At 36.1% G+C, this 478,636-nt stretch overlaps 51 protein-coding genes, 4 long non-coding RNA genes, 2 other non-coding genes and 4 pseudogenes across 104 annotated transcripts; 25 read left to right on the forward strand and 36 right to left on the reverse strand.

Annotated features, from left to right (window-relative positions):
- Positions 1–17,039: 17,039 nt before the first annotated feature.
- Positions 17,040–20,335, reverse strand: LOC130731180 (uncharacterized protein At4g29660). The gene is made up of 3 exons (XM_057583389.1): positions 20,169–20,335; positions 19,805–20,009; positions 17,040–17,467 (listed from the first exon to the last, which is right to left on the reverse strand). The coding sequence occupies exons 2-3, from the start codon at positions 19,985–19,987 to the stop codon at positions 17,354–17,356; spliced, it is 297 nt and encodes a 98-aa protein (XP_057439372.1). The 5' UTR covers positions 19,988–20,009; positions 20,169–20,335; the 3' UTR covers positions 17,040–17,353.
- Positions 20,336–26,385: 6,050 nt separating this feature from the next.
- Positions 26,386–31,305, reverse strand: LOC130731181 (uncharacterized). Of its 2 annotated transcripts, none has more exons than XM_057583390.1 (3): positions 31,242–31,305; positions 29,225–29,989; positions 26,386–28,468 (listed from the first exon to the last, which is right to left on the reverse strand). In XM_057583390.1, the coding sequence occupies exons 2-3, from the start codon at positions 29,954–29,956 to the stop codon at positions 26,615–26,617; spliced, it is 2,586 nt and encodes an 861-aa protein (XP_057439373.1). In that variant the 5' UTR covers positions 29,957–29,989; positions 31,242–31,305; the 3' UTR covers positions 26,386–26,614. The 2 variants fall into 2 exon arrangements, with proteins under 2 accessions (XP_057439373.1, XP_057439374.1); XM_057583391.1 differs by having other exon boundaries at positions 29,225–29,992; positions 31,242–31,304.
- Positions 31,306–40,671: 9,366 nt separating this feature from the next.
- On the reverse strand, positions 40,672–46,231 carry LOC130731182 (uncharacterized). Its single transcript, XM_057583392.1, has 3 exons — positions 45,635–46,231; positions 43,627–44,394; positions 40,672–42,877 (listed from the first exon to the last, which is right to left on the reverse strand). The coding sequence occupies exons 2-3, from the start codon at positions 44,392–44,394 to the stop codon at positions 41,018–41,020; spliced, it is 2,628 nt and encodes an 875-aa protein (XP_057439375.1). The 5' UTR covers positions 45,635–46,231; the 3' UTR covers positions 40,672–41,017.
- Positions 46,232–48,342: 2,111 nt separating this feature from the next.
- On the forward strand, positions 48,343–55,837 carry LOC130731184 (sucrose nonfermenting 4-like protein). The gene is made up of 14 exons (XM_057583400.1): positions 48,343–48,642; positions 48,757–49,131; positions 49,299–49,386; positions 49,785–49,967; positions 51,005–51,112; positions 51,219–51,278; positions 51,425–51,514; positions 52,302–52,436; positions 53,757–53,901; positions 53,975–54,148; positions 54,714–54,777; positions 54,893–54,962; positions 55,059–55,176; positions 55,291–55,837. The coding sequence occupies exons 2-14, from the start codon at positions 49,007–49,009 to the stop codon at positions 55,380–55,382; spliced, it is 1,452 nt and encodes a 483-aa protein (XP_057439383.1). The 5' UTR covers positions 48,343–48,642; positions 48,757–49,006; the 3' UTR covers positions 55,383–55,837.
- Positions 55,838–56,281: 444 nt separating this feature from the next.
- Positions 56,282–69,644, reverse strand: LOC130731183 (protein ALWAYS EARLY 2-like). Of its 7 annotated transcripts, none has more exons than XM_057583395.1 (21): positions 69,476–69,644; positions 69,112–69,227; positions 68,391–68,506; positions 67,869–67,967; positions 67,637–67,699; positions 66,250–66,327; positions 65,474–65,645; positions 63,451–63,713; positions 62,873–63,239; positions 62,709–62,786; positions 61,956–62,239; positions 61,197–61,247; positions 60,508–60,825; positions 60,238–60,416; positions 59,841–60,123; positions 59,389–59,592; positions 58,429–58,590; positions 58,124–58,276; positions 57,825–58,037; positions 57,231–57,515; positions 56,282–56,682 (listed from the first exon to the last, which is right to left on the reverse strand). In XM_057583395.1, exons 3-21 carry the CDS (start codon positions 68,493–68,495, stop codon positions 56,518–56,520), a joined length of 3,522 nt encoding a protein of 1,173 aa, XP_057439378.1. In that variant the 5' UTR covers positions 68,496–68,506; positions 69,112–69,227; positions 69,476–69,644; the 3' UTR covers positions 56,282–56,517. The 7 variants fall into 7 exon arrangements, with proteins under 7 accessions (XP_057439378.1, XP_057439377.1, XP_057439380.1 ...); XM_057583394.1 differs by lacking the exon at positions 69,476–69,644 and adding an exon at positions 69,313–69,331; XM_057583397.1 differs by lacking the exon at positions 69,112–69,227 and having other exon boundaries at positions 58,157–58,276; positions 69,476–69,643.
- Positions 69,645–74,181: 4,537 nt separating this feature from the next.
- Positions 74,182–78,609, reverse strand: LOC130731185 (uncharacterized). Its single transcript, XM_057583401.1, has 5 exons — positions 77,880–78,609; positions 77,594–77,711; positions 76,774–77,126; positions 76,360–76,458; positions 74,182–76,234 (listed from the first exon to the last, which is right to left on the reverse strand). The coding sequence occupies exons 1-5, from the start codon at positions 78,458–78,460 to the stop codon at positions 74,641–74,643; spliced, it is 2,745 nt and encodes a 914-aa protein (XP_057439384.1). The 5' UTR covers positions 78,461–78,609; the 3' UTR covers positions 74,182–74,640.
- A 1,670-nt stretch (positions 78,610–80,279) lies between these two features.
- On the reverse strand, positions 80,280–95,087 carry LOC130731186 (DNA polymerase zeta catalytic subunit). 3 transcript variants are annotated; one of them, XM_057583403.1, is made up of 24 exons: positions 94,874–95,087; positions 94,609–94,691; positions 94,379–94,436; positions 93,580–93,629; positions 93,240–93,352; positions 93,028–93,070; positions 92,792–92,860; positions 92,093–92,206; positions 91,834–92,005; positions 91,620–91,711; positions 91,350–91,525; positions 91,124–91,271; positions 89,198–90,866; positions 88,058–88,279; positions 87,688–87,947; positions 86,734–86,876; positions 85,989–86,580; positions 85,152–85,298; positions 84,307–84,582; positions 84,035–84,142; positions 83,420–83,625; positions 82,206–82,509; positions 80,957–81,568; positions 80,280–80,626 (listed from the first exon to the last, which is right to left on the reverse strand). In XM_057583403.1, exons 1-24 carry the CDS (start codon positions 94,983–94,985, stop codon positions 80,456–80,458), a joined length of 5,940 nt encoding a protein of 1,979 aa, XP_057439386.1. In that variant the 5' UTR covers positions 94,986–95,087; the 3' UTR covers positions 80,280–80,455. The 3 variants fall into 3 exon arrangements, with proteins under 3 accessions (XP_057439386.1, XP_057439385.1, XP_057439387.1); XM_057583402.1 differs by having other exon boundaries at positions 91,798–92,005; XM_057583404.1 differs by lacking the exons at positions 92,792–92,860; positions 93,028–93,070; positions 93,240–93,352; ... (2 more) ...; positions 94,609–94,691; positions 94,874–95,087 and having other exon boundaries at positions 91,798–92,001.
- A 12,135-nt stretch (positions 95,088–107,222) lies between these two features.
- On the forward strand, positions 107,223–109,721 carry LOC130731187 (uncharacterized). 3 transcript variants are annotated; one of them, XR_009016586.1, is made up of 5 exons: positions 107,223–108,046; positions 108,172–108,346; positions 108,600–108,652; positions 108,910–109,045; positions 109,221–109,721. It is a non-coding gene; the product is annotated as an uncharacterized LOC130731187 (long non-coding RNA). The 3 variants fall into 3 exon arrangements; XR_009016587.1 differs by having other exon boundaries at positions 108,172–108,262; XR_009016588.1 differs by having other exon boundaries at positions 108,172–108,256.
- A 3,925-nt stretch (positions 109,722–113,646) lies between these two features.
- Positions 113,647–118,863, forward strand: LOC130726777 (probable hexosyltransferase MUCI70; annotated as a pseudogene).
- Positions 118,742–120,421, reverse strand: LOC130731188 (tetraspanin-2-like; annotated as a pseudogene).
- A 2,424-nt stretch (positions 120,422–122,845) lies between these two features.
- On the forward strand, positions 122,846–130,224 carry LOC130731192 (uncharacterized). 4 transcript variants are annotated; one of them, XR_009016589.1, is made up of 5 exons: positions 122,850–125,360; positions 125,992–126,096; positions 126,179–126,259; positions 126,393–126,470; positions 129,900–130,224. It is a non-coding gene; the product is annotated as an uncharacterized LOC130731192 (long non-coding RNA). The 4 variants fall into 4 exon arrangements; XR_009016592.1 differs by having other exon boundaries at positions 126,184–126,259; XR_009016590.1 differs by having other exon boundaries at positions 122,846–126,096.
- Positions 128,000–136,086, reverse strand: LOC130731189 (probable linoleate 9S-lipoxygenase 5). 3 transcript variants are annotated; one of them, XM_057583405.1, is made up of 11 exons: positions 135,703–135,840; positions 134,423–135,129; positions 132,956–133,245; positions 132,268–132,508; positions 131,805–132,143; positions 131,369–131,454; positions 131,120–131,227; positions 130,685–130,989; positions 130,224–130,487; positions 129,037–129,377; positions 128,000–128,570 (listed from the first exon to the last, which is right to left on the reverse strand). In XM_057583405.1, the coding sequence occupies exons 2-11, from the start codon at positions 134,640–134,642 to the stop codon at positions 128,158–128,160; spliced, it is 2,607 nt and encodes an 868-aa protein (XP_057439388.1). In that variant the 5' UTR covers positions 134,643–135,129; positions 135,703–135,840; the 3' UTR covers positions 128,000–128,157. The 3 variants fall into 3 exon arrangements, with proteins under 3 accessions (XP_057439388.1, XP_057439389.1, XP_057439390.1); XM_057583406.1 differs by lacking the exon at positions 134,423–135,129 and having other exon boundaries at positions 135,703–136,086; XM_057583407.1 differs by lacking the exon at positions 135,703–135,840 and having other exon boundaries at positions 134,440–134,564.
- Positions 136,087–138,167: 2,081 nt separating this feature from the next.
- Positions 138,168–142,004, reverse strand: LOC130731191 (protein AUXIN RESPONSE 4). The gene is made up of 2 exons (XM_057583409.1): positions 140,644–142,004; positions 138,168–138,670 (listed from the first exon to the last, which is right to left on the reverse strand). The coding sequence occupies exons 1-2, from the start codon at positions 141,841–141,843 to the stop codon at positions 138,410–138,412; spliced, it is 1,461 nt and encodes a 486-aa protein (XP_057439392.1). The 5' UTR covers positions 141,844–142,004; the 3' UTR covers positions 138,168–138,409.
- Positions 142,005–143,115: 1,111 nt separating this feature from the next.
- Positions 143,116–154,681, forward strand: LOC130731190 (aminopeptidase P2). Its single transcript, XM_057583408.1, has 13 exons — positions 143,116–143,573; positions 143,667–143,792; positions 143,892–144,011; positions 144,709–144,984; positions 145,184–145,356; positions 145,541–145,798; positions 151,869–152,020; positions 152,388–152,578; positions 152,807–152,915; positions 153,017–153,171; positions 153,668–153,760; positions 153,977–154,057; positions 154,314–154,681. Exons 1-13 carry the CDS (start codon positions 143,265–143,267, stop codon positions 154,389–154,391), a joined length of 2,121 nt encoding a protein of 706 aa, XP_057439391.1. The 5' UTR covers positions 143,116–143,264; the 3' UTR covers positions 154,392–154,681.
- A 2,393-nt stretch (positions 154,682–157,074) lies between these two features.
- On the forward strand, positions 157,075–162,260 carry LOC130731193 (mitogen-activated protein kinase kinase kinase NPK1). The gene is made up of 17 exons (XM_057583410.1): positions 157,075–157,517; positions 157,683–157,718; positions 158,018–158,083; positions 158,171–158,281; positions 158,359–158,439; positions 158,529–158,606; positions 158,720–158,802; positions 159,398–159,482; positions 159,577–159,677; positions 159,980–160,019; positions 160,206–160,262; positions 160,335–160,381; positions 160,522–160,672; positions 160,756–160,986; positions 161,094–161,428; positions 161,524–161,591; positions 161,815–162,260. Exons 1-17 carry the CDS (start codon positions 157,218–157,220, stop codon positions 161,910–161,912), a joined length of 1,968 nt encoding a protein of 655 aa, XP_057439393.1. The 5' UTR covers positions 157,075–157,217; the 3' UTR covers positions 161,913–162,260.
- Positions 162,261–163,848: 1,588 nt separating this feature from the next.
- On the reverse strand, positions 163,849–168,368 carry LOC130731194 (kinesin-like protein KIN-14S). Its single transcript, XM_057583411.1, has 13 exons — positions 168,275–168,368; positions 168,113–168,187; positions 167,976–168,008; positions 167,682–167,824; positions 167,483–167,579; positions 167,124–167,387; positions 166,737–167,013; positions 166,175–166,336; positions 165,706–165,921; positions 165,582–165,619; positions 165,236–165,396; positions 165,008–165,121; positions 163,849–164,884 (listed from the first exon to the last, which is right to left on the reverse strand). Exons 1-13 carry the CDS (start codon positions 168,285–168,287, stop codon positions 164,126–164,128), a joined length of 2,352 nt encoding a protein of 783 aa, XP_057439394.1. The 5' UTR covers positions 168,288–168,368; the 3' UTR covers positions 163,849–164,125.
- Positions 168,369–169,863: 1,495 nt separating this feature from the next.
- Positions 169,864–172,146, reverse strand: LOC130731196 (uncharacterized). The gene is made up of 7 exons (XM_057583413.1): positions 171,852–172,146; positions 171,688–171,774; positions 171,551–171,588; positions 171,247–171,326; positions 171,067–171,150; positions 170,803–170,911; positions 169,864–170,391 (listed from the first exon to the last, which is right to left on the reverse strand). Exons 1-7 carry the CDS (start codon positions 172,071–172,073, stop codon positions 170,250–170,252), a joined length of 762 nt encoding a protein of 253 aa, XP_057439396.1. The 5' UTR covers positions 172,074–172,146; the 3' UTR covers positions 169,864–170,249.
- A 504-nt stretch (positions 172,147–172,650) lies between these two features.
- On the reverse strand, positions 172,651–174,916 carry LOC130731195 (pentatricopeptide repeat-containing protein At3g05340). The gene has a single exon (XM_057583412.1). It carries the CDS (start codon positions 174,668–174,670, stop codon positions 172,715–172,717), a length of 1,956 nt encoding a protein of 651 aa, XP_057439395.1. The 5' UTR covers positions 174,671–174,916; the 3' UTR covers positions 172,651–172,714.
- A 438-nt stretch (positions 174,917–175,354) lies between these two features.
- Positions 175,355–181,245, reverse strand: LOC130731197 (mannosylglycoprotein endo-beta-mannosidase-like). The gene is made up of 11 exons (XM_057583414.1): positions 180,948–181,245; positions 180,715–180,853; positions 180,338–180,565; positions 180,147–180,205; positions 179,837–179,885; positions 178,856–179,086; positions 178,573–178,742; positions 178,254–178,458; positions 176,703–177,380; positions 176,371–176,598; positions 175,355–176,270 (listed from the first exon to the last, which is right to left on the reverse strand). The coding sequence occupies exons 1-11, from the start codon at positions 181,094–181,096 to the stop codon at positions 175,482–175,484; spliced, it is 2,925 nt and encodes a 974-aa protein (XP_057439397.1). The 5' UTR covers positions 181,097–181,245; the 3' UTR covers positions 175,355–175,481.
- A 589-nt stretch (positions 181,246–181,834) lies between these two features.
- On the reverse strand, positions 181,835–194,423 carry LOC130726785 (putative UDP-glucuronate:xylan alpha-glucuronosyltransferase 4). Its single transcript, XM_057578095.1, has 4 exons — positions 194,137–194,423; positions 183,449–183,697; positions 183,232–183,356; positions 181,835–182,778 (listed from the first exon to the last, which is right to left on the reverse strand). Exons 1-4 carry the CDS (start codon positions 194,421–194,423, stop codon positions 181,835–181,837), a joined length of 1,605 nt encoding a protein of 534 aa, XP_057434078.1.
- A 932-nt stretch (positions 194,424–195,355) lies between these two features.
- LOC130726795 (putative UDP-glucuronate:xylan alpha-glucuronosyltransferase 4) lies at positions 195,356–201,094 on the reverse strand. Its single transcript, XM_057578102.1, has 5 exons — positions 201,083–201,094; positions 200,697–200,734; positions 197,848–198,614; positions 196,127–196,635; positions 195,356–195,781 (listed from the first exon to the last, which is right to left on the reverse strand). Exons 1-5 carry the CDS (start codon positions 201,092–201,094, stop codon positions 195,356–195,358), a joined length of 1,752 nt encoding a protein of 583 aa, XP_057434085.1.
- A 335-nt stretch (positions 201,095–201,429) lies between these two features.
- Positions 201,430–205,165, forward strand: LOC130731200 (uncharacterized). The gene is made up of 6 exons (XM_057583418.1): positions 201,430–201,642; positions 201,732–201,771; positions 202,028–202,108; positions 202,979–203,168; positions 204,332–204,599; positions 204,705–205,165. Exons 1-6 carry the CDS (start codon positions 201,586–201,588, stop codon positions 204,909–204,911), a joined length of 843 nt encoding a protein of 280 aa, XP_057439401.1. The 5' UTR covers positions 201,430–201,585; the 3' UTR covers positions 204,912–205,165.
- Positions 205,166–206,785: 1,620 nt separating this feature from the next.
- Positions 206,786–207,671, reverse strand: LOC130731201 (uncharacterized GPI-anchored protein At5g19250-like). The gene is made up of 2 exons (XM_057583419.1): positions 207,541–207,671; positions 206,786–207,408 (listed from the first exon to the last, which is right to left on the reverse strand). The coding sequence occupies exons 1-2, from the start codon at positions 207,620–207,622 to the stop codon at positions 206,915–206,917; spliced, it is 576 nt and encodes a 191-aa protein (XP_057439402.1). The 5' UTR covers positions 207,623–207,671; the 3' UTR covers positions 206,786–206,914.
- Positions 207,672–208,074: 403 nt separating this feature from the next.
- Positions 208,075–210,387, forward strand: LOC130731199 (NADPH-dependent aldehyde reductase 1, chloroplastic-like). The gene is made up of 4 exons (XM_057583416.1): positions 208,075–208,703; positions 208,833–209,209; positions 209,388–209,746; positions 209,939–210,387. The coding sequence occupies exons 1-4, from the start codon at positions 208,581–208,583 to the stop codon at positions 209,959–209,961; spliced, it is 882 nt and encodes a 293-aa protein (XP_057439399.1). The 5' UTR covers positions 208,075–208,580; the 3' UTR covers positions 209,962–210,387.
- A 259-nt stretch (positions 210,388–210,646) lies between these two features.
- LOC130731198 (mevalonate kinase) lies at positions 210,647–214,119 on the reverse strand. The gene is made up of 5 exons (XM_057583415.1): positions 213,786–214,119; positions 213,442–213,685; positions 213,107–213,360; positions 211,916–212,329; positions 210,647–211,010 (listed from the first exon to the last, which is right to left on the reverse strand). The coding sequence occupies exons 1-5, from the start codon at positions 213,919–213,921 to the stop codon at positions 210,889–210,891; spliced, it is 1,170 nt and encodes a 389-aa protein (XP_057439398.1). The 5' UTR covers positions 213,922–214,119; the 3' UTR covers positions 210,647–210,888.
- Positions 214,120–218,705: 4,586 nt separating this feature from the next.
- On the forward strand, positions 218,706–221,825 carry LOC130731202 (putative pentatricopeptide repeat-containing protein At3g05240). 2 transcript variants are annotated; one of them, XM_057583421.1, is made up of 2 exons: positions 218,706–220,244; positions 221,567–221,747. In XM_057583421.1, exons 1-2 carry the CDS (start codon positions 218,801–218,803, stop codon positions 221,596–221,598), a joined length of 1,476 nt encoding a protein of 491 aa, XP_057439404.1. In that variant the 5' UTR covers positions 218,706–218,800; the 3' UTR covers positions 221,599–221,747. The 2 variants fall into 2 exon arrangements, with proteins under 2 accessions (XP_057439404.1, XP_057439403.1); XM_057583420.1 differs by having other exon boundaries at positions 218,707–220,405; positions 221,567–221,825.
- A 719-nt stretch (positions 221,826–222,544) lies between these two features.
- On the forward strand, positions 222,545–224,096 carry LOC130731205 (uncharacterized). Its single transcript, XR_009016593.1, has 2 exons — positions 222,545–223,388; positions 223,555–224,096. It is a non-coding gene; the product is annotated as an uncharacterized LOC130731205 (long non-coding RNA).
- Positions 224,011–225,399, reverse strand: LOC130731204 (uncharacterized GPI-anchored protein At5g19250-like; annotated as a pseudogene).
- A 136-nt stretch (positions 225,400–225,535) lies between these two features.
- Positions 225,536–228,489, reverse strand: LOC130731203 (nuclear transcription factor Y subunit C-3-like). 2 transcript variants are annotated; one of them, XM_057583422.1, is made up of 4 exons: positions 228,404–228,489; positions 228,106–228,147; positions 226,301–227,111; positions 225,536–225,839 (listed from the first exon to the last, which is right to left on the reverse strand). In XM_057583422.1, the coding sequence occupies exon 3, from the start codon at positions 227,108–227,110 to the stop codon at positions 226,334–226,336; it is 777 nt and encodes a 258-aa protein (XP_057439405.1). In that variant the 5' UTR covers position 227,111; positions 228,106–228,147; positions 228,404–228,489; the 3' UTR covers positions 225,536–225,839; positions 226,301–226,333. The 2 variants fall into 2 exon arrangements, with proteins under 2 accessions (XP_057439405.1, XP_057439406.1); XM_057583423.1 differs by having other exon boundaries at positions 225,536–228,147; positions 228,404–228,443.
- A 6,020-nt stretch (positions 228,490–234,509) lies between these two features.
- LOC130731206 (cation/calcium exchanger 5) lies at positions 234,510–237,896 on the reverse strand. 2 transcript variants are annotated; one of them, XM_057583425.1, is made up of 2 exons: positions 236,943–237,896; positions 234,510–235,535 (listed from the first exon to the last, which is right to left on the reverse strand). In XM_057583425.1, exons 1-2 carry the CDS (start codon positions 237,735–237,737, stop codon positions 234,771–234,773), a joined length of 1,560 nt encoding a protein of 519 aa, XP_057439408.1. In that variant the 5' UTR covers positions 237,738–237,896; the 3' UTR covers positions 234,510–234,770. The 2 variants fall into 2 exon arrangements, with proteins under 2 accessions (XP_057439408.1, XP_057439407.1); XM_057583424.1 differs by having other exon boundaries at positions 236,904–237,890.
- Positions 237,897–240,556: 2,660 nt separating this feature from the next.
- Positions 240,557–243,670, reverse strand: LOC130731207 (signal peptidase complex subunit 3B). The gene is made up of 6 exons (XM_057583426.1): positions 243,460–243,670; positions 243,337–243,384; positions 242,254–242,316; positions 241,328–241,381; positions 240,953–241,039; positions 240,557–240,867 (listed from the first exon to the last, which is right to left on the reverse strand). Exons 1-6 carry the CDS (start codon positions 243,583–243,585, stop codon positions 240,742–240,744), a joined length of 504 nt encoding a protein of 167 aa, XP_057439409.1. The 5' UTR covers positions 243,586–243,670; the 3' UTR covers positions 240,557–240,741.
- Positions 243,671–246,146: 2,476 nt separating this feature from the next.
- LOC130732739 (basic 7S globulin-like) lies at positions 246,147–247,885 on the reverse strand. The gene is made up of 2 exons (XM_057584731.1): positions 247,368–247,885; positions 246,147–247,101 (listed from the first exon to the last, which is right to left on the reverse strand). Exons 1-2 carry the CDS (start codon positions 247,875–247,877, stop codon positions 246,268–246,270), a joined length of 1,344 nt encoding a protein of 447 aa, XP_057440714.1. The 5' UTR covers positions 247,878–247,885; the 3' UTR covers positions 246,147–246,267.
- A 1,897-nt stretch (positions 247,886–249,782) lies between these two features.
- LOC130731208 (heavy metal-associated isoprenylated plant protein 34-like) lies at positions 249,783–252,020 on the reverse strand. Its single transcript, XM_057583427.1, has 3 exons — positions 251,771–252,020; positions 251,568–251,649; positions 249,783–251,301 (listed from the first exon to the last, which is right to left on the reverse strand). Exons 1-3 carry the CDS (start codon positions 251,801–251,803, stop codon positions 249,959–249,961), a joined length of 1,458 nt encoding a protein of 485 aa, XP_057439410.1. The 5' UTR covers positions 251,804–252,020; the 3' UTR covers positions 249,783–249,958.
- A 5,209-nt stretch (positions 252,021–257,229) lies between these two features.
- Positions 257,230–258,072, forward strand: LOC130726804 (uncharacterized). Its single transcript, XM_057578111.1, has one exon. The coding sequence runs from the start codon at positions 257,230–257,232 to the stop codon at positions 258,070–258,072; it is 843 nt and encodes a 280-aa protein (XP_057434094.1).
- A 15,047-nt stretch (positions 258,073–273,119) lies between these two features.
- LOC130731209 (E3 ubiquitin-protein ligase ATL6-like) lies at positions 273,120–274,670 on the reverse strand. Its single transcript, XM_057583428.1, has one exon. It carries the CDS (start codon positions 274,505–274,507, stop codon positions 273,404–273,406), a length of 1,104 nt encoding a protein of 367 aa, XP_057439411.1. The 5' UTR covers positions 274,508–274,670; the 3' UTR covers positions 273,120–273,403.
- Positions 274,671–289,887: 15,217 nt separating this feature from the next.
- On the forward strand, positions 289,888–291,653 carry LOC130731210 (transcription factor bHLH94-like). Its single transcript, XM_057583429.1, has 3 exons — positions 289,888–290,521; positions 290,725–291,144; positions 291,245–291,653. The coding sequence occupies exons 1-3, from the start codon at positions 289,910–289,912 to the stop codon at positions 291,338–291,340; spliced, it is 1,128 nt and encodes a 375-aa protein (XP_057439412.1). The 5' UTR covers positions 289,888–289,909; the 3' UTR covers positions 291,341–291,653.
- A 4,863-nt stretch (positions 291,654–296,516) lies between these two features.
- Positions 296,517–300,074, reverse strand: LOC130731211 (uncharacterized). The gene is made up of 10 exons (XM_057583430.1): positions 299,841–300,074; positions 299,700–299,769; positions 299,464–299,589; positions 299,304–299,367; positions 299,115–299,202; positions 298,668–298,752; positions 298,350–298,406; positions 298,055–298,168; positions 297,319–297,389; positions 296,517–297,210 (listed from the first exon to the last, which is right to left on the reverse strand). The coding sequence occupies exons 1-10, from the start codon at positions 299,960–299,962 to the stop codon at positions 296,778–296,780; spliced, it is 1,230 nt and encodes a 409-aa protein (XP_057439413.1). The 5' UTR covers positions 299,963–300,074; the 3' UTR covers positions 296,517–296,777.
- Positions 300,075–300,623: 549 nt separating this feature from the next.
- On the reverse strand, positions 300,624–303,906 carry LOC130731212 (GDSL esterase/lipase At1g54790). Of its 3 annotated transcripts, XM_057583433.1 has the most exons (6): positions 303,605–303,906; positions 302,616–302,859; positions 302,095–302,295; positions 301,792–301,958; positions 301,411–301,681; positions 300,624–301,094 (listed from the first exon to the last, which is right to left on the reverse strand). In XM_057583433.1, the coding sequence occupies exons 1-6, from the start codon at positions 303,839–303,841 to the stop codon at positions 300,826–300,828; spliced, it is 1,389 nt and encodes a 462-aa protein (XP_057439416.1). In that variant the 5' UTR covers positions 303,842–303,906; the 3' UTR covers positions 300,624–300,825. The 3 variants fall into 3 exon arrangements, with proteins under 3 accessions (XP_057439416.1, XP_057439415.1, XP_057439414.1); XM_057583432.1 differs by lacking the exon at positions 302,616–302,859 and having other exon boundaries at positions 303,610–303,906; XM_057583431.1 differs by lacking the exon at positions 303,605–303,906 and having other exon boundaries at positions 302,616–302,951.
- Positions 303,907–304,091: 185 nt separating this feature from the next.
- Positions 304,092–309,113, reverse strand: LOC130732740 (kinesin-like protein KIN-1). Its single transcript, XM_057584732.1, has 15 exons — positions 308,963–309,113; positions 308,713–308,815; positions 308,436–308,479; positions 307,881–307,910; positions 307,664–307,786; positions 307,540–307,565; positions 307,303–307,384; positions 306,576–306,617; positions 306,456–306,489; positions 306,231–306,306; positions 305,942–306,161; positions 305,763–305,854; positions 305,088–305,262; positions 304,838–305,014; positions 304,092–304,631 (listed from the first exon to the last, which is right to left on the reverse strand). Exons 1-15 carry the CDS (start codon positions 309,074–309,076, stop codon positions 304,518–304,520), a joined length of 1,452 nt encoding a protein of 483 aa, XP_057440715.1. The 5' UTR covers positions 309,077–309,113; the 3' UTR covers positions 304,092–304,517.
- A 4,443-nt stretch (positions 309,114–313,556) lies between these two features.
- LOC130731213 (glutathione synthetase, chloroplastic-like) lies at positions 313,557–318,617 on the forward strand. Its single transcript, XM_057583434.1, has 12 exons — positions 313,557–313,909; positions 315,057–315,226; positions 315,358–315,433; positions 315,627–315,757; positions 316,015–316,137; positions 316,225–316,305; positions 316,514–316,594; positions 316,700–316,769; positions 317,099–317,220; positions 317,780–317,919; positions 318,006–318,198; positions 318,281–318,617. Exons 1-12 carry the CDS (start codon positions 313,583–313,585, stop codon positions 318,402–318,404), a joined length of 1,638 nt encoding a protein of 545 aa, XP_057439417.1. The 5' UTR covers positions 313,557–313,582; the 3' UTR covers positions 318,405–318,617.
- Positions 318,618–326,353: 7,736 nt separating this feature from the next.
- LOC130731214 (glutathione synthetase, chloroplastic-like) lies at positions 326,354–331,916 on the forward strand. 3 transcript variants are annotated; one of them, XM_057583437.1, is made up of 13 exons: positions 326,354–326,875; positions 327,272–327,441; positions 327,642–327,717; positions 328,051–328,181; positions 328,333–328,455; positions 328,531–328,611; positions 328,797–328,877; positions 328,988–329,057; positions 329,257–329,378; positions 329,486–329,625; positions 329,727–329,919; positions 330,006–330,155; positions 331,784–331,916. In XM_057583437.1, exons 1-12 carry the CDS (start codon positions 326,534–326,536, stop codon positions 330,127–330,129), a joined length of 1,653 nt encoding a protein of 550 aa, XP_057439420.1. In that variant the 5' UTR covers positions 326,354–326,533; the 3' UTR covers positions 330,130–330,155; positions 331,784–331,916. The 3 variants fall into 3 exon arrangements, with proteins under 3 accessions (XP_057439420.1, XP_057439419.1, XP_057439418.1); XM_057583436.1 differs by lacking the exon at positions 331,784–331,916 and adding an exon at positions 330,303–330,626; XM_057583435.1 differs by lacking the exon at positions 331,784–331,916 and having other exon boundaries at positions 330,006–330,626.
- A 1,250-nt stretch (positions 331,917–333,166) lies between these two features.
- On the reverse strand, positions 333,167–335,354 carry LOC130731215 (phosphoglycerate mutase-like protein AT74). The gene is made up of 2 exons (XM_057583438.1): positions 334,697–335,354; positions 333,167–333,956 (listed from the first exon to the last, which is right to left on the reverse strand). The coding sequence occupies exons 1-2, from the start codon at positions 335,208–335,210 to the stop codon at positions 333,550–333,552; spliced, it is 921 nt and encodes a 306-aa protein (XP_057439421.1). The 5' UTR covers positions 335,211–335,354; the 3' UTR covers positions 333,167–333,549.
- A 37-nt stretch (positions 335,355–335,391) lies between these two features.
- On the reverse strand, positions 335,392–335,464 carry TRNAA-CGC (transfer RNA alanine (anticodon CGC)). The gene has a single exon. It is a non-coding gene; the product is annotated as a tRNA-Ala (tRNA).
- A 1,697-nt stretch (positions 335,465–337,161) lies between these two features.
- Positions 337,162–354,795, forward strand: LOC130731216 (piezo-type mechanosensitive ion channel homolog). Of its 2 annotated transcripts, XM_057583439.1 has the most exons (21): positions 337,162–337,552; positions 338,099–338,179; positions 338,397–338,556; positions 338,655–338,782; positions 338,905–339,061; positions 339,478–339,664; positions 340,445–340,560; positions 341,647–341,731; positions 342,369–342,584; positions 342,657–342,831; positions 343,866–343,994; positions 344,179–344,352; positions 344,540–344,764; positions 344,954–346,474; positions 346,875–349,345; positions 350,222–350,617; positions 351,677–351,835; positions 352,719–353,222; positions 353,370–353,511; positions 353,799–353,943; positions 354,042–354,795. In XM_057583439.1, the coding sequence occupies exons 1-21, from the start codon at positions 337,504–337,506 to the stop codon at positions 354,175–354,177; spliced, it is 7,356 nt and encodes a 2,451-aa protein (XP_057439422.1). In that variant the 5' UTR covers positions 337,162–337,503; the 3' UTR covers positions 354,178–354,795. The 2 variants fall into 2 exon arrangements, with proteins under 2 accessions (XP_057439422.1, XP_057439423.1); XM_057583440.1 differs by lacking the exons at positions 337,162–337,552; positions 338,099–338,179; positions 338,397–338,556; positions 338,655–338,782 and having other exon boundaries at positions 338,909–339,051.
- An 887-nt stretch (positions 354,796–355,682) lies between these two features.
- On the forward strand, positions 355,683–355,764 carry TRNAS-UGA (transfer RNA serine (anticodon UGA)). The gene has a single exon. It is a non-coding gene; the product is annotated as a tRNA-Ser (tRNA).
- A 1,935-nt stretch (positions 355,765–357,699) lies between these two features.
- Positions 357,700–359,442, reverse strand: LOC130732741 (protein FANTASTIC FOUR 1-like). The gene has a single exon (XM_057584733.1). The coding sequence runs from the start codon at positions 359,101–359,103 to the stop codon at positions 358,153–358,155; it is 951 nt and encodes a 316-aa protein (XP_057440716.1). The 5' UTR covers positions 359,104–359,442; the 3' UTR covers positions 357,700–358,152.
- A 1,417-nt stretch (positions 359,443–360,859) lies between these two features.
- On the reverse strand, positions 360,860–364,865 carry LOC130731217 (sugar transporter ERD6-like 5). Of its 2 annotated transcripts, XM_057583441.1 has the most exons (18): positions 364,574–364,847; positions 364,422–364,484; positions 364,241–364,330; positions 364,082–364,141; positions 363,625–363,690; positions 363,466–363,531; positions 363,259–363,334; positions 363,101–363,165; positions 362,847–362,939; positions 362,658–362,738; positions 362,492–362,576; positions 362,336–362,379; positions 362,130–362,192; positions 362,005–362,064; positions 361,872–361,925; positions 361,419–361,478; positions 361,204–361,318; positions 360,860–361,113 (listed from the first exon to the last, which is right to left on the reverse strand). In XM_057583441.1, the coding sequence occupies exons 1-18, from the start codon at positions 364,709–364,711 to the stop codon at positions 360,977–360,979; spliced, it is 1,416 nt and encodes a 471-aa protein (XP_057439424.1). In that variant the 5' UTR covers positions 364,712–364,847; the 3' UTR covers positions 360,860–360,976. The 2 variants fall into 2 exon arrangements, 1 of the variants encoding a protein (XP_057439424.1); XR_009016594.1 differs by lacking the exons at positions 360,860–361,113; positions 361,204–361,318 and having other exon boundaries at positions 362,005–362,054; positions 364,574–364,865.
- A 2,512-nt stretch (positions 364,866–367,377) lies between these two features.
- Positions 367,378–370,226, forward strand: LOC130731219 (uncharacterized). The gene is made up of 4 exons (XM_057583443.1): positions 367,378–367,650; positions 369,303–369,394; positions 369,510–369,563; positions 369,947–370,226. Exons 1-4 carry the CDS (start codon positions 367,425–367,427, stop codon positions 370,007–370,009), a joined length of 435 nt encoding a protein of 144 aa, XP_057439426.1. The 5' UTR covers positions 367,378–367,424; the 3' UTR covers positions 370,010–370,226.
- Positions 370,227–374,666: 4,440 nt separating this feature from the next.
- LOC130731218 (receptor-like cytosolic serine/threonine-protein kinase RBK2) lies at positions 374,667–378,584 on the forward strand. The gene is made up of 9 exons (XM_057583442.1): positions 374,667–374,967; positions 375,643–375,704; positions 375,940–376,263; positions 376,574–376,825; positions 376,915–377,078; positions 377,422–377,501; positions 377,593–377,728; positions 377,820–377,969; positions 378,084–378,584. The coding sequence occupies exons 1-9, from the start codon at positions 374,936–374,938 to the stop codon at positions 378,240–378,242; spliced, it is 1,359 nt and encodes a 452-aa protein (XP_057439425.1). The 5' UTR covers positions 374,667–374,935; the 3' UTR covers positions 378,243–378,584.
- A 12,677-nt stretch (positions 378,585–391,261) lies between these two features.
- On the forward strand, positions 391,262–392,986 carry LOC130732743 (histidine-containing phosphotransfer protein 1-like). The gene is made up of 6 exons (XM_057584734.1): positions 391,262–391,410; positions 391,647–391,777; positions 391,895–391,963; positions 392,243–392,314; positions 392,464–392,536; positions 392,745–392,986. Exons 1-6 carry the CDS (start codon positions 391,348–391,350, stop codon positions 392,799–392,801), a joined length of 465 nt encoding a protein of 154 aa, XP_057440717.1. The 5' UTR covers positions 391,262–391,347; the 3' UTR covers positions 392,802–392,986.
- A 6,861-nt stretch (positions 392,987–399,847) lies between these two features.
- Positions 399,848–400,733, forward strand: LOC130731221 (histone H2AX). Its single transcript, XM_057583446.1, has 2 exons — positions 399,848–400,179; positions 400,331–400,733. Exons 1-2 carry the CDS (start codon positions 399,976–399,978, stop codon positions 400,550–400,552), a joined length of 426 nt encoding a protein of 141 aa, XP_057439429.1. The 5' UTR covers positions 399,848–399,975; the 3' UTR covers positions 400,553–400,733.
- Positions 400,734–401,991: 1,258 nt separating this feature from the next.
- Positions 401,992–405,091, forward strand: LOC130731220 (uncharacterized). 2 transcript variants are annotated; one of them, XM_057583445.1, is made up of 7 exons: positions 401,992–402,412; positions 402,757–402,975; positions 403,494–403,580; positions 403,691–403,837; positions 404,170–404,196; positions 404,333–404,403; positions 404,494–404,632. In XM_057583445.1, exons 1-6 carry the CDS (start codon positions 402,179–402,181, stop codon positions 404,396–404,398), a joined length of 780 nt encoding a protein of 259 aa, XP_057439428.1. In that variant the 5' UTR covers positions 401,992–402,178; the 3' UTR covers positions 404,399–404,403; positions 404,494–404,632. The 2 variants fall into 2 exon arrangements, with proteins under 2 accessions (XP_057439428.1, XP_057439427.1); XM_057583444.1 differs by having other exon boundaries at positions 402,004–402,412; positions 404,308–404,403; positions 404,494–405,091.
- A 901-nt stretch (positions 405,092–405,992) lies between these two features.
- Positions 405,993–410,058, forward strand: LOC130731222 (probable protein S-acyltransferase 17). 3 transcript variants are annotated; one of them, XM_057583449.1, is made up of 10 exons: positions 405,993–406,225; positions 406,320–406,413; positions 407,296–407,390; positions 407,492–407,659; positions 407,740–407,812; positions 407,904–407,971; positions 408,832–408,923; positions 409,010–409,062; positions 409,193–409,291; positions 409,536–410,058. In XM_057583449.1, the coding sequence occupies exons 1-10, from the start codon at positions 406,077–406,079 to the stop codon at positions 409,809–409,811; spliced, it is 1,167 nt and encodes a 388-aa protein (XP_057439432.1). In that variant the 5' UTR covers positions 405,993–406,076; the 3' UTR covers positions 409,812–410,058. The 3 variants fall into 3 exon arrangements, with proteins under 3 accessions (XP_057439432.1, XP_057439430.1, XP_057439431.1); XM_057583447.1 differs by having other exon boundaries at positions 405,994–406,225; positions 409,166–409,291; XM_057583448.1 differs by having other exon boundaries at positions 405,996–406,225; positions 407,919–407,971; positions 409,166–409,291.
- Positions 410,059–411,122: 1,064 nt separating this feature from the next.
- Positions 411,123–417,046, reverse strand: LOC130731223 (protein BONZAI 3). The gene is made up of 16 exons (XM_057583450.1): positions 416,630–417,046; positions 415,866–415,913; positions 414,929–415,077; positions 414,772–414,820; positions 413,870–413,926; positions 413,572–413,754; positions 413,326–413,460; positions 413,140–413,201; positions 412,952–413,048; positions 412,744–412,858; positions 412,590–412,666; positions 412,322–412,459; positions 411,943–412,110; positions 411,753–411,866; positions 411,542–411,638; positions 411,123–411,435 (listed from the first exon to the last, which is right to left on the reverse strand). Exons 1-16 carry the CDS (start codon positions 416,813–416,815, stop codon positions 411,323–411,325), a joined length of 1,788 nt encoding a protein of 595 aa, XP_057439433.1. The 5' UTR covers positions 416,816–417,046; the 3' UTR covers positions 411,123–411,322.
- A 2,098-nt stretch (positions 417,047–419,144) lies between these two features.
- Positions 419,145–424,546, reverse strand: LOC130731224 (uncharacterized). The gene is made up of 3 exons (XM_057583451.1): positions 424,298–424,546; positions 424,095–424,176; positions 419,145–422,623 (listed from the first exon to the last, which is right to left on the reverse strand). The coding sequence occupies exon 3, from the start codon at positions 422,505–422,507 to the stop codon at positions 419,319–419,321; it is 3,189 nt and encodes a 1,062-aa protein (XP_057439434.1). The 5' UTR covers positions 422,508–422,623; positions 424,095–424,176; positions 424,298–424,546; the 3' UTR covers positions 419,145–419,318.
- A 2,546-nt stretch (positions 424,547–427,092) lies between these two features.
- On the forward strand, positions 427,093–427,650 carry LOC130726812 (peroxisomal and mitochondrial division factor 1-like). The gene has a single exon (XM_057578121.1). The coding sequence runs from the start codon at positions 427,093–427,095 to the stop codon at positions 427,648–427,650; it is 558 nt and encodes a 185-aa protein (XP_057434104.1).
- A 1,097-nt stretch (positions 427,651–428,747) lies between these two features.
- Positions 428,748–433,682, reverse strand: LOC130731225 (uncharacterized; annotated as a pseudogene). Its single transcript, XR_009016595.1, has 2 exons — positions 433,409–433,682; positions 428,748–433,127 (listed from the first exon to the last, which is right to left on the reverse strand). The product of XR_009016595.1 is annotated as an uncharacterized LOC130731225 (transcript).
- A 2,040-nt stretch (positions 433,683–435,722) lies between these two features.
- On the forward strand, positions 435,723–443,843 carry LOC130731226 (coiled-coil domain-containing protein SCD2). The gene is made up of 21 exons (XM_057583452.1): positions 435,723–435,869; positions 435,953–436,273; positions 436,356–436,409; positions 436,516–436,569; positions 436,820–436,873; positions 436,965–437,362; positions 437,764–437,845; positions 438,068–438,109; positions 438,488–438,550; positions 439,228–439,281; positions 439,720–439,743; positions 440,092–440,163; positions 440,285–440,365; positions 440,446–440,506; positions 440,902–441,009; positions 441,136–441,251; positions 442,058–442,127; positions 442,466–442,507; positions 442,892–442,932; positions 443,040–443,166; positions 443,534–443,843. Exons 2-21 carry the CDS (start codon positions 435,953–435,955, stop codon positions 443,653–443,655), a joined length of 1,986 nt encoding a protein of 661 aa, XP_057439435.1. The 5' UTR covers positions 435,723–435,869; the 3' UTR covers positions 443,656–443,843.
- A 1,298-nt stretch (positions 443,844–445,141) lies between these two features.
- Positions 445,142–456,361, reverse strand: LOC130731227 (uncharacterized). Of its 18 annotated transcripts, none has more exons than XR_009016611.1 (19): positions 455,741–456,359; positions 455,312–455,357; positions 454,852–454,964; positions 452,051–452,104; positions 451,862–451,956; positions 451,519–451,684; positions 451,196–451,246; positions 451,048–451,117; positions 450,758–450,964; positions 450,511–450,604; positions 450,026–450,194; positions 449,844–449,937; positions 448,571–448,643; positions 448,391–448,470; positions 448,054–448,172; positions 447,249–447,314; positions 447,043–447,090; positions 446,586–446,670; positions 445,143–445,772 (listed from the first exon to the last, which is right to left on the reverse strand). It is a non-coding gene; the product is annotated as an uncharacterized LOC130731227 (long non-coding RNA). The 18 variants fall into 18 exon arrangements; XR_009016612.1 differs by having other exon boundaries at positions 445,144–445,772; positions 446,586–446,649; XR_009016606.1 differs by having other exon boundaries at positions 445,142–445,772; positions 447,043–447,314; positions 450,026–450,221; positions 455,741–456,361.
- A 6,824-nt stretch (positions 456,362–463,185) lies between these two features.
- LOC130731229 (superoxide dismutase [Cu-Zn]) lies at positions 463,186–466,545 on the forward strand. 2 transcript variants are annotated; one of them, XM_057583454.1, is made up of 8 exons: positions 463,187–463,344; positions 463,650–463,738; positions 463,848–463,949; positions 464,159–464,254; positions 464,380–464,411; positions 465,722–465,797; positions 465,950–466,003; positions 466,264–466,545. In XM_057583454.1, exons 2-8 carry the CDS (start codon positions 463,663–463,665, stop codon positions 466,284–466,286), a joined length of 459 nt encoding a protein of 152 aa, XP_057439437.1. In that variant the 5' UTR covers positions 463,187–463,344; positions 463,650–463,662; the 3' UTR covers positions 466,287–466,545. The 2 variants fall into 2 exon arrangements, with proteins under 2 accessions (XP_057439438.1, XP_057439437.1); XM_057583455.1 differs by lacking the exons at positions 465,722–465,797; positions 465,950–466,003; positions 466,264–466,545 and adding an exon at positions 465,557–465,656 and having other exon boundaries at positions 463,186–463,344; positions 464,380–464,443.
- Positions 466,546–467,417: 872 nt separating this feature from the next.
- LOC130731228 (sodium/hydrogen exchanger 2) lies at positions 467,418–472,580 on the reverse strand. Its single transcript, XM_057583453.1, has 15 exons — positions 472,013–472,580; positions 471,509–471,812; positions 471,110–471,228; positions 470,885–470,982; positions 470,588–470,647; positions 470,458–470,504; positions 469,991–470,185; positions 469,800–469,846; positions 469,548–469,614; positions 469,348–469,448; positions 469,132–469,233; positions 468,894–469,032; positions 468,528–468,590; positions 468,306–468,389; positions 467,418–467,944 (listed from the first exon to the last, which is right to left on the reverse strand). The coding sequence occupies exons 2-15, from the start codon at positions 471,680–471,682 to the stop codon at positions 467,597–467,599; spliced, it is 1,644 nt and encodes a 547-aa protein (XP_057439436.1). The 5' UTR covers positions 471,683–471,812; positions 472,013–472,580; the 3' UTR covers positions 467,418–467,596.
- Between the last annotated feature and the right edge of the window lie 6,056 nt (positions 472,581–478,636).

Here is a 478,636-nt window from a genome sequence, read left to right on the forward strand (position 1 = left end):
TTCTATATCCTATACCAACGGCAATTTTGTAGTTTCATTGCTCTCATACTTTGTCATTGTTTCCAATTCGTGGCATTGTTTTCATCGATCGATAATCATTGACCCGTGGTAGTACATGCTTTAAATAAATAGTAGACGACTCAAACTATACATACAAACAAGGATACAATGTTGAGAGAATGTACCAATTAACACAAACTTCCAATCAAGGAAAAATTCATGTAATGATACAAATAAGGGGCATTCAATCTCCAACATATATAAATTATGAATTTTTTTATCGGATGTATTATCAACACATAATTAATTCATATCTATTCTACAAAATTGCTAGTTCTCTTTTTGAAGGGGTGTGTTGAAAGAACAAAGATTTTGACAATGCACGTTTGAACGCTTGGACGTGAAGCGTAGAAAATGCACGAATTCACCTACAATATATTTTATTCATTTTTTAATTATAAAAATTGATGACAACAAAAATTGATTTCTAGACTATTTGATCATAGTGACTCATGTCAAACAACTAATTATTTTAAAAGTTTGATCTATTAGGTAAAAGACTTTGAAGTCACACAATAGCATGTTTGCGTTTGAAGTGTGGCAATACATTGACCTACCTGACGGCTGACGCACTTGAGTTTGAATTATAAATAATGTACAAACTCATTTATCATGTAGTTAATTAAATTTCACTTTTTATTAGAATAATGAGACGAGAAGAATCAAACTATAAATCACTTAAGCATAAAAACTATAATATCTTGTATTGCTAATCATCTCACTAACTTTAAATGTTGGATATATGAATAATTTTATATTATTATTTGAAGATGCAACTAAAACATAGATCAATGATTATAGGGTTAATCATCTAATTAGTCCCTGTGGTTGTGTGGCCGTCTGAAATTAGTCCCTCCCCGGAAAATCTGAAAATCTAAGTCCTCGCGTTTGAAAAAGTGTGTGTAGCAGGTCCTCGCCGGAGGGACTAATTTCCACCCACTTTCCAAACCCGAGGACTTAGATTTCTAGGGAGGGACTAATTTCAGACGGCCACACAACCACAGGGACCAATTAGATGATTAACCCATGATTATAAGCAAAAGTTTCAATCACTCAACTTTTTTAATATATAGGAGGCTTAACTGCACTTTTGATCCCCCACTTATACCATTTGTGCAATTTCGGTCCTTAACGTTTAAAAATTGCACTTTTCGTCCTACACATTTACCTCCGTTAACACTTTTGGTTTTCCATCCAAAAGTTAACGGTTTCATCTTAAAAAATAATTAAAAAAACGAAAAAAACATAAAAACTCCATCATCTTCATCTTGTTCTTCATCATCTTCAAAAAATTTCCAGAAAATCAATTTTTTCCCTAACACTCAGAATACCCAAACTTCATCTTCTTCCTATAATACCCAAACTTCATCTGCTTCCCATGTTCTTCCCAACAACAAACCCATGAATCAAATGCAACAAAAAAAAAATCGAGGAACAACATAAATTCCAGAAATATAAACCACATTTTCCTTTTCCCCTCACCCAAATCCAAAATCAACAAACAAAAGCAGAAATAATCTGGAACCCAGAAAGAAGCAATGGAAGGAAGCGCCCTCATAATCACCATCCAAACTCATTCGTCCTTTGAAGTCGAAACAAAGAACCAATTCAAACCAGAGATTTCAGAAACGATGGGTTTTGGGGAAAAGGTGGTTTTTTTATTCGAACCTGGAATTTTGAACCCAAATCGATAGAGAGGGAGGGAGAAGAGATCGAGAAGGAGGGACAAACTTCGAACCCATAAACCATATCACCCTTCTTCCAGAACAAATTCAACGGTGGAGAAGTATTTCCTTGTACGTTTTCCTCTAATCCTTACTCTTCGTATACCCACACAACCCTTCTATCTTCTTTTTTCTTTCCAAATCCCGATCCCCATTTCTCTCCCTCACTGCAGAACAAAGGAATATAATAGATTTCTGGGTTATTTATTTTTGGGAACATAAAGCATCTCATAGGATTTCTGGTTTTTGTGGATTTTTCATATGAGTATAATAGATTTTTGGGTTATTTATTTTTTTAAGCTGAAACCGCTAACTTTTGGATGGAAAACCAAAAGTGCTAACGGAGATAAATGTGTAGGATGAAAAGTGTAATTTTTAAACGTTAAGGACCGAAACTGCACAAATGGTATAAGTGGGGGACCAAAAGTGCAGTTAAGCCTATATAAGAAGTTGATTAGTACATGTAACATGGGAATGTGGGACATTTATCAATCTATGTACGTGTGGGGTTAAGCTAGAGAGTGCTAGTAGTATATATAGCCATAGGAGAGTAAATATTTTTCTATTTATTTTTTGACGTTTCAAATTGATATCGCAATTCTAATTCGGGTGTAGTGAATGTTGTAATAATTACTCAAGTAGTAATAATTACACAGTGTTCTAAAATGACAAGTGTGTTGATTTTGCATTGAATGGATTTGAAACAAGTCTCACATAGATAGTAGAGCAACTTTTCAAAATATTTATATATCATTAAATGCCAACCATTCAACAAAGGGACAAAGAGAGGATATAGTGCCACATGTGCATGGTTTGGTGGTCCCAAACTTTTGTGTCACATGTTCCACTCATACCACCCCGATGGTGACACCGGCGTGGGCGTGGGCGTAGAGGCGCTAGTGGCGGCTTGTAGACGGTACTTGAGCACTTGAGCACGACGCAACGACGGCAACGCGGTTGCTGTAACGTCCGTCTGTTTTGCTCGTTTTTGAATTTGAATTTTGCAACTGTTCTCGAAGGGTCGCAACTGTTCACATATCGGTTGGTAACAGACACAATTTATGAAGGGTTGCAACCTTATATATTGTTCTGTTTGGCCTATAAATATAGTGCATGTTCAGAATTCAACATTCACAATCATATCCTCTGATTTTCCAGAAAACCACTTCGCTTCATTTCGAGTTTTCATTAGTCTTGTGCAAACTCAAAACAAGGCTGATTATCCTGGGTATTATTGCATCCAAACTCTAAGACAAAATTCAGAGAGTGCTTGAAATACTTTAAGGAAAGTGATTTCATCACGATCAAGCATGTTCATTTCCAACAGTGAAGAATAAAATTTTTCCAAAAAAGTGCAGCTTCTAAAAATTAAATTCTTAATAAAAAAATTAAACAATAACTTGTGACCTGTGAGTCTATGACCGGCATAAGTGTGTGGTACATTAATACTAGAAATTAAACTCGTGCGTTGCACGGGTTCGTTTTTAATTTGTATTTTTTAATTGTAATATTTAAATTTGCAGAAAAGTAAGCAAGCTATTATTTATAAGAATATTTAGATATATGTATAATTAAATATAATTGAGTTATGATATTCTCACACTTTCTTTCTCTAATAAGGGAAAAAAAGATCAAACAAGTATATATATATTTTTTTTTTTGCTTCATCGGAAGAAAAAATAGGTAGATTTCTATTGAGATTGAAATGAGAGTAGTTTTTTTTTTGATATAAAAGAAATTTAATTACTTAATTAGATTAGCATTGAAATGAACGTGGTGGTCTACTATTTTTTTTCTAATATTGATTTAGTCGTTGCAGTGATGTTATCAGTTGTGCTAAATTTTTTTTATCAAGATAGATGTGGTTGTTTACCATTGCTGGTGGCATAGAAGTTCTTTTAAAATCACTTTCACGAACATAAAAATAGATTCTATCTAACTGTAGGATGGACGTCATTTGTTCCCTTTGAATGATTAAGTTGCTATTTTTTTTTCCATAATATGACAATATTGAGGAGTGAAAGATTCATATTTCTTATCAAGAATATAGTGAGTACCACATTTTACACTTATCTTTCTAGTGCAGTATATAAATTTATGTGGCTCACACTTTGTTACTGATTTGTGTCATATAAATATAGAAATGATGATATATTTGTATGATTTCAATTGAATGAGAAAAGTTGTTTAGTAAATTACCATATATGTGAAACTCACAGTTTTATTTTCCAATCATCTGCAACGGGGACATATCACTAAGTAATGTGTGTTTCTTGTTGTTGTTGATGATCTTTCTCCTGCAATAAAGAAATAAGAATGAGTAATTTAAAAAAGCAATTTTGAAATTAACTAAAATAATTAAAAATGACATACTTGTTGAAGTAGTTAGAGACAATTGTCATTTTTTTCTCACCAGCGGCTGAAGTCTAAGAAATATGAATAATTTGAGTTTGTGAGTGATTTCACTGGTTTGTTTATATAGAGATATAATAGATGCATGGTTCAATATAATACATTTCATTTTTTATTTATTTAATGTAGATAGTTGAATAGCCTCCTGACATTAACAATTTTATTCAGTTTTTGACACTGGTATTGCCATCATGCCACTATTTTTAATTTAATGTTAGTTTTTCTTCGGAGTTACTATGTTAAGGAATTCTAAGAGTTTGTGAGTTTAAGAAAAATAGACATATATTCGTGCAAAAAATTGGACAACAAACTAAGACCATTGCTGTAAGACCCAAAATTTTAGAATTAAATAAATAAATAATTTCCAACTCACGCATAGGATTCTGTGTAAGCGTGAGAGGAACTTGACTTTCGTTTAATGTTTGGATTTATATTATGAAGAAGAAAGTTCAGGAAATGACTAAGAATAGTACTATAGTCGATATAGTTATAGCACGAGTAGTATTCACTTCCGCCTTAGGGTGAAAACGTTAGTAAACGACTAATTTACACTTAAAGACACGATGGAAACTAATTCCAAAAATCTTCAGAGAAATGTTAGAACTTCTCTTAATCCTGCCATGACAGGCGTTTCGATACGAAACCTTGGAATGTACGAACGTCCGATTCTAATCCTCGAAGGTTTGCCGAAACTAAATCACTGATAGTTCAAGAAACCTAAAATCAACCGACGATGAAGACTTTTTCTATTCGGAGCTTCAAATGAAGATTCCACACGCGTAAACCTATTTCTCTTGATGTTTCCAACCTTTCTTCAGAAGAAAGTTTTCTCATCCGACATCAACTGCAAAAAGTAGTTTTTCGGGTAAAATCGATTTACACCGACTTTGGATCGTTTGATTTAATTCCAAGAAACCTCTTTTGAGTTTTGGAATTATGTCGCTAGAACCTATCTTAGAATTCACAGAGGAATGCGCAGGAAAAATCGGAATCGCGAAATTTTCATTTTTCCGCATTTTCCAAAACCTATAAATAGCTTGAAAAATAAAAAAAACATCACAAACACACACACACACGGCCATGGGTTCCGCTTTTTGAGTCAAAAACTCTCGACTGAGCTTAGCGTCAGTAGGATTAGTCGTCATAATCGTCGTTGGTATCGACCCCATCTAAGTTGTTTTTCGAAATTCTGATTTTGAGTTTCCGAGCTAAAAATATTGACCAAAATACCCCTGCGACAGTTTTCGACCCGATAATTTTTCTGAGAGTTTCCCTGGCCTAGATATCACCTAAAAATACCTAGGAATCGATTTAGATCGAAGAAAAAGTCCGGAAACCCTATTTTTGAGAGTGGCCGAAACCTATTTGCTAGGGTACCGTGTCCAAAAATAATTTTTGGGTCTCTATGACCTGAGCTATAGCGTAGCTCTTTCCGTTGTCGAAATTTTGGCTCCGGTTTCGTGTCATTCCGAGTTCTGTAGCTCGAGTTATGCTCGTTTTAGCGAACGAAGTCTCCGTTGTCAATTTGTGCCTAAATAGGAACTCTGAAGCTTTAGAGGCTTTCTTTACGATTTCGATTAGTATTAGTAGAACGTGTTGCTCCTAGTGAAGCTTGTGTTGATGATTGTGTTTTCTTTGTTCTAGGTTCGCAATTTCCATGCACAACTTCTACTCACGAAGGTAAGGGTAACTCAGTTTTAGAGCGTCTTTGAGTCTTGCATGTTTAAATCGCACTGCCTGCGTTTGAGATGAAGATGTTTATATTGATTGGCATTGGATTATGATTATTATGCTTGCAATGTTGTATGCTTGCTTATATTGACTGTTTCTGAGGCTTGTGCCAAATGTTTTCTGAAGGCTTCGGCCGAGTAAACTTATTGAGACGTATGTCTCCGTTTTCTGAGAGGCTTCGGCCGTTTACTGGTTTCTGTCATTGAACTGAGTTGGTATGCAATTGAATTGAGTTATGTTTGTTGAAATTATGAATAACAGTTGGTTATTCTGAGTTGGTTATTGGTTTGGGAATTGTGGTTGACTAACTTGGCATATAGGGAAAGTGGCGATGAGGTGGGTGTGGTCCCACGTGATTGTCCCGTCTTTCGAGGCTTTATAAAGTGGCAATGAGGTGGGTGTGGTCCCACGAGATTGTCCCATCTTTCAAGATGTTCCAAAGTGGCGATGAGGTGGGTGTGGTCCCACGCGATTGTCCCGTCCGGAGTGGCGTTAAGTGGCAATGAGGTGGGTGTGGTCCCGCGTGATTGTCCCGTCTTTAGAGACGTTGCTGATCGATCCATTTTGGTAGAAGCATATAGTTGCATTATAGGGAACTAACATCTAACCCTATGTTGTTGGATTTTAGTTATTGGTTTATTGATATCTGATTTGATGTTACATTGTTGAGGTTATTATTATCTTAGTTAATCTATGTTAAGATATTGATATATGAGTTGAGTTATGTTGCTAGGTTATTTACCATGCTAGGTAATTAAATTCGAATAGCATGATTTTCTCTTTTATACATGGTAGTTGCATGGAGTTAACCCTTTTTATTTGCTACTTGTTGTCTGGGCGCTTAACGCTATTAGGCGTTGGAGAGCCTTCCGCTGAAGCTTAGCTGTTCGAGTTGAAGACCGTGACTGTGGGCGGTCGAGTAGAGGTGGATGAAGTAGTTGCTTCTCCCTTTTTGGTGGACTATGTTTGAGTTTCTTTCTCCATCTGAGACTCTGTTGTTTAAACCTTATTTCGCCACTGTTTAAGTGTGCGTACTTATTTTGGAAACTTGTTTATGATATTGTAAGACACTATTATTATATGTCGGGAACGGGTTGTTTAATTAAGACTATGTTCTGTATTCAACTATGTTTAGTTGTTTTCGAAAAGAAAAAAATATATCGTGTTTTCTTAGGATTACGAAATAGTCCTTAGATTTTGTTAGATAACTAATGTGACTCCTCAATTGAGAAATCGGGGTGTTACAATTGCATATCAAGATTAATTTTGGCGGAAGTATGCTTTATTGTTAATAGTTTTTTTTTTCTTGGACTAAATTGATATTAGTTTAAAATTAACATTAAATTTGATTTTAATTTAAGGTACTGTGCTAAAACCATTTGCAGATATAACTTTGTGGTCTGTTACACTTTTGGCATGGATGTTACTCTTTTGCTTATACATTTGATATTAATTAAGTTTAAAACTGAAATCATTAGTGCACAAGTTTCCACTACCCGTTCATTCACTCACTAAGCTATCTCATTAAAACACCAATTTTTTTACTAATGTATGTAGGTTCTCACGTGTATTTGTACTAAATACTCAGCTCAAGTGAGCTTTACTAATATATATAGATAGATAGATATTTTATTTTTTTGGAAAAACCAAAAATACATATATATATATATATATAAATAATTACTTTAGGAAATAAGAGCCCCAAGTACAATATAGATAGATATATATTGATAGAAATTTCTTTATTTTAAAAGTATTTTATCTAAATTATTTATTAATAAATATTATTTTGTTTTTTATTTTGAATTTTTAAATTTGTCAAATGCAAAGCTCAAGTCAATTTTAAGTCTATGAATGTTGTTATTTAATATAAGTAGTTGAATGGGTTTTTATAATACAAATTTTTTCAGTTTTTAGTTTATTAAATTTTTTATTTTTTAATGTATTTAATATAAAGGTATGTGAGCTTTTATGATTTAATACATATGTGTATTTGTACTTAATACTTAGCTCAAGTGAGCTTTACTAATATATATAGACTGGTATTTTTTACCCGTGCGATGCACGGGGATATTCATTTTTTTTGTCGTTTGTAAATTTTAAAAAACTTGTGTTAATTTTATTTTGTTTATTCAAATAGTTATAAAAGGCACTATCAAGTGTGAGTAAGTCGAACATATAAATAAAATGACAATTTTGAGATGTTTATAAGTAAGATGATCCATACACCTAATGTTTTAAGGTTTTAGGTGAAAGATGAGGTGTTCAACACACTTGTGTTTGATGTTTACCCTAATGTGATGATCCATCATAGTTTTAAACATATTTTTTGCCCTAACGCCACCATGATATTAATGTTGTCAGCTCAAACAGTATTGTGTCCCAATGAGAGTATTTGAAATCAACGAAAAAACATATGAATATTAAGTTGAGTAATATCTCATTTACAATATGAATATTTGAATGAATTTTATTGTCAAAATGAACCTCATAAATGTAGTAGAAATTAATTTTAAAAAAGAAGAAGAAGAAGAAATTGGGTCATTTATAAGATATGAGGCAAATACTAATATAGTAGGATATCAGTTACAAATCTTAATTGACGATAAAACAAATAAAGTAGGATATAAGTTACAAAGATAACTCTTTTATTAGATATTTATGACTCCATAATCATGATACTATTTTGATCACAGTAATTAAATTGGGGTGATTTACAACATAAAACCATCTTATTTTTCATGTTTTTTATGTCTTTCATATAATAATTAATCCACTTAATGTTTGAAAATATGAAGAGTTTCAAAAAAGAAAATGTGAAGTTTTTTTATAACATGCGAAGTGATTAACATTTAAGGAAAAAAACTGAGTCCCTAATGATAGCTCAAGTGGTAAGAGCTGGGGGGGCATATATATAGGGGAGAGGAGGTCTAGAGGTCGATCCCGAGAGGGTGTAATTTATCTTTACGATGTACCAAAAAGAAAGGAAAGAATCCGAATAAAAAAGATTGATGGACATAAAAACAATATAATCCACTATTGGACGTACACCTACTTTTGTGATGGTTTTAGAACACCGAAAAGTGTATAAAATATTCAGAATACAAAAAGAACAAAAGCATATAAAAATTGCAAAAAAAGAAAATTCATAGTGAAACACATACAAATCAATGAACCAACAAATCTATAAAATCATATAAGAAAACCGGCAAAAAAAGTATGGACAAAAATGTATTTATACCTATAATTTAAGCTTTACAGAAGATTGAAGGTTTAAAAAAACTGAAGAATATTGAAGGTATATATATTCAAAGGTTATTAGGACCCCTATGTGAATGCATTGATTTTTACAATTAAGTTTAGTGAATAAATTTGGGAATGCAAAAGGACAATGAGATTGCTATGAAACGAATGGTCGTGATTGAATATGGGAGAATAATTTGCATTTTTACCCAAATAATTATACTCAAATTTTCAATGTAGTATAATAAATTGTTAAATTATTATTTTACCCTCAAGGTTGTGAAAAATTTAGTGAATAGATTTGGGAATGCAAAAGGACAATGAGATTGCTATGAAACGAACGGTCGTGATTGAATATGGGAGAATAATTTGCATTTTTACCAAAATAATTATAGTCAAATTTTCAATGTAGTATAATAAATTTTTAAATTATTATTTTACCCTCAAGGTTGCGAAAACTTTAGTGAATAGATTTGGGAATGCAAAAGGACAATGAGATTGTTATGAAGCGAACGGTCGTGATTGAATATGGGAGAATAATTTGCATTTTTACCAAAATAATTATACTCAAATTTTCATTGTAGTATAATAAATTGTTAAATTATTATTTTACCCTCAAGGTTGCGAAAACTTTAGTGAATAGGTGATATCATTTTGAGTTAGACCACCTATTGAATTTTTGAATTAAAATAGTGTGGTATGTTTTATTCAAATGTTATATTATTTTTTTATTAATAAATATCTAGGAGCAATAATAAAAAACCTAAATTAATTAAATGGCAGATACTTACTTCTTATATCATTGACATGGTTTCTCCGAACTTGTGAATTTCGGCTTCGTGTCGAGGCCTTTAAATGGGAGATACATATTGTTGTGCTTTCATCTGCTGCATTGTTTGGTTCAAATGTTTCCATTTAAAAGAATTTTTAGGGAATATATAAAAACAAGTTAGATTATCAAGCACCGACACAAAATAACTGAAAAAAATTGTTTTTTTGTTTTGGAAACATACCATTTGAAATGTTAGGTTGTTGAATGCTTGCAGAAGTTCCTTCGCCGTTGACATGGTTTCTCTGAACCGGTGAATTTCTGCTTCGTGCCAAACCCTTTACATGGGAGATTCACAATGTTGTGTTTTGTTGTGTTATACAAATATTTACATTGATTTTTTTTTAAGAGAATTTATAAAAGCAATTTAATTAAAAAATCACCGGCACAACATAAATCAAATAAAAAGTTGTTTTACGATTAGAAATGTTAGATTGTTGAAACCTCGCAGAAGTTTCTTGGCTCGATTGATTTGATTCTATGTTAGAATTAGGCATTATATGAAAATGGTGCATTCATGAATGTTAAACTTATTGAAAAAATTGGATATGAAAAATGAAAGAATTAAAAAATTGATATGTACGAAACTTACTTGTGTCGTTGGTCGAAGATCCATAGTTTGATGAATTATGCTTGCGATCTTCATCTTTCAGCCTTATTTAGAGGGCGATAAACAATGGTTCTTTTGCAAACCAAGTTATCTATTTTTGAGACTGAGGCATATGCAACAATGCGAAAGGGTGAGAAATCGTTTCAAAGACAAAGATGTTTGAGTGGGAAATTGTGTGTTGAGGTGAAAACTTTTTTGTTATTTATATAGTAAGCAAATGGGAATGGAGTTATAGAAGTGGAATGGTTTTTTCTCTTGGATTTAACTATTTATTTTTGTGTCATGATTAGATACTTTGATTTAGGATTTTAAACCAATTTTGAAGATTACAAATTTTTAAACTTCTTCTAAATTAATCTCTTAATTTATATGTAACTTCTAAATTGCATTAATATTTTTGTAAAAAAAATTGTGCTTATAAAAATATGTAGCCTATATGCACATTGAAGCCATTTTTATATTCTATGGGATAATGGAAAGCATATGAGAATATGATTGTAGAATATGAATGATTGTTGTAACATCATTAGGTAATTTAAAGTGGGATGTTAAAAGTTTATATTCTTTAACTTCTTATAAATTAATTTCTCAAATGAATGTAACTCCTAAATTGCCTTAATTTTGTTAACTTCTCATAATTCACTATTAGACACTTTTTTTTGGCAAATCATTATTAAGCACTTTGGTAAATCAAATGCTTGTGAATCAACGGCTGAGATTCAATTCAAGTGAATTAAATTACTTTTTTACTAAAATATCCATACCCAACTTTTGAAATTAATTGTTGAATGACTGGTTTGCCCCCAAAGTGGGATGTGTTCTTTTTTATGTTTATTGAAGGAAAATTTATTATGAATTAAAAAACAAAATTAATTTTAGATATAAGTAAACATGAATTTGTATTTTTTAAAGTGATGAATGTATTTGTTTTTTATTTTGCAGAAGTAGTATAATTTATTTTTTTGTGGTTTTTGTCATGACTTTTTTTTATGAGCTTTGATTAAAAATGTACTCACCACTTCTTTTCATAATAAGTCTCCGTATACGTAAAAAATATCATCACTAAAATTCTCTCAGATTTCTTTCCAAACAAATTATGCCCTTAAAAGCATATATGATAACAGTGAAGTAGCAAAAAGTCTTATAAGATTGTTTGCAGTGCCGACATGCAAAGCTTCTATTACTTCATCCATGTATTATTTATCATCTTCAAGTAAGCTCATCGTATAGCACACGTCCTTGAATGTGTCATATGTAACTTCATATATTTTTCTTATGTTTCGAAAGGAATGAGCCCCTTTGTAAGATTTAGCAACAACCTCACTTTTTTAGAGCATATAATTTCTCAAAATTTGTGTTACTTTTTTTATGTTTATCAAAATAATTTTTATGCAATAAAAGCTTAAAATTAAATTTATATATAAGAAATCATAAATTTGAAATTTTCTTTTACCGTGAAAAAAAAACATGAAAAAAAACCTATTTATAAACCATGAAAAAACCTATTTGTAAACTATGGAAACTGTCCAATATAAAGTAGGATGGAATAAAGAGGCGCTATCCACGACACCATTCTCGGATGCTATCCACGGCAATCTCAGAAGCATTAGGCGCTACCCTTCACGTGTGGTTTTCTCCCCTGTGCTTTAGATTTTACTTTTGATTGTTTTATTGAATAATAGTTGCTGATAGACTAAGCATGCATATCAATGGAATATTTTTAAATTCTAAAAATAATTATCTAATTCTGTTTTTATTTGTAAATATAAGAATTTGACCCTGAAAATAAAATAAGACCAATATCCTTCAATTTTTGGTCTAGAAAATGTCATTAATAAAAAAATTGATAAATCACTTATTATGAAAATCTAACTTGAAGGTTAGAAATTCTTTTGCCATATAATCATTCAAACAAAATGTCTTCATGATAGATCTACATTCTAAGTGGACTTTTTCCAAAAGCATAAACTTTTATTCATTAAAAAGATAAAAATTGAGAAACAATCTTTCTTAATTTGACAAAGAGCCAAAATATGACATAAAAATATATCTATCACACTCAACGAAGCAAACCTTCATAATTGACATAGAAAGCAAAATAAATGGGCTTCCAGCCTACAAAACAATCTTTAAAAAATTATGCAATAAAAAATTTAGATGTTAAATGATATGAATGCATAATTAGGCCACTGAAAAGAAATTTTTCAGGAGTTGCTAATCCCTTGAGGATGTTCACAAAAACTTCTCAATGCCACATACCAAATTTTTCAAAAATGATAAATAGGCAATGGAAAGATTGAATCAAACTAAGAAGAAAGATATAAAAGATGAGAGTTCATAAAGTTTAATTAGTTGGTTACCTTGATATGTACAACTTTTTAATGGCTAACACCAAGTCTAGCATGAGAAACTTCACATCGGTTACATTATACCTTAGAGAGAAGATCAACAACAAAAATAAATCACACAAAAAGAAAATTGATAAACATGAAGTCAATGTTCCGGAAATGTACACTATCTAAAAATCTTACATCCTTATAGAAAATCTAAACAAAATAATAAAGAACAAAACAGAATATGTACACTATCTAAAAATCACATTGATTTTTTGTGCAGGATTTATAAAACTTGAAACCTAAAACAAAAGCTAGTAGCTCACCAATTTCACAGCAACAAAACAGACCCTGCATAAAATCATGATTTGCAGTCACTGACAACTCTGTAGCTCAAAAGTGTAGATGGGGGGTTTAAGGAAAGATGAGGACAAATCAAACAGATGAAGAATATTTATACCTAGAGACTAAACCGTGAAGGATATGGAAAGCCTTAACAATTCTCTTCCTCATTACATTCATTAAATAGTATTCATTTTAGAATCAATTGAAATTGGAAGAGGAGTTTTGAAAAATGAAAAGTCATGAATCATTAATTTAGAAAAGTTGAAACAATTAGAATATTAAAATATCGATAATTTTTTTAAAGTCATAAAATCATTAAAGTGTTATCAAATTTTAAAATCAATTTCATAAGAGATGAATTAAAAATATGTTTTTTTAGAAAATGTATAAAAAAATATAAATATTTGATTGGACAATGGAAACAAAACTAAATAAATTCTAAAAATTTAGAATAATTAAAAAATTATGTGCTAATAAAATAACATCTTTGTGTCACTCACAAAAATCTCATAGAAAATAAAAATATTTTTTTAAAAAAGTATGCTTCTTAAAGAATTGTTGATTTTTTTTTAAGCTGAATTATTGATTAAATTAATGGAATACAAAAAATCAATGTTATAAAAATCACACATTAGCTAATATTTAAATTTAAAACGTTTTGGGAATATAAACATGCATCTAGGTTGCATAAACTTCTTTTTAATTATAGCTATATAGATAGATATTAATTAAGTTTGAATTAATAATTCGATAAATGAAAACTAATTATGTTTGTCCTATGGGATTCCATAACTTATATGATTTAAATGATAATAAATATATTTAAATAAATTATAAGGACGGTCAAGATCAAAACTAATTAATCAACGGTCAAGATTGATTTCTTAGAAAATATTCTACAAAATTACATAAAGACCCATGATAACATATTCATTCATATGCCATAGTTAATTGCATGACTATTTTACCCTCCTTGTTGCCAAACTTCACTTTTATATAATATATATAGATATAGATATAGATAGATAGATAGATATAGATAGATATAGATAGATATAGATAGATAGATATAGATAGATAGATTTTTATTCTATGCAGTAAGAACCGATAAAAACTGTAAAATGAAATCTCTTGTTTATGTCTCATGAACTTTACTTTACTGTTAGCATTTATGATATATTGTTGGCCTTAAATTACCATAAACATGCACGCACTACAGGCTCTTTTTCCTGTCCCACAGCCTAACTACAGCCAAACAATTAATCATGTCCTGCCATATCCTGTGTTAGATCTCTAAATATTCTCCTTTTTATAGAAAGGAAATGGTACAAGTGGTTTACGACCTCAGTTTTTGAACTCATAGAATGAAATGGAACAGTGGAGTGAAATGGAATCACAAGATACTAAGATAATTATTTGATTAGTAAAAGAATGATGAGTTATATTAGAACCGAATGAATGAACTCATTACTATCATGTTTAGATTAACTTATAGTTTATTCAGTTATTCTAGTTGATTCGCACATTCAGAAACTAGTTACATACTCCCCCCGTTCCAAAATTATTGTAGTTTTAATTTTTTCACAAAGTTTAAGAGTTCATTGATTGATGTTATAATTTTACTGAAACACCCTTATTTAATATGAGTTATATAAAATAGAGAGAATGAAAATCATTGGTCAACTAATTTGTGAGAATTGTGATTGGTGGAAATAAGAGGTGGTGCTTGAGAGATACAATATTAAATGAGAGCATGAATGAAAGAGAATGAGATAAAGTGCTTTGGATATGCAAAACAACAATGGTTTTGGAACAAAACAAAAAAGCTAAAACTACAATAGTTTTGGAACGGAGGGAGTAATCGATTTTGACTTTTAGAATCAATTTTAGGTTATTGTATTTGTGAGAGATGAATTGATTTTCTTTTTGCATGTGTAATAAACTTTATGGCATATAGTTAATTAGATCTTCCTAGAGATTATGATAGATCCTTTGATGGGTGTTTGGTGAATAATGATAAAAAGAAAAACCAGATGCGTGAGTTGGACATGTAATGATGGCTAAGCTTTCACCCTCTTTCACCCTCTCTTTTGGTCCCCTTTTATTTCAAAGCCTTTTTTCCTTTCATTACCTCCTTTTATACTTTAATCATAAATTGATATCAAAGGAAAAATGAAAATAAGAAAAGGGCATATACTTTTGTACTGAACCCTATATTTTATTGTCTTCCATCAATGTAATGATTTGTGACAATTGAGTGGTTAAAAAGGTCTACTACAATTATTGCTTGCTTTGGGCAATCAGTTCCTTTGGGTTTATTACTTGTGACTTAAATTAAATCAGTTTAGGAATTCACTAACTTGTTCACTTCCACCAAGAATCACTCATCCACATTACCCCTATGTAGCTAATAGGGACACCTTGTGGTTTCCAAATCCATAGTTCTACACTTCTGCAGTTCATTTTGGCTTGAGTGTTTTTAATTGCGGTTACAATCACAGCTGTCATTACTGTTATGTTGAGAAATTGCAGATAAATGTAGGTTGAAATGACTACAATTGCGATTGTCATGCATGTTTAGTTTTAAGTTGAACTTAACTAAATTCTAACGCAAGTATAAGGTTACTTTATGTTTCGCCCGTTACAAGGCCTCATAACACATTTTTTAGTTTCAATGCACCAAATGTAATTTTCAATTGTAAATCAAACATGTCCATAAATCGTAATGTCATTTCAAGGATTTCAAAACTCTTTATGATGCGGCCGCAAATGCCGCTGCGGACCTTCGGTTCAAAACTCTGCATGAGTCCTATTGCTGGAAGGAAGTATTAATTTGTTGCTTCTGTTCAAAAATTGTGACCTGACACCTTTTTTGGTAAGAAGAATAGGAATTATGAATGAATAGTTGGGAAAAAAATGGAATGAATAGATATATCGGAGGACACTGAGATGATCAGTAAATTAATACGTAGGACATGGGGCCCTGACGAAATTGCATATATGCATTGCATGTCCTCATCACTTTACAGTTCACATACACTCCAAAATCAGAGTCCCAAGTGCGGATAACGTACTATGTATCAAGCTTTTCCCACATGAGAAATTTCCTGGAAATGTTTTGTGTTTGTTGTTTCCACTTTCTAAGCATATATTATGTTTGAATAAAATATGATTTGGCTGGATCTATAATATATCTTCGTCTATCTGCAGTTTGCACCAAACTCAAATTCAGTTATAATTTCTTATCTAGCTAAAAGTTAGGTTTGAATTATGAATCAATAGTTTATAATTAACCTTTAGCTAATTTTCATACATATACTCATCATTATAGTTCTGCCGTCTCTGTATTAATTAAATATTGAACTACTTTTTAAAAAATACTTATATTTGAGCCCCACTTTTAATGTTAGGATGGGAGATGTGTCATATTATATTATTTATATGATACATGTTCACGATGAAACCTTGAAGTAGAGATAAGTAGATCGAACACAACAATGCCTTTGAATTTCTCAGTAAATGGACACATTTTATTAGGTATGGAGGAACTTTTTATATAGTCGAGGTTTCCTTAGATTACAATTAGTGGGATGAAAATAATCAAGCAATTGCATAATAGAGGGGGAGGAAGGTGGCCCAAGTGGCCAAACCCAAATCCAAAGTCCCAATTATCATTGGCAGGACAAAGATCGGGGTTTCTCCAGAGCCCGTGAAAACAATCCTAGTCACAATCCCAAACTACAATAAGACACTGATTTCGAATCAAATCACTAAGTTCAAATATAACAGTTTTTATAATACTATTTGACTCAGAAAAATTAAAGCCATAAATGGTCTAAAAATGCATTTTTATTTATTTGACTCACTACCAATGGTTTTGCACACTACATTCAGACAAGTTTTCTAAATGCAACATTAGCATTAACTTAGCTTGGGCAAAGCAGCAACCTCACCTATTAGCAAATTGTGGATCATATCTCAGTGATTCTGATAACATGGCTGCCTCATAAACAGTGGCGACATGAGGTGAATCGGAGTCAAGCATGGCACATGCCTACAGAGCTTTTCACTCAGGCGGGGGTCGGGGTACATCACCACCCATTACTCTCCACGGCCCCCAATAAAACTTCGGAGGCATGAGAGGTACTGCTTTCCCAGGGTGTTCTTCCCAGTACTTTTCCTGTGACATTGCAGGATTCATTACATAAATTAGTTTTTCAGATAGAATATCCTAAAAAAAAGTTAGTAGTATATATATCCATGATGTACTAATAAAACTTAGGAGGCATAAGAGGCACTGCTAACAATAATTTACTTGAGGCGAGAACAATAAACATTTTACTCATAAAAGCCTACTTTCATATAAGGTACAGCTGTATAAGCATGTAAAACACAAACAGAAGCTAATTTATTTTCTCATCATCCCTTCGTTTAATTGTTTTGTTTATATAATATAATGACAAAGTATAAGTAGGTCTGTAACACAATTAACTAAACATCATAAGAAACCCAAGACTCCATCATTTAATGATAACTTGAAGTAGATGTCGCAAATAACATCAGAATATTGGTCCATAGTAATGTACAACGATATACAACTCTTCAGAGACCAAAAGCAATGTAAATTGGATCCCTCCAATCCCTTAAATCCTATGTTTTTTTCAATCCACCAATACCACTACTTTTTTCCCACCAAGTTCTCCCCACACCTTCAAAGATCTTAGTTGTGAGGCCCACTATGCTGTGTATTGAAAGTTGACCACCAACGGCTGTCTCTCCTTCGTTCTGCTCCAATTCCTCCTCCTCTTCTTCTTCAGCCAAAATTATGACTTCGAACTGCTTGTTTTTACAAACATGAGTAGGACTATACTTTTCTTCACAGCGAAAACACTCCCCCTTCCTAACCTTCTCTTGCATTTCAGCATCAGAAAGCTTTACTGATGGGTTCCTTCCCTTGAATCCTCCAATACTTCCTGAATTCATATAACTGTTTTGGACAGAAGAACTGGAATTGAAAACACCAGAATTAGAGCCTGGGTTCGAAAATGAAGAATTAGAGTATTAGACCGGTTATTTGTGAAAGACTTATTCACATAACTCCCTTTGTTGAAACTATTACCACCCCCATTACCAATTGCACGACTCTTTTCCTCAATCAGCCTAGCTTTCTTCATCATAACTGACAAAGATTGCTGTTCATACAACTTCTTCTTTTAACCCATTCAAAAAGATACTCATCAGATAATCTTCCCCCAGCCCCGTTATAGACGCTGCATGTTTTTCATAATCTACCACAAACTCCACCACCGTATTCCCTTGTTTCAGCCTCAATAAGGCTAAAAAAGGATCTTGAGCAGATGTGGGTTGAAATCTTTCTACCACTGCTGACTTGAAATTCTGCCAAACAGGTCTGGGATTGCAAGATTCCCACAACTGATACCAACTTAGAGCAGCACCATCCAAAGCAACGATCACCGCGTGCATCTTCTCTGCTTCTTCTGTAGCACCCCTGATTTGAAAAATTCTCTCCAATTTCTGCACCCACCCATAAGCATCATCGACCCCTTCAAAAAGAGGAATCTCAAGCTTCCTCCATTTGTCAATGGAACTCGAATCTCCGAACCCCATCTCTGTTCATTCTCCGTCACGCTCCGACTCTAGACCCCGTCTTTCATTCCTGTTTCTGGGAATCCTTCTGGATCCAGATTTTCCATCCTGGTTCGCAGCAATTTTCTGGATATTACGAGCCATTTCCACCATGATTTCCTCTAAGTTCTTCACGCAATCTCCATGGGTCTCCAGTGCAGCGGTGGTGAAAGCAGCACTCTTCTCCAATGTTTCGATTCTTCCCTCCATCTTCTTGTTAACAATTAGTGCTGCCCAGACTTTTTACCCAAAGCACCAAGATCAGTTCAGTGCTCTGATACCAAATCGATAGAGATTGGTACAGAATATAGGAATTGAATCCTGAATAGATAACTATTATTGAACAATAACACCGGTACACTTGAATTCTGACATACGAGAGGCCAGTACTCTCCCAAGACTCAGATTCTACTCCAGAATAATCCCTATAACTGCTACACAATTTCTTATATATAAAGAGATAACTAACTACCTAAGCCAGTTACAAAAACTGACTAATTACAAATAACTACCCAAGTCAGTTCCAAAAACTGACTAATTACAAACTGAATAATTATAAAAATTGACTAACTGATTAAACTTATTCAGCCTCTATTCCTCAGTTGATACACTTCAGTAATAGGAAGCTGAATCCCGGGCCTATCATTTTTAAATACTTCATAATATAAAGTTGATGCATAACATACAATTGAACACAGATTTTGATCCTAAGATACAAGCAACTAAGTCTGTATCATACAGGTAAAATTTATGTATCACAAACGACACCTTACTATAATCCATGTAACAACAAGTAAGGTGGTATGCTAAAATCTCGAATACATGAATCCAATATTTCAGCAAAATCAGAAGAAGGTTAAAAGAATAGAACCTTATAGAGTTGTTCAGTGATGGCAGCACCAATAACACCAGAGTAGAAAGCAGCAATATAAATAGTGACCACAGGAGTGAAGGATTTGGGTCTTCTGTAAGGGTGAACCATGTCCCAAAGAAAGGTTTTCTCCCACTTTGTGTACAAATAATCTGCATATTTTCTCCACAGGAAGCTCGCCATTTCAATTGCTTTCTCTCTTCCCCTGAAACAACAGCATTCAAAATCTTCAAATCAGAACATGATTCTACTGGCTTCATGACCATATTTATCAGTTCAATCATCAATGCTTATGAATGTTAACCTAATTGGCATTCTGCTTATTTTTATTTGGAAAATACAAGTTCAGAGGGAGAGTAGTAACCTAGGTTGGCTCTGTTTTGTGAAGCGACGGCGATAATCTGGCCGGAAGCAAGTTGAACGGCGGCGAGGTGCAGGGTTCCGGCGACGATGTGACCGGAGCTAATAGTAGTTCCACTTAAAAAACAGAGCGTGGTGTCGCCGGTAGAAAAATTAACAAATTTGATACCCGATGTTTTTGACCCGGCCCAAATATATATCGGCCTCAACCAATTATCTTATTTTCCTTTTCTTAATGTAACCCATTATTTAGACTCTTCATACTATTGGGGAAAACGTCTAAAGTCTTGGTGGTGGAATACCAAGCAACAAGTCCTAGTTAAAATTAAGGCACGAAATCGTTAGGCGTAATTCAATCATATGACGCGTGAAAAATAGCGCAAGATATAAGGTCGGCGAATGAATAAGGTGGAAGGCGAGTGCTTGGTCACTCAGGATGTTGAGTATTTTACTACTCTGGCGTGTTGAGGGGTTAAACTATGAAACAACATGATTTACAAAATATCCAACGGCGATATAAAAAGCTATGGCGAAGGGTTGCTTAAACATAGACGAATGGCGGAAAAGTACACTACAAGGTGACAGTAAAAGCTAAAGTAATGTTAAAATTACATTATTCATTGTTTTCTTTCTCCTGTTCTTCTTCTTCCTCTTCTTCTTCAGTCGCTGTCCAGAGGTGTTGGTCAATCAGGGGAGGATCGTCGGGACCAACCAGTCCTTCGGCGGTTATCTCTTTCATTACTCCCATGGCGCTAAAGTCAAAGTTCGGGTACAAATGTTGGGCCTGATCTTTGGCGAGGTAGAAACCGCGCTCGCGGTTGTCAAGGGCGATGTCAGCGGCTTGTTCCCTCGCCTCAGTGGCTTTGGCCTTCTCCGTCGCCAGCTCGTCCTCTAGTCTTTTGATCTTTGCCAGTTGAGAAGCAATCTCAGCATCTTTCGTGGCGAGGGCCTCGGCATGAGTTTCGGTCGCTTTCTTGATCTCCTCGGACGTAGCCTGCATCACCGCCTCCATGTCAGACTTCGCCAAGGCCAAGGACTCCGCAGACTTTTTCTCTTGCTCCGCCAACGCCTTCTTCACTAACTCCAGCTCAGCGCGCAGTATGGCAAGCTCTGACTCCTTAGCAATCAGCGCCTCGCCTCGGGCGATCAAGTCCTTCTCAGCTTGCTCTTTTTCCTTTTTGCAAGCTTGAAGGCTTGCATCAAGCTCATCTGCTTCTTCCTTCATCAGCGCCAGCTGATCCTCCAGCTCGCCGATTTTAATCCCCGCCGTGCCAATCATCTTGTCGGCATAGACTTTGTCTTTTCCTGCCTGCGTCGCCAGTTTGTCGAAACGCTTTTCCCAAGCAGCGGCGGCTTCTTGATGCTTAGCATTTTCGGCCTTCAACCGCTCAGCTTCAATGGTGGCGGCATTGAACTTCTCAAATGCGTGAGCAAAGATGCACCCAGCGCGTAGGAGGCAAGCAAGAGTCTCCTCCTTGGTGTCATTAAGGCCCCGACTCAAAACTTCTTTTTCTATGACGTCACGGTTAAGACCAGCAAGTAAGAATTCTGAGGGTTCAATGGCGTTGGGGAGCATATTATAATAGCTTGAAGAACCGACCTCGGGAGCAGGGGCTTGTTCAATTTGAGCCGCTTCAGAGGTAGTGGCAGCGCCAGGACAGGATTTTTCCCCTTGATGAGGCGGGGAAGGCATGGAGCCCGCATCATGTGTTGAGGGCGGGCTAGGAGGCGCATCTTGGCGAGGGGGAGACTTCGGGGTTTCATTTTCTTTTTCCTTCTCTCCAATAGGAGTGTCGGAAGACGCAGCAGCTTTTGTGGCGTTGACGCCGGCGGAGGCGGCTGTGGCGCCAACAGAGGACTCAGCGGCAACAGCAGCGGTCGCACCGGCGGTGGCAGGAGTAGAAGTTGGTACGGTGGTTGGCTCGATAGCCGCGACGACGGAGGCTTCAGTGACATTTTTGCCTTTAGGCGCAGCAGCAGTGGTGGGCTGAGCGCCAGGGTTGGATGTGCCGGCGCCGGAGGAGGCTTTGACCAATCTTCTCCTCTTGGGAGCTTTGGTGCTTTCGGCTTGGTTCTCAGCACCGCCCCGTTTTTTCGCGTCGCCCTCAGTGTTGAATTTTGGGGAAAAGCGAGCCATTCTCCTCTCGCGGGCCTTCAGGAGCTCGGCGTTCGTGAAATTCATATCTTCTGTAACAATAAAAAATACGATCAGTGACAACATAGGAGACGAGAAAGGAAATGTCAATAGTAAAAGTGAGCTATGGGCAACCTAAGTATTTGGGAGTTCTTGAGAGGTCAGCGCCCTCAAGGACTGTTGTGCAGTCAAGGATGGGAAGTGGGGCAAGGAGATTAAGAAAGGCTTTGTCGTTGGCGGACAAAGATTCCTCTGAAGGATCGGTGATCCCATTGGGCTTCTCCGTCCAGTAAAGAGGAAAAAGGGCGGTCCCGTCTCTAAGGGTGAATGCCTCTGGGTAGGCGGGATGAACCGCCACACGGAAGTACTTCCGTGCGAAGGAGGACTTCGCGTTACTTTTGTGGGGATGCAAGCACTTCCGGCCGGCTCGGGCCTTCAAGGAAATCCATCCTTTGTTTTTGATGGACTTGGGGTCGACGTCGTAGAGGTAGAAGAAACTGGTGGGGGATGGGGCGATGCCGACAGCGGCGCTTAAGATTTCAAAACATCGAATGAAGGCCCAGGCGTTAGGGTGGAGTTGGCAGGGAGCCGCGTTGATGTCGCGGAGGACGGTTTGGACAAAGGGCGAGAAAGGAAGCCTGATTCCAAGCTCGCTAAACATGTATTCATACGCAAAGAAAAAATGGGATCTCTTTACGTCGCCGTCTGGCTTATGAAGCCAGGGGCGGTCCCCAGGACTGCAAATCCAGATCCTGAGTTTCGCGCTAAACTCATCGTCATTCGACAAACCACCCAGGGAGTTCACGAACTGCACGATGAGATCGCTGTTCTGAAAAATAGAAGGTTGGTCTATAGCCTCGTGAGTGGGGGCTATTTGGACTGGAAGGGGCAGAGTGGCGTAGGTTTTTAGTCGGTAAGGTGGGATCTCCGGGGCCTCTAAACGGAGGCCGCCGGCGGCGGTGGCATCAGGGTCGCTTCCGGAGGAAGAAGAGGAGTGGTTAGGGGAGGTAGGGCTTGAAGCCATTTTTAGAAGACAGTGAAGTGAAAGAAAGGAAAAGATGAGTATGTGTGTGATGCAAAGATAAGGATAGTGGGACTCACCGGAGTAGGATGTGAAGAGTGGGTAGCGGAAAGGGTGATAAGCGACGGCTCCGGAGCGGAAGTGGGCAGAGGGAGTTTGGTAAGCGATTAGGGAAGTAAAGAGGGGTCTCGGAAAGGGATGACTGTGGGGAAGAAGGGTTTTTATAGGGGAAGGGGAGAAGCTGGAAGGGTGACGCGTGTTGGACGCGTGTGGAAGGTTGGAAGTCATGATGGTTTTGGGGAGGTGGGTCGCGTGCAATGGGGAGTTACTGCGCACGATGGGACGGTTATGAAAGGTGAAGTGACGGTTCCGGAGAAAGAGGGAAATTGATGTAACCGACACATCACGTGGGGCAGCCACGTGAGGCGGATAGAGATTTGAAAGGGTTTTAAAATAAGGGAAAGCGCGAAAAGCCTCGCCACTATAAGGATCAAACACCATCGCCTGACGGGTGACACCAACAACAAAGTTCAGTCGCTCGCCGGGGTTACCGCCAGTCAATGATTGAATGATCAGCACATGACCCATGCCTGCCACCTTTCCCGCCGGCGAACGATCATACACCTGCTCCAACTTATCGCCAATACGAAGTAATCGTTCTCGCCGCTTGTGGACTTGTGGACTTGCCAGCTCGGATTGCTCGTCAAGTCAGTGGACTGGGTAACCGAAAATGCTAGTTTCCTTTTGCTCACGCCATGTTGGCGATATAGTTTACTTCTCTTTTCTCAAGCCATGTTGGCAGTGCAGATTCCGGTGTACTGTAAGACATATGTAAAAGCATTTAAAAGACACACTTAGCTCTCATACCTCGAGCTCGGTGTCTTGTGGACTAGTGGACTGGGCGAGCCCCTAGAGGGGCAACGCCCAGCATGTATCCCGCCCTGAGGCGGGGCCCTGGCCTTCAGATGGGTCTTGACCTCGGAGGCCCAATTGGCCCAATAGGTAGTACCCAAGCTCTATAAATAGGAGGTAGTTATCAAGTGTAGGGGACTTTTGGCTCATTTGATGAAATAACACTCGAAATTCAGCACTCTCTCTCACTCTCATTCTCTCTTAGCACAATCCCTCTACCTCTAGGTACTATGCCTCTCTTCAATGTTCATTCCCAGAACATGTGGAACATCTAAGAGCTACTCATTCAAAGAAGTGTAGCCGAGTAGGGAGTCTCGAGTACGCGTTGATTGTTTGTATGATTTCAAGTCATGTTCTTTGCGTCTTTGTGAATGGCATAGGTTTGCTTTTGTTATTTTCATTGTGTTGCTTTCATTTGTTTTGCATTTGTTATTTTCGTTGTGTTGTTTTTCCATTCAATAAAACTTTGCTTTAGAAAAAAAATGTTCATTAAAATCTATTTTATTGGCTCAAAAGTTTAATTATACTTTTAACCCCCTTTTAACTGATTAATTACTAAAGTTTTGAAAATTGTGCGATTTTCATATTTTAATATTCAAAGTATTTATTTTTATTCACATATAGTTTAGGATTTATGATGATGTAAGGACATGATACAAAACTTAAAGTAAAAAAAATAAAAATTAGTAAAAATTGAAGAGTTTTGTAGAATGTTTAAAGAAGGTGAAAATTTGAGGGTTTTTATTTTATGTAAAAAAAATATTTTGATTGGAAGGTTTAAAGAGTTTCACACATTCTTCCGATCATATTTTTCCTATGTTTCTATTTTACATAATTTCTTATTTTAATTTATTTATGATGTGATAAAATAGTGAATGATGATTAGATGTGTGTCTAAGTTTTTTACATTATCAGTATATTGGAAAATACGTGATTGATCTCTGGACCTCCCATTCCCTAACCCATATGTTTCTCAGCTCTTACTACTTGAGTTATCATTCGATGACAAATTTAAAAGTTTTATGTAGAACTAAAATGATTATTTGATTAATTATGACATAATTGATTAATTGTGATACTAAATAAATTAAAAGACGGTAAAAAACTATTAGGAGGCCATAATCACAACAATAATAAATAAATAAATAAAAATGCAACTAAATTATATGTAAAGATACAAAATCTATGGCCGAAGAGGGGTAGCTCAGTTGGCAACGCAGACTGAGTGTGTGGGAAGAGCTCTCGGGTTCGATCCCCACACAATACATTATGGGGGATGGATGATGAGCCTTAAAAGGTGACTGGTACCGAATGTTTATAACAAAAAAAAATACAAAATCTAGTCTCGTTCTCCTAATTAAGGGGAAACTTACTCCTCCAAAGTGGCGTCACTGTCTCCTACTACTAGTTGAGTTTATATTTTTTCCATATTATTAGTGGGATTTTCTTAAAAATTATTTTTAGTTATTTTTTCTCCCTTACCCATCACCCAGATAGCTCTAATATCACACATTTTTTGCATCATGAAAATTACCTTGAGTATTGTCATGGAATTATGCAAGGAGTATGGAAATTTTCATGTGACGATGCACTTATGGAAGAAATTGACTAAGTAGTGGAAGCATAAACAATCAAGGGAGAATTTCAAATGAAAAAACAATCAAGGGAGTCTGTGCATGTTTGGGACCATTCTACAATTGATTCTAAAGACAAAATCAACATTGGGGAGAATTATTTCAAAAAAAAAAAAACATTGGGGAGAATCTCCTATAAGTAGCTTCTAGGTGTGAGGGAATAGAAACGGATTCAAACTTGCTATTAGCATGGGTTTGTGCTACAGCAACTAATGTGCAACTCTCTCTCTCTCTCTCTCTCTCTCTCTCTCTCTCTCTCTCTCTCTCTCTCCCTCTCCCTCTCCTCCCCCATAATACACATACAAACACTCATGGCACTTAACTGCAAGGTGTGCAAAACTGTTAAGGCTACTAATCACTAATTATTGGTAGGGCTAGATTGATGGATGGAATGGAATACTCTTTGAGAGACTGCAGATTTAAATTAAATCAATCACGGACTAATTTGCCAAATGATTGATCATTCGGGAACTAATCTAATTTGGCAAATGATGCAAGAACTAATTTGCCAAATGTTGACATGCTCAACATTGTTAGAAAAATAACACAAACAATTAAAAAAGCAGCAGTCTTCTATTCCCTTTAAGTATAAACAGCTGATTGCATCAACATTCTCTCAAGTCTAGCCAAAAGTCTGTACAGTATGTCTTATAACCTCAGCATCTTTAGAACATATTTGCATCCAAAACTTCATAATGACAGATAGACAGGTAGCTACAAAGTTAACTAGTAAAATAGACAGGTATTCTTTAATTTGATGTAGAGGCTTGCAAACATTTTGCAAACACACCAGAATCTCCATTCAAATGCTTTTCTTCTGCTGAAACTGCAGTTCCATGATCTGAACAATCGCGTCTTGAACGAGCCCTGCGGCAAGGACTAAAAGAAGGATCTTTGAGTGTCTGGATGTCTTTCCTTTTTCGTCTCCTCTGCACATGCAAGAATTCATTTGCTATTGATTCCAATGCTCTCACTGTCAATGGTCGGTTTCTTGTGCTCTGCCTTCTGGGATTTGCATTAGGCTGCTGTTCCACAGAATCAACATCACAAAAGGTTCTCAGTGGTTCCTCAACTACCTCCTGAGTATCAGAAAACGGATCATTTTCTTTTAAGCACTGTCCATCTTCCTCGTCCATTGCCATTTCACTATTTTTATATGGATCATGAGGTATGTTGAAGGTGACCGGCATCTGCGATTCACACTTCTTAACACAAGAAGTGGACTTGCATTTAGGATTGTCATTGAGAATGCTTTCTTCATGATAATCTTCCACACTTTTGTCAGCTGAAGAAGCAATTAAATTACCATTCCCCTGATGACTAACTGGATCAAGAATTTTGGCATCTAGAAAGCTCGATGACAGCGAGAATGCTGGTTTTGTTGATCCCAAGCCTCCTGAGGAATTATCAGCGACACGACTGGCCTCTGCCTTGACACAAGCAGTCAATCTCCTCCTTTTAGTGGGAAGAGCTGCTTGATTGGAATGACCAGATATTGCTCTCCTACTGAATCGATGCTTTATGGTCCTCTTCAGTTGATTGTCCTCAGAAACACTGTTCTTCTGATTTTGCTGGCTTTTTACCATCCTGTTTGCGCCATTATCTGGATTATCATATGCTTCTTTTCGGTTGCTAGAATCACCATAAGATACACCTTTCCGGCTATCAGTATTCGACATTCTAGCTTTGAACACACTTGGTGAATCATCACTAGGAGAGCTACCCTTACTTTTTCTTGAAAGACCAGTCATCTTAAAAGCATTGTCCGATTCAACTGGCGGATTTCTCAGTACTCTCACCTTCTTCAATAATTTTCCCTCGTAAAGCAAACTAGTATCAATAACCGTGGACATAGTCAAATTCTTATCAATGCTGTCACCAGCCGCATCTACATCAATTTTACTTACTGAATTAATAGGCACAGACTTCCATGCCCTTATATCAGATGACTTCCCTCCATGCGCCAAACTAGTATCGATAACCGTGAATTTCATATGGTCTTCATCGCTTGTAGAACCTCGGGGTTTGAGGTAACATTGACGATGAAAATCAGATTGATCATCTTCGCTTGATCCCTTTTCTGGCTCTTCATCAATGCAGCTACCAGCTTTAGCTTCTTCTAGCTCAAGAAGATTTGGTTCAGCTCCCACTTTGCTCAAGACATCACTAACAGAGTCAAAGTAATGATCACCTTTGACAAGTTTTCTCCTTGAAAACTTCTTCACACCAGGGATAAGAAAAACTAGACAGCCCTTGGAGCCGACATAGCCTTGATTCTTTGGTTGCTCAGAGTGCCAACCTCTTGCCAGTAGGCGCGGCCAAACAGCTTCCCAGAAGAGATCATTACTTTTGGCTTTGCTCAGTCGAGATCCTCCGGTCAAAATTTTAATTATCTCACTGGGTTCAAGAGAAGACCAAGCTTTGCAAATTGGTGTGGGAAGCACCTTATTTTTCTTCACAGATTCCGCAGGAAGTCTTGTAAGGTCTTCCTTCTCCTTTCCAATGCCTATTGCTTCCACGAGAACATCGAGTCCAACAAGAGACTTCAAATAAGATACATATTCTTCTAGAGAAGTTTTCCCCTCCACATATGACATGGAAACCTGATTATAGACATAAGCAAAGTAAGGATCAAAGCACGTAAATGATCCAACTGGCATGATTGAAGAAGATGAAAGTCCACTTGCCATAAAGGTCCAAATAATCATAGGTACATCACAACAGGATAATAATTCAATTAGATATTCCACCATGATTACCATGTGAGATACTTCATATTGATTTAGTGAAGCTTTCACTTTCCAACATCAAATGGACTAGAAGAAACAATCCAATTATCTAAGCATCATTTGAAGCTCAAAAACAGATAGAAAAAAAAAACAAAAAAAAAGGTATTTCTAGAAGATACAGATGTGGCTTCTATCCTTCTACATGGTTAGTAAGCCCATAAAAATGGACAGTCAATCATTATAAATATAACACCACATAAGCCAGATTATCACTTAACAAAATTATTGTTGTCATTAAAAAATCATGGCACTTCAAAAAAGAAGTTGAAGAAAGATATACTAGGTGCATGTTTGGAAACCCTTCTACAATTGATTCTGGAGCCATAATCATTTCTGAGGAGAACCTTCTGTGTTTAGCTTCTAGGTTTCAGAATTGATTTTGATGAAAGAGAAGTTGATCCAAACATGTTAATAAAAATACTTGATGAAAAAATCAACATTACCGTTAACATAGGCAGAATGAAAGAAAATTTTGAAAACATAGAATGCAGTGAGACATGCTAAGCCAATCTGACAAATCATAGCTCATTGACAACACTGGAGATGAGATGACACAGTTGAATTGAGTACCTCTAGCAAAGTTTCTCGAGATTCTTCAGAGACATGGGGAATCAAGCGAGACAATAGTTCTTGTTGCCTCAATCCAGTAAAAAGTTTCTGTCCTGTCATACATTTTCTGCCTTTTGCCTTCCTGCACCGTGACCATCTTCGATATTCATCAGATTTGTAAAACTTTCCATAGTAAAATGACAGTATCTCCCCCATCCCTTTGTTCTCTAAGAATCTTTTTATCTGATTAAAGTTCTTCCGAAAAATAAACAATCCAAGGAGAAATCTTTTTACATCAGTATCACTCCAAGAGTTACTAAAACTGCAAGGGGCAATTACAAAAATATTCCTTCTGCCCGGTTGATCAAGCTTGTTGTCTCCAGTCATCGGTTTCAGCTCTTCCCCATCGTCTGATACGCCATTCTTTTTCACATTAGCTGCATTTTCAGGTTTAATTGCATCGGCTGTACCATCAGTGTCTTCATGGTATCCCCGCCCTTCGTCTTCACTATCCTCCACTTCATTATGTATCCATGAAACCGAGATGGGCAAACCAAATGCAAAGGAAAGTGAGCGATCTTGCACAGCTTCTGAATCAGCAGGGTTCCTTTGAAGTTGAAGCCGCTCTAATTCTGTTATCATGGAAGGAACTTCCACCTGGTATTCAGCACCTACTCGAGGATTTTTCTCTGGGTCTCCAACAATATTATTTATATCAGGAGATTTTGGAGGACTATTAGATGCACGCTTCATTATAGTACTGTTAACAATCTGCTCAATTGACGTCTTCTGGCAAAAAATATAGGATAAGTAAGAAAGCTAACTGTTATAAACTCAATCCAAAGCTCAAGACAAAATGTTATAAAGGAAATGTAGATTAGATAACATTGTCAAGGAGCAAACTTCAAACATGAGTTGCAACAAGGAAAAAGATAATGTTCAGAGTTACTCATTAATCATTCATATTTACCATGCTCAGATTTTGCATCTATTGGTACGCGTTACTCATAAGGAATTGACACATTGTATCATTACTTTTCAAACCCTTGCACATTATATATCTAACAAAATATCAGATATCGAATCGTTTTAACTTTCAACTATAGCACCACTTAAAAGAATAACTATTCGTTAACTCAAGAGTACAATACAAGCAACAGGATAAATTTTTGGGTGAGGAATTATTCATTGGCCACTAATTCCAAAAGGATTACAAAAAACAAAGCAAGTTTTTCTATGCACCAGAGAAAATTAGAACACAGTAGAAACTACGAATATTGCCCATTCCATAAAGCATCAAAGTCCTCAACATGGATATTGGACACCTAAATCACTGGCATAAGAAGCTAATAACTTTCCCTGCCCTAGAAGCTAAGTTTGCCTACTCTTTCTCAAGGACAAGATTATTTCAATGGCAGAAACAGCTTCAAAATAACTACACCACACCAGAAGAAAATGAAAAAAAACCCGTGTGGAAAATTATATAAACCCAAAGACTTTTGAATACCGAGCAACAAGAAGATAACAAACCCCAGATCCATTTGTATGTAAGTTCATATCATAATCAAACCAACACCAACATGCAACCCACAAGAGGAAGAGAGGAAGAAATCATGAAAACCACAAGATAACAAAGCACACTCATTCACGCAAGATTGAGCACACACACCCACATTACAAACACACACAGCAACCAATTAATCAAAAGACCAAAAACCCAGAAACATTCCAAGCATCTTCCTCCGACCGTACCCTGTGTTATCATCACACACACAAACATAATCAACGGCATCAACACGTTGAAAAGTGAAAAGGTTGATTACAGAGAAAAGTGAGTGTTTGATACCATCTAAGCAAGCGGTAGAAACATCAAATGCTAAAGCTTAGAAAGGGGAAGCATCAAGCAAGCAAACACAGTAAGAGAGGAAAAAGAAAAACAAATGGGTGGAAATATTTTGATATATGAGTGTGTTATCAGAGTAGGATGAGCATCAAAGGAAAGGAGTGAACGTAAATGGAGAAGATGAAGAAAAAGAACCTGTGTTCAATGGCACTGGAGTGAACGCAACAGGATGGTGAATTCGCGGGGCATGAAAGAGCAGCAGAGTGAATGAATAACTCTTTTACTTCCTTACTTTTAAACATTTTAAACATGCTACATGTTTTTTTTTTCCGGCTGCCGGTATCCGGTTTGCTGACGTCATCCGGTCATTTTTCGGATTCAGAAATTTATCCCCCCGATTATGCCAAACGGAACAATAGCTTTTCTTGCACACTCATCTTGTGTTGTTATGTTGAGTAATAATATCATATGAACTTCAATTGTTTTTGTTAGTATTTTTGTTACATTTGTAATTGTAATTTCTTTTTAGATTAAATCAAAGTTGGGTAGAATTTCTATGAGTGAACAAATTCTCCATATCAAGTATTTATTAACGATATTCTAAAATATTTTACTTCCTTACTTTTAAACACGCCACATGTTTTTTTTTTCTCCAGCGGCCGGTATCCCCTTTGCTGATGTCATCCGGTCATTTTTTGGATTCAGAAATTTATCCCCCCGATTATGTCGGACCGAACGATAGCTTTTCTTGCACACTCATGTTGTGTTGCTATGCTGGGTAATAGTATCATATGAACTTTGATTGTTTTTGTTAGTATTTTAGTTACAAATGTATATTTTTTTACATTATATCAAAGACGAGTTGAGTGTCTATGAGTGAAAAAACTCTCCATATCAAGTATTTAACATAGCAATTGTGAAATATTTTACTTCCTTACTTTTAAACACACCGCATGTTTTTTTTCCTGCGGCCGGTATCCAGTTTACTTTTGGATGTCATATGGTCAATTTTCGGATGTCAAATATTTCACATTCAGAACTTTATCCCCTCGGGAATGCCGGACGGAACGATAGCTCTTCGTTCACACTCATCTTGTGTTGTTATGCTGGGTAATAATATCATATGAACTTCGATTGTTTTTGTTAGTATTTTTGTTACATTTGTAAATTTTTTTAGATTAAATCAAAGTCGAGTAGAATTTCTATGAGTAAAAGAATTCTCCATATCAAGTATTTATTAACGATATTGTAAAATCTTTTACTTCCTTACATTTAAACACGCCACATGATTTTTTTTGCGGTGACCGGTATCTGGTTTCCTCTTCTGCCGTCATTCGATCACTTTTCGGACCTCAACTATTTCAGATTCAGAACTTTATCCCCCCAAGCATTTCGGACGGAATGATAGCTCTTATCGCACACTCATCTTAATTGTGTTACTATGCTGGGTAATAATATCATATGAACTTTGATTATTTTTGTTAGTATTTTAGTCGTAATTTTAATGTTTTTTAGATTAAATCAAAGTCAAGTATAATTTCTATGAGTGGAAAAACTCTCAACGTAGCAACATAAAATGTTTGAAGGAGAAAGAAAATGAAAAATGACCAATGTAAAATGTTATATTTAGATATAAACTACACGAAAATTATGTAAATAGATGAAAAACTCAACAAAACTATTCCTATTTCTAATTCCATAATATTCCAATAGATTATTAGTATTTTTTTATTATTTTATTTAAATTACTGAAGAAATAAAATCTCTGGTATTGATTGGTTATAGTTACGTAGTCCACACATTTAGACCCGATAAAAAAACGCCCTGTGCCGAAGCTTTAACATAATATTTTAGGGGTCAAAATAAATGATTTAATACATAAGTCAAAAATTAATATTATGTTATAAATATAAAACCTAATGATTTAATTTATGCATTGAAAAAGATTTTTTACAAATGCATCTAAACTATTCCTATTTCTAATTGCATAATTTTCCAATAAATTATTAGTATTTTTTTATTATTTCATGGGTTAAATACTTTTTTAGTCTCTGAAATTGTAAATGTAATCAACCCTGATCCTTGTAATTTTTATTATTATTTCAATGGCATTTGAGTGAACGCAATAGGATGGTGAATTCATGGGGCATGAAAGAGCAGCAGAATGAATGAATATCTCTTTTACTTTCTTACTTTTAAACACACCACATGGTTTTTTTTCTGGCGGCTGGTATCCAGTTTTCTCTTCCGACATCATCCGGTCAATTTTTGAACGTCAACTACTTCAAATTCAGAATTTTATCCTCATGAGTATGTTGGATTGAACCATAGCTCTTCTCGCACACTCATCTTGTGTTGCTATGCTGGGTAATAATAGCATATGAACTTCCATTGTTTTTTTTTTGAGTAAAGTACACTCATCCCCCTCAAGTTTTGTTAGAATAACACTCCACCCCATTCTTATCTAAAATCTACACCCCACCCCATTTTATATAGAGGCAAATTTAGTGACGAAAAATATTCTTCATTAATAATTAGTTATTATTTAAATTGTTAATCAATAATTTCAAAAAATATGTTCAATATAATCCAATAAATATAAAAATGAAAACATCACAGTCCTCCTCATTCTCTCAATCGCGTTCTTCCTCCGTAAATTCACAATGCAAATTCTGCAATAGCACACATGACCGGTTGACAAACCATATCTCGAACATAGTGAAACATGCTTGTGTTTTCATATTTGGTAATAATTCAATTTTAATCAAAATAATCTATTTATAACTCCAATTTTTAAAATTGGATTGTATCCGGATAACGCTTGCATCCTCTTTCTTACCGCGGCTGCTGGCACAGAGTTAGCCGATGCTTATTCCCCGGATACCGTCATTGCTTCTTCTCCTGGAAAAGAAGTTCACGACCCGTAGGCCCTCTACCTCCACGCGGCATTGTTCCGTCAGGCTTTCGCCCATTGTGGAAAATTCCCCACTGCTGCCTCCCGTTCCAAAAAGCAACACAAATGGGTGGTGAAGAAAATAGAGAAACAAAATTAAGAAATATGAAGTGGATCGGAGGTTATTAGAACCCAACGATGCGGTGGAGCACCGTTTTTAACAAAATCCAACAACATCTTAAACCAACAAAGTGTTTGCTCACAACTTAAAGGGGTGAAGTTCACAACAAGTAGTTGAACAAGTGACTTTGGGGATGTGCGATTCACGTTCTGGGGTTCAAGTCGCAACAAAACTTTGAGGCATGGTGGTGCCATGGGGTTTCACATTCTGGGATGGTTGTCGTCGTGTTAAAGGGAGCAAAGGTTTGGTGGTGACCGTTTGTGGTGAGAAATACGATTTGGAGATAGATGAGACGTGGACTTAACAGGCAGAGTAGATGGTTTTTTTAAATTTAATTCAGTAAAATTATTTTCATAAATTGATGAATGATAGTGTATATGCATTTAATTTATTTAAATTTTAACTAATTAGTAATTATTTTTTATTAGTGACGAATTTGTTTTCGTCACTAAATTTTGCCTTTATAAAAAATGGGGTGGAGTGTAGATTTTAAAAAACAATGGGGTGGAGTGTCATTCTTGCAAACCTTGAGGGGGGGTGAGTGTATTTTACTCTTTTTTTTTTAAGAACTTCCATTGTTTTTTTTACTAGTATTTTCGTTACAATTGTAAGTTTTTTAGATTAATTCAAAGTCGGGTAGAATTTCTTTGAGTGAAAAATATCTTCATATCAGTATTTATTAACGTAGCTATTGTAAAATCTTTTACTTCCTTACTTTTAAACACGCGACATATTTTTTTGCGGTGGCCGGTATCCGGTTTCCTCTTTGAACGTCATCCGGTCAGTTTTCGAACGTCAACTATTTCATCTTTTACTACCTTGCATGCAGCTGTGTTAACCTTAGAGAGAAAGTCGACACTGGATTGCACTGAGGTCTGCCATTTTTTTTACTTTTAAGGCAGTGGTTCTTCCACGGCGCAACCTTTCTTCATAATATTTCCACAGTAATTAATCAACTAAATTCGACAAATGTTGGTGGAGCATATATTGATTTAGTTGTCCAGAAGGTGAAGAGTTTAGTTCCTTTTTTTGTATTCATTTCTTTTGCTCATTTTACAGGGAAGGCAATGTTGCTGCTCATCATCTAGCTAAATTTTCACCTGTCTCTACTCTCTAGTGATGTGGTTTGGATAGGTTCCACATGTATAATGTATTAAAATAGGGCAAGGTGTAAAAAGTATTTCTCTATCTATTTTATATTTTTACACTACTATTTTAATTTGTTTACTTATATATATTTTTTGATAATTTTTTTAGATTGATTTATGAAAACTTAATTTTTTCATCGAAAGTTTTTTTTTCCTATTATATACTTAGTTTTTAGGCTTAATTCCAGTTTGGGCCCCTGATGTTTCACAAATGTGCGGTTTGCATCCCCTGTGTTTAAAATGTGCGGTCAAACTCCCTCATGTTTCTAAAACGGTCGATTGAAGCCCTTCCGTCCATCTCTGTCAGTTGACCAAACGGAAATGCTGACGTGTCACTTATTTATTTCATAAAATATAGGCTACTAAATGGTGACGGAAATAATCCGTCACAAAAACCTTCAGTCAAAAAAAGATCAATTTAAAATCAAAAATCATCTTCAAATGCTTGCATAAACCACTGAATTAAATTAGATTCTTAGACCACCCACGAACTTCAAGGTTCAGGCCTAATCTAGCAATTGTCATTCCTTACGGATTGTCTTTTCTAGTGATTAATATATATAACAAGCAAGATCAAAAATCAATTAGAAAATTTGGTCTATATGACTTGTTATCTTCTAGAATCAAATCCACCTTTTTCAAATGAAACAAGCGATGCATAGGTTTTCTACAGAAATTAAAACAAATATCAAAACACTCACAATCACACACAGAAAGAACGAAATCAAAATAGATTTGAAGCACGAATCACATACAATACTAACAGATTGAAAAAGGAGAAGCGCGAGAGAGAGAGGATGAAGCGGTACTGACAGAAAAAAAGGAGACCACCAAGTGCACCGACGAAAGAGGAGAAGACGAAGCGGCAGACGGTGAGATCAAGGCAAGCGTCCCATTTGGCATCGAGGCCGTACTGCGGCGGAATAATTTCTTTGTTGTCAGCCATTGTTGTTGCTGTTTCTGCTTCTGCGCTTTTTCTTCTTCTTCTTTATTTTGGTGAGTGATGCCTTGGTTTCATGGGTCTACTTGTTCTGGAAAAATGTGATTTTAAATTGATCTTTTTGAGGGAGAGGGGTTTTGGCTGAAGTGTTTTGTGACAGATTATTTCCGTCACCAATTAATAGCCTATATTATATGAATTAAATAAGTGACACGTCAGCATTTCCGTTTGGTCAACTGACAGAGATGGACGGAAGGGCTTCAATCGACCGTTATAGAAACATGAGAGAGTTTGACCGCACATTTTAAATATAGGGGATGCAAACCGCACATTTATGAAACATCAGGGGCTCAAACTGGAATTAAGCCTAATTTTTAATAACCATATTATTCTATCTATTTGACATTACCATTTTCAAAATATTTTTTCATTAAAATATATTTTTGAAATTTTTTTAACATTTTTTGTGGAAACTTACTGTTCCCTTAAGGTGGCTTCTAGCCTTCTAAGATGAAAGAGAGATATGTCTTTCATGGTGAAAGACCAAAATTACCTACTATAGCATGTGACAGTGACTTGTTGAAGAAAAAACACGAACGTTTGAATTACCCTCCAAGGAGAAATAAAAACCAGAAAACAGATTAAGGAGATTAAAAGCTAAAACACAATGCTCCACTTCCAAGTCCAAGACTGCCCAGACAAAGCCAACATCCAATTGCCATCATTAAGACCATGCCCATTGAGAAGAAGGCATATCTACTTGTAATTCAACTATTCAAGTGTTAGCATATCTACTTGTAAAATGGTAATTTATATTTCTACTTTATATTAAGAAATTACACATGGGTGGTAGTAATTTTATAATTCTCCATTTCAAAAAAAAAAAAATATAATTCTCCCACGACATATTTTCACACTTTAATTATGATACATTATATTTATTTGCTGTTAAATTATATAAAAGTACATCCTCTAAATTGTAATAAAGAATTTAACAATGTCAAATTTTATCATCTTTAATTATGTAACACAAAAACTAATGGTGGAAATGTGGAATGATGAAATTTGAGATGGTGTTTTTTTTTCCAGTTGAGAGGATGTTGATGTAATAAAGTATCATTTACAGAAGGGGAGCAAGGAATTTTTTTATTCAATAAATTCAGACTATCCAGAGTATCCAGTGCCAACAGAAAAAAAAAAACTAATTTCTTTGCCGCGGTACTCATAAAATGGAAGTGAATAATAAGTATATCACCTCATCACCTGTGAGAGAAAATTTTAGTGAGTAATGGACATCCATTCAGTAAAACAAATCTAAATAACATAATTTTTTTTAAGCCACAGTAGAATATACAAATAAAAATAGAAAATGTAGATAAGATAAGTATCTTACATAAATAATTTTCTTTTATTGTTTCGTCCCCAAAAGCCAGCTATTGAAACCACAGTGCTGCTTAACAAGTTTAAGAGACTGTTTAACAAGTTTAGGAAAACGTGAGTAACACTCTGTTTTCCCTTCATTTTGCACCTCAACATCTTCATGCATTATCATAGTTTCATATTTTGAGGCATTTTTTACGTAAAGTAGGTCCATTTCCGACTACGATACTGATACTAATACTGGTGATGACGATATACTTACAAGCTCTGTAGTGCATGATCATGTTTTCCCTTGTTTTGTGATTCATTGTTGAAATGTCTATTTTCTTGGTGTTTAGGTTTGTTTTGAAAGTTTATTGTAATACTTTGCGCTCAAATTACAAATACTTCATATTGCTTCTTGCTAAAAGGTCAAGAAGGAGCTCAAATTAAAAAAGAGAAGCAAGAAGCAATATGAATTATTTGTAATTTGAGCTCTCCCATCATCTCCAAAATCAGAGTAACAAATTAGGTTCAACAAAAGTCTTAAGAGTCATTATTCAACTATGGAAAGCTATAGTAATAGCGTGTAACACAAACCAATTTATTCAGCAATAGATCTCATTAGCATCATTGTTCCTCTACAATGATGCACGCATGGAAGGTGGGGTAGTTTCACGGTTGCAAGTGCATCATTGTAGAAGAATAGTGATCCTGATGAGATCTATTGCTCAATAAATTAGTTTGTCCTACACGCCATTACCATAGCTTTTCATAGTTGAATAAGGACTCTCAAGGCTTATGTTGAACCTAATTTGTTAGGTGGCTCTGATTTTGGAGATGATGGGAGAGCTCAAATTACAAATACTTCGTATTGCTTCTTGCTTCTTTTTTTTTTTTAATTTGAGCTTCTTCTTTTGACATTTTAGCAAGAATAATATGAACTATTTGATTTGAGAAAGAAAAAAAAAATCAAGTATTACACTAAACTTTCAAAACAAACCCATTTGGACTTGAGTTCGCCGGCGTGGTGACGGTGGTGGCCAGATTATCTTGCAGTGGAACTCGGAAATGAAGGGGATGGAGGACACGGCCGCTGGGTCGAACGGCAGCATCGACGGAGGCTTCTGGTGATGGTGGATCGGTTCTGAAATGGCTTGACTGATGTGATGATTTGGGGGAATTTTGAAGATGGTAGCAGTGGGTAAACGGTGGTCATGGTGTTCGGGTTGCTTCTTAGCTGAGCGAAGGTGACTTCATGGTGAAGGTTCAGCAATGTTGGAGCTTGTAGTATGGTTTGAAGAGGGGAAGCTTGTGTTGCAGGTGGGAGGTTAGTGTGTTATTTCTATGGAAGTGGTGACATTATGGTTGTGCCGCTTTGTTAATGAAGAAAGTGGAGGTTGGGAATGAAGTATTGAAGGAAGGGGGTTTATGATGGAAGATCATGGCCATGGGGGATGGGAGAAGTGATGGTATATGGTGGGAGGAGGAGTTGGTTTATGGTGTTGCTGCTCTTAGGAGATGAAAGGAAGTTGAATGGAGTTTTTGTGTGTGTTCTTGATGGATCTCGGGCTCAGGCTGTGAAGAAGAGTTATTTATGGAAGAAGAAGTGCAGGAGGTTCAGTAGTGTGATCAAAAGTGAAGCTCCATGTGTTCTGGTTCCTACCTTTTTCATGTTTAGTTCTCAACTTTTGACTTTCTCCTCCTCTGAAGCATGGGTCTCATTCCTCTGTTTTGAAGCATACACGGATCACAATCCCAAGTTTTCCTCATTCTTGACTACATTTTGTCTCCTCTTTTTTGATTCACTTATTGCATTAATACAACATCTCTGAATCAACTTTTCTTCCGTATCCCGAAAGTTTCAAGCATACTTTATATGTGTTTATGTCACACATCATTTGCATCAACAATTTATCGAGTTCATAATTTTTTTTTCCTTTCTTTGTAAGGCATTGTGCCAGATTTTAAATATTCATCCAGTTTGGAGACAGAATTTACCTTAGATAATATTGAAACTGACATGACTACAATTTATAATTCATTAATTCCACCAAAGTAGCTGCTACCCATCACGTGAACATTCTTAACACATGTTACAGTTTTGCCCCAAATTGGTGAAAACAAAATGGTATGTCTAAGATTCTTAACACCTCGCATGTTTATCATTGATGAGTATTTGTATCCCATATATTGTTCTTCAATACTTTTTAATATGGAAGAAGAGGAAAAAATGACTCTATCATCTTAATGAACCAAATGAACATACATGGACATTTGTGGGGGCTTCCAACCGCCACAAGATGTTGCAAGCTGCCACAAAATGTTGCTGCAAAAAGTTGACATAATTTGTGGCGGACTAACAACATTTTTGTGGCGGTTTTAACCCCCACAAATGTCCATTGTAAAAAAATTGAGAGAAATCTACATGAGAGGATCCTTCCCATCTATCTATTATAATATATTAATCCTAAAGCGCGGCATGTAGCGCTGACACCTCATGATTATTCTACTACTAAAAATTTGTCATGTCAGATTTTAACTTTACGTGTCAACATGTTTTACTCAACTTGCTCTCCTTCCTTTTACAATGTATAACCATTACCTATTGCTGATCCCATTACGTTTCGTTTCCTAGACTTCTCATTTCTCCCATAATCACACTAACATAAACGAAAGAAAGAAGGAAAAGAAAAGTCAGGTGGAACAAAAAACTGTAACCAAAATCAATCAATACAAAGATGAATTGGCGTCTCCACCTAGTTTGATTTAATTGAATATGCAGACCAATTTCAAAAAAAAAAAGATGAATCAAAATAAAATCACATGAGTTCTGTAAATTCTGCAAATAGAAACACCTTTCACCCTCCCCAAAAAGGAGATAAACATAAATTGTCCACTCAATCAATAACTTATCACACATGAGCAATGACCATGCATATCATTTAATAAGATGAAACAATTGAGAGAAATTATGAAAAGGATCCTAAAGAGAGAGGAGATTTAAGTTAATATTCATGTAAAACTTTTAGGCCTTTGAATGGTTCAACTAAATATGCAACTATCAGGACAACAGCGAGAATGCTGGTTTTGTTGATCCGGAGCCTCCTGAAACTGTTCTTCTGATTTTGCTAGCTTTTTATCAGGACTAATTTGCCAAATGATTGATCTTTCGGGAACTAATCTAATTTGGAAAATGATCAAGAACTAATTTGCCAAATGTGGACATGCTCAACATTGTTAGAAAAATAACACAAACTAAAAAAGCAGTTTTCTATTCCTTTTAAGTATAAACAGCTGATTGCATCAACATTCTCTCAAGTCTAGCCAAAAGTCTGTACAGTATGTCTTATAACCTCAGCAGCTTTAGAACATATTTGCATCCAAAACTTCATAATGACAGATAGACAGGTAGCTTCAAAGTTAACAAGTAAAATAGACAGGTATTCTTTAATTTGATGTAGAGGCTTGCAAACATTTTGCTAACACACCAGAATCTCCATTCAAATTCTTTTCTTCTGCTGATACTGCAGTTCCATGATCTGAACAATCGCGTCTTGAACGAGCCCTGCGGCAAGGACTAAAAGAAGGATCTTTGAGCGTCTGGATGTCTTTCCTTTTCCGTCTCCTCTGCACATGCAAGAATTCATTTGCTATTGATTCCAATGCTCGCACTGTCAATGGTCGGTTTCTTGTGCTCTGCCTTCTGGGATTTGCATTAGGCTGCTGTTCCACAGAATCAACATCACAAGAGGTTCTCAGTGGTTTCTCAACTACCTCCTGAGTATCAGAAGTCTGAAACGGATCCTTTTCTTTTAAGCACTGTCCATCTTCCTTGTCCATTGCCATTTCACTATTTGTAGATGGATCATGAGGCATGTTGAAGGTGACCGGCATCTGCGATTCACACTTCTTAACACAAGAAGTGGACTTGCATTTAGGATTGTCATTGAGAATACTTTCTTCATGATAATCTTTCACACTTTTGCCAGCTGAAGAAGCAATTAAATTTCCATTCTCCTTATGGCTAACTGGATCACGAATTTTGGCATCTACAAAGCTCGTCGACAGCGAGAATGCCTGTTTGGTTGATCCCAAGCCTCCTGAGGAATTATCAGCGACACGGCTGGCCTCTGCCTTGACACAAGCAGTCAATCTCCTCCTTTTAGTGGGAAGAGCTGCATGATTGGAATGACCAGATATTGCTCTCCTACTGAATTGATGCTTTATGGTCCTCTTCAGTTGATTGTCCTCAGAAACACTGTTCTTCTGATTTTGCTGGCTTTTTACCATCCTGTTTGCGCCATTATCTGGATTATCATATGCTTCTTTTCGGTTGGTAGAATCACCATAAGATACACCTTTCCGGATATCAGTATTCGACATACTAGCTTTGAACACACTTGGTGAATCATCATTAGGAGAGCTACCCTTACTTTTTCTTGAAAGACCAGTCATCTTAGAAGCATTGTCCGATTCAACTGGCGGATTTCTCAGTACTCTCACCTTCTTCAATAATTTTCCCTCATAAAGCAAACTGGTATCAATAACCGTGAACATAGTCAAATTCTTATCAATGCTGTCACCAGCCGCATCTACATCAATTTTACTTACTGAATTAATAGGCACAGACTTCCATGCCCTTATATCAGATGACTTCCCTCCATGCGCCAAACTGGTATCGATAACCATGAATTTCATATGGTCTTCATCGCTTGTAGAACCTTGGGGTTTGAGGTAACATTGACGATGAAAATCAGATTGATCATCTTCGCTTGATCCCTTTTCTGGCTCTTCATCAATGCAGCTACCAGCTTTAGCTTCTTCTAGCTCAAGAAGATTTGGTTCAGCTCCCACTTTGCTCAAGACATCACTAACAGAGTCAAAGTAATGATCACCTTTGACAAGTTTTCTCCTTGAAAACTTCTTCACACCAGGGATAAGAAAAACTAGACAGCCCTTGGAGCCGAGATAGCCTTGATTCTTCGGTTGCTCAGAGTGCCAACCTCTTGCCAGTAGGCGCGGCCAAACAGCTTCCCAGAAGAGATCATTACTTTTGGCTTTGCTCAGTCGAGATCCTCCGGTCAAAATTTTCATTATCTCACTGGGTTCAAGAGAAGACCAAGCTTTGCAAGTTGGTGTGGGAAGCACCTTAGTTTTCTTCACAGGTTCCGCAGGAAGTCTTGTAAGGTCTTCCTTCTCCTTCCCAATGCCTATTGCTTCCACAAGAACATCAAGTCCAACAAGAGACTTCAAATAAGATACATATTCTTCTAGAGAAGTTTTCCCCTCCACATATAACATGGAAACCTGATTATAGACATAAGCAAAGTAAGGATCAAAGCACATAAATGATGCAACTGGCATGATTGAAGAAGATGAAAGTCCACTTGCCATAAAGGTCCAAATAATCATAGGTACATCACAACAGGATAATAATTCAATTAGATATTCCACCGTGATTACCATGTGAGATACTTCATATTGATATAGTGAAGCTTTCACTTTCCAACATCAAATGGACTAGAAGAAACAATCCAATTATCTAAGCATCATTTGAAGCTCAAAAAGAGAAAAAAAACAAAAAAAAAGGTATTTCTAGAAGATACAGATGTGGCTTCTATCCTTCTACATGGTTAGTAAGCCCCCATAAAATGGACAGTCAATCATTATAAATATAACACCACATAAGCCAGATTATTACTTAACAAAATTATTGTTGTCATTAAAAAATCATGGCAATTCAAAAAATAAGTTGAAGAAAGATATACTAAGTGCATGTTTGGAAAATCTTCTACAATTGATTCTGGAGCCATAATCATTTCTGAGGAGAACCTTCTGTGTTTAGCTTCTAGGTTTCAAAATTGATTTTGATGAAAGAGAAGTTGATCCAAACATGTTAATAGAAATACTTGATGAAAAAATCAACATTACAGTTAACAAAGGCAGAATGAAAGAAAATTTTGAAAACATAGACTGCAGTGAGACATGCTAAGCATCTGACAAATCATAGCTCATTGACAACACTGGAGATGAGATGACACAGTTGAATTGAGTACCTCTAGCAAAGTCTCTCGAGATTCTTCAGAGACATGGGGAATCAAGCGAGACAATAGTTTTTGTTGCCTCAATCCAGTAAAAAGTTTATGTCCTGTCATACATTTTCTACCTTTTGCCTTCCTGCACCCTGACCATCTTCGATACTCATCAGATTTGTAAAACTTTCCATAGTAAAATGACAGTATCTCCCCCATCCCTTTGTTCTCTAAGAATCTTTTTATCTGATTAAAGTTCTTCCGAAAAATAAACAAACCAAGGAGAAATCTTTTTACATCAGTATCACTCCAAGAGTTACTCAAACTGCAAGGGGAAATTACAAAAAAATTCTTTCTGCCTGGTTGATCAAGCTTGTTGTCTCCAGCCATCAGTTTCAGCTCTGCCCCATCGTCTGATACGCCGTTCTTTTTCACATTAGCTGCTTTTTCAGGTTTAATTGCATCGGCTGTACCATCAGTGTCTTCATGGTATCCCTGTCCTTCGTCTTCACTATCCTCCACTTCATTATGTATCCACGAAACCGAGATGGGCAAACCAAATGCAAAGGAAAGTGAGCGATCTTGCACAGCTTCTGAATCAGCAGGGTTCCTTTGAAGCCGAAGCTGCTCTAATTCTGTTATCATGGAAGGAACTTCCACCTGGTATTCAGCACCTACTCGAGGATTTTTCTCTGGGTCTCCAACAATATTATTTATATCAGGAGATTTTGGAGGACTATTAGATGCACGCTTCATTATAGTACTGTTAACACTCTTCTCAATTGACGTCATCTGGCAAAAAATATAGGATAAGTAAGAAAGCTAACAGTTATAAACTCAATTCAAAGCTCAACAAGAAATGTTATAAAGGAAATGTAGATTAGATAACATTGTCAAGGAGCAAACTTCAAACATGAGTTGCAACAAGGAACAAAGATAATGTTCAGAGTTACTCATTAACCATTCATATTTACCATTCTCAGATTTTACAACTATTGGTATGCAACCACTCAAAAGGAATTGACAAACCCTTGCATATTAGCTATCTAACGAAGTATCAGATATCAAATTGTTTTCACATTGAACTATTTCACCACTTCTTAAAAGAATAACAATTCATTAACTCAAGAGTACAATACAAGTAACAGCAGAAATTTTTGGGTGAGTAATTATTCATTGGCCATTAAATTCCAAAAGGATTACAACAAACAAAGCAAGTTTTTCTATGTACCAGAGAAAATTAGAACACAGCAGAAAATACAAAAAATTGTCAATTCCATAAAGCATCAAAGTCCCCAACATGGATAAACCACTGGCATACCGCATATGAAGCTATTAACTTTCCCTGCCCCAGAAGCTAAATTTGTCTACTCTTTCTCAAGGACAGGATTATTGCAATGGCGGAAACAGCTTCAAAATAACTACACCACACCAGACCAAAAGGCAGAAGAAAAAAAAAGAAAAAAAAACGTGTCGAAAATGATATAAAGCCAAAGACTTTTGAATACCAAGCAACAAGAAGATAACAAACCCCAGATCCATTTGTATGTAAGTTCATATCATAATCAAACCAACACCAACATGCAACCCACAAGAGGAAGAGAGGAAGAAATCATGAAAACCACAAGATAACAAAGCACACTCATTCACACAAGATTGAGCACACACACCCACATTACAAACACACACAACAACCAATTAATCAAAAACCCAGAAACATTCCAAAGCATCTTCCTCCGACCGTACCCTGTGTTATCATCACACACACAAACATAATCAACGGCATCAACACGTTGAAAAGTGAAAAGGTTGATTACAGAGAAAAGTGAGTGTTTGATACCATCTAAGCAAGCGGTAGAAACATCAAATGCTAAAGCTTAGAAAGGGGAAGCATCAAGCAAGCAAACACAGTAAGAGAGGAAAAAGAAAAACAAATGGGTGGAAATATTTTGATATATGAGTGTGTTATCAGAGTAGGATGAGCATCAAAGGAAAGGAGTGAACGTAAATGGAGAAGATGAAGAAAAAGAACCTGTGTTCAATGGCACTGGAGTGAACGCAACAGGATGGTGAATTCGCGGGGCATGAAAGAGTAGCAGAATGAATGAGTAACTCTTTTACTTCCTTACTTTTAAACAGGGCACATGTTTTTTTTTTTTTTCGGCGGCCGGTATCCAGTTTACTGACGTCATCTAGTGACTTTTCAAACGTCAACTATTTCAGATTCAGAACTTTATCCCCGAGTATGTCGAATGGAACCATAGCTTTTCTCACACATTCATCTTGTATTGCTATTTTCTCACACATTCATCTTGTATTGCTATGCTCGGTAATAATATCATTTGAACTTGGATTGTTTTTGTTAGTATTTTAGTTTTTTTTTTTGAAACATTAGAATTTTAGTTACAATTGTAATTTTTTTAGATCAAGTCAAAGTCGGGTAGAATTTTTATGAGTAAAAAAAATCTCCATATCAAGTATTTATTAACTTAGCAATTGTAAAATCTTTTACTTCCATACTTTTAAACACGCCACGTGTTTTTTTTTTTGCAGCGGCAGGTATCCGGTTTACTCTTTAGACGTCATCCGGTTAATTTTCAGACGTCAACTATTTCAAATTCATAACTTTATCCCCCCGAGAATGCCGGATGGGACGATTGCTCTTATCACACACTCATCTTGTGTTGCTATGCTGCCATATGAACTTGAATTGTTTTTGTTAGTATTTTAGTCACAATTATAAATTTTCATAGATTAAATCAAAGTTGGGTAGAATTTCTATGAGTGAAAAAATTCTCTATGTCAAGTATTTAACGTAACAACATTTATAATCGTGATTATAAAATATTTGAAGGAGAAAGAAAATGAGAAATGTTATGTTTAGATATAAACTACACAAAATTTATGCAAATAGATGAAAAACTCAACAAAACTATTCTTATTTCTAATTGCATAATTTTCCTATAAATTACTAGTATATTTTTTATTATTTCATTTAAATTTGTGAAAAAATAAAATCCTAAGTATTGATTGGTTATTGTTATGTAATCCAGACATTTAGACCCAATAAAGCATCGCCCCGTGGTGAAGCTTTAACATAATATTTTAAGGGCCAAAATAATTTTTTTAATGCATAGGTCAAAAATTAACATTATGTTATAAATATAAAACATAATGATTTAATTTATGCATTTAGAATGATTATTTTTTTCACATGCAACTAAACTATTCCTATTCCTAATTGCATAATTTTCCAATAAATTATTAGTATATTTTTTATTACTTAATATAAATTACTAAGGAAATAAAGTCACTAGTTTTTATTGGTTATTATTACGTAGTCCACGCATTTAAACCCAATACAGCAGCGCCCCGTGGCGAAGCTTTAACATAATATTTTAAGGGTTGAAATAAATGTTTTAATGCATTGAAAATTAATATTGTTATAAATATAAAACCTAATAACTTAATTTATGTATTGATAATGAAATTTTTTTACACGTAAATCTAATCATATCTCTTCATTTACTATTTTAAAACATTTCACTATTTAGTTGTGAAATGTAAAATAATATTCATACTATTTGTCATTGCCAAATACCTTTTTTACCAAAGCAATTTTTTAGCCATGACAATAAGTTAATATAAGTAATATGAAACAAATTACTCTACAAAAGCTAAAATCAATATGACAAAAGACTCATTTATTATGGAAATAAAATCTTTAGTATTGATCGGTCAGTGTTACGTAGTTCACACATTATGCCCAATATAGCAACTCTGCGAGGCGAAGCTTGAGCATATTTTAGAAGTGAATGATACATGATGATGAATTCACGAGGAAGAGCATCAAAATGAATGAATAACTCTTTTACTTATTTACTTTTGAACACGCTACATGATTTGTTTTGCGGCGGCCGGTATCCGGTTTACGCTTCGAACATCATCAGGTCAATTTTCGGACGTCAACTATCTCATATTGAGAACTTTATTTCGCGAGTATCCTGAATGGAACGATAGCTCTTTTCACACACTCATCTTGTGCTACTATGCTGCTGGGTAATAATATCACTTGAGCTTAGATTGTTTTTGCTAGCTAGTATTTTAGTCACAATGTAATCTTTTTTAGATTAAAGTCCTAACAAAAATAAATTACAGGTTTAATTCTAACTTAGACCTCTATTAGCACTTTTGGTTTTAATCTAACCATTTCCTTTTCAATATTTTCCATGTCCTAAGTCAATACCAAAGAGAGGCTTAGCACTATGAACTTCATACTTTTCTAGCCATAATCTTTATTTTATTTTTTTCGAAAATAGAAATGTGTATTAATAAAAGATGAGGAAATTTGCAAGATTTACACCCTCCTTATAGGGAGCAAAAAAGAAGCAACCTCGACAGAGCCCGAAAAACCACCAAGAAAAAACCTCGCGCCCGGGAATACGCCAAAAAACCCGACCCCAAAGCCTAAACAAATCTGACTAGAAGCTTAAACAACCAACAAAACTCATATAAGGACCCAAGAAAAACAACCGATCCTAGGCCAACCAATAAAACCGGGAAAAAAAAACCTACAAGAAACCGAACCTCCCTCTCACCTTTTTACTACAATTCTTTCAACATCATAAAATTTTTACAAACCAAATTCTCCCAAAAATCTAAAAGAAACAGACATTACTTACCACCTTCCAATCCACCCAAACCCAACCCACTGTATTCATTGATGCATCTTGAGCCCTTTGTTTCTCCCCTTTTTTTTCTCCGCTCCTCCCGTTTCTCATTTCTGCTTGCTACTGCTGCCGCCTAATTAATTATTTTATTTCATCATTTTTCTTTTTTTCTTCTTTTATTTATTTCATTTTCAATATTTTTATTTTTTTAAAAACATTAACCAATACCTCTTCTTCTTTCTTTCATCCCCATTCTTCTTCTTCTCTCTCTCTCTCTTCTTTCTCTCTCTTATTTTGACCTAAATTTCATGTAACAGTGGGAATTGCGTGTTCGAATTCGCAGTTTCCTGTGATCGATTACACTCAAATTGTACTACTCATCTTCTCAAAAACCTCCTCAATGCTGCAATTTTTCGATTACTATTTTTTTTCCTCATGATTTTTGGTTTGTGACGTCACTCACTGTAGCTCGTTGAATTTTCAGGATCAGAACGTTTTGATCAACAGTGTTGTTGTGGATTTAGCGGCGGTGTGGAAATTCGGGGTGGTGGTGGTTTTTGTTGTTTGATTCATTGATTGATAAGGTTTGCATGTCTGTGTGTTGAAGAGGGGGTCCTCTGCTACGGTGTGGAGGATTCCCGTGATGAACTGTAATTGTTGTTGTTGCTGAAATCCGTGGCGATTTTATTTGTTATTGTTGTTTGTTTCGAGTTGGTTTGAATTGTTGAGGTGAAATGTTTGCTTCGGTTGGGAATGGGGGAAATGAGGGAGATGGAGTTTCCGGATCCATTTTGATTCCGAAGCGGTTTGTTTGGCCTTATGGTGGAACAAGGGTGTCTCTGATTGGTTCTTTCACGAGGTATCGAATTGGTTATTACAATGGTATTCTGAATCTTCTGATCTTTGTGAATTCTTATCGAGCTGTGAATTGCGATTTGTGTCTGTCTTTGTATTTTCTGACTTCTATGATTTGCCAGAAATCTGAAATAGTAATTTGCTAATGTTAATTAATTTGTATGTGCACAGATGGTCAGAACATATACCTATGTCTCCGATGGAGGGATGCCCTGCAGTATTTCAAGTTATTTGGAGCTTAACGCCGGGATATCACCAGGTTGTTTGACCTTTATGAATTTCGCAAACATGTGGAAATAACTTTATTAGTTACAATAGATAGAGGGATTCAAATGCACATCATTCTCCTTGTAAGTTAGTGGAAGAGGATGAGCTCGTGTAGTTCTGGTTGCTCAAGTTGGCAGGAAAAGATGAATGACACAACATATATAAGAGGGACTTGCTTGTTAATTACTTACTTTTATGGCAAGGAGAACTAGTTTGTTATATTTGTGTGTGGCTAAGATATTAGTTTAGGATTTGCTGGCACTAGGTACATTTAATAGAATCCACCAGTTTGACATGATATCTGATATCACTGCTAAGCAATAGCATGATATATGGCAAGGATAACTGCTGCATACTGATAAGAATAGTATTGTTTCCGATCATGTGCAGTACAAATTTATTGTGGACGGTGAGTGGCGGCATGATGAACAGAAGCCATTTGTAAATGGGAACTATGGACCAATGAATACTATTTACTTAGCGAGAGAACCAAATACTTTACCTACCATCTCGAGTGCTGAAACGCCTGGTAGATCCAACATGGATGTTGATAATGATGTCTTTGGGCATGTGGTGAGTTTTTCCTCCCTTCCCTCTTTTGTTTGCTTTTTCTGTTACCGATGTCTGAGTTTATTGTGAGGTGAGACTGTGAGATTTATCAGCTTGTTAGAAGATAGAATGCTGGCATTTTTCGCTGTTGGCTCTAAGACCATTTTTGGTCCCAACTAAGTCAAACTTGGCCAATGCTTGTTGTTCTCCATTACAAGACTTGAACTTGATACCTTAATTAAGAACCAAACTCCTAGCCACTTGTACCAACAGGTGTTAGTAAAAATAATGATGATCTATTTACTGTAGAGTGGTTTCTTTGCATTTCTTTTAAGTTGTACCATAGTGGCATAGCAAAAGAAAATCATTGAAAGATGCATACGTGATTGTTGCTGGACTAATTTACCCACATACAAGACCCGTTTGTCTGATTCCCTGTAGGGATCTGATCATATTGCCATATTAAATCTTAGAATGGTTTACAAACACCTCTCTCTTCTTCTTTTTCGTATTAAAAGAGCATTTGTATGAATATTCACACCTTCCCCATCATAATGGAAGGGATCAATGTTGGTGTACTATCTTCGCTATTTTTTTGTGCGTACTTAGCTGCAGAAAAATTCTCATATTTTAATAACTTCTCTCAAGCTTTAGATCTAATGTGGGACAGAATCATTTTTTCCAGCCTCTTTAGTTTTGGCCCCGTGTTTTAATATATGGTTTCTTTATAACAGAAGTACAAAAGGATTGGAGAGCCATATTACATTGATGAATTCATTTCTCATTTCTTAGTGCTGTGCTAATTTTCTTAGGAGGTTTTCTTATTATCTAGTTTCTTTTTTTGGTTATGACTGTGTAAGTTTTCTTTCTTCACTCTAGTAATATTTCTTTTCAATACAAAGGAAAAATAAATTGATGCTGAAAGTCTTGGATCTTATAATATATTTTTTTTAAAATAGATCTCTTCTATATCCTTATCTCATTTCAATGATGTCAGATTTCACTTAGTCTTAAACTATATGCTACACAAAATAAGCTAATTTAATTGAAAATTTAACCAGGGAACTAATCCAAGGATGCTGGGGTCTGATCTGGAGGTCTCTCGCCACCGTATATCTATATTCTTGTCTACACATACGGCATATGATTTGCTTCCTGAGTCAGGAAAGGTTTGAATACTTTTTCCTTCTCAATTTTTTCCACGTCCCAAGTCAATAAGAAACTGAGACTTATTTCATGTTAGCTCATTTTCTTGTTTGGCAATTATAATTGCAGGTCGTTGCCTTGGATATAAATTTACCAGTTAAGCAAGCATTCCATGCTTTGCACGAACAGGTATCCCCACCCCTCCTGTACACCATTTATTAACTTTTTTTTATATATGTTTACATCAGTGCACACACCTATGCCCATGGAATGCATGTCCATGTGCATGGCTAAGTTTTACCCTAACTGTATGCATTAATGTAATTTTCTTTCAGGGTGTGTCTATGGCTCCTCTATGGGATTTTGGCAGGAGTAAGTTTGTTGGAGTGCTTAGTGCAATGGACTTCATTCTAATATTGAAAGAGGTTTGTGAAGAACTAAATGTTTATGGAATTCTTCTGTGCAAGTTTTTGGTAAAAGTCACACGCTACAGTATAATTTCTAGGGCCCAAATTTAAGCTATTTAACATCCGGTTACAAAGTTATAGGAAAAAAGGTTAACAACCGGTAAAAATGACAAACAGAGGTTTAGAGAGAATCCTGCTACCATCAATTTAGTATCATAACATATCATTCATGGAGCTGGTATAAAGATAATTCAAAGGCTTAATTAAAAGAATTTTTAAGGGAAGCGCCTTGATATATGTGCGTTCTGGAATCCATTTGTTGCCATTTTCTTGAGGCAAAATATCTCGCAATTATTCCATTGTTGGATGTGTGTTACAGTGTTTATCTATGCTCATTAATAGAAACAGAGATAGGGTAGAGAGAGAGAGAGAGAGAAACCAGAAAAACTGTATTCAGGAAAATATAATTGTATTTCTTAATAACCCAATGAATTGAGCTACAATTGCCCACAGTTTACAGCTTTCATATGACAGCTTTACTAACTAACTTCTACACAACTCTTGAACAATATAACTGAAGCTTAGTGAGAATAATAGAACTGAAGCTAGTATAAACTATATCCTTAACACTCATGATTCATGAACATAAATATTGTCAGACTTGTCCACTGCTACCCTTCAGTATCTGTGATTCATAGCCTACTCTTGTAGTGGAATGCATGGTGCATTGTTAGAATATAATATAAAACCATTAAAGTGACCCTTACCCAAAACTTCAATAATTTTGTGACAAATATAATTTCAGCTGGGGAATCATGGATCAAAATTGACTGAAGAACAACTTGAGACTCACACTATAGCTGCCTGGAAAGAGGGTAAATTACAGCAACGCAGAGCAGTTGATAGTAATGGGGGATCATATCCTTCCCTTTTTGTTCATGTAAGTACTCCTGAACAATTATTATAAATCATGTATCTAATTTATTCTTCCAATTTCATACTTTATAAGGTTGTCAAATTTTTATGAAAGTTAGTGGGTCAGAGTTGTAAGATGTGGCCATTTTCAGGAATGCATTTGCAACATTTTTTGAGTATTAAGTTCTAGAGAATCATCTTGAAATACATTTAGATAAGGTATTTGCCACAGGTTCAATTTATTTATTGTTTAAAAAAAAAAGAGTGAGTTTGTTTGATTTGAATACAATATTTTTTACGATTTAGTTCATGAACAGGGGCTTTCAAGTCAAACAATGTGAACTGAACCAAATCGAATGTGTGTGTATACAGTATACACATATGACACATTCATGCATTTGCGAATTTAGAACGAGAAGTTTGATTTTGTTTGTCTAAAATGTAAATAAATTAGGCATATATAAGGGAGATACGTGTGTTTTGCAGTATGTGGTGAATGTTGATTCAGTTTGAGCCTACATTTTCTCATGATTACCCCTATTTCTATCTTGTATTGCACTGTTACTTATTTTACCATGTTTTTCATTTCTGGGTATCTAGATGCTGTTGAGGCTCTGAGCAGGATGTTAAGACCGTTATATTTCAGTTTTGCAATGCAGTACTGCAAAGTGCAAACTGTTATTTTTCCTTCTATTTATGCTACTTCTCCTGTTGGGGTGGCTTATACTGTCTATTCTTTTGTTGCTAGTTGTAGGAGATCAAAATAGTGATCTGCATCAAAATACTACTGTGTATTCTTTTAGTGTTTTTCAATACTTTGTTTCTTTTTACTTCTCATAAAATGGTATCACCAGAAAAAGCACTTTCCTATGTAAAAGATCACCCAATCCGGCTCTGTATGAATGACTTAGGCACCCTTTTTTTCCTTACTTTTCTCTTCTGTGTCCTATGAGGCGCTTTTTGGCCAGTGTTCTATGTAAAAGAAACACCTATTTTTGAATGAACTGGTCAGCTACCATCATCAATTTGTATTAGTATACAAATTCTTAGCAATAGCTTTCCTTGTGGCTTTGTCCTATCGTTTAGGTCATGCTTCTTCTTCATTCATTCTCCCAATTATTCACTATTCCTTTTCCTCTGTAGTATATGTATCATTTTAATATAATCTTTTGCATTCGTATGTTTGATGATGATTTACTATTATATATCGAATAAAAATACATTTTAGCTTTGTACTTTATTTCGATTGATGATGTTTGTTTTCCCCTCCATCAAAAAGGATTGGAGGTGAACTCTTCAATCTTCTATGATTGGAATTGTTGATGTTTTTATCCTTGATCTTCAGGCTGGGCCTCATGAACATCTAAAAGATGTGGCTTTGAAGGTTTTGCAAAATAAGGTATCGACGGTTCCAATCATCCATTCTCCTTCAGAGGACGGTTCATTTCCTCAACTGCTACATCTTGCTTGCCTATCAGGAATACTAAAATGTAAGCTTCTTGGTCTAGTGACTATAGACAAATGATTTAGAAGTTGGAACTGATATATGTTCTTAACTTTCAGGTATATGCAGGCATTTTAAGTACTCATCTAGTTCTTTACCGATTCTTCAAATTCCGATTGGTTCAATACCTTTGGGTACATGGGTGCCTAAAGTTGGGGAACCAAATGGACAGCCATTTGCAATGCTAAGGCCAAATGCTTCTCTTGGTGCTGCTCTGTCGATGTTTGTTCAAGGTGATCATTCTACTGTTTTAAAGTTACGGATGTTTTTCCTAGTTAGTTGCTGAATTGTGTCATTTTCCCCCATAATATTTTCATGAAGGGGTCCAATGATGGGGTTCTTTTGAAGACTTAAATGATGGGGTTCTTTTGAAGACTTATTTGTAATACAACAAATGTCTATCAATTAAGGGAACGAAAAATTGAAGGAGAGGTTCTTGAGCACACATGGTGCACTTTCGTTTCTGTATTGAACCGATATTAACAGCCAGTTTATTTGGCAACTATTGCATGTTAGTAGTTAGGACTCATCTAAAAATTGCAATCAACTTTATAAGTTTAAACTATACAGTGTACAGAGTGGTTTCTAATGCTTGTCTTGCATAGAATTTTCAAAATTGAAGTGGCATTTCGCGTATACAACTAACTATTCATGATTGTTATTTTTGTTTTGACAAGAGGGATAAATATTTGATTGATAATTCTAAGTTTGTAATATTGACAGTGCTAAAATCAGAATACTTCCATATTAACTTTTGTCTAGCTTTAGATATCCTGAGTATATGCTTTCTCTTTGCAGCTGGAGTTAGCTCAATACCGATTGTGGATGATAATGACTCATTGGTTGACATATATTCAAGAAGGTAGTAATTTCTTTTTCTCCCCCTTTTTTGTTCATATGTGTACATGATTCTCATATTTGTACCTTGAAAGGTTTCCTTGAGTATATATGATATGTGCCTATTATTTCTCTCTCAGTGATATTACTGCATTGGCTAAAGATAAAGCTTATACTCGGATATCTCTCGATCAAATTAGTATTCATCAGGTACTTACTGTATGATGACTTTTTAGATTTAATATTATGTTTGTTTTTGTTTGTCAGCAAAAGCTGAATCTAAATTTTTTCCCTTCATGGTTGTAGGCATTGCTTTTGGGACAGGATGTGAATTCTCCTTTTGGGCTTCACAGTGGCCCCAGATGTCACATGTGTTTGAGGTCTGATTCGTTGCATAAAGTGATGGAGCGGTTGGCAAGCCCAGGTACTATTTTGTTTACTAAGAAGCTCCTTCCGGAATTGGAAAGTAATGGGTAAGAAAAGAAATATAACAGATTAATAGTAGTTTATATGTTCACCAATTTTCTTCACTTTACAGGGGTTAGGAGACTTGTGATTGTGGAGGCTGGCAGCAAGCGCGTGGAAGGGATTATTTCTTTAAGTGACGTTTTCAAATTCTTGTTAGGCTAATTGGTATGTATTTGCCATCTTATATGAAGGAAATAGCAGAGTTAGTAGCATTGGAACTTGTTTTCTGAGCTGCTCACTTTTCAAGAGTTTTTGGCTGGATGGGTATCTTTAGATGTTTGCCCACATGCTTTTTTGGGATAGAAATTGGAGAGAAAAGTCTGTAAATGGAGGATCTGTTTTCTCTTTAAACATCTCAACTCGCGTTCTCCTTCGTGCCGGCACATCTTCAATATTTGTGTCCAGTGCTAACAGAAATCTAGGAGAAACTCTGGGAAAAAAAGTAAAAATAAGAAAAGCTAGGAAAAGATGAAATATTGAGCCGTATGCAAGCAAGCATGCTGTTGGCCGGTTGTATCCTTGTAATTTAAGTTGTTTTTGTCAGATCATTATGACTTTAGATTTCTGCTGACAAGTTCATTAATTATATATCTTTGGATCTTAATTACTTTGTAAAAGACTCTTATAAAGTGTGCTGGCATTTGTAACTGGGAAGTAAGAAAGTAACATCTTCATTAAATAATCAGGAAGATTTAAGTTATTAAGCTAGGAGGATATACCACCCTCATAAATTAATGCATCACTTGGTTGTTCCTATTCTCAGAAGTGTAGACAAATTTGGTGCCCATTTCAAATGTACATTAACTTGATTTATAATAGCTCTTCCACAACTTTAAGCTTGCTCAGTCTTTATATATATTGAATTTCCATAACTAGTAGCCACCCAACTACGCCTTTGCCTTGAAAGAGAAACTAGAGCATTTTGCTGGGAAAAAAGCAGTTTAGAAACAAAATCAGTCGGTGATAGGGGAAAGCGAATCATGAAATGGAAAAATTTGATTTTGAAATCCTTCTTTAGCTTCTTAAGTTTCATACTTGTAAATAAAATTTATGCAATGATATAATGTTATAAATAAATAATTTTTATTTTGAACTCCTGAAATCCAAAGCTGTTCTAGGGTGAACGGGAATTTATTTTGTTGATACAAAGAAATGTTACAAGACATGGTTGGCCAATTACAATCCCTCTAATTCCAGCGCTGGACCCTGTTGACCTGACATAAATAACATGGTTGGCAAGGAACTTGTGGGTGATCTGAACCAATACACAACAACCCATGAAAAGAAAGGATACAATTCATGTAGGGATGAGGGCTAAAATCTGGGTCTTGATTCTTCCCATGCACATTTGAATTTCTCTGTAAATAGGAAGGTTTTGTGGACTGCATGGGTGCAGGCTGGTAACAGCAGAATCTAATATCTGAGCCACTTCAGCTGGGGGATATTGTCGTTCAGTACAAGTCTGCAAGTTTAACAACATTAATTCAATTCTGGTTAGTTTATTCTAAAAAACATTGTGCAATAAACATCTCGAAGTTGAAGTGTAAGATTAGGGATGGAACTACATAAGTTCAAAATGAGGCGATCACCAACATTAATTCAATTCTGGTTAGTTTATTCTAAAAAACATTGTGCAATAAACATCTCGAAGTTGAAGTGTAAGATTAGGGATGGAACTACATAAGTTCAAAATGAGGCGATCGCCCCCAAGAGAAGTATTCAAATGCTGTATTTGTCACCTCAACTTTTATATTGTCTCCTCTAATTTGCTAAAGTTGATTTTTCTTAGGGTGTTATACTTTCGCCCTCATTACTCATGTTTTTCAGTTATGTCTATGCGTAAGATGGTAAAATCATACAAACTAAGCACTCAAGCCAAAACCTCATGGAAGCATTTTTTTTTGTGTGACATGTACTAGACTCTGGTCTGGAGGATGACAAGGAACACAACTTTACGACTACAATCACACATGGGAAGTGGTGAGTTGTTACAGTTCATGTCTTAATTACCTGTATCATGAATAATGTAGCAACACAGGAAGTGATGAGGTCCGAAGGAATTTGAATATCAACTTTGTTGGAATCACGATGCCATTTTGGACCGGATGCATCATTGAAAGGCTCAGATGAACAGCAAAATGACCTATTCTGGTGATCAAAACTGCCATTCACTTGCTCCTGGGACTTGATCACAGGTAACCTAGAGTTGGTGGCCAACTGTTGATAATCGACACAATCCAATACCTGCCCAATCCGCACGAAAGCATCTTCACCTTCCTTCGTTGAAGATAAAGCCTGAAGTATACAACATCAAGTAGTGTTTTTAGAAGCATATAATCTGACACAATCCTTAAACAATGTTCCAATATACAATATGTTCCCCAGAGTCTCGAACAACGATTATATTAATTCTGATTTATGTCTAGTTGCACCATTTTAAGTTTGTGGTTTAAACCAACATTATATCATCTGCTCGGAAATAATGAGGCATTACTGGATCACAAACAATGAATCATTCGCAAGTACTTGGAAAAAAATCATGTTATGTATAATTCATAATGACTGCAAAAACAGAGAGGACACAGGATCCATAGGCTTCCATACCTGAATTGCAGCATCCACCATGGTATGTGCTTTAAGCCTGGATCCTTTGATAATTTCAACAACGGTTGACCCTAACACTTGAGTTAGAGAACTATCCAACGTACTGGGAAGGCCGTCATGAACATTGAATCTTACTTGGGGCTTCATCCATGGTGGCAGAGAGTCTCCTGTGTAAGTATTACGTTGCCTCAAATGAAGCAGTGCATTAGAAACCTGAAAAAAAAAAATCAATCATAAGTTGCTCCAATGTCAAGGCAGACTGTTCTACTAACAAATAATAATCCATGGAAGCCACATGCCTGTCCACTGGCTTCCTTTAGCTGTACAAGTACCATGGCGTAATGCTTCTTGAAAGCCTCTGAATTTTTTATGCAGTCTGCGTCATTTGGGTTTTCCATTATGTCACTATTTGCATTTCTAAGCTCCATTAACAATCTTTCCTGTAACAGTGCCTCAACAAAGTCAACAATAATGAAGAAGTTATATTTACATATCAGGACTGATGAATCCAAGTATCAAACAAAACACTAACAACAACAAATCACCAAAGTAGACAATATACATCATTGCACAAAATCAACTATTAATTTATGTTAACAGAAACCTTTTTATCTAGAGCACGTGTCAGCTCAGAAAGTGCATGAATGTCAGCTTCCTTCGCTTGATCATTTGGCATTATACAAGGTTGACTATACATAGTCTTTTGGGTACAAAGGTGATCAATGATGGCAGCCTTTGTTTCGGCAACAGAAGGGTTAACATCCCCCTGTAAGAAATTTTAATAAAATAAGAATCTGGACAAAGACGTATATATAAAAGATGGATGATAGAACAGAACCAAGACAATTTTATGGCTTTCTTTTGGCTGACTCTGAAGAATAAGAAAAAGCAGTTGGTGATTAAAATTTAAATCAAACCAGTTATTGCAGAGCGAGAAACTGTGGGATTGTGTGAAGGATTGTTCATAAATCACAAGTAAATAATTGAAAATATTACTATGAATCTCCCCTAAAAACTGTTCAAGCTAACTGTATTTCTTCCATAAGTAAAGAACAACAACCTGCAGTGGAAATATAATCTATTGGAATCTTCTTATCCTGCCAAACTTGGCCCAGGAAAATAATGAGATCATGCATTTTTTTTATAGGCAAATGTTAGTTGTTAGAAATGTTAGTAAATTAATCCCTCCTCCGGGTTAGAACCCGGGACCCTTCACCCTTCACCCCACCCAACCCTTATGTCCCTAGCTCTTACCACTTGAGCTATCCTTCGGGGACAATGAGATCATGCATAAATGGAACATACAAAACAAAAAGCATAAGCACCAAAAAGAATCTTATTTAAGAATCGGGAACGAGAAATTAAAAGGAACAGCCATTACATCAAGTACACAGTACTCTAAGGCTAGATAAGTATAGTTTTAAGTAGGCCTTTGAACATAAGTATTCTAGAAAATGCTTTGATTTTAAGTATAATATATAATCTAAGTATGCTGAGTACAATGATTCATGCATTTCTCAAATCTTCCAAACCCCTTAATCTCTACAGGAATAAGAAATCAAACCTTTTCCTGGCTAACCAAAGTACTTGAAGAGGCTGGTGCCTTCTCCACAGTTCCATTTGAAACACATGCCATGCACCCTCCAAAACTTGAATTTCCTTTCATTTGTGGTTCTTTATCCATACAAGGTACTTTAGCACCACCAAGTTGCCTCCTCAGAGCTTCTGGCATATTATCCAATGGGTTCAAAGGCATGCAATCAATGTCCTGCATCCAAACTGCCGCTCATTAAAAGTTCATAGAAGAAGTAGATAGTAGTTTCTTGTTTTCATAAGTATTAAGCCAATTTTCTTCAATTGGGAGAAGAAGAGAACTAAAATTTGATTTAATAGCATGTGCAATAGAAAGATATTTTATACATATCGAGGGAGAAAATTTCAATATTATTTGCAAATATCTCTTGAAAAATTGCTACAATATTTACAAAATAGCATGCTAATAAGAGATGATGTTACCTTGACAAATTCAACACCCAATTCAGGACGGTCAAACTGAACCCTGCACTTGTCATGGTCAACTGTAAGCACACTTCCATCATGAATCTCTCTTGTTTTTGAGTGAAGAGCAATCACCCGTTGTCCAACATATAAAGGTTTAGCTAAATCTGTCGGAAGTCCATCCTTGATACCAGTTCGCAGTTCAGTGTAGTGTTTCCTAACAGATTCTCGATACTGTTCAAGTTTTTGTCTTTCTTCATGAAGAAAATGTTCTGAAAACCTGCGAGGTTTTCCAAGAGAACTGCAAGAAACAAGTAAATGCTGTGTCAAACTCAAATATGCCCTTTTCCTATTTATATCTTACTGTTCACATGATTCAACAGTACAGCATACTGACAGCAAATGAATTTCATACCTTTTTATGACACTCCACTCAACTCGAGTTAGCCTTGGTATATTTCCTAGACCAACATGATTTAAGTACTCCATGAACTCCCTTTTGGAAAACCATGGATAATCAATTGCACTATAAAACCATTCAAACATACACCATCTGCGAGCCTTATAAGATGACAAGCAAGCAGAAACCTTTTCCTGCAAGTAATGATTACCTCCAATGAAAAAAATAATGCCTCTCCAAGCTTTAGAAAGCTTCATCTATTTAAATTTAGTGAAAGCTTTTTACCTTTAACAAACAGTATGCCGTTTCTCTATCATATCTGGGGTCAAAAAACTTGTCAAGTTCACTTTTCAGAGTGTTCTCAGAAGATTTCTCTTTAGGCATGCCCTTTTTCGGTAAACTCATCTTATGCCTGTTTCTTTGTTTAGTAGATAAACTTACTTCACTCACAAGTGGATTTTCTGCATCTGGTACTCTCAAATCTTTCTGGTCACTACACAGGGAACTTTCCGATGATCTGAATGACTTCAATCGTTTCGCAAGAGTGAAAACCTGATCAGTGTGTTTTCCTATAATTGCTGGTTTATTGTCTACATCTATAGCCTACACGACAAGCATCACACATCTATGATAAGTATAGTGATAAATTCATGCCAAGCATCTTTTGCCAATAAAAAAAAAAGCGATTTAATTTCTGTGACAATTTGACAAATAAGAAAGAAATATCTAACACCAATTTAAACATTCACAAGTCTTAAAATTGGACAGAAGACATCATTTATGGAACAATTGTTTTTTATAACTGATAAAATCACCCGATACTACTTCTCATCACAGTCTTTAAAATTCTAAAGGGAAAAAAAATTCTCAACAAAATTTGGATTTATTTACGCAAAAGTTCGCACTCTCTCCCTCTCTCTCTCTCTCCCCCCGCCCCCCACTCGAAACATTATAAATATAAATATTTTCAGTACCTGGTTATTCAAGGGATGACTTTCATTAGAATCAAGCTTTGTATGTGCTACCTGACAACCAAAATAATATATTTCCATCACTAGTTGATTAATTGATAAATATCACTGAATAAAGGTGAGAACAGAACTAATTCAGGAATACTTAGAAACATAAAAATACTACTAGATTGCAAATAACTTGGCCTTTCTAATTATATTATGATTTTCATAAGGGAGTACTGCCATTACTAGTAAAAATAATTTAAAAGAGAAGAATAGAAAGAGCAAAAATTCATCCCTGCAAGCTTGAATACCGTAATGGCTTTTTAAAAACCCATGACATGCAATTATACAGAACTATCCTCTTAGCTATTAAGCATGAAAACCTCATAAAGAAGGTCCGATATGGAAGCCTCATGTTAGAAACAAAAGAGTACTTTAAAATGACAATAGGCAACTTTCCCTCTGAGGTTGTCATGGCAGTCAATTTTAGAGTTCATGCTTCTCAGCGGCTTAGTATCCAGAACTAATGTATGAGATGGAGACAGAGGAAGCAGGACTTTCCAATTGTAAGATAAGCACAGTTTCAATGATATTACATCGCACATTGGTAATTGGTGAAACTCCATGATTTGGTACTAAAATTTAATAAAATAAGTAAATAGTAATAAACCATGATGCTACATCTCCAGCATTATCAATATCATCAAAACATATCATCTTAAAATCTTAATTTTCATTCCTAAAACCATATGACAAGCCGTAATAAATTCTATTTACCTTTGAAACCATGAGACCGCGCTTTCTTTTCAATGTTCTATCAGCAGAGGGAAGCTTTTCTTTTGATTCAAAGAAAGCCTTAGTATCAATTAGTGATTCCCTTCCAATTTTAGACTTTTTGGAGGCTGAAACGTCAACTCCGTGGACTGTATGAGCAAACTTTTGTTTTAAACCGGTGAGTTTACATTTATCTCTGTTTTGACTTGTTGATGTGCCACCAGGAAAAGCAGACTTTTCAATTTCGTCAGCATTCTTTCTTTCTTCTTTCAATAGGATAGATGATTCTAGATGGAAAAGGGTGACGAACAGTAATGAATAAAAATTTTTTTAGATAGAATAGAAAGCTTGGTGCTCCAAATGATGATTAGAGAAAGAAACATGAACAGCAGTAGCAACAAGAACATATATACTAGTTCAAGACTTCATGGTACTTAAGTTGAGGAGATAAAATGCAAAAACATCATCCCAGATCATAAGAAGTAAGAGGTTAGAAGTGTAACTAATTATGCCAATGGGAAGAAGTTGGAAACTGAATGCTTCTTTCTTGTACTCACATACTCTCAGTCTAATGCAGACTGGGCTATTAGATGGACACAAATGAGGCAAGTCAATCTAAAGTAAACGAATGAGCATAAATGCATGATAAATCACGTTGAACTGAAACTTTTACAAACTGAAATTTGTTCTAATTTGGCTATTACAGTGTGCATGAGTGCATTACACTATAAAATACATGAATAACTCCATTGTTACCAGATTCCATTTTAGACGTCGGTATCATTAGAGACAGATCAGCCAAAGTTTGCAAAGCATCCAACGCAGAGCTTTCATCTGATAAATTTTTTTGAACATAGTCACTAAATTGAGATGGTTTGCACAAACAATTTGCATAGATATGTCGCAGTTAAAAAAATTACCTCCAGAGAAAAGTTTCTTGCTTTTTTTCCTTTGACCTTTTAGAGAGGTGTGCTCTAGTCTTGCATTAGTATCCTTAGTATGAAACTTTTCCTTCAGCCTAAAACTAAGTCCTTCTTCAGTGCCACTACATGCTTCTCCACCATCATCAAGAAGATGGTTTCCAACAGTTTCCCTCTTTTCCTTTTTTCTATAAATTTTCTTCCCTTTCTGATGAACTTCAACAGTGCCTATGCCTTCCATGTTCATCTTGGAACTAGTATCTCTAGCATATTCTCCATTTTCAGCTCCCCTGCTCTCTACACTACCTTCCAAGCACTCTTCATCCACAGACGTATCATAAAACTTGCCTGTCTCTGACTCTTGGGGCTAGTAGACAAATAAGAAAATATTTACTTCAGATATCAAACATTGGAAAAACACGGTATGAAGACAAGAACGTGAACTACAAAGCTTGCCACAAGCTTATATTCAAATATTGATGTTTATTTACAAAATCAAAACTCATAATCTTTAGAAAAAATAATGCACCTAACAAAAATAAGCTAACGGAAGAACATACAGGAAAGTAGTTAACTACCATTCTTTCCCAGCTTTGAACAGGAAAGGACTTCTGCTCTGATCTTCTGTATGGCCTTTGAGAAACTTGGGGAGAGCTACCTCTTTGTGCAGCCTCGGTTAATGCCAGAGCTGCGACATGTGCAACTTCATCATCATTAGCATCCAAATCTGACTTCAGCCTTCTTTTATGCGGTGATACATAATTTTCCCTATCATTTTTCTTATAAGAGTAGTTAACTGGGATGCGAGGTGTCCTTTTCCCAACTGCTCGAGGTTGGCTGCCTGGTTAATTGAACAAAAATAAAAAGTTTCAATCAACTGTAGAATGTCATGTATTATCAAGTAGAATTAAAGAAGAACGGAAGTATTCAAGCTGCATGTGTCATGCTAAATTTCCAATGAAAATGCATTTGAGGGGGGGAAGGGGGTTCAAGGAGGGTCTAGTTTTGCCTAGTTTTAAATTAAGTTTGTTCTCAAATGCCAGACCACATCAAGAAAGTAGTGCAAAAATGAATTCCGCAGATCAATTTCTCTTCATAGCACGTAACATCCGCCGGACCACAAGCTTAATAAAGTGATGGTTCTAAATAGTGGCGGAACTGAACAGTAAGTTTGGAGGAGACAAAATATCATTAGATTCGATTAATTAAATGTATAATACTATATTATGCTCTAAAATTTAGCCTTGTAGAACAACTTTAGGTTCAAGTTTGAAAACAAGTTTATATCCCCATAGTTACATTGAGGGGATATAAATGTATTTTGATCATTGTACCAACATGTTTGGCAATTTTTTGTATAATCAATTGTGTCCAAACCTAAGTTTGAATATAAATGATAAGTGTAACTTTTGCATTTGGATTGAAAATTCACACAAGTTCTAATATAAAATTTTAGCATGTTTGAAAACATGCGTTGAAGTTCATCTCGACCGGAAAATTACGTACATGCGGACTTCCATATCCCATATGTGATTCTGATGTGCCATAATTTGAAAACATGCACTAAGTTTTTACAGAAAAAATTTCAAATATAAATCACTTCACATTAAACTTACACAAATTTATCTAAGATCAACTTTACAAATGCTCACACAAACACATACTAAGAAATACCGAAGGATACTATGAAAAATTATTTCACTAGAAATTGAGAACATAACTAATATTCAATATATATATGCTTTGGGGAGCAGTGGCTCCCCCTTGTCATAACTATGCTAAGCCCCTTGTTCTAAAAATCTAATTGAAGAACCAAAAAGAAACCTGACAAGAAACAGAAACAAGAATTAAGATACTGCATAGCAACAACCTTTCTGTCAAGAAAATATGATCAGGATATGTTTAGTGGTTTACTAGTACCAGAACAAAGTCCAAATATATAATTAAATATTTTGTAAGACTGTTTGTGCAGTTTTATTTTAATATTTCTTTTTAGGGGGGAGGCGGAGGCGGGAGATTCTTTCAATACTACAGTAGTATGTAGTACATTATATATAATGCTGCCACCTATCCTTTTGTGGTTAGTTATCCCTTTTTAATAACTTTTTTAAAAATAAAAGTGGGAATAACTGTATGTATATGAGAGAGGGAGCATTGAGTCCTCAGTACTACAGGTGCCCTGAAGATTTGCTCGTGGTGGTTGAGTTACAGATTAGTAATCATTATATTCTATAGGAGTGAAATTTGCCATCTTAACTATTAGTTTGTACTGTAGTTATGAATACTTTAGGCAGATATAACTTCAAGAACAAAAAGAGGCAAACCCGGTGCTATAAAGCTCCTGCTATGCACGAGGTCTAGTGAGGGGCCGGATCCACATTGTGGATCTAATGTAGGCAGCCTTACCTTGCATTTTTTGCAAGAGGCTGATTCCATGGCTCGAACGTGTGACCGCAAAGTCACATGGCAGCAACCTTACCTACCATTGCGCCGAGGCTTGCCTTCTCTTCTAGAAATTCAAATAAGATAAATTTTTGCTGTGAAAATAAAAGCAAAATTCTCTTTAAGAGGAGAAAGGGGACTATGAATGGAAAAAATCACCATCAAAGCGTCTTCTTTTCAATAAAGAGAGGCAACCATCATTTGAAACAATTTTTGATGGAGACTGGACAGAATCTTTTGAGGCACTAAGTTTATGTTTCCCACGCTTTCGTTTAACAGGTTTTTGAGCTCCTGGTGCATCATAGCTCTCCGCTTCACTATCACTCTCTTCCTGTGAATTTCCAGCGCAGAAAATCGATTCAGAAACAAATAATTGAAAATAATGAACTCCGCTGCTCTCAATTCAGAATAAATCAACTTTACCAAACACCAATAAGGCTTGAATCTGAACAAACTAAGATGAGAAAATCCATATTTAAGTATGAGTGATATAATTATAATGTCATGATAGTTGCTGAGCAAAATGAGAGGCAAACATTATATTATCAGGGACACAATTGACAATCCACTCAACAGCTTTTAAATTTAGTTATAAGTACAAATTTTCATCAGTCTGTCTGCAAGTTGAAATACTTCTGTTTTTCGAAAAGAAATTTTACTCCAAAAGCTGTTTCCAGAATTCAGATCGTGTACAGAAGAAAAAAAAGTAAAGTAAATCCTCCAAACAGATAGAAATCAGTAATAGAACAAACAATGGCAGGAAATTGGATTTGATAGAAAACAGTAATAGAACAAACAGGATTTGCCTCAGTGGAGGATACCTGTGGTTTAAACAAGAAAAAAAGGATTTAATACAACAGTCCCAAAAATACTATACAACTAAAATCATAAAGCATCCAGTTTCAGATCAAAATTTAACTTAACTTCGACCATACCAGCACATTATAGTGATCTGTCATCATTGCAATTAGGCCAACAACAGAAGCCGTCCCCTCTGGCAGAGATAGGTATGCCTGTAAATTGAAACTAGTAGTTTTAGTGATTCTTAAAACAAAAGAACAACACAACATTAATTAATTGGTTCATAATATCTAGAGTAAGCAATTTGCAATTAAGCATGGACTATATTTAATCAAACTCAGGCTTATAGAAGTTGCTTTGCGGGGGGTTTAATCATTATTCATTTGTCATTACAAGACGGTGAACTAACTACCATGGAGTAATATTCATTAGGCAATAATGTCTAGATTTAATAAGGAATGAGTAGAAGGGATGGTAAATGGAAGAGGAAGAACAAAAGTCTGAGAATCCATACATATACACCTGTGTTGCACGGGTACGGGTACGGTACCCGGTACGGGTACGGTATTGGGTACGCGGTACGCGATTTTTGAAAAAATGGGGGTACGGGTACGTTAGATATATATATATTTTTTTATACATAATATTTAAATATAAATAAATTATGCAAAAAAAAAATATATAACTAATTAAAATAAGGGGAATGCTAACTTACTCCCACTTGTTTTTTAGAAGGAGTAAGTTAGCACTCAACACCTTTTATTTAGGACAAAAATACCCACTCTCTCTTTTTTCAAAGCATTAGAAGTATGTGCCCCTTGGTAATTTTCCTAACCCTTCCCTGTTCTCTTTCCACCCCCCACGTCTACCTTTCCCACTTCCCCACTAAGATCTGTAACTTCAAAGAGTTCATCAATTAGAAAGGAGATATGCAGCTTGACCATCGTTCCTACTGTCTGAATTGCGTCGCACCGAACCACTACGTTGTCCGAACCTCGCCGCCGGAACCATCACGGTTGTGCCACCGCTCCGGCCTCCCTTACCGCGAGCTTCCCCTCTCGATCTGATTCTCAGCACCGCCATCGCAGGATGGTTGATGCGCCGCAGTCAAGAGGAGCCACCCTCGTCGTTCTCTTTTGTCCACACATATAACCTCCAAGCTCTCCAAGCAATGGAGTTATCTGTTTTAGATTGGATTGGAGATTGAAAATGAAGATTTAACCATTGACGGCAAGGTTTTGTGAAACGGGTACGTACCGGGTACGTACCATACGCGTACCCGTAGCGTATTCGTACCGGGTACGTACCCGGTACGGGTACGCAGCCCAACATCACGTACCCATGCTTCAGAGATATACACTAAACATCAATTAATCAGTTTATATGAAAATAATTGAAATTTAAAACGATTCAGCTGATGGGAAAAACATTAAATACACGAATAACACTGAAAACCAAAGACAGAGTATATATTTATGATGATTAGGTTCATGGTGTATAGCTACACTAGTACTAAAGTACCCGATTCATGTTGTAAAGAGCCTCCACCATTTCTGTAGATCTGTTACGTACAGCCACAGCCACCTAGAAATCCAAATAAACAGATAAGAATGGAGAATAATAACAACTCCAGTAACTAAGGTTAACAGCGATGATAACAATAGGAATCAAGAAGAACAAGCACATCTGTACTTAAATTTCCAATTGAGGAACGAAGATGACGGAATAAAAATACAGCAAACAACAAGCACACCTTCTTCCAGTCTTTTCCATACTTCCTGTACGCTTCATAAAACCGCTCTAGTTCTTCCTTATTCCATTGAGATCCCAATTTATTAGACAACTTTTTCTTCTGCATAACATAGAAGACAATGTTTGAAAAGTCAAGCTTTAAACAAGAGAAGATAATAATAATGGCCAGAGCAAGTAGAGTAACAGATGGGAATCAATAATACAAACTCTTACAAAGTGAAATACCTATAATAACACCCATAGTCCCATATCACATCTTAGAAGACCAAGAGTAACTCAACCCCAAAAGCTAACTTGTGGGGTGAAGAATTGCCAAAGTCTTTATAAGAACTATTCTAGGTTCTAGCCACATCTCTAGTTGATGTGGATTCTTAACATTACATATTAAATAAACCCAATATCTACAATTTTTTCTCATTTGAAAGCTTTTACCAAGCAGGATAGTGAGCAGCATTTTATCTGCCCCTGTCCAAAATTCCTTATTACATTCCCAACATAGAAATTATATCAAACCAACACGTACCCGTTGGTTTTTTTTGTTTGAGGTAACCCCCTCTTTCTCAGTAGAGACCTCATTCAAACTTGAAGACCGCTTATTCATACTTCTAGGTTTCCTTGTTGGTGCCATAAATCCTTTATCTGTCAGCACCAAGAAAAAGAGCAGCAACAAAAGCTCGGTTAAGAACTCATCCAGTGAACTGATCAATAGTGCAGAAAAGAATCATAACAGAAAATATTTTCTTCAGGAATACGTAATTAATGTTGATGTAAAAAGGTCATTGCAAAATCCTCATCCTTTTTACTTGGTCCGATGATAAACATTAAACACACACATGTAACCACTAACCACATGGTTGAGTGGAAAAATTGAAGGAAAAATTTAACATCATAACAGGCATTTTCGGTATACCCAAAATGGGACGACAAAGTCATAGCTGCTTTTATTTTCCCCCTTTCCTTTTAAATATAAGAGGTTCATAACATAAATAAAATTACATTTATACACGGAAAAAAAAATTTCCGCGCGTGAAAAAGGCCATTTATTCAACCAATAATCACATCTCTACACTGACATGGAAGCTTCTAATTGACCGGAAATGCCAACATCACACCATAACAAATCGAATCTGAAACACATAAACTCCGCCTAGTTCTCTCAATCGCTCCATGTTCGTTCGATCCAAACCATGCCTAAACACGAGCTAAATCTTAATAAAAGCAGTAAAAACTTCGAAATGATGCACCTGAAGAAGCAGTTCGAAGTCAACAAGCAGAAACTCGAGAAATTCAAAATCAATCCAGCTCATGAACTTCGAAGCACAACAAATTCTCACAATCTCAAGGTAAATCTCGCAATATTCTTCAGGCCAAAACAGAAACAATCAAACAACGCAACTTCTAACTTTTTTTTTGAAATTAACAAGGAAAAAAAGGCACATACATACAGGATAAGAAGCAAAAATAGAAAACCAGCAACATTATCAGCAAGAGCTATCTAGAAATGGAGAAATGCCAGATTTCTCGAAATGAACCAAATGTCAGTGGAAATTGAATTTTGGTTTGAAATTGAAAGACGAAATTGCAGATCGGAAACTGAAATTGACTCACCTTTGGAAACTGAAATGAGATCGATGAGAGAGAGAGAAGTAGTAGCAGGAGGTAGGGTTTAGAGAGAGAGAGAGGGAAGAAGAAGAAGAAGAGAAAGTAGTTACCGCGAAATATGAAGAGAGAAAGAAAGAAAGAAGAGTGCGTTTGGTTTTTGAGATATTGATATTTGTTTTGGACAGTGCGTGCAATGCATTCACACTGTGTTGTGTGTGTGTATCTAAGGTGGAAGATGGTGTAGGGGGGAAATACGCTACGCTTTCGTATTAACCTATCATGTGCCGTTGGGTTTCTTGGTGTGATGTATTGACGGTTCTGATTGCGTGTTTCGTTGGGGATCTCGAGTTTTTGCTGTAGAGGATTATTTTTGAAATTTTGGAAAGCCGTCACAAAACGTTTCTTACCCTAGGGTTTCACTTTCAGTTCAGTTATTTTCAGTTTTAAACTGACCAATCTCTCTCTTCAGATATATTACTGAATATATGTTTTTTTCTGAATAGGAAAGCTATAGTACTAAATATATGAATCTTTAAAATATTGAGTAAAGTACACTCACCCCCCTTAAGGTTTGTTAGAATTACACTCCACCCCATTCTTATCTAAAATCTACATCCCACCCCATTTTATATAGAGGCAAATTTAGTGACGAAAAATATTTTTCATTAATAATTAGTTATTATTTAAATTGTTAATCAATAATTTCAAAAAAAAAATCAATATAATCCAATAAATTTAAAAATGAAAACATCACAATCCTCCTCATTCTCTCAATCGCGTTTTTCCTCCGTAAATTCATAATGCAAATTATGCAATAGCACACCTGCCCGATTTACAAACCATATCTCGAACATAGTGAAACATGCTTGTGTTTTCATATTTGGTAATAATTCAATTTTAATCAAAATAATCTCTTTATACCTCCAATTTTCAAAATTGGGTTGTAGGCCAAAAAAGCAACACAAATGGGTGAAGAAAATAGAGAAACAAAATTATGAAAATATGAAGTGGATCTGAGGTTATTAGAGCCCAACGAGGCGGTGGAGCATCGTTTTTAACAAAATCCAACAATATCTAAGACCAACCGAGCGTTCACTCACAACTTCAAGGGGTGAAATTCACAAGAAGTAGTTGAACAAGTGGCTTTAGGGATGTGCGATTCACGTTCTGGGGTTCAGGTTGCAACAAAACTTTGAGGCATGGAGGTGCCATGAGGTTTCACATTGTGGGACAGTGGAGCCGTGTTAAAGGGAGTAAAGGCTTGGTGGTGGCCGTTTGTGGTGAGAAATATGATTTGGAGATAGATGAGACGTGGACTTAACAGACAGAGTGAATGGTTTTTTTAAATTTAATTCAGTAAAATTATTTTCATAAATTAATGTATGATAGTGTATATGCATTAAATTTATTTAAATTTTTACTAATTAGTAATTAGTTTTTAGTAGTGAGAAATTTGTTTTCGTCACTAAAATTTGCCTTTATAAAAAATGGGGTGGAGTGTAGATTTTTAAAAAGAATGGGGTGGAGTGTCATTCTTGCAAATCTTGAGGGGGGTGAGTGTATTTTACTCTTAAATATTTATGAATCTTTCAAAAAACATATACATATATATATATATATGAAGCGAGAAATAGAGAGAGTTTCACTTGATATTATTATGTGATATAAGAGGATTTGTTTAAAAAAGGCTTAATTGCAGTTTTGCTCCCTCATCTTACACATATGTGTGATTTGACTCCCTCATATTTAAAACGAGCGATTTTGGTCCCTAACATTCTAATTTGTGCAAATTTGGTTCGTTCGTTAGTAAGCCGTTAAAAGGTTGACGGAGTTGGCTGACGTGGCGTGCTATTTGCACCCATTTTTCCTATTTACACCTGCATTCCTGAATTTTAATAGATAAATTGTAAAAATCCTAATTTGTTTAACTTAAATCTTAATTAAATTATTAATCTCCATCAAGAACAAGAACAACAACAGCAATTCCAGAAACAAAATTGGCCATTTTCTTTAACCAATCAGCAACTCCATCAAGAATTACTTTCTCCCTGATTCATCTTCCACCTTCACCAAAACAACCCACACAAATTTAATCATCTAAATAAAAAAAGAACGACAATAGGCAACTCTTAAAACTTAATCTTCTAAACAATGAACCAAGATAAATGGTCTAATTAAACTATAATCAAGGAAATTAGACCAAACAATACGCAGTAGTGAGGGTCCTAGAACTTCAACCCATAACCCAATCGATTATCAAGTGTCATGCTTTATCTTTATTTCCAAAATCCCGTTCTGAAAGGCGATGCTAGCATCTACTTAACAGCTCTTAACACCTACCATGGATCTAGCCTCTCCATCATCCCCATCGCGACACCAACCTTGGATCTGACCGCCGTTCGGGCTTTGCCTCGATCTCCCCCCTTTGTCGCGGCTTCTTCAGGCGCCATCCTTGTCGAAGCTCGTCGATCGTTCCTCCGGCAATCCCGTGATCAGGAACGCATCCTCCACGCTCTCACCTTCTCGTTCTCATGGATGGCTCTTTCTTATCTTTTTCTATCCCTTTCTTCTTTTTCAGACACAAGAATGAGTAAAGGTTAAATTTTTATCAACGAAGAAAAGGGAAAGAGGAAGTAGGAATATGAAGAACAGGTTCCTTTCATCAAGAAGAGCCTTCAATCTTGAGAAAAACTCTCACCAATATTCCAGGAGGAAGATGAAGAACAGGTTAGAGGGAGGGAGAAAGTGAAGAAGAAAAATCCAGAAAGTTTAGGGTTCTTTCAAAAAAAATCTTTTTTAGTTTTTAGTTTTTATTATTTATTATTTTATTTATTTATTGAACTGGCATCCAAGTGGCTTAATATTCAGAGCCACGTCATTAACAAAGGCTAGCTCAGCAACTTCCGTTAGAATTTGGATGACAAATTAACGGACGGACCAAATTTACACAAATTAGAACGTTAGAGACCAAAATCGCTCATTTTGAACATGAGGGAGTCAAATCACACATAGGTGATAGATGAGGGAGCAAAACTGCAATTAAACCTTTAAAATATTACACCGACAGTGATGCGTATTTTTCCCTTTTCAGCAAGCTTGGCATAGTATATGTCGTAACACACATGATGACTTTCAGCAGTTTTTACACGTGCAGCGGCTTCACCATGGTGATGGCCTCTGCGTCACCGGTGGATTCCTCCTCCGTAGAGCTATGTCAAATTAAATACGGACGGGAGCTACCGGGAAGGTGAAGACTCTATGGGCGGTGTCGTGAGAGATGACTGGGGAGCGTTGTCGGTTGGGTTCATGTACCACGAGGAAGCTGGTAACCCATTCCTAACGGAGGCCTTAGCTTTGCGACATGGGTTGGGCCTGGTTTGGTGTCGCGGGTTCAGTAATGTGAGTTGCGTGGTAGACTCGAAAGATTTGGTAGCAATCCTTGAGCATGAAGATCGGCTGAGGTTTCATATCCACGTAGGGGTGCGATGCATATTCGTCAGCTACTCGATCAGCAATAGAGGATCAACCTGGCGTGGACCCATCGGGATAGCAACGGGCGCACTGGCTTGCAAAGAGGGGTGCTCACTCTCTTACCTTGAGTTTAGTGATCTTGGATCATCCGAGTCCTGAGCTAGAAACCATCTTGTTGCGGGATGCTTTAGCGGTTCCTTAGTCTATGTTGTTTTGTTAGTTTTCCGAAGCACCAAAACAAAATTTCCTAGTATTTATATTAGAATATTTAATATTTATCCGTTGTGTTAATCAAATATTTTTGTATGAAAAGAATTAATATATTCGTTGTAATAATATGAATTAATTGTATTTTATGAGAAAAATGATTGATGCTTGTAAACTTCTTTTACACATGTATCGTTCGTCATAAAATAATTTTTATTTAATTAACATTAAAAAGAATCGTAACCGCTTGACTGTATGTGGCATAATGTGAGTGAATGTCAATATAAAACTTTTTTGCACTAACAGTCATATCCATTAATCTCGTATTTATTAGACTACAAATCAAAAGAGTTCTAGTCTTCCTTGGATTATTATTGTTCTACTAAAAACTTAATCTCAGCTTACAAAATTCTAATTGAACAAAAATTTACTATTTTTGTTTTTACTTTTCAACTTTAAAAATTGTTCATATATCAAGTCTATCATAAACCTTTAAATATTTTTAAAAAATGAAGATTTAATCATTTATACATATGAAAGTTGAGAGTCAAATTTTATTTAATTTTAAAAGTAAATGGATCTCATTAGCTCGAAAAAAAAAACTAGGGTGACCATAGACAAAAGTATGGCTGTATGGAGAACAAATGCAAATAAGATTGAAAATTTTCAATCACAAATCCAATTAAAAACTAAATAGGGTAGTAGTTTGATAGGGCCTTATGAGCTTTAAACTACTTAGTTTGACCAAAGCTTTTATAATGATGATTGATGGGCATATTTGTCAAATAGATCCTAAGGTCTTGAAATTGGTCACAAATAGGTGATAGATAATATGAAACGAAATAAATCAAGCAGCATTCTTTTAATTAGTTATGGAAAAAAAACTTGCTGAAATTGAACAGAGTTTTTGCTCTAAAACGTTATTATCTTTAAACTTCAAACGCCAGAATCACTGAAATATTCTCATCCTCATATGTTTACAAATGTATCATGTTAATTGACCCCAAAGATGAAAATGAAAATATAATATGCTATAACAGGAGTGAAATATATATTGCATTCAAAATTATCGAATTCATGATCCTGCACAACTACACTGTTGGTTACAAAAACATCATTGCTTACTTTTTTTTATTAGGAAAAAAGAATATGGTTATTTCATGGCTAATATATTTTGGATAAATCCATAATGGCAGGGCAGAACCGCTCACATATGGCAATTTAACTTTGCCGATGAATAGTACCACACAGACATAACTTATTCGCCTAACTTCGAGCCAACTCTTTGTTATCTTTTCTCAAATCATGTGGCATAGGTACATTGGAAGGGAAAAGTTTATCCATGATTTTGCTCTCTGGTCGTTTTCATGGAAATTAAACAACAAACAATCCATGAATCACACTGACCTTTTGAGGCTTGTACCACATTTGGCTTTGGCTATCAGCAGCAGCAGTTATCTGCAACAACAAACTGAGTTCGTGGAGCTATGGTGCTATCTTTCAATCACACGCCTACTATTTCTAAATTCACCAGCACCTTTCTCATCCTTACTATATTTGTCAAAATGTCTTGTGCCATGCTCCCTGTCTTCAAATCTCCGCTTAGGACGATCATTTCCTTGAGACCCTCTACCATTCCTATAAGATTGTCGGGATGATCCATCAAAATCATCAAAACTCTTCCTGCCACGGCCATTTCCACGTGATCCTCTACCACCCCTGAAAGATTGTCGGGATGATCCATCAAAATTACGGTCATTTCCCCGTGACCCTCCACCATTCCTGTAAGATTTTCTGGATGATCCATCAAAATCTTCAAAATTACGGTCATTTCCCCGTGAACCACCTCTACCATTCCTGTATGATTGTCGGGATGATCCATCAAAATCTTCAAAATTACGATCATTTCCCCGTGAACCACCTCTACCATTCCTGTAAGATTGTCGGGATGATCCATCAAAATCTTCAAAACTCTTCGAATTACGGTCATTTCCCCTTGATCCTCTACCACCTCTGCCATTCCTGTAAGATTGCTGGGATGATCCATCAAAATCATCATCACTAAGCATATCTGCTCTACGACCACCCCTAGATCCAGACCTCCTGTCACCATTCCTGTAAGAGGATGGTCCATCAAAATCATCATCACTGAGCATATCTGCTCTGCGACCACCACTAGATCCAGACCCCCAGTCTCTAGTAAAGTTCCTTCTCCCAGAATCACGTCCACTCCCTTGACTCTGTCTAGATGGATCAAACTTGTTTCCTTTATTCTTTCTGGATGCATATGACTCATTTAAATCATCATCCTCATCAGAGTATAAACCAGCACCAACATCTACATCAGATTCAGAACCAAAGCTTAATTTCTTGGTTGGACCTCTGTCTTTTCTTTTCTGGCCAGCAGCAGAAACATGGCTAGATTTGAAATTGGAAAGAACAGACAGTTCTTCATCTGAATCAAAATCTAGTTTATCACCCTTGGATCCAGTGTAAGATGTATTCTTGCGAATTGAGCGGTTCTGTCTGCTTCTTCCAGTAGCTGTTTTGTCACGTGTAAGAATTTTATCATAAGTGTCATCAGAATCTTCTGACTCCAAATAGTCTTCAGTTTCTGAAATATTATTTTTTGATGGTTCCATTCTTGTGCTACTATTTTGAGTTTCTAGCTCATAACTATCTATATCATCCTCATCCTCAAAATCATCAAACCCTATTCTAGGTCTAGAATGATCAGGATTAGCATATTCTCCATCATGGGACCCTTGCAGTCTGCCGTTTTTCTCAAAATCATCTTCCCGTCCCTTATAATTTCCACGCCGAGCATTGTTATCTGAAGGAAAATCTTCATCTATAGCATGGGCATCTGCATACTCAAAAGCAGCAACATCTGCACCATCTGATTCATTGTCATCAAAGTCGAAATTCCAGGCATTGGAAACCTCTTGTCGGCTGCCCATCTTATCAAACTTAGGTTTAGGACTGTGATTTCTATCTTGCATTTTATTCTCCAGAAATTCATCAGGTGGACGTTTACACTCACAATGAAAGCATACCACATTCCTCCTGTAATTCAAGAAGTTGCACCTGCCAGATAAAACTATACAAGTCAATCTTAATCATATAAAAATGTCATGCTTCCAAAACTTCAGGATGTGATTAGTTAGAATGACCAGCGAAATGTAATTGTATAAGTAATACAGTTAACTTACTGGGGACATTCCCATTCTCCTGGAAGCAACTGTCTCTTAGGACGCTTCGCATCACACTGTAGGCAAGCATTATTCTTTGCGAAATTCATGAAATCACACCTAAGAAATGCTTAGCATCATTAGTCAAAAACAGGGAAAATCAACTACCATACTTCATATTATTCAACAGCAACTTATCTATAACCAATGATTACCAAGTATCTTCAATTACCAAATGGAGAAACAAAAAAAATCTAATAATGTACAAGTGGTATGCCAAAAAAATCGGTTCATCTGGTTTACAGGGAGTAACAAGCATAATAAAGGGTTAAAGTTTTTTCTAGCAGAAAATTCACTTGAAACTAACATGCAGCTAGGTGGTAAAACCAAATGCTCATTAATCGCAAATAAATCACAAAGATACAATTGACATACTTAGGACATAGCCAGTCCCCTTTTTTCATCTCAATATCATCTCGTCCAACACGTCTCTTTGGAGGAGGAGGAGGTTGCTTCACTTTTGGGGGAGGCTTTTTAAACACAGGAGGAGAGAGATTGGGATCAATAGGAACTGAACTCAGCTTGACAACTTCATGAAGCAATTTACGAACCACTGTTCTGACAGACTTTTGCTTCAGAAGTGACTTATTGACGACCGATCCATTAATAGGATCAAAACCAAAAGTCAGTAGGAGCCGCATGACATCAATAGTCCGTGCCTCGTCCTCTTTGTTTGTCAGCAGGTATGCCTTCTCACAAGTGTTTCTCAAGATGCAGGAACTGCAGACCTGATATCAATGAATTTTTATCATAAAATATACAAATTATATATTCAAATTAGTAACTTTTGATATGGAATAAAGGAGACAAAAAAAATAGAGATGAGAAAAAGGGGGTGTCAGACAAAGAGAAATTGACAATTGAATGAGTCAGAGAAATAAAAAAGAATTGCTAGCACAGCCAATGAAATTTCAGTTTCTTTGGAGCAACCATAAATATAGACACGAAATTACTAATTTAAATATCTTCTCAGCACAGCAGGGGAGTAGTTTGAAAAGCTCCACATTTCCATCATATCAAACAAAGCTCCCATGCACTAGCACTTTCATCCACCCAAATGTATTCAAAGGATTCATAAAAAGAAACTTTCACAATTGAAATAACGCTACAACAACAAATTTATAAAGCACTTAAGAAAATGGTTATTTGGCAGTTATGTCAGTGTCAAGCACCAAACAGAATGTGTCACACTTACATCTCCTTCGTCAAGGTGGACATGCTTTCTTAAGACTTTAGAAGAGAAAACCACTCTTTTGTCCACAGTGGGGCATCCAAAACCAACCAAAATTTGAATATCCTGCCTCGACAAGGACCTGAAATCAATCTCGCATTTCAGCATAACAGTTGGAAACTTATCATACAAATCAACAAAACCCCGTACACACGGTAGTTAACAAAACAGAGCACTAACAGCTATTGTATGATTCTATTACACTGCACGATTAAAATGAATTCAATACGCCGAAATGCACGAACCAAACCTCAAAATATCGAAACGGTCCCTCCCAAAATTGAGGCACGCCTCGAGAACGCTCTTCAAATCCTTCGTAAAATCGAGCCCCGCATCATCTACAACCTTGGGAGGTTCAAACCCTAAATCCTGGACCATTTTATCCTCATCCGTCCTCTTGTGGTCAAAGTAGTTCTGGTGCACCAGCCTCTCCATCAACTGAATCCACTCCGGCCACGGGTGAACCAGCTCCACCTCCTTCTTCGTCACCTCCGCAGGGCTAATGACTTCATAAGCCGCCGGAGTTGTTGGTTCCGGCGGTACCGGCTGCTCGCGAGTGACAACGACGTCGTTTTGCGCGGTTTTGGATTCGCGCCAAGCGCGAATTCGTTGAAGCGTGTCGTGCTTTTGGGAGCGCTCTTTTTCAATGACGTCGATTTGGTCGAAGACGAAGCTGAGACGTGCGGAGAGGGAAGAGGGTTTTGGGTTGTTCTGGTTCGAGGTAGTGTCTGGGATGGTGGAGTAGGGTTTTAGGAAGAATGGGGATTTAGGGTTTAGGGAAGAAAGAGAGAAGCGTCTGGTTAGAAGAAGAGAGAAACGACCGTACGTCATCGTTGATCGGAAGAGTGTGTACGGTGGTCGGAGTTTACATTTCGCCGCGAAACTTCAAACCGCCATGGCAAACGCTATGCAAAATGCTTAAACCCTACTTACATTAGGCGATGGTTGATGAGGTAGAAAGGAAAATATTAATTTAATTTCAGTTCCACCTCGAGCTTGTTATTTGTTTGGTTTAAAAGAAAAAAGAAAAGAGGGAAAAGGAGAAGATGAATAAAAAAAGATGTAAAATATTATGCGAGCTACTTTTCTTTTGTAACGTGGGTTAATTTATTTTTCTTGCTTCATCGGAACATTGACGTGGATTATTTATTGATATAATGGAAATAAAAGAAAATTTTATCCAACCATATATTTTTTTTTGTACAATCCAACCATATATAAAATAAACATTTTGACAATCAGCGCTTCGCAAAGGTCTCTCACATACTTGGGAGCTCGGTTTTCGCCAAGTGATTTGCAATATGGATTGTCTGGAGTTACAACAAGTGATCCTCAGTAACAGCGATGTGCAAGACCACTGGCAGGGACATGAGATTATTTGGTTCAAGCATTGCTTGTCAGGAGCTGGAACGTATACCTCGGGATCGGAATGTAGTTGCGGATGCGCTGACGAAACTTGCGGTTCATGAAGGTTGGGATTGGAAAGTTTGGAATTTACCCCCGTCATCGGTGGTGCCTTTGCTTTGCCATGATTTTAGTTGTTGTTTTTTTCATTCCTTGTTGTAACAAAAAAAAACATTTTGACAATCAAACCGCACTTTATGGCAATTTAAGAAACCAACTAGCTAGAGGTAAAAATGAAAAGAAAACAATTAAAGCATGACCCATCCTATTTCTTTTCACTTTGGGAGGCGAGGTGATTAGCTCTACTTGTCCTCTTCCTCACTCCCTCTTTTTCTCCTCATGTCTCTCTCCATCATTTTTTCCTCTACTCAACTTAGGGTGCGTTTTGAAAAACAACTTAATTAAATACTTATGACAATATGCACTTAATCAAAATCGTGCTCTATAAAAAGTTCAAAAAAAAAATTGTGTTCTATAAAAAGATTTATTTTAGCATTATTTAACTCATTAGAAATATTCTTTTTATATTGTGCTTGGTTGAACGAAGAGATTGCGGAGAGAGATTTTACTGGAATGGAAGGGAATAGCGGGGAGAGAATGAGAGGAATTTTATTTGTTTTCATATTTAGTTAAGGGAAAATGACTTCTTTCTTGTTTGATTTGCGAGGAGATGGAAAGATTTTAAAACAAATTTACTTTAACTTAATTTTAAAAGTTTTATAAAATTAAATAAAGACACTTTACGTCCTGAATGACAGCTCAAGTCGTAAGAGCTGAAAGAAATATGAGTTGAATAAGGAAAGCTCCAAGGATCAATATCGGGAGGATGCAATTTATCTTTCTGATGTAAAAAAAATCATTTTTGCCTAATGAAATATTTCCCTTTTAATTCCCTACACTTCTGAAAGAGAGATAAAATTCAATAAAGAGGAACTTTGGCCCCCATTTTTTAAAGAAGGATACATACAAGTGATACAACAGGTGAGGACGAGTCAAAGACCAAAAGTACGTTTTAAAATACACTTTATAAGCTACTAAAAGAATATTTTTCAACAAAACACTTCTAAAAAGCTTATAATTTAGACATAAAACCTCTAAGCTAATTTGAAAATCTTACCAAATACCCCCAAAATATCTAATGCCGTGCGCAGAGCACATAAAGGCACGAAATGTGCACCCTATGTATTGATGAAAGAGTTCTGGAAAAAAATAAAATAAAAAACTGTTCCGGTGTTGCTCAATACGCTAAGAGAAAAGCACACTTGCTTGGATTAACTTAGCTTTTATACGTGATTAATTACAATTACAACAGGACAAAAATATACATACAGATTTGATTTGGCTCAACGCCATATGAAGATACTTTATACTATTTTGCGTAAATAATATGTTACAATGTGAAGGAGAACCGGCTTTCAGAAGTCAAAACCATTCAACCGTGCATCTCGGATAGAAGCCTTTACCAGCAGCATGAGTGGCAGCTAGTAGTTCTTTCTGAACTTTTCGCCTCTCATAGAACACCAAGCATGAAATGGACGTGCACTTCACACTACTTTCGAGAAGCCTATCCCCGCCTCCACAATGGTGACATATCTACAAGAAAGAAAAATAGAACTATCACCATAACCAGAAGAAAACACATCACAAAGCATCAAATCTCGGGAAAGGAACAAACAAAATCACTGATACAATAGAAACTTTCATCAAACCAGACTTGAGATAGCAAAATCTACAAAACACCTTCTAATGCGAACCAGAACTACATACTAACAACAGTGATGCAACAAACTATAACATTTATGCAGATTTCCTCCATGCATGAAGTAACCTATACAATACCCTAAGCTAAAAAAAGGATTAGGCCAACACAATTTCTAAAGAGTCCTTAACACAATTGATAAAATAACATATAAATATACTTACAGAAACAAGATGTTGCATCTCTTGCTCTAACTTTGAAGTCTTACAAACAACTGCTGTCACAGCTGCAACTTTATTTTCAGAACATTGATTACATAAATGGGTTGATGCCTGGACCAACGCACCACACAGTACACAATGTTTTGAGAGATAGTAATAATCAATTCTGGTTCGATGAGAATTTGGAGTGAAAGTATGCTTTGCAGAAGCTTCCCTTATGGGGCGGGGCATCTCTGCGAACCACAGGTTCAGGTCAGCACCAACAAGCCCAAACACCCGTTGTAAAGCCGGTATTATTTGTTTATTAATGTAATATAAATCATTCATCCTAAATGGGGAATCAATTGCCAAAACTTCCAATGGATCCACAACCATATCAACCAGGCGGGCTCCAGGCTCTCCATGGATTACAACGTAAGGTATTCTCTCACCATAACGTGGTTCTGCCCTAGGATCAACCCTCATTGCCTTAGTAGCCACAATTGCAGCAGGAGGAAGTGATGAGATCCTTGCCCTGTAGGTACCCAAGCGAACCTCCTTTGCAAAGATAAAATCTTTGAGGGAGAATCTGCCTGAAAGAATCCTCTTCCACTGACGTTGCAAGTAAGTCTTCACCTGCAGGCAGCAAATAAGAAGTCATAAGCATGAATGGAGGTTAAACTAATATTGTAAGTTTTCAGATGAAGTATCCAGAATGAATTGATGGAATTCAGCTGATTCTTTGTATCTTTACTTTCATACATAGATATTGCATGAAGAAGGGAAAGGGGCAAAAATCTGAGTGGAGGATTAATAAGATAGACTTTCCACTAAGATAATTTCCATTGTGAAAATTTTCAAAAAGTAAAACAAATTAAAGATATGCATGAATGCAACATCCAAGTAATTAATCACGCAGAAAATAGAAAGCAGGGACAAATATGTGATAATAAATGTACCAGATTCACACAATGCACAACAACAAAATGAGGAACAATTTAAAATGAAATGCAACTCATTCAACTCAACATCACAAAGTTTGTTCACTGCTAATCTCCAGTAGTATGTAATTGAGCTGAAAGTCATTTTCTTCGTTCAAGCAATGATAAGGGAACATCAAAAGTTTCCTATCAAACTCATTTTCAAACCCGTCTCATTTTCCACTTAATAAAACACACAGTAGCATATAAAAGGGACATCATTATCAGTTTTAAACAACAATTACATTCAGTGTGATGTATATAGAAAAGTTTCAACCTGAAAACATTTATACCTCCAATAAATCTTGATGCTCAAAAAAGAGTCTCAAAGACTGCTCCAGTGTCTTTGCAACTGCACCACATGTGTCCCTGCGTACTGTCTCAATACCTTTAGCATCAAAAACAGGTTCAATTTGATCAGGGCTTTCATAACTGTACCCAACGTATCGCTTTTTAGTAAGGAGGAAACATCCATGGTAAACTTTCTCCATCTTCAGGGTGACAGGATTAGGATTCATAGAAGTGATAGCAGAAGCAATCTCACCCCCAATTTGGAAGGACTCTTTGATAGTGCGACCTTTAAGAAGGACAAACATACTGCAGAAAGTAACTCACTTTACTAATCTGTTTTTTCATTTTCAACCCTGTCACTTTGCTAATCATTACTTGATAAAATAATAGCAATCATGAAGGACATCGATGATACTACAGTCAAAATTAGACACAATATGGCCATTATTAAATAGTTACAGAATCCCAGCAATTACAAATACTGACTCATAATAATTTTTTATAAAACAAGAACTCATTAAGAAATGGGAAGGAGTACACAGGCTACAAAAACAACAGCAAAGAAAAAAGAGCAATAAGTTCCTTTGCAAGTCTGACCTAGAATTACACTTAAATACCCACCATGAGCATAAAGACGCTGAGAAAGCCATATGTCAGAATAGGAATACTAACAGGAACTTAAATACATTAAAAAAATTAAAGAAGAGTTTCTTGTAAGTTTTTATCATGACTGCTATCATGTTTCTTAATTTTATTGAGAAGTATTGTCTTGATATAAATGACAATTCAGCAGTCAGAGTAAAATAATCTTAGATCTTAAGGTTTTTAAACCTACACCCATAGTTCTCTTCTTCCAACCCAAACTCTTCAATTCCTAAAACTCAAAGGAAATATATAACCTAGTTGAGGTCTTCCTACCACATTTCCCACCATGGTGCAGGATACTAGAGAGGAAAAGAATTTGAAAATGTTCATGTTACTGGACAGTGGACACAAGCATATAAGCAGAAGGGTATATATTTAATTACATGTGCACTGACCTACCCTAGTATTTGCCTTAAATTACACTCACCTCTCATAGTTTGAATGTTTAACTGATAAATATCTCTGGTTGAAATTTTTCTAGACACTCAAGTGTATGAATCACTCTGTTCAGGAGAAAATACATTCAAAATAATAAAGGTGTATACTTAGGCAAATCTCTGGAAGATGTTACCTATCAGTATCTCCATAAATAACTTTAGCATTCCACTTTTCATGCAGATTTACAAATGATATAGCCCTTTCGAGTGTTCTGCGGCCACATTGAACAATACTATCCGCAAGTTCTGCACAAGGCATGCGGCCACTAAATCCAGCAGCAGTGTAACCATATGTTACATTTGATATGAGCTTCAAAGCAAGCTGTCTTGCATTAAATATCTGTAAAGATAATTGTACAACTAGGTAAATCTATTTACATTATCCAAATAAAAGAATCATATCCTCCTGCATCGCACACGGCAGACGTAATTATTCCAGGCCCAGTGAAGGCAAGAATATTTAGCATGCATTTAGTTAGAAGATTTTCATAAAATTTCTTAAATTCTTTTATCATTTTGAAAATTCTCGAGTTTTTCAGAAAATCCTCCAGACTGAAGACCCACAAAATTATTTTTTCTATACATCTGGCCAGTAATAAAAAGGAAAAATTATACCTTAAGAAGAACATAGATTCTAAACATTTATAAATCATATGGGCAAGTTTCAGTTCTTTACTATCATACTAGTAGTATAAAACAAACATACTTGGTGCAACTTTAAGAGATTCAATTCCAATTCAAATCCATACCCGCTGAAGAACTTGCTCAGACGAAGACAACTTTTTCATTGCTTGTTTTACCATTATTCTAGTTGATAAGATTTCTTCCAATAAGCGGGGCAATACACCTCTTCGAACCTGTATGGCAGCAAAGTGCAGATTAAAGTAACTTCACCTCTCAATCAGTCCTGACTCCTGACTCCTGACTACTAAATAATAATAATAATAATAATAATAATAATAATAATAATAATAATAATAATAATAATAAGTAATAACAAGAACAACAACAACTGAATCACCTTGTTAGGTACAAACATAACACCATTTGGGGTGAGCAAGATTTGATCTTTTAAATCCTGCAGAACATGTTGCTCTGGTGAAAATGAACTAACCCCAAGTGTATTAGCCTTTGATGTCATGACTTTGCCAAGACATGTACAAAAGCAAAGGTTGTATGCAATTATCATTGATGGGTATAAAGATTGGAAGTCAAGTACAACAACTGGATCTGAATAAAATCCTGACTCTGGTTCCATAACTAGGGGCAGGCATTCCATGGCAGGTTGAGAAGCAACCTAATGAGACAACAATGATTTGTTAAACTCTTGGGCAGAGGTGAAGAAACAACATTGAATAGACCTTAACAGAAGCCCCAGATTTTTTTTTTAAAAAAAGCAGAACAATTACAACTAAGGGAAACAAAGTCAGCTTTAATAACAAAACAAATGCACAAGCTTTACTAAAAAAATATTTTGAATTATAAACAACCTGTTTCAACAGAAAGAAAAAAAAAATCATGATGTAAACTCTTCATGCAGAATGATTGGCCAGTTACATGGTCCTTGGTGATGCATTGAACACAAAACCCACCAAATTGAAACTCCCCAGTCATCACATTCAACCTTCTTTTTCACAACTAAAATAACACATCTAGAAGAAAATTAAAAATTAGGTGAGAAAATGAAATGAGAGATCCCTTATACAGAGTTGGTCTATAGTATTTGATATTATCAGAAGACATGGTATATGCTACCATAGCACTATCAATTTAAAGATGCTTGTACGTGATGGCATCACTACCATTTGACGTCATAATTAGTTATCCACCAATAAAAAGGAGAGGACAGGAGAAGTTTGTGAGAACCTGTTGATTTCCAGGTGAGATAGCAAGGTAGTTTTGTGAATGGGCCAGCCTCAAAAACATGGACTCAACACGGTATTGGGAGCCTCGTGAGAGAACAGAAAAAAAATCTATGCCAAAGACACGAGCAAGTTCTGATGTTCGATTCACCTGCAGAAGAAAAATAAACAGGAAATAAGGAAAGGCTACAAATCAGTGAACAAGAATAAGATGTAAATGTTACTTATGGACCCCAAAACATCATAATAAAACTAATTAAGGAATCTAAGGAGCCCTAGATTCACAAAAATAAAATAATATATAGTGTATCTGTTAGAAATATGATATAAACCCATTCATGTGTCTTCACCCAATAGCTTAAACTTTTGTAATGGTTCATGATATGATATCAGAACCTCTACGACCAAGTAGTCCCTTGTTTCCCCCTTAATCTAATAAAAAAGTTAAAGTTAAATTTCAGCTTAAGGTGGTAGGTGAGGATGGATTGTCCATGCAAGAGATACGCCCCATGCCCTCTTGCGTGAGGGGCATGTTACAAATATAACATAAACCCATTCATGTATCTTCATCTTACAACTTATACTTTTGTGACAGTTGATTTATCATAGTATCACCCATTAGCTTTAAAGAAAGAAGCTTAATTAAAAGAAACTTCAAAAGTATGTGTAAATAATTACAAACATGTTTTGATATTTCTTTCAATGCACCCAAACAAGCCTGGAAAACACACTCTGCTAGTTGTATGCAAAACAAGTACCCAATCCATGTGCATCAAGGATATCATCATTTTAGCAATGAACTATTTAATACACATAGTTTTAGCTTATAATGCTACTGTACCATATCAAGTTGGTTTAATATCTCAAGGTTCAGCTTTGCTCTCTCTACAACATATTTGATACACTGATATCTTGCTCGTCCAGGACCACTTGAATACCATTTTGTCAGCACCTTATGGTGAATTAAAGGAATTTTCCGCCTTAATACAGCTTCAGCTACGGCTTCAACTGAATATAAATTTAGCTTAACCTCTCCGCGGACCAATCGCCACACATTAAGGACGATTCTTCCCCCTACATGAACTCCACTTGCATGTGTCCGTCCCCATTCATCCTCAATTATTGAAATTTCTTGCACGCCACAATCTACACTAGGGGTATCAGGGAAATCTAGTTCCAGCATACCCTTTTCAGAAGTTTTGATATCTTCAGAAGTAATACAAGAATCAGTTGGAGTGCGAGACAAACTATTAAGTAATCCTAAACCAAGATGTGAAGCCCTTTCTGCTAGAAAACCAAGAGAGCTTCCTTGAATATCCCAACCAATCAAAATATCTGGGTCGGATGAAGACACAATCTTTATAAATTCTTTAAACAAGTGCTTCTCATTAGTGAAGATCAATATTTTGCAGCCTGATAGACCATCCAAACTTCTGCAAACCAATGAAGAACATGAATAGCAATTTTCTTAACATATGATTAGCCTGGATGAAACATATTATACTGGTGCATGATATTTGTCACCAATAGAAGAACAATCCAAAGAGAGAATGAGTAAAACATGATATAAAGGTGTGTTACCATACCTCTGAAAAGGTACAGATTTAGTATGCAAAAGAACAACAACTCCAATAACAGAATCGCTATCATTCTGAAAACCAAGAGCTATGATGTTGACACCATCAAATTGAGGATTAGGTAAAAGGTCTCCTCTAGATTCAGCAAGAACCTACCATTTTAAGTCAAGTCAGATCTATGCAAGTAACAAGACTGCAAAGATGTTCATTTAAAAGAAGACAAAAAGCAAAACTTACATGAAGAATTTAAAACAATTCAAAAATAACACAAACAAAAAAAATGCACTTTTTAATAACAAGTAAGAAAATCCAATTAGATTCCATACTTCCGGGTAAAAACATTCTGATCACTTGTAATTGTAACAAGTAAAAGTCTCAGCAGGTAACAATGGCTACAACCCTCAGGTTTTTAATTCAATATCACTAAAAAATAACAGATTAGATTTTGGATGTGGAAAACTATGACTATAACAAGCTAATTATATACAGAAGAAGCATGGTCACCTCAAAGCAAGAAATACCAATATTAATAACTAGATATATTTACTTTTTGTGCATATAACAAATGACCACTATTTCAAGAAAAAAAAGTATTAACAACACTGTCACCTATTGAGCGGGAAAATTGTGTCGAAGACTGACGCGTGCGTGTGTGTGGTCGTCACTAAATGAGTTAGTTCTTAGAAAATGTGATAAGAATCTTGGGAGAACCACACCACAAAAGCTAGATGTTGTAGTTGGAGAGCCCAAGGCCTTATAAACCCCACATTAGAATCCCATACTTCCAATGTGGGACTCAAGTCCCATACCTTGCAATTGGGTCCTAACAAAATGAAAGACCAACACCTAAATAAGGTCTTCAAACCAGAACCCAACATGCAAATTTGAGAGACATCAAAGAAATCCAGAAGACACATTCACAAATTTTCTGGAAAAAAAACAGGACAATACTATCTCCATTACCTCTATACTAAGTAATGTCAATTGCTGTCCACAGCCAATACTTGCAGGGTCTCGGAAACCTTTTTGACTCAAAGGGGTTGAACTTGATTTTCCATCAGGGCCTGATATTTGAGAAATATCTTGTGAGTCATTTAGGCATGCTTTTACTCTTTCTGTTTGTCCTTCGTTAATGCATAGAGGCTTCTTTTCAGCACCAGCATCTTGATTCAGCTTAGGTCCAATAAGATGTCCAGATGCACATTGAGGTTTATCCTTGTCATCTGTATCAGTTTCTTGACACATTTAGTGAGTTTCCAAGAGCAAATAATATGGGTAATGGGTAATAACAAACCGCTGATTAGCGATAAAATGAACATATTTTAGTAGATACCTCTCTCATCACAAAGTAGCCATCTTTGCACAGAACCTACGGAAGGAGGCAGAATATTTGGTGTTAGTAGGTATAAGGGAGAGCCATCATTTTGATAGTGGGTAGCAACACCCCTTGTCCCATTAGATCTGTTGGTTTTAATTGTAACATATTTGTTCTGAGTTTCAATCTCTTCCTGGGAATCCCTTGCAGAAATAGGAAGAAAAACATCCAGAGCATTCCCTTCAAGAAATAAATACAAGCTGATGAGAAGCTTCCTCAAACACCCAGTAAGACCAGACGACACGGAAGAAGACATAACAAACTAAACTAACAACTATCCCACTAGGTTGGGATCAGCTACATAACATATAACATATAGTGTAGAAATTTCTACGATGTTTTACTTCCTGGTTAGCAAAATTCAATGGGACGATAATGCACCTAAACATGTGTATATTATAAAGATGAACATTAAAAAATACAAGTCTCCAGGACCAGGAAGAGGGAGACCATGAATAAAATGATAGCAGTTTGTAAAGTTTTGCCAGCCTGAGGAGGAATTTCCACCAGATATTTATAGCCGTACTTGTAATACTTTTTCCTCAGACAAGGGGGCTGCTTCCATATAGCCCCTTCCAAGCTAGATCCATGTGTCTTCCACAGAAAACAATGCCAAAAGCAGCCAGCGACCCAGAATTAGAAGAGGGATAGGGAATTTTTTTTCTTAATCAAAGTTTCTTTCAAAATTTAAATAAAATAATTAACAGTAATTTCAAAAATCCGCATGCAACCTAAACAGTGAAGGGTAAGAAATCAATATATGTAAGGATATCTGCTATGAACTTCACTTAAATGGTTGGACATCTGGACATCTAGAACAACATAAAGCACCATGGCGTTTACTTTGTCAGTGCTGTAAACTGGCTACTCCACAAAATGGAAGGTTTTGTGCCACCAAGCCTATATTAATAAAGGCTGACTGACAACTAATATTATTTAATACACAACCTAGCATGAGAGAGACTCTTGTCTAAGAAGGCATGGAAATGTCTCCATTGAAAAACAGACCCAAAACCCATTTAATTTAATTTTATGTATATACAAATGCAAATAAAGCAAAAGACCAGGAAAATTGGGATAAAGAAGGGAAGTTAGAACCTGGCATTTCATGACAGCTGTCCTCATCCAAATGTAAATGGGTATTAAAGACAGCTGGCAATGACATGTTACTTTCAAGGTTACTGTCAGCCAAAGGGTTATTGCCTCTGGTTATTTCAATTAATTTCACATGATTACCCTTCAAGTCATGAACAATGGACAAGTCATGAACAATGGGGTCTGAACCAATAGTCTCAGGCGACAATTTTTTGCCAAGCTTTTGATTATCAACCTTTTCACTTTGCAACACCTGCATGTCACTTGCAGCACTTATGCCCACAGCATGCTCATAAAAATTCGTCTGATCATGTTTTACAAAACACATGCTTCCATAAGAACTTTGATCCATGCAATTATCTTTGGCAGAAACTTTATCATCAATGGAGTAGCTCTGGACACTACTTGAAGCAGCATAAACAGTTTGCTGAGACCTCCTTGGATCATCTGTTTTCAACTGAGTGGGTATAATGGGATTTGGGGTATTGGCATCAGAAGCTACAGGTTTTGCATAAGCATTGCCAACGTTTTTACCACAGCAAGCTACAGATTGGTCGATGGAACTGGAGTCAATAAAATTAAAATTTTCAAGATTATGGAAATCTAGTCCTCCAGGCATCAAAGAAGAAGCCTCATTTGTGGCGTTCCTAAACACCATACTTGCTTCTAGACACTTCATTTCATGCTGATCAGAACATTCATCTTTTGACATACTAGCCTGTGAAGAACTACCACTGCCAGATGGAAGCGGCAGTTTCCAACAAACTAAACTATTATGATTGCTCCCTTTAGGATCACAATTTTTCAGGAGTTCTGTTTCTTCTTCATTGGTTTCCATTGTTTTCAAATCCAGTTGTTTTTTCCAAAGGCATGTATTTGATCCCTTGTGCCTGTCTAAAAGAAGCTTTTTGGTAGTTCCAGATTCACACTCATCATGTTCCACTCGATAAGATCGCTTTCGCCTCATCAGGTCCCGCAAAGAACAACTAACCAATCCATGTTCTTCATTTGAATCTGAAGCACCTTTGGACATATTTCTTAAAATACAAGCATTGTTTCTAACCCCATTTTTGGTTAAGTAATCTGAGTGAGCGTAACCTCCAGTTTCACTTTCAAATGGATGAGTCGCATATAAATTAGCATGTTCTCCATCATTATTAACCTTACCGGTCATGGTAAAAGGCAAAGACCCCCACTGTTTATTCTTTTTATCTTTACTAACATTACTTGTGTCGGTATCATGCCGCACATGGTTGTGGTGCCCAGAAGCCCTTTTGTTCTCACTGTTTATATCTACAGAAGAAGAGGTTCCAGCCAAACTAGAAGCACCTGGCCTTGAGAATTCTTCATCATTGGAACCATCGACTTGGGGTATCATACTGTTTGATGAAGCTTCAACAGGATGATTGTGATCAGAGGAGCAAGAAGGATTTTCCTTTGGTAGTTCCAACTCAAGCATATCATCAACTGAATCAAGTATATCCTGACATTCCTTTTGGGACTCACTCTCATATGTCATACTAGCTTTCTCTAGCACTTCATCAATTGTTGCAGCAGGTAGCAAGGGACTCAAGATCGTTTCACAAACAAGTTCATCATCAGAGTTTATATCTTCTGCAGCTTGAGAAGTTGCAAGCCACTTAAGAAGATTTTGTGCATCTTTATCAGCAACCTAGAAAGCAGGAAAGTCAGAAGAAATGTACAAGAAAACTTCAATGGACCAAATTGTATATAAGAAAATCAAAGGTTGAATAGTGCCATAATAAACAGCTAATAGGGAGAAACGCACACAGAGAATCCAGAAAACAAACACTACACAACAAATACCCCAATGCATAAAGAAGGTTATCTTGTTAAAAGACAAGAGTAAGATTTATTATGAAAATATCTTGTTATACATAGAAGAAAAATCAAGCAAAAAAATATTGCCTTTACGTCCAATGTTCCAATCTTCTCAGAGGATTGCATTTCATCAACAGTCAACAATTTGAGACTACTGTCAATCCCTTCCTCACGAAACTTGGCATTTTTACACAATGAAGCTGGTGGTGATGCTGAGCCTATTATGTCTGTTTCTCTGCAAGAATTCAAGGGCTGTTAGATCTCCTACATAAGATTTGCTAATTTATACATCATGTAATGGCTGTACACAAACCTAAATTTGTCAGAAGGAGTACAAAATAAAGAGGTTTCAGCTTCACTGCACAATTCAAAAAGTTTTTTATCAAGGTCAAGACCAACAGAAAGAAGTTTCATGACATCTTCTGGATGTGGTTTGCCAGGATCAGGAGGCATAATAGCGCCATGGATCCCAGTCCGTTTCTGCAGTTCCTGAAACAATAGGGCAACTAATTTATATAAAACCCAGACAAAGACACCATACCTTGTAAAATAGATAATGTAGACAAAAAGATTAGTAGGTTACCTCCCATATTGGTACAAGTGACTGAACCATGTTGACATCTGAGCGTGTTTGAGAGAGAGATGAGTACATTTTAAACTGCTGATTAAGAATCTCTGCCAGAAGAGATGTGTACTTTTAATAAGAGAAATAACAGTAGCAGAAGATGTCATTGCATATGTATGTGTGCATGTGCATTTACGTGTGTGTGTCAGTATGGCCAAGAAACCAGACAAACCATCTACAGAAGTATCTCCTTCAAGCTCACAGATGCTTTGACGTTTTGGACAATGAGCCTTATCATTTGATGAAGCATCAAATTCACTAGGAGGTGACCACATCCAGTCCAATGGGATCATGGATGAAATCCACAATTTTGACTCTAAACATGCAATGGCATCCGAATCTGCCTAATGAGAAGATTATGGTATCAAATATAAATAAGGGATACCAATGATAGGGGGACATTGAGATCTGAAAACATGCAAGTCAATCACCTTTCTATGCTGGCTATCAGTGTTGAATTTCTTGCGAGAGGAGTCAGGTATGGGATGGCGGAACCTAATCTTTGACAGGTGCAAATGACCCATGCCATACAAGTTGTAGTCGACCTAACATCACAAAACAATGCTTAAATCTATAAGCATGAGACAAAACTAAAAAAATGTGCTGAAGTATTTTGCATTGAGCTATAGGGCAATTATAGCAGATAATATTGACGGAAAGCATTCAGTTCACATAACTCAAGAAGCCAATGGAAATGGCACAAAATCAATTGAACACAACTAGAAAAGATTGTAACTTAACATGTACCATCAACAGAAATTTATTATCGAAAGGTACGAAGTACAATAAACAAATAATAAGAAAATAGTTGTTTAAACGCATCACCATTCACAAATAACATATCATCCAAGCACAAGACAGTAGCTGGATGTTACAAACCCACTCAAGCATATCAATAATCACTAACAAGAGTAAGGAAAACTAAAATTATATTGAAAAAATTCAGTGGGTGAATGTATCCAGAAATGTAAAACTCAGGGTGTGTCTAAAATAAAAGACATGTTACAGACAATGACTGATTCAATAAGAAAATCATTTTATCAGGTTTAGCTACAAGTAGACATCAATAATTTCGGTTATACTGAATCACATGAAAGTTATAATAAATTATATGAAGGTAAAGTACATACCAGAAACTGAAGAATAAAAGGAATATGTGATTCATGAGGCTGTACACTTTTATCAAAAACAGCACCAGCCTGAAAAGGAAATGTTAAGATCAAAGCTTATTCTCGGTAACTTCATATTAGGATGTACCAATTTCAATTAAGATTTTCCAATTATCAACAAAAGTTGCAGGATTCTAGACAATGTGACAACTAAGGTATAAGCAGCAAGCTGTAAGAGTAATGTTCAGATATCGTACCAAGAGAAGATTAGCTGCACGGGAGACATCTTGAGGATAATATCTTAAGCACCAGTCAAGGCTAACCCCTTTCTGGGTAAGAAGGCTTTCCATGATTTAAGCATGCTATATCATCCTAGCTTGTACATACAAGTGGCGCATGCATAGTGTACAAACTGTGCATTTGAAACTTTTCAAGAATAGTAAAAAAAATTGTTTAAAAAAATGGATACAGGTACATCTTCACGAATAATTCTTCAACTGAATGATAGCCATAAAATTTCTTTGCTCGTACAAGACTGCAGCCATGTACATGTTGTCTCATTGATCCAGCACTGCCTTTAAGCTGTAAAGTTTTTAATGAAATTTGATGTCACGTCTTTAATATAAGAAAGTATGCACCCCGTTTGGATGCAAACCAAGGAATACTTATTGGAGCTTTTTTAGTGCATTTTCTAGTAGATAAGCTCCAATAAGCTAATAAGCCCATATCCAAACGGGCTCATATCTACAAATAGGGAGAGGAAATCATAAAATAGAGTACAAGACACTGTCTAACTCATACAAGGATACCTTCAAAGCTTTCTCGAGAGAAGCAGCTACTTTATAGGTGTACACATCACCTGTGCAACATCAAGGGAAATGTATTCCAAGTACTAAGTCACAAATTCTAAAGGAAAAAATTATCGGAAGTATGAATACTGGAAAAAATAAGATAAATCAAAAACATAATCCAGACTATTAAATCGACCTATCAAGTAATAAAAAGGAAAGAGGAAAGAAATGAAATGAAATTCGCCCACACGGAATAACAAAAAATTCACACAATTAACTCAATGAGTCATTAGACTAATGGAACCAAACAAATTCAAATACCTACAAAGAATTATTTCCCCTCCCAATAACTAGATAAGAACTAAGAACCTTGCCTTGGAGATGCTCTAATAGGTATTGTCAACATTTATGGTAATTAGCATGATTGTTCTTGTGAAAAGAAAAAGATATCATTGAAATTAAGCACAGTAGTTTATTTTATAAAAAAAATATTAGTTTCCTTGGTTTATGTGATTTTGTCAAAGTTTTTCTTATAAAAATGACCAGAGGGAGTACTATGGTTTGTGAGCACTAAGGACTTGTTTGTACTTCAAACAAAACTGTAAATTCAAAGTTGAAATGATATGAGGTATTGAACAACCAGTACTAAATTGCAGAACAATCCCATTTCATGAGCAAGGGTGGAACTCGCTTCTTTCAGAAAAACTAGATAATGGAAATATTCCTTCATGGCATGAGAATAAAAGTTGTATGGTTCAAAAGTCAAAATTTAACAGATAAAATATGACTTATCATATGACTTATCAGTTTTCATTACCTTGTAGGTCTGGTGGAAGCGGTATATCTGAACACGGCACAAACAAATAAGGCAAAGCCTGCAAAGAATAACATGGACAAACTATTTAAAAGGTAAAAGTCCGAATTTGAATTTCTGATAACAAATTTGCTAGCACCTGCACTGAGTGGTGATAAAAAAATGAAGTAAACATGAGATCTTAACAAAAAAAATATGGTTCAAGAGAAAACAAATTTCTGGTAAGATCTTACTCTATGTATGTGCAAGCAAGTTTTCTGGCCAGAAGGAGTTGAACCATACACTCGTATCACAGGAACTTCATTCACTTTTCCACCTGAGTATAAAATCGAAACAATGAAACGCAACAGATTCATTAACACGAGAAAGCTAGTTCACAATCAGATAGGGATTGAAACTTCTAAACGCAGAATGAAATCGACAAATCGTTGTGGTTTGTTGTTAGGAAGTTGAATTGAGCATCGAGAGTGAGAAAATCAGTTAGGGTTAGAGTCGTACCGTGGAAGCTGCTGTAACAGATATCAGCGGCGAGGATCGGCGGTGCCATGTAGTAGTCGATGGAGACGATGCGAACGCTGAAAATCTCTGAATTCGACTGTGAATCTGACATTTTGGTTCCCACCGCTTTTGTTTTGCTTTCTTCGAATCACGAAGATGAAATGAAGAGTGGGAAATTGAAAACTGATGAAATTTTGGCGCTTGGTAGTTATAAGAAGTTCAACTTTTAAAGGCTTCTACTAGAAGCTTTGTTTGTTTTTTTCTTTTTCCCCGGAAGCCATATGTATATTTTTATTTTATAAAAGATAAACACTCTCATCATAATGTTTGGTTATGTTTGGTTGGAGGAGAATGGGGAGGAGGGAATTGTTTTTATTTTATTTTTTTTGGGTCAAATTTTTGGAGGGGTAAAGGAGGGGAGGGGAGGGGAGGGGAGGGGATTGAGGAACCAAATTGCCCTCTAAATCAATTTTTAGTTCCCTCCAATATTGGGAGGGAAAATAATTTCAACTTTGAATTTACCGTTTTGTTTGAACTTTGAATTACAAATAAGTCCTTAGTGCTCACAAACCATAGTACTCCCTCTAGTCATTTTTATAAGAAAAACTTTGACAAAATCAAATAAATCAAGGAAACTAATATTTTTTATAAAATAAACTATTGTGCTTAATTTCAATGATATCTTTTCCTTTTCACAAGAATAATCATGCTAATTACCATAAATATTGACAATATATATTAGAGCATCTTCAATGCAAGGTTCTTAGTTCTTATTTTTTAGTTAAGAACTAACCGCTGAGTTCTTAACCACTGGAAGGGATGACGTGGAGTTCTTAGGTTCTTATATAATAAGTTTTACTTTTTGAGTTCTTAGCATAAAAAATTAATTTTTTCTCTCTCAAATTTAAATCAAAGTTATATGAAAATAAAAAATATTAATATTAATGGTATTGTGGGACCGGATGAATAATGCTAAGAACTAATAACTAAGAACTCATGGTTGGAGCAAAATCTACAAAGAGTTGTTTAAGCACATGTGGCAGTACGAGCCCACATGGAGGTTCATCGATGTTGAGGCTGAAACGAAAATCATCAAAAAAGAAAATACCCTTCAAACGTGAGAGCGGGCGAAGGAAACTATTGGTGACCCAAATAAGAGGAACCATTGTCAGCCTAAGGAACCACCGTTGGCGTCAGAGAGCCGGGACCGGAGTGTGATCGGTTATAGGAAGGATAAAAAAAATGGACAATAGTTTTTTTTTGAGTTCTGGTTATGGAACTGGTTCAGTTTGGGCAAGCCGGTTCGCTGTTATACAGTCTGAACCGTGAAGTAACCGGTTCGATGAAAAGGAACTGGGTCGTGGGTCGGATATGGGATGTATGGAAACGCGGAGCATGTGCGATGCAGCTGGGCTGGGTGACGTTGGTGTGGCCGGATCTACACCTGGAGCGTGTGCGACGCGGCTGAGGAGGGCCAGGGCGGCACGAAGTTGGCCCGCAACGACGCGAGCCTGGTACGGCACCGAAGGCTTAGACAGTAAACGCTGAGGATGGAGCCTAGCAACACGCGAAGGAGCACGTGTGGGTATGGGCGACAACGCAAGGAGAGTGCGGCAGTGGGAAGAGGAGCGACGATGGCTACCCTTGTAGGGGGAGGGGTGGCGATTGCACTTGTTTGGGAAGAATAAGGAATTTTTTTTTGAAGGAAACTGAAAAATTAAAAATTAAAAATAAGGCGGCGGCTCAATCACGGCGAGGATCGTACGGGAGAGTGGCTCAATCACGGCAAGATTGCACGTGAGAGCGGCAGCGACAGTCTAATAGTAGAGTGTGGCGGCAGGGGCTCAATCACGGCGAGAATCACACGTAAGAGCAGTTGCAGCGACGACGACGCTCTACAAGTAGAGGGCGGCGGCAGCGGCACGTTCAAGAGAAGATGCAGCGGCAGTGGCGAAAGGAATAAAATAAAATAAAATATAAAAAGAAAGGCTAGGTCATAGGATCAGAACTAGCTTCTGACACCATGAAGGAATTGTATTCCGTGTTTTTTATTGATAAACAACTTAGTATTTATATACAAAGGTCATAGGCTAATAGTTAACTAGGAAATAAATCTAAGTTATATTACATGCGTAATTACATCATAATAAATCAAGAATAAATATTCTAATATTATATTCTAATAAATAGGTATAATTTAATAGACACAATTTTTATGTGACAATATCATGTTACATAAAAACATCCAAATCCAAATGTAGTTTATCTTTTTTTTTTGTGGCGAAGTTCACCTAATTGGTATTCTTTTTCAAGGGAGTTTAATTTGTTCTTCATTTATATTTTTTATTTATAATAGTTTTGTAATGTTTTATAGGGCCTCGAGCATATATAGTAAAAAGAGTATTATTTAGGTGAGAGTGAGAGGATTAATTTTTAACTATTAGTATCTAAAATTTTTAAAGGTATTAAAAATCACATGCATCACACATCCTTGGAACCTTTATCCCTGTTGCACACATGTATCCAATTTTAGTCCTTGTGTTCTTTCTGAACTCACCTTGCTCATTGATTCTATAAGGCAAGGTTGAGTTCTGTGTTCTTGAGTGCTAAAACTCTACTTGTTGTTGTTCTTACCAATCACTGTGGCAGTGGTTGAGAGAAAGTGAGAGGGGCTCTCATACCTAGGTCGATATACTAGGTAGAAATACACTGGGTTGATTAGGAAGAGAACTATGGGTTGTGGGTTCATGAGTGTCTGTAGTTCCTGAATCTTGAGATAGTGGATTTTCTTTCTTTGGGTGCAAACCCTCCAGACGTAGGGGAAGTTTCACTGAACTGGGTTAACAACTTTGGTGTTGTGTCTTGTTTATTTTATGCTTTTACTTTTTACTGTTGTACGATTGTTAAAGCAGTTGCCTAAACATCGCGTAGGACATCTGTCATATGGGAATTAGAATTTCAAATGTTGTAGATGGTCAATAAGTGAAAATTTTATCACTTTTTTCTCGATTGTATAAATTTTCTCTCTTGACTAATGGCGGTTATGTAGTTTATTTTTATTAAGTAGCTAGGCTACTTAAGAGAAAACTTCTACAATGTAGATTTTTCTTTACATCAAAAACCAAGATAATACCTTGCCTTAAAACGAATAATTTTTACGATTGTATTAACATGATTGCATTTAAATATTAATTTAAAATAATTTTATTCCACATTTTGTTGTCACCTTAATATCGAAGTTAAATAATAATCATGACAAAATAAAAATTAAAGATGGAATTGTTTTGAAAAAAACATAACCTATTTGTCAAAAATTCCTTTTTTATTACATTGAGAACTTAAATTCTTTAATTTTTTTTGACAAAGAAAATATATATTAAAGATAACATGAGAGCGAAACTCTCACGAGTACTACAAAGTACAAACATTACAAAAGATAATTAACAAACACACCAAAGCTTCAATAAGGAGAGCATTGACACAATAACAAAAACAAAAAACTTATACAAGAGCAATAAGAGAAGAAAATAAAGGAAAGCTCAACGGGAATAATTCCAGCCCAAGCGAGGAGGCTTTCAAAGCACGAAGCAAGCATCTGCAAAAGTGCCCCAGAGGAGATGATTAGCATAAACCAAACATCCACAAAAGTACCAGGCCAAAATCGTGGTGCAAAGAGTTCCTATCCAAACACGGAAAAAGCACAAACCAACACCCTTCAATAAAGAGATGCAGATCAAGACACTCAAGCAAGAGAGAACATGGGACCAACACTAGCAAGCATAAAAACATCAACCAATAATCACAAAAAACATAAAAGAATGAGCAACAAGAGAGGAGGGTAATTTGATCAAACAACCAAAATAAAGTAAAAGACTAAATCACATCAAAGCCCAAACAGGGCTTACCTAATTGCACCTCGATTTGGCTAAATAATCAGCCAAATTATTTGACTCTCTGTAGATATGTTTTATTCGAATACAGTCTATCTCAACACACATAAGGTCAATGAGATTTAAATCCTAAATTAATTTCCAAAACCTATTCACTTTGCTATTTACCCAACCAACGACAAGACTTGAATCGCTTTCAACCAAAATATGGTGGAGTTGGAATTGTTGACAGAAAATGAGAGCATGGAGAATTGCTTTAACCTCGGCTTCGTAAGCTCACATGTCACCCATTGCCTCAGAGAAAACTCCCAGAGTTTTCTTTGTAGAGTTGCGAACCAGACCCCCAATCCCACTTCTTCCCGGATTACTATGAGAGGACTCATCGACGTTGAACTTTAGAACCCCAACCGAAGGAGGGGACCAGCAGCTAACTCGATGTCTCAGAGGATAATTAAAACGAAGATCAACAAAGCTTAGAATAAAATTGTTACCTGAATACATACACTCTCTCCACCAAGCCTTAATCCACCATGATATCCTCGCGATATGGAGACCCCACACAGTGTCCGAAGAGAAGGCTTTATTTTGAAACACCACTTCATTGCGAGCTAGCATATTGACTAGCCAAGGGCATAGGTAGGGATGTCAATGATACAGGTGGGCATGAGTAGTATATACCCACCACCCGCTCCGCAGGTTAAAATTTATACTCGTACCCGCTCCATACCCGCACGGATATCCATTCAGTGGGTTTTAACCGGATTTTAAAATATCTGTTGATATCCATGGGTACCTAACACCCGTGAACATATATGAATTTGCATATATTTGTTCAATTGAAAATAATATTAAAAACAAAATTTAAGATTTGACTTTACAATCAATCTAACGTGTAAAGGAAAATACTTAGGGCTCGTTTGGCACGCCGTATTAGGCATGATAGTATAAGCTTATACAATACATTATGAGTTTATGCATTGTTTGGTGATGACATTGTATTGTATAAGCTTATCCATCAAAGTCCCCTTATACGTTAAAATGACGTATTATTTAATCCATCATGTGAGTGATGGATAAGGCATGATAAGATTGTGACGTATAAGTTACCATCACCACCACTGTCCATTGCTAACTTACACCATCATTGGCCCCACCACCGCCACCGGTGTTGCTGCCACCACCCGATCACCACTGCCCTACCGTCACCACTGGTGTTGCCGCCACCACCACCACCACCGCCGCCGCCACCGACACCACAACCACCACCCTATCGCCACCGCCACCACCATTGCCTCCACCCTCCACCGTCGCCGCCACCTTGCTGCAGCCGCCACTGCCTTACCACCACCACCACTACCACCCTATCGTCGCCAACACCACAACCACCATCGCTGCCACCACCTGATCACCACCACCACCACCACCGCCACCACCGACACCACAACCACCACCCTATCGCCACCACCACCATAATCGTCGCCACCACCGATACCACAACCACCACCCTATCGCCCCCACCACCACCATTGCCTCCACCCTCCACCGTAGCCACCACCCTATCGCAGCCGCCACCGCCTTACCACCGCCACCGCCACCCTATCATCACCACCACCACAACCACCACCGCTGCCACCACCACCACCAACCTATTTCCGCTGTCACCACCACCACCACCAACACCAACCTACCACCATTGCCACCACCACCACCAACCTACCACCACTTCCATCACCACCACCACCACCGTTATAATCACCTCCATATTCGATTTTTATTATATATCATTATTCAATACTTCACTAAACATAAAATTGCATTAATTTAAACGATATGGTAAATTATACAGAGTATGGCCAAACGCTGGATAGTATAAGAAAGTTATCAGGGCTTATACTATCATGCCTAATACTATCAGGTCTTATACTATCAGGCCTTATACTATACGTCGCACCAAACGGGCCCTTATTTTCTATCCTAATTTGGTGTAAGAGCTTCTTTTTACCATTATCATTGTACAAGTTCATAATTCAAACACAAATTCATTAGATATATATTACACTTAATATACATCTCTTCCTATATTATTAGTCACTTAAACACCTAAACTTCATGATAACTATCTTTCTTAATCATGTGAGACATCAATGCTGAGGATTAGATAATTATTGTTATCCACTCATGCGAGACATCGATGGAGTAGGGTTGAACTGGTGTAGATGAATCATATTCTTAGGCTTGGTTTGTATTTGAATCACTAGCGCACAAAGGTCATTCAATGAAGTTTAATCCCAACATTTCCTCATACTTGTTGTTTCTCCGTTAGTTTATTTTTTTTTTTCCATATATTTTCATGTTCAAACAAAAATGAATCTCATTGTGTAATCATCATTTAAGTTTATTAACTATTGAACGGCGTAAGTATTACACCTCCCTGTGGATACGACAAAACCCTTACTATACTACAATTGAGTCTTGAGAGATTCAAACGTAGAGTGGTAAAAAATATTTCAACAATTATATATATATATATATATAATTATAATATTTTATACATCTGGTGGGTATTCATGAGTATTGATACATCAATATTCGTACTCGCTCCATTAATAAAAAGGGATAGTGGAAATATCCATTAAATAAATCCGTGGATACCCATGAGTGCGGGTAATTTTACCCATAACAAATTTTTATCTACGGATATCTGTGGGTATGGGTAATTTTGACATCCTAGACATAGGGGATCAGCTCCCAGAACAACGGATCATAACAACCTTTCAAATAGCCCCACTCGTCAATCAAAATCCCCAAAGATTGGGGGCAGCACCATAAAACCCATTCTCGTTCCAAAATAGCGTATTAAAGTGGCCCGATCCTCGCACAATGAATTAGGAAGTGATTTGATAATTCCATAACAACTCCACACATGCTACATTTGCCTGCATTCTCAATTATATCCCCACAAGCCACTAGATTAGCCTTGACTGCATATTTATATCTCACTGCTCGCCACAAGAATAACACAAACTTAGAAGGGGTTATTTTGCGCACACGTTTGGGAACAAGCCAGCTCGCAGTACCCAAGAGTTTCTCCTTTGTTGAGAAGCATAAAGCCTTGACTGAAAGTTTAAAATATAAGTAATATACAAACTGCAAGGATTATTTAGATAAAAAATTGTTTCCTAAATTATTTTTCTTAAAATTTAATTTCGTGGAAGATTAATCACATAAAATTCTTAGGTAAATCACCTTCATTCAAACTCTAGAAATATATTTAATTTCAAAAAAAAAAAAACTCTAGAAATATATTTTAAAAGTTATAAATAAAATTTTGAATAAAAAAATCACTATACACGGATGGAAATAAGTTAATGTGTAAATATATATATATATATAAAATGAAATTTCATTAATATAATTGGTTTTGGATATTAATTATTTTATATTTTCTGATTAATATACTATTAAATCAAATCATAACTAGTGGAATTACCCGTGCCCTGCACGAGTGACTGTTGTGATTTACAATCCAAATTTTGTGAAGTATTATGTTTTTTTAGTAAATATATTTTAAAAAATGTTCAAATATATGTTCTTGATAGCGAACATTTTGTATTAATTTACCTAAATTTGATTGATTTAAAAATGAAAATAATTAAGATTTTTAAAATAAAAAAATTAAATTCACTCAACATTTGAAGTAAAAATTTGTTTATAATTACCTTGAATTTTAACCTAAAAAGTTGTGAAATAAAATATATGAGGAATAATATTTTTTTTGTTAAATGAATAAAAGATAGAAAATTTTATTTTGAAAAAAAATTTATTAAGGCTGTCAACTTTCTCTTTCTTTTTTGTCCTGAAGGTACTTGATATCTTCAAAAAGAAAGAAGAGACAAAGCAAGAAGAATTAGCTGCATTGGTTGCAGAATACAATCAAATGATAGCACAACTTAAAATTTTAAGTTGTTCTTCATTGTTTTATTTGGTCTTTGCTCCAATAAAGTCACATGTTAAATTTGTTTTTTATCCACTATTTTACTTTATCTAGTGTTCATCACTCACATTTTAGTTTGTGTTGTGTAATTTCACTTATTTCAGGTTGAACTTGTTTTATGTAGTTTAAGCATTTCCATTGTTGTGTAATTTCAAGCTATATGATGAAATGAATTTGTGTCATTGAAAAGTTATTTCACTGCAGTTATGGCCCTAAACAATTGAATTTTGATTGAAAGGAAAAAATCAGTTGTGTAATTTCAAGCTCCATGATTTTAATATGGTTAATTTTTTCAATTTGTATATTCAGTTATGGGTATAATGTCTGAAACCTTTATTTTTTTCACGTTTTTTACAATGGTATGAGCTGTTTAGAGTTTGGCACTCGAGAAATTTAAAGTTGCAGACATTAAAATGCCTATTATTGTTTCTTTTCCTCTTCCTCTCTTGTGTTTCCATGATTTGTATGTGTAATGTTAATATTCAAAAGTAAATTAAATGCAGCGTATGGCGAATTCGAGCTACGGTGTGTAGCAGATGAGCAGGGGGCTTGGATTGGGCTTGTCGGAGAGTATGTGCAGATTGGTCATACAGTTATTGATTAAGAATTATGTTTTTTTTTGTATATATGGTTTTTTATTTTGAATTTTTTAAGAAAACTGTAATCAATTAATTAGATTATTTTTTATTTTAATTTTTTTAATTGAGTGTAAGATAGAATGGAAGGTGGGTGAGTGATTTTTCGTGAAATGTGTGTGTGGTGGGAAATAAGATTTGACGAGTCAACTGAATTATAATAAGATTTTGAGTTGAAAAGATCACTAAAATTAATTTTTAAAATCTTAAATTATATCATAATTAAATAAGAAAAAACTGACGGTAGATTAAAACACTTTGTACTTCTTAAAAAAACACAATGTTCAAAAAATATATATTTAAAACAATTGTTAAGATGTATTTACTCAAAAGATAGAAAAAAAAAGTGTCACACAACATTTTATTAGACAAAAGTCACCCGTGCAAGACATGAGTAATTCCACTAGTTTATTATATAAGACCTTGAATGCATATAAAGGGGGGCAGAAAAATAATTTTGTAGTTTTAGTAGTTATGAGCGTCACTCTTTCATCCCTTCCATCAAAATTGCGAGTAAGAGATTAGTTTTGAGTATTTTATTTGTATATTTTTATTTGATATCATTTAAATTTTACATTCTCTTCCATCTCAATTTTACTCATTTGTCTTTATATCTCTCTTTTTTTTTTTTATCTATCACATCACATATCATATCTCTAATTACTTGATTACTTCATTTTTTTTCTTTCAATCATGGGGTTGTCGAAATAACTCATGTGGGTTACTAACCCACAACCCAATGGATCAATCAGATATTTTATAACTAAATAAATAAATAAAATACAATGTTGTGGACTTGTGGCCTAATCTAAACTACACGCAATTCAATTTTTGTGTTCCCTAATTTGTAGCAAACTAAAACTAAAGTTTTGTGGAATTATTTTGCTACTGCTATGTGACAAAGATTTTGCCGCTTGTGCTGTGTTTTATGGAATTTTTTTTGTTATTTGCAAAAAAAAAAATGTTTAATGGCTTCTAGTAAGTTGTTTGGGTTTTATTTGCTCCGAAGTTTTAATCTTGTACTTACACAATAATTTTCTAAAAAACATGTTACATTCATTCATTGGAACATGCAATAGTTTTTTTTTTGGGTTACACGGAGGGGCTACGCTCTAAAAGAACTAAGCACTAGGCTCAATTGAGGGAGAGGGCAAGTCCTCACCCTTATCCAGTAAAATAAGTCGATGACAATCGCCAAGAGGAGAAGTGAGTCTGTGTGTTCCAAACGGGAACATCAGAGCCGTTGATGCAAGCCAGTCCGCTACTAAATTAGCATCCCTTGGTGTATAACAACATTTGATACTGCCATGAAAAGACATCCCCCTCCTAATAGCCTCTACTACTTCCCCATATGCCGTAGCCACGGGAGAAGCACCAGATATCATGTTAAGAGCCTCCAAACAATCAGACTCAATAACAAATCGAGAATAATTATCATCAAGAACCACCTCCCACTACTAGAAAACACTCAAATTATGACGGAATTTTGCGACGGAAAACAATTTCGTCCCAAAATAATTAGTTTGTGACGGTTTTGGCGACACTTTCTTGTCGCTAAAGTTTTTTAAAACCTTAATTTAACATTTTGGGACGGAATACAAATTTTGTCACAATTTAGAGACGAAATTAGGAAATTTGTCGCAAATTTGCGACGAATTAAAAAAATTCCGTCCCAATGGAAACATTTATTTTGGAGGGAAGCTTGGCGCCAATTTTGGGGACGCAATAATCTAATTATTCCGTCCCAAGTTGTGACGGAGTAAGCAATAATGCTCCGTCCCAAATGTTTTTTAAAATTATAATTTTTTTTTTGGGACGAAGTTTGTATTCAGTCACAATTTAGTGACACGTTTATATAAACCGTCGCAATGTGGGGACGATATTTATATTCCGTCCCAATTTGAATATTTAGTTTTGGAGGGAAATCAAGGCGCCAACATTGGGACAAAATAATTAGATTATTCCGTCCCAAGTTGTGACGGAGTAAGCAATAATGTTCTGTCTCAAACGTTTTTCAAAATTATAATTTTTTTTTTGGGACAGAGTTTGTATTCAGTCACAATTTAGTGACGCAGTTATATAAACCGTCGCAATGTGGGGACGATATGTATATTCCGTCCCAATTTAAATATTTAGTTTTGGGGGGAAATCAAGGCGCCAACATTGGGACGCAATAATCTAATTATTCCGTCCCAATTTGTGACGGAGTTAGCAATAACTTTCCGTCACAGGTATTTTTTAAAATTATAATATTTTTTTGGGACAGAGTTCTTATTCTGTCACAATTTAGTGACGCAATTATATAAATCGTCACAATGTGGGGACGATATTTATATTCCGTCCCAATTTAAATATTTAGTTTTGGGGGGAAATCAAGGCGCCAACATTGGGACGCAATAATTTAATTATTTTGTCCCAATTTGTGACGAAGTTAGCAGTAATTATTCGTCACAATTATTTTTTTAAAAAATAATCTTTTTTTTGGGACGAAATTTGTATTTTGTCACAATTTGGTGACGCATTTATATAATATGTCCCAATGTGGGGACGACATTTATTTTCCGTCCCAATTTGAAGATTTAATTTTGGGGGAAAATCAAGGCGTCAACTTTATAATACGTTGTCCATTTTGATACGACCTTGTGTGAGTTATTCCGCTTAACTTGTGGGCTGCAGATTTGCTGACCAATATTTTTTATATATTAAAAAATTTAATTAGAAGTACAAAGAGAACATTTTTTGTTTAGAGTTTTACAATTTTGAATAACTAATAAATATTTATTATTATTTTTACTTTATTTATCATTTTTCCAGTCGCGTACAAGCCTTCTAAACTTTAGACTTAAGCGTTGTAGACTCTAACCAATGAAAAGTTAGGCCCACTTATATTGTGATATTATAGTTAGGTTTCATGTTTATCTTAAAGGTCTATTAAACTCAATAAGGTTTTATAATGTGTATAAGGCGCACCAGACCCAATCAGAATCAACGATTAACTTATAGGCCCATCAAGTCCAATGAGGCTTCGCATTACGCACAAGGCTCATTAAGTCCAATAGAAGTTGATTATTGATGTTATAGGTCCATCAAGTCAAATTAAGCTTCATTTCGAACTGGTCATCAAGTACAATGAAACATCTAGTTGATCTCTAATATTCACTAGGCCCGCATGGGTTTCATGTTGACCTCAAATGTCTATCTGACCTAATTATGTTCCATGTTGATCTTAGAAGCTCATATAACCTTATTGGGTTTCATGGTGCTCTATAAGGTCCGTCATAAGATAATGAGGTTCCATGTTGATTTTAAAGGCCCGTTAGACCCAATGAAGCTTCGTGTTGCGTACAAAGTCCATCGAGTCCAATAAAACCCATTATTTGATCTTATAGGTCCATCAAACTTAATTCATATTCATTTTGAACTTAGGACTCATCAAGTACGATGAGACCTCTAATTGATCTTCAATACCCATCAAACTTGACTAGACTTTATGTCGACCTCAATTTTTTATTTTCTACTTTTTTGCCAAATATATAAACATGCATGCTTATATAAGATCTTTTAAAATATATGTGATTATTTTTATTTAAAATCTAAAACAAATATTTTAAAATTCATCATGTATATTATTTCTTTTAACTATATTATACTTCATATCTTTATTTAAATTTAGAGTATTATTTTTTTATCACAAACTTGAAACACTTAAACATTAAGGGTTGAATTATTATATTGATATATTTATTTATTTCAAATTTCTATCTCTTATATCCTTTTTATTTATATTCATCTATATCTTTATTTTAAATTTAAAACTTGTTACTATTATTCTTTACCTCTCACGGTTCAATGCTTGCGCACCGTGGTTCCTTGCCGACTTGCCGTCAGTGGGGGTGCCTGATCGACGACGCTCTCTTGGAGTTCAAGGACATCTGTTTCTTCTCAGTACTCGATTTCATGCTCAGGTTCACGTTTTCTCTACCGCTCGCTCTCGCTCTCGCTCTCGCTCTCAGACTCGTGCTCCAGAAGTCTTCCTTCGAAATCTTCAACGGTAATTTTTCAATTTATCCAATATCCTGTAAATAATCTTTCTAGTGCTTGTATATTTTTCTGGAATGATGGAAAAGGAAATGGCTCTCGTGAGATTTCTTCTTGCTTTGCTTTCACACTTTTGAGTTTATTCTCATTACTGTCTTATATTAGAGCCAAATCACTAGTTAAGCATAGGTCAATGTCTAGTATCCTAGGCTTTCCTCTGTTCTGTTTTGTGGCTTGCTGAAGATGGGTGGTTGTCCCTTATAGTTTTGTAAGGGGCTGTGGACTTTATAATTGTGTTGTTTTGAAATAGTGGTTTGTTGTTTTTTGCTGTGCTGAGGGACAAAGAAATTTCTATTCTTGAAGGTTTTGTTTCTGGAAGAGAGTCTTGTGGGTTTCTAGTTGGCTAAGGCCTTTGTTTTGTGTTTTTCCTTTTCTTCCTTTTGTGCTGTGCTTTGTGAATTTTCAAGTTGCAGGCTAGCCACTAAGGGCATATTGGTGTGAGGTTGGGTGCCAAATATGCGGGGTCTGTCCAAGTTGGTTCTTATCACATTTTATCTGCGTGCTCTACTACGGCTGGATCTCGCCACAGTGCCTACTTGCATATCTTATTTGCCATGTGAGTCTTTTGCTGGAATTGGCTTTGCTACTGCTGTTGTACGACTAAAACTACAAATTAGTGGCTGGGAAAGTAGTCTTAGTTATTAGTTGAATCACTTCTTTTCCTCATTATTTATGTTTCAGCTTGTGCACTGAGGATTCCTTCCAACCTTTTCAATACATTCATGCTACAATGTCCGTGGATCCATTATGATCACTGTGCTGTCAAGTAAAGGTTTCTCTTATGTTTGATTTTGCATGATATAATTAGGCAAGCATGAGCCTGGCCTTTTCTTATTCTGAATAAGGCTAATCTTTGGTAAGAATTTGTTGTTACTTTCTACTAGTAACGTGAAAGCATCCCAAGAATGTTATGTAAATCATTGAGAAAAACACTCAGTTTAGTATCTTGCCTGTTGAGTTTGGAATTTATCATTTTATTGTCTTCATTTGTACTTACTTAATGAATTCTTCAAATCTATTCTCTTTTTCTTTTCATTCTAGTGAAAGACCCTCTCTTATTGCATCTTCAGTTGTAAAACAAAATTTACTGACAAGTTTGCATCTTGCAGGAAGAGTTAAAATCCTCTGAAGGCCTTCAATCAGCTTCAAGATGCTGCAAAGAGTATGTCTTTTGTGGAATTACTTATATGATTTAGATTGTGGAACCACATAGATCCCCTAAAGTATTTTTATAGTGGAAGTTTTATTATTATTTTTATTTTGTAATTGAACTACATAGCTTTAAATAAGGCATATATGTTTCTAAAAACTAATATTAAATTTCTGTTTTCTGAAAATTTCTAGCCCGGTACATTTTGGTTAAATCCTCCCCTTTCATTATTGTCTATAGTGAATATTTTGTGCTTCTCTTCTATGTAGCAAGCATCATGTATAGGTTGTTACAAGGATATGTTAATAAAGCTGACAAAACTAGTGTAGTAGCTTGGGAAGGAACTCGACAAAGGACAAGTAGAGGGAAGGACTTTGAAGGAAGTATTGAGACCAATTGATGACGGTTAGTTCCTATGCCATCATGCATAATGTGAACATAATCTCTTAGGCTTATATCCATCTATCTATTTGGTTACCTACAACAAATATAACATTTTATTATTTTATAGTCTTCTTGTCTTTTTTCCATTTAATTTAGTGCCTTGTTTTATACGTTATTGACACTATGAATCTGATAGGGTCTAATTAATCTGAAACTCCCAACAAAGAAGTTCTAGCAACTCCCAACAAAGCACCAGCGGCAACCCCACTAGCTATGAAGAATTCAGAATTGCTAACCCAGATAAATCTTGCTCTAAAAGATCTATAAAAGACAAAAGAACAATTGAGAAGCTAAAAGAAGCACAAAGAGTAACTAAGGAAGCAAATGAGAAACTTATGGAGGCATTGGTGGCTAAAAAACGGGTTGAGGAAGATTCTTAAATTGAGAAGCTCCGCAGTTTTGAATCCGGACATGCTGGAATTGAAGCTATTCAAAAGATGGAAGAGGATGGTAAAAAGAGCTTTGAAGGTGTAAGGAACCAGCATGCTTACTATGTGGCTTGAAAATAAGTAACTTTTTTAGGGAAACTCTAAGTAATTTTGGTATTTTTTGTATAGTTGTGATCTTTATGAATTACATGAAGCTTGTTGTTAATGAAGAGTTGATTCTTGATTAATGTTATTTTCATATTTTGTTAGTTATTATTGCAGATTAATTTGAGATTTCTTACTAATTTAATTAAAATCAAAATGTGAAGAAAATAAAAAACGCTAAAAATTTGGTTGTGCTGCTATTTATCCTAATCTTCAACTTAGTGACGGAAATATTTTGTCACAAGATTTGGGATAGACTATGTTGTTCTCAGTTCTGTCACAACATATTACAATATCCGTCACTAACTCCGTCACTAACTCCGTCACAAAGATTATTATTTGAAAAAATTAAAACTTATTAAATTCCGTCCCAAAATGCGACGGAATGAAAGATTCTGTCGCAACTAATTTATTATTTTCTGTCACAAATTTCGTCACGAAATTATTATTTTAAAAATGTAATTTATTATATTCTGTCTCAATTTCCGTCCCAAATTTGCGACAGAATAATAAATTCTGTCCCAAAACTTTTGCGACGAGCAATATAGCGACACAATTTTTTGCGTCACAATTCCGTCCCAAAATTATTTTGGGACGGAAATTTTAACTAGTGTGCGACGGATTTTTTCGCCCCAAATTAGTGTTTTTGTAGTAGTGTCCACTGCTGTACGAATTCCAATAAGCTCAGCAAACAAGGAATTTGACGTGCCCAAAACATGCAATAAACTTATTATGGGTTGCTAAGCACAAGTAAATACATCAAGGGCATAAAAATAATTTAATTATAAAATCTATCTCCTTTTCCTTGTATGAACCAAACATAAAAAGTATTAAAATCTCTCTTCTCCCCTCCGTTGAATCAAATAGAGCCTACAAGTTACACCACTAGATTATGATTTGTAAGGTTCTACTTATCTAAACATCAAACCGAGATCTTCACACATATATATATATATATATACACACATATATATATATATTTCACACCTAAGCAAAGTACTCTATTTTAGATATAATTTTCATTTTTTATTTGTCATTTTTTTTCTTCTAAAAAGTGTTTACTTATCCATTGTATCTTTAAATAAAATTGTTTAATCAAATGGTTTACTGGACTTGTTATTCAAAAGTTCCTTTTTAATTTTATAAAATTATTTTCCTATATACTTTTCATCATTTATTTATTTTTGAACTCACTTTTCATTATTTATTTTAAAATGTGTTTTCTTAGTTAGATAGTTTCTTGCTAAAAAAACACTTTTACATTGATTTGTCCAAACTATGAAAACATTTTTCATAGTTTTTTTACCGGAGGAAAAGTAACAAATTAAAAACTAAAACTAACTAACTACATCTAAATACAGAGAAGCATAAACAAACAACGGAAACGCCTCCAAATTCGTCTCTAGGCTCCGGACAAGCTAGCCTAACGCACCAAACAATCTGCTGTATTATTCTTCTCACGCTGAACAGGTAAGCATTGCACGTGCAGTTAAAAAGATAATATTTTGTTATTTAATTATTTGGGGGTTGAGTTAAAGAAATGGTTAGTTATTAAAGAAGATAATAATAATTTTTTCCTTAATTTGTCACATCTTGTAACTGAATAGAAAGTTTATTTTTTTGAAACTAATAATAACTCAATAGAAAGTCTTTGATTTGGGTTGTGACGCGTGACAGACACGCTTGTTTATTTGGTGCTTGATCTCTACGCTACGCGCCTACGCAGAGTTATTATATTATAAATAAACACACACTTGACCGATGAAGAAAGAAAATATAGTCGTTGTAGGTGGCGCGAACAAGAAGAAAGGGAGAAGAGAGGGAAAGAGTTTGTTCAACGTTCATGGCTTCTGCCCTTCGTGTTCTTTCTTTCTCAGATAAGCGTGTTTGCCTTTCGATTTAGGGTTTTTTCTTTCCCTCTCTTTCTTTCTTCAAATTTCTGATTTAGGGTTTCTCTCTTGTTCAATGTTTGGTTGGTTTCTACAAAGAGAGAGGTATCCCTTCGTGCTCTTTCTCTTTTCTTTCTCAGATAAACGTGTTTGGCTATCGATCTCTCTTTCTTTCTTCTTGGTGCCCGATTACGGATTCTTCTTCAAATTTCTTCTTGGCTTTTCTGATTTAGGGTTTCTTTATGCAAGAATGCCAATATCGATTATGGAACCTTGTTTCCTTTGTCCTTGTCCCTGCGGCCTTTTACATTTGAGGTTGAGCCTTCTTTGGGCTTCCCCTTTCTGAGTATGCAAGTCCCTAAAAAAATATGATGAATCATGTGACCAATGTCCCTGAAGTCTCGAGAATGGTAATTTCGATTGCGGCCCCATGTTTGCATTTGACCCGGTCCCTTTTCGGATGATGGTAATTTGAGGGATAAGCCTTCTTGGGGCGCCTAAAGGCTGACCCTTTCTGAGTTTGCAAGTCCCTAAAACGAGATGGTTAGTTACGATGTCCCTAAAGTCCCGAAAATTCTAATTTCAATTGTGGACCCATGTTACCTTTGACACTGTCCCTTTCCGGATGATGGTATTTTGAGGGCTAAGCCTTCTTGGGGTGCCTAAAGGCTGACCCTTTCTGAGGTTGCAAGTCCCTACAATGAGATGGTTAATGACCATGACCCTAAAGTCCCGAGATGCTAATTTCGATTTGTGACCCTTGTTGCTTTTGTCCTGTCCCTTTTCGGATCATTGAATGATGGTAATTTGAGGGTTAAGCTTTCTTGGGGTGCCTAAAGGTTTCATCTTTCTGAGTTTGCCAGTCCCTAAAATTAGATGGTTAATCATATTGGCTAAAATAGTGGACCCTTGTTGCCTTTATCTCTTGGGATGATGATAATTTGAGGGATGACCCTTCATGGGGGATCCAAACGAATAATGAATGACATTTAATATTTGACTGAAATTGAGTCCCTAAAATGGTTAATAATGTCGATGACTCTAAAGTCACGAAAATGCATTCCTATTATGGACCCTTGTTGCCTTTCTTTTCGGTTGACGATAATTTGAGGGATGAGCCTTCTTCAGGTGCATAAAGGCTTCCCTTTTTTGACAAACGAGTAATTTGAGGGATCCAAACTAACATTTGACGGAAATAATTGCTGAAAGTCTCTAAAATGAGACGGTTTTTAAATCTTGATAATCAATGGTACTTAACCATTCGTGCATTACGGTGGTGATTGCTATGATCTTATTGTGGGTGATATTGATTCTGGAAGTTTTGTATCATGAGGGAAAAGTAGACTGATGGACTTGCCTGCTTATATTGTGGACCTTCTCTTTCTTGATTTTTTTTTCTGCTGTGTGCCTTTTGGTGTTGATAACTGTGTAATGAGTTGAAACTACTTGAATTTGTATGAGTTGGTTGATTTTTGTGTTGCTCTAGAGGAAGTAGAAGAGACAAAGTTATTAACTTTTAGGCCCAGTGAATACTTATGCTGCTTTAATCAATTGGGCATCATGTATATCTGATAAAAAATCTTGCCCCATTGCCCCTAATTACAACTTTGATGGTTTTTTGATGTTGATAACTGTATAATGAGTAGGTTGTACAGAGGTGATGTTTACCTCATTATTCAAGCTCTGAAATAGGGGATATTGATAATTGCTTAGAACAATTCAAGCAATGGAAACGAGTTATTATGTCTAGTGCTGTACTTCTCAACCTAACACAACTGATTTTTCAAGTCTTGTGTTCCACTTGTTGCTTGAAATTTGCTGAAAACTGGATTGTATTTGTTTTTCTACATTTTTTCACCATATCCCCATTTTTACAGATACTGAAAAATGTGGAAATGGCCAAAGAAGTTCCCCTTCAAGAAGGAAATTCATGAATGAAAAATGCAATGAATTTCCCCATTTTTTTCAGTGTACTTTATGTTGCTTTTTGTGTAGAAAAAATGTCTCTGTATGTGTTATTTTCCTGCTTGCATACTTTTTGATTGGTAACCAAACGAAGTCTAAGCCATTTTTAAATTTTATTTTGATGAATGTGATCAATTTTAGGATTTGTACATTTAATCACCTAACTTAGGAATGCATGTCATGTGCCTTGCTGAAGATGAAGGACAGGGAGAAAAGTTGTTTTGGTGATTCACATGATTTGGGCTTGTAACTTTTGTGACATGGCTTGCTTTCAGGTGAAGATTCACAGGTGGGAAGCGGGGTGCGTAACATTAGTGTTAACAAGAGTGTGTCTATAAGTGATTCTCCAGCTTTGACCACGACAGCAAAGATCATTGGCTTTGCAACAAGTTTGGTACTACCCCTCTTCCCCCAAGCAATTCTCTGGGTTATAGTCTTCCTCCTTGGCATCCTTGTAATAGTTTCACACTTCCTCCCCCACCAGCAGATAAAAAACGTACTGGGCCACGGCTTAAGTTTTAGTTTTACTACTTTTATGTCACAAATATCTTATATTAAGTTATACTATGCTTAGTAATTCACAGTTGTATCCATATCCCTTGTCGATATTATTAGTTTCTTGAATTTGGGTAGTTCACGAGGGTATGGAGTGGTCAATGGAGGGCCTAGGATATATTTTAAGATGCTTAATGTTAATGGTTTGCTCCTGAACATTCTGGCTTGTTTGCTTTTCAGCATGCCCTGTATGTTACCTTCCGGTGGATGAAGCCATTGCACTTATGCCAAAGTTCCCCTCACCTTCACCGGTGCTTAAGAACTTAACATATATCTACTAGCAAAATCTAAGTAGAGAAGGTGAATTTGGTGGTTCAGACTTTGGTGGTAATCGGTTATCCTACTTTGAGGTAAAGAAATGATTCTTTTGACATACGAGAGTCAATGAGTGAGCACCGTGGGTATGTGTTGTTTTCGTTGGATGTATGTTTTCCTTTTGTGTACATATACATATATGCACCAAAGAATGTTATTTGAGGCTATAATTTGTCTATCCCGGTACTATAGGATGTTTCTCCTCTCGTCTTACTCACATCTTTCCATTCTGCATCTTCAATGATGCATATATACGTCATTCAGATTTGTTAGAGGAATTAAACCTGGCCGCAACACAAGATTTGATATGGATGAAGATGACCTCCTTGACACGGAGCAATGTCGTGGCATAGTTGTTGCGTCAGCCATATTTGGTCCGTATAATGTGGTTTCTGGTTTTATATAGTTATTTAAGCCGATACTTTGCTGATGAAGTGAATCTGTCGTTCAGGAAATTTTGACGAGATAAATGAGCCAAAAAATATAAGTGAGCATTCAAAACAGACTGTATGCTTCCTCATGTTTGTGGATGAAGATTGAAGAAACAGAAAAATATTTGAGGAGTTATGGCAGGCTGGGAATCAGCAAGAAGATTGGTTTATGGAGAATTATTGTTGCTCGTAAACTTCCTTACACAGATGCGAGACGCTCTGGAAAGGTCAGAGTTCTATGTTCGCAAGCACCATCATGACTGTGAACTGGAAACTAGCATATTGGTTGTTAATGTTGCTAAGTCTTTGATCTGATCATTATTTTGTTGCTTTGGAAAGCTAACAATTTTTACTGTGGTTTCATCTTTCTATAATGAACCTTGGAGGCGCTAGTATGCTTTACTGACTGACCCTCATTCACAGAATGGGAAGGGGAACATGAAGGGAAAAAAACTCAGATCAACAGACCTAATATTGGCTACATCCCTCTGAGCATTATGCTGATTTTTTCCATTCAAATTTTTTCGGTAGGAATTGAAATAACAAAATATGTCACTCACACTTGTTTTATCTTGTTTAAGAAGTAGTGCTTTTATGGACTTGTGACTTAAACTACTTTTTCTAGAGATTCCAAAGTTTTTGTTGCATAGAATGGTCCCATATGCCCGCTACTCTATATGGCTTGATGGAAAGCTTGAGCTTGTTGTTGATCCATATCAAATCCTTGAAAGGTATATTTCAGTATCGGTCCTTAATACTATATACCAATACATTTTACATGTAAAAATTATGTGGGGATCCCTGTTCAGTCCTACGTTTGTACAGTATCTGTTTCTATCTATCTGTTATGGTAACTTGAATCACAAACTTGATAAGCCTTATTCTGGTAATCTGGTCTCAGTTTCAATTTATTAATTGTGCCTTGATTGAGAACCTAATAAACCATGTTTGAGTCATTTACCTTACCATCTTCCTAAACTTTAAGGTCCTAAAAATGCCACTTAGGCTGCCCAATCTAGAAATTCCCTTTTGGGCTAGCAAAGCTATGCTCACATAAAGAAGTAAAATAGTCCAAGGCACCTCAGAAATCTTGATCTCAGCAGCTCAGCTTGCGCTTATTGTAAATTAGAATAATTAATTGTCTCCTGCAACAATGAGATACATTATAGGATTATGGGTTTAATGTTTCTGGTTCAAATTCAAAGTACTAGAATCTTGCCAAATGCCTGCGTTAGCATATAAAAGTATCATTTGGAGAATGTAGAATTTAATTGTCAGCAGCTTCTTCTGTTGCTTTGTTTTTTATTCCATGTTTTGGGGTATTAGACTTTCATATGTGCTGGCCTGGGTTATGTCCCTGAATGTAATTTATCAAAGTGCATATGTATACCTATATATACTGAATTTGTTCTCGCTTTATTTTGCTATTCATCTTGATAGAATACATGTTCTGGCGCCTAAATTACTCTCATCTTTATTCAGGTTTTTGTGGAGGAAGAATGCAACTTTTGCAATATCCAACCATTATAGGCGCTTTGATGTATTTGTTGAGGCTGAGGCAAATAAAGCTGCTGCAAAGTATGATAACGCCTCTATTGACTTTCAGATTGAGTTTTACAAGAAAGAGGGATTGACTCTGTATACAGAGGCTAAACTTCCTTTTATTAGTGGTAGGTTAAACGCCTCTTGATGTTTTCAAGGAGATGTCCAGGATACTCAAGCCAGGTGGACTGGCCATAATGAGGTGATAAAATTTTGTCAACTTTTAATTTGGAATCACTTCAAATTAGCAGTTTTATAAAATCTAATATTGAAAAAAAACTTGTCATGAAGCACTTTCCTACAAAATCATCACTTTCTTGGATACTTAAACTTATTCATCTGTATAATAAACTAAGTAATCCGTCCTCAGCTTTTCTGGACTCTTCTAACAGTCCAGTACCGAGAATCGATATTCTAGGTTAAGAAGTCATGTTTAGAAAATACCTAGATTCTTGTAGCAGAAGAGGAAAGAACAAAGAAAAGAAGGTTACACAAGTAGGCTGAAGTGTCAGACATATGTATAATGCATATAAATGTTATATCTTTTCCTAATGTAAATATTTAAAATCAATGAAATTAGCATTATAAAACAATCTGTAAGAAATTTCACACTAAAAAAAGACAACTTTAGTTGTGGTTGACAATTTTAGACCACTTATTATCATAAAGTGGCTCATCTAATTCTTTTTTAGATGCTACTTTTCACAGTAAATGCACTTTTTAACAAGGTCAGTTCATGTTTCGGTCATACATATCCAAGCTCTGTTACACCTCAGTGGCTAAGATTTATATTCATTTGTATCAAAATGTAGAGAAGATGTTTCTTTGTTTCATACTGCAATCAAATAAGAAATCTTATGAGGATTGCCTGTTTTCCGCTTAATGATGTTCTATCATTTATTGGTCTTATATCTCTTAAGTGCTTTCCAACAAACCAAGGACGACTTCATTGATGATATTAGCTTTTCAAACCGGTGCTTCTGGACAAAAGCCATTTCTATATGGACATCAACTGGGGATGCTGATCATGTTATGATTGTTGGTTCATATTTCCATTATGCTGGTGGATTTGAACCCCCTGAGATAATTCCTTAACTGATAATTTCTTATCTTGCCTGTTTGAAAGACATTCAGCTATCTGCACAGTCATGATTATTTTTCCCATTTAAGTTCACACACATTTTGTTGGGACAAGCTTCAAGCTGCATGAATCTCACTCTTTCTAATATCTAACTTACTCTTCCCCCCTGTGCTGTATTATTCTTTACTTCTTAGTTCTCACGCACCAACTGTTAATTTATCTGACTCATAACTCAGTGTGCAACAAAACTTGCCCCTTGTGATTAAGCTTGCATAATCTATCCATGTTTCGACTAATAGTCATTAAAGAATTATGATATGATGACAAGTCTTTGCAATGTTTCAGAAGGTATGAAAGTGTTACCATTGCTGAAGTAAATTGAAGGTGTAATGCTGTTTACGTTTTTCTGTAGGCTGTCAATATATCTCCAAATCCTGGACTGTCTGATCCGATGTACATTGTGTACTCTAGGAAGCTTTCTACCGCTTGAGATAAATATGAACTGAAAGAATTTGTATCAATGTGTCTACTTATCAGCAGTGACTCTGATGGGAGACTCTCTTCACATTGTATGTAATTTTTTATTTTTAAATTTTTTAAAGCAATTTTTCTGAGCTATAAACTATTTTATTGTGGCATATCAACATATGCATTATCCAGTAGATAAATAAATTTATTGAATACTCAAATTGAATTCTGATCTCTTCGTTTCTTGTACTCTAAATCATGCACTAAAAATTGCTAGTTTACCCAAAAGAACTGGGAAGATCTTTCTTTCTGTTCATGAGAGATCTGGAAGCGTCAAGATTCCAAAAGCTCTAGTTTCTTTACAGTCCCTGGTGTTGGTTGGCTTTTGGTTTCACGCGTTCGGAGAATTAAAATACAAAGTAAAGTGGGTGTCACACGTGCATGCATGTTTAGATTGTGGATACTAACATCCAAGGTTAAGGTACCAATGTTTGTTATAAAAGATCTAATAGAAAAAACTAGAAACCACTGACAGTTTGACATAGAATAACCATGCTCTGAGGAAAGCTAGAATCAGGATTCTATTAGTGTTATCTAGTTTTAACTTGGAAGATCTCTTGCTGGACCACTTGTTAACCACTATCTAGAGAGAACTAGAAAAGGAATATTTGCACTAGTGAAAAAGATTGATCTTTTTTTTTTAATAAAAAAAGAGACAGAGTACATCTTTCTACAAGTGGTTTTAAAGTTATAATCAATTATGGAGGGAAGCTTATGTAAGTTGCGTCCGAGCTCCATAATTGATTCAGAAGAAAAGATAAGCTAATTCAAATATGCTCTAATTTGAAAGTCCTCGAGTACATTGGGAGGCAAATGGATCAAACCCAGCCCTGTTTGTAGCGGCAGAAGAGGTCTTCTGTTTGAGCATTTTTGTATGCACTATAGGCAATGAGATAGACCTATAAGGATTACAACAGCCACAACCAAGATGATATTGGCTTTCCTCCACTCTTTTCTGAGGTTCCCAAGTAGACCTGCCTTGCATGCATTGCAGTTGTTGCAGAGCTGGTTCTGGTCATTGTTCCATAAGTAGCAATCTGGGTCTGACATAGGATTCACAGGGCTTATCCAAAGAATTGGGTTCACATAATTGTACCCACAAGCAGTTGGAGGTTTACAACGCCTTGACTGTTAAACCAGTAGAAGGAACTGAATTAACAAGAGTAATGAATAGTTTTGTTTTCCAAGGAAAGAAGTAAAGACAGGACTATGACAAAGAAGAGCGTTAAAGCAAACAAATCTAAGATACAGAGGCCACAGGCTGGCAACAATAGCAAGACTTCTTTATCATGTGCAATAGAAACAAAAAAAGATGAACTTAACTATTCTTGGCTAATTATTTTATTCTGATATAAAATTTCACAGTTTCTCTTTAAGTGAATCAGTTAGTATAGCCTTTTTCAGCTGGTATAGACCTTTTCTAAGGGCACAACCATACTGCCTATCCTAGACCAATAATTATACTAAAAGCTTAACTATTAGGTAAAAACATAATAAATAGTTTTGTATTATATTAGTAGCAGGTTATCCTGCTTCAACTACAGTTAGTGCCAATCTGATCTTACAACAAAACTGTGATGTGGAAAATCCAAGCAATTTAAAACCCATCCATGAAAGTAACGGTTTATTCATCCTCAATGCATAATGTGAATTCCTATGTATGATTCTATCTTCTAACAACTCTCAAGATCAGCAATTTAAAGTTTCTTTGAGCATATAACATGGTGACATGTTAGTGCATGCTTGGAAACACAAATCAGGGTGAAGGTAAAATCACAGTGGACGGTCACATAAGGTATCCTGAGTCTGCATGAATAAAGTCAAGCAGAAAACCACTGGCTGATATGTGGGGAAGAAAGAACTTGACTTGCAGTGCAACTGAAAGTAGAGTTCAGTTCAGTAAATTGAAAGAAGAAACACTTGTAATAACTAACAGAGTCAACAAATTAGGATTCAGGATACAAACTTTTATCAGATATGAAGAAAAAGGTGGCAGAGAAAGAGAGAGACCTGTAAAGAAGTGATACTGTGATACGAGAGTTGAAGAATTGATTAGCAGTGATGTAATCCTGGGTGAGCTTTATGCAGACATCAGAATCAGCCAAACACGTCCTTATTCTGTTCCAGCTCCGAGAACCCGTGACATGGTTCCTGAGCCAGGCAGAGAATCCATCGAGCCTGGACTCCCTGTAGCCTCTTCCTGGAAATAGCTTCCATCGGGTCGAGTAACTATAAATGCAAAGACGAGGAGAAAAAGGGCCATGCAGCAAAGGTAAAAGGCCAAGAGGCCCTGTTTGTTCCAGTAAGCCTCGACGAAGCCAGTTATGGAGAGGAGGATGAGGATGCCGAGGATGAGGACATGCCAGCGGAAGGTGTGGATGCACTCGTTGTCTGGCTTGGAGGCTAGCCACACATGACACACCAGAGGCTATGATGGGTATTGAGGCCATGAGAGCTATGAAGTTCACCACTGCAGTTATGTTGTTGCTTACCCCCATCAGTTGCTGATCTGCTTTGAGGTTGCAACTTAGACACTTGACAGGTGGAGGAGCAGTTATATGAAGATGCTCGTGGGGATTCAATGTGTGGAAGTGGAAGGGGTTTTCTTTCTTTGGTTTGGTTTTCCAACTGGTTCATATATTGGTGTGTATGTGTATAATGGCAAGAAATACAGTAAGAGAAGAGAGAAATAAATGATGGTTTTTGGTTTATTCATTTTACCTCACTTTCTCTTTTTTCTCATTTTCATAAATTTTCTCTTCACATCTCAAATTTCTCACTTTTGTCTTTGTTAATTTTTTTGATATATTTAATATGCTATAAATCGTTTAAAATATCATTTTAATTATTACCGATTCAACTACGGTTAAACCTTTAAATCTTAAATCGTTGTCTTGACCAGTTCAATGTTCGATTCAGTTTTAAAACATTGTACGAGCATTTGAGGGTGGGTCAAGTATGCTTCTCTTCTCGTCATCTCGATCTTGTATCTCGTTGGGACAGTCAATTTGTTCCTTTTGAGAAGGTTGAGGATGAGCTCTAAACCTGTACATCGTGAGAAGAGATGGTGACCTAGCAACCCCGCTAGGAAGGATGGTGGCTTTGCATCGCCGGTGTCCTGAATAACAAAAGGGAAGAACAAGGTTAGGGATGAAGGGTGAAGTTATTTCCCTCCATTGATTTTAAAAACCAAATCTATTCTTTAAAAGCCAAATCAATCTAAATCATTTATTGTTTAATTTTAAATTAAATTTGGCTGAGAAATAAATATTAGAGTTGATAGGGATAGTATGTCACGAGTGTTCCATCATTATCTTTTTATCTACACCGGTGTAACAAACTAGAAAAAATAAGGCAATAAATATTATTTTATAATAGTAATAACCTTACTTAGATTTTTTAATTTTTTAATATTAGGATGAAAACAAACATAGAATTAAGTCTGAAAAAATGCCTTCATAGAATTTGAACTATTTTCACCCTTTGAAAATGCATAAAAGACTACTGTTTAGAAGAGTTTAATAAATATGTAATGTCAGTGTTTTGTACTAACATTCAATACAACACGCCATGTAAGATAAATAAATAACATTCATTTTTAATTTTAATCAAAGTATAAGCTAAGTATAATTTCTAATTTAACAGAAATCAATTGAATGTATGTGTAAACCAATTTTACACTCACACAATTCGATTAACTTTATCTAAGTCTTAAATTGCTCTTCAAATATATAAACTAATCTTCAGATATATTTGTTTTTTTACACGTAAGAAAAGTTCAAATTGAATCAAGCACTCTACTTTAGATATGATTTTCATTTTTTATTTGTCATTATTTTCTGAAAACTAAAAAGTGTGTACTTATCCATTGTATCTTCATATAAAATTATTCAATCAAATGTTTTTTTTAATCTATTTAATCAAATAGTTTTTTTTTACAACGGAAAATTAACAACAAAATATAAAGCTAAACTATAACATCTCTGCAAAGCTGGGGAACAATACTCGCGGGAGGGAGCTTCCAAACTTGCCACCCACGCCTCACTCTAGTCGCATATTTCGCTAAAGCATCTGCCACCATATTCCGCTCCGCGCAATATATTTCAGTCACTTGCCATTTTTTTTATTGTAGAAAATTATTTTCGTATATAATGTTCATTATTTATTTTAAAATGTGCTTATTTACTTATATATTTTATTGCTAAAGTACAGTTTTACATTGATTTATCCAAACATATGATTTTTTTTTTAAATATCCAAACATATGAAAATATTTTTCATGGTTGTTGAGGTGGACAAAACAAAATTTGATTTCATTTTAATTTATTTTCTGTTTTAAAATTTAATATCTCTTTATTTTCCAATGCATAAAAAATTAAGGTTTTTGTTTTCGGATGTATAAAAAAAAGTTAAGGTTTTTTTTATTTAATTATTTTGTTGAGTTTAAGAAACTATTTGTTATTAAACTAGTGTTTTTTTTTGTAACAAAAAAGAAACTAGTATTATATCTATTGTATTTGATACATCAATTAATTATGAACGTGATTATGCGAGTTCATTTTCAGTTATTATTTTTGAAATTATAAGTTATTTATGTTTTAATTTTTTTAAAAGTTGTTCTCTATATGTGTTCAGGGAACACGTGTCAATAGACTGATGCAATATCTTAGATAAATAGGGAAAACCTTTTAAAATTTTAATGGAATATAATCTCAGCACTACATATTTTATTTTTATATATATTGTAGATAATGAGAAAGAATAAAAGGATAAATCAGAGGATTCATGTAAATATGTATTAAATTAGGCTTGAGACTTTTCCTAATTTAAAGAGATAATGAAAACAGTTTCAAGATTTGTTTTGAAAAGATAAATAAAATAAAATAAAATCAAAATTTTCCTTAATTTTAAGATTTAAAATCAAAATAAAAGATTTAAAATCAAAATAGAATCAAGAGACAAGTCTGACGCGTCTTTGATAACGCGTGACAGACACGCTTGCTTCATTCTTACGCAGAGACGTTATTATAAAACAAACACTCGAGCAGTTGAGTTTCGAAGAAAGAAAATATAGCGGTTGGAACTTGGAGATGGCGCGAACAAGAATCAGAGAAAGCGTTGGCTTGTTCATGGCTTCTGGTGGAGAGAGAGAGAGAGAGAGAGAGAGAGAGAGAGAGAGAGAGAGAGAGAGAGGGGTAACGCTCTTCCTCTTTCTTTCTGTGAGGGAAAGCGTTGTTTGGCTTTTGATTTAGGGTTTCTATTTTCCTCTCTTCCTTTCTTCTTTCTGCCTGATTATGGATTCTTCAAATTTCTTCTTGGCTTTTCTGATTTAGGGTTTCTCTCCGCGAGAATACCAATATCAATTACGGACTCTTGTTGCCACTGTCCCTGTCCCTGTTTTTTACATTTTCGGGTGATGGTGGTTTGAGGGCTGGGCCTAACGGCTTCCCCTTTCTGAGTATGCAAGTCCCTAAAAGGATATGGTTGAGATGACCCTTAAGTCGCGAGAATGATAATTTTGATTACCGACCCTTGTTGCCTTTGTCGCTGTCCGTGCATTTTATATTTTCAGATGATGGTAATTTGAAGGCTGGGCCTTCTTGGGGTGCCTAAAGGCTTCCCCTTTCTGAGTTTGCAAGTCCCTAAAACGATATGATGAGTATGTCCCGAGAATGGTAATTTCGATTGCGGACCTGTTGCCTTTGTCGCTGTCCCTTTCGGATGATGAATATGTCCCTTAAGTCCCGAGAATGCTAATTTCGATTGCTGACCCATGTTGCCTTTGCCGCTGTCCCTTTTCGGATGATGAATATGTCCCTTAAGTCCCGAGAATGGTAATTTCGATTGCCGACCCTTGTTGCCTTTGTCGATGTCCCTATTCGGATGATGAATATGTCCCTTAAGTCCCGAGAATGCTAATTTCGATTATGGACCCTTGTTGCCTTTGTCGCTGTCCCTACATTTTAATAGCAATGACCCTAAAGTCCCGAGAATGGTAATTATGATTGCGGACCCATATTGCCTTTGACGCTGTCCCTTTCCGAATGATGGTAATTTGAGGGCTAAGCCTTCTTGGGGTGCCTAAAGGCTGACCCTTTATGAGTTTGCAAGACCCTAAAATGAGATGGTTAATAATAATGTCCCGAAAGTCCTGAGAATGGTAATTATGATTGCGGGCCCATATTGCCTTTGACGCTGTCCCTTTCCGGATGATGGTAATTTGACGGCTAAGCCTTCTTGGGGTCCCTAAAGGGTTGACCCTTTCTGAGTTTGCAAGTCCCGAAAATAAGATGGTTAATAACGATGACCCTAAAGTCCTGAGAATGTTAATTTCGATTGTGGAACCTTGTTGCTATTGTCACTGTCCCTTTTCGGATCATCGAATGATGGTAATTTGAGGGCTAAGCCTTCTTGACGTGCCTAAAGGTTTCATCTTTCTGAGTTTGCAAGTCTCTAAAATTAGATGGTTAATCATGTTGGCTAAAATAGTGGACCCTTGTTGCCTTTATCTTTTGGGATGATGATAATTTGAGGGATGACCCTTCATGAGGGATCCAAACGAATAATGAATGACATTTAACATTTGACGAAAATTGAGTCCCTAATTGACGGAAATAATTGATGCAAGTCTCTAAAATGAGACGGTTTTTAAATCTTGATAATCAATGGTACTTAACCATTCGTGCATTCCGGTGGTGATTGCTATGATCTTTTTGTGGGTGATATGATTCTGGAAGTTTTGTATCATGAGGGAAAAGTAGACTGATGGACTTGCCTGCTTATATTGTGGACCTTCTCTTTCTTGATTTTTTTTATTCTGTTGTGTGCCTTTTGGTGTTGATAACTGTGTAATGAGTTGAAACTAGATAGTTAAACTAGATGGTTGAATTTCCCTTTGTAACTACTTGAATTTGTATGAGTTGGTTGATTTTCTGTGTTGCTCTAGAGGAAGGAGAAGAGATAGTTATTAACTTTAACTCAGACCCAATGATGTTTATGCTCCTTTAATCAATTCACAGTATGTATATATAATTAGCAATCTTGCCCCATTGCCCTTAATTAGAAGTTTGATGGTCTTTTGGTGTTGATAACTGGATAATGAATAGGTCATATACTCAGTACAGAAGTGATTTTGCCTCATTATTCAAGCTCTGAAATAAGGGGGATCTGGACTGGTGTTTAGAACAAGTCAAGCAATGCAAAAGAGTTATTTTGTCTAGTGCTGCACTATTTTTGCTCAACTGATCCATCTGCTATGTTGTCAACATGATGGCTAAAGTCTTGCGTTCCACTTGTTGCTTGAAATTTGGTGAATATTTAGTTGTATTTTTTCTCCTCTAATGCTTTGCCCCATATTCACATTTTGCAGATACTTTAAAATGTGGAATTGCCAGAGCAGTTCCTCTTCACGGAGGAGGATTTCATGCGATATGATGAGTAAGTTGATTGAAGAACTATGATTACATTTCTCCCTCAAAGCAATTAACTTGCTTTAATTTCCTCACCGTGTCGTAAATTTGTTTGTGCAAAATAAGGATCTTCTGACAGATGAACAACTCCTGTATCATACATAAAGGACAAGTAACCCTGTGCCTTAATTGAATTTTGTGCACATTATGGAATCTCGGCCTAGCAATTTATGGATTATGCAGTACAATCCCTTGTTATAGAGAAAGATATGTTGGCATGTGTTTTATCTTTAAAATTTCTTTCCTTAAGGAAGTTATGATTCTGAACTAAACAGATCTTTCTATTTCGTTTATTTGTATATGATCGTTATCAATTACTCAAGTTACTATAAACTATAATGGGTTTACAATCTCTGTTATATCAATATTGTAGAATTTAGGTAATGAAGCATGACTTAAATGTGAAAGATAACTACATTTTATTAGTGTGTGGAATTATGTTATTGAGTTTCTGTTCTGATTCTTTTACCTTTCATTTCTAATATCCTTATCTGCCACATCAATTTTTCACTGTTTATAAGCCACATATAGGTTCAGACATTTCCTAACTCCCTTCTTTATTATGTTAATCTTAATATATATATAAAAAATCCCTTTAGATCACCAGATACCATGTTCGATGAATCCCCTAGATTTGTGCCACACATTGATGATCCTGCAATTGCTTCCCTGACTAGCTACTACTCCAAGGTTTTCCCAGTTGGGTAAGAGATTTAGTTCTGTAACTCATTTTCTCTTCTAGTGCATTACATATACACATTATCATAAATCTTGATTTTGCATTAGGTCAGCCATTTTCCACCAGGATACAGGCAAGAACGAGTGGTGGGATTAGGCTTGAATGAAGAAGAGCTGAAGAGGAACCCGGTAAGACAATGCTCTTATTGTGCTATTTGATGGTTATTTGCCTTTAACTATATGGAATTGGATTTTGTACATGATCTTATAGCCTGAATATAATAATTTAGCCAGTAGTTAATATAGGTTGTTACTTTTGTAGGTCCTCACGGATATATTTTACAAGATTTAAATATGAACCCCACACTCCCATTTGAAGATAAACATCATCACTAATGTGGTAAAAACACTTTCCCTATATCTTAACTTTGTTGCTTGAAACTATTGCAAGTAATGCATGCTATTATTTGCTTGCATTAGTAGGACATATATTTTTGCTATCCTTGAATTTTAATTTGATTTAATCTCATGTTATCTAATTTTATCATGTTAACGGTTAAATCTTAGGGTTTAGTTGTTAAAGTTTTGAGTTTAGCATCCTGCCATGAGAAATTTCAGATAAAAACCACACTATATATTGATGATACCATTAAAATTACCGGTTATGACATACATGCTGATTGTATTTCTAAAACAGAGATAATGGATCATCATATAGTTACTACTCCTTTTTTATCACTATATTGAGACTTACATAACCTAGAATAAAATTGACTTTCCTTGTTTAACAAAACTAGACTGCTTCTCACTAGATTAGCTGATTTAAATCACTCTATATGGAATTGGCAACTCTGGGATTGACTATAGTTTCAAGTGTCAAGCTATCCTGCACAAAACTTATTTATTTTTCTGATCCAAAAGACTATGCTTCTGGGGCTAAAATTGTGTCCATGTTCTTGTTTAGCATGTATCTCAGCCATTTAAAATGTGAAAATTGAATATCCCCGTCAGGTCAGTGTTGATTATATAACAAAGCCTCTTAATGTTTTCAAGGAGATGTCCAGGATACTCAAGCCAGGTGGACTGGCCATAAGGAGGTGATAAAATCTTGTCAAATTTTTATTTGGAGTCACTTCAAATTAGCAGTTTTATAAAATCTAGTATCGAATCTGTATAAACTAAGTAAATCCATCCTCAGAGCTTTTCTGGACTCTTCTAACAATCCAGTACCGAGAATCGATACTCCATGTTAAGAAATCATGTTTAGAAAATACCTAGATTCTTGTAGCAGAAGAGGAAAGAACAAAGAAAAGAAGGCTTCACAAGTAGGCTGAAGTGCCAGACATATGCATAATGCATGTAAAATGTTGTTTCCCGAATGGATGCCGACATCCTTCAAGGATAAAAAATATTTGAACTCTGACGAGTTCGACTCTTAATCGACATACGAGTTTTCTGACAGTTTTTGACTGTCAGAAATGCGCATTGCCACAAAAACAGACATTGGAAACGACAATCCGGAATGTATTTTCAAAAATACGTTCCGGGATTTAGTTCTCAATAACGTTTCTTTTTAACTTAATACATTACTAATGGTCAATTTTATATCATGTTCGGATGACTTTTATCCATTTAAATTTTTAGGGTTTATGTGATACTAAATATCTTAATTTAGTGAAAATTTAATAATATAAAATCGGATTTTATACAAATAATACTATAATAGTGGGGAAAATAGAGGAACTAAACTTGTGCACAAAATTGTTGAACCAAGCGTATATAACAAGGATTACTCATTGTAAGTTCTTCAAGTTTATATGACAATAATATCATGTTATTGCTATAATTTAAGTGTGTGTTTTAATGTTCAAATGATGAGTACATGTTGAATTTACTCTAAAATGAGTTTATTTGTGTCTTTTTAAAAACTTTTTATTTTTCATTTTCCAACATTTATTCATGAATAGATGCAAATAACATACAATGTACATTATCACACCATTAAGTGTGTTAAGGATATTAAGAGAGCACTAATGTCTTGTTTGGATGAAGTACCCTTAGGCATATAGTAACATAATTTTGGCATTTCAAATTGCCACACTATTAGGAATTCCCCTGCCAGTTAGTCCACCTTGACTTGTAGGATAAAGCAAAGTATACGGCATCTTAACAGGTCCAACTCTGTTTTTGAGTCCAACATCATCGTTCATTGTCAAGATTCTTTCCTCAATTTCTGCAAGTTTCTTTCCAAACTTGTCAAAAGCTTCCAATGGCTCTGCATCACATGTCCAGTGATGAGTGTCTCTCTGTCCAAGGTACACCTCATCAGAAGAATGCTTAGACAGTATTTCAATGAGTGAGATGCCAATAAGAGTCTGCAACTGTGCCGTGATTGTTCTCAGAAAAGCCTTATCAGGATTTGCCACAAGTTCATCATGTTCTGGAGTTCCTTCCTCAGGCATGAATCTTCTGCTTATAGTTGGACGGTTTGGGAGGTAACCTATGTTAGAAAAATAAAATATGAGTAGATGGATTGAACAACTAATGTGTCCTGGATCAACCACTGCCTTAAAAACAAAAATTCTGATAAGCCAAAGATGCAACTGATGTCAATGTGCGGGGGCCCAAAATTTTCTGTCCCTGTTTGGTTGTTCTCTTCCAAGTTGCACCAATCAAATAATGACATGTCATTTCAAAACCAATTTTTATATTCATGTCTACATGACATTCCTCATTTGATTATTTTTCTTGTGGCATCAGTCAAATTGTGCCGTGTCATTTAAAAACTAATTTTCATACTCATGTATACATGACATTATTTGATTGTTGAGACAGAGAAGTGAACACCAACCGACCGTCTATCTTTGTCTAAAAATCTTGTCCTATGTATAAGTGTGGTTACAACAGCTACTATAAACGAAAAATAATTAGTATGAAAATAATTTGAATGCTATTATTCAAATAACCTGCATACGGGTATTGTCCAAAGTTGGTGGCTGCATGCAGAGCTGAAGCAACCCATATAATAATAGTGCAAGATTCAATCAACTCTTCACGAGTTTGCATCTTTGGCCACCATGGCTCATCTTTTTTGTCACCGTGACCCTCTTCCCTTAGTTCCTTCCACCAAGACTGTAGTTCAGCATCTTCCTTCACTGTGTCATCTGTTTTGTAGTAAAAGGAGCAATAGTCCTGAACCCATGTCCTGATAGCAAACCAGATCTCTAACCCATCAACTGCATAAGGGTAATCCTCGATAAGTAGGCGAAGGCCATGCCTAGATGTTGGATCCTCAATAGCCATTCCTCTGAAAGAAGCGACCATTTATCAGCTCAAACATCAATGTTCCTTTCTCCTATTCTATTATGTAATGTGTCATGATAGAACTATGAAAAATTTAGGTTGTTGGGTGAATGGCTTTATATTATATTTCTAGCACACTCTCACGCGATATCCCATCTGGCTTCAATTGTGGACAATGCATAACAACACAAGCTCATGTTCTTTGTGCTTAAAATTAACTTTTAACTTGCATAATGGAGACAGCAAGCACTGTACTTTAAACCACTTGACTATAGAGATTCTGGTACTATGTTAAGAACTAACTATCACAAAGTCTCAAGGTTGTGTTTGGATATCTGTTAGCACATACTTCAAGGTAAAAGTGAACAAAACTCTTCTTTTGCATTGGAATGAAAGTTAGTTTACGTTGTACTCAACTATATTCAAACACACTAAATTATTGAGTGAAGACGCATGAATAGTTTTACACTATATTTCTAAACTCGGCAAGTAAGTTTCTGGTAATTAAAGCTCCTGCTATGCGCAGGGTTCGGAGAAGGGTCTGGCCATATGGTCTATTGTAGGCAGCCTTACCTAGGTTTTACACAAGAGGTTGTTTCCAAGAATTGAACTCATGGCATCAGTACATGGCAACAACCTTTTACCATTGTGCCAAGGCTCCCCTTCTAAATCGGACAGATTGGACTAGTTAATGTTATCCGGATTTCAACCATGTTCAGAGTAAATCAAATAATTTTTTGAAGTTAACCAAGCATCCCCACATTCGGTAGCTGAGTCTAATCCCTCGTCTCACTATAAGCCTACTAAGCGCTAAGATGCTGACCAATAAGATTTTGCATTTGTGGTTTACCTCTTTAGAAGATCTGCAGGCAGTGCTTGCTCTGGGAAAATCCAATTCTTATAAAGCACAGATGACATCTCCATGGAATACTTTGATGGAAAAACTGTTGTCTCCACAAAGCCACCTGCATTGATGAGGATTTGCCGGGCAAGTGCATTTATATTCATGGTGTCACGAAAGTGAGGGTGCAATAGTTTATGAACAGGGTGAAGCACACTAAGCTGTCTACTTGCAGCAATAACAAATGGCTCAATCACTGCATGAGTATGCAACCTGTGATACATGAAAGGTATTAAAATATTTCAGCAATAGATTTAAGTCTGTGTTTGTTTTCTTTGATAGAGTTATAGCATGTTAGGATCAGTTTTTCTTTCCCCAGAATCAATTCTAAAACCTAGAAGATGTTTCTCCCTAAAATTGAGCCTGGCTCAGAATCAATTGTATAAGGATTTCCAAACATGCACTTATACCAGTGGGTGATAAGTTGATGATAGCCTGAGTCATTTACTGCTACATAAGCTTTAGCCAACTGCCATATGGAACTTTCAACACCATTTTCTGCAGGTAGGTAAACTTTACTAATGGCCCCATGTTGATCTTCTCCAGGATGTGGCAAGCTCAATTCAATGGCTAGTGGCTTTAAAGTCCCATCATTTTGCAAGAAGAGAATTGTTCTGCTGGCATAAGTCTTTGTAGAAGTGGAGTTTATCCTCCTCAAGTATGGCATCAGTGCATCATGGTGATCTAATATGAACAACTTCTTTTCTCTAATTGCCTATTCCACCAAATACAAGTAAATAGTATGAATCAGAATGTTAGAAATTAAAAAATTAACTAACTTTGAAGCTACAAAGCTGTCACAAAATTCACATAAAATTTTATCATCAAAATAATAATATCATTGCCTCATCTACTGTGAGCCCTTTCAGGTTGCCCTGGATGTGTTCTTTCCTTATCTTACTGGCTTGATCACCATATACTTCAGGATCTAGTTTACTTGCTGGTGGGAATTCCTGCAATTTGTTTAGGATAATTGTGAGGAGGAAATAGATAAAGTTTAGGTAAAGAAAAATTGATCATTATAACAAACATTATATATTGTAGTTGAATTCAATTGATTATGATTAGTCAATGCTAAAATCACTTAGGCTTACTTGGAGGCAGCTTATTATGACAGGATTTACACCAGCCAACATCTCTCTAGAAAACTCTTCATCAGTTCTCCATGCTGACTTATCCTCTGCTCCAAATCATTAAGAATATCATTATCACTAAGACATGGTTTAACAAAATGCATGACCTTTTTTAGGTATTTATGCAAGGTAACATTTTAAGGCACGTGCGTGACTCTAAACTAGGTGTTTTGGATAAAGAGCTTAATTAAACACTTGTAGCATTTCGCTATGAGTTAATTTGAGAAACTTGTTGAATTAAACTCAAAATATGTTGTAGGTATATATGAAGTGCTTATTCATAATAGCTTATGGTTAGGTCATAACCATTTTCATAAACTCTCCCGTAGACTTTTATAAGTGATTATTCTGAAAGATAAAATCAAATAAGCCCTCCTAAACGAGGTAAAAATTGTACCTTTAATCACTTGAGGCACGGGAAATTTGAGGAACCTTTCACCATCGGTTCGGAGAATTTCTTTGAGCAGCTCTGCAGGGATGTTATCCCTAATTACCTTAATTACACCCTCAGGCACCTTAATCCCACCTTCATAGAGTTTAAGTACATCCTCAAAGCTATCAAACTCATCAGGGGTGCTATTGAATAGAGACTCCAGCTCAGGTTTGAGAACTTGAACTATGGATTTGAGTCCATTAGCAAGAAAGTCTGCCAATTTCAAGTGACCAAATCTTTCATCCCTTGGAACATAGATGTCTAAGGTCATGACAGGGTTCAATCTGCTCTCACTATTAGCATCTGGTAAGATAACAACATAATAAAGAAACTTTCAGAAATATAACGTAAAACATATTCACATGTCCTTAACCAACAGCTTAAGCCTTTAGGATAGTCAGTTCATGACATGGTATTAGAGTTTAACCTGATTTTGCGGGTGGTCTACCGGTTCTACCTCTCCGAGGGTAGGGATACTCAGTGGACCCTCCTAGAACTGGACGAGCATATTGTGGACCCTTATCTGGATCCCCCAAATCATTGTAATATGCATAATCATATACTCTATCCCACTCTTGCAGTTCCCCTCTTCCATCTCCTCTTAAACTCTCTAGTTCTTCTTCTCTGTACTTAAGAAGGGGCACTGGTGTTTCACTTGGAAGGTATGACTGCAACACATTAAAAACTTCATAATGTAACTAGCAATATACAGCTTACAAAAGATAGTTAACATAGCTTAAAGTTCTTGCATAATGTTAATGGATTGTTCAATTCAGAGTAAAATCAATTTTGGATGACAAAATAAATGTATGAGAATCATTTTGAAGAAATTATTTCAGTCCAAAAATCAATTCTGCTAGAAGTTAGAGATTAGTTTCTGCGTTGAACATAATCCTGAGATTTTACAAGTGGATTTCCACTATTACCCTAAAATGTCATTTTTTCATAAATGTATTCAAACTTATATTAATTCACTGCCAACTCACTTTTACTACATTCAATTTTATCTAAACTCAATGGAGATAACACTGATTCAAACACCCTGAGATTATTTGACCCTACAAGTAAGTCAGACAGCCTTGTATGTTAATAGCTATGTGTGTTTGTGTTTTTACCTTGTTACTGAAGAAAATGCGATCCTTTTCATATTTATGTGCAGGGTATACCCAAGAGTTGCAAATAAAGTGAATGACACCTTGGCCTGGAACATCTTCAAGTGTCAAGCTTCTTAGGTAAAACTCACTGTGGTGATTATTTCTTATCAAAAATGCTCCTGGTGTGCCTATATCTTCTTCCCAATCAAATGTAACCTTGAATGCTGATTCGCCTGCTGTCAAGGGTGTGATTGTGGTAATCCAGTCTTCCAGATATGCAGGCTTCCCAAGTTTTCCTTTCATGCCATTCCCTTAAAAAATTATTCAGGTTCAATGGTAAATAAAACTTCATGCAGGGAAAGCAGACTCTAATTAGTTTACTGAAAAATACTAGCAACACCACTTTAACACTTACTACTTTCTAACACACTTTTTAGCGGAACCAATATAAATTTAAAATTAGTGGGACTCACATGAGTTTTAATAAATTAATGAGAATGTTGAAAACAAAGTGTTAACTGAGGGTTGCTTTTGACCAAAAAAGAAAAAGGGTTGCTGACACTTTTTAATTTACTATTAGTCTCTTTGAGGTTGTCTAAATCACTCAATGTAAGTATTAGATAAAATCATAGGTGACCCAATAATATTTTAACATGTGTCGTGAGTTAGAATTTTATAGGATACATTTAAAATATTATTTTACTAGTTTTCCGATGAAGCAAAAAAAAAATATTATTTTACTGAATAAGTTAGATGATTTACACAACATAAATTTGTGTGTAAAGAAAATAAATAAATAAATCACTTGAAATTTATACAGATGACATTGGACTCTAGAGATGACATCAATTAAATTAAATAAGTGGCCAATATAGTTAGGATAGTTTATAATAAAGTTTTGTCCTTGAAGTTTTTATCATTATTTTTAATTGACATGAAATTAGTCCTGTTTTTTTTACGGTGCCCACTAGGGTGGACCATTTATTAAATTGGTCCACCGGTGCACCAAGGTTATTTTGGTAATCTACAAATATTAAAAACTAAAAATATATAAAAATAGAGATGTTGAGGTTCCACCATGAGTCCAGATTCATTGAACAACCTCCATTGAACCCAGATTACCCAGTTTGCTCAACTCCAGATTTATCTTTATGTACTAATTAACAATAACACATGAGTCCATGACATTCAAAATTAAAGACAAAAACATAACAAAATCTGATAGGAGTTTTTTCTCTTCTAGGTGGTCGTCAGAACCATTGCAAACTACAAAAGAGGTCTCCAAGATTTATCTTGTTGTACACATTCAAATAAAAATGATCTCATCTTACTATCCCATTTACAGATCCAAGGCGTTGAAGAGAAAAAAAATAAAACTTACAACTCAAATCAAAAAATTTACAACTCAATTCACAACTTTTACAACTGAAATCATAAAATTTACAATAGAAGATGAGGGGGTTGGATTCGCTCTGATCTACTGCTTACAAGAGATGTGGTGGTACCTCCGATCCGTTAGGCTTCTTGCATGTGCCTTACAGTTCCGTTCGGACGGCAACACCTCTTCGATCTGGTTGTTCCGGCGGCAGATCCGCTCTGATTTGATGGTTGGCAACACGAAACACACCGATTCGCTCTGATCTGAAGGTTTTGTGAGTGAAAAACCGAAGGAAGAAGAAAAGGGAGCGAGAAAGATGGCCGACGACATGAGATCAGAGCGTAACGGAAGAAGAAGGGGATCGAGTGAGGAAGAGAAAGATGTGGATCGAGTAAAGCAGGGGAAGAGGATCGCGTTTGAGAAGTGTTGAAGCTTTGATCGTGGATGAGAGAACTGATCTGAGAGAGGGGAACTGATAGATAGGATGCGGCTGAGGGAGAAAGAGGAAGAGAGAGAGCAGTTGGCTGATTTTAGGGTTGGAAGGTTTTACGTTTATACCCTTTATTCATCAATTTAATCCTAACCATCCATGTGTAGAATATTTTAAGAATCTTGAATCTAACGGTTTTTAAGCATTGGTGCACCGATGGACCAGTTTTAAAAAGGAGCACCCTAGTGGGCACCTTTTTTTACAATCAGGATCTTGACTAGTGAAGAAGTTGAGCCATGGTGGGTCTGCTTGTATTTTTTATTTAAATGTATAAACTTTTTCGTCCGTACAACATGAAGTGGCATGAAAACTCCAATGAAAGTTGACCTGCAGTTTTGACCCAACAGGATGTTATTGACCTATGTGTCTACGCACATTGGTTATCTATTTTACACTTTCCGACCAAATAGTCTCATGACTGTTTGGTTTTTAGATTGACTCAACATGAATTGGAATGCTTCTTCTATAGCTTTTGATGAAAAAAAAAACTTATAGAGGAGGAAAAATTAGAAACTGAAGATCTGCTTTCATAGAGGTAGAGAATAAACAATGAAGGAAGTAAAAGGTCATGCAATCATGGTTATATATTAGTATTGTTATCTAGACCAAACACAATAAGACAAATTTTCACTTTCACTATGTCAAATAATTAACCTAATGAGAACAAACTCAACAAAGTGAGTAACACATTGAGACAAAGAATGACTTTGGATTAGTGGTGTTTATCACACACAAAAAAAACTTTGAATTAGTTGTGACACACAATCATAATCAGGTATGTACTATGTAGCTCCAAAAAACACATTTTATAACTTATTCTCATAAGTGATTATGAGACTTTCCACCGTAAAATTAAGAAATGTACAAAGAAAAACCACAATTAACTAGAGAAATGCTTACCAGGATCTTGTTGAACAGCACTTATGAGCTGGAGAGAAACCCGTTTGCCCACAACCTCATGAAGACGATCAAGAAAGGATGCACTCAAAGCATTGAAATCCAGAACATTTTTCTTCATCAACACCACTGTCCCTCTGATGCTATGGCTCTTGGCATTCACCTTGTTGTTAAGCATCTCCATTGTTCCTAGCTTCTTTGAGAAGCAGAGCACAATTGGAACTAAATTTGTCTAGCTATGAAAGAAATAAGGATTAAATGCTTGTGGTGTGAAATAGTACTACTCTGAAATGTGAATACTGAAGTTACGTATTTAACTATTTATAGACAAAAGAGAATTTATTAACCTGGGTCTACCATACAAGTAAGCAATTGTGAAATATTAATTTCTGCTGTTATTGTTTGCAATTTTGCATGTTGATTTGCTTGACAAGTTATATAGTTCTAATTTAATGTATAGTCGGGCTTCAGTTCTCAATCAATGTCACTCTCATAAATGACTTAGTGGGCATAACCTTTTCTTTTGGGCCAAGTCATAGAATCTCAAACTCCATCTGCATCACTTGTTCCGCCTCCAACATTAAATTTTTAGGTGACTAATTCTCTGATAACATGTGTTCACACAAAGTTGTAAGAGATTTTCATTTTCATAGTTGAGAATCAAACTTCTAGCTTTATAGTTAAAGGATGAGGCGAACAAATATTATTACTATTATTTTTTTGTATTCTTTCATTGAAAAAAAGAATAAAGAAAACACCAAAATTAGGAATTGGTAGTTGTTCATTAATGTTCTCTTTATTCATTTTTCATCTCCATTTGCAATTGTCACATACACTTTACACCAAAATTAGGAATTGGTAGTTGTTCATTAATAGCGGTCACTATTTCAGTATCAGCTCATTTATATTCTAGCTACTTGATTTTTGCCAAACACAAACTCTATTCAAAATTAATTTTGATACTTGGAAACACGGCATGCTCTCGAAATGTTTGTTACGTGTAAAAGTGTGTTTGGACTTGATCCAAAAAAACCTTCATCAATGAGGATTTCAATGAGTGTTCATTTATGCTAATGAATGAACACTCATTGAAATTACTAAGGGCCCGTTTGGTGCGACGTATAGTATAAGGCCTGATAGTATAAAACCTTATAGTATTAGGCCTGATAGTATAAGCCCTGATAACTTTCTTATACTATCCAGCGTTTGGTCATACTCTGTATAATTTACAATATCATTTAAATTAATGCAATTTTATGTTTAGTGAAATATTGAATAATGATATAATAAAAATCAAATATGGAGGTGATTATAACGGTGGTGGCGGTGGTGATGGAAGTGGTGGTAGGTTGGTGGTGGTGGTGGCAATGGTGGTAGATTGGTGTTGGTGGCGGTGGTGGTGACAGTGGAGATAAGTTGGTGGTGGTGGTGGCAGCGATGGTGGTTGTGGTGGTGGCGATGATAGGGTGGTGATGGTGGTGGTAAGGCGGTGGCGGCTGCGGTAGGTGGCGGCTATGGTGGAGGGTGGACGCAATGGTGGTGGTGGTGGTGATAGGGTGGTGGTTGTGGTGTCGGTGGTGGCGACGATTATGGTGGTGGTGGTTTCGGTGGTGACGGTAGGGCGGTGGTGGCGACGGTGGCAGCGATGGTGGTTGTGGTGTTGGCGACGATAGTGTGGTGGTGGTGATAAGGCGGTGGCGGCTGCAGTAGCGCGGCGACGACAGTGGAGGGTGGAGGCAATGGTGGTGGTGGTGGCGATAGGGTGGCGGTTGTGGTGTCGGTGGTGGCGACATTATGGTGGTGGTGGCGATAGGGTGGTGGTTGTGGTGTCGGTGGTGGTGGCGGCAACACCGGTGGTGGCGGCGGCGGTGGCAGCGATGGTGGTTGTGGTGTTGGCGACGATAGGGTGGCGGTGGCGGCTGCAGTAGCGTGGCGGCAACGGTGGAGGGTGGAGGCAATAGTGATAGTGGTGGCGATAGGGTGGTGGTTGTGGTGTCGGTGGCGGCAATAGAGTGGTGGCGGCGATTATGGTGGTGGTGGCGATATGGTGGTGGTTGTGGTGTCGGTGGTGGCGGTAGGGCGGCGGTGGTGGTGGTGACGGTTGGGCGGCGGTGGTGATCGGGTGGTGGCGGCAACACCCGGTGGTGGTGCCAATGGTGGTGTAAGTTGGCAGCAATGGAGGTGGTAGTGATGGTGACTTATACGTCACAACCTTATCATGTCTTATCCATCACTCACATGATGGATTAAATAATACGTCATTTTAACGTATAAGGGGACTTTGATGGATAAGCTTATACAATACAATGTCATCACCAAACAATGGATAAACTCATAATGTATTGTATAAGCTTATACTATCATGCCTAATACGGCGTGCCAAACGAGCCCTAAGACTTCTCAAGTACATTAGATTAACATTTCATCTCACCAACCACCTTCCAAAAATAGTCCCATGCAAACTCAAAGATGTAATCAGCCTTTTTTTTTGTTAGATCAAGCAACTTCCCATGCAAACTCTTCCTAGTTTCATAGTACATAATCTTCTCACCCTTCAGAAATTGAGAAAGTAAAACAGCTACAATAAGATAATAAATAGAATACAACATGAAGGCTTTAGCTTAAAGAACTCTATATGATTTGAGCAATATGAAGCAGAGAGTGCCATCTGCTAGTGAGAATATTATCCAGGACAATCCAATTATCACTTTCACAAACCATGATGGCTATGGCCAAGCCCATATGCATCCATATAACCAGCGCCATGGTCGTGAGCATCACCATGGTGATCATGCCCATGACCATGACTGTGATGGTGAAGATGATCATGATCATGACCATTACTTTTTGCTTCATCAAACATCTCCTGTATGTGGTCTGGGATGGGCTCTTGCTCAACTTTCCTCACAGTCTTTGGTAGCGACAAGACAAACTGAGAAATTTTTTCAGCTATCTCAACTGCTACATCCTCCTGAGATTGCAGCAAATTGAATTAATTCCCTCAGAAAAGGGCAAAGAGCATTCACATCATGTGGTAAAATGGTGATTTATGTGATATAGAAAAACATTTTTTTTGTAAAATGGCAAAGGACAATACAAGAACATTATCAGGAGGAAGGGGCAAGATTTCTCAGCTTTCATTGATTGAAATTTGAAAACTTTAAGCAAAGCCAAAAACAAAGTTCATCAGCACGGTAAGTTATTTTGTCCCCATCTCTAAAATATCCTACTTGAACATCCTCTTCCCTTCTCTTCCCAAAGAAACCAAGATCATTCTCGGAATATAAATAAATCTACTAACTGGAAAGACATACGTAGTTCTTATTTTTCATGTAGCTAAGTTCCACAAGGTTTTATGGTTACATTCAATTCAATATTCCATTTCACAAGACAGTTGTATTCAAGATAAAATTCCACAGAGAGAAGCTTATGTCCTCACTCTATCTAATTGTACAATCCAGTATCCACTACAGGAGAGTAACATGATCAATTAAGTAATTTCCTATAATTAATTCATTAGTAAATGATTTTTGTAGCTGGTGATACCTAGCCTCTTTCAGGAAGCACTGATGCTGAATCTGTTCCTAGAGAGGGTTTCAATATCCTATCAAGAACCATAGTATATACACAGTACTTAAATAGAAAATTCACTATAAGGGAACACTACAGAAATTATATTGGGCGAACATAAAAAAGAATAATAACTTAGTTTTGAATTTTAGTATCACATTTTGATTATTGTACCACGCAGATCCGGATGGACCAAATTCAACCACAATATGTCCTGTACTACTTTAATTTATCACATATCTAGTCATTAGTAATAAAAAAGGATTTGACTCTTTTAAAGTGAGGGAGCACACTTTAGATGATACAGTGCAAAGATAAGTAGATAACTGTTATTGAAAATTCAACAAGTAAGATTGTGATAAAACACGCACATGCATAATAAACTATAAAATTGTTAAAATTTCAACCATTTATTTTCCAATCAATGGTTATACTTCGAGCTTTATCCTCTGAAGTATACCCTCTCGGTCCCTCACTGTAGAGAAGACAAATCCAAAAGAAAAAAGAAAGTTTTTTAACACAAAAGGTTGTTGTTGGAAAGACTTCTCCGTTGTAACATATATCAAGCAAACTTGTAGGCTTGTGTATGACAGTATTTTATAAGCATGTGCAAATCCAATGAAAACCTCACAAAGAATAGGAGAGGACTAGTGATGTCATGCAGATCTTTGAAATGCAAAGCAGTACAAACTTCTTTAGAACTTCAAAATTCAAATCAGCGAACACTATGCAGATATACAGGGAAGAGGTTCGCATGTGTTGAATTGGTAGTTATAGAAATGGATTCTTCCTTTGCTAGACTAGTTAAAATGGAGCATATTGTTCAAGCTTTAGCCTAGGTTAGGGAAAAATCACATAAACCGATTATGCAAAAAAAAAAACAGCTCAAATATATGCATAGCTTCTATACTAGGTGTACAGACCCCTTGAAAAGCTAATATTGATCTGATCGCAGGTTAAATAATTAAAAAGCTCAGTCAAAGTACAGCAAGCAAGAGTCTTAAAGAAAGTTTACATGAATGTAGGATGGTCACAAAATGACAAAATCGAATACTGAATTATTGCACTTAAGATCAACGTTTAAGAACAATAGCAGAAGCCAGCTCATTCACTTGGAGGAACCATAATTACTACAGAATTCCTAAATTCTTATAGTGTAATTCAGCCATGTGTTGGTAAAAGCACTTACATATAAGCTAATATGTCTATAGCTCATAGGTAGGTAAGGACACTTATTCATAAGCTACACTAATCTGAATAGCTTATGTAAATAAGCTCAAAACAACTTATAAACAACTTGCATAAGCATATATGTATAAAATGTTATAAGATAAAATCAAATAAGTTCTTCTAAACGCATAATCATGTACTAACCTGAGCCCACCGGCCTCCAGAATGAGTAACAATCGTCGCCTGAGGAAGTGCATCAGCAACCCGGTCTCCCTCCCGACTCCATTCTTCAGACCAACCAGCAGACCAGAGCACCTGCATTGGCAAGTCTTTCAATCCATCCGAACCACCCCACTCTGCAATGTCAAAGCTAGAATTCAAATTCTTCGCAACAGCCACAACCGCTCTCCTTCCATCCCTGCCCTTCAACAGCACCCTCTGTGCATCCGCATCCGAACCACCAATCCTCTTTGAACAGCACAAGTTCACCACCTTTGCATAAACCAAAGGAAACCCCAAAACAATTTCCCTTATCACAGGTAAATCCAGCACCCAGATGGGTAAGGCACCTACATTTGAAGGTGAAGTGTCAACAAGGGTCACACTTCTCACCAAAACCGGATTCTCAGAAACCCAATTAGCACTCAATCCTAAAGCTGTATCATGCAAAACCAAGTGAACAGGGGAAAGCCCCATTGTATCAATGACTTGCCCCAACACTCTTCCCATCTCTTGAGGACCGAAATCAACCGGCTTCTTCACCGTCCTCTTCGCCATCCGAGCTAGAACTTGTTCATACGGAATCTGACCAGTTTCCACCATTTGATCAAACGCCCAGAACAACCCCTTCTCCTGAATTTCACTGTACACATACCTAAACCTCCCTAAAACCCCATCCAACCCCTCAATTGATTCCTCCGTGGCCTTATCGGAAAACCCATTTCCGGGAAGGTCGATTGCGACCACGCGAACCCCCTTGGCGGGTAGAGACTGGAGAATTTGGCGGTAGGAGTATGAGCTGAGACCCTGGCCGTGAACAATGACCACGTTCTCCGATGCTGCTGGTGGTGTGGTGGGGCCATCTTCGACGGTGAAGACTTCGATGGGTGGTTGGTTAGGACGCGTCTGCACCTTGATGATGCGGCCTTGGGAGTAGTGCTGGCGGAGAGTGGACGGTAAGCTGAGGAACCAGGCTTTGCTGTCTTGTGGGGAGAGTGAAGAGGTGAAGACGAAGGTGAGGGTGATGAGAGAAACGGAAAGAGTAAAGTAGAACCAGAAAGAGAATGGTTCTGTTGTGTTTGAGGTTGAAGATGATGATGATGGTTTGGTCGGTGGAATCTGTGGGTGTTTAAGTTGGTGTGGTTTTTCTTCTTCTTCTTCTTCTTCTTCTGTTATGATCGCCATGATCACTCACTGTGCTTCTTCCAAGCGAGCTTAGCTGAGAAACACAGTCAAAAAGTTTCAAGGTTTAAAATCTAGATCAAGGGACAGCGAACTCTCGCATGGGAGAAAAAGTTGTGTCCTCTAAAGTGTAAACACGCATGGGATTAGAGCATATTTTTCCATTTCCAATAGGAGGTTGCTAAATCTAAATTTAAGCCATTTTTATAACTAATTTAACTAATTTATCACATTATTTTAACTAATTTATCCCTAAAAAAAACCTTCTTGATTGAATGAGGTTTAAAAAAAATCCCTAAAAAAGACTAATTTAAATAATAAAATTAATTTCTATTCAACAATTCTTTAAAACATCTTATTGCATAAATCTAGGGGATACAAATCCTCCATTGGTGGGGTAATTGAGCTACCATTAAGAACTCCTTGCATTGGTAGGACCACAAGGGAGAAAAAGATAAAATATTATTTCACAAAGTGCATGTTTTATTTTTAATTGAAAGTAATATTTGATACTTAATTTGAGATTTTCAATTTTCAATGCACATTCATCTAAGGAATGAATTTATTGGATTAGGTGAATGTGCTTCATATTTGTTTCCGTTTGCTCTAGAAACCGTACGACTCGAAGGTGTTGTAGATGATATTCACAATTATGCTTTTTAGTAGATACATGTGGTTAGCCAACACGACCTGATCTAGAAACGAGTCACCTTGGCGCAATTAGCAAAGTGTTCGATCAACGAGCCTGACAAAGGGTCGAGATGTGTACTAAGCATGACGGCTCAAAGTCAACCATGCGCTTGAAAGTTTCAATAAAAGGTCTTTCCAGTTACTTGCAGAGACACTGAACATGCATGTATGACCTATAAATACATGTTCTATAACATGCTATTCAAGCATTTTTGTGTTCTTCTTAGATTCATTGATTATCTCTTTGCCCTTCACTCGCTTGAGCGTCAAAGTATCTTTTACAAGCACTCTCCCTTCTCTTGAGGCCAGCGCTATCACTCTCTCATGGCAAGCCACAACTGAACAGTGCCACCACCACTGAGCATAACAAGAGAAGCAATCCAAATATATGGGAAGAACAACATTCACCAAATTGAAATCTAAATAGAGCTGAATAATAGAGATAAATAAGAATTCTAGAGCCAAAAAAACTATGATTCATTCACATTTTTACTTCATTTTCATTTCACTTTCTATTTATCTCTTACATGTGAACAAAACTTAATCAAGAGCTAATTACACATTTTGAAGACCAAGATGAAAGATTAGTCCACAAAAAATCAAAGACAGTAATCGAGTTGGCAGCGAGCATAAACCACTAACAAGAACATTATCTTTGTGAAAACACACACTTGTTGCAATTTCTTCCTTTCGTTACGATCTTTGCATTTTCGTGTTGCGTCGTGTCTTGCAACATGCGCGCTCTGTCATCACCTGCAATGCAGCGAGCCCTCCTCACACCCGCCACCACAACCACCACCTCAACCTCCTTCCTCCCTCTCCGTCCTCCGCTTCCACTTCCCAATTTCAAATTCCACAAGCCATGCTCTCTCTTCACCATCCGCAATTGCAGTTCCATCAGAGTCAAACCCTCCTCCGAAATCCGAAAGAACCGCTCCGATTCCGACGCCGCCGATCCCAAGCTCACTGCGCTCCGCCGCCTCTTCTCCAAACCCCAAACCGCCATCGACGCCTACATCATCCCTTCTCAGGATGCTCACCAGGTTTGCTAAGCTTCCTTTAACCTAACACCTATCTCTACTTTCGAATACACAGTTTGGTAAACTCATGGTTTTATCATCTGGTGTTGTTGTTAGAGCGAGTTCATTGCTGATTGTTACACGAGGAGAGCCTACATATCAGGTTTTACTGGTAGTGCTGGAACTGCTGTTGTTACCAAGGACAAAGCTGCTCTTTGGACTGATGGTCGATATTTTCTTCAGGTTTGTTGTCATGATTTCATCGAGAAGGAAAGGAAGTGTATCAATCATACTGATGATTATGAATTTTTTATTTTGTTTCCTTTTTCTTCATTGTTGTAGGCGGAGAAGGAACTGAATTCCAGTTGGATTCTCATGCGAGCGGGAAATCCAGGAGTTCCTTCTAGTAGTGAGTGGCTCAATGAGGTTTTGGCTCCTGGTGGCAGAGTTGGCATTGATCCTGTGAGTAATGATAATGATGCATTTTCTTATGGATGTCTTTGCGTACAATTATATATTCTTCTTTTGCTGCACGCTCATTAAACTCTCTAGTTTTTAAACATATTATCATCTGTTTTTATTGCAAAGTGTGTGGACAATTGATTGTTTGACGCCTTTGGGTGTATCCACTTCAACATATTGGAAGAAGAGAGGGAGAGAGTGTGAGGGATGTGTGGAAAAAATGTTGTGAGAATTCAAACTCATTTTTGACCTTCATTCTAACATCAATAATGATTCCTTAACAGACTTTGGGTATAAACGCCATAAGCAGTAAGAGAGAGATAGGAAGAAAAAGAGAGCGGAAGTGAAAGATGTTATAGAAAAAGAAGAGAGAAATAAATAGAATTGTAAGAGTGGTGTAAGGGAGAAGGTTTGGAAAAATCAGAGTTGTTTTAACATTAAGCTGGTACAAGCTGGAACTTTGTATGGGCGATGTTGTATTGTAGGCATAGCTCATTCAGTAGCGGGTTATCTATTCTGATCGGTAACACAGATCGTATACATCCTGTCAGCGTCCTTTGTTCATACACTTGCAGTGAACTGAACCAATAGTTTTCTTTTCACCCTTTTTTCTGATGTGCGTGCTTGCATAGTGCATACCCTTTTTATTGTTCCTGTGCCTGATACAATGTTCTCTTCCATATTGTTAAGGAGGCAGTTTCTGTTTACTTCGGATGCTGCAGAAGAACTTAAGCAGGTCATCTCTATGAAAAACCACGAGCTTGTTTACTTGTACAATACAAATCTTGTAGATGAAATATGGAAAGAATCTAGACCAAAGCCTCCGAATAAGCCAGTCAGAGTGCATGACCTAAAGTATGCTGGTTTAGATGTAGCATCGAAAATGTCATCTTTGAGGTCAGAACTTGTTGATGCTGGTTCATCTGCAATCATCATCTCCAGGCTTGATGAAATCGCATGGTTGTTGAACTTGGTAATGTATCTCAAGACCTTCACTGACTTGAAGTACTTATGGTTATTTCTGTACATTCACGTATCCTTGAAAGCCTTTTATCAATATCCTATTCAAGTTGCGTAAGTATAACATAATTTGCTAATTGATTTCCTTTTCACCGCTGTTCTCTGTTGATGTTTCAATAAGTGGGAGTAACTTTTAACCTTTTATTTTGAAGAGAGGCAGTGACATTCCACATTCACCCGTTGTGTATGCATACTTGATTGTGGAGATTGATGGAGCAACATTATTTATCGATGATTCAAAAGTTACTGAAGAGGTGAGTGATCACTTGAAGAAAGCAAACGTAGAGATCAGGCCATACAATTCAATCATATCTGAAATTGAAAGGTAATTACGATTGATTTGTTTTTCTCCCATGACTCGCCCAGTTTTCTCATCTTTCAATGAAAATGTCTAAGACTAAGATAGTTTTCTAAAATAGTAGCGTTGATTCTGTCAATTGTTTGTGCTTACTTATTTTCTTTGTATAAGCAGCACTGTTTTCGGAACTGAACTTGATTTTGTTTTTCAGATTGGCAGCACGAGGTGCTTCCCTTTGGTTGGATACTTCATCTATTAATGCTGCTATTGTAAATGCCTACGACGCTGCCTGCGACAGATATAGTCAGAAGACTCAGAACCATGAGAGTAAACACAAAACTAGGAGCAAAGGTTTTGATGGCTCCATTTCGGATGTACCCATGGCTGTCTATAAAGTCTCCCCTGTTTCTCTAGCAAAAGCCATAAAAAATGAATCAGAGTTAGCAGGAATGAAAAATTGTCATTTAAGGTTATCTTATCTTACCTTGACTGATACAGCATTGATGTTTTTGGACTTTTGTGTATGTTGATTCCTATATACTCAGATGATCTTTATCAAATTGGAGTTATCAATTTGTCATGCATATGGAGACCATAGAATGTGCTAGATGAGCTATACCTCGGACTCCTGTTTCAGTTATTAAAAAACTTGGTTTGTAGATTTGGAAATTATGGAAGAACTTTTGGTCAACTAATTTAACCACTTACCTTTTATTTGTCAAATCAATGATATTGCTGGGGTCAGGGGGGTATATTGTCTATTATGCAAATTTTAGTGGCTGAATATGTTCTTAATTCTTTTTAATGAAATGTTATTCGTTTACATTTAAAGACAAAACATAAGTCATATAGCTTTGACTGGCAGGCTGCATTGTTTTTTCTCCCCCCTGTTGGGTATTCGAAAGTACTTGATAAGAATGTTGAAATTATGTACACGACTGTTGAAGATGAACCAAACTCAGAAAAGAGAGAGAGTAGAGAGAGAGAGTGTTTGTTGTAACTGAATTCTATTATGTAAATTGGTAACAATTACAGTTGGATACAATTGGTATATATAGTCTTTCCTAAAGACTATTATAATTGCTAACTATTAGTCAACTAACAGGATAGTTGACTAGAACTAACTAGTCTATAGTATATCTCTAATACACCCCCGCAAGCTCAAGGTGGGTGATGAAGGGAGAACTTGTCAACAACCTTGAGATTGGAAGCCAAAGCAGCAAATCTTGTGGGTGATAAGGCTTTGGTAAAGATGTCAGCAACCTGATCCAAGGAGGGAACATGAGTGACAATGAGACTTTTGTTAAGAACTTTATCTCTAACAAAAAAGATGTCTAACTCCATATGCTTGGTCCTAGCATGGAGGACAGGATTGTGAGTAAGAGCCACAGCACTCATATTGTCACAGTAGACATGAGGAGTGTGATAAGGAATCTGCAGTTCTTGAAGTAAGGACTGAATCCAGAGAATTTCAGAGGTGGTATTTGCCAAGCTTCGATACTCAGCTTCTGTGCTGGAGCGAGCAACAAGAGTTTGCTTCTTAGAACTCCAGCTAACTAGGTTTGGACCAAAGAAAATGCCAAAACCAGAAGTAGATCTCCGGTCATCGGGATCAGATGCCCAATCAGCATCACAGTAGGCCTCGAGAGGCATAGGTTTGTGCTTAAAACCCTTCTGCAGTAACAAACCATGATTAGCAGTCCCTTTGAGGTACCTAAGGATTCGCTTCACTGCTGCCCAGTGCTCTTCAAGAGGCTGGGAGAGAAACTGACAGACTTTGTTTACTGAAAAACTAATCTCAGGTCTAGTGAGGGTTGCATATTGCAAGGCCCCAACTATGGACCTGTACAGAGTAGGATCCGTCAAGTAATTGGCCCCATACTTGGTTAATCTAGTTGAACTAACCATTGGAGTTGATATTCCCTTTGCTTCAGCCATGTTAGCCCTCTCAAGAAGATCATAAATGTACTTGGTCTGAGAAAGAATGAGAGAACCATCCTTTAACCTCTGAACTTGGATGCCTAAGAAGTAGTCAAGATCACCCAATTGCTTTAAAGCAAAGTCTTGATGAAGCTTCTGAACCAACTGCTGAATCAAAGGAATAGAGGAGCCAGTAACAATGATATCATCGACATATACAAGTAGATAGACCCTATCATGACCAGAAGAGTAAGTGAACAATGAAGGATCACACCTACTGGACTTGAATCCATATTTCTGTAAGGCAGCCTTGAGTCTCTCAAACCAAGCCCTTGGGGCCTGTTTGAGACCATACAAAGATCTTTGTAACTTACAAACCAAGGTCTTGTCCTGACTTTCAAAACCAGGGGGCTGCTGCATGTACACTTCCTCATCCAAGAAGCCATTAAGAAAAGCATTATTCACATCTAGTTGTTGGATGTGCCAGCCATGAGTGACAGCCAAGGTAAGAACAATTCGAATTGTTGTAGGCTTGACAACCGGAGAGAAAGTTTCATTGTAATCTATGCCTGGCCTTTGATTAAAGCCTTTGGCCACCAATCTGGCCTTGTACCTATCAATGGACCCATCAGCATTCTCTTTGACCCGAAATACCCATTTACAGCCTATGGATTTTCGTCCATGCGGAAGAGGAACTAGAGACCAAGTGTGATTAGAGAGAAGAGCATCATACTCTTGCTGCATGGCCTTCATCCATTTAGGATCTTTCAGAGCTTGCTTAGCAGTTTTTGGTTCTGCTTGAGTAAGTAAAAGAGTAGGAAACAGCCGTGGTTTCACTATCCCAGATTTTGCCCTTGTTGTCATAGCATGAGTGTTGACTGGAGGTGCTGGAAGTTGTGCTTGCACAGTGGAAGAGACTGCAGGAGATTCCACTACAGGGATATCACCGTGTAAAGAAGCTTGTTGAGAAGGTAGTGTATTGGTGGAAGATGCTGCTTCTGATGCAGGACTACCAAGATGAAAGCCAGGAGGAGTTTGCTGTTGTGTTGGTGCAGGGAAAAGAGGAATGTGAGCTGGAATTGGAGTCTGCACAGAAGAACTCAGAGACTGAGGAGGAAACAACTCTGTATAGGGAAACCTCTCTTCATTGAACACAACATCCTTAGAAATGTAAATCCTGCCTGTGCTATCCAAGCACTTATAGCCCTTGTGGTTTGAGGAATAACCCAGGAAAATGCATTCTTTAGATCTGTATGCCAGCTTGATGTTGTGATAAGGTCTGATGAAAGGATAGCAAGCACATCCAAAAACTTTGAGAAACTTGCAGTCATAAGTTTGATTGTAAAGTTTGCTATAAGGACTAGCATTGGCAAGAACTGAAGTTGGAGTTCTGTTGATAAGATAAGCAGCAGTCAAGAAACTATGATCCCAGTACTGCATTGGAAGCTTAGCATGAGCAAGCAAAGTGAGGCCAACCTCAACTATTTGTCTATGCTTTCTTTCAACAGTTCCATTTTGATGATGAGTATGTGGACAGGTAACTCGATGATTAATACCATGATCAGCAAAGAATTTAGTGAGAGGCCTAAATTCACCACCCCAGTCACTCTGCACAGCTTTAATTTTGTGACCATGTTGCAGTTCTGCCATTGCTTTAAACTGTGTAAAGACAGTGTAAGCTTCTGATTTGACCTTCAGAGGATAAATCCAAGTGTACTTAGAATAGGCATCGACACATGTTAAGAAGTAATGATAACCACAGGATGATTGAACAGAAGCTGGTCCCCACAGGTCTATAAACACTAGCTGAAGAGGAAAGGAATAAACTGTTGTAGAAGTGTGTGAAGGAAGTCTATGAGACTTTCCAAGGCAACAAGCAGCACACACAGTATTAGTAGGCTTAGATGGAACAGCTATACTACTTTGTATGAGGGCATGTTTGAGTGCCTCATAGTGAGGATGCCCAAACCTACTGTGCCACAGGTCATAAGAAGTAGGAGCAGGTGCTGGACTAACAGGTTGCACTGGCTCTTTATTTGATTGTAAAGTAGAAACAGAAACTAAGGGAGTTGTAGAAGAAGAATGCTTATCAGCAGTAGAGGAAGCTTGAGCAGGTTGAAAATCTTCAAAGCTGTAAAGTCCATCACTGCCAAGCTTGCCTTGAAGGAGCAAATCAGAATTGTCCTGGGATTTCACAAAACAGTCAGTTGGCCAGAACTCAAAAAAGACGCCATTATCTTTTGCAAACTTGCTCACACTAACAAGGTTCTTTGTGATTGTAGGAACCAAAAGCAGTTTTCTAAGTGTTAAAGTAGTGTGAGGTTGTATAGGGGAATTGAGCTTAGCTGTGCCAATGGAATGAATAGACACACCTTGACCATTGCCCATGAGGACATGGTCATTGCTGGCAACCGAATTGCTGTCTGAGAATAGAGTAGAGTCATTGGTAATGTGGTGAGTAGCCCCAGAGTCAGGATACCAGTTTCCTGCTCCTTGAAGAGAGTTGGACCCTGCAAGCAATCCCTGAGGTGCTGGTCCTAACACTGAGCTGGTATCGGAAGAAGCTATAGGGCCTACAAGATAAGACTGTGGTGGTCTTTGAGAGTGTGATGGTTGAGGAGGATGAAGGGCTCTTTGAGAGTTCCAACCAGATTGAAAACTTTGCTGTAGATGTGAACTGGAAGGTGCATAGCCACCAGGGAAAAACTGCTGAGAATACCAGGAAGATGCAGTAGGTCTACCAGGAAGACCAAACCCAGGCATGGAAGGAAAACCAGCCATTGAAGGATAACTAGGCATAGCACCAAATCCAGGAAACCCAAACTGAGGCATTGCACCAGAAAAGCCATACTGAGGTGCAAAACCACCATTCTGAGGAGTGCCATATGGTGAAAAGGAACCAGAAGTATTCCTGTGATAGCATATAGAGGCATCATGGCCATATTTCGAGCAAATCTGGCACTGAACCGAAGAATCCCGTCCTTTACGACCGCGTCCACGACCACCATTGCGGCCACCGCCGCGACCACCACGATAATCACCACCGCTGCGATAATCCCCTTGGTAATCACCACTAGAGCAATCACCAGAATTCGAATTTTGAGTATCATACGAATTCGCAGAAGATTGCGCTGGCGAAGAGGCAGCGGAGTGATTTGAGGATCCAACACTGGCTTGCGCAACATTCGCTGTAATCAATGAATCACTCGAGTGCTTCTTCTTAACACGATCCAGTCGTGCCTCATGACTGATGATCATCGATTCAACTTCATTGATAGAACACGGAGTTCCACGATTGAACACGAGAGTCATCAGAGGACTGAAATCCTCTGGAAGTCCATCGAAAATAAAATCAAGATGATCACGAAAGGAAACAGGATCTCCAATCGAAATCAGCGTGTTGACAATCGACTTGATCTTACGCAAGTATTCAGAGGTAGACAACGAACCTTTGGTGATGGATTTGAGCTCAGATCTAAGCTGTGTTGACTGAGCTTGTGCTTTCGATTCATGAAAATCAATAATCTCATCCCAAACCTGATACGAATGACTGCAATTGATTACAATCGGAAGCAGAGACTCAGAAAGCGATGACAGTAACCAAGTGAACAACGCAGAATCTTGTTGTTCCCAAGCAGAGTATGCAGGATTGACATTGTCAGAAGCACGATCTTCATCGGAAAGAAACCGATCTGGAATCACAGGATTGACAACGAATCGTTGAAGCTTGTGAGATCGAATCACACCTTCGATCTGCTGCTTCCATGAAAGAAAATTTTTCTCATCAAGCTTGATGCTTATTATTAGAAATTGGGAGGCCTATACTCAACCACAAAAGCTAGCTCAAGAGTTGAGGTTTGCACTACCCTTATAAAGGCTATCTATGCTCTATCTCTAGCCAATGTGGGACTTCTAACACACCCCCTCACGTCCAGGACTGAACAACCTGGAACGTGGGATCAACAACAACGGGTGGCCCAATAATGGGAGGTCTCCACAACAAACAACAAATGGATCTAGGATAGGCTCTGATACCAACTTGAAAGTAGGAGAAATTGTATTATTACTTCTTAATCAGAATACAAAGGGTAATTACATTATATAGAAGAAGACTAATCCTAAATAAGGAAATAACTAATTATGTACACAATCTCCTAATAAGAGAATAAATCTCCTAATACTGAATATAATCTTCTAATAATAATTCTTATATTAATTCCTTATTTACAACACTTATACTGTGTGAAAGAGACTTAGAAAGAGAATGTTCAGTAGTAGAAACACTGGCAGCCATGGCTATGGATCGAAACTATGCTCTTGATACCATGTTGAAGATGAACCAAACTCAGAAAAGAGAGAGAGTAGAGAGAGAGAGAGTAGAGAGAGAGAGTGTTTGTTGTAACTGAATTCTATTATGTAAATTGGTAACAATTACAGTTGGATACAATTGGTATATATAGTCTTTCCTAAAGACTATTGTAATTGCTAACTATTAGTCAACTAACAGGATAGTTGACTAGAACTAACTAGTCTATAGTATATCTCTAATAACGACTCACATGTAGAAGCTTGATTTCAGCACATATATAACTTAACTATGCTATTTTAATTGTTCCCAGGGATGCTGCTGCCCTCGCTCAGTTTTGGGATTGGCTAGAGACAGAAATCACCAAGAATAGGGTATTAACAGAAGTAGAAGTTTCAGACAAACTTCTCGAGTTTCGCTCAAAACAAGATGGTTTTTTGGATACGAGCTTTGACACCATAAGTGGTACTGCAGTAAATAGCTATTTTTTTATTTGTTTTTCCACTAAATTATGGGCAAAGAAACATAAAAAAGATACTGCTGTAGTTTTTCCAAAGATTTGTTTAACTGGCTGAAAAATTGCTAAAAAAGACCTCTTTCTAAGACAGTGAAGGAACACCATTTAGTGATTCTGTAGTAAAGAATGTGGTAACTCTATGAAAATGTGAGGCTATCATTCCTTCATTGTAATACATTTACCAGCAGTTCTGTTTTACTATTTTTAGTTATGTTCTAACGTCCTGCTTGTGTGTATGTTACTATGTTTGTATATGTAGATTTTGGTTCAAATTCCTCTGTGTTGAACTATAATCTGTACATTTCATCGTTTCAGGTTCTGGTCCAAATGGTGCTATAATACACTACAAGCCTGAACCAGAGAGTTGTAGTGTTGTCGGTGCAAATAAACTATTCTTATTGGATAGTGGTGCTCAATATGTTGATGGCACAACTGACATAACACGGACAGTTCATTTTGGCAACCCTACTGCTAGAGAAAAAGAATGCTTTACCCGAGTTTTGCAGGTTTCTTGCTCTTGGGCTTATTTCCTAAGATTATTTTTGCATTATGTTTACGGGAGTGTCCCTTACAATTCAGTACTTTAGGTTAAGATGTCAATCATGCAAATTTATACAATTTTAGTTTCCAAGTATGTGTACAGTGGCTTTGCTTTTTAATGTTTAACATCTCAGTCGTGGCAATTTGAGCTTCTTAAATAATTATTTGTCTTAACCCATATATCTAAATTGCAGGGACATATAGCTCTTGATCAAGCAGTCTTCCCAGAAAATACCCCTGGTTTTGTGCTAGATGCATTTGCCCGTTCCTTTCTTTGGAAAGTTGGACTTGACTACAGGCATGGTATATTCCTACTCAAAGTGGACGGATGATGTTTATTTATCCAAAATCCAAATGGGTTCATTGATTGGTTGAACATTTTTGCTTAACTGATATCTATTTAGGGACTGGGCATGGTGTAGGAGCTGCATTGAATGTTCATGAAGGGCCTCAAAGTATTAGTTACCGTTTTGGAAATTTGACCCCTCTTGTGAACGGCATGGTTGTTAGCAATGAGCCTGGTTATTATGAAGACCATGCCTTTGGTATTCGGATAGAGGTAATGTTCTCTTCAGCTATCTCACATGCTTTTAAATGTTACCTCTAGTTCCCAGTAATGCTGGATTGATTGGATTTGCAACCTATTAGTTTTATTAGATGTTGTTATAGACCTTTAGTCCTTTAGTTATATTAGCTTTATCTTCTTTAAAAAGCTTATCATTTACACCTAACGTGACTTAAGTATGTGAGAAGATTTCAATAAGTTTTCTGAATTTCTGATGAAAGGTTATATCTTTGTAAATTTGTTGGGAGCTTGATTGGTAATTTTGTATTTTCCAGATTTCTTTACTGATTAATAAATGTTAGTTTTCAACTTTCATGCATGGATTGCAAAACCTTATGTGTCATGAATGTCTTATGAGGCTTGCTGTGCATGACTTGATTCAAGTTTTTCATATATTTCAATATTCCTAGCATCACTTATTAATGAACAGAACATGCCAGGCTGTATCCTATTCTGGCTTTCATGATGACGACTCTCTTTTGACTTGCAGAATCTCCTGTATGTGAGAAATGTTGAGACACCAAATCGTTTTGGAGGAGTTGAATACCTAGGTTTTGAAAAGCTTACATATGTACCCATTCAGGTATGCTATTGACTGTTGGTCACCCGACATGATATATCTTTGTTTATTGCTGCTCATTCCATTCTGATTGGTCGTTTATATTATATTTCCTGAAGACCTGAAGTGTTACTTTCAGTTTTCATTGATTCGTCTCAGTTTCTTCTGAACTTTTGAATGTTTTACTTGAGCCATGTATTCATTCATACAACTGTTACTAATTTGGGCAATATCTTGCAGATTAAATTGGTTGATTTGTCTCTGCTATCAGTTGCGGAGATTGATTGGCTTAACAACTACCACTCACAAGTCTGGGAAAAGGTATTTTGTTTTGTTTTTTTTTGGGTACATTTGGCTTGCCTTCTAATGTGTTGCATGGCTTCACTTTTTCTTCTTGTTCTTCTTTTGATTCTCCTTTGGTCCTTGTCCCCTTTCTTTTACATCAATGCATTCTCTCTGGAGAGGGCTTTAGCATTAGTGTGAGAAGAGAACTCTTCCTTTTAAACTGATACTTCCACCCAAATTTCTATTTTATGTGAGGGTTTATTGTGTTTGTGACTATTTTGATGCTTCTCAGGTTTCACCATTGGTGGATGGCTCTGCTAGCGAATGGCTTTGGAACAACACTCAACCTATCATTCATGAGAGAATTTAATGATTTTCATGTTAATGTTCTGTTGGCACCTTTGCTTCACATTCTATACTTCAATTTGTTTGTATTAGGAGACGCTGTGAGTAAAATAGTGAATAGGGACTGCAGGAATTTAATCATATGATTGAATCTTGGCCAGGAAAATTAGCATTTAGCCATTTTTTTGCAGTACTAAAGTATGCTTGTCTTATGGTATTCATTATAATTTCATACTCTTGTTAAAGTTTGCATTCTATATTGACTTTGTGAATTATATACATTATATAAAAAAGGTCTCAATTTCTTGCTTTTCATATCTTTTTTCTTTTTTTTTGAAAGATTGCTTTTCATATCAATCAGAATACAATTAAAATGGATACTCACCAGAATACAAACATCAAATTAGTAAGTGTGGATATAATGCAGTTAATTCAAATACGTTCGCAGTTATATATTTTAGTTTCTGCATTCATTTGAAGAAAAAAAACCTTATCATGGTAACTTTTATTTTTGAACTAAATGTTGACTAAAGACAATAAATTTAATCATGAAATGCATTCAAACCGACAACAAAAAAACACTATGGAACCATTTTTTTTTGGTAAGCCAAAGAACTATGTAATGCTAAAACTAGAACAACACAAGCTGCAGTAACTCCGAGAAATAGCACTCACATTCACAAGATCACTCATCACAAGCATGGAATAATTGGATTTCTCTGTAAAAGAAGTAAATAAAACTAAAAAATTAAAAGTAGTTTTTTTTATAGGCAAAGAATTATATTGATATGAAGTACAAGGGGTACTTCAACCCAATACAAAAGAGAGAAATAGAGAGTAGGTAGAAAATGCAACTAAAAAGTCAAGAGACAACTCCTAAGAAGCTAGACTTTATAAAAAAATGCCTCATAGGTAGAGTAGTACATGAATCCTTAGCCAATGCACTAAACACCTTCAAAGGATAGTAGACAGATCCCATCAAAAGCCAGTTACAACACCTTTCAAACCCCATCTCCACAAGCAATAGCAGCTACTACACCATCATCACCAGTAAAAAACCAATTGTGCCATGCTCCTTCAGAACCAGTAGCTAAGCTCTTTAGTAATTACTAATGAGTGTATTCCCCTCAAAGGGGTATGAATGGAAATATATTTATGGGACTTGTAGTTTGATTGGTTTAGCTTTTGAAAATCAATTTTGGATTCAAAATTAATTTTAGCAAGAAGCTCCAAAGTGTAGATTCTAAGTTGAAGTGCATTCACTTTGATAATTAATGAATTATATTTTCAATGTTAAATGGATGTTTATTTAAAAAAATTAAAATATTTTAGTGATTATATTTTGTTAAATTATTTACATTTTTCAATATAAAGCTAATTTTGTGTATGTGTACATAAACTACACACATTTGGCCAAAGAGTTTGGTCAAGACCGTGGACGATGAATTAGTATTACACTTTCGGTTGTGAATATATTTTGGTCAAGATAAAAAAGATGCACACATTTAGAGAAATTAAGAGTATTATAGCAATAAAAATAATAATAGATCATTCACAAGAGACTAATCAATGAAGTTGTGGCTGAGATAATCCTTTTCCGAAAGTAGATAAGGTTATATTTTAGAATGATAGATAGATAATATAATTGTGTTTTAAATAATGAATGAGTTTTCCTTTTTGGGGAAACCTGAATTCTGATCCCAGTGGAAATATTTTGAAAAAAATTCCAATTAAGAAAAATCAAGAGGAGTTTTTTATAATATCTTTCTACATTAAACCCACACACAACAATTTAGATTTCCAATTCAAATGTAACTAAAAATTTAAGGCATTGCTATTAAAGAAAATGAATATGAAATTAGTTTCAAAAAAGAAAAGAAAATGATTATGAAATTATGTATGGTTGTATGAGAGCATCTCCAATGCTAGTTCTTATTTCTTAGTTCTTAACACTATTTATGTGGGCCCGTATTGCCACATGTGCTTAAGCAACTCTCAAGCAATTTTGCTCCAACCATGAGTTCTTAGTTCTTAGTTCTTACCACTATTCATTTGGTCCCACCAACCACATTATTTATACTTTTTATTTTTATAAAGTAAAAAATAAAACTCATAAAGTAATAAAGTAAGAGAAAAAGTTTGATGCACCGACGGTGTAAAGTTTTTTTACACCGTCAACCAATCAGATTTCAAGGATGTGAGAAAATCACTCTTTTCATTTAATTTCTTTAATTGACATGTCACATCCTTGAAATCTGATTGGTTGACGGTGTAAAAAAACTTTACACCGTCGGTGCATCAAAATTAAACTCATAAAGTAATTTGAATGAGAGAGAAATAATTAATATTTTAAGCTAAGAACTCAAAAAGCAAAACTTCTTATATAAGAACTGAGTTCTTATTTTTAAGAACTAAGAGCTCCATGTCAGCACCTATGGTAAAGTTCTTAGTTCTTAACTAAAAAACAAGAACTAAGAACCTTGCATTGGAGATGCTCTGAGTGGTTTCATTCTAAAAATAACTTGAAGCAGTAAAATTAGACAGTCAATAGTAATGATTAGCTTAACAAAGATGGAGAAAAGTACTTACAAAAAAGGTGAAAAAGTAAATTGAAGTGTTCAAAATTAACCAACAAGCACAAAAAAAAGAAAAAAAATTAACAAATGGCCCTATAGGTTGGTGTTATTATATTCACACCACATGAAAAATTTGAAACGTTAAACCCCTTTCCCTTTTCCCTCTTCTCTCTTGGTTTGTATAGTTGAGTTCCGTGTGTTTGTCAAGACGCTAGCAACGTCTCTCGCGTCGCTCTTCATTATTCACAAAGATAACGCCAAAGAGATCGCCACAAATGCAAGAGATTTTCGGATCAGTTCGCCGATCACTGGTATTCCGCCCTTCGCCGGACAACGACGACCACTCCTTCGGTGGAGGAGTCGGAGGAACCCTAGTTACTAAGATCACTGACTGCATCCGCAGTTCCAGAGTCTTCTCCTCCTCCAAACCATCGCCGCCGTCTCCGCCTCGCCACAGGGACACCACCGTGCCTCCGATCCGATGGCGCAAGGGCGAATTGATCGGTTGCGGTGCCTTTGGACAAGTCTATGTTGGAATGAATCTCGATTCCGGAGAGCTTCTGGCTGTCAAACAGGTCAATTCCTCTCTTTACATTTCACCTCATCGTTGATTTCGTGTTATCTGTTTCTCGTTTTCGCTGGATTCTTCGGAATTGACTCTTATTTGAACTACTTGTAGTTTTAGCTTTGAAGGTTAAATTGATTTCATACTGATTTCATTTTGTTGTCTGGTTTTTTAGGTTTTGATTGCAGCAAGTTCGAAGGAGAAGGCACAGGTTTGTTGTTGTTTGATTCATTTCTATGTCCAATTACCTCTGATTGCATCAACTACAATAGTTTGATGCTTCTGGCCGATTGATTGTTAGTCATTCGCGCGTACACAGTTCCAAATAATAAACCGAATCGTTGTGATTCATAGATGTTTGATATTTTTACATTTCGAAGTTACGAATTGTTTTGAACTAAAGTCAGTGTACTTTTTTGCTCTTAAATATGGCATGATTCAGATTTTGGGCTGTTTGACAGAATCCTTATGCTGTTGTTTGATTAATGTTTTGCTTACTACTACAAACAGGCTCACATAAAAGAGCTCGAGGAAGAAGTAAAACTGCTTAAAGATCTTTCACATCCCAATATTGTTGTGAGTATGAAATTGGATTGGTGAACGATATTGACAAGCCTATTAGTTCACCGAAATTCTTTACTGAATGATTTTTTTGTATTGTAGAGATATTTGGGGACGGTTAGAGAAGAGGATAGCTTAAATATTCTCTTGGAGTTTGTTCCTGGTGGATCTATATCATCACTATTGGGGAAGTTTGGAGCTTTCCCTGAGGCTGTAAGTTTAAAAGCTACTAAACTAATGTGCTTTCTTCGTTCTGAATGCCTGTTAATTTCCACGAATTCATTCAACAGGTCATAAGAACTTACACAAAGCAGTTACTGATTGGACTTGAGTACTTGCACAAAAATGGAATCATGCACAGAGATATTAAGGTTGCTTTTATTATCATGTCATTAAAATAATATGCATGTCAGCTTGGTTCTTTTCTAGTTGCTGATGTTCAAGTGCATGTTAATTTCAGGGAGCCAACATTCTTGTAGATAATAAAGGCTGCATAAAACTTGCAGATTTTGGGGCTTCAAAACAAGTCGTTGAGCTGGTAATCTCACTCTCTCTGTTGCTTTTAATACCATTACATTATATATACTGCTTGGCGTTTGTGAAGGCTCTTGCATTTGTCTGCTTGTTTAAATGGGTCATTTTTTTCTGCAGGCTACCATTTCTGGTGCCAAGTCTATGAAGGGTACTCCGTATTGGATGGCTCCTGAAGTTATTCTTCAGACTGGGCATAGCTTGTAAGGACAATCCACCACCTTCACATATTTTATCATATATTGCTCTGCCTTTAATATGCTTTGACATGATGAAAACTGAGATGTCACTCAGTATGTTTGTTGAGACCGACCAGTTTATGATTCTGAGTGTTGACCTATGCAACAGTCTCAATATGTATTGTTTCACTAGAAATGCCTTAAGTATACAATGATGGCTTCTCTTGGAAGATAGAAGTCTTTGCTCAGGATTAGATAAGGTTTTGCGGCAGCATTTTGCATTAAGATCAATTGACCAAATATGCTTCTGAAGTCTCTGGTCCTAAGCTATATGAAGCAGTTATTAATTTATTATTGAATGCCACTTAGTTTCCTTGTCTATTAGAGATAGTTATGCTTTAATGTGAATATTTAATAGTTGGATTCAAGGCTCAAGCAAGGGCAAGTGTGGTTCTACTTTTGAAATTTTGTTAGGAGCTTCTCATGCACTGTGCTTGTGGCCTGGCCTAGTTTTAATTTTGTTAAGTTCTTTAGGTATGTGTATAACATCTTTTTTTGTAACATTGTGACCTATAAAACTAAATACTGATGTTTTAATATAATGATGCTTCTTTTTCAGCTCTGCTGACATATGGAGTGTGGGATGTACTGTGATTGAGATGGCCACTGGAAAGCCTCCCTGGAGCCAGCAATACCAACAGGAGGTTTCTCATTCTTACTCCTTAAATTCTGTGAGGTGCTCTACTTAAATTCTGTTTGAGGTGCTTACTGAACATCTACTTAAAAATGGGCTTTCAGGTTGCTGCTCTCTTCCATATAGGTACAACTAAGTCTCATCCGCCAATCCCTGATCATCTCTCTGTTGCAGCTAAAGATTTTCTGCTAAAGTGTTTGCAGAAGTATGTTGCTTTTACTATTTTTTTCCTGCTTTCCTTTTATCTTGAATATATGCTAGAAATTGGTTGTGCTAAATATATATATATATAGTGTTCGGTGGGTGTGGGGGGGGGGGGGGGGCATCGAGTGAGGGTGGGATGCAAGCTAACATACAATAAAAATGCATGATCCTAATAAAATTTTGTATACATCTAAATAGAAATATTAAGCAATTTATGTACACATCATGCATTTGAGAGATAGAGCCAAGTACGTTTTACATTCAAAATATTGTTAGTTACTAAATTACTAAATCCTTTTGTAGGGAACCATATTTGAGGTCATCGGCATCAGAACTGCTGAAGGTGATTCTATGAGCATTTCTCTTTTGTTTTTGAGTATGAAGAAAACTAGAACATTTTAGTTGACCAGTTTATTACTGCTGTTGATTAGTAGTGGGTTCTAATTTCTTATTATCCGTGTGTTTGCATGATTTGCATGAAACATTCACTTCTCCCTAAGACTAACTTTCTGTTTGTAATGAGCTGCAGCACCCCTTTGTTACTGGTCAACTTATGGATTCTCCTCCTCTTTCATCTACTGCCATGGTATGTATAAATCAAGTGATCTATCTTATGCATCATTTATAAGCTCATTTTTAAGAATATCTCTCCTGACAGGAAAGTTCTGGAGCTTCTCCATCACATGACCCAAATGTTGACTCCTTGTAAGTGTTGCGTTCTTTCAACTTGTAAGATTTGGTAGTTTTTATGTAAAGCACATGCAAAGGAGCTGTTTTTGTACTAGTATTTGTGGTAATGAAATCGTAATATAATCTAGATTAACAAATGTCTGCATTTTATGTAGAGTTTGCTGCTCAACAGTAAATCCTGAGGACTCGGAAAATGAAAATTTATGGAGAATGAACAATGATGATGACATGTGTGAGATTGATGATAAAGATGAATTCTCAGAGAGTGATGTCAAATACAAATCATTGATGTCAGATAATATTGAGGTGATTGGATTGAGGTCCTTATTGTTTTATTAAATATGAAATCAATGGCTACTCAGAAGCTTCTTTCTTTTCTTTAAATGTAGAGTTTCAATCCAATGTCTGATCCCTCTGATGATTGGGGGTGTAAATTTGATGCCAGTCCAGAACTGCAAAAAAGCAGAGTTAGTTTTGACACTGATGAAAGTTACATGCCACCTGGTGAGTCAAGTACTGACAAGGGGCAGAAAGATTTTTCCTTTCCTTGTGTGCCATCTTTATCAGAGGAAGATGATGAGCTTACAGAGTCTAAAATTAAAGTATTTTTGGATGAGAAGGTATTGTGTTTGTTAAATGGAATCAAGTTAGTTGTAGTGCTGTTAACTTTTCATCAATCCTTTTGTATAAAACTGCTGTGTCATAATAATGACTGCGTTTATGGCAGGCTCTTGACCTGAAAAAACTGCAGACACCATTATATGAAGAGTTTTACAACAGTTTAAATACATGTAGTTCTCCGAATGTGATGGATAGCACAAGTGATGATGCTGCCGCTCGAAAATTCTTGAAGTTACCTCCTAAAAGCAAGTCACCGAGTCGGGTCCCAAGTAGCACACAGTCTAAAGCAGTTGACAGTGCTGGAAGTCCTGGAAGTAATGGCAGGTCCTCATCAACTGTTTGTAGTGTCAATAACCATGGTTCACAGGATATCCCGGCATCGCCCCTTGGTGAATGGAAAGGAAAGATAGTTGACTCCCAGAAGGAGCCCAATAGCCCGAGGTTTGTTTGTGTTAATTCTCTAACATGCTTTGCTTTTCCAAGCACCAAGTATTTTCAGAAATATAGAGCAATTTAAGTACATGTTGTATTTGCAGTTTGAACTTCTCTGAAAGACAGAGGAAGTGGAAAGAAGAGCTCGACCAGGAGCTTGAGAGAAAGCGAGGTTCGAAGTTTAACTTGTTTTTTGCTTATCTAAGATTGATCATCCATTTATAAATACATTGTCAAGATAAATTCCTCTCTTAAAAGCATGCCCCATAGACACTCTCACCAATGAGGCTCTGGAGTTGTCTTTCTTTGGTGCATAATTGGAAAATACTTTGGTGAACAAAACATTATCAGCATTTGTTACATAGTTCATTTATCTAGTTGTGACATCGTTGCAGAAATGATGCGCCAAGCTGGTATGGGGGGAAAGACATCTTCACCAAAGGATCGAGCATTACGGCCGAGAGAGCGGACAAGATTTGCTTCTCCCAGCTAAAAGGAGCATTGGTGGAGGGTTCATCCTGCCTTCGTGAATGGATCTTATTAGCCACTCTGTTTGCAAACACGTATTGCTGCAGTTTTGTTGGGGTTGTTAATGTTATATATCCGATTTGGCTGGTTTGCCATTGGACATATATCTGACATGCTCAGCTTGTTCGTGTTGGTGTGCCATGTAAAGTTTTTTACACAGGTGTGGCTCCAAAATTTAGTTTCCATTGGGGCTGAGAGATGGTTGCGAAGCCCTTCTGTATTATTATGAATATAGAAATAATCAGAATTATGTGGCTTAATTGCCTTTGGAACTACTATTGCCACTATATAATATATCATTTCTTTGTTTTCATTTTTTTTTTAAAAAGATCGTGTAATAATGTATTTTCCTTAAGCAAAATATCAAACAAGTCATCCGTCGCCAATCCAAATGTTAATCATTTTAGTTTCTAGTGTTAATTCATCTTTAAGTTAATCGATTGGGTATTCATGGCCTTCATGCTAACACCAGGGCTTGGGAATACTAGCCCCTGTCCAACCAACAATAGGTAGATGATGGTCTTTCTTTTGGTTTGCATTGGTGTATTTTGGGGAAAAGAACTTATTGCTTGTATTTATGTATGTTGACTGTTGACCACCTCAACAACAAGGGGTAAAGTACTATGTATTGAAAGAATATGATTACCCTAATAGTTCCAGTACAGTTGATAAATAGTTGAGTTCCTTAAGCATTTATGTTAGAGTTTAATTCCTGAAGTATGAATTAAGATATGTCGGAAGAGACATATCCACTTAATATGATCTTACATGTCGGTTGTGAAGATATTTTGGTGAAAAAAAAGAGTACGATATCTTGTAGTAACTTAAGGTAAGAAATTTGTGTCACCATACACCACTGGATTTTTGTGGCTATTTAAGGTGAAACATAATACTAATATTTTATGAGATTAATTTCTATGCACCGACGGTGTAAATAAGTTTTACACCACCATTCAATCACATCCCTTCATTTTGTTAGCTCACAATTAATTTTGAATTTAATAATAACTAAAATATAAAATGGAAGGTTGTGATTGAATGATGGTGTAAAACTTTTTACGCCGTCGGTGCATAGAAATTAATCTAATATTTTATAGGTTTAATATTATGGCAGGTTAATAAAAAACCTTGAAATTGATTCTGGAACGTGCTCTTTTGAGGAGTGGTCCTCTGTTCGGTAACGGAAGGAAGTAATAAATCACTCCCTTATTTTCAGCTTAAAATTTAATGCTTTTACATTTACAAAAAATACTTGAAACATTTTTATGACTGGTGAAATATGACCGTTTATAACTGTTGTAACCATTGCATTATATATAAGCATATGTACTAGGTCATTTCAAAAAACAAGCACTTAATTAATATTCTCTCTCTACATTTGTTTCCCTACACTCTTAATACCAAGAATAAGCTAGTTCTCATGAGTTTTATCATGGACAACGCTAACTTGGACCTATACAAATCAGGTATGTCGTTACACTATTATTAACAATTTATCTAACGACCTCTTTGATGAAAAAAACAAAAGACATGACTAAAGATATTGGAAAACAGATGTTTGTCATTGGCAACTACGACAAATGGAAAATGAATGATGAAAAGGACATCAAGACACAAATAAACGTGTACCTTCAACTACTTGAAGATCTCAAAGGTGTCAACATTACCCTACCTGATTCGTTCATGGCTGGAATTTTGATTGAGAAGTTGGTGCTGCATATGTGAAGCTGATATTATTTTAGAATGGAAGTACTAAACCCAAAAAGAAGTATTAGCATTTTATTCGTATAGATGGAAACGTTTATTTAGAATTTCACTAACTTCAGCCTGCGAGGAACAATTGAATTTAACTTGTTTTACTTTTGATATTTTTTTGGGGGACATTTCAGCCTCTGTGACAGTGCTTTTAGGACATTTTTATTCATTTCAAACCTGAAGTACATGAATGAGAAAAAGATAAACTAGTGACACAGCATCAGAGATTTTGATTGAACAATGAACCAAACACATGAGTTAGAAACTTGGGATAAGCAAAGGAAAACGAATTCATAAAAGCAGCTCATGAACATTATTTTGTTTGAATTTTAAACTCAAGGGCTTGATATAAGCATTTGAATTTTATCAAAATATAAGGATTAGTTCCAAATATGAGCATCTATGCTACTGAGAAAACAAAGATCATTGCATTTCAGTGGAAGGCCGAGATGGCAAGAGTGATGTCTTTCTGCTATTTTTCAGGCCTCTCAGCTTGAGAGGACTCCATACTAAATATTTGCGCTGCAGTGCAAGGACAGTTGGATGCCTCGCCACCTGGGAATCTGCCTGCGTTGGACTGCCGGCAAACTTACTGCTGTTCCTCATCAAAGTCGGCGAGGTCTCAACTGATGCTGGCGCTGGGGCAAACAAGCTTGAATACCGAGGCTTCCTCTGGTTCCTTATCATTGATTGCTGAACGCCACTTCCACCAATGGCCTGAGAGGCAGAGGAACGGAGAGGACTTGCCACGTCAGAAGTTGTGGCAGAATGGAGTGTAGCTATGGAAATTCGCCTTCTAGGCTGAAGAAGGACTTTGGATGGTGCTGGTGCTGGTGCTGGTGCTGGTGGTGGTCTCTCAGCGATGGAAACCCTTCTTCTTGGTTTCGTTATGACTTCTGTACTTGTCCTCATTGAGGTCGTTCTTGCAATATTTTCCTTTCTATCCATGGAAGAGCTACAGGAGGGCTTTCTCTCAGATGGTGGAGGCAAGAAATTAGTAATTCTTCTCAACGGTGGTCTTTTAGAAGGATTCAGTGGTGGCTTCTTTGTGGCTTTCTCAGCTGCTGTGGGTTTTGCCGATGACATCGTTGAAGGTTGAGCTGAAACAGCAGCAAGTGATCTGCTTTCTTGCTTTAGTCTGGTTTTTCTCTCCTCTGCAATCTGGTTCTCAAGGTCCCGAACCTTTTAAAATTCAACCACTTATGATGAGTAGAGCAAGTTCACATAAATAATGTAAATAGAATTATAAAATTGAGACCTGTTCTAAGTTAAATGGCCTGTATAAAATACCAGTCATGGTTATACCTTTTCTTGAAGATTTCGGTACATGAATTCTCTTGTAGCTAGTCTCATTTGCATGTTCTGCAAGTTATCTTGCAATTTCTTAGTTTCCTTCTCATCCTGTTTGAGCTTTTCTGCCTGTTCGTGACAAAATTTCCAGTTTTAAGAAGAAGAAAAAACAGTTTTTTATATTGCCCCTCAAGAAAAACTCCATCATTATATTTTTAGAAGAGCAATTAGACTCTAGCATACCATTTGCTTGCACTTAACCTCAGTGAGGTCTGCTTGCTTGCGAGCTGGACCACACTCAATTCCTCGAACACGGGTGGCAAAATTCAGTGAACAAAGGGTCTCTGTTAAGTCTGCTGTACTTGGACTTATCTGGACAAACATTAGAGTTTTGCAATCTCCTCCTGCATCGCAATCCCAGATAGACACCATAAATAAAGAAAATAATGAGAGGACGCACACACCTAAAGATTTTTAGAATTCAAGTAATTATATCAGCTACACATATGCAGCACCAAGATGAGGTAAATAAAATCAAATCATGGAGGAGTCATCCTCAAAGGCACATAGTTCTCAAATGAATCCTCACCTAAAGAGCTCTGAAGTAGATGAGTGAGCTTTGAGTTCCTGTCTCAAAAAATAATAAAAAAATACTAATGAGACTAAAAATCATTTTGTAGATTTGTTTCATAGTTGTGAGAAAAAGGAATTACCTGTAAGGTATGTGTGCTGATTTGGACGCAAGTGCTGAAATAACATCACCAAGTGCTGACAGAGACTTATTTATGAATTGAGATTCCTTTAGCCTTTCTCCTTCAGCTTCAGTCTTTCCCACACGCTCACTGCCAGCTAAGTCTACTAGCCAAAGGTGACTCCTTGTTCTCTGGCCATTGATTAGATCATGCCCCATTACAGTTAATCGCAACAAACTGCATGGAAAACCTTCCTCTTTGTCATCATCAATATTGTACAAGTAACAAGTAATATATCCCTTACCAGCTTGCATAATAATTTCATTAAAATAATTTAAATGTTCACTGATACATAGAATTTGCCTCTGTCAACAATTTAGGGAAAATCTCTGCTAGTAATCTGATTGAAATATTAGCAAGTTTAGCACACTTAAAAAATTAAGTACAGAATAAAATCAATTTATATTGTATCTGAAAGAACAGGACATACCAATGAGAACGACTGCTAAGTTCATTTGCACCGGTGGATCCAACAGATCTGACTCGGTTTCCAGACTTCAGCATTTCCCAAACATCTTCTGTTCCATAAACATGAGCTTCAACAATTCCTGGGACATCTTGGGTTCCATCAGCAGCTTGCTTTATTTCCAACCTGTATTTCATTCAATAAAGCTTACACTTTGTTCTCTACTTCAGTAATATCACTGAAGATATATTTTAAGCGTCAAAGTTTAATGCTTAAGTCAATAGACCATGGAGGGGGAGTGAAAGATAACGAATTTAGTTGCTACATGTAAATAAAACTAAGCATCCACAGAAGACCAGATGCAAAGGTAATAAACTAAAGTCAAAAGATCTTTCATAGAAGTCAAAAGTTATGGTTATTTTTATCAGCATCCCTATCTTGCAAATCAATATGTGCCTGGCACTCTCAGATTTCATTTCATTAGCATCATGTGAAACAGTGAAAGTGACTATTTAATTCAAAACCACAAAACTTAAAATTATGATGCTAATTAGGGGATAGCTAGTACAGTAGAATGAAAACTCACTTCTTAGAAGGTTCAGAAACATTTTCTGCCAAGAGATCTCTTATCTTCTCATTGTAAACCTCCAACATGCTAACAAGCAATTCATATTTCATTCCTTGTCTCTCTTTAGATATCCGAAATAATTCCTCCAGGGTTCTATAGTTAACTCCCCTGTGCTCTGGTGTTCCCTCCATAGTAAAAGTCTTGCCAGTACCAGTTTGGCCATATGCGAAAATGCAAACATTAAACCCGTCTAACACTGATGTAACAACAGGCTTTGTTTGCGCAAAAACAGCCTCTGCACAATAAAGTATTACACTCATGATTAATCATTGATCATAATAAGAAAGTAATTTTTCTAATGGAAACTTAACTGCCCAAGAGGCCAAGAACTAACTTCTCATGTACCTTGGTTATCTTCAGGCCTGAATACATGATCAAATTTAAATTGCTTTTTAGAAGAATCAGAGCAAATGACTTGTAGCTCCTCAGGAGATGACTCAAAATTGGCAACAGATACCGCTGATCCATTTGCAACTTCACTTTGATTCAATGGCCTGCATCTGCAGAAAACTCTGATATTTCCCTTGAGTTCAATAACCTCATTGTAAAGGCGCTTACGCTCCAAAGACTCCTCCAGGCACTTTCTTTTCAAAAGATAATTTTCTGACTCTAATCACAGACCAAAAGACGAAAAAAACCTAGTATAAATTAATCATGAAGAGCAATACATTATATTCAATTTTAGGTTTATGTTAGAGCCTTACCCAGAAGCTTAACAGACTTGATAACCTCTAGGCCAGGAAATGATTCAGTTGCTAGTTTCACTTGATCAGAAAGGGCTGCATGTTGTTTCTTCAAATTCTGATGCACCAAGCATTAAAAGTTAAAACCAACATTATTATCAAAACTAATATTGTTTTGTTCAATCAAACAGTAAAGTAACTAACAACATTCAAAATTCACCTGAACTTCAGTACTCAAGTCAAGAATTTTCTTCAAAATTGGGAGTGTGTGACCTTGATCAGGAGAAATTTCATGGATCTCGTTCGACATACTATTCTCATCCGTGTTGTCAGTGAGCTCATTCAATTGCAGTGATGCATTGTCTAATGATAATATACAAAAATTCAAACAACAGAAGCAAAATGAAACCAGTTTCGCTAGACAATTAACAAATCTTAATCCGAAATTAGAACAAGAAGATTCAATGAATAACTCATACAAAATGGAGTGGTAGGTATGATGAAGAAGACAAACCTAGTTCAGAAGCTTTATCTGCCATGTTAGGTTCTGCAATGAAACGAAAACAAATAATTGAACAATTACGAACGCGCATTTTGAGTGATTTTCAGTTTTCAGAGTCGAAAACGAGAAATGAAAGAACGAAACGAAACCTGAGGATGGATTGGAATTGTTGCAGTGAATGACGAATTGATTGAACTTTTCAGTGAGCATTTCAATGGTTTCATCTGCAAACAAGAAACGAAACGCGTGGTGGTTAGTTAAATTTGCTGAAGAAGTGAAAGGAAGAAGAAGAGGAAGAAGAAGAGAAGCACCGTTAGCCGCCATGAGTTCGTGGTGGTTGCCGGAGCTAGAGAGAGAGAGAGAGAGAGAGAGAGAGAGGCTTCGATTTTGAATTTTGGAATCGGACAAACGGTAACCAAAATGAATGCAGCTCTTTTGCGACGGCCAATTATATAATTATTTGTTTAAAATGTAAATAATGTGATTTCCAACTAAAACTCAAAACAATGGAAAAAAAAACACATGTCTAACTTAGATTTAGAAATTGAACATGGGTGACACATGAGAAAAGTTAAATTCAAAACCATTATTTCTCTATTCTCTTTTTAAGGGTGACATCATTCAACTACCCCATTGCACCAATTAAACTGTTGAATCACATATTCAACACGTCCATTGCATATGGTCTAATAGGTTGTTTTTTTCCTCTATCATATTATGTAATAATAATATCATGGTTGTTGGTTGCATGTTCTCTATGATTTCATTTCATGCATATCCATTAACGAAGTATTTTCAAAGGTGCTTATAAAAAGGAAAAAATATTTTCATTGGTTTTTGTGCACTACAACCTCCATATAATAGATTACCACTTTGTGCACTACAACCTCCATATTACGCAGGGTCGGCCCTGACCTGTGCAAGCATGCCCACAGCCCATGGCCTCCAAAAAGAAGGGGCCTCAAAAAAAAATTCACATTAAACTTTCTCCTAAAATAAAATTTAGTTATAATAATTAATGTTCAAGATATTATTAATGACTTGAGCTGGTCTAGTGGTTAGTAATTGTGTATGTTTCTTTTATGTACCAGGTTCGAATCCCACCTTTTAGTTTTTGACATGTTATTTGTTAATTCAATTCAAAAATTAAAGCAAAAGGTCGCGTTGCTTGAATTCGAACACGACAACACATGACCCCTAGCGGGTTGCAAGAGGTCAGTTGCCAAACGAACCAACATAATGGTTCTGATGAAATTTCGAACGTTAAAATTATTAGGGGCCAATTTTTATTATTTGCCCAGGGCCTCCAAAATGTCGGGACCGGCCCTGTAGATACGCTTCTCGTAACGTTGGAAATTGGACTGACCGACTGGTTCAATCGGAAACTGGACAAGTGTTCAGTTCATTTGAATAGAAAAATCAAAATATCTCAGAACCAATCAAGAAGCAGTTGAACCGGGTTAAAACCGACATTTTAGTAAGAACCAGCCAAATTTTAAAAATTCTAATAAATAAGAAAAGTAAAATATATTTTACTTCAAATTTAATAAAAATATATTTTAATCAAAAAATGGCTAACAAGATATAATTTATGATGGCAATATGTTAACTTAAAATTTAACAAGACTAATTTCTTAATATATTTTTTTTGGTACATCAATTTCTTAATATTCGGACCAATTTTAAAATGTTGCTTAGAACCAAATAACTAGATTCATCTAAGATACCCCTCCACTGACTACGAGATTCTAGCATGGATTCCTAAAATAATTTTCTTTGACTCAAACAAAAGCTCTTCAAGAATAACAAACTCCATATCATATTTTAACAAGTTCAATATATTTCAAATAATTGCCCAATGCATAATTATTTCCAAAATCAATTAAATAAATTCACTCACTTTAGACAAAAAAAGATGATGTATTCAAGCATAAATCTTCACACCCAAATAACTTATACCATAATTAATTTTACAAAAGTAATTTCATCCATGATCAATCATAACAAAAGCCCCTCTAACACTCACTTGCACAAGTAAAATAGGCATCTTGCATTCTAACTCAGCAAGATATATATCGTGTTACATAACCTTTGTACCTTGTCATGAATTGACCACTACCTGCCAAATGAGAAAGGAGATGGGATAAAGTGAAGCCAAAAATTGAGCAGCTGATAATCTTGCAATGCCTTTTATCAGTAGTATTGAGAACCACATCTCATCAATCTCTATACTTTAGGTTGGGGAGTGAAGATATGGGCACAGTTGCTGCCCTGGCTATCTAAATGCTAAAACCAATCCACATGCTGAGTTGAAGTTTTGGGTTGCTTCTTTGGCTTTTGGTATCTGTTATTCTCAAACTTAGCTTTAGTTATGAGTGAGTAGAGCAAGTCTGCCTCAGCTGATATATCATAAGGGGCATCTAGAATGCTGCAACATCAACCAAAAGGAAATAAGAGATCATTGGAATGGACAGTTGGACATGATAGCATTTGAACAAAATTATCATAAGAGCAGTGATATGTTGGATTAAGATCCTCTCATGTTTTTCTGTCTAGCTATCTCTCTCTTCATAAACATCTAGAGGCCTCACTTATTTAATTGGTACAAAGAGAAAGTTAGACCCAACATATTAACATGATCGTGTCATGTGAAGTTTCCACATGAGAGAATCTTGATCTCCGTAAGGACCGTAACATGTTATATGCTAGCAGAGATAAAAGGGAAAATCAGGCAACCTTGTATCCTTTTAGTTCTATAAGAGAAATAAAACATTTTATCGGATGTCCTCCCCGAAGGGACATCCGATAATACATTTACAAAGGGATGAATAAGGTTCACCTATCAAGCAGCTCCTCCAAGAGAATTCTTTGTGATGGGGTAACATAATGAATGCAATTTCTAGGACACTGTCCAACAGCCTGTTGAACTTGGTAATCCTCCCCGCGACCTTAAATATTTAGTGAAGATAACAGTATTTATAAGAAAACTGAGATGAAAAATGTCATTTGCACAAGACTTTTTAAACCTACAGAAAATGTACATGCCTATCTTTACATGAATGCCTTGCTCAAAACCAAGAAAATGAATTTTAGATAAGACAACCTTGAGAAGATGCACGAGCTGTTCCGGTTGAAGAGACATACGTGAAAGCATGAGGGGCTCTTTCCACACAGGAATTTGAACACGCTGCAGAAAATAATTCTAACCGTTAGTGCTGGCTGCTAATGCCTACAAGAAGGGAGAGGGAAAAAAACCATAAACTAAAGTTCAGAGGCATGGTACCTTTACCAACACAATAAAGCTCGTTAACAAAAAGATCAAAAGCTTCACACTCTGGCGTGTCAAAGGGATCTAAGCATTCCCTGAAAATGAAGCTCCAAATGTCAGCATTACAAAAGAAATCATGCAGTTAATGTAAAAAACAATGCGGAGTTAGGTTATGGATCATGAGAAGAACCCCCAAGTTAGAGCTATCTCTATGTAATTGAAAGGAAAATAGAAACAACATTCTGAGTCTGAGACACTGAAGAATTCCAATACTAAAATGTAAAAGAAGTTTATATGTTTGTGTTTTAAAAGGGCTTACCCTTCAATTATTTGTGAGGGGCTTAAGTTGGATAGCATCTGCAGTCAGCAAGAAAGAACTATGAAGATGGAAAATTGATTACCAAGCTATATAATATATATGTTGGCAGTGAATGGAAAGAAAGAACAAGTACCCACCCGGTATGCTTCAATTACACGGCGAATCATAGAATCAGAATCTCTATCATTTTCATCTCTAATGACATCTGGGTGGAACTGCTTCACCTGTGTGAACAGAGAAACAAACAAAGTTTCAGTTTTCAATGAATGAAAATGGAAAATATTGATGTTGGTATTGGTACCTTGGCTCGAAAAGCAGCTTTTATTTCGGCGCCGGAGCAGCCATGTTGCACTCCAAGGACGGCGTAAGCAGAAGCAGTGGACAGAGGAGCATCGTCTCTGTCTCTGCCTCTGCAACTGCAACACGCTCTTGGCAGGTTCTTCTTCACAAACAATGGCAAAGTTCTATTTCCAAACGTAGGTGTTATTCCTAAGCTCAAGCTACACAACGACAATGATCCCATTCTTACTACTAATGTTGTCACTGTGGTGCATACTGCGCTCACCTTCCATTTTAGATTTTTTGTTACTATGTGGACCTTGGTTTGCCACTTGTGTTGTGCTCTTTTCTTCTGACTATGTTAATGAGATTTCTTATCCAAAAATAATACTAGATTTTTGAACCTTAATCTTAACATGATACTACATAATTACATGATCATATCCAATGAAGAGATAATATAAATGAAGCTCTTGGAAAAAACATATAGGTATATTCATCAAATATGGGTTAACTTATTTTAAGGTTAAAAAAATTATAATTTAAAAAAAAAACTTAAATTAAAAATTGCCTCTTTACAAAAAAAAAGTTTTAGAAGTAGCATTAGCGTTTGGATTTCCATTGAAGTCAACGTGTTAAAATCACGCTTCTCCGATCCACGTTAAACTTAACGTGACAAATTCTAACTTCTCCGTTGATACCTTGAGATAAGTGAAATGACGTTTGCGTTAGCTCAGACGCTAAATTACACGCACACGCATATTCCAAATTCACAACGCAAGGAGATTCAGACTAATTTAAGTGAATTAGTAGCCCCATAATGGACAAACATTAATAGGTTCTCACTTCTCAGTAGAAAATGAATAGTCAGGATAAATGAAATGGTTAATCTTTCTTATCTTGATCCAAGTAATAGAGGATACACCTTTTATCAGGAACATAACCTTCATCTTTCAGGTGTTTGAGCAACCTAGACAATTCCAAGAATATAATATCAGCTTGCGGATGCAACTTGTCCCCTACAACGAAACTACTTACTTGTTTGTCTATCTCAATCCAACTTACACCTACTTCTTTTGCCACTCCCTTCTCTTTCATTCTCTTAATGGCACCTGCTCTCTCTTTCCATTTACCTTCAGCAGAATATATGTTTGCCATCAAAACGTGAGGAGCTGAACTAGCTGGTGCAGCTAAAATTAGTTGATCAGCCGCAAATTTACCCATCTCAGAGTCACCATGTATGCTACAAGCACCAAGCAATGCTTGCCAAACCAGTACACCACGATTCTCAGGCAACCCCTCAATAAAATTTTTAGCTTCTTTAAGAAGTCCTGCCCTGCCTAACATGTCAACAACACAGGCATAATGCTCTGACCGGGGACTTAATCTGTGATCTCTAGTCATAGATACCAAAAACTCCATGCCCTTCTCAACTAAGCCTGCATGGCTACAAGCATGAAGTAATGACAAAAATGTAACATCTGTGGGTGCTATACCCCCCACTCTCATCTCTTCATAAAATTGAAGTGCTCTGGAACCATCCCCGTGGCGAGCAAAAGCTGCAATCACTGAGTTCCATGAAATTGAATTCTTTTGAGTCATCTCATAAAACACTTGGAGTGAGTCGTGCAGTTCTCCGCACTTGGAGTACATGTTAATAAGTCCATTACTAACAAAAGGATTCTGACTGAAGTTCTTTTTTATGATCAAAGAGTGAATCTGCTTACCAAGAGGCAAAGAAGTGCCAACACCAAATACCCCAAGAACAGCAGACACCATGTTGGCGTCAACTTCAATCCCCAATGTCACGATTCTCGTAAATATCTGGATAGCTTCCTCCTCAAATCCATTTTGAGCAAAAGCTACAAGTATTACAGTTAAGGAAACCCCATCGAGTTCCTCAGCTGACTCAAAAATCTGCCATGCTCCTTCTAAACTTCCACACTTTGAATACAAATCCATCAAAGCACTTTCAATACATAAATCCGACTGCATACCCAATTTCCAGAGCAGGCCGTGAATTTTGCGGCCTTCCGCCAATGCTTGTACACCTGAACAAGCCATGAGCGAGCTCAAATATGTCAAAGTATTAGGACTCACTGAACCACCACGCATTTGGGCGAACAATCTCAAACCATCCTCATAAAGTTCGTTTTGTGCGAGACCAGAAATCACAGCCGTCCAAGTGACAACATTCCTCTCGATCATCTCATCAAAAACCTGCCTTCCTTGGCAAAAACAGCCACATTTAAAATATGACGTTATAAGAGCATTCCCCACTGTGATTTCCCTCTCAAAACCACCAACAAATACCAAACCATGAATCATTCTGCTCACACTAGAGAATTCCGGTCCATCGCAAGCTGACAACATTGTAGTCAAAGTTGCTTTATCAAATCGAGAATACACCGTCCTCGACTCGCTCATTTGCTTAAAGAACCTAAAACCCGCGTCGAAATCCCTGTTCCTTAAAAACCCAGAAATCATTGAATTCCACGACACGGTATCTCTCACAGGCATACGATCAAACAGCTTGATGGCATCCTGCAGTTCACCGCATTTCGAATACATTGACAAGAGAGAGTTCCAAACAAAAAGGGCATTGCGTCGGGAGCTGTCAAAACTGAAAAATGGAGGTTGCTTGATGATGCGGGCATGGATGGAAGAACCAAGGTGAAGATTTCCATCTCTTCCGCAAACTGAGAGAAGAGAGCTTAAGTGTGCATGGTTGAGGACAGATTCTGAGGTTGCAGGAAATGGGTATTGGGAAATTGGTGCCTTTGATTTGAGAGAATCTACCCATGAAGGGAGATGGGTGTTGAATTTCCTTCCGGATTTCATCCATGAAAAGGTTGATAGAGCGGGGGAAGAACTCTGTTTGAAACTGAATATATACCCTGCGAACAGTTTGCTAATACACGCGGGCACCCAATCAGCAGTCTGAAACCGCCGGTAATATGCAAAGCCACAAAAATACCTACCATTTTCAAGGTATTTTTATGCCCACTTGGCACAACCGGTCACAAGTTTCGGCTTTAACTCTCACATATCCAATAAAATTTAGTTGATTGGCAACCTCCTTAAGGAGACCTTGACGCTCATGCTTAGGAGTTAATCTCGGCTGGTCCCTGCATGCAACTGACGTCCTGCTCAGTAATATGAGTATTTTTTTCTTTGTTCGACCATTTTTGCTGAAAAAAAAGTAGTTGTGTATATAAATTGACACATTAGTGGTTGTTTTAGAACCAAAAAAAATATTACATGTGTCGGGTGAGTGTGTGCAACATGCTTGTGTTTAACTATCATTTTCTAAAAATGCACTCTACAAAGGTTTTTATAACAAATAATAGTACAGGACAAAATATAAAAGAGACATTACCACGAGATTTTTATAAAAAATTAAAATTAAAACACATTTTAAAGAATTTCGATGACAAATTTATGATTATTAATTTGTCAACCTAAGGATATTAGATTGATTTTATTTTAATTAAACTAAAAGTTACTTGACTTGATGACAAACCATTGGAAATGCACACTTTAAATTATTTTCATTAACATGCAATTACAGAGATTATTGCAAGGGTATCTCTTCCTCGTGCATTTATTTATTAACAGACTTTTTCATTTTACAAGGTTGAGTGCGACTATATCACACAACTTCAAGAATGGTTTGTCCTCCCTCGTAATTCCAGCCATGCAGAACAACTCGAGGAGTGACACCCTGAGGGACATCAAAGGATATATTAACAGGCATGGTCTCTCCTGGGACCAGTGAAAAGTAGTTATCTGAGTAATGAACAGGAAGAATTCTTGTGTCTTCTCCTTCCTTGTAGTCCTTCTTTGAAGTATGAACAGAAAAATGAAGGAAGAAAGCAACACCTACATCATGTCCATCTATTTCACAAACTTTCAAGCCATCACTTTTCCCAGCAAAACATCTGTGTATAATCCTCTTGAACCAACCACTGTCATGTTCTTTTGCAGCCCCAGAATGCACAGTTTCCATTGAGTCTAGCATAGCTCTTGAACTGTGCTCAAATGTAGAGCTTTCAGAGTCTGGTCTTTTCGAAGTGTTCGTCACATGCACTTGAATATTATAAGTGGATTCTTCAAGCAAAACCTTCGTTGTTATCTTGAGAGGTATTTTCTTAGTCCTATATGGCTCCAATAACTTGTAATCTCCACCAGAAAGATGCAACCAATAAAAGTTTCTAGATATAATTCTATGATCAGACATGTCATAGAGTTTGAGAAGAAGAAAGTAGACTGGTTTCGGATTTTTTGACTTGGGATAATTCATCTGGCCTACGGGTGCTACTTTCTTTGGCAGCAAAAAGAGATTTTCACGTACCTTGTAGTATGGGCGTGTCCCTTCCAAATCCCACACTGAAACTTCAATTGCTAAATCAGACAATGGTTCTGATGTAGTATTAACAACCTGTTTTAAGAAGGAAGGTAAAATGATACATAACCTTTAAGGAACTGTTCTTTCATAATTGAACCATGTAAAAAATTGCAAAGAAAATTAGGAATCATACCTCTATAAAATATGTAGCCAGATTAAGCTGCACATGAACTGGTTCTGCAGCACATCGACAACCATAGAAACCAGCTGTTTGGTCAAGTAGATGATCATAAAATTGACCTCTAAGACCAGTCCAAGGATTTTGTGTCTTCCATATCAATACACCTGTATATTTAGTCCACATACGCGAAGTCCATCCCTCCAGAAGAGCTCTATATTGTATGTAGTTAATAAGTTGAGCCTGAGAAGATTATATCTTAACAAATAAGATAACTTCAAGAAAAGAACAGCAAAAATAGGAAGGTGAACGATTGCCATCATGACCAGGATGAAAGTTTCACTAACCTTCAAACAGAAATCATCAAGATCTTTTGCATCACCGTAAAGTTGAATCTGATCATGAACCTTGTCACTGTTGTCAGGGTTTGAATAAGGAATGTATTTATGGTATTCCCATATGGGATTTGGAACTTCTTTTACATATCCATTGGAAAGTTTCTTAAACACTGGTATCTTCCATCCTTCTGAAGGCATTGTTGCTCTTATGGTAGAAGCAACTGGCATTCCCACAGAACCAACCTCTGGATTGAATCCATATTTATAGAAGTAGTCCTTGAAGAAGTCTTCAGGATATTGAATTTGATAAGGACCATCAGTAAAGTTTCCCATCCCATCAGCAAACCCATCCCACATTGAACCTTGTACGTAAATGCGTGTGCCATCAAGGTACTGGCTGGGATCTCTCAACATTGGGGACAAGTCTCCTACAGGTTTGCTATGTTCATCTGTACTTTCAAAATAAGGATGCAGCCTCAGATCATACTTCAGAGCAGTGTTTATATCATCTGGTGGAATTTGCTCATTTCCACCCACCCAAAGGGCAAGACTTGGATGATTTCTTAGAAGCTTGACTGTGTCTCTGGCACAAAACAAGAAAAGGTCATGATCCAGCGGACCTTTTGGATTAGATATTGGGACACCACGTCCGTCAACATCTCCAGTAATCCAGAACTCTTGCCAAACCTACAAAATGTATACCAGTAACGTGATCAATTTTCAAAACCAATACAGTCACTAATGTAATATTAACTTAAAGAGCCTATGATAATTAATGGATGGGACCAAGGATTATCAGGTAAAGCTGTATAAGCATCTAAACCACTTAAATCTACCGTGACCGTCTCGTATAGTTGTAGCAAAAGCAGCACTTAAAAAACACTTCTCAGAAAATAAGAGATCATACAGTATTTGTCCAAAGGAACTGGATATCTCAACATCATAAGTTGATCTCGTAACAAAAAGTGACCAGTGAAAAATCATCCTCAATAAATCTAGACAAAACAATGGACTTTAGAAAAAGAAGATCCGGAGCAAATACTCACTCTGCCCAACAATAGACCCCAAAAATTAAGTGACTAAATATTCAATAGCGAGGATGAGATGTATAAAGTAACCTGCTTTTAATAATTATGATTGAGTCATTCAAGTTGATACAAACTTCTGTATCCCCACAAAAGTATAGAGAAAGCACAGAAAATAAACAAACCCTATATGCACGGGAATGAATCCTCTGATGTCATGGGATTATTATGTTAAAATTTGTCTACATATCTCTCTATGTAGATATCCACAAGTTCCAAAACCTATTTATTACATGTGTAGAGACTAGAGAGAGATAGACACAAAAGTTCAACATAGGAGAATCATGATCCTATATGCACACAGCAAAGCATATAATGTCATGTGAAACTTTAACATGAGAGAATCATGATCCTATATGCACACAGCAAAGCATTATTAATGCAATAAATTAATTAGAAAAATATAACAGAAAAAATGATAACATGAAGTTAAAAAGTAAAAACAAATGAGGATCTGATACAGGCTGCAGCTTACCAGAAGGCCATAGTAATCACAATAATGATAAAACTCTGGCCTTTCTGCCAGTCCACCACCCCAGCAACGAATCATGTTAAAATTCATATCTGCATGAAACTTGATATCTGTATTATATCGCTTCTTCGAAAGCCGCAGTAACCCATCAGACAATATCCAGTTACCCCCTCGAATAAAAATGGGTTCTCCATTGACTTTAAACAGCCTATAAAATAGGACATGCAGCAAAACATATACCGAACACTTTAGAGATTGAATTTGTTCTACTAAGTAAATCATGGACAACTATAACATGAAGAAATATGACAAATTACAATACCTTCCACCCGTAGCATCATCAATATGGCTCTCAATTTTGCGGAATCCAAAGTGATGGCTCCATGAATCAGACTCACCAAATCCTTTAACATCGACGCTAATCACAACATTGTACAAAGATTGCTTACCCATTCCATTGGGCCACCATAAATTGGGTTTGTAGAACAAAAGCTGTTAACTCAGACAATTAGCACTTGAATTAAGGATTAAGTTTCTACAAGAGCTAAAGGTGTAAACACAACAGACTAAACTTTGTCATAAGCACTATGAATACCGTCACTGACCTCGGGAAATGTATATTCCACCCGTGATTTTGCAGGAATTGAGAGAGTTTGAATTTGAAGATGCTCTACTAAGAAAATGCTATCCTCGAGGTCCATTGTCACTTGGACACTCAAAGAACACTCAGCAGTCCAGGAGCTCCTGTTTTCCAATTCAGTTGTTATATGTAGATATGCTCTCTTATAATCGTCGAAAAATGTTGAAGCCAAGTGGGGATCAATTATTTTTACAGGCTGCACCAAAAAAACAGACAATGAAATCATCCTGCCAAGGAACAGCTTGAAGCACCATCATCAATAAAAAAACTACTCCAGAGAATGCTTGATCAGATTTAGTGATTGTAAGGACTGTAATATCATGATGTCTAGCTCATGCCTCTGCATTATTCTGGTTTTATTTTTCAGACATCTAGGAGACGCCCCAAAAAGTGGCTTATATTTTAGGGGGGGCTGGCCTGGCCTGCAATATCCTGATTTTGTTTTCAAGACAGTTAAGTTACTTCCCAAACAGTGCCGGAGATTTTAAAGGAAGGAGGGAACATGTAATGGCGTATATGGTTTTCTTGCATAGCCTTCTCAATAAATAGTACAAAATAGTTAATATGAGAAGGACGATAGTAACCTTTGTCATGTAATTTATGTACTTCATTCTGCACTTACTTTTGCATTAAAGGTAGTAAATTACTATATGAGTTACTACTTATATGTGACTTTTTAAATTTTAAGAATATATCACCTAACTATTTGACACTCTCGAAATACTTGGTCCAGCTCAACCACTGTCCCCAAAGTATATTTCATAAAAGCCAATGCATGACCAGATTTGGAGTTCAACAATATTTACCCATGAATTACAGAAGGATTAGGACCAATAAGGATGGGAAAAATAAATGAAAGGCTTCAATAATTGGTCAAACAGAAAATCCTCAAGTGAATTAAAAAAACTAGAGATCTTGGAATGAACTTAAAATTAATTCAACTCACCCCAGTAACACAAACGGAAACTTCATCCCATATTCCAGTATTCCTATCTCTGCAATCAAATTTAATACTTGCATTAAGTATAGAGATACATTTTGCTTTACATGGCCTATCCATAGTTCAAATCTCTTTGAATTTCAAATAGTCAATAGGTAATGCCTAAAATGCTCAAGATTTTTCATAATGTATACCTGGCATTGGTCAATCAAACTAGAAAAAGAATGATAGGCTTTTAGTTCAGAGACACGAAATATATTGTTTATGAAACAGAAAGCTAATTACCACACACCATTACTAGGAATAGCAATGTCACCTTATAGGAGCCATCCAATCCCAACCTTCAACGTATTGCGCGGCCACGTCCTTTCCTATCTACAAAAGAACAAACCAAAAAAAGATGAATTAGATATTCCTCAAGCATCACTTCTCTTTCTCTCTCAAGTCTTGCAACAGTTGAATTCATGTAATAGAATTGAATTAGTTAAAGCATTATGCATTTCCAACCTCATGATCACCGCCTTGCCCCCCCTCAGGAGGAATTCTGCCAGGATGATCCGGAGGGTGAACAAGAACAGCAAGCAGGTTATCACCATCAGGATTAAGAATATCAGTTACATCAACAGAGTGCCTTCGAAACATCCCTTTCGGTAGGATCGTCTTGTGGCCATTTAAATACAAATCAGCAGAGTAATTGATTCCACGAAAATTCAGATCACAGTGCTGATTAGTTGACTGCAAAACCCAAATTAGAAACCACCAATTCAGATTCAAAATAAGATTGAAAACTAATTCCATCAACATCAAAACTAATTTCAAACATCAAAGTTCAATGCAAACATGAAATTTAAATGAAATGATGCCAATTTCAAAACAATACATACAAGCTTGCAGGGAAAAGTTGTAAAGAACCAGAATGTGTAGTACTCTCTTCCAGAATCAGCAATGTCTATGATTTCTTCATTTTGAAGTCCATAAAATGGATCAGGCACGAGATTGTTCTTCACCAAGGTAGCCAGAACACTATGGAGCCAAGTCAAATGCAAAGCGAGTAAGAAATTGCAAATTACAGTAGTGTGATATGATGAAAATTGGGGGAAATGGAGAGAATGATTACGTTCCAGGAACGAGAGCTTGCATCCATGGGGAAGAGGGGGAAGTTGGAGGGTGAGTGGTGGTGAGCTGAGTGCCGGTGAATTCGACCTCCGTGGACCTGGCTACAAGCCAATTCCGATCCAGTGTGAGCTTCCGGTGGTGCTCCGCCATTCGTAACCCTAAAATCGCCGGTGAGACGGGTTTTTCCGATCGGTGGGTAGGTGTGAGTGACAGTGACTAGTTGGTTGTGATGGTGTGATGGTCACGTCATGTGTGAGTGAAAGAAACACGTAGAGACTGAAACTGTTATTTGACTCAAGGAGACTGACACGTTCATGTTTTTATAACATGTGGGTTTGAAACAATTTTGTTAGACTCGAGTGTGGTAGTTTTTTAAAAGTGTAATTTCTAAGGATGGAACTCTCAATTTAAGGGTTCAAGCAGTCACTTTTTAAGCGACTTTTGATTGAATATAAAATTTTCAGCGGTGATTCTCGGGCCACCCTACCTTTCGGTGTTCAAACACTTGTTAATGACAGTTTTAGACAGCTACAAAATAAAAAATTTAGAAAAACGCATTTTGTGATGGTCTAAAACAGCCACAAACGTGCTATGTCGAGGTGTCCACACATGTAATGTGGTTTACCAAACAATTTTGTTAAATTCTTACAGTTTTTTTTCCTTTAGAAGAAGACACCAGTGAGGATTCACCAGATTTTGGAATTGTCTTCAATTTCTAAAAATATTAAAAAATTAAAAGATGATATGCAAGAACAAGTTATCCAAATATATTAGACGTGATGCTCTTGTTTATTACTTTATTTGATTGATGGCTAATAATTAATAAACTTCATCCTCAACACTTAAAGCTAATTTGAGCATACAAAGAATCCCAAGTGTTACAACAACCTAATCTAATCTAAATGATGCTTCATCTTTTCTTGGATCCTTAATCTCAATTTTCCAATGCCCATCAGGCAAACTAGCATCTTTTGCTAATTTTCTCATCTTTACAAGTCTTTCATTGATTTGCCTTGTAAGTGCACAATGAGATTGCAACTCCTTTGGCAAGGTGTCATGAACCTGCCACCACAACTGATGAGCTGTGTCACTAGCAATCACATGATGATCTTGCAAGTCCCAATTACAATCATAATCTCTATAACACATCCAAGGCTTCCAACCAAAATAATGTACTGCATACACATCCTCTAGAACCTCATACTTTTCATTGATTAATTGATAAGCACTTTTCAAGTAATTTACCCCTGATGGCAACCTATGCCACCATGTGAAGATCTCATTCAAAAAACCTTGGTCATCACCTTGCACTACCTTGGAAGTTTTATTCATCATGTACTCAAACATGCAATGAGACGGCTCAACTATCAATAGTCCGGAGTTAAACAAAGCACGCCTATCATTAGGTGAAGCTGATAATTGAGGGTAAGTGAATAAACTATCCATGTTCTGCACCACTAACAAGTTAGAATCTATGAAGATGATTTTGTCATACATGGTAAGTTGCCATATTCTTAACTTGCTATAGTTATATGCATTATTTTTAGCATTTTGGATATGTTGAATGCGCTTGACCTTCCACCCTGCAGCTTTTAGACCCCTTATGGATTCAGGACTGATTGATTCATCGGCTAGGAGTAGTAGATCTATTGGTTGAAAGATGGTTTTCCCTGTTTGAAGGATGCTTTGTGCAAGAACTATTGCACCACAAACATGAGCTTCTGAGGAGTGAAGGACAGTTACATAAGCTAGCTTTGGGATGTCTATGGTGTTATTGTGCTTCATTGGATCTGATGATTGTGGTAGAAAAGGCTGCCTCCATATCTCATTACCTGCAAACCATAATCCATGATTCATTAACACTACATACTATCTACCAATATTGATCTTTTACATGATTGATATGAATTATAGAATTAAGTGATTGAGTTTTGAAAGGGAATGTATATATGTGGATTTTCTTTTTGCGGTATTTGACGATTGTCTCTACTATTTGAGGACAAGATTAATCTCGTTCAGAAAACTATGACAGTCTTTCCTAACAAGAACTCTAGCTCACCAACCACTAAACCAACACTTTGTTGGTCAATGTGCGTGGATTTGGTGTTGTAAAAATAGTGAGATGAAGTGTGATTGTATATTGAAAGGGAATGCATATGGAATTTTTTTAGTATTTGACAGGTATCTCCATAACTCTATGCCTTGAGGATAAAACAAATTCCGCTTAGAAAATTATGACAACCCCTCCAAATATATAATTATTTTGGGAGTTCCAACTTGTATACCTGTTTCTGAATAACCAGGAGCAATTTGGCAGGAACCAAGTGGCATAAGCATTTTCTGCTTCAACTTCTTCAGATCAGGCCTGTACACCCAATATTCACCTTGATGCATCAAAAGGTCATCACACCTGAAAGGAAATAATAGAGAAAGAAAAATGTGAGGTACATGAAAACAAAATGGATGAAAATGAGATTAAAGAGAAAGTGAGTATAAATGTACCTGAAAATCTCCACCATGGGGCCACAAGATCCAACAAACACAACATACACCTTCCTATGACTATCTGACTCAGTGAACCACCCATTCTCCACGGCCAAATTAGCCACCACCAAATTAACTTGCAACCCAAACACATCCCTAATTCCTTCCTTTTCTCCACATGGAACCATGGCCATCACAACATTGAGATCTTTGTAATTCTTCAATGTGGGCGTTAATAACGGCATTGGTATTGTTCTGGGACGACCAGGGAAAGGGTGTCACCGAGCGAGACGACCAGGGAAAGGGTGTCACCGAGCGAGACGACCAGGTAAGGGAATCACCCGAGTGGGGCCCAATTGGGACGACCAGGAGAAGGGAATCACCCGAGTGGACTCGACCACGAGCGGGACGGCGCTCACCCCCAGCCCGAGGACATGGACCCCACCACCTAGGGGTTGACCTAAGCCAACCACCCTACGGAATTAGGGTGGTTGGATGGTGGGCCCCCTAGGCAATCTAAACCGTTGGATCACTGCAAATCGCAGAGGGAGCAGAGGGATCCAACGGCCCTCGACCCACCAGTACGAGCCATGCATGACGTTGCATGGCTCCAACCCTAATACTCCAACTTGTATATAAGGGGGGCAGCTCACTCACTCTAAGGTACGTTATTCTCTCCAATTTCAGCTACCCCTTTACTCGATTCCCCTACTCACTTTGGCATTGGAGTCCCTTGCATGAGCCCCTCCCGGGTCCGTTCAACAACCCAGCACATCGGCTTCACTTCCTCGATCAGCAGCCCCGCTCTCGTGATCCGCCCGATCATTTGGCGCCGTCTGTGGGGATCGAGTAAACTTCTCCTTCACCACGTGCCGTCAGAGACAAGTGCAGCAGCAACGAACAATGGTAGAAACCCGACAGACCTCTTGCCGTTTCAACCGAACCCCCGAGGGTCATGTGGAGACTCTGGACGAATCCGTGAACCACCAACACTCCCCCCGGCCCCAGAGGACTACCCCTCCGACTCCCCCTCGGGGACGATCCCCGGAGGCAGGGATCCATACCCCCCATGCCGCGCACGAAGCCCTGTGCAGGCTGGAGGCCCGGGTTAGGGCGATGGAGGAGGAACATCCTCTTGAGGAGGGGCAGGAGCGCAATGTCCAGGCCCGCAACACTCGTGACGAGATCCGCGCCCTTCGAGCGCGCCTCCGCCAGCTGGAGGAACTGGAAGATCTCTCTAGACAAGAACCGGTGTTCTCTCAGGAGGGGGAAACGGGAAGGAGGCCACCTCCCCCGTCAGACTACAACAACGGTCATGGTCGAGAACAAACCGCTGAAAGGGCCGTGAATCAACCCCCCCATCACCGCAGGTACCACTCCCCGCGCAGAAGTTACTCCGGACGGAGGAGCCCCGTTTCCACCAGGGAACCCCTCAGGGACCCGGTCCGCCCACATGGCACCCTGGTGACTTTACCTCAAACGATCAATGGTCCACTCTCTCCAGACATCATGGCGACTCCTTTCCCCCCAGGGTGGTCAAGGCCCAAAATGAAGCTCTATGAGGGTGACTCTGACCCGACGGAGCACATCAACTTCTTCGTGGGAGCCATGCAGTACGCCGGGGCTACTGACCCGATCTACTGCCGCTGCTTCCCGATGAGCTTGGGGAAGGGCCCGATGAACTGGTTCCAAAACCTCCCCAACAACTCCATCCACAATTGGGAAGGGGTCATGTCCAACTTCTTGACCCAGTATTCCTCGGTAAGAAACATTCCGAAGTCAGAAGAAACTCTGGCTCTGATCAAGCAAGGCGAGAATGAATCCCTGAAGGCTTTTCTTAACCGCTTCAACAAAGAAGCAGGAGACATTCCGGACCTCCTCCCTCAGGTCCGCCTGATCTTGGTACGACAAGCACTTAGGCCAGGTCCTTTCCTAACTTCTTTGGATGGAAAGAAGGCCCGGACGCTGGAGGAATTCCAGGCCCGATCAGAGAAGTATATTAACATGGAGGAGGCTGCAACATTAAGGTCCACCAATCAAAACCCAGGCCATCGACCCTCTGAGAAAACCCGAGACCCGGGTGAACCTAAGCGCGATCGCGAACAGCGACGGAAGAGCCAGGATGAGAAAAAGCAGAAGCGGAAGAGGTTCGATAGTTACACCCCCCTGAACTCTTCCCTCTCCCGCATCTTGCGGGAGAGAGCCTCTACCGACCTCAGGGACAAACCCCCCCCCCCCCCCGCTACTCACACGGGGGGATAAGCTGGATTCCAAGAGGTTTTGCGAATTTCATGACAGCCCCGGTCACAACACGGACGAATGTCTGAATCTGAAAGACAAGGTGGAAGAGCTGGTTAGAATCGGGAGATTGTCAAAGTATGTTGCCATCTCCTCGGGCAACCCCCCTCGTCCGCATTCGCCACCTACCAGACGATCACCCACCCCACCCAGGGCCCGGGCCAGGACCCCCCCAGGAATCGTGCACGTACACCTCCTCGAGAAAGGAGCCCCCGTCATAGAACCTCCGACCGGCGCAGGAGTCCCGAACGCCGTCGAAGTCCGAATCGGCGCCGCTCTCCAGACCGGCGGGACCAAGATGATGTACGACGCCACCACGGGACCAACCTGGTCGACGTCGGCTCGATTGCGGGAGGATGGGCAGCAGGTGGACCATCAAACAACAGTCGGAAGAAAAGCACACGAGTTATCATGTCAGCCGCTGGGAGACCTCGTCCTCACTCCCTTCGTACGCCGCAGCAGAAAGTTCCCATCACCTTCACAGAAGACGACTACGGCACAGACACCGGCGAGGAGGACGACCCGATCGTCGTAGAAGCCCTCATCGCAAACGGTAAGGTACGGCGAGTACTCATCGATACAGGTAGTTTTGCTGACATTATGTTTTATGATGCTTACAAAACCCTAGGCTTATCTGTGAAAGACCTGATCCCCTATGACCATGACCTGATCGGTTTCACTGGGGACAGAGTTCTACCGTTAGGATATTTTGATGCATACCTCTCCCTAGGAGACCCTAATGTTTGCAGGACTATCAAAGCCCGGTTCTTAGTGGTGAAATGCCCAACAGCCTACAACGCCATCATCGGCAGACCAAGCCTTAATGTCTACCGAGCCATCATCTCCACCCACCACCTGATGCTGAAATACCCGTGGGCCGGTAGGGCAATTTCCGTACGCGGAAACCTAGCCATGGCCAGGGGGTGTTATAACTCTAGCTGCAGATTGGCGCGAGAGGATCGCAAGAGGAAAGAGCCCGACCGAGGCAAAAGGGTCGAAAACTTCCATCTTTGAGCAGGAGCGTGCTTGACGGACATCGATCCGCGAGTAGACCAATCCAGAGAGGACCAACGTCTTAAGCCGGACGGGGAAGCACGACCAGTCCAGATCGGTCGTGGCCCCGAGCAAACCACCAAACTGGCGCGAGACCTCCCTCAGGATCTGTCCAACCGACTGGAGACCCTTCTGAGAAGTAACGGACACCTATTTGCGTGGTCGTCCGAAGATATGTCGGGCATCGACCCAGCATTCTGCAGTCACAAGCTATCAGTAGACCGTAGATTCAAACCAGTGGCCCAGAAGAAGAGGCAGATGAGCGCGGAGAAACAGGAAGCAATCAAGGAACAGACAACGGAACTTCTGAAAGTCGGGATCATTCGCGAAGTTAAGTACACCACTTGGCTTTCGAACGTGGTCCTGGTTAAAAAATCCAACGGGAAGTGGAGGATGTGCGTGGATTACACGGATCTGAACAAGGCCTGCCCTAAAGATCCCTTCCCCCTCCCCAGCATCGATGCCTTGGTGGACAACTCCTCTGGGTACGAATACTTGTCCCTCATGGACGCATATTCTGGGTACAACCAGATTCCGATGTACAGAGACGATGAAGAGAAGACCGCTTTTATAACCGATCGGGGGACATATTGCTATACTATGCTCCCATTCGGCCTGAAAAACGCAGTGGCCACCTACCAACGAATGATGACCAGAATCTTCGGGGCGCTGATCGGGAAGTCGGTCGAAGTCTACATTGATGACATCATCGTGAAAACACCAAAGGGGGGCGATCATGCAGCCGATCTGGCCGGCGTGTTTGAACAGCTGAAGAAGTACAACATGCGCCTCAACCCCGAAAAATGCACCTTCGGAGTCAAGAGCGGGAAGTTTCTGGGATATATGCTCACCAATCGTGGGATTGAACTAAACCCCGAAAAGTGCCAGGCTATTGTAGAACTGAAAAGCCCTAGGACGGTCAAGGAAGTCCAACAATTGGCGGGGCGGATGGCAGCAATCGGACGGTTTCTCCCGAAGGCTGCCCTACGAGCCTTACCACTCTATGCCCTGCTAAAGAAAGGAGCGAACTTTACTTGGTCAGAAGAGGCCGAACAGGCTTTCTCCCGGCTGAAAGAGGTTCTCACCTCCCCACCGATCATATCAAGTCCAAAGCCAGGGGAGCCCCTATACTTATACTTAGCTGTCCGAGACAAGGCTGTGAGCTCCGTGCTGGTACGAGAGGAAGCGGGAGCCCAACTTCCGGTCTACTTCGTCAGCCGCTCGCTCAAAGGAGCTGAGCTAAGATATCAAATGCTCGAAAAAGTGGCACTCGCCCTCCTAACCACGGCCAGGCGACTCAGAAGGTACTTCCAGTCTCATAGCATCATTGTCCGCACAGATCAACCGGTCAGGCAAGTCCTCCATAAACCGGATCTAGCCGGTCAAATGGTGGGTTGGTCGATCGAGCTTTCCGAGCATGATATTCGATATGAGCCCAGACGGGCGATCAAGGCGTAAGTCCTAGCAGATTTCCTGGTCGAACTCACGAGCGAAGAAGACCCGCCGGCGGAAATCTCCTGGGTCGTCCACGTGGGTGGCTCGAGCAACAAAGAGGGGGGCGGTGCCGGGATCGTCCTACAAAGCAACTCAGGGATGATCGTAGAACAGTCGCTACGCTTTAATTTCCCGGCCACTAACAACCAAGCTGAGTATGAAGCTTGCATCGCCGGTCTGGTGACAGCGCGGGACCTGGGGGCGCAGGACATACTTGTCTGCTGCGACTCCTTACTAGTGGTCTCACAGGCTAACGGGGAGGCGCAGGCCAAGGACCCGATTCTGGAACAATACCTCTCCCACCTGAAGCGGTTGGCTGCCACCTTTCGTAAGGTGGAGTTCCGCCACGTCCCAAGAGCTGAAAATGACCGCGCGGACACCCTAGCAAAGCTGGCTAGCACCGGGAAACCCGGACTGAACAGGACAGTCATTCAGGGCACACTGGCCCTCCCGTACATCGCGGGCCCCGACCGATCCACTGGAATCCACACCTTGAGCGTTGGCACGGACGACGATTGGAGGACCCCTATTGTTAAGAACCTCACAACGGGCTGGCTACCACCCGACAAGTCGGAAGCCAAGAAGCTGACTAGGAACGCTTCCTGGTACACCTTGGTGAACGGAGACCTCTTTAAGAGAGGATTTTCCATTCCTCTTCTTAAGTGCTTATCAAAGGAACGAGCAGAGTATGTGCTCGCCGAGATCCATGAGGGCAGCTGTGGCCACCACCTCGACGGGCGTTCTCTGGCGAGAAAGGTCCTCCGGGCCGGCTACTACTGGCCCACCCTGGAGAAAGACGCAGCCGACCACGTTAAACGCTGTGACCCATGCCAGAAACACGCCGACCACCGCTTAGCCCCACCCGAACGGCTCTCGACTATGGTCTCCCCTTGGCCTTTCCACCAATGGGGAATGGACCTCTTGGGACCTTTTACAACCGCGCCAGGACAGCTGAAACATCTGGTCGTCGCGGTAGACTACTTCACCAAGTGGATTGAAGCAGAACCCCTTGCAACTATCACTTCGGCCCGCATACAACGCTTCTTCTACAAGAACATCATCAGCCGATTCGGGGTACCTGGAGTACTTATTACCGACAATGGCACAAAGTTTGCCTCCCAAGGGTTCAAGGAGCTCGTAGACGGGCTCCACATCAAGCACCACTTCACCTCTGTGGAGCACCCCCAGACGAACGGACAAGCCGAAGCGGCAAACCGAGTAATCCTTAGAGGGCTCAAGAAAAGACTGGACGACGCTAAGGGCAACTGGGCAGAGCAACTCGATCATGTCCTTTGGGCATACCGCACAACGCCGCACTCTACGACTGGGGAGAGCCCCTTTCGCCTAACTTTCGGCACAGAGGCGGTGATCCCAGCAGAGATTGGAGAGCCGAGCGCTCGTACCATGGGCCACGACCCGGGACAGAACGACCAACTCATCAATGAAGACCTGGACCTTCTCGCCGAAAGGAGAGCCGTTGCCAATTGCAGGGAGTTGATCGCGAAGCAGCATGCAGCCATCCGCTCCAGCAAGAAGGTCGTCCACCGCGTGTTCCTACCAGGGGACTTAGTCCTCCGCAACGCCAGCATCGGAGCCCGAGGAACCGAGCGAGGCAAGTTGGCCGCCAACTGGGAAGGCCCATACAGAATAACTGAAGCAACCGGCACCGGCGCCTACAAGTTGGAGAAGCTCTCGGGCGAAAAAATCCCCCGCACTTGGAATGCCACCAACTTGAACCGCTACTACAGCTAGCGCGGTCAATCAAACGTTTGGAATCGGTTTTCTGTTTTTCTTTCATTTTCTTAAGTCTAGGATCAAGGAGCTACTTTCAATCCTCCTCTTGTAACCGACGGGCATACTTGCGTTATTTAATGAATCAAGCAAGAGCGTTTTGTTTAGCTATTTTCATCGAACCGATCGGAACAAAATAAAAGACCCACCGGGCACCAAACTAAAAGACCCACCGGGCACGAAAATAAAAGATCCACCGGGCACCAAACTAAAAGACCCACCGGACACAACAAATCAAAAGACCCGTTGGGCACGAAGGGACCCACGGGCATGGAATCTTAAAGCCCTCGGGGCACCATGACCATACGACCGCACAAAAAAAAAATAATGATAAAAATAAAAAGTCCTACCGGGACAATAACAAGACCCAACCGAGCGCGTCAAATAATATAGATCGGAACTAAAGCAAACCAAGTAGTGCATTCATTAACATTGATTGTCATTACAAACGATTACAATAGCCCCGCACGGCTCAGAACACTTTAAAAAAAAAAAAAAATTACAACCCCCTCAAGGGGCATTCTCCTCCGGGAAGGTTGGGGTAAACTTCCCCTTGGAATCCACAGTTCCGATCCGGCCTTCGGAGACCACCTTTCGATACCCGACCGGACCGGTCTCCAGGCCCGGGTTAACAACTGAAAGCTGACTCACCGCATTGTTGAAAGAAGCCTTGTTAATCTTGGACACGGTGGCCGTCAGCTTTTTCTTGTCAGCTTCTAGAGAGGCGATCCTGACCTCAAACCCTTTCTTTACGGCCGCACCCTGTTCTCGCTCTTTCAGCAAGGCAGCCTCTACCTCCTTCACACGAGCCGCGCCGGTCTCAGCTTTCCCCTCCGCAGACTTCAGTCGCCCTTCCAGATCTTCACGAGCCTTCTCATCGTCTTGAACCTTTTTCTTCAGCTGCTCATTCTCAAGCTTCAGGCTGTCCAGCGACTTGCTTAGCTCTTCGATGGCAGAGCACCCCTCTTCCAGCTCCTTGTTCATGGAGGATATCAGTTGATCATCCTTCTCAACTTTCTCCCTGAGCTCCTCCAGTTCCGGAATGGTTGACAACTGGAGATACCTGACAGCAGATGCAGTCTTGAGCGAGGCACGGAGAACGTAATTAAGGAGTCCGGCAGGCTCCCGATCGCCCAAGTACTTTTGGTCATTCTCCGTCAGCACGAGTTCGTCGATCTGCGCCAGGTGCTCCCGGCAGTTGCCAGCCCTAGGACCCCAAATGGAAAGCCTTTCAGGCGGTGGTACCACGGTGACGGGCACTGCCCGCTCCGGGTCGGAGCCCTGCACTTCACCATCAGCATGATCTTGATGGTCATCCACTCGGCGCTTCTTCGAGGTCGGGCCCTGGGTACCCTCTTCCTCAGAAACCGATCGTCCTTGCTCCTGGACGGGATCGGAGGTCCCTCCAACTACGGCCCCGCCCCCATCCTCCCGGTCGGGCTGGGGTTGATTTTCAACATGCCCCTCTTCCCCCTGGACAGCATCAGTCCCTTGTTCCGCCTCCTCGTCTGTGGACTGCCCGTCTTCAACTTGCAGCGCGTCCAGCAAGGTCCTGTCAATGTCCGCCATGCCACCTGCCCAACGATGAAAACAACATTAGCACTCGAAATGGGAAAAGGCAACGGGAAAGGGCATTACAAATAAGTAGCTTACGTAGCAACTTAGCGTTCCTTCGAACGTTGTAGGTACACAGGTCATAGCATCGAAGGGGACGAACCGGGACCTTCTTGTCCCCTTCCATGACATAACGAATGGCGCCCATCATCAACCGCTTGAATTCCAAATCGACCGTCGATAGAGCCCCCTAGTCCGAGAAACTGAATGAGGTCATCTTTTCCCGATAGTGGGTCGCGTTCCAGGCCAGTGGGAACCGCGCCCGCATCCCACCCGTTGGTCCCGGCTCGAACCACCAGAACGGAGGCGGCGAGGTCGGCGCCACCCGGTAGAATTGGTCCTTGAAGTCTTTATACGAATCGGCAAAGGCTTTGAAGATCGGGAACACCGTCCTCAGAGTTACCATGCCGTGACCACCGTGACCCTGGGTATGGGCGACCGCAAAAAGATGAAAAAAAAGGGGCAGGGACGGCACCTGCCCAAAAAGCGCGCAGGCGGTCTCATAACCGCGCACGAAACCCCAGCCCCCGGGGTGAAGCTGGGAGGGCGCCACCATCATATGCCGCAGCACGGAAACCTGAAAGTCGGTTAATGGCATCCTTACCTTCACCTTCTTCATGGTATAAATATGCATGTAGATGCCGAATGGGGGGGTCTGCGGGAGCCTCTCTTTCTTGCCAGGCGCAAAAACGTCATGCCCTGGACCGATCTGCTTCTCGGACAGATAATACTGTCGCCGGAAGTGCCCCTCGTCCTCATTAGCGTAACAGGACTCGATCCCCAGTATCTCCCGACACCAGTCGTCTAAATGCGCTCGGTCACCTTCCAAGTGAGGCCACTTTTCTCGATCGATCTTTTTCCGTTTCGGAGCATCTTTGCTCATCTTCGGCTTGGAGCCTCCCCCGACCGCTTTGCCCTTTTTCTTTTCGGCTCCGGTCATGCTTAAACCTGCACAGGGGAAAGCGTCGTTTCAATATCTCAAGTTATTGACCACGACTCAAAGGGGAAAACCAATAGGATCCGCCTTTGTCCCCGGCAGGGAGAGCACACCCAGTGCCGGAGGACCGGCCCACGGACCGTCCCTTCGCCGCGCGGGGGGGAAGAGACAACCCTCTCCCACCCGCAAAGACGCACCCTAAGAACCCCTAGAGGACGAGACGAGAAGAAGAAGAAGAAAATAAAATGCGGAAGAAGTCGAGAAGAACTCACCAAGTAACAAGAAGAGGACGATTACCGGGGAATAAAGGACGACCGCCGGGAAGCTGCGCCTTACGACGTCGGAATGGAGAGCTTCAAAGGAGGAAAAGATGAGAGCTTGAGGTGCAGAAGAATGGGAAAAACGCAAATGAAACCCCTTCTGCCCCCTTTTTATAAGAAAAGTTAGGAATGGGAAGCGACGCTTCACCAAACCCTACGTCTGTAATGATGACGCTAGGGGAGGCGGGAAAGCTACCACCCAATCAGCTTCCGCCACGTCAGCAGGGGAGATGAAACGACGTAACGCGTGCCATTTCTTGTCAGACGCATTAATGACACCGCCAAAACGTCACTTCATGTTACTGTTACGAAACGTATGGATTCGGGGCCACCTCGCCGTCCCAAGACCATGGATGGGCCGGTCGTCCCACTAGGCCTTCCCGGGGTCCATGGGGGGTTCCGACCGTCCCATATCAAAGGGGATGACGATCGTCCCCCACGACCGTACGTGCAGATTCTGAAGCTCACGCCTCACTCACGCAGTGAGACAGAGCTGGGAGGCAACTGTTCCGGTAAGGGCTGACAGGGACCGACCCAAAGGGCGTAGGGAAATCCACGAGGACCTGACCGGAAGCTTCTAGCCCACTACCTCAGTGGACTAGAGCTAGGGGGCTACTGTTCTGGGACGACCAGGGAAAGGGTGTCACCGAGCGAGACGACCAGGTAAGGGAATCACCCGAGTGGGGCCCAATTGGGACGACCAGGAGAAGGGAATCACCCGAGTGGACTCGACCACGAGCGGGACGGCGCTCACCCCCAGCCCGAGGACATGGACCCCACCACCTAGGGGTTGACCTAAGCCAACCACCCTACGGAATTAGGGTGGTTGGATGGTGGGCCCCCTAGGCAATCTAAACCGTTGGATCACTGCAAATCGCAGAGGGAGCAGAGGGATCCAACGGCCCTCGACCCACCAGTACGAGCCATGCATGACGTTGCATGGCTCCAACCCTAATACTCCAACTTGTATATAAGGGGGGCAGCTCACTCACTCTAAGGTACGTTATTCTCTCCAATTTCAGCTACCCCTTTACTCGATTCCCCTACTCACTTTGGCATTGGAGTCCCTTGCAGGAGCCCCTCCCGGGTCCGTTCAACAACCCAGCACATCGGCTTCACTTCCTCGATCAGCAGCCCCGCTCTCGTGATCCGCCCGATCAGGTATCAATGACATGTTGGGGCATTTGGATCCAACCCAATATTTCTCTTCATCTTCATTGTTCCACTCAGGAAAAAAGTCATTCCATTTCAAACTCTCATTGACACGTTCAAAATGAATAGATGTAATCTCTACTTGTGGGTGAAGTGCATTTAGTTGTTCAGGTATGTCACTGTCTACTATTGCATCAACATTAACAAGACCTATCTTGATCTTCTTTTTGCTGATGTTGATGTCTTTTGCTATGATGTCAAACCAAACCGGTCTTGTGTTCTCCACTTGAAGCTTGTCTTTGCTGGTGATAACAGAGTCTCTTTGATTCTTCATTAATGAAAGTACAAAGAGTTGGAGGGGTAGAAAGATGAGCAAGACATAGATAAGAAAACACATTTTCTTTGAAGACAAATAAGATTGAGATGGAGAGAACTTGGAACCCATTATTTTCTCCAAGTTTTGTGATTGTGACAAATCTGTGTTAGAATTAAGAATTTCAAATGAGGGCTTCCACAAGCATGTTACAAGTAAAATAATTTTTTCCTTGTTGACTCATTGATGATAACTTCCGAGGATGAAAATAAAAAATAATGAATGAAAGTAATCAAACAAAGTTGAAATTAAAATATTTTGATAATTACAGGAACAATGGTTAGTAGAACTCGTAGATAGTTTGACTCTTTAAATATTTAGTCAAATGTTTGATTCCTGAACACGCGTATAAATACTTATTTATTAGGAGAACTTGTTAGTCAAAGAAGACATTTGGGAAAAAGTTAGACACTCCACTTAGCTTAGAATAAGTTTTTATTTGACTTTTAGTAATTTTTTTTTATACATTCGGAAAACTATTTTTTCTTTATATAATATTATAATTTTAATTATTTAAAATAACCCTTATATATATTTAAATAATATAATCATGAAAGCATTAATTATAGTGTTGACTGATTATTTTCTAAGGGAAAAAAGTTATGCACTCAATGATATTTTATACTCTCTCCCTTATGATCTTTCAGTTTAAGGGGCTTTAATATATATATATATATATATATATATATATATATATATATATATAAATTAAATTATATTTATAATGTTATCACTTTTAATAAATAATTTACTTACAGACTGACTTCCTAATATAACATTTTTTTTGATATTTGTATTTATCCGGTAGATAATAAACTAGATAACTTTCATGCTTAATCTACAAGGTAATTTGGGCATAAAAAATTCCGGACCCACACAATAAACTAATATAATCAAAATAATATTTCATCTTTTCTAGGATCCTTAACCTCAATCATCCAATGCCCATCAACAAAACTGGCATTTCTTGCTATTTTTCTCATCTTCAAAAGTCTTTCATTCATTGGCTTTGTAAGTGCACAATAAGATTGCAACTCTTTTGGCATGTTGTCATAAACCTGCCACCACCTTTCATGAGCTGAGTCACTTGCAAACAATTGACGGTCTTGCATGTCCCAATTACAATCATAATCTCTATAACACATCCAAGGCTTCAAACCCAAGTAATGTATTGCATACACATTCTTTGGGACCTCATGCGTTTCATTTTCTCCCTGCCTTTTAAAAGTCTTTAGGAGATTTAGCTTCGATGGCAACCTGTGCCACCATGTGAAGATCTCATTCAGAAAACCTTGATCACCCCCATTGTATGGTTGCACCTGATACAAATAAAGTTAGTAGTAATTAAAAAATAAAGATTATTGCAGGGTTGAGTACATGGGAAAAAGTACTCATGTAGCATGGGAAATGAATGTTGTACGGTCAACTTTTTGTACAATCACTGCAATTAAACGATCTCAGCAATTAGATGAAAACCTGACAACATAGATTCTGATAGCATGTTTTGTATGTGATCTATTTCATCCTACGGTCAAGATCCTTAACTGCAATGACTGCACCAAAAATTGACCGCAACCAAGCCTTATCCTGTGGCATATGTATAGCAAAGTAATAGAATTATCTCATTTTCTATAGTCTCTTGATCTTTTATTTTTCTTACTCACCTTGGAAGTTTTCTTCATCATGTACTCGAACATGCACTCAGATGGCTCAACTATCATCAACCCGGAGTTGAATATTGAGAGCTCATTAGGTGCAGCTGATAGTTGAGGGTAAGCAAAGAAATGGTCAATGTTATTCAAGATTAACAAGTCAGAATCTATGAAGATGATTTTGTCATACATGGTAAGTTGCCACATTCTTAGCTTGCTATAGTTCCACCGGTTATAAGCACTTTTTTTGGCAAAGGGGCTAAGGATACGTTGGATGCGCTTGATCTTCCACCCTGCAGCTTTTAGTCCTCTAGTGGATTTTGGACCAATTGATGTATCAGCTAGCAGGACTAGGTCTATGGTTTGAGCAATGTTTCTATTGGTTTGAAGGATGCTTTGAGCAAGAGCTATTGCACCACAAACATAAGCTTCTGAAGAGTGAAGGACAGTCACATAGGCTAACTTTGGAACATGCATGGTGCTATCCTGATTCATTGTTGGAGGTCTCCATAGCTCTTTACCTGCAAACAACTCCCATAAATTTATCTAACAACATATAATAAAAATAAAAATTACATTCGTTATGAATAATATCCCTCATAATTTAGCTTTCGAGTTTAATCGTGTAGTATGATTCACATAACGGACCTCATTTAATGAGATAAGACTTTTGTTGTGATAATTGTAGCTTCAATTATGTTGATACTACCATTGCAAACTAATGAGCTTATTACAATATGGGAAATACTTAGTATTTACTAAAGGGTGAAACACCAAAGACAAGAAGTGGTACCTGGTTTCCAATGTTTCAACCCCTATATATGGTGTCTCATGAATTGACACATATTTGGTGTAGGAAAATAAATTTTTCAACATTTGTTTCTGGCATTTCGATCATACATAATTCTTCCGTACCAAATAGCACAGCTGAGATAACTAATTTTTTCACACCCTAATTTTTACAATTAGGTTATACTTTGATTTCTTCTATTTTCGTCGTATCTCTAATTATATCTCTCATTTTCTATTTTTCTTTCTATATCTCTATTTTCCAAAATATACACATTCTTAAGTGTGTAAAAATCTTGGTTTTAAATTGCGATTATGACTATTTCAGAATTAAAGATAAATATGAGTTAATGTAACCGCAATTATTGTCATGTTGTTGCATAGCCTCCAAAACCCTTTACATTGTTGTCGCAATTGCTATCAAATATTCAATTACTCGAGCAAGCACTTTCATATTTGAGAGCATCAAAAGCCAAACCCAACATCACAGTTTGATAGCTGATGAAGAGATTTTTGAAAAGAGAATGTGTATGGATTTGAAAATTAAGAATAGTCAAGGATATAACCTTCCTTAGTTACCAATCAAAGTTTTAGCAAAAATAATTCATTCTTGATTTTTCACAATATACTGAGCATATATTATACAACTAGTGTTTACAATTAGAGAAGATTTAATTGCATCAAATTCTCACTGTAACAGAAAACTAGTCTCATCAATCTGAGGAAATTTGATTGCATCAAATTTTCACTCAGAAGCACCTCAAATCATCTTCTTAATTTGTAATTACTTACTCAGATACTGTGTAATTTAATTTGTTATTTCTTAACTATAATAGTGCAAGTGAGATAAGGAAAGGATTCTAGTCCTAATATAAATGTATACTCCATTTTCAATAGAAACTGTCAATTTTAACAATCCAAAATAAATTCTAACTGAAGTGTACCTGTTTCTGCATAACTAGTAGCAAGCTGGCAAGAACCAACAGGCATAAGCATATTCTGCTTCAACCTCTTCAAATCAGGCTTGTACACCCAATATTCCCCTTGATGCATCAATAGTTCATCACATTTGAAAATCTCCAGCATGGGACCACAAGATCCCACAAACACAACATACACATTCTTGTGATCACTCTCCAATGTGGTGACCCAACCACTTTCCACTGCCAAATTAGCCACCACCAAATTCACCTGCAACCTAAACAAGTCCCTAACCCCTGCTTTCTCCCCTGCCCCCTCATTAGTCCCACATGGAACAGTAGCCAACATAACATCAAGATCCTGATAATTCTTCAGCACTGGCATTGGCATGTTTGGGCATTGGGGTTTACCCCATTTCTCATCTTCATCAATCCATTCAGGAAAAAAATCCTCCCATTTCAAATTCTCATCAACATGGTCAAAATTGATAGAAAAAGTCTCAACTTTTGAGTGATGAAGTGAATCTAGTTGTTCATATACGTTACCATTGAATTCTCTGTTGACATTGACGAGACCAATCTTGATGTTGTTTTTGTTGCTGATATCTTTGGCTATAACATCAAACCAAGGTGGTCTTTTGTGATCATCATCATCAACTTGAACCATACTTGTTGTGGTGGTAACAGGAACTATTTTCTGCTTCTCCATAACCATGAAGAGAAAGAGGGATAGAGAGACAAGAAGCAAGAGACAAATAAGAAAACGCTTTTCCTTTGAAGAGGAATGAGATTGAGAAGCAGAGGATTTGGAAGCCATTTTTTCCTCTGATTTTGAGACAAAAGGGTTTTCCTTGGACATGATAGCTAGTATTGAGTGATTGTTTTGCATGATAGACACAAAAAAGGTAACGCACAAAGATGCAATTAAAAATATAATATTTAAAAAATAAATAGATGAATTTTTCTTTAAATATTTTCTTCTTTTCCTGTGCTTTATTAAAGAATAAATAGATGATGTATATATGAAAACATAAAATACAAATTTTTGAGTTAATTTCACAATCAATCATTTAAAACTATTTGATATGAATTTTTTAATGACATATTTGATGTCATTTTAAACATAAAATATTACATTCATTTTGTTATTTTGTAATATAAAAAATAACCAAATCATAAAAAATAAAACTTTGTCAGCATATATCTTACAGGTAGAAAAATCACGATTGACTTTTATTAATTATTTTAATGTCATTAAAAATCATTAAATGTCTTTTTAACAAAAAAAATATCATTAAATGTCAAATTAATACAGTAGTTATTTTTGAAAAAAAAATACAATTGACTTTTGTTAATTATTCTAATGTCATTAATAACTACTAAATAAAAATTTAACTATTAAATGAAAATTTAATTATTTTCAAAAGTATGAAATTATTTAACTATTAACTATTAAATTACTAAAAAATCAGAAAATATAAATATAACATCATCTTCTAAATAAAAAAATGTTAAATTTATTTAAAAACTTGGTGATTGGTGGCCAATACCCAATTTTTTTTAAGGCACCCAATGTAATATCCTTTTTTTTTGAAGGGTCAATATACTATCTTAATTACGCTGAAAAAATTATTCAATTTTAAAGAAAAAATGATTTCATCCCTTAAGGATAATTCAAGTGATAAAGGTTGAGATATATAAATTGAGGAGGAGAAGGTATATGGATCAATTTTTGGAGGACATGTAAGCATCGGTAAATCTTATAAAATAAGAGTAATTATTGATCACGTTTTTTATAAGCAATTATTGATCACGTTATTATTTATATATATGTTTTGCGTCAGGATCTAGTGTGTGATAAATCATAGTTAAAAATTAAAATATAAAATCTTAGAGTTTTTTTTTGAAAGAATATAAAATCTTAGAGTTAATTATTATAGAGTAATAATTTATACAAACCTCACTTTCTCTTTCATCTAATTTTCACACATTTCTCTTCCTATCTCTTTCTGCATTTTTTATCACATCACATACCATATCACTCATTTCTTTTATTATTTATATGAGATGAGATTTGGTCGAAATGATAAGTAAACAAAACATTATTCTTATTATAACTTTGATTCTCTTAGGAGAGATTTCATCTTTTGCCATCAAAAGATTCACAACTTTCCATGGGGCAATTTAAGGAGTATTAATTTTTTTTGTCATAACCAAGGTATCTCCACAGCCGACAGTCGTAAGACTAATCCCTCGCCCCACGGTCAGCGCACTAAGCGGTAGGGGACTGGCTAAGAAGTATTAATTTTTTAAATCTTGTCAAACAAATTTATTTGAAAAAATGGTGGGTGCACTAACCGTGTAATTTTTTTTTTCCAGATGCACCCAATTGATTTCCGCCACATCAACAATTTATTAATTTACTAATTAAAATTAAAAAGATTCATAACCACTTAATCCTATGTGCATATATAATGTGATTGGACGTCAGTGTAAGTAAAACTTTTTTACACTGACGGTACATATCCATTAATCTCAATTTATTTTGTCAATTCCAATCAAAGTATCTTAACCATTGGATTTAATATCGTTCCTTGCAAATATCGTTCTAAAATTTGGTGGAATGATGCCCCAACCGATATTGAGTAAGTCTTATTTTTTTTATACATCGGAAAATTACAAGGCAAAAGCAAAAAGACTACACAATACCTAACGCATCCTTCAAGAACAGAACTTCTTAGACTCATCTCTTACTGATTAATATAAGGCGTATTAAACTTAAAAAAAAGTCTCTCAACCACGAGACTTTCTCATCATGGGCCAATAACTCATGACCACACTAATTGGTTTGAATTTTTTTTCTTTACATTGGAAAATAGTTTGAAAAATATTTAAATCCAAACAAATAGATCTATTAAATGTCTGTTAAAAAAAAACTTATTAAATGTATTTACTTATGAATTTCATTTAGAATAATTGAAACGGAAAATAACAAAATTAATTGTAGATTTGTAGGCGTAAAAAACATTAGATGATTTTAACATTAAAAAATAAAAATTAATTATAAATCATGCAATTTATATGCGCATCACTTCGCTCGGCCACAACTAGCTACACTTTGAAACCATCTCCCCTCAGTCTCCCTTCTCATCTTTCTTTCTCCCCCTTTTTTTTCATACATGGAGCGCGCACATGCCCTCAAAATGATGAAGACAATCTTGATAGCTAACGCCAGTCTTAGTCCACATATCTCTCATACACCTGACACCATCGTGGAGCTACCGCCAAACTTGAAGGCAACATTGGTGAAAAAGTGAAGCTCGCATCGATGGTGAATATATGTGTAATTTTGAATCGAAACTCATTCAACTTAACCGTGGTTAAAACACATTGTCCAAAATTGGACCACTTTATAATAAGGTGGATCTTTACACGCTTGGTTATTTTATACTTTATTCAAATTGTACTATGCTAACTAAATTATGAAAAATATATATGAAATTTGTTTTGGTAAAAAAAAAAGATTTATCAGACGAAAATTGAGAAATAAGATAGTGGGCTGGGCCCGTTGCTTGCATCATAGTAAATAGATCCAACTCGTGTAATGTGAAGAACAGTGAATAGTTGCTTCTTTCCGCGCGAGAAAGAGAGAGAAAATAGAGAGAGAGAGAGAGAGAGAGAGAGAGAGAGAGATCTGGTTGTAAGAGAAAGAAAAAGGGACGAAGAAGAAGAAGAAGCAGAAGCAGAAGGAACGAGAGAAAGATGATGTCTGGTAAATACACTTCGATCGATAACCAACAGCTTCAAGGATCTGTACCTGTGAGTATTCAATTCCATTCTTCGATTCGATTCGATTCCATTATCTTCAATTTTCGTTTCACATCTCTCTCACTCTCGTTTTCTCGCAGGCCGTTCCAGATCCACCTCCGGTCACCGTCAAGTTCACAGGTCAGTTTGCATTCTCAATTCGTTATGCTAATCGATTTAATTGAATAGATCAGCTTCAAATTTCACCTCGAAACTTCCCCGATTCTCAATTTCTGTGCATTTTTGTTGCTAATTAAGTTCGCATCACTTGATTTTGCACCGTGTGGCTTCATTTGAACCTGTTTGTTGTTGCTAGCCTGGATCATTCTTCGATCTTCGGTTTTGTGCTGATTTTTGTAATATACTTCATCTGATTATGGCTTGTTTTGGTTTGTAGATTCAAATCTTAAGACATTTCCTCCATCTGAAACACAGGGCAAGATTACCGGTGGCTCCAGGCCTCCTCGTGATGCTGATGGTTTGTGCCATTCCACATTGTTCTCACTTTTTTCTTTTCCGTTTTAGTTTTGATAATGTTTGCTTTCAAGGTCGTTGTTGTTCCGTGCATTTGTATAAGCACAGGCTGTTATTATGTTAATGACAACGAATGTCTGGTGGATTTTAATTTTTTGTTGAATATATTCCGAGATAGGTAGATTAGAAGCTTCAAGATGATTTTCATTTCTATTGCTATGTGCTTGTTAAAATCTGTTCTCTTTGGTTTTCCTGTTATGTTGCTTTACTCTATAGACGCATTTGGCCAGTCTTTTCGTCACGTCTCAATTATGAGGTTTGGTTTGAGTGTTTGGGTGGGAATGTGCTTTGACTGCTGTGGGCAGCCACCGTGCAATTAATCGTCTTAGTGGGTAATAGATGATAAGCCTGAAGAGTTTAGCTGAACAATCAACAATATATTATATAACAATGTGGTAAAGGAGATACATCATAAAAAATTCAACTGATTTTAGAATTTTGTTGTACTGACATTCCCTGAATCTAGGTTTGAATTTCATGGACTGATTTATCCTTAATAATGATGATCACCAAAATTAGTTGACTTGTCTATCCTTGCTTAAAATCTTGCTGTACTGGCAAGGTAACTGCTACTGCTGACTTTGAGCCAAGACCAGTCCTAAAACTGGCTGTTATTTTTTCTCACGTTTTGTTTGATCCAATCTTCTATGCTCATATTTTATTACTCTTGTGTATGGTTGATGCTTACTACTTGTGACGACATTACCTTCTGTGCCTGTGACAATTTTGTGTTTGAGTTATTATGATTTGCAATTAATTTTCTTGGGATTTGTCTGACTTGTTTTTGTCAAATTGTTTCATTCATATTACGCAGATTCATTTTCAAAACCTGTATCTGGTTCTGATGAACCCCAACAGCAGGGTGGTTGGCTTCATACTTTTACGGTTGCTGCTTACAAACCTTACTTTGACATCGACAGTTCAGATGTTCTTGAGAGGATTAAAGACTCACTATTTCCATTTAGAGGAACTTTTAATGAAAAAACTGCAACCAACCCTGACTTGTAAGTTTACTTTCTCAAACAAACTACAAATGATCTGTATATAGTTAATATGTTTTTTTTATGAAGACAAGATGAAGCTAGATTGTGGTGTCCTCAGTTCTGACATTTTCCAATTATGACATGTATCATAGTTAATATAATTATAATATGAAGCAAAGATGCTACTAAATTTCTGTATCTGTTTGTTATGCTAAATTGCTAATATCTATGAGCCAAAGTAAGGTATAAGACAGTAATGAAGAACTATATTACATTCAAAATTTTGGGTTTGTGTGTGTTGTTGGGGGGGGGGGGGAGTTCTATGCTACATATTCTCATTGTGAACACTGACTTTTGAAGTATATCTCTGAAACAAGTAGATTAAACAGCATGTTTATGCCACAAGTTAACTATTGTTCTTTCCCCATATAACTAATAAACATGTTAGTTGTTATGTTTACCAACTGAATCTGAATAAGATGACTTTGTGTAAGTAGTAGGCCTATCTAGTTCATCACCATTATCTGGACAACTGAACTTAATATAGTCAGTAATACTCATTTGGGATGTAGGTAGACCACTCCTAAAAGGTTGACTATTAACAGAGAGAGACACTATGTCAGAATGTGAGTTAAGTTTTTCACACCCTGCGGATATGGGATTAACTCCTGCATCCATGTTGTCAAGCTGGAAAAAGTGGTCCATCCACATCAGAGGTGGACAAACTGGGCTCTAATTGGTGTAGGTCAAAGATCGAAATGAATAAGGAAGTTCCATGCCATCATTCTTGGAGATGACTTACAATCCCTTGGTTTATACACTGGAAACAACGATTTTTTTTAAATACTGTGGATAATTGGCAATAGTTTTCATAAAATTGCCAAATACAATCACCATGAAAAGTACAACTAAATCATCTAATGGCCACTACATTATTTTAGTTTTTGTCCTGCTTTGCTGCTCCGGCGTCAATTTGATTCCATGTCTGGTGTTATTTTTTCTTTCTTTAGTGGCTTATATCCTCTATATAAATACTGCCATACTGGTGTTCCAAGATGAGGATGTATGCCACTTCAAACTTTGGAGGACACATGTTTTACCGTTATGCCTTACTAAAAAGCGAACTTTATGTGGTTTAGCTGTGTGGCAGAATGTAATTTTGAGTTTACTGTAAATGTACGTAGGTATGGACCATTCTGGATTTGCACTACCTTAATATTTGTAGCAGCATCCATTGGCACATTCGTGACATATCTAGCTCACAAACTGAAGGACAAGGAATGGAACTATGACATAAACCTAGTGACTTGGTCTGCTGGTCTGTTTTATGGCTATGTTACCGTTGTTCCTCTTTGTCTGTATGTAATCCTCAAATACTTCTCTGCACCAGCAAGCCTTGTCCAACTATTCTGTCTATATGGATATTCCTTGTTTGTGTTTATTCCAGCAATGGTAAGCTTCTGCACTTCAATTTCTCCGTCTTATTTTAACTTCAACAATGAAATTTGACATTATCGCAGTACTGAATCCTCAAGTGAAACCCTTTGTTTGCAACAGTGTATGTCCGTTGTGCCACTGGAGATATTTAGATGGGTGATTGCAGGTGTGGCGGGACTCATGTCAGCAACATTTGTAGGGCTTAACCTCCGGGCACATATCATGTCAGCAGGTGAAAGGTGGTTCTTGATTGTTGCTGCCATTTTTCTGTTGCAGCTGGCTCTAGCCGTTGTATTAAAGATGTATCTCTTCACAGTATCAGTTTAAGAGGAAAGTGGACAGTGTGAATGAAATATATATGTAAGGAAGAAATAGCTTTTTGGCCCTTTAGGTTTCTATTAATACAATTTGTAGCTGAATTGTAATTCACAGATATAAAACCATTGTGTATTCATTCATTTATGGCAATATAGAGGCGAATAACCGGTGGTTTTCATAACAAAAACCATTTGTTAACATCACATGTGTATAATACGTGTGCCTGGCGATTTTGTCCAGAATGTTTTATTTTCTTTGACTAATTTGTCATGACTGTTAACCTCAGCTTCTATTTTTTTGGTGTAAAATTCAGAACTTAAGACCTCAAAGAAGTCTTAAGTGCTTAGTATTACACACAATTTGGTAATTGTCCACTACCTAATTTTATTTTCAAGCGGTGCCAACTAATGTTAGAAACTAGACACAATACCAAACCTTTGAAAACCTAATAGGAACCGACCAACACACTGGTTTTACAATGATTAATTAATTGGAATGATGCTCATAGTTGTAGACAATTAGCTTTGTTTCGAGACATTTATAGTGTGAAGATATGAATATTCCATAATTGAACAAGTTGTCAAGAAGGCATAATAGCCCTTGAAAAAAGCATTGACTTTAAAGATCAAAAACAGACAAAGTAAAATAGTGTAAAGGAAGAGTCAAGCCCTGATACTGAAATTGTGGTGCTATGATAAACCAGGTTAGGCTGAGTTTGAAATTGCAGTGCTATAATAAACTAAGGTTAGGCTGATTTTGAAACTACTGTATATATTAAGAGTTCGTTAATTGACATGATTACACTATATAGGAAAAGTTTGGTATATATACACTTCACCATCAATGCACAAACTCAAAAGCACTGATCTTAGACACATTCTTATAAGTGATATCATGTGTTGTCTGGTTTGATTATTTCTGGTATGAGCCACTCCCACACCTGTTCTTGATCTTTCCTTTCTTCATTTCTTAGTTCAGAGAAGCCAGAAGAGATTTCTAAATGATATTTGACAATTGTGGTGAAGTGATGACAGTTTCAAGGTCTCAAATGGGGTGTGTCTTCCTGATATTATTAAGCATTTTGGTTTTGAACCATGAAGTATTGGGTGCTAGGTTAGGAAAAGTGGAACATGTACACAAACTCATGCCTCCAGTATGGAGGAAAAGCTTTACCAGTGAAACTGATAGAAGCTATTACACAACAAGTAAAAGAGCAGTACCCTCCTCTCCTGACCGCTTGCACAACAGATAGGTAATTCTATCCTTCTAGCAATTGAATTCTCTGTCCTTTCAACAGAGATTACTTAGCATGTGATCAATAACGAGTTTTTTCCTGGGAAAAGCGAGTTTGAGTGCATACACCCATGCTATATGTTTATAATTATTATTTCTTCAATCAAATCACTGCTAAATAACAGAATCCAGCAGTTTGAAGTTTCATTAGATGTTTGGTCAGCAGCTTTTTCAAGAATCAATTCTGAGCCGCAAAAGCTATGCTACTCACAGAAGAGTTAAAAGTCCAAAGCTACTCAGATAAGTTTCTTCTTGATTCAATCATCAATCCTGAGACGCAGAAACTAATCTACTCATATGAAAGTCGAAATCCAGCAGCCTATCACAGGAACTTTTTTCTAAAAGCTACTCATTAAAGCTTCTTCATAGAAGAAGTTGATTCTATCTTTGGAATCATAAGAATTTTCAAACATGCACTCACATCGATTAGGGTTTAGTGAGTAAAGATATATTGTTCAAGTTATATGGTTTAAAGGTGTAATATTTGAGTGGTAACTTTTCACCTCACTTTTATTATACTCTCTTCCCATTTCTATTGCTTTTCCCTTTTATCACACTCACCTCAAGCTATGTAAATGTGTAAATGCAGTACAATAGAAATGAATCACACTGATTATAGTACAAGGGTTAGATATATAAATAACACCAGACACAATTTAGTTCCTAATTAAGTCCACACTACATTACATTTTCACAAAAGGGAGGAAGAAAGAAAGTGCTCAATATAAGTAGTTAATCAGCAGAACCAACAAAGCCAAGAGCAAAAACTCAACCCCAGCATGCAAAGTAGATGCATCAGCAGCGAAAGTTCCAGTGGGTGTGTTGGTAGTGAGAACAAGCACCATCCAATCATCCTCTGAGCCAAGCCCTGCACCTGTGTACTTGGAATTGTTAAGATACTTAGCATACACATCAGAATGAGTGTAGTTGGAAAGCACAACAGTGGGTTCCAATTTGGCCACACAAACTGGGAGAATGACCCCATCACTTGTGGTGGTGATGTTGATGTCACATTTATCAATGTGCTTCTGCAATTTTGGGATTTGCATGCTCCCACCAGGGTAGTATTGACTCACTTGTTCACATGGTATGTCTTCCATTTCTTCTGCTATCTCATCTGCTAAACAATATGCCTTGGGAACACGGTTCAGGGGTGAAAGGTTCTTAGTCTGCCTGAAGCTATTGATTCCCTTGTATACACTATCCACCTCATCTATCAATGAAGCACATGTGTAACATCATTAATAATAGTATATTAACTACTGAAACCAACACAAGAAGCAACTATATTATGTAATATGATTCAAGTAACTGAGACTAAGGAGAGTTTTGGAAGATAAAGTACCTTTGCACTGAGTTGGAGTAGAAAGAAAGAGGAAAGCAAAGACACATGCAAGAAGGAAGAAACCAAGTTTGAAGGATGCCATGGTGAGCTTAATGTGAGTCGTAATGGCAAACCACCACACGTTTTTAATGAATTAGACTTGATAACAAGGGATAAACAAAAATGGGTTCCTAGAGTAATGACAGGTATAAAGTTCATCTTCCACGTGGTTGACATGCATGCAAGTAACCAGATAACACAGCAAAGAAACATTTTGAATTAAATAAGAGAACAAGGTTGCTAGTTTGAAGTGTTTTCTAGATTATAACAAGTTAGATTCTGTGACTGGAAAATTCTATCCTACACCAAATGGCTGATGGCAGGAATGTCCTAAATAACACATGTCATCTCTCTAGTATAGAAATTAATACGCCTATCTGTCATCATGTGTAGTATAAGTGGATCAATCTCATAGGTATGCAAGCTTTGAATATACCCTTATCAGCATGGGAATGTACCTATATTATCTGTGACAAGTCATCCAAATACCCTAAAAACTAATGACTAGTATTTAATTGAGTACTTTCCTCATCCTTGAATACTATAGCAGAATATATCCTCCTATCCTATGGAAGATAGCTTTTAGGAGAGTTATAATCCATTGTAAACAAACAAACAGTGAGTAAATTTCATATTAGTGTACCAAATGATGACCGTGTCCAAAACCAACAAGGAAGCTGCACTCAAAACCAATCCTTGTTTTGATTCAATGTGCCCTTTTCTACAGATGTGTCCTCTGCATGTGATGAATATGACACGTCAAACACCTCCTTCTGCCACTCATCACCGCGTGGCATGTTCAACTTCTTCACAAACAACATGTGTATCTGGATGCAATCATCATCATACACACACAACTATCAGCAATGTGCCCCACTACTATATCTTTACCCCACACAACATCTTAAAAAGCATCCTCCATATCTTGCATTCACTTCAACATCCACAGCAGAAACCACATTTTCAGCCTCAGGAGATTTCCAAAAAGCATTTTGGTGAGCATGGCTTCTGGTGGACAGAAATTCCCCCCTCAGAAGCAAGAGACACAACCTGGCAAAGAACATGCCTTGAATCCAACACCCCAATTCACCAGCCCAGAGTATAAACCATCAAATAAACTTCAAGTACATATATATAATAACACCCTTTCTCTATACATGACCAAATTTCTACATTAACTGCTTGCATTATTTAAAATTATTTCTTTCCACTCCCTCAATTTCGTAAGTTCTATATTGTGGGTTAATTTTCAGGGGAAGATAGCATTAATCACTGGTGGTGACTCTGGAATTGGAAGAGCAGTGTGCAATTTATTTGCATTAGAGGGTGCAACTGTGATTTTCACCTATGTGAAGGGACAAGAGGACAAGGATGCGAGGGACACTATTGAAATGATAAAAAGGGCTAAGACTGCAGATGCTAAAGATCCACTGGCTATACCAGCTGACCTTGGTTTTGATGAGAACTGCAAGAGAGTGGTGGATGAGGCAGTGAATGCTTATGGCCGCATAGATATTCTGGTCAACAATGCAGCTGAGCAGTATGAGTGTGGTTCAGTGGAGGAGATTGATGAGCCAAGACTTGAGAGGGTGTTCAGAACTAACATCTTCTCATATTTCTTCCTGACCAGGTAAAATCAAAATGGATTCAACTAAAAGTTGAAACAACATAGATATTTATCATTCACTAGCGGGGTTAAAATAAACTAAATCAAGCATATACTAACCTTCAACTCAATCTATGAAAAGAGTTTACTTCATTTTGTCTTGTATGATTTTTAAGTTTAACTAACTTGTATATTTGTATAGGCATGCCCTGAAGCATATGAAGGAAGGAAGCAGCATTATCAACACAACATCAGTGAATGCATACAAGGGACACCCTACATTACTGGACTACACTGCCACCAAGGGTGCCATTGTGGCCTTTACCAGGGGCCTTTCCCTTCAGCTTGTGAGCAAGGGAATAAGAGTGAATGGGGTTGCACCTGGACCCATATGGACTCCATTGATACCAGCCTCTTTCAAGGAGGAAGAAACTGCTCAATTTGGTGCTGATGTGCCAATGAAAAGAGCTGGCCAGCCTGTTGAGGTTGCCCCCTCCTATGTGTTTCTTGCCTGCAACCAGTGCTCCTCCTACATAACTGGCCAAGTCCTCCACCCCAACGGTGATGCATACAAATACAATGATACTTTATACATAATGTGCATGTTTGGAAACTCTTTCAAAAACCACTTTAAAACTAAAATCACGGTGGCTTCTGTCCATCATGAATTGAATGAGTTTCCAAATAATGCTATTTTATACCAGAATCAAGTGTTTGTTGTCTGGTTTTGCTAACAATTTTGTTATTTTTCAGGTGGAAACGTGGTGAATGGGTGATGAGGATGACTCATGCAGAAGTTGAAATCGATATCATATGTAACCGGTTTTGTGGTTCTTTGTGTACCTAAACTGTGTAAAGAATGGCAAAAAAGCAGTTATCATAGCGCTCTATATGAGAGAATATGTAGCACCCCAGCTCTTCTGTAGTTTTGCTTTTGAATGTAAAAACCTTGAGAAATAAGAAACTAATAAATATACCAGTTCTTTTGCTAAAGTATGTTTTAAATAAAACTGAAGTGTGGATATGTGACTTTGTATCGTCATAATACTAATACATGTTTGAAAACTCATTCAGAACTCAGAATCAATTTTAGTGTGGTTATGTGACTTTGTATCGTCATACATGTGAAAATTTTTGAAATAGTCAAATCTGGTGGACTTCCATAAATTTTAACGAAAGTTACTTGTCTACCGTAGCTTTCACCTATGTATCTAAACCTTCACATAGTGAATCTTTGAAAAATCTTCAAAGGGAGATGTTTTTGTGAGTAGTTTGTCAGTAGCTTCATTCAGATGAACTAGAACAGTAGCTTCTCAATTCTAGAATTGATAATGAAAAGTTGATTTGAACATGATCCATCCAAGAAAATGGCATGCCACACAGATTCATGTAGAACCCTGGAAATTCAATTCATGTATCCTTAAATTGAAGATAAAGATAGGGATCAAGGAGACTGCAATCTGAAATAATTATGTACTATAAGGGGAAACAAATCAGTATCTGAATCATTGACTGTGCCACATAAAAAATGTCTTGTTCTATATGATGTTTTCCAACAAACATTAATTTAAAAAATAAGATAAAAAATGTTACAGAGTGATGCACAAGATCTTGAAAAGAGAAGGACATATTTCCATACTAATTACTTGAGGACCATATCCTTTGATCATTGACTTCACTCCCTGAGGAAGCAAAATAGAAAATCAAGATGAAGAATTCCCAAATTTAACTTCAACACCTGTCCCGCCAATTTCAGCAATGATACATTGGAAGCCGCATGACTCCAGTTCAGTAATCACTTTGTCAATAATTGTGCCTGACAGCACTGATTAAAGCTTGTTAAGGAAAGAGAGGGATATAAGAAATTGACTCAAAAGCTACAAAATCACCAAGGAAAAAAAGGCAAGTTTCTGTTACTGTAAAGACAAGAAAACTATCCACCCTCTGGTTTTCTCTTTCTAATCCCACATGCTTCTCACATGAAAAAGATAGAATGGATGATTGAAGTCTTCACTATCACGCTTGTATAGACAACTGCATACATATCTATCATATGATAAAATCCACTTCCTGGGACAACCCTTTTGACAGAAACTGAGTTTACCAAAAAACTTGGATGACTTGAGCACAAGCAAGAATAGCTAGATTGTGCTGCTGATTTTAGCTTGCCATATTGAAGGTAAAACACTTTATATTTTAAGATAGCAAGGAATCTTTTCAGACTATGTATGAATTTTCAGCTCAGGGTTTAGAGATTGCTACTTGGAAATATCTCAGTTTGAAGGCTTTACAGCTTTAACTGCATGTAGTGGCAATTGACATCTGGAAGTTTTGGCTTTTCATGGACTTTTTAGGAAATAAGATGAAAGTTTGTTCATGTTACATTCAATTCATATGGATTTGGATTATAATTCTCCTAAGAGGTGATTTATCTAGCTAAGGGGTTTGTTATCCTTCTCAGTTTGGTATTTGAGTGGTTGCTTATTCTAGTGTGCTAGAATGTTATAATTTTTCCGAAGTTCTTTTTAAGGATTCTTATCTCTTGGCTGTTAAAGGCTAAGATGTATTTTTCAGATGAACCCTCTCGAGCAGATTCTATGCATAATAAACTTTGTTTTATAAAAGAACATAGATTATCAACTAATGGGGACAAGAAAAATTGAAAAAAGAAAACCAGAAACATAATGGAAAGCCTTAGAAGCAGAAGGAAATAATAAGTGAAGAGGATACATGTTGGAAGCAATGTGAGAACACAGCCTCCACCCCCAGCTCCTGTCAATTTGGAAGCTAACTTGTACTTGAGTGTTGTTCGAAGAACAGTTTCTATTGTGGCATGACTCACCCCCATACACTGTAGCAGACCTTGATTCATCTCCATTAGCTCTTCTATCTTCTCTTCTTTCTCAGTCACAGAGAGTTCATCTGGTGTTGGTGACTTGAGAATGGAGGTCAATTCTTTGCTGATAGAATCAACAGCACTGAACACAAAAGCCATTGCATCCGGGTGCCTTAGCATCCTCTCTGAAACACCAGCCACCAATGCCTTTGTGTTTCTCCCTACTTTGGTGTTAGTTATGAGCATTTTAAGTGGCACATTTGACTTCATATGAGTCAAGTTACCAGACTTGAAGCTGATAATGTTACCTGATAATGGTAATAATTCAGTGAGTTGCTAGCACATTCCAAGGCAATAATAACTTTTGTACCAAAGTGTGGGATAATTAAATAGGGTCCTATTAACTGGTACTTTAAGAGCAATAGTTAAGGAATCAAGAGATGCAACACAAAGTTTGAAACTATGACCTGATATAAAACATTCAAATCCCTTACACCATACCAACCCTAGTAGCTTGCATGAAATTGAATATAGACTGTCTCCCAATATTATGGTGGCAATGAGACTAGAAACTATAACCTCATATAAACTACCCAAACCCCTTATAACCAACACCTTCCTAGTAGCTCACCTAACAGTCACTGATATATCCAATATTGTGTAAGCTACTAAAACAATTATGTTTGGATACATGTTGGCACCAGATCTAGCAGATGTTAGCGGTTAGCACTCACTTCAATACAAAAAAGTGAAAGGAAGTTTTCTTATTGATTGGGATAAAAGTCTGTTCACGTTGCACTCAACTGGTATTTAAAAAAGAGACTAATTGGTTAGCATTTCCTCATGAAAAGAAAAAAGAACAGTCATTTTCCTTAACCTTTAGTTACCACAGAAAGCATTTTACTCATCCTCTTGTCATACTATCCAAGGAGATAACAAAGTTAAAAACCAACCAATTACATTCCATTTTCATTCTGACCATACAACAGATCCAAATTGCAATCATTATATTTTTGACAAGTAAAAACAATATGCAACCTAACAAAAGACAGTGGTGGATATTCTCAAGCAAAGCAGTGGCGTACCATATGAGCTGACAGTGTTGTCAATTCCAGAGGGCTTTCCATGAATGATCTTCTCACCTTCAAAGGCCCACCTATTTACCAATTCAAGCTCCTTCTCCCCAAAAAACTGCCAATCTTGCTGGTTCACATCCAAAGAAGCAGAGTCAGTGAAAGCAAGCAATGCAGCCGCCATTGCCACACAGAACGCCGCTGATGAACCCAACCCTGAACCCAAAGGAAGCTCAGAAGACACAACCACAGTAGCAGGCTTAAACCTTCAAAACAGAGAAAAACACAATGAAAACAAAACAACCCCACCAACAATTCAATTCATGGTGTCACTCACTCACACTCACCCTTGAATGGAAGAGTACAACCAGAGGAATGCTGAAATTCCAGAAGCAATTCCAATTTTGGCTTCTGGGATATCAAGTTCTTCAACAAGAGCTGCAATTGACTTAGCACACTCAACAGAGCAAGATGCAGGGGTTGAAGAGAGAACAGCAGCAGATTCAGGGAAAACTTGTTGTATTCTGGTGATTGGCCAAGAGAACTCTAATGCAGGATCCTTGAGCTGAAGTTTCAACAAATCTTGATTGTCTATAAATAAGGATGAATTGAATGAGCATCATGAGAAAAAATGACCCTAATAATTAATTGCAATGAAAATGGGATCGAGTGAGAGTGAGTTCGTTCGTACCGGAAGGAGTGGAGAAGCGGAGAGAAACGTAGGTGTAGAGGCTGATGGAAGAGGCGACGGCGGTGGATCCATGAACGACGGCGTGTTCGCCGGACAAGATGATCTTGCCGGGTGCTCTGGCTTGAACCTCCTCCATTGATCTTATGTGAAACTCTGTTTCTGAATCTTTCAATGGAATCTCTGTCACTCTTTCAGTGAGTGATGATTAGCTTGTGTGAGTGATTCGATTCCATAGAATGGCGTGTTTTTGTGATGTTCGTTGGTTGTTCTGTTCATCAGCTGAGTCAAATCAATCAATCGACAGACATTGGAGTTCCATGCGGGATGCGTGTCACATTTATTAATGTTTTCAATGTGTTTGTTTTCGGTTTGCGTTACATAAACCATTAATATTAATATTCGACCCAATACACCCCTCATTTTTTAAACACTTCATTTTCACATTTTTTTATTTTTATCTCTCTCATCTTATCATCTATCACATCTCATATTTTTACTCTCTTACTTTTTCTTTTCTTCCCATCTTTTTCACTATTCCACCTCTCCACCTCAAATGAGAGGTATGGATGAAACATTATCCCAAATCATTTATCTCTATTCACCGTGAGTTTTTAAATACAAAATTAGAACATGTTTGGAAGAATTTATATAATTTAGTATAAGCGTTTATGCAAATATTTAAGAGAGGTTATGTAAATAGTTTGTCTTTCTTAGACCATCTCCAATGGTTTCAACATTCAACACCCTCAACACTTCACTTTTTCTCTTCCCAACACTCTACATCACCTTCTCTCTCCAGTTCAACACTTCATTCAACTTTTACCCATTTCAATGGTTTTTCATTCAACACCCTACCCCACCACTTTTTTTTATTTCATATTTTGATTTAATTTTATATTTTTCTTTTTATGATTTCATAAAATTAAAATTTTCGATAAAAATTAAATTAAATAAACTATTATCGATTTAATTTAATTTAATGTTTTTTTTGTTTTTTTAAATCAAATTAAATTAACGTAATATTTTTTTAACGTAAATTAAATTAAAACACTTAACAATTTAATATTTTTTTAAAAAAATATACACAATAATTTATTTTATTTTATTAACTTCAAATGGAAGAAAAGAAACAAAGCACACAATAATATATTTTATTTCAAAGTAAAGGGGATAATAGAAAGATAATAAGATGAATAAAATGATGGAAAACTTGGTTTTTTTTCTATGTCCAAATCAAACGAACCAAGTCTCTATTTATAGAGAAAAAAAATCATGAATTTTGGTAAAAAAAATTATATTTTTAAAATTTTTTTTTGAATGAAATAATTGAGTTGGAAAGATTAGGATAAACGAAAATCGTCTGGACCAATCAAACGGAGCCACGTGTTGATCTGCAGCCCCCCTCTCTCTCCACTGGGTCCCACATGCAGGTTTCAACTATGTTTAATTTTTTCAACTCCTCCCTCCCCCTTTCAACTTTCAACACTTCATTTAAACATCATTACACACCTCTTTCAACATTAAACACCCTCAATTCAACACCATTACAGATGGTCTTAGAAAACCCTTATTGTAATTTTATTTTCATAAGTTGTTTAGCTTAGTTTATACATGAGAGCTTATACTTATTTAATAGTGCTTAATTAAATTGTTTATTAAAATGTTTTTGTAATACAAATTACAAAGGAAAGCTAACAAAACACCAACTAAGCTGCAACATCTTCACACAAAATTACAAGAATGCTCGAAGGAGGCAGCCACCATACACGGTGGGGGAGCCCTCTCTTCACGACAAATATTAAAACGAGAATATTCCATTAAAAATATTTTTGTTTCTATGAAAATAATTATTTTTCATGTATATCTATATAGGTAGGCAATATTTAGTTGGAGATGGAGAGTTAATTTGTTGAGCATAATTTTGGAGTTAATGATCTAGCTAGCGTGTCTAACATTTAGTGATGCATCTTCTTCTTTTTTTGTTACAAGTGATGCATCTTCTTTTAGCATTGTCGTTCTATTTTTTAGTCTTTTATTTTTTTGAAATGTAACCAAAAATAAATCATATGGAAACAGTATAACTTATTGTTTTATATAAAATCAATTTTTTTTAAATTAAAAAAAATCAAATTGAAAACAAGGGTTGTTGCGCATGATACTTAAGGTTTTTTATTTAACTTTTTCCATTATTTTTCACCAATTTTTTCTCCTTTTCCTTAAAAACATGAAGAAAAAAAATGACATTTCTTGCTTTTCCCCTCGTTAACTTCCAAATCCAAAATCATTCATGAAAATACAAATACTTACAACTCCTTCAAACCCTAAAAGAAAAACAAATGAGGATACTTGCTTTGGACATATAATCAATTACCTTCATAGAATCACAATCTAGACTCTAAAGCAAAAATTATCGAAAATTGAGGAATGTAGAACCGAAAACTCCAATCCTACCATCACTTTGCCACCACAAAAGCGAAGTCCAATTTCTTGATCATATTTGAGACCTCTTTTCCTTATAATGTGTCTAAAAGGCTCAATTGAATAAGCAAATTTATCCCTTGCCTTCTCCAAATCGTAACAAGGTGGAGAGCATTCTTCACCCTTCTTGGGCTTTTCACCCAAAACAGGCATAGGAGCAAACCAAAATGCCTCTTTCTTACACAACTTTGCATCATAAGTTTCACAAGTATCAACATCATGAATCAAAATGTTCACTGGAATCCATGACTCCAAGGTTTTGCGGGTACTTTCATTCATGTGTGCTAGAATGTGATCTTCAAACTCCTTTGAATGTGAGATCTTGAGACTATCCCACAACATGCGATCAGTTGTAAGCTTAATTCTAAATGGCCATGGATCGCCTGCCATGCCAACCTTAAAATTTGTATATGGATCCTTTGCAGCGAACGTTGTCAGAAAATGTTGTTTACAACCTCATTCTGCACAATTATAGCCATTGATCATTGTAATCAATTGCTAAGATTAATTTAAATAAAAAAATATTTTTTAACAGCAATTTAAATAAGAAGTAAATAATTAAGTAGAAGAATTTACGGTGATTTATTGCGTGCAGAGTTGTAAATGTGGAAGAGAATTTGAATCCTTCAATTTTTCCTCTAGCAAGAAAATGACTAAGTGGAAGTAAAAAATTATATGATCGATGATATGAGAAATGCACTAATCTAAGCTCTTTTTTATATGTATTTTGTCTTCTACTTTGCCACGGAATCTTAGTCTGGACAATTAACATGCATAGATTGCTAAACTCATGATGATCCTAGGGATCATAGAAAATAGTAGGTATAGATTATAGCATGTTATTCATCATAGATAACAGATTGTGTACCTGACATGGTTGAGGAACTCATGAATTTGCTAGAGTGAAAGTGAAAAGACCAGAGAGTGTAACTACTCTCAAGACGTACCTTGTAATAAACTCTCTAATCTAAGCTCTTTTTTATATGTATTTTGCCTTCTATTTTGCCAGAGAATCTTAGTCTGGACGATTAACATGCATAGATTTCTTGAATAACTAGTTAATCATGCACTCACGTTTAATTTCTTATCTTTTGCGGTTTTGTTTTCATCCTTGAGCCGTGGCAATTTTGGTGTGCAATTACGGTTTTAATTTTACTCTCATCCAGCTGTGCCTGTGTTGTTGCATGCTCCCACAATGAATATTAATAATGAGTACTTTATTCTCTATTCTATGAATCCGAGCATCACCTATGTGGAAACTGACAAATTAGTGAAATTGCAGTAATGCATTGCAAACATAATGATATCATGTACTCCTCTATACACGAGGCACTCATTTGATTTTCCGTTTTATTCTTTATTAAGTGTATTTTTATTATTTATTGTGAAGAAAAAGTGGATGAAGTGTGCTACTTTTTCATTTTCATGCTTATTATGGTTGTCAATTGTCATTAAGTTTTTGGTCCGATCCAAAGTATTCTCACTGCCGATGGCTATGAGACTAATTCATTTTCTCATAATCAACGGACTAAATTGTATTGAGTTGTTATAAATTAAATGCAAATTAATTAGGTTTATAATTGTTTAAAATCATTTTTATCTCAATAATAAAATTCATACACGCCAATTTATCTTCTTTCATATATTATAAAAACTATTTAATTAAGTTTAATAATTTCTCATTCACAATTATTATCCAAATGGTAACTCATTAAAATATTTATTAAATCAAATACTCATAATTAATATACTAATTATACGACTCTCGCAACTTATTACTCTTATGTCGTTTCTTTATGAACATTCATGCTTAATTTTCCTATTCACTCATTATCATCTAATGAAGAATGAATAATACTGACGTTTAACTTGGACTAGTGTTGACACTTTTGATATCCGTGAGCCATATACATTTATGGAGTTTTGAACGACCAACTTGACCGCCAGGAATGTCATTTTTTTCTTTTATAACTTTGCAATTTGTGGTGGTTTAAAATAGACATAAACCTAAATGTCAATCAAATATCCAATATTACCAAGATTTTTTTAGGGAAATATTACCAAGATATACGTAACATAACTGTTTTATTTAATACAACATTCTCCTAAAGTTGGGAATCAAATATGTACAATTTAATCAATCACTCATTTATCTTGTGCTAATATTTAAATGGGACCATTCACTAAATTGAAATCGAAAATAGTTTATTGACCCACAGTTACCCATAGGAACCAAAAGTGAAAAATCAATGCATATATCAACATGTGAAAATGCAATATTTTTTTTTATTGTGTTTTCAAGGTGTTAATTTTTTCATAATTTATATTCAAATGCTACATGTTTGATCTTCATTAACTATAGTTATTTTCGAATTTTGTGAATGGAAAAATTTTTACGTATAACCCTACTGGGAAGTTGGAGCCTTTAAGGTTGTAGGTTGGGGTGTCATGTCATGTCCTCATGGATAGGTGAATAATAACAAGCAATCAAATCAGGTTGTCTTGCAGGATTTGATGAACCAAAAAAATGATCAAGGATGATACACCAAAACACCATTATCTCTCTGCTAGCAAGATGCAAAACCATGAGCGAGTTGAAAAAGTTGCATGCTCTAATAGTGACAATCCCAACCATTAGAAGCATAGTTCCCCTGAGCAAGCTTATTGATTTCTGTGTTGATTCAGAATTTGGGGACATCGATTACGCACACTTAGTCTTTCGCCATATTGATTCACCTAGCGTTTACATTTGGAACTCCATCATAAAAGGTTATGCAAATGGTGACAATCCAAAAATGTCTTTGCTTCTGTATAGGCAAATGATACAGAGTGGATATTCCCCTGATCATTTCACTTTCCCATTTGTGCTCAAAGCAAGTTCTGTAGTTTCTGATCAAGATTGTGGGAAATGCATTCATAGCTGCATGGTGAAAACTGGGTTTGAAGCAAATGCTTATGCTGCTACTGGGTTGCTCAATATGTATGTATCATGGGGAGATATGAAGTCTGGGTTGAAGGTGTTTGATAAAATTCCCAAGTGGAATGTGGTTGCTTGGACTTGTTTGATTGCTGGGTATGTGAATGATAATCAGCCACTTGCAGCTTTGAAGGTGTTTAAAGACATGGACTATTGGGATGTGGAGCCTAATGAAATTACCATGGTGAATGCTTTGGTTGCGTGTGCTCGAAGTAGAGACATTGATACCGGGCGGTGGATTCACCAACGGATTCGCAAAGCTGGTTATGATCCCTTTGTGTCCATGTCTGATAGTAACATCATTCTTGCGAGTGCAATTGTTGAAATGTATGCTAAATGTGGTTGCTTGAAGACTGCAAGAGAGTTGTTCGACAAAATGCCTCAGAGAAACATTGTTGCATGGAACAGCATGATCAATGCTTACAATCAGTATGAGAGGCATCAAGAGGCGCTGGATCTCTTTTTTGATATGTGGGGTGCTGGGTTTTGTCCTGATAAGGCTACATTTCTGAGTGTCTTGAGTGCTTGTGCCCATAGGTGTGCTCTAGCATTGGGAAAAACGGTTCATGCTTATATATTGAAAAGCGGCATTGGAACAGATATTGCTCTTGCAACGGCTCTTCTGGACATGTATGCCAAGACTGGTGAACTAGGAAATGCGAGGAAGATCTTTAATAGTTTGGAAAAGAAAGATGTGGTGGTGTGGACTAGCATGATTAATGCTTTAGCCATACATGGTCAAGGAAATGAAGCGTTGAGTATGTTCCAAGTAATGCAAAAGGATTGTTCTCTAGTCCCTGATCATATTACTTATACTGGAGTTCTGTTTGCATGTAGTCATGCTGGATTGGTTGAAGAGGCTCAGAGACAATTTAACCAAATGAGAAAGATGTATGGTATTGTGCCAGAACGAGAGCATTATGGTTGCATGGTTGATCTTTTGAGCCGCGCGGGTCATTTCAGAGAGGCAGAAAGATTAATGGAGACAATGAAGGTACAACCAGGTATTGCCATATGGGGTGCTCTTTTGAATGGCTGTCAGATTCATGAAAATGTCTCTGTGGCTAGTCAAGTGAAAGCACAATTAACAGAGCTAGAACCTGGTCAAAGTGGAATCCATGTTCTTCTGTCTAATATATATGCTATGGCTGGGAGATGGGAAGAGGTAAATGTAACTAGAAAAGTGATGAAACAGAAAATGGTTACAAAGACCATTGGCCATAGTTCAGTTGAAATGAAGCTTCTAAGCTGATAATCGTTGTAGATTCAAATTGTTGTATCAAATGATGAGTGTTAATATCTATGAGCCAAAGTAAGGTATAAGACAGTAATGAAGAACTATATTACATTCAAAATTTTGGGTTTGTGTGTGTTGTTGGGGGGGGGGGGGGGGGGGAGTTCTATGCAACATATTCTCATTGTGAACACTGACTTTTGAAGTATATCTCTGAAACAAGTAGATTAAACAGCATGTTTATGCCACAAGTTAACTATTGTTCTTTCCCCATATAACTAATAAACATGTTAGTTGTTATGTTTACCAACTGAATCTGAATAAGATGACTTTGTGTAAGTAGTAGGCCTATCTAGTTCATCACCATTATCTGGACAACTGAACTTAATATAGTCAGTAATACTCATTTGGGATGTAGGTAGACCACTCCTAAAAGCTTGACTATTAACAGAGAGAGACACTATGTCAGAATGTGAGTTAAGTTTTTCACACCCTGCGGATATGGGATTAACTCCTGCATCCATGTTGTCAAGCTGGAAAAAGTGGTCCATCCACATCAGAGGTGGACAAACTGGGCTCTAATTGGTGTGGGTCAAAGATCGAAATGAATAAGGAAGTTCCATGCCATCATTCTAGGAGATGACTTACAATCCCTTGGTTTATACACTGGAAACAACGATTTTTTTTTAAATAATGTGGATAATTGGCAATAGTTTTTATAAAATTGCCAAATACAATCACCATGAAAAGTACAACTAAATCATCTAATGGCCACTACATTATTTTAGTTTTTGTCCTGCTTTGCTGCTCCGGCGTCAATTTGATTCCATGTCTGGTGTTCTTTTTTCTTTCTTTAGTAGCTTATATCCTCTATATGATTATCTGTTGATTTTGTTTCATATCTCATTTATTTATGGAAACACACCCCTGGCTATATAAATACTGCCATACTGGTGTTCCAAGAAGAGGATGTATGCCACTTCAAACTTTGGAGGACACATGTTTTACCGTTATGCCTTACTAAAAAACGAATTTTATGTGGTTTAGCTGTGTGGCAGAATGGAATTTTGACTTTACTTTAAATGTACGTAGGTACGGACCATTCTGGATTTGCACTACCTTAATATTTGTAGCAGCATCCATTGGCACATTCGTGACATATCTAGCTCACAAACTGAAGGACAAGGAATGGAACTATGACATAAACCTAGTGACTTGGTCTGCTGGTCTGTTTTATGGCTATGTTACCGTTGTTCCTCTTTGTCTGTATGTAATCCTCAAATACTTCTCTGCACCAGCAAGCCTTGTCCAACTATTCTGTCTATATGGATATTCCTTGTTTGTGTTTATTCCAGCAATGGTAAGCTTCTGCACTTCAATTTCTCCGTCTTATTTTAACTTCAACAATGAAATTTGACATTATCGCAGTACTGAATCCTCATAAGTGAAACCCTTTGTTTGCAACAGTGTATGTCCGTTGTGCCACTGGAGATATTTAGATGGGTGATTGCAGGTGTGGCGGGACTCATGTCAGCAACATTTGTAGGGCTTAACCTCCGGGCACATATCATGTCAGCAGGTGAAAGGTGGTTCTTGATTGTTGCTGCCATTTTTCTGTTGCAACTGGCTCTAGCCGTTGTATTAAAGATGTATCTCTTCACTGTATCAGTTTAAGAGGAAAGTGGACAGTGTGAATGAAATATATGTAAGGAAGAAATAGCTTTTTGGCCCTTTAGGTTCCTATTAATACAATTTGTAGCTGAATTGTAATTCACAGATAAAACCATTGTGTATTCATTCATTTATGGCAATATAGAGGCGAATAACCGGTGGTTTTCATAACAAGAACCATTTGTTAACATCACAAGTGTATTATACGTGTGCCTTGGCTATTTTGTGAAGAATGTTTTATTTTCTTTGACTAATTTGTCATGACTGTTAACCTCAGCTTCTAGTTTTTTGGTGTAAAATTCAGAACTTAAGACCTCAAAGAAGTCTTAAGTGCTTGGTATTACACACAATTTGGTAATTGTCCACTACCTAATTTTATTTTCAAGCGGTGCCAACTAATGTTAGAAACTAGACACAATACCAAACCTTTGAAAACCTAATAGGAACCGACCAACACACTGGTTTTACAATGATTAATTAATTGGAATGATGCTCATAGTTGTAGACAATTAGCTTTGTTTCGAGACATTTATAGTGTGAAGATATGAATATTCCATAATTGAACAAGTTGTCAAGAAGGCATAATAGCCCTTGAAAAAAGCATTGACTTTAAAGATCAAAAACAGACAAAGTAAAATAGTGTAAAGGAAGAGTCAAGCCCTGATACTGAAATTGTGGTGCTATGATAAACCAGGTTAGGCTGAGTTTGAAATTGCAGTGCTATAATAAACTAAGGTTAGGCTGATTTTGAAACTACTGTATATATTAAGAGTTCGTTAATTGACATGATTACACTATATAGGAAAAGTTTGGTATATATACACTTCACCATCAATGCACAAACTCAAAAGCACTGATCTTAGACACATTCTTATAAGTGATATCATGTGTTGTCTGGTTTGATTATTTCTGGTATGAGCCACTCCCACACCTGTTCTTGATCTTTCCTTTCTTCATTTCTTAGTTCAGAGAAGCCAGAAGACATTTCTAAATGATATTTGACAATTGTGGTGAAGTGATGACAGTTTCAAGTTCTCAAATGGGGTGTGTCTTCCTGATATTATTAAGCATTTTGGTTTTGTACCATGAAGTATTGGGTGCTAGGTTAGGAAAAGTGGAACATGTACACAAACTCAAGCCTCCAGTATGGAGGAAAAGCTTTACCAGTGAAACTGATAGAAGCTATTACACAACAAGTAAAAGAGCAGTACCCTCCTCTCCTGACCGCTTGCACAACAGATAGGTAATTCTATCCTTCTAGCAATTGAATTCTCTGTCCTTTCAACAGAGATTACTTAGCATGTGATCAATAACGAGTTTTTTCCTGGGAAAAGCGAGTTTGAGTGCATACACCCATGCTATATGTTTATAATTATTATTTCTTCAATCAAATCACTGCTAAATAACAGAATCCAGCAGTTTGAAGTTTCATTAGATGTTTGGTCAGCAGCTTTTTCAAGAATCAATTCTGAGCCGCAAAAGCTATGCTACTCACAGAAGAGTTAAAAGTCCAAAGCTACTCAGATAAGTTTCTTCTTGATTCAATCCTGAGACGCAGAAACTAATCTACTCATATGAAAGTCGAAATCCAGCAGCCTATCACAGGAACTTTTTTCTAAAAGCTACTCATTAAAGCTTCTTCATAAGCTTCTTCATAGAAGAAGTTGATTCTATCTTTGGAATCATAAGAATTTTCAAACATGCACTCACATCGATTAGGGTTTAGTGAGTAAAGATATATTGTTCAAGTTATATGGTTTAAAGGTGTAATATTTGAGTGGTAACTTTTCACCTCACTTTTATTATACTCTCTTCCCATTTCTATTGCTTTTCCCTTTTATCACACTCACCTCAAGCTTTGTACATGTGTAAATGCAGTACAATAGAAATGAATCACACTGATTATAGTACAAGGGTATATAAATAACACCAGACACAATTTAGTTCCTAATTAAGTCCACACTACATTACATTTTCACAAAAGGGAGGAAGAAAGAAAGTGCTCAATATAAGTAGTTAATCAGCAGAACCAACAAAGCCAAGAGCAAAAACTCAACCCCAGCATACAAAGTAGATGCATCAGCAGCGAAAGTTCCAGTGGGTGTGTTGGTAGTGAGAACAAGCACCATCCAATCATCCTCTGAGCCAAGCCCTGCACCTGTGTACTTGGAATTGTTAAGATATAGCATACACATCAGAATGAGTGTAGTTGGAAAGCACAACAGTGGGTTCCAATTTGGCCACACAAACTGGGAGAATGACCCCATCACTTGTGGTGGTGATGTTGATGTCACATTTATCAATGTGCTTCTGCAATTTTGGGATTTGCATGCTCCCACCAGGGTAGTATTGACTCACTTGTTCACATGGTATGTCTTCCATTTCTTCTGCTATCTCATCTGCTAAACAATATGCCTTGGGAACACGGTTCAGGGGTGAAAGGTTCTTAGTCTGCCTGAAGCTATTGATTCCCTTGTATACACTATCCACCTCATCTATCAATGAAGCACATGTGTAACATCATTAATAATAGTATATTAACTACTGAAACCAACACAAGAAGCAACTATATTATGTAATATGATTCAAGTAACTGAGACTAAGGAGAGTTTTGGAAGATAAAGTACCTTTGCACTGAGTTGGAGTAGAAAGAAAGAGGAAAGCAAAGACACATGCAAGAAGGAAGAAACCAAGTTTGAAGGATGCCATGGTGAGCTTAATGTGAGTCGTAAAGGCAAACCACCACACGTTTTTAATGAATTAGACTTGATAACAAGGGATAAACAAAAATGGGTTCCTAGAGTAATGACAGGTATAAAGTTCATCTTCCACGTGTTTGTTGCTCTAGTAATTTCATGTTTGAAAATCATTCTACAATTGATTCTAAGAGTAGAATTCATTCCGGAGAGAACTGAAAAGCTTTATGCAAGTAACTTGAAATTTTCTGAATTGATTCTAACGAAATAGAAGTTGGATCCAAACATGTTATAAATGCTAAAGAAATCGATGTCGGTCCAAACATGCTAATAAGTAATAAATACATTTTCTCATTGATGATTTGAAAATAAACTTGTCATTTTAGGTGAAAAAGTTCAACCTCAACAGAGCTATACTAAGATCGATTTCTCCATAGACTCACCAATAAACAGATGATTCTAGCAACTTCCTTCCCTTCCTTCTATTGTTTTAGGGTAGAAAACGGTGTGATTTGTCGTTGGAAGTTGGAAGTACTAATGAAGTTGTGCATATAATGAGATCTCGCACAAGATAGTGCAGATTATATACGACACAACTCATAATATTCCTGCAAAGGATTCACACATACGATGTGAATGAAAAGATGGCACAATTCCAAAGTGCATAAAATATTATGGGGACAAAGAAGTTAAATTGAAGTAAATATGCACCTATAAGTTAATATTATATATCATATGATGACCAGAAAATTAAACCGCTACAAATAACATTTTATCCAGCATAATTAAAGATAAGGTTCAGTTTTCCCTAGCATATTATCTACGGGGGTCCCATTATCTACATAATAGTCTGCATTACATGTAAACTATCAGCTACACTTTCTGATCATCGCTATAGACCCCTTTCTAACCATTCAGCTTGACATCATCAGGAGATTGCAGCACCCCTTTCTAACCATTCAGCTTGACATCCTCACGAGATTACAGCACCGGATAATCTGCAAGCCAGGAAATGCAGGTAAATATCAGACACAAAAGGAACTATGATCGATAACAGTACAGGCAAAAAAATATAAACATCATTTACGCAGATCGAGTAAAGAGAGAATATATGTAGGGTGAAACTCAAAAAAGCTCACATATAAAACTGCAACACAAAGGTCTTTTGTATGTTTTCAGGAGTCTTGTAAAAAGAAGAAAACTGAAATTGAAGACCTGCAGAGTCCAACTTTTCTATAATGTAATGAAATAAGCATTTAAACATCAAATTTAACTCATTAAAGCCTGAACATCTAATAGCATTTTTTGATTAACTTATTTTTCTTTAGAATAAATTTTGGCACATAGAAGCTACTCACAGAAACTTCTCCATATAATTAATTTTGGCTTTAGAATCAATTGCAGGAGAATTTTCAAACATGCACTGATTAAAAAGAGTGAGGGAGAGCCTGAAGTTCACCTTGATTTCCAAGACACGCCCATAATAAAGCATCTACTGATCTGGAGATGGTGGTCGCTGCTGGTCTTGTGGCTGAGGCCACATTTGGGGTGCCATGTAAGGATGAGATTGCTGAGCATACATATTTGGATCCATCACAGGCTTTCCCATTATGACACCAGCAGGTCCAACTTGCTGAGGCATGCCGTAGCAATAAGGAAGCGCGTCACCAGGCCCAGCCACAGGCATTGATCCTCTTGGGATTGATGCGAGCACTTCATCTTTCAGGTCCTCGCGAGGCACTATGTCAACCAAGAAGTCAAAGATATCAGTCCTAGTAATTGCTGCAGCGATATCATTTTTCTGGAGAGTTCTCCTTTTGTTCTCTTCAGTGTGATTCCAAGAACGCAGGGTTAACTCTAATATGAACATTTCACATGCCCTTGCAAATATGACCGGTGCCTCAGCTGATATCATTCGAACATCCTCATCAGCCTTCATAATCTTCTTGATCCTTGCCAGGGGAAGGCTGTGGTTCTTGAAATCAGTAACCTTCTCAATTTCTTGGTATTGATTTGCCCAGAAGGCTTGGAGCTGTTGCTGAAGTTGCTGCTGCTGTTGCTGATGAATATGCTGATAAGCAAGCTGATGCTGCCCCATCTGAGCTCCAGCAGGTTGACCGGTGGATGGCATGTTCCCAACAGATGTGACAACCGCTCCTGGTGCCCCGGTCATTTGGTTTGGCTGATATGGGTTAGAACCATACGTCAGTTGACCTCCGCTACCGACACCCCCCATGGATGGGTTCTGGCCATGCCCTTGATGATCCATTCTGTTTCATGCGAAATCAAACACGTCAACGCCCACGTTTCACACACGACAAAAGCAACAAATCATGCAATCATTAAAGCAAAGCGATTTTATTTGTCGACATGTTAGTAAATATACCACGAGTGCATTATTTGACATAATGTTCAAAGGAATAAGAAAAACAGGCCTGCAAATCCGGTACTTTTACACTTGTGTGTCGCGATGGAAAACGACACCAGATCTATGCAACAAAGAATCAGGCATAACAATTTTCCCTGCATGCATAACGCATAAAAGCAGACAATTTGGTCTACCTATTCCCATGCACAATTGCATCTCAAACACAAGAAATTGTTTTGACAACAGTTTGGCGCCTACAAACGCCTATGTGAAAGCAACACGCGTGGCACAACCAACAGTTCACAAAGCAAAATAAATTAAAAAATTGATCAGCAAATCTTCATTTCAAAGACCAAAATGCTTTCTGTTTTAGAACCTTTCTAGACTCAAATTAAAAATAAATAAAATATTCACAGGATAATCACCCAATTCAGCTAAAAGACCACATGGTTCATATAAGGCATGCATCAGAAAAGCAAGTCAGTTAAGAAATTCATGACTACACAAAAACCATTATCTGGATTTCTGAAGATATCTAATCCAAATTCAGAGAAAGATGAATTGAGATTTCAACCATGTGCATGACATTAATAAGGAACAACCAAAAACAGGAAACTTTTACTTTCCAAAATTGGCCGAAACAGGAAACTTTGATCAAATTGAATCCTTCGCTTACCTAACATGTCAGTTTCACAGATTTGAAAAATTGGCCACGTGAAAATTAACCACAAAGGGCAACAACAAATCGAATTACGAACACAAGGTAAAAAAATCATCCCAAAAAAGGAAGAAAATCAAAACAAAATCATGTCACAGCATACAAAAATAAATGCAGATGCATTAACAAAATCACAAAGATATATATACTCGTAGAGCAATAGTTTTCAGTTCCTTACCTTCCCTAACAGAGTGCCCCGCAAACACTGAGAACCTAGAACCTGAAAAAAGGGATCAAAAAGGAAAAAAATAAAAAATATTAGCAACAAAAATAGAAATTGTCTTGGATTAAAAGATCTATAGCATGAGAATTTTGGTGGGTCGAGCACAAGAAGCTATTTTGGGAATGCTTTCATTACTGGGGTGGGGGAAGATCCTAAAGCTTAGAGGGAAGAAAAGTTTAGGGTTTGAGAAGAAAACACGTAAACAAAAGAAGCAATTCGTGAAGATTGAGGATGTTTTTTCTATGAAACGAACCTGTGAGAGAGAAGACTGAGAACAGGTTGTGATCGATTCTTACTAACATGGTTAGGACCTAACTCTTTATATAGTCGAGTTCTTCCTTTTTTTCCATGCTGACGATTTTGCCCTTCTCCAACTGTCCTCAATAGTAACTTTTATTTTCTAAACTAGGGGTAGGAATCTTGTTTGAGCATGTTAAAACATAAGGTTAGGTTTTTAACTTGAGTTTCTTATCGGTAAATAATTTTACCTTATTTTTTCACTCATTGAAACAAGTCTATTTGATACTCCTAGTAGATTATTTTTTAAAATGGAAAGTGAGATTTGGAATATGCAAGTAGATTTTATGGTTAAGTGTATGTTTGTATTTCAGTTCAACTGAACGTTAACTTACTTAAATCCTTCCTTTCACGTTTCAAGCTTTAGAAATCAGGAACTCGAATTTCAAGACAAAGCAAACAACGTTTGAAGCAAAACCAAACATAGCCTAAAATAACGTTATTTATTTCTATCAACCTATAATATAACCTTTGTGCATGTTACAAATAAATTACATAAATATGTGGGAGTTCATTGTATGATTCAACGAATAAAAAGAAACTAACATTAAGTACAAACTAAAAGAGTTGTTTATGTCTAGTTTAAATCTTATGTGGCATTTTGGATTCAAAAAACATTGTTCGACAATCGAAATAAAAACCCTCATTGTGGATGCTTTTAGGACATCTTTAGGCGGCAATACATTTTTTATCAATTATTTACTACAGTTGCATTCGCAGTAATTCGAATTTGAGAGTTCTGCTTAAGCTAAAATAACTCAGACCAGTTGATCTACACACTCGATGGTAACTACCCTCAGTTTTCATTATTGGAAGAAAAATAGTACAAACACTCAATTTTGCATTATCTTTCAAACAATCTTCCATTGAATGGTTAAAATTCATGTTCGGTCTATAAAAATATGAGCATCACTTCTAATTTAATGAGACTTACACGATTTTAACAAATTTATGTGACAATTGAAAAAAAAAAGTTAAACTGAGGGTTGCTAGCATTACTTTTACCGAGAGAAAAGTGTTAGTATCGCTTATTTTTACACGAGAAGTTTTATATGATATTACAAAATTAAAGCATGACATTCACGACGGGTCATTTGCATGTTTGAATAGAAAAACCATGGTTGGGAGAATGGGAGTGGATACAAAAACTCCTATTTGACCAATATCCAACGACGCAAACTGTGTCGTCCCATGTCGTCAAAAAAATGTTGTGCTAGATAGTATTTCCGTTTTTACACTCTTTCCAACACTCTCACAAGTTGATTTAAATTTATGTGAATCTACTAAAAGGCGACAATCGTTCGGACTCAGTAAAGGTTTTCTAGCACCTATAGTAGGACATATGACTTATCGCGATGCCCGCATACCAATTTACGATGTCTATGTCGCTGATGTTCGTCAAGCAGACCACGTGGATTGGCTAGTATCTTCTTCGGGTAATGATACCTCGATTCCGAAGATCATTTACAATTTAATAGTACTAGATGAATTTCAAGTTAATTAATGAGATAATATTGAAAATAATATATTAAAGTAAATGTTGCTACCTAATTGTTGAAAGTTAAAAAGACTTAAGTATTTTTTTGAAATTAAAAAAAAAAAGACTAATTAAGTAAAGAACTAAAGATGAAGCATAAGTAAGAGTATTTTAAAAAGTTAATTTACTGATTAAAAAGATGTATTCCGTTGTACATTTCATAAAGAAGAAAAAATTTAGAATAGTGAGAAAGGGGAGGAAAATCAAGGAGAGTCGAGGGTATCGTGACCGCTTAGGTAAGAAAGTGGACATTATAGCATACGGAAGAAAACATTTTCTCACGATTTAAGGCTTTGGTTTTTGTTTCTACTCTCAGAAATGGTTTTCTTGCTCATGGTTCTCTTCACTTCCAAGTTTCACCTCTTGGATGACATCGTCATCATCAATGCAAGGTGGTCACATTCAAAGCTTGGTGGCCAGATTCAAACCTTTGAGAGCGTTTTCAGGTTCAGAGTACGTTGCATCTGATATTCAGGGAGGAAAGGTTGGTGCTTGCTAGATATATTTTGTAATTTTTCTAGTTTTAATTTCTCATATATAAAGTTGATAATTTTTCATTGTAAGTCATGTTATTTTTTTTCTAACAATAATTACTACAATTTAATCTAGTAATATAGGCAGATTTAAGCATTACATCACAATTTACAATTTTAAGGTATGATTCAGGTACATTGTTATTTAGGATTTGCATTTACAATAATCCTTAAAATTAAGTAACCGTGTCTAATGCTCAACCTTGGATGTGAGAGGTTTCCATTCTTCCTTATTTGTTACGATTTTGTGGGGATTATGGAGGTGGAGAAATAAGATCGTCCTGAATGATAATAAATGGACTATTGAGTATATTAAGAAGTGAATCCCGCAGGAACACAATCATGTTTTAATTCTTACCAAATAACAGTTGAGCGGCGCGAAGGATATTTGCGTAGTTCGATGGAGAGTCGCTCTTGGTAATTTTTGCACGTTGAATGTAGACGGAAGTTTTCACCCGAACTTGCAGTATGGGTAGCTTGATTAGAGATGGTTCAATCCTTCGGCAAAAAGGCTTTTATGCTGGCTTTGTTGGTGGTGGTCAACTCGAGGTGAGATATGTGCCTTGAAGTATGGATTGGGCATGTTTCGGGATGTAAATATTTGTCGAGCTATTTGCGAGACAGGTGGCTTGGAAATTGTGAAGACTTAAGTGGATAGTAAGTTCAAAGTATCACGTGTTAACAAGCGACTTTATAAAACTTCACCAAGTATTATCTCATGATTAGAATGTGCAGATTCATCACATTTCTAAAAATGCTAATGAAGCAGTTGATTACATTACTAGTATTGGAGTTGTTCTCACGTGCAATTTCATTGTTTTAGATGTTCTGCCTCATAGGCTTGAGCACCTTTTAGCTAGGAATGTGTCGGGTTTGTAGTTCTTGTCGTTTAATTTTCCAATTCAAAAAAAGTAACCACCTCTAATATAATTACACTTTTGTGAAGTGAGTGAAGATGCCATCACTAGTTATAGACCATATATAAGTATTATGTACATAATAGTGATAATACTTTAAAATGACAAAACAAAATTTGACTTCCTTTCTTAAAAATTTGCTAAAAATCACACTATATATAAATTCCAATTAATAAATCAATTAAATTAATTGAATAAATTAAATTAATGAACAGCAATGCATAAGAAGACTTATTATAGTATATGTCATCCGACTCGGGTGTGGTAAAATTGAAATATATCTTAAAAGTACAGCCAAGGATCAAACTTCGTATTCAAAGAGAAACTTATAAGTTATAACCACCCATTTGGTGCCTTCTCATCTTATTTAACAAAACAAGATCCAAATCCATGGCTACAGTAAAACTGTGTTGATTACTTATTTATTATAAACATTCACAGTGCAACTAAATATAGAAAAATACTATCATCACTCATTTAACACTCTTTTCAACACTACATTTTATTTTTATTAGTTGAATTTCATGTGAGTTCTATTAAATTAGAAATGAGACTCACATTTTTAGTAGATCCTACATGAATTTCAACCAATAAAATCAATAATGTTGAAAAGATTGTGTTGCTACTTGCTAGCATTTCCCTTAAATGTCCCTTAACACAATGTTCTGGATACAGATTTTGTAATAAATAAAAGTAAGTGTGCTAGTGACACTTATTCTTACACTCTCTTTCAACAATCTCACTAATAGTTTAAATTCACGTGAGTCTACTAAAAATATAGGTCATTTCCAATTTAATAGTGCTACATGAATTTTAGTTAATTAATAAAATAGTATTGAAAATATTGTAATAAGTAAATGTTGATAGCACAGACGGGCCAAATGTGGAAAGTTAAAATCGAATAAGTAAAGATGAAGCATAAATAAGAGTATTTAAAAAAATCAATTTACTGATTAAAAAGATTTTTTCCGTGTACATTTCATAAAGAACAAAAAAATTAGAAAAGAGGGAAAGGGGAGGAAAATCAAGGAGAGTCGAGGGTCTCGTGACCGCTTAGGTAAGAAAGTGGACATTATAGCAGATGGAAGAAAGAAAACATTTTCTCGCGATTTAAGGCTTTGGTTTTGTTTCTACTCTCACAAAACGATTTTCTTGCTCATGGTTATCTTCACCTTCACCTCTTCAATGACATCGTCATCATCAATGCAAGGTGGTCACATTCAAAGCTTGGTAGCCAGATTCAAACCTTTGAGAGCGTTTTCAGGTTCAGAGTACGTTGCATCTGATATTCAGGGAGGAAAAGTTGGTGGTTGCCAGATATATTTTGTAATTTCCTTGTTTTCATTTCCCACACATAAAGTTGATAATTTTTCATTGTAACTCATGTTATTTTTTTCGAACAACTACAATTTAATCTAACAATGTAGACAGATTTAAGCAGTAGTGCATCACAATTTACCATCTTATTTACTAGAAGAAAGTATTAATTCAGGCACATATTGAGGATTTGCATTTACAATAATCCTAAATTAAGTAATCGCGTCTAATGCGCTCAGTCTTGGATATGAGATTTTCATTCTTCATTGTTCGTTACGATTTTGTGGGGATTATGGAGGTGGGGAAAATATCATCCTAGGCAATAATAAAATGGACTGTTGAGTATATTAAGAAGTGGATTCCGCAGGAATACAAAGATCGTGTTGTAATTCTTACCAAATAATAGTTGAGCAGCGCAAAAGATATTTGTTTAGTTCAATAGAGAGCCCCGCCTGATAGTTTTCGCACGTTGAATGTAGACGGAGCTTTCTACTCGAGCTTGCGGCATGGGTGGCTTGATTAGATATGGCTTTATTTCTTGGACGAAAGGCTTTTATGCTGGTTTTATTGGTGGTGGTCCACTCGAGGTGAGATATGCGCCTTGAAGTTTGGATTGGGCATGTTTTGGGATGCAAATATTTGTCTAGTTATTTGCGAGACAGACATGTTCAAGTATTTATGTGTTAGCAAGCGACTTTCTAGAGCTTCATCAGGTATTGTCTTGCAATTGAAATGTGCACGTACATCACATTTCTAGAGATACTAATGTAGCAGCGCTGGTGTTGGAATTGTTCTCCCGTGCGATTTCACTGCTTTAGACGTTTTACCTCAAAGGTTTGAAGTTTGAACCTCATTTGGCTAGGAATGTGTTGGGCTTGTAGTTCTTCTCGTATATTATTAGACTTCTTTTAAGTGAGTGAAGATGACATCACTTGTCATAGATCATATATATAAGCCCGTGTATATAATACTTCAAAGAACAAAACAAAATTTACCTTCCTTTCTTAAAAATAATATGCTAAAAATAAATCACACAATATATGTAAATCCAATTGATAAATCAATTAAATTAATTGAATAAATAAAATTAATGAACACCAGTACTTAAGAAGGCGCATATATAGTTTATAACTAGTGGTGTCGTTCGACTAAGGTGTGGTGAAGTTGAAAGGAGCCAAGAGTACAGCTCTTAAGGTGTGGTGAAGTTGAAAGGAGCCAAGAGTACAGCTCTTAAGGATCAAACTTTCTACTCAAAGAACAACTTTTAACCACCTAATATAAAAATGTTGATTTATGATTTGATAAACATTCACAGTGCAACTAAATATAGAAATGCTATCATCACTTAACACTCTTCATTTTATTGGTTAAAATTCATGTGAGTCCTACTAAATTGAAAGTGAGACATACATTTTTAATAGACCCTACATGAATTTCAACCAATGAAATGTGTAGAAAAAAGTGTCGGCGTGTCACTAGCATTCCTCTCCTTTTTTTTTTGGTCAAACTAGCATTCCTCTCAAATATAACAAAGTTTCCCTTAACACAATGTTCTGTGGATACAGATTTTGAAATAGAAAAAAAAACGACCTCAAATCCAAAAGGCCCATTCAGTAAAACTGATAGTCGAACACTCGAACCCAACTTACTTACCAAACTAAAGAAAGAAAAAAGTGCCCTTTTGTTGACCCAAAAATTGTGCCCTTTGGAAGTGATCAAGGCAGAAACAGTCAAAGAACTAACAATTGCGAACAAAAAGACAGCCAGCAATGGGTAAGCATTGGGACGATTCTGGATTGCATTGAATTGTAAATACTAAATACAGATTATAATTAATGTGACCTGGACCCAACTAAAATTTTTTATCTACCCTAAACCTAAGTAGACACCGAAAGAAAGTCAAATATATGATTAGTCTCTACTCACCCTTTTACTATACTTGTTGAACTCTTCGGCTATTTGGATAACTTATGGTTGGGTTTGTTTATGAATATGGGTTACAAATCTACCTAAGATCAATCACCCTGAAAACATTGCTACTATCAAACTCACTGCTGTAAAAGCAATATAGAGCCCTACCAGACAGAAACCCCAAAACCTAGGCACTCTGAATCTGCACCAAGTGATCACCAAGAGAGACCCCATGAGGCTCAAAAGCAGAAAAACAAATGCAATGACTATACCAACGTGGAAACTAAGCTCATACGCTCTAGGATATATATTGACCGTCTGTATGACCAAAGCAGTTCCAAGACCAACAAGCATGTTAAACATTGGTCCGGCAAAGCAACCGGCCATTGCCATAGCTGGATGACCTGCTTTAGCAACTGCAACATCAGCAACAAGATCCCCCACTGAATTTCCCCATGCCAGCACCGTAAGACCTAGGAGTGATGGTGGCAGTTTGAGACGCGTACCTAGAGCTTCAAGGCAGTTCACCAGCTCTCCAGCTGTAGTAGATATCCAAAACACGCTCATAACAAATGCTATGATCACCACTGGTAAATGCTCAGTTTTTGGGGGTTCTTTTTCCATCACAAAATGGAGAAATGCAAGAGGGAAGCTTGTTACGAGCACTACTGACCAGAGGGGTAAATGAGTGTTGGGGAGGAGGAAAACTATGGGATGATTCAATGGGACGAATGAGTTGCAGGCATACAAGAGGGCTAGTGGACAAAGAGCGATATTGGCTGATGCATAAAATCTGCTCCATTGCGATGGTGCTGGTTGAGGGATTGTCAATCTTAAGAGAGTTGAGACAGGAAGCCCCCATATTTTAGAAATCTGTAAGCACAGAGAAAGGGGTAAATCAGGATAACATGAAGTCAAACGATTCAGTGATATTATAGAAGTGCTAGAAATAAGAAATCTATCATGACATGCACAGCATTAACTAAACTACTTTATATATTGGAATCATGGGCTATTTTACCCTCAAATACTTTGAAAAGAGTTATAAGAAGTATTTGTACCATCAATTACCTCAATGGTCAATCTAATTAGTTTAACAAGCCTTCAATGTATTAATACAGAATCATGAATAATTTGGGTTTTATACCAGAATACTGACACATGAGAAAATTAGACCACTTCCATACTTTTTTGTGGTGTACACTCTCTGGATCTACTCTACCATCCTTAATATTAAGTTCTCACATTTTCAGATGTAGTCTAAGGGTGTCCAGTGGCCACTTACAAAATTATTGGCTTGATTACAATTTTGATTCCCTTCAACTATTGTGTGATCATGGTCTCTATAATTTTAATTGCAATTTGATCCCTAAATTTTTCTGAATGTTATAATCAAGTCTCTCTGCTAATGTTCCATTTATTTTTTAACAAAATTTTATCTGCTAGAAAGGAACCAAAATTACAATTAACTCAATTATTTTCACCATCTTTGTTACTTTCATTTCAACAACTCAGTTTAATACTGTCCTTATCCCCGTTTGTTTAATACCTATTTTCTACTTGAAAAGTTCACGCATAAACTTGCAACTGTCTCCTCGTTTCCTTCCAAATTTAAACTCTCTCCATACTTTCCTATCTAGAACTTAGACGAAACTGATTATATGAGAAATATTAAAAGTGGTACAATATACTAAACCTGAGTATTAGAATGACATAAAGAAGTCATGCATGTTATAGATAGTTAGATACAAAATGTCTTAGCTCCAACCTCCAACTATACCTGAGCTCCCAATTTACCACCTCAGATGAAAAGCAGAACACCTAGATTAAGATGATCAAAACATGTACCACCTGAACATAACAGTGCCATTGGTATCGGCCTTTCGAAATTATTTAAACAAAAAAATATCACCAAAGGTTATAATTCTATCTAAGGAAACTTTTGTTCTAGCACATCCATCCTAAGCATTAACCCAATATCAGTAACAGCAAGCAAGTTAGTTAACTAAAGGGGGGGCTAAACATGAGTTAAGCCAAAACCACAAGTAAATTGAATGCAATCACTGCAGAAGCATACAACATAAAAGTAATCAATCAAGTAATATCATGCCATGCATCATGATTATGCACTCTAAATGATTGAACTGAAGATACCAAATTCAATTACCATAAACTAGGAAATCACCTTAACTATTATATGAAATCATATGAACATGGAAACAGGTTAATTGAATTTCATACCAAATGAAAAGGTGAGTGAAATCCAGAAGCGCGTTTCACCTCCGGGGGAGATTCTGAAGCGTTGTAGTCGTAATCCAATTGCCGTTGTCCCTCGAGATCGGAAGAACTCCTCTCTTTGCGATCTACAATCCCTAGATCCATGTAGAACACAAAACCAACGAAAAAGAGGTAGAACGCGACGAATCCAACGGCTTGCCAGAGGAAAATCTCCGCACTGAGATACACGTAGAAGAGGAACAACGCGGCGGTTAGGTAGAACAGCAGATCCCGGATAAACGGAGCAGGATCGAGGGAAAACGGAGCGGCGTAGATGGCGACGAAGCCGACGACGAGAGCGGAGACGAACGCGCCGGCGGAGAGTATGGCGCCGAAGCCGGTGCGGTATTGTCCGGCGCGGAGGGCGGCGAGGGAGGAGAAGACGTCGGGGGAGCCGTTGCCGAGGGAGAGGAGTGTGACGGCGGCCATGCTAGGGGAGAGGTTGAGGTGAGAGGCGAGTTTTGTGGTGATGAGGGAGAAGTGGTGCTGGGCGGTTTGGATGAGGATGTAGAAATGGAGGAGGAGGAAGAGGGAGAGGGTTGGGATTGAGAGGGATGGGGTGTTGGGGAAGATGCAGTGGTAGTTGACGATTCCTTCATCTCTTCCTCCATTGGAGCAAGATGATGATTGAACAGTGAGGGTTGATCTGCGTGGAGGGTTTGAAGTGGTGGTGGTGGTTATGAGAGAGGGTAGGTTTAGTTTGAATATGAAGACGAAGATGAAGAGTGAAAGTGAGAGTGAGAGTGATGATGAAGATTTGAAAGAGAAAGAGGAAGAGGGAATTGGAATGAAGGCCATGCCAAAGCTAAGGCCAGTGCCATTCGTTCACTCGATGGCTTTCTGTGTACACGACACACGCTCACCGTCAGAATCGCACAAAGGGGGATGGGTTTGTTGGGTCCCACCTTCTTACTTCTTCCTCCTTTTTCTTCCCACTATACACCTGGTATTAGAATTAATTATAATTGAGTGAATCACCATTTAAATGGTCCTCAGATTGTAAGCGTCGGTCATAGTAGTCCCTGGGTTTCATTAATGGTGAAAAAAATCCCTGAGTTTGTCTCCGTCGGTCATAGTAGTCCCTAACCACGTTGGGACAAAATGACGTTAAGTGACACATAAGATCACACACGTGGCTGCCACGTGTGTAAAAGAAAAGATAAAAACATGAAATCCATCAATTTGGTCCCCGAAATAAAAAACCCTTATGTCTTCATCTTCTTCAAACATCTTCCTCATGAAACCCAGAAACTTCTAAAAAATAAAAAACAAATCTCCTCAAACCTACTCATCATCAAACACATGAATGATATATATGAAATCTAAATTTTTCATCAAACCAAACCAAACGTTTGAATCCCAAACATTATACAATTACATCTTTATGTCCACCTCAGATTCACAGAGAAAAGGAAAGAAACAGTGGTATCAATCTCTCACCTTGTCTCTTTTCCACCTCCATGCTTCCATTGGGAGGAGACCAAGGAGACCTCCAACCAAAAATCCAACAAAGTGGAAAGAAAAGACAAAAAGACAGCCGCTGGAAAGGAAAAGCAACGCTGGCAATGTGACATGCTTCCATTGTTGATTCTTCCTCCTCCTCCTCTCTCCAATTGAAGAAAAAAATCTGCCCTCCTCCTCCTCTCCGGTCAGATCTGTACAAGTTCACCCAGAGAAGACAAAAAGAAACCCATGTTCACCTCTTCAAACCCAGATTCAACCCTAGAAAAAAAACCCAGAGTCAATTCAACACTTGAGGTTGGTGGAAGGAGAGAGGGAAGCAGATCTGAGGCTCAAATACACTTGTTGGGGTTTGGATCTGAGTCTTGAGAAAGAGACCGATAGAGAAAGAGACCAGAAAAAACCCATCTTCACCTCTCCCTTTTTCTTCCGCCGCTATCTTCAATAGCTCTCTTCGTCACGATCTCGCTCTCTCCATCTTCAATCACTCTCTAAAGGTTGTGCCTTTTTGAAGGATTTGTTGATATGGAGATGAAAGGTTGTGGCTTTGGTCGAGAGTTGGTGACTGGGTTTGAGTTGATGACTTAGAATCCTACTGTGTTGAGAGAGTAGCAATGAGGGATCAAAGAGAGGGAGAAGAAAGATGCAGGTTGAGTGGCTTCGGTGTTTTGGTTGGGTGGGAATTACATTGATTCGTTGCAGAAGAGAGTTCATAACAACAACTGGATTGAAATTTGAGGCTTTGAATTTGGTTCCTTCGTCACTAATTTGGGATTGGAAATTTGAATTTTAGTTTTCTGTTTTGAATGATTGGGAACTTTGATTTGTTTATTTGTTGGTGTCTGGCGTAGAAATTGAAAAAAAGTTTCAGTATATCTTCAAATCTGAAACGTTTCTAGAAAAGTATAAATAGGACTTTCCTAATTGATTTATGAGAATTTGGGATTGTTTTTTTTTTTGAAACGTTTCTTTTACACACGTGGCAGCCACGTGTGTGATCTTATGTGTCACTTAACGTCATTTTGTCCTAGGGACTAACGGCCCAACGTGGTTAGGGACTACTATGACCGACGGAGACAAACTCAAGGATTTTTTTCACCATTAATGAAACCCAGGGACTACTATGACCGACGCTTACAATCTCAGGGACCAAAATGGTGATTCACTCAATTATAATTCAGATATTTCAGAATCAATTCTGCTACTGTAAAAATTGTTAAGAGTATCTAAACCAGGTTTGATTACTCATTGACATATGGAAAATGATTTGTTCAAAGATATCTACCAGTGATTATCAGTAATGACAAATCAATGTAAAAAAATTAATATTAGGAGTATCTTCTTCCAGAGCGTATTCTCTTTTTAAAAAACTAATGTATTATTGCTACAACGTGTTTTCCTTTGTCAATGATATTTACGTTCAAGTTTCATTCGAAAACCATAGTGAAGGTAAACAAAAATAAAAGTTAAGGAATACTATTTATGTTCACTATGATTTTAATTTCACCGTCGTTTTTAAACAAGTTTTCAGGCAATAGGGAGTTATTTTGTTTTTGCGTGTGTAGAAGCTAGTTTGCTTCCTCTCTTCAAGGAGTTGTTTTGTTTTTGCATGTGTGGAAACTAGCTTGTTTCCTAAGTTATAAGAAGAATCGATTTTAGAATGAATGTAAAATGAGAAGTAACTCTTTATAGTATCTAGTAAAAGGATTCTAGTGTGTTTCAAAACATGGATTTTGTCTTGCTATTCCTCCTAGTCCTTGAGTAACTTAATTTTATTAAACTCTCTTTGTTAAATGTATCTAGTAAAAGGGTTGTTTTTATGTGAGTAAAAGGATTAAATAATCATACAACGATATATAGATGAAGAAAATTAAAAATTGTGCAATGAACACATAATTTTATATTCTACTTTTGGTCAAAAGTAGAATATAAAATTCTCTCCTTACAAACATCACTAATTTTTCAAAATACGATTTCACTTTGAGCTATAACATTTTTACCTCTTAATTTTCTTAATCACATATGAATCCTATCCTAATAAAATACATAAATAAGATTTGCTAAATAAAAGATCAATTATATATTTTTTTAAACGAAAAATTTGTTTAAAATGTTTGTATACTCGTAATAAAATAAACATGAGAAGAGCACAGATGTGAAATTGAAGTCCACAACCAAATTTCGGATGTGCAAGTGTTCAAAGTTTCAAATCATATTGATTTCCAACATCCAAAACATGAAATCCTTTCCCCCGATCCTAGCTCTTTTAAGTAACCTTTTTATCTCTGATATAGAAAAGGCTAAAGTTACAGCAAATCATTAACATGACAAGAAGGCATCATCATCTATATTCCTCAGGTAATCGGTAACCTGGTATGACTATTTTATCTACCAACATTTTGCCAGTCTTTGGCATAATATGCCAGTGCACAGTCAAGTTAAATTCTTTACCACGCAAATTGCTTCCCTGGACATGAAAAAATGGCAAAGTTAAGGCCTAGAGAAATCTGAAGCAATTCATATAGTCATAATATCCTTGGAGAGTTGTATACCTGATCAATGAAGCGGTATTTATTTGATGTATGGATCCAAAACTTGGCATGCTCTTTAGAGGGAATGATGCCATCCCACAAGGATATCTGTAAAATAGCATCTCAATAACCTAAGCAACATGTACAACACAACATATACCAAATATGGAAGAGATGCATCATACACGCAATGGCACAACTGTCGAAGTGATATTCAATCAGTATAAACAGACTCAAAAATCGCTGCCTCACCAGTTGAAAATTGAGATCCACCAACCCAACCCACTATTACAATGGCTTCCGTTTCTTTATTAAAAAGAGCTTACAAGCTTACAATTTAAATGTTTTGTTTCAAATTAAGTTTGCAAACAAACTATTAAAGTAATCAAAAGGTACCTGATTCAAGGAATGTTTTGGAGTTTCATATTCAGCAGCTACAAATACAAAAACCTGCAAGCATATAAAACAGGAAAAACTAAGTCCCTGGACAGGCTTGAAATTCTAGCTTCCAAACTATTTAAAATAGTTTATTAGAACTAAGGAACTTGTATATATGTAACAACAAACAGTTCTAATACTTGGATAGAAGTATAATGTGTCCACAACATGAAAAATCAAAGGCCACAACAGGAATACATAATTGACCAAATGAAACCAACACAGACCAGAAAAAAAAATAACAAGAGGACGTAAAAAAGATACTGCATTAAGCTCTCAATGTAGAAAAATGCAATTTTTGGTGGAAGATGAAATCAATCAGTATAACATATAACAAGGAAAAATAAGAGAAAACACAAGAAGCAGCTACTGGATGCTAACTGCTCCAGCCCAAGGCTGATTCCCATTATTCTAGTTTTTGTCTCTCCAAACCTCCATAATTCATAAACATGTCCTCCCCCTATTCATAATTGACTCCATATTCCAAATTCTGGCCCACTCGATTCCACTTAGCATAACTGCCTTCCCCCTAATACTTCTCCATGTGTCCTTCATTTCCCCCTTATGGAATATACCATCCATATCTTGGGGCCATCGCTTAACTGTTGCATCATTGGGCCCTTAACATCTGCCACTATACTGGGCTCAGGGGATTCTTCAGAAACAAAAACAAGATATAATAATAGGTAATACAGTAAGATGGGAGGAACAGAAGCATAGATTATAAGAAATGGAAAACAACCTAATACATCATTAAACTTCATTCTTCCCCGTCCAGAACTGACATTTAACTTCTCCTAACAGTATTCATACTTTTTAGAAGCAAAAGGAAAAAACTGGGAAGGGAATGATAATAACGAAAAAATGCAAAATGCAGTCAAGACCTGTTTTGTGTTCCACGTGAAAAGAGACTGCAAATCTGCTGTTATATTCAATGTCATGCTGACCTGCAAGAATGAGAAGGATATCACTTTAGCTTGACCACGGAATAAAGACAACATTTGAATATCAAAAAAGGGATCACTATGAGCTGGTTAACAACAAAATATGATATACAGGTCATAGTATTATATGTGGTCTGAGATTCAGATTCTTGGACTAGAACAAGCATGACGTTTCATTTCTAGCTTTGGTCTTGACCGGTTTCAAGCATGTACAAGTATTCACTTGTATGTTGTAAGTAAAAATATGTACATCCTGACAAGCATGTAAGGCAATTTCATAGGAAATACTACAAATTCAGAAGCATTCTGATGACGACATAATAACAACTTCCTTAAATCTGCATTATTTGAACAAACATGCAGGTAAAACAATGAACAAATTAAATCATAAACTTCAGCCTGCCGGAGTTCCCTTTTGGTTTAGATAAGCATTGATGCAGTTACCTCTAACCAAATATTCATACACTTCAACATATCCTAAGACCTAGAAATTTTATTAGACACCACCCAACATCCATGAATGCCCATGATCAAATATGCTAGTCATTTCACTATCCCAGAAGTTGCACAAACAAATTTCACTGCCCTACTATTAGTTCAGCATTTGGCTCATTTCGCAGAGATCAAAACCACCTACCATGACTTAATTAGTGAAGATTCAACCAGTAACATCCTCCGGTAAAACCTCCCATAACAGCATAGATTTAAGAGCAAGAGGACTATACATATGAAAACACAATCCCTACATCAAAAAAACTAATTTATTCAATTTTAACTGCATATTCTCTCAAGTTGCAACCAAAGAGTACACAGTGTTAACAAGCTCATACATGAGCATTGAAGGCTGGACTGGACAAATGGGATTTTCCCCATATAAAAAAAACTCCCCAAGCAGCATGAATTGTACCGAACTTGTAACCACTCAATGATGCAACAGAATCACATATCATCAGTGAACAGTAAATAAAACCCACGAAAATTTCAACAAACCCTAATCCGAAAGAGGTTGCACACGAGAAATACCTCATCATTTCCGTTGGGCTGTTTCTGAAACCAGTTGATGTTCGAGACCTGCATCGGCAAATGGTTAGAAGATGAATTGAATTAGGGATCTGTAAAATGAGAAAAGGGGAAAGGGGAAGAAACCTGGACTTGGACAGAGGGAGAAGGGGAATTGAGGGAATCAGAGAAAGAGGCTATGCCGCACATGAAGGCAAGAATGGTTATGGCAAACGTGAGCAGAGCGTTGGCTCTGTAACCGAATGAATGCATTTTGATTTGGGGTTTCTGCTTCCGCTGCGACTCAACGATGACTCGCCTCAGAGAGAGAGAACGGCTGTGGTAGTACTAGTAGCAGATTTTGCTCCAACCCATGGTTTCTTAAATTACTATTTGAAGGGTCCCACCCGTGTCCCGCCATACAACATAAATTAATAATATTTATTTTCACCCAATTTAGATTTAACATTTAATACTAAATCAATACTTCAACTTAAAAATAATTTAATTAAAATTAATATGAATTTAATTTTAATTTAATTTTACTTAATATTTTAAAAAAAATTTAAAAATTCAAAAAAAAAACCCAAACGGCAGAAAACCGGCTCCAGCCGGTCTGGACCGGTCCACAACGGTGGGATGACCGGCTCAGCCGGTCACCCACTATAAATACAATTTTTTCCTCCCATTCTTCAGAAACTAACCCTAGCCGCTCACCCTTCTCCTTCCTCCTAACCCTCAAGCTCTCTCCTTCACCTTCTTCTTCTTCCTCAAGCTCTCTCCCTTCCACGCCTCCAACCCTAGCCGCAGCCCCCCTTTCACGCCTCCAAAGCCCCTCCAAACAACCTCCACCGCCAACAAACAACCTCCACCGCCAACAAACACCCACCACCGGCCACGATGCAACATCCACCGCCACCAAAACCCACCTCACAGCCATCGAAACCCACCTCACCACCACCAAACACCCACCACCGCAACTAAAACCTACCCCAGCCGCCACCAAAGCTTCAATCAAGACCCAGATCGCCCCTCAAGCATTTGGATCAGACATGCAAGGTGCTTGATCGGTGGTCCAAGCTTTAATTTTTGCTGCTCACTTTGCTCCCTCTCCTTTATTTTATTTTTTTCATGTAAATATCAGGAGATTGAGTGTAAAGTTTTAATTTTTATTGTAAAGTAATAATTTTTATTTTAAAGTTTGAATTTTGTTTGTTGTTTTGGTGTTTTGTTGTTCATCTTCTTCCATCTTCCTTCATTCTGTTTCTTTCCCTCTGAAATCTGAAGTAATCTGTTGAAGCAAGTGAGATAAAATATCATTTTTTAATCTAAGAAACTGAAAAAGCAAAGTTGCTTGCAGAAGCAACCATGCACTGTAGTTAAGAAATTGAAACTGCCAACAAGGCATGCTCCAATGCTGCAAAAAATAAGAAACGGTTTCTTAGCATCTCCAGCTGGTTTAAGAAACTAGCGTTGGAGATGTTCTTATAGACTTAAATATGTTTTTAGTCCTTGTAAAATAGAGATATGATTCATCTGCAACTGTTCAACCCTTTTCATGGATTCCTCACATAAGTGGATATCAATAACTATCTACTCTTAATATGAATTCCTCACATTACTAAGCCATGTCATTGTCCCCGAGGGTTAGCTCATGTGGTAAGAGCTAGGGGACACAAGGATTAAAAAAAAAACTAAGCCATGTCATTATCTTGACGTTTAAGGTGTTTTATGACTGTAGAATCACAATTTCATTCTTATACATTAGGTTTATTAGATGATTAACTCTATGTCGAACTAAACAACATATGAGATCTCCATCCAATTTCAAATCAATCAAAATATTTTAGGTGATAAATTCAAAACATGAAGAATAAGAGAATCACATAGAAACATAATTATCCTATAATTGCATATGAACCCCAATAAATGAGAGATTTGCTATCTTACAATCATAAAAGAGAATAAGAATTATAAAAAACTGAATCTATGATAGTTCGTTGATCATGAATCTAACTCCACAACCTTTTCTCTAGTCTATTAGGCTTTCCTTTCATGTTATCCTCGAGTTTTTCTCTCTAAAAGACACCACAAATCTATTTTTCTACTCTGAACCGCTCTTTTATTAAACAAGGGAGATTTATGTGTAGCTCAAACCTAGGTGCTTAACACTAAGATTTCTTTAAGTTATGGGTTTTCTTAACCGGAGGGGTGCAAAAAGGATAGCGCTTGGCCGCTTAACATTGATTGCAAGAAAAAGTTTGAAGAAATCAAAGATTAACTATGATTCAAACTATATTTAAGATATAATACTACTAAAATCTAATATTTTATTAAGTTATACAAATGAGAGATGATTCAAATCATAACTCACATGTTTAGAATATAAGGGTCAATTATAATATAAAAGTTTTGGTAAAATTAGTACTTATCAACTACCAAATGCGTTGATCAACTTTCGTACCTTAATCTAACTTAGGAAATGTCTTGAGTTCAATTTTTTATGAATTTCTTTTATCCATACAAATGAGAGAAGATAAAGAAGTAATTAGTGTAATATATGATGTGTTGATAAGAAGTGAGAGAAAAAAATATTAATTCATTCACAGTTTTCTTCTATTTTATTTTCACTCACATTCTCTTCCTATTTCTTTTCATCATCTATCATATGATATCTTCCATATTTTCCATATCTAATGTGTAGAGGTGCGTTTGATATGTGAACAAAACACTATCCCAGATAAAAAGAGAAAGTGTTGGTCTTCTACCTATCATAACTAAAAAAATGCAGCTGGAGAAAACAACATTTTTTTTTTCATTTAACAACACAAGTAGTGTCTTTATTTAGTACAAGTGCTTATTCTTTACTTTATTCTTTATTTAGCACACTTACATGCTTACTTAATATAACTAAGCACACCATTCTTAAGATGGTGCCAATACTCTTGTTACACTCTATGGAGCATTGTCGAAGTTGAAGAGATCAGAACACTTCATTTCATGAGAGTACATGGAAGTGCTAAACCCAAGCCTCGACCTGGCAAGGTCAAAAACCACCAGATTCTCCTCCAATTGTTGGCTCCCAATGGCAATGGCAGCTCTTGGATGCAACCCTCCATTCACAAACCCCAAACATGACACCCCTGGCTTCGCCTGCACCATCAAACTCTCACCAGACATTCTCCAAACCACATCCTCCCTGTCCATCACAAAGTCAACACTAGGAGGAGCCACTCCTCGCTGCTGCATCTTCTTCGAGTCGAAACACATGCCAAATGGTGCTACAGCCTTCACCTGCATTTGACTAGGAACCTGCTTAGCAAACACCTGAGCAAGCGCCTGATAGATAGAGTGGTGGAGAACCGTGTAAGGGATGGTAGTGCTGAGCATTGTTCCCCCGAGAACACGGTCAGGGTGCGAGGATGAAACAGAGGATAGAACAGAGGATGGAACAGGGACGACACTGTTCTGGTTGATTCTAATGGAAGAGACATGAACATGGTACTCTCCTTTCTGGGTGATTGTCAACGGGGTGTAGGATAAGCCACGGAAGAGATTTTGTTTTTCGCGGCGAATGTTGGTGGGTGCGTCTCCGAAGAGTATGGCTCCGTTTGATGCAGGGGAGCGAGAGAGGCAGAGTGTGAATTGGCGTTGTATGCCGAAATAGGAAGAAAGTTGGTTTGGCAGTGAAATTGGAGCATGGCCTAGCCCTGCAACTCCTTGGACATTGTTTGGAAGTCCCTTTTGCATGAGGGATGAAGGAGCACATGAGAAGAGGAAATGGGGTACCTGTTGGAAACAAAGTTAGCACAGTAATTAGAAAATAAAGATAGAGATGAGTGCATGTATGTTTGGATACGCTTTAGAAAAGCACAGCGAGACAAAATCACTGTAGACAGAAGCAACTTTCAATAGCTTATAGTGTTTTGCACCATGATTTAGGCTTCAGTACATAGTTTTCTACGGTGTATCCAAATATGTATGACTATTAGCTAAGAACTTGTTATTAACATTATGTCTATTTAGTATTTTAATTAAGCAGTTAAGGATTGGACCTGGGCCATGGGGCCTAGCCTTGATCCTTGGCGAGTGGAGTACTGGATGGCGAGCACGTCTTGCGCGAGCTCGCCCATGGCGGTTTGTTGGGTGATGGGGTTGGCGGACATGAGGCCGCAGGTGTTGTTGTGGCAGCCGGGTCTGGAGGCGGAGGTGGTGCAGGTGTGGCAGAGTTGGGTGTTGGCTCTGGTGCACTGTGTGGAGTGGCAGAAGGGAGCTTGGTATGTTTTGGAGTTGTAGTGCTGCTCACAGTTGAGCCACAAGTGGTTTCCATTGAGGTCCACGAGGACTGGGATTTGTGTTAGAGGGGTTCTCTTGTGGAGGTTGGTCCAGTGCAGCCCTGTGGTAGCATCTCGCTGAAGAGGCAGAACAAGGAGGTTTGGTTTTGATTTTGAAGAAGAAACGGTTAGGGATTGTTGGGAAGAGTCAGATGATGAGGTGAGAAGAAAAGAGCAGAAAAGGGAGATGAGTAGGAAATGGAGGGTAGAACTTGAAGCCATTCTAGCCATGTGAGGAAGTTTTGGTATGGAATGGTTAAGAATTAAGATAAGAGGAGTGGAATATATAGAGAAGAGTGTTCAGTATTGTTTTGAGGTTGGGAGATTTTGTTTTGTTTTTTGTTTTGGCTGTATTGGTGAATAGTGACAAAAGGGTGTGAGAAAATGAAGGGTGCATGGTGAGTGAGAGGGAGGGAGGGGTTACTTGGCAAGATAAGAGGAAAAGCTTAGTTGCATGGCTGCAGTTTTCATTTGTTTTGTTGTAAAGGTGCCGTGTGGAGTGAGTGCATTGATGTTGGTAACTGAATTTGTTTGGATTTTTGGCTAGGGATCCATGTACTGTGTATTGATTTCCAGACACAATGTTTATCTAGCTTTGATCTGTGTGTCTGCATTAGCAGGCTGTTATGTATTAACACAAGAAATACAGATCATGGACGGTCAAATTAATTTCATTTTGCATCCAGACTGTACTCAACCTATGTAATTGCTCAACCATGAGAGCATAAGAAGTCTAATACTCTATATACATGTAGAATTGTAGAAGTAGATATTGTGCTGAAGCTCAGAAACTATGAGGGAAGCCTTAATCTTTTGTAGTCAACTGTAAATATCAGATCTTAAAACAGAATTGAGGTTTGTTTCTCAATATATGTTTGAAATAAAATAGATAATATCCGTGCCTGCAAACTTAGGCCCTATACCCTATCAGTCAGTCATGTACTGAAACGTCTTGATCCATTGCAGTGATATACAAACGGTTCTGTGTCGGTTCTGCATTTCTGCTATATATGACATTCCTTAAGGACCACTTTGTGTTAGCTATGAGTAATGAGGAATTGTTATACCGAACCAACCGACAATGTTACACAATGCATTGCATATAACTCAAATCAATACAATATGATTCCAATGTTTGATGTGATCTGGAATCATACTCTAAATTAAATTTGGCTTCTATAAGGCCAGAGAGATTAGAGAGTTTTTATGTTATCCCTTCTTTTGCTTCCATTGCTCATTCAGCTATTTGGCTTCTGTTGTTCTTTCGTGTGCAAACATTAATAGATCACGTATTAGGATGTCAAATGCCCTAAATCCGAAAGAGGTTGCAAAGTGTAAATAAATACGTTTAGTAGGGTTTTCGACCTCCACATATAAAACACGCAGATTTTGTTGGGTTACTGTAGTGTTTTGAAACCGCCAAAATCACATTTTCTTTATACTCTCTGCATATTTTCGCGGTTAAAAACCGTCACAAACTGCATATATCACTTGTGTGATCTCGCTTTTGAATGTACAACAATCATTATTGACTTATTGTAATTAATATACAAAAGAAGGAAAAAGGAGAGTAGAGATATGTGATAGGAAAAAAATAGAGATATAAAAGTAGAAAGTAACTGGAATTATAATCAAAGAAAAAGTATGATGTTAATGAAAGTTTATTGAAGAACAAAATGCGAATACACTGCTAAGGTAGTTGCTTTACATTGCTGTTAGCTTGTTGGATAAAGATTGTCCTGTGTCTAATCCAAGTGCCCTTTGGTTAGTGAGTTAAAGGTTTCTTTAATCATTTTGCTCAAGTGCATTTGAAGCATATATGTAGTAGTTAATTCAGTGGCTGATTCTTTTACCAACAATTCATGCATATATGAAGATTTATGATCGTATCGCTGATGTTCTTCTATTAGGATTCAACCTGTTTTTAAGAGATAAGTTATAGACTATTTCTTTTATAGGTTTCTTTTGTTGTTGAATGAATAACAAGGAAATTGAGAAGTTTCTCACATTATCTTTTGTTATTATGTTTCTTAACTTTCTTCATGCTAGTTCATAACTAATAGGTCAAGAGTACAGGGTACACAGTCCATGGAATCTCTCGAGCATTGGATTTTTTTTTCTCACTTCAATTGCAAGTGAAAATTCCATTAGATAAACAATGTACAACTGAAATTTCCATTGAACAAAACAGGAGCAAAAAAAAAACAAACTTAAATATCATTATATAGTTCTAAACATTTCACATTTTGTTGCCCTACACAAAATTTCATGAACTGCAAAAATAAAGACATAACTGAAATTGTAATTCAATTTTACATGATACTGCAGCTCTCAACATTCTCATCACTGAATGTGTGTGTCATAGGATCTGACATGGGGTGAGACGGCATCGGTGGTGGTGGCATCATGTAGTTGTTCATCGACGGATGTGGCCTATTATACATCATATCTTGTGGGTGTATATTTGCTTGATGTTGCTGATATGAAGGAGGTTGCATTTGCATCCCTTGATAATAACCACTACCGCCGCCATTCACCGCCGGAAGCCCCTGAGCCGCCGCAATATTCCTCATTTGATCCACCGGATAATTAATACCCATCTGGCCCATGTTTCCATTACCATTGCCATTACTGCCCTTGCCACTTTTACCATGATGAGGGATATGGTCATAGTCACCAAATTCAGAGTCAATGTCATTTTTACTCATATCATTGTTACCATGACCCTTCAATTTCCCTCCACCCTTTTTCTCTTCCTTGCCTTTGTTATGTACATTTTCACTCTCATGCTTGCTCAATTTCCCTCCACTTTCTCCCTTGTTGCTCTTTTTCCCAATGCCTAGAAACCGACCTAGCATACCACCCTCACTTTTCCCATTCATTTTCTTCTGCTTTTCCACCTTGTTGTCTTTCACACCTCTTGGGTCCACATTGCTTTTCAATTTCATTCCTTCTTTGATGCCATTTTTAGCCTCAAATGAATTTCCACCTTTGCCCTTGCTTTGCATTGCCAAATTAATGACATCATGTTTAATCCCAACCCCACCACCATTTCCTTTATGGTTATTGATGGCAGGCCCATTCATCATACCAGAATGCCCATGAGGCCCACCACTATTGACTTTATGGGCATTCATGATAGGCCCATGAGGCCCACTAACATTCCCCATCACAGGCAGCAGCTTCTTGTTCTTAACAGGATGTTTATCCCCATACCCTTCCTCCTCCTCTTCACTATAATCACCAAAATTGTCTTCAAATCCATCATCAGAACCATAATCACTCCCATCAAAATCCTCCTCTGGCAAGCTGAATTTGACAGCTTTGTGTTCTTTTGGGGGTACCTTAAGATCCTGAGCCTGAACCCCTTTGAAGTTTTGGAATTGTGCTACTTGACCTTGGACACCACCAACAACTTTCTGAACCTTCTTGTCCTTTCCCCCTTTCTTGCTGCTATTATCAACAACTTGCAAGTTCTGAAATTGATGGTTAATGTTGGGATTGTTTTGATTGGACATCATCACACCTTTCTGGCCACCCCATATCTCAGCATGTTTCCCTGACCTCTTGAGCTTTTTTATGAGTTTGGCTGGATCCACATCACCTGCCACCAGCACTTTCCCTTGCTCTGCATCTACTTTCACAGAAAACACCCCTGAAAAAACAGAGAATCCATTTTTAACAACAAAATTAAGCAAACTACATAAAATCTAGTTCACCAAAATTAATTGGAATAAAAACAAAACAAAGTAGTTGCAAACTTTCTTACTTCTTAAGTCATTAAATATATCTAATTAAACTGAGAAATGTAAATTGACATGGTAAAGTTCAAAGATGAATCATGTTAGAAATTTTGAAAAAAAAGAAAAACAAAATAGAGGAGGGCTTGTGTGCTAAGAAGGTATGTTATGTAGTATGTACCATCGACTTTCTGCAGCAGTTTCTTTACTTTGTGCTCACAGCCTTCACATTTACAGCGGATATTAACCTTGAGAATACAAGTCTACAAAAGAAATCAAAACCAACACATATATCAGTTGCATGCTCAATAGCCAAAACTATCACTCCAGGAATCAACAAAACAAAAGACAAATAAAACATAATTCATATTAGAGAGTGTGTACCTGAATTTTCAGAGAGTCCTGTGGTATACTCATCCTTAATCACCAGTTGATAGGTACCGAAAGGAAAATATAATGAAGGTTTCAGTTAGAGAGAAAAGTGTGAATTAGCAGAGAAGAGTGGTTGGTATGTATATAAGGTTTTGTGAAAGTAGCAAAGTCGGTTAGTCGACATAACACCGTAACACTTATCTGTTCCTTTTTGTTTTAGGACTCTGCAGGCTCAAGTTTCCGTACTGTTTATTCTGAGGAATTTGTGTGAGTTGGCTTTCATATAAAAGGGCGGTTGTGAAACCTCCAGCCACCAAGCTTTCTAAATAAACATTAAAAATGTGACAAAGTTGTATTGAGAAAAAAATAAGACGTTTTTTTTAAATTGCATTTCAATAGTCAATCATGTTTGAGTCGAGTATGATCATTGTGAGCAGTAAAACTATTTTATCACACGTTTAACATAGCTACATGCACTGATGCACAACAATCATCAATCCTATAACATCAGCTTAAATTAGATTAATCTTATAATTGATTTAAGCGTTTGGTGACAAAAGTGAAATATATAGTATAAGACAGTGTATTATGGTAATATAAAAAGCAAAACCATATAGTATTATCTTTTTGACATACTTTCAGTCAAAAATATGTTAATGGCGTTTATTGTTTTAACGTTTTCTCATCACATGAATTAGGATGGGGGAAGAAAACCCCGTGCACTAAGAAAGGTTGAGGAAAGATTGTTGGCACTTTGCAGTGAAAGGTGTCCGTTTCACAAATGGAGACAGTCACGTCTCATGACACTCAGCTCGTGACTATCCAAATCAACATATTTTTAAAATATACTACTTTATATATTATGCATTATTTTTTGTCACTTATTGAAATAAAATACTGTATTTTACTATACTATATTCATTGTGAAATGTGAATGAAGTGAATTCACAGTTACAAATATTTGTATAATGTACTATAATATAATATATATATATATCAATATATATTAGAAAAGAACAACTTCTAACATGACGTGTCGCTCCCACAGGCTAAGTTAATGACGTATCGCTCTGAGATTAATTCTCACTTAATTTTTTACACGTGGCTCTTCCTCATTGGCCCTACTTGCCACATGTGCCCTGATTTTCTCCTTACCTTATTTCTCCTTAACAGCTAAACCTAATGCTCTTCCTCCTAATGCTCTTCCTCCTCCTCTTTAATCAATTGCGCTGCTCACGGTCAACCCTCGCCGCGAGCCCCTCCATTCATGGCCATCTCAACCCTCGCCTCTCATCCTCATTCTGAAGAAAGCAGCGATGAAAGACGTGGATTTCGAAGCAGGTCCCCCTCCTCATCCTTCATCCGATGTGGAACTAAGCTTAAGATCTTCAATGGACACTGACATGGGTCTCTTATTAATAGTGAACCTGTTGCCTCAGAAACTGTTGGACCCACTGCTGTTGTTGCTGTTGTCTGTTCATCTCATATCATAATTTCAAAATGTGGTGATTCAAGAGCAGTTCTATGTCGTGGCAAAGAACCCATAGCGTTATCTGCTGATCATAAAGTAAGTCACCTCCAATTACAGTTTTGCATCCCCTTTGAAAATAGGTTTACTGGTTAGAATCTGATGTCTGATTGTGAAATGGTAGCCTAATCGAGAAGATGAATATGCTAGAATTGAGGCAGCTGGAGGCAAGGTGATACAATGGAATGGTCATCGCGTATTTGGTGTTCTTGCAATGTCAAGGTCTATTGGTATGTACAAAATCCTAATTCACTTTATTTGTTGTTGTATTTTATTAGTGTGAAGTGAAATATGAGCAGGCTTTTGTCTGTCCTTCTGTCTGTTGTAGCATTGTGCCTGATTTTTCAAAGTTTAATGTTCCATTTTCCATGTGGCGATTGGGCAGCTTTCTAAGTCATTTACTTCAAAAATACAATAGTTGTTTTGGCTTTCTAGCATTTAAATGATCAGGAAATTGATGGTTAAAATAGCCTGGAGAAAATGGTTTATGTTGCATCTATTTTAATCATGATCTATTTTAGTTTTTACCAATAAGAAGGGTACATTTATCTCTTGAGAATTGCATTGCTATCTTCATGAATATCTACTACATTATATCAGGACTGGACATTAATCTATTGCATATGCTTCCTGTAGCATGTGCTTTGATTCTTTTAGGATTATCTACCAAAACCTGCAAGGACTGGTATTGACAGCAGAGGAAAGAAGAATATATTCATTCCTTGCTCTTTCTTATTCTTGCCATCTTCCCTAAAACTTATCTTCTTTTCATCAGGATGTTGCCATCAAGGTTTACTTCAGGAATGGATACACAGAGGAGACTTTACAAGACTACAAAAAAGAGGTATCTCAATTTTATTTATCCGAGTACTAACTTTTTTCCCAATCACAATTTGATTATTTATGTTCTCTCTTGTGATATTCTTCTGCTGCTATGTGTTGATTGCAGCTGGTGCTTTTGTGACGATTGAGCAATAGAATAAATGAAGGGAATCTGCAATGTGTCCAGGATCTCAACTACAACCACACGTAGCTCATTTTACTGCGGAGGACCTAAGATGCAGAATTTCCTCTTACCAAACGATCTGCCACACCGGGGTGAGTGGTTTATAATTTTAGTTTGAATCCTAAGCCTTACAAATTTCATATTGAGGTGATGCATTTCTCACATTAAAAGGAAATCAACAGGAGCAGGTCCTTCGAAATGAACTTTGTCCAAATGATAAATCAACCAATAGTAATATTATAATAGGATGATGTGTATCATAATAACTTTAATATCTTATGCAGTCAATAAATTGTATTTTGATCGAGGAGTCATGATCTGGTGCTTGCTCAGTAAGAAGACACTCAGCATTGAGTATGGCCATGCTATATCTTTCTCATTCCTTATGCTTGCATTTGGGGGCAATGTTTCCAAGGCATCTACCTCTTATCTTTGCATTTGGACTCCCTCAGGTTTAAACTCACTATTCCTTTCCAATTGTCATTTTTAATGTTCTTTTACTTGACTCTACTTATTCTGTAAGTTTGTTTCTGTTGTGCACTATATGCCTTTATTCTTACTGAAGTTTTACAGGAGATAAATTCATGATGTGTACGAAATTTGTGTGTGAATTTTTTTCATGTATACTCAATTTTTTATTTATGATCTGTTGTGCAATATATGCCTGGCTTTCGATGTGTAGCCTTCTTTACCATTTTATAGTTTGATCTCTTTAATTGATATATTGACTTCCAAAGCTTATGCGATTACAATAAAACATTGTTTTTTTGTAATTCTTAAAAAAATTGTCTTTGTAATATGGGGTGTCACCTGCCAAAGTTCAATCCCTACTATTGCCTTTGATGTTTACCTTTGGAAGAAATGCAATTAGATGAAGATGCTAAGAGTTTGAACATTGAAACATAGAGTAACCTTATGTGTGTGTGTGTGTGTTACTTTGAAGCCGAAGTGCGTAACTGATGCCTGACATGATTCCCTTTTTCACTAAAGCAGGAGTAGCATCATTCCTTCTGCTTTCTAACCTTGCATTGTTCATTTTTTTGTTTCAATGTCAAGTCACTTTTGTGAATTGCAGTGTCCATATTTCTGATGATGGAGAGCAGCTAAAGTAAGTGTAATTGAGTAAACCCATTACAAAAATGGCGCTCTTGGTTTTTTGAAGCATGTCTCCACAGTTTTGACCCCAAAAAAAGCATGTCTCATCATTGGGATTCACATCTAACTTTGGTTATCATGGAAAGTGAAAGAGAGAAAGAAACCAAATGGTTGAATTTGAAAACTTTAGATTAGTAGTTTAGAACTGTTGTGGAGTGTGGAGTCTTCAGTTAGCTTTAGCTCAAAGAAACTTCAATCTGTTTCACATGTGCAGGTAAATATGAGCATTTCTATACTTCCTATGTCAGCAGAGTACAATTGGAGCCCCAGCGTTGTCGGTTTAATACAGTCTTCATTCTTTTGGGGATACCTTCTCACTCAGGTAATTGTGATTTCATTTTGATAAATTTAAGTATTTGTCAAACATTTAACAATCAGAACCTGTATTATTTTCTATTATTGGTTTAGTTGGCTTTGAATGAGTTTCATTTCATTGGTCATTGCACTTCAGGTTTAAATGTAATTACAAAACTTATGGTATATTTTATTCAAAGACCCTGCTAAAGAAGCAACTGGTTGTATTTGAGGTGAGTGATGGTTTTGAGGTGGGTTTATCTTCCTTTGTTTTATCTTTATCTTTATCTTTATCTACATAACAACTCCTTCTCACGCAAACTGGAATTTTCTTCGTTATGCAGATAGGAAAAGACATAATTCTGATATAAGGCAAGAGAGTATCACTTTGGGGATACAATTCTGCAATTCCAATAAACTAGCAAGCTGCAAAAATGCTCACACTAGGATTTAATGTTAGAGATGCTGAAGTCACTATACATACACTTCCATTAATGTACAAATTTTACTTTTTTTATGGAAGAACAAGTTTAGTGGCTTGGGCTGTGCTCTGCAGATGTTATCTTTGGCAAACATGATTCCATATTAAGGTAATTATCAGCACATTGTTTGTTACTCCATTAAGCCTTTTCACTTTTAAGTATTTGATGCTTCTTGCTGTTAGTGTCTTTATTTTAAGAACATTAAGACTCTACCTAACATATTTCTAAGACATGCGAGATAAACCGTTTTAGTTCCATGTTCCTATTCATTTCCCTGGCTTTATAAATATATGAATAAAGTTAGTGCAGTATTTATTAAAGTTATGTTGTAGTGTTGACTATCATAAGTTTGGTGCTGAATGTAAATTGCAGAAGACCCTGAGCAAGGCATTTGACTGGTGTATAGAATAATGAAAATTGGCTGATTGTCCACGTGAAGCAATTTTATCCTATCGGCAAAGCTCTCCTTCATCCATGGAAACATGATGCAGAGACTACAACAATGATTCGGAAAGAATTTGTGTGAATAATAAGCGCTGAAGTTTACATTTGTTTGTTTTTAAATTACTAGGTAAAATGATGGTTGATAATATGTAACGAGTGTTAGAAATTAATACTTTCACACAGGGGTTAGTCATTTTTATATAAAAATGCTTTCATGTTAAAAATTTACAATAAAATATATTTTCATATGATTTAAGAGCAATATCCTCCGTATAACGTACGAGTAAACATGTGCTCACTTAATCCTTTTAGTTTTGAGGTTAATTCTATATGTACAAATACTCTATGAGTTTGAAACACTACAGTTGAATATTTTAATGTGTTTTTGAAATATCTAGCTGTCTTATAATAATTTTACTATAACTCTTCATATCTCAATTTTTTTTGTAATCACACTACTAATTGATGTCAACTCCAATAGTCAATTCGTCGGCCATCAATTGATCCTACTTATGGAAAAATTGCAAGGTAATGAAACTGACCGTAAACATGAGATTGTAGAATGCATCATCCTCTTGCAAAATGGATTCTTAAGGTGGGCGATGGAACAGTTGACACCATCGAAGAGGATGAGACCACAATTGAGATTCCGTGGGATTTGTTGATCGGACAGGGTCCTGATCCTCTTCTTGAGTTGGTCAATTTTGCTTATCCGGACATAGTGCCGAACTTGGAAAACGTTTCTTACTTCCAGGAAAGGGCGATTCTTGCCCCTACACTCGAGAGCGTCGAGCATGTCAACAACTACATGCTGTCAAAGCTTCCCGGTGTCGAGCGCGAGTACTTGAGCTACGATACCCCGTGTTGGTCGGATGAGGATTCCGAGGTTCACGCGGAGTGGTTCACCTCTGAGTTTTTAAACGATGTTCAGTGCTCGGAAATTCCAAACCACAGACTGATATTGAAAGTTGGGGTTCCGATCATGCTTCTACGAAAAATAGACCAAGCAGCCGGTCTGTGTAATGGGACCCGGTTGAGGGTCACTCATCTTACTCAGTATATAATTGTTGCGACTGTTTTATCAGGAATCAGGCTGGGTAAAACTGAGTACATTCCGAGGATAACCTTAACACCTTCTGACTCTGGTCTTCCCTTCAAGTTCTCTCGAAGGCAGTTCCCGGTGACTTTATGCTTCGCGGTGACTATAAACAAGAGTCAGGGCCAGTCCCTTTCTCATGTCGGTTTGTACCTTCCGAGGCCTGTGTTTACTCATGGACAGCTGTATGTCGCTCTCTCAAGGGTGAAGTCAAGAAAAGGCTTGAAGGTGCTCATTGTGGATGAGCAAGGGGTGGTTTCGAGCTCCACGCGCAATGTTGTTTACAAAGAAGTTTTTGAGAACGTGTGAGCGGAAATTAACGTGCATGATCGCGGTCACTGCAGAGTAACTCAGCTACTATTTATTAGACACCGTAATTTGATGTTTCGTTAACCAATCTTCTTATTAGTTAATCAGTCGTTTGCTTCGCATTTTAGATACTTGTATTTCATCTTTGTTTATTAGTTATTCAACTGCACTAATTTCAAACAAGTGATTCAATTTAAGACTTTTCCCCACTATGCTCAGCGTATCAGACTCTTCAATTTCATCAGTTGTTTAATATATATAAAATAAACAACGTATTGACTGACGTATAAAAAAAACTTATTGATTGATGTATCAGATACGACAAATCCGTCCCCTTATATGTTTTGTAGAATTTAAGATTTCGTTAACCAAACTTTTTATTAGTTAATCAATCGTTTACTTCTCATTTCAGACTCTTATATTTCATCTTTATTTATTATATTTAAAAAAATCAACGTATTTATTTACGTATAAAAGATGACATACATATTCCCCGTGCATTGCACGGGTAAAAAAACACTAGTATATATATATAATAAAATGAATACAGATCATGTAATACGCAAATCTGATGAGGTGTATTTTTTGTTTAATTTCTCGTATATTGGATTGAAATATGACATGGGCTAATTTAATGATATAAGGTCCAGGAATTTTTCATTTTCTGTGGGCTTGTGTAAGGTGTTTATCTTCTAGCCCAGATGCATTCTAGTCCTGCCTTTGGGCTTTTCCAACTTTAATAAATTGTAGCCTTTGCCTTTGGGCTTTTCCATCTTAATAAATGATACTTTGACCCAAAATACAACAGCACCAGCCAGGAAAGATATCCCAGACAAACAAAAAATTAATCATCAAATAAAAAGTAGCATTAATTATTACCTTTTTGCTCTATATTTTTTGTTATTACTACTCACTGGGAATAATGTTCTGTGCCCCATCCAATTCCACCTCCATCTTCTTCAAATGTGAAGAAAAATGTGAGAAATAAGTAATATGATATGTGATGTGATAGGAAATACAGATAGAGATAGAAAAAAAAATGAATAGATCGAAATGAGATGAAATGTAAAGTGAGGTGTGAATGTATCTTTACTCTTCCTAGTTGCCTCCAAGACCCAAGTAATTTACATGTCCTCCAATTTTAACTTCTTAATTAGGACAAAACTATTATAAGAGTTTGGCAAGTTTGGCCACAATGGATTTCTTCGCACTGACTTTGTGCAACAAGTTTTTTTTTTAAAGAACTTAATTTCATGGCTAATAAGTTTAAAATGATTTTGGTATTTCTACTATAGCTAAAATAGTACTTAAGTAAGAAATTATTTATGAAAATTTCTCAATTCGCTCTCACAGCATAACTAATATCTACCCAAAGTCAAAACACAAAATCAATCAAGTTATTGCTTATATTCATTCTTAGTGAACAAAGAGTTTTCTTAATATTGATTGTAACTACTTTTCTTAATCTAAGAGAATTAGGTAAAATAGACTTATATATAGGAACTGAGGGAGTACTATTTACAATTTATCAAATTCAAGATCTAGATCTCTGCCTATGTTAAAGCTACTACCACTTATCAGTTAATTTACACACTTAATGATAATAATACTGAAATATTTAGGACAATGTTTAGTTTTAAATAACTTCTTACCCAAAGTCAAAACACAAAATCAATCAAGTTATTGCTTATATTCATTCTTAGTGAACAAAGAGTTTTAATGTGAAAATTTGACCTATAGACTTTGATGTCTATTGTCTAAAACCATTAAGGGAGAAATATCATTTGTTTTTTGAAAGAAAATTGCATCCATTAAGCTGCTTAAGAACTTAGAACTGGTCTTTCAAAGCGTGAAAGTCCGCAAGCTTTGAATGAACAAGAGAGAGAAGCCTATAAAATAATGAAGCTGAAGCTGGCCATCACTCACTATATATGATAATTTATTTTGGTAGCGTTAAAAACACTTAGAAAGAATATTTATGTTCATTTACAAGAAGGGGAGTGTTTTTCTATTCATTTGCTTCGAGCGACGGTCAACAAAAGCAACCACACAATTTTTTAAAGTTTTATGCAAGTGCATGCGGGGATAACAAGTGTAAATATTGTTTTTTCCAAAAATATGTTTGGCTTTATAATTACTTTATTTGTAAATTGACAGTACTACTCCCTCCGGTCCTATTTATAAGCATGAAAGAGAAGAAAAACCTTGGTCCTTTTTATAAGAACCAAATGAAAGTTTGAGCTATATTAATTAATTTTTTCCAATGATGCCCTTATTAATTCTAACTTGTAAAATGTGTCTCATTAATTATTTTCTCTCTTTCCCACTTTCCAACACTAATAACAAAGGTTAATTTTGGAAGTTTATTTTGATTTAAGACAAATTTAATGTATTTTATCTAGTTTAACTACATTTCTTAAACTATGTGAAATTTTTTTTGTTGCTTATAAATAGGACCGGAGGGAGTAGTATATAACTTCTTGAATAACGTGATTTGAAGGGTATTGTATTATTCACCACACATCCAAACAAAACAAAGAGAGAAAAGTTGACTTGGCACTCAATAGATACATATTATCAAACTCTATGTATTAGCTTGGCGGCTTCAATATCCAATTACAAAATAGTACTAGTATATTTGAAAGAAGCTAGGTTATTTATTTCAAATAAAAATTAGAAGACCAACCAATAAGGGCAAGTGATCTGGCAATTGATATTGTTCAATTTAGTGTACAAAGCAAAGGAATTTGATTCTTGTAGGAAAATAATATGTTTAATAATGGCTTAAATGCATTTGGTGACCCTGAAGTTTCAGGTTCGTGCAAATGACGTCCTCTATCTATTTTTATCGACGTTTGTATCCTCGATGAAACAAAATAGTGTAGCGAGTACCCCTCTGTCAGTTCAACGTTAAAAAACTAACGGAAGGTGCTGACGTGTTTTCTTTTTTAGAAATTACATTTGAAATTTGAAAAAAAGGGTGGGGTGGATTCGAATCTAGAACCTGTGAGTGGCATAACCAACCCCTAACTAGTTGAGCTACATAAGGAATTGATATTTTAAGCAACACGATTTTATTTATATCATTTATCCAAAGTGTTTGATGTTAGTTTCTTTGCAATTGCCACTCAGTTTGAATACCCAAAATGAAAGGATCTGAGTTCTGGAGATTTTCCGGCGAAGATGGTGGCCCGCGGCGGAGATGTCGTCGGAGGGGAAAAGGGTAATGGTTCTCCATCCCTTCGTTGCCAGGAACACAATGGTGACATCCGTTTCTCCAAATTCTCAACGGTTTTCCAGGAAATCGCAGTTACAGGTCGGATGGTTCGTCGGTGAAAGACCAGATCGCGACCGTGAGACGTCCAAGAGGCATTTCTGGCTGTTCCTCTTCACTTGGGTAGACGAGAATGATGATTTTGTGGGGTTTTTGAGCTGATTCAAGTGCAACGAATATGGTGTTGGTGGCGGTCTCGCCGGACACGAATGAAGAAGATGAACTCATAGTGGTGGTGGTGGTCGGCCACTGGCCTCGTAGCGGTGGGGGTAACACCAAGCCCAAATCGGATCTTGGGTTGAAAAGGACAGAGCTTGGGTAAGTTTCATGGTGTTGTCCTTTGAAGGAGAAGAAACTTTGGAAGGAACATGGTGACGGTGGTGATAAGGTGAAGAAGAAGGCACAACCAAGAGAAGGAAAACATGAAGAGGAGAGGGAAAGGAGAAATGACAGCGTGAAAGGGAAAGGAAAAGGGAGAAGAAGGAAAAGGGAGAAGAACTTTGTGTTGGTGAGAAGAAAATGATGAAATACAGATATAAATAAAATCGTGTTGCTTAATTTGTCAATTCTGTGTGTAGCTCAACTGGTTAGGGGTTGGTTTTGCTACTTGCAGGTCCCTGAGTTCAAATCTCCCCCACCATTTTTTTCCAAATTTCAAATGTAATTTCCGAAAAAAAAAGCCACGTCAGCACCTTCCGTTAGTTTTTTAACGTTGAACTGACGGAGGGGTACTTGCTACACTATTTTGTTTCATCGAGGGTACAAACGTCGACAAAAATAGATGGAGGGTGTCATTTGCACAAACCTGAAACATCAGGGGCACAAAATGCATTTAAGCCTTTAATAATAGAAAATGCCAATACGCCAACGTCTTATATATCCCTGAGATGCCCCCTCCCATAACACCCTCCTTTAATTCATGTTTGTCATAACAATGTTAGTTGAAATAAATTTTTTCTATTACATCACAAAAGATAAAATTATACATTTTAAAAATTAACATATAGATTTTTCGCGTCTTAATTCATTTGTTCATCTCTTTTTATCACTTAAGTTATCTTTCTAGTTCATAATTAAAGATTTAAACACACATTTAGAATTAATTTTAACAAAATCAATTGTAAGTTATAACAAATGCAGATCGATTAATACTGGTATTTGTTTCTCTGTTTTTAACTATTTTTCCAAAAGAATTATATGCACCAAATATATTTTTGAAGGAAAAAAACATTAGGCAAAGTCCATTAGAAGGCCAAGTCAAACATCATCCCTACAAAGATAACCTAGGTTCCACGCACATTATCTAACTGGCGGCTAGTCCGTGTGATCTTCATTAAAGTGCAAAGATTTCGCTACCAAGCATTTAATGGAATAGTATTTACTCCCCGTTCTTATTATAAGACAATTTTTTAGTGTTTTTCTTGTTTCTAAATATAAGTCCATTTACAATATTAATGAAGCATTAATTATTTTTTTTCCAAAATTATCCTCATATTTAATATGAAAGAGACAATAGAATTTTGAAATAATAACTTGGAGAGAGAAATTTATAAGAAATTAAATAAGGGTAATCTAGGAAAGTGAATAAATCCTTTTACAAATTTATTGATTGTAACTACTTTTCTTAATCTAAAAAAAAGAATTAGGTAAAATGGACTTATATATAGGAACTGAGGGAGTACTATTTACAATTTATCAAATTCAAGATCTAGATCTCTGCCTATGTTAAAGCTACTACCACTTATCAGTTAATTTACACACTTAATTGATAATAATACTGAAATATTTAGGACAATGTTTAGTTTTAAATAACTTCTTACTTTTAAATAAAGTACTACATTAGTTGATATATTTACCTTAGCAAAGTTAAAAGAGTAAAATAAACACAATCACTCATAATCTTAAGAGTGCTAATACTTTCACACTCTTAAACCTAGAATCTGCAGTCGATGTATCAATTTAAATTGGGGGAAAATGTGGAAAAAAATCCAAATAAATAGGTAAATATTTTCCGGTGTACCAAGAAAAAAAAAAAAGGTGAAACACATGAGAATGTCAATTTGTTAATGATCATATGGTAAAATAGGTCCTGTTCCGGTATGGAACTATCCTCTCAGGCTAATCGATTTAGAACGAAAGGAATGTAAAATAGACTAATGAAAATCAAGCAAGGGCTAAGCAATTGAGAGCGATAAGGAACGAACAAGATGAAAAATGCGTGAAAATGATAGCCTCCCACCACTTGGGTGGTTCCTGTTTTATATAACTTGGGTTTCGGTCCAAACGAACCATGGGTTGCCCGGCCCATTAGATATACAAAGTGATCAGCCCAAGTGTCTTATACATTGACGCGCCCGTGTCAGACCACAAGCCCACAAGACACTAAGGCTTAGAATAAGACGAAAGTGTCTTTAATCAGCCCACAATCATTAATGCATTCATAATATAATTGAAATAGGCGTGTAAATCATAACACATGTACATTTAAATAGAAGCGAAAAACAATAAGCACATCAGACTATCTCTTTCCTCTTCTCTTTTTCTTGCGTGTTGAATCGAGCCTGTCAAATCTCTGCACCTATCACTTCCTACGCCTTTTCTGTGGCAAGAGTCATCATTTTTTCCTGCTATAATTACATCAACAGATATCCACAAAATTTTGGGAACTTGAACCGCAGCATTATCATGCGTCTTTAAATCCCACTGCCATAATTACCATCATGAGAAATAAATATAATTAAAAGCACACGAAATAAATTCGACCTCAGAAAGTCGTGCCCGTTCCAATTGTCCTTGAAACGTCGTGTCTTCCGGACTGAAACGTCCTTTCCACTTGACTTTTACAAGGAATCACAACCGTTCAAATTCAAATTCTTGACTAACGTGTCCCTTTAGTCTAGCGTCAAACCTGACCCTTGAGTGTCTACATAGAAGCACGCGTCCACTCGCCTGCTAATCAATTCACCTTTTCATCTCATCCCTTCACCCCTCCTTCCTTCTCTATATAAAGCCTCACATTTTACTTCCCTTGTCATTCACTTGCATTTCCTTACTACCCATACTCTCCCCAGAAGAAATCCAACACTTTACTTCTTCTCTGCCAAACCCATTTCTGTGCTTCCTGCACTTGGCATCGACCATCCCAGCAATCTTCCAAGTTTCCACCTTTTTCTCAGGTAACAATCCTTTTCTTTCTTCTTCTTTATTTTTATACTTTCACATGAATTTGTGCATGAAAGTTCCTACCTTTAACCCCATAACTCTTTCTCTACCCAGAAAACACTGCATAAAACTTGCATTTTAAACTAAAACTCATACTCTATTCCATCTCCGTCTTACACTTCTAAACCTTTTACTTTCAGGATACTCTGAAAATGGTTTCCAAACGTTCCCGTAAAGAAGCTCCTACCCCTAGTGTTCTACCTATTGCCGATTCCCTATGGGTGGCTAGTAAAATCAAAAAACAATTCTCTAAATACTCTACTCCAAAAGCTATTATAGATTTAGTCACTAAATACAACTTTAGGAAAGATGGCCTAGATGCACATTTGGACATAATTCCCTGCGCCCCTGATGAGCCGTGTTGTTTTGGGGGACCAGATAATCAGGGGCGAAACTTTACCTATCTCTTTGAAAACTTATTTTCCGATTTGAAGTATACTCTGCCTTTCTCTGACTTCACCTGTTCCGTTTTAACCCTTCTGAATGTAGCTCCTACCCAACTTCATGGCAATGCTTGGGCGTATTTAAAAGCCTTTGAAATTTTATGCCTAACTCTAAAAATCGAACCCACCAGTAATAAGTTTTTCTACTTTTTTGAGACATGTGGGCGAAACGTTAGAGGTGAATACGTTTCGCTTGCTACTGCTAGGGGTTTAGGACTATTCACTTTATTCAAAAGTCACTATAAACACTTCAAAGGAAAATTTTTCAAACTCCGTGAATCAGAACCCTGTAAAGATATTTTTTACTTTGATGACGGGAGTCCCCGATTTCCGTTCTACTGGACGAACCAATATGAAGGCATCATCAAAATTTCCGAGGATGCCTTGACTGAATCAGAATTAGTAGATTGCCAACTTTTATCTGGCTTAGGATTGAACCTTGCAGATTTTATGGCCGCCCTTTCTAAGAATGAAGTGGGTAAATACATTGGTAAGGCATCTCATTATGCATTTTACCTTTCCACTTTATATTAAAATCTTCTCATATTCTAACACCACTATACTACTGTAGGTAAAATGGCTCGCCTTACTGAAGAGGATCTCCTCCGCTTTCGCCGTGAACAACAGGCCGCCCGTGAAAAAAGGAATCCTTCAAAGTCTGTTGCCGATCAAGACACCAGCCATTCTGGCACAGAAGTTGGTCGCCCCGCCAAGAAAAAGAAAAAGACTGAAGAACCTGCCTCTCAGAAGAACAAAGCTTCGAACCAGACTTCCTTAGAGCAATTTATGAACAGAAATGATTCGCCAGGGACGAATAAAGGCTGCTCATCAAGCGCTCCGCCTATTTGCTGGAAGAACTTGCTGAAGGAGTTTGAAGAACTGACCTCCACTGAAGTAACTTCACTTTGGGATTCAAAGATAGATTTCAACTCTCTAGTGGAGACAAACTTGGTTTTTGAAGCTGACCGTGAGAAGATGAGGAAGATGGGTTTAAAAGAGGCCTGCCAAGCTATGATGACCAAAGGCTTAGAAATTGCTGCAGTCGCCAAGATGATTGACCTAGAATCTAATGGATTCGATGGCCTCACCAATGCCAAACTTGTTGAAGAAAAAGAAAAAGAAATTGGGAAGTTGAAAGCAACGTTGAAGTTGTTAGATAAATCCAACAAAGCGAATGAGAAAAAGGCTGCTGATTTGGCTGTAGAGATTGAGGATGCAAAGAAGACTGCTGAAAATCACAAAGCTTCTGTTCAGACATTAACTGAGGAAAATGACAAAGTGAACGCTGACCTCGCCCAAATAACTACTGTTCATAACCAAACCCTGGATGAGAATTCTAAAATGAAAACAGAAATTGCTGAATTGCAATGTTCTGTTTTGGATCAATTTGAGGCTGGCTTCGCCAAAGCATTAAATCAAATCTCCTTTCTCAATCCTGACCTGGCGATCAACTTGGAGGGTGCAAACCCTTATGCTCGTATCATAGATGGAAAACTGATCAGCCCGGATAACGCGGATGGGAAAGGAGAAGAAGAAGAAGAAGAAGAAGAAGAAGAAGACAAGAATGAAGAAGAAAATGTCAACCGCAAAGAAGGAGAGGGAGAAAACCATTAGCAACAAGTCTCATTCCCTTTTTTCTTTTTAGAAAATTATGTAAAAGACCTCCGGTCTCTTTAATCTTCGTTTATTTGTTTTCCTTGCTCTCATGTACCGAACTTTTCCCATATCGTAATGAATTTTCCTTCAGCATTATATGAATACTTCATATTCTAATTGTTTCGCCAAAAACCTAAAACTTCATGACTTCAGAAATAACATTATCCTTTTCGCACCCAAACAACTATCACAGTAACTAATTCTATAACTAAACATATCATTACTAAGTCATCTAAGTTACCATACAACTTAAAAATATCAGCATAACTTTACTCAGTTATTCAAGTTATCACATAACTTAAACATATAACTTAACACAAATGACATTTACTAACCTTTCACCGAAATCTGTCCGCCCTCGTCATTTAGCTGAAGACGTTACCCTCTCATTTTACTGTACATGGTAAAATACCCTTGAATGAATCTCTTTAAATGTCGTAAAGTTTAAACTTAACCAACTACTTTGGAATCATAAGGCCTTTGTGAACATAACTTAGTCAAATTTTTCATTTTTGACATAGTTACTCATGGAAATCAAAGTCAACATATTTGATTTCATTAGTACGCTCGCGTGGAGACTTGTGCTTAGTTTGGACAAGCTTAAATCCAATTTAAGACTGTGCTTATGAATTCGTGGCCGAAAGCTCTTGTTTTAAGAGACTTACTTTTTTCTCAATTGTCTGACGTCGCCCAATTGATAGACCTTAGTTGATAAGTTTCCGCTATGGGTAAAAGAAATAAGTAAAATGATAAGCCCTTGATCATTTTAAAAAGGTTATGCCTCGTTAAAAACTCTCCCGCCTGGGGTAGAGAAAAGAGTGCATACCTGTTATTCATTAATAATTGATGCCTCGTTAAAAACTCTCCCGCCTGGGGTAGAGAAAAGAGTGCATCGAATTTAGTCTTACACAACAAACATAGTCTTAAACAATACAACCAACAAACGTAGACTTCAACACACACAAACTGAAACAACAAAACATAGTCTTGGACAAACATTCACTGAAACAAACTGTACAAAACCAAACAGACTAAACGAACCACCCTGCACTTCAACTGTAATAGTAACGGAGATGCTGTGCGTTCCAAGCCCTTGGGACCCTTCGCCCAGATAACTCCTCCAAATGATACGCCCCTTGACCAAGCTCTCGCAGAATCCTGTAAGGTCCTTCCCAATTAGGCGATAACTTCGAATCATCAGGCCCCTTCGCCTTCCTGCGCAAAACCAAATCACCAACTTTCATTTGCCTCGGAACCACTCTAGAATTGTATCGCCTTTCCGACCTCTGTTTTACCATTGCCTGCCTCAAACGAACTTCTGCTTGCGTTTCCTCTGCTAAATTGAGATCAACCAATCTATTCATGTCATTCTGCTCTTCACTATAAGTCGCCACCCTAAAAGTTACATCCTGCAATTCTGCTGGCATCATAGCATCTACCCCATAAGTCAACTTAAAAGGCGATTCGCCAGTAGTTGATTGAGGAGTAGTATTGTACGCCCAAATGACCGTGATTAACTCTTCAGCCCATAATCCCTTAGCTTCGCCTAGACGCTTTCTAATTCCATTGAGAATGACTTTATTCGCTGACTCCACTTGTCCATTTGTCTGAGGGTGCTCAACTGAGGCGAAACGCATCTCAATTCCCATTCCTGCACAAAAATCCTTCACACTCCTGCTTGTAAACTGTGTTCCATTGTCTGAGACGATAGTTGCCGGAACGCCAAATCTGCAAACCAATTTTCTCCAATAAAACTTTTTGACTTTTTCTGCTGTTATTTTCGCCATTGATTCCGCTTCAATCCACTTAGTAAAATAGTCCACCGCCACCAAAATAAATCTGATTTGAGAACCTGCTGGAGTGAACGGTCCCAGAATATCAACTCCCCACATTGCAAATGGCCACGATGAACTCATTGAGCTAAGAGTCTCAGGCGACGCCTTATGTAAATATGCATAAATTTGACACTTATCACACTTCTTTACATACTCCATACAATCCCCTCGTAAAGTTGGCCAATAGAACCCTGCTCTGAGCACTTTCGCCGCCAAAGATCTTCCCCCAACATGACTTGCGCACACACCTTCGTGAACCTCAAACATGATTCTTTCCACCTCATCCTTGGGAACACATCTCAATAAAGGTATTCCAATCCCTCTTCTGTACAATTGACCGCCTAACAATGTGTAATGACTTGCCTCGCGAATTTGATCCTTAGAAAATGTCAGCACATCAGAACCTTCTGCCTCCAAACACTTCTTGATACGCCCTATCCAATCTGAATCCGCTAAAGTTAACACCATCATTGTCTCATCTTGTTCAATACTTGGGCTACTTAAGACTTCCTGGATAACTGACTTATTGTTTCCCGGCTTCTTGGTGCTTGCTAACTTTGATAAAATATCCGCCCTTGTATTCTCCTCCCGCGGGACATAATTGACCTGCACTGTGCCAATCTGCTTTATCAATCCCTGAGCTTTCAATAAATACTTAGCCAGCTGTGCGTCCCTCGCCTGATATTCACCCTGGATTTGCCTGGAAACTATCTGAGAATCTGTCTTAATCATTATGCTCTTGACCCCCATCTCGATCGCCAACTTCAAACCTGCAATTATAGCTTCATACTCTGCCTGATTATTGCTTGCTTTAAAGTCAAACTTGAGTGACTGCTCAACTGTCACGCCACCTGGCCCTTCTAAGGTTATTCCAGCTCCACTTCCCTTGACATTAGACGAGCCATCTACAGACAAACTCCATTCGCCAACTTCCATATTTTTCTCACTGGAAGACATTTCATTAACAAAATCCACCAATACCTGTGCTTTAACCAGACCTTTCCTGTCAAAAGTGATTTCAAACTCTGACAATTCAACAGTCCAGGAAACCATTCGTCCAGCCAGATCAGGCTTTTGCAAAACTTGGCGAAGTGGCAAATCTGTTTTTACCACAATTGGAAAGTCTTGGAAATAAGGTCTTAATTTCCTGGCGGATATGATTAGAGCTAATGCAGCCTTTTCAATTTTTTGGTATCTAATTTCAGCTCCTTGAAGAGCATGACTCACAAAATATATGATCCTCATATCATCTTTACTTTCTTGCAACAAAACTGAACTAACTGCATTATCAGAAATGGAAATAAACATTGATAATGGAATACCTGGAACTGGTTTGGCTAAAATTGGTGGCCTGGATAAATGATCCTTCAAACTTTGGAACGCCTTCTCACATTCTTCAGTCCAATGAAAAGTTTTGTTCTTCCTTAAGCATTGAAAAAATGGTGCTGACTTTTCCCCAGAACACGGAAGAAACCTGGACAAAGCCGCTATTCTTCCTGTTAATTTCTGCACATCTTTAACTGAAACTGGACTCTGCATATCAAGTATCGCCTTGCACTTATCAGGATTCGCCTCAATTCCTCTCCTGGTGATCATGAAACCCAAAAACTTTCCACTTTGAATTCCAAACGAACACTTTTCTAGATTAAGTCTCATGTTATGCTTTCTTATTTCGCCAAAAGCTTCTTCGAGATCAGAACAATGTGCCATCATTTCCTCTGACTTGACCACCATGTCGTCTACATAAATCTCCATGTTCCGCCCCACCTGCTTGTCAAACACCTTATCCATCAACCTTTGATATGTTGCTCCCGCATTCTTCAACCCAAACGGCATAGTCTGATAACAATAGTTCGCCTGATTTGTCATAAAAGCTGTCTTCTCCTCATCGGGCTGGTACATTCTTATCTGGTGATACCCTGAATATGCATCCATGAGGCTAAGCATTCCGAACCCTGATGCCCTATCAACAAGCTTATCAATATTTGGTAAAGGATAAGAATCCTTAGGACAATGTTTGTTCAAATATGTATAATCCGTGCACATTCGCCACTTTCCATTAGCCTTCTTCACCATAACAACATTCGCCAACCATGTTGGATACTTTACCTCCCTAATAAATCCAGCTTCGAGTAACTTATTTGTTTCCACCTTCACAGCCTCTGCCTTTTCTTCGCTCATCTTTCTTTTAAACTGAACAATAGGTTTCGCCCAGGGATTTAAAGCCAATTTGTGACATATAAATTCCGGATCAATTCCTGGTAAATCCTTTGCACTCCATGCAAACAAATCCATATTCTCGGACAATAACTTCACTAACCTGCTTTCCTGACTTGTAGTCAAATTGACACCAACTTTCAAGTTTCGCTCCCCAATCTGGATCGCCTTAGTTTCCTCTTCTGATTTCATCTTGTGCTCACTAAATCCCTCTCGAGGATCCAAAATGATTTCTGACTGTTCTAAATCCACCTCATAGACCCGATGCCCCTCTTTCACCGCCTTCTTGCCCATGTGCCCATACTGCTTGAAGCTTTCTGAATAACACTTACGAGCAACCATTTGATCAGCCTTTAAAATTCCAACTCCTCCTCTGCTCAATGGATACTTCGCCGTTAAATGTCTTGTGGAAATGATCGCCCCCAATCTGTTTAGTGATGGCCTCCCAATAAGTACATTGTACGGTGAAGTACATTTTACTACTAAAAACTTAATAGCAAATGCCTCCGCATTCTTCCCTTCTCCAAAGACAGTTTTCAATTCCACATATCCTCGAACAAATACTTTTTCTCCAGAAAAACCCACTAAAGAACCATCATAAGGCAACAAATCAGATTCATTTAGCCCTAACTTTTCAAAAGCGTCACCATAAATCAAATCTGCCGAGCTTCCTTGATCCAGAAGTACCCTCTCAATTTCATAATCAACAATCCTCAGCATTACAACAATTGGATCGTCTTCGTGAGGTTGTATTCCCTCAAAATCTCGCACAGTAAACGTTATATCGGGTTGATTGGTTGCCCAACTTCCCCAATCATTAGAGTAAACAGCATTAATGGAGTAAACGTACCTTTTACGAGCTGAATTAGTCATCCCTCCGCCACGAAATCCACCAAAAATAGAATGAATTCGCCCCTTTGCTTTTCCATCTGACTGTCTATCCTGACCATCGCCCTCAATCTCTTTTCCATCTTCAGTTCGTCTTATTGAAGTTCCTGCTTCATCTGAATTGCTTCGCCCTTCAAGCTGCTTCATATACCCAGCCTTTATCAATTTGTCAATCTCCTTCTTCAAAGTAAAACAATCATCAGTATTATGCCCTGAAATCCTATGATACTCGCACCACTTCTTCTTATCCACGTAACCCGTTGACGGCTTTGGCTGCCGTGGAAAACGAATAACATTCGCCTCCAAACACGTGTGCAAAGCTTCAGTCAAATTAACCGCCAAAGGTACTGCACGGTCATTTTGATTCCGAGTCCACGTCATCGAATGTCCTGGCCCACGCACTCCATACGGTTGAGCACGATTTTTGAAATTAGAACGGTTAGCAAATCGACCGTCATAACGGTTACGATTATTATACCCTGAGCTGCTACTCTCGGTCCATCCCTTCGAATATTGATCTGCAACCGCTCCTTTCTTCGTCTCAAACTGCTGTTTCTGCCCTGGAACCGCTGCATTCGGGCGGTTGTTCTTGATCCGATCACTCTGCTCCTCCCTGATGTACCCTTGTACCCTTTCGCGCAAATGCACCATTGTCTCCACAGGCTTTCTACTCAAATTACTGTTCAACCCACCCGGCTTCAAGCCCAATTCAAAAGCTGCAATGCAAATTTCTGGCATTTTATCCTCCAAATGAACAGATAGTTGATTGAAACGCCCCATGTAAGACTGCAAAGTTTCATTTGGTCCTTGACGAACATTAAATAATGTCGCCGGAGTTACTTTTTGTGCACGACTGGTAGAAAACTGAGACAAGAACTTTGTAGATAATTCAGTAAAATTGACAATTGACCTTGACGGTAGAGTGGTAAACCAAATCATCGCTGATTTTTTAAAAGTTGATGGCAACATTTTGCACTTCAAAGCATCTGATGCGCCTACAATGACCATTTTCGTGTTGAAATACACTAAATGATCTTTTGGGTCTGAATCACCATAATAAGAATCAAGCTTTAACGTCTTCAAATTGTCTGGGACGGCGGTATTCGCTATTTCTTCTGTAAAAGGTTGAAAGTCCACCACCGTCTCAGCCATTCTTCGATCGCCCTCTCGTAAACCCTGAGTCTGATTGAGATCAGTGAGTTGATTTTGTAATTGTTGATTATGTTGACGAAGTTCATTGAGATCATCCATGATCCGTTGAAGAGCATCGGGAGGAACATCATTTTGTTGAACATGATTCCTCTCTCCGTTCGCCCCGGATCGAGTCACCATCGCGGTGAAAACTGAAGCCTAGGAAAGTATCCTTCGGCCCCACGGTGGGCGCCAATGTTCCGGTATGGAACTATCCTCTTAGGCTAATCGATTTAGAACGAAAGGAATGTAAAATAGACCAATGAAAATCAAGCAAGGGCTAAGCAATTGAGAGCGATAAGGAACGAACAAGATGAAAAATGCGTGAAAATGATAGCCTCCCACCGCTTGGGTGGTTCCTGTTTTATATAACTTGGGTTTCGGTCCAAACGAACCATGGGTTGCCCGGCCCATTAGATATACAAAGTGATCAGCCCAAGTGTCTTATACATTGACGCGCCCGTGTCAGACCAGGTCCAAATAAATTTTGCTACCGTAACACCTTATCATACAAAATGTACAAATTTTGAAGTGGAAAAACAAAATCTCGTTCAGAGAATTTAGAAAAAAAATACAACGAATTATTGAGATCGCTCAAACAATAGTTAAACCGGAGGAGGGCGGGCGGAATCACTGGCTCCCAGCGGCATGATAGGCGTGGCCGAGGACGACGCTTCATCGTCGCTATTCCGCGTCCTCGGCCGCGGGGATCTAATCGACAATGCCCTCATCAAGAACGAGGGAGCCTTTGAGAAAACCCACCGGTCCGATTTAGACCCCTGGTCCAACCGCCTCGAAGCCTTCCCCCTACTGCTACCATTGCCGCCGGTCCGGTAACCCACTCTCGAGCTACCTTCCCTAGGTAACACAATCAAACTACTAGCACGCTGCAACTGCCGGTCCATTATCTGCTTCCTCACCCCAACCGGGAGCCTCAAGGTGAACCGCTCCGTGTTCTCACCTGGTTGAACCAGCGAATGACCGGTCGAGTGCGAACGCGGGAAATGCCAAGGCCGGTTCGACCGGGAGCCTCTAGTCCGGTTCCGGTTCAGGGTTTTACCTATTGAGATCACCTCTGGTTCCGGTAATACCCGGTCAACGTCAACGTTTTGCTGCTCTAGATCGGACTGGACCGGAACGGCGTCGTTTTGCGCCTCGACGTCGTCTTGCGATTCCGGCACGGTGGCTCCGTGAACTGACTCGGCGGGTTGAGGGGAGAGATTCGCACGGCAAACGGGGCAGGTGGTGTGAGAAACCAGCCACTCGTCGATGCACTCGGTGTGGAAAACATGGTCGCACTTTGGGATCAAACGCAGCGTTTCAGCGTCTTCGAATTCGCTCAAGCAAACGGCGCACTCGAGCGCGTGCTTTCCGATCTTGTGTGCTTTGACCTCGGAGTATTCCAGGACAGGGAACGTGTCGATGACGGTTTGGTCGAGGCCACGCGCCACCCTCCGGGAGCGCGCGTGGGTGATGGGGAGGACGCTGTTGGGGTTTGAATCGGCGCACTGACGGATGTAGATGGAGAAGAAGCCCATGAGGAAGAGAGCAGCGACGAGTATGACGATGATTATAGCAAACGAAGGGTTGAATTCTTTGAAATCGGGGTCTACGGTTTGGTTTGTGTTTGGGGACTGTGCGGCGGCGAGGGGGATCGACGGCGAGATTAGGAGGAGGAGAAGGGAGAGTGTTTGAGATTTTCTTTCCATTGTGTTGTAATTGATGAAGAAAAAATGAAGAGGAAAAGAGAGAGAAAATAGTGAGTGTGGGGAAAATGGAGAGAAATTGAGGTGGTTTTAAATGGGATTGTGAAAGAAAGAGTGTGGGTGTGAGAATGTGGACTTGACCACATTGGAGTGATGTAAGAAAATGGTCTTAGACGGTGTGCTTCCAATAAGTGCTTGTTTCCTAGCTTGGGAAGCTTCCGTTGAAGATGGGGAATATATAAAATAGTATTGGGTGAAACATAGAAAATGAAATAATTTGAATATCACATTTTGCTTACTATTCTTATGGTTGTCAAGCTCTCAAATTAGGGTATTTGATTTGACATTCTATCGGCTCCCAAAGGGATAAGAATTGAGATTAGTCAAAGTAGAAAACAAAGGTTGAGTGTTAATTATAAATTAGTTTTGCAATACATTACATATACATAATGCTATACAAACTCCTTATCTGTTTTTAAAGACGCTTTGGTGGTTAAGGTGTTTCACGAGGTTTTCATCTTTCTACGTTCTTGAGTTCGTGTTCTTTGTTTCTAATTGGTTCAGTTTGTGTAGTGGGATTGTCTAATTTTGTGTGTTATTGGTTCTCCCCTCTCTCCTATTGAAATTGTTTTCAATAAGAAGGGTCAGGAGGTGTAAATTAAAAGGATTTTCAGAAACTACCATAAGGTTCTTTGATGCATTGTAGATAACATAAGAAGGAAAAAAGGATAGGTTTCCCAATTTGCTAGAGGGAGAGTAGTCTGCTTAATGTCTAGACTCCTTTAGAGGTGTCAGTCCCTCCACCCCTTAGATGTAGGTTCTTATGACAGACATTTTAATAGAGCTAAGAAAGTGTGACTACTCTGAAAAGTCTTGGGTTTGGAATATGACAACAATGACTTAAAATCTATTTACATGTTGGATGATGAACTTAAGGTGATGTCTCTTATTAACACTATATAGATGTTAGAAAGACTTACAATATATAATATTAAAAAGATGAGGTTATCTATACTATGAAAAAATACATCCTACTAAATATGATAGTTCATCTGTGACCTTTTTAAATGTCCCACCTTATAATATCTCAATTTTTTTTACACTTGAAAATAATAATTTTTGAAGCTTCGGAAAACACTTGAAAATAATAATAATAATAATAATAATAATAATAATATCTCAATTTATAGTTTTCTACTAATATATACTACAACTCCTTTCGTTTCAAAATAACTGTCTACTTTAGAGAAAAATTTTGTTTCAAAATAACTTTGCACTTAGAATTTAAAAAAAACATTAATTGATCATTTTCCAAACAATACCCTTACAAAAAGAATAAATAAGGAGAGATAAAAATTTATTCTAAAAGGTAAAGTAAGAAAACAAATGATATTTTTCTAAAAGTTAACAAAATTAATTATACTTCTTAATATGTGTTCTTTACAAAGTAAACAATTATTATGAAACGAAGGAAGTACTGTAGGTGTATAGGAGTTTAATCTATTAATTGAACCAATAACTCATTAATTGGAAAGCGCATGACTTCTAGAATCACGAATTTATATCACTTAGAGCATCTACAATGGAGTCCTTATTTTGAAATCTTAAAATAAGATCCGGATCTTATTAGATCCCACCATTGGAGCTATCCTACATGGCATGAGATCTTAGCAAAAGCTAAGATCCGTGCCTTAGCTCAGGTACTCTCAAATGTGAGATCTTAAATAAAATAATATTTTTTTCTCTTTCCTCCAATACCATAACCAAAGTGAAAAATAAGGTGGGAAATAAATAATATAAATATATTGGGTATTGTGGGCCCGATCAAAAGTAAAATAAAATCTCAACCACTAGAGTGAAATGTGCATAGAGACCTTATGAGTGTCTTAAATCCTATGTGGCAATCTGGTCCCACAAAAAATGAGTAAAGTCCCAAAATAAGTTCCTACCATTGGAGATGCTCTTAGACTACAGTAATTGTGTTCTTTGGTCTGTGAATTTATTATACGCAAAAGTTAACACGTATCGTATTTAAAATTAATATCATTCCCAATGTTGAAAAACTAGGTGAGAGACGGGCCGGGTATGCGCGCTGATACAATAATGGCGTGTATTATATTGACTTCTGAATGCAATTGACCTTGATTGTGTCCAAATTCAATCCTTTTTAGTCCACTCAAAATTATGGTTTAAAGTTAAAACTAAAAAGTCTACGTTTCACCATCCTTTATTTCTATCTTCTTCTTATCAGCCTTTTCCTTCCTGAACCAGCCACATATATATAGGGTGAGAGGCTGACATTATTATCATGACTAAGTTCCACTAGCTATGCATAAACTGAATGAAGGTTATTAGCTGTATAAAATTGAATAATACTATAGGAAGTTTTTTTTTTGGTACAAATACTATTTGAAGTTTGAGGAAAATTGATTGACAGTGGGAGTAGTATGTCACAAGGGTTGTAGCAGTTGCAGCCGGGGCGACAAGGTGCAACAACGAAGATGGCAGGACACAACAACGGAGACGATCGATGTGGTTGTAAAAGTGGCGGGTCGAGTAGAGGAAAAATTGTGGTGATCTAAGAAAAGGGGAAGAAAGCTAAAATTAATAGGGGGAAAATCCACTTATTTGAGTAGTAATGTGAATGAGAATCCACTTATTGTGAGGATAGCATGCATGTTTTTTTTTTCATTATTGACAAATGTTAATTGTTAGTATTATTAGTAAATTAATCTTCCTTAGAGTTTGAACCATGAACCCTTCACCCTCTCAAATATTTATGTTCTTTAGTTCTTACCACTTGAGCTAATATTCGGACGGATAACATGCATGATGCATGTACCAATCAAAAGAAACAACATCTCTAGGGAAGAACCCGTTGGTGGCAGCGCCTAAGCTTTCTCTTTTTCTTACTGTTTAGAGTTTTTGGTTAACCGAATTTTGAGACCCATGATCAAATACAGATGGAAAATGCATCAATGTATAAGGAGAGAACGAGCCCACAACACGTTTTGGTTTTTTGCGTTGAAGTAGTTTCTGTTTTTGTCAACACAAGGTTATTTTAGCAAGAGTGGTTCATTATGCTTGTGGGCTCTTGTAAGGTCCCCAATATAAACTGGTCTGTATTATATATCGGCCTATTAGGTCTCATGATGCATCGTTAACTTGGCATTTTTGAATAAAAAATAAAACACCCTGCAATAATTTACGAGACCAATGCCAGGCATGCCACAATCAGCGAAAAAAGAAAAACAAGATTGTTTTTGAAAAAAAAAAAGTTTTTTATAGACACATATTTTCCATGCATCATCTAGACATCTACCTACCCCAACTTATTGTTTTCATTATATATATTTTTTAACTTTGTTTTGGATCAACCATTTTCTCTTCTTTTATTTCAAAAGGAATAAGTGTGTAAATAGAAAATGGTGTGCAAAAAGCATTTCTGTTCCGGGAACCCTGACCGAGGACGGACAGGGGACCTAGGACAGGGCTGACCCCACGGAAAGTCCCAGACAAGGGGTAGTTTGGGGGAGGTCAAGAGCCCCCTACTCCTGAGCCCCACCACCAAGGGTGAGGACAAGGAACCCGGGGCCCACTACCTAGGGGTTGACCTAGGCCAACTACCCTAGGGGTAGGTTGGCTGGTGCAGATCCGTAGGGCCCCCAGACCGTTGGATCACTGTTCCGCTGCAGGGGATCCAACGGTGATCCATGCCCCCAAGTACGAGCCATGCATGACGTTGCATGGCTCCAACCCTAATCCTGCCTCTCCTATATAAAGGGAACACTTCTTCAATCCAAAGGTAACGTATCCTCTCCATTCTCACCATTCTCACCACTTCACTCACTGACTTTAGCATCGGAGTGTCTTGCAGGAGCCCCTCCCGGGACCTTGCCAGCTTGGAGTCCTTCAGCTCGTCCAGATCCCCTCACCTACCCTCGTCAACGGGTAGTTTTGTCTCTCCCAGTTCAATTTCCATATACAAATTCTGCTACAGCCAATCTAGATAATAATTATAACTCAATCTGTCCATAAAAAATGTTTGTAGTTGGCAGAGTATTTATCAAATAGCTAGATTTAGGTTGGTACCCTTATATATCTTGATCACATAATTATATCTCTTTCAACACATTTAACTAATTGTTTGCAAAACTATATTTCTTTATCACGTGCATAATTGTCTACAAAAATAAATAATATTGGGTTAGAACTTGCATTTCCAACTCATTGGGCACTTCGTATTCGGGTTGGATTTTGCAATGTCAACTTCATTATGGGACCTAAAATTAAACATGCAATAGGAACAAAAGGACATGAGTATAGGAAAAAGCTTAGTCTAGGCCTCCTTTTATTTAGCCCCTCAGCTCCCTACGGTATATATTTGGAGCTTTGTATAGATTCAAAGAAACAACAATCATTATCATATTATCATAACGATAAATTGATAATTGTGATGAGAAATTTGTAGTAAATAGTGATTAGTGAACCTTATCCTTTACCAGTGACCGGTTTAACATCACCCACAGAACCGCTATCCACCGTGTGTTTTAATTAACCGCTACCCAATGTTTTTTTTAGGTATCTGTTTTAACTATAAATTAATTTGTAGTATTATACTCTCTCCGGTCCTATTTATAAGCAACAAAAAAAAAATTCACATAGTTTAAGAAATGTAGTTAAACTAGATGAAAGACATTAAATTTGTCTTAAATTAAAATGAACTTCCAAAATTACCCTTTGATATTAGTGTTGGAAAGTGAAAAAGAGAGAATAATTAATGAGACACATTTTACAAGTTAGAATTAATAAGGGCATCATTGGAAAAAATTAATTAATATAACTCAAACTTTCATTTGGTTCTTATAAAAAGGACCAAGATTTTTCTTCTCTTTCATGCTTATAAATAGGACCGGAGGGAGTACATTTATATTATATTGGCACCTAAGGTTTGGTGAAACATCACGCATTATAGCTAAAGACTTGTTATTGGTATTGTCCTTGTCTCCTTGATGTACAATTAATTTTATCGAACATATATGCATATATGTGTAATGTAGGGGTCACAAATATCATTGTCAATCTCATGAGGGAAAGGGAGAATGTGTTTTTTTGTCTTCTTTATTCCAAAATCGAAATTGGAAACCGCTTTTGAACTTTTGAAAAGTGGTTTTACTTTGGAAGCCGTTGTTTTGATATATAGCCACGTACCCAATTGCATCAACAAGGTAACTGTGTATAGTATTATGACTGTAGTAGTGTGATCAGTGATGCATGGTGCAGTTGAAAGCTTGAAAATAAACCACATTTAATTTAGGTGCTATGCTATGATCCAAATGCATCGTGACAAAGTCCTTTATATATGTCCAATCATACATTGTAAATCAGGCAAGATACGTTTGTTATGAATAAAGGCCAAATAATTATCTAGCAGTACCATTTGTATTATTGTATATATGTAGTATATATGTACGCAAGTAATGTTAAGCCTTGCTTAGCTTGCGCTCTAGGGTACGTTTGGCCCTTGATCTGGCTTCGATATAATGTAACATTGTAACATGTATATATATGTACTTCTAAAGAACATGCATGGCGACATATAATTATATGACACACATTATATATGCTACAACAAATTAAAAGTTTCTAGCTTAATTTACTCCCACATTTTCTTATTATCTTTACTTTTTAAGATTTTGACACGCAAGTAAAAAATAATATTGATTTTGTTGTTTTTAATTATATTATTGTCTAATTTTTTAATATATGCATCATTTTTTTTTATCTATTTCATTAATTATGACATTTTAATTTTCCTATATCACCATCAAGAATATATTACATCAAGGATATAATTGATAAATAAAAATTAATACTCTCTTAATCTTGAAAAAATGGCAGATAATAGAGATAAAAAAAATATCAAAAATATTAATAAGTATAGAAGAACAAATTGAGTATTTCTTTTATGTCTCTTTTTTATAGGCAAGTTTATAAAACCTTTGTTCCGCGTAGGGGTTAAGAAAACCTATGGTTTTCGTTTTCTAGGATTAATTGGGAGAACTTCGATCGGCTCTGACCACTTAACAAATTAAACGGATTCTAAGATGAAAGTGAAACACTCACCTTAATTTTACAATATTTTTAGGTTAGGTTTAACTATATCTTGAAAACTAGCTGTGAGAGTTATTGTAATTTTAATAAATATTATTTTGATCATATCACTTGTTAATGTGAACATTCTAACACATGGTATCCTCACACAAAAAACTAGACATTTGGAGGTGAGTGTTGCTTTTCTCTAAATAAATACTTATCTGGTCATATCTCGATCTATCCAATGTAGTAGTTTACAACAATATTTGAGGGTGACGCAAATATAAGTGAGTTGTCTTAAAATTCAAGTTTCGCTAGACTCTACCATGAGAACTAGTTCGAAGGGGAGATTACTCTACCTTTTATAAGGATAATTATTCTATAATCAATGTGATACTTTTAACACTAAATTGTTTAATAGAGAAATTTCAAATTTACAAATGATCGATATTCATATATAGTGCATATGAAAGACCTTGATAATAGTACTGTGTTAACACAAATTGATAATTCCATCTATGCATTTTTCTGTAATTAATGTGAGACTTTTAACATTAAATTGTTTAATAGAGAAATTTCAAATTTACAAATGATCGATATTCATATATAGTGCATATGAAAGACCTTGATCATAGTACTATACTGTGTTAACACAAATTGATAATTTCATCTATGCATAATTATGTTTTAGAAAACTGGGGAAAACGTGGTCACTAAATTAAAAAAGGCTTGAGAAGAATTTGATTGAAGGCAGTGAATTGAACTTTCACTGTGAGAAGAATGATAATAATTAATTATGTAAATTAAAGGTATTTTGGATGGTGACATAAAGAAGGTTTAGGTACCTTGGGCGGTCCAAAAATTTTATTAAAGCTTTTTGGGCCAAGTTAAAATACAAGGGGGTGGGATTTTAGGTGGCCAATGAGGCAATAACACCTATTTTTTTTAGTAAATGTTAGTTGTTAATTGTTACTTCCTCCGTTCCTAAATATAAGATCTATTCCAAAAAATTGCGCTTATTAAGGAAGCATTTAATGTGACTCATTATTGTATTGATTTTTTAAAAAAGCATACATTCTTCCTTATTTAACCTTTGTTATGTACTCACCATTGATATCCCAAAAGTCATATTTAGTTGGATTAGTAGTAATTAATGGTAGGTGGTAACTTTGGAATTGAAAACATATAATTAATGTGGAGGGTAAAAATGGAAGAGTACAAAACCTTTTGTTAGATTATTGTAACTAGGTCTTATATTTAGGAACTTCAAAATTTTAAAACTAGGTCTTATATTTAGGAACGGAGGGAGTAGTAAATTAGTTCTTCCATTAAAGTTTAAACTCTAAGCCTTCATCCTGCGATAACACTAAATTGACAATGTGTTTTTTATTTTTATCATGAAGTTGAATCACATTGATCTTAAATGACCTAGTAGTATTTTAACACATATGAGTTGAAATTTCTTAAGATCAGTAATTTTAATAAATATTACTTGCTGATTTAAAAAGCTTATCACTGATGAAATGAGCAAATTAAAATTGACAATGGATCTGGACATGTTTTTGAGATTACATATCACTATATATATGTACTTACATATTGTTTGTCCATCAATACAATCCTAACCGTACTAATCCTAACAGTACTGACAACGCTAATCGAATATACAATTTTCTAAAGAATAGACCAACTAGGTCAAATGTGTTGGTTCTTTTTACATTTTAACAAGATCCTAAAAAGTTGGAACAATTTGATAGGTTTGGTTGTAGTAGTTTATTTGAATAATAGAACTCAAATAGTCAATTGCAAACTTTTCTTGAAAAATATAAACAGGGCGCGGCGCTAAGGATTGTGCTTATTATAAAATGGTTATAAAGAAAGACCTTCAGCTAAATCACAGCTTATATATATAAATGTTTATCATCATCTGCATTATTTCTTGCAGGATTTATTTGCCACATTTAACATTGCTAAATATGATTAATCTCTCACGAGACTGGAAGATGCACATGAGGATGAGCTGTTAACACATCTGGATGTATAAAATTTATATAGATGATAAAGACCTTGCATGCAATTTTAATATCTATATAGGATATCATTCATAAGGGACAATGACTCATCCTAGACCTGCTGGCCGGTTGTATGCATAATGCATTAATGCATGTTTTCACTTTTCAACATCTGGGCAAAAAGAACATCTTAATAAACCCCATTTTGTTTTCATTTACGGATAGTAGCTGGACATAGACAAATTTTTCGTTGTCTCCTGCAAGTCAAGTCTAATGCATTAATTAAAGCTCTCAGAATACAACTCTCTATTCTTCAATCCAATCCCTAGCCAAAAATCTAGAGTGACTTCACCCGATGTTTAGCACTTTAACCTGGAGCTTAGATTAACCAATTTAGATATATAATCTTAAGCAAATTTAATTTTCTAATTAAAAATCAAACAAATTAATTGAAAGCTGAGAGATGTTTTTGATGATGTACATGGAGAAGAAGTTTTGAGGAGGAGGGTTGGAGTAACGAAGAAGATGACTATAGTGTTTTTGTTGAAATTGGATTTGGCAATAGATAAATTCCATTTTAATTTATTGTTTAGGGTGTGGAGACAGGGTGATGCTCGTTGTTGGGGAGAGTCACGGCGATGACCCATAGGGCAAGACCGAGGGAAAACACCAATGAGATCTTGGACACCACATTTTAACCCAAAACCTTAAGGCATTAGGTTTATGAGTCCATCTCCTTATAAACTCTCCCTCTTACCTTGACTTCTCCGATGTGAGACTTGACTCTAATACTTGATTCCAACACTCGTGGCAGAAAGGAATGATGGTCAATTCACGGTAGCTTCTAGTGGCGAGGTTGGTTGTTTGTTGGAAACAATCCAGGAGGAGATGTGGTGGTTCTAGGGCTCAAGTGTAGTATAGAGGAACTGTAAGAAAGGGGAAGAGGATGGACCGCGAATCATTAAAAAAAATCATAGGCAAGAATAACTTGTGCACAAATAAAGGTAAGATTTCACGTTGTTTATTGACTAAAATGAAATTGATTGCACAAGTAAAGGGGAGGCGTTTAGCATGGACTAGTTTTTTCTGGTCAATGGTTGCACCACTCTCCTTTTGACCTGCTATTGCAGGTTTCCCGGTTTTTAAAATAAAAATACATATTTATTAATCAAGATATTAGAGTATGATTATTGATTAGTGAACTAGTTAGTGGATAAATTATCCCAACCCATAAAGCTTCACAAGTTCTGCAGATTTTTCCGGGGAGGATGGCGGCGAACGGCGACCCGTGGCAGCGCTGTCGCCGGAGAAGAAAAGTAGTAGAGGGTCTTGTTCCTCTCTTCGTATAGAGCACGGTGGTGGTGGTTTCGTGGCCAGCGGAGGCCGGAGGAGGGAGATATGGCCAGTTGCAGGTCGGAGGCTCGCCGGCGGAGGGAGGCGGAACGGAAAATTTCTTGAGGGGTTTTGTTGCGGACGGTGAGGGGAGTTCAGTGGTGGTGTTGGTTTCTCCAAATGGTGAGTGGTTCGCCGGAGATCGGAGATTGAATATGGCGGCGGCTAGGGTTTCGTGGTGGCTCCGTTGTTGCTTCGTGAAGGAAACATGGAGGTATTGGTGCTCGCGGCTAGAACAGAGGAAAAGGAAGGAGAAAACCCATTCACGCCGAGAAGAAACAAAACCCAGAGACAAGAACGATGATGGTATGCATGAGTTGTTGTGGCTACTCTCTTTGCATCGTTGTGGCTACTCTCAAGTGCAGACCCTCCTGTCGTTCTACCTCAATTTCAACCATGTGATCAAGGGAACACTGCCTGGATGTGGAGAGGCAGCGCCCACCACCAAGACCATGCGAACGGGATAATTCTATTCCTTGAAGGTTGCAAGGCTTTTTGGTAGTTTTAGTGGCAGGTTTTAGTGTACTTGATTAGTGCTATGCTTTTGTTGAATTGCTGTGTTTAATACCCATGGTCTCTTAGACCGTTCTTTGTACATTCTGGAGTTTGGCTTCAGCTTGGATTAATGAAATGACATCAACCATTGACAAAAAAAAATGAGATTTCATGATTTGCCGTTCACAGATTCGGACATCACGGTTTGGGGGCTTTGGTGGAGGTGGGTGAGAGGGGAAGAGGTGAGGGTGGTGGTGAAGATGAACTAGTTAATGATCATTTAATTTGACCTAATTCAATTACCTAATAATTAATTAAAGATTAAGAAAATATATTTTTTGATTTTTTTTCAAAAACTTACTATTGTGGGTCAAAAGGGGGTGATGCAACTTTGCACCACCAAAAAGTGGTCCATAATAAATTTTTCCAAGTAAAGGCAAGATAGTATTGGGGAGATTGAAAACACTACATATCTGTTTGGTTTTTAATTAGAAAATCTGTTTGAAACATTGAAATTTGAGATTACGATTTTCAATGCACATTTAGTTAATAAAATACATTCATTGCTTTGAATGAATGTGTTTCACATTATCTAACTAAAAACCAAACAGGCTCTAAAAGAACCCGACGACATACATATTTACTCAAAAAAATTAGATACTATATTTATAAATGTTTTATAAATTTTACAAAGTCTTTCATCTCACTCGATCCACACCAATATACGTACACTCAAGATGTGTTGATTGAACATTTTCCTTATGTTAATTTTGGAGCACATGGATTCTGTGAAATTTTCTGACGATTGAAGTGTTCTCCTCTCCCTATGGAAAAAGTTCAAAAGCTTTTTATATTTTTTTCACTATGAGCTAGCTGTGCAAGAATCTCTGAGTGTGTCAGCTTTCTTTGGTTTTCCTTTTTTCTTGACATTTGTTCTCATCACTGCTGTTCGTACTTCCGACCGTGCTATTTCCAAATGACGAATCCTTTTCTCTTTTTGTCATGCAAATTTCCTCACGCTCCTTCACCAGAGTTTGTGCTCACGCTCCTTCAATTAGAGACTCCAAAGTCCAAACTCCTAACCTCCAAACGCTAGCTGTTTGATAAACACGCGCGCGTAACTACACGCGCGCGTAACTGTTCTCTCTTGACGTGGTTTCTTTTCTATTTTTCTATTGTTGTAATCAATGTGGCGATAAATCGATGAGGCTCATGTGTGACTAGTTTAAAGCAGAACATTGCTGATTCACATGCTATGCTAGCCATTGCACTGTGATATGAGTATGAATGATATTTTTTTTGATAACATGAGTATGTATTTTCGAATAATAGTTCATTCACAACTAAATACTACGGCAGAGACCATTTGGACCATCCCTCTTTACTATTCACACTATCCTCTTTTTTTATAATTCCAAAAATATCCCCACATAGAAAACATACAAAGCAGTAAAAAAAAATACTCTCACAATCTCACCTTCTTCTTCCTTCTTCCTCTTCCACTCTCACCTTCCCCATCTCTATTTCATCTTCTAAATCAATATATCACACACCTTGAAGCTCCAAATCAGTGTAGAAGATAAGTGGGTGAGATCAAGAGAAGATTAGAGGCTCAAAATAGGTGAGATTTTGGGATTTTTACGGGTTTTTCACGTAAATCTGGGTTGAATATGTGGGTTCTGATTCGTTTCGCCACTTAAAATGCGGACGTTTAATTGCTACCGCTATTTTAGTAGCGGTAACTTCCGCTATCTTAGTAGCGGTAACTTCCGCAATTAAAATAGCTGTAACGTCCGCTATCAAGGTAGCTGTAACTTCCGCTATTAAGATAGCGGAAGTTACTGTAGTTTAAATTACAATTTTTGTTGCAGGTTCTAGTTTTAGTGTTTGACTTGGTGAAGTTTGTTGTCTATTAGGAGCATTATGGCATCCCCGCTGATCTTATTGATTGGGCTCGCGGTGTAGGTAAAGAGAATGGTTATGTTGTTATTGTGATTAGGTCTGACTACGGATCTGCAAAAAGGAAGCCTTTGATAACATTGGGATATCAACTTGGTTACAGCTATCTTGATAGCGGAAGTTACAACTATATTGATAGCGGAAGTTACAACTATCTTGATAGCGGAAGTTACCGCTATCTTGACTGCGGTAGTTACCGCTATCTTGATTGCGGAAGGTTTTGAATTTAACAGACGTCGATTTCCCTTATGTTCTGTCTAATGCTCACGTTTGTTGGGGTTATAAATGTATTTTTGCACTTAAGGGGATGGAATGGATAGTAAAGAGGGATGGTCCAAATAGTCTCTGCCTAATACTACACACACAACTTTCCGATGTATCAAAAAAAAATACTAAACACACTAACAATGAATGTGAGAGAAATAATTATGAGGTTGGAAAATGAGAAATTATATGAGAAGGAATGCAATAGAAAAAATATGTGAGATATACAAATAGATATGATAAATGATGTATTATACCTAAGTTTGTTTGGTTTTTTTTTATATAGAAATAAATATGATAAATGATGTATTATACTTTAGTTTGTTGGGTCTTTTTATATATAAATAGATATGATAAATAATGTATTATACCTTAGTTGTTTGGTCTTTTTATATATATAGGAAGATGTCAGAGTATCGCCTCCTAGGGTACGTAATAGACTATTAACTTTGAGAGATTCGAGTGTAACAAAATATTAAGAGAAGTGATTTGAGTTGTTCTTCAAAATATGTAACTAAGATTGCATGACTCTATTCCATAATCTAACTCAAGATTTGATGATTGTCTTCTCATCATATGTGGAACTTCTCACAACATTATTGCTGATGAAACCAATTTACTAAGGGGAAAGACTATATATGGCTTGTTTGTTTTCTTATAATTAGGGCGAGTTCCAAAGCAGAAAAGAGAATGGAATATTGGAGAGAAATTAAACGCAAGAACAGACATGCTCTAAGTTTATCTATGTTTCGACTTTCAACATTTGACATACTCCAACATATGTTGATTCCAAAGCAATAAGATTTTTGTTTTTTTGTCTGGAAATCTTGGAACGTGCAACTTTCGTAAAACTAACACATATAAATCGGATTAGATTCCATAACCTGTTTTTAGTATTTCACATTAACATATTTGGTTTCTTGGTACTAGTTGGTACCTTTAATTTATGCAAATGAGTTTGAAAAACAATCCTGCTTACGATTATTTTCTTAACATTTTCCATTTAAATAGTATTATGTTCACTACTATCTTCCATTAAAAAACTTGTAACTCTCTAGTCGAGTTGGTTTTGGAGTATTAGGAGCTAGTATATGACAACAGTTGTTGGTTGTTGTGTTAGAGTTCTCATTTCTCTGGCTTAATTCATCGGATTTGCTGCTAATTAACGTGAAGCTAAGCCTAAATTAACAATAATACGACAATGCCCTTCGTGTTCCATTTTGTACCACAGAATACTTTGAAATTTGTTTGAATAATGTTATACGATTCCTTAAAAAAAAAGTTACTCCATATGATTGAATTTAATGCAACTCCCAGAATCAAGTTGTTTTAATTATATGCTATCAATCGTGACTCGTGACGAACATCATTTTCGTCCTCATAATTTGGACCGTGCATCCTGGGATACAAAGACTTCAATTTGCATCAACTGTTTTTCTTTTGGAAGGAAACATGTAACATGGGCTACTAATTAATGTCTTACCAAAATATGTGCAAATTGAAAACCAATATGTGAACGTGACATAACTAGACCTGGCTGCTTCTCCCTGGACTGCAGAATCTCCATTTTAGTTTAGATGCAGGATTTGACCACACATGTAGAGGATATTATTCGAGTTGAGACAATTCACAGGTATAACTCGAACTCAAAACCTTTTTTGAAAAATCAGATATCAACCACTTGAACCAATCATAATTACTTGTTTGTTCCAATTCATATTTAAAGAGGCAAAACTCCTATCATATCTATTTTGGGAGGGCCCAACGGTCATCGGCCCGCTATAGTTGTGGTTGGCCCAAAATGCTCACAATTAAGTGAATGTCATGCTGGTCGGCTATGACGACCAAGGCGTCGGCTATGACGACCAAGACAAAACCATCATTCATCTTGAAGAAAAGATTACGTTGTTAGAGTTAATGGTCAAGTTTTCTGAAACATGGCTAACACATCAAAGTCACCAACACAATAGGTTTGCAATGATAGACCGTCTCTTAAATTGATCACTTTGAGTTCTATAATACAAGCTTCATCAGTATTGTAATTTATGCATTACTCATAATTACTTTTACATTGTTCTTTTAGACTTAAAGATTATTCTCTCTCTAATCCATTACTGAGTTGAGCGTCAGACTACACATGTGTCTCCCTCGTCTCTACACCAAAGTGCTCTCAACCACACTTGCCACTGTCCACCACACACGTTAAGATGAACATCATAGCATATTTTATTCATCTATTTATTTATATTGTAAATACTTGAAATTGAGTAGTTACTTAAAGATAATTAATTAAGCTACTAACCACTTGTCTCAACATTAATGATAAGGACAAGTTATTTCTTCTTAATATTGAAGTTCATGCATGCACACATTTTCTTTGTCTCTCATTTTATAATGTGTATATACAATAAGGAATAAGGAATCATGATTAATGAAATTTCCATGCCTATCCACTTTTACCTTATGGAGACATAAAAAGAGAAGAAAAAATTAAAAAATATAATATGTAATGTGATAAAAAGAAAAAATACGTGAAAATGTGATAATAGAAAAAGGGTGATTGCTGTGGTACCTTAAGCCAGACTAAGGTGTGGTACCCAAAATGAGTCGGTTCAACAATAAAGACTCATGTACTGGTTAAAATTTTGATTGTGTTCTATCGTAGTAATGCAGCATTCCATTCTTAGGGACGTGAGATTTGAAAGTTGTATTTTCTGAGCTCTGTGCATCCATCTATCATGATCATTTTACGCGCATCTCCATCACCATCATTCGTTTCCACCACTCGTACATTTTTAATCAAAAAATGAATTTCATGAGATAAAGTTAATTGACAAGTAAAGTAAAATCTAAAAATATAGTATTTATTTTGAATAACATGATAATAATCTATAGAATTACTTAATGGGGTACCATACCCAACAAAAATTGAGGGTACCACAGAATTTACCAAGAAAAAGTTATGTGTTAACCTATCATTGACACTATTGATGACACAATGAGGTAGCTTAAACTTTTCTGAATACATCTTTTTCATTCAAATAATCTTGACATGAATAACAATTTAATGTTGCAAATCCCTTCTCTCCTCACATTCTCAAATTCCACTTGTATCTTTGTCTGCCAAATACAAGTTCTACTCTATTTCACGTGCAAGATACTGTCCATATTTTTTATCTTCACCTCAATGCCCTTTATATATAAGCTCAAAAGTACTGAAGTGAACACCACATCAACATGGCTTTTTAAATATTCTTCATCTTCTTCTTTTGCTGCATCAAAATCCTGTGCATGTGTGAGAAAGGTAAGAGCCATGGCATTAGAAGCAGTAGTGTATCCACAACCACAAGACCCGTTTGGTTATGGAATTAAAGACCACAACTTGTTAGCAGATGTTGAATTAAGCAACTGGGGCTACGAGGATTTCAACTTAAACCTTGAAAATGAAGAACAACAAGGTGGTTCTATTTCTATCTGCAGTTTTCTCGAGAACCAAACAGAAAATTACCCTTGTGTAGATTGGAGTCCACAATCCATGGAAGTGGAACTACCACACAAGAATGAGCAGAACATGTCAAATCCATCTTCAGATGCCAGCAACTGCAACACTCACAACTTAGATAGCTCAACTTCAACCCCTTCTCCTCCCAAGAGGCGCAGAGCCAGAAGCAGAAAGAACAAGGAAGAAATTGAGAACCAGAGAATGACTCACATTGCTGTAGAGCGCAACAGAAGAAAGCAAATGAATGAGTATCTCTCTGTTCTTCGCTCAATCATGCCTGAATCTTATGTCCCAAGGGTACTTCATTTAAGTTTTTGTTGTTTATAACATGTTTGTATCAGTTTCTCTTTCGTCAGAATCAATTATAACATCCAGAAGCTGCTAGTACGAATCAACTACTAATAGAAGCTTCTTATCAGAATTGATTTTGGGTCATGCTTAAAAATATGATTTTGCTTTTGGGTTACTTAAAGTTTTTTTTTCTTCACTGATGAGTGCAGGGTGATCAAGCATCAATTATTGGGGGTGCTATTAATTTTGTTAAGGAGCTTGAGCAGAAGCTGCAATTTCTAGGTGTTCAGAAAGAAAAGGAGGGGAAATCTGATGTAATGGCAATTGCAAATGCAAATTCAAATAAGCCCTTTTCTGAGTTCTTCACCTTTCCACAGTACTCAACAAGTGGTGGTAGTGGCTGTGAAACTTCCACAGGCAAGGGTGAACAATTGAGTGCAGTTCAATCTGGGATTGCTGACATTGAAGTGATAATGGTGGAGAGCCATGCAAATCTCAAGATAAGATCCAAGAAATTTCCAAAGCAGCTCTTGAAGATGGTCTCTAGTTTGCATGGTATGCGTCTCACAATCTTGCACCTGAATGTCACTACCACTGGAGAAATTGTCTTATACTCTATCAGTGTTAAGGTTTGTCTATTGTGTCTTGTTTTGTTCACTTTCCACAAACACTTTAGCTGTGTGTCTCTCTGGCTAAAGTGAAGTGTGTTGTTGAAAAACTTTGTTGTAGGTGGAAGATGATTGCAAGCTGGGATCAGTGGATGAGATAGCTGCAGCTATATATCAAATGCTGGATAGGATTCAACAAGAGTCAAATTTGAACTAAGATCTAAACTTGAACTAAGTGCATGTTTGTTACATGGTAGATTTTCATGGTGGAAAGATAATTGATTATGGGAGAAGCTACTCCAAGTAGCTTTTGTGGTAGCAGAATTGATTTTAATGATCTGAACGTGAATCCAAACATATATAATTTGAAGTTTGAACCTTTCTTTTTAACCTCAAGACCTACCCTATTGGTGATGGTGGATATTAATTTCTCTCTTTTTTCCTCTTGTACCTAATTATTGCAATGGCTGTTCATTTCTCCCTTTGTTAATCTAATGATAGTGCCTCCATGTGGGGGCTCCTTGTTGGAAGTTTTTGGTTTTATTCCTTCTTATATCTGTCTTTCTTGCTAGCTACTTTTGATATGTTTTCTCTTTTCTACCTGTGTTCTATTTTTCTATGGGTGCGGGACATGCCTGAGAAGGTTGTGAGTAGCTTCTATAAGTGATCACAACACCAAAATCAATTCTGGGGTTAAGCTTCTTGAATATGTTTTGGTGATAGAATTGATTCTGAGAAAAAAAAAACTGATTCAAACATGCAAGTTGTGTATTGTGTTTTTGACATATTAGAGTGTGGGTCAATAAATTTTGCCTACCTATATTTCATAGTGGTAGGTCCTTTCGGTCTCAACCACGAGCCACATAGTCACACCCAAGTTGATAATATATCTAAACAAATTTGAATGGAAATGGTAGGAAGAGATTTCAAGAGATTTTCACATACTATTTAGTCCTTTTTTTTTTCCTTTTATTTGTTTTAGTTGCAATTTTTACAGCTAAACTGTAGTTGAAAAAAAATCCGGATCTGATATTCATTCTTGTCTCTTAATCAACAGTAGCTAATGTGAGATAAACACCAACTCAACTTCATTAGGGAGTTCCTTTTCTTCAAATGCAAGGAACAGAAGGGGTTTAAGACTCCAAATCTTCAAGATTCTATATAATTCCCAAAAACATCAGAATTATCTAATTAATCAGCACTGCACTTTTCTCAGAGCTACTTTTTTTATGATTTGACTCGAGCATTACTTTAGTAATTTTCTGTAAAATTAATTAAACAAAAAATAACAAGAAATCAAATTTGCATTATATTCTGAAGGAAAGCTGACATGATAGTGTGTTTTTGTATTTACGGTCAAATTGAAAAAAAAGAAACACGTTCATTCCAATCACATAAGAGACTGAATTGGCCGAAAAGCACATTCAAGTTGTTGAAACGTGTGCTAATAGAAATACAAACACAACCTAGACTTGGAGCAAAAGGTAAAAGGGAAATAGTTTTATCTGCTCTACATGTGGAGTTGCATTGGAAGAATCACAACTTTAGAAGAGCTAAACTTTCCCTGCATGCATTGATTTTCTATGCTTCACACAGAAGAACAGAACCAAGAAGATAAGGTCGTCAACACTATATATCATCATTATCAAGATGACTGAATCAAATGAAACATAGAATCTACAGATAAATGTAGCTTCTAAATGTACATGTATTATATGATGGAATTCTTTTCTAAAACTTCTACTTTTACATAAATTTCAAAAAGAGATCAATGACAAGTATCATCATGACACCGAGGAAGAAAGGGAGAATGAAACAAGAACAAAAAGATGTGGTTGTGTATGTATGAGTAATGATATATACACACCTCATTTTTTAAACACTCAATTTTCACATCTTTTTATTTCTATCTCTCTCATCTTATCATCTATCACATCTTATATTTTCTCACTCTTACTTTTTTTTTTCTTCCTATCTCTCTCACAATTCCACCTCTCCACCTCAAAAGAGACCTCAAAAGAGAGGTGTGTATTAAACATTACTCGTGTATGTATGTATATCCCGTTTTTCATTCTCGTTCACTTTCTGAGTCTATATTACTTTTAACAACTACTAAAAGATGCAAATGATTAGGGAGTTGAAGGTGAAAATAATGGCCCCATCCAGTTGTACGATGTTCACAGGCAAATTCCCAGGTGGAAAAAAACACAAGAAAGTTCAGTTGTAGTGGGGTCATCGAATATCTTCAACAGCAATAAAGCTACAAATGCATTTAAAACTGTTCTTTAAAGTGAGAACCTTTCTGTGGATACTATTTTAATTTCAGAAGTTTTTTTGAATGGTTTTAAGTAAGAAAATACAGTAACTTGTCTAGGTAAAAAAGTTTTCCCTTGGTTGATTTATTTCATCATGGAACTTTGAGCTTAGCATGATGATTGCTTGAGTATAATGGACTAGCTTTTTCAGCAGAGACCATTCAACTATAATGTACATGTTTAAAAATTTGAGCAGAAACTAGGGATATGAATAGCTTCTAAATTTGAGAATTGGTTATGACAAAAGAGAAGTTAATCCAAACATGCTAGATCTTGTGCTTGTTTTTTTATTTAAGTGGAAATTCATTCTTTACTCATATCCTAAACAATAATGGTATAGATTTTTGTTTCCACTCATATAAAGGATCTTCTACCTCAACTACTGTTTTTCAAATTTTACAACAGGATGTTCTAGTTTCAACTAGCCTAAGCAATAATAGAACGTCTGGTACTTGTTCTTTATGTTTGAAATTTTTAATATATTCTCAAGTTTTGGTTCTACTTAATCAAGTTTTGTTTATATGTAAACCGACTGTTTTCTAAAACTAAACAAATCATCTTTATATCCTTATCAAGATTAGTCAATTTCCCATCACATGAAGCATAAATCATTCACATTTCAACTTTAGGAATAAAGTAGTGTCAGATGATAATGGGTGTTGGCTTCGGTGGTACACTTAAAAATTGGCACACGGTGGTCCAGTTGAATATATACCTTTAGATATAATAATAAAAAAATCAACGGTTTAGATTTAGATATTTTTAAGTAATTTTAAACTTGCATTCCAATATTATCCTTTTCTCTACGGTCTTTGTTCCAGTTCCAAAACTAGCAGCACCACCAAGAGCTCCGGTGGACGTTGTCATCTCCGACGGTGACTCAAGCAAGCGCCTCCGATCAATTTTCCGGTGACCCAGCAACCCTCTGTGATGCAGATCTACATGGTGGCTGAGTTTCGTGATACATCTCACTCTCTCTCTCCCAAATCAACAAAAAGGAAAATGTAAGAAAAGAGCTAAAAGATCCAAACTCACAAATCTGGTGATGAAACGAATGAATCTGAATCTGTTTATGCTGCAAATGAAAAAAAGAAGAAGAAAAAGAAATGGGTATGTAAGAAAACCTGAAATTGTTACTGTAAATGTCACCCTCCCTTAATTTTGCTAGCAAAAAGAATAGATCTGATCTGAAAACAAACAACTAGGTCATTAATGGATGGAACAAAAGGGGGAAATATGGAGGGGTATTTTCCAGCGGATGAGAGGCGGTGGAGGGCTGCCGGTGATGATGCACATTTACTTCCTCCATGGATTCCGGCCAACTTGTGATTCATAAAAAAAAAATTGGGAAGATGAAAAATATTTATGGGCATTATTGTCATTGACTATTAAAATTAAAGTGTACCACGGTGAGTCACTTTTAAAGTAACCCACCGAAGACGCCGTCTGATAATGAAAATATTATCGTCACAGGGAAAATAAACTAGTGAATTGTGACGAGAAGCATAGCACAGTAATAGAAAAGATCACGATTGTGTGATTCATGTCCTTTTCAGATTTTACTGTAACTTGCATTATATTTTAGGTGTCGTCACCCAGTTTTTAATTGCCAGATTCAATAAAAATTCACTGGTTGTTGATGAAGCCCCAGGTTGTCTTTAGAAGATTCCAACTCTAACACCAGTTTGTCATCATCTCCTTGTTGTCTTGTGGCTGTGGGGAACATTACGTTCAAAGATTCCAACTCAAATTTTTTTCCCTCTTTCACGTATGATTAGGTTGAAGGCAAAAGTATGGTTATTTTAATCAAACAAAAAAAATAATAGATAAATAGAATATTATTTGTGATAATGAACATTTTGAGTTTTTTGACACTCAGAACTAGAACTCAAAAGCTACTCATAAGATTCTCCCTAAAAATAATTTTGACCTCAAAAAGAACTTTCAAACATGCACTGGAACTTCTAAAAGCTTATTTTGATAAACTTTTCATAAGGTTTTGCATGAGTGCTTATACCTCCATATTAGTTGCATTTGAGTTTATTTCAACAAGTTTATCAAATAAGCTTATAAATAAGCATTTATCATTATGTGATCAGTATTTATTAATAAGCACTTATGGATAGGGGATGTATCATATGAGAATGATATTCTTATGTGAGAACATAAGAATAAATCATGGTCGTCAGATCTAATCATAAACGGTCAAGATTAAAACAATTTAATGATCACATGACAACTTAAAAATGTCATGTTCATCATGTTTTAAACTTAACCGTTCATTATTAGATCTAACGGTCATGAGTTATTCTCATGTTCTCACGTAAGAACATCATTCTCATATGATACATACCATGTAAGTATCATTTATATCAAAAGTCAAGACAAATAGATTGGGTTTGTATCACATCTATGAAGAAAATAGGTAAAATACAAAAAGAGACGCAATAAGCCTTGCAGCCAATAATTTAATGACATATCACGGAGACCACAATGGAAACAGTGACTTACTTTCTTTCATCACCAGTACAAAAGAAGAAAAAGACACAAACTTCAAAACAATTGACAATCAACCCAAAATAGGAAATGATATAAAAGCGGAAAGACATTAATAATTGAAGGGGGAAAAGTGATTGTGATTATACCTTGTGTTGGTCCACATAAAAAACTGCTGAAAAGCTTTTGAGATTAATTATTGTCAAGATTCAATTCAACATGCCCTTCTTCACAATAGCAAATAAAAGTACCCTCTTCTATTCGGAATTCGGAATTGATACAATTTGAAGAACCAACCATACCAGTTATGTAATACACTAAAGTTAGTTACAAGAAGTTAAAATGGCAGTTAATCTGTTAATATTGTTAGCTAATAGTAGTTACTTGAGTTAGTAGTTAGACCATGATTCTTCTTTTGGTTCCCACTTCGTTGATGTGGGACACTTCTTGTTCTTGTATAACTCATGTACCAGTTTTGGCACTAAGTGAATGAATTACAATTTTTTCGAATCATAGAGCTCTGGTTTCATCATCCTTCGTCTAAGCATTCATCAACTTTTCTAAGACAATAAGTAGAAAGACTGAGAATAACTTTCAGGAATCTGAATAGAAAATTGACATGGCGTTCAACATGAATGGAATACTGAGAGTAGCTTAATGTGCCTACCTATAGTTCAAGATCAAAACAAAGTATTTCAAATCATGGGTTTCTAATTCTATCCTTAGCAAGTTTTTGACAAACTTTGTACACTTAGGCCTGTCTCTATCGATTTACTCACCATATATCTCAGAACTTTTCAAGTAACAAAGGAAATGATAACATGTGAAAGACAAGTGATCATCTTATACTTGCCTGATTGTATGACTGCAAGTGATACGAAGTAATCTTACACCAGTTTGATTGTATGACTGCATGTACTGGAGGAGATTTACGGGCTTTAGTGAATCAGTTAGGTCCATAATATCGAGCTTAGCTTGGTCCGCAAGAGAAAGAAAATAGTTGAAAGTTTCAACATTCCGCACAACACATGCAATATAAGCCACTGGTGCTTCCTTCGACCGGCCATCACAGCCATCCTTATTAACTGCTTTGCATCTATCTTCGGATCTGTCACTAGCATCTTTATAATTACGTTCACCATTTTCGTCTCTACCGTTTGGAGAGAGGCGCTTACAACTTGTACACTCTCCGCAAATCATCCGATTCAAAAGAATGGTAAGTACTCGAACAAGATGTGGCAGGCAAACTGGATCATATATCACATCTGCACCCATACTGAAATAAAAATATAATAAGAATGACATCTTAACCAATTTTAAGGAGCAGTATAAGAAATAACTTTAAATCCCAGAGGTAAAATAAAATTTAAAGTTCAACTCTCACACAACATCTGGCATGATATCTTGGAGTTGGCTTTCTGATGCAGATTCCCATGGCAGATACAGGCATTGTACCTGAGATAAGTGAATCAGTGCACATCATATAGCAGCAGAACCATGACAAATCAGTGTTGTCAAATTGCAATCGCGGTGAGCCAAAAATCCGCTATTTAGCAGCGAATAGCGCCCTATAGTGGGCAATAGCGGCGTCGCGATTAGCCAAAAATCCGCTACGCTATAGCGGCGTAGCGCCTCTATAGCCGCTATTTGATAACATTGACATATACAATTCAGATTAACTTTTGCACTATCCATACAATATACTAGTACTACTTAAATCGAGAGGAATCAAAGGGTGCAGATCCCATCTAGTCTACACCAGACAGCTTTGATTTTAGTTTTTATAAATGTTTATCAGCATAGACTAGACTGCGAATGAAAGGATAAAAAAATTTGAAAATGATAATTTAAAGATTAATCTTTCATGAACAAAATACACAATCATATGTTGGAACTATGCACCGGAAACTACTGAAAATATGGATAAGGGGGTGTGGTAAAAATATGGAGTAAGCATGGCTCTAGGAGATAAATCAAAGATTTAAAACATTAGAAATTATTATTTAGTATTTATAATTTTTTAGCCAAGAGCCTAATATCATACACAAAACCTGAGAAATCCATGCTGTGAGGGTTACACTTATATAAGCAAAATCCAACCTGTGCAAATTAAGACTCACCGTGCTTGGATCTTTGTTTCTTTGTGACGTGTCAGTTTCAGCATTCAGGTTGTTCAACTCCAAATTAAACTTCATGTTAGCTAAAGTTGATAGGTCACCATCAGTTAATGTAACCTGTTGAAAGACAAGAACTTAATTCCATGTTGACAAAATATGACTACAATAAAATCACCCAATATAAAAAATCCATAGCATTTTTGCTACTTTAAATCTGACTCTGTTCTAAAGCATACTAACACAAAATTCCTTTGTTTAAAAGTTTCATGCAGAAGCAATCGAGTATAGTTGGCTATACCTTAGAAGCTTTCACATGGGCAAGACATAATCCAACTAAGCCAACTCCTGAACCAATCTGTTTCAAATTTTAGGTAAGTGCAACAAGGTATAATAAGAACAGCTGAAAGCCTCTCAAATAATGCAACAAATGAAATGAAAGAAAGTTACAAACAGAACATGGAAACTTCAGCTATTGCGAGTGCACAAAAATTTCTTAGAGCTTCTCTGCTAAGTGGACATGATCACATAATTGTAACATCACATGCAAGGACTATTCATGATTGTTTGGCATTAAAACTGCTACAAGATTCAACAAGCTCTTAAACACGTAACTGACCTCAAAGCATGATTTATTAGAAAATAATTCTGGATGAGAAAGTATTAACTCAGACAGAAACAGACTTGATGGCCATATGGAGCACCTGCACAGCCAAACCCCAATACCAACTTTCAGAAAGTGAGCTTTCAAAACATACTACGTACACGTGGCATATGCATAGTGGGAGCACAACTAATAAAAACCATAGAGCAAGCAAACAAATTCCCAAATCAGCAGCCTTGTTGAATTCAATATATGATTCAAAAAGCAAGAGAACTGATTGACATTTAGTATCATGGCTAATGTATGCACGTTTAACTCAAAACACCCTATTGACAAACAGGATTTACGGATAGAAACAATTAAACTACCCACATACTGAACAAATATACAATCAGTAACAAAACAACCTTGAAATTTGGCATTCTACAATATTTTTTTTTAAGGAATGAATTATGAGCTTACCCGGTATCACCTTCAAGCATGTTCAGAGAACATTGCAATGGAAAGACCAGTTCCCTCGAGGGCGGACAACTTAGTAGTTCAGAACAACCTATGCATACAAGTTACCAACCAACGGTAAGCTGAAATAAATAACATCATAAGAACGAATGGAGAACCGTCACCGGAATTATGATTTTATAATTTACTTACCATCAGGAAAAAGAAATGAAATTCTCTTGCAGATTCTTGCATCTCTTTTGCTAAAACTATCATCCTATTAAAAAAAAATGACAAAAACAAAATTGTCAAACCTAAGACCAACCATTCGCAGGTAGAAAAACGATTGTTGTTAAAACCTAAAGAGAAAAACCTTAAAGGATGTCATGTACTGAGCATACAGTTCATAAAGTTGGTCCAACACATAGCCATGATCGAACTCAACTTGCCAGATAAGTTTCTTAACAAAATTCTTCAAGTAAGGAGCATGAAAATCACCCTGTGTTCATTCAGCATTGTGTCCAATCAATCAAACAGAGCAATGCAAGGAAACGCAATCATCATATGAAGAATTCAAAAGGAGAAAGAGTAGAGGAATTTGAAATTTACAGGAGTGGATAGGCAATGGTCCCAGATGAACTGTTGAACTTGCTCGGTGATTAAGCCTCCGCCACACGCTCTGCAAATGCAACTCTAAGTAAGAAAGTGAAAGGAGGAAGGAGCAGGAAGAAGTGAAGAAGAGAAAGGAACCTGGCATGGGAGATCAAGCATTCGGAAGGCTCCATAGCTAGAATTGCAGAAAGGAGATTGCGGCAACAAGGGAGAGACGGATCGAGCTCGAGCTCGAGCTCGTGCTCTTGCTCCGTCGCCATAACTTCCGATAACCGCTTTCGCTTCCACTGCAGCCACCACCTATCACCCCCAACATGAACATAAACACGGGCCTTCCCCGTCACTCGAGATTTGGGCTCACGGCGCAAGACAATTATGGGCCTTGACCATATTTGAAGTGGGCTTATGAAGCTCTTAACTTTTTTTCTTTCTTTAAGGATATCCTCCACGCGAGACAATCATGTTCGAGTCGAAAACATTCATGTTATAGTGGGGTTAAGTCTCTCAACTAGTATTTTTTTTCCAACTCGATTATTTAAGGGGATTGAACTTGGTATGCAACTCTCCAATCTAACCATAATTAGATTTTTGAATTACTTTTTCATACTTTTTTTTTTTCAGTTAGCCCCATAATTTCTTTTTCTTCTCAAAGTCATGAATTAGATATATGGGTCTAAATAAGATGGGGCTTAAGTTAGATGAGACCAGGTTGACTCGGAGCACAAGGTAAAAAGAATTATGAAATAGACATAGAACAATTGTTTTTAATGGAATAGAAAGCACATTTAAACTACTGAGCGGGGCGTCTAGCTCTAGAGGATCTTCCTGACGAGAGAGGCCCACAATCTGAGATTGAAAAAACAAACTAGAACAAATACCATATGTGCTTATCCCAAAAGGTCCACTTGTATACACACCATATGATGAAAGCCTGAATGTATAAAATTTCAAATCCTTGAACATTATCACGCAGACTATGTTACATAGTCCTTTGGACCAATCTTTAAAAGGCTGTCATTACTATGAGCTTGACTGTGATTCAAAGTTACAATCAGCTATTACTTTCACTATAACAGCACACAAAGAATCAAATAATTATAACAATGAACATATTACTCAGAAGTCAGAACTTGAGCTTGAGAAGGAAAGGCATTCTGTCTGAGAAAGGAGGGTCAGAGTACTTCCCAGTAAGAATCTGTGATGCAACATATTGATTTGCAGTCTCGGTGTAATGAACCCCGTCCCAGTTTATATACTCAGTGCTGTCATTACAAGCTTTTGCTGTAATGGTGGTTCCATTCAAGGTCTTTGTTTGCCCACAATTAACTCTACTGTCGTAGTTCAATGGTGGACCTCCATATCCACAACAAGCCATAATAGGTTGTTCAAACCCTGCAAACATATCATCAAACAAATTTAATTCTCCCACCGTTTCTCCCACAAACAATGTAGTTATCTGAAGATAAAAAAAATGACAACAACTAAAGCCTTATCCCATTAATTGAGATCGGCTACATGAATCGGGTGATCCACGTTAAAGATATGGCCAATTTTAAGTTGCTTGCTGCAGGCCTAACATAACCTTCCTCATTCACCTGGGTTTAGAATCAACTATGACACAGCATAGGCGGAGTTCCGAAGGCCAAAACAATGAAATTTGGTAAAATTGAAATGTGGCAGATAAATATAATTTTCAGGAGATACTAACCGTATCTAGAATAGTTTGCAATGAGGTTAGATTTTATGGTGAAGATATCAAAGTATGTGACATTTGCATCTGGATATTGGGCCTGCAATTTACTGCAGAGAGCATGAAGCTGTAGATTAAAGGTTTTAGCAGCCTGGTTGTGTGAACTAACACATCCTAGTTCGTCAAGCTTTGATGGATCAGTTCCAAATTTGGCAACATTCTGAGCCAAGCATCCGAGAGGGCCTGTATTGTGTATCCAGAAATATCTAGCCCCATCGTCATAGAGTTTCTAACAAACAAATTACAGAAATTGAGAACTTGTATATGTTAATCTCAGTGAAACTATGTATATAACCAATGGAATTCTAGAAATTTTAAAGCAGGTAATTTGACACCAACCTTTATTCCAGTTTCAAATTCTACAAGAATTGTAGGAATTGAGGCAAGTATTTGGTCCAATGTTTTTGAATAAAATGCACCAGCAAGATCATTCTGGCCAACGTCAAACATGTACAACCCCTTGTCAAAAATATCTTCACTTGGGACATACTTATCAAATCTCCTGCCTGAAACGTTATTGTAATGATTTTAGTTAGCATGAATGAATGAGATATAGATCAACCTTAATTGATATGATGAAGTGGTGATGAAATTTAATGATGTTTGAACTTTTTGAAGACATTTGATTAATTTAGCAGAGACCTTTTGCAAGCAATTCAAGAGCCCGAGATTTGAATCTTAAGAACTGAGACACCTGAATCCCAAAGGAGAAGGGGCAGATGGATGATGCAGTTGCTGGAAGGATAGTTGATCCTGCTGCAGCAAAGTTGCAACCTTTCTTAAAATTTGGCAAACCTATTGAATCCAGATAGGCATTTAGGAATGGCAAGTCCATTGCATCCACTGCAATCAAACAACCAAAACCACATGGAGCCATGCATCATTAGGAAAAGCAAAAGCAAAGAAAATGCAATATAGGAAAAAGAGACATAAGAGACATAGTGCTGTTTGGAAATCCTTCAGTTGATTCTAAAGTCAGAATCAATTCTAGAGAGAAGATTATGTGAGTAACTCCTGAGTTCCAGAATTGATTCTGATGAAAGAGGAACTAATCCAAACATGCTAATAATCATCTACTTGAAAACAGAGAAACTGAGGAATGTGAGGAAGACATAGATCATGTGGACATTAACACAAACAGGTTATGGAGATTCATTTATTACTAAGGAAATCAATGATGAGGCGACCATCGGAGTATCTCCCTGATGGTACATGAAAGTAGGTCTGTCCATTTGGCGGGGAAAGGCTCTCAATACCGGCGGCAATAAGGGCACCGGTATCAGAATTTGAGTCACCAAAGTTGAAAACTGCTGGTAAATCAAAGTGGGTTGATTTAGCAGAGGGTAAACAGATGACAATGATGGTAAGAGTTCTAAGGATACATGTGATGGTGGCCATGGCTATGGACTATTATTGAAGGGACAGGTTTTAAGCCTCGCAAAGTTTGCTTGTGTTTCAAACATCTCCTATATAGATAGCAGGTGTTTGTTTGTTTGCAGTTTGGTGAATCAAACTTTCAGTTGAAGTAAGTCATTATTATTATATTAAATCAATAACCAGTAAGTCATTACTTAGCAGCAACTTTTTTTTTTGGTAAAAAAAAGTAATTGACCGAAAATGACTTAAATCCCTGCAGAAGCAATTCAGAAGCAATTTCGCAGCATTTAAATAATTGATTTCTCATGTGGCTGTCATCATTATCAAGCTTTGAACCATCTAAGGGCAGGATAACAATGTAACTAATTTTGCACTAAATAGTTTCAAAAAAAAAATTGCCCTAAATAAAAAATTAATTATTTTTATAATAAATTAAAGTAAGTCAAACCATCTCCATAATGAGTGACTAGATAGGGGTAACAGAGGGAAAAAGATGTGCATGTTTAGAAACTCTTCTACAATTGATTTTGAAGTCATAATCAATTATGGGATAAGCTTTTAAGAATAACTTCTAGGTTTAAGAATTAATTCTTATAAAAGAGAAGTTGTTTCAAACATGCTATAAGTAACTTAGCTTATAAACTCTTTTTGGCATACCATATTAAGAAAGCTTCTTTCATTATTTATCTATGTTCGTGCTTAATGAAGTAGAAATGCTTGCTGAGTAAATTATTAATGCAAAAGTTATAAACTGTAATTTTAAGAGATGCTAAACATTACTTAGGAAGTCCACTATGAGACGGCCATCAGAGAACCTCTCAGGTAGTGTTTTGAAATATTCCTGGCCATAAGGTGGACCAAGCTGAATGCCCAACCCTGCAACAAGGTCACCTGTATCCGAGTTTGAATCACCGAAGTTGAAAGCTGCAGGGTAACTGAACTCGGCCGAATTCGCCATGGCCAAACAAAAAGAAAATAAGACAAGTTGGAGTATTACATTCTTGGAAGCCATGGCACTCGTTTGAAATGGAACCAACTACCAGCCAGATAGGTGGATATATACCAATAAATAATAGCTCTGTATATACACTGTTATGATAGAAAATGATTCGGTGCCTTTTATATATGTGCGGCCAATCAGTTGCTTCAAATAGGTAACGTGAAGCCCAAAACAAAACAAAAAACAAGAATGAAAAACACCTTGCTTTAGATGGTGTAAAAGCAAGTGAAAGCCAAAAGGAAACTGTTCCTTGTTCTTTGAATAACGATGTTATGCTTATAAACATTTAAATGAATCAGACTTGGATAAATCGTGCACCCTCAACATTGATTACATTACTACTAACGCAAGTGAGTGCAAATCTTTCTTATGATAGACTAGCTCGCGCTAAAATGTTCAGATTTACAGAAAGAAAGAAAAAAACTATAGTATAATAATTGTCCAGGAGAGGGGGGATAAGAAAAAAATGCTAATGTGTTTCTTTCGCTTGGAAAACAGCACTAGGGTGGGTGGTGAGGGTAACTAAAACTTGAGAGAGCACCATCATGTGGTGAAAAAATGCTAATGTTATACTAGTAACCATATAAGGTACCACAAGTAGTATTTAACAAAGGCCGGTAATGCATGGTATATGGATGAACAGTTAATGACTTGATTCCATCCATCGTCTTGGTGAAATGTGACCCAATCAGCTAGAGAAAAAAGATAGGATGCCTGAAATCATAGCTTCCTTGTAGGACAGAGATTTCGTGGTCGTGGAGGCATCAACTTTGGCCCTGAGAATGCTGTTCTCTCTTTTGAGCTGTAAAATTATGTATGCAACAACATGAACATTTGTATTCCCTTATTATCATAATCGACTTCTTTTAGCATCCTAAGGAATAGGACCTCTAACTGGTATAAAGCTGCCTAAAAAAACTAGTCAATAGTGGTGAGCTAGTGATGAAGGTAAAAGCAGTGAGACAGTTTTATCAGTGAGAGAAAGATTCTACCACATTTTTCTAGTACCTCATCAACAGTAACTGTTAGCTTTTCCAAGGCTTCTTGCAGAGAGGATATAGTCTGCAAGGTTAGATCTTCTATTTCTAACTCCTCTTCAACTGATGAAGGATCGAAGAGAATGCCCTCTTGTATGAAAAGTTCCTCTAGTAATTTCACATCTTCAACATTCAACCTCTCCCTCAACTGCATCAACAGAAGTTTTATTGCCAATTGTAATTACAAAGACGTATAAGGGATCCCATAACAATATTCTCACCTTGTCTAAAATTCTAGCAGATGACTCGTCAGTTGGTGGAGAGGAAGCAATGGAACCTGAGTCGCATTTATCTTCATTGCCATTGACACGAGGTGGTGGAAAGGAAGCACTGGAACCTGAGTCGCGCTTTTCTTCATAGCAATTGGGACGAGGTGATGCCTTTATATGTTTCGCCCTGCTCCCAACATCATATCCAAAATTGAGCACACCCCATCAGCAGAGTAGAACAGACCAAAAACCACCCTTACTTGACCTCTAGCAGTTTATCAAAACGATCGAAAAATTAGTGTTACTACTAATTCAGCCTATGTACTCTCAGTAAGGTCAATAGCATCTACCCATTTCTGGCAAGTCAGTAGTTTTATTCCATCCAGCCAGAAAACTTTGAAATTTTCTTTTTTCAAGTTTGAAGTGAGATTGAATTAAATCATCACGAGTACTCAGATATTAGATGGAATGGGGTTGAGTTATTGAATGGAATATGATAAAATAGATCCCATCATGATTTATTTCACTCCACCTTAGTTTAATCAATTCAAACAACAGCAACAAATATCATTTCATTTCATTATATCCTCCTCCAGTCCTCCTCCTTTCCTTTTTCACCAATTCAAAGTAACCCTATGAAAAAGAGAAGTGAGATTCTGCTTCAATGCAATCTTGGATGACTCATACCTTGCACCAAAACGAAGAGTGGAGAGACTCTCTGATGCATTAAAAGCACTGGGGGAGCAACAACAGAGTAACGCAGTTCTAGCACTTCCACCCTGTGAGATACCATATACAGAACACTGATTTGTTGAATAGTGGAAATCATTTGACAATTGATACATTACAGGAGGGGAGAAACTAACAAGTGCATCCTGAAGAATTCGAGTGAGCTTGGAATCACGATAAGGGACATGGCTTGCTTTTCCTTGCAGACCACATGTAAGAGAATTTACAACATTCCCCAGAGCAGACAAGGATTTGTTTATAGTCTTAGCTTCATCTAGAACTCTTCCCTCAGCACCTGTTTTCTCCACTTTCTCTGACCCAGCCAAGTCCACTAGAATTAGTTTTCCGAACCTCGTCCTGTTCACAAGCTCAGAGTTTAAGAATGGTTTCAAGGCAATACCACAGCGATGTAGGACAAAGCAATACCTTTTCTCCCTGGAAAATACTTGCTTGATATTGAATATGTAAATACAATGACTTCTGCTGCTGGACACGTTCATTTCTACATGTTTTATGTTTAGGATGGTTACAGAATGCTAGTGACATTCCTGCCACTACTTTCACTTCCTCAAGAAGGCAGGTAATTTACCCTAATTTATTACTATATAACTTTAAAAACTGAATAATATTATGAGGGCCAAAGCAGGATACGGGTCTCTCCAACTGCCCGGTTAGCTATCCCCCTCTACATATTAGAGATCAGAATTAGAAGCCAAAAGACATTGTAAAACCAAATCCAAAAAAATGCAACCAAAGTTGTTCTTTTCTTACAGATAGGGCTTGCAATGCTTCAGTAGGGTCCAGTACAGTGGTCTGAAGAAAAAACTTAAAGGGACCTATCAGTACTATATGACATCAATTGAATAAGAATCACAAATTATATATTTTCTGTAAAACAAATCATCTTATAGCTTATAAGGAAGAAAGACTTTTTAAAATCACATATATTCCAACCTACTCTACTCACTGAATCATACCAATCTAAATAAGAGCGGCCTTAGGCTACTTAAAGCATGAAGACATGCATGCATGTGCAGTTGTGCTAACTACAAGCATGGGTTGGGATGTTATACCCATGAGGGAAGCAGGAATGCAATTTTACTTGAAGTTTCTCAAAACCAGTGGCAGTTAAGCTTGGGGTTGCACTCAATACATGAGTCATGGATCAGGATGTTAGTACCACTTGGGGAATCAAATGCTTACCACTAGGAGAAATTGATAACACACAGCAAATGTGCAGTTTTATTTTCTTAAAGTTACTTAGAGCAACTTTAATGGACCAACTCATGTGAGATGCTAAAGTTTATTTTATATAATTTTTAACTGATTTCCATGATTCTACATCATTTTTACTATTTTAACTAATATTTTATCCAACTCTTCAGCTTTAACATGTTTTTTTAAGTGAAACCTCACAATTGATCTTGCACTTAATTTACTTAAGTTATGTTTTTCAAATAAGATATAATTATATAAAGTTCACATGAAAACAGCTCACCTTTGTAACAGCAGGTAAAATTATTCCTTCTAGTTTACTCTCCTTAATTTTTATATTGTCTTTTGATAAATCAAAGAGGTCCCTGTACAAGCAGACAAACTTTACTGAAGTTGGAAATTCAGATCAAAACTAGCTTTTCCATTAAAATTCAGAGAACTGAAAGTCCGAAACCACTACTAGACTACGCCCTAGGCAGTTTTATAGGGGAGAAAAACTAATTAGTTTTTGGATACATACCTTACTTTCTCCATGTAGATTTCAACCTGGACCAATCACAACAAACAAATTCAAAAAATCACTTACTATAACCCGATTATTTAACCAGTCAGATTTTGGTGATAATAAATAAGTGTCTCAGTACCATTGACAATTCAACTGAGTATGTCATGTCTTCATCTGAAGTTCTTAAGAAATGAAAAAGTCCTTCTACAACTCTCGGAAGAAGCCCCTTCTTATGTTCATCACGTTCTTGTATACTAGGCCCCTGCTTCAGAAAAGTGGTCATTACTCATTTGAATTGCTGCATTTTAGGTCTCATAAGATCATTTTAGCACACTTTTAATGTGATAATACTTCACCTCCATACTATATGTCTTCCCAGCTCCAGTCTGCAATTGATTTTAGAAATACGAAATCTTAATTAGAGAGTCCAAGGAAAAAAGATTCATGAATTATGTTGAGAAGTTGTTTTGAAAATAAAAGACAGAATATTCATAATCACGGCTGACCCTCCTAATGAAAAATCACAGCTGATTTATTCTCTTGTGTCATCAGTAAAACTGAAGATTCAAACATCCCAAGAGGAATTTTCTGAGTATCCATGCAATTCTTCTTATACTTCAAAGCACAAATCACTAATAAGAACAGAATTCTTTAGTGCAAGCCTTAGTGATTTTGGACTTTTTCTTCATTGAATATTTAAAAGGGAAAATGCTTAGTTTTTGCATCCTGTATTCTTTCCTTACTTCCAATTAGCTAGCATGGAATTCAACACGGATATACTGTAAACATTTCTTTCTCCTTCCAAATATAAACCAAAAATTATTGAAAAGAGATATATTTGCACAGAATTTGAAATTTAAACACTAAGTGAAGAGGTTATGGCAAGTTAGGGACATGCTATGGAATCTTACCTGGCCATAAGTGATAATTGTCCCATTAATTGCATTTACAGCATCTGTTTCATTGATGGAAATACATATCAAATGGAAATCGTGATATCAAAAGAAAAGATAAATCTATACTCAAGGCAAGTGTCATTTTCCCAATGCAAACTGTGAATAAAAGTTTCATCTAACCAAAGTTGATACACTATTAGGCTCTAATGAAGTTGTAATTTCATACGGAAGCAAAAACTATTGAACATTTGCATTGACATGTAAATTTATCATGAGAATACTGAAGTTGTACCTCTAACTATGGGAAGAGCTAGGAACTGGTAGATATCAGCTTGCTCGGATTTCTCATAGAACACTCTATCAAAGCTAAACTCTAATTCTTCATCCTTCTCATCCTGACCAAAATTAACTCAGATTCATAACGGAATCCATAGCAAATTCGTGATGCACTCTTCTGCTTTTATGAGTGATAAATTTCACAGATCTAGTGTAAGTAGTGAATCAAGAAGAACTAGCAGATGCAAAATCTGAGAGATAAAAACCTTGAAAATGAAAGTTTCAGCATCTATGCACCGAACGCAGACAGAATCATCGCCGCTTTGCTTCTCCTTTGATGTCAGAGGCCTAAAGCGTGCACAAACAGTAATATTTGACATGATGCTCCACAGCAATCAGCGCTTTACTGCAATTGCTACTTCAAACCTATCGATTTCAAAAGAAACACTCAGAATCGAGATGAGAAAATTGGAATCTATCAGGATTTTCCTCTCAATTCCATGAACCAGTCATTAACATGAGGCATTCAACATTTCCAATTCAGATTCCTAGTTCCTATTCCTAAAAGCATTTTCAGATGAAATCAGAAATAAATTGAACGATGAATTGATTAGCAGAGACATGCACTGGTTTGAAGGTTGAAATTATCGTGATTATGGAGCGTGAGGCAATCTTCTCTCAAACGCAATTCAGTGTTAGAAGCATTTTCAATTTCTTAGGGTGCTACATTTTCTCGGCAACCAAACATCATGCAGCAGAGAGAAGAAAATTGAAAGAAAATGATGAAAATCACATCATCGATGGAAGAGAAAGGAACCTTACCGATGGTGAAGAATGAAGAACTTGCTCGCTCGCTGTGAAATGAAGATTGCGTGATCTTTGATGGCGGGAACCAAACTATAAAGGCAAAAAAAAAATAGCCCGGGCTGCCTGGGATTTGCGAAGTTGGGCCGAGAAAATGTTTCAAAGCCCAGATTCTTCTGCGAAGGAGATTTCGATCATCACTCTTTTGTTATACTTTGCGCGGCCCAAATTTAGTCTTCATTCTAATTTATCGGTTTAAGCCTGATCGGTGGCCTGTCATAGATCCAGTTTAAGATATGGTTTGACCTTTTAGATGGTCCAGTCACTCCGGTCTGACCTACTAACATGTTTACAAATTTATTTAACGAAAAAATATTCAGCGAGCTAATATGCATTCCAAAATATCATTGTATTTTTATTTATTTATATCAATAATAATAATAATAAGTCGATCTATTGGGTCAAACATGCTTTTTAATAGCCTAAGTCCTGCTTTTTTAGTTGATCAAGCTTTTTAAAAAAATGGGCCGCCTAATCTACTTCAACCCCTACTCATAATTTAAGAAAACATTTTCTATGTCATCTTAAAGAACACATTGTTAAGTACTTTTATAATAAGAACAAGTTTTTACATTGTACTATTTAATGTAATGCTTATTATCTTATTTACATATACTATTATTATATTTTCCTTATAAATTTATAACTAGTTGTATGTGAAAAGAAAAATTAAAATTCTTAGGTAGATGATTTTTTGACGGATGTCTCCACCTGTTCAAAAAATTATAGTTGTTTCTCTGACTAGGGGGTGAAAATATGCTAGGTCATGCTTTGTGTAGCCCAAGCATGGCCTGCATCATAATTTTGAGGCCCAAGCCTGACATGTGGGCCTGTTTAGGCCAAATTTTAGGGTTGGCCTGGCCTACAAACCTATTTTCAAGTCTGATTTTTTTTTTCCTTTAGAATAGAAAAAGAGGTGAGCGATTACAGAAGTTCAATAAGCATTAGACAAAACACTCAACGAATTATACAAAAATTTATGTTCGCACTCAACCCATATAAATAATTAAAAACATCGTGTCATGTCGTGTGAGTCACCAGGTGTTTTTTTTTGTTGGGCCAAAAGTCACCAGGTGTTCTGATCCTTTTTTTTTGTTTCGAAGTCTTTACTCTTATTGTATGACTGGGCTTGTATCAATTTTTTTCAAACAGGCTGGCCTGTTAGGCCAAACAGGTTTTTTTAACAGCCTTGGCCTAGCCTATTTAATTAATCAAGCTTTTAGAAAGCCTGAGTCTGACCTTTTTATTAAATGGGTCAGGCCTTTGGTGGGCCAGGCTATAGGTCCCTGATAGACCGCCTGCCCTATTTCCACCTTTATCTCTAACATACAGACTTTTTTGGGGTTTCGAGCTTGTAATCATATTCACTCTTACGAAGCATAGTTCGTATACCACTAGATCAACACATATCCTATGTTTAAGGCATGATTGATAATGATAGGATATAATATAAAAAATGAGAAATTATTAAAATTTTAAATGGAATAAATTTATTTTAAATTATAAATTTTTGATTATTAAAAATATTATTAATTTATATATCATAATCATAAAAATTATAAACAATTAACTAATTTTAATTTGGAATGATGTTGAAAAGAGAATATAAATTAGTTATCTTATACTATTAGGATAAGTTGTTACTCAATTCTTCATAATATTAAATTTCACACATAATTAACAAGATATAATAAGAGATAAGATGATATTATCCTATCATGATGACGTGGTAGTGGTAATGAATTGCATCATCTTAATTGCACACTAAACGGACCCAACATATTGAATGAATGAATGGTATATTCATGACTCATGAGTATTTTGGACGCTTGCTCTTGCCACGCAATAGCCATGAGAAAGAACCGTGATAGATGAAGATAAAATTACAAAGTAATGCCTCATGTTCTTGCATTAAATCCCGTAACTTTATAAATAAGAAGACAAAGCAAAATTTTCATTAACATCCCTTGTAAGAAAAGCAAGGAATCACTTCTAAGGGGTTCCAATGTTTCACTTACTTGCAAGTTTAAACTCGTATATAATTCGTAGCACGCAATAAGATCAATCATATCAATCACTAACTAGCCTTCTCCACATTGAGACACACAGCATCACCTCCCTCACCCTTTTCTCATTTTTCATCTCGATCAGGATTAATATTTTGCAGATGGAGCACCAAAGGAAAGTCCATTTTCAAAATGTGGGCATCTGCTACAAGCTCTATCATTTCATCATGAAAACTCTGGCTGCACAAGCCATGAAGACTGTGACTTTAGGACACCCTTCACAATATGGTTCAAGCTCAATTGATGATGATCAGGCGCTGATTTCTAATGCTCCAAAGAAAATTGTTAGCATAAATGACAAAGTGGAGGAGATCATTTCACCAAGTGAGAAGAAAAAGAGCAAGTCCTTCCAGAAATCAAGTTCCTTGGATCAAGAAGAAGAATACCCGATGCCTCTTCGATCAATTCTGAAATCTGGTTCTAATCTCAATGACAAATAAAATTTAACATGTTAGTTTCGTTTGTAATACTGTTGATGTTATCTATGAAACAACTGATGACAAGTCACTGTAATGACATTACGTACTACGTAGTATTGTGAATCTCTTTCTGCGCTGAAAAATTCACAGTTCTTATTTTTTTTTTTAAACATTACCCATGCCCTTCCATCGTTTTTTTTATCTATCTCATAATTGATTAATAAATTAATAAATAATTTAATTAATATCATGTCATGACGAGTTTTAAAATTAATATTATCGTGAATATGAAATTAAAATACAACACACTACCCCTTCTTTTCTTAGATTGTGTGAAACATTGAATAGTTGTAACATCTATACACTCATTGTTGTAGTAATTTTTTACTCCAATAAGTTTATAATAAGAAAATGAACAAAAACGAGAGACATTATAAATACGATAGGTGATAATGTGATATGATAGAAAAAGAAAAGAGATATAAAAAGAGAAAAAAAAAAGTGAAAATGAGACATAAGATCAAGGGAATATGAATGAATCAAAACTTTTTCCCCCACAAAGTGTAACTATAAGTGCATGCTTAGTTTTTGGTTCAATATAATATTGGATAACAAAAAAGTTAGGTTCAACACAATTGATAGATAGCTAAGTGGTGTGTATGCAAAAAATTTGTTGCAAAAAGTCTACCCATTTAATATAATTTTTTAGCCTTGATGAGATTAGGCTCATGTTTGACAGGCATCGCGATACATTGGGAAACCAAAAAAATAGTATTTAGTATCACGTAAATTGTAGATTGAGATTACGATTTTCAAAAGACATTCACTCAATGAAATGTACTTATTGGAGATCAATGTGCTTTCACATCCGCCAAAACACAAATCCAAACATAACTTAATTGTTTTTTTTACTTTGCACTAGTAAAAAACCATTACAAAAGCACTTTACTTATTTCATGATTTTCCTCCACTATATAGTGTGTTTTTTTAATATTAGTTGAATTATCCATACTAGAAGTGGTTATCCAAACTTGAACATTGATTCATTTACAATTCATTATTTTTTCGCATCATTTCTATTTAATTTTGTGTTTATCTCTCATCTCATTATTTTCCTATTATATCATCTATTGCATTTTTTTTTTCTCCTTTTTCTTCTCTTTTCCCACCCTTTTCCACCGGGAGATGTGAACGGGAATTAGATTTCCCACCCCCACAACTAAATTTTCCACCCCACAATTTTGGTTTTTTAATTTCTGAATTATTTTGGGATTTTATGTTCCGAATTAATTGGGATTTAAATTTTTGGTAGTGCAGAATATAATGTAACACCTCACTTTTAAGTTGGAAAATACTTCGGGAACTCAATTTCTAAAATATTTCGAGAATTGAATTCCCGAAAATGTTTTTAAGTGGGGTGACATTTCTAATGAGTGCCCCGACAAGCATTTTTTAGAATGAAATATGAAAAAAGTAGTATGTAATTGGAGCAGTTTGTGTGGCTGGTGTGACTCGTGTCAAAAGCGGGAAGGTCAAAATGGGGGTAGGTGGATGTGGATCTGGCTGCTGCTTCATTACCAGTGGGACTAGCCACTCCTTCAGTCACAGTACTTTTCCCTCATTCTCCTCTATCCAGCTCCACCATCAATCACTCTCACTCTCACTCTCTTTCCCCAAACACCACCTGAAACTCATCATGTCTCAACATCTTTCAGTCAGTTCTTCTCCCATTGTTGAAGAGGTCAACGATTCTTCCAGCTTCGATTATCATCAGATTGACCCAGAACTGCTTGAAAACGTAGTTTACGATGCTCTTGTTTATGCCACTCTCAATGGTCTCCTCGTTGGTGATAAATCTGTTCAGGTAATTAACTCCACCTCCTCTTACTTTTCTTTCTTAAATTGGATTCCATCGCACCCTGAACTCATTGACCAACAGTCTATTTATAACTTGCTGAGAGTGAGAAATATTGAATTACCATTTTTTCAAAGTATTTTTAGGAAAACATAAATAACCAATTAACCATCACAATGACAAAATTGTCAAAAATAGTATGATAACAGTCAACAGAGTAAAAGTTGCTGAAAAAGGATTGTTCTGTTACTTACAAGTGAACTGGCAGGGGTAAAAACAAGTGAAACTTTTTAACCGCAGCTAAATGCATGTTTGGTTGGAGAAAAATTTGTCCTCTTATAGGACCGAGTGGTGATGACTATTTTTTCCATTCAAATTATGACCTCTATCCATGTATAATAGAAAATATTAGGGGGCGTTTGTTTGAGGTTAAGAAAACATATCCTTAGGAATATTGAGGCTGAGAATGCATTCTCATGTTTATTGTAAGGTTAAAAAATTTAATTCATGAGTATCAATCATTTTGAGGAACGTTCCGGAAGGTTATCTCAAGTGGTAAGAGCTAGGAGACTTAAGGGTTTGGGAGGGTGAAGGGTCCAGGGTTCGAATAGTGTGGAGGACTAATTTACTAACAAGTAACATTTGCCTATAAAAAAAATCATTTTGAGGAACGAAATTGCCTTCAACTTTCTTTCATTTCATTCCCATTAAAATAGGTTGAGAATCTTGCATTCCCATGTGAAAATGACTTGTTTTGAACATAACTTTCAACTTTTGCCACATCCTAACATACTTTACTTTTTCATTTTTCTATTTTTTAAGTTTTTAAATTAAAAACATTATCAAAAATATCAAAAATTTACTAAGACATATTTATAAATTTACCTTACAGGTTTCCGTAATATGCATTACCTTTAAAGTGGTGCAAATTTGCAGCATGTGCTTTGACCGGTCACAACGCACATCCTTTTTATAAAAAAATTAACATATAACAAATTTTTAATGATTTTTTTTAAAATGTGTTGACCTGCGTAAAATTGCACCACTCTACAAATGTGCATATTAAGGAGAACCAAGAATAACATTCACATTTCCTTTTAAAAAAATTCACATTAAGTTTGTTGTTGTTGACGATTCCATATGTCTCCAATTATAGAGATCAGGAAAAGTTCCTGGTGTGGGCTTGGTGCATCTCCCATTTTCCTTATTACCCCCACCATTACCTGAAAGTTACTGGAAGCAAGCTTGTGAGTTAGCCCCTTTATTCAATGAACTTGTTGATAGAGTTAGTTTGGATGGAAAATTTCTTCAGGAATCTCTCTCCAGGTAAACTAGTTGCAAAGTTTTATTGATTCTACTATGCATCATTTCTAATCCTGTTTTTCTCTAATAAAATGATAATATTATAGTTCAGGGTTTTAATTGGACATAACTTGTCCCTGTTCATCTCAATGCAGAACTAAGAAAGCTGATGAATTTACCTCTAGACTTCTAGATATTCATTCCAAGATGCTAGAGATTAACAAGAAAGAGGTAAGTGTATTCTAGTAGGACATTGTACACTAAGTGTATAATGGGAGGATCAGTTTAGTGCTTACTCTAGTTATGTTCAAATATCATTGCATAATACTCATTTTACACTCATATTCTAGCTGCTATGCTTGGGATTACACTTTGATTGGAAATTTACTGATATTAATTTTTTCTCTTGCGACAAATTTAATAGGAAATACGCATGGGATTACATCGTTCAGATTATATGCTTGATGAAAAGACTAAAAGACTTTTGCAAATAGAGATGAACACTATTTCCACTTCTTTTTCTGGTGTTGGTTGTGTTACGACTGAACTTCATAGGTAAGTCTTGCTGTAAATCACGCATGTTATTCTAGGGTCTCAAATTTATAATCTCTTAATAGTGATTTGACATTACAGCTATGGGTTTTGACTTTTGAGTTAAATGTCTGAAGTCTCGTTGTCGATACAGATGTACATATATTTTAGATATCAATGTAATATTTATCTATGCTGAAGTTATTCATGTGAACTCTGATGGGTTTTGAGGGAAATTTTACTATGAAGATGTACCATTATATTTGTTGTTCATTATGCAGGAACATACTTTCTCACTATGGAAAATTGCTTGGACTAGATTCCATAAGGGTTCCCGCCAATTCTGCTACCAATAAGTTTGCAGAGACCTTGGCTAAAGCTTGGTTAGAGTATAATAACCCCAGGTCAGTTTCAAGAAAAACATTTCCTTTTCACTTTCTTTTGGTTCTGCTTTTGGTTCTATGCTATATTTTTTTATTGGATCCATACAGGGCTGTGATTATGATTATGGTTCAACCTGAAGAACATAACATGTATGACCAACATATGATTTCTGCAGTTCTAAGAGAAAAATATCCTTTTCTTAATAGTTATAATTATAAAACAAAAGGGAAAAGTTCATTTTGTTCCTTCTAGCAAAGCAGACTCTTTGATTTGTATAATTGGGGCTATCAAACATGATTATCCAAGGATATCAAAGGTTGTGTTTATGTATGGAAAACTACTATTATTTTTATACTTGGTCCATCTTTGGATTGTTTATCCTCAGCTTTATAACACGTATCATATTCCAACCATACGAAAAACGTTGGCAGAAGTTGATCAAGAAGGAGCGGTTCTGCCAGATGGAACACTCTCCGTGTATGTAGCATTTGGCTTGAGAAAATTGATTTTCTGCTCTAAGCTAGTGGCTTAATTACATTTTGTTCCTGACTGTAGAGAAATATACTTTCTTGACTCTTGCAGGGATGGACAAGCAATTGCAATTGTTTATTTCCGGGCTGGCTACACACCAAAGGACTATCCTTCAGAATCAGTTAGCGACTTGAATTCTGTTTTTTCACTTTTTTGCTGCTCATAAGAACAGCTTTCCAATGATGAAACATATTTGTTCTCATTTATTTAACTTCATTTTTGAAACATTAGAAAAGGCTAACCCTGTGAACTTGATATAACCTCTGGCAAAAAGAATAACTCACTGCTCTCAGGAAATAGTATTGCATTGTCAGATTTGATTACCCATGTGATAACCGAACCTCTATCATGTTATGTTTCTGCTAAAGTTGCACCATCTTCTAACGCTAGTGGGCTATCCATCTTGACATTAAGTTCTTATGGTTTGGGTATATCTTGCTCAATACGTAGGAATGGAGAGCTAGGCTACTGATGGAACAATCCTCTGCTATCAAATGCCCTCCAATATCTTATCATTTGGTTGGAACCAAAAAGATTCAACAGGAACTTGCGAAGCCCAATGTTCTTGAGAGGTACCTTCTAATAAATATTTTTCATACCTTCTAACTTTCTAAGCTTATTTCATCCTTTATGCTTTGAAAGAAATTGATTAACTCACAGATACTATGTTTAAAAAAAATGTATAATGGACAGTTGTGAGTGAATTATCATGTGGAGTGAGATTGTATCCTTCAGGATCTTCCACTCTTAATCGGGGACGTAACCAGAAAAAATAGTTAAGGGGGTAAAAAATTAACACATCAAGCAAAATCAACTATAATTAATTGGAGGAGACAACATAAATATTTTTAGGGGGGCGATATAATGTTTGATTACTATTTTATTAAGGAATTTTTTCTCTTGAGGGTGACCACCCCATTTCCTCCTACCTAGTCATTGTCTCCAATCTATGTGCATGTTTGATTAATCATATTTGTCATATGTACTAAGCTTAAGTGTGACAATTCCCCCCTCAGCCCTTCATTTTATCTTAGAAAACAAGTAGTTCTAATGTGTACATTTTGGCTAATCATAATCTGTTTCTCTAGTGGATATTTGTTCCCTAAATTCTTGATTCAAAATTGTGAACAGGTTCTTTGAAAACAAAGACGATGTTGCCAAACTGCGCGAATGCTTTGCAGGATTGTGGAGTTTGGATGACTCGGATATTGTTAAACAAGCAATTGAAAAGCCTGAGTTATTTGTGATGAAACCCCAAAGAGAAGGAGGAGGTTTTAAACCATCTAAACTTTGACTTTGTTGAGGAAAATAGAGATGGGGAGAGAAACTTACCTGATGAGCTGTGATTACTTTTCAGGAAACAATATTTATGGTGATGATTTGAGGGAAACCCTCATAAAATTACAGAAATCAGGTTCAGAAGAAGACGCAGCGTACATCCTGATGCAGAGGATATTTCCAACTTCTACCGCTGCAATTTTGATGCGAAATGGTTGTTGGCATAAAGATCATGTCCTCACAGAGTTTGGGATATTTGGTACTTATTTAAGGTACATTCCTTAACTATATATCTATCACAGTTTGATGCTTGACTTAGCAAAATGCTTGACATCCATGGACTGGAATCTGCAGGAATAAGGATAAGGTTATCATAAATAGTGAAAGTGGCTATATGGTCCGCACAAAAATGTCATCATCTGATGAAGGTGGCGTTTTACCTGGTTTTGGAGTAATAGATAGTGTGTACCTCACTTGAGGAAGCCAACCCCTATAAGTGTAATCCAAAGCATTTTGGTGATGATGTTTTCCACATTATCTTTCAAGTCTTCTTGAAAGAAGTGGGAAGGCCTTGTTGATTGTTTTGCTTTTTGCTTTTTGTGGATTTTCCATGGCATGTTTACCATCTATTGCTTTTTTCTGACATACTGTTCTAACCTGTTCATCTTATGAAATGGAAGTTTGGTGAGAATTCTGTTTCCGATTTTCTTCCTTGACCCCCCAGAAAAACTTCCTCTTTGTTTTTCACAAAAGATATAGCATGGATAAGTAGAGTAAGCTGTTTTAGCTTAGGTGTGTATTGATGGTTTTGGGGAGAAACATAATAGGTGTTTGGCTATGCAACTGAGACACTTAGAATTACTTTTGGAGAAAAGCTATAAAATGTAACTTCTGAGGTCGTGTTTTGCATTGTGTGTCCACCATCAATGCTACACGCTACTCCCTTCATTCCTATTTAACTATCTACTTTGAAGAAATTTTTTTGTTCCTATTTAACTGTCCACTTAGCATTTCAAGAGAGCATTAAATGATGTTTTTACAACAAATGCCCTTGTTAGTACAATAAATGAAAAGAAATAACACATACTTTAAAGGGTAAAATAGAAAAATAATCCTCACTTTTTCTAAAAATCAACAAAATTAATCACACCCTTAATATGTGTGTTCCACTCAAAGTGGACAGTTAGTTAAATGAGAACGGGGGAGTATAACGAAATGATGTGTGGAATTTGGCACGATGGACAAATATCCCCCTTCACCAAATTTAATGCACATGCTCTATTTCCCATCACAATGAAGCGTTTACATTTGGATTAGTGAGGAACACATTCTAAAGTACCGTTAACTCTTAAAAACTATCTGTCCTATATACTTTGTGCATGTTTGGATATGAGTCAAAAAACCACGGTGAACTTGTTAGAGTATTATTCGGTCAGTGATTACATAATTGTAAAATTATTATGTATAGCTGTCAAAATCAGATTTAGGAATGTTAATTAAGATAGGACAGATATTTTCCTAGCCTATAGTAATCTAGCTTAGTCTTCTCCTAAGATTATGCAACTATACTTGTATATATTCTGATTATGTTGAATGAAAACTTCAGACCCTTGACAATCACTTTCAGAACTAAAATCATGGGTTGCTTCTGTCCAAATGCGGCCAGTGTGGTCTCTCCAACGAGCTATGTTTAGTGAAAACAGTTTGGTACACGTATTTTCTATGATTTTCTCCATTGTGGTAACCAGTGTGGTCTCTCCATCGATTTTCTATAAGAGATGCAACAAATTACAAAGAAATAAAGTAAGTTTGTCTTTTGTATGAAGAAATAAATCAGTTGAAGCATTGACATGTGGCGAAAAAGTGACAGTTGGGAAAGACCGAAATAGACAATGCACTAAACATAATGAGAAAATGAAGTAGAACAAGAATACAACAATCATAAGTAAAATCGAATGTGCTAATGACACTTTTGGTGCAATGAATCTGGACTCATATTGTGCAGTTATACACTTGGTGCAATGAATCCTGACTCATTATGAATAAGATCTATCAATTCAAGTTTCATTTCCAATTCTCATTGCTTAAATATTGCTCGTTAGAACGATTTTATATTAATTCAAGTTATCAGGACTGATTTTTATTATAATGTCATTTAATACAATGGAATCGATTTTTTTCGGACTTAAGTGCATAAGATTGCAAAGATAAAATTATAATAAAAGCGTGCTAACATAAATAAAGCTAATATTTATGTAATTTGATGTCTGCCTATAATATAATACTACTATATTTAGAAATTTATGTATTTATATGTTGTCGGAAATTGAATTTTGATGATTTTTTCCTACATTTACTTTTATTCCTTAAATAATCACGCGCATTTATGTGTTTTTGTATTTAAAAATTAAAATTTAAATAAACGTATTTTTCAACTTTAATTTGTAGAAAAGAATTATTTAATGTTTGACTTTTTTTAATAACTTGATTACTAAACTTTCGAAAATAAAATTTCTAAAATTTTAATTACTTATAATTTCATTCAAGGGCGTACTCCTGTTCAAAAAAAATAAATTACATAACTATAATGAAATTATAATTTATTTAATATTTAAATGCTTAAAAAAATGAATAATCATCACTTATTATAAATATTCCAAATTTATTGCATTAATAACTAGATATTCTAAAATAAATACAAAAGAACAAAATAGTTTAACAGCATTAATTACGTTCAATTATTTTTATAATGAATCTGTTAAAGTTTATCATTAATTCAGTTGACTATTCTTAAAAAATTCATGACAAAATTAATTTTATTTCCTTAATTACAATGATTTCATTAGATTTTTTCTCTTTTGAAAACACAATGATTTAATTATATACTTTAATTAATGCTTAAACGTGAAATTAGTCATGCATTTAATGATTTTTTACTGCATTAACTTTTAGTCAATTCATAATCACGCGCATTTATGATTTTTAACCTTTAAAAATTAAAATTTTAAAAAAGGTATTTTTCAACCTTTATTGGTACAAAAAAAACATGATTTAATGCTTGACTTTTTTTTTAACAATTTGATTATTAAAATTTATAAAATAAAATATATTTAATCGCAGTTACTCCTCTGTTACTAAAAAAAGTACTTAACTACAAAGAAATTATAATTTAATTAAGTTTTAATGGGTAAAAATAGTAATAACCATCATTTATTCCAAATTTATTGCATTAAATTCGACATATTGTAAAATAAATTAAAAATAATAAAATAGTTTAACTGCATTAATTACGTTCAATTATTTTTAGAATGAATCCGTAAAAGTTTTTCATTAATTCGGTTGACTTATCTTTAAAAATTCATGACAAAATTTATTTTATTTCCTTAATTATAATGATTTAATTATATAATTTAAGTTACGTTTACAAAAAAATTATTAAACACGCATTTAATGATTTTTTTCTGCATTAACTTTTAGTCAATATATAATCAAGCGTATTTATAATATTTAGCATTTAAAAAATTTAAATTTAAATAAAGGTATTTTTCAACCTTTAATGCGTAAAAAACCATATTTATTAAAAATATACCAAATTTATTGCATTAATAACGCGATAAAGTACATTAAATTCAAAATAAAAAAATAGTCTAAGTGCATTAATTACATTCAATTATTTTTAACAAGTATTCGTTAAAAATATATTTCCTTAAAACCGTTGACTGCTATATGGGAAAATCGAAAAAAAATATTTTTAAATTAGAATTAAAAAAAATAATAACATTATTTAAGTTTAAAATTCATCCATCACAATTAAGTACATTAATTACATCTATTTATTTTTAAAAAATAAGCAACAACTTAGTAATAACTCCTTAATTACAATTACTTGATTATATACATTAATTATATAAAATTATGTGCGTTAATTAAGTAAATAAAACCTACATACATAAATGAAAAATTCGGAATCAAGTAAAAATTGAATAACGCATTAAACTTTTTAAATTTTTCAACTTATACTAATCAAAAATTCGAGCTTCAACCAAAAATCAAAATCAAAACAAAATTAATTACGAATCACAATAGAGCAATAAGCCTATATATATACTTTAGTATACATCTCCTTTGATACACAAGTTCAGGCCAAAATCAATAGACGTTAGTTTTCATCTCCAAAACTTCCATACATCATGAATCCGAACTATAGCCTACTTAACCAACTAACTCCTTTAGCACATGATTGGACAATTGTCGTTCGAGTAATAAGGGTGTGGTTTGCTGAAGAAGAGGAGGAAGAAGATGAGGAAGGACACGACAGTTCGTTCTATAATCTGTTGTTGATGGATCGAAAGGTATGTAAACCAGAAACAATTTCGCTACTATTAAATATGTAATTGTATTTTAATTTAATTCACGGACATAAATTCATATGTAACTCCTTCATTTCTAGGGTCAAACAATCTATGCAGAGTGTAGGCGTAACCTTCATGAACGTTTTGCCAACAGAATCACAGAAGGTTTGGTATAGCGTTTTGAATATTTCTGGGTATGGCATAATTTCCGAGGTCTTAGTGCATCTAGGCATATCTACAAGATACACTTGCAAAGTAGGACAAGGATGATTCGATATAATAAAGATGTGTTTCCTATGCGTGATCTGATATTTGACAACGTGCATGAAATTCTAAATCTTGACTTTGACGAGCGGTTCTTAGTTGGTATGTAAATACCTTCATTTAAATAACTTCAAATACATCAACACTTCCATGTATTGACATTACCATTAAACAGATGTTATGGGAGAAGTAACGCACGTCGGATATTACAACGAATTTGAGCGGAACAGAGTTCATACGCAGAGCAGAGACATTGAAATTGAATCTCAAGGGTAAATTTGCTTTTATCAATAACAAATTAGTAATATTAATTTCTATAAATTCCTACGGAAGAAAGTTAACAACTTTTATTTAATTTTTTTCCAGCAAAAAAAATTAAATGTTTTTTATACGGCCAATTTGTCGACGAATTAGATGCACTTCTAAATTCAAAAGACCACAAACATGTTGTTATTATCATATTGTTAGGAGTTTTAACAATTCATCAAGGTACATTTAATTATTTTGAGCAACAAACAAACATAAACTTCTATATGATAAATCAACATGTTCAAACTTAAACTTACAATCGATCGCTATTTTTTTTTTCCAGGAGAATATAAACTAACTGCTGGGTTAAACTACACTAAAGTATTGTTCAATCCTGACATTCCACAAGCAGTGTCCTACAGAGAAAGGTATGCATGTATGTACTGTGGATTTCACATTACTTTGAACAAATTTAGATGACAAATAACAACATAATTTTTGTTTCTTCGCAGATTATTTGAGTGTGACGCAGTTCATACTCAAGTAATGAACGTTGTGATTGAAAGATTAAACGTTATTGAAAAAGATGAGTTCCTAACGCTTTTCTCAAGCACAAGTATTAAAAATTTAGTTACTTGTAGATCGGTATGTTCTCATCACTTTTAATTTAATTTATTAGACATTTTTTTTATTAAAAAAAATAGACATTGATTTTCATTCAATGTTTTAATTAAATAAAACAATTACTTATTATATTATTAACTTAGTATTAGTGAATAAATTATTAAATTAGTAAATAAACATTTAATGTTAGTACACTAAACAAAAATGCAATTTAAATACAAAATTCATGGGGTTAGAGTTTTTTAAACACTAACTACAAACTTAAATACTTATTAAACTAATTTAATAGTCACCTACTATGGGAAATTAACAACACATGAATAATGAGATAAAATATCAATTAATTATACCATAAACTCTTATACTCTTTCATTGAATTTAATTGCTTTAAATTCATAACTTTATAATAGGAAAAAAGATTTTGATACACGTTTTGAACATTTTTAAAAAAGATTAATTCATAGTCAACAGTTAAAACAACAACTAATATATTCAATTCTTAAAAAAAACGTTTTAATTTTTTTGTAAAAAAAATGATGGAACACTTAAAAAAAATTTAAATTTTAATCAATTTAAAAAAAAATCTTTAGAAGTAAATACCGTATTTAAAAAAGAAAAAAAGCTACTTAAAGTTCTTTTAACGAGTATTTTAATTATCATTTAATAAATATAAAAACTCTTATATAAACGTATTTTTTTTGTTACTATATAAATGTATTTAATGGATCTTAAATAGTGTGTTTTATATTGAGTTATAAAAACAGTAGACTCTATAATCACTCCTTTTAGAAAAATAAAGTTTACACTATACAAATTTAATTACTTTTTCTATAAATAAATTACTATCTAAAAAAATAGCAACAAAATCAAGTACAATCATTTTCCATTTAAAAAAAACATGTTACTAAGTATTTACATTTAAACGTATTACATTTACATATGTTATCATCACTGTTAACAATCAGTTGTAACTACGATTTTTTTTTTTTTTGCATTTTATTCATTTCTACAGCGTACAATATTCATTATATATGCCACGATTAAGAAAATTTAGAGCACAAATGATTGGTATTACCATAACTGTGAATGTCACTCAGCAACATACTCTGACGGAGCACAATATTATTGTGAAAAATGTAACAAGCATGTCACTCCTACCATACGATAATCTACAAATTCGATAAATAAATTAATTTGTAAGATATTCAGTTTATTTAATTATTAATGTTTACATCAGGTACAAATTGTTGCTTAATGTTGCTGATGATACTGGATCTGCAACGTTTATCGTTTTTTATCGCGAAGGTTGTTATCTGATGAACAAAAAAGGCAACGAGATATTGGAAAAAATGGAAAAGGTAAGCATAGTCATGTAAAAAAAAGGTACATTTTCATTGCTCACTTAATTTATAATATATTAATTTTTTCATTTTAATTTAAATTCAGTGTAGATCGGGAACATGGAAGATTGAAGGGAAGGATAGATGCGGAAGGTGGTTTAAATCAGCATTTAACGTCTTGAAAAATTGCAAGAACCCACAAATAATTTCAAAATTCAAAACAAAGGCAAAATTTTAAAATCTTATTGCTAAATAATGATTATTTATATCTACATAATGAATTTTGATATTTTTGATTCAAATGTAAAATCTCCGATTGAGGTGTTGATCATCACTATTGTCAAATAGGTTTGTTTTAGACATTGGTCATCACTATTTCAAAATATGTTTGTTTTTCAGACAATCAATAAAAGTGTTAAACGAAACACACCTCCACCTATAATTGAAGACTCCAACACACTTATTAAACGTCGTTCGGACGATGGATCCATAACAGAAGTTGTTGGAAGTAACGATGCAAAAATATTCAAAAAGATCAAGTTTTCAAAGAATTAGTAGCATTTCCTCAAGATGGTTTACAAATAAAGAGCCTATGTGCTAAACTTTCACTTTTATGTCTTTACCCACGTTGACAATGTGTTTTTTTTTGGTAAATTGACCTCGGTGGTAACTTTCAAACATTTTGACATTTGTTTTTCATATATTGACTATGTTACTAAAATATTCAATAAATCGTTTTATGTTTGCAAATCTTCGTGCATACGTCAATTTAAATGTGCTTTCGACCCTTAAACACATTACTTTGCAAAAAAAAATAACCTACACCACAAATGTATAAAAAACGAAAAATAAACCAAATACATATATAGAATAAATTAAAAAAAGATATTAATTGATTAACAAAAACAAATAAACAAATCCAAAATTAAATTCCCCGTGCAAGGCACGGGTTAAAAACTAGTACTACTATATTTAGAAATTTATGTATTTATATGTTGTCGGAAATTGAATTTTTTTATCGTGAGGCATATGCACTTTTGTGTATTGCATAGGTAATTAATTAAGACTAATTATCCCAAATGATAAATCAAGTAGTAAGAGTTGTTAAACATATCTGACTAAAGTCAAAATAAGTCAATCATCAAGGCTAACTATTTCAAATTTCGGTTGGTATGCTTTAAAGTAAAATGGATTTATAAGGGTTGTTTCACATTTTCCTAATTCTTTTTATAATAAACTAATGTAATTGATACCCTTTTTAAAGGGCTTCTTCTATATAAAAAATTAAATTCTTTTTTAAGAGGAATATCATTCAGGAGAAGATAATCATATTTGAGCCAGAATATCATATTCAGCTGGAGCTAGCTCACCCATCATTAATTTTTTTCATTTGCAAAACTCGAACCTGAAACTTTACTTTACTTAAGAGGAATCAAATTTGTACACTTGTAAAAAAAAAAGTGTAAACCCTTTGAATCCAATTCTAAATAATAGAATTTGGATGAAGAACTTGTAGGTTGGTGTCACTTTTGACGTGTCAGTTCACAACTCTCCAGCGTGGACGTTTTGTACTCCCTACATATACAAATTCTCCTCTCCAGCATCAAAAGGTGTCACGCAATGCATCATGATGCTTTATTCTTCTGCTGCCAAAATTCATTTTGATTTTGATTAGAATCTCTGAATTTTCGGAGTCAGATTCATAGAATTGATTATGAGAAAGCACCAGAAATTAATTGCTTAATCATCTATATAACAGTACAGGTTTTGCCAAAACAATGGGCGCTACTGCTACACCTTTTGCCTCCTTCAATTCCCAAACCACCACCACTAGTACTAAAGATTCTTATAGAAGCTTCTCGACTCACACTTTCTCTACCGCTTTCCGCCGTCAACCACCGCCACCTCCTCCGTCGTCATTCCGCCGCAAACCACTCAAACTCATCACGATGGCTCAACAACAACAACATCTCACCCTCGCACCTGTCAATGGTAACGGTTCCATCACCGCACCGGCCACCACCCTCCTCTTCGATCAACAACTTCTCCAGAAAATCGCTGACGACGCTCTCGTTTGGGCCTCCCTCCACGGCCTCGTTATGGGCGACAAATCTGTTCAGGTCACACTCTACCACCACCACCACCACCACCACCTTCTTCTTTTGCTTCGATTTGATTCCTCTGTTGAATTGGCAGTGTTGAATTTGTGACTTAGGTTAATCAATACAAAACGTTACATCCTCTGTTTTGGTATATGGATTCATTTTTGATAAATTCACTGAATCAATGTTGTTGCATGTGTTGAAATCAAATTCTCTGTCTCGAATCTTTTTTCAGAAGCTTCATCGTTTAACTTTTTCATAAAATACGAATCAGATACTTGTGTTGATTGAAATATTCTTCTGTGCAAGTTCTAAGCTAATTCAAACTAGTGATTGTTCTCTATGCAGATAGATACTTGTTAAGAATTTGAATTTGAATTTGAAGTTGATGGGCGATGTTTTTTTCTATTATAGAGATCAGGGACTGTTCCTGGTGTTGGCTTGGTGCATGCTCCGTTTGCCTTGTTTCCCACGTTATTTCCAGAGAGTCAGTGGAGGCAAGCGTGTGACTTGGCTCCTATTTTCAATGAACTTGTTGATCGTGTCAGTTTGGACGGAAAGTTTCTGCAGGAATCTCTCTCCAGGTATGCTAGTTCCAACATCTTTACCATTATTATGTACCGGTTTCGATGCAGACTAAAGAACACTTATCGATTCGTGATTTTTTAAGTAGATAAGCTCCGATAAGCTCGTATCGAAACATGCTGTATGTTTTTTTAACTCAGTTTAGTTCATGCTTTTGATTGGATATAATATTAATATGTCTTTGTTCATCTCAATGCAGAACTAAAGAAGTGGACGAGTTTACCTCTAGACTCTTAGACATCCATTCCAAGATGCTAGCGATTAATAAAAAAGAGGTAAGTGTGTATTTTAATAGGACATTTGTACCAAAGAGTACTACAAGAGGATGAGTTTTAAATTTTAATGCTTGCTAGCTATGCTGTTTCATTCCAAATATTATATATGCTGTTGTTCTATTGCCAGAGACAGAGTGGAACTGTTTAAGAATATAACAACCTGTTTGTTTTTCAGAAAATGTTATATGGAAAACAGAGATCTTACATGTAATTTATCTTTTAATCTAGAAAATGATGATTGAGAGTAAAGATTCCTCCTCTTCTTTTCTTGATAAAGTGAATGTAAGGGATTCACTGATATTATTTTTGCTCTTTGATATATAAATGTAATAGGAAATACGCTTGGGATTACATCGTTCGGACTATATGCTTGATGAAAAGACTAAATCACTTCTGCAAATAGAGCTGAACACTATTTCCTCTTCATTTGCTGGTTTAGGGAGTCTTGTCACTGAACTTCATAGGTAAATGTTTATGTAAATTTTTTATGATGTTTCAATTTGTTATTCAGGATTAATAACTTTGGTTGCAGTTATTTACATGAACTCTGGTAGTAATTTTTATTTTAAGAAAAACTTATTATTAAGAAATATTATCGTATTGGTGATTTTCCAGGTACATACTATCTCGTTATGGTAAATTGCTTGGACTAGATTCGGGAAAGGTTCCTGCCAATAATGCTGCCACTCAGTTTGCAGAGGGCTTGGCTAGAGCTTGGACTGAGTATAATGACCCCAGGTCAGTTTTATAGACATTTTCACTTTCTACTGTTACATTTGCTCCTATACTAGATTTCTCATTGGATCCGTACAGGGCTGTGATTATGATTGTGGTTCAGGCTGAAGAACGAAACATGTATGACCAACATTTTCTTTCTGCAGTTCTAAGAGATAGATATCCTTTTTCTCAATAGTTATAATATTTTATGATAACTAAAGGAAAAATGTTTGTTGTTTGCCATCTTGCAAAGCAGGCTCTTTGATTTGTATAACTCGTGCTACCAAATGTCATATTGAAGATATGTAAATAAAACGCAACTATAATTTTTACACGGTATTATTTTCCTAAGCTTGAAACACGCATCAGATTGCGATTGTACGTAAAACCTTGGCAGAAGTTGATCGAGAAGGAGAAATTCTACCGGATGGAACACTTTCTGTGTATGGATATCCTTTCGCCATGAAAATTTGAATTTAAGTATCTTATTCTTTGTGGCTCAAGCAACTTTTGTTTCTGACTGTTGAGAAATAAAATTTCTTGGCTTTCGCAGTGATGGACAACGAATTGCCGTCGTTTACTTCCGTGCTGGCTATACACCAGTTGATTATCCTTCTGAATCAGTGAGCAATTAGTTTTTTTTCTGCTCCTATAAACTCTGCTTGGTTTTGTTTCTCTCCTTCCTGACCTCATTCTTCCTATTCCATGGATTGTCGTTGACCGTAATAAATTTCCCTGGTATAGTTGTGTTGTAATATGAGTGTGCCTTTTATCTTAACCAACGGGTTATCATGGTTTTGGTATATCATGCTCAATGTGTAGGAATGGAGAGCCAGACTACTGATGGAGCAATCCTCTGCTATTAAATGCCCTTCAATATCTTATCATTTGGTTGGCACCAAGAAAATTCAACAGGAACTTGCAAATCCCGGCGTACTTGAGAGGTATCTTCTAATTTTACTTGGGAAACAAGTATTCTTTGATAAATTGTATTTTTTTTTGTTAAAAATACTTTGCTTTTTTTCAATCCTTATGTCAAAACTTTAAGCAGGTTTCTTGAAAACAAAGGCGATATTGCCAAACTGCGTGAATGCTTTGCAGGACTATGGAGTTTGGATGACTACGATATTACTAGAAAAGCAATTGAAAAGCCAGAGTTATTTGTGATGAAGCCCCAGAGAGAAGGAGGAGGTATCACACCACCTAAAGTTCAACCTTCTGCACTGTGACTTTTGTTAAAATATATAGAGGAGGGAAATGAAACATTACAAATTAACATAATTACTTTTCAGGAAACAATATTTACGGCAACGCTGTGAGGGAGACCCTCCTAAAGTTGCAGCAAGCAGGTTCTCAAGAAGATGCAGCTTACATTCTTATGCAGAGGATATTTCCAACTTTGTCTGCAGCAGTTTTGATGCGCAATGGTTGTTGGCATAAGGACCATGCCGTTTCAGAACTTGGGATTTTTAGCACTTATTTAAGGTACCTGGCGTGCCTACAAATCTATTACAGTTCCATGTTTTATTTAACATACACAATGCTTGACATCCATGGACTGTGATTTGCAGGAATAAGGATAGGGTAGTTATGAACAACCAAAGTGGCTATTTGATGCGTACAAAAATTTCATCATCTGATGAAGGTGGAGTTGCAGCTGGTTTTGCAGTATTAGATAGTGTATACCTGACTTGACGTTGCCAATCCCTTAAGTTATCCGGGTAAATCAAAACATTACGCGAGTAATTGTTTACATTGGATACTTATATAACCTGCCAATGCTTTCCTTAACTGTAAATCAACGACCTGTTTGATTCTAACCAAGATTGATGAACTGTACAAACCTGTTTATTCTTATTTAAAGGCAGTTTGTAAGCTGTTTTAGCATGGGTTTGAGTTGATGGTTTTGACAAGGAGAGCTCATGTCTTCAGATAAGCCGCTCAAGGGTCATGAACATGACAGTTTAACACTATTTTGTTATTAGTGAAATGTGATCATACAAAATAAGTCCACTTTTTGTCAGTGAGGTCAGCATGTGAAAGCATTACCATTATTATAAATTTAACCGTGCCTGTGTCTACATTGATCAATTTTTTTGGAAAATATTATGTAATGCCCTGAAGTTTGAGACCTGGTTTGGTTATAAAATGCTGGTAATGCATTATGAAAGAAACATGATTTAAACTCATCATCTTGGTGTGATTTTATCTAACCGCAAGACACTAAATTAGTTTGTATGTTTGATAGGCGGTGAAAAACAATGGTGAGGCGACAGAACTAAAAGCCATACCTGAACTGGTTAGAATAATCACAAGCGCCCTATGCGCATTGGCTATTCAAGCAATGTTACAATTAAGTGTTCACATGACATGATTTGGTGATAGTTATCTTCTTAAGTGTGTCCTTCTCTTGTCCTTCCACCCATATTCACGAGCACGATTTTCCCATAATGCCGTCACCCTGTGTTCTTCAATAAGCTCTGCCTCTGCTCTTTCCCTTGCTTCTTCACAAGTTTCCATCGCAACATTGCACTTTTCTGTTTCCATTTGATAATGTGAGGATGCATTTCTTGCATTCATCACTAATCTGTCGGTCTGTTCCAAGGTTTCATTGGTTACAATTCTCTGCAAATTTAGCTCCTCTGATAGCATTGTGAGTAGATCCTTATTCATTTCCTCATTCATAACTGGATCATGCTTACCACAATCTACACATACAGCAAAACAAACAAAAAAGTTCTCTCCTGTTATGATAGCATAGATACTGTGTTTAAGATCAGGTATGAATGAAGCAAAAGATTCTACCCCCTCTATAGATGAGATATACAAAGATAAGCAAAACTATTAAGGTTGTAAATGCAATGATTTTAAAAGGGAACATTTCCTCAATTTTTGGTCAAAGATAACTAAAACTGGAAGAAACTAATCCCCCTTTACATACCTTCAAAACACAGTCACTGCAGTTGACCTAATATCAAGTAAGCCAAATCCCCAACTTCCTCCTTCTTTTAAGATCAAAGGCAGACCCAAGATTTCAACACCACCAATCTTAAATCTAAACCTGACTATCTATGACAAGAATAACCAAAATTGGAACACTTTGGCTTTATACATTTGAAAAGAAAAGAAAAATGTTCTGATTTTTTTGACACAGCCACTGTACTGTGTTTGGGCTACAAGGTGCAGAACTCAGTTTCTCTGCAACATTTTGCACATACTTAAAACATACATTTTTTTTACAAGAACATTCAATCAGAGTTCTTTCTTTCTTTTTTTCTTTTTATCACTTCAAAACAAAGTTTGTTACCTCGTATAGTAACTAAAAGATGAAACTTACCAAATGTATCAGGAGGAGACTCCGCTGAGGAGCAATAACAATCACATGGATGATGACATGGAGATTCTGTAGAGGCACTCTCCTTCAATCGCCAGCGTGATAGTGGTCCTAGTGTGAATACAAGGAAACAAACACTCATCCAAACCAAAACCCACTTCAAAACACACAGCCTTTGCTTTGGAGGATGAACATGAACCCTCCACACCCTCATTACACACCAAACTCAACAATTACTTGAACAATATCTGATGGGGACTCACAAGTAATATGCACATCCACACTCACACTGCCATTTGAAGATCTGGGTGATTGAGAACTTGCTGTGTGCTCTGAAATAAAAGGGTGTGAGTCTGTGAGATTAACATGAATGGAAAAAATTTCGAACAGCATTAAAGCATCAAGTCATGGATGCTGAATTTGACTGTAAAACACAATGATTGACAAAGGACACCTCAACTTCAAAGATCACGAGGTTTTCTTCCCTTTTTCTGTCCTTCTAATGTGAGTGGAAGACAGTCTCTGCTTTGTCTTTCAGGGAAAATAAAAAAAGACCCAGATCCCGGTAAAGTGTAAAGATGATGTTTTTATGGGATTTGGATATGCAAATGAATTGGTTGCATTATGAGAGTGATAAGGTGGGGAAGAAAAAGAGTCCAGAAGGTTGCTTTAATGATTGATTGGGTTTGAGCTTTGAAACATTAGCTTAGCCAGTAAGTTGGTACTTAGTAATATAATAAATTAATAATGATAATGTAACACTACTACTAATTCAGGGAGATTACAAGGTTTCATATCTCAAAACTAGGACTGTTTGTTTCAGAACTTGGCCTTTGGGTGCTTCCAAGTTCTCAGTGGCAGGGTGGTGATTCAAAATTTCAAATTGTGTGTTGTGTTGTGATTACTCCGTGATTAACGACAAAGTATCACTATCACCTGCAAGTTAGGAACGACTCAACAGATAGATTCTATATTGCCGTACAGATAGCTTCCACATGTCAAGGAATATGCACGTGTAGCTGCTCCTGCATTTTCAGCCTCTTCCATAATATAATTGTACTCTCACACCACATAATATATATATATATATATATATGAATAAATCATGGATTGTATGTTTGAATGTAAATTTGTTTGTGTTTTGTACTAGACCATCGGCATATGATGTGACGATCATATTAGGGAAACCAATTCAGTGTTTACATGGAAGACTCAACCATTTATGAGAGACCACTCATCATTTCCTTCAACCTCAACTCATGTGTAAAATCTTGATCTTAAGACACATGATGTATTGAAATCCTATTGTTTCGATGAATCCACAACTCTAAATGATTAGATGATAGTATTGAAAATGAATTTGATATATTAGTACAACCTCAAACAATACACTCAGTATAACTATAAACTATTGTGCAGGCTTTTCTACCATTATACATAGTAAAAGAATACATGATCCGTGCATTATGCAGTCTACTTACAGAAAGTATAAAATTGAAGCAAGTCTACTTACAATCAATGATTATCAATTTATCATAGGCATCTATTGAGACCTCCAATTGATTGCCAACTTCATCATAATGAATGAGTTGATTAGAACTGCTAGCTAATTAACAAGTAAAAACAACCTATTATCACCTCATCTACATCCCTCTATAGTGAAAATGAAATTTACTCTTATCCATAAGAAAGAAAGAATCAAATAAAGAAATGAACAACCTAGTATCTAGTAAATGTCAAAGATGAATCCCCAACCCAGAAGCTATGCAAAGGCACACGCATTATGAATTTGTTTGGTCATCATTGTCCTCATTATCAGAGTCATGAAGATGATCAAAAAAAGTATCGAGGGACAAGGGGCCCTGATCATGCCAGGCACCCTTGGTGGCATGAGCTCGCCATTTCTGGTCAGCTATCATATCAGGAGAGAGCCCCCATTCATGCATTTCTCTGTCTGTGTGATGAACCGCCAAACTGTACTCTCCGCCACTCCCCAACTGCATCACGCGGAACTCGCCGTTTCCAAAATTGTTCAGAAGATCAAATTGTTCAACCGTCCACTTGAACCACTTCATGAGGAAAACCCGGGATGCCAGCCCGTGTGAAACAATTATCAGGTTCAGATCGTTAGAAGGGTCATGATTAAGCCTGTTCATGTCGATGTCCCTCCACAGAGATTCAAGGAAACCTGCAAACAAACCCTCTCCAAATTAAAATCAACATAATTTATAGGATGTGTCTAGAACTTTTTAGAGCTTATCATATAACATAAGCACTTAGATAGGTGTTTGGTTGAATTTCTCCTTTGATTAACTTATGAATAAATGTTTACACCAACATATGAATTCTTTTGAGAATATTTCAAGAAAAGTTCTCAAATAAATGCTTCATAAACATGTGTATCCAAACACAATCGTAGTCAAAATCTAAGTGTATGTTCGGATATCAGTAAGTGGAACGCGAATGGACTTTCATGTTAATCTGTAAATAGAGTTCCAATAACTTTTTGCCTCAAAGTGAGTGTTAACTTCCGTTTGCAGAAGTAATCACCGATATTCAATCATAGCCTAAGAGTAGCTCATTCATTTACACCACATTCATCCTTGTAACAATGATTTCCAGCTAAAATATTATAGTTGTTTAACTTGAATCACAACAATCAATCTATCAGCATTCGATTTCACAATTTGCACAAAATTCTAGACAAACTTACTCAGAAGCTAAGTGTGTGTTTGGATTAATCACAATGTGGCATAATCACTTAACTTTATGAGCTACACGCCACAGCTTCTCATTTCTCAGCTTACTATCTAACCAAACATGCACTAAGATTTTCACATTCTAACAGAAATTGATTCTAGAGCATTTCACAAACATGCACAAGAAGCCGGTAAAAGAGGAAAGAGAGTTAGTTAGTTAGTTAGTTACTGGAAACGCGATCGAAGACGTCGGCGGCGGATTCACCGTCAGGAAATCGGAAGAAGAATCTACCAAACCGCTGCCTCGTTTCCTTGAGCGCGTTAATCCGCTCCTGAACCTGAAAATTACCGAAATCCTGTTCACGAATGCGGCACTCCTCTCTAACACCGAGGAGGCGGTGTTTGGAGAACGATCTACCGATCTCGCGGAGCGTGGATCTGGTGCGGGCGTAAGGAGAGACGTAGAAGTAGACGCGCCAATCGGTGGAGGATGTGGAGGAGATGACGTGGCGGATGCGAGCGCCGGCGATTCGTGCTTGGGTTATGCCTTGGGGGGTTAGAGAGATCTTGTGGTCTGGGGTGGTTGTGTAGGCGGAGGGGTCTAAGTTTCCTTGAGACTCGCCGTGGCGGACAAGGATTATTCTCTTGGGAAGCACGCTTGGTTTGTGATTGTTCTGATTGGGAATCTGTTGTTGGTGGTGGTTGTTGTTATCATCGTTATCGTTGTTGTTGTGATTATGCATTGCGTGTTGCTTCTTCCTGCAACTGAAATTGAAGGAAGGTTTATGGTTTCTTGGGAGATTTCAATTTCATCATCTTTGGTGATTGTTGTTTTGATAGTGATAGATCCTTGGTGATGCATGTGAATGTCAATCTCGCAGAGAAGGACGAAATGAAAAGGAAAAGAACAACAACAAAAAAAAATGGAGATGCGGGGAATCGAACCCCGTGCCTCTCGCATGCGAAGCGAGCGCTCTACCATATGAGCTACATCCCCATGATGCTGTTTCTCAACATTATATATTTATAATATAATCTATTTAATACAAAGAAAAAATATACTACACAATTTCGCACCAATTAACGTTATAATGTATTCTTAATTTTTATCTTTTTCATCCATTATTATCTGCCTCTCCTAACTTATCTAAAATCCAATTTGACGTGAAATGAAAAAGGTTAAGAGTTCCAAACAAACTAATTTGATTATCAAGTTGCTTTCGATCAAGCCATCAGGATTGTATATAAAATATAAATTTTTTTTTATTTTAAAATTTTGTCTCTTGTTGGACCTTGTTATGCACTAGCTTGGTCAGATTGTTTTCCATATACGCATATTTAGCCGCCCTTATTTTGAGTTCTCTCGTGTCCAGTAGTGGCGACTTTTCCATAGACATATGGAATGAAGTGTCCGACTTTATTGCTTCACACAACAAATGAGGCTAGACCTTCGAGTCCAAGTTAGGAATTAGGGTGGCTTTGTTGTCACGCTTATTGAGGAAGTTACGCAATGACTCATGCTTTCCTTGTCTTCCTCCCAAAGTATTTGAAGTCTTAGGCAACTCTTACTTATAGTTAAATGACGACCAAAATTTGTGGATAGTTGATCTCATCCTTTAATGAAAAGAGGTCATAAAGATGCTTTCCTCAAAGTTAGAGAAAACTCAACATACCGATGAATAGAAGTTCACATAAACGTCATGGATGTTAGAAAAACATAAGTGTTGTGTGAGACCAGTTTCTCCCATGTACGGTTCTATTTGTGTTGGCTTCTTGAAGCCTTTTGGTACGTCTACACATGACCTCATCAGAAACACGGGTTATGCTTTTTTCTATATAGGAATATGTTAGTTGTTAATAATGTTAGTAAATTCGTCTCTCCTCAGGATTCGAACCCTTCACCATTCACCTCACCCGACCCTTATGTCTTCTAGCTCTTACCACTTGAGTTAACTCAATTGTTTGACCAGATTCTTCTTCATAAAAGCTGCAATTATCATGTGGTTGCGTTCACCTTCATCTGACTCTATTATTATGCGTGTTCCACTAACGGCGAACAACATTTTCAACTATTTCTTCTGCATGATGTCTCTAGTAGTTCCTTTCTCTGTGTGTTTGTGATGTATGGATTGATTTCTCCAAGTCTTTAGTCCTTAATCCATTGCTCTATTTGTTTGACATGTCTTTGAATTATTAACTGTTATCCTTGCTTGGCTAGCTGATTCAAACGAGTTGAGAGTCTATCTTGGTCTTCATGGTTAATCAACACGTCATTCGCTTGGTCGCGAAAGTCGATTGGGGCGATGATGGACCTTGTAGCCATTTGGGCCAACCAAAACATAATAGTTTACAACTATTTATGTGTTTGGATAACAATTAAGTGTAACACAAACAAACAAAAAAAATTCACAATTAATAAGATATGAGTTTTTTTTAAATAATAATAAGAAAAGAGTTTTACTATTCACTTTTTAATTCATGTAGTAGGTATACAAAAGAAATCATATGCAACTTAAAGAGTAAGCCTTGGTATAAGCTTAGTTATTAATTAAAACAAATAATATACAAATTATCTTAAATCTGAATTCCTTACTAATCATTTTCCATTATGAATTATCCAATTTCATTTCATTTCCACAATTTCTTAATTAACTGATTAGGAAGAGTTAACGAATTCAGTTGCTTCCTCAAATTCAGGAGGGAGGGAAAGTGAAAACTCGACGAGGGAACACACACACACACACACACACGTAGCTCAGAATCAACAAAGCGTAACCGCACAACTCGCCTCTCAAATCAAATCTCACTACCATTCTCTTCTCCTCTCCTCAATCTCAACACCACCACCACCAACATTCTCCGGCGTCAATCATCGACTTCTACGCTGCATTGCCATCATGAGAAGCAAAAGCTTCCATCTCACGTTCAATTTCAGGGTTTCACGCATCGATCAGGTTCTATAAATGGATGGATCTGTGTTAATTTGTTGCTATCATGTCCAGCCACTGACTCTTGCTACTTTTCCACACTCACATTATGGCGAGGTTTATCCCTGGAATCGTGTTGCCTATGCTCCTCCTAACAGGTTCGCTTATGAATTCAATTTGAATGTAATTTACTTCAAGTATGATACTGTGTCTTTTGATTTACTTGATGAAATGTGCTTTATATTGCAATTCTGCAGATTGCATGTTAATTAGTAGTATTAATTTAGTAACTAAATTATATTATATGAATTTGGCCCTCAAATGAGGCTAATACATCCAAATGATTCATATTACCTATATTTATTCAAGTTTTCATAAATTCACCATACCATAGTGTTTTCTAAAACTGCTAAGCATGATTAGTTAGGGTGGTTTGCTTTTTACTAAAAATTAAAGCAACAGATTATAATGGTGAGTATACTGTATACCTATTTATATATGCTTGTTCTTGTGGTTTTGTGTATGATTATATAATGTCAGTCACGCGGTGCGCTAGTTACAACTGTGTATAATTTATGCAAGTGATTCTGTCTTAAGTTTGAGCGGGGTTGTTACTTAATTCATATGAAGCCCCCTGTATAGTCGACCGAAGTTGTTTTTGCATCCGAAGATTGCTATTGATGCATTTTCTCTGTTTTATGCAGCATCTGTACTTAATTGGAGCTTGATATCATTGGTTGATTTAATAGCCTTCCTTTTCATTCAGTATACGGCTCATAGAAAAGGTGATATGCTTGTTCTCATCCTTTATTTAGTCATGAACAGGTGAATATTCTACACCTAAAAGATTTAGTGTCCCATCAGGAATTTCGCGAAACACACTCTAAATTTATATTTTGTTTGTAATTTTGTATCATTTCACCTCTTTGGTAGTGCTTTTAAGGCATTTTAGGTGCAAATAATCTTTTCTTCATGTGATGAACTTCTTTATTTTTCATATAGGATCTCGCTTCCATCAACAATCTTTGATACCATGGTCTGTCCTTATACTGTCCTCCTTGACACTACTCTCGCATGCCATATTTCATATTGTTTTGGCCATTGAGGGGGATCAGTGGAGTACTGCTGATGCACAATGGGCTCAGCTAATTGGATTTATAAGGTAGTCTTTGGTTTTACACATTTTGTATTGTAGAACTTTTCTACTCAGTGTATCACCATTCAGAATGCTCTACAAATATTGTATGCAATGACTTGCAGAGTGCAGTCTTGGAGGACTTTGCCTACGGAGTATTTTTTGGTCATTCAAGTATTAGCAACCTTTCTTTCTCTCATTGAAATATATGGAAATGGGTTTGGTCAAGATGCATCTTCTGTTCTGCTGATAGGTTTGTCATTTAGTTGCATTATGTTGTTAACAAATAAAACCTTGCAACTGAATAACATGAACAAACTGATTTCCTTATCTATGTGGAGTAAATATAAATGGATATTGATTTTTTGGTTGCAGGATCTCATCTCAAGGGCTTATGCTGCTTATTGTTGCCTGCTATACAATTAATTGTTGGGATTAGTCATGCATCTTGGGTTTCTTTTCCTTTTTTCATTTGCAGCAGTATTGGGCTAGTTAATTGGTCATGGACAAACAATTATTTAGGTATCTTTCGGTAAGCTGCCTCTCCTCCAAGAAAAAAATGATGATGATAGAGTTCTAGGGGTCTAGAGAGAGTGCAAAGAGAAAGAGAGAATGAATAAAAAATCTGAGTATGAATTATTCAGTTTCTGAAAGGTGTGTACAACTTTACTTATATAGGTGAGAGGTCTTTGGTAAGCTTCTGAATTAACTCATAACAGTTACAACAATAATAACTAACTGTACCACTGGCCATAACAAAATGCACAACTGGCAACATAACAAAATACAACTAAGCACATTCCAACACAAACTTATCTGTGCACAGAGAGGCTAGAGGATGAATAGGCTGTCTGCTCTTACAGATGATAATACTATTTTATTGAGACAGTAGAAATTAGAATTTAAATTTAAATGTTCCACTGATTTGTGGTTTTAATGAACTTGAAGGTGGTGGCGATACCTTCTATATTATGCTGGCTTCAATATCATCTTTTTGTACATATACCAACTTCCTATCAAATTACCAGAGACACTTAGGTGGATTTCTTACCACTTTGGGCTTTTCAAACTTTCTACAAAGTCAGAATGGTCAGAAGTTTGTAATGGTCTTTCACTTCTACTTTTCTACATCATGGTAAGAATATATAATGCTCCCATAATATTGTTTAATTGTTGAAAATGAGAGCCAAAATGTAACATATAGCAAAATAGGTATGATCATTGTGTTTGTGTTGGGGGGAGCATTCAGCTATTTAAACAGCCTTGCATTTTTGTGGGTTAATATATGTTTGATTTTTAGAGACAAACCTATAAATGGGATTCCTAAACCTAACTTTTACCAAATGGTTGTAAGATTAGCTTTATTCATACTTGACTTGCTAAACAAACAATCTACAAAAATGTCTTTGTCATTTACGGGTGATCTGTCCTCTTACTTCCTTTCCATTTAAAAATTGACCAGTATCACTCCTATGGTCGGCTTTACCAAAAATGGAGTCAACTGTGAACCCACAGGGAAATGATATGCAAATAGTGACTAGGCAGCGACTTGAATTCCTAAACCCCTTTTTTCATATCAAACATAATAGCAAAATATTAAAACTTCCTGCCTCGGATTAAAAATCAGCATCACGTGTGACAGATAAAAACCTAGCTCATATACACAATAAAGTTCTATTTCCTTTTATTTAGATAAACTTAAACTTGGCAGTGGATTGCTTTCTTGAGTTTCGACACAAATCTTGAGCAGAGGGATGTGTTAGCCACCTCTTAATCTGTTTACCAATTGAATGTGGTGTTATTTGACACTTCTCTGAGATGATGACCTCTTGCAGACAGCTGCTTACATTTCTGTGTCTGTTTTTAAGACTTCATTTACTTTCTCTCCCCAATCTTCATTTGTCCTCTGTTCCAGCTATCCTGGATTCGATGTGAGCTAGCCGAAATGGAAATCATCCCATTAACAAGAGAAAGTGACTTGACCAAGCAGCTTCTTCCCAAAAAACACACTGATTTTGTTCATGAATCCAGGTAATTAACTAGAGGCGTCATCCTCATTTGGTCCTTCTTTCTTTTCTTTGGCTTCCTTTTTTTATGTATTTTAAATAATGAACTTAGGAACTTACTGCAAATTTGCAACTATTGTTACTCTTGCTTTAATGACTTGATTTAATTTTTATTTTCCCTTCACGCAATAGTTCATTTGTGTTTCTATTTGTAGATGATACTTACAATATTAATTAGATGATTTAAGATTGAAACTTCATTGGGATGCAAATGTAGTCAGTGGGATCTGTAACTTTGTAGGTAGTACTTCTTTACTGGACTTGATCTATTGATAGAGCCTCTAAAACAACTAAAGTGCATGTTAGGAAAAGGAGAGGGTGCATACGTGGGAGTTGTGACCAAGAGAGAGAAAATGAAAGAAAGACCTCCTCCACTAAGGACTAACTGCTAACTCAACAGTAGGGAGGGTGTGTGTGACTCGATTGTCATGAGTGTAAGGAGAGAAGAGAAGTACTACCAACACTCACTCGAACACTCTTTCCAATACCCTTCCCTTTAATTGGATGAAATTCATGTGGGTCCCACCAAATTTGAAGTGGGACCCATATAACTTAGTCGGGCACCACATGGATTTTCACTAATAAAAGAGTTTTGGAAAGAGAGTGTTAAAGTGAGTGTTGATAGCATTTCTCAAGGAGAGAATCACGAAAGAGAGAAATATGTTGGAATTTGGAATTGGACTTGGAAGACACTGGCCTTTCAAATGGCTAGAGTCATTATCTTTCCTTTTCTCTTCTTCTTACTTGTACATTACTCCATATCACAGACTTGAATTCATTATATTTCGGCCTTTTACAGTGAATACAACACTATCATTCTCAGTTTTTACCATAATCCTGTCCGGTATCTGTCTAAAGCAAAATTGTTGATGAAATAGTTAAATTAGACCTCTGGCTTGTCTAAGAAGGCTCTCGTGTAACAAGGAGCCTGAATTAAAACCCTTTACCAAAATAATTGTTTATTTAGTCATGTTTTCCTGTTATCTAGTCAATCCATTGCCTTTCTATCTTTTCTTCAAAATCAGTTCCAACTCCTACAATTTTGTGACAGGTCTGGTGTGAGGCATATTGATTTCTTATTTCGAGGAGCTGTTTCTCGATCGTTCAGCATAAACTTTCTAACATATGGATTTCCGGTAAACTTGCCATTTCCAATTTTGTTGAAGGTTTTTAATTCATCAGTAAATAATTTAATTGCTAAAATTCCATGCAAAATTCCCATCCAATGTTTGGCATGGCATACACAACTATGAAGTGACATAAATTGTTCTCAACAAGGATACGCACAATTCCATTTTTTTGTAAGTAAGAATTTGGTGTGTAATGGCGACAAGATTGAATAGGTAATCTGATTTATAACCATGAACTCATCCTCCACTATTTATTCAAATAAGAAATGGAGCCACTAGATTCAAATTCAGTGTGATCAATGCAACCATTTATCTGGCACTAACAGGATATTGTAAGGGTGCTAGGTAGAGGATGCAATGTCATAATTACCTTGTTTTTTCTTTCTTTCTTTTTCTTCTTGCAATAGTCACTTCTGATTTCTGAGGTCATGGTGACAGATGAAAATTAGCTTTAATCATTGAAGAGATATATGTATTGGAATTCTGATATGAGCACTTGAACATGAAAAAACACTTTGATACTAATAGCTCAAACTATGCCTATTTTTTAGTATTCTCCTGTGACCACTGAGCCCCCTATACCTCATTGTGACCTTTGACACATATTAAGTTGATTAATTGCATTCACTGGAACACCTGGCAGATTTCCTTGCTAGCTCTATCATTCTGGAGTTTCCACTTTGCAAGTCTCTGCTCATTTGGATTGCTTGCTTATGTGGGATACATCCTCTATTCCTTCCCTTCCATGTTCCGATTGCACCAACTGAATGGCATGCTTCTTGTTTTCATTCTCTTTTGGGCAGCTAGCACATATATCTTCAATGTAGCACTCACTGTCTCCGATAACAAATCATGGAAGGTACATCTTGATAGCGGCTTTGAGGGATCTTACAATTACATTAAATTAACATATTTTGCTACTCAATTGCAGTATATGAAGATGTGGGAAACTATAGGCTTGTGGCATTACCCTATCCCAGGATACTTTTTGCTTGCTCAATTTGGTCTTGGCTTTCTTGTTGGCATGTGCAATCTTGTAATTAGTTCAGTGTTATCGTGCATTACTGATCAAGGACAACTAACAGCTGATGAATCTGTAGTGGAAGGTGAGAGTACTAGATTGTCTGAGTAACTATGCTTGCTTGCTAATGTGTGCAGCTATAATTTCCACTTTTACAGCGCTTAACCATACTCCTCGTTAGTGAGTTGTCATGAAATGATGATACCAGTCTCGTGGTAAAAATATTTATTATTTTCTGACATTATGAAATATGTCCTAATGTAGGTATCTACATTTGGCTCTTATGTTTGAAAAAAATTTGATTGTGTCTTATTGGCATTTGATGGATGAAGTCCATTCTGAAACACATTTAAATTTGATTTTTGCTGCCACTTTCAAAATACTGGTTTCATAAAGGAATCAGTATGACATTTTGGTGAATGATGCTTAGTTAACACTCTATTTCCACTCACACGAAAAGTGAGATAGGAAGAGAAGAGAGAGAAATGAGTGATATAATAGGTGATGTGATAGGAAATGCAGAGAGAGAGAGAGATGAAGAAAAATGAGTGGAAATGAGATGGAAGAGAAAGTGGAGTGTGAATGAATCATTACTCACAGTATGGTTGGCACATATATGTAAATATTTATTTAGCCCATCTGGTGTATCCTTTATAGCACCTGTGGCATTAAATAATACATCTTGTTCAATTTAGGGTTTCACAGCTTTGGGGAAAATGTTTATGCCTAGATAAGAATTTTCTTTGTCATGGCACATAGTCCATGTAAAGCCATAGCAACACATGCTACTAATTTAATCTGAACCTTTAGAAAACATTGCTAACAGGACAAAATGCCAACTAAGCATTGAAGTTTTCTGTGAATTTTAAATATCTCATGTTATTAATCCTTCGTCTACCTTTTGTAAAATATGATTATTTTGAAATCATAGTTTAATAAATAAAAGAATGCTTCTTAAATGTCCTTTTTTTATTCTTCCATTTTTATTTTGTACTGGATGTGGCCTACAACTTTTTACATATGCTTATTTTCAGCAGACTGTTTCTCTGATACGAAAAAGTACCTTTTATTATGCTTATGATAAGAAGTCTTACAGTCTGTTTGTTTTTCATTTTCTAGAGGAAGAAGAGACTACAGTATTAGTTGTGGCTACAATAGTGTGGGGATTGCGCAAGTGCTCACATGCTGTAATACTAATATTGATATTTCTTATTGCAATAAGACCTGGCCTCATGCATGCTGTTTATAGTAAGTTCAATGAATAACAACAACAATGTCCTCCTTTGTTATTTATATATTTGTTTATTAATATACCGTTAATTAGGAATTCTTCAATCTAATCTAAATATTCTTTGAAATAGTGTTTTTTAGGGTAGTTTGAGAGCTGTGGTACTACTTCTAATATACTGACTGCTTACATTTCTGCATGCAGTGATTTTCTTTTTAATTTATCTTTTAAGGAATGCAGTCACTTGTAAATTACGCCAGGCAATTATCCTTTTATGTGAGGCACAGTTTGCACTTCAGTTCATTCTTCAACTTGATCTGATCTCCAAAACATTGGATCAGAAGGGTTCTTATGCTTTTCAAATTCTGTCACAATTAGGTAAATACAATTTTTTCTTATGTGAGAATGCACTTTTGTTATACATATGTATGCAACACAAAAAAAAAAAAAACTTTTACTATGCCTACATCTCTTTGCATTTTTGTGGTGCAAATGTGAAGTTTCTGTTGCCTTCAGCAAAATCATTCCATTTATTATATTAGTATTCTCCATGTTAATGTTGCAGGCCTACTTAATCATATCTATTCAGTGGATTTCTTCAAAATATCGGTTCTCGCTTGCTTCTGCGCAATTCACAACAATGGGCTTCAAACACTTCTTCTATTTTCTGCTATTGTCCGGCACACATCTTGCCCCCCTGTTGGGTTTAGCATCTTGAGAGCTGGCTTGATTAAACCTGTTCGTTTATTAGGTCATAGTCCAAGATCCAGTGAGATCCCAGGAACTCATGGTACAAATCTACTTCAGTGAACATTGACTATGCACTAGATTTCCATGTCATTTTATTTTGTTAAATAAATTTCATATTTTCTTAAGATTAATACCTATCCTTATGTTACTTCATCGGTTTAAGCTACTTATTTTCCAAAAGTGTTCAAGAACTGGATGTCAATAGACTAACCAATTATTAATTATTCAGGGAGGAGGACAATATCTTATCTGGAGATTACAAGACAGAATTTTCTTTCTGTTTATCGGTCATGTGGCAAATACATTGCCTTCCTGACAATTCTCCTCTGTGTATACCTTTGCACACCCAACTATGCTTCATTTGGTTACTTATTCTTTCTTCTACTGTGGATAAGTGGAAGACAACTTTCGGGGAAAACTAGAAAGCATCTATGGAATCCAATGAAAATATATGCTGTATTTGTGTTTGTCTCCATTTACAGCATTGGTGTCGTTTCCAGCTCAGACATGTGGTTTCCCATGATCATTGATCTTCAAACTGCATTTGGGTATAACCCAGCTGCTTCAATGTTCCAAAACATTTGGGAATCCTTGGCTATATTGGTAGTGATGCAGCTATATAGCTATGAAAGGAGGCAGAGCAAAAGTTCTGGATCAAGTGACTTTGATTTACCAGAAGTTGGACCCTTTCCTTTTACCAGACGTCTTTTGGTTCGTCATACTGAGAAAATATTATTCCTTGCCCTGTTTTATGCATCCTTATCACCTATTAGCGCATTTGGCTTCCTGTATCTTCTTGGTTTAATTAATTGTTCGAGATTACCAAAGTCTTCTCAGATCCCTGCAAAAGTATTTCTAGTTTATTCAGGACTTCTTATAATGGTTGAATATCTTTTCCAGATGTTGGGAGATCAGGCTGAAATGTTTCCTGGTCAAAAGTACTCTCAGTTGTCCTTAATTATGGGTTTACAGTTGTATAAGCCTGGTTTTAAAGGCTTAGAGTCAGGGTTTAGGGGAAAGGTTGTGGTTATTGTAGCATGTATACTTCAATACAATGTTTTTCGTTGGTTGGAGAAGATGCAATATGTTGATCCAAATGGAGGAAAATGGAACGAACCTTGTCCTTTGTTCAATATGGTAGATATTCCTAATGAAACTACTGCCTGTACCCCACAAAATAAACAAGCAGAAACTTCCACCTCAGCAACAATTAAAAGACTTGCAAGAAGTCGTTCATGTCCAACAGTTAATTCTGCATTATCCCAAGGAACAGATTCAGGGATTGAAGGAGACAGCACCAAAAAACTCAGACAGTTACATTTCTGGGAGAGTTCCAAGGATAGCTTGAAGTGGAATAGAAAGAGGCTTCTTTTCTTGAGAAAAGAGAGGTTAGAGATGCAGAAGACTGCTTTGAAAGTATCGTTGAAGTTCTGGATAGAAAATATGTTCACTTTATTTGGTCTTGAAATCAACATGATTGCTTTGCTTCTTGCTAGCTTTGCTGTGTTGAATGCCATCTCCTTGCTCTATATTGCATCACTTGCTGCTTGTGTTCTTCTACATCGGCTACTTATTAAAAAGTTATGGCCTATTTTTGTTTTTCTATTTGCTTCTGTCGTCACTGTTGAATACTTGGCTATCTGGATGCGCCTCACTTTTATGAACCTAGAGATTGAAGAACATGTACCATGCCGTGACTGCTGGAGAGTATCGGATATATACTTTAGCTACTGCAGAAAGTGTTGGCTAGGTATCTCTTGGTTAATTCATGTCTGTGTGTTTGGATAGTTAGTATTAGGTATAGATCAATGTGTATCACACATATAACAAACCATAATAAGCCTGTTTTTGACACGAGAGAATATTTATAACTCACTAGTGGATAATTGTAATGTTTGACTTGAAAGAGTTTGAACAATAGCATTTTATTCAGTAATCTTTAATGCTTTACAAGCTCTAATATTTATAGGATAATATACACAAATCCTAGTTAATGAAAAAATAAGGAAAATGTGAAAAAAATATGTTTCAATAATTCCACTGTATCTTACTAAAGAAAAACAAAAAGGAAAGAAAGAAATATTCCATTGTAGAATAGTATTTCCAACAATTTGTTTTGTGATAACATTTCTTAAATGCCTCCACTGCAGGAATTATTGTTGACGATCCTCGTATGCTTATTGGCTATTATGGGGTTTTCATGTTTTCCTGTTTCAAATTCCGTGCTGACAAGTCATCTAGTCTCACCGGATTAGAGATGTATCAAAAAATACACTCTCAATGGAAGTCCGCATCTGTACTAAGTAATCTTTCATTTGAAACAAAGGGATACTGGACGTTTCTCGACCACTTGAGGCTTTATGGTTACTGTCACTTGCTAGATTTTGTTCTTTCCTTGATTCTGATTACAGGAACTCTTGAATATGATTTTCTACATCTTGGCTACCTTGGTTTTGCTCTGGTTTTCTTCCGAATGAGGCTAAAAATACTAAAGCAGGGAAATAACATTTTTAGATACTTAAGGATGTATAACTTTGCTGTTATCGTTTTGTCTCTTGCATATCAATCTCCTTTTCTTGGTGACTTTAGTGAGATCAAAAGTGGTTTCATAGAATACATCAATGAATTGGTTGGATTTCAAAAGTATGATTATGGATTTCGAATTACATCGAGATCAGCATTAGTGGAAATCATCATATACATGTTGGTTTCACTACAGTCATACATGTTTTCATTTCCAGAGTTTGATTATGTATCAACATACCTTGAGAAAGAGCAGATTGGTGCTATACTGCGACAGCAAGAGAAGAAAGCTGCTTGGAAGACTGCTCAGTTACGGCACATACGTAAAGCTGAAGAGCTGAAGCATCTTCGAAGCTTGCAGGTAGAAAAGATGAAATCAGAGATGCTTAACCTTCAAAATCAGCTGCATAGTATGAGCACTGATGCGAACTATAGTAATGCTTCTCTAAAAAATGATGGTTTAAGAGAGAGAAGAAACTCTTTCCTAGAAAATGAATTCAGGAAGCAAGCTCTTGATACAAATACTGAGTCCATAGGCACATTGGATGTGAATCAATCTCTCTTAAGTGAAAAATCTGAAAGTCCATTGGTACCAGAATATATGAAGCATCCAATGGGCTCTCCTCATGGAATTGTTGAGGTAAAGGAAAGAACTAAAAACAACGATTTTTTGGATTTAGAAATACGGAATCGTTACAAACTGCCAGGAAAGAGAAATGCTTTAGTTTCAGCTGTACATTTCATAGGGAGTGGAATATCTCAGGCTCAGTCTCTTGGAAATATGGCAGTAAACAACCTAGTGAACTATCTGAAGATAGAACGAGAAGGACAAGAGCCCACTGATGATTCTTCAGAAGATGAGGAATACTATGAGATTGAGAATCAGAATTCGGGTGCAGAACCTCTGGAGCCTACATTTTCCACAAACTCTATTAATGAGCATACTGGGTCTGATACTTCTTGCCTTCAAATTGGTATTCTTGTCCGTCACATATGGTCTCGAATGAGGTCGAATAATGAAGTTGTTTGCTATTGCTGCTTCATTCTAATATATTTATGGAACTTCAGTTTACTTTCAGTGGTCTACCTAGCAGCTCTCTTCTTATATGCTCTCTGTCAAAATACCGGTCCAAGTTACATATTTTGGGTTCTTATACTAATTTATACTGAAGTGTGCATTTTGCTACAGTATTTATATCAAATCATCATTCAACACACTGAGTTTGAATTCCCAATGAGCTTACTTCAAGAATTAGGATTTCCTGCAAAAAAAATAACATCGTCTTTTGTCACAAGCAACTTACCATTTTTCCTCATATATATATTCACTCTCTTGCAAATCTCCATAACCATGAAGGGTGGTGGTTGGACAATCTCTGTAGATCCCAGCTTTTTTAGGAGAAGAAATCAAAAAAGCTACTTGGAGGATGTGAAGTGCTCCACCTACCATGAGAGAGTACAGAGATTATTTTTACCACTGAGCAATGCATTGAAACTGTTAACCAGAAGCCTCTGTAGGTACTGGAAATCATTAACCTGGGGTGCAGAAACTCCCCCTTACTTTGTGCAGCTGTCTATGGAAGTTAATTTGTGGCCTAAAGAGGGAATTCAGCCGAAGAGAATTGAATCAAAAATAAATAAGCTATTGAGGATCTTGCGTCATAGGAGATGCAAAGAGGAAAAGATTTTTAATTTGCACTCTGCAAGTAGGGTTCGTGTACAGAGCATTGAAAAAAGTGAAGAGAACGAAAACTTGTGTCTTGTTATTTTTGAGGTGTTATACGCCTCTCCTCCAAATGAATTTGCTGCTGAAGAATGGTACAGCTCATTAACTCCAGCAGCAGATGTATCCTATGAAATTCAGAAAGCTCAACATGCAGGTATTTTAAAAGAAATTGGGTTTCCATATCGAATCCTTTCCGTCATTGGTGGGGGAAAAAGGGAAGTTGATCTTTATGCCTACATCTTTGGAGCTGATTTGGCTGTTTTCTTTTTAATTGCCATATTTTATGAATCAATTATGAAAGCTAACAGTGAGTTTCTTGAAGTCTATCAGCTTGAAGATCAGTTCCCAGAAGATTTTGTATTAGTTCTCATGGTAATTATTTCTCAGATGTATGGCATTGATGCCTTATTTGTGACAGATATTGAGACCTATACTTAGATGTTGTTGGTTGATCATTCTCTTCATGGAACTAAGGTTGTGTTTGGATATCTAGTGATAAAAGAATGGAATGGAATGAAATGAAATGAAATAAAAGTGATTACAATGGAATGGAATAAAGCCATTATTCCATTATTTGAATATTTTTAGGGTGGAATGAAAAAAAAAGAGATTGTTTCATCCCTTATCCTCTGAATTGGAGAAGAAAAAAACGGGTATGAATGGATTCTATTTTAGACTATTTAAACAATGAAACCTACTATTATTTCATTTCACTCCACTCCATTTCATCTCTTTAAATTAATCCAAAAATATTCTTACCATTAATGTTAGACAGAATTTATATATTCATGAGTTCAAATTTTACCAATTTTAAATTATTTGATAATACAATATCTTCCTAACTTCCTTCATGCTACATTAATATAGTTTGGGGAAATTTCAGTGCATTTAACCTTAATTATTCAATTACAGAAGACATGCATGACATCAAGTAATTAAAAGAAACCCTTTACCATACCGTGGTGTTGTGCAGAGGAAAGGACATATACTACTAACTCATATCAGGTGGGCTGAAGGGTTGTTGGGTTTAGATACCAAAAAAACATACAACTTATGAGCACAGGCCACTACTAATGTCTTCTCTTTCAAGCGTTAAAACCTTAGTCGCTCCTATGCTGAACTCATTAATGACATAGTTCAATATATTCCACTGTTTGATCTATTTAACAAATGATAGTGTTTTATTCTGAATGTTGATAGTAAATCCATACTTCTGGCAAGTACTCAGCATAAAACTTTATCTTGCAGGTTGTCTTTTTCTTGATCGTGCTTGATCGTATTATATACCTCTGTTCATTTGCAACAGCAAAAGTTATTTTCTATTTATTCAGCCTTGTTCTCTTCACATATTCAGTCACAAAATATGCCTGGGACATGGATCCTTTGCGCAGATATTCTGGAAGATTAGCACTTCGTGCCATTTATTTCACAAAAGCAATCTCTCTGGTTTTGCAAGCCATACAATTTCATTTTGGGATGCCACACAAAAGCATTTTGTACAGGCAGTTTTTGACCAGTAGTGTTTCACGAATTAATGTTATGGGGTTTCGACTATATCGCGCTATACCTTTTCTGTATGAATTGAGATGCGTGCTAGATTGGTCTTGCACGACAACATCTTTGACTATGTACGATTGGCTAAAGGTATGTCCTCAACAGTCTCCATATTGCTTCTTCATGATAATTTGTTTTGATGCTGCTGCAGTGAGTTATGCTATTCACATATTAACATAGGACTTCTTGTGTGGCTATGCTTGAGCACTTGGACTAGAATATTTAGTCATTATTAATTCTCTTGATTTATCATCTGAAGAAAAATCGAAAATCTGGAAATGTCATTATGAATCAATAAAGCCAGGAATCTTGTGCCAAATATCAAGTACGATGGTGAATATTACTGACCACTGAGACTGTCAACATAAAATATATTCTCTACTGATTTCTCTCCAGTTTCTGACATAATGCTTAACTGATATAATGTTAACTTTCACTAATCCATTTCAAAAAAGAAAAAAAAACTTTCAGTAATCACTAAGCTATATTATAATGAATATAAAGGATTCATTTTTATGCAAGATATTAGATAGAGAACCAAACGAACTTGTTGAGTTTCAGATACTGCCTTGTCTTCTAAATCTAAAGAGTCAGCAACCTCCGCAATTTTGACCTTGATAACCTCTCTTCAATACTAGCGTGACAGTGGTTTTTATTCAATTTAAGAAGATTCAGCATTAATGAGATGTTATTAGTTTGCAAGCATTATGTTTAAACCATCTATTTGGGAAACTTACTTGCAATGAGAAATTAATGTAGTCCACTTCCCATATATTCTTATAGCATTTCTAATTTCCTTTGGCATGACTCATGAGTCTTCTGTAGTTTCCTTTCTTAGATTTGCCAATTATGTAGTTATAGTCTAGTGACTTTGTAGGTTATAGCTATATGTTATCAAGGTTGATGTTAATAGTTTTTTGCGAACATACAGCTGAACTAAAATATTGGATTTAATTGGTGTACCGGTATCTTAACAGATGTATTAGTACTCCAGAAAATGTCTCGTTTCATTCCAACTTAGATTCATAAATCTGATTATGTTAACATGTAGCCTTAGTATTTTCTTGGCTACGTCATACTCCATTGCTAACACTGTAAGCCAGTTTTTGCATTTTTAACCCCACTATCTCTTAACTACTTTCTTTCTAGTTGGAGGATATTCATGCAAGCTTGTTTCTTGTCAAATGCGATGTGGATTTGAATAGAGCCAGCCACCAACAAGGGCAAAAACAGACAAAAATGACGAAGTTCTGCAATGGGATATGTTTATTCTTTGTTTTAATGTGTGTCATATGGGCTCCAATGCTGGTAAGCATAAAAAAAAATTCAAATATTTTTTTTTTGTTGAAAATAAAAAACTCCAACTGTGGATTGTATTTTATCCAATTCTGAAACCCTTTTCCACAATTCATGAAATAATAAGCAAAATATCATGAGAATGAATTAGTTTGAAAAAATAGATTTAGTAAATATCTTTTTGTGTCTGTACACGCAAGAAAGATAAGGATATATTTTCAATTTAAAGTAACAATTTGCTTTCGCACCTTACTTTCAAAGGACTGAAAGAAACAATTTGTTCTTTCATTGCTTTGGGATGAATATTTCCTAGTTCTGGCTAAGGTTCCTTTACCAGAACGACAGCCTATAAATCCTTCATGAAGTAATTGGCCATGGAGTTGCTATACTGTGGCCAGACTAATATCAGTCCTTGAAAATCTTATCAGTGTTGAGGGAAAAAAATATGGGAAACAATATAATGTCAATGTCTTTGCTTCCTGATAGCTCATATCATGAATATAACCAACACTTATGGTATGTTCGGCTCCATGGTGAAATGCTCTAAAATCACTTTTGATTAGAAGCTACAAGTCTTAACTTCTCACTAAATGTGCCTTGAATTCGGTACAAATCGTAAAATCGAACATCCACTTAATGTTTCTATTCTGGGAGACATGTAGCCTTCAACCGGTTCCACACAAATAATAGTATAAATTTCGAATAGGCTGACACTATCTGCCTAACTGACTTTTTTTAAGAAAAAGATCATGGCTGTTAAATGCAACTTATACATTTTTAGATCAATTATAGAGTCCAGATTACAAAATTACAATAACACTGGATGCATTTTTTTTTTCTGAACTGTTTCTTGTATCACTTTGTACCTTGCTTTAAAATTACATTTTTTGGACAGATGTACAGTAGCGGTAACCCAACAAACATTGCGAACCCGATCAAAGATGCCAGTGCTCGGGTTCATATAAAGACATTAAGTGGAAGGTTGACATTGTTTGAGACTACTTTGTGCGAAATTATATCGTGGGAAACCCTTGAAGCACGAACAAGTTTGGACCCCAAGGGTTATCTTAGCACATATAATGAGAAAGACATTCAACTAATTTGCTGTCAATCAGATGCAAGTACATTGTGGCTTGTTCCACCTATTGTACAGGCCAGATTTATGAAGTCCCTTAGCTGGAACATGGACCTTGCTTTCTCCTGGGAATTCACCAGAGATAGGCCTAGAGGAAAGGAAGTAGTGAAGTATGAATTAACCATACAGGAGCAGGATCTTCCTAAATCTTCAGAAGTTACTGAAGTTTTCAATGGTACTTCCAATAGTTTCTCAGCGTTCAATATTTACCCTAGATATTTTCGGGTCACAGGCTCTGGAGATGTGCGGTCCTTGGAACAGTCGGTATGCACGTTTAACTTACAACATACCTAATCTGAGACTGAATTTTTTTTTTATCTTAGAAGATATGTACCTAATTTTATTCAGTTGCACTGCTACATTTATTCACTAGCTATGGCTTGGATCATAATATGCTCAGGGTATTTACAGGTGGAGCTAGTTAGTGGGGATCTTGTTCTCAACCGTGGCAATCCAGAATGGTGGTCTTTTTATGATCTTGACATCTCTGATGCACATGGATGTGGGAAGTTCCCAGGACCGATGGCGATAATTGTATCTGAAGAAACCCCACGTAAGCCCTACTGAAACTTCATTACAGTTACCTATTTAGTACTGTTTTGAAGAGTTTTTTGAGTTTGTCTTATAGTATAAACACTCATGCAACTGTTTAGGTAAGTTTATGAAAATAGTATATGACTTACCTATAAGCTATTTTGAACTTATGAGCTTATTTTCGTAAGCGTTTCAGATTAGCTTATGAATAGACATCCATAGGCCTAGAGGAAGAACATGGTTTCCCCTCACAAATGATCGATATTTTCACTAATACCAATTTATTCACTCTCCTTGCTGCTTTAGAGGGCATTATCGGTGACACTCTCAGCAAGTTCAGCATCTGGGGTCTTTACATCACCTTTGTGCTTGCGGTTGGACGATTTATCAGATTACAATGTTCTGACTTGCGAATGAGAATTCCTTTTGAGAACCTTCCTTCTTGCGACAGGTGCTCAAGCAAATAATATATGGGCTCCCTTCTGTTTTACTGAGCAATTTAATGAAACTGGTTTCGAAAGTGTCTAAATAATGTGTTTGTTGATGCAGATTGATGGCACTGTGTGAAGATATATACGCTGCACGAGCAGAAGGAGAGCTAGAAGTGGAAGAGGTTCTGTATTGGACGCTTGTTAAAATTTATCGCACTCCACACATGCTGTTAGAGTATACACAGGCTGAATAACTTCCTGAAATAATTGGTAGATTCACTCTCCTGCTGCGTTATCTAGCAGAATGTTGATAATTGAGGATGATCTATTTCTTAGATGGTCTAGTTGGGGAGTTGGGTTTGGCACCCCACCTATGGGGCTTGGCACCCCACTTTATCAAATACGGAATTTAAAATTCCGTATTCTCCCTATTGAATACGGAACTTAAAATTCCGTACTGTATTTAAGCATGCGTGTCACATTTTCAACCACTCATTATATACTAAAACAGATACGGAATTTTATTTTCCGTATTGATGCGGAACTTTAAATTCCGTATTTAATAAAGTGGGGTGCAAAGCCTAAGGGGTGGGGCACCAAACTCAATTCCCGTCTCGTTGGAATCGCCAAAGCCAGAAGACCACATGCAAAGGTTGCATAACCATATGAGTCTCGAATGTCACCAACTATCTAGAGTTCACTATTGTATTTGTGATCTTTTGGGTGTTCTCATTTCTGATTCTGAGCTGTTGCACGCTCTTAAAAAACAGGTTGAGGCGTTGAGCTGGTGAGGGTTAAATGTAAATTTTTCGGGAGATTTCTAAACTACTTACATTTTTAGTGAATGACAACAAATTATGGGTAGAGGTTACTTATTCAGTTTAGTTTATTTTTTGGTATAAATTGCTTAAAAGGAAAATAAGAAGAAAAAAGAGCAGATTTCCTCCCGTAACAAAAAAAAATAAAGAGCACAAACTAACACCTCAAAAATAAGGTGTCTATGTCGAATTTAGCCAAAAGCGAACCAACGCCTAAAGGAGGTTGATGATGAATAAACAAAAATTATAGGCTTTACACCCTCTTTAGCAAAAAAAAAAATGCTACCGCTTTTTTGAAGAGTGTGATGCAATTGTCAAATTCATTTGCAAAAAACAGCTAATTGGACTAATTGTAATTATCTATTAAACTAAATGAGATTAAGAAAATTCACTTCTAATAAATGGATTTTCACTCCACAAATTACCATAAAAAATAAATTAATTCAATTATACTGCAGGATAGTGAGCTGAGTGAAGTAACTATTATAACTTCTACATATTCAAGTGGGTCCAAATTGGGATATCACATTCACTTCACATTTGTTCCAAGCTTGCACAAGCGGGGATAAAGGGTATAGGGTGTCAGGTCAGTCTCGTCGCATTAACAATGTGGTGTTTAGAATAAAATACTACATGCAACGATCTCCTCATGTTAGACAACACGTGGACAAGGGAGCAAGATTCTTTTATGGTGTATTGAATGGGACGCTAGATCCGACATCTGAAATGAGACATCTCACATACTCATGTGTTGCATGGATGTGGAGTCTCGCCATCTAACCACACGCCACCTCACCGTCCCACATGGAAAAAAAACCTCATAAGAGAAAAAAAAAATTATTTCTTTTTTTGGTAAATGGTTGTTTTGTATTATTTTTAGTTCGGGCTGCTTAGAATATTATGTTATATATAATAAAATATGGAGAGAGACATCATCAAAAGTCGATATGTCCGAGTGGTTAAGGAGACAGACTTGAAATCTGTTGGGCTACGCCCGCGCAGGTTCGAACCCTGCTGACGACGATTTTTGCTTTTTTCCATGAAAACTGCCTTTTTGCACTTGCTCAGTTTTTTTTGTCAATAAAAGTTCATTGAAAAAGGCTTAAAGCCCAAGAGCACTTGCTCAAGCATCATCATGAATTGGGTTCTCTGTTTTGTCTATTTTCACTTTTTGAACCAACTTTGGGCTTAAACTAAGTACAAATGTGCTTGTTGTGCCTTCTTCCTTTTTTCCTTCACTTAATTTTTTCTTGACAAATTAAAAATAAATAAGGCATTGTTATCTTTTTCTTCACTTCAGTCATGGCAACATCCCTCAAAAAAAGCTCAGATTGAGTAATGAAGCTGAAGAGCCCATGTTCCAAGCAAAATCCAATGAGAAACCACCCGTTCCATTCCTAATAAAACCACCACTGGCCAACTCTGTTTATGCTTTTTGATTTCAATGTTTTTAAACTAAATAAGTTGATGTAGTGATTCAATACTTCGCACCTTAAGCAAAGTGCTATAAGTAAGCATGGTTGCCAATATCACAATATATCTTGTGATATCATATGATATTTCAAGTTTAAGGTGTCAAATCACGATATGTCGAGTGTAAACTCGCTTTTGGGAGAAGGTAATTTCGTGTAAATTCGTGTGATCTCACGATATTACCAACAAGTTTAGAGCACAGGTTATGATGGTGATTTTTTTTGGAAGAGGGGCGTTTTAGTGATTTTGGACTTAACTATTAGGGGTTTTCTTTCATCTTTCAACACCCATTCTCATTTGGAGTTGAACTCCATCGACCCACCTTTTCTCTCTCGCCGGCAACCAATGACGCAACTTAATTGACTAAGTGAGTTGAGTTGATGATTGGATGAGTCTTGCTGATTACATTTCTTATTTTAAATTTATCATAACTTGTGCTAATATTTTGTTATGACTCATGAACTTTAAATTTGAACATTTTGTAATTTTATGCATGATTTTAATATTTTTTTAAATGATATTTTAATTGTTATTATTGAGTGATTTAGTTAAAGTAAAATGTCATTAGTGTGTCTTTATCATTATTATGGTTTTTTTAAATATTATTTTTACAAGGTAATCTTTTACAAGATTATGATAAGAGTTTACAATACAAGATTACTATATTCACGAGATTACATAAACTCTCAGACAACCTTGTTAGTGAGAACATAGCAAAATTATTTTGTTAGGAATTGTGAACATATTCTGGTTTGTATTGTTTATGTTATGTTATACCATTGCAGAATTACCTATCCGATCTCATTTCGTGCAAGTGTCGTTTGAGTTGAGTTAAGAATTTTAAGATGCTAAAGAAACCTAAAACTTGGCTGCACTATGACTAGCTCAACTTTGATGCATTCAGCATCATCTTTGTTCGACCACATGATTTTTCTTCCTACTTTTCTTTTTTTAGTTTTCCCATCGCATCATCTTCATATGTGTCACTCCTCTTTTTTATTTCTTTAATTTTTTATGTGGAGGCAAAAGTGGTGAACAAAGACTAGCTAAGGATCTTTAATAAAAAAAAAAGACTAGCTAAGGATCCATCCATGTTAATTTTGAACCAACCATCCTAGATCCTAATTACAAGATGTCCCTTTCAAAGTCCTTTTTTCAATTTGACCCTCACACAACACATCATGTCACCCCAAAAGTTCAATTCTGGCTGAGGAAACGCCAGCACATTATTTGACTGATCAAAGATCGAGCCTCCCATCTCACAATCTTTTCATTTGTGTGTTTGGTTTTAAGTTCACATGCGTTTTAAGACAATTTCAACTGAAAAACACGAATTTTAATGTGTGAATGTGAAAATAATTTTTAGGTTCGGTTGAGTTGAAAATGCTTTCAAGTTGATCTTAACTGAAATCCAAACACACCCTTACATGATTGATGAAATTAAACATTAAACAAATTCATATTACCAATCAGCAAATATATTTTCATAGACAGAACTTGATCTAGCTCCAATAGTCTAAAGAAATTTACAAAATGGACACACTTTTAATTCTTAATCTTCTCTCTAAGATAAAACTTCAAAATTTGGTAAATACAATAGAATCAACCCTCAATTTCCCACTCACTCAATGCTCTCTCTGCCTCTCCCTCTGCTCAAGAATACAAAGCACAGTTCATAGAATCATAGTTACATGTTTGCTTCCTTTGTCTCAGATTTTTTCCAGTGTCGTTTTCTAGCAATCAAACAACACCGCATGTTTGTGCATACAGCTAGCATTGAACCTTTGTCTCCTCTGCCAAAATTAGCAGTCAACAGGGGCAGGGCACAATTTTCTACACCAACATTCAATGATTCATTCATGTCCCCTGTCCCTGTCACTGTCCCTTTCTTCATCTCATCAAGTTTGCTCAAAAAACACATCAAAATCTTGTCACATGTCACACGATGCTGATTCCACACATCCTTATGTGATTATGATGATGATTCCCATGCACATTGTGATGATGATGATGATGTTGGTTCACCATTTCATGACATCTCCTGTACCCTTCATGGAAACCCCACTCTGCTACCCTCTCTTCTCTCTCACATTCAATCTCTTCTTCTTCTTCTTCTTTTTCGTCATCATCTAATGCTACTTCTTCCTCTAACTCTTCTTCTTCTTCTACAAGTTCCTCTTCTTCTTGTTCTTGATCTTCTTCTATTTCATCTTGATCATCTTCTTCTTCTATTTCTTCTTCTTCTTCTATTTCTTCTTCTTCTTCTTCTAGACTAACTTGATCTGGTATCAGGTGCAATGTCAACCTTCCATCATGCCGTGAAGCATGAAGAATCTCCGCACGGTGAATCCTCACTTCCGTGAGTTCTAACCTCCCATCCTTCCTCACCGGCCGGAGAAAAAAACTCGGTTTCCCGTTCCGGTTCAACGACGAAAGCGGCGGCGGAAACGACCTCAACTTCCTCCGGTTTCCTCTCCCCTCCGCCCTCATCATCGTCCTCCGCCAAATCTCATCACCACCATCACCATCTCCATCACCAACATTCTTGTTATGGATCTCGTCGGAGCTCTCAAACCCAAGACTCTCCGTGCATGAAACCAACCCGGTTTCATCAATCCAATCTGGAGGAGGATCAGGCTTCAGTTTTGCAGATTCCAGAACGTTGGGAGCGGAATCCACACCGTTGGTGGATGTGATGATACCTAGTTCGGAAATTGAGGCGGTGGTGGTGGTGGTGGTGGCGGTGGTGGTGGCGGCGGCAACGGTGGTGAAAGTGAAGAGGGAGTGAATGTTCTTCTTGAACAAGTTGATCATGGCAGGGAGAACAAGGGAGAAAGAAATAGATAATAGAAAAGGGTAATACAAAGAGATCAATGTATCTATGTTCATGTTTCGAGGCGGCACTGACTAATTCTCTCGTCGCGAATGTTGGCTAGTGACTAATCCGCTCGCCGCGAATGCTACAAGTTTCTTTCAATTGTTTTGTGATTGAAAAGAAACTGGAGGAGGAGATGAAGAGGGGTGGTATAAATACTAGGAAAGGTTGGTGCTAAAAATAGGGGGAAATGCAAAAGAAAACAAGTGATGATGGAGATATGAGCTGGAGTGAGTCTTTGATAGAGGAAACGGTGCCGGGTCCCACGTTGGATTAGCTATGACTACGCTTAATTAGTCATTTATTAGTTTCTAATTCTGTTTAGTTTTTCGAATGGGTTAAAATTAAGGAAAATTAGGAACCTCTTCTTATCCCTAATTGAACTGTTATGATAAATCTAAATAGTAGTGATAGATAAGCGTTAAAGAGTAACCTCTTCTTATCCCTAATTGTACACGTTTTGGTGAAGGATAAAAAAATATGGAACATGTCCAGCTGTTTTTCTGATATTTTCAAGAGAAAGGGAAATTGGAATTTTCAATTTTGGATATTCTTGTGCTCTTTGACCATCTAGATAATGATTAAGATGTACTTAATTTAAATTGTTATTGTTATTTATTGCATACCTTTTTGTTCCAAATTTGAGAGGGTTTGAGTTGGCACATGTTTATTTCTGCTCCTAGTCTGGCGGAGTGGATAAATGTTAAATAAATAGAAAATATTAGTTGATGTTTTGATATGGTTTTAAAGATGAAATTGTAGTTTTAGTTTTTAGGAGATCTCGCTTTCAAAATATATAATTAATGTGATCTCTGGGGATTTTGAATACCTTTTTTTGCATCAATTTTTTTACACAGCAATACTTATACCGCATTTATTTAAAAATATATGTTTTTAATTTTATTCTCCTTTGTAATATTTTTACAAACGAGATGAGATAATATAAATTAATCTAATATATTATTTATTTTTTGAAATCAATAAAAAATTGTATAAAATTGTGAATCATAATTATTTTTGAAATGTTTTCAGATGAAGAAAAAAATAATTATTATGGAATAAAAAAGTGTTTATTTTATTGAAAAATTAAGAGGTATAGTGAAGGAATCCAATTAAATTGCAACGTAAAAATGAGATAAAAATAATAGGTTCTATTTTTAAAATAATGGAAAAAATAAAACAATTGACGGAAAATATATTTTAAAAACCATCAAAGGTCATTTGCGACGGAAAACAAATCCGTCGCAAATTCACTAGGCTTTAAAGGACTTTGTGACGATTTATGTTACATCGCAAACGCAAAAGCATTTTGTGACGGATACACTGTCGCAAACTGTATTGAGGGATTTTTCGTCGCAAATACGCTAACAAAAGATTTGTGACGGATTTTGCTTTGTCGCAAAACCACAAAAGAAATTTGTGATGGATGTAACTGACGCCGCAAAATTCACCTCGCTAAAAAGGACTTTGTGACGAATTGATGCTCCGTCGCAAACAGAAAAGGATTTTGTGACAGATATACTCTCCGTCGCAAAATATAGTGAGGGATGTATTTTCCGTCGCTACATTCGATGGAAATTTGTGACTTTTTTTGTTTTGATGGAAATATTGATAAATTGGTTTTGCACTACATTTTTTTAGTAATATTTTATTTTTATATTATTTTAAAAATCCAAAATAATAAGTTATAGTCTGTTTTTCATTTAAATACTAAATAAATAAAATAGTCCCTTCCTTTAGGTAAAGGATATAGTATCCTGGATGATGATGTGTTTGACAAATTAAAGAAGCCCTTAAAAGTGTACACAATAAAAAATTTCTGGAAAATATTTAGAATTACAACAATATTAATTTCTATATATTAGAGTTACAATAATGATAATGAAATCAAATTAATCTTTTTGTTGAATGTGAACTCAGAGAAGCTTGAATTTCTTCTAGTGTTCGCCCCTTGGTCTCTGGTACTAGTTTTGCTACGAATAGAACAGTGAAGCCACATATGCTAGAAAAAATGAAGAAAGTACCTGGCCCAACATAACATAACAATGAATTTCATTCCATACTTTAAAAATGAATAGGTGGGAACTGGAGATCAAGAGTAAAAGAAAACCTACCTGTTGAACTCCAACTCATGAGAAAGTTAAAAGCATAGGATACAATCCAAGAACACAACCAGTTAAAAAAGGTTACTAGGCTTCCAGCAGAACCCTTCACGTTAATGGGAAATATCTGGAAAATATAAAATATAACCATGATTTCATCAAGCTCTAAGGATATATTATGTTTGAACTTTTACTTCATGACTTCAGGCATAGTAAGAGGAAGCTACCTCAGACATTATAACCCAGGGAATTGCTCCCATTCCTAGCGAGTAAGATCCTACGTATACCTGGGCATTAGCAAAATTAAAAGAAGAATTAGCTTTGTCTGTACTCTGTTCAATGGAATAGCAAATTAACCTGGATATATGGTCAACAAGAATGGGATTTTTGTCGAAAAAAAATTCAACTTAAGAGGCATCATTTCAAATCTTAAACTCAAAATACAAGGCCAAAGAAAGAATCAGGATTAGGCACCTCATAAAAATTCCAGCAAGATTTCAATAATTTTATAAAAATGCTAGAAAAACTAAACTTCTAAGTAAGTTTATTCTCAATTGTGTAATTGTTGAACAAATGATGATTAACATGATTCTTTCATGGTTATAAAACAGTGTAGTGATGGTTGAGTCCATTTAAGTCAGATAAAGATTCATATATAGACATAAATGCATAAGCATTACCAGTACACCAACTAGCGCCAGAATAGGACTGACTCCCTTCCATTCATGTAAGCCCTACATAAGGAAATTGTTATTATTCTTATAATTCATGTGAAAAACAACTTATTTGAACTGATTCCATTTTTGAAAGAACCTGCAAAAGGAAGGCTAAGGCTGCGAGGAAGCATCCTAAGCAAGTTCCCGCTGCAGACAACTGTGAAAGAGTCAAAATTTGCAGAACACTACAAAAAAGAAGAAGCATAAGCTCAAACTTCTTACCAATAAAAGTGGTCGTCTTCCAGATTTATCCATTAAAAGTACTCCTAAAACTGTCACTGGGATCTACAAACACAAGTTACATAATAGTGTGAAGAGAATTACAAATGAAGGGTACATCCGTACATTCATCTACAGTGGCATATATCTTAATACCGAATTAGTTAAGCAGACAGAAATTATGAAATTGTAAGAAGAGAATTAAAAACCTTAACAGCAACCATTGCTATTGTTCCAATACTCTCTGAAAAGCCTGTCATAGATAAGAAACATTGCGGTCATGTTAATCGTGTCATAAGTAAGACACTTTCACGTTCATCTTGACCTATCATATGATATAATCATAGAAAAAGCCATGCACGTACCAGCAGAGACAAATATAGAATTTGCATAAAAGACAATGCCATTAATCCCCCCAAACTGTTGCAGTATCATCAAGCCGACTCCTATCTAACCAAGTAACCGAATACCATAAGAACCTGCAAAAGATTAAGATATGTTGCATGAATGGGGCTAATTTAGAGAGCTCACAGTAAGCGACGTCATATACTTCCATTGAAATAAGCCAATAATGCTAGCTTCTGTTTGCCGCTGAAGGGTTTCTGTATAATCCTACAAATAAGAGTGCAATGTACAAAATGAAATATTTCCCTTCTGCTGCCTCCCAGTGAGTTTGTGAAGTAAGAGTAACATTCTAATGAATAAAGACATATTACATACTCTAATCTCAGCGGCCTCTTGATGAACGTCAGCATTCTTGCCCCTAAGACGCTGTAAAGCAGAATCACTCTCTTTCAAGTGTCCAACCTTTGCCTGCAGAAGATTGCAATTATCCCTTGTGATTAGTTTGTTTAATGGCATAGTTTGAGTCCAACCATTTGACACGAGTGGTGAAAAACTTCAGTTGCTTGTGTGAGCCATTTCCAAAACATACAGCCCAAACAATAAACTTACAGCAGCTGTGAACTACTCACCAGCCACCTAGGAGAATCAGGGATGAAGGGAAGACTCAGAAGCTGTGCAAAGCATGGAATGGCCCCTGAGATAAAGATAAAAACGATGTGAATTACATATAACCTTTTTTTAATTTTGTTTTGTTAAAATACCACTAGAAAGAAGAATACTGTATTACCTATTAGAGCCAAAATCCTCCAATTCACAAATGCTCCAATAAGATAAGTTAGCGACATCCCACAACAAATCATTAACTGTCCAAATAATATCAAATAGCGGGTTAAAAATAAGACTATACATGACATATGCAAAATACAGGTGGTATGTTACACACAATAAGAGTAAAATAATATTAAGAGATTATATCATTGTAGGAATGCTTTACTTGATGCATTGTGGTGAATCCCCCTCTAAGGTTCTTTGGTGTTATTTCTGCTACATAAACTGGAACCTGTAATGCAAAGGGTACCATTTCTTTGTATGAGTCATGGATGTAGTTTGAAAAGCAATGCAATTATAGAAAATTAAAAGTGAGCACAATTACCACATAAGATAGCAGGCCAATCCCACATCCTACCAACAATCTTCCAACGTAAAGCCACCAAGCAACCTTTTAAACAAGCACCAAATGTTAGATATCAACAACTGAACTTGTGGAAAATTGTATTAAACAAATACGACAAAAGGACAAAGTAAAAACAGTTTGGCATGTGAAAAACAAGAATGAAAAAAAAAATTGTTTTTCTAAAGGGAACAGCCCTAGTTTTAGTTTTCTTTGTCAGAAAAATAAGCTTCGTAAACAATACCATTACCATGGTATGCACTTCAACTTCAAGTCTTCAATAATCAATAGTTACAACAATTTCTTCTTATACAAGTAAATATAGTTGACTATTTTTATTCTTACTTGTAGAGAGATTAGCCTAGCTTCACTTACTAACATCTAAGCAACATAGAGAAAAATCTGGTAAATGAAGTTAAAGGAATTAATAAATCGAAACCTTTGAGAATGTTATGACAAGCCATCCCAAGATGCAGAATAGCTGAGAGAATCCCATGGCCTGCTCAATTGAATGCAAAATAACCAAATTAAGGTGAAAGACAACATGTCAACACCATTCAATTTAAAATTAAATCCAGCCACTCAGAGCGAAACTTACGACTCGACGACCTGCATAATCTGCTACTTTACCACTGACAATGGCACCAATCATAGCTCCAATGGTGAGTATTGAACCAAAAATTGAAAACTGCATACATGAGTGCAAAGAGTTTGAGTCAGGTCATGAAAACCAAGCAAGGGTTTCGACTTTTGATTCAATTTGGAAGGAAGTAATTAACCTGTGCCACGGTGAGATTGAGGTCAGGCATGATTGCAGATTGAGTAGGTGATGAATATCCAATCTGCAAAATGAAATCAAAGTGTGAATAATGAATGAAGGGTGTTTGAAAAAATGACTGAATGAATGAGTTACAGTTAACAGGCTTATTACAGCAGCACCAAAAGCGTAAGAACCAAGAACAGCGACGAGGGTGCTGAGTGTGAGTGTAGCTGTGAATGGCCTCTGTTGTTGTTGTTCTTCATCATTGAACACCAGAGGAATTGAAATTTCGCTGGTTTTCACCATCATAATCGATTTCTATCTTGAAATTTCGCTGGTTTTCACAAGTAACCGAAATTGCTTCACATATTCAGTTAGATTATATATTTATATTTATATTTATATTTATATGATCTATGAATGAAGGAATGGATTTGGTCTCCCTCGTGTGTCTCGTGTGTTGACGAGAATAGGAAGCGGGACAGTGCGTGACGTGTCTTTGGATAATGGTGTTCTGACTTCTGAAACAACAAGATCAAAATCAAACTCAGCGCAGACTCTAGATATTTATCTTCAATTTTTATTTTTTCTTCATATCTAAAATTGACATTTAAAAAAAAAATTAGATACAGAGATAATCTATATTATCTAGTTTCTATTTTTTTTTTTTAATAAATGAATCGAAGCAACCCTGACTGAATTTAAAAGTGGATTTAATTGTAAATAGTCTCTATCGTGTTATGTGTGGCGTGCACGGTTAATTCACCAATGCGTATTTATAGCCAAGCAGTCATACACTTTGGATACTTTTTTTTTCTCTATATCTCAATTTTTTAATTAAATTATATATCATATTTATTACTTATTTTTCATTTCTTCTTATTTCTCTCCATTGATTATAACCTGCAAAAAGAATGATAAGGTTGTAAGCATCCTAAGCAAGTTCCCGCCGCATACAACTGTATAAGAGTAAAAAAAATTGGATTCATGAATCACAAAACAATCCATAAAAAAAAGAACATAAGCTCAAACTTCTTACTATCAAAAGTGGTCGTCTTCCATATTTATCCAACAAAAGTACTTCTAAAGTTGTCATTGGAATCTATAAAATATAAACACAAATGACAAAATAAGAGTGAAGAGCCTTATGATCCCGTTTGTAGATCCGAGTCTCCATAAATTTGAGATTCATCATGAGCGACGTGAGAGTTAAATGCACATTTACCGTCATAAATAGTCTCAAACCCTAATCCATATACTTTATATGTCTATATCGCATTTCAACTTTCAAGAGAAATAAATACTATCAGTGATTTATACACCTTTAGATTAATCTCTAATTATCGATTGGAAGACACCATTGATACACTCCAAAGAGATACAACAATTTATAACCAGTTTCATAATTTGTGGCGGACACCTTGCGCGACACAGCATAATTGAGCTCTGCCACCATTACATATGAAGGGAAATATTCCTACGTTTTTTTTTTGGGCTTCAATAAAAACCCTTTCTGGATCCTATAGCTTCAGTGCTTCTTAAACATCCCAGGCAGTGCCACCACTTGGGCCTCGCTCAGCCCAGACAGAACCCGTTTTCCGCGAAACAACAAATTGACCCATAAACGAATTATAAGAGATGGAAGGAGCAAATTGATATTCTTATACCATCTGAAAATGATATTTGGAATATCTCTAATTCTCTAGTATGGATCTAATCTAACGAAGGAGCAAATTGATATTCTCTATTGGTACTGGTGTTTTTTACCTGCGCGTTGCACGGGAAATTTGTTTATTGTATTTGATACATCGATTATTATTTTAAATTATAAAATATTTAAGATGCTAAGAATGTAAGAACAATCATAATAAAGATGTAGATATTTAAAGAACATAAATTCAGACACTTAATTTTAGTGTTTTGTAAGCATACACTTCATTAACTAATATAAAGATTTTGAAAAACACAGAAGTTAATAAGCCAAAAGCTTTAAGTTTTGCATATGTGAGGTATAACTGAATTTTGTTTGTGAAGAGGTACTCGTGTTGCATAGAGGGTAATGTTTTTGTGTTTTAGATATGTAACAATACATAAATATATAATTATTGTTTAAATTATTAAAAATACACTTAAGTTATAGAAAAAATGAATTTTTTTTAACTCCTACAAATTTTCATTTTACATATAAAATGTTCCTCCCCGTGAGATCTCGTATCTCTAATTTGTTAGCACTAATAAATTTAGGTCATAATTTTATAGTACATATGTATTAATATTTTTTATTCCTCGTACTTTTCTTACTATCCAATTATTATAGTTATAAACATATATAAATATACACTCTTAAAATTTTGAAAACAATACTAAAATTAATTATATTAAATTTTTCTATTAAAATAATACCAATCAATTAGTTTAGAATATAATGATCGTATAAAAAAGTATAATGATATTTTTTATATAAAATAAAATCTCACGTAGGTAGCATTCATTACTAAAAAAATGTGAATTAGCGAGGGATTTTATAAAATCCCTCGCTGTTAGCGACGGATTCATGTTTTTGGAATAAAAATGCTGTTTTAAAATTTTGCGACGGAATTAGCGACGGATTTTCAACCTCTTTGTAGTTCCGTCGCTAATAATCTTCTATATTTTATCCAGGAAATTAACGACGGATTTTTACCGTCGCTGTTGTCCACCCGTCGCTAATTCCCTCGCTGTTTTACCGACGGATCATAACTGTCTTATTTCCGTCGCTAAAGCTTTTGGTTTTGTTATTTAAAAACGAAAAATTGGCCCGCCCCGGGGTTCGAACCTCGGACTTCCTTGTCAAATGAAGGGGCCTGGCCATTTCAACTAAGTACCCATTTAATACACAGTATGTGAAATAAATTTATTAGTAGTTTAAAAGTTTTCAAGTCCAGCCACTTAAATAAGACTGAATCTATTCACACACTCATACAGTCATACTCTCACAAAAACCCTAAAGTCTCGATTTTCTCAGAAATTTCCTCTCACGCTCATGGCCGCCGCCATCGCTCGTGGTGGAGGTGGAAGTGGAGGAGGTGGTTCCCGTGGCGGAGGAGGGTTTGTACCCCACAGCGGAGCAGGCGCAGGCGCAGGAGCAGGTGAAGAATCTTCCTCTCAGGAGCACGGGAGGAATGGTTCAAGTTCAAGCATGGCTGGTGGATGCAAGAGTTTGCTACTGTCTCTAATACTTGCCATCTTTGTCACAAGCATACTCTCAAGTAACACTGTGTAGTTTTAGTGTTGAATAAATATGTTCCCACTCAATACTCATAGTAGTTATAGTCTAATCCATAATATTGAGTTATGGGTTTGAAATTTTCTGAATTTACTTCTTGTTCCTGGTCTCTGGTTATTTCTTCTGATTTCTGTTTTATGTTTCTGATTTGATTGTAATTCTTTTACTGGTTTCAAGTACTTTTGGTTTTCCTTGCTTGCAATTGGTGAGTATTTTCTTGTGGTTGATATGGTGAATGGTAGGTGTTTGATTTAATGGGCAAATGAAAATATACTAATGGTAGTTTCATTGGATCTAAGTCTTCTATGTGTATGTCCCTGCTGATGTGCTTTTGTTGTGGTGGGTAGGACCACTGCAAAATTTACTCTCTTTAATTTCATGAATAGACTAATTGTGGTTTGAGCTTCTCTTTATCTATGGTAATGGGTTATATTTTCTAAACTTTGTTACTCTAGCCTTTGTTGTGTTCTGTTTATATATGTGAGGTGTTTTGGGTTTATACCTTGTCTAATGAGGGAAATCTTAGTGGACTAGTTCAGTATACTTATGTTAAGCTCTTAGTTATACTCTTTTGTGTTGAGTAATAGCATTCAGACTTCCAGCTTACTCTTTCATGGTCTATTTCCAATTCAAACTTACTTTTTCATGTAAATCACTTCTGTACAATTCAAACTCAAGAAATAGCATTTAGAAATTTTTCTTCCAACTTACTCTTCCATGGTCTATTTCCAAATATGTTGGATGAATATGATTCTTCTTTGTTGTTTAAGTAATATGATTAACTGTTTTTGTGCTTCTTATAGATTATAGATGTTGTTGAACCAACATATACCACTGTAATCATCTCTTACTAAGTATTTATTTTTGGACTTTATGGCAATTGCAGATCTTCCATTTCTTCCACTTTATTTTGTTCCTCAATTTCTTTATTTGTTTCTTAATTTTGTTTCACTAACTAAGCCGTTCAAATATTTCTCTCGTTGTTCTTTCTATTCTCACTTGCTCTTTTTGTTCAATTTCAAAACTTTTTTGATTCAAGCTGTGATTGTGATCTGATCTAACTCTTTTTTCTTTCAAAGTTTGTATCTTTGTGAGTCAATATTTGATTTTTTTTAGTTATGACATTTGGATTTGAACTTTATGTGTTTCCATTTGTGAAAGGTTTTGAACTCTTTGAATCTGTGATGTTGTTCCTGACAAAAGAGTCTATAAATGCTATGACCTATACCTGGTTAATATTTTATATACATAGGTAAGTGTCAGAATAGATGGTAAGACTTCATTTATTATTTGTTCTATAGCACTAGTATGTTCCTTTTATTTGTTCATGAAAAGTTGAGGGTAACAACATGGCTGATAGAAGGTCTGAAAACTGGAACTAGTCATTTCTCTTCAAGTTTCATAGCACTGTTAAATTGTGTCTGTAAACTTTGAATAATGTGTATGTGCTGGATGTCATAAGTGGGTTTGATTTCTTTTAAAAAAAAAAAACCAATTCCCCCTTTTTCATTACATTTTAGCTTAATTTCTTTGGCTCCTGTATGTTTACTGCTCCATGTTGTAATTCAACTGAGACATTGGTCTTAACTCTTAACTGATAAATTCAAGTACAGTTTTTTGTAATTCCTTGTGCAGACTCTAGGGTATGCCCCTCTAACATATCAGGATTCCAACCTGGAGAAGTATTCATGATACGTAACATCGCCAATCTTGTACCTGTGATGAAGGTATTTGCATAATTGCTTATGGTTATTTTTCCTTATAACTATAACTAAGTGGCGTTCAAACTATTCTTATTTGTTATTTCCCTTCTCATCATTTTTCTCTTTTGTTGGAGGGCAGAATGGATCATTAGAGTGTAATGTTGCTCTTGAGTTTGCAGTAACTACTCTTGAGGTAGGTACTTATTTATAAAGCTTTTATCATACTTAGATTGATAGTGTGTTTGGATCAACTTCTCTTTCCCCGGAATAAAGACATTGGTTTCTTAGTATGTGCCCAAATAAAAGCATTAGCCAAAAATTTCAGAAAATGCAATCTCAGCACCTCAAAGTACTTACTCTTTAAAAAAGAGCAAGAAAGTGTTCTCATAATCTCTCTCTATCCATATTATACTGTTACAGCACCTTGAGGAACTTTTTGTTTCCCAGTCCCATAAAAAATTATTGTTATCCCAAGAGAAAAGGAAAATGTATTGTCATTCATTTATCTTTGTGGATGTAGTGCTTCTGTTTTTTTAGGCTTAATATCATAAAATGACTTCCACTCTTTGAATGCAGGTGAATAAGGTGCTTCAGTTGGGCTGGTCTGCTTCAAATTTTTATTTTGGGGTCAGATGTTAATTCTTCAGGTATTATCTTTGTAACATGCCATAAATTTATAATGCATGTTTTTGCAATTTACTTCCTCATTGATTAATGCTTTGATTTAAGCTTGAATGTGCTTGTAAATTGAGGATTCATTTACTGAATAGCTACTTATTGGTTGTTTATTGTGTTTGTGTTAGAAACATGGATGTGCCTGAAAATAAGAAATTGATGGATAATAGATTATACTGTGATACGCACGTGACAGAAGAGTTTCATATAGGAATTCATGAATTAGCGAGGGAACCATTCCGTCGCTAAATTAGCGAGGGATTTAGCGACAGAATAGAAATAAAAAGGTCAGGTTGTTAGCGACGGAATGTGATCCTTTAGCGACGGCTTGTACCGTCGCAAATAGCGACGGAATAAGAACTAATACGACAAATGATATAGCAACGGAATTAAAAAAATTAGCGACGGAAATATTCCGTCGCTAATAGCGACAGATTGAAGAATCCCTCGTTAAATGTTTACCGACGCCACTTTGCACGACGGATGCAGTTTAGCGACGAAATTTTCCTTATTTAGCGACGAATTTTGTCCCTCGCTAATTTGCTTTTTTTTAGTAGTTATTATAGTAGTTTAAAATTAAAACATATCAATTAAAAATTATACGCAAATACAAACAATAGCCGCTTTTAGGTTTCAGAAAGATAAGTTGTAGAAAAATTGTGTGCATCTCCAGAACAAATATTTCTAGTGTTTTTACGGTGAAATTTGCTCTTGTGTTTGAGGCATGGATCAATACCTTAGTTTATTTCTAGCTTTTTGCCCCGTATGAGCTTTTTCTGTTAATTTTACATGAATTTTCATGTAAAATGTTCATCCCCGTGGGAACTCTTAACCCTATAGTTTAACTTAAACAAAAATACACTATATCTGTATTAATGTTTTCTAATCTCCGCACGACACATTTTAATCATCAAATTATCATGCCTTTATATTTATTTCTTTTTAAAATTTTCAAAAAGTTATGAAAAAAGTAATGACATCATATTGATTTTTTATTTACCACTTATAGGAATTAGATTTCGACCTATAAGTTCAAACAATCACTTTTTATCTATGTGTTGCACGAAGAACTTTCTCTTGTGCTTAAGACATGTTCAATACCATACTTTAGCAATATTTTCAGATACTAAAGGACATACTTAATGAGAGAGATGTATAATGCTACATAATGTGTTCCTCTAATTTGATTTCTCTCTATTTATAACTCATCTCGTTCTAGTACTAAGTAACTACTATAATAACATCTAACTAACTTAGCAGTCCCTGATTAATTTCCCCTTCTGTTACATCCTTACATGAGTTTGAAAATTTAAGTAAACACACTTCTCTTAGTAGATAAATGGAAACAATATAGAAACAACCGCAGTCCACAGCTAATGAGAAACTCTGCCAAATTTACCTAGCAACCATCAAATCTCTGCGTGTCCATGGTAGCTCTGTGTGTGAACTGGTTGACATGGAAGAAAAATTATGAATATTACTCGAGTTGGCAACTTGCTTCATGTGGTGCTGATAATTGTGTAAGTGTTTGACATAAATGTTGTTGACTAATTAGATTATTTTCATCATCCATAAATTTGTTAGAATTATTTTCTATTCTTATAGCTATGGCAAAGGAAAATATATCTTCACCGCTCCGAGATAGATTTAGATAGATTTAGTTTCTTTTTATCTCTTTGTTAGATTAATAATAAACTAAATCTTAACAGATATTCAACAGAGTCCTTATATGTCTTTGGCTTCTCTGCATTTTTATGACTTTCTTCTTCCTCATCTTCTCTATTCGTACAACTGGCTTCTCTTTTCATAGACAATATTTTGTTCTATTTCTGCTGCTTTATGCTACCTTTAATCCATGGAGACTACCTTCTTGATTGAATGATTGACTTTTACTTAATTTTTTCCTAACCGACAAAGAGTAAGAGGGACGATTCACCCAATCGAGCCCCATTTATTGAATTTTCAGGTGAAATTTTTTTTATGAGAATTAACGTGAGAATGACACGTCACTAAGAATTAATCTGGTGCTGACACGTCATGCTAGAAGTTGTTCTTTTCTAATCTCAATGAGATGAGATAAGACTAATAATAAACTAATCTAACAAATAACAATAAAAACAAAACAAAATCTTAAAAAAATATTTTTTTATGTAGATACTAATCTAAAATAGAGAAACAAATATAGATAAAAACTATCAAAATCTAGCAAATCACAATAAAAACTCATAAAATCCTGAATTAATTAAAAATCCGAAAATTCAATAAGAATACCATAAAAATTAATTAATACTCTAAAAATACCTGAGAATGACACGTGGATTTTTTTTTTATGAGAATGACACGTCACTAAGAATTAATCTGGTGCTGACACGTCATGCTAGAAGTTGTTCTTTTCTAATATATATTGAATTGATTGATATTGATATTGATATTGATATTGATATTGATTGATATGAAATTGATTCTGCTCTGTGATTATGATGTGATTATTCTCTATTTTAATTTCACTTAATTTGACCATTTAATTGACAAATTATTTGGTATAAAAAATCATGATTTCACAAAAGAAAATTGAGATGAGCTATAATGCAAAGTCCATTTTCTTAATTTAATCTTTCAGGTGGCAAATCAACCCGTCAAAATTGAGTCAACTTGTCTCGCATTTGAAAAATGGGTTGAGTAATGCATCTCATCTCATTATAAGGCGAGTTGACGTGTTGGCCCGACGAAAAATTAATACTAAAAATATTAATTATAAGTTATTACACTCACAATTGGGCGGGTTGGACCTAAAATGGTTTGAAAATTCAAAAAAGTTTTCAAAATAAAAATAAAAATGTAAAAATATAAATATTAAAGAGTGAAAATAATAATTTTGACGGACCAACCCGCTCCGTCCCCACTTCTTGTGGGTTAGCGTGGAGCAAATCAAAATAGGTTAGTGGTATGGAAACACAACCCATACCTTTATATTTTTGTGGGTTGGTCTCACAGGTCCAATATGTCTTGTCATCCATAGTCTAACCTATATGCATCATTCACCACTAAAACAATCTTGTGTGGGTCTAGGATTTTTATGGACGATAAAATTACAATAATTATTTGTCCACACCTCTAAATTGAGGTGGAAAGAGGTGGGGGAGGAGAGAGATAGGAAGAAAAGAAAAAGTAAGAGAGAGAAAGTATAAGATGTGATAGATGATAAGAGGAGAGAGATAGAAATAAAAATAAGTGGAAATGAAGTGTATAAATAAGGAGGTGTGTATATATCATTACTCATAAAATTATTCATACTAAATATTTAACACAGTTGGATTCAAGGTGTCATTTATAATTAATTGAAATAAAACTAAAAATTACTCATTTCATTCCTTATTATAATTTTTTATTGTCATCGTATGATAGTTAAAGTGGTAGGATGAGGGACATATGGGTTGGGTAGGGGGAGGTCCAACGATCGATTCCTGATGAGTACAATTTATCTTTCCAATGTCCCAACAAAAATATAAGTTTTTTTTTTTTTGGTTTTTTGAAACTTATCACTTTAAACTTTAAAGTTTAATTTGGTACATAAATTAAGAAATGTTATTACTGTTCTCATCTTAATAAAATTACTATACTCACAAATTAATATATTAATTAGGAGTAATTGTCTAATATGTTCATTATATATCTCTCTTATTAATGATAAATTTTAAATATATTAAGTAATATTTGTAAATCATAATTATCTATAATTAATGCTATATCCACATAGTGACAGATATATAAATGCTTTTATGTATCATTGAATGTATCTAAAGAAAAAAATTCAAAAACAATTAATGTAAACGATGAATTTTTATTCAATATGCTTTGATATTTTAAGTGACCACATAAGGTGCACCTTACAGATATAAATACCTGTATTTATGTAAAAATTATCCTGAAAATTAGCAAAATGGAAGGATTTGCAAACTTCTTTAAAGGATAACTAAAAAAACAATAATTAAACCTTAAAATTTTTTTTTTGAACAGAATTAAACCTTTAAATTAAAAATTCTCACACGTCTCATTTTTCTCTTTATTTTTTTTTATTACATTTTATCTTTCACATTTATATATGTCTCATCTCATTTATTAATATTTTTTCATGAATTAAAAGGCCTATATATGAGAATAAGTATGCTTTTAATACTTATAAAACAATAAATATTTGTTTTTAAGAGTTTAATTATCATGCATTTATTGTATACAAAAAATTTAAATTCCATTAAGTTCATCAATTACATCTTAATTAAATTTAAATTTAAAAATAGAACGAAATAATACGATTAAATGCATTGTAAAACTCTTTACCCTTCGGTGCATATAGATTTTGGTAAGTCGGAAAATAGTGCATATAGATTAAATCATATATTTTTATTTCATAACTTATAAAATGTGTAAATTTAATAATATATTTTAATATATTCCCACTTTTTCTTCGACTATAGTTTTTTTATTATTTTTTAATATATTATATGTTTACCTTCTCCCAATATCTAGAAATAAATTTACCCAAATGTACACGACAAACATATTAATTTATTAGCAACATAACTTCATCAGCTTCATTTTTTTGTTGCTTCCAACTCTGAAACGCTCTCATTCACTTCACTAAGACCAGCACTCATTTTCACCACCTTCCCAGAACCATTTCACCTCACCAATGAACCAGAGACTATAAACTGAACCATGTAACAGATATGTGAACTTTTTTGTCCTTAAACAGTTTCTGGGTTTTCTGTCAACTTTTTGAGGTACCAACCAGAATGCTGAAACCCCTCTGATTCTCTGTTCTTTTCTCTGCTGCCACATTCCCCTGTTTCTGTTAGCTTTGCCTTCACTCAGTCACCACTGTCACCTTCAATGGCAAATGATGGGAGAGATTATTGCTTATGGTATGATATGATTACGTGATTCTTCTTTCTATTCAATTATCCAAATGTAGATTTTTCTGCGTGTCTTTGTCCCTTAATTTTTCAGTTCTGGATGCCATTGACATTTGACATATCATATCTTATATGGTATCTGTGAATTGTGATTGCTTCTCAAGTTTATGTTTTTGTGTGTGCTTAAAGCATTTTGACAATGACCTGCTGAATTTTGGCTTCTGGGTTGTCATTTTCTGATGGGGTTCTTGACTTGTTCATATGTTCCATAATTTCCGTACAAAAACTTGTTTTGTTTTCTGCTTAACCAACATTGAGTTTCAGATTAAAACATCAGTAAGAGAGAAGATGTTGGAATCTTGATCAGTGTTTTTTTGTCTTCCAGATAAATTATAATTAAAAATCCATGGTCAGATGTTTTTTTTATGTTTTCTGGGAACAAATTTGTCAATCTAATGGTGCCTCAATTTCTGTCTTGTGTTAATGTTCATGCTGAAATTCAGGATGAACAAGAGTTTTTCTTAAACTTATCTGCTTCTGAAGTCAATGGCTGCTTCTTCTTTCTTACTTGCTTTCAGTGCTATTCATAAATGTATATGAATTCAGTGTTATCTCATTTTGGCTTTCTTACTGCAGGAAAAGATGTTTGCTATTGCTAATATTTTGAGATTCTGTGTTGTGCAGGAACCCTAATATTAAACACAAAAAACAAGGCCTTTTGCTACCGCGCCGTGCTTCTCCTCAAGGTTCCTTCCATGGCTACATCACTCTTGTATAGACTTAATTTTTTTTTGGAGTTGTAGTGCATGTTTGTAAATTCTTTTACAATTGATTCTGGAGTTGGAATCAATTCTTGGTAGAAGCTTCTGTGTTTTAGAATTGTTTTAGAATTGATTCTTAGGAAAGAATAAGTTGATCGATACATGCTATTAGTATTCCGCTATGCTCATGATTTTCATTTTTTTGGTTTTATTCTTCCAGACTTGAGAGGTTATTTGGAGAAAGAGAAAGAAGAGGATTCATCTGCTGAAGACTGCATTAGAGACTCTCAGTCACCTGAATTGGTGGCTACTGCTGGTTGTTCAAGCCTAAGACCTCCATTTCGCAAGTGCTTTAAACTATGGAAGAAAAGATCAATTAAGAACCTAACTTCCTTGCAACCTTGTTGTGTGCCAAACATGACAGAATCTAAAAACATAAGCATTGCAGAAAGTCCTGTTTTATGTAATCTTTACAACTTCAGGTCCTCTTTGGTTAATTTCAGCCTCTCTGACCTGAGAAATGCAACCCACAATTTCAGCAGAGGTATGAGATCAGTCCCTGGATTTCAGGCTAGTGGTTTCTCCAGCATTAATTAAAGCATAGTTTGATCATAAATGATTTTGAAAATATTTGCTAACTTTGTGGATGCTTCTAGGCAGTGCATTAATGTTTTCTTGAAAAGGCATCACCTTGACTCCTTGAGGACATGCATCTGGTGTTCACTCCAAAGCACGTTATTTCAAAAGCTACACGTCGTAGCTTGTGATATAACATGATTTTCTAGCTAGATGTGGTTTCTAGAACTTAAACCAAACACCTACTAAGTCGAATTTACTATTTCTTTTACTGGTAGGAAATTTAATTGGAAGAGGTGGCTATGCTGAGGTTTTCAAGGGCTGCCTTCGAGACGGGCAATTAATCGCGGTTAAGCGACTGATCAGAGGAACTTTAGAAGAGATAACATCAACCTTTCTATCTGAGCTAGGCATTATTGCTCATGTTAACCATCATAATACTGCCAAGCTTATTGGATGTGGTGTAGAAGGAGGAATGCACCTTGTTTTCGAACTATCACCATTGGGAAGTTTAGAATCTCTTATTCATGGTATGCACTTGATTTTAAGTACTCCATGTGAAAGATTTTTGTTTAAATGTATATGATAATTACCACTTACTCTTTCATGACATGTTCAGGTTCAAGTTCAACTAGGCAGAAATTGGATTGGAGCAAAAGGTATAGAATCATTACGGGGATAGCCGATGGACTCCTATATCTTCATGAGAGTTGTCCAAGGCGAATCATTCATAGAGATATTAAAGCAGAAAACATTCTGCTCACTGAGAATTTTGAACCACAGGTATTTATTATTTGTCATTAGAGATAATAATTGGAAACAAATTGTGCATAATTACCTTGACATGCCAAATTTGGGAACCTTTGATGTATAATGTTTTCACTGATTGTGTTCATACAAGGAAGGTTACTACACAGTACTTCTGAATATCTTATTTATGTCTTCTGTATTGGAAAATTTGGTCTTTGTTTATTATTTATATCTGCTGTGTTATATACTCTAGTGTAAGTGTATTTTTGCCTGTCGATTTTAAGGCTCTGCTTCTGTATTCCCTGTTAGTAGAGTATGATTTACAGGCCTATATTTCATCTGATTCACCACTCTGATTGATTGAGAATTTCTCCAGATTTGTGATTTTGGGCTAGCAAAGTGGTTACCAGACCAATGTACTCACCATAATATATCAAAATTTGAAGGCACATTCGGGTATGCAAGTATATTTCAATTAAATGAACAACTAAAACTATAGTTTGTGAATTGTGACATTCTAATGATTATCTCAATACTTGACTTGCAGGTATTTTGCTCCTGAATATTTGATGCATGGCATAGTAGACGAGAAAACTGATGTGTATTCCTTTGGTGTCCTACTTTTGGAGATTATAACTGGGCGTCGCGCTTTGGATGATCTCAATCAAAGTCTTGTGTTATGGGTAAATCTTTTCATTTTCCTCAATGATCTGTTATATCATGTAAGTACCAAACATTAGAAACCTCAACACATTGTGATTTCTTGCTTTGTAGGCAAAGCCTTTGCTTGATGCTAACGATATAGAGTACCTTGCTGATCCTGCTCTTGGTGGTGATTATGACCGGCAACAAATGAATCGCGTTGTTTTGACTGCATCTTTGTGTGTTGAGAGGTCTCCCATCTTAAGACCCCTCATGAGTCAGGCAAGCATGCTACCTATAACTTATTTTCAGCTTATGTCAATAAACTTATCAAATTAATTTATAACTCATAATTAAGTTGTTTATTCAAACGCACCCTTTGTTTGTTGGCTGCAGGTTGCAGTATTGCTGAGAGGTGATGACTATGTCCTGGAAACTCCAAGAGCAAGCCAAAGGCGGACTCTCCGAAGAGCATTCGCAATGGAGCAAGGATACAACTCACCAAACAATTTCAGTTATCAGAATCGACATAAGCAAGTTGCCTTGGGTTCTTGAGAGTGCTAAGAACTAACATATCCAAAACCTGTGATTATGTTATTCAGGTTATTACTTATTAGTTGCAAGTACTAAAAAAATTGTATAGACTTGTTATGGTGTCTTGAAGTCATTTGGATTTCCATCTCTGATAGAGTCTCAAACCATGGTTTGGACAAAGGTTTGTTGTGTCTTGCCGCTTTTGTCCAAACTGTGATTTTGGAATTTCAAATGGAAATCCAAACATGTTGGAGAATGATGGACATCCTAGGGTCCTTTTCCCATGAACAAAGCCATCTCTTGAATGTTTTGATAGTAGATTTAAATATGGTAAATTTTGACATATCTTATTATTGCACAAATATGTGGGATTTATTATAACATAAAACTTTCACTCTTTCATTGTCCTTTTTGGCTTTTTTGCTTTCAGAAGCTATCTCTGCCACCACACCTACCTTCTCTCTTTGATCGCGACCCTCTCCTCCGCCACCTGCCTCCAATTTGCACCCCCACACAATCCTCTCCACCTCCCCACTTCACCCCTTACCTTTTTTAAACCACCACCCTCCTCCGTATACCTATATGGTCAACCTTACCACCAAAGTTGGACAAAAAAGAAATTTTCCCTAAGTTGTTATGGGCTAGTTTTGGACCAATTGAGTGTTTGGATTTTCCTTAGCAATGGTTGAAAACACTTTAAACGAAATCCAAATCTCGCAATAGATTGAGATGGAAATGTTTTCAAGTAAATGTGACCGAAATCTAAACGCAGACTAAGATGTGAGTGGTGGAGATAAGTGCTTTGTTTGCTCCGTTTGATTTCTGGATATTAATCGAGTTTGTGTGGTGTTTATTGTAACATTGTGTAATGTTGTAGCGCTATTTAATCATTTTTATGAGTTTATTTATCACATTGGTTGATGTAAGTGTCGTGAGATAGCTTTGCTTTACTCAAAACATCCTTGACAACAAAGACGTGATCGAGTTCAAACACTGTTTTTTGGAATTCATGCTAAGGAATAACTAAGATTTTGATTTTGGGGAAAGCAGATTAGAAGAAGGCTAATAAGTACTCTCAGTCTTAGTTAAAGTATTAAAACAATATTCGGGTTTAGATAAGAGTAAGACTAGCCCACAACAATAAGTTTAAGTTTGTTTAAAAACTCTGATATTGAGACATCTAAGAAACACCTAATTTATTTTATGTGGGGAAAATATTAGAACACGTGTCTCACACTCTAATTTTAGTTAGTTAAATGGTTAGTGTTAGTTAATTAGATTATATTTATTGAATGAAATAGATGAGAAATTCATTTCTACCAATTCATAGATCTGTTAGAAAATGCTGAATCATCAAAACATTGGGAGAAATTAACAATACTTTAGATATTTTAAGACCAAACATTGTGTGCAAGTACAAGACATAATGAGTGGTCCTTCAGGAAGTGTAAAAAATCTCCAATTCTTGACTACACATGCCTCTATTGTAGGTGCCCACTAGGGTGGTCATGTTTTAAAATGGTCCATCGATGGACCATTCCTAAATACCATTGGATTAAAGAATTTTGGAATATTCTTTAGATCAACGGCTAGGATTTACTGAAATTTAAAAGGGTAAAAAGGTAAAGTGACAAACCCTTCTATCCCTCCCTCTTCCTTACCTGTAAAACCTCATTCAAGTTTCAACCACCAACCTCCATCATCAAGACCTCCATAACCAAGCCTCATTCAATCCCTTCATTAAGGTTAAAGTCTCATTCAATCCCTCCATTATCATTCAGAGGAAATTAAAGATGTGGTTTCATTTTCCTCCTTGAAATGTCCATAAAAGTGTCGAGTACAGCCAATTTGCATCCAAATTTGCACAAAAAGAACAAAACACAACGCAGCCATATAAAATATGAAAAAGGACAAGACTTTAACGTTAATTGAGATAATATGCCTCGTTCAACCCCTCCATTATCATTCTCAAACAATTGCAGTTTAAATAAACTGATTCTAAGAGGAAAACATAAACAAATTCCAGCAACGAACTTCCAGAAATCAATTCTAGAAACAACTGAAAATGCAAAATAAATTCCAAAAAACTCAAAATAACCAGATCTGAAGCAAACTCAAAATACATACTAAAAATCAATTCTAGAAATCGATTCTCAAAATAATCCAAAAAATACATATCAGATCTGAAGCAAATGAGAAGGGGATGGAAAGGAGATGAACAACTAAAAAAAAGCTATGAATCATGGATCCTCACTCGCCTCCCTTTCGCCCCCGATTCTCCGCCAACTGCTTCCGGAGCCATCTCTTCGTCTTCGCCCTCTCCAACACCATCATCGCCGCCTTGATCGTTCATGGACTGGCAGAGGTGCTGGAGAGGGAAGTGTGATGCGAGTCGGGTTGTTCGATTGCTGGAGCGTGGAGCACTACTGAGGGTAAGTGGCGGCGCGGCTGGATCTGGAAGGGAGTGGCGTGGCCTGGATTGGTATTACCGGACAGGAGCAGCGCACGAATCAGCGACATGAGGTGGCACTGGGTGTGGCCAAGCGGATCTAGTGTAAATTCGAGAGAAGCAGGGGGAGGCGGCGCCACGCAACATCCGATTTCGATTCTGCTTCTCCACCGGATCTGGGTTGGAGCTTTTCGATTGTGGCAAGAAGAATTCATTCTGCTTCTCTCAAATTACATGTGACGGCGCAGCTGGCTGGAATTTGCTAAGGAAAAGCTAAAGGCAAGAGGAATAGGGTTAAGAGAAGGGGAAAAGACAAAGTTACCCTCTGGTCCACCCATGGACCAGTTTATAACTTGTGCACCCTAGTGGGCACCTCTATTGTATCCTCTTCCGCTACCTTTGGAGAAGTAATACAAGAAAATGGACAAGCTGCAGCTTTGTAACATACTAACATGTATAACATGGCATGAATACCTCAATAGGACTTGGGACCCTAACACAAAGGACTCTATTTGTTGCCTTATTATTGTACTTGGTACTACATCCTATATTAAGTGATGGTGTTCAAACAAAGAACTCGTGCTAGCTTACTGACCCACGTGGCAACATGGCACGTATCTACTCCTTTTGTTGTTTCAAGATTTGCCCCTACTCCATCTCCTACCCTTAACACGTACGCAAATGCAGCACCTTATAGTTTACATTGGATCATATGGAAATAATATGTGTATTTAAATTTTCGTTGAACTCATTATAAATTCATCTTAAAGTTATTGTATTTAGAATTTTATTTTTTTAATTTATGTTAAATTCAATATAATAAATTATAAATTTTCCATTAAATATTGAAATACGTGATATCACATTAACAATTTAACAAACATTAAACCAAACATCCGCCAAAAACAAAATTGTGACCAAACCAGGAAAATTTTATTATGGACCACTTTTGTGTGGTGCAAAGTTACACCACCTCATTTTAACCTGCACTAGTAGGTTTTTAAAAAGAAAATAAAAAAACTTATTTTTTAGAAATTTACTAATCTACTAATCAAATCTAATTAAACACAACCTAATTTCAAAAAAAAAAAACACAACCCAACCCAGATTAACCAAAGGAAAAATTACTATGAATACAAATATTCAAATCACAGTGACAACGAAGAAGTAATATACTTCCAAATTTGTTCATTTGTTCCCAAATTCCAATCTTAATCAACAGCAAATTAAATGAAAGACTCCCCAACCAGTTGTCTGTACCGATTGGAAGAAGAAGCTCTTTTCTGGAAGAAGAAGCTCGGTGAGGAATACCGTTGACGGTGAACCTGCAATTTTCCAAGTTCTGATTACTCTTCTCTCTGTTACTTTCTCTGTTCTGGTTCTTCTTTTTGTAGATCTGATCACATTTCTTAACTGATTTGGCAAGGAGATCGGGTCAAAGATGCTGAAGAGAGGATGGAACTCTAGTGGTCTTGGCGGTGGTTCTGGAGGAAGGGTGGTAGGGAGTTCGACGGCGGTGTTGTTCGTGCAAACCACCATGGCTTCTTCCTCCAGCCGCCACGAACTCTTCTCCTTCCTTTTCCTCTGATGTCTCCTTCACGAAGCAACACCGGAGCCACCACGAACCACTCACCATTTGGAGAAACCAACACCGCCACTGCACTCCCCTCACCGTCCGCAACAAAACCCCTCAAGAAATCCTCTACTCCTCTTCTTCTCCGGCGACATCGCCGCCCCTGGCCGCCGTGCGCCGCCATCCTCTCTGGCCAGCCTTACCGGAAAAATCTGGGTTGGTTTCAAACTTTCTAGGTTGGGTTTGTTGTTTTTAGGTGAAGGGTTTAATTTAGGATTAGAAAATTATCACTGTGATTAATAAATATGTATTTTTAATTTTTTTTAAAAAACCGGAAAACCCGCAATAGCAGGTCAAAAGGAGGGTGGTGCAACCATGGACCAGAAAAGACTGGTCCATGTTAAACGGCCCCACCAAACCAAAATGGGAAAAATGAATGGATGATGAACCGAGCTTTGGATGTTGTCATCTTATTAAAATAAACAAAGTAATCTGATGTTATAGTAGTTGGAAATGTAACTGGCTTGTGATGCGCTTTTTAATCATTGAATATTTGAATTCTTCAAACCCATATTATGATACTATCTACCTGACATAGCCAAAGGCCAATATGATGGTATCAGTTTGTGTTTATTAAAGCAATGTTTAATTTAAGTGAAATTCATTTTAAGAAGAAACGATGTTTTCAAGACTAAAACACTACTAGAAATGTACTTGTTATCTAGCTGTGCATTTTTTTTCCTTTTTTTCACAGACATTTCCTACAAATTTTGCTGCGTATTGGGTATTTTCCTTCGAATACAATTTTTGGTGAAATATTTGCAGGTAATCATTAAATTTTTTGCAAACATACCTTTATGAACCGCTATTCGTAACTATATCTAAATATTTACTGCAAATTTATTTTAATTTGGCTAGAATTTGTCGGAATTTTTTTGCTATAGATATCACAGCAAATGTTAAAATATGATTTAATATATATCATTTAAATGCTTAAATTAAAGTTGATTTGAATTTTAACTAAACTAACTTCCTCTTGTAAAAAAAAAATTAAGTAAATTATTGGAGTTCCAAGGAGCTCGTAAATGAAGGGTTTGGTAGGGACAGGGCCATGTTTAGAAACTTTAGGATTTTAGTTTAAAAAAAAACTAAAAATTATATTTGAGATCTACTCTAATATAATCATCAAAGTTCATTTTTATATTCCTAGCTAGTTTCTTGAGTTGTAAAGTTATTTATAAAAAAATATGGAATAATTAAGTAGTATGGAATAATTAACTAAGTATTTTCATTAACATAAAACTGAAGACAATTTTTCAAAACAGATTAATTTTTATGCACTGACAGTGTAAATAAGTTTTACACAATCATTTAATTATATTCCTCAAATTTGTTAGGAAGGTTTTAATGAGTCACTTTTGTAATAAACCCCTTCTTCTTGTAAGTTAGACCTTATAGCATCTCCAATGCAAGGTTCTTAATTCTTATTTTAGAGTTAAGAACTAATAACTTTACCATTGGAGGTGCTGACATGGACTCCTTAGTTCTTAAAAATAAGAACTCAGTTTTTATATAAATAGTTTTGCTTTTTGAGTTCTTAGCTTAAAATATTAATTATTTCTCTCTCATCCAAATTACTTTATTACTTTATGAGTTTTGTTTTATTACTTTATGAAAATAAAAAGTATAAATAATGTGGTTGGTGAGACCAAATGAATAGTGGCAAGAACTAAGAACTCATGGTTGGAGCAAAATTGCTTGAGGGTTGCTTAAACACATGTGGCAATACGAGCCCACATAAATAGTGCTAAGAACTAAGAAATAAGAACTAGCATTGGAGATGCTCTACCATGAGTTATTAGTTCTTAGTTCTTACCACTATTCATTTGGTCTCACAAACCATATTATTTATAATTTTTATTTTCATAAAGTAAAAAATAAAACTCATAAAGTAATAAAGTAATTTGGATGATGGATAAATAATTAATGTTTTAAGCTAAGAACTCAAAAAGTAAAACTCCTTATATAAGAGCATCTCTAATGCTAGTTCTTATTTCTTAGTTCTTAGTTCTTAGCACTATTTATGTAGGCCCGTATTGCCACATGTGCTTAAGCAACTCCCAAACAATTTTGCTCCCACCATGAGTTCTTAATTCTTAGAGCATCTCCAATGCTAGTTCTTATTTCTTGGTTCTTAACATTATTCATGTGTGCTCGTATTGCCACATGTGTTTAAGCAACTCTCAAACAATTTTGCTCCAACCATGAGTTCTTAGTTTTTAGTTCTTACCACTATTCATTTGGTCCCACTAACCACATTATTTATACTTTTTATTTTCATAAAGTAAAAAACAAAACTCATAAAGTAATAAAGTAATTTGGATGAGAAAGAAATAATTAATATTTTAAGCTAATAACTCAAAATTTAAAACTCCTTATATAAGAACTGAGTTCTTATTTTTAAGAACTAATAGCTCTATGTCAGCACTTCCAATGGTAAAGTTCTTAGTTCTTAGTTCTTAACTCAAAAATAAGAACTAAGAACCTTGCATTGGAGATGCTCTTAGATGAGTGTGCTTAAGCACTAGTTGGTTGGCGGTTGGGGTTTAAGTTGCTGTAATTTTATTTTATTTTCTTAGTTTTATTCTTCTTCTATTTTCATAATTTGTATTGGGTTGAAGTACTCTTGTACTTCATTTCAATACATAATTCATGGCTTATAAAAAAAACATTCCTCAAATTTGCTAGCTCATAATTAATTTAGAATTTAATAATATTTAAATTATAAAACATAAGGTTGTGATTGAATGATTGTGCAAAACTTTTTAGTTTTTACAGTGTCATCGCAAAGAAATTAATCACTTTTTCAAATAATTTTAATGTTCAACATTTTCATTATATATCTCAGAAATTTAGTAGGTCTGTGATTAATATATAGTACAAAGGGCCAATAATAATTAATTAATTCGATCATTAATATAAACTTAAGACAATACATTTTACAATTTCAAAAAAAAAGGCAATACATTTTACCTATATATACGTTTAATTTTATTATTTAATATATTAAATAAATTTTTTTTTTTGAAAGGAATAAGATACTTTTTTTGAAACCAACAAAAATAAGATACTTAAGAAATTGATAAGTTTTAAAATTGATAATTGATACAAATGATTATTAATATTGACCTTTGTAATTTGTACTATCAACCTTATATATATATATATATATATATATATATATATATATAACTTTTGTTTAAAAAAAATGATTATTTATATTATTAATTTCCAACTAATAATATTGTCATTAACACAAACTTAAGTACTTAAAAAAAAACATAAACTTAAGACAATTTTACTTAGTATGTATATATGTATATATTTACTTTTATTATTTGATATTTAAATTAAATATACATGAGAAATTGGGAAGTTTTAAAATTAGTAGGTACAATTAACAATGGATTATTAATAATTAATTAATAAGGTCATTAATATGAAATGCAAGGCAGTTTTTTGCTTATGTATATATATTTATTTATACTAAATTTTATTTTATTATTTAATTTTCTACATGGTAAATTCAAATTGAGAAGTTTTAAAATTAATTAACAGTAATTTTTTTTGAAATGAATTAACAGTAATTGATACAGCTAATACTGTAAAGGGTCATTAATGATATATAAATTAGTATTGTTGTTATTAATATAAAATTAAAGACAGTTTTTGGAAAAAATAAATTAATATTTTGAATATGGTATTTGATTATATAAATTATAAGAAAATTAATAAATTTTGTAATTAATAATATAAAGGCTCATTAATTATTAATTACTATTGTCATAAATATAAAATGCAAGGCAGTTTTTTAGTTATGTATATGTATTAAATTTTATTAAATTTTAGTATTTTTTGATAAAATTTAATTCTATTATTTAATATTTTACATAATAAATTGAGAAGTTTTAAAAATAAATAGTAATTGATACAATTAATACTGTGAAGGTTCATTAATAATTAACTAGCGGAATTACCCGTGCAATGCACGGGTTACTTTACTATATAGTAATATCTAAAATTTGTATAATATTATATTTATGAAATTTTGTATAACTTTATATTATATTTATATATATATATATAGATATAGAGTTGATTATTGAATAAATTTTATATATTAATGTTTTCTAAACAATTAAGAGATGTTAATGTCAATTGAGAAAAATCTTTTAGATGACAATTTTACATAAGATCATATTTCATATTCATTTTGCTTTCTATTCTAGAACTCTCAAGCATATTTTCCCTTCATATGTTTGCAATTGGCCTAATTCATCACTCATTTATTAAAGGCTTAATACATCAGAAGGCCCCTGAATTTGTAAAGGGAATCAGTTCCAGGGCCTGGAAAATTTTCGCATCAAATTGGGTCCCTAACAAATTTTTTTTAATTCAATTAAGGCCAAATGCGTGTCTGATGCTGATGTGTCTAAATTTTAACAGACATGGCATTTCCGTATGGCTTTTATAATTATTTTTAGAAACCAATAATTATTATTCCTTTATTATTAATTCCAAGTCATTAAAAAAAACTTAATCTAACTTGAAAAAACCTAACCTAATTTGAAAACCTAATCAAACCCTCTCCTCCTTCCTCTCTTCACTATCTTCTTCCAAACACGGCCGACCTTCCTCTTCCTCCAACCAGCCGCCACCTTCTAACTGATCCCTGGCGAGAAGGAGAGAAGGAAGAAAGCTTCCGCACAATCGGCCGGCGATGGAGGCCACAGTAGCTGACGAATCGACAGAGGCTGGGAAGAAAATACCAAGATCTTGAAGAGATCCACGATTTGAAGATGGTGGTGCAATGGAGGTCTCAACGGCGCGGCGAGATGGCAAGGCTCACGGTAGTGCGGTGGTTGCAACAGTGAGGAGCGACGGCGCGTGGAAGAGGAGGATGGCAGAAGGGAAGGTCAGGTTAGCTTTGGGTTTGATTGGAACATGGTTGGCTTTGTGGTGATTGAGAAGAGGTTTCTTTCTTCTTCGTCTCTTTCTGGTTTTGATTTAGGGAGATTTGTTTGCTTGAAGATTCAGTGACAGGGGAAGTGGGTGTTGTTCTGATTTAGGAGCTTGAGGTTCTGGGTCCAGTTAGCTATGCAGTGGTTGTGATTGAAGGCTTGGGTTTGAAGGGAATGGATTTTTGTGGTTTTAATTTCTTTGATGGTGGTTCTATATTCTTCCATTGTACTAGCTTCTCTGCAAATGATAGTGCTTCTCTGCACTGGTAATTACACATCTTGTTGTGGTTATGAAGCTGTCTTTTACCTGTTGTGGTTCAAATTGGGGCTGAAGATCACTTAGGAGGGTTCAATTTGGGGCTGAATTGTTATTATTAGATTAGGAATTTGTTATTATTAGATTAGGTTATTATTTAGTTAAGGGTTATTAGATTAGAGATTTTATTAAGTTTTTTATTTTTTCTGCTTAAATAAATGAGTTGGAATTAAAAAAATAAAGTATTATAATTTTTTAATTAAAAAATAATTATAAAAGCCACGTGTAATTGATGACTAGGACAAAATTGAGGTTTGACAGCATTTGACCTTAATTGAATTAAAAAATTTTTGTTAGGGACCTAATTTGATGCGAAAATTTTCCAGGCCTTGGAACTGATTCCCTTTACAAATTCAGGGGCATTCTGATGTATTAAGCATTTATTAAAATAAGACATCTTATGTCTTCCCTTGAACTGGCCTCACTACCTGCCCATCCTCAATATATTTTGCAACATTTGACTGAGTGTCTCGTATACTCATTCCCTTGCTTCCCAAATGATTGAGAAAAATACCAAAGCAAAGTTAAATTAGAGAAGATAGAAGAAAAGAACTCCACATAAAGTAGAAGAAAATTAGCAAATCATGCACAATTTTAAGGAAATTATCGTTGACAAAGTCATGCATGGCCGGTTAAAAAAATAAGAAAATGGGAAATAGAAATCATGAAGAAGAAGATAACACACGATATATCATGGAAAAGTGAAGAGAAGAAGTGCATACATGCTTGCGCAAATGATGAATGTCTCTGGAGAAGTAGAATCCTCGGAGGAAAAAAAATCAGGGGAAGATTAGATGAAATCATGGAGAAAAGATAGCACAATTTTTTTTGGTACATCGGAAAGATAAATTGCACCCGCAAGGAATCGATCCCTGGACCTCTCCCAACCCAACCCATATGTCCCTCAGCTTCTACCACTTGAGCTATCCTACGGGGACAAAGATAACACAATTAATTATAGTAGGGAAAAGAGAAGAGGAGAATAACTTTAAATGATAGAATACATTATCTCATGGGTATAGAGAATAAAAGTAGTGTACAATGCACCAAGTGAAATTGAAAAAAATATAAGGATTGAGTGTTATTTTTCCATAGAAAAGGAGAAGAGGAGGAGAAAAAAGTGTGTGTGGTAGAAAATGACGTGAAAGTCTCTATCTATATAGTGAATTTGTGTTGTAAACGTGTATAGAATTGAAGATTCATGATTGTTGAGATTTCTCTCGTTCCAAATTATATGTTTTGAATTGAAATTGAAATTTTGGAATTTTTGTGAAATTTGAGAGCCAACCACTATGATTCATTATGTTAAAACCTTAGAAAAGTTAGAAATCACTTTGTTTGATTGCTAATTATTAAGAAATAAATTAGTATAATTTGAATCATAGTAGTTTGTCAAAACTACAATAGCCCAGTAACTCAAGATGTCAGCTATACATATAAAAGATTCTACACCTTTTGCGAAATTAATGTCCAAAAGTTATCCAGTACTAATGTAGTGACCTACTGCATAAATATGTGCCAATATTCTTGATTAATTAACCGGAGGTAACCATTATTTCATATTGCTTGACGTTGAATTAATTGCTAATTCTAACCCCTATAGAATGATATAATAATATACGTAAAAGAAGAAGAAAAAAAGATTAGGGAAAAAGAAAAAATTAAACCCAAAATAAGATCATTGGTAATGATATGGTTAAATCTAGTGATTCACACATGATAGCATAGAATAAGAAAAAAATAAAGTAAAGTCGAAGAACATAACATAGCAACACACTTCCAGTAAATTTTGAGAGGTATGAACTGTGTCTTATCTGCACGTGGAAAAAAAAAACAAATAACAACACATTAGTAAATTAGCAAAGTGAATATGGACATACAATAGAAATTTTCAAATAGGCATATTATACGATTGCAAAAGAAGAAAAACATTGACAATGAATATAACAAAACAACCCTAACTGTATCATTGCATGTGGTATATGATTAGAAATAACAAACATCTGAACCGAAGATATTTTTAAAGAAGATTGATGAAACAAAATAAGATATTGAACTGCGCAGTATAAACAAAAAAGAAATTAAAATCTTAATTGTCAAGATGTAGGAATAAAAAGAACAAACCATTGATCATTGGATGTTGATGAGGCAAAAATGAGTGAGGAATATAATTTTCTTCTTCATGTTATGAGAGAAAAGAATGTTGAAAACGTGAATATGAGAAAATAAATATATTGTAAAACATAAAAAAAGAGAAAACTGACAAAATAATCACATGAGAATAATCCTAATTGATTGCGAACATAATATTTATATGACAAATTTGTGGAATATTCCATTTCTTGGAGAAAAATTTCCAGAATATGCTCTAGATTTTTGGAGAGAAATAGAATAATAAGGAAGCTAATGGAAAAAACCTTGGGAATTTGTTTAGTAATGAAATGTTTAGTAATGATGTGTGTCTAAAATATAAATTATTTGTTTGATTTGTAGAAGTTTTAGCAAAAACAAAAAAGCAAAATTTTTAAAAAATTGATTTTTTTCATTTTTGAATTTGGAAAGGTAATTAATTATATTCATTAACTTTAGGTATTAATTAGAGTCATTAATAACTATTATAAGGGATAAAATGTTTAATATAGATTAAAATTTCGGAAAAATAAATCAAACTTAATAAAAACATGATGCTTATTTTATGATTTACCAAAAAAATCATGATGCTGGAAAAAAATATTTATTTGATTTGAAAACATTCATTTTAAAAACGTGTTAAAGACATAAATTATAGGTTAGAAAATAATGATATTTTAAATTAAAAGTTTCAATATTTATTATCAACACTGCTGTTGGAGTTGCACATACAAAGGATTCCAATTTTTGGTGTGTATCATATTTTTGAATTTATAATAAAAAATTAATGTTAGATTTATTTTTAAAATAATTTCAAGTTATTTTTATATTTAAATTTTTTTTTAAAAAAAAGAAAAAGATTCGTAATAATACTTGAATTGTTACAAACTTTCATAAATATAACATTTAAAAATATACATTCAAGTGTATCATATGAAATAAGGAATTATTAATAATAAATGAAATTAAATAGGGTGAGAGATGAAATATGTTGTAACAAAAAAAGTGGGATGTCTTTTTTTTTTTCTTGGAGGGAAAATGAATTATTTAGGAAGGGACATGTGGCATAGGCTTCTAGAAGGAAACATTATTTTCATATATATATAGATTAGTATTGTTATTAATATAAAATTAAAAAAAGATTTTTTTGATTAAATTTTAATATTATATTTTCGTTATATAGATTATAAATGATAAATTCAGTAATTATACATTTAATAATATAAAGACCCATTGATAATTAATAAATATTATCATTAATATAAAACTGAAGGAAACAAAAAAAATCATTTTTAATAAGTTCTAACGCCTGATCTCCTTAAAGTATTCACAGGGAAGCTAACAACAGAAACACGAGGACCTAAACGGGTTTTATAATTTATTATCAGATAATTAATACAATTAATAATACTTTTTTTGGTGAATAATATATTAATAATGTAACTCCTCATTAATATTTAATAAATATTATTATTAATTAATACCAAGTACAATAAACGGGTTCTATACATTGAAAGAAAAACAAAACCACCACACCAAGTCCTAGAGGCAGGGATGTGAGTGCTCTCTATATATTTTAACATTTGCCATTTCACTATCCACTTCAAACTTGTGAGTTGTGACTTGAGAGAACAACAATGCAGGCTGTGGGTCACTTGCTCAAGCAGTTAGCTGAATATTCTTCTTCTCTCTTTCAAGAGGTAAGTTATAGCATACAATTTAGCAAAGTATATTAAGGGAAACACAGCTAGAATGAAAGCCTAAGATTTTCACATGTTTGAGTTCGGCTTCTGTTTCTTGAGAACCAATTATGAAACCTAGCTAGTAGTCACTCACATAAATTTCTGTGTTCTTTCTGCGTGTTTGTATGTTTTATCTGAATCAATTCTGAAACCTAGTAGCTGCTCACAAAAATTTTTGTGTACTCTTTGAAAAGGGATTCTTGGATGAGCAATTTTACAAGCTCCGGCGACTTGAAGATGAAACCAACCCTCACTTTGTGGCTGAAGTGGTCACTCTCTTCTTTCAGGATGCAGAGAGGCTTGTTGATGAGATGGATAAAGCACTGTAAGGCCACCCCAATTCACTTTTTCTTTTCTTTTCTTTTTTATGTTTTTGGACCTAAAGATTGTATCATTGGGAGGAATCAAACTCTCTATTTTAATGTTGATTCACCCCAAACAGAGGCCAAGAAAACATTGATTTTCAAAGGGTGGATACCCCTCTTCACCAGCTGAAAGGTTGCAGCTCCAGGTAAATATTCTTCAATCAACTTATTTTTTCTCAAAATCAATTCTGGCACCCCAAATCGATTTTAGACTCATGAAGTCAATTGTATAAAGTTTTCCAAACATGTTAATGACATGCATGCTCCTAAAACAAATTAAAGGTGATAAATCAAGAGAAAGAGACTCCTATTAATAAAGGACACATTTTCCTTCTTGCTTCTGCACTTATAGTTATATGCTGTTTCTACTTTCTACAATAAGATTAATTTTGATGAGGTTATTGGATTATTGGGAATTAATGCAGCATTGGCGCAGGGAGAGTTTTCAAAGTCTGCGTTCCCTTCAAAAAGTACTGTGAGGAGAAAAATGTTGAAGGGTAAGCTTCAAAATGAACGGATATCAAAAGATTCATACACTAAAGAATGTTGTCAAAATATCATGTCTAATTATTTTTATTCTTTGATATCTGTTTTTTAAAAGAAAAAAGATGTTCATATGCTAATGGGGAAAAAACTTGGTATTCAGGTGCCTGCAAAGCTTGCAAGAATTGAAACAAGAATATGCTATGGTGAAAAGCAAGTTAGAGACTCTCTTCAAGGTAAGGCGATGAGGTTCTTGTCTTGATCTACATGTTAAATCAGGAGAAATTGTTTCATTGCATGATTGGATCAGCTTATTTTATCTCATAATCAATTTTAAGTTCTAACACCTAGTTGATTCTGGCTTTAGAATCCATTGTAGAATTTTTTTGAAATATGCAGTACGATTCCATTAATGTTTGCTTGTTTCTACTTCTCTGATTTTAGATGGAGCAGCAGCTTTTTGCAGCAGGCATGGGTTCAGGTTCAACTTCTAGAAAGTGAATGATATGGGGCAGGGATATGTTAGCTGCAATTTACAGTAACCAGAAGAAGAAAGCATCAATCATGTTCAGTCTGCATACAAAGCAATAACTTCGATCTCTCTTGTACTTTTCTCTTTGTTTATGATTTTGTCATGTCCACCTTGGTGGTTAAATTGGATTTATTATCAGATTTAAACCATATCTAGTCCAAATTACATTTGAATAACCCTAGTCTCGTTCGATTATGTTTGGATATCCGTTTGCATAGGTAAAACATACATTTTAAGATTAAATTGAATGAATTTTTTTCTTATGATTTGATATAAAAGCTGGAACTCTAGCTATGCAATATAACTGGTGTTTAATTATCTTTTCCAACAAAGCAAGAAAATTGGCACTGTTCACAGTGTCTTTAACTTAATAATGAATTCTTATTTTATTAGGAGACAAACTTGCTGTTAATTGATTCTTTGTGTATCAATTAACTATAGTAATCTACAAACACGTGATTGGTTGATGTGATATGTATGTGTTTGATTCTTCTTAATCAGGGTTTTAGGTTTGAGTGTTGTGTATAGAAAAATAATATTGTATTACTCAGAGAACTAATCACACTAGAATATAAATGTTCATGACTCAAATTAGATTGTTTCTTTTGGATGATACTTGCCCTAATACCAAAATTCAAGTTTAGTATTCGTGGTACGCATCTTACGTAGTTACATATCACATAGTTGGGATTCAGTTTTCTATTTTATGACATGTGCAAAACGTTCCAAGTGCACTTAATTAGCAATGATTCTACCCTAGAAAACAGAGGAAGGGAGAAAACAATGAGTCAATGAGGTTGGTGGTATATTCAACTGGCATTTCCTCTGGTACAAGAAAAAAATCCTGAGTCAAATACATGAGTGACATGTACCAATAGAAAAATTACACTAAGATTTATTAATTAATAATATTGTGAACTTCTTAAAACTCTAAATCAACCAGTAAGTTTATTGTAATTATAAACTAACCCCATAACCTTCTCTTTTTCGAATTCAGTCCTCTTGTTAGGTGAAAAAATTGTGGACACTAGATTAATTTTTTCAAATAATTTTTTCATCTACTTTCACATCTGTTCTTCGTTTGGCAACTGGTTTAGGGTAAAAGAAAACAAATCTTGGCACAGGACTGACGGAGACGAAGTAAGCACAAACCCAAAAATCCAAAATCTTTTACTTTTTTCATTCACTTCCAAACACAAAAGTACCAATATAATCCGTAATAGGGGAAAAGCAAATTGGTAAAAATTTGAAATGTTTCCACCAGATGAATAGTTCTTCTCTATTACACAGGGCCAAAAAATGAAGTAAAGGGAGGAAACAAAGGAAAAAAAAACAGGGCACACGCGGAGGAGAGAGAGAGAGAGATCTGGGCGGCTCGGCCATGCTGTTCGCGGCAGCGAAGAGAGTGCTCTGTGAAGGATCCGAAGCCTTTGGTGGTGATAGCCCCGAGCACGGTGTGCGGCGTGGTGACGTCGAAACAGAGGGAGAGAAGCGAAGGAGAAGAGGGCAAAGAGGAGATCCGTGATGAGGGAGAATGGCGGCGCCGGTTCCAGGGAGAAGCGATTCGCAGTGGCGAGGAGTTGAACTGAAGGATAAGGGAAGGAGATTGTGAGGGAGAAATAGAAGAACAGAGCAGCGAGGACGAACAGGGCGTTCCTGGTCGCGGTGGCAGTTTGGCATCTCCGACGGCGTGGTGGCTTCACGGTGGAACGTAAATAGGGTAAAAAAGAATCCAGTCAGCTCTTATTTATTCACACGTCATATTAAGTGGACAAAGATTACTGGTACACTTCACTCCTGTAACCTACACTCATTTAATTTTATGGGTACCCAAGTATGCACCTATTCAACTTATCATGTGGTATGGCCGTATGGGCAATAATATTTACAATGAATGGGTGTATTTCAAGGTCAACGATTTCTTCCAGATAACTATTTAATGTCTATGGCATCCAGACAATGATTATATATAGCTTTTGGTCTTACATTCCTACATAGTGATAAGAGTTAAGGGTATATGGGTTGAGTGAGATGAATGGTTCAGAGTTTGAATTCTGAGGAGGACTAATTTACTAACATTACTAACAACTACTCCCTCCGTCCCTAATTATAAGCTAAAGTTGTAAAAATCACACTTATTAAGAAAGCCTTAATTGATGCATTGGTTTTCAAAAAAAATGTACAACTTTCTATGTTTACCCCTATTTATGATAACACTTTTTCATCATTGTACTACTAATGGTGGTGCTCCACTACCAATAAATGCAAGGGTGAATATGGAAAGAAATATTAACTTTTGCAAGGTTAGCTTATATTTAGTGACACAAAAAAAGTCTCAATGTTAGCTTATAATTAGGGATGGAGGGAGTAATATTTATCTATAAAAAAATTACAAAAGGCATCATGCATCCAATTATGCTTCATCCGTTTTAGAAATGTTATTGTTTTAGTTACTTTTTAATTTTTTCAAAAAGTTTGTTATTTTAGAAAATTAATACGTGTGTTTTTTAATTTTTTTCGTCTATACCTTTATTGAATAATTTTTTTCTCACTTATCACATTTCATATTAAGCAACCACAACTCTTCTTTATCAGTTACATTCTTCTCTATCCAAAGTAAAATTTAATACTTCCACATGTTATTAATAAAATTAAATAGGGCGTTTTAATAACATTGTACCATCAATAATTATTTTCTTACTTTATATGTCACAACTTTAAACAACAATCTCTCTAAGTGTGAGCTACTCATATGGACTTTTCTCTTTAACTTCAATATGAGTGAGAGTGCTTGAAGCCAACAAGAAGCACGTACAGCTGCACAAGTATTTCTCTCAAACACACTTATAGAGGCTATATAAATATTAGGTACCGTTTAACTTAAGTTTATTTTTATCTTTAAAGCTATATTTAAGTTAAACCTCAAAATAAGAGTTTTAAGAAAAACGCAAAATTTATTTGTTAGTTTATATTCTTTATAGTTTATTGTTAGTTTTTATATTCACGACAATCGGTGGTCTCAATGTTATGATTATGGAGGGGTCAAATAACACTGGTGGTGGACGTCAATGTTACCAGACGGTGGTGGTGGTAGTAGAGATAGTTGTTACCTAGCAGCATGAGTGATATAGGTGGATGTGGTGGTAGAGGGTGGAAGTGATGGCAACGAATACAGTGGTGGTGGTAAGTGTTACCTAATGGCGACAATAGCGACGACGATGATAGTGGTGGAGGCCGTTGGTGGTATGGTAAAAGTGGTGGCAATTGTGATGGTAGAGTGGTGGAGGCCCACTTGGTGGCGTCGATGGTGGTGGTGATGGCGATGAAGTTGGAGGTTGTGGTGGAGGTGGAGGTGGTGGTGGAGGTGGAGGTGGGTGTCATCGTGTGGCAACAATAGTCTTGGTGGTGACAACTACAATGGTGGTGGATCGGAAGGGCGACGGTTGCAATGATGGTATAAGTGGTGGAGGTAGCGACAGAGTCAATGACAATGGCGAGGGGGCTGCTAGCGGTGGCGTTGTGGTGGTATAGGGTGGTGTTGACAACGACATTGGTTGAGGTGGGTGTTACTCGGTGGCAATTGTGATCGTGAAGGTGGCATTGACGATGGTTGTTGTGGAAGAAAGTGGTGGTGGAGATGATGGTGGGTTGAGGCGGCAATGAAGGTGATGCTGTCGATGACAATGGTGGAAGGTGATGTTGCCATGCCGACAATGGTGGTGGAGATGGGAGTTGTGGTAGCGAATTGAAGGCGGTGACAATGGCAACAGTTGATATAGTGTGAGTACGAGCATGACACATTGACCTCTAGTTTTTTCAAACTCTTCTTGATACATTTTTTCAAAAAACTTATTATTATCTTCTTTTACAATAAAAATAAGTTACTTATTTTAGGTTTAAATAACCTTTTGGTCCTTGAAATTGTAAAGGGAATCAAATCTGATCCTTGTAAATTTTTTTGCATCAAAGTAGGTCCCTAAAATTGTTTTTTTAATCTAATTAACTCCTTTTGCTCAATTTTGACCAGTCAACGGTCCAATGACAAGCCTAGTCAGCTAAGGACGGCCACGTGGACTTTTTCACATCAATTTTAGTCCCTTGAAAAGTATTTTAATCAATTTTAGTCCTTGTTTCTTCCACCTTCATCTTCTTCCTCTTCCACCTTCTTCCTCTTCCTTCATAACTCAAATCCCATAAATTCAAAAGGAAGAATAAGGTGAATGTGATGAACACATAGTTTTTTTAGGGTTTTGAATTTCTAGATTTAAGGATTTGAGTTATGGAGGAAGAGGAAGAAGGTGGAAGAGGAAGGTGGAAGAACAAGGACTAAAATTGATTAAAATATTTTTCAAGGGACTAAAATTGATGTGAAAAAAGTCCATGTGGCCATCCTTAGTTGACTAGGCTTTCCACTGGACCGTTGACTAGTCAAAATTGAGCAAAATGACTTAATTAGATTAAAAAAACAATTTTAGGGACCCAGTTTAATGCGAAAATTTTACAGAGATCATATTTGATTCTCTTTACAATTTCAAGGACCAAAAGAGTATTTACTAAGAGTTTTTCATAAATTTCTATTTAGCACATGGATAATGGGGGTTGAGCATGGTGTTGTGAGACTGTCATGGCTTGATGGTGGCTGTTGCAATGAAGCATAACTGTTGTTGTCTTGGCACAGGCTACAGAGGCTTTTGGGGTGTTAGAAGGGTTGAAGCTAAAATTGGGGAGTAGTGTTGCATGTTCATCTATGGGTAGAGTCAAATTGTGTCATGTTGAACATGAAGTTGCACAGGAACGAGTTGCTTAATTCTTATATTGGTTTGATCATTCAAGAGATTTGCAGGTTAGTTTCAACTTTTTAGCTTAACTCATTATTCTCTCATCTACCGCGGGGTGCGAAGAAGGCAACTCATTATTTGTCCAAACATGCTCTTATGTTGTGTATCATATTTGGCTAGGACGCACCCCTCCTTGTATTTAATCTTATATCCTTTCAAATGTTTTACTGATGACAAGTTAATATATTATTGTCTACATTTTTTGTAAATAAAAAAACTAAGAATTTGTCAATGTATTCTTGAAAAATTGTATTGTTTAAATATTGCATTGAGCATTATGATTTTTAAATAATATAAATTTAAGTATTGTGGGACTGGATATCTAAAATTAAATATTTGTTTTATTTTACGAAAAATTTTCACATGATAATGAGGAATTAGACTTATCTTGACATAAATGCTTTATATTATTTTTATATTTTGATAGTCAACATTTAATAAAACAATGTTCTCAAGAGAACACAATATGTGTCAACTTCATCAAATGACGAAAAGAGAACCAAAATACAAAGGAGAACTTAATAGATAGTGGAGCTCTCTAATATATAGGCGCCTATATAAGTGGGCTAGACCCGACTTGGTAAAAAATACCATAACCTTAAGCACAATCTTAACACTATGTAGTAGTCACAATATAAAAGTCCAAATGCAAACAAAAGGTTGATACAAGGAAAGCATGATACAAGCAATACAAACTAAGATAGAAGTCGAGTCTTGAATGAAAACTTCAACAAACTTTCCAAAGAAGATTTTATCCAATTTCCTCTCTCTCTCTAGGCAAATATGCATCAAAAGGGACACATAAATACTTTTCAAAGCAACAAATAATCAAGTGTGAAATGTGTGCGGGAAATCACCCCACATGCCATTGTCCTTTTTGGGAGGAAGAGGTGGACTGCATGAACAATGAGCAAAGGCGTAAGGGCAATGACTAATGATTATTCTAGCCAGGGGCACTCGACAATACAACAACAACCCGAGTTTGGAGCATGATGTTGGACCTTCTCCTTATCAACAACGTCAACCACCCCTCTAAGATGAGACTTCTAAATTAGAAAATACATTAACTTAATTTACATAGGTTTCCATGTTTATCAAGAAGAACACTGATGTTGGACAACTTGCATAGAAAATGACTCAAAACCAAATAGGAACATTTTTTGATTAACAAAATTACAGGACTCAATTTGCGCCATTAAAAATAAGGGACCCGAATTACACAATCATAATAAATAAGGACAAAAAATGAAATAAAGCAAAGTGCAATTAAGCCATTTTAAAAATAAAAATCCGATTTATATTTGTAAAAAAACCACTTAGTGTGAATGCCAAATGGGCTTAAACATTTTTTTTAACTCTTAAAATAAAATAAAATTTAGGGTAAAAAGCATTTTTGGCCCCTGATGTTTTAAGTTTGTGCAAATTCTGCCCCTACTCTATTTTTGTCGACGTTTCTACCCCTCATGTTTTCAAACAGTACACAGTCTACCCCTTCGTTCGTCAGGCTTTCTCAGGAGAGGTTCCTGAGTGGATTAGAGAGATGAAGAGGAGTATATGAAGTTGATGATTATCAAGGAAATGATATAAATTAAATTTGCTTAATGTATATATCAATTATGTATAGAACTGAACTGGTTAAAAACATGTTTTGCTACTTACAAGTCTTGAGTTTGAATCTCTCATGCCCTTTTTTTTCCAATTTCACTTGTAATTTCCACGTGGCAAGTCCAAAAAATATAAAAAAAAACCAAATCAGTTCATTCCGTTAGTTTTTTAACGTGTCTGACTGACGGAGGGGTAGACGGTGCATTGTTTGAAAACATGAGGGGTAGAAACATCGACAAAAATAGAGCAGGGGCATAAATTGCACAAACTTAAAACATCAGGGGCCAAAAGTGTTTTTTTCCCTAAAATTTAAAACAACCCTTTTCTGTTGGGTGAATAAACAACCTTATAGCTAGTTTAATTTTATGCAAACACAAATGGGCTTAATACAAAATACAAAAAGACAATGCCTATTCCTTGCAAATTTTATTGCGCGGGTTGTTCGAAAATATACTCCGAAACGAAAAGTTCAGTTTCCCGCGAATCTCAGTGTGAACGCCACGTCATCGATCCGCGTCTCACGCTCTCGACCAATCAGAACCGAGGCTCGAGTTCTATATAATCCATTTCCACTCACAAACCCTTTTCATTCTTCACTCGCTCGCTGTCTTCTCACCTCTCTCACAGCTTCTCCGCGCTCTGATACTGGATCGCAATTTCTAGGGTTAGGGTTTCCCAATTTCTTCCTCGATCGTAGAGAATGAGTTCCACCGGCGGCAACAACACCAAGGGCGGCAGAGGCAAGCCCAAGGCCGCCAAATCGGTTTCCAGGTCTCAGAAGGCTGGTCTCCAATTCCCCGTTGGAAGAATCGCGAGGTTCCTCAAGGCTGGAAAGTATGCTGAGCGTGTTGGTGCTGGTGCTCCTGTGTATCTCTCTGCTGTGCTTGAGTATCTCGCCGCTGAGGTTTGTTTTGATCCATTTCTGATGAATTTCGTTTTTCTTTTCTGTTTTACGATTTGGTTCAATTTAGGGTTCTAAGTGTGAATTCAATCGGATTCATGTTGATTTCAGTGTTTGATTGTTCAATTTGTTGATGCTTACTGTGTTGGTTTAGGTTTTGGAATTGGCTGGGAACGCTGCTAGGGACAACAAGAAGAATCGTATTGTTCCAAGGCACATTCAACTTGCTGTGAGGAACGATGAGGAGTTGAGCAAGCTGTTGGGATCTGTCACCATTGCTAATGGAGGTGTGCTGCCGAATATTCACCAGACTCTGCTTCCTAAGAAGGCTGGAAAGGGGAAAGGCGAAATTGGATCTGCTTCTCAGGAATTTTAGGGGTTTTGATGTCTCCTCTGTTGATTAGACCATAGTTTTATTTTGCTGCAGTTGTAATATACATCGATGTTTGATTTCTATATTGCTGCCCAGAGAGATTTGTTGTTTATCAGTGGGCAGAATTGGATGGCGTAGAACCCTCTTTATAATGTTGGATGAATGATAAATGCTTTTGCCTGAATGTCTTGATTTCTAGTTTGTAGTTCTTATTTTTCTGGTGTGGCCACACAAGCATATAGCGTTTTTCACCATAAGCATATGCTTGTCGATTCTGTCTCTGTTGGTTTGGTTATTTTTGTTGTAGCACTTTAGGGTTTAGGCTACATGGAGCTATGACATAACTCTGAGGATTTGTTGACAGATTTTTGTCACTCTTATCTTTCAATTTGGAGATATGCCATTGAGGTTTGTTGACAGATTTTGTTTAATGGCTTGATTGTGATGGTCTCTTTGTTGTTGTACTTTCTATCGATTGTCCATGTTCCATGCATGTAGTGTGTACATAAGTCAGCTTTATCTTGGCCATTTCAGAATTTTATAGCAGCAATGTTTACAATGATCAAGATTGTGCTTAACTCATCTTGGTGAGAATGAGAGTTTGTTTGTGATAATGGATTTGGGGTATGCTTTTTTTTACTGGTGTTGTGCTTGTTTTGAATGGAGGACCTGTTAGTGGGTGAGACTCTCCAAACCACTTAGGAAATTGGCTATTTGGGAATGCATTTAGCATTGATCTGGTGAGCTCAACTTGCAGAAGCAAAAGTGTAGGTCAATACTCCAGAGTAATCTAAAGGGAGCAATGTATTCATTTCCGGTGGAGTAAACGTAGACTGAGTGTACACCTTAATCCTGAGCCCTCCTTGAAATGTGCTATTGCTTAGAACTACGGTCTAACTATTACAAGGCTTTAGTTTTGGATTGTTAGATTAGTAATGGACAGTGAAGATAACAAGATGCTTCTTGCTTCACCAGAATAACTGCGGGTCTGAATCACTTATTGTTACCGTCTTATCTTTTGTCCCCAAACTTGGCCATGAAATCCAAAAAAAAATTTGAGCAATTAAAATTTATCATATATAAGTTTGTGAGTCTCACACATGTTATTTTCAATTGACATGGATAAATTTCATTGTTGAAATAGGAAATTGAGATTCCATTTTATTTTCACATTGGCTTTAAATGGCATCCTTTCTGGGACCATATTGTTACTAAGATAAGTATATATTACAAATTACAAAATAATGCTTATTTTTTACTTGAATCTCTTGTATAGCCGCTGTCTCTTAATTTTTCAACCTACCAAAAACCAATTACATAACTATATTTAGTTATATTTTATTTGATGATTATAATGAAATTTATTTAAATTGTAGCTTATTTTTAGGCGTATCATATAACATCTAGTAGGATGGACTCGTATCAAATGTGGTAAACGGACATACAATTTTGTTTTATAATTTGATTTCAGAAATGTTTATCTCTTATTTATGTGGTGAAGAACGCATGCAATGGAAAAACATGCGAGAATGGCCATGGAGAGCTGGGTCTGTGGAAAATAATCAAACACGGTAGGAGATAGAGCCATAGAGGTAACTGGATTCCACCCATCACAACAACTTTGGCTGAATGGGCTATTTGGCTTTGATGCACTGTGTGGGTGTAACATCATGCCCCGGGCAACTGAAACTTGTGAGGGTCAGAATCCAATGCTCCACCACCAACGTTGGTGTCAGTAGGCGACAATTGCTGGAGAAACTGGACAAGGAGTTACTTAAAGGGGATGATAGAGCTGCTCTAGCACTTGTCAAGGATTTGCAGGGTAAGCCTGATGGCCTTCGGTGTTTCGGTGCAGCCAGGCAGGTTAGTGAATGTAACAATTTCGAAGCTTCTGTTAGTAGTTTCCGGGTTTCGGGAAATTCTTCTACAATTGATTCTAAAACTAATCAATTTTGGGAGAAGTTTCTGTAAGTAGTTTATGGATTTCAGAATTGGTTTTGAGAACTTCAAACAAGCTTTTTACTCTGTTTCCTCAATTGCAACTTGTTTCTTGTCAACTTTCTTTAGGTTGTGCATAATCTTCTAACTTGAAGAAAATTTGATATAAGTGATAATTTGTGTGGACTTGTAGTGTGAAATTGTGAAGTATGGCTAGGAAAGATCAGAGATTGCAGCTTGCTTCATTTAATGTGTGAATGCATTTGCAGGTGCCTCAAAGGCTTTACACCTTGGATGAATTGAAGCTTAATGGAATAGAAGCTGAGTCTCTTCTATCACCGGTGGATTCAACTCTTGGTTCAATAGAGAGAACACTGCAGATTGCTGCTATTGCAGGAGGGCTTACTGCATGGAATGCCTTTGGAATTTCCCCACAGCAACTCTTCTATATATCACTGGGTTTGCTGTTTCTCTGGACTCTGGACACGGTAGTACCTTAGTTATTCGTTTTGTGATAACTAATAGCATGTTTGGATCAGCTTATATTTTTTCTCAAAATCAACTTTGGTACTCAAAAGCTGCTCATATAAGCTTCACCAAAATTGATTCTGGCTTTAGAATCAGTTGTCGAAGGATTTCCAAACATTACAAGACATTCTACTTGCATCGTTTGCTGGAGCTTATTCTCATTTCTCTAATTCTGTCTTGTTGTGATGTGTATAATTTTGTTAATCTTATTAGAAAGGTTTTATCCAAGTTGGTTCACTTAACAATATGAATGAAAGATTTTATTTTCTGTATCCGTTAATATAGCACCTTTGCTTATTACTACTAGGTAAATATTTATATTCATTGCATTGTAAAAGTCAGGACCAAGTTTGTGTATCAATCATTATTAGTTTACTAAGACTTACCATTTTATTGATATTTATTTTCTGATATGCTACTTAAACATTTACAGCAGAAGTATTTTCTTGACCATGCTTATCAAATTGATTGTTTGCAGGTCTCTTATGGTGGAGGTCTTGGTAACTTGGTTGTTGATACAATTGGTCATAGCTTCAGTAAAAAATACCACAATAGGGTTATTCAGGTCAGATTCATGCCATCCTCTTATTCGTTGCACTCAAAATAATTTTACTTCTATGAATTTACATCATCGTAATGACCATTAACTAACCTTGCCAATATTTAATTATGCAGCATGAAGCTGGCCATTTTTTAATTGCTTATCTAGTAGGAATACTTCCTAAAGGATATACTCTTTCCAGTTTGGATGCCCTAAAGAAGGATGGTTCTCTCAATGTTCAAGCAGGCTCAGCCTTCGTGGATTTTGAGTTCCTCGAAGAAGTTGGTTGCTTTATTTGTTCCATATATTTAATGCACAATTTTTATTCTTAAGGTACCAGATAGAGAGAGAAATTGACAACTAGGGATGTGTCTTTGCATGAATTTAATTGCCCTAGTAATCTAGCTTTGACTCGTGTCACAGTTTACCATCAATAATACGGGTTTGCATAGCTGTTTTCGCTAAGTGACTCCATATCAGTTATTTAATTGAGACAGGGAATACATGTTTTTAACCTGCATCAGTTTTGAACTTTTTGCTTATCAAGTTCCTTTGAATTGCATTTAGTTGACAACTATATCTGCTGATTGTTATCACCTTTCATGTGTTGCAGGTTAATGCGGGGAAAGTATCAGCTAAAGTATGTTGTTGTCTTACCAAATCTAATTTTCACTGCTATCAGTTTGCTTTATTTATTGATATGCCGATTTCATAGTTTAATTATGTTAAAACCTTTGTTTTATGTTATTAGACATTGAACAAATTTTCATGTATAGCCTTGGCTGGTGTGTGCACTGAGTATCTTATATATGGATTTTCTGAAGGAGGCCTGGATGACATAAGAAAGGTTTATGCACTTTTGAACATTCTTTTTCAGTCAAGACAAATGTAAAACAGCATTGATGTGTCTAAATGTACTTTTCTTGATTGTGTATAGTTGGATTCATTGCTCAGCGGCCTGGGATTCACACAAAAGAAGGTAGACTCTCAAGTTAGATGGTCCGTGCTAAACACGGTCTTGCTCTTGCGTCGACATGAAGCAGCTCGAGCAAAGCTTGCAGATGCCATGTCCATGGGAAACTCAGTGGGATCCTGCATCGACATTATAGAAAATTCTATTGATGTTTCAGATCTGTTAGCTGAAACTGGATCCCCTTGATGATTCTCTTCACCGGTTCATTTCCTCTAAATTATGCTCCTGGCTAAATTGGTTCAGATTTCCAAAATCTTTCATTTGGGGTTACCATGCTCAACTCTTCTGGGAGCAAATGTGAATATCTTTTAATACAGTGGAAAGCAGTGAGTCAGTATTTTCTTGGTTCTACTGGTTGGCACTTTCAGAGGCTTCATGTGTGAAAGATCATTTATGGAGAGAATATCATATAACCCACCCTGCTAAATAGGTTTATTTTACATGGATGTTCTTGTAAGTAATTAATTGTATACTTTTGAACTATGCTTAAATAACTCATCCATGTATGGGCATGCATTAGCAAGAACTGTTGTTATCTATTCCTTGCCTTGGGAAAACAAAATCTGAACATGAGAGTTCCTTGGCAAACATGGGTGGAGAGGATTTTGTAAGATTCGGATTTGGAAAAGCAAAAGAAGTGAAGAAAAAAATGTGATACAAAAAGGAGATTTTTATTCTGTAATGATTCTGATACAACTTTCGCAATTTGAGAGCCCTGTCTTTCCTACAAGCTGAAAACTAAAACCAGCCCCCTGATTTAGTTTCTTCAAACTTCCCTAAACCTTACAACTTCTCTAAACTTCCATAACTAAACACTTCTATTTCAGTTAACTTTGCTATCAATAGTGGAATCAAATTTCTCAAATTCACCATAAACTTGAGATTAATTTAGCATACAAGTTAGGGAATTTGAGAGCCTTGAATCTCCTACAAATCATCTCATAGTTAACCCTCTCTCATGTATCCGTCCCACTATTCCTACTATATGTATAGACTTTATTATTTGGACGCCTAACAATAATTTCCTAGAGTTTTTTTTTCTTCATAGAAAGTTTCGGTGGGTTCGACTCCAATCATTACCATGAGTCAAAACCAAAGATCGCCCTACATCGGTCGACAGCGGAAATCATACGCAGTTACGCACAACCTTTATAGGAGAAGTAGTATGTCTTTACCAACTTAATTAACATGTGTTGTGTTGACATTTTCCAAAAGTCTTAACATTAATAAAAAGAAAATATATTTTTTACTTTTTGGTTTAATACAAATATCCTTCACTGGATACAATCCTATTCGGATAAAAACATCCACATTTTAGTGAGGCTAATTCTCTTAAATGAGTTTTTCCTATACATAAAACTCAAACCCCAAAACTTACTTGATGATTTGAACCAACCACTACCAAGAAAAAAACCAACCATCTTTGGTAGTATTAAAGTGGTATATTAAACCCAAAGTAGCATTTAATTTATGTGCACAACATTTATCCAGAAAGAGCATAAAGTTTGTGATAAAAATTGGGTTAGGGGAAGGAGGAGTAAAGAGTAATGGGGGCAGTGTGGTTATTGGCATGCCATGGGTTGGTTACAGCCCTGGTGGTAGTCTCATTCCTGTGCGGTCGATGGCCAATCTTCGACGGCACTTTCATTCAACGCATTCATTACTTCCTCACTTTCGGTGCCTACGATTACTTCCTGTATCACTCTCTCTCTCTCTCTCTTCTCTGCAACTTCCATTTCAAATTTCCAATTTCCATTCCTCAACTGAATCTCTCTCTCTCTCTCTTGCAGGCGTTTCGTCGGTGCAGTTTTTGGCTCCAAGTGTGCGGATGCGGTTCTTTCCGTTGAATTTTACTGCTGCGATCGTCCAAATCCTCTTCTGCAGGTTTCTCTTTTGATTTCGACTTCTCTAACTTTGCTGAATCTGGATCTGGTTTACTGATTAACTGATTGATTAGAATTTGGCATTGTTTCATGAAAAACGTAATACTAGCATAACAAGTTGAATCAAACAAGTTTATCTACTGATTTACTTGATTTGCTTCACCTGATTCGCGATGGAAATAGGTTTTGCTTTCTATTATCTAGGTCACTGATAGAGTGATTGATAGTCAAATAGTTAAAGGTAGAGGTAGATGGAGATCAAGACTAAACCATTAAGAGAGATTTAGAGAGTAATGATTTGTCTTCAAATTTATTACAGGATTGATCATTATGACATCTTTGATCCATGTAGCCGACTTCGCCTAATGGAAATACACTTGGTTGTTGTTGTTAAATTCTTTAGACCACAACTTAGGCATCACACGCGTCTTAATGGTGCATTTGACCTTTTTTTTGTGATTGTTGTGAAGATATTAATGAATAGGGTGCGAGTGTCTTCAGTTTGACCGGGGACACATCCTTTTAAGTGTTGTCAAATAGCCAGTGGCGCTATAGTGTAGCACTCGCTATCATCGGCTTTGAGGGCTTGACATAGCGGATTTTTTGGCTTTATGTTATTTTCCACGATCCGCAATTAACAACACTGCATCCTTTTGTCTGAAACAAAGGGATACTGCTAGATTGAAATATCTGTGGTTTAATTTCCCCTTCCCTTGTCCTGTGCAATGAATTTTTCATTTGAATTCCATTTCCACCAAATTTTGTAAGCTAGCAGCGGCATTTATATTGGAAATTATCATAGGGACGGTGATTTTGTGCTAAAAAAGTCATAACATCTGTTTAAACATGACAACTTTGTTAACAAAATATTTATTTATTGCAGATTATATATCTTGTGATAATCAGCTTCACATATTATTTCACTGCAAAGTCTAGCTTCACCTATATCCCTGGATATTATTTAAGTGGGATTCACAGGTAGGGTTTTGCAGGGCCACTATTGTACTCATTTCCTGTTTTTATAGCTTTTTCAGCATTATGCTATCATGAATTTTGTTAGACATTATATTTTTATGTAGGTACATTAGCTTATTGGCAGCTGCTGTTGGAATTGTCCTCTTTCTTTTGACAAGTTTTTCTGATCCAGGGATAGTGAAGGCTGAGAATGTTTCTCAGTACCTTTCTGCTTATCCCTATGATAATATCATTTATTCAGAGAAAGAATGTTCCACTTGCAAAATTCCAAAGTGAGTTTGCTACTGGTGCAACATTTTGTGAAATATTGTTTAAATATTTCTATAAAATGGTCTTAATATTTTTTTTTCAGACCCGCTAGGTCAAAGCACTGCAGCATTTGTAATCGTTGTGTTGCACGGTTTGATCACCACTGTGGATGGATGGTTAGGAATCTTTGAAATTCTCCATCTATATAAGCTTGTTTTTATGGTTCGTATTTAATAAATCATTAGGTTTTTTTGTAATTTTACTTAGTTATTTTACCTGCAGAACAATTGCATAGGAGAGAGAAACACCCGTTATTTCATGGCTTTTCTTTTATGGTAAGCTCTATGTGGTGCTGGTGCATCAGTTTATTATTTTTACATGTCATTTTGTGTAATGTAGTTTCTATATAAAAGGAACCCCAGAAAGTATGGCACATAAGAAGCCTAAGCAAAAATCAAGAATGTTCCTTTCCTCTGGATAAAAATTACTTAACTGGTGTAACCCTTACCGTACCTACTTTATTATTTGGAAATCCTGTTTTACTCTAAATCAGAATTGAAGAATCTCTTTTCCGCCAAAAATATAGATCATGAAAATACGGCTGAAATAAAATAAGATTCATCACCTCTGTAGACACAGAAAAATATGTATATAGCAACTCATTTTCATACATGCATAGCCTCATTCACAGATAAGAGCTAAATAAAAAACAAGTAAGCGATTATTCCATCAGTAATATTAACAGTAAATGCCCCTCCATGCAAGGAAGAACACCTTCAGGTGGATATCTGTCCATTTTCAGGACTTTGTGCTTTATCAACTTTCATACCATGTAGAACATTCTCAACCAGTGCCTGATAATGCTTAGTGACTAGTTGAGATAGTGGTCGACCCTGAGATCAGTTGACCTCCATTAAGTTATTTCAAGCTCCACCTGATGGGCCTCAAGCCCTCAACTATATACCAAATTATTAAGCTGGCTTAACTCAATGCATGAATGTTCATTATTGCAGTTTAACCAGTTGTAACGACATCCAATCAGCTAGACATAAGTGGAAAGCTAATATTGTACATTTGTACAAGATTTGATAGATAACATTTTATCCATTTTACCAATCCCCCAAATACAGACAATAAGTTATGTGTTCTTTTTCTCAGGCTCTGTTCTTATCTGTGATTCTTCCATGTCTTGTAGGCATTTCCTTTTGTGCTTGTATGGAACAGTTGCCATTGGCTTGGTTCTTGCTGGAAGACTAAAAGAATTAAGAGTTGTCTATATTCTAACAGGTAATGTAAATTTGCAAGTAATATCTATCTCGAGATTGGTTTTTCTTTTACTGATTTTGAGATTTCTCTTAATCTTAACTTTGCAGTTTATTATGGAGTAGAAAATTCTTTTATGGATTTAGCTCCTCATGTGGTACAAGTGAGTTTTTTCCTCTGTTTCTAGTCTCTACCTGTTGATTGTTATGTATATCTATCTTGATTTCCTATTTTCAATTTTAGCTGTTAATATTTTGTTAATACAGTGGTTGTTGGCATCCTACAACACTCAGATACTTCTTATAGTGTTCCTTGCAATTATTACAATGCTATTAGCGGGGTTTTTTGGCTACCATACAAAGCTTTGCCTTAGCAACACTACCACTAATGAGGTACTTCCTACTTAGCCTTGACATGATTGTGTAAAAGTAAATATTTACAAGTTATGAGGAGCCAGGAAGTGGCCAGGATTTCTTTTTTCTTTGTTCATGTGAAAACAAAAATTCCCACAAAAGCAGATGACTATGCCTTTAAAAGTTTGAGTTAAAGATGTAAATATATCTTGTCTTGTCCATTATGTTAGAAGAAAAATCTAAACAGAATACATAATTTGGGAGGTTTGTTTGTGAATCACAGACCTTTAAGTGGCAAGATCACATGGACTGGCAAAGGAAGCTAAAAGAAGCACAGGCCAGTGCTGCAGCACTAAGACAGAGTATAAGTGGAATGAGCAGTGAAAAACAGCCATCGACAAGCAAATGGAGAACCTTCTTTCGAAGATCACCTCTAGAAGATGTGGTAGTTGTCAAGAATAATGTTTACGATAAAGGTTTCTTGCACAATATTCAGGAGGTTATTTCCCCTCTCTCTACAAGGCGGTCCTTTACACGAACCAAATTGAAATCTAGCTGAGCATGCTTCTTAACACAAGTGTGTTTCTAGTTATTGAATGCCTTGCTCGCTAGCTGCACATAAATTGAGTTGGTAGCATGTCTCTCTACAGTTCAGATGGCCTCATTAATCATTGTGAAAATCATAAATGCGATCTTTTTTGTTTTTTTTCTTCTATTGAATGGGTCCAGGACTAGTTGTAGAATGAGAAATTGATTATTTGATAGTCCTGTTTGAAGTTAATGTTATGAAAAATAAAGGCTTAAATAAGTTTTTGGTCCCTAACAAACCATATGTTTGGTTTTCGTCCCTCGCCGGAGCAAAGGTGGGCTTTAGTCCCTAACCTTTGCCAAAAGGTTTGGTTTTGGTTCCTCCGGAGATCTGGGTCAACACCGGAGCTTCGGTGGCCCATGTGGCATGGCCACGTGGGATTGATGAGCTAACGTGGAATTTGTTTTTTCATTTAAATTTTAAAAAACCTAATTAATTTTTTTAAAAAATTGTTTAAAATTCTAAAAAATAAAAAAATCTTAATTTACTTATCTTAATTTTAATTAAATCATTAATATCTAATCCTCCTCCATATTCATCTCCAATGAATCAACAACACACATTCTGGAAATTCACAGAGAATCAACTACAGAACATTCAACAATACAATCACTATGTTTCGCATATTGTTTCCAAATATGTTTACTTATTTTAGCTTTTTTTTAAACCATTTTATTGGGTCATTTAGATCCAGATGCAAATATGATTGTTGTCACTTAAGACCCAGATGGTGACGAACGAGTTTGAGTGTGAATAAGAAGATTAAGGAGGAGGAAGAAGATCGTCTCAAACATATCAGATTCTGCTGGGATCCGACAGCGGTGAAGGATTCGGATGTTTTCTAGAGGAGGAAGTAGATGAATGTTGAGTTTATTTTATTTTGAGTTAATTAAGTTATTCATCAAGTTAAATTAGATTTACTGAAAGAAAGTAAAGAAAAAAAAATATAAGAATTACAAAAGGTTTTTTTTTAATTAATTAAGTTTTTTTTTTAATTTAAATGAAAAAATAAATTCCACGTCAACTCACTAATCCCATGTGGCATTGCCACATGAGCCACAAACTTATTTAAGCCAAAATAAATATAATATGAGAATTTAATAATGAGATAGACGTGGACATCTAGCCTAGGGTAGAGTTTGATCCCTAGGAGTAGGGCAGGATTCGATCCCTAGGAGTTGCGTACGGAGAAGAATTTGTTGAGAATAATAATTTTGTTCTTTTATAAAGAGAAAATAATTAATGGGGTGCAATAAAACTATGGTAAGTGGACAAAAAAAATTATGAAAGTGAACAAATCATGTTATATAAGAAAATATCCATAGCATATGACGAGAAAACTACGTTATAAATCCCAAAGATAACTATGACCCTTTACACAGGTTATAACTATCCCCTATTTTCATGAGTAAAAAATAGAAAAAGAAAGCAATCAACCCTTAGTCTCAGCTATCTTTAGAAGAAAAAGCTTGTTGGCTGCGTCATGCTTGAGGGAAACCGAAAGGAATTGGCTTGATGTCCCTACATCGCATGAAAGTCAAAAATTGTCCAGGTAGTTCTTCCAAAAGAGCTTGCACAACAGAGATTTGCCCACCTATAAAAAAACATGAAATGGAATGATAAGAATCACAAAATAATGCAAGGGATGAAAAATTGTAACAAATTGGAAGACTCTCATCAAGTTAACTTGTGGTACTTACTTTGTACTTCTCTCATAGGGACAAACTGCACTATATCTCGTGTAGCTACACGACCAGTAGAACTCTCTAGTCTACGCCCATTATCAGCATCCAGTACCTGCAAGCCAATAAGTTCATGTTATTCTCTCTGAAAGCAAATGAAAGCCATGTAACTAAACAATCAATGGAGTCTAAGGGGAAAAATTTTTGGGACAATAATAAGAAAGTAGACCTCCATGTTTGTGAAATCAGCATTTCCAACTCCAACTATAAGAATCGACAGGGGAAGGTCAGATGCTTTAACCAGAGAATTTACGGTCTCTTGAAGATCAGTAACAACTCCATCCTATAAGAAATTAACCATAATCAGGCTACAAAGTCATGTACAAACAACAAAATAATGCAATTTATTATCTTCTCACCGTTATAATAAGTAAAACATAATAGTTGGTGCTGTTATGTGTTGAAAGGGACTCGGCGGCCATTTGTGAAGCCATGTTTATAACTGGGCCAAACAGCGTGGGTCCTGACAGTGTGACACTGCGTAATGCAGTAGCATAAGCATGCATTACCCCTTCAACTCCTACAACCTATAAACACAAAGGAAAAGTAACCATAAATTTATGTTTTAGTTCACAAAAGAGGTGAAGCTGAATTCACCAATGGAGGAAAATGACAAATAACAGTAGTTTACTACCTTTTTCATGAAGAGTCTAGTATCATTACTGTACAGTTCTCTACCATCTCTAATGAAGGATAAAGAAAGAACCATTGTACCAAAATGAAAAGAGAATCTCTCACCTCAGAGCTACCTGAACTTCCATTCAGATTAAAACAGTGGGATACGCCGCCACCAGGTACATGTCCTCCAAAGCCCCATGCAGGAAACTGCTTATCAGAATCATAGAACTGAATAACTTCCCCAACCTCCATTATAGCCTACAAAAATTCACTTTGTTGATTAGGCAAGACAATGGAACAGATGAATGTATCCCTATTGTGTCTCAGTCACAAGTTAATGATTAGAGGAATTTCAGAATCATTCATTGACAATAAGTATCAAGCTTACCTTTTGGTATGAATTTAACCGACCAGATACATCAATGTAATGCAAAGAATTTGAATGTTGAGGATTTCCATTTGAAGCTGGACAAATTTGAAGCACTCAGCAAACTGTACAGAGCAGATGAGTAATCACATTCGGTAATAGAATTGATACTTACCAGTGAAATCTACAGCAACCATGAAGTTTAGTTCAAATCCACTGGATATGTAGTCAATGAAAGTGAACTGTTCCTTTTCACAAAATTGATCTACAAAGAGTTGACCCTTAAGAACCTACGGGGAAGAAATTGTAAAGACGGTGAGCTTAGGCAGAGAAGTGGAGCCAAAACATAGTTCTATACTTCAATTGCTTGGGCCAATAATCACCTTGTCTTGTCTATGGTGTTTGGATGGCATGAAAAAATTTGCACCTGCTTTCCCGTTGTACAGTTTTTCAAGGTCTGCCACAGACTTCTCCAGTTTACTGGTGGTGGGAAGCAATAAACCTTGATATCAGTATACTGTTGGAGCTATGAACTAGAAAATAAAACAATAACCGACAATTCCATGATTACCCGATAAGTACATGATCGCCGCTGCTATTGAAATCAAAACACTCGATGACTAGTGGATTATCCTGCATAGAAGTTACAAATTTTTAAAGCTAGATAAAAATCTGAGCTGCATGAGAAAGTAATTAGAATATCAAAATGGTCCATTCTCCATCATAAAATATTAAGCCCAAAGGTGGCAAAGCTTACTTTGCTTCCAAACTGCTGGAAACTAAGACAAACTGGTTTCCATTTTGGATTTAAATTGTTGTCAATAACTTCAGTCTTGCAAATGGGAACAGAACCTCCACTCTCAACCCTTCTTGATATTCTAAGAAAAGGATCCTACAAGAAAACGAAAATGAGAAAGTTTACAAATGCCAAAACATCAATAAATAAATATGCAGTTATGCACTTAAAATAGAACATGAATGTTTCTGGGTATTGAATATATACGCTTTTAGAAAAAACGTCCTTGTTATCCAAGTGTGAACAGCGGAAGATCATCTCAACAGCACTCTTTGCAGCAGCAGTCTCCTCAGCATGCACAGTAATTGCCCCTAGGTTTCTTATTAAACCACCTCGTCCAGTTCTGTTTTGGAGCCTTAAGGTCACGCTCCGGCTTTGTTTAGTCACTATCTGTCTCAGAGACAAAAGGCACACACATGAAGAAGAGACACCAGTGCCACACAAGGTCCATAATCTCAATTCTCCATCCAAAGTAATGATTATATATGAATACAATGAAACTGACCTCTGACAAAGTGCATGTGGCCTCTCCAAGAAAATCTTGATCTTTCAGATTAATTGTCTGCAAGAACAAACAGATTCAAACTTTCAATTGTTAAATATAAATTCACCTTCATAACCATTCACTAAATGGGCAAGAAAAGGTACTTAGAATTTAGATTTGGGGCAATATGATACACAAAAGCTTATAACCATTCACTGGACTCCCCTTCTAACTTCATAGTACATTTATATTATTGAAATATATCAAACATTTATCTCACCTATCACACAGGTTGATACCATGCTTATGATTAGCATTGTAGACAAGCAACTTTTTAACCACTGAATAAGGTAATTTATGAATTATCCAATATTTAAGCACTTCAAAACTACAACACAGGAGCAGTAATCTACTGTTGATTTTTATTAGGCTAAAAAGCATTTTTGGCCCCTGATGTTTCAAGTTTGTGTAAATTCTGTCCCTATCTATTTTTGTCGATGTTTCTACCCATCATGTTTTCAAACAGTGCACCGTCTACCCCTGACGGAGGGGTAGACGATGCACTGTTTGAAAACATGAGGGGTAGAAACATCGACAAAAATAGAGTAGGGGCAGAATTTGCACAAACTTGAAACATTAGGGGCCAAAAGTGCATTTTAGCCTTTTTATTATTAAGTACACAGACATGATTGGCCACTTAATATCGTGCAAGTGTATATTATGTAGTGGTTTTGTGAAACCATTACTTTAATACCCCATAGAGCTGAATATTTCCTCCTAAAAAATAATAGCAGGCTACAAGTTGGCCCTGTCTTTTTTAATTAAAATGGAAGCATTACTATGAAATCCTGATGGAACAAACAACACAAGGAGAACTCATTCATCAATGAAGAATAAAATGTTAAGGCTTATAGTTCACAAACCTTCACAGGAATTCTATGGTACTTTGTATCAATGTCATACACTTGAAATCTGGAACAAAAGAAAAATGAGAGGGAGTTAAAGAGCAAATAAGTCTAAACAGAAAGAAGGCTCATTGCAAAACAAGGAATAGGCACAGGAAAGATCAGGATAGCTTACACAAGTGGTTGCACAACCTCGAACTGAAATGCAACACTAACTTTCACAATCCACTCTGGATTCAAACAATTCATTATGACTTCAGTGCGACCTAATTCTTGCAATATACCATCTCTTTTCTTTTCATATACAACAACCATGGGATCACTCTGAAATATTTTAAACAAACAAAAGAAGGAATTCAGCTAAACTATGATAACAGAGGCCAATTTAGAACAACGTGCAAGTAACAAATAATACTTCCACCACGATGATGTTGAAACTTTCAGATAAGTTGCCACCTAAAGATAGTCATTTTTTATGTTGCAGTTGCTGACTAAATATATATTAATTGTTTTGTAATATATGGTTGTGAAACTTGACAATTTCATGAATTTGTGGAAGAACCGTGGCTCCACTTCTTTTATCCAGTTTTCCTGACTAAAGTAACTTAAAAAATTATCAATAGTTTGAACTAAATTGCACTAATGCATAATATTAAAAATAATGATAAGCTTCATAACATAACGTGTCAAATTCCCTGAAGCAACCATTGAATTATTCAAATTGCGAAGTCAAACAAAATATAACATCCTTTTTTAAATTTCTCCAAAATATTGATTCTGATTTTAGAATAAGTTGTAGTACAATTTCCAGACATTAATAAAATCTAAATGACCAATTAAATAAACAAAGGAGACTTGATTTTGAGGGTTGGCAAGTTCGCATTAGCTTACAAGTTTGACAATTGACTTGTCAGGATTAACAAGTACTCAGACATATTTGACCAGTTTGACAATACAATAGTGCTTGTGAATTGGCCAGTGCAATTGTAGTGAACAAGCTACGTGATTGTAGATCTGTAGTGAACAAGCTACGTGATGTGCATAACAAAAAAAGGTGGCAACCATTTTGGATAATTGTATAAATATGCATCCTTATCTCAAACAAAATATACCTTGGATGCAATGTCCCGATCAAGCAAGTTGCATGCTGAAAGAGTTAACTGCAGTAAAAGATCAGAAGATCATAAGTAATTGCCCACCTTGTCCATTTTCCAACAATAAAGAATAGTATATTTAAAAAAAGAAAAAGAGCAAATTCTCAATAGAATCATATTATATTCAACTGTACTTTTCCACAAAATTTTATACTACCTTTTGTGATTAACTACTGTTGATTTTGCTTAATATATGTTAGACTTTGGCTCAATATTTCGGTCTCGGGGACTAATGACCTACCATGTTGGTCTCTCTCAACATATGATTTTTTCTATGTTTGAACTTGTGTTACTTATTAACCTTACGGATCTAGCTTCGCTACCACTAGAACAACACATTCTTGCTATTTTTGCTGCAATTATATATAATTTTATACTACTTTTTGTAATTAACTTTTGTTGATTTTGCATAATATATGTTGATTTCCGCCCAATTTTTTAGTCTTACATGACCCTACCAAGTGATGTGAGTCTTTCCCAACATATGATTTTCCGTAAGTTTACGGATCGAACTTGGCTACCACTAGAACAACACATTCTTGCTATTTTTGCCACCAATAATACTATTATACACAATTTTTTATGATTTGAATTGTTTTATCTCTCGTACTTGACAAAACGTGTGTCCATATTATGATGATGCAGACAATACAATGCACGAGTTGAAAAAGCGAAATCGAGCATGCAAAGTTGCAAACAGTGATTGATGAACGAAATCGTACCTCAACTCTGGTGAACATTGCTTGAAAACCTTGCGCCGTGTAGAAGAGATCGACGGCGTCGTTGGCCCCACCCCCACCATTGTTGCCGGTGCTAGTGCCAGGGACTGTTACAGTTTGAGGGAACCCTACTCCGCCGCCTCCCACCGCTTGCTTCCCTCCCTTCAAATCAGACAAACACGCTCCCATTCGCAGAACCCTAATTTAATTTCGAGTGACGATGTGTTATTTTTTATTTACAATTTACAATCGCGTTTGCTAAATGCTAAATATAGCGATTCTCTAATCACTTGCATTGTATTTCAAGTTGTAGCTTTTATATACGAATGAATGAATGCAACAAAACGCGTTTTGCGTTATGAGGCAATGGCTTATACATTGGCACACAGATTGTTGAACGCTCATTTGGTCGCTAGCAGCCTGACACATTGGCAAAACAAATAACACACCATATGCGACTTTGCTGTAATTTTCCTCCTTCTAACTTGATTCAGTTTTGTGTCTTAGTTTGCGCATTTGTTAGCTTTCCAAATGTAAAAGATTAGTATAATGAATATAATAAAATTAAAAAAAATTACTTATTCGCAAAAGCATAAAGCAATTTCTAAAGTTCAAAGCAAATTATCCAACCAAAGACGGAAAACGAGTATAAATTCTTTTCCATGAAAAAATTCTGGTGGCTGGAATGTTATTCACTCTGAAATGGCTAAGAAGTTTCTCAACCCTTATGTATAATATGGATAAAGATGAGCTGGTTGACTATACTCAATAAGCTTTGTGGTTTGTGCCCGTGTGATTACCTCCATTTTATCCAAAAAACATGCTAGTTAGAATTTACAAATTGATCAAGATATATCAGCTTGTTCTATTTTAAAGAATGTTGTTGCACCCTCTCCAGACACATCCTCACCTTCATCATTGTCTCCATATATATATATATATATATATACTAATGACAATAATGAGTTTGTTTGTCTGTCACTCAAAGGATTGTGGATTATGAGGTTAATTGGTATTTTTAGTTTGATGACAAAATGTAAGTAAATAAGTGGACTCTCCAACTAATTATGAAGATGAGTTTTGAAGAGCTTATATTAGCTTTGAGTCATATCAACCAATTCTTTCAAATTATCCTCCATCTGAATCAAATAAACATATTTATCGCTTTTAGTCATCATGATTTTCAGTTTTTTTGTTGTTGTTAGAGGACTCGGTACTTACACGAAATGTTGTTTTTTATTACCCAAATTTTCTTCTTATAATACTGGGCCACCTAAATGATGTGTCTTATGAAATTAGAATTCATATGACCATGTACAAAAATTATTGGTTTACCTAAAATTCGAGTTATTTGACCTCATATTTGTATGGGTGACTTAGAGAATTCACTAGTAATTAAATAGAAGATCACAAGGCCAACGTGAAGCATGGGGAATGCATAATGGGGTGGTTGTGTGTGGATAAATAAACATACTATAAAATACAAGTCCATGCAGGCTGCAGCAATAGAACTTCAGCTATGAAACTCATAAGCTGACCCCAAACAAAAGGACTCGATTCCCTTGGAAAAGTTTATGGTCTGATACTCTGTTTCTGGTGGGGCTGTCGCAGAATACAAACGAAACTCCATCAAATATCATTATCAAAGATTCGAAGTGGGCCACAAAAAAAAGTCCAGGTATTAAAACACACGCACGTCCTGCTGATGATGCATTGTAGATGCAACATGGGTGACACTGACGTATAGATTCAAGATGAACTTGGATATTATACTCGTCTCTACCACCATAGTAATAAAAAAATACTGTTTCTCAAAAGATGAAAGATAATAGTTAAAATACTATTTATCAAATTGGGGAAAAATAAATTTTTTTTTTGTCAAAAACTTAAGTGTACTTTTTACCACGTGAACAACTTATGTGGGGTGCTCTTTACCAATGGGCGTGCCACAATCTGTGTGCCAATGCGTATATATGCCATTGGCTCATTTTAAGGGTTTTTTCTAAAACACACAATGCATCAATTCTAGTGGCTCATTCTACAAGAAACAGTGTGTATTTACGCAAAACACTTTTTTTTTTTTTGGATAAGCAAATTTTATTAAAAAAGCACTAGTAGTGCCAAAAAAAACTAAACAAGACAGGGCTAGAAGCCAAAACAGAAAAAGAGGTCTAGCATCAACAGCCAAGAACAGAGCCACTGAGGACACTAGATAAAGGGAACAAATTCCAGAGAATTGAAAATCAAAACCAGCAACCTTAAAGGGCCTAAACTAAGCTTAGGCACCAGAGTTATAACAGAGCAAGAAACAGGGAAGGAAACCCAAAACACTTTGTATTTACCCAAAACTAATAGAAAATCAATTCAAGTTTTTTTATTAAAAACATACCAAGGAAGGACATCATCAGATATTGAGCCAATGACAAAGTTCAGGAATGTCAAATCACAACACAAGATGAACATGTGATCATGCATGATGCATCTACCAAATAAACAGAAACATGCCCAGAAGATAATATCAGCAGCTTTAACAATTTAAGTATATATAAATTGCCAAAATATGGAATGAGGAAATCCCTTTAACATCTTTCCCTACATTCTTAGAATAGCTGGTTAATCACAGAAGTCAATAGAAAACATGAGTTCAGAATTAAATTAAAAAGAGGTCTAGAGAGAATAAAAAGGCTATACTTCAGTCTACTTGAATGACAAAACCAGGAACTGAAGAAGGATCCAGCACCCAACAGCCTCTGAGATGGAGATCGCCTTCCCCGGTGTGCTGAAAAGCAGGAATCTGATGTGAAAATCTACTAACCTCTTCTCTTGATATCTCATATATACCAGTCTTAGATCTCTGGATTCTAGGAGCCTTGAAAATTGGCTGAGAGCTGTTGAGAGAGAGAGGCTTCAGAACGACAACTTCTATACTCCTGTCACTATCTGCTAATACTTCTACAATATGACATTCACCTCTGCCCTGGCCTGAAGAAGTCACTTCATAGTTCTGATCCTTGTACAGAGCCCAAATCTGACCTTTTCTAGGGTAAATTTCATATTTGTTATCTGACATGGGCTCCACTTCTAGTTGGTGAGAGAATGCAGAGACATAAAGAACCTGTGATTTGGCTTTTTTAACTTTGAAGGTACCACAAGATACTGTTCGTTTTAACTCTTTAGGTGGCAAACATGGTTCAAGTTCAGACACATGCAATCTAAAGAGAGGGGTGGATTCAATCTTCTTAATTTGAGCATAATAATGGGGCATATTATCCCGATCACCATAGATTGCCCATATCTGATCACACTGAAGCATCTCCCTAGATTTTTCCTTCTTGAAGTCATAACAAGATGCTCCCACACTGCAATCTTTTTTCGAAAATGCACGATCACTTCCATCTGGCTCAGAAAATACGGAGTCCTTCATGTTTTTATCAGTGTCTGAACAATCACCTGCATCCCCTAAATGAGTTTTCTTGCTCAAAGCTCTTGTTGACCTTCGAACTTTCAATGTCTCATTACCATGATTATTTGTATCATGTTTTAGTGGAGTTTTGTCATGAGTCTGGAATCCCTCCGGTTGACTGTAGTCCCTGTGGCCAATGTCTTTGTCATTCTCTCTTACCATATTCTGACTAGTGCTACCTTGAACATTATTCATACTTTTTACATTTGACCTTGGTGATTTTCTAAGGATTTGCGAGACTCTTCCAGCAGCATTACTCTCCCGCAACTTTGCTTTGTGAGTACCCTCATTAGACATTGCCTGTTCAGCTTCAGACATGGAAGATTTGTGACTTGAAGCATTGACTCCATTGTTTAGCACTCCAGACTCCATCTTCGCATAACCAGAATCACCTGCTTCAAAAAGACTAAGAGGAAGACCAGCAGGATCAAGTTCAAAAGATCCTCTTGGAACACCTTCCCTTTCATTACCATCCATCTTATATGATGGAATCCGATGTGAAAACCTGTAAAGCTTGTTAGGTGGAATGCAAAATAACCTAAGTCCGTTCTGCACAGATTCCTGAAAGAGACTAACAAACCCTTTCACTTTGCCAAGATAAGAAACTCGAATACCAATATTCTCATCAAAATCAGATACGACTTCCACATACTCAAATTGATATTCAGAATGATTTTCTGGATTAGAGCTCCATCCAATATCCCAATCACTGAAAATAGCCCAAGTCTCTCCCCTCTTGGGATAAACCAGATAAGAACCTATGTCGCTTCTTTCTATGCAGCGGATCTGGTGAGAGAACATAGCACGATCTGTAGTTCTCTGAGATTTACCAAGTTTGTACTTACCACAGGCAACAGGTAAACCTGCATCATGCCAATCAATCTCACCTTGATCATCTGAGTCAGCTTCAAGCCAAGTAAAGTGCAACTTGAAAGGTGAGTAGACTTTCCGGATAAGAGCATAGAATCTTGGCATACTATCAATATCATCAAAAATAGCCCAGAATTGACTAGCAGCAAAACAATCCTCCGCCCTATCCTTCTCAAAATCACTGAAATCTGGATCAGGGCAGGAGATCTCAACATTGGAAGGCGAATTTGAATTAGGTGGAGAACATCTGTCAGCTTTGGGCTTTCTATCATCAACATCTGACTTGGATCCCTCCTTTATTTGCAAATTGGACTGCTCAATTTTCCTTTTATTCTTTAAAACTGATTCTTCAGGTGGGGCACTTACTTCATTTCTCATCTCTCCATTCTGACCAGCCACGCCTGCAGTGAAACTAGCTGGATTCCTATTACTGAACAACCCACCATTAGCAGGCACTTCTTTTCTCCCAACTTCACCGATATTAAATGATTCATGTAGCCGTGACCTTTTGGAAGAACTCTGACTATCACCACCTTCAGCTGTGTACGAAACACGCTGTTTTTTCCTGGAAGATTTTCTATGATGAACTCCTGCATCAAGCCCAGAAGGATCAGCACCGTTTTCTTGAACATTGGTATCTTTCATGCCATTAACATTTTCAGCCTTGCGATCATCTCTCGAATCTGATGCTGACTGCCTTGCTCTCTTACTTCCAACATTTTTCGGGGTTTGGGATTCCTTGGCTTTGGATGTACCAGGTTTGGAAGTTCCAACACTAGCCTTTGTCAATCCTGCAGTCACATGGCTCGTTTCAACTTTGTGAGAGACACCAACTCCAGCAGTACATTTCGACATAGACACAGGAGAAGACCGCACAAACTTATCCATCGGTCCTCTAACAGAAGGTTTTCCCCCATTATTTTTTGATGCTTCTTTTGGTGGCACATGCTTCGAAGGCTCCTTATGGTTAGTAGATGGTGGCCATGGTGATGCACTCGGGTCTCCCATATCATGAGCTGTAAAGGACTCCATACATTGTCGGCATCGCATCGTAACATTCAAAGCAGTTTTGCTGTACTGATACCTAGTAGTACAGTGTGGGCAATATGTCCAAAACCGCTGACTCGGAGGTACAGTTGTTCCCACAAGGCCTCTGATCCTTGAATCATATGCAAAACGCTTTGTTTGGTCACTCAAAGTTCTATTAGCTTCCCCAATCAACTTGAAAGCAGCCTCTGCCCCGGCAGACTTATTTTTATCCGGATGAAGCAGCAGTGCCAGCTTCCTATATTGTTTCTTTATAGTAACTTCATCAGCAAATCGTTCAGTCTGAAGAATTTCATACCAGTCCATGTTGGACCCAGAGAGCTTGTTCTGTGCAGCACAGTGAACCTCACAAACAGTAAGAATCTGAGCAATGTTCTGAACCTCAGGAAACAGTCGTTTGGCTTTCGTAGCAAACTTCAATGCCCCTTCAAAGTCACCACTTTGCATTTTATTTTCAGCTATTTGCTTTGCCCTCAGAGCTTCGTCCTTGTTGCACTCCATGGGAGAATCAAAATCAAAACCCAAACATTGAAGTCCTCTCAGTCACACAGCACAATGACAAGGAAACTTCTGCCTCTTCACAAATTGAACACCTAGACAGGGTGCAAAATTTTCACCTGATTGCAAAAGCAAAACCGCTGATGAACAACTTAAACAAAAATGCCATGCATTACTTGCATAAACAAAAATAGTAAATGTGTTTTTAGATAAGCATTTGCAAAATTAATATCAACTGGGAAACTTTTATCTCAAGGCGGCTCTAAAGTGTGCAAGTAAAACTATATCTACTGTTGATTTAATTTAAAGTATTTTGAAATTTTAGCCCATGAAAATCCAAGTGTTCATACTTACCGAAAAACTCATCTTAGGCGAGTTTTTTCCTGTTAAGTTCGCAATACATTTATTGCATTTTGGATCCACGCTTTTTATGTCAAACATGGGTTTGAAATTTTACATATATGACTTCATCTACTTTTTAATTCCTGCATGTTTTGATTAGTGTGTTTGTGTTACCACCATATGAATGTGAAAGCTGGTTCTTCTCCACGGAGCGAAATTGCTCCATTGACACTTTTCAAGATAAAAACATATTTTCAATTTAAATTACCTCAAAGTGAGTGAAAACACTACATAGCGCGAATCGCAAACAGCTCAATGTCATTAATTGAAATTGTTTTTCCGAAATGCACTAAACCTAAAAGTGGAAAACTACTTCTAATTGAGTGGGTAGTATCATAACGGAAATGATGAGCTTAATTTCAAATTCTAGAGACAAAAACACACAAGACATGTGTCTGAATATGATTTGCGTTCACACCCTTTTCAATTAACTACCCATGTCGGTTTCAGACAAACAACAATTTGATTGACCGATTGAAGATTCTGCTCGCGCAAATAGCGCAAGACACCCTTTTCAATTAACTACCTATGTCGGCTTCCGACAAACAACCATTTGACCGGTTGAAGATTCTGCTCGCGCAAATCCCGCAAAACATTTTTCAATCCATGCATGCAGCATTACTCAGTTTCATAATAAACGTACACACACGCTACACCTACACATGAGAAACCAGCAGCCTAGAAACACCATTTTAGATTCAAAAGCTTAGACAAGAGCTATCTCTACCCTACAACATAGGTTCTACGAAATTCAGTTGATGCTCATTTCCATAAAGTAAAACAATGCACTACGAAATTCAGTTGATGCTCATTTCTGTAAAGTAAAACAATGCACTACGAAATTCAGTTGATGCTCATTTCCGTAAAGTAAAACAATGCACTACGAAATTCAGTTGATGCTCATTTCTGTAAAGTAAAACAATGCACTACGAAATTCAGTTGATGCTCATTTCCGTGAAGTAAAACAATGCACAGCCATCAATTGCAAAAACAACAGATCTGAAACTCTCTTGCATGCAACACACCGAACCAGAAACAAACACACAACAACAACAACAACAACATCATGAATTCATGATCAACAACAACAGCATTATCATCATCACCAACAACAACAGCATTATCATCATCAACAACACCAACACCAACAACAACAACAGCAACAGCAACAACAATTATAAAACATACCGTGAAATTCAGCCCTAGACGATGAAGATAGAGCAGCAGCGAGCACACAGCAGAATCCAAACCCTAAGTATGACGATCGGAGCTGGCCAGTCAAAACGTGAAAAAAAGAAATCAAAACGCAGAAAGATTGAGTTTAGAACCCTAAATCGCAATCTGAAAAAGAATTGAGAGAAGCGAGATCGAATGAAGTGAATGAAACTTACTTGAACTGCGGCTACGTTTGTTGATGAAGGCTTTGGGCAATTGAGAGATACGCTCGCAGTTATAGCTATTTATACTCTGCATTCACTCTCTCAGACACACACAATCAATGGAGTATCCATGTATTAATACGCTGAACTGGAGAGAGAGAGAGAGAGAGAGAGAGGGTTTCAACAGGAGATTACTGGGGATGTAAGGAAGGAGGAGGTGGAGGTGGAGGTGGAGGGGGAGGGTTTTATATTCATCCAAAAGAGTCCTTGAAATTTTCCCAAATTACTCTTGCTTTCAACCCTTTTGAGACTTCTAGATAGTGTGTACTTGATATGGTGGAGACAATAAAATTATGGGAGTGAGTACACTTAACGAATCGTGGTTGTTGGATTAAGATCAGACGACTTAGATTTCATGATCAGTTGTCTGATTTATTGGATGAAGATCGAATGGTTGAGAGTGAGTGAGTACACTTAATGAATCGTGGTCGTTGAATTGAGATCAAACGACTTGGATTTCATGATCAGATGTCTGATTTATTGGATGAAGATCGAATGGTTGAGAGTGAGTGAATACACTTAATGAATCGTGGTCGTTGAATTGAGATCAAACGACTTGGATTTTGAGATATGTCATAAGGTTTATTTGATGAAGATCAAACGGCTCAGATTTCAACTTTAGAAAGTTTGATTAAATACACTGGATCAACTTTTTTTTTTCAAAGGATCAACTTTGTTCTATGTTTAAGTTAAAAGCCCAAAATTTCAAAAAAGAAAAAGAAGCTAAAGCCCAAAATAAGAGCTTAATTGGACCAGATTAAGTGTAGCCAAAAAATTAATGGGAGTGAGTACATTTAATGAATCGTGGTTGTTGGATTAAGATCAGACGTCTTAGATTTCGTGATCAGTTGTCAGATTTATTGAATGAAGATTGAACGGTTGGGTGTGAGGAAGTACATTTAATAAATCGCAGTCGTTGGTTGAATTAAGATCAAACGGCTTAGATTTTAAGATATGCTATTAGATTTATTGGATGAAGATCGAACGGTTTAGATTTCAACTTCAGAAAGTTTGATTACATACATTGTTTGGATCAACTTTGTTCTATGTTTACGCTAAAGCCCAAAATAAGAGCTTAATTGGACCTGATTTAGTGCAGTAAAAAATTTATGGGAGTGCGTTCAAAAAAATATTAATAACAAATCATAGTCGTTGAATTAAGATCTTACGGCTTAGATTTCAACTTCAGAAAATTAGATCAAACACCTCTTCATGTTTTATTTTTCCTGAAAAGATCTTTATAATATTTTTTTAATAAAAATAAGTTACTTATTTTACAATGAACTTTTTATACTCCCTCCGTTCCTAAGTAACTGACACTATTTCTAGCTGAATTTTGTTCCTAATTATCTGTCACTTTACAAAGTTCAAGAGAGCATTAATTATACTTTACCAATTATACCCTTCATTTATTGGTGTTAGGAAAATTGAAAAGTTAGAATTAATAAGAGAGATAAAGGGTATAATAGGAAGTTAGATTGTATTTTTAATAAAACAAGAAAATTAATTGTTATTTCTTAATACTTGTGCAACAACCTTAAAGTGTCAGTTATATAGGAACGGAGAGAGTAATTCTGTTTGACTCAATTTCTCCTGTAAGGAGGAGAGAAGTCAAAAAAAAAAAAAAAAACTGGGCCACAATATATGTTTTGTTTTGTGTAAAATTCAACGTCGACCCACTTTTGAGCCCAAATACATCCCATGTGGCAACCTCATTCCGAGAAGTGCTGCCAACCTCATATTTTTCTCTTTCTCAATACCATTTTTACTGGCCGCCCTTGACTCCTATTCCTAAGCTCAAATTAACACTCGTCTTTTGAAGTAGTTGATTAGTTGCTGAAAAAAAAAGGTATCAAATTGAAATTGATGCGCAAAAAAAAAGGTTGGAAGCTCCAACAGAGTTTAGAGGTGTTTCTTGATGCACATATATTAGAAGTGTTAAGAACACGTGTGCTTCTCATCAACAAAACTTAAACGTGGATACATTAATGAAAGCTTCATGTTTCCATGAGAGCTTCGTGTTTCCTTCAAATAAACCCTAATCTGAAATGTCAATAAATGTTTCCTCGTGCGTGTTTGATCCCCTAAACTCAAACACACAATGCAAAATAAAATTTATGCTGAGATGAATTAAGTCTTAATAATGATTAATGAATTTAGGATACGAAAATTAAAAACAGAGGTGACAGTTGGTCACTGGTGAAATTGAGGGTCCAAAGTTGGACCTCTTTCTAAATGTATATTAGACAAGCATACAAAAAATTCCATAAACTAATTGTAGGACCCTTTTTTTTTAACAATTAATATTTTTAATTAAATTTAATTATTAAATATATTTGTGAAATTAAAAATGATGTGGATAAATTTCCGTCATCGTTCACCTGCCACTTAGCCGTCTTGTCGGAGCTCCGTCCTCCGATAAGGACTAAATCCAAACTAAATGCAATCAAAAGGAAATGATCAATATTTTATAGAAAAAGATCAAAACCAAATTACGTTAAATCAAGGGACTAATAGACCATTATCCATTATTTTTAAACAAACCATATCTTCTACAACAAACAAAACAAACTTTGACTCATCAGTGCAGGGTTTAAAAGAAACAGTGTAGGGTTTAAGAAAACAAAAAACTCCTCCACACTGATATTGAGCCCGACGATAACTTTGCCAACGGAGTGAAGGTTTGGCGGGAAGACATGCAGAGAGAGGTGGTGCCGGCCGACGATGTCGTGATGATGGAGTGCGACATGGCCACTAATGCTGAGGCTGCTAAATTGATGAAGGCTCTGGAAGACAAGGAGTCATTGGAGAAGCAAGTGCAAGAGTTGAAGAAGGTGAATTCAGAGAAAGAAATGTTGATGAGGGATTTGCAGAGGAAAATTTGGGTGTTGAAGATGAAGGAAGTTCAGGAAAGGGACAGTAGGATAAGGGATACAATTGATTATCATAAGGAGAAAATCATTTTGTTGAGGCAAGGACTTGAGGGGTTTGAGAAGTTGGAGAAGGTTGTTGCTCAATCTGAGTTGGAAAAAATGTTGAAGGGATTGAAGTTGCAGTGTCAAGTGGCGGCGGCGTGGTCTACAGAAACTCTTGCTAAGAAGAAATATGAGTTGAAGGAGTGGGCAGTGCGGTCTACAGAAACTCTTGCTAGGAAGAAATCTATGTTAGAGGATTGGGCTAAGAAGAATATGAAGATGGGGTTTCTGGAATCGGTGTTGGAGGTGAAAATGCATCCTCTAGTAGCAATAGCTGTTGCTGCTGTTGCTTCTGCTGCTTTGATCTATGCATCCAAAGAAAAACGCTGAAGATTTTCTATCATAGAGTTTTAGGTTTAGCAGGTTTTACTTTTTTTAGTCATGATCAATATGCTTCAATTTTATTTTATTTTTGCTAATCATCTTGCTTTTGTTTTTCAAATTTGTCAATTTTGATTCATGTCAAGGATCAAAAGTATCAATGATGTTCATATATGATGCTTTGATCTATACATTGTGTGATAGTTCTCTCATTCCATATTCTCATATATCGATGATGTTCATATATTTTGTCCATGTTATTAGCTTATAAACATAATGTTCATGTTTACGTAGTGAGAAATCATACATTGAATACAAATATGATTAAGATAGTCTTTATATGTAGAAAGACAATCATCACCTCTAAAACTAACTTTTGACGTAGAGTTATGCCTTCAAAATTCTAGTACAACCAAACTCCTACAAAATTACCTCAATTGATGATACATTTAGTCGAAATCCAAAACATAATATTGGGTGTCTTGAATGTTGGAATATAGCGGTTGCAATAAGGCCTATGGAATATGACTTTTTACAGGCGTGGTCATAAACCATTTCAATATACATGTGCGAGGAATTTCCATTGTAAGCTACTATGAGCAACATAACATCTCAGTAATATTATTTTCTGTTAAAGTGAAGAAAGCTGTAATGCTTCATACAAAAATCCACCTTCCAATTTTGGTCTTTAGAGAAGTAATACAAATGGTTGAGCACATGAAAGAATATATACACTTGATACTTGATTATTACATGTTTTTAATCTGAGAATAATCTTGCACCAAATCACAACATTTTAAGCCTTGTTGTATGGTAATGTATGTAATATTCATACATCTTTGCAACCATGCTTTAACAATTGGTACATGAGAATCAGTAAATCAGTAGAGTTAAAATCAAAGCAATTGAAAATTGATCTTGTTATGGCCTTTGATTAAAAAAATAATTCCATTGAAACTACGAGAAAGAAAATGAGACATAATCCTTCACTATATAATAATCAACTATTTTGTTTACTTTATAAAACTAACTCAAATATTTGATGAGCTTTTTTTTCAGAGACTAAACATGGATTGCCATTAGCACATAATAAACTGAGGGTCAGGTAAAAAAGAACAATTATGATAACATATACATATAGTAGAAAACGATTTAGTTTAACATGTCAGCTCCATTCGCTCTGGGATGAACAATGTACATACATACTTATGGTGAAATTCGATTCATTAGAATAAATGTCAGCTCAGCTCAATTGTTGTCCTTCATAGTTTTGTCAGTGTCTGTAATTATCAGTCAACTTGCCCGTTGAACATTCACCTGCATCTCTTAAATGATTTTCCGTGCTTAACTCTTGGTGACCTTAGTCCCTGTGGCCAATCTCTTTGTCATAGTTCATAGTTCATACTGACTAGTGCTTTCTTATATTTGACTGTGGTGTACTTCTTTCTAAGGATTGGTAAGACCAGAATTGTGAACTTCAAAAAGACTAAGAGGCAGACCGGCGGGGTCAAGTTCAAAAGAACCTCTTGGAACACCTTCTCTTTCATCACCAGTCATCTTATACGAAGGAATCTGATGTGAAAATCGGTATAGCTCATTAGGTGGAATGCAAAATGATCTAAATCCATTTTGCACAGTTTTTTGAAAGAGGCTAACAAACCCTTTCACTTTGCCAAGATAAGAAACTCCAATACCAATATTCTCATCAAAATCAGATAGGACTTCCACATACTCAAATTGATATTTGGAATGCTTTCCAGGATTTGAACTCCATCCAATATCCCAATCTCTGAAAATTGCCCAAGTTTCTCCCTTCTTGGGATATACCAGATAGGAACCCCTGTCGCTTCCTTTTATACAATGTATCTGGTGAGAGAACATAGCATGCTTTGTAGTTATCTGAGATGGACCAAGTTTGTACTTACCACAGGCAACAGGTAAACCTGCACCATGCCAATCAATCTCACCCTGGTCATCTGAGTCAACATCAAGCCAAGTAATCTGCAACTTGAAAGGGGAGTAGACTTTCCGGATAAGAGCATAGAATCTTGGCATAACATCAATATCATCAAAAACAGCCCAGAATTGACTAGCAGCAAAACAGTCTTCCACCCTATCCTTCTCAAAATCACTGAAATCTGGATCAGGGCAGCAGATCTCTAAATTGGGAGGCAAATTTGAATTAGGTGGAGAACAATTATCAGCTTTGGGCGTTCTATCATCATGATCTGACTTGGATGCTGCCTTTCTTTGCAATTTTGACTTCTTATTTTTCATTTTATTCTCTAAAAGCGACTCTTCAGGTGGGGCACTTACTTTGTTTCTCATCTCTCCATTCTGTCCAGCCACACCTGCAGTGAAACTAGCTGGACTACTGTTACTGAACAACCCACCATTAGCTGACTGGATCAGGGCAGCAGACCTCTAAATTGGGAGGCAAATTTGAATTAGGTGGAGAACAATTATCAGCTTTGGGCGTTCTATCATCATGATCTGACTTGGATGCTGCCTTTCTTTGCAATTTTGACTTCTTATTTTTCATTTTATTCTCTAAAAGCGACTCTTCAGGTGGGGCACTTACTTTGTTTCTCATCTCTCCATTCTGTCCAGCCACACCTGCAGTGAAACTAGCTGGACTACTGTTACTGAACAACCCACCATTAGCTGACACTTCTTTTCTCCCCACTTCAGCAATATTAAATGATTCATGTTGCCGTGACCTTTTGGAAGAACTCTGACTATCACCACCTTCAGCTGTGTATGAAACACGCTGTTTTTTCCTGGAAGATTTTCTATGATGGATTCCTGCATCAAGCCCAGAAGGATCAGCACCGTTTTCTCGAACTTTGGTATCTTTCAAGTCATTAACAATTTCAGCCGTGCGATCATCTCTCGAATCTGATGCTGACTGCCTTGCTCTCTTACTTCCAACATTTTTCGGGTTTTGCGATTCCTTGACTTTGAATGTACCAGGTTTGGAAGTTCCAACACTAGCCTTTGTCAATCCTGCAGTCTCATGGCCCCCTTTACTCTTTTCAACTTTGTAAGAGACACCAACTCCGGCTGTACATTTTGACATATACTGACAAGTGCTTGCTTGACCATTTGACCTTGGTGACCTTAAAAGGATAGGCGAGACTCTTCCAGAAGCATTACTCTCAGGCAACTTTGCTTTGCGAGTACCCTCATTAGACATTTCCTGTTCAGCTTTAGACATGGAAGATTTATGAATTGAAGCATTGATTCCATTGTTTAGCACTCCATCCTCCAATTTCTCGTCACCAGAACCACCAACTTCAAAAAGACTAATAGGAAGACCAGCAGGGTCAAGTTCCAAAGACCCTCTTGGAACACCTTCCCTTTCATTACCAGCCATCTTATATGAAGGAATTTGATGTGAAAACCTGTACAGCTCATTAGGCGGAATGCAAAATAATCTAAATCCATCCTGCACAGTTTGCTGAAAGATACTAACAAACCCTTTCACTTTGCCAAGATAAGAAACTCGAATCCCAATATTCTTATCAAAATCAGATCGGACTTTCACATATTCAAATTGATATTCAGGATGCTTTTCTGGATTAGAACTCCACCCAATATCCCAATCTCTGAAAATTGCCCAAGTCTCGCCCTTCTTGGGATAAACCAGATAAGAACCTATGTCGCTTCTTTTTATGCAATGGATCTGGTGAGAGAACATAGCACGATCTGCAGTTCTATAAGATTTCCCAAGTTTATACTTGCCACAGGCAACAGGCAAACCAGCATCATGCCAATCAATCTCACCTTGATCATCTGAGTCAATGTCAAGCCAAGTAATCTTCAACTTGAAAGGCGAGTAGACTTTCCGGACGAGAGCATATAATCTTGGCATACTATCAATATCATCAAAAATAGCCCAGAATTGATTAGCAGCAAAACAATCCTCCGCCCTATCCTTCTCAAAATCACTGAATTCTGGATCTGGGTACCAGATCTCAAAATTGGGATGCAAATTTGAATTAAGTGGAGAACATTTGCTCGATTTGGGCTCTCTATCATCAACATCTGACTTGGAGGCCTCCTTTCTCTTCAAACTTGACTGCTCAATTTTCATTCTATTCTCTAAAACTGATTCTTCAGGTGGGAAACTTACTTTAGCAACTCCAGAGGTGCGTTTTGACATAGACACAGGAGAAAACCGCCCAAACTTATCCCTCAGCCTTCTGCCACAAGGTTTCCCCCCATCACTTTTTGATGCATCTTTTGGTGGCACATGCTTTGGAGGTTCTTTATGGTTATCAAATGATGACCGTGTATATCCAGGTGATGCGTCCTGGTATGCCATATCGTAGGCTCTAAAGGACTTGGTACATTGTTGGCATCGCAACTTAGCATTCATAACGTTTTTGCAGTACTGGTACCTAGTTTTACAGTGTGGGCAATATGTCCAAAAAGTTCGCAGTTCATCACGCTGAGGGGGATTTCGAGCATGGGAGTGCAAATTTGAATTAAGCGGAGAACATTTGCTCGATTTGGGCTCTCTATCACCAACATCTGACTTGGAGCCCTCCTTTCTTTGCAAACTTGACCGCGCAATTTTCATTTTATTCTCTAAAACTGATTCTTCAGGTGGGGCACTTACTTTAGCAACTCCAGCAGTGCGTTTTGACATATACACAGGAGTAAACCGCCCAAACCTATCCCTCGGCTTTCTACCACAAGGTTTCCCCCCATTACTTTTTGATGCTTCTTTTGGTGGCACATGCTTTGGAGGCTTTTTATGGTTATCAGATGATGACCGTGTATATCCAGGTGATGCGTCCTGGTATGCGATATCATAGGCTCTAAAGGACTTGGCACATTGTTGGCATCGCAACTTAGCATTCATAACGGTTTTGTAGTACTGGTACCTAGTTTTACAGTGTGAGCAATGTGTCCAAAATGTAGTCCTCAAAGGGCCTGTGATCCTCAAATCATATGAAGAACACTTTATTTGGTCACTCAAAAATCGGTTAGCTTCCTCAATCAACTTGAAAGCAGCCTCCGCCCCAGGAGATTTATTTTTGTCAGGATGAAGTAGCAGTGCCAGCTTCCTATATTGTTTCCTTATAGTAACTTCACCAGCTAATGGTTCAGTCTGAAGAATTCCATACCAGTCCATGTCAGACCCGGAGACTTTGTTCTGTGCAGCACAATGAACCTCACAAACAGCAAGGATCTGCGCAATGTTCTGAGTCTCCGGAAACATTTGTTTGGCTTTCATAGCAAACTTGAGTCCCCCTACAAAGTCACCGCTTTGCATTCTATTTTGAGCTATTCGCTTCGCCCTCAGAGCTTCTTCCTTGTTGCATTCCATGGGTGAATTGAAATCAAAACCCAAATACTGAAGTCCTCTGAGTCACATAACACATCGATCGACAAGGAAACACTTCTTCCTCTTCATAAATTCAACACCCAGACAGGATGCAACATCTTCTTCACCTGATTGGCACAAGCCAAACCCCCTGATGAATCATTTAAAAAAATGTCAGGCGTTACTTGCATAAACAAAAATAGTAAATGTGTTTAGATAATAATAATAATAATTGGATCATATTGTCAAGTTAGTGCAGCTAGCATAATAAAGCATACTCTATAACCCAAGTTTCAAAATAGGAACTGACAATCCAATTGAAAATAAGCAGAATAAGGAGCAATACTAAAAGTTTGAGCATAAAACCCTAAATCGCAAACTGAGAAGGAAATGAATAGCGAGATCGAAGTAAGTGAAGATAAGGAAACTAACCTGTACTATGGCTGAGACTGTGATGAGCTTTTGCTGTTGAATAATTCAGCACATCACTTGAATTATGTTTATGTAGTTATGGTTTGGGAGAAGAAGGAGGGAGAGAGTGTGCTGGAAGCGGGACGTGAAACATTGAGTCAAGGTTTTCAAGAGAAGGGGGAAAATGGCAAGTGGAAGCGTAGAACATTCCGAGAAGTTTTTTTTTCTTTTTTTTTTTATTCATCGGAAAATTGGAGGTTTATTTTTTGATTCATCTGGACTAATATATTAGGATTAAATATGTTTTTGTCGAGTGAATCACAATTTTGGTCCCTAAGAAAGTAGGCACCGGTCATATTAGTCTCTAGAGATCATTAATGGTTAAAAAAATCTCTGTAAGTGTTGACGTCGATCATAGTAGTCCCTATCTAAGTTTGGTCGTTAGTCCCTGGAACGGAAAGTGCCCATGTGTCACGTTATGTGCCACGTAGGTTTCAATTTAGTCTCTCACGTTATTAGTTCCTAGGTAATTAATTTAATTAAAATAATGAGTTAAAAAATAAAAAATAAATAGAAAATCCAAACTAAATTTAATTAAAATTATGAATTACAAAAAATAAAAAATTAACCAGATTTTTTTTAAATATTAGTTATAATAAAAAAAACCCTAGATCCTTTTCATCATCTTCATCTTCTGGAAACCTAACCCAAACCCATCCCCTCCCGAAAGCCTCCACGCCACCTAGCCGCCACCGATTCACTATAGCGACTGCCGACCAGCCACCACCGATCCAAAGCCTCCACTCAGCCTCGCCAAGGGTTGCTGTGAATTTCATGGAGAGGCTTTCAAGTACAACACACAGGACTTGTCAATATGTGAGGGACGTGATGCTGCTGAAGCTGCTACAACATTCGTTCCCTTCCTTTTATTAGTTTCATTTTGCTGCACTTTAATTCTTAGTCTTCTTTGATGTTGCTTTTTAATTATCTTTGTTCTCTTTGTACTAAATCTACCTGTGGAAGCTTTGGAAGAAGTTGATGATGTGATTTTTTTATTTATTAAGTTTTTATCTGATTTTTTAATTATTTGGCTTATTTTTTATTTTTTTAATTAAGATTTTCTATTCTTGTATTTTTATTTTTTTAACTCATTATTTAAATTTAATTTAATTACCTAGGGACTAAATTGATAACGTCGGGGACTAAATTGAAACCTACGTGACACATAACGTGACACATGAGCACTTTCCGTTCCAGGGACTAACGACCAAACTTAGATAGGGACTACTATGACCGACGTCAACACTTACAAAGATTTTTTTAACCATTAATGATCTCTAGGGACTAATATGACCGGTGTCTACTTTCTTAGGGACCAAAATGGTGATTCACTCGTTTTTATCCTTTCACTTAAATTTAAAATTGTAAAAAAAATCATTTTTTTCGTCTTTTAATTTTAATTTTAATTCTTACATCGAAAAGATAAATAAATTCACTTTTTATTTAATTTAAAAAAGGAATTTATGACGTTATAAAACTTATTTGAAAACTTTTTTAACCAATTAGTAGTCCACATGAACTTTCACATATGTTTTAGTCACTAAAAGAATTCATTCATTTAATTGAGTTCTTGCTTCAGTTTTTTTTTGTATCTAGGAAAATGAAAGTGACAAACTTCAAAGCTAACACATTCATAAATAACAAGACTCAATACTCTCAGGAGAAACAACAAACTATGTGAGATTATAATGCAGACGTGACCAATGATGACCTTGCAAACAATGTTGATGATTGGCTATAAGACATGTACAGAGAGCTGTCACAGTCGAAAGGAGCTCGAAACAGAGTACGACATGGTGACAGAGACGACTAGCGTTGAGGAAGTGACCTCATCGACATAGGCGACTCAATCTAGCAGATAACTCTTTTCCTCTCTCATATATCATATGTCGTATCGTGTCATCGAGGAAAATTACATCTCGTTGATTACCCTTTTCATGCACTAATAGCTCAATGTAATAGATAATCTGCTGCTCCTAGAACTAAACTAAGTAGATGTACCTAGACGATGTTACCCCTACTAACGGCTACGAGGTTCTATCAAGGGTCCACAAAAACATTTTCTCAAAATCAGGTTTTTCCATACTCATAAAAACTAACAATCACTATCCCATAATTCCAAACTCAAAACAAGTGTAAATTTTCTTACCATATCAAATCATAAAGCATATGGTAAATCAACTTGAATGAAATTTCAGATTAAACCAAAATAAACAAGAAGGAAACATTTACCGTTAAAAAATGGAAGAATTGAGGCCTGGTTCCACGTCACAGCTCTAACTTGGTATTTTGTTAACGAACGGATCCTCCGTCCCTCCACTCCACAATAGCAGGACGCCACTCCAACTTCTCTCCACCGTCTCCATCCCTCATCTTCTTCTTCCTCACCGGTTCTGTTTCATCGTCTCAGCCAGCCTCTCAGGTAATAACCGTCCTAACAGAAAATGCGAATGATGATAACACGTTGAGAATCGAGATCACGTTTTTCTCGTTTTTATTTTCTAGATGGATCGCCGGAGAATGCAGTACGACAGGCAGAAGAGCTCATCAGGCACGACGCCAACGACGCCGTCCTCGCCGATCATGATGTCGCCGCTCAACCGCCACTCGCGTGCAGGCTCAACCGGCTCCGCCATGATCAATGCAAGGAGAACGCAGAACACCGCCACCAAAGCTGCCGCTCAGAGACTCGCACAGGTCATGTCGCATTCATCATCCGGAATCGACGACGAAGATGACGACGACGACGACATTGCTCTCGACTATTCCGCCGCACCAAGCATTGGCCTCGGTGGTGGTAGACCAATTCGTCCTCGCTCTCCCATGGTAAGTCATTACTAACCGCCTTCATCATCCCCTTCCTTTTGCTTCTACTTCATGAATGTATTCCTTTTCGAATTCGATGTAGTCAGTTCGGAGCGTTCAGGATCAACCTCCAGCTCCAAGGTCGCGCTCACCAATGGTAATTTACCTTCACACTATCCTTTTGAAATTTTAGCTCGTAATGTTGATTTATAGATGAAAATCTAAAGCTTCTGGTTTACAATTTTGCATGTTGTTTCTATTAGTCAGTTCGCTCTGCTCAAGAACAACCTCCATCTGCGAGATCGCGGTCACCAATGGTAATTTGACTTCACTACCTTTGAGTGTCTGTTTGGTTTTCAGTTTGAAAGTGTTTTCATCCAAAGGAGGTCTAAAGCCTCTTTCACGTTTGGGGCATTGGAATGTGTGATATCAAATTCCAATGCCCGAAACAGACTTTCAAACTGAAAACAAAACACAGTATGAATTGTTGAATGTTGATGATCATTTTCAGTGCTTTATTTGAAAAATTGAATCTACTGGTTTTTGTGTTGTTTCTAATTCTATTAGACTGTTCGTTCTGCTCAAGAACAACCTCTATCTGCAAGAGCACGGTCACCATTGGTAATTGGCTTCTTTCAGTTTAGTTAAATTCTGCTAAATTGGAAGAAATTTAATTGATGGAACTTTGGTTGATTTTGTTTATATATATTAGACGGTTCGTACTGCTCAAGAGCAACCCATATCTGTAAGATCCATGTCGAGTTTTCGATCATCTGCCTCGGCAAATGCTGCTGCTGACCAAACTCCAACTCGAACATCCACGGCTGGCAGTCAGGCGGAACAGCAGCAACCGCCATCTGCACGTTCTACAGGTGCAATCAGAACCCTGGATTTTTCTCCCTCTGCTCGCACTATAGCAATTTCTCGGGTGCCCAGTGGTAATGTGAGCAACGATCAACCTCCATCTGCTCGCGCAGCCCCTGGCCGTCCCAGCGGGCTTTCTAAGGTAGTTCCCATGGTGCCACCTAGTGTACCTATCACACTCAGGCCTGCCTCTTCTATGGGAATTCCTCCCTTAGAGCCTCCTTTTGATATTAAAAGAGACAGGAGGTATGCTTCTTTTACCATTAAACCTTCTTTACGAGAACAAAATTGATAAGTAAAACCTTAAGAGTGTATATTGGGGAACAAAATTATATATTTGGTCCTTGTAGGTCCTAGTAGTGAAAGAGTGGTGCTCGGGTATTTAGTGTAGTCCACATGAGGTTTCATCTATGGTTGTTTAATTTACTTCAAGTGTTAAATAATCTCATCTTAGGGGACCAATGTGATCAAGATAAGTGAGTTGGGGGATTAAGATGACTTCTTTACTTGAATTTTATAAACAAAATCATTGGATCTCCTGTAATGGAGTTATTTAATCCCTTTGGGTAAGTTAGGGATGACATTGAGGTCCAGAATTTACTTTCCAATGCATAATGTAATACAATGTGCTTCTGATGACCTTGCAGATTGTCACTTGATCTGGGGAGTATGAAAGTAAGAGAAAATGTGCCTCAGCAGCAGCGTCCTACTTCCGAGCTTGAGGATGAGGTATGCTCCTTGTTCCATGGAAACTTGATCTAAATATTACTGAAGTATTGTTCATTTCAATGTCACTAGCAAAGCAATCCACTATGTATTTCTACTTCTTCCTTCCACCCCCTTTAAATTTACTTCACCTGAAATTCATAATCTTCAACTACCTTTGCCTTGCATTACTTGTATCTATTCTATTTTCAGAAATCTACTAATGAGATGTTAATTTTAATGCAGCTCGATATGCTACAAGAAGAAAATGACAATTTGGTTGAAAAGGTGATAAAATACAACACATTCAATAATTTTTTCTCCTTGTAGGCACCTCTGGTTTTGAGATTCTAACTGTGTTGCTATTAGTTATAACATGACATTGTAGAAGAAAGAATCATGTCTTATCTCTACTTTATTGCTTTCGTCTGTTGAAACCCTCAGTTCATATTTTGATATTTGATACAATATCTTCTTTATGGACTCATATAAATTTAGGTTTGATTGGATTAATCAACTTAGCACTGTCATATGAATATTGCTGCTGTGTTCATTAAGTTACATTATGGCTGAAGGCTTACAACATCAAGTTTTCACTATGAGAATTGATAGTTTTTGTTATATAAACTCTGTTTTGGCATGTTACCTACTTATGTGTATCCACAGCTTCGACTTGCAGAGGAAAGGTGTGAGGAAGCTGAATCAAGAGTAAGGCAACTGGAGCTACAGGTAATACATTAAGGGAGCAGCCAATGTGTGCATCCTTCTTTGACAATTTTTGTTTCTTTATTGGTCTAGTGCAAAAGTACTACGAATGGAATAACGATGAGGAACTTAGTGCTTACTACTTGCACCGCAAGATGTTATAGGTTTAAATATTAACATCATTGTGGATCTGGATTTGCTGTAGGTAATGCACATAGTTATTGCTTGCAGGTGCAGCTGACCAATCACAAATCTGATTCCAATTTGAACAATCATAGACCCAATTGTTCAATCCCACTTAACAGTTACCAATCTCTAATTTTCATTTACCGATCTAAAATATATTGAACAGTCTAATATACTAGAGTGACGATCGTGTGCTTTACTTGACTGCAGCAAATCTGGATCCCATCCTTGTTGTACAAAAAAAATGATCTAGTTTACATGCTTGAATCTGTTCATGTCAGCCGAAGTCATGTAGCCAAAGGTAGTGGAACGGAATTCACTATGGTTAGACTTAAAATAATGTGACCATAACCTTTAAATAAAATTAATTTTATCAAAGTAGTACATCAAAACTAAACTCATTTCTTAGAGTTTGACAAATCAGTGTACATTCGCATGATGCATTAACATTAGCATTTAACACCAATATTGACCTGGATTTTCATGTAAATTCTACTTTCCTATTTCCTTTTTAGGTTGCTAATCTCGGAGAAGGTGTAACTTTGGAAGCTCGTCTTTTAAGCAGGCAAGTTTAGCATTTAGACGAGTTTTTATGGTATAAATCTCCCAGGCAGATGATACAAAAGTATCTTCACTTGCCATTTAATATGGTTTAAAATATGAATATTATTGTCCACTTTGTAATTTTCACCCTCTCCACTTTTCTGTTAATTATTCATTTTGTGTTCCTGTCTACTTTGGGATTCTTAACCTTCATTGAACCTAATTTGCACTATTTATTGAATCTATTTCAATACATGAGTTGAAAATTTGAAGGAAATCCATCCACAATTTGATCAGTAAGTGTTTTTTGAAAAAACTATAAAATGCAGCAGAAAAATTAGCTATAAATTAACAAGACCAAAGTCAAGATCAAATTAAGCAATGCCACTAGTGACTGGGTAGGTTCAGTTTCCTTAAACATTTTTGTATGATGACATGTTCTGTTCGTTTTATTCTTCAGGAAGGAGGCAGCACTGCAGCAAAGAGAGGTTCATCTTTTTTCCCTTTCCATAACTGTCTTTCTCTTATTATTCACCAATAATACAGTCACAATGCAAGGACTAGGTGAGATTTCTATTCCTAGTCGTTATGCATCAATTACTGGCATATACATTCATCAAATAAACCGGTATAACCTTAGTATAATGGTGTGTGGAACATCAATTGCGAAATTTGCGGTTTACTATCTTTGTTTCTTACTAATTCATATATTGAGGTGATATTCGCTGGGCCTAGTGCTCAGCTCGATGAGAGGTAAGGTATTAGTTAGGGTGCTAAAATAGAAAATTTAGAAACGTGATGTGGAAGTCGGATGTTGAATATCTTTCCATTTTCAGGCTGCTCTAAGAAATGCTTCAAGGAATCGAGGAGGCTTTCAAGACGTTGAAGCTCTTCGGGCGGATGCTGAGGTATCCAGCATTTTTACATTGTACGTTTTAGGGGTTGTGTTTCAAATTCTTCTGCCAAATTTAATGCATAGAAACACTGTGCTTGTATAACTTACTTTAGATTTCTCACACTTTCTGTCAGATTGCAAGGGAGGAGGCGACGTCTGCACTGGAGAAGCTACGGCTTGTGACTCAACGAATGATCCTCACCCCCGAAGAAATGGTTGGGTTTTAATGTTAATACTGATGTTTTAATTTTATAATATTAATCATAGTTATGTGATTTTACGTTCTGTCTTTTAGGAAGAGGTTGTGTTGAAGAGGTGTTGGCTAGCTCGGTATTGGGGTTTGTGCGTTCGACATGGTAATGTCATCCCATTATTCGTTCAAATATGCATATTTGAGTCTTTTAACCTCCATAAATAAGAGTTTTATTCATTTTCTTATTTTGAAGAACGTGTAAATATTCATTTGTTTTGATGCACAGATTTAATAGGAAAAACTTTGTATTTTTATTGCGTTCAACTGAATCGTAATGGAGCTGGAGGCCCCTTCTGACATTTTAAGCCTAGGAAAGTGGAACCTCACTAGCCTAGATAAATCAGAAGGACCTTATTACAAATCAAGCACACTAAATTGTGAATTGACCAAACTGATTCAACACACTGTTGGTGGATTAAAATGAAGAAGATAATTTCTTTTATAAAATCTATAAAAATCTAAAAAGAAAAAAAAGTCACGCTTTGAAATATATGGCAGGTATTCATGCTGAGATAGCTGAAGCAAAATGCAAATACTGGTCTACATTCGCCCCTAATCCAGTTGAAGTTGTATTAGCTGCGGGAGAGAAAGCTAAACAAGAAACAGGTAACACTTATTACTCTGGAAGTTTTAGTTTTCCTGTTTTAGTTGTTCGCTCAGTTACATTATGTACCTCTTTAAATTAATTTGGAGTGATTAACTGTCTTTCAACTTTTGTACTACACACTATAGAGCTCGATTTAGAGGATACAGAAGATCAACGTGACCTTAATGAACTTTCTGGAGAGGGTAATGTTGAGAATATGCTTTTTGTCGAGCAGGGTTTGCGGGAACTGGTTTCTCTAAAGGTATCATATCGTTATTCTAAAATATGTGCAAGCATGTCCTTTATTTAGTTATTTTGTTCAAACAACATGGAGTGATTGGAGAACCTCTCAAAATTGTCTCAAGAGGTAGGTTTGATTGGAACATTAGAGACCTGGCAGTGTTTAGAAATGCAAACAAAATCACCTTGTAAAAATCAATCCCTGAGATCCTTCCAAGCATCAGCAGCACAATCAATCCAAATGGTGCTAATGACAATGTCAGGGGAATCCGAGCGATTGATCCAGGAGAGTACCAAGGTATTACACCTTTCTGAAGCTGAAAAGCGAGCATCATCAGGATCAGGTTTCGGGAGCAGATCCATCAACAAACTCAATTTTATTACTGAGTTGCAAGAAGGCGCGGAAGAGAAGAGAAAGTGTTTCATCTGATACCATGTTAAACATATGAACTGAAAGTCTAATTCATTTCACTGTAGAATGTGTGTTATATACAATGTGGTAACTGAAAATAATTGTGTTACATAAATAGACTCTAGGAAGCTAACAAACAAATAACTTCCCCTAAGAATCTAACAAACTAACTAACTCAATTGAATAACTTGAGCTCACTTTCTACGAGTAGTATCAAATTCAATGTGTGATTTTACCCAATAGTAGAAAAGAGTGTTACAAAAATAATGTCAAAGAGTGTCGTTAGTATTTTTCATCATGAAAATAACAAATCGAAGAATTCTTCTTAATAAAAAGTATTTCATTATTATTTACTGGTATTTGTTAGTTACCAAGTATAACAAGGGATTTTCATGACTGACTTTATTGTTTTAAAGGTGGAAGAAGCATTGGCAGTTGCAATGGCTCAACACAGGCGTCCAAATGCATTGAGAGCTGGTTTTTCAGGTGCAAAGTTGTATTATATATTGATTCTTTACCTGCAAATTCAGCTGTCATCATCTTGTGTTGTAAAATATTTCCCCTAAAAAATGATAATTAACAATCTTTTTTATTCAAATCCAGCTCCTTTTTAAAATGCAAATCGTAGTGTCGCATGACTCACTATACTATATACAATTATACACTTAAATAAAAAATTCTACCCCCTTTGCTTAATAAGAAATAAAAGAAGAGGAGAATCCAGTGCAAGTATGTAGGGTTAATTAAATCTATTATCGTGGGTTTCATTCTGTCAAAGATTGCTTATGTATGGAGCCTGACTCTTGTCTTATTTTTTGTTGCAGATGACCTGAAACTACCAATTGAAGGGCAGTGTGATGCATTTCGTAAGTTTTCCATGTCACACTTTGTATATGCCGTGATGATGTGGTAAAGAGTTGAGATTATATGCTGGTGGAGTGGAGTGATAATATTTTTTGATAGTAAACAAATATTAAGCTCTTTGCGACTTGTCTGTCATGAGAGAACTACCTTGAGGCATTTGAGCTTATTTTATATGTATGCTCAAAGTATAGGAGGTAAAGAGAACTGATTTTGAGTTTTGACCATTCAATCTTATACAAGACATCATCCTTAAAGCTATCATATCTGCAACTTGATTCGCTTTGACATTTTCATAGGACCAGAACTCGTATCTAAAAAGAAAAAAAACTAAAATCTTCAATTCGATTATTGTATATTTCATTCAAAGATAACTTTTTTACTTTCAGAGTTGAGCCTGGAGGAGACTGAAGATGTATCTTTTAAGAAGGTAATTCCAAGGATATATTCATTGTTTTTCTTTATTGTTTTGGTCTTGTAATTTCATAGGTATGTCCTATTAGTCACCTTCTCATCTTGTTTGTCATTTTCCTTTAGGCTTGGCTTACTTATATTTGGAGAAGAGCAAAAAGGCATGAAATAGAACCTGACATAGCAGAGGAGCGTCTGCAGCACTGGATCAATCGTAACGCCAAGACACCTACCTCACAAGATGCAGTTGATGGTAATGTGAATCCCTTTTTTCCCATCCCTTGTAATTTACCTGCAAACCTTAAGCATCACATAATTGTTTCCTCTATTATTTTTTGGGTGAATATTATGACTCTGCTATTATAGTTTTTGCCTTCTGTAGCCACTTCTCTGGTTCATTTTACCTGCCAGGAAAAAACCAGTAGCAGATAAAGTAGTTTATTTCTGCCAAACTTAGTGGTTGTATTTGGAAATGGTATAGGCTATAGTGCTATGTAGAATGCTAAAAGACTAAGATTTTTTAGTAATTAGTAAATTAGTTAATATTGATACTTTTTCTTGCAAATCATTTTCATTTGTTTCCTTGAATTTGATCTTCGAGTACTTATTCAATTATACAGTTGAGCGTGGACTTGCAGAGATAAAGAAGTTAGGAATTGAAACGCAACTGTGGGATGAATCTCGCAAAGAATTGGAACAAGATATTGACCATTCCAAAACGCCCAGTCGTTCTGACTTTTGATACAAAGCTGACATAGATTTGTTTCCAAAATTATTCCTTTCACAAACTGTTCCACAATGAACTGTGTTTTAGTTAGGAAAAGAATTGGATAAATAGGCTATTTTTTCAGTGTATCATATTCATAAAAACAATGTTATCAGTTATTATGATAATGTATAAAATTTTATGTTAATAATAGATTTGATTCATATTTTTACCTTTACTGTGGTGCTTTATAAATTGTGTTAAATAAACATTGTCGATCATTTTAAAAATAAAACATTGTCGATAAAAATCTTGACAAAATTCTGATCCGAAACAAGAAATTGTAAGAAATAATCACTTAAGTTTCTACTCCACAAAAGTAATTTATTGAGATGAACAACTACAGTTTTTTTCGAATCACCCGAACTAATATAAACAAGTATTTTTACACAAAATATATGTGTAATAAAAAAGTATATAGGAAGGTTGTTAAAAATCATGTTGACGGTAATAAAACTTTCAAGGAAAAAAACCTTATCACCAACAAATGCAAAAAATATATTTAGTTATGAAAATAGTAATGAAAATTATATTTTTGGGATTTTGCTTGTTTGAACTCGGGACCTGTACGTATTAAAAAATTCTTCAATCCTGCAAATTTTTATCTATTGGAAATACCTTTGTGTAATTTACTCCACAAGTAAATTCATATGAATAATTCATAGTAAAAGCTGTAGAAAAATGTGGCATATAGAATGAGGCAAATATATGTGTATGCATTCAGAGGATAAGCAAAGAAAGTCACGTTATTGACAAGCTTCCTAAGAAGAATGTCAAAACATGAAAACTCACGCTTTTACTTTTACTATGTCCTTGGATCCCCCTAAAGTGCATGACATAGTCTTAAAAGAACAAGATCGAAATAAAATGAACATGTAGCGAATTCAACATAAAGCACATGTTTCTTTTAAGGAGATTGTTCCGGTCCACTGAAAAATAAGAGGTAACTATACCCTTTAGTTCATTTTTTACCATACAAAGGACTAAATTGTAAAATTTTAAAAGTTTGTTATGGAGAAAATATTAAAAAAGGTACGGAACCCTTCAATTTTAAAGGGGTACCAAAAAAATTGTCTTCTTTTAAAAAAATAGTTCTTAAATGGCCAAAGTAATTGATAAGAGACTTTGAAAAAGTTTTCAAAATAAAGTATACAAGTTTCAAACAACTACTAGAACTACTAAGATCAAATGAAGAACTAAGACCTAAAGTGTCACTAGTGTGAAAAAAAACTCTCCAATAGATGTCCACCTATTATGGAGCTCTAAGGGGACATAAGCGAAATACTCAGGGGAAAAAACTATCATAACTAGAAAAAAGTATATGTAAGCATTCAACTATGAACGCATGTAAGATGTTAACCTAATCAAAATAAATCTTTTCTTTTTCACAAGGAGGTTGGATGTAACTCCATCTTCCCCTTTCTTTTTAATATTTCCTTGTTTCTTGCCCTTAACTAAACTTTCTATAGACCCACAGTTGTTTCTTGCCATCACAAGAAGATATAATGCCAAAAAAGCAAAAGGAAACACTAAAAACAAAAGCAATAAAAAACACCACTAAAGAACCACTCCAAAGGGTCCTATTTCTAGCCTAGAGGATCATCCAAAAGATCCTATTTCTAATGATGCACAAACAAGCAAAGCAAATAAGTAAGGATCAACCAAAGGTTCTCAAAGAATTTCCAAAGTCCTCTTACAAGAGAAAAAGAAAAGTACAAAACTATATCCTAATACAAAGTACAAAGATTTGATCCTAGATACAATCTAAAAAGAAAAATTACAATGAGAATTCCTAATACAAACAATACAATTGTAAAAGGAGAAAATAAGAAAGAAAAATTAACTAAATGGGGAAAATGGAAAACTAGTGAATATTCAACATGAGAATCTTACTTTTTCTTTTTAATTTTCTCACTCACCCGCCAATACAATTGTTTCATACTTTTTATGATTTTTTCTCTATTGAGCACTCTTTTCTTGTTTCACTCCTTATCTCTTTTCCACCTTTTCACTAAAAAAAACCACACTAGAAGATGTAACAACGTGTGAGATTAAAAGTGGTCTTGTGGAGTCCCTTCAAACACTTCACAAACCTGAGGTCAAATGGAAAATAAACAAATGACAAAACAATGGTTAGCACAAAGACGATCAAGAAAAGCTCAACAAGGAATAAGGACTACCAAAAGATGAAAAAGTGAAATAAAACTACCAAGAAGCCAACAAAGAAAAAACACATGGAGTTAGACTTTTTTTACGTTCTAGAAAAGATTCTCAACAAGGCAATGTTTGTGTATCACATGCCCTGGACATATATTTTCACTAAGGCACCATCTCCAACATATATTTTCACTTAGGCACTGTCTCCAACTCGGTTTTGAGGCTGTAAGAGACAAACTCAATGCGGTCGAAGAGATTACTCTTTCTCTCCCACATTGAGTTTGAGGGGGACTATTAGAGAATAGAGTTAGTTAGTTAGTTATAGTGCCAGCTGGATGTTACCAGCTGTTGTTAGTTGCTGAGTCAGTTTACTCTTTGTAACTGTTCTGTCAGTTAGAATTAGTTCCTGAATTCAGCTTGCTATGCAAGCTTCTCCCACTCTCTATATATTAAGAGAGCACCTCTTGTATTCGGAAAGAATATCAATATCAGAATTCAATTCGGTTTACTTTTCTTTTGCTCTCTAAATCAGGTTCTCAATAGGAAGAACTTGAACTCTCCCTTGCGTGTGTGATCAGATAATGGAAACAAGTGCAAGAAGTGAAGGGCTTACGGGAAAAAATTAGAAAATGAAGTCTAGAGGGTTACCGGAGATGCTAAGTTGATGCACATAAACCGAATATTAGTAGAAAATAGCAAACTAACGAGAAGGATATCAGGATAGACAAAGAAAATCAATTTCCAATTACCAAGACAATGAGATAAAAGAATCGGACCACTGAACCCCAAAAACCAGAGAATCACAAAAAAAGCCTGCTAAGCAAAAAAAAAACCCTGTTGAAATGGCAAAGGTATGAGAATCACAGACCATGAATGTAAAGATAGATACATATTACATACACACACACCATTTGCATTTTACAAAAGAAACATAGGAGTTGATAAAGTTCAAAGTCAGTATGGTTGAAGAAATGCTTGTAGAAAAGTTTTCAGTAAATAAAATATTTGAATAGATCAACACAATCAAATCTAAGGGAGTAAAATACATTGCCAAACTCATTTTAACTTCAAAATTACAAATGTCCATAAATCTTTGATGAGATGGTTTATATTATTAATTTACGCAATATCATAGGAAAATTATTATGAAAATTGACCAATTAGTTCCGAAGCTAACCATCAGATTCATCACTATTTGATACTCACCATTTGAAGAAAGATTAGACCAGCAGTCCAGCACTATAAATAACAAATCTGTCAAGCAAATTCCGTTGTTTGAAACAAGAAAACCATGATAAGTAACATCAGGAAATATTATTACGAGATAAAGGAAGCTATTTATCTTCGAAAGCCATGGATCATTCATAAGAAATGTTTAACATGCCATGAGATTGGGAACAGTGCAGTTTTACAATTGGAGCTGAAGATACACATATGGGATTTGTGTGCTCATATTGTACTGTTCTGGTGCAGCATATCTGAAACAGAAGAATGGGACACATCATGCCCATAGCGGGATGTCAGGCATAGATGGATTCAATGAGAATATATACAACACTTATATCTTCTAACTTATGGTTATCTTTTTCTTTAAATTATAAGGGTATTTCTAATTGTTTGAATTATTTATTGGAATATACACAATACTTATTCCTCATCTCATTCTCTCAATCAACTAATCATCTCTGGAAGCTACGAGAGCTTGTTCTGGTTCACATGTACTGAATGAGGGTATAATTATCTGGATCAGCTGTTCTGTACTTGTAGAATTTATAAGGGCAATTTGGACACACACAGACACAACCATTGGATCATAACAGAAAATGTTTTCTCTCTCTCACACACAGACGCGCGCGTGAACCAAGACACAAGAACAGCAAGGAAAGGAACCATAGTAGAAAAACTGTCTGGCACCAAATTTGAGGTAAGTACAATAGCAATAATTCTAAGAATCAACAAAACAATCAAGAGAGAGATAACACCAAGATCAACAACTAAAGCACGAAAACGTTATACATAGCTTTTCCAGGAAGCGAAGTTAAAAAAGCACATACATTTTTGCATATAATGATTAGGAAGAAACACTAGGCTAAAAGGGTAAAACGGATATATAGAATGGACTGTGAACAAGGCTACATGTTTATATGTGTCATTAAAATATGAGAAATGATGAAATTCCAAAATGAGGTAATGAAGGAATGCAAGAATAAGACTAACCGATAAATAAAGAATGGGCGTTGCAGATGATATCTTCGGTGAGTTCTATCCAGAGCAAGCACGATTTCTGTCCTTCCACTACTGATTGCCTCCTCTTCCATGGCAGCACCTCATCCCACCTACAATTTATTCAACACCGTCTAATGACAACTATTCTAACTATTGGTTACAGTATCCTAATGTCGTCAATCTCTATCCATTTATTCTTTCCATAAATTAGTTAGGAATATGAAGTTGCCTTATACCTAAAAATCACCTCTTTTAAGGAACCTCTCCTAATTTGCATGTGATCATGAAAATTATACGTCCCAATAAAAGAGAAAGAGAGAAATATTACCAAATAAATCAACAAGATTTGAAGCTATCTCTGCACCGCAAGCTTGCTTGTCTAATAGCTTGAAGGAGACAGAAAACCATCTGCAAATTCGCGAGAATAAGACATTAAGAAACTTTATTTGAAAAGACAGGTGGGCCTTCATCATCCCCCGTTTCTTTAGAATTAATAAAGGGCACTCACCCTCTTCTGTTCCAGACTTGTAGCCCAACAACCAGAAGTTCCGAGCAGGTGCCAGTGTGGTGGGCGCATATAACTGATCATTATATGCAAGTAAGAGATTTAGTCTGTGAAGTCACATAAGTCATCATCCAAACATGCAAGACATTAAGGCTGTTAAATGACTTTTCCATCTAGTTAAAAGAAGTAAATACATAATTGCATATAATGATTAGGAAGAAACATTAGGCTAAAAAGGTCAAGCGGATATATTGAATGTACTGCTAACATGGCTGCATGTATATAAATGTCATTGAAATATGAGAAATGGCGAAATTTCAAAATGATGCAAGAAACATCATTTTATGGTAAAAGACAGACTTATGATGTTCTGGTTCACATCTACTAAATGATGATATTTACATAACATGCAAACACTTGCCTTCTCTAAAAAAAAAAAAACAGAATCAGATTGGTTGTGATTAATCTGGATCAGCTGTTCTGTACTTCTAGAAATGAAAAGGAAAATTTAGATATAAAACTAATTTGATTTACACATATACGGTACATGGGAAACAATTCAACTTAGGTTGTACATAAAGTTTTACCAACGTCTATGATCAATACAAAACAATTATGCATTTTCCCATTAAGTGGTGCCTAGAAGGTGCCATTATATCCTATCATATGTTAAGTTCAAGATAAACCATTTACTTCTAAACCTTTCCTAATGGTTTGACCTATAGTTTTCCTTAATTTCCCTATGTCCCCAACTATTTAACTACCCTCCATAGCAATTGCTTTAACAGAACTTCTCTACACATACCAAAATCCCCTTCTATAATTGGAGCTAATCCAACTTCTCTCTAATGATAGTGTTCATATTCCTAACTTCTATTTTCATTGTCCCAAATTTTTCTTTAAACATAATACGTGACAACGCTCTTCTAGTGATACTCCCAACTTTGATTCGCAACCTCGAAAGGAACCAGGATGTAAATAACAACGTGGTAGCAATTCAAACCGCATACGCTGAAAGCTAAACTGCCTAGACACTATATGCTTTGATTAAAAACTATAAATGTCATATATATGTCAAATCTAGAGTGCAGACACAACCTAAGATTGGTATGTTATTTCATTTGCGTCATGGTAAAATACTGAAAAATAAATAAACAAAAATGAAAGGCTTCTATCAAGGAATCAATTTTGTCTCTTAACATGAAACATAAACTTAGTAGTTGATTAAGTTAAAAGTCATTCGGGTTATCTGAAGTAGTTCTGTCAAAGAAGATACCTTGGATCCAAAAGAAACTCTTTGGGAATGTAGTTGATGCCAACTCGGAGATCAGTAGCAGCTCCAAGATCAATGATTTTGAATATACGAGACCCTGATCCCATGATTTAAAAAAAAAGAGCTTAGTTTGCTTGAAGGACATTTTATCATTGGACAAAGTTATGGAATCTTAGATTCTTTACCTTCATAGAAAATAATGTTTTGTGGCTTAATATCCCTATGCACAATACCAGTTGAGTGAAGACCATCCAGTGCAAATAAGAGCTGCCTCATAATTGTTTGAATTATTCTATTTTCTCTTTCCAATCCCTTGGTCAAGTCTTTGATCTTACCCAAAATCAATGTTTCTACCTGAAATTTGTGGCACCATCAAGAGGTCTGATACTAGAGTAGTTAACCAATCATGAAATACCATAGAATCACCAAATTCACAAAGAACTCCACCATTAACTAAGTGCTTTAGAAACGTAGTGAAGATAGTTAAAGAATAAGAAACATATTATCCTCACAGATTAAAGACTAAAAATAAGTGTGTTCTTTACCCTCCCCCACCCCACAACTCACCTTCCCAGTATATCTTACTTCTATAAACATAATTAGAAAATTGAATACCAAAATATTAACAAAACAACCAGTTTTAGCCATGCTATTTAAAGAGACTACTAACATTGGAAGCTCTCTACTCTGCATCAAATCAGATAAGGTGGAATCCCCTCAAACTGCCATATGAGTCAGTATTCAGCAGCCTTCATAGTGGAACTCTGCAACAGTGTGTGTTTGAGAAGATTTGTATTTGTCAGTACTAAAACTGAAGTGTTAAATGATGTGACCAAGAATGACCTTACTATCCACGTACAAGTAAAACAGTGTTATCTTAAATTTGACAAGTAGTATTAGTTTTAATAGAGCATCACCTCAAGAAAGCCATAAACAAAATATGCACAGCTGTTTGCACAAGCTCTTCATACTCTCTCATTCATCCAAATTTCTACCGCACCGTATTCATTTACCTTCTTCAGGGCTTGCCTCTAATGGATATTGCAAGGAACTTGTAGGAAGCTTGTCTCCTTTGGAACTCTAGAAACAAGAATCCCAATCCCTTGAAGTGTCACTACGAAAACCTGATTATATTATATCAGTCAGTCAACATATACAAATGAGTCATATAATAACAGTATACTTGACAGGTGAGACATTTGTTTACCTTAAAGCATACTCATCAATTCAATCATCACCAATATAAATTTGAAGTACATCAATAGAATTCTCGTATCCTAGAAATATGTAAATAACACTGCAGTTAGGATCTATGTCTCATAATACACGACAAAGTAGCAGGAGTATATACTCACCAAACTGCAGTCTGTGAACCTTCTGGCATTAATCACAAGAACCTCTTGTATCTGTAGTGTAGGGAATGCATCGATTGCCAGTTAAATCAAAATATAGTTAACAAAATTCAAAACCACGAAAAAATGTATTTAATTTTTTTAAGATACATTTTTGCCTCCAAATCCAATTGTACCATAACCGAATCAAAAGGAAACAGGCCGTTTTGAGAAAAGCCGACAAGTAAAAATCCAAACTTTAACCAAATATAAGAGTTTCCCAAAGAAAAACCATGTATAAGAATCCCCCAAGAATAAGAAATCACATAGCAGAAAGAGAAACGGACCTCATCTTCCACAACTTGGCGACCGCGACACCCTCTGTCATAGTGCTGCAAATGTCTGCGAGTGTGGGGAGAAAGTGAAGCACATAACAACGTTCTCCAACCGTATAAGGATCATTTTGCTAACACCAATCAAACTTTCTCTGCCAGGCACAAACACTGACCAACTCTAAAAGAAATTTTTCAAAAATCAAACTCATAGAACACAACAGCGAATAAGAAAGCTAGGCATGTAATAACCGTCAAAGCAAAAGTGAATTACAGTAAAGAATCAAAGATATTGATGATCCTACATATCTGAAGGACTCGACACATAATAAATTAAAAAGCAGTAAATGAAGACTACCTTTAATTTGAATAGCCAAAATCAGAAATTTCCAAACGAGGAGCTGGACTACCATCCAACAATGTATTTTACCACTTCAAGTCACGATGGCATACCTGCTTCATTAAAGAGAAATAGAGAAGCTCAAGTCATACATGTATCTTCTGGGCAGAAAATACACTGCGGAAAAAGTAAAAACTATGCATGTACCATTGCAGGACAATAACTAACACCAGATATAAGTTGTTGGAAGAAGCAGCGTGTCTGCAGAATAAAATAGTGGGCATTAAAGACATATACAGAAGCACTACACAGCTGAATGAATGCAACGGAGACGAACCACATCCTCACTTAACCCCCTGCATTACATATCTTCTCAAATAGCTCTCCTCCAGAAGCATATTCATTACAATTACCAAATGTTTTGGGGTAAATATAAGGTTTCAAATTCTCTTGTCTTAAGTTGTCTTGATATTGTCAGGTTTCAATAAGGTTTCAAATTCTAGTCTTAACTTTTTAGGGTCAGCCCTCAAATTATCATTATCCGTAAGGCAACAAGGGTCCATAACCAGAAATAACATTCTCAAGACTTGAAAGTCATTGTTCACATGATTAACCATCTCCTTTTAGGGACTCGCACTGATAATTTCAATCAAAGGTGTCAGCCTTCTAATTACAATTGTGTGAAAGGAAACAAGGGTCGATAATCAAAATTAGCATTCTCGCGACTTTAGGGTTAATGTTCACATGATTAACCATCTCGTTTTAGGGACTCGCATTGATGATTTCCATCAAAAGTGTCATTCCTCTAATTATCATTATCCGAAAGACAACAAGGGTCCATAAACAGAATTAGAATTCTCAAGACTCTAGGGTCATTGTTCACATGATTAACCATCTCGTTTTAGGGACTCGCATTGATGATTTCCATCAAAAGGGCCAACCTTCAAATTATCATTATCCGAAAGTCGACAAGGGTCCCATAATCAGAATTTGAATTCTCACGACTTAAGGGTCATTGTTCACATGATTTCCCATCTCGTTTTAGGAACTCACATTGATGATTTCCATGAAAAGGATCAACCCTCAAATTATCGTTATCCGAAAGGCAACAACAAGGGTCCATAATCAGAATTAGCATTCTCGCGACTTTAGGGTCATTGTTTGCTTGATTAACCATCTCGTTTTAGGGACTCGCATTGATGATTTCCGTCAAAAGGGTCAACCATCAAATTATCATTATCCGAAAGGAAACAAGGATGATTTCCATCAAAAGTGTCATCCCTCAAATTATCATTATCCGAAAGGCATCAAGGGTCCATAATCAGAATAGCATTTTCGCGACTTTAGGGTCATTGTTCACATGATTAACCATCTCATTTTAGAGACTCCCATTGATGATTTTCGTCAAAAGGGTCAACCCTCAAACTATCATTATCCGAAAGGCAACAAGTGTCCATAATCAGAATTTGCATTCTCACGACTTAAGGGTCATTGTTCACATAATTTACTAACCATCTCATTTTAGGGACTCTCATTGATAATTTCCGTCAAAAGAGTCAACCCTCAAACTATCATTATCCGAAAGGCAACAAGGGTCCATAATCAGAATTTGCATTCTCGTGACTTAAGGGTCATTGTTCACATGATTTACCATCTCGTTTTAGGAACTCGCATTGATGATTTCCATCAAAGGGGTCAGCCCTCAAAGTATCATTATCCAAAAGGCAACAAGGGTCCATAATCAGAATTAGCATTCTCGCGACTTTAGGGTCATTGTTCACATGATGAACCATCTCATTTTAGGGACTCCCATTGGTGATTTCTGTCAAAAGGGTCAACCCTCAAACTATCATTATCCGAAAGGCAACAAGGGTCCATAATCAAAATTTTCATTCTCGCGACTTAAGGGTCATTGTTCACATGATTAACCATCTCATTTTAGGGACTCCCATTGATGATTTCCGTCAAAATGGTCAACCCTCAAACTATCATTATCCGAAAGGCAACAAGGGTCCATAATCATAATTTTCATTCTCGCGACTTAAGGGTCATTGTTCACATGATTTACCATCCCATTTTAGGAACTCGCATTGATGATTTCCATCAAAAGGGTCAGCCCTCAAATTACCATTAATCCGAAAGGCAACAAGGGTCCATAATCAAAATTTTCATTCTCGCGACTTAAGGTTCATTGTTCACATGATTAACCATCTCATTTTAGGGACTCCCATTGATGATTTCCGTCAAAATGGTCAACCCTCAAACTATCATTATCTGAAAGGCAAACAAGGGTCCATAATCAGAATTTTCATTCTCACGACTTAAGGGTCATTGTTCACATGATTTACCATCCCATTTTAGGAACTCGCATTGATGATTTCCATCAAAAGGGTCAGCCCTCAAATTATCATTAATCCAAAAGGCAACAAGGGTCCATAATCAGAATTAACATTCTTGCAACTTTCGGGTCATCGTTCACATGATTAACCATCTTGTTTTAGGTACTCGCATCGATGATTTCCGTCAAAAGGGTCAGCCTTCAAATTATCATTAACCGAAAAGATAAAAAGCATAAAGTCAACAAGGGTCTATAATCAAAATTAGTATTCTCCCGATTTTAGGGTCATCGTTCACATGATTAACCATCTCGTTTTAGGGACTTGTATCGATGATTTCCGTCAAAAGGGTAAGCTCTCAAATTATCTTTATCCGAAAAGATAAAAAGCAGAAAGGCAACAAGGGTCCATAATCGATTAGCAATCTCACGACTTTGGGGTCATCATTCACATGATTTACCATGAGCCTAGCTATCCCAATAATTTCCCGAACCAATATCATGCACAATTTCATAGTGATCACTGTCATGAAGAACCTCAAAAATTCATATCAATTCTCTTGTGAAATTCTTGCACTCATCTAACTTTATCTTCACATAAAATAAATAGGTATATGATCCTATTGAGCAAATGAGACTGACATGTAAATTTTGTAAATGAGGGAACCCATACCAAAAATGAACCAAATTTTGATCCTCATGAAATCGAGCATTTCCGGTGGCATCAATGGGGCCACTACATACACTACAATTTTGTCTTCCAGGCTATAAGACAAGCATCCAGAACTGGTAGCATAAGGGGTTTAGCAAACAACATTAGCAATTAGTAAAACCAGAATCAATCACATCTAATTAATTTCAAATTAATGACTTCTGGCAATTCATTTCTAAGCCAACATATGATCTCTAATTAAGGCCCAACCAATTGCCTAAACCACCGAATGTACTATAGATATTTTCTTGGATCAGGCCTATCTATTACCTATTCTAGTTCTTACACACACATGCACCCAGCGTATCAATAGTATCCTAATTAAGGTTTTGTGTCTAATTCATCTTTAAAAGCAAGTCAGATGCTATGATGTACCAAATATTTAGTTATAAAATGGAGAACACAAAAAACACAAACTAACCTTTAAGAAGAAGAGATCCATATGTAATAGCTTCCCCAGCATGCCCCTGCGTACATATGAAGTGCGAAATTAACAAAGGAAATCTTTAAACAAGAATTTAAAATTTTATCTTGTTCCCACCTCAAATGAGATAATGCTAAAACAATAAATCTATTAGATTAAATTCTTGCATATTAAGAGGGGAATAAACTTTCTGAGGACCGTATATTACAGTTCTTTATAATGATTAAAAAATTTATATAGAAGTGTAAGATTAAAGTAATAAAATTGACCAAACCAACATGTTAGATAATTTTGTAGATCATCTAAAGTAACTAAATGCATCATATTTAGCTAGGTAAGAAAGAAAGAAACAGTGGAACAAGTTTGAATAATCAGTAATCGCCGGATAGAAGAAGGAACAAGAAAGAAAGAAAGAAAAACCCTAACCCGAAAACCAAGCACAGAAGAAGCAGAAGCGTATGTGACAGACAATGTTGAAAATCTTGGAAACCCTAACCGTATCCCTCTGTTGATTCTTCTTCGCGCCACAACCAACGGCTATATTATCATCATCGTTCTTGAAATTGGGGGTGAAATTGGAGTGGTGTGTGAGTGACTGTAGGGTATCAATCAATCAATCAATCAATAATACCATTAAAAGAGTAAAGGTTCAAAGGACCAAATGCTGATGTGTCGCAACCACAAGCATTCTGCTCTCTCATGCAATCTTAGACTTAGTGGAATTCCACATGGCATTCTACAAGCTCTTATCTCCTTTTTACTGTACACGTGGCATTTCCTTCTTTTTTTCTGTTTTTTTATCATGCTCCACTCACCATTCTCTCACACACTATCTTCCTTCATTATTAAGAACTCATTCTCTCTCTATCTCATTCTTATTTTTCTCTCTCCCACCCAAAGCCTCATTAAATCCATCCATCCTCTAAGGTTCTTCCATCTTCTACTATGCGCACGTTCCACGAGTTTTTTTACAACAATTGTAGCCAATCAAATGATTTCATACCCACTATCACTTCTAAAGCATGTGTGAAAATATCAATCTTCCTATTTCTTTCTCCAAGACCAATTAATAATCTGCAATACCTAGAATTTCAATTACTAATGGGGCCTACCTACTTTTCTTTCAAATTTCTTATTTGAAATACAAAATTAAGACCCTCTTTTTTTTTAAAACTTCATTTAATGATTTACTAAACCAATTGAAAATTCCCAATGCATCTCCTCACCTATTCAGAAGCAAATTTTCTGACCCTCTTTAATTTTAGAAATTTTAAATCCAGTTCTCTCCCCTCATCCCCATGTATCCAATTAATTATATTTTTCCAATTTCAAATTCTAGAATTTATCCATTGCCGTGTCTATCACGAAGTGTTCCAGTCTCATGAGTTGCACCTCAGTTACCAATGCCACTTACTTTTGTTTTGAATTTGAAAATTCAAAAATTTCAAATGCAAATGTTATCAATCCCTTTCTCATAAATGCCAACCCTTTGGAATAACCCAGGATTTCGACCATCTTCTTTTTCTATTCAAGTCCATTTGCTGTTGTTCTCTAATCATGAACAACCCCTACACGACACCACCACAGCCGCTTCAAATCCTATGCCATCCGCTTCCAAAACCCCTCCTTCAGGGCCTTTTTATCGGTTGAGAAGATTTCAGAGTTCTTTCCACACCAATTTTTCCCCCATCTGAGCCCAACGATCTCTTCCTCTTCTCTGCCTAGAAACCCCATTGATTTTCGTTCTAACGTATGCTGAAGAGCTCGAAATCCTTCCAAGGACTGGGTTCTGGTGAGACCCATAACCTGACCTTGGTCGCCACAAATCTGGCACAAAGGTTCGCAACCCCCCTCTCTGATAAACCAAATCTTTAATTTGTATATATTGATTTCTTCTAGCTTCCATTCATGTCTTCTTTCTATTTGGATTGTGTACTGGCTTAGCTTATATATTCATAAGAATTTGGAAGAGAAGCATATGTATTGAATATTATAGATTATGATGTTGAAAGTTTTGGTTTTGTTCTGATGAAGCCTGACTTTGAGTGCAGAATCCAGAACCTACAGTTGATTTCTACACAGTGGCAAATGTGAAGCATCAACATGAAGTTAATGTTGGTAATATTCTACATAATTGTTCTTATAGTGAATCTAGATTCTTTAACATTGATATATCGGTCCAAATAGTATTTCCCACCTTTCTATCTCTTCACTCAGCATGCACGTTGATGATATGTTTTCATTCATTATGCTAATGTCTTTAGTTATTGTACAGGTTGTTGGAAACCTTTTAATGGAGTCATTGAAAAGAGGAAGGCATACTCCATAGATCAATGTAAGAATACAGTTTCAATTTTGTGTAGAGAAGTTGTGGAGCATATTTGTTTCCTCAAATCCTGTGTTAGAAGCATCATGAACTCAAATAGAGCTAGATTTTCTAGAGCCTTTATGAACTTTTCTAAGTACTCATTTCATGCACACTGCTGCTGTAATTCAAACTAAAATATCTGCATTTTCCCTAGCCTTATTGCTGATTAGTTTTGGGACTTATATCTATCTTTTTTATTTGTAGGACTTTCTAAGTCAACTTTCTGGTGCAGATAATGATGAGTTTGATGGAGAAAATTAGAATGCTTCTGACTTCCTTCTACAGGTTTCATTTTCCTCTAATGCTTGCTTCTCTATCCTGATTTAATCTATGGGTGCCTATATAGGTTGCGTTAGAAAATATAATTTTCTCTTTTATCATTGATCTTCAAGTTAATTCTTTATCTGACTATATTATCATTCTAATTTTAACTACAGTGGTATTAAGTTTTAAAGTGTATCAATGCCTGTTGGTTGGTTGCAGAAGACCCTAAAGTCATCCCAACCCCAAAATCCATTTGTTCTGCATTCTTATTCTCATTATCTTATTCAATTCTCTGTAATATAGTGAGTAGGTTAAACGAGTGGATTTTTTTTCTTCATCATTTCAATTCACTCTTGGAACTCGAGGGAGGAATAGCTAAGTGATTCTCTTAAACTTTGCTTCTTTCTCTTCAATCCTCTTCTTTTCTTGGCATTTTGGTGAACATATGGTGAGCCAATTTAGTTAAAGTTTACAAATATTAATGAATAGGTTTCAATTCTAATAAGAAGTGTTGCAGTGACCTTCTCCAACAACTTGAAAGCGTGTAACTATTTACATTTAGTTTATGAAAACATTTGTCAGAGGTCTTTGTGAATTTTGGTGATGAGTGATTCACAAGCAGGCTTTAAAAAGTAATGAATGAAGGATATGTCTGCAAATGTAAGTCTGAATCTATTAGTATATATCTCTTAAGTTTGAAAAATTCATTAGAATGTTATGTATTTTCACTTTGGTACTTTCCATGACTAAGTCATTTTCTATGCAATGCTTGAGCTATTATTCTAATTGTACTTTAACATTTTATATCAAAATTCGAATGATGATAATCATGTTTAATTTATTGTTTAGGTTGTCACTGGAAAGAGGCATGCTTAGTCCATAGAGCAATGTAAGAAGCTTGGGAATTGGTCGTCGAATGCCATACTTTCCGGCATTTCAAGGAAGAGATGTTACAACATTACATCCAAATATGCAAGAACATTAGCTCTACAAGAAAAATAGACTCATTATGTTAAGTGAAATTAGCCAATGAAGTTTATCAAGAATGTTAGCTGCCACTGAAATGGACTGAGAAGATTAAGAACTATCATAGATACTAATGCGATAAACAATTCTTTGAGGCAGATTATTGACGTGACACTTTTATATGATGAATTATTCACCCCATGTTAGGAACATGGTAAAGGTTGAATGTTGAAGTGTAGTATCTCTTTTTTACAGTTTGGTGCTTCCTTTTTTTTACTGTGTCTGTCAGTGATGCTATTAAGTTTTCTGATTTTAACTCAATTGGGGAGCTGAAAAAGATTTTTTATGTAATTAGGTTTATTTTAATTTTCGTAAATTTTAAAATAACTTTTGGAGTAAAACATGTGTGTATTATATGAAAATTTTATAGTAAATATTTAGTTTCTTTCACTCTTTTTTTTTTCAAATTACAGGTAAAAAACTCCCACGGGAGGTACATTGAACCTGAAAATACTTTTAAGTTTAAATGAATAGAAAAATACATTTTAATATAATTAAAGTTCGTTTTATCGTAATTTTTAAAATAATTTTTAGAGTTAGTATCAATATATAAAAGTATGAACATTTTATAGTAAAATATGTCATATTGGAACTAGAAAATATTAATATACATAATTTCGAATTTCATATGTTCATTACACGAACATGAATAGTTTAATTACATGTAATGTAAATAATTTTATATTGAAACTAATATAAAAATTAATTTACAGAGTAACAAATGAATTAGTACGTATATAGTCTATAATTTTTTATAGCAAAAGTAATATATATATATATGTATATATATATATATATAATTACAGAGTTATTTACGTATATAGTCTATATTTATTTATGTTTAAATTACAGAGTTACAAGTTACTACAAGGAGGACCGGGCATGGAAATACTTTCATGTAAAAATCTCTCAGGGAATAACACAATAGTAGCATAAGTGGTTTTTTCGTTGAGGCAACTGTTTAAATATTTTGGTCAATTGGTGTAAATTTATGTCTTTTTAAAAGCTGTCGACATATTATTATGCTGATTTATACTTATTTATTTATTTATAAAGTATGAATTAATTGATATATGCTCCCGTGCAACGCACGGGTGAAACGCACTGGTGAAAAATCTAGTTTATCAGGTAACACTGCGTAAAGATGAAGCCAAACAGAGCAAACGCGTGTGCGCCACGCGTTTTTTTTTCTCTTTCAATAAGTCAGCGTGTGTGGCACGCGTACCAGCTCAGGAGTGGGTTTTAACATTTTATTCAATTTTCCGTGGTAAAAAATACCAATTTTACATAAAATATCATGTAAATACATTTCATGCTTACGAGAACATTGTATTTTGACATACATAATTTTTAAGATTAATTATGTTTCTGAAAAATTAGTACTATTGGTCCCAAAAATAAAATTTAGTATTGATCCCTAAAAAACTTTGTGAATAATTAGTATTGGTCCCAAAAAAAATTGTTAGAAATACCTCACTTTTTTTAAAATGGTAATCTGCACACTTACCCACATAAACATTTGAAGAAAACAAGACAAATTTTATATGATTCCACCCTTATATAAAAAATTGGCCCCTTCAATTAATTTCCGCCTCATCTTCAGATCTATTTGGTGGTCAGGATAAGATTAAACCATGATATGATAGAGTTGAATAAGGGAAAAATAGGATAAGAGCATGACTTTTATCCAATCATGTGTTTGAAATGACAGTATAATAATAATATGTGATATAAACAATGAAAATTGCATCTAACTTTCCTTTGAATTAATTTTCTAGATTAACTTTTAAAAAGGTAATTATTTTATAAAATCTATTTTTTGTAAATTTTTTTAAATGAGCTATGTTTTTAAATTAAACTAATTTATATTAATTAGTCTATTTTAATTATTTGTCTGAAGAGAGTCTATTTTAATTAAAACGACATAGTTTTTTTTTTGAAAGGTAAAACGACATAGTTAACCAAGTGGTTTTTTTTGTTGGTAACATTAACTAAGTGGTTTTAACTTAGTAGTCGCAAGTGATAAACAATAAAAATTAATTAAATTAATAAATTATTATAAAATTATATTTTTTTTAAAAGTACTTTATATTTAAATTAGAAACTATTATATAAGTAGAGAAATAACTTTAAATAATAGAAAAGTAGTTACTATTATAAATTAATATTTAGAAGTGAGTAGTCTATTTTACTCGTGTAAATAAATATTTATTAATTTTTGTTATAATTTAAATTAAAATAATTTCAACTAAGTAGTAACAAGAAATAATGATAATTTAATTATTTCATATGAGTAAATTCAAAATTTTCACGAGTAATATATTAGTCCATCTTTTAATTAAATTTGTGAGTAACTAAAAAAATTTAACTTAGCAATAACAACTAGTGAATAATAATTAAAATTAATATTTTTACATTTATTAAGTACTATTATTATAAATTATATAGAATATAAATATTGAAATAATTGAATTTATGTCAGGCTGCTAAAAAAGAATAGAAAATTGTTATCTTATCTTGTCAAGATAATTCTAACCCAGTTTTCCGGATAACTTTTACATATGATAGACATGATATTATAAAGAGACAAAATTGAGTTATATTATCATGCAAAAAAATAACATATATTATTAGGTTTAATAATTAAGATTATTGTAAAATATATCATAAATAGTTTGAAAATAATTAAAATCTCATCCATTATTGTTTTTCTTGAACAATTCTATTAGCAAAAGTGCTAACAACATTCACTTTAACCCTCTGTTTCTAAAAATCTCTCATTGATCAGTTGAAATTTAAGTGAGATTCGCTAAAAATATGGATCTTACTTCTAATTTATATAAATTTCAATCAATCAATGAAAAATTATTGTAAAAAGAGGATTAAAGTGAGTATGTTTGCACTATGATATTGGATGATCTCCTTTTGGGTTTGTATTAATTCAAGAGTAAAAGGATGCACTTACACTGTAAAGTTTTTTTACTCCATAAACCAATCAGATTTTAAGGATGTGTCATGTCAATTAATAATGAAATTAAATTAAAATACAAATTTCATTATACCCTTAAAATCTGATTGGTTGACGATGTAATCCGTTCATAAAAATTAAACTCTTAGGGCCCGTTTGGTGGTCAGGATATGATATGATTTGTGAACAAGATTGCAACCTGATAGGATAAGAGCCAGATAGACTCTTATCATATCCTGTATTTGAGGTGCACATGATAATGACAAGATATGATAAGGAAAAATGTATCAGATTAATATTTGAATAAAAAATACATTTAAAAATTGATCATTCTATTAAATTTAATTTCTTTACATTATCATGAACGAGTCTATATTTTAAAATAACTAAAATTAATTTAAATTTTATTAATTAACCTATTTAATTTTTTTGAAGATAACCTATATTTTAAATAAAATTATGCAGTTAACCAATTGGTTTTCACTTAGTTGTGACACGTGATAATTAACAATAGAAATTAACTAAATTAGGAATATTATTATTTTAAAAGTACTTTATATTTAAATTATAAATTATTATATAAGTCGATAAATAATTTTAAATAATAGGAGATGAAAATAGAAAATTAATCTAATATTGTTAAAAAATCAATATTTGTAATCAATAGTTTTCACTTAGTTGTGATACGTGATAAACAATAAAATTAAATAAATTAAAAATATTATTATTTCTAAAATAATTTATATTTAAAAATTATTATATAAGTAGATAAATATTTTTTGAATAATAGGAGATGAAAATATGAAATTAATCTATTATTATTAATAAATCAATATTTGTAAGTGAGCAATCTATTTTACTATTGATGAATAATAATTTTATTTATTTTTTATTTTATTTAAATTAATATTTTTATATTTATTAATTAATATTATTATAAATTATAAATTATATAATATTAAAATAAATTAATTTGGAGTTAGGATAATGAAAGAAAATATATAACTGATATCTTATCTTGTTATATCCTAACTCCCCCCCTCATGATAACTTTTATCCATGATTGACATGATATGATAGGAGAAAGGATAATGTTATTTTATTCTGCTAGCGCAACAAATAACAACATGACATGATTATGATCCTGTCTTATCCTATCATATTCTGAGCACCAAACGACCCTTAATTCAATAAAAATCAAATATTTTTGAATAGTAGCATGACTCACTTTATTTTTCAGTTTCCAAATTGAATTGGGTAGGTGAAATTCCAAACTAGTGTAAGTGCGTGCAGCTCGTGTTCTCTATAAAAAAAACCACAAACCCCTTCTCACTTCCCATCTCCTCATTCTAGATACTTCTTCATTTTCCTTCTTCTCACTCCAACGCAAGGGGGTACCCTGAGGTATGTCTTCTTCTCATCGCTCTCTGATCCATCCCTTTCTTCAATTTCATCTTCTTCATTTCGATTTCCTGTTCTTCTCGAATCCGTCTGATTTTGTTTCAGAAATGAAAATTCAGTCAATTTTATCCGATTAATTATTTATTCTGTTGAATCTATGCTCTGTCTGTCGAATCTGAAAGAATTGAAGCTGGTTGTGGATCCGCACGTGAATTTTTTTATCCTATTATACTGATTTAGCTAGCGACAAAGTGTTTTGGAATTTTTAGGTTTTACTGGTTTTGAATTTTGTGTTGCTTTGTGCACAGATCACATTGAACAATGGTGAAGGCTGTGGCAGTTCTTGGCAGCAGCGATAATGTCAAGGGAACTATTACCTTCAGTCAGGAGGGAGATGGTAAGTTTCAATAGAGCTTGATCTGTGTGATGATTATGTTTTTGTTTCCATCAATTAACTGTTCTAAGCCAAATCAAGTGATGTATGTGTATTGTGAATTGTTGTCCAGGCCCAACTAACGTAAGCGGAACTATTTCCGGTCTTAAGCCCGGTCTCCATGGCTTCCATGTCCATGCCTTGGGTGACACCACCAATGGCTGCTTGTCAACTGGTAAATTCCTTGTAAACCCTCATTTTGCTTTAATCAGTAGAAAGTGGTATATTTGCTTGAGATGTTTTATCCTTGTATAGGCTTTTGACTTAATATTCTTCCAAGTTGCGAGCATGGAAATCAATTGTGTTATAAGTGACTGAATTCTGAGATTCTGTATTTTGATGATACTATAAAGCCCAATCTTTCGATTTTTTTTTTTATTGCAGGACCACATTTCAATCCTGCAGGCAAGGAGCATGGTGCCCCTGAGGATGCGATTCGTCATGCTGGTGATTTAGGAAATGTGACTGTCGGTGATGACGGTATTGGCTTTGTTCCTCTGGTCATCTGTTTTTTAAGATCACTTGCTTTCTTTTTTCACCACAGTTCATTGTTAAAAGTCGTCGGTCTTTATTCTAAAATGGTTTCCTCTCATTTTGTAACTCAGGAACCACAAGCTTCTCTATTACTGACAGTCAAGTATGTTATTCGTTGTCTGATAAAAAAAACGGGTAAATAGCCAAGTTGGTCCCTGAAAGTGTTAGCCGCCTTCAAGTTGGACCCTAAACTTCTAAAATGCTTCCCGCAGTCCCTAAATGTGGCTAAAGTCATTCATATTAGTCCCTATCGTTAAAACCTTAGACGGCCGTTAACGGAAACAGTGACTTTGATTTTTTTATTATATTTTTTTTGCCTAGGTGGACTGATAGTGGAACTGGAATGTTAGGAAAACATTTATTCGTCAAATTAGTCCCTGAATGTGGCAAATTAATCCCTAACATAAAAAAAGAGAATTTCTATCACTGAAAACCTCTGTTATCTTCTTCCATCATCAAGTTTTAACTTGAAAACCCCAAAAAAAAATCCAATTTCAAAAAAAAAAATTAGATAATTTAAAACCCCTAATTTTTTCTAATGTTAAATTCATCTCTGTTCATCTTCTTCTATTGAATATCAAACCCAGCAATTTTTAAATTCTTCTCCTCCATTCTACAACAACTCGTCAACTCTCCTCTCATCACAACTCAAAAGAGCTAGGGAGAAGCAAAACCCAGAAACACATTCAATGAAATCTACCCAGATGCAAGCAACTCCAATCCAACTCCCTTCTAGACCCATGACGCAAATAAAAACCGTGTCCACCTCACTTCTAGAGGTTCTAAGCTATTATCTGGTGCTTTGACGTTGTCCAACTTCTGTACACATTCATGAAATTACAGAGACTTGGATATTTGGGAAATTATAAGAAATTGCAAACAGCTGTACACATTCATGAAATTTGAGAAACAATGCCCAAAAACGTGGTAAAAACATGAAAAATTCAAAAGGGCCAATAACAGAAATCAGCATGAAAATATTGAAATTAAATCAAGAAAAAATACTTATGTAAAATCTCTGAGGAACCATAAAAAAGGCTCCTATTGGTTGACTAGAAGATATTAAGAAACAATTTGCCACATTCAGGGACTAATTTGACGGATAAATGTTTTCCTAACATTCTAGTTCCACTATCAGTCCACCTAGGCAAAAATAAATAAATAAATAAATCCAAGTCACTGTTTCCGTTAACGCCGTCTTAGTTTTTAACGTCAGGGACTAATGTGAATGACTCTTGCCACATTCAGGGACCGCGGGAGGCATTTTAGAAGTTTAGGGACCAACTTGAAGGCGACTGACACTTTCAGGGACCAACTTGACTATTTACCCTAAAAAAAGCTCTGATGAATTCTTCTAAATTGACACCAGAACTTGAAAGTTTCTACTACTAACAAGTTATTTAATGTTTGCAGATCCCTCTCACTGGACCAAACTCCATCATAGGAAGGGCTGTTGTTGTCCATGCTGATCCTGATGATCTCGGGAAAGGTACTTACAGACACATTTTAATTTGTTGGTGTCTGAGTCATGAGCCATGACCATCCATTTGTCATGTTATTGTTTTTAATTTTATTCTAAAGCTTTCTATGTATTTTTGGCTTGCCACTCACCACTTGTGAATATTTTTTGTACTCGTGCAGGTGGCCATGAGCTTAGCAAGACTACTGGAAATGCTGGTGGCAGAGTAGCTTGTGGTAAGCATAAACTGCGACAGTAAATCCTGTTTTTCAGACATTCCTTGTTTTCTACATACATAATATCAAACTTTCGTATGTGGTTGTGATGTTACAAATCAAGATATCATGGGTCATGAGATTCAGATATATCATACATTTGTGATGTTTGTTTTCTTATTGTCTCAGGGGTGCTAAGTGCTAACAATTCCTACAAATTCAAGTCTTTCTGTTTGTTATATTGACTGTACTGAACTCCTTTTCCCTGTCTGTTAATGTAGGTATTATTGGTTTACAAGGATAAACCCTCATCTCTATCCTGGGATACTAGAAGTTAAAAACTTGAGTGATCATTTGATGAAGCTTTAGAATAATGGAATAAATTCCAGGATTTCATTTCCTGTTTGGTTAGAGGCTCGATCTGTATTGTTACAACTCTGTATTTTACTTGTATGGTATTTGATGACTATATAGTGCTGAGTCAAACTGTTGAAGTTGGTGTTGTTGGTTATCGTTGTTTCAAGTTTTATCAGTTCGGAGTATGAACCGTGAAGTTTTCATGATGTCTTTGCTCGTACAATACTGATAAAATCATAAAATCTAAGCTCGTAGCTGACGACTTGCGCTACTCACTTAGAGTTATTTCTAAACCACCAGTAGGTAGAGGCCTACCCTGCTTTTATTGCCTCCAGCAGTTATTGTGAAAATGTTGACTGATTTTGCATCCTTGGAGTTGGAGGCATCTTATTTTTAGAAATAAGTAATGGATGCTAATTAACAGGGCAGTTCCCACCCTTGTTCCAGATGCATCTGTTTTCACGGCGAAAAGCTGTGAAAAACACAGAAGAGCATCCCAGATAAAAGCATCATTTTAAAGGTAGTCAACGAGGGATGCAATAGCTGCATTATGCCTAATGATTATTTCACAACAACCCGTTAAGCTGCATCCTTTTAGGGTGTTTGTTCCCCTGAGCCCTTTGTCTCGTGTTATTGAAGTGAATTGTAACTAATTTGACTATAAATACAAACATGCACTTACATTTTGAGGCCTTCACATACAAGATATTTGATTATAAAATATGCAAAATAGTCTGCTGTGAGTGAGTAGGTATTTCATGACTAGAAACATCTGTGTTTAGTTTGAATTAACAAGATCGCTTCTCCACTAGTGGTATTGCATGATCTTGAGTTCGCTGAGGTGGCTAACCAACTGGTTTATTGGACACCTCTTTGTTAGTGTGCAACAATAATGCTAATTCAGGTTCCATTTTGTAGGTCTGAAAATATCTGAAGCCTGTATTTCTGCCCATGATTCTTATTGATAACATTAACTATTAAGTATTTATGTCTTTGAAATGTAAAAGGTTAAACTGTCTTATAGTAAAATATGGTGTATACAGAACTAGCAAAGCATGAGTCCATTTATATCGCTTTTAGTGTTACAGCGATGGTTTAAGATTCTAAAATTAAAAATAGCTTTTTGAGAGATATACAACCTATGCTAAACTATCAGACGAGCTCGTCTAAACTTATAACGTGTTCTTAAACATTAGTTAACTTGATCTACACAAATTTTATGGGTTAAAACTATATAGAACTCCCTGAACTTTCTTCTTAATGGCACTGATGATGTCCATTGCGTTCAGTTGCCGTAGTAGATTCTACTGGAACAAAACCCCTGCCTCCGAAAACTGGACGCATAAATGCATCATCAAACCTCCGCCATAAGCCATGAACAGTGTGTGTTGGTGTGGTAAGCAAGCCACGGATACTGCTTTCACTTTGAAATTCACTGCTGTCGTAATCTGCTTCGGAATCATGGGAACCTCCAAGAAATGGCACAGTGATTGATTTTGGTGATGAAGATTCTGTCTCTAAGTTTGTCATGCTGTTTTTCCGCTTAGGAGGGGAGCCAACAGGAAGTAAAAGCCTTATCAGCGGCTTAGTCATCAAACCAAACACCTGATAATAAGTTGTAATGAAGTTAAGTCAGCACCATCTTTAAAGTTTTTTCTTTGGAAAATGTTTGGTAGTGGGGTGTCTTCACCCAAACTAATTAATACTAGAGTGAAAAGAAGAGAAAAGACAGAAATGTTAGATAACATATAAGATACGACGTAATAGGGAGAAGATATAGATAAAAATGAGGTGTCCGCATGGTCTCGATACTGTCCTATGAACTCAAATCGATTAGAAATCTATCATATGTATGATCTATCTCATATTGTTAACCTAACAATAATTATCAATGATGCAGAAAGTGATGATCACATAACCTCTAAATTGAAAAGAAGAAACCTTGACAGTAAAATAGGTGTCTTACCACAGTGCTGAAAAGCACAACACTGATGGTGCTGGTGATCAGGATAGCATTGGCTCGTAGTTCAGTATGTCCCGACAAGGTGAACTGCATTTTATACGAGTGTCAGTTTTTCTTTAAACATCAACTTTGAAATCCTACCCAAGGTTTCTATTTGTATTGTAGTTTTCTTTGGTTAACTCAGCTTATCATTAACTCAAATTTTTTAAAAATGATAACTCCTACCTGATTATAGGCAAGTGCCATTGATACAGCACCTCTCATAAGACCAGCCCACCAAATGATTATCTAAAAGGAAAAAGAATGGGAAACTTGTGAGAAATAACTAGACAGCCCAAGGAACCTGGAAAATGAATACTTACTGCAGAAGCATGAGTTCTTATTTTAGTTTTGTAGACTGAAATCCCAAAACATCTTAGAAATGTTTTCTGTTTATATTTTAGTTTTCAAGTCACAGGTCTTTCAGTTTTGAAAAACATATCGCTCAAATAGTTTTTTCTATTCTTCTTTTAAAATCAGGTTTAAAAAATTGTTTGAGAATAATTTTTAAATTCAGAAAACTGAGAAGAGAATGAAACAGTCTAGTCATACCTGCTGCCTGAAGCTTATTTTCCTATTTGGGGATTTTTTAGTCAGGTTGGATAAGAAGGATAAGGGGAAAACAAATGCTGCTCTCCCAGCAAGTACCAGAGCCATTAACACTGAACTCACAAGAATAGATGTTCCAGGGCTGCAAAACACAGGGATAAACATCCGACAATCTTTCATTAGTACAAAAAAATGTTAGGTCATTATTATTTACTAGTCTTTGATGGAAGACAGGACATACCTATCACTAACAAATCTCCATTTCTCAATGTCCAAGGCATCCATACCAACATAAAGGAAGATGAAGATCTCGCAAACAAATGACAAGGTTGCAAAAGCATGTCTGTAAAAGACAGAACAGGTAGCTTAATATATATATATATACACACACACATATATATATATATATCCAAATTGGATAATTTCATATATAGTTTGAAGAGTTTACAACACATACTTGGTGGTGATTCTTGAGCTCTCAGTCACATTATGCCATGTATAATGAGACATAACTATACCACAAAAAAATACAGTGAGAATGCCACTCAGGTACCATAACTGCAGAACATGTACGAATATCAGTTCCAGCTAATGTTTTATGCCAACCACAAGAATAGATAGATATAAAGCTAAAAACTGAAGTTCTTTAAAACTTACTTCAGCCAAAATGTAGGAAAGGTATGCCATTAGCATCATAAGAGCAACCTCGCGATCGGTTGAGTGCCTGCAATTAGTGAGTAAATATGTCAACATTCAATTATTTTGTATAATTGAGTTGTATACTACTAAGTTTTGTTGTGAATAAACTGCATATACAATTAAAAACAATGAAATACTCATAAAAAGTTAGAAACTTCTGAACAACAATGGTCAACTGCAATGGCAAAAACACTTTTTCCAATTTGATACCTGCCCATATACAACTTCTTAATAACATAAGCACTAAGTAGACCAGCCTGCAATGCAACAAAGACACATAATATCAGAACCACATTCACAATCAACATGCAAGTGTATGCTCACTATTGACATAGATATTGTGTGTGTGTGTTTGTGAAGTGTACATGAGAAAAATTAGCTAGAGGGAGCAAGGCAACTACCAAAACGCCAAGTAGGGTGCTTGCTATAAACAGATACAAGAAGTTGCCAAAAAACTGCACAGCAACTATGTGGTCTATTTGCTCAAGGTCAAAACTTTTGATTGCATTGAAAAGCACCACTGATGTAGCATCATTCACAACACCCTCGCCAAATACAAGACTGTACAGTAGAGGTGTCTCATCCTGGCTCAGAACCTGCATCATCATTTATAAATTTAGTACTAAGAATTGGCAAATCCGGCTTATCTGCAGTTAAATTTACCGGAATTCACTGTAGTTAGTCTTCTGTAACCGTCTGATCAAATTGGACGGCTCAGATTTAAAAGTTGTACAATTGTTTATGTAAATCTAAGTCGTCGGATCTTAATCCGACGGCTACATGACTTTGACTCCAATGAATGTAAGAAAATTCAATTGTCGGAAATTCGTTGCTGGAAGATAGAGGAAGAAGATCATGAATTCCAAACCTGCAATGTGCACACAGAATCTGTTGCAGCAAATATTGCACCAATTGCTGAATTTTTTGGAAAAATTAATCATACACAGATTATGATAATGAATAAGTTGTCAAATATATGAAATTGAATGATACAATACCTAGATAGTCCCCTAGCTCCAGTGAACCAATTCCTATCCTCTTAAACGTTTGTATGACACCTGAAACAATGCTTCAAAAATTCAAGTCAGAGATCAGAATTAGACAATTCAAATAAAGGACAGTTTTCTTAAAAGTATCTAGAGATGTTTTTAAATCATAAAAAGCTTTTGTTCAACATATTTAGGTTAGTAACAATTTGACAATAACCTGAGATGCCAAATTTGGTTACCGTGTCAAATCTTAAATCTCAGAGAGCAACCTAAGAAATCCATATAATTAAAGAGCAAAAGACATACCAAAAGATATGATGCTACAACTTATTAATGTACCAACAGCACCAAACAGCATGATGGTTATGAAGTTAACAAAAAACTGCTTCTTTTTCACCTGAAACCTGAAATATATTACACAGAACAAAGAAGAAAAATATAGTCACTAATAATGGCGCATAAATTAAGAAGATAAACTATCCTCCATTCAATTAGACAGACAGTGATAGATAGTGGGTGCAAAAAGTTTACCCTGCATTAAATATGATAGGTGGAAGAAGGTATATAAAGAAAAGATCTTCACTGAAAACCAGAAGATGGGAGCTTTTACCGCGACTAACCCACAAAATGACTATGCCAATGCAAACACCCTGAGATCACAATCCATATGAAATAACATGATTAAGTCATTACTATCACTGACCATTTGTTTACTTATTGGTATAATTAGCTACAGATAATGATGCATAGACATCCGAACTGTGCAGGACTGCAGACACCTTTCTCTACATGACTATCTCTACCTCCATCATATATGAAACTCATTACTTTTCTCTTCATTTTTCACTCTAAGAGTCTGCAGGGTGTCTGCACTTTGCGAATGTTTATGAATCATTTTCCAATAGCGGAAGAAAGTGATGGAGCACTTACTATCAAAAGGGCAGTGATAGACTCATTCACCCAACGATTCTCCTCCAGAAGATGGCCAATGACAATACAAGCACATAGCAGAGCCACAAAAAGGTTCAAGGAAACTACTGAAGCATGATCTGAAGTTGATAAGCTATGAAGCTTGGAAAGCACGTGACTCAACACCACAGCCATTTTGTCTGCCCCTAGAGACGACGGAGAAATAGTATCCTAATCTGACTATTGCTCAGTTACAAAGTTTTATGGACTTTGCAAACCGAATTCATATAAGAAAGAGCCTTCTGATTTAACAACAAAAGGTTATCTGCAAGAAACAAACATGCATGTAAGATTTTCCACAAGGAAGAGAAAAAATTGACACCAAAACAAATAGTGTTAGAAATATAATATAAAATCATAAGTCAATTATATGGATCACCAGACGTTATTGCACTCGATCAAAAACCAAATTTGGTGTGATAGATCATGAGGTTTAAACATATATATAAAAAATAATATGCTTACCAAAATGCTTGGCATGCAGCCAGCAACATGATAACGAAAGAACATCTTGGATAGAGAGCACATCATGTTATCATAATGTTGTTGTGACAAGGAAACCAGCGGGAGAAATCAAAGGAACCAAACTCGATCGTATTCGAGTTCCTCGTAGCGGTTTTATATAAGCTTTTAGTTTTCAGCTTTCAACAATGTCGTTGCAAAGATGGAGATGGTGGCAATGTTAAGCTAAATGAGAAAGAGAAAAAAATAATTATAACAATGAGCTGACAAAAGGCAAGGCAAAGAAAAACGGAACCAAACTTGTGTTTGCGTTCCACCAAATCGGAATAGCTTTCAATTTTCAGCTCTCAACTTCATCATTGCAACAAAGAAGAGGGTGGCAATTGCAAAAGAACATGAGAAAGAGAAAAGAAAAGAAGAATGAGTTGAGAAAAGGAAAGGAAAAATGTGGTTTGTTTGTTGCAGATATTTGTTTGAGAAAAACTCGGAGAAAAATGGAAGACAATCAGTGACAAAAGGGAGAGAAATAAGCGGGGAACACTAATAGAAACTGAGCCTCGTTAACGTGCCACCCCCTTCATGTTATCTGAATTCCATCTTAACCGTTCATGCTACAACATGTGATGTGTCTCTAAACAACTTTATTAATTGGGCAGGTTGAAGTTAGGCCAAGGCCTCCGGTTCGTGAGTTAGTTCTCGGCTCGAATCAAATTTTTAATGGCCATTTTCAATTGAAAAGATAGAATCAACAATTCAACATGTGATATATTTAGGTGATTTTTCCTTAGCTCACTTAACTTAATAGATTAAACGGGTTGGAATCGAAGATAGTTTTTTTTTTTTGAAATGTAATCGAAGATAGTTGAGACAACCTGAGTCAATTTTTTATTAATGAAACATTATTTCTTACATGTTTTGTTGTGATACGTTTAAAATTTAATATTTCTTTCTCACATATTTCTGATTTCTAGTATTTTTAACAAACTTTTATGATTTTTTGCCAATTTTATCTTCCTTTTTCAAAATAAAAGAGATTAAACTCACCATGACCCACCAGCTCATGGTTGGTTGAGTCGCGTTATAATTTTAAAGGGTCACAAAAAAACTGAGCTAATTTGGCTTGGTTCAGCTCACGTTTTATTTCAGCTCCTTGTGAGCCACATTAAGTGAGCCGAACAGACTCACTTTAACAAGTCTAATTGAAGTGGACCAAGTTAAAAGAATTAAATAATTCTAAAAAATTCTTTGCTCTAATTAAGTAATTGATAAAAACTACTTTAGTACTTATAACTATAGAGTGTTGAATCAAGTGATGCAGGTTGATCCTCTGCTTCAAGTATTTTCTAGAACTCAGAGAGCTAGGCTCCCCATCCCATCAAGACGTGAATGTTCTATGCTCAAATAAGTTGATTTCTATGCGAATAATGTAAATGAAGAATTCTTCTCCTTTCAAAATATGAAAAAATTGAAACAATCTAATCTTATAAATGACACATATCCTATTAATCATAATATAACTAAAATAACAATAAATTAGAAATAAGGAAATCAACAATATTCACAACAAATATGTGAATAATAGAGGGTACCTAATATCTTTATAGCCCTTATCATGTCTATTTCCTCAAGTTTTTATCAATAAAGTTTTCGTTTTCAAAATATAAAAAACCATAGCCTCCGTTAAGTAAAAAATCAAAATGCACGTGTAGTGGAACGGCATGTGAATATATAGCAATATGCATCTGAGTTTAATTATACAAGAAGGCAGACACATATTGATTTAAGACTTGTGATTAATTAAGCATAGCTACTACTCCTATCACGGGTCCCATGCAATTTATTCATATTGCAAGACTTTGGGAACCTTTCGTTTTTCCTTGGGGTCTAGGCCACGTTTCCATATTTTATCGGCTTTTGTACCCTACTGGTATAATTTATTTTGGAAATTACAACTTTGGGGTACTTTTTTCTTATTTATCAAACTAGTATAAATCGCCACTGTCAGTGGCGGTTCTATTTTTTTTTTTTTACTTTTTTAAAGAATCGCCAATGCTATTGACGTTTTTGTTTTTTTTTTTCTTCGTTTTTTACATAAATCGCCAACATGGTTGGCGTTTTCTCTTCTATTCTTTTAAAAAAAAAATTTACTTAAAATTGCCAACATAGTTGGCGTTTTCTTATTTTCTTTTTTTTCTTAAAATCGCCAACACAGTTGGCTTTTTCATCTTGTTGTTTTTTTAATTTTTTTTAAAAATAGTAATTAGAAATTTAGAATGATATTTAATCAACTGATACTCACACACAATTTTGTGTCATTACTCACTTTTGCAGCACTTTGATCATAAATATTTGAACTGATATTTAAAAATAAACATATGCATTACATAATTTAGTTCAAGAAAAAATTATTTTTTATTGTGGAGTCGAGCAGCAATGGATTTTTTTCCGCACACGTTGGGGTCGTTGCCTTCGAGGTTCTTCCAACACATGACTAACCATAAAGCTCAGAACCGTGTAAAATTGAATTTAGGAATTTCAACTGAGTTTACACGGTTATGTGCTTTATGGTTAGTCATGTGTATTTAGGTGGTTAGTTCAGTGTATTATTTGACCAAATTCGCAGGAAAAATGGGTGTTTGGGGTGTTTCTACTATTCCTATGTCTATGAATCATTATTCTAAATAAAAGGAACAAAAAGAAAACGCCAACTATGTTGGCAATTTTAAGTTAAAAAAAAAAATTTAAAAAGAAAAGAAGAGAAAACGCCAGCATGGTTGGCGATTTATGTAAAAAACGAAAAAAAAAACAAAAACGCCAATAGCATTGGCGATTCTTTAAAAAAGTAAAAAAAAAAATAGAATCCCTCCGACAGTGGCGATTTATACTAGTTTGGTAAATAAATAAAAAAGTACCCCAAAGCTGTAATTTTCAAAATAAATTATACCAGTTGGGTACAAAAGCCTATTTTATCAGTATACCTATATATTGGATTGAATAGAATTGATCGGTGTACTATATAGAGAGGCTAATTAGAACTTACTTGATGCATGTTCATCTCTTCCCTCTTTATCTCTGCAGTTAATATGGGACCAATTAATATTGGTGACTTGACTGGTTGGGGAGATAAGGCTAGATTTATGGCTCTGTATTTTGATTCTAAATCTCATTATTAGAGCATATCCAATGCAAAGTTCTTAGTTCTTATTTTAGAGTTAAGAACTAAGAATTAAGAACTTTACCATTGGAGGTGCTGACATGGACTCCTTAGTTCTTAAAAATAAGAACTCAGTTTTTATATAAGGAATTTTGCTTTTTGAGACCATCTCCAATGGAGAGTTGCTAGTTGGGTTGCTTAAACACTATTATGGTGGACCCAGACTGCCACATAGGATTTAAGCAACTCATAAGCAACCCAGGCAAAATTCGCTCCAGTCACGGTTGCTTATTTTACTTTTAGTTGGGTCCCACTATACTCTATATATTTATAGTTTTTAATTACACATGAAAATTTAAATATTAATTTAATGTAATTAATTAATTAATCTTCTTATTAACTAATTTATTAATTAAATATTATTTTTTTTCTTTTTAAGGCCCAAATATTTAAAAACTATCCCACCATTTTTTTTAACGGAACTAGCCCACAACTTAAATCAGCATTTTTTTTGGGTCATAATCAGCATTGGTTTAGTTTAATATTATAATACTTGGCCCACCTTGCTTTTGTGTTAATAGAATCAGAAAGTAAAACCTAAATTAGAGAAGTGTCTAGAACCGTAGAAACTACTTTCAAAACAAAGAACATTGAAACGGGTGTTACTGCAACCGAGAGAGAAAACGACAATTTGTGTTCATCTCCTTCTTCCTTTCATTCCAACCGAAGCCTCTCCCTCAGTTCGAAGCCTCCCTCCTCTTCCTCAGTTCGAAGCCTCTCCCTCCTCTTCCTCCCCTCTGAAAACGGATCGAAGCCTCCCTCGATGTTTTCCTTCACCCAAGCCGCCAGATCGAAGCCTCCCTCCTCTTCCTCTTCTCTGAAAACGGGTAGATTGAAGGATCGAATGTCCCTCATCTCGCTCAGCGAACATGCAAGCGGGCTGCAAGTAGATCGAAGGTCCCTCCTCTTGCTCAGTGGACATGCAAACGGGTAGATCGAAGGATCGAAGGTCCCTCCTCTTTCAGAATTTCTGTAATTTTTTAATTTTTGTTCTATTTGGAACTTTCAACAAATTTTTGTAATTTTTTGTTCTGTTTGAGACTTTCTATTCTGTAATAAATTCTAAAATTTTTACCTCTGTTTGGGACTTTTCTGGGTTTTTAATGTTTGTTGCTTCTGCCCCTTCACTCATCTTCGCTTCCCTCTTCTTTTAACGATAATTATGTTGCTGGTTGAAAGAGAGAAAAGGATTTTTTAACCCAACAGCAAGTTAAGGAGCGTTGCTTATTTAAGCAACGTTGCTTAGCTTTCAGCAACAAGCAACGACAGGTCATCAAGCTCCAATGGATCCAAAAAATAAGCAACGTTGCTTATTTTCTCCAACCAGGTTAAGCAACCTGCGTTGGAGTTGCTCTGAGTTCTTAGCTTAAAATATTAATTATTTCTCTCTCATCCAAATTACTTTATTACTTTATGAAAATAAAAAGTATTAATAATGTGGTTGGTGGGACCAAATGAATAGTGGTAAGAACTAAGAAATAAAATAACTCATGGTTGGAGCAAAATTGCTTGAGAGTTGCTTAAACACATGTGGCAATACGAGCCCACATAAATAGTGCTAAGAACTAATAAATAAGAAATAACATTGGAGATGCTCTTATTACTAGTATTATTATTAGAAGCTAAATCCCATTAATTAGTTAATTGTATGTTTGTATTGTTGTAAGAACCCCGACCATTTTTTTTTTAAAGAACACCGACCATGCTTTAGATGACCACTTTCTATGGCCTTTGATTTAGGCTTTCAGTTCAACGGATGTGTTTAGAGACAAATTGTTTGCAACTTTTTTACCCTGATAGTGTAGATTTAAGTTTTATTTACCAATCTAGCGCAACATTTAAAATATTTACTAAAGTAGTGTAAATCGCCACCATCATTGGCGATATTAATTTTTTTTTTACATTTATAAGAAATCGCCATTAATATTGGTGATGTGTTTTTTTTTCTTCATTTTTTAGTATCGCCACTCTAATTGGCGATTTTAATTTTTTTCTTTTTTTTTAATAAAAACGCCATTGCAATTGGCGATTATTAATTTTTTTTTACTGTGCTCACTAGTGACAGAAATAATTCCCTCTCAAAATTTCGTCGCTAATTCCCTTTTGATAATCCACTAGGATTTTGTGACGGTTTCAACTTCATCACACAAAGAGTATTCTGTCAGTAATTATTTTGTGACAGAAATCTTCTATTTCCTCAATCCGTCACTATTTCATTATGTATTATATGCTAGATTTTGTGACGGTAAACTCCGTCACAAAAGCCTAGAGGATTTTTGAAAAGGATTTAGCGACGAAACTTTGTGAGGGAAACTTTTCCGTCACTAATGACGATAGCTAGAAAAAAAAGAGTAATGATATATACACACCTCATTTTTTAAACACTCCATTTCCACCTCTTTTTATTTCTATCTCTCTCATCTTATCATCTATCACATCTCATATTTTCTCTCTCTTACTTTTTCTTTTCTTCATATCTCTCTCACAATTCCACATCTCCACCTCAATAGGGAGGTGTGGATGAAACATTACTCGAAAAAAAATTCAAATCGCCAATGGCAATGGCGTTTCCATTAAAAAAAAATGAAATCGCCAATTAGAGTGGCGATAGTAAAAAGATTTTAGAAAAAAAATAAAATAAAGTGTATGTCGCCAATGGTATTGGCGATTTCTTTTAAACACCATAAAATAATTTAGATATCGTCAAAGATGGTGGCGATTTACACTATTTTGGTAAATATTTTAAAAGTTGCACTAGATTGGTAAATAAATTTTAAATCTACACTATCAAAGTGAAAAAGTCATTGTTTGCATCTCTTTGAGGTATGGTATAGTTTTCAAATGGGCAGTTGGTACTTTATTCATTAATCCTTAATATTATATAGACTTAGTTTTAGCTTTTGATTACTTTGAACTTTCTTTTATTTGTTTGTTCTGGAAATTGTTTTGCGAGTATTATTTGACTAAAATCGCTAACTTTTTCCCTTACTTTATTTGTGTTAAAGAAGTTCCACCTGAAGTTCTTTCATTTGTTCAGCTGTAATGACTTTTATGTATGTTTAATCTTTTTAAGTGAGCTAGTTCCGTTCAAAAATAGTCTTACTCTATTTTAGGTAAATAAAATAAAATAAAATAAAATAAAATGATACAATTTGCGATTATTTAATTACAAATGAAATGACGTGATATATAATTACTCTGAGCGACATTGATGCAGATAGAGGTCCTCAAAGTTTGCACCAACCCTTTTTATGCACTCCCTTAATTGAGATATGAAATATTAAAATGTACAAGAATTGAGTTATTTCTAGTGGGCATGACCACTAAGGTAAGATCTCATATGTTCAAAATGTGTTAGCAATTCTTTTTTTAAATATTTAGTATGATTGAGATTTCTCTCAAGTGATCATATC

Source organism: Lotus japonicus, chromosome 1 (assembly GCF_012489685.1).
Source record: "Lotus japonicus ecotype B-129 chromosome 1, LjGifu_v1.2".
Lineage (NCBI taxonomy): Eukaryota > Viridiplantae > Streptophyta > Magnoliopsida > Fabales > Fabaceae > Lotus > Lotus japonicus.

Coding starts and splice junctions, on each gene's coding strand:
- LOC130731180 (XM_057583389.1), bottom strand. CDS start 19,987: ATGGCGAGCTTCCTGTGGAGAAAATATGCAGATTATTTGTACACAAAG. Junction 17,468..19,804: donor TCACTGAACAACTCTATAAG/GTTCTATTCTTT, acceptor GCAATGTCACAG/GAAAAGTACTGGGAAGAACA.
- LOC130731181 (XM_057583390.1), bottom strand. CDS start 29,956: ATGAAGCGTGCATCTAATAGTCCTCCAAAATCTCCTGATATAAATAAT. Junction 28,469..29,224: donor CTCGAGAAACTTTGCTAGAG/GTACTCAATTCA, acceptor GTCTATAATCAG/GTTTCCATGTCATATGTGGA.
- LOC130731182 (XM_057583392.1), bottom strand. CDS start 44,394: ATGACGTCAATTGAGAAGAGTGTTAACAGTACTATAATGAAGCGTGCA. Junction 42,878..43,626: donor CTCGAGAGACTTTGCTAGAG/GTACTCAATTCA, acceptor GTCTATAATCAG/GTTTCCATGTTATATGTGGA.
- LOC130731184 (XM_057583400.1), top strand. CDS start 49,007: ATGTTTGCTTCGGTTGGGAATGGGGGAAATGAGGGAGATGGAGTTTCC. Junction 51,279..51,424: donor TCCATGCTTTGCACGAACAG/GTATCCCCACCC, acceptor ATTTTCTTTCAG/GGTGTGTCTATGGCTCCTCT. Junction 51,515..52,301: donor TCATTCTAATATTGAAAGAG/GTTTGTGAAGAA, acceptor ATATAATTTCAG/CTGGGGAATCATGGATCAAA.
- LOC130731183 (XM_057583395.1), bottom strand. CDS start 68,495: ATGGCACCAACAAGGAAACCTAGAAGTATGAATAAGCGGTCTTCAAGT. Junction 65,646..66,249: donor CAGATCACTATAATGTGCTG/GTATGGTCGAAG, acceptor GGAAATTCACAG/GAAGAGAGTGATAGTGAAGC. Junction 62,240..62,708: donor GACGTCTAAAATGGAATCTG/GTAACAATGGAG, acceptor TTTTCCATCTAG/AATCATCTATCCTATTGAAA.
- LOC130731185 (XM_057583401.1), bottom strand. CDS start 78,460: ATGACGTACGGTCGTTTCTCTCTTCTTCTAACCAGACGCTTCTCTCTT. Junction 76,459..76,773: donor GGGGACTGGCTATGTCCTAA/GTATGTCAATTG, acceptor AGCATTTCTTAG/GTGTGATTTCATGAATTTCG. Junction 76,235..76,359: donor GGAGAATGGGAATGTCCCCA/GTAAGTTAACTG, acceptor TTTATCTGGCAG/GTGCAACTTCTTGAATTACA.
- LOC130731186 (XM_057583402.1), bottom strand. CDS start 94,985: ATGTCAGATTCACAGTCGAATTCAGAGATTTTCAGCGTTCGCATCGTC. Junction 94,437..94,608: donor CTTGCTTGCACATACATAGA/GTAAGATCTTAC, acceptor TATTCTTTGCAG/GCTTTGCCTTATTTGTTTGT. Junction 93,630..94,378: donor GCTTCCACCAGACCTACAAG/GTAATGAAAACT, acceptor GATGTTGCACAG/GTGATGTGTACACCTATAAA.
- LOC130731189 (XM_057583405.1), bottom strand. CDS start 134,642: ATGTCGTCGGCCATCTTTCTCGCTCCCTTTTCTTCTTCCTTCGGTTTT. Junction 132,144..132,267: donor TAGACCACCCGCAAAATCAG/GTTAAACTCTAA, acceptor TTATCTTACCAG/ATGCTAATAGTGAGAGCAGA. Junction 131,455..131,804: donor CGTGCCTCAAGTGATTAAAG/GTACAATTTTTA, acceptor GATTTGGAGCAG/AGGATAAGTCAGCATGGAGA.
- LOC130731191 (XM_057583409.1), bottom strand. CDS start 141,843: ATGGCGATCATAACAGAAGAAGAAGAAGAAGAAGAAGAAAAACCACAC. Junction 138,671..140,643: donor CTGGAGGCCGGTGGGCTCAG/GTTAGTACATGA, acceptor CTGCAATCTCAG/GAGGATGTAGCAGTTGAGAT.
- LOC130731190 (XM_057583408.1), top strand. CDS start 143,265: ATGCGCGCTCTGTCATCACCTGCAATGCAGCGAGCCCTCCTCACACCC. Junction 143,574..143,666: donor CTTCTCAGGATGCTCACCAG/GTTTGCTAAGCT, acceptor TGTTGTTGTTAG/AGCGAGTTCATTGCTGATTG. Junction 145,357..145,540: donor ATCATATCTGAAATTGAAAG/GTAATTACGATT, acceptor TTTGTTTTTCAG/ATTGGCAGCACGAGGTGCTT.
- LOC130731193 (XM_057583410.1), top strand. CDS start 157,218: ATGCAAGAGATTTTCGGATCAGTTCGCCGATCACTGGTATTCCGCCCT. Junction 159,483..159,576: donor GCCAGCAATACCAACAGGAG/GTTTCTCATTCT, acceptor ATGGGCTTTCAG/GTTGCTGCTCTCTTCCATAT. Junction 160,987..161,093: donor AAGTATTTTTGGATGAGAAG/GTATTGTGTTTG, acceptor CGTTTATGGCAG/GCTCTTGACCTGAAAAAACT.
- LOC130731194 (XM_057583411.1), bottom strand. Junction 167,388..167,482: donor CAAGTCTGTTAAGCTTCTGG/GTAAGGCTCTAA, acceptor GTCTGTGATTAG/AGTCAGAAAATTATCTTTTG. Junction 165,122..165,235: donor AGGTTAAGTGCAAGCAAATG/GTATGCTAGAGT, acceptor TGTCACGAACAG/GCAGAAAAGCTCAAACAGGA.
- LOC130731196 (XM_057583413.1), bottom strand. CDS start 172,073: ATGGGATCATTGTCGTTGTGTAGCTTGAGCTTAGGAATAACACCTACG. Junction 171,589..171,687: donor GTGTAATTGAAGCATACCGG/GTGGGTACTTGT, acceptor TGCTGACTGCAG/ATGCTATCCAACTTAAGCCC. Junction 170,392..170,802: donor TTGGAGGAGCTGCTTGATAG/GTGAACCTTATT, acceptor TTGATGTTGCAG/CATTCTAGATGCCCCTTATG.
- LOC130731195 (XM_057583412.1), bottom strand. CDS start 174,670: ATGAAATCCGGAAGGAAATTCAACACCCATCTCCCTTCATGGGTAGAT.
- LOC130731197 (XM_057583414.1), bottom strand. CDS start 181,096: ATGGCGGAGCACCACCGGAAGCTCACACTGGATCGGAATTGGCTTGTA. Junction 180,566..180,714: donor CAACTTTTCCCTGCAAGCTT/GTATGTATTGTT, acceptor TGGGTTTTGCAG/TCAACTAATCAGCACTGTGA. Junction 178,743..178,855: donor TGGAATATACATTTCCCGAG/GTCAGTGACGGT, acceptor CTGAGTTAACAG/CTTTTGTTCTACAAACCCAA.
- LOC130726785 (XM_057578095.1), bottom strand. CDS start 194,423: ATGAAGAATCAAAGAGACTCTGTTATCACCAGCAAAGACAAGCTTCAA. Junction 183,698..194,136: donor AATGAAGATGAAGAGAAATA/TTGGGTTGGATC, acceptor ACACCCTTTCCC/TGGTCGTCCCAGAACAATAC. Junction 183,357..183,448: donor CCCATGGTGGAGATTTTCAG/GTACATTTATAC, acceptor ATTTCCTTTCAG/GTGTGATGACCTTTTGATGC.
- LOC130726795 (XM_057578102.1), bottom strand. Junction 198,615..200,696: donor AAATATTTTTCAAACTATTT/TCCAATGTAAAG, acceptor CTCTGCTTCTCA/ATCTCATTCCTCTTCAAAGG. Junction 196,636..197,847: donor TACTAGTTATGCAGAAACAG/GTACACTTCAGT, acceptor AGTTGTTTGCAG/GTAAAGAGCTATGGAGACCT.
- LOC130731200 (XM_057583418.1), top strand. CDS start 201,586: ATGATGTCTGGTAAATACACTTCGATCGATAACCAACAGCTTCAAGGA. Junction 201,643..201,731: donor AGCTTCAAGGATCTGTACCT/GTGAGTATTCAA, acceptor GTTTTCTCGCAG/GCCGTTCCAGATCCACCTCC. Junction 202,109..202,978: donor GCCTCCTCGTGATGCTGATG/GTTTGTGCCATT, acceptor CATATTACGCAG/ATTCATTTTCAAAACCTGTA.
- LOC130731201 (XM_057583419.1), bottom strand. CDS start 207,622: ATGGCATCCTTCAAACTTGGTTTCTTCCTTCTTGCATGTGTCTTTGCT. Junction 207,409..207,540: donor TACTCCAACTCAGTGCAAAG/GTACTTTATCTT, acceptor CTTCATTGATAG/ATGAGGTGGATAGTGTATAC.
- LOC130731199 (XM_057583416.1), top strand. CDS start 208,581: ATGGCTTCTGGTGGACAGAAATTCCCCCCTCAGAAGCAAGAGACACAA. Junction 208,704..208,832: donor AACCATCAAATAAACTTCAA/GTACATATATAT, acceptor GTTAATTTTCAG/GGGAAGATAGCATTAATCAC. Junction 209,747..209,938: donor CCAAGTCCTCCACCCCAACG/GTGATGCATACA, acceptor GTTATTTTTCAG/GTGGAAACGTGGTGAATGGG.
- LOC130731198 (XM_057583415.1), bottom strand. CDS start 213,921: ATGGAGGAGGTTCAAGCCAGAGCACCCGGCAAGATCATCTTGTCCGGC. Junction 213,686..213,785: donor CCGCTTCTCCACTCCTTCCG/GTACGAACGAAC, acceptor CCTTATTTATAG/ACAATCAAGATTTGTTGAAA. Junction 212,330..213,106: donor CAACACTGTCAGCTCATATG/GTACGCCACTGC, acceptor TACCATTATCAG/GTAACATTATCAGCTTCAAG.
- LOC130731202 (XM_057583420.1), top strand. CDS start 218,801: ATGATACACCAAAACACCATTATCTCTCTGCTAGCAAGATGCAAAACC. Junction 220,406..221,566: donor TGGCTGGGAGATGGGAAGAG/GTAAATGTAACT, acceptor AAATGTACGTAG/GTACGGACCATTCTGGATTT.
- LOC130731203 (XM_057583422.1), bottom strand. CDS start 227,110: ATGGATCATCAAGGGCATGGCCAGAACCCATCCATGGGGGGTGTCGGT.
- LOC130731206 (XM_057583424.1), bottom strand. CDS start 237,737: ATGGCCTTCATTCCAATTCCCTCTTCCTCTTTCTCTTTCAAATCTTCA. Junction 235,536..236,903: donor TTCACTCACCTTTTCATTTG/GTATGAAATTCA, acceptor CTGTGCTTACAG/ATTTCTAAAATATGGGGGCT.
- LOC130731207 (XM_057583426.1), bottom strand. CDS start 243,585: ATGCATTCATTCGGTTACAGAGCCAACGCTCTGCTCACGTTTGCCATA. Junction 242,317..243,336: donor AGCCCAACGGAAATGATGAG/GTATTTCTCGTG, acceptor TCATTCTTGCAG/GTCAGCATGACATTGAATAT. Junction 241,382..242,253: donor TCACGTGGAACACAAAACAG/GTCTTGACTGCA, acceptor ATATGCTTGCAG/GTTTTTGTATTTGTAGCTGC.
- LOC130732739 (XM_057584731.1), bottom strand. CDS start 247,877: ATGGCTAGAATGGCTTCAAGTTCTACCCTCCATTTCCTACTCATCTCC. Junction 247,102..247,367: donor GGCTAGGCCCCATGGCCCAG/GTCCAATCCTTA, acceptor TGTTTCCAACAG/GTACCCCATTTCCTCTTCTC.
- LOC130731208 (XM_057583427.1), bottom strand. CDS start 251,803: ATGAGTATACCACAGGACTCTCTGAAAATTCAG. Junction 251,650..251,770: donor AGGACTCTCTGAAAATTCAG/GTACACACTCTC, acceptor TTTCTTTTGTAG/ACTTGTATTCTCAAGGTTAA. Junction 251,302..251,567: donor ACTGCTGCAGAAAGTCGATG/GTACATACTACA, acceptor CTGTTTTTTCAG/GGGTGTTTTCTGTGAAAGTA.
- LOC130726804 (XM_057578111.1), top strand. CDS start 257,230: ATGCATCATCCTCTTGCAAAATGGATTCTTAAGGTGGGCGATGGAACA.
- LOC130731209 (XM_057583428.1), bottom strand. CDS start 274,507: ATGGAAAGAAAATCTCAAACACTCTCCCTTCTCCTCCTCCTAATCTCG.
- LOC130731210 (XM_057583429.1), top strand. CDS start 289,910: ATGCCCTTTATATATAAGCTCAAAAGTACTGAAGTGAACACCACATCA. Junction 290,522..290,724: donor CTGAATCTTATGTCCCAAGG/GTACTTCATTTA, acceptor TGATGAGTGCAG/GGTGATCAAGCATCAATTAT. Junction 291,145..291,244: donor TATACTCTATCAGTGTTAAG/GTTTGTCTATTG, acceptor ACTTTGTTGTAG/GTGGAAGATGATTGCAAGCT.
- LOC130731211 (XM_057583430.1), bottom strand. CDS start 299,962: ATGGCGACGGAGCAAGAGCACGAGCTCGAGCTCGAGCTCGATCCGTCT. Junction 299,203..299,303: donor TTCATTTCTTTTTCCTGATG/GTAAGTAAATTA, acceptor TTGTATGCATAG/GTTGTTCTGAACTACTAAGT. Junction 298,169..298,349: donor CCCATGTGAAAGCTTCTAAG/GTATAGCCAACT, acceptor GTCTTTCAACAG/GTTACATTAACTGATGGTGA.
- LOC130731212 (XM_057583433.1), bottom strand. CDS start 303,841: ATGGCTTCCAAGAATGTAATACTCCAACTTGTCTTATTTTCTTTTTGT. Junction 301,959..302,094: donor TCTTGAATTGCTTGCAAAAG/GTCTCTGCTAAA, acceptor ATAACGTTTCAG/GCAGGAGATTTGATAAGTAT. Junction 301,095..301,410: donor TGCAAACTATTCTAGATACG/GTTAGTATCTCC, acceptor ATATGTTTGCAG/GGTTTGAACAACCTATTATG.
- LOC130732740 (XM_057584732.1), bottom strand. CDS start 309,076: ATGTCAAATATTACTGTTTGTGCACGCTTTAGGCCTCTGACATCAAAG. Junction 306,618..307,302: donor TTTTACCTGCTGTTACAAAG/GTGAGCTGTTTT, acceptor TTTTTTCTTCAG/ACCACTGTACTGGACCCTAC. Junction 305,263..305,762: donor ACTCTTCGTTTTGGTGCAAG/GTATGAGTCATC, acceptor TGTTGGGAGCAG/GGCGAAACATATAAAGGCAT.
- LOC130731213 (XM_057583434.1), top strand. CDS start 313,583: ATGGGGGTAGGTGGATGTGGATCTGGCTGCTGCTTCATTACCAGTGGG. Junction 313,910..315,056: donor TTGGTGATAAATCTGTTCAG/GTAATTAACTCC, acceptor CTCCAATTATAG/AGATCAGGAAAAGTTCCTGG. Junction 315,758..316,014: donor GTTACGACTGAACTTCATAG/GTAAGTCTTGCT, acceptor TTCATTATGCAG/GAACATACTTTCTCACTATG.
- LOC130731214 (XM_057583437.1), top strand. CDS start 326,534: ATGGGCGCTACTGCTACACCTTTTGCCTCCTTCAATTCCCAAACCACC. Junction 328,456..328,530: donor ACTGAGTATAATGACCCCAG/GTCAGTTTTATA, acceptor GGATCCGTACAG/GGCTGTGATTATGATTGTGG. Junction 328,612..328,796: donor TCTGCAGTTCTAAGAGATAG/ATATCCTTTTTC, acceptor AGCTTGAAACAC/GCATCAGATTGCGATTGTAC.
- LOC130731215 (XM_057583438.1), bottom strand. CDS start 335,210: ATGCATAATCACAACAACAACGATAACGATGATAACAACAACCACCAC. Junction 333,957..334,696: donor CGTCTTCGATCGCGTTTCCA/GTAACTAACTAA, acceptor GTTTGTTTGCAG/GTTTCCTTGAATCTCTGTGG.
- LOC130731216 (XM_057583439.1), top strand. CDS start 337,504: ATGGCGAGGTTTATCCCTGGAATCGTGTTGCCTATGCTCCTCCTAACA. Junction 346,475..346,874: donor CTGCAGAAAGTGTTGGCTAG/GTATCTCTTGGT, acceptor CCTCCACTGCAG/GAATTATTGTTGACGATCCT. Junction 353,512..353,798: donor TGTATCTGAAGAAACCCCAC/GTAAGCCCTACT, acceptor TTGCTGCTTTAG/AGGGCATTATCGGTGACACT.
- LOC130732741 (XM_057584733.1), bottom strand. CDS start 359,103: ATGAACATAGATACATTGATCTCTTTGTATTACCCTTTTCTATTATCT.
- LOC130731217 (XM_057583441.1), bottom strand. CDS start 364,711: ATGATGGTGAAAACCAGCGAAATTTCAATTCCTCTGGTGTTCAATGAT. Junction 363,335..363,465: donor GATTCACCACAATGCATCAA/GTAAAGCATTCC, acceptor TTATTTGGACAG/TTAATGATTTGTTGTGGGAT. Junction 362,739..362,846: donor AAGAGGCCGCTGAGATTAGA/GTATGTAATATG, acceptor TCTTATTTGTAG/GATTATACAGAAACCCTTCA.
- LOC130731219 (XM_057583443.1), top strand. CDS start 367,425: ATGGCCGCCGCCATCGCTCGTGGTGGAGGTGGAAGTGGAGGAGGTGGT. Junction 367,651..369,302: donor TGTCACAAGCATACTCTCAA/GTAACACTGTGT, acceptor TTCCTTGTGCAG/ACTCTAGGGTATGCCCCTCT. Junction 369,395..369,509: donor ATCTTGTACCTGTGATGAAG/GTATTTGCATAA, acceptor GTTGGAGGGCAG/AATGGATCATTAGAGTGTAA.
- LOC130731218 (XM_057583442.1), top strand. CDS start 374,936: ATGGCAAATGATGGGAGAGATTATTGCTTATG. Junction 375,705..375,939: donor GCGCCGTGCTTCTCCTCAAG/GTTCCTTCCATG, acceptor TTATTCTTCCAG/ACTTGAGAGGTTATTTGGAG. Junction 377,729..377,819: donor ATCAAAGTCTTGTGTTATGG/GTAAATCTTTTC, acceptor CTTGCTTTGTAG/GCAAAGCCTTTGCTTGATGC.
- LOC130732743 (XM_057584734.1), top strand. CDS start 391,348: ATGCAGGCTGTGGGTCACTTGCTCAAGCAGTTAGCTGAATATTCTTCT. Junction 391,411..391,646: donor CTTCTTCTCTCTTTCAAGAG/GTAAGTTATAGC, acceptor CTCTTTGAAAAG/GGATTCTTGGATGAGCAATT. Junction 392,315..392,463: donor GAGGAGAAAAATGTTGAAGG/GTAAGCTTCAAA, acceptor CTTGGTATTCAG/GTGCCTGCAAAGCTTGCAAG.
- LOC130731221 (XM_057583446.1), top strand. CDS start 399,976: ATGAGTTCCACCGGCGGCAACAACACCAAGGGCGGCAGAGGCAAGCCC. Junction 400,180..400,330: donor TTGAGTATCTCGCCGCTGAG/GTTTGTTTTGAT, acceptor GTGTTGGTTTAG/GTTTTGGAATTGGCTGGGAA.
- LOC130731220 (XM_057583444.1), top strand. CDS start 402,179: ATGGGCTATTTGGCTTTGATGCACTGTGTGGGTGTAACATCATGCCCC. Junction 402,976..403,493: donor TTCTCTGGACTCTGGACACG/GTAGTACCTTAG, acceptor GATTGTTTGCAG/GTCTCTTATGGTGGAGGTCT. Junction 403,838..404,169: donor ATTTTGAGTTCCTCGAAGAA/GTTGGTTGCTTT, acceptor CATGTGTTGCAG/GTTAATGCGGGGAAAGTATC.
- LOC130731222 (XM_057583447.1), top strand. CDS start 406,077: ATGGGGGCAGTGTGGTTATTGGCATGCCATGGGTTGGTTACAGCCCTG. Junction 407,391..407,491: donor TATTTAAGTGGGATTCACAG/GTAGGGTTTTGC, acceptor ATTTTTATGTAG/GTACATTAGCTTATTGGCAG. Junction 407,813..407,903: donor ATCACCACTGTGGATGGATG/GTTAGGAATCTT, acceptor AATTTTACTTAG/TTATTTTACCTGCAGAACAA.
- LOC130731223 (XM_057583450.1), bottom strand. CDS start 416,815: ATGGGAGCGTGTTTGTCTGATTTGAAGGGAGGGAAGCAAGCGGTGGGA. Junction 413,202..413,325: donor TCCAGCAGTTTGGAAGCAAA/GTAAGCTTTGCC, acceptor ACTTCTATGCAG/GATAATCCACTAGTCATCGA. Junction 412,859..412,951: donor AACACCATAGACAAGACAAG/GTGATTATTGGC, acceptor TCTTCCCCGTAG/GTTCTTAAGGGTCAACTCTT.
- LOC130731224 (XM_057583451.1), bottom strand. CDS start 422,507: ATGGAGTGCAACAAGGACGAAGCTCTGAGGGCAAAGCAAATAGCTGAA.
- LOC130726812 (XM_057578121.1), top strand. CDS start 427,093: ATGGCCACTAATGCTGAGGCTGCTAAATTGATGAAGGCTCTGGAAGAC.
- LOC130731226 (XM_057583452.1), top strand. CDS start 435,953: ATGGATCGCCGGAGAATGCAGTACGACAGGCAGAAGAGCTCATCAGGC. Junction 436,274..436,355: donor TTCGTCCTCGCTCTCCCATG/GTAAGTCATTAC, acceptor AATTCGATGTAG/TCAGTTCGGAGCGTTCAGGA. Junction 436,874..436,964: donor CAAGAGCACGGTCACCATTG/GTAATTGGCTTC, acceptor TATATATATTAG/ACGGTTCGTACTGCTCAAGA.
- LOC130731229 (XM_057583454.1), top strand. CDS start 463,663: ATGGTGAAGGCTGTGGCAGTTCTTGGCAGCAGCGATAATGTCAAGGGA. Junction 464,412..465,721: donor TCTCTATTACTGACAGTCAA/GTATGTTATTCG, acceptor TAATGTTTGCAG/ATCCCTCTCACTGGACCAAA. Junction 465,798..465,949: donor TCCTGATGATCTCGGGAAAG/GTACTTACAGAC, acceptor GTACTCGTGCAG/GTGGCCATGAGCTTAGCAAG.
- LOC130731228 (XM_057583453.1), bottom strand. CDS start 471,682: ATGGCTGTGGTGTTGAGTCACGTGCTTTCCAAGCTTCATAGCTTATCA. Junction 470,648..470,884: donor TTGTAGCATCATATCTTTTG/GTATGTCTTTTG, acceptor GCATTGTTTCAG/GTGTCATACAAACGTTTAAG. Junction 469,449..469,547: donor TTTCCTACATTTTGGCTGAA/GTAAGTTTTAAA, acceptor CATGTTCTGCAG/TTATGGTACCTGAGTGGCAT.